The sequence below is a fragment of the Lissotriton helveticus genome, chromosome 1_2, assembly GCF_964261635.1.
Source record: "Lissotriton helveticus chromosome 1_2, aLisHel1.1, whole genome shotgun sequence".
NCBI classification, from domain to species: Eukaryota; Metazoa; Chordata; class Amphibia; order Caudata; family Salamandridae; genus Lissotriton; species Lissotriton helveticus.
In genome coordinates, this window is record NC_136058.1 from 343,886,242 (window position 1) to 344,443,408 (window position 557,167).

Consider the following 557,167-nt stretch of genomic DNA (forward strand, 5'->3'; position numbering starts at 1 on the left):
GAGAAGCGATGCCATCCCCTGAGACTAGAGCAGAGCTCTGATGAGAAGGGATGTTAGCCCCTGAGACTAGAGCAGAGCTCTGTTGTACATATTCTAGTCTCAGCCAGGTTCAAACGTGGAGCAGTTTCTCTCGATCAGTGATCCAGAGATATCTCATTGACTGACAGATGATGCGCCTGCACTGTGGTTAGAGATGCCTGGGCGCCAGGTCTGTATCTAGCAGCCGGCTCTCTGGTCTGACTAGGAACAGACCCACAGACCCTCCTCAGCAATGCTGCCAGATATGCCCCCGAGGGCTGGATATGGATACCCTCTTCCAGGGCTGCTGTTCCCTCCCAGTCCATCAGTGTCATGCTGTGTGGCTCAGAGGATGGTGATTGTAGATGTGTGGGGAGGAGGGGGTTGCTTTTCACTAAGGCAGCTTGGTGAGAGCCCCCACCGCTCCCAGCCAGAATCAGGCTTCGAGGATCACGTGTGATGGGGCATTAAGGGGGGCTGCTGTATCCCCTGGAGGATGTTATAACTCCCAGAGGCGCAGATCATGTGGACTAGCGCCGCTGCGGTGCCGGTGTAGACACAACTGAGGCACAAACCGGAATATGTGTTAAAACCATCTTGCACTCTCTGTCCATCTCTAGAATAGTTACCAAATCCAGAACCTGTCTGGACTCTGGACCCCACTCTGTTCAACCCCTGACCCGGCCCAGTGCACCCCCACAGATAACCTGTTGCGGTTCTCTGGTGTAAAAAGACCAGAGAACCTGTGAGCACAAAGCACAAAGACTCCCTCACACCTGCGCGGCACTGAGTGCAGGGGCGTAGGAGACACTAAAATTCTAGGGGGGACAGTGACAACCTTGTGGACTTTCCAGTGACCCTATACAAATCACCTCCCGTTAAACAAATACAATTGCATACATTCGAAGTGAAATATTAAGAAAAGCAGGCATGTTGTCACAATTTTCATTTATGCTTTATTGTTATTTATATTCATATAGTAATCAGACCAAATGTTAAAAAAACATGTATATGAATCAGCTTGATGCACCAAGCAAACATAGGTGGCTGACTTAGGGTGGGGGCGTCCTGTTTGCAAGTGCATTATAATTTGAAAAGTACCTGCTGCTGCATTCCTGGTCTCCAGCAATTTTCAGGCAACAATAAAAATGTGAAGATAACTTTGGTGATTAATGTTCTTTATTGAGAGAGATCAAAGGTTTGGCTAGTGGAAGTTTTGACTCTTGGTAAGGTAGCCACAGTGGGGTAATATGCCTGCTGCAAAGAATGTGTACCACGCAGATCACAAAATGCATATCATGTAAATTGGTCAGTGAGTTACTGTTTTTGTCTGAGAGATTCTGTTGGTATTTGCAGTTTATAAGTTAAAATCCTAATATTGAACAGTGAGCTATTAACCGTCATCAAAGAGCTGCATGAAAACTTCAAGGTTTAGATTAGAACATTATGATTTTTCCCCAGTATTTCCTTATCCTAATGTTGGAAAATGGGTTCATTAGGATAGAAATCAATTCTGATTATTAAAGAGAATCCCCCAACCATGGTGTTATGTTTTAAATTCTGAGTGTGTGCTTCTTTAGTGTTGCAAAGCCATCCTGTGCCCTGGGCACTCCCCAACGTTTTGCTGACTGGTACTGGTGGTACCTGACTCTGACTGACCCTGGCATCTGCCTGAACAGGCACAGGGCCAGTGCTATTCTGAAAGAGACACTTAAAGATATTGTGAAAAAACCTACATACACTAGGGTGCACTATGGGTTAGGGTACCCCTATGATTGGCATGACCCCTCCTAGTTCATAATAGGGCAGGGAGATTAGAACTACCTTTAAGTCCCTAGAATATATTAGGGCATGGCAGTTTAGAGGCCAGCAGCCCTTTCTGCGTTTGCATGTGTGCACTGCTGAAGCCTGAGGTCAGTTTAAAAGTAGCCCTGTGTTGTAGAACTGCTTTTAAAATGCAAATTGTGCCCAAACTCGACTTTGGGGTTTGGGGAACTTATAAATTGATCAACTACAAGGCTGGGGCAAAAATAAGTTAAGTGGAAAAAAATATTCCACTTAACTATGGCTGTATCATATTTGCCACATAATACATCATCTGCTGCATAATCTAACAATTTGACCCAAAACAATTTTGTAGCTCAAACGGTTAAAAAATTACTAAAAGAAATGTGACTTATGTTGCTGTGAAGTGTAGGGCCCTTTGCAAAGGTTGACTGGTCACCTTTCCCTGTGCTGCATTTGTATGTTACACAGGTACTAATGAGGCAAAAGCTTTGCAGAGGCTGTTAATATGTATAAATATGTTAAAATAATAAAGTATCATAAAATGCACCGCATTACGCTGCAGCCTTTTTATTGTTGCATCATTTAGTCAACACTGCAACATAATTTTGGCCTCCATTGCTGCATAACTCCAGTGGCCCAAAAGAAGGCTGCACATGTTAAAAGTGTTTGTGCATAAAGCAGAGACCATAGTTTGCAAACTTAGGGGCTGATTATGAAGGCAGGCGGACTTCAGGCCGTCTGCCATCAAATCGGGGAATGGGACCGCTGGCCTTCAAGATGGCGGCCGACGATAGGCATTACAATGCAACCGCCACTATGGCGTTCGCAGTGCCTATCTTTCACATTGCAGCAGGTGCTGCTGGCTGTATCGTCTGCCGCAATGTAAAAACTGACATGTCAATCAATCAATCATAGCATTTGTAAAGCGCACTACATTCCGGTGAGGGTCTCAAGACGCTAGGGGGGGGGAACTGCTACTGTTCGAAGAGCCAGGTCTTGAGGAGTCTCCTGAAGGTTAGAAGGTCTTCGGTTTGTCGTAGGCGGATGGAGAGGGTGTTCCATGTCTTTGTGGCAAGGTGGGAGAATGATCTGCCACCGGTGGTCACTCTTCGGGTGCGGGGGATGATGATGAGGGCATGGTCTGTGGAGCGGAGCTAGCAGGCGGGGGTGTAGAAGCCGAGTCGTATGTTGAGGTATGCCGGTCCGGTGTCGTGGAGTGCCTTGTGTGCATGGGTGAGGAGCTTGAAGGTTATCCTCTTGTTGATGGGGAGCCAGTGCAGGTATTTCAGGTGGGGTGTGATGTGGCTGCGGCGGGGTATGTTGAGGATCAGTCGTGCGGAGGCATTCTGGATGCGTTGCAGTCGTGACAGGAGTTTGGCCGGGGCTCCTGCGTAGAGTGCGTTGCCGTAGTCCAGTCTACTGCTGACGAGGGCTTGGGTGACCGTCCTTCTAGTTTCGGTGGGGATGTAGACGTTGAACAGCGTTAGGCTGAGGGATGAGCTTTGGGGTACGCCGCAGATTATCTCAGTGGTTTTGGAGCAGAAGGGGGGAGGCGGATGCTCTGTCAGGTCCCATGTCTGGGGGCTGAGGGGAAAGGGGCCCGCTATGGGCCTCCATTGTCCCTTTCCGCCAACTTTTCCATGGCGGGTGAACTGCCATGGATAGGCTGGTGGGTAAGGGGTATCGTAAGCCCTACTGTGGTGCCTGGTAGGCACCACCAGCATTGTAGGAACCAAGAGCCCCTCCGCCGCACTGGTGGGCTCAAGCAGCCAGTCGGGAGCATGGCGGTTGGTCTTTCCGACCGCCAGGAAAGCACCCGCCATTGTAATATGGTTGGCGTTGATGCAGTCACCGATGGCAGTGGGACCGCCAATGACAGGGTGACGTGGCGGTTCCACCTTCAATATAATCACCCCCTAAGTTTGGTGTGAATGCAAATCCTACATTGCCAACCTCTGGTAAGTTGCACCACTACTGCTGAAAAAGGCCAATGGAGGTACCAATGGGTTCGGTGGACTGGCCTCAAGGATCTTGTCACCTCAGTGACAGTCACTGTCGATCTAATGTGTGCTTCTTTGTATGCCTGCTCGCAAGACTGGAGGTGAACTGCAGTATGGATTGCGGTGGACAGGCCTTCCAGGTTAACTCACACTTGCCACCGTTGGGGTCCACCTGCGGGTGCTTAGACACCAGGGCTTCTAAGGTCTATCGGGCCTTCTAAGGTGTAGCATTGGAATGAGCTCTGTCAGGAGTGCGGTCTGGTGGACTGGTCATGAAGGCTGAAAATGGTGCTCCAGTTCCGAATTCAGCAGCTCTGGCCAGAGTGCCGCATCCTCTCCCACACTGAACACTATAGTGCCCCACTGAGAGAAACTTGCAATGCCTTCAGCTACAACTCAATTGTGCTGCAACTAAATTCAAATTATGCACTAGACAACAGTAAAATTCTGCCTGGCTGCACAGAGCCCCCAGGGCCGGGCTGGGGAATGAAACGCAGCTCTGGAGAAACATGCACAAGCCAACCCTGCTCCTTGTGCTCTTTCTCAAAATGTATGAATGAACTTTTCTATCATAATTCGGAGCACTCTGTATCAAAACGACTCTGGTGGGACTCGAACCCACAACCTTTGAATGCCTCCACTGCCAGCCTAGAAGTCCAACGCGCTATCCATTGCGCCACAGAGCCACCTGTAGAAACAAACCCCTGTAAGTGCAGTCCAGGTGGAAGTGAGAAAAAGTGATACTCGTGTCCAATTACTTGCTTCTGAGTCCCAAAAGTAAAAAGTTCGGATGCATTTCTAGAGATGAGATGGACGAGGACTCCGCTCGCTCCACTCACAGGGTCTCAGGGGTGTGTGAGATATTTTGGGCCGGGTTATTTTTAGCTCCCGCTGGAAGCTTTTCACCGCTGGGCGACTATGGTGTTTTTCCTCAACAGGATAAGAACAGTTACATGTATCATGATATTGACCCCGCCCCTCTTTTGCTGTCAGTCACCACTACAGACATTAAAACCCACGTACATCCAGACTCCCCGGGGCCCACATGGGGTCCGCTCCTGCCCCTGCTTCAGGGGAGCCCCGAGGCGTGGGTAAAGTCACACCGGAGCCTCCTCCTGCGCTCTCCACTGGGTTTAAGTTCTGAGAGTGAAATATTAAAACACATCATGAATTCACGGAATGATCCGTATTATTCAAGGATCACGTGACACGTCTTCCTGCTGGATTCACATGAGCTCGGACGGGAAAAACCAGAACAATTTGGTGACTTTCAATTTCTTCTTCTTGAAACACATGAAAGGAAAGCCTCATCCCCGCATCTTCTGTTCAGAGACGGGAACAAACCAGGCTCGATTCTTAAAGGTGGAACCAGGGCGCCAAATTCGCACTCACAGAAGTACACAATAGCACACACTGTCGGCTCTAGGGCGGCGTGACCGGAGCGGCTGCACTGGGCGCCGACCTGGAATGGGCGTGGGGTCGTCTGTGTTTAGCAGTAGTGAACGATTTAGAAACACCTGCTGCAGAGTGCCTTGTGCGTCCAGCTTTCAGGCAGCAATAACAATGTCATGATAACTCTTGTGGTTAATGTTCCTGCTGAGAGAGAGATGGAGTTTTGTCTAGTAACATTGTTGACTCACCATACATTAGCACAGAGGGTTATTAGGGAGGGACACTTTTGAGGGCTTATATGTGGGGGACGGGGGGGGGGGGGGGGGGGCGGTGGGGGGGGAAGGGGGTGTGAGGCGGCTGAGCCCCAAAAAGATGATCGCATCTGGCTCTCCCAGCGCTAAGGCCGCCCTGATACCACACCCAGTTGTATCCAGGGCAGCAGCAGTGAAGGTGAGGCTGACAGAGGAGGGTGAGGTGCAGGGCCGGACTGGCCCTTCCGGGCACCGGGCAATCCCCCGGTAGGCTGGATGGGATGGGGGCTGGTTTCGTGACACGGGGCCGGTTCTGTTGTTGGGGCCGATTTGGACCGCCCCCAACAACATAACACAGATAGTGTTTACAGCTGTACGTTAAGCACATCACAATCAGGCCTCCTGGCTGCTGCCTGAGAGGCCTGGTGTGAGCTGCGGTGCCGCGCCGATTTAAAATACATGATTTCATTTTGATCACCACCTGACCTCACCTCCTCCTGTCACCGACGTGCGCAGCACACATGTGTCACCGCCTCCGCGGCGCCGCTGTTTTTTTAGGGTGAGGTCTGCAGTAATGCTCATGCGCATTGGGAAATACGCGTGAATGAGGCGAGGTCGAGGCAGGCATTTAGAGCAGGACAGCCAGGAAAGAGATCCGCACCCCGTAATTTAATCTCCCCTGTCTGCCACCCGCAGTGCAGGTGAGTGTAGTATTTATTTGTTTGCAGTGATCAGGGGCCAGATCTGATTTATGGGTGGTGGGCGGCACAGCTCTACTGTGCAGTTTGCTAAAAAGACATTTTAGCAGGTGGGTGTGGAAGACGGAACTAGGAAAATCACAGCAATCAGCGATAATTGAAGTGAAATCATCAGGATGGATTTTTTGACATGTTTATCGACATTGTCTCTCTGTTTAAAGTGTAATCATGTATTCTTCTTCGTGTAACAGGATGCATATACCCATTGTGTCCCTATTAGACTTCGAGGCGCGCTCATTTGTTTCTCCCCATGGATGAATGAAATAATTCAATGTAGATGTATAAAGCACACAGAGACAGGCGTCCTCGAGCTAGGGAGCATAGAACAGAAGGAGAATGTCCAACCCATTTAGCAGCTAAAAGACATGTTCTGAGGACTTTGTGAAATGAAGTGTGGGTTGTCGGAGTTCTCAATAATAAAGGAAGCATGTTCAGTGACAGCGTGCACCTTTAATTACTTTCCTGAATATAAATGTGTCAGTGTGCAAACGCCTATTTGCCTCTGTAATAAGCGACAGTTTGCTCTCAGTTCGCCCCCTATAAATAGAAAAAACGCGCACTGTCCTTTCTCACTTGACGGGTTGCGTGAGAGGTTTAAATAAAATCCCGGGTTTCTCTCTTTAGTATAAGAAAGCTCCAACTGTCTCGTTTCTCCCTGTAGCACATGACAGGTTGCAAACTCAATGTTTTCCCTATAACACTTCATAGCCTGCACTTTGCTACTGTTGTCTTAGTGTAGTAGCAAGCTTTCATTGCTCTGCTGTTAACTACAACAGGTGCTGCTGGTCTCTACTCGCTGTGCTGTCTTGCGCCACCTCCTTGTTGTAATGCATGTCCGCTCGCACTCTCACTGTTGCTCCCTACACGAGGTACTTGCTTGCAGTCTTGTTTTGCTTTCTATAGTATTCGATGTTGCTCGTATGAGTGCCGGCTTGCACTCTCCTTGCTGCTGGAACAATTTTCCGAGTACGGCTGCTGCTGACCATTAACTGCACCAAACAAAGGTTCACAGAGGTCGGAAAAAAAATAGTACTACTGAAAATTCAAGTGTAACACATATGTCAAACCTGTTGAGAGAGGGAGAGGGAAAGCACACAAATATCCTCGATGTGGCGTAACACAGGCCCCCGCAGCCTCCGCAGTGCAGGTGGGGGGGCCCTCAGCACAGTACTGAGGCCTGAGAGAGATGAAATCTGGAGTGGCAGGCAGTGGTGCATGCTGGTACTGGCAGGCTTTGGGGTTGGGCAGTTTCTCACTCAGAATGACAGCTCCTGCAGTGGTTGTCCTCAGGTAGTCCTCACAAGCGTGTCCCAGTGACTCGAAGCACGGCGCAGCATTAGCGACTCAATTAAACTCTGAACCATAGTTCTCTGACCTTATAGACTTAGAGAGGGCAAGTTGCCATTAGTGCTGCCAACTGAACTGATCCGGTAATTAATAGAAGAGGTTCTCACAAGAAACTATTCAAATCTTTTAAAGTACCACTGGGGTCATTTAACTAACTACATTTGAAAAAATAAATGTATTTATCATTTTTATAAATGTAACTAAACTAATTTGGTGAGCCAAGACAACAAATGGAATCCCTGTATTTCCTTCTGCAGCTTTGTAAATCTAATCTTCAATTCCTTGAAGAATATCAGTCTTTACCAGGTGTAGTATTATCACACCAAAATCTGCGTGACTCGCAGTAAGCCCCTAAATATTCTGAACAGAGGGACAGAAGATTTTGGTGCACAGGATCCCCAAAACCATTAGGATGGGCATATCATATGATGTGGCTGTGTAATCATGGTCACCTCTTTAGAATGTTAGAGATGTAATGAGATGGAATGTTGGAAGGCCATAGGGCAGTTGATGAAGGCTGAGGTGTCTGAATAAATAATACCTTACTTGAATGAGTAATTGAGGTCGACATCCCAATTTGGCAACAAGGGTGGTAGGCAGAAGCTAAGTCATACACCTCAAAACGGATGAGGTGTTATTTGTCAATGGTAAAGAGACTGACCGCAGACAGCTCTGTGTCACTTAGGAGTATTGCCATAGTGACAACTCGAGTGGAAACAGGACCCGGATATACTCCCAGTGACTGCAGCAAGGTGTGTAAAGAGGCATTGAACTAAGTAAGAGGAGGATTTTGGATGGTTATGTCAATCGGAGTGGCGTGAGCATGATCAGCTTGTTGAAGTTCGTGCATCATATTGACTCAGCCGTGAGGTTGGCAAAGTGTGTGTGTGGCCTCAACGAGTGTATGATGTCATCATGTGATGACATCATGGCCATTTTGGATTGGGATTCAATTACAGAGGAGTGATAACTGCGAGCAGCCATTTTAGAGTGGGTCACTGTGGTATTTTGGAGGCATTTGCTGAAGTGAAAGGTCCCAACGAAGTTGTCCATATAAAAGTGTCCTCTTTGGAAAGTGATTTCTTGTACTAAGTGTGAGCATAAGGCACTTTACAGTAGTTAAATGATGTAACAGACAACAATACCCTGACACTCGCTTTTTGCTCTTCTCTATAATATATTCAGGTGTCTAGTCAATTTAAAGGCATTCTTATAGTAATTTCTGCAGAAAATTTCAGCTCCAATGATTTTTCCTGACATCACAGGGCGAACCAAATCTTAAATGGAAGAAGGTTTTCGGGAATTATTTTTGAGTTTGTGGCACTAACTTAAACTCAGCGAGGAAACATGCACTGTTATTACATCATTTAGGCACAGAAGGCAAGAGGTGTTAGAAAATGTACCTGAATTGTCTATAGAAGACACAAGGAATTTGAATGAGAACGAAATTGTCTTCCAAAATCTAGAGGAGTCTGTGGAAGATTTTGTGACTATTTTGCGTAAACTGGCATAACGCTTCCATTTTGTCAAACCTACATAGCAGAGAATTAAAGACTAATTAGTTTTAAAAAGCTATAGTGACGAAATACTTGAAGAATTTTGGTTGAAGGATGACCCACCTCTAGAAGTAGTGATTCTGGTGGCTAAACGTTTAGAACTAATGCTGAAGTATGGGGAAGAGTTGAGTGTAGAGAAGGATGTGAAAATTACTGTGAAAAAGAGGGCTCAAGTGATGTGTGTGTTGTCAAAACTAATAGTGAGTTTAAAAAAAGGAGATTTAGAATTTATAGGGACATTTTACAGATGTGGAATGGTGAGACACAGAGCCAATGACAAGATGGGCCCTGGTTTGTCTCTAATTTGCAATACATGTGGCAGGAGAACTCCTATTAGTAAACAGCCATGAGTAAACAACTTTGTAGTGTTTTAAAAAAGTAATACAGCCAGCCTGAGGCTGCCTGACTGTGACCTATGTGACTGACCTGTGCCTCAGTCTGTGTTAGTCTCGTCTACACTGATTCACAGACTTCTCAGAGACTTACTGTCCCATGTCGTCGGCTCGAGTGAGTCCACTGACACAATCTAACAGTGTCTCTCTATAATTACTAGGCCGCTGCTAATGTTTGGGGTCTCTAACATCCTGATGGAGGCTCGAGTGCATGCCGGGCCCCGCCCAAATCCCTGGCCTGGAGTCCAAAGTGCTGTAATGCACATGCCATTATTATGATTATAAATTCCAGGGTAGGAGCCAGGGGGCCTAGTCGGCATAGGTTGGCTAATTGTTTTTCCACTGGCCTGGCAACACACATGTCCAACTAGTGCAGGTCCGATGTTCAATTTCCTGCCTCAGCCTGTGTGGTACAGTAAGCATTGATGCCAAAGTTAAAGCACAGCAGTCGAGTGTACTGTATACCAGAACACTCTATAGCACCAAGCCCCAGGAAAGATAACTTCTGCCTCAGCCTACCTACTACCACACCAGCAGCATTCAGGTAATTTATCAGAGAAAACAGCTCTAGAAGCACGACTCCGGTAAATGTAAATTGATACTTGTATAGCGCACTACTCACCCTCAAGGGTCTCAAGGCGCTTGTACGAATACCGCTGTGGAACCCATCCTGGCTTTCCCTGTGAGGTGTCCACTCCTAGGCACCCCCAAGGTGGAGGCCAGGCATCCTTTGCGTTGTGGGGGCCATTGTGGAGATTAAGCAAGCTATTGCCCAGAGTTGCAGAGTGGGACTCCATGATTGGAAGAGGCACCGAGGCGAGAATTATCAGGTCCGTGGAATTTTTGAGCTCAAGACCCGCCAAGGTGGGGAATTGAACCCTGGTCCCAGGCTAGACTTCTGCATCATTGTCTGCCGCTCTAACCATTGAGCCACACTTCTCCACTCCGGTACAGTAAGTATTTTAATATTCTGGCAGATACAAAAGGTATTTTACCCCTATCTGAACATACTTTAAACAGTGCATATAAGAAGAAAACAGTATAAAATGTGTTTTCAAACTGCCCTAATGACCCCTGACTGATAAAGTAAAAAAAAGACAGAAAGTGCATTTAAAAAAAGAACACAGACAATTTCATGCAAAGTTCCCTTAAAACTCAAGTCCAGGCCTTTGAAAACTGTTAAAACCTAGAATGGTAGACTGTATTTTTTCTCCAAAAGGTGGCAATCCTAAATGAGCACCACTATTGAGGCTGCAGTAAGAGGACAACAGTTGAGTGTAATGTATGTCAGCACTCTCTGCAGCTCTGAGCCCCTGACAGATGGCAGTATAATCCTCTTGGAAAGGGGCAGTAGGTTAGTGAACTTCTTTTTTAGGTATTTTGTAGTAGTTTCAATATCTTTTTAGAACTTCTCATTATTTGAAAGTGTGTAATTGTGGATATTTATTTCTGTCAATGCACTTCATTGATTGATTTTTCTTGTGAAAGTGTCACTCTAAGTGTTACACATGTTGTCACATGTTGCTGTTGAATGTCACTCATAAGTACAGTTAAATCATAAAAATGGGACACATGAGAAGTCAGAATACTTGGCAGCTATGAGTAAGTGCTTGAGACTGAGTGACAGTATAATCTCCAAGTTCCACTTGCTATGCTATAAAATTAGCTTTTTAGGCTACCATGTGGTCAGGAAGGATCAGATTAATTAGATCAACTTCTGAGCAGCTGCAGTGCCTGCCCTCTGTTACGGAGAACTTAAGTCACAAAGTCTTTCTCCAGTTAACGCCCTTCCATTACCCATACTTTGCAGCAGTTTTAAGATCTTCTTAGAGATTCTTGTTGCTCAAATGGGTGTAATTTCTGATATTTATATTTTTCCCATGTCTTAATTGCTTGATTTCGCTCGCAAGAAAGTGTCACTCATAGTTGTTGAAATGTCACTCATAATTACACTGAAATTATGAAAATGTCACACATAGCAATCTGAAACCTTTAAGGTCATCATCTACTATTTACTGTGCTTTGAAAGTTGATACAATTTGAATATATGATGAACATGTAATGAAAATGTGCTGTAAAATTCCCCATTTTGGACTGTCGTTTTCCAAAATTTTCTTAGGGGACAACCCCCCCAAATCCCCTTATTAGCAGTCAGGATCGCTCGCTGCGCTCGCTCGCTACGCGCAACGGGGGCTGGTCTGGCAAAATTTGCCAGGGCTGCTTTCAGTTCCCAGTCCGGCCCTGGTGAGGTGGAGAGAGAAGAGGGTGAGGCAGGAGAAAGAGAAGGACTAGGAGGAAAGAAAGCAGGGCGAGGCAGAGAGAAAGGAGGGTGAAGCGGAGAGAAAAGAGATACGCACATAGATACAAACCCCCTGAAATGCAGAGTTTAATTTCAATTTGTTGCCCCAACTTCAGCAGAAGGTGGCTTGTGCAGCTCGTCCTCATAGCAGATCATCCATCGCGCAGAGACCCTGCTTTCAGACACCTGGGGGTTGTTACTAATCTTCAAAACACATCTGTGCTTCTACCCGGCACCTCCACAACTGGAATCCTACAGCCAGGCCTGACCACAGGGCCGGACTGGGAACTGAAAGCAGCCCTGGCAAATTTTGCCAGACCAGCCCCCGTTGCGCGTAGCGAGCGAGCGCAGCGAGCGATCCTGACCGCTAATAAGGGGATTTGGGGGGGTTGTCCCCTAAGAAAATTTTGGAAAACGACAGTCCAAAATGGGGAATTTTACAGCACATTTTCATTACATGTTCATCATATATTCAAATTGTATCAACTTTCAAAGCACAGTAAATAGTAGATGATGACCTTAAAGGTTTCAGATTGCTATGTGTGACATTTTCATAATTTCAGTGTGTTGGACTTGGCCTTTTCCCCCAAAAATTTTTCGCTTTTGACCCCCTTATCTGGATTGTCTCCCCCATGGGATTAAACCTGTATAGGCCATGAGTGGTGTGAGACACCTTGTGAAAATGTAATTACCTGACATAATGTGAGCACTTGTGAAATCCCCCATTTTAAAACTGCACTCCCATTTTGGAAATGTACCTGACTGAAATGTATTGTTTTTAAAATGGATGCCATGGCCATGGGTTTTGCCACTGGACTGACATAGGTCAGCAGTCTAGATTATATTACCCAGCTACCCCTAGTTTTGGAGGGAAAGCCTGGCACCCAGGGTGCTCACCCCCTCCCCTAGAACCAGTTTAGGCTAGATGTGCCAACATTCTAGAAGGTCCTGGCACTGCCTGGGAGGAGGGTATAAATAGGGAGAAGTGTCACCAGAGAGTCAGTCAGCGCTGGGACAAGGAAGGGAGGGGGACCTGCTGTGAGGTGCTACCGCCACATGGACCTGTGAGCTGGGCCCTGCACCCCTATAAACCCCCCCCGCTGCTGTCCCCATGGGCCCCTGACAAGGGAGGACTCTTCATAGGTCCCTGACGCTGTGGGACCTTGGACTACGCCAGCGCTGAGGGAAAAAGGTACCCAGAAGAGGAGGAATGCTGTGGGCTTGAACCCCCCAGGAGGTGAGGAGTGTGCCCCTGGGGCTGGCTGTGGAACTGTTCGCCCCCCCTCCGTGAGGAGCCTACTTAGAAGCCCTGGTTTGCCTACCTAAGCGCTGTAACCTCCAAGACTGTTGCTGCCCTGACCTGAACTGTCCTGCCTGGAAAGCGCTATAATTTGGAAGCGCTAGAGAAGGACTGTGAGGAGCTGCGTGTCCCTAGAAGCCCTGAACTGCCTCTATTCTGTTGGGCAGAGGGAGGAGCAGTGCGCTGTGAATAGCGCCGTTTTCGCTGTTTTCTGAGGAGACTGGCAGCCTGTGAATAGCGCTGTTGTGGAGGCGCGCTTTGGGCCGATTTAAATAATTAATTAAAAAGGGAGCCTACCCCTTGTCGCAGCCGGAGATCACCGTCGCAGCCCGGGTGCTGAGGAGACTGTGAGGAGCCTACCCTCGCGTCATCGCGCTGTCGCTAAGTAAATAATTAATAAAAAGGGAGCCTACCCCTTGTGCCACCGGAATCACCGCCGCAACCCGGTGTCGTGAGGAGACCATCCCCCGCTGGGCAGCGCATCGTTGCAGCGACCCCCGGTGTCAGGAGGGGGCCGCCGAGGTGGAAAGAGGGCCGCGCTAGGCCCTGAGGCCGCTGTGTCCTGCATCACGTGACGGGGGCGTCCGGCCGCGTCATTGGCCCGCCCCCGCCAACGCCGCGCAGGGATTGGCTGCCGGCCGACAACCAGAGAAGAGGAGCCGAGTTTAAGCCCCGGGTCCCTGTGAGGAAGGAGGGGACCCGGGTGAAACCTGTGACTGGTGCGGGGCCCCCGTGGTCAGGAGGGAGCCCCGATTGGGAGCGACCGGAGCGGGAGGCCACCCCGCCGGTCTGTGCCCCGGAGTGAGGGGCCGGTGAGCTAGGCGGGGCCGGGGCACACTGTCGGTGCCAGCCCCGCCTCCCCAGAGGAAGCGACTCGCCGGCGTTGCGGGGCTCCCGGGAGATCGAAGGAGCCCCGTGTGAAGTGGGAGGAAAGCCGGGCGGCTTCCCCCACGTGTGCCAGGACACCGCGTGTGTCCCTTGAGGCCTCCCCGAGGCCGAGTTGAAACTCCGGGCCCCCGTGAGCAAGAGGGGCCCAGATGACTCCGCCTGGAAAGGAGTGCCTCGTGTGCTGCTGCAGGAGTACAGAGGGGTGAGCCTCGAGGCACGTGGTCGGTGCTTGGCCCCCTCCACGGCAAGGAGAGTGAGCCCTGCAAGGGAAGAGGACAATCCAAGGAGCCCGGTGAGTGGGGCCTCAGCTGCGTGGTGGTTGGGGGGCTGGAGCCGGGGCACAGGGTCGGTGCCCGCCCCAATGACTGCACTAACTTTCTAGGTGCCCCGTCTGGCAGTGGGCACCTGCAACGTTGGGCCCCAGCGCAACGAGGGACCCCAGCAGACTGTGCCGGTTGTAGAGGGCCCTATATCTAGCCCATAGGGTCATCCAAGGAACTATGGGGGCCTATAGGGCGACTGTTAACTTTTGTGCCTAGGGGACTAGTCAGGTGTGTCCTGCCCCATGATACCTGTGTAGGCCTGATATTCCCCCTGCATGGGCACGCCCGAGGTTCTTAGGCCTGGCCTGATGAAAAGGTTTACGGTTGAGAAAATGTTCTACATCTGATGAAATGCTTTACATTGACCAAAATGTTATTTCCTCATGTAATTCCCTGCTTATTCCTGTTGAAGGAAGTGTTTTACCCTGTCATATGTAGTTCTATTCCGGCCTGGTATTTTCAGGTTACCTGGTCAGGAGCGATGCATTTTTTTACGCCTAGTGTTCCTTGTAGGCGGATTATCCTACTAAGGAGTGTGCCGAATGTTAAATGCATTTAGGCTCTTGTGATATACCCACAAGGATGCCCCTAGTCACCTCCCCTGTTAAGGAGCAAGCCTTGCTGATTTGTTACAGGTGCTCCTGGCTATTATGTGCTATGATGCCCTGATGTTTCCTTTTACAGAGGTCGTGGTGGAGTGATAATGCAGGTTATGCGTATTCATACTACTGGTATTTTGCATTACAGGGGTGGGGATTGGCGTTATAATGCATGAGGTGTATTTATGCATAATGTTGTATCTTACCTGTTCAGCCTACCCCCGAGGATGAAAGCCTGAGTTGGCCCCGCCAGATTGGCCCCAGGTCTAATGTTAATTTAACCAACCATTCTTATTTCAGCATGGACTTTGGACTCAACCCTTTTTGTCCCATGTAAATAATTCCCCATGAAGTATTTGGCTCTGGCGCCAGTTGGCGCCTTGTTGTGATTACCAGTGTATTTTTCCTTTTTACCTTGCAGGTTGGAGATAACACTAAACTTATTCTTTTCCAACCAAAGGTGGTGTCGTGACTCTTTTGTGGTGTGATTGGTGTGTCGTCTGTGGGTACTGCGTGAATGCTTCACATGTCCTCCAAGTTTGGCCTGCCCGCTTGATGCCATGCTACCCCCTTTGAGACTTGGGCAACCCCCAATTCCAACATTTGGTGGCAGCGGTGGGATGGGACTTGTGTTTGTGCAGTACCACAGCGGCCACGGGTTACACTGCAAATAGAGCTTTGGAGGTAATCCGAGCCTTGTTGTGGGGATTATTGTTGCTTCCTCCTGAAAGTGTTTGACAATTGTGTCCCCTTGTTCCACTGGGAGGGTGTGTCCCGGGTGTATCTCGCCACGATGGGGTTGATTTACCAGGAAGTGGAACTGATGGAGTACACCGAACAGGAGGTGATAAACTTCCTCCTGGAGAGAGGGATACCCCCAGTAGGGAACATTAGGAGGAATTTGTTTCTCTATGAGGCCCTCAAGAGGGGAGAGGCCTTAGAGGTTAATGGGGACTTGTCTGACTACCCCCCCGAAGTGTTGAAGGGTCAGTGGGTTAGAGACCAGAGAGAGGGCTCCCCATCCAGAACCCTGGGAGGTAGTTGCTCCAATGAGGGGGAGGAAGAGTCTAGCAGGGCAGAGACGCCAGTAGCTGTGGAGGACACCGAAGAGAGGGAGTCTCGCACTGGGTCCAGTCCCGGGGGCACTGCCCCATCCCTTTCCCTGTCCCCAGAAGAGTGGGTAGATAGGAGGGAGGAGAGGGAGTATCAGCTGGCGCTGGCAAAGCTCAGGCATGCCGAGGGCTTAGCGCAGCTGAGGGTAGAAGAGCAGCGACTAGAGACTGAAAAAGTCCTAGCGCAGGAGAGGATGGCGGAGGCGGAGAGGGCCTTCGCCAGAGAGAGATCAGCTCAGGTGGGTAGGTTGTCCCCTGAGAGTGGTTTTAGGAGTCTGGATTCACCGAAGAGGGTGGGATCCAGTGGTGGCAGCGAGTGTAGAGCCAGTGCAAGGAGTCCCACTCCCGAAGCCCAAGAGACTGTGCCTGATTCCCCGGAAGAGGAGGACGGGTTAGTGTTTAGGGGCAGGGGAAAGCTGTTCCATCAGTCCTGGGGAGAGTTCGAGGAGGAGTGTTGGACTGTACTGGAGGATTGGGTGGTGAGGAGAGCAGTGGAGGATTGGGAAGGGCTGTGCCATGCCGTTATCCAGGAGCACATGCTAAGGAGTTGTGTCCCAAGACTGCGTCACCATCTGTTGCGGTGCGGGTTCTCAGACCCCAGGGAACTTGCACGGGAGCCAGACCTCTGGGTAAGTGCCAGAGCGTCTGGGAAGACATTGGGGAGTGATCCTGAAAGGAGAGGTGCAGGGATCTTCCGACCCAGCGTGGCGGGAGAGGTGAGAAGCCCAGCTAGGTCCCAGGATAGTGGGCGGGTTGTAGGGCCTCACATCCCATCTAAAGGAGGGAGTGAGACGGGGAGGTGTCCCGAGATGCCCCAACTGCAGTCACAGGGACTGGAGAGTTCTTTTAGGGAACCCCAGGTTGGGAGTCTAGGCTGTCCCGGTGTGCCTTCTCGTGGAAAGGATCCCCTCATGTCAGGAGGACCCGGAGCATCATTAATTGGAGCTCCAGTGGTTCGGGGGTTTGACCAGTCACAGGGTTTAGATCCTGGACTGGGGTTCCAGGTTAAGGGGTTGCCTGACCTGGAGGGTGGGGTACCTGTAATTCAGGTCCCTACCAATTTGACTCCTAGGGGTACTACTCCCAGTGGGAGGGTGCGGAACTCTGGGAGGGGGTGCAGAGGGAGGAAGGTCTCTTCTCTGTCACCAGCTCAGCCACAGGGCGCAGATCCTGGGTTGGGTGGCCAGGGACAGGGTTTGCCTGCCCTGGTGGGAGGGACCTCTGTAACCAGGGTCCCCCCGGAAGTGACTCCCAGGGGTACTACTCCCAGTGGGAGGGTGCGGAACTCTGGGAGGGGGTGCAGAGGGAGGAAGGTCTCTTCTCTGTCACCAGCTCAGCCACAGGGCGCAGATCCTGGGTTGGGTGGCCAGGGACAGGGTTTGCCTGCTCTGGTGGGAGGGACCTCTGTAACCAGAGTCCCCCCGGAAGTGACTCCCAGGGGTACTACTCCAGTTAGGAGGGTGCGGGACTCTGGGAGGGGGTGCAGGGAGAGGGAGGACTCGCCCCTGTCATCGGTTCAGCCTGTGGGTTTCGGCTCCAGGTTGGGGAGAGAGTTGTGTGAGGGTGTCCCCCAGCGTAGGAGATGGAGGAACCCTAGGAGGAGAAGTAGGGGGAGGAGAGCCTCGCCCCTAAGGGCTGGTCAGTCTGAGGGTGTAGACCCCAGATGGGTGGACCAGTGGCAGTTTGGAGAGAAGAGAGTGGTCCAAGGGAATTACAAGCCTGAGGCTAGAGCCTCCCACTCTAGGAAGGAGAGACATCCCACTAGGGAACACCAGTGGGGTGGTGATGTTGGTGAAAGGAGGGATGCGAAAAAGAACCATTGGGTTCCAGAGTGGAGGAGAGACTGCAGGTGCTCCTGTAGTTGCAGGCCTGCGTCCACCTATTTCCGCCCCAAGCAGGGAAGCCCATCAAGGCATTGATCAGTCTACCCTGGCTTTTGGCTGGGGGGGAGTCGTGTTGGACTTGGCCTTTTCCCCCCAAAATTTTTCGCTTTTGACCCCCTTATCTGGATTGTCTCCCCCATGGGATTAAACCTGTATAGGCCATGAGTGGTGTGAGACACCTTGTGAAAATGTAATTACCTGACATAATGTGAGCACTTGTGAAATCCCCCATTTTAAAACTGCACTCCCATTTTGGAAATGTACCTGACTGAAATGTATTGTTTTTAAAATGGATGCCATGGCCATGGGTTTTGCCACTGGACTGACATAGGTCAGCAGTCTAGATTATATTACCCAGCTACCCCTAGTTTTGGAGGGAAAGCCTGGCACCCAGGGTGCTCACCCCCTCCCCTAGAACCAGTTTAGGCTAGATGTGCCAACATTCTAGAAGGTCCTGGCACTGCCTGGGAGGAGGGTATAAATAGGGAGAAGTGTCACCAGAGAGTCAGTCAGCGCTGGGACAAGGAAGGGAGGGGGACCTGCTGTGAGGTGCTACCGCCACATGGACCTGTGAGCTGGGCCCTGCACCCCTATAAACCCCCCCCGCTGCTGTCCCCATGGGCCCCTGACAAGGGAGGACTCTTCATAGGTCCCTGACGCTGTGGGACCTTGGACTACGCCAGCGCTGAGGGAAAAAGGTACCCAGAAGAGGAGGAATGCTGTGGGCTTGAACCCCCCAGGAGGTGAGGAGTGTGCCCCTGGGGCTGGCTGTGGAACTGTTCGCCCCCCCTCCGTGAGGAGCCTACTTAGAAGCCCTGGTTTGCCTACCTAAGCGCTGTAACCTCCAAGACTGTTGCTGCCCTGACCTGAACTGTCCTGCCTGGAAAGCGCTATAATTTGGAAGCGCTAGAGAAGGACTGTGAGGAGCTGCGTGTCCCTAGAAGCCCTGAACTGCCTCTATTCTGTTGGGCAGAGGGAGGAGCAGTGCGCTGTGAATAGCGCCGTTTTCGCTGTTTTCTGAGGAGACTGGCAGCCTGTGAATAGCGCTGTTGCGGAGGCGCGCTTTGGGCCGATTTAAATAATTAATTAAAAAGGGAGCCTACCCCTTGTCGCAGCCGGAGATCACCGTCGCAGCCCGGGTGCTGAGGAGACTGTGAGGAGCCTACCCTCGCGTCATCGCGCTGTCGCTAAGTAAATAATTAATAAAAAGGGAGCCTACCCCTTGTGCCACCGGAATCACCGCCGCAACCCGGCGTCGTGAGGAGACCATCCCCCGCTGGGCAGCGCATCGTTGCAGCGACCCCCGGTGTCAGGAGGGGGCCGCCGAGGTGGAAAGAGGGCCGCGCTAGGCCCTGAGGCCTCTGTGTCCTGCATCACGTGACGGGGGCGTCCGGCCGCGTCATTGGCCCGCCCCCGCCAACGCCGCGCAGGGATTGGCTGCCGGCCGACAACCAGAGAAGAGGAGCCGAGTTTAAGCCCCGGGTCCCTGTGAGGAAGGAGGGGACCCGGGTGAAACCTGTGACTGGTGCGGGGCCCCCGTGGTCAGGAGGGAGCCCCGATTGGGAGCGACCGGAGCGGGAGGCCACCCCGCCGGTCTGTGCCCCGGAGTGAGGGGCCGGTGAGCTAGGCGGGGCCGGGGCACACTGTCGGTGCCAGCCCCGCCTCCCCAGAGGAAGCGACTCGCCGGCGTTGCGGGGCTCCCGGGAGATCGAAGGAGCCCCGTGTGAGGTGGGAGGAAAGCCGGGCGGCTTCCCCCACGTGTGCCAGGACACCGCGTGTGTCCCTTGAGGCCTCCCCGAGGCCGAGTTGAAACTCCGGGCCCCCGTGAGCAAGAGGGGCCCAGATGACTCCGCCTGGAAAGGAGTGCCTCGTGTGCTGCTGCAGGAGTACAGAGGGGTGAGCCTCGAGGCACGTGGTCGGTGCTTGGCCCCCTCCACAGCAAGGAGAGTGAGCCCTGCAAGGGAAGAGGACAATCCAAGGAGCCCGGTGAGTGGGGCCTCAGCTGCGTGGTGGTTGGGGGGCTGGAGCCGGGGCACAGGGTCGGTGCCCGCCCCAATGACTGCACTAACTTTCTAGGTGCCCCGTCTGGCAGTGGGCACCTGCAACGTTGGGCCCCAGCGCAACGAGGGACCCCAGCAGACTGTGCCGGTTGTAGAGGGCCCTATATCTAGCCCATAGGGTCATCCAAGGAACTATGGGGGCCTATAGGGCGACTGTTAACTTTTGTGCCTAGGGGACTAGTCAGGTGTGTCCTGCCCCATGATACCTGTGTAGGCCTGATATTCCCCCTGCATGGGCACGCCCGAGGTTCTTAGGCCTGGCCTGATGAAAAGGTTTACGGTTGAGAAAATGTTCTACATCTGATGAAATGCTTTACATTGACCAAAATGTTATTTCCTCATGTAATTCCCTGCTTATTCCTGTTGAAGGAAGTGTTTTACCCTGTCATATGTAGTTCTATTCCGGCCTGGTATTTTCAGGTTACCTGGTCAGGAGCGATGCATTTTTTTACGCCTAGTGTTCCTTGTAGGCGGATTATCCTACTAAGGAGTGTGCCGAATGTTAAATGCATTTAGGCTCTTGTGATATACCCACAAGGATGCCCCTAGTCACCTCCCCTGTTAAGGAGCAAGCCTTGCTGATTTGTTACAGGTGCTCCTGGCTATTATGTGCTATGATGCCCTGATGTTTCCTTTTACAGAGGTCGTGGTGGAGTGATAATGCAGGTTATGCGTATTCATACTACTGGTATTTTGCATTACAGGGGTGGGGATTGGCGTTATAATGCATGAGGTGTATTTATGCATAATGTTGTATCTTACCTGTTCAGCCTACCCCCGAGGATGAAAGCCTGAGTTGGCCCCGCCAGATTGGCCCCAGGTCTAATGTTAATTTAACCAACCATTCTTATTTCAGCATGGACTTTGGACTCAACCCTTTTTGTCCCATGTAAATAATTCCCCATGAAGTATTTGGCTCTGGCGCCAGTTGGCGCCTTGTTGTGATTACCAGTGTATTTTTCCTTTTTACCTTGCAGGTTGGAGATAACACTAAACTTATTCTTTTCCAACCAAAGGTGGTGTCGTGACTCTTTTGTGGTGTGATTGGTGTGTCGTCTGTGGGTACTGCGTGAATGCTTCACATGTCCTCCAAGTTTGGCCTGCCCGCTTGATGCCATGCTACCCCCTTTGAGACTTGGGCAACCCCCAATTCCAACACAGTGTAATTATGAGTGACATTTCAACAACTATGAGTGACACTTTCTTGCGAGCGAAATCAAGCAATTAAGACATGGGAAAAATATAAATATCAGAAATTACACCCATTTGAGCAACAAGAATCTCTAAGAAGATCTTAAAACTGCTACAAAGTATGGGTAATGGAAGGGCGTTAACTGGAGAAAGACTTTGTGACTTAAGTTCTCCGTAACAGAGGGCAGGCACTGCAGCTGCTCAGAAGTTGATCTAATTAATCTGATCCTTCCTGACCACATGGTAGCCTAAAAAGCAAATTTTATAGCATAGCAAGTGGAACTTGGAGATTATACTGTCACTCAGTCTCAAGCACTTACTCATAGCTGCCAAGTATTCTGACTTCTCATGTGTCCCATTTTTATGATTTAACTGTACTTATGAGTGACATTCAACAGCAACATGTGACAACATGTGTAACACTTAGAGTGACACTTTCACAAGAAAAATCAATCAATGAAGTGCATTGACAGAAATAAATATCCACAATTACACACTTTCAAATAATGAGAAGTTCTAAAAAGATATTGAAACTACTACAAAATACCTAAAAAAGAAGTTCACTAACCTACTGCCCCTTTCCAAGAGGATTATACTGCCATCTGTCAGGGGCTCAGAGCTGCAGAGAGTGCTGACATACATTACACTCAACTGTTGTCCTCTTACTGCAGCCTCAATAGTGGTGCTCATTTAGGATTGCCACCTTTTGGAGAAAAAATACAGTCTACCATTCTAGGTTTTAACAGTTTTCAAAGGCCTGGACTTGAGTTTTAAGGGAACTTTGCATGAAATTGTCTGTGTTCTTTTTTTAAATGCACTTTCTGTCTTTTTTTTACTTTATCAGTCAGGGGTCATTAGGGCAGTTTGAAAACACATTTTATACTGTTTTCTTCTTATATGCACTGTTTAAAGTATGTTCAGATAGGGGTAAAATACCTTTTGTATCTGCCAGAATATTAAAATACTTACTGTACCGGAGTGGAGAAGTGTGGCTCAATGGTTAGAGCGGCAGACAATGATGCAGAAGTCTAGCCTGGGACCAGGGTTCAATTCCCCACCTTGGCGGGTCTTGAGCTCAAAAATTCCACGGACCTGATAATTCTCGCCTCGGTGCCTATTCCAATCATGGAGTCCCACTCTGCAACTCTGGGCAATAGCTTGCTTAATCTCCACAATGGCCCCCACAACGCAAAGGATGCCTGGCCTCCACCTTGGGGGTGCCTAGGAGTGGACACCTCACAGGGAAAGCCAGGATGGGTTCCACAGCGGTATTCGTACAAGCGCCTTGAGACCCTTGAGGGTGAGTAGTGCGCTATACAAGTATCAATTTTACATTTACCGGAGTCGTGCTTCTAGAGCTGTTTTCTCTGATAAATTACCTGAATGCTGCTGGTGTGGTAGTAGGTAGGCTGAGGCAGAAGTTATCTTTCCTGGGGCTTGGTGCTATAGAGTGTTCTGGTATACAGTACACTCGACTGCTGTGCTTTAACTTTGGCATCAATGCTCACTGTACCACACAGGCTGAGGCAGGAAATTGAACATCGGACCTGCACTAGTTGGACATGTGTGTTGCCAGGCCAGTGGAAAAACAATTAGCCAACCTATGCCGACTAGGCCCCCTGGCTCCTACCCTGGAATTTATAATCATAATAATGGCATGTGCATTACAGCACTTTGGACTCCAGGCCAGGGATTTGGGCGGGGCCCGGCATGCACTCGAGCCTCCATCAGGATGTTAGAGACCCCAAACATTAGCAGCGGCCTAGTAATTATAGAGAGACACTGTTAGATTGTGTCAGTGGACTCACTCGAGCCGACGACATGGGACAGTAAGTCTCTGAGAAGTCTGTGAATCAGTGTAGACGAGACTAACACAGACTGAGGCACAGGTCAGTCACATAGGTCACAGTCAGGCAGCCTCAGGCTGGCTGTATTACTTTTTTAAAACACTACAAAGTTGTTTACTCATGGCTGTTTACTAATAGGAGTTCTCCTGCCACATGTATTGCAAATTAGAGACAAACCAGGGCCCATCTTGTCATTGGATCTGTGTCTCACCATTCCACATCTGTAAAATGTCCCTATAAATTCTAAATCTCCTTTTTTTAAACTCACTATTAGTTTTGACAACACACACATCACTTGAGCCCTCTTTTTCACAGTAATTTTCACATCCTTCTCTACACTCAACTCTTCCCCATACTTCAGCATTAGTTCTAAACGTTTAGCCACCAGAATCACTACTTCTAGAGGTGGGTCATCCTTCAACCAAAATTCTTCAAGTATTTCGTCACTACAGCTTTTTAAAACTAATTAGTCTTTAATTCTCTGCTATGTAGGTTTGACAAAATGGAAGCGTTATGCCAGTTTACGCAAAATAGTCACAAAATCTTCCACAGACTCCTCTAGATTTTGGAAGACAATTTCGTTCTCATTCAAATTCCTTGTGTCTTCTATAGACAATTCAGGTACATTTTCTAACACCTCTTCCCTTCTGTGCCTAAATGATGTAATAACAGTGCATGTTTCCTCGCTGAGTTTAAGTTAGTGCCACAAACTCAAAAATAATTCCCGAAAACCTTCTTCCATTTAAGATTTGGTTCGCCCTGTGATGTCAGGAAAAATCATTGGAGCTGAAATTTTCTGCAGAAATTACTATAAGAATGCCTTTAAATTGACTAGACACCTGAATATATTATAGAGAAGAGCAAAAAGCGAGTGTCAGGGTATTGTTGTCTGTTACATCATTTAACTACTGTAAAGTGCCTTATGCTCACACTTAGTACAAGAAATCACTTTCCAAAGAGGACACTTTTATATGGACAACTTCGTTGGGACCTTTCACTTCAGCAAATGCCTCCAAAATACCACAGTGACCCACTCTAAAATGGCTGCTCGCAGTTATCACTCCTCTGTAATTGAATCCCAATCCAAAATGGCCATGATGTCATCACATGATGACATCATACACTCGTTGAGGCCACACACACACTTTGCCAACCTCACGGCTGAGTCAATATGATGCACGAACTTCAACAAGCTGATCATGCTCACGCCACTCCGATTGACATAACCATCCAAAATCCTCCTCTTACTTAGTTCAATGCCTCTTTACACACCTTGCTGCAGTCACTGGGAGTATATCCGGGTCCTGTTTCCACTCGAGTTGTCACTATGGCAATACTCCTAAGTGACACAGAGCTGTCTGCGGTCAGTCTCTTTACCATTGACAAATAACACCTCATCCGTTTTGAGGTGTATGACTTAGCTTCTGCCTACCACCCTTGTTGCCAAATTGGGATGTCGACCTCAATTACTCATTAAAGAAAGGCAGTGAAACGGTTCAAGTAAGGTATTATTTATTCAGACACCTCAGCCTTCATCAACTGCCCTATGGCCTTCCAACATTCCATCTCATTACATCTCTAACATTCTAAAGAGGTGACCATGATTACACAGCCACATCATATGATATGCCCATCCTAATGGTTTTGGGGATCCTGTGCACCAAAATCTTCTGTCCCTCTGTTCAGAATATTTAGGGGCTTACTGCGAGTCACGCAGATTTTGGTGTGATAATACTACACCTGGTAAAGACTGATATTCTTCAAGGAATTGAAGATTAGATTTACAAAGCTGCAGAAGGAAATACAGGGATTCCATTTGTTGTCTTGGCTCACCAAATTAGTTTAGTTACATTTATAAAAATGATAAATACATTTATTTTTTCAAATGTAGTTAGTTAAATGACCCCAGTGGTACTTTAAAAGATTTGAATAGTTTCTTGTGAGAACCTCTTCTATTAATTACCGGATCAGTTCAGTTGGCAGCACTAATGGCAACTTGCCCTCTCTAAGTCTATAAGGTCAGAGAACTATGGTTCAGAGTTTAATTGAGTCGCTAATGCTGCGCCGTGCTTCGAGTCACTGGGACACGCTTGTGAGGACTACCTGAGGACAACCACTGCAGGAGCTGTCATTCTGAGTGAGAAACTGCCCAACCCCAAAGCCTGCCAGTACCAGCATGCACCACTGCCTGCCACTCCAGATTTCATCTCTCTCAGGCCTCAGTACTGTGCTGAGGGCCCCCCCACCTGCACTGCGGAGGCTGCGGGGGCCTGTGTTACGCCACATCGAGGATATTTGTGTGCTTTCCCTCTCCCTCTCTCAACAGGTTTGACATATGTGTTACACTTGAATTTTCAGTAGTACTATTTTTTTTCCGACCTCTGTGAACCTTTGTTTGGTGCAGTTAATGGTCAGCAGCAGCCGTACTCGGAAAATTGTTCCAGCAGCAAGGAGAGTGCAAGCCGGCACTCATACGAGCAACATCGAATACTATAGAAAGCAAAACAAGACTGCAAGCAAGTACCTCGTGTAGGGAGCAACAGTGAGAGTGCGAGCGGACATGCATTACAACAAGGAGGTGGCGCAAGACAGCACAGCGAGTAGAGACCAGCAGCACCTGTTGTAATTAACAGCAGAGCAATGAAAGCTTGCTACTACACTAAGACAACAGTAGCAAAGTGCAGGCTATGAAGTGTTATAGGGAAAACATTGAGTTTGCAACCTGTCATGTGCTACAGGGAGAAACGAGACAGTTGGAGCTTTCTTATACTAAAGAGAGAAACCCGGGATTTTATTTAAACCTCTCACGCAACCCGTCAAGTGAGAAAGGACAGTGCGCGGTTTTTCTATTTATAGGGGGCGAACTGAGAGCAAACTGTCGCTTATTACAGAGGCAAATAGGCGTTTGCACACTGACACATTTATATTCAGGAAAGTAATTAAAGGTGCACGCTGTCACTGAACATGCTTCCTTTATTATTGAGAACTCCGACAACCCACACTTCATTTCACAAAGTCCTCAGAACATGTCTTTTAGCTGCTAAATGGGTTGGACATTCTCCTTCTGTTCTATGCTCCCTAGCTCGAGGACGCCCGTCTCTGTGTGCTTTATACATCTACATTGAATTATTTCATTCATCCATGGGGAGAAACAAATGAGCGCGCCTCGAAGTCTAATAGGGACACAATGGGTATATGCATCCTGTTACACGAAGAAGAATACATGATTACACTTTAAACAGAGAGACAATGTCGATAAACATGTCAAAAAATCCATCCTGATGATTTCACTTCAATTATCGCTGATTGCTGTGATTTTCCTAGTTCCGTCTTCCACACCCACCTGCTAAAATGTCTTTTTAGCAAACTGCACAGTAGAGCTGTGCCGCCCACCACCCATAAATCAGATCTGGCCCCTGATCACTGCAAACAAATAAATACTACACTCACCTGCACTGCGGGTGGCAGACAGGGGAGATTAAATTACGGGGTGCGGATCTCTTTCCTGGCTGTCCTGCTCTAAATGCCTGCCTCGACCTCGCCTCATTCACGCGTATTTCCCAATGCGCATGAGCATTACTGCAGACCTCACCCTGAAAAAACAGCGGCGCCGCGGAGGCGGTGACACATGTGTGCTGCGCACGTCGGTGACAGGAGGAGGTGAGGTCAGGTGGTGATCAAAATGAAATCATGTATTTTAAATCGGCGCGGCACCGCAGCTCACACCAGGCCTCTCAGGCAGCAGCCAGGAGGCCTGATTGTGATGTGCTTAACGTACAGCTGTAAACACTATCTGTGTTATGTTGTTGGGGGCGGTCCAAATCGGCCCCAACAACAGAACCGGCCCCGTGTCACGAAACCAGCCCCCATCCCATCCAGCCTACCGGGGGATTGCTCGGTGCCCGGAAGGGCCAGTCCGGCCCTGCCTGACCACAATAGCTCATGAGTGGAAATGACTGAACATATACTGGTCTTCTGGTTGTTGCAGATGGAATTCCTCTTTATCATCTTTTATTATTTAGCATTTAATCACCTCCTTGCACATTTGTATTTGTTCTGTACAGGGATGGACTGGGAAGCCAAAGTAGCCGTGGCAAATTTTGTCAGACCAGTCCCCATACAGTGCATAACATACAAGTGAAGCGAGTGAGCCTGGCCGCTCCAAGAGAGGATGGAGGGGTTCTCCAAAGAAACGTATTTACAAAAGGTACATTCTACAGCACATTTTTTGTATATTCAATTGCATTATCTTTTAAAGTACAGTAAATGACGACCTTAAATGGCAGCAGGATTCAACAATCTCTGTTGGTGCTCTTCAATGATTCTCTCACTTTCACCCTCCAACAGTGCCCCCTCCCATCTCTCCTAAATCCATTTCGCATGTATTTAATTTGATTTATAGCACCGCTCATGCCAGTGAAGGGTGTCGGGGCACTTTACTTCATACCCATATACAGAGACTTTGAACCACCCATAGGTAAATCAGTGTGTAGAAAATGTTACATAAGACAACGGAGAATACAAGGTGTAGGGTTCATGTCATCCATACTGGTGAGCATTTTTTAAGAGTGCTTGGTCTGGAGAAGCACAAACGTAGGATTCAGAACGTAACACAGTGGTTAAGATTGATTTTAAAACAAGAATTTATTTCTACCCAAAAAAAACCTTTTTAGCAACATTAGGTTAAGGAAAGACGAGGAAAAAAACCTACCTTTCAAATCTGTACCATGCAGTTTCCATGCATCTCTTTAATGGCAGTTCATAGCTCACTGTGCTAGATTACGATTGTAGTTTATGAACTGCAAAGCAACACAATGATCCCTGTAACAAAAGCAGTAACCTTCTGAGCGATGCATGTAAAGTACCGTTCTGTGATCTGCATAGTACACACTCTTTGCAGTAGGCACATTAACCCTCTGTGCTACCTTAGTTGAGTCAAAAGTTCCACTAGACAAAACTCTGATCTCTCTCCAGTAGGTACATTCATCACCACAGTTATCGTGACACCTTTATTATTGCCTGGAAACTACTGGATATACAAGGATCTCTCCAGCGCATTTAAAATTGCTTCACAGTTACAAAGATGGCCCCCAGTAACAAAAACAGCCCCCACCCTTCAAGCCTCCCGGGGAGATGCTCGATACCTGGTATGGCCAATCCAGCCAACCATCTTCTTTCCCGCACAGCCAAGCGAAGTCCTTCTCCCCTTTTAAAATGCCTTCCTTTCACTCCCTCCCTCTTCCCTTTGCCTCTCCCTCTCCCCATTTCCCTCTCCCACTCCCTCTTCTTCTACCTCTCTCTCTCTGCCTTCCCCCTCTCCCTCCCCTTCCCCCTCTCCCCTTCCCCCTCTACCTGTCCCTCTCTCTCTCCATTCCCCCTCTCCCTCCCCTTCGATTTCTCCCTGTCCCTCTGCCTGTCCCTTTCCCTTTTTCCTTTTCCTTTTATTTTCCCTTTCCCTCTCAATTTTCCTTCCCTTTCCCCTTCCCTTTTCCCTTTCCCTTTCCCTTTTGCTTTTCCCATTCCCTTCCCCTTTCCTTGCCCTTTTACCTTCCCTTTCCCCTTCCCTTTTTCCTTTCCCTTTCCCTTTGTGTTCCCTTCCCATTTCCCTATCCCTTTCCCTTTCCCTTTCTTTTTCCATTTTTCTTTCCATTTTCCAGTTCCTTTTCCTTTTCCCCTTCCCTTATCCCTTTACCTTTCCCCTTCCCTTTTTCCTTTCCCCTTTCCTTTCTTTTTCCTTTCCCTTTCCCCTTCCTTTTTCCCTTTCCCCTTTTCTTTTCTTTTTCCCTATCCCTTTGTCTTTCCCTTCAGAGGGCCTCCATTGAGCCCAAGGTCTATGAATTGACGTGAGATATAGGAGACTGAAAGTCCCCCACCATTTTCTGCAGGGGGGATCATTTTTGCTCAGTTACTTATTACCAAATAGGAAAAGTAGGCACCAGCCTTTGGGCCCCACTCCTTTTTAGAGGCCCAATGACAATGGATCAAAATAATATTGATTTTGCCTTCAAAGAAAATTACAATAAAGCTTTCTTAAATTGTTTCCGAAAGATAGTAAAAAATACATCAACTTAAAGAAATGAAAACTTTACATTAAAAACTCTATAGAGAAAATACTGTTTTAATTCAATGTACCCATTGGATATTTAAAGATTTGGTGGCTTATTAAAATTACAACATTTGAATTTTTGTTCAATAACATTTATAATTGTTATTGTTTAGTTTTGTGGAAGAAAATTTCTTTTTTTAAATTGTTGGTTGGTAAAATTCAAAACGTGTTAAGAGATAGTTTGTGAGGGGGGTCCAAAATTTCGACTGCCTAGGGGCCTCGACAGGGTTTAATCCAACACTGTTTTGGCTTAGGCCACTGGGGAAGGGGGGGGGGGGGTGGCTGTCCATCAATCAATCAATCAATCAGGTTTCTTATAAAGCACAACTACTCACCCATGAGGATCTCAATAGTGCTACTGAGGAGTTTGAAAACGGTTGATGTCATATTTTGTTGTGTGTGTCGGGGTGGGGGGGTGTGGGGTGGAAATCGAGAAATTATTGACATGCACCATTCAACACACTTGTAAAGCCCACAGCTACCTAAAAGGTGTACCAGCGCTTGTGAAAAAAAATTCCCATCTTGTCCAGGCAAATGCAAGCTTAAAAAGGGGTTATTACAGAGTCAAATATAAGTGTTTTAGGCTTTTTCCTGAAAACCATTTCAGATGGACAACTTCTCAAGACCGGAGGTAAGACATTCCACAATCTGGCTGCCAGGTAGTCAAAAGAACTGCCCCCTCTTATGGATTTTACAATTCAAGGGGTTTAAGGTTTTTAGATCGAATATAGGGTGGATAGGCTTTTTTTGCACTGCCTCAACGATTCCTATGCCTGGTGCTGTAACACCATGGCAACCTCATGACCCATGGCAGCCTATTAAGGGACCATGGACCCGTCAGGGGCCCTTGAATCTTGGCAAAAGAAATATCCTTTGGGGCCTGTGACCCACCCACACTGCACATGGCCAAAGGTCACACACATTTAGCGTCAGACACCTGCAGAAGTTGGGGCACAGGCTGAAAACCAGACAACTGGCCTGGCACCCCCACACCTTCGCTGTGCATGGCTGGCAGCCGTGTGAAGACCTGAGAAGGGTAGGGTACAAGATCAATCATTTAGCCATGCCCTTCATCCCATTATATATAAACGGAGGGCCATCCAAGACATATATCTAGGTTCGGGAGAGGGGTAATGAAATATTAAACATGGGAAAAAACCTCCATCTCAACCTGCATTCCTTCTAAACAGGAAGCCATCTAAAAGGATTTATGACACATGCCTCAAACCTTAACATGAATATCAGTTTTATTTTTTTTATATAAATTCTCTTAGTTCATTTACATAACCTAGTCAATATAATTCATATTTATTCATAATTGAAAAATCATATATTTCTTTATTATTATCTAACAAACCGATTACATTTCCAACTCATTCCATTATGCCCTTTACTCTCACATCTTTCATACTCTCATTCATACCCTAACCTGCTCCTCAAAAGCTGAGCGTTTCCTAGATCCCTGCATCCCACCTTCACTGTACACAGTCAAAGGTTGTGTGTAGCATGGTTCAAATACCTGCAGAGGGTGGAGTGCAGGTTGTGGCACCCTTGCGCGTCTTGTTCCTCACCCCCACTGCACACAACCAAAGGCCTTGAGCCACAAGTCGGAAGCACATAGAGCATGGGGCTCAGGGACAGGCAAAGGCCAAGCTCTGCACTCCATCCCTGCTGTGCACAGCCATGCACAGGGGAGGAGATGATGTCTTCATCCAAAGAAAATCTGCCCTCCCCCAAGACCAATACTTTCAGAAATGTGGTTAAGCTTAAAGTGGGAGTAGTAAATGTGAACCCTCCCAAGTCCAACATTTCCTTTTAACCGGTAAAGTTTGAATTGGTAATAGTAAATGTGGCCCCTCAAAGTTCAACACTTTCCCCATGTAGTTACATTTGGTGTGGGAATAGTAAATGTTCCATCAAAGTCCAAAGCTTTCCCTACCATGGTTCGTTGGGGAGTGTAAATAGTAAATCTAAACTTCCCCTCAAAGTCCAACACTTTCCCTAATGTAGTTCTAAAGTTTGGAGTGGGAATTGAAACCTAACCCCCTCAAAATCCAACACTTTCTCCAAAGTGGTTCCGATTGGATGTGGGAATAGTAAGTCAGAGATTCAGGTTTCCTTCACTTTACGCAATATGCTTATATTTGGAGTGGGAATAGTAAATGAGACCTTCCACAAAGTACAACACTTTCTCCATTGTCGCTAAGCTTTTAGAGAGAATACTAATTGTGATTTCCATAAAGTTGTGACATTTGTTTGCATTTCTTCTTATGTATCTTAAAAATAACAGGAATGTATAATATAATATGTATGTTTATTCATTAATAAATTTTTGCAAAGTATATTTTTCATATTGTTTGTTACATGCATTTTCTAAACATCTCCTTTAATACATACAATTTTACTGCACAATGCTTCACAGTTGCAAGTTTTCTGTAATATATTTTAACAAATAAAGATTTAACAAAAAATTATTAAACTTATGCAGATTGATATAGTTGTAGTGTGCATACATTTTTCTTTGCTGATATCCACTTTTTAAAATATATTGTGTGGTCATTTTCATCAAGATTTTTTTTCAAATTGTTTATGTGTTTAAACATTAAAATACATTTTAAAATACAAATGTTTACATTTTTTATCAGTATTTTTTAACATATGAGGGGAGGGAGGAAGGGAGAAAGAAAGAATAGGAGGAAGGAAGGGATGAAGGGTGGGGAGAAAGGAAGGCAGGAAGATAGAAAGCTAGGAATGAGGTACCAATTTGAAAGGAGAAGGGACGGGCATGGTCATTGTGATGGTAGAGCAGATGGAGCCATTGGAGGCCGGTTTTTGAAATCCCATAGTCGCTGGTGCCTCTGTAATAACCTTGTCCTCCACCTCTATAGGATTTAATGTAGCAGTCACAGCTAGGGTTGCCATCTTGCCTGCTGTATTGTAGCTTATGGTCAATACTTTTAACTTTAGGCCAGTAACATAACGCAAAAATTAATGAACTATAAACCTAAAACAGCAAAAAGTTATAGAAATTAAGTTAAAAAGTGTTTAAGGACTGTCCACATTTTGTTCTGAATCATCATTACAACAAATAGAGAGATATGTGCCTTTTATTAAAGAATCCTGACACTTTTTAAGCTTGATAATGCTTTATTGAGAAGTATTGTAAAATGCATCATAACATAATATAAATGAAATGAAGTGAAATGAATAGCACTATTGTATTTGAATACAGGAGGAAAAAAGATGGTAACAATTATCAATTTACAAGCAGAGAGCAGTAATCATTTGAACCACATACAGAAGTGTTAGTGATCAAGTAATTTTACTTATGAAGAAAGAAAAAGAAACCAATAGCATTGTATATATTTTTAAAGAGGTGCAAAGAGGAAGAAATTGAAAAGAAAAGAAGAAGAAAACAGCAGAAATATAGTATATAGCTTATGAGCTGAGAGAATAAGAAGTAAATGCAAAACACCTAATAAATTACTCAACCTGTACATATGAAATGAGGGATATCAAGGAGGTTTAAATGATACAATTGCATCATTAGCTTTTGCGTGTTGGTTATATAGGAAATTAGAATGTGGCAACCAGAACAGATCTCTTTTCATGAGTTGTTGAGTGGACTGTACATTTGCGCTGTCTTAGCGATGCACATTACATAACATATTCCGCAATCAAAAAAAGTAATGTTGCTAGTGTCTTTCCAGCTAGACAAAATAATTTGTAATGCAATAGCTATCAACGTATCAACAAATTTCACAACTATGATATTGTTGTGCTTACTTTCTGATGCACTTCCTAAAAATATGGGTCTTATCAAATGGAAATGTGATTGAACAGATATCCACAATCTTGTCCTAAATCTGTAGCCAAAATAGACTTAGCTTCAGACAATGAAAAAACATGTGAAAGAGGTCACTGTTCTCAACAATAAAGAACCAATATTTACTACCAGTTACAACTTTAGATTTAAAAGGTAATGTGGGGGTAAGGAACAATCTATTATAAAAAAGATATCAAGTTTGGGTGGTACTTGCAGAGGAGGATGTGGAGTGAATTTGTGACCATATCTTATTCCTAATATAAAGGAAAATATATGTTGCAAATCAGTGTCCCACTTAAACTCAACTTTTATTTTTGATCCGTCAACACAACGTTATTCCTGAAACTTACATATATAGGAAGCTTTCACTTCAGTGGAGAAAGTAAGAGAAGAAGTAATATCTTGATGGAGTTGACCGAGAGATTGGAGAGAAGACATGGATTGTGTTATTATATCATCAAGTTGCTTATATTTGACTTTATAGTCAGGGAATGACTGAAAATGCGACTGGAATTCAGAAAAGGGAATGAACCAGTTATCTGAGAGGAACTGATTGATTATAATAATAAACATTTGTATCTTTTCTTTCCAGAAAAGTGTTCTATTTTTCAATCTAGTTTTTTTGTTGTACGAGATGGGATTAATTCTAAATGACTGAATTGGGACAAATAATTTTGTAAGTAGAGGTTTGGCCAGAGAAACTGAAAAGGAAAAAGAAGGGTAAGAGCAATATTTAGGTAGACCCGGCAGAAATTACATACTTCTGATAGAGAAGGGGTTCTGCTGGTGTGCTCTAATTTGTTCCATAAAGCATGTGAAGATATATACACAGCAGACAAGGAAGTCAACATCTTTCAGAGTAAAGGCAGAGTGGTCATTATGTATATTTGGAAAATTGACTCCTCCTTGGATTTTAGGCTGTTGAAGTCTATGCAACGCTATGCGTGCTCTCTTTTTATTTCATAGGAACCATATTAACGTACTATTGATTGATGTAAAACATTATTTAGGACGTTTTACTGCCAGCATAGAGAGATGAAAGTTGATAATTGGCAGCATAATCATTTTGATGGTGTCCACCCTACCCCATCATGACAAAAATAAAGGCAACCATTTTCAGTCAAACTAAAGTCATCATTAGGATGGTGGGCGGACTTTGTCCGCCCGCCATGCTGACAGTAAAAGGGACCGATTGGTATATGTGCGGGGGTCCCGTGGGTGACATTTGGATGTGCCCGCCATACTGGAAGCACAAATCTTGGCACACACCCCATCCTCCATCGCGGTCATCATCAGTCCAACACATGCCGATGTTTCATCACCATAAGGCAGATGGCTCTCAGTTCTTCCTTGATAGCGTTTAGGCTGAGCTCAGTGTCAATGATCATTTTCAGCATTTCCTACCTGGTTATTTGCAACCAGCAGGAGTTTGCCTTCAAATGCAAAGTGAAGAAGATTATCAACCCCCCTACATTTCCTTGAGTTTCAGAAAACAATTCTAAATTCTTCCAGAATGTCCTTAAAAATAATCAGCAGGTCTTCTTCTTCAAGCCTGATGCAACAGAGTTTTTTTGTTCTGTAACTGATGTTGGGACAACTCAGACAGATCTTCACCAGGGATGACCAGTGTTGGGGTGTTTATCGTGATCAGGGAATAGAAACCCCACCATCAAAGGACAACCTGGTTGTAGGTGAACTTGCCGCACAGCCAATGCATATCCATCAACGTGGAGGTGCCTGATTGTAGGTGTATTATATGCAGTATTACTTCATAGTGCTAATTAGAGCCAAGCGGTATCTTCCTTTGCCTCTGAAAATAAAGAATATACAGTGTAAGTTTCCGTACAATTAGGGGTTGCCCTTTTCCCTCCAACCAGGTCTACCTATTGATCTTGGCATCCGAGATTTCATGGCATGGGCTGTCTATGCTGACATTTGACCCCTTCCATAGGACTAATTTACCCTAGTGTGGTCGAGGTGAGAGGCCCTGCACTGGATTATCCTGGGTTCACCTGTCATTAAAAAAGTTGGCCCCAAAGATGTTAAGGACCACCTTGGGACCACAGATGGAGGCAGGAGTGGATGTATTTGTCTACTGGTATGGTGGTCTTGCTACCTCCAAGAACCTCTATTCTACACAGTCCTGGGGCCTAAAAGTGACCTCCCCTATAGTGCTTTTCCTTCTCATCCTATCTAGTTCCATTTGAATGTTGCTAGGTTCTGTAAACAGGTACTGTGCCATGAAGTTGGTTTCATACTGGATGATATTTACTATTGTTTTACAAAATTCTACTCTATTGGGTTGATTCTTGACCCTAATCCTACATAGGTACAGGTGGATGAGACATTTTGTTTCCCAGGGGCTATCTCTTGGCATAAGAAAAGCCTATCTGCGTCTACCGAATGGGGTATGAGTGAACATATGCACCATTTCCTGTTCGTAGTTTGAGTGCCCACGGCAGTCATGTGCTGATACCAAGTGTTGTGTAGGAGTGCACTGTGTAGTGCATGATGAATTTGATTCTGGCTAGAAGCCCTGGGGTTGGTGAGACTTACATAGCTCGCTCAAGGCTGGAATTGGACTGCTGGACCTGTGTTCCGATTTTATACCCTGCTCCTTTGTCAGACTGCCCTCCATTGGGGTGTGGCCAGCCAATCCCAACCCCCCATCGGGGACGAGCAGCAGAGTGGAGTTGCTAGATCATGTTGGGAGCACTTTACATTAAAAATCAAGTCTTTCAAATTTCAATACTTATCCCTTATGTAGGAAAAATACATTTCTTTAAGTGTTCAGGATCATCAAAGTTTGTTGTTTTATCTTTAAAAGTAACCTTGAACAGACACAGATGAATCAAACCAGAGCATTCATAGATCTTAAATCTGGACAGAGCTCCAAAAATTCCTATCATCTGCTTGCTGTTGCTCTAGCCACGTCTTGTGTGAAAAAAGGGTTTTGAGCAGACCATAACCATCAAACTATCTGGATAATTGTACAATTTGACAGCATGTAGGTGTCTCCTACAGACTCTTTGAACCTGTTTATGATGTTGCCTTGACAGGTCCTATAGCGTCATTACTGAATGCTCCTACTTCTACTTTTTCGTTTTAGTCTACTTCCATATTTTTTGATTTAGCTGATTTTCTATACATTTGACCGAGCTAAACGTTTATTATGTAGTTGGTTAATTCCACATTTCACATTCACCTCAATCTTTCGACACTCTTTATCAGTATTTCTTTTACTTCCATGAGCACATGATCGGCACCTTGCACCAATCAGAACACTTCCCCTCGCTTTCAGGAAGTATATTGTCAAGCCACTTTTCGAACCGTCTTGAAACCCGCACGTCGAAACTGACACCAGCGCAACAGATCGAAATTGAAGGAGACGCTCGGCGTCCCATCAGTAAGTCCTTTCCCGATATGAAATAAACGTGACATTCGAATCGATGATAAACTCGTTTAGCGAGTTGCTAACTATTACGTTTCCCTTGCTCTTCAGAATCGCGAATATCGAAATTTGAAAAACAAACCAAATTTCTACCATCGAGATGTAAGTACGCGCAAATTGCGTACGCCATTATTATTTTTCTTTCACAAAGCACGCTCTACCATTTTCCTTTCACAAAGCATGTTCCATCACTTTTTTATTTGGGCACAGGACAGGATCAATAGGTTGCACTGAAAGATTTAAGAATGTTATACACCTGTTGAGAATAGATAGGATGCTATTTCTAGTTTTTGAAATGTTTTGTTCATTTTTTGTAGCACATGCTCCCTGATGAAGGGCTATGAAAAGCCCGAAATGCATTGGATAAAGCAATAAGAATCTTTGATGTTATATAAATATACTACGTAAACATGGAATGAAAACGAATTTCATGAGAAAATAACAAATGAAGTGAAAATAACAATAAAGCAAACTGTTTCAATGGAAAACTTCAAGACAAAATTTCTTTTAGTAAATAAGGGATCCTTGTTTTACTACTAAGGAGAGAAGGTGTGCACCAGGGGATGCGACTGATTTTCAATTAGAAGCACTGTTGTGGCAATGTGCATTTTTAGCATTGCGGCGGGCGGTGCTTTCAGCACTGCCCACCGCAATGTAAAAAATGCGGGATGCGCCAGCCAGTGTGGCGGGCGCATCCTAATGGCCCCCACGGGACCGCCACCCTTATGGCGGGTGTAGGAGAGTAGGGTCTGCAATCCTATGGTCACCCCAGATTTTTGCTTTTTGCTTCACTGGTTTACGACTTTCCCTGGCTGTGGGCCTGCTAATCAAACCCACAGCCTCGCTGTTCTCTCTCTAAATTGACAACCATGTACTTTAGGTGCATTTACCAATTGGTACTGGGCCACCTTATCAGTCCCTGTACAGTGTACCTTAGGTGCCCAGGGCATAGGTGTACCCAGGGCCTACCAGGGGCTGAAGCATGTATTATGCCACCCCTGGCTGGCCATCTAAACAGACACAACTGGCTGGTAAGACAGCTGGGGCAAGGTGGTGTAATCACCCTTTGCTGTAGATATAGTATACCTATATCTAACCCCAAAATGGACACATATATTCCTATCAGTCACTCCTATGGCAGGCCTTATCAATCCTGAGGGCAGAGTGCTTGGAATTATGTGAGATGGTGCTCTGGCATGAGCTGAGCCCGTCTGCAGCTTGCGGAACCAAGTCCTAATAGCTGTTCCATGATAACGCTATACCATATACTCTTAAGTGCATTATAATCCTCGCGGTTGAATGCTAACTTTGGTATAGCCTTATCAAAACATGTCGAGTAAGGTGTCATACGAATTGGAATACTACCCCCTTGCCAATTCTGGCGACGGGGGTAGCATTCCACCCTTCTAGAGGGACACGACATGTATGTAACTGTGAACCCCGGTTACAGTTAACTCGAGCCTCAGCATCACAAAATGGATGCTGCCACCACAGACTCAAGTCTGACCTCCTGCTGCTGGGAGTCCTTCCAGCGAGGGAGGCTTGGACAAAGGGTTTCCTGCCTTGGGAGGTGCTAGCACCACCCCAGACAGGATTTTGTGTATTGGGTAGGACCGGCCTGAAAGGAATGAGACATGCCTGGGGCACACAAGGTGCCCTGTGCATACACCGGCTCAAACCAGTTACTGGGGCACCTCTGCCCCAGTTCTGGCACGAAGCCAGACAAAGGATAGGGGTGTAACCACCCCCCTTCCTGGTCCCACCCAGGGGAGGGACCTAGTCACTAGTGCAGCCCCCTTTAGGAGAATAAAGGTAGGAGCTGGTCCCATTCCAAGTTAGATTATCCTGAACAACTTTACAAGAAGAAACTCTGGACTTCGACGTTCTGCTCAACAGAAGACTGAAGAATCTCCCCTGTGGGCAAGGAGTGTCCACCCTGCAACTGCAGGCACCATCAAGCGTCCAGCGGCTTCCCTTTGTCGTCTTCCCTCGAGGACCCAGACTTCAGAGCCCGACGAGACCCGGATTCCCAGACCTCTCCGACCTCAACTCACATCTGCAGCACAGCTGAGATCCGTGGGTGAGACGAGACACGTGGGACCGGCCATCTTGAAAGAACCTGCACTTCGCTTTCAGCACAACTCCCGAGGTAAACTCGACCAAGTGCTTTAGGGATTGAGAAGCCCCAGCCCCGAGCAGCTCCTGCACCGAAGATCAGCCCTCCAGCTTCCACGAGATCTGCGTGGGGCCCTTCTGCCTGGTTGCTGCTCGACGCGTTGTCTGGTCACTTGCCGGCTGGCTAGTGGCCTCCTAGACGACGAACTTTGAAAACTACACTGCTGGTCTGGTTGCTTCAGACTGGCCCTTGCTCCCTTCCAAAAGAGGAGCACCCCGGACTCTCCTAGTCCGCACCAGACGCCTTTTCCCCTCACCGCGTGGTTTGCTTTTGCCAAGGCCTGTTGATGCCGAATCCGGAACAGACACCGCCGACAGCGAGAGCCTGTGTGGGACAGCTCATGCCTCCACCCTGGTCATCGAAGACACCGCCTGGTCCACGTGGCTGCAGAGTCAAGCGTCCACTCTTCACCTGATCGCGACGATGACATCTGGTTCCTTTCCTGGTTCCACTCCAGTCACAGGCTAGTGACTTTGAACATTGTCCCCTCTGCTTTCAGGTCTTCAGCATCCCTGATCCACCCTTGGATCACACCGGACATCTTCCTCCTGGTCGCCTGCAGCATCTTTTCTTCCAGGCTCCATAGACTTCAACGCAGAAACACGACACGACTTCGCACCTATGCACCCGCTGCCCGTGGGTGAGGTAACAAGAGCATTTTGGTGCTCAAGGGTAGATTGACTCTCCTAGTGTTTAGTCCTAACTAGTCAGGATTGTCCGTACTCACCTTTTTCTTGAACTGTACTGTCCATAGACGTTGTTACGCATCCCGCGTGTGAGTTCACACTCTGCACCCGCATCCCGTGGGCCTCCTATTACTTACCTAAAGTTAGGATAGCGTAGACCCAGCGGTCCTTCAGCCTCTGGACAGCTTCATTCCTTCTATCGATTTCCTTATACCATAAGAGATTGTCATGTGCATAGCCCTCTGATCTCATAAAGAGTTCAGAGGTGTTTGTTGTTAATAAATATACTGTTTATTTTCATAACAACCTGTGTGGTGTCCTTTCATCTGGTATTCAAGGGGTTATATGTGGTAAAACAGCTGGCTTCACATGCCAAAAGAGTTTAGCCTAAGACTGCTTTGTCCATGCTACCATTAGGATAGCTGGTCTATAAGGTTGACTTACAACCAATCACCATAAGGGTTGTTTGGACTGATACAAGGTGATCACTAGAACTAGTGAGCATCATATATCAGGCCAACTTCTCACAGCGGGCGGTCCCGTTTTACGTTGGGATGGCGGGCGGACAAAGTCCGCCCGCCATCCTAATGGGGCCCTAAGTATGTTTCAAACCGCTGACAGAATATCGAGGAGCTAAATATCGGCCTACAAAAATATCGGTGACAAAATATCGACTACCAGAATATCAAATTTCTATCTACAAACAGGTAAGTACAAAAATATTGATTCCAAAATATAGAATGTAAATAATATAGTTTGTTAAAATATCACATTTTTAAATTGTCTTAAAAGTAATGTAAACTTCATTTAATGATAAATATAATTAACTAAAACATACTTAAAAATAATTAAATAACCTTAAAATGAATAAATAACTAATGTAAGCTGAAAAAAGAAAGATGCATTTTTATATTTTAATACATACATAAATTAACTTAATATTATTAAAACATATTCAATATTTTTAGCGTAGGATAGCAGTAGGGTACAATGTACTATTCCCACTCCAGTGAGTGCAACAGTAGGGAAAGCGTTGGATAGCGGGAGGGTAAAAATTACTGTTCCTACTCCAGTGAGTGGAACAGTAGGGAAAGCGTTGGATAGCGGGTAGATAAAAATTACTATTCCCACTCCAGTGAGTGCAACAACAGGGAAAGTGTTGGATAGAGGGAGGGTAAAATTACTATTCCCACTCCTGTGAGTGCAACAGTAGGGAAAGCGTTGGATAGCGGGTAGGTCAAAATTACTATTCCCATTCTAGTGAGTGCATCAGTAGGGGAAGCGTTGGATAGAAGGAGGGTAAAAATTACTATTCCCACTCCAGTGAGTGCAACAGTAGGGAAAGCGTTGGATAGCGGAAGGGTAAAAATAACTATTCTCACTCCAGTGAGTGCAACAGTAGGGAAAGTGTTGGATAGCGTGAGGGTAAAAATGACTATTCCCACTCCAGTGATTGCACAGTAGGGAAAGCGTTGGATAGCAGGAGGGTAAAAATTAATATTCCCACTCCAGTGAGTGCAACAGTAAGGAAAGAGTTAGATAGCATAGGGAAATTATTGAATATACCCACTCCTGCAATATAATTAACATTGATTAAGAATTGATTATTTTGTAAAAATGAATTTACCTCCCACCAATTTCCCTTATAAACATCACCCGCAATATTGTACCATATTAATAAATTAACTAACAATTAATTAACTAATTACAATTAACAATATAATTAATTAACGTATTTGCTCATTAATTGTTAATAATAAATATCTAATTAATTACTCATTAATAGAAATAAAATTACACAATGAACATAATGACCAATTAACTATTAAGTGTTATTAATACATTACTAATTATTTACTAATAAATAAATTAACTTAATTAACAATGTGAATTATTAAATATTAATTTGTTAGGTAATAAAATAATAAATTAATTAATTTCAATTAAATTACTTCCCACCCTATTCCCCTATAAACCCACAACACGAAACACAATTAAATTACACAAAAACCTTTTTAACATATAATTAATTAATTCTAAATAATGCTAAAAATATATATAATAATTAAATTACTTCCAACCCTATTCCCCTATAAACCCACAACCCACTACGGAATTAGTTTTCAAAAGGAGTTTTATTTAAGAATATAGGTGTGTCATTGTACAATAAATGCAATTAAGCAACAAACATTGGGCAACAAACATTGCAATACAATTGTATTCCATCATAAAACTTGAATAAGAAACAACATTAATCCATATTAGGTGAACAAGGAAAGTATAATAAAAGAATTACAAAAGAGAAGGAAGTTAGAGAAACTATGGGTGTTTGAGTACTTCTGGTTGAGAGGGCTGCAATGAGGGTTGTTTTTTGGCACAAGTGTCGAAAAATGTCGTAACTGGTAACCATAATTGAAGTCTTTTGAGAGCAGTGGGAGAGGGTAGATTGGAAAAAGTATCCAGTCTGTGGTTGTGGCACACATCATACCACCAGGCCTTGTGAGACATTTTCGTAAAGTCCTTCCGATTTCTAGTTATTTGTTGGAAAGCTACATCTATTAATAGATCAATTATTTTCAAATTAGTTGCATTATTATCCCATACTGAAGAAAGGCTGCCTAAAAAGAAGTGTGTTGCAGAAAACGGGAAATGCGTGCCAAAAATTAAGTTAATTTGAAGCCAAACCTGTTTCCAAAAATTATGTACTGGTGGACATGAGAACAACAAATAAAAAATATCTGCATTCGGAGAGGTACAAGTCCAGCATATATTCGGAGTGTTAGGAAATCCTTTATGTAAAAGTTGTGGAGACAACAATGTTTGGGTTAAACTTGCTGATCTGGAAGATTTACGTATTTTAGTCCATAAATTATTCCATAAAATAAGAGACCATTCCATATTGAAATCTTTTTCCCACGCCTCTTCAATACTTGTTTTCTGTCGTAATGTGCTGGCAGAGTGTAGAAAAAAGTATAATTTAGAAGCCTTGGGTTGAGTGTGTACTAGAACGGAGAGGTCTTAATGTATATGAGTAGTGAGAATGGCAACAGTGTTATTTAATAATGGTGCGTATACATCAAGGACAACTTTACGAAGAATCTGATATTTAGAAATTAAGGCGGTGGGTAGAGCGTATGACTGTTTGAGCGAGGAAAACGTAAGAAATTCCTTATTTGAGAACAACTGATGGATCCAGATTATACCACGCTGTCTCCAGGATTTCCAGTAAAAAGACCTATTACGTAATTATAACATTTTATTATGCCGAATGGGTGAATCCATAAAGGATTCGGGAGTGTCAAAAAATGAAGGAAACACGGGGCTTAATAATTTTGAGGTAAGCTTTATTACTGGAGTAGAAAGTGTTTGGTGTATGCGGGAAAAAGAAAGGTACTCTGGAAATGAAAAAGGAGAGAGGAACAAAAGCTCTACAGACGTCCAAAGAAGATAATCCTCCACAGAGTCAAGCAACCAGTATGAAGCTTGTCGTAAAAGAAAAGCTTTATGATTAGTAATAAAGTTCGGAAAATGAACTCCACCTTCAGCTTTAGGACGTGATAACCTTGAGTGAGATATGCGTGGTCTTTCCTTGTTCCATAAAAAGGAGGATAACACTGAGTTAATTGATTTAAATAATTTAGTAGGTATGGTAACTGGGATGTTAGATATGGTATATAAAACTATGGGGGAAAGCATCATCTTAATAGTATCTAGGCGGCCCCACCAGGATAAATAAAGAGGATGCCATTAATTAGTGAACTCTGTGAGCTTATGGATGCAATTATTCAAGCACATCGTGACCGACTCTTTTATTGTCGGTGCAAAATTTAAGCCAAGATATTTAATGGAGGACGACTTCCACATAAAATTAGTGGAAATTAAGTCAGCTTTAAAGGTATATTTAGTCAAGGACAATATTTCACATTTATCACTATTTAATTTACAGTCTGACATTAATGAAAAAGAATGAACTTTGTCTAAGAAGGTTGGGATCGACTCAGTGGGGTTTGAAATAAAAAGCAAAATATTGTCAGCATACGCCGAAAGTTTGACATTAGTTGTAGGAGTCTGAAAACCATGTATATGTACATTTTGATGAATTTTTAAAAGGAAGGGTTCGAGGGCTAAATTAAAAAGAAAGGGGGATAGAGGATATCCTTGACGCACCCCTCTACCGAGGTCAAAAAAGGAGGACATTAACCCATTAGCACAGACAGCAGCACGTGGATTTGAGTATAATAAGGAGATTAAAGAAATTAAATTATGGCCAAATCCAAACCATTTGAGGGTATAAAAAAATGTACGCCATTCTACTCTATCAAATGCTTTTTCAACATCAAGTGCTATAGCTGCAAGGGGGTAGTTCAAATGGTAGCCTTGGATAAAATATTGTAGAAAAGTCTGGTGTTGTCTTGTATAACACAACCTTTCATGAAGCCAGACTGTTCCTTACCTAATAACCGGGGGAGATAGGAGTCTAAATGGAAGGCTAGAGATTTGGAAAAAATCTTATAATCAATATTAACAAGTGAAATGGGTCTACAATTCTTACAGTACTTCGGATCTGGCCCAGGTGCCTTATCTTTTTTCAAATGTTGGAGTGCAATCAAAAGTTCTCGTGGCATTATCGGAGTTTCCAGTAATGATAGATCAACAGAAGACTGTTGGGGTCGTTGTATGTGTGAAAAGAAAAGTGAATGGTCTGTGGAATTTGTTTCGGATGAATATAGTCTTTTATAAAATAAAGCAAACTCATCTAAAATTTCCGAATCCTTAAACTTTAAGATAGAATCATCATCAAAAATAGCATCAATATTTACTTTGTTCTGTTTTGTTTTTAAATAATTTGCTAATAATTTTCCTGCCTTATTTCTACCACCATAAAATTTCGCGCTAGATTTCAATAAATATAACAAAGCATTATCAGTTGCTTCCTTATTATACTGTAACTTTGATTTGATAAGAGTATTAAGAACATCTTTGGAGTTGGAAGTGTAAAAAGAATGCTCCAGTCTCTTAATATCTTGGAACAAAGAGCGAGTACGATTGCGAGCAACAGTACGCCTCTTTGACACATAGGATATGATAAAATCTCACAGAAGCTTTAAAAGCATCCCAAATAGTTGAACAAGGCAGGGAATCAGTACAATTGAGGAGAAAGTATTCGTTAAAAAAGGTTCTGAATGAAGAAGAAAATTCTAGGTCCAAAAGCAGGGTATTATTAAAACGCTATCTTCTGGGGGCGTTGGGTTTGGGTAAAATTTCCACATCAATCAGAACAGGAGCGTGATCAGATAAAAAAATAGGGCCTATCTCCGCGTGTGTAAGTGCTTGTGAAATGTTGTGCAATATAAAAAAATAGTCAAGGCGTGATTGGGAATGATGCACTGGGGAATAGAAGGTATACTCCCTCATAGTGGGATTACATAATCTCCAGGCATCCAAAAGATTATGGTGTGTGACTGTGAGAATGAATGATTTATGTGTTTTGTTAGTGATAAATGACACTTTAGAGTTCCGATCTATAAAAGGATCAAAAACCTGATTACAATCTCCCGCCAAAATAAAATTGTCTTCCACGTGAAGAGGGATCTGCTTAGCCACTGAATGCCAAAAGAAGGCGTCACCGCCTGTTGGGGCATAAACAATGAAAATAGAGACCGGAACATTCTTAAGCATCAATTTAACATTAAGCCAACGGCCATCTGTATCGGAGTCTTGTGAGATGAATTTAAAGTTAAGGGATCTACGACACAACATCATGACTCCATTACGTTTACCTTCTCCACTGGAGTAAAATAATTCTCCCATTCAACCTCTTTTTAATTTTAATGACTCATCTTCTGTAAGATGAGGCTCTTGCAGGAATACAACATCAGCATTTAACTTTGCCAAATGAGATAGTACTCTTTGTCTTTTTATAGGGGAGTAGAGTCTTCTAATATTCCAGGAAACTAACTTCAACAACATGATAAATTAGAAGAAGTAGGAGATATCAAAAACATACCAAAATCTGTCAGAAAAAGGTAGAGTACAAGAAGAAGCACAAGAAAGTAACGTATGATGAACAATGAAAGTTTGAGATAGACAATAAAATTTAAAAATAAGTGAGAAAAAAAATTACAAAGAAAAAAGTGACAATGACACCTAGAAAGGACAAAAGAAGAGAAGTTGAAAAAAATAGGAAAAAGGGGAATAAGGGCGAAGGAGAAATAGAGGTACAGGAGAAGAACATACTTACATGAGAAGGGAGACATGGAGAAACGGAGGAAGGGTGGAACCACATAGGATAGACAACACAACCGAGGCCAGCTGAATGGAGACCAGGAAGATAGCACAGGACTGGTGAGAAACCTGTAAAGACGAAAAAAGTGATAACATGTTAGGAAATTAAACAAGAGCAAACGGAGAGAACAATGATAATACTAACCAGGAACGACAATTAACGATGACATGAGATCAAAACTGTGAGCAAAGCATATTAAAAGTAAGATCAACTACAAAGCTCAGTTCTCAGACAATCGTAATAAGAAGAATTAAAATTTTAACAGCATAGAAAGCAAAAATGGTATGCCAAATTCAAACATGGAACGAAGAAGAAGATCCAGATGAGTCCATGATTGGGATTTTGCATGAATTAATGAAACTTTGCAAACAGATTCATATGTGGTTGTCTTGTTATTGTAAGTAACTTTAAATAAACAAGGATTAAAGAGACCATATCTGGCTCACAACAGGCGAAGATCAGCCCTCATATTGAGAAAGGCTTTGCGGCGATTGGCAGTAGCTTTAGCGTAGTCTTGCGGAAAGAACAAAGATGATCCTGACCACGTGATCTTTGGAGAGGATTTAACTGCTGCCAGTACCTTGAGCAGGTCCGTGTATTCTAAGAAATACAAGATGACTCCTCTTGGCCTTTGTGACTATGATGCTTGAGATGGCAGACGACCAAGCTGGTGTGCTCGCTGGATGTTAAGCACGTGCCTTCTGGCATATGAAGTAACTGAGGAAGAAACGATTTGAAGAAAGTAAGAAAGTCAGACCCCTCAAGTCCTTCTGCCAATCCGTAAATACGTAAATTGTTCCGCCTGTAGCAATTTTCTAAATCCTCGACCTGTTGTTGAAGCACAGTGACTTGAGAACGAAGATTAGATACATGGACACAAGTCTCTCTGAAGGAAGTAACATTTTGCTCAGCTGAAGAGACCCGTGCCTCAAGTTGTGACCAGTTATCTGTTAAGACTTGTAGTTTAGTGTTTGTCTCTTCCATAAAGTGCCGAAGGGCCCTAATTTCTTCAAGCAATAGCTCCATAGAAACCGGTGATGATGACTTAGGAGGCGAGGGAGGCTCCTTTTTGAGACGTTTAGTGTTAGGTTTCCCAGAAGCGACTTGAGAAGGATCCATTATTGTACCTGAGCCTTGCAAAGACAATGTAAAAGATTCTTAGAATTTGGAAAATTCAGAAAAAATCTTGGAATTTTTAACAAAAATGCGCTTTTGTTTGGTCAACGAAGGAGACTGTGATTTTAACCTGCCCATGTAACTCAGAAAGCACCAACTGTCTTGAGAGGAGGGGCAGCGTACAGCGCAAAGCGTAGATCGTGCAAAAAGAGGAGGGCTATGATAAGAAACTCAATGCAAATGCTAGGAGTAAGCCTGTGAGTACAAGACAATTTGGTTGAAAAAAAAAAGCTATCTCAGCAAAGCCGGATTAAGGATTAAATAACAAATTATAACGTAGAACAATACTTAAGCAGCGAATTGAAAAAAGGAGCCAACCAATCTGTGACATACAGTGAGAAAAGTGAAGCCCAATTAAAGAAGCAAAATGTAACTGGTTCAGAAAGGTGTGCTTGAAGAGAAGAACACTGCTCCTGAAATGGCTGCCGCTATTCCAGTGAAAATACTGAAGAGAGGTGCTGAGTAAATGAAGCCAGTGCTTAATTCCACATTACGCTGCCCAAGAGCTGCTCACTGTAAAATATTAACTTGCTGGTAAAGTCAGAGTCACTTCATAGCCAGATGATGTTGATGAGAGCTGTTTGTGAGGAGAATCATGTTCGCGCAAAACAGGACAAGATGGTGGCCGCTATCTGAGCAGGACCGCGATAACATACTGCGTCAGATTAAGGTTCTCAGATACGCACTGAAAAGAAACACAGGCATCCCAAAGAATTCCCGGCAGTTTCCGACGTGCAGTCATGTCCCCAACATGGAAAAGAAGCTTCGTTCAGAAGTGCATCTTCGAGGCGGACGGCGGAGCATCACTCGTCTGCCGCCATATCCTTCGGGCACCAAGCGACGCCACCCCACTACGGAATTAGATTACAAAAAAATTAATTAACATACAATTCATTACTTTTACAAAATTCTAACATACATTACAAAAAAATTACATACTTTTAACACATATACTAACACTTAAAACACTAAAAAAATTGACATTACTAACTTCGATATTGTGGAACTCGATTTTTCCTACCTGCATTTTGATATTCTGCACGACTATATTTTTGCAATTCGATATTCTGTCCATTCTATATAAAAAACTCGATATTCTGTCAAGTCTAGAGGTTTTTTTCGATATTGTGACTAGTTACTGTATGGTTCCATGTTAATAGAAATTGTGTCTCAAATTGAGTTTGAATATCTTGGGCCTTATTTATGAAGGCCTTGCGCCGCCGGTGCGCCACTTTTAACATGGGAAAAAGTGACGCACCGGTGGCGCAAGGCTTTCATAAATAAGGCCCCTTATACCTAAGCATTTTATGTGTTTGGAATTCCATGTAAAGCCAGAAGTATGAAACATATTTTTAAGACCATAGCAATTTAGGGAAAATACCTTTGATTTTTCAATATTACATTTATACCCCGAAACAACGGAATATTATGACAATAGATGAAGGAATTCAGGGATTGTGTGTTCTGGGTCAGACATGATTAAAAAAAATATCATCTGCAAATGCGTTAAATTTAACTGCAGTGTCCTTATGTTTATAACTTAAGAATGCAGGGAATCTGCATATTTTTTCTTGGAAATATTCTAGAGATTAAATGTTCAATAATGGAGATAAATGACATCCTTGGCGAGTATCTCTGTGTGGGGAAAATATGAAGATTGCTGACCATTGATAAAAATAGAGGTGGTGGGAGAGGATTAAAGCAAACTGATATATTTTAAAATTTGAGAACCTAAATCAAGCCCATGTAGAGCTCAAAACATAGAATCACGATAAAAACGGTAAAAATACTTTTCCACATCTAAGGTAATTGCTGAGGTGTTGCTCGGGCATGATCTTACATTGAAAAAATTTAAAAACAAGCAGTGTTTGCCAAAACAGGAAAAAGTTGGTTTAAATAAATGTAGGGACTGGGAGAGCATCGATACAGTAACGTCTGAAAACAGTTTCAATATACAGAGGCCTTTGCCGACACCTAGTTTTGCGGTATTTTGGGAACATGAGCTTATGGCCAAAAGTGTTTTATTAGGGCAAATTTTCTTAGATCTATTTGTGGTGTAGCTGCCTATTTGTGGGATCGATCAGGGTTTTCTCTGGTTGCGCTTTTGTCTTCAGGATGAATATAACCCCACCTGTAATATATCACACGGTAGGATTGGGTTTGGGTTGCAGGTCCTGTCTAACCACATATCTCTGACTCGGGGTAGATGGGGAGGTCATCTTGGTTGAATTCAACAGCAATGATATGAGCTCGATGCTGCGTGTGCATAAAACATGGCGGTCATTGATATCATATTTACCAACATTTTCATTACTATGCATGCAGATGTCATAGGGTACATCAACATTGCTTTTACATTTTTTAAATTGCTATGCATATTTAGTTTATTGCCTACATTAACATTGCATTTACCGGTATTACCGCTATTGAGCCTGTACATTTCATGGTGTACTATGACATCGTATTCACTGATATTAACCTTTCCCCCTATAGTTGTCTTTTCATCTACATAATTTTCCTCATATGTCATGACAGTCACATTATTCTATACATTGTGTGTTGCTGTAGTGCCTGCTATTCTTTTTCTAGTTATTTGCATACTACCTTATTTAAGTGCTGTGTTTTTACAGCAGGAATCCCCAACTTGTCGGAGACCACACAACAGGAGTACAATAATGAGATATGGAAGTAATGACATGACTAGTTTGGACAACCATAAGGGAATCCTATAGAAAATACAATGGAACCAGTCCTGCTCAGGGTCACCTCCCTCTTTCTTCATGTCATCTTGTAAACAATGCAGTGCTTGGATAGCAAGAGTGAGAGATCATTTCCAGGAATAAAAGTATAACAGGAAGCACAAATCTTTTGACACACCCCATCCTCCATCGTGGTCATCGTCAGTCCAACACATACCGATGTTTCATCACCAGATGGCTCTCAGTTCTTCCTTGATAGCGTTTAGGCTGAGCTCAGTGTCATTGATCATTTTCAGCATTTCCTACCTGGTTATTTGCAACCAGCAGGAGTTTGCCTTCATTTGCAAGGTGAAGAAAGTTATCAACCCCTCTGCATTCACTTGAATTTCAGAAAACAGTCTAAATTCTTCCAGAATATCCTTCCAAATTAATCAGCAGTTCTTCTTCAAGCCTGATGCAACAGATGCAACAGTTGTTTTGTCTGTAACAGATGTTGGGACAACTCAGACAGATCGTCACCAGGGATGACCAGTGTTGGGGTGTTTATCGTGATCAGGGACTAGAAACCCCTCCATCCAAGGACAAGCTGGTTGTAGGTGAACTTGCTGCACTGCCAATGCATATCCATCAATGTGGAGGTGCCTCATGGCAGGTGTATTATATGCAGTATTACTTCATAGTGCTAATTAGAGCCAAGCGGTATCACCCTTTGCCTCTGAAAACAAAGAATATACAGTGTAAGTTTCTGTACAATTAGGGGTTTCCCTTTTCCCTCCAACCAAGTCTACCTATTGATCTTGGCATCCCAGAATTTGTGGCATGGGGTGTCTATGCTGACATGTGACCTCTTCCATAATACTAATTTACCCTAGTGTGGTCGAGGTGGGAGGCCCTGCACTGGATTATCCCGGGTCCACCTGTCATTAAAAAAGTTGGTACCAAATATGTTAAGGACCACCTTGGGACCACAGATGGAGGCAGGAGTGGATGTATTTGTGTACTGGTATGGTGGTCTTGCTACCTCGAAGAACCTATTTTCTACACAGTCCTGGGGCCTAACAGTGACCTCCCCTATAGTGCTTTTCCTTCTCATCCTGGCTAGTTCCATTTGAATGTCGCTAGGTTCGGTAAACAGGTACTGTGCCATGAAGTTGGTTTCATACTGGATGATATTTACTATTGTTTTACAAAATTCTACTCAATAAGGTTGATTCTTGACCCTAATCCTACATAGGTACAGGTGGATGAGACATTTTGGTTTCCCAGGGGCTATCTCATGGGATAAGTAAAGCCTATCTGCGCCTACGGAATGGGGTATGAGTGAACCCTATGCACCATGACCTGTTCGTGGTTTGAGTGCCCACAGCAGTCATGTGCTGATACCAAGTGTTGTGTAGGAGTGCACTTTGTAGTGCATGAGGAATTTGGTTCTGACTAGAAGCCCTGGGGTTGGATAGACTTACATAGCTTGCTCAAGGCTGTACTTGGACTGCTGGACCTGTGTTCCGATTTTATACCCTGCTCCTTTGTCAGACTGCCCTCCACCGGGATGTGGCTAGGCAACCCCACCCCCATCAGGGACAAGCAGCAGAGTGGGGTTGCTAGATCATGTTGGGAGTTTGGACTTACTGTGCATTTTGAATGGGTGATTGCATAAAGGAGTTACCTCCTCAGACAGTTCCCCCTCCCCGCTGTGGCCCCAGTGCTTTTTGAGCAGGGTTTCCTGCCTGATGTGATTGGCATGTGTTCAGCAATCCATCCTGCTCCTGCTACAGCAGGGTGGCTGTAGCCTGATTTCCTTAAGGCTAATTGTATGATGCGTTTGTGTTGCTCTGGGATTGGTGTTGGAGATACATATCCTGTGGGGGCTGTCCTGGTTCTCTTCATTTCTGTTTGTGATATGTTTGAGGTAGCCCGCTTCCCTGACCTTAGCTGCTAGGAATGGGTGGATATCCCCTGGGATACTGAGTCAGAGCTCCCTTAAAGACTTGTGCCATCTGCACAGTTGCTTCTAATGTGCCCCCTCGAGGGCGGTCTTTTTCAACTTCTGTTAGACCAATTTGGCGGTCTTTTTCTGAGCCTACTCCTCCTTTTCCCTGTCCTTCTCTTGTCTTTTCCAGTAGTAATGTAATATGTGGGCCTGTAATTCCCGCCAAGCTTTGGTGTCCAGTCCTACTACGCTGTCTATTCCAGTCTGTATTTCAGCTGGCAGCCCCTTTTTGAGGATGTTGTAAAAAAATGCAATCTGGAGACCTGTGTCTCTCCAGGGCTGTCCTGTCTCTTGTCCCCATCATTCCTTCTATCTAGGAAGTCAGGCATGGTCTCCCCAGCCTTAATGCTTTCTGCCATCAATCCTACTAAGTGTGGGCAGTCGGGGAATATCTCTCTCTGGGCTTGCCATATCTGGTTTCTAAATTAATTGAATGCAGCCCGTCTTGCTCAGTGTTGATCAGCGTAACTACGAGGATGCGGGCTTGAGAAAAAAATGTGTTAGTCTGCTCTCTGATGAGGCTGCTGAGCAGACATTTGACGTCGTCTATAGCTAAGTTGAGTCCCATGGTGTTCTTCTCAAAACATGAGATCTATTTTTCTGCCCCATCCATCAATGGGGGCAGTTTGTTACTGAGACCTTCTTTGTTCATTTGCGTCCCTAACACCCCCTTCAGTAGCAGCGGGCATATTTTGGCATGGAGCGACTCTGTCGGTTTCTCTTTGCTATTATCAGGTGAACACAGAACATGACCCACCCATTGTTTCTTTAATAAAGCAATATCTTTTTCTAGCATATGTGGTTCTTTATTATTCTGTGAAACCAGGCGCAGATTACTTAGAAGATAAGATCATAAATACGAACATTTTTGCAGTATAGGTGTAAACACCTGCACTCATTTGGATATAAACTCTAAAAGTTTGAACAATTTATAAACGATTTAAGCAATATACAAATAAAGCTAAGGGAAAAACACTACTGGAGATGGAGAGGTGGGAAAGAAGGGGAAAGACAGGTGAGAAAAACAAAGAATAACGCAGGGGACCCTGGGAACCTCCCCCACAATAATTGACGTGGAGATGGCAGAGGCCCAAAGGCTGTAGTCAAGAAAGTCAGAAAGTGAGATTGAGAATAATGGAACCTGGAGAGGGTGGAGCGAAAACAGAAGACAACCAGCCATAGGACAGTCCTCCGGCCAAGCCTGGTTGGAGAATGTGGTGGGTGTACATTCCAAACAGGACCACTAACTTGATAAAATAAAGTCCTAACTGGGAGTAATCAATGGAAAATGGAAATTGTTAGCAGCATATCACAGATGTGTTTTAGATCCAGTTTAAAAGAAGAAACTAAAAGATATCAAAAACCCCAGATTAAAGCTAAAAGCAATCTATATTTTCGGGGGCCGACAAATGCTATTCACAACTTTCTCTAAAACCCTCAGTGTAAAAAAACAAGCATTGGCAATCCCAAAAGGTTTCGCAATTACGAGAGTTAGAGCTACTGGCATTGTAAATGACAATATTTTTTACCCATGTGTTTTGGTTTGGAGATGCAGTGGATGTATTTGGTGTGGAGTGGAATTGTGTGGGTTGGACTGGAATTGTAGTGGAATTGTGTGGTGTGGAGTGGATTTGTGTAGTGGAATTATGTGGCTTGGTGGATGGATAGGGGCGAGAGCTGCACAGAATAGACAGACAGGAAGACAGAGAGGGATATGTGGTTTCTGCACGAAGTTGTAAAGGAATTCCAGGCAGAAGAGAAAAAAGAATGTGTGAGAAAGCGAGAAAGAAGAGAAGAGCAAGCGACGGATGTATAAAGAGGGAACATCTGTGTACGCAGAAGATACTCCAAGAAGAGGAGGAGAACGTGGGATTAAGGGACGGAAACCTTAGAGAAGCACAGGAAAGAAACTGTGCTCGAAGACCTTAAGTCAACCACATGAGAGAGGTGGGAAAAATGTGTAATGGAGCGAGAGAAGGGTGAGAGAGAGTACGAGAGAGAGAGGAATTGGTTGCTCTTGCCAAAGAAATCTTATAAAACTTAAAGTAAGGCAGGTGTTCCGAGAGGCAATGACCACAGACTAGCTGAAGGTGGGACACCGAGGATGAGCCCTGGACCGAGAGAGGCGTGTGAGCCAACAAAGTGAGCAAGTAAAGAGACGGGCTGTGAACATCTTCCAGTTTCCGAGTATTAGTACTAGAGCAGCACCAAGACGAGTGGGAGGGGCAGGCAGAGAAGGGGGAGTGATGATAGGCGGACGATTGCACAGCGTGAGGAGGTACAGGAAGGCAGCATGTGTGAGTAGGCAGTATAGAGAGGAGAGAGAGAAAGTATGAGGGAGGGAGGGATTAGAGGAGGCACTGGAAGTGTGAGATGAGAGTGGCAGTAAGAGTGAGAGGAAAAGATGACAGGGTTGGTGGCAGTGTGACGGAGAGATGACTCGTGCCACTCAGAGACATTAAACCACTTAGATTAAACAAGGACACACACAAACCTTTTGGAGAAAGCTTCAAAAATCCTTATTGAAAAGATGAAGCGATTGTTATCTTCTACCTAACAGTGTTTTTCCAACGTTGTTAACAGTCTGTGTCTGGCTGCACTGAGCTTAGGATGCACTATTTACAGTGTGTTTTGTGTATGTGGCGAGCCTATGATACCAGCTCTGCAGTATTAGGACACAAACTTTCCACAGGCTTACAGTCTGTTTTTGTAAGATCGGGGGGACCAGCGATAATAATGTAAAATAAGGTGCGATGTCTTCCGATCTGCTTGACTTTGCACTTTTTTCGAGAAACACTTGTTTACCGAAGTAATAGTTTCATTGGCTGCCTATATTTATTGTGTTACCAACCACAGGGGCGGCCCTCACCACCTGAACCAGGGGCAATCAATATATAATCCAAACAGTGGTTCAAGAAGCAAGTTACTACAACTGTACAATAATTACAGACAAATACATATCACAACCAGATAATAATTAATAAAAATTGAAACAAGAATTATTTTGTATATGGGTCCCCTCTGTTTCTGCTTCTTATTTCTTCTTGTTTCAATTTTTTATTAATTATTATCTGGTTGTAATATGTATTTGTCTGTAATTATTGTACTGTTGTAGTAACTTGCTTCTTGAGCCTATATTTATTGGACAGTTTACCCAATTAGCTTGGGAAAGAGGTAAATATGTTAAAGTTAAATGGGAAACTGCATGAGAGATCTATCAAGAGGTTTAAATAAAAATGTTTAACGACAAAAGGTGGGTTCAAATCCCCTTCCCTGAATGGATGTTGGAAGCTGCAACCAGTACTGTGCCAGTGGAGGTAGTAGGATCTAGTATTGTGAAGAAGCATAAAGAGGTGTATGATCTAAGAGGGGGTATGGCTACGCGGGTAATGGAGTTGGACGCGCTCAACTAGAGCTCCGCCACTTACTCCCCTTCCCCGCCACATATATCCGCAATCTACGCTGTTGCAGGGTCAGAGACTGGCCCGATCGGGGTGCAGACCTGCCCGGCTGCTGCAGGACAAACTACGATCGTGGCAGGTGCTGGGATGTTATGTTATGTTATTTACACTTATACCGCGCACAGCTGCCCCAGCAAAGGGGCGTCCTGGCGCTTTAACAAGGTACACAAAACACAACACTTCTAGAAGACCGGAAGAGAAGGGGAGGTCACCGAACGCAGATTAAAAGCTAAACAAATAGAATAGTCTTGATGGCACGTCTAAACTGGAGGAGGTCTTCAAGAACCCGAATATGAGGAGGAAGAGAGTTCCACCACTTCGCTGCTAACACTCGGAAAGAGCGGCCACCAGCTCTACTCAGCCTGAAATGCGGAACCACTACCAGATTCTGACCCAGAGATCTGAGGGTTCGCGAGGGTACATAAGGCACCAATAAGTTCTCCAGAATTTGAGGTGATGTACCCTTGAGGATTTTAAACGCAAGGCAAAGTACCTTGAATTTGATCCTCTGAATTACAGGGAGCCAGTGGAGAGAATGCAGCGATTTGGAGACCGAACACCGCCTTGGCAGACCTATCACCACTCTGCCTGCAGCATTTTGAACTCGCTGCAGCCGGGTGAGTTCCGACTGATTAATCCCCGCCATAAGCGAGCTAGCATAATCCAGCCGAGACAACACTGATGCTTGAACCACCAGTTGTCTGGTGGGTGCGTCAAAGAATTTAAGGATAGGTCTTAAACCTCTGATGATGCCATAGCAGGTAGCTGCTTCCTTTTTAGTGTGACAAATAAAACTAAGGGTCGGATCAAGCCAGACCCCTAGGTTTTTTATTTCCGATGCTGGGGAAGGGGTCACACCCAGTTCAGAGGGCCACCACCTATCACCCCACAACTCCGCCTGCTTGCCGACCACCATGACCTCGGTCTTCTTGGTATTTAACTGGAGACAGTTGGAATTCATCCAGTTTGCCACTGCCCGTAATCCGTCCCGGAACCTGGGAGCCTCCATATCTGAGTTCCCACTCAACGTGACCGCCAGCTGCGTATCGTCTGCGTATGATACCATCGTCAAGCCCCATTGCTTGACGACCGCAGCCAGCGGCCTCACGTAGAGGTTGAATAGAGTGGGACTTAACGATGACCCCTGTGGGACCCCCAGGTCCAACGGATAGGATTTAGACTTGCCAGGCGGGATCACAACCTTGAAGGACCGCTCAGTAAGAAAAGAGCGGAACCAACATAAGGCGGAACCCGTGACACCTACTTCTTCTAGTCGCTGGAGCAAAATCCTGTGCGAGACAGTGTCGAACGCGGCACTAAGATCTAATAACAATAGTGCCACCGTTCGACCCGAATCAAGCACCGATCCGCGTATAGAGCTGCGCGCGGTCTGGCAGAATGGCTGATTCCACTGCGTGAGCCCGGGGGTGAGCCCCGCCAGCAGGCCACATAAAATTGCGGCGGCATACGACCAACCAGCTTTATATCCCTGTTGCTGGACGAGCGCAGTCTGACATGGCTTCCGGCTGCCCCCCCAAGAGATTCTGTCATATCCATGGCCCCGGTGAATGCCCTCATGGGGTGTGGGAGTAGTTAAGGTGCCTGCCACTGCAGCTGAATCCAGCGCGACTGATTGTGGGTCACCCAGGCATGATCAGACACACACAACGGTGCGAGAGGCCCACCGATCTTGCCATTGACCGTAGTGCCTGACGATCGCGGTAGCTGTTGGAGGCTCTGTCCTTGGCCACAAAATGGTGACCCACCCTGGAACAGGACGCAAGGGAGTCGGAGGACAGCTGATTCCGGGGCTGGGCAGAGACACCACCAAACAAGCTGAGGCACGGCACAGTGAGTACAGTATCTGGCTCAAGGGCCCCAACGGATGGCTTCCAAGCAACAAGAAACACCAAACGCAGCCAGGGGGTAGTACTTCACTGGTGTTGCTCCACAGACATACTACAGGCCAATCTGGCCTGATATATTCCCCTGGAGGAGCTACAATTGGATCCTCGAATACGCTGGCCATACAATAGGGAGAGACCTCTGATCTATGGACCACCTAGACAAAGGGGAGCAGTGCTATACATAGATACAGGACTAGCTACTGATGTAGTTTTGGATAGCGCCCAGCGCACGGAATACCAGGCATAGGCTCTGTAGACCAGAGAGGCTGCCCCGGGTGTACCTGCGCCCTAGTGGCATTTGGGACTTTGGCTGGCAATGCGGCAGGCGCCCACATCTGACTAGGTGCTTTCGGATGGGCTCGGAGTGACTATTGCACTGCTAAGGCCTCGCAGAGGGAAGTACACCGTGCACTGGCCATCAGACAGAAATTGTACGCTTCAGTGCCCTGGACACATGTCTGGGGGCTGGCCCCAGCTGCCAGGCATACTAGAGTGAGCAAGGCTCCAGTGGTGAGCTAGATGACTATTTAAAACTCCAATCATGGCTGAGGAACTGTATTGAGGAGAGCACTGTCATCCACCCCACTCTGACCCTATGTTGCGAGCGGCAGAACAAAAACCGGCACTGGGGGACCTTTAACCAAATCTCCCTTAACCCATTCCCAATCCGATAAGATGTCCGAGGAGGGGTCATCTGACCCGATGTCTAGCAAATTGGATGCAGTGTTAGCGGCGGTGGAAAAGCTGGGCAAAACCATGAATCCAACCCACACGTCATTGGAGGGGAAGATAGGCAAGGTAGCTATTGATCTGAACCTTCTGCACGCAGATCACCGCAAACTCACAGACAGCACGTCGGTAGTGGAGGCCACCATAGCAGAGATCTCTCCGCAAATTACAACGGCGGAGACAAACATTACAGAACTTATAAACAGAGTGGATTATCTGGAAGGTAGAGCTGAAGAAGCCTAAGGGAGATCGTGACGTAACAATGTATGTTTAGTAGGCCTTCCGGAAGGAAAGAAGGCAGAGACCCTGTAACCTATACCGAAACCTGGCTCCGAGCCTTTTTACCCAAGGAGTCACTCTCTCCACATTTGGTAGAAGAGCGCACACATAGGGTGCCGGCCAGTCCTCCACCCCGTGGTCCAACCCCAGACCTCTTCTGATAAGACAGCTGAACTACAGAGACACTGAACTTCGGGAAACAAGAAAGCTGCAAGAGGTGCATGTAGACAATCACAAAATCATGTTCTTCCCGGATTTCACGATACAAGTACAGAAGCAGCGCTACTCATATATGTCAGTGAAGCGAAAGGCTCCGACAACTAGAGTTGAAATATTCCCTACTATTTCCAGCCCGTTTGAGAGTGGTGGCGGGTGGCAAGAACCACTTTTTCGACATTTCAGAGGCGGTGGATAAATGGCTAGATGCATATGGAACTGTGGGCGAGACTACCACGCAGACAGGAACATCAGACTCTACCACTAGCAACCTCCTCAGACATCTATGGAGGAAGAAATATCGAGCAAAACACCAAACACCTCAACATTTCAGACCTAACCCGGAGCAGATGCTACAGGACCAACGCAGGGCCCTCCAAGCAGCTGTAGACATTGGTGGAACGCATGGAGAGGCGGCCTCGGACTCCAGCCTACAAGACCCAGACTGTGAAGGAAAATTGTCAGATGAGGTCCTAAATTCACAAGACTCATTTGAACTGCCAGAGGTCAACCCGCAGAGGGCGGATGAGATTGCTTAGATATAGATGGAAACGCGAGACAGACTTCAATGGACACATATTGCTGTATACGCAAGTATAATATGATATTGTTTTTGCTGCCTCACAGTTCCAATATGCTGCATGGTACTTGTGGATTGACACTTACCAGTTACCACAACACACAGAAAACGTCTGGTGGGGGAGGTTGATGGCCCGGGCGAACTCATGCGGAGAAGGGCGGGTTACTCTCCCCAGAGCCACTTACCTTTCTTTTATCACTTTAAGGCCCTGCTCTGTGCAACTTAAGTCGGGGGAAGAGGGAGCCACTGAGGTGCCATATCTTCTATTTAGCAGGCACACTTTATCTGTGTTAGACTCCCCCCCTTGCCATTGCTCAAATGTTGGTTTTGTTCTTTGTTTGGGCAATTGCTTGTTGCATTTTCGCCCTTTTGGTATTCTTTGTTTTAGTTTGTAGCAGATTTGCCATCACACACATACTGGGCCGATTTGCATTGGGGGCTCGATGTGTAGCCCTGTGGCACAGATTCTCATTCCTGACAGACGTTTCCCTAATCAGATCACTTGCCAGACTGCTACCGGCGTGTAAGCTGCTATCTAACCTAACACTATGGCACCAATTAAATTAGGCACATTGAATGTGAGAGGCATTCATAGCTCGTCCCGCAGATACCTAATTTATTCATATCTTAAGAGACACCAGATATATATTGCTCTCCTTCAGGAGACTCACCTGAGACAGTCTGAGGTGACACACTTACAGAGAAGGTGGCGAGGTCAGCTGTACGCTATGGGGTACTCAGCATATTCCAGGAGAACCCTAATCTGAGTTATGCCAGGGAACCCTGTTCAGTGCAGATGACTCACTTATCGATGCAGAAGGCCGTTATGTAATTTTAAAGCGCAAGCTGGATGGCTGACCTGTACTACTTGCATCCATATATACACCAAACACCGATTTGGGGACCTTATCGAGCAAGTTAGCCACATGGCATGATGCTCCAATGAGAGTAGGGGGAGACTACACAATTGTGTACTTGATGTCTCACTAGATTGATCCTCTCTCCCCCTCCCGGGAGCACCAACAAACGCTACAATTAAGGCATTGCTCAACTGGGCTGCACAATGGCACTTAACGGACATATGGAGGCACAGAAACCCGCATGACAGACAATATTCCTACTATTCAGGGGCACATGGATTACATGTTCGACTTGACAGCATAATGGTAAGAAATGACCTCTTGACTTATCTCAGACCCGCAGTACCTCGGACGGACTCCTTCTGATCACAACTCCCACATGATACACTTAGAGTGGACGAGTGCCACACTGCCCATACCTAGTTGGCGGCTACAACCTGACACACTGCTGTATGCAACGTTCCGGGAGTCTTTGGCAATAGTTGTGACACAATATTTCAAAGATAATGCAGATACTGCTTTGTCCCCATTAATAGAATGGGACGCCTTCAAAGTGGTCACTAGAGGGAGTTGCTTAGACATGCAGGCTTGCATGCGTAAACACATTTAAACAGACCTCACTGTTATAGAGAGAAGGCTAGCATCTAATGAGCAAGAGGCCATAGAGGGTTCTAGTAGGAGATTGTCTCAAAAATGGGAAGAACATGCCCGCCTACAAAAACAACTCCGCTGTCTTAACTTTGCTACACACTCTGCGCGTACGCACCACATAGGCGACAAAGCTGGAAGATTATTAGCATGGCTGATACATCAAGATGACACAACATCCCCCGTCTCACCCATACGTTCTGCACATGGAGTTTTAGTATACTCCCAGCAAGAAATACACAGGGAGTTTACGAAACACTATGCTTCACTATACGAACCCCACACTTTGGCCACCTCGACAGACATTCACTGTTACTTAGAAGATATCACCCTGCCACAAGTTACACACGAGCAACAACTTGAGCTGAATGGTCCCATTCTCCTAGAGGAAATCAGGGCAAGTATAGGCTCGCTAGCCAATGGTAAGACGCCAGGTCCAGATGGCTTACCAGCGGAGTTTTACAAAGCCTATGTGGCTGAACTGGCACCTCAACTCAAGAAAGTCTATGATGCTTCACTCACTGACTCCACCCTTTCAGACACAAAGAATGAAGCACTGCTGATTTCTCTCCCTAAGCCTGGTAGAGATCCAGTATATCTGGGATCATATAGGCCCCTGGCGCCACTTAACACTGTCTACAAGGTCCTTGTGTCCATCCTGGCTGCGCGCCTAGCTCCACTAGTACGTAACCTGGTATATGTAGACCAGAATGTGTTTATTCCCACTAGGAACATGTCACTAAACATACGCAGACTTTTTGAAGTGCAACATTATACGACGGGTAGATGGTCACATTCAGCATGCCTGGTCCTAGATCTGGAGAAGGCCTTCGATTCTTTGGAATGGCCACATCTCTTTGAGGTGCTGCGGAAATCTGAGCTGGTACGATGATTATATACAAATGGTCCAATTATTATGTAAGCGCCCTTCTGTTCAAACAGGCCGGCTTATGTCGGACAGCATAACAGTCAAAAGATGCACCAGACAGGGATGCCAACTATCCCCGCTCCTCTTTTCTTTAGCAATGGAACCGTTAGCGACACGTCTCTGTGGGGAGGGGGAAACATGGGGTATTCGTTTTGAGAGACAGGTTACATGTTGTCTCATTATATGCTGACGACCTGCTACTATTTCTGCAAAGATCTGCGTGAAATCCCAAATTCAATTGCAGGTATACTCCATGATTTTGAAAAGATGTTGGGGCTCCAAGTAAACTGGACTAAATCAGGGCTATACCCATTCAGTGACCGAACCAGGGAAACAAATGTGTATATCAATAACTGCATACCCCTCTGGTACCCGGTAATGTCCGGATATCTAGGTATTTTGTAAGTATTCATGCGAAAGCGTACTCGTGGTCTGCAAAATCCGTGAACTTTTGCAAAATGGCATTTTTTTAAATTTTTGCGTGTTCGCGGGATTTTTTTCAGCGTGGCTGCCGCGAAGTTACCCATGCGGTCGTGCATGGGCATGGCCATCTTGTTTTCAGTGTTCGCGTTGCGTATTTCCATTCCCGGGCGCAATTGCGTGTTGGCATCCGTTTTTGCGTGCTCGCGGGGGAAATATCGTGCGAACTTACCCACGTGGTCGCAATAAAGTAAAGTAAAGTAAAGTCCATATTTGTAAAGCGCACAATCACCCGTAAGGGTCTCTAGGCGCTGGGGGGCCGTCGGGAAGATTAAGCGAGCTATTGCCCAGAGTCACATGGTGCTGGGCTGACCTGCCACCGGAGCCGGGGATCGAACCGTGGTCCCCAGATTCCAGCGTCAGTCGCCCTGGCCGCGGCGCCACACCTCGCGGCCATCTTGTTTTTCATTCATTGCTATGGTTCTGGGCATGCTTTTTCAATCCTCCTTCAATCTTTGTAATCCTTTGTTTGTTTGAACTTTTTGAAAATCTTTTTTACTCACTATCTATCACTCACTTTGTAGATTATATTTTGTGTTTTTTCTACTTTTCGTTAATTTAAAACTACTTTTTTAACTCTTTTTTCTTTTATTTTCTTTTTCTCTATTCTTTCCTATTTTATTTTCCTTTAACTGTCCAGGACCAGGGTAAAGGGAGCCGGCAAAAACCTGAAGGGGAAGGGTCCCGAACCCCGTAGCCGGCTCCCTTGCGGGCGCTTAAGAGTGGAGGCTGTAAGTCCCAGGGAGATCTTCAGCGCGGTGGAGGTGGCTGCACTAGTCTTCTTCATGAAGTGCCACCTCCCCAAGACTGTCACGGCAGGCGGCAGGCCCGGTACCAGGTACGGCCTCCGGGAGCGTCGCCATCTATGGGGTAAGGTGTGCCGGGCCATGTATCGGGAGTCTGGTGTCCGGCGCACCTACAACCAGGTGACGCACCGGTGGGCGGACATACTGGACCGGGAACATGACCTGCTCGACCTGCTTTGCGTTGAGATCTCTGGGCTTGGTGAGTACTAGTAGCTATTTAATCACTACTTTGTTGTCTTCTGCTCTTTGTTATGATATTGCAAATATATATTTTTTCCGAAGAGCAAGAATTCTGCCGATTACATTGCAGGTAAATTATGTTTCAAAAGCTTCTGTGATTGCAGGTGCTCGCCTGCTCACTGGCGGTGCTACTATGCTTACTTGTTTTCAATTTTGTGCTCATTTGGCCTGAGTGATTATGTATGAGTGTACTTTACAGAACTACGTAATGCTAGACACTAGAGATTACATTACAGGTAAATCATGTTTCAAAAGCTTCTGTGATTGCATGTGCACTGCTCGCCTGCTCACTGGCGGTGCTACTATGCTTACTTGTTTTCAATTTTGTGCTCATTTGGCCTGAGTGATTATGTATGAGTGTACTTTACAGAACTGCGTAATGCTAGACACTAGAGATTACATTGCAGGTAAATTTTGTTTCCAAAGCTTCTGTGATTGCAGATGCACTGCCTACCTGCTCATTGGCGGTGCTACTATGCTTACTTGTTTTCAATTTTGTGCTCATTTGGCCTGAGTGATTATGTATGAGTGTGCTTTACAGAACTGCATAATGCTAGACACTAGAGATTACATTGCAGGTAAATTATGTTTCAAAAGCTTCTGTGATTGCAGGTGCACTGCTCGCCTGCTTACTGGCGGTGCTACTATGCTTACTTGTTTTCAATTTTGTGCTCATTTTGCCTGAGTGATTATGTATGAGTTTACTTTACAGAACTGCGTAATGATAGACACTAGAGACTCAAGTCCAGTCCTTCCTTTGTACTCCTGCCACTAAGAAGAGATAGTGGTGGTGGATTGATAGTTTGGGTATATTATGACTGGTTATTTAGTAGAAAACTTTTTAGTGGTCTGCAATCATGACGGACTGTGTCTGTCACTTCGCGTGCTGCAGGGTGCTGCCTGCCAGTCCTAGTAGAACCTTTTTGTAGTTGGTTTAGTGAGTTACTTAACTTTCCAAGTAGACGGTCCACGAATCTAGCAATACTAATATCCTAGTAGACCACGTCAGATAGGTCAATAAATTTAGTGCAATTGTTGTCTATTTCCCCGAAATATTTTGTTATTGTTTTTTTGAAATGTTTGATTTGGTTGACAACAATCATCCATGTTTGTGTCTTTCTTTCATGTACATCAGCTCCTCCCAGAGGCAAGAGGACAGAGGAGGTAGCGGCGCCAGCGGAGCAGGAAGGCCAGGATCGGTCCGCCGAGGGCTCCTATGCTGGCCCTAGTAAGTTTTCTTGTTAATATTAATAATTATACTTCCCTAACTTTTACAGCACCTATTTATTCCAAACGTTCATCATAAATCTATTTTTTCCTAAATCGTCTTTGATCTTCTTGTAGACTATTTCAAAATTATTATCCTGCTTCTACAATGACTCTCTGTGCTACTACTATATTATTATTAGTCTGTCTGTGTAGCTAGCTAAGCTTGCACAGTTGGCAAAAGGTGTTAAACAAAACTCCTATTCAGCAATAGCTCTAGGCACTGAGTGCAGTCCTCTGGGCTGTCCATAATGTCTATTGAAGTCTTCTTAATGTTTATGCTTTGACAATTCCCAACAATAAAATGTCAATGGCCACCAACAATAAGATACTAGTTTACTTTTTGATTCGATAGGAGGACATACTAGTACTGTTGGAAGGACTATTCTGCAAAAACAGAACTATGGACAAGAAATAGGGCATTGGTGATAATAGCCCCAGTTAGACTTTCCACATACCTCAGTCATGACAGAAGTTGAAACCCCAATCTCCTTACTGACTAGCTAGTGTGTCAGAGTCATTATTTAGCTCCCGAATGCAGCGATGATCTCCAATGAATATACAACCCAGAACATAAGACTAAGGAGTCAGAGTCCCGACCTCTCAGAGTCACGTACTCATGCTTGCAAATTGCAAACCCTTTCGCTCACTCACTCATGACCAAAAACCACAGTCTATGTAAGTTTTAAAGCTTTATTAAAAATAAAACAACTAGCTCTGTGTGTACTCTGTATATTAAATTTCAATGTTGCATTATATAAAAACATTTATTAAAATCAACTTCATATAAGATAAACGGTGAACTCTTAAAAACTCAACAGTGGCTGATTTTACACATTAATTGTGGGAGAGCACTCACCTGGTTGTAACTTAAAGTCTTGGAGGTGATGAATCATATATCGCAACCCCAGGGATGTACTGGAGGGCAACCTAATTAGAGCCAATTCTGCTATCAGAGCCCAGACCCAGTTCTGGAAATAACTTCCATTGATTGCGATGGGCAGAATTGCATTGGCAAAAATGATAATATTGCCCAAACTATTGTATTATATCTCGAATCTCCTGGTATATGTCCCTGCTAAAATATTCTGTGACCTTGAAAAGCTACTCCGGAACTGTATTTGGAACAAGGGCCGGCCTCGCATAGCACTATGGAAACTCTATGCCCCTGTCAGTAAAGGCGGTCTAGCTGTCCCAAATTTGGAGTTGTATTACTTGGCGGCACAGTTACAGTGGGTAACGAGATGGCTGGTGGGATTGGGCTAGAAGATACAGCCACTGAAGGACTCCCCTGGTCACACCCTCAAATACTTCAACTGTTCCATCCTATTGCTCGTCTGCAACGCCCAACACAGGGCTGTGTTGCCCTGGCATACCTGTGCTATAGGAGGAGCCTATACCTCATCAAGACTGTAATCCCCTATGCCCCAACGACGCCACTGATGGGAAAAACCCAGAGGTAGAGCAGGCACCTCCAACGTGGAGCTTGCGAGCTGACACGCCGCAGGGTTAGACACGCTAGGTAACCTCTATATCGACAGTGCCTTGATATCATTTGAAAAAAACACAGTTGATGGACAGAATGTAGAACAATGTCATACATTCACCCCAGTACAAGGATCTGGGCCTAAATCCATCGTTTTTTTGCACTCCACACCACCCTGGGTTAGACACTGGCTATATGCAAATCAGCTCTGACCCTGTGCCTCATGGGAACAGTCCAGTCCGAACTACCAAGCCATGTCTTTTCCAGACCGGAATCAAGCATCCAAGGACCGGTTTCTGGCTATCAGCCTTCATCAGCCTGGATAGCTTGACTCCAGTGGTGTGGAGAGCCTGGGACTCACGTCTGAGCATACCCAGCCCACTCAGGGTGAAAATTGTAAAAAACACAGTGGATGGACAGAATGTAGAACAATGTCATACATTCACCCCAGTACAAGGATCTGGGCCTAAATCCACTGGCTGATTGAGGCTTTACTTTTACACAAACTGACACCCATTACAGCCCTACGAACACGGTGGGAAGCAAATAGAGGTCAGCAATGAACGGACCGAGAATGGAACACACTGTTAGCCAGTTCCACATACATACCCAGAAGCTCACGGTTTAAACGTATACAAACCTACATAGCACAGAGGGCGTACCTGTTTCCGGATAAGCTCAACCAATACTTCCACACCACCACCTCAGAATGCAAACCTCTTGCATATGCTGTGGATTTGCAACGCCTTGAGCACATACTGGCAAGCGGTCACGAACAAGCTTGTGCCCTGAACTGACCGGTAGATAGCACTCACGTGGGAGACATGCATACTGGGCCTTTACCCCAGATCTAAGAAAAACAAGGTCACCTTTAGAGTCATAGACCTGGGACTGATAGTGGCAAAGAGCCTAATAACTAACAGATGGAAACATCCCAACCCCCCTGTGATTGTAAGCTGGAGAAGATCGCTATAGGTGTGGGCCCAGGCAGAAAGTACATCACTGCACAGAGAGGAAATAGCTAGACAGCGCTAACACCAATAGCACAGTATTTGAACGCTATACTTATGGAGTTAGCGAACGTGGACAGGGAAGAAAGATGCATTTCATCGCAATAGGGCGACACGGGAGGCGAAGATGTGGCGACTTAGAGATGCGCAGCACCACACATGGGTCATAACAGAAGAATAAATAAAAATGAGTTATAAAACACGTTTGTTAGTATAGACGATGCTGGTTGGCTTCTCAAGTAACATCTAACACAGCACGAAGGGCATGCTGACACTATAGGGACGAGATGAGGCTGAGACAAATATATTATGCGTATACTGGCCCAGGAGCACACGGTAGTTGATGGCATTGTTAATATGCTTCTTTAAATGTTATATCTTGTTTTGCATCCTCCTGCCACTCTATTGGTTAGTACGGAGGAGGGTATCTGCGAATACCCTAAATAAGATGAAAGGACTTAGAGAAATACCATTACGAGTGAGACAACTGCTCAGGCACTATGATGAGCCCACGATATATACTCTGATGCTCCCATAGCACAAAAATATATGAGCTGTCCATCAATGCTTCTGTCACAGGCTGCACATTTTTTTGATAGGCGGACAGGTCTTTTGTCGTTGGCCAGCTTCTACGAAATCAGGCACTTTGGTATGGTGGCTAAGCTGAAGTACTAGAATACAGGACAAGTTCCCCTCAGAACTGCCTGGAAGCAACAGATGGATAAATCAATCAATATCCATCAATCAAATCAATCAAATCAATCAATCAATAAATGTATAAATTCTGACTGTAAAAAGCACAGGCCCAATTCATGAAAACAAATGTAAAAATATAGACAGAGATTAAAATATCTAGCTGAAATGCTTTTACTTTTTTTTCAATTCACAATCATTCCCATAAGTATATGGGGAAATCTGCCCGGAAGCAGATTTCCAGGAATGTCCTGTTGCATTTCCTTTGGACCCTTATCTTCCTGTGCAGAAATCTTCATAGGGTAGATATCAGCACATGGGACATGTAATCAGCTAAGCAAATTAGTAGTTTTTAGGTCGAGCGTAGCGTTGCAGCGCGCATTTGCTGCTCGCTCTGCGAGGCATGCAGTAGTAGTGTATGTTGTGTAAGCCTCGCCTTCTCTCCGCCCATATTTTTCATTGGCTGGTGTCATTGTCCACGGCAAATGCTGGCTTCTGATTGATAATTAGGCTTGTTAGTCCCTCCTTGTTACCGCCCTGTCGCCATTTGGTACCTCCCATGAGGACTGGATCTTTTACTTGTGGCGTTACATAGTCTCCTTCATTAGTCGGTAAGCAAATTTTTTTCAGTCGGCTTTGGCAATGGAGGCTTCGTGTTTATTTTTGCATTGCGCTTTCACTTTAACAATAGCTACCGGCCAACCCCCCGAGTGCTGTGTGGGGCGGCAGCTATTGTTAAAGTGAAGGAGTAATGCAAATATAAACAAGCAGCTGCCTTTGCGCAATGGCGACAGCTTGTTTTTTTGTTATTACCATGGCGCCCGCTTCAAGGGCGCCATGTACAGAACTTAAGTATGCATGGGTATGCATGGTTGCCGCGCTAAAGCACAGTGCTCACTTTTTTTTATTACCTATTGCTTGTTTTTCAATTTCTATTTACTTATTTTCACGTTGGCAACACACACGCTTTACCTTTAGCCATGTTAAGCTAAAGCGTGGGTGCCGCGAATGTTGAAAAAGTAAAGAAATAGATTTTTTTCTATTTCCTTAGTTTTGCAGCAATCGCAGCAAAATGTTAGAGGAAACCGGTCATTGGAAAAATAATACTCTCCTGAGCTATTTTTCTCGTTCCAAAATTGTCCTTTGAACGTTTTTTTTGTTGAAATGGAACAGAATGCTTACTTGACCATGATTTTTATCTATTGCTAATTTGGTTTATGAATGAGCCCTTTAAGTCTGTCATATCGCGCATGTACCGCAACACCATTTTGTACCCCCCATAAACATTCACTGCAATGAACATTCCTGTTAAATTGTCCCTTGAGCCTACGAGCTAATATTGTTCATCAGACCAAGCATTATATTGGATATTGCTTTGTTCCAGTGAGCATTAAGCACTGGCAGTTATTTTACCAGTGCAGAAGTGTCCCATGTCTACAAGCCAGCTCTGACTACAGCGTGAAGTGTTTTTGTTAAGTTTGGGACCCCCCAGCCTCCCTCGGAGTGATTAAAAAGTGGTTATTGTTCCCTACCCAGTGGTACTCATTCTATCTCCCTGAGGAGGATGAACGCTTGCTGGTTGCAGTCCTATCCCAAGATAAAAGTCTGGACTGGCAAGAAGCAGAAACAACTCAGTAAAGGGAGGGCAGCTCAACTCTAATTTTAGCTGACCGTGCACAAGCAACGGTTCTAAAATTACAGGGTCTATTTCTTATGTAGATTAACAACCACTACTGCTATAACTTTTGACAATGCCAGACCTATTGCATTGCTCATGCTTGTTTACAATTCTTTCTACGCCTCCATGAAGAAAACGTTTTCTTCTTGGCAAAACCCCTTCCCCGACACCACCACCAAATGTCTTATTATCTATTTCTGGATTCTCTGTCCCTCCCGAGAATGAGGGTTAGTCCAGTTCCTGGCTGGAGTAACTCTCCAACCATTTCTGTGTGTGAAGGGGTTGGTCCAGAGTTTATAAATGCCCTTAAACATAGTTTTATGGTTGCTGATTTACAGAGCAAAGCACACCTTGTAACAACCATTTCGCATCCCATGTGGGAAATGTACCACTGTGGATTGCTTTGCACTTGAGGTAGGAAAATTTGCTATAGTAAGACCACTTATGACTGCCTGAAATCTTTTGTGAATTTGTGATAGGAGTGGACCGGGTATTTTTGGCCATAAACATACATTTACAACTGAAAATATCTTTGTGAATAGGGCAAAGTGTTTGGCACAACACTTAAAATATGTGTCTTGGTGAGCGAACCCCCACCGATGCGGTAGGGAGGTTTAGCTCTTAACAACACAGGGCAGCTGTTAGTGGTGTTACTACTCAATCAGGGGCGGCCCTGGGCAGGGAGCGTAGGTAGGGGGCCCCGGAAGAGGACCCCGGAAGAGGCGCGGAGGTCAGTGAAGGCGGGGGTCAGGGTGTTTGGAAGTGGAACAGAGCCGGAGGCTGCCAAATCCCTGCCACTGGGGCCGCCACGCAAATATGTATCCATCCTCAGAGGATTATTATACTAAGGCTATATATTGGCTTGGCGGCCACTGGGGTTTGGCGCATGCCTAAGGTGGGCCCTGCCTCAATCCTCTCAAAGTCAGCAATCACACCTGGTTTCAGTCCATATCTTGATTAACTTTTCAAGACTGTATACACATACAATGAGACTAAGGTAGGTTTTTAGGAGGAAGCGCTTATTTTGGGCAAGTGGATGCACGTGGTCATATTTTTCATCATCACACTTTGATTCATAACACGAGAAAGAAATGCAGAAAAAGAAGAAAAGTGGAAGAAGATCAAGATAGGAAAACAGCTGCAAAGTAGGTAAGAAAAACAACCTACAAGAGTAGCTAAAGCAAGCAGAAGTAGAGGGCGGCAGAAGAAAGCAGCTTGAGCTGATATGGAGACTAGGCAGCCTTTGTCTTGGTAACTCCAGCATGTGCAGTGCTGGTGTGGCAGGCTCCTAAGGACAATATGCGCACTGATAAGGAAGCAACAAGCAGTACTAGGAAAGTATTACAATTTTCTCCAAATGTACGGTCTAGGTTTGGAACATTAGAATTGGACCAGACTAAAGCCACAGGTATGCCTTGGTCCCAAGACATGGCCAGGGCGAGCATCCCATGCTCTGCCCCAATCTCTCTCTAATGCCCTTGTTGAAACCAAAGACTGGTAAACAGGACATGAAATCTACTTTTCTGTATGAACTAAAAAGAAAACAAATAAAGCTGCATTTCACATGTGTCTAATGTACTCCTCTGAGTGTCTTAGAAGCCAACACCCCCCTCCAAATCCTCGGAAATTACAGCTATTTGGTCTGGCTAATGTAACTGGCACAAATAAACCCCAATGATCCCTAAAATCAGTCTGCTTTTGTAAGATCAGGGGGATCAGTGATATTAATGTAAAATAAGGTGCACTGTCTTCGGATCTGCTTGACTTCGCACTTTTTTCGTGAAATCCAGCTTTACCGACCTAGAGGTTGCATGTGCTACTTATATTTATTGGACAGTTTACCCAATTAGCTTGAGGAGGAGGTTAATATGTTAATGCTAAATGGTAGACTGCATTAGAGATCTATCCAAGGTTTAAATAAAAAATGTGTAATCTCAAAAGGTGGGTTCAAACTAACCCTAGGCGGAGAACTATGCTCCGTTCGCGGAGTTTGCGAATTTTCAGCAACTTCGCAGCAAGCACGAAGTTGTCGACTACTTCGCAATCTACAGCGTAGCGTAGTAGTTTTTCTTCCTCGCGCGCTCAATAGCATTCTCGCGTGCGCGGTAATGACTTACCGTGGTTCTGAGTTCGCTTTCTCGCTTTTCTCTCCCGGTCGCGTTCGCTACGATGTTTGGAATCCGGACGCACAATCCCATGCGACTGTGAGAACGCGATAATGTCATTCGGACGCGCGAACAGGTCATTAGGATGCGCAATCTTCCTTGCAGCGCCATGTTGGTAAGATCGCGTTTCCAAAACACGCAGAAACTGCAATCTGGCATAGAATATCTCTCGAGCATGTTAAAATCTTCTCAAAAATGTTCATTTTGCTAGGGGAAAACCCCTCAGATTGTGATTTAGCTGTATTTTTTTGGGCTAGGAGTCCTCTTTTTGTTTCTACTCTTTTTTTCAAGAGAAAGTAGGTGCCCCTGAGTCTCCAACTTCCTGTTCCTGTCCACCAGGCTCCTCCCAGTGCTTTGTCCATGTGGTGTTCACTTTCATTTGGATTTGGAGCTGGAAGGATCACTCTTTGTGTATGTCTGCTGCATCATAGCATTTAATTGGATTTATCGAGGAATTTTGGATTTGAACTTTTCTTTTACAAGTAAGTTTGGGAATTGAGAATTGGTGTACTGTAAATGTTTGTTTGTTTTTTTTACTACAGTTGTCTGTGCTTCTCAATCTTTCTTAAAAATTATTATTGAGGGAGGCCTGTACTTTCATGAGGGGCCAAGTTGTATGTCTTTGAAATTTCATCCAGTAGGCCTAGAGGTACCCATGGTCCAACCATGTTTCTGTGGTGTCTGTAAAACATCATGGATGGCATTGGATTTAATTGCATACTCTGTTGTAGGGGAATTTAATTTGTTTTTAGTAAAATTAGTAAGTGTGAGCGGTAAATCCGTTACGTCCGCGGATTTTTCGGATTTTTAGTGAATACGCAATCCGCGTATTTTACGTATTTTTCACAAAATCCGGAAAAAAAAATCCGCGGATGTAACGGGTTCAAAAGTTGAACCCCCACTCATGTAACTATTTTACAATGGCGCCAGCAAGCTGCCAGCGCCGTTGTAAAATAGTTACAAAGTTAGCTTGCACAGGAACCACTAGATAAAACGAAGCAGGTGCTGCTTTATTTTATCTAAGTGCTTCCTGTGCAAGCTAACTTTGTAACTATTTTACAACGGCGCTGGCAGCTTGCTGGCGCCATTGTAAAATACACTCAAGAGACCCCTGCGCCCTTCGGCGCGATTGCATAGTAACACACACATGGTCACTGGAACTAGTTGAAGCTCAAATGCAGTGACTCATTCATCAGCCCAGAAACAATCGAGAGCGTCGTCGAGGCTGGGCAATGTGCCTTCTTTACCAAATCTACCGTCGAAAGTCAGCTGTGATGCTGGATAGAGGCCTTTGCATCCTTGACTTTCACGAGCACAATCCCTGTGCTGTTCCTGTGACCAGGAGTCTCTGTATCTTCATCTGCTGCTCTGATCGGCCTCTGACCTTTTATACACACAAGAGGCATGTGCACTCGCATGGAAGCCCCGTCCGTTTGGCCATGAGTAGGCACATTGTGTTCGCACGGGTTTCTGCACGTTCGCGAGCGTTTTGTACAATAAAACCCTCGCGAACTTGCAGAAACCCGTGCGAACACACAAAAAAAAAAAATACGCTAGGATCCGCGGATTTTGCGTATTTTCTAAATACGCAAATACGCAAATCCACAAATCCGCGGATTGCCAATACGCAAAATCCGCTCATGCTTAAAAATTAGGTAACCCTAGTAGTTCATGTAGTTAGTGTAGGCAGGCTTGAGTTAATTTACTTTCTGTGGGTGGCTTGGCCAGGTGGTGGTGGCCATTTTGTGTTTGTAGCCACTGTGTTTTTGCCATAGGCCTCCAAGCTTATGGCCTACTCTGCCAGTAGGCCCAAGGGTACTACTGGAGTCCTCATCATGGATGCATGAAATTTGTTCAACTGTTATTGGGGTGTTTAAGTTGTAAGTGTAACATCATGTAGGTCATGGATGGCTTTGGATTGATTAGCAAAATGTGTTTTTGGTGTTGAATTGCAGGTTTTGGGTGTGTGTTGAATAATATGGCTTTTTCTGCGCACTAGGTAACCCTAGAATTCAGCTCGCGTAGTTTTGGTAACTTTGCACAGTGCGACAACGCGACCTTACAGTTTTTGTCTTCTTCGTGCGCTCAATGTGCGTGCTCGGGCACGGGATAATGACGTTTGTACAGTTCGCGCTGCCGAACACGCCGAATTTGCATTCTCGCGAGCAATATGTCTCGAGTTGCCTAAAACCTTCCCGAAAATGTTGATGCTGTTCATTTTGCTAAAGAAACTCCTCAGGTTGTCATTTGCTTGTAGTTTTTGGAGCATGGATCACTTACTTTTTCTGTCCTCTATGTACTTTGTTGTTTGAGGGTGGCCTGACCATGTGGGCGGCGGCGCGGCCATTTTGTGAAGCCAAGCATTGTCCTTTTGCCATAGGCATGTATTGTCTGTCTTCTCTTTCTTTTCATGTTGTTGGGGGTAGCCAGGCCATGTGGGGGCGGCCATTTTGTGTGACCTTCCATCGTGCTTTAGTTTTTTTGTCGCAGGCCTACAAACTTGTGATTTCTTCTGCCAGTAGGCCTAGAGTAGTCAGCGGGGATGCTTGATGTAGCGGTTTCCATTTTGTCTGTTGAATTTAACATCATTTAGGGCATGGGTGGCAATGCATTGAATTTTCAAATGTGGTTTTTGGAGTGTAGTAACTGTTTGGGTGTAAACTGTAAATGTCTTTGTTGTTTGTGTTGTTGTGTAACTTTCAAACCTTTCAGCCATGGGGATTTTCTTTTTTGCATTAAGCTGTGATGTGTAACAGGCATCCTCCTTTTTCTGGCCATATAGGGATATAGGCCTGCTTGAGTTTATTGTTTTCTGGCCTTTACTCATGTACCTGTGATGAGAGTGCCCATGTGGAGCTGTGGTGGTAGTAGTAGTGTGCTGTTTTGTTTTTGACAAATTGGCCTGTGTCATGCCATTGTTCCTGTTGGCTTACTACTGTTCACATCCCCATTGCTATCTGCTGCAGGTCACTGATGCTGCATTCATCCGAAATGATGCACAAATTAAGGATAAACAAGTTTCACTTCCACTACATTTGCATTTTAGTTCTTTGCTATTCTTACTCTTACTGAGTGTACTAATACTTCTAGTAGTAATTGAAATTAAAGCAAAAAAAATCCACATTCGACTGATGTTATTCTGCCTTCTTTGGTTGTAGGTGCACAAAAGACTGAAGAGGAGGTGACTGTCATCATTCATCGCCTGTTCCACTGCCAGAAGGACGTCCTTCTGTACTACGTCACGTGTGGTGTGACTAACCTGACCAGACATCATTCTCAGCAACTTGTGCAAATGAGTGCTGCTGCTGACATCTGAAGAAGATGGGCCCAAAGAAAGCAGGTACCAGGTCTTCCAAGACCAAGAAAGTTGCTGAGAAGAAGAAGGAAGAACAGAAGAAGGAAGTGACACTTAAGTCTGGTGTTGACACGAAAACATTTTTTGGGAAAAAAAAAGTACGCCTGCAGCAGCAGTGACTGGGGTCCAAGCTGGGGCCAGCACCTCCGAATCAGTGGGCCCAAGCCACCAACCCAGGCCCAAGCAGATGAGTGGGGAAGAGGTAGCCAGCCTAATGGTGGAAAGCAGTGATACTGAGCCTGACCTGAACTTATCGCTATCTCAAAGTAGTGCACATTCCACGCAAGAGGGAACACAGCAGAAAAGTGGTGAACAACAACCACCGCCCGCAATAGTAGATGTTCAACCTGAGCCACCGCCTGCAATAGTAGTTGTTCAACAACCACCGCCCGCAATAGTAGATGCTCAACGAAAAGAACAACCACAACCACCGCCTGCAATAGTAGTTGTTCCACAACCACCGCCCGCAATAGTAGATGTTCAACGAAAACAACAACCACAACCACCACCCGCAATAGTAGTTGTTGTTCCTCCCAAAGTCGGGGCAGTTCAGGAAATTGAGCCTGATGCAGAGCAAGAAGAAGAGGAAGCACCTCATGCAGGAGATCTATTGTTTTCCAAATCCCCAACAAGGAAAAGGAGGGTTAGTCCATCGAGTTCTTTGCCAAGAATCCCTTCTGATGATCTTGATCTCAATTGGGAGCCACAGCAATCTGAGCATGAGAGGGAGAGACATCCCAAGAAGACCAGGCTAGGGAAAAGGAAGGTTCCAGGAAGCCTTACACTTATGGAGTGCGATGTTGAACAGCCGGATAATGATGGTGATGACGAGTCAGACCCAGTCATCACAAGCATTACTCCTGGCCCTGAGGACATGGAGACCAACATTTTAACCCTAGCGAGAATGGCTGCGACTAGGGATGTAGCACGCATACCACCAACACAGGCCACACCAAAACTACCTCCAGCTTCCATTTTTACATTTGCACAGAGCCGGCAGCGTCCTACATCCAGCACAAGTTCCACCTCAGCAGAAGTAGGTAGTGGTACTACTGCGCAGCCACATAGTGAAATTCAACACACAACCTCCAGTTCATCCGGCATTGGAAGTGGCACCTCTAGCAGGAGACAAAAGTTAAGCTCCCCAGTGTGGGACTTCTTTACAGTTAGCGCAAATGAGGACAACATTGCTATATGCTCCATTTATCATTCCTCTGTTAGTCGTGGTAAGCTTGGTACAAACTATGGTACCGGAGGCCAAAATAACCCATATGAAAAAACACCACGCAATCAAGTGGGAGGACCACCTACGTAGCATAAAAGCAGGAACCATTAATGTTGGTGGGGAAGCAGTAGAAGGTCCACGGGTCGAACAGGAAGAAGAGGGAGACATTCTCTCAGGTAGTGGTACACTAAGTACCCCTGTCCCCAGCATTGCAGTGGTAGATCCCACATCCTCCGCATCAGCAACATCTCAGTGGCACCAGAGTAAGGGTAACCCGGAGACACCAAGGAGTACGGGTGCGAAGTCTACGACGCGAAGTACTGCATCGAGCATAACTGAAAGAAATACCAAGCAGCGTACCATTATTAGCATGTTTAGGCAGGAGGGAAAGTACGAACGCAACCACCCAATAGCAAATTTGTACAATGCTAAGCTTGCTAAAATGTTAGCACCGGACCTTCTCCCTTTTTCTTTTGTTGAAGGGGTGGGTTTCCTGGAATTTGTGACAACCCTCTGCCCAAAATGGAATGTTCCCAGCCGCTACTATTTTGCCAGAGTTGCTGTTCCAGCACTACACCACGATGTGCTGGAATTGCTTGGAAAAGCCTTGCAGCAGAGTGCTGTGCATAGTATCCACCTGACAACAGACATGTGGACCAGTAGCCAAGCCACTGATTACATGTGCATCACTGCACAATGGATCTCTTTTTCAGGTGTTAGAGACAAGATATCTGCAGGCATTGACACTGCTGAGATTTTTAATGATACTCGCCGACATGCTACTGTAGCCATGTTGCTATGGGGAAATTGCATACTGCTGCAAACATTTTGGATGAGTTTAACAGCAAGGTCTTTGAATGGCTGCGACCAAGAGCCCTTAACATTGGTTTTGTTGCCACCGACAATGGCAGTAATGTAGTTAAGGCCATGGAAAATGGTCGCTATTTCAGGGTCCGTGTTTGGCACACTGCATTAACATTGTGGTTCAAGACTTTCTGAAAAATGAAAGCAAAGTCGGCAACTTACTGACCATTTGCAGAAGAATCTGCACGCATTTCAACCATTCTTTTAAAGCCCGGAAGCAGCTACGGGTTATTCAACGTGAGTATAAAATGCCAGCCAAAGCACTCATTAAGGAGGTACCAACACGTTGGAACTCTACTTATTACATGCTTGATCGGCTGTTTGAGCAGTACATACCACTTAATGCTTATGTCATGACAATGACAAGAAGATCAGGGGATCCAACTGTTAATAAAGCCATGACAGTTGAGATGTGGCAATGGGACCTCATTAAATGCCTGACAGAGATGCTACTTCCTTTTGAGGTCTTCACACGTGCAGTCAGCAGGGAGGCCAAGCTATCCCATTGTTGTACATGCTAGAGCAAGAGCTGAAGGAGGTGTCTGAAACATACGAAGGTATTGAAGGAAAACTTGAAGCATGTAATTTGGCGAAGTCCTTAGCCGGCCGCTTATCTGAGAATACAAGGATTCAAAATAAGATTGTGTCACATCAACATTACATTACTGCCACAATTTTGGATCCACGGTACAAATTATTTGTGAACAGTAATGCAGTAATTCCTTTTTCAGAAGGGGATGTTGCCAAGTACGAAACTGTAATAGCCGAGGAAGCCACTGATTTAGAAAACGAATGGCTCTCAATTAGAGGCCTGCCAGTGCCAGCCCAGGACAGTGCAAGTACTACTGAGCATCCTACAGAGTCAAGTTCTTCTTCACAGCATGGGAGCAGTGCGTTTGCTTCCCAGCAGTCACCAACACAACCAATAACAACAACCGCACCAACAAGATCTGATTCATTAGACACAAGCAAAAAAATAGCTGCTTGGTTTCTACAGAAAGGGATGGGTAAATCCGTTGCTGTCGCAAAGCAAAAAGAGGACGAGCAAACCCGAGCACCAATGAACATTGAGCGGTTGGTCCAGTCCTATCTGGATGACACAACAGAGGTGTTCATGGAGCAAAGCCCATTGGTGTATTGGTATACGACAAGAAAGCATTGGCCAGTGCTCAGCAGGCTGGCGATAAAGTATCTAGCTTGCCCTGTTGCTAGTGTCTCTTCTGAGCGTGTTTTCAGTGCTGCTGGTGCCATTGTAACTGTGAAAAGGACCAGTCTCTCGCCCAAAAGCGTGGAGAGGTTAACCATGATCAAAATGAATCAGCACTTCATACCACCAGACTACAAAATACGTGTATTAGAGCTGGAAGAGTAGAGCGAGTCGGAAGACATAACTAGTGGGTTACATGACCTACTTCTGTCAGAAAAACCACCAGGGTTTGAGGAAGAGCTCCTCTTCCCTGACAACTAGGCTTTTAAATTGTTACATTCTCCCTTCCTTTATTTCTCCCTTCCTTATTTGTGTGTATCTGTCTTTCTGGCTCAAACTTCAAAACCAACACCATCTTCCTTTCTCTTTTAATTACCTATTGAGTTGCACATCTGAGCATTTACTGTGCACTCCACTCATCAGAATCCTGCTCCATCTTCCTGACTCACCCTAAATACATTTCCATCTTGCCATACATTGGATGGAGATGGACAATAGTGCAATAATGTAGCCTCTAACAGTCCCTCCATAACAAGTGAAACGTACGTGACTATAGCCATCTTCTGTTTTGTTTCCAATCTGAAATGCATCACTGTCTTAAGGCTACACCTCTGTCTTCAGGCATACACAACTCTTCAATGTCATAACTTGAGCAGGGCTCCAAAATTAAAGTAAACTCATCATCACTTTCAGAAGGCTATGCTGCATCTGTTAACTGACAGCCACAAAGAAGAGAAAGACAGGTATATGAAATGAATGATGCCATACATTGCATTGGATGCTTGCTGACTCAGAGCAAATGTGCATGAAGTAGAACTATACTAGTAGTTTAATATAATAACAAAGTACTTGTGTCTCAAGTGATGGTCAATGTTTCCATGTTGTTTAATAATATGTATCCAATTGTACTCCTACTACTGCAGGTGCAGTCTGGACTTAATCGTAGTCACTCACTACAGACTGAGTTGCTGTTGGTGGTCTGTTGGAGAACACGTACACGTGCCACACCGGATGATGATGATGATGACCACCATACCATCTTTGCACGCTGTCAGTCAGTTTGATCTGAGATGATTGATAGAATATGTTCAGGAAGTGGAATACAAGGTAAACACACAACCAATCAACAAGAACCACAGCAGACCTAGGCTACATGTGTGTTCAGTGGTGGAATAGAATAGTGGTATGATTGACTGACATTGGCGCATTGACTTAATCACTTGTTTTGGAAAATGCTAGGTTGCTGTATATGCCTTTTGTCTGTAACTGTGAAAAATGTAGGTAAATGGAGTTTGGGCCACAGACTCACGGCCTGGTGTTGTGGTGTGGCCCTGTAACTGTTCTGTGCTGGCTCCTATCTTCTTGTTCTTTTCAATGACTGCTGTGCAACTAGAAGAGTAGAGTTAATCAATGTATCCAAGCAGCCTCAGTCTGAAAATCTTCTCGCTCATGAGTCTTGTCTTTTTTGTACTACACCGTAATTGATTTTGTATGTTTTCATTCAGTTAACTTATTTTGTAATACCCCATTTCTTCTTTCATCAACACTTTTCACCCAGCGCTATTATACATGGAGCAACAACTCACACTTACCTTACCAATCCTCCACATCATCCAGCCAGAGGCGCCCAAGAATGATATTCAGTCACAGTGTCCATGGAAGGGAGGACAAAGATGAATGACAAGATAAAACTACACATTTGGCCCTGGATAATACATTAACTTTAGTATCATTTTCATAATTTTCTTTGATTCCTTTTTCCTCTTAATTTATTTTACGCTTGTGTTTGGTAATTGATTGTTCACTTAAACTATCTCTTAATTTTCTTTGCTAGCTTTCAGCCCGCTACATCAGGTATTACGGTTTCTCAGAGGGCATACAGCCTAGGCAAAAGTCATATTCATATCATATATAAGAAATACTTCCTTTAAATTGTGTAGTAGTAGTTAAGTAATTACCACTTATTATTAACCATCAAGTTAATAACCTTCATCATGCATCCATTTCGTTTTTCTTACTTGACTTTACATTTATTGGGTAGTAGTGGATCTTCAATCATCGTCTTCATTGTTTTGCTTTTGTTGTCTCCATGCGTACTGTTTTTCTTTGTCAAACCTTTCCCCAAACCCCCGTTCCCATCCATTCATCAAACCCTAACCCTCTTCACCCGGGCTGTGTGGTTTTATATTGAGGTGTGATGTTACTATATTAAATCTACACCAAAAATTGATCACACGCTTGCTGGGGCAGATGTGGTGAAAGCAACACTAATGAAATCAAATGTCAAAGAGGCAGGGCGAGGATCTTCTTCTGCTTGCCCACCCAAGCTAACTTTATGTACTAGTTTACAAGGCAATTAATTTCCGAAAATGACCCAACAAATAAATCTAAATAATTGCTGGCATTGTTTGAATTTAATTTTAGAGCATTTAAGTTTACGAATTGGATTGTGTTTTACTGACTCCAACACAACTACAGTTATCTTCTTGTACTTGGCAGTCCCCGACACCATTGATTTCTTTGAGTTCGTTTAGCAGTTACAATATTGTTTGTATTTTTTTGTCAGTCTTATGTACTGTATTTTTCTACTCCTCCCACATTCTCTCTCAGGCAAATGACTGCCTCTTTGTTTTTGTTTGCCAATGCTAGTGCCAGTGTCTAGTCTACTACTAACATCACACAACCACGGCATATTCTCCGTTGTCTTGGGAAACCATGCAGCCCTTGCAGTGCCAAACTTAATCATCATGAATCACGGGTAAGAAGAGAAGTTTGCTGGGAGGTATAATGGAGGAGAGGCTGGTAGTACTAATAGGACAAATATAACTAAGTGAGGGGTACCGCATCTATCTGTTTGCATGTTACACATGTGGTCAATTAATAAAGTATTTCAATCAAACACTGGCCGCTGCCCTGCATCTAGAGTAAACCTTGTGATGTACAAAAGTAACCCCACCACAAAACAACATCAAATGTGTAAGTTGAAAATGAATAACATTCATTCATGTAAAAAATTTCCTCCTAGTCCTATCCCACACCTATCCCCACCCTAACCCCAACCAATGTCCAAGTCCAAAGAATGTCCCACAAAAATAACCCCAACACTCAATTCCCACCCACCAACAAAAGTATTAAATAGGGGCAAATCAACAGGGTCCATTACAATTGGCGGGCTTTGTGGTGTTTGTCAACTATTATCTTGACGCGCTCCTCTAATTGGTCCTCCAGCGCCACCCGGAGGAGAAGTTGTTGCCGAAATGCACGGCACCTACATTTGCATCCATGCTGTGAGGGGGTGGCAGATGTTAAATGCCGGCGGTGAGCGGCTGCCTGGTCGCGGCGCCATACTCCTGCAGGTGGGGCCTTGCTGGTGCCAGACGCGTTGGAAGAGGCAGCAGCTGCTGCCGCCGCCTCTTCCTCCTCCTCCTCAGCCTCAGCCACCAGCCGGCGGTACTCCTCCACAATGGCCTGCAGTTTCCTTTGCCGGGCCCTGGCTGCCAACTCCTGTGATGGTTTTTGGGAAGGAGTATGAGTATCTATAAAAAAAGAAACAGAATTGTAACTGAAACTCTTCAAAATTAATTCAACAGTACATTGTGGCATAGTAGCACTACCAAGCGCAGTACATACAATTGGTGTCAACTTTTAGTATCTATCTAATCTATCCTCCTGCTTCCCCTGCCTGTAGCATTTGTTGAAGTTTTTTCCGGCATTATACTTGCCCTAGTACTATGGGTGGACTTGAGTACACAGAAGAACACCAGTCTTCTTTGTATCTCCTTTTATATTTTCAAAGTAAGACTCTGCTTCCAGTGATAGTCTCCACCTATGATGAATACAATACATTTAGGGGACATCCACCCATTAAAAGTAAATGTCTATCATTCTTTAATATCGCCTTAGCTAGTTTCACTTTCACCAGCAACCACCCATGCGTCCACTCCTTCCTTGCCTTGGGTTTCATTGACACAAACTCCGCTCATGATTTTTGCTATCCACTATATCCATGCACCCATATTGTTTTGCCCAACCAGGCCTGCATTTTCTTTCACCTTCCAGTTCTACCCATCCTTCAACAACCCAAGCATCGGATTCATATCAGCCACGTGCATGAACCTTCCAAAGTATCCTTCTATGGTAGTCTTATTATTACATCTCTTTAGTCCTTCCTCCTTCCACCCTAGTTCACTTCTTTCCGTTTTTGTTCAACACATCCCTCAAGGTCATCTGATCTGACTTTTAGTCTTCTCCATAACTTTCACAGCTGAGTTGGAGTCTGATAGAAGAGGCCTTGTTTACTCAACTCGCACTGGTAATGCTGCAAAGGGTGTCTTCTTCAACCATTGTGTATTGTCGAGTACAACTTCAAATTCATGCTTTCTTAATAAGTCTCATAGCACAGTGAGGGAAATGTTCCCCTTTCACCTAGTAATGCAAATAAGTAATGAATATAACTTACTACCGCCCACCGCTGAAGTTTCCTCCCCCACTGATGCTCCTGCAGGTGCCGCAGCCACTGTCCCCTTCTGGATGGCAATCGCATCGCCGCTGGCCCTGTCGGCACTGGTGGTTGGTAGTGATTGTGCACCTATAAAAGCAATTACACCTTTTTAGATGCCTGCACACCTACCCCTATTTTACTATTTGTACTTTTTTCACCAGGAAGGAAGATTGAAAAACCAGTTACGTACAACATAAATCGTTGTAACTAGTCCAAATTGCGTCCTACTGTACAGCAGTCACATTAGACAGAGTTTCGTTTTAATTTATTAGATGGTCCCTAGGGTCATCTAATCTCTAGTCATACTCTAGTGTTTGGAAAGTTAGCCTGAGCCATATACCCATTTTAGATCCGGGTCTACTGCTTTGCCCATGTTACCTCGCAGCTTGTTGCACAGTAAGAAAGACACCTTTCAGGCCACATGAGTGTTGCATACAACTAAAGAGGTTGACAAACCAGTATTGTTAGTGGCTTTTGATTATCCATATTGTTGCACTTTTTGCCATGACTGCTAAAAACTGGCATAGTTGTATTCACTGTCTAACGTGCAACATTTTTCTCATAGGCAGATGAGAAGATATCCTTCTACGACGAACCAGAGATTTGCAGAGCTTTCGAAAGATGCATGTGTAACCAGTATACGTTCAACGGAGAGGGGTCTCCCACAATTCACACATTTCTCTATCGTGCACTAGATGTACAAAATGTATAGTATTTAATCTTCTTCATTTTGCATGGTGGAGCAGGATGGTTTTCATGGAAATACTTACAAGTTACAACAATACAAAGCTTGTTATTAGAAAAATAAAGTTTTTGAACTAGCACATAGACTCTGTGGTATATTTTCAGTGTCTGGGGTGTTGTGGACTGAAACGAGTGAGTGAGCGAAAGGGTGTTCTTCTGTTTTGGGTTGTGTAATAAAATCACTGGGTATATATATCTAACTATCTTCGTGTGGGGGTCGGGAGTGGGACAAATGACTATGACTGAGACACTTACGTAGGTAGACGGTCATTGGATTGTGGGTTCTTCTGACTGAGTTCTGTGACTAGGGTGTAAGGTGTAAGTAAGGTCCAACATCCCTATCACCAACATCAACATCCTATTTTCTTGTGCATAGTTCTGTATGTGCATGTGCAGAGAATAATAACCATAACAGTAGTAGTAGTATACTAACCGAACAAAAATTAGTAGGCAAACATCTGGTTGTGTATTTTGTTGGTGGGAATTGACAAAGACTAGAGATTACAGAGGACAACGCAAAAGACAGGAGTGGACCCAGGGGCTACAGCTATTCTATCACAGCTTTATTCAAAAGAATACCTTAACTAAAGAGTGGCCAACAGGGCAAGCTTAGCTACACACAGTCTAATAGTAGTAGCACAGAGAGTCATAGGGCAGAGGCAGTTTGAAGGAACTGAAAGTCAGGGATGGCATCGGATACCCAAAATTTGGAAAATAAATTTAAGACCAAAGAAGGTTTTGCTAACATTGAATTAGGAAGGAGGCTTAATAGGTTGGAAAAAATAAGGTGCGTTAAAAAGTTAGGGAAATATAATTGTTAATAATATAAGCACTGTAGGACTTACTGGGGCCAGCAGCAGGATCCTCGGTAGCGGAGCGCTCCTCTTGTGGTTGTCCCACCAACTCGGACCCGTCTTCTTGCCCCTGGGTGGTGCTGATCATGTAAGAAATAATAAAGAAAGAGAAACATTAAGTGCTGTGAAACAAAGACATCATTCAAAAATCCTCTCAAACATTTTAGGAAACAACAATTCCAATAAAATTGACTTCGAAGTATAAATGACTACTGGCTTGCAGGATTCACAGACCGTCTACTTATAGAACACTAATCAAATGTTCCATAAACATTCTGATTGCAGAACATACTAACGAAGCCAGTACCACCTGACCTACACCACCTATTCCAGAATCCAGATGGGCCAATTGTTCAGTAAGTCGGCATTTCCATTTTATTTTTGCCCGCAAACATGCATAGATGAGATGTACGACACATGCATAAATTTGTGCATACACGGAATTGTTGGTTGCTTGCGTCATATGAACTGCTACTGACTGACGTGACCATGCTATTGCTGCTAAGCCTACCACTCAGTAAACAAACTTCAAACCGGTTCTATGGAGGTGTGGGATAAGTAAGAACTAAGCATTCAGTGACAGAGGAGGCGTCATGCAGACCGTTAAAAAAATATGAACTAATACTATCCATCCACCACTATTTCACTAAAGGACAATGTAAGGACTAGACTCCAGCAATAACATTAACTACTTTCATTTCTCTAAAAACTCTAACATCAATAATCACCAGCCCAAGCTAGCGCAAAGTTACAAACCAGTAAGAGAAGTGGCGAGCAGCACCTGTGTCATGCAATAACAGAAGATTATGAGACGGAATTGATCTGCAATGTAACTAAGCGCACCAGTAATCGTGTTACTTATTCGTCCAAGAATTATACACAATACTTACTACTATATTATATATTAAATTATTAATATTACTAGCTACTCACAAAGCCCCATGACCTCGACACCTAGCAGCTCCAACAGGTCCTGTTCCCTGTCCAGAATACCTGCCAACCGTTGGGCCAGCTGCTGGTGGGTGCGCCAGATATCCGAGCGACGGTAGACTGCCCGGCGCACCTTCGCCCACCGGCGGTGATGCTTCTCTGGGAGGTAACTGGAGCCTGGACTGCTGCCTGCTGCCAAGGTCAAGGGGAGGTGGCGCTGGATGAAAAAAAACAGGGCAGCCACCTCCGCCTCCCCAAAACGATTCCGGGCATGCGCCCCTGCAGGTCGCATTCTGCTGCAAGGCTGCCGGCTCTTGGGCGCAGGCGCCTTGCCCTTCGAGCCGGTTCTGCTGCTCCCCTTTGCCATGGTTCTGGGGTGGAGGTGGAGGTGGAAAAGAAAAGTTAGAACAAAAGGAAAAAAGAAAGGGGGAAAAAGTAGGAGCTTAAATAAAGAAGTAAAATAAAACAGTAGAAAAGTTAAAAAAAGATGGAAAAGTAGAAATAAAATGCAAAATATAAAGTTAGGGACAGAGAGAGATAGATAATAAGTAATAAAAGTAAGAAAAACTGTGAAAATAGGTAAAGATTGCACAGATAAAAGGTGGATAGAAAACTAGGCCCAGAACCATAGCATAGAGTGTGAAAAACAAGATGGCCGCACCCATCGCGACCACGTGGGTAAGTTCGCGCGCGATTTCATGCGAACACGCACTTTGTCAGCGTGAACAAGTAGTTGTGTTCCCGAACAAGACGTGCACCACGCAAACACGTTATACACGACCCGGAAGAGGAAATAGGGGACGCGAGCGGGCGGGACAATTGAAAAAACAAGATGGCCGCGCCCATAGTCCACCACATGGGTAAAGTCGCACGCTACAATCCCCCGAACACGCAGACAGCGCCCCGAACACGCACAACGCGCTCCCGAGCAAGAAAAACGGCTCGCGAACGGGTCCAGCAAGCTACTACGCACGCTCGCGAAGCTACGCAAAGCTCACGTAGTGAAAGAACGCCTTTGCGTAGCTTCGCGTAGCGCGATTACGCGTACTATGCCCAGGGTTAGTTCAAACCCCGTTCTCCTCAATTTTTTAAAGAGGCCAATTTGAGAGACCAGCAAAATGTATATAAAGCAGCAACTGCATCTGCTGGTTTTTGCTTTGTAAAATTAAAAGGCAACATCAAAAAGTGAAGATCTGCCCCCCAGATGAGACTCAAACCCACAATCCCTGGCTACAATGTCAGTGCAGTAGACCAGAGACATCAACCACTCTGCAGCCTGTAGTCATGATTCCACTTATGATCTTTGGAATAAGTTTTCAATACTATCAGAGACATTAATCTCTGTATAAACCCCCATCTCTAATGTCCTTATATCAGTGGAATGGTGAAGTATCCAGTTACTTGTGATAACCATATGATGCAGCTGCTAAACTCTTTTAGAACATTGGAATGTGGAGCATTCCATTGAATACAATGGACTGCTCCGTGCTTCTACGGGCCGGTAATGGACCTCAAAGCAACATTCCAATGTTGTTCTCACAAAGACCTCTCGGTGCCTGAGGGGATTTAAAACCCCTTGAACTCCAAGAGGCCTTTATTTAGTTTGTTAGAACATTTTCCTCTCCAGTGTCGGAATGTTCTAATAGCCTTATAGCCCTTCGTAGCTGGCCTATACCGACTATTAAAGTCCCGCTCCCTTGTTAAAGTCCCTCGCCTCTGGCTCGGGCCTTTAACGCTGGAGCAGGCCTTTAATAGACGGTATACGGCTATAGTAACTAGAGTTGTGTTGTGACTTTATAAAGCCTCCTGCTGGAGCCAGCAGCAAAGATGAAGGCAGGTCAAGGAGCAGAACTGCAGCTGTGGTTCAAACAACATAACTGAGAACTGGCTTTTTCTTCTTCTGATATGTTTTTCTAAAATGATCAGTGCTTAACAGAAAGGAGATACGTATGGCAACCGGTTTCGTTTTTGCATGCTGTAGATCATTACTAGAAAGATAGACTTTATTTGCCTGTCTAAATAGCATTTTTTTTAGTAAAACTGCAATTTTTTTTGCAACAAATTATTACACGGTATGTGAGCAGGGCTGGATGGCGGTACCGGGCACCAGGCGTTTGCCCCGGTGGGCCGCCAGGGTGGGGGCTGATTTTGGACCACTAGGAGGTCCGTTTTTGTTACTGGCCCAGTTTCGCAGCATAGCTGCCATATCGGCCCCCTATAACAAAAGCACCACCATGTGAACCCCCCCACCCCTCCCTGTGGGAATGTATAATTCTACACCACATATTTTGCTTTCATTCTTCATGCCTGCAACCATAGTCTTTCATATGAAACAGCAAGACATTAAGGGCCTCATTTATGAAAGGTGACTCATCGCTGCGTGAAAACAGCGATGCGTCACTTTTCATTGCGCCGCCCTTGCGAAATGCTGGATGCGTCATACTTACAGTATGACGCATCACTTTGCAAGGAGTTACAGATACGTCAGTATTTCTGATGTATCTTTAGGCGCAACAATGACGCATTGCTGGAGTATGTCACAAAAGTGACGCAACTCCATCAATGGGCCATTTCACAGTCCCATTTCAAATGTGCCTGCGTCAGTCTTACGCCTGCTGTGAGGCAGGCATAAGATATTGATGCATTTGCGTCCTAGAAGTGGTGCAGTGAAATCTCATAGATTTCACTGCGTCACTTTTACGAGGCTTACTTGCATCGGAACGCCCACCCTGCATACCTTATACCTGGGGCATGTAAAATGTGGCGCAGGGGGTTTACAATGTGACGCATCTACCTAAATGCAAATTGTAAATATGACACAACATGGCGCATTTTTTACGCCGCTGGTGCGTCACAAAAAGTGACTGACCGGTGGCGCAAAAGTGACGCAAGGGCTCATAAATAAGCCCCTAAGGATTTAAATGCTTTGTGTGAAGGGAGATAGCATTCAAATGTATAATAAGAAATAAAATACCATCTGTTGTACATTAAAAGGGCACTGCAAGTCACCTCTGAGTTCCATGAGCTTATAACGGAACTGTTATTCAGTGATACTCAAGTACGGCTTAGGGGCCGCATGTGGCCCTCCTGGCCTTTAGATGAGGCCCCCAGCTCAACAGCAGCACTAGGGTACTGTTAACTCGAATCAGACCTAACATTATAAAGTTGTTAAATAAATGGTCAAGCGTTTGTTTCCAGGTTAATTGAAGTTATAGAAAGGAAGTGACTAAGGGGCAGATTTATGAAGGTCTTGCGCCGCCGGTGCGTCACTTTATTTGACGCAACGGCGGCGCAAATAATGCGCCCTATTTACAACGTGACGCATCTAGGAGATGCGTCACGTTGTAAAGCCCTGCGCCGCTTGTGGGCGTTCCGGCGCAGGGTGGGCGTTCCTGCGCAGGAACGCCTCCTAAAAGTGGCTGAGTGAAATCTATGAGATTTCACTCAGTCACTTTCAGGACAATGCTGCGTCAAAACCCTGCGTCTTGACGTAGCATTGTGCAGATGGAGCACCCCCGAGCCTTGCTGGAGCTGCGTCGCGCTTGCGACGCAGCTCCAGCAATGCGCCACCTTTACGGCACAGATGCGTCACGCATCTGTGCCGTTTTTGCCCCATGGTGCGCCGCATTGTAAATGTGGCGCACCATGGGTGGCGGAGCAGCGGAGCAGGATGACTGTCATCATAAATCCTCCCCTAAATGTCCTGCACCAATTAACTTTAGGAACACTCATTTTTAAAGACCTATTTCATCAAACCTATGAAAATATGATAAATTCGCTTCAAAATTCTAAAAGTGTATTTAATTAACAGGAAGAACCATTTCACCTTCATACATCAAATTACTTCAGTGCATAGAGAAGTTATTTGTTTTTAATTTATATGTTTCTAACATCTTCCACCCACACTGACAACAATAGCAATAGTAAACTAAGAGGCAAGTCATTTGTTATACGCACTCTTTGGGGTGCCTAAGTGGCCATTAGGCATAGACAACATTATAGTTTCTAAAATCATACACTGGAGTTGGTTTCGTACAGGGCACATCTTGAACTCGTGTTTTTCATGGTAATTTTATAAGTGATCATGAAGAAAAAGGAGGGAAAGTGAAATAAAACAATTGCTGAAAAGCACACTATTTGGTGAAGCGGAGAAGCAAGGATTGATCATGCGTTTTCTGGTGTCATATTGTGCAATTGGACCCCTAGATTTATGTTTGATTTCCCCTACACCCCACCTTACAGTCTAATGTTGTTGAGAGCGAAGATCCTGACAAAACCGGAGAAACTGCAAAATGTTCCATCTCTGTCCACCCCAGATGGGACTCGAACCCACAATCCCTGGCTTAGGAGGCCAGTGCCTTATCCATTAGGCCACTGGGGCTGCTTACAATCATCGATGACCATTATGCTAAAATACCGTTCTCGATGAACGATGGGCGACAACCCATTCGATGTTCATAAAAAAGGTATAGAACAAGTATAAACAATCTTCAAAAACACCCATGCCGTGGTGCTTAACGTTTGAAATGGCGGCGTTTACGTGAACCGGTTCATCCATCACGTTTCAGCCCTAATGAGTTTAAGAGTGAAGACCCAGCACAATTTACTGGAATCGGTTAACTAATCCACTACGCTTCACTGCATGCGTCTGAAACCTAAAACAATCAACAGAAGCATTTGCATTTCAACAGGACTCGCATTTACGTGAGTCTGAGATATTGCATTGCAATGTGTGTTTTTATTTTTAAAAAAGCGCCTCATGCTGCGCTGTCAGGATAAAGTACGGGGCCGCCATTAAAGTGAAAGCGCCGGATGGGGTGCTTTTACAAAAGTACAAATTTGTTTTTCAAGGCAAATTTACTGATTATTTTCAACACTGAAGTCGGGTAAAGTGCAAGTTATTGATTAATGAACAAATAAAAACTTCAGGTCCCACCGAGATTTGAACTCGGATCGCTGGATTCAGAGTCCAGAGTGCTAACCATTACACCATGGAACCGCCTGAAAGCTCCGCCCCCACGTGAACGTTTTACTGCTGGAAAGGGGGTGGGGCGGTGTTGGGGCGTTGTGTAAGAGGTTGTTTCTCTTTGTAGTCACTTGAAACCGACTCGTTTGTTTTCTCGAGGCTGCCAGTGACTGCCCGCTTCAAAAATAATATGGTAATTTCAGGGTCGTGGCTCTCATTATTGAAAGAGAAATAATTTCCCTTCCAGCTCCGAGGGAGGCAGTTCTCGATAGCGGTCGGTCGTTACATCACTGAGGCTAAAATGGCTGCAATAGTTCAGAAACCTCCTTGAATTTTTTTCAAACGTGGCTACAAAATAACCATCAACAAACCGATTTAGAAGCTAAAGAAGACATGCTTTCATGGGGTAAAAATAGAAAACAATTCGGAACAATCTCCTATGGGAAAAGTAGGTGTTAATTTATTGCTGCAGTGCTAGAAGTGAGGGAGGGACTCCCTCACTTCTATTTCTTTCAGCAAACATGTGCAAAGTAACATCTGCATTACAGTTACAGACTGCCTAGCGCACAGAAACCGGCTGCAAGGCGAGGTACATGTGACAGCGCGCTAGTGGGGAGTTCTTGGAGTTTGCCGCCACTGCCAAGAGTCAATTTGGGCAGCAAGGAAGGAGCGGGGACACTTTTTGTTCCCCTGCCGCAGGAACAAAACGCCACAGAAGCCGCCGCAGCCACGCTGGGACTACACTTCCCAGCAGCCCCAGCGGCGCGGCGTAACTGACGCCGCAACATCGCGCCAGGAGGCGCATTTAACGGGATAGCCCTCGGTGGAGCGGGGGAGTTCTTGGAGTTTGCCGCCTCTGCCAAGAGTCAATTTGGGCAGCAAGGAAGGAGCAGGGACACTGTTTCTTCCACTGCCGCAGGAACAAAATGCCACAGAAGCCGCCGCAGCCACGCTGGGACTACACTACCCAGCAGCCCCAGCGGCGCAGCGTAACTGACGCCGCAATATCGCGCCAGGAAGAGCATTTAACGGGACCAGCCCCGGGCGAAGCCCGGGCCAAGGGCGGGCCGGTTTAAGACCGGGTAAGGACGGGACGGGCAACCCCACTAACATCCGTTCCAGCCACCCAAGGTCAGTGATTCATAATAAAGTCTTGGTGTGATATATCCTGCAAGTTAAGAGTGTAAAGTAGTAACCCCACCTCAGCAAGCATGGCTACCTCACCGAATGCAGGTTTAAATGGCAGGAAGTCCACTGGAGGTACATTATTGGGCACACTGGATAACTTTCTTATCAGGGTATCGTCAGCCTTGGCCAAGGATATTGAACTCACAGAAAAGAGACTATCCCTGGACACTCCCTTTGATAAGAGATCTTCTCTGGGAAATCTGGCAAGGGCTAGATCGCCTTTACATCAACAGGCTGATTCCCAGGGTATGCTACATCCTTCAGGAGTGGAGGAGAGAAGTTTATCACCACAACCAGTGATCATCCTCGAAACAAGTGCGAACTACCATAGTATGTATAGTATAGTATGGCCTCTCACAGTGTTGCAAGAAGAGTCCCCTCCCCTAATATTAAAACTCGTTCAGCTTGCCATGCAAAATATAGATTTGCTCAGCAGGAGGGGGTGGGGGGGGGCGCTAGCAAAAAGAAAACGCCCTGGGGCACCAATGCAAGCTGGGGGGAGGAAAGCAAAAATTGCCAAAAAAGTTGCATCCACTGAGGATCCTGTGGTTACGTCATTTATTAGCCCTACTCGGACTGTATCACTTGCCAAAGAAGGGCATAGTGGTCACCAAGTATCTGTGGGGGAGGAAGCACACTTCGACTTGGGTCCATTGTTTTGGAAAAGACTGGAGGGCACTTTCAAGAAGATATGTCATCCAATATATGATCGGCTGGACTCTATTGAAAATAGACTGGTGTGCCTCGAAGTTTCGCTTGCATCAGTCCAGAAGCAGGTGGGATCCCGGTCCAGTGCACCAATCGGCCTGCAGAAAACAACTATAGCCCAAAGTTCAACCGAATCTAGTATTGTTGGTGCTGTAATGAGGGGGACAGTTCTACTCAGTCAGCCACCATGGTGTCTACCGTGGTTCTCCCGCCTCCTACTTTGGCAGAGGCTGGGAATATAGCTGTGGGCAATAAGACGCACCAGGTAGCTGGGAGCAGACCGGTAGCCACACAGCAGAAATTGTCTTCGATGCCTATGGCACACAGTGTAGCCACCTTACCTAACATTGATCTCCCTCCTGAATCAGCCCCCTTTGTGGTAGTCCTGGTGGGGGTTCCCTCATTGGCCCAGGAGAAGCGGGAGTCATATGTTGATCTTAAAAATAAGGGCACCTTCTGGCTTAATAAGTATCGACCACTGCCGACTAATATACATGCAGAAATTTTGTTTGCCAGGAGGGTGAATTGGTTAGGAAGGAGTTGTAAGTCGGCGGCGGGGGATTGTGTCATTATTAACTTCAGAGACTGGAGGTGTGTTAATCACATCTGCAACTGGCCTCAAAACAACCGGTCCCCTGGGATACAAGCACTCCCCCTATCTTATTTTTATGGCCCCCCGTTTCCATTGAGAGGGATACTTTTTCACTGGGAGAGGCACTTAATTCTTGCCCCTTGGGGAACATAAGGCTGTTCAATAGATTTGAGGGTTTGTCGGGGCTGGGGGATTGCGACTGACGGTATGTGTCCGAAAGTCCCGTCTTGAATTGTATAGCCTCAGGAAATGGGGAAGATGTAGAAAGGAGGGCAGGGAAGTAGGTACGAAGGGAATGGTGGCTGCAGGCAAAACAACACATGTCTAGGTAATGTAGAGGTGGTTAAAAGAGAGTGTCCATTAGCAAAGCAGAATATTGCATACCAAGCCCCTAGTGTATCTCCTGTGTCGGGAGAATTTGCTTTTAGATCTGATGGGTCAGTATGCCAGACATCCTTTATTTCATGGAATGTGGCGGGTTTGGGGCCTAAACTTAATTCACCCGCTTGGATGGAATTTATTGACAAACTTGATATTTGTCTTTTACAGGAGACTTGGGCGGTTGAACCTTTGTTTAAAGTGTGTTATTTTAATTTTTTTGTCCCTGCGGTCAAAAAACAACCAGGTCGTCCTATGGGTGGACTAGTGGTATGGGTTAGGCAGAGCCTTAAGTGTTACACCCAACTACTCCCTGTGACAAGTAGTGATATTCTTGCTGTTCGGTTTAGCTTTCCTTTGAACTTGAAAATCGATATTTTTATTGTTTATGCCAGGGGCCTACCAGGTGGTAGGAAATCCGATGTCGTAACAGCTCTGGAAACATTGCTTCAGGCCACCCCCACAAATGTATTGCCATTAATAGCAGGAGATTTTAATACCACTTTCGAGCCATTTGGTCTCGATGACATGCACCTAACAGAGGATGAGGATTGTAGGTGGGGAGTCCCTCAACTGGACATTAAACCTATAAGAAAATGGACAGAGGCTGCAATTCAGTTGAAGGGCCTCTGCATGGGGAACCAGTTGAGGGCTGCTAATGGCCGAACATTGTCGGACAGGATGGGTAAGGAAACTTTTGATAATGGTGTTAGGGCAAGTAATATCGATTACTTACTTGTTCCCCTTAAGTTGTGGTACACTCTTCTTGATATGGAGGTAATGGCCCGCATCGAGAGTGACCACAACCCCTTGACCGCGGTGTTCAACCTGGGTTTACATAAAGCGGACGAAATGTCCAGGGGATCTATTCCGCCTGACTTAGTAATAACAAATGATGAGCGCCACCTTAAGTGGTGTCAAGTTGTAGAGCACCAGAATATCATGACTGATATTGAGTTAGGTTTGGAAGGTGTGCTAGCAACTATGGAGGTGGTTATAACGCATGGGTCCTTGTATAAACCTTTTATGGATGCCCATGATAATTTCTTCACCAAATTGAAAACTTACTTCTGTAAACCTAGTCAAGGTAACAGAGCCCAAACTCGAAAAGTGGAGAGTTGGTATGATGGCTCATGCCGTCAAGCTAGGGGGGAGCTGGGCCAAGCATTAAAAACTAAAGATTTTAGCGAAATAAAGGTGGCTCGAGCAAATTATAGGCATAAACAGTTCGTTGCTAAAAAAGTATGGGAAGAGAGTAGGTGGCAGGTCCTTAAAGCGGCATGCGAGTCCAAGAATCCAAACATTTTTGGGAATCTTTTTAAATGGGACAGGGGTGGGCATCGGGAGAGCCCTCAAAATAATGTTGCTCAAAGCGCATTGGTAGATTACTTTAAGCCGCAATACGCTAGTAGTGAAGCTGGCAATAGCGAGGGGACTTATGTCCATATTTTTTACAATGAGGCCGCCTTCACTGTAAGAGAAGTAGATAGGGCGTTAGATTTAGTGACCAAGGGACGCGCTCCAGGTATGGATTGTGTCCCCTCCGACCTATTCCTAAATGATAAAAATAGATGGGGGTTTTATATTATGTACCTGGCAAATGCCATAGCTCAAGGGATGGAAATTCCACACTCGTGGAAAGGTGCTGAAATAGTGCCTGTTTATAAAAAAGGGGACAAGTCGTCAGCAGGCAATTATAGGCCTATCAGCCTGATTGACTCCATCCAAAAAATCATGGGCCGGCTGGTATTGGGGAAAATCCAGACCTGGATGGATGATGATAACATCTTGAGTCACCTCCAGGCTGGCTTTAGAACCAAGACCAGTACTATAGATCAGGTCTTCCGGTTCATTATCCTATATTGGCGCATTGTGGTTTTGGAGAAAGGTACCCTATATGCCGTTTTTGTTGATCTAAGGGCGGCTTTTGACCTGGTTCCCCGTAACAAATTGTGGCGAGTCCTGGAGGAGCTAGGGATGGCCCTTGAGTTGTTGAGCCTAATCGTTCGCTTACATGAGGACACATTCGCTCGGGTTCGGTGGGGACGCCAGGGAGAGGTTACGGAACCCTTCCCTGTTGAGCGGGGAGTGAGGCAAGGTTGCGTTATGGCGCCTACCTTGTTCTCGCTCTTTGTGAACGGGGTGGCGGATTTCCTCTCCTTGGTCCCGACCGATGCCCCTGCGATGTCTGGTGAGGGAGTCCCGATCCTCATGTTCGCGGACGACACCTTGATAATCTCATAAACGCCAAGTGGGCTACAATGTGCCTTAAGGCGCTTTGAAGTTTTTTGCTCGGACCGGGGCCTTGAAATAAATACAGCGAAAACAAAGTTTATGGTCCTTACTGACCGTAAGCCCCTTGGGTCTGCTAAACCCTTTAGAGGGAAGATATATATGAATAAATCCCCGCTAGAGCAGGTTGATGCCTTTACTTATCTGGGGGTCACCCTCCAGAGAGATCTGGGATGGACTAGCCAATTAGACCTAGCAGTGCTAAAACATCACCAGCAGGCAGGTATTCTTCTCAAAAGGTTTAACTCCTCAGTATCAAAACCCATTAGCTTATTATTAGAGATATACGGAATGAAGGTGCTAAGTTTGGCCCTTTACGGAGCAGAACATTGGGGGTTTGAAAATCTAAGAAATTTGATGCTAGCGGAAAACGAATTTTTGAGAAAAGCCACTAGCGTTCCCCTAAGTACCCCGCTGACACCATTAATGTGGGATCTTGGAAAAAAATCTGTCCAAGATCTTTCTTCCCTACGTCCGCTACTTTATTGGCGTAGGATATGGACCACAGAAGAATTACAGCATTATTCGGGGGGTCTAAAGGAAATAATTGCCAAAGATCCCTCCCACAAAATACACTGGCTGAAGGCCATTAGGTCCTTGTTATTCAGCCTGGGAATGGGGGAACTCTGGGACGACCCTGCAAATGCTGTATTCCCCTCTAAATAAATTCTGAAGGCAAAGTATTGGGAGATGGTTAATCTAAAAGCATGTATAAAGGGTCTTTCTTTACATCTAACAGGTCTTTTTCTGGAATTTAAGGCTCAACCGAAGCTGGAATTATATTGGGATGCCATAGAGAAGCAGTATGACCGTAAACTCTATTTCCAACTTAGAGTAGGCTCCCTTCCAACAAGGTCATTTACAGCCAAATGGGCAGGAGAAAACGACAATGATAAATGCCCTAGGTGCACGGACGAACAAGAGTCTATAAGTCATCTTCTCTTTTTTTGTCCCCTTTATGTTGCTTCTTGATCAATGTGGGTGAAACCTATTTGTAAAATGATTGGCACCCACAGACATGAAGAGGCATTAAGAATACTATGTACAGACCCCAGCCCCCCAATTGCTATAGCTGTGGCCAAGTTTTTACAATGGGCATGGGTAATTCGGGCAAAACAATTACGGCAGTGAAATGAGAATCTAATATCCATCTACCTAATTTAGCTGTAAATATAGGGTATGTATCAGTTAATTGAGCTTTGTGTAATATCACCCTGGACTGTATATATGATGAGTTTTATGGATTCTATGAATTTAAGTATATTCGACATTCGACAAAAGTCCATTGTAGTTTAATCTCTTTTTAAATATTTATTGTATACATTTTAACGGTATTTTATATATTGGGAAATGTGTATTTTATGTTCTGCTTTTATGACTTAATTGTCGAATAAAGTTTATGAAATTGACAGCGCGCTAGTGACTGTTGCTGGCGTACGCTGGAAGACCTTCGCGACCCTGCGCTCTCGCCGGCTGGCGTGAGCGAGCATATAAATAAAGATGGGCGGAGCTTTGCAGGCAGTCCACGCCTAACCAGTATACGGTGTGTTTGAGTGTTAATTTTGGAGCACAGCAAGGCCCACAGCGCGCCACACTACGGGAGGGTGCCCCCCGCAATCACCACATTGGCGACGAGGAGCGGAGCAACGCATGCAGGCTCCTGCCCTGCTGGGCAACACCTCGGTGGACCCTACCACACCTCATTTCCTGCACAGCAGCTGCCAGGAAGCAGCAGAGCGCGGCAGCACTTCCCCGCCACAGCATCCGCCGGTCAGGCGATCGGCATGACGCCACCACGGCGAGCCTAACACGCCACGGGGTAAGACACAAACACACATACTGACGCAAGCCGATCTGACCACGTGCCCTACGACCAAGCACACGCAGGCCCACACGATGGCTGGTGCCCTCGCACCACCACCTGCGCACCAAGGCCCACGGCGAGTAGACACCATTTTCGCCAGTCCGCACATCGGTGCCCACGTCTATCATCAGGGGGGATCAGGACAACGCCGTCCAAGCCCCTGCACCAGCAACTCCACACCACCCCCCCTCGGGTGTCCTGTCCCCGTTCAGTGAGTTGGCAGTAAAATGCTCGCTGCTGCTCCATTATGCGGAGAAGAGATCTATCTACTGTTCAAGCATCTACCGAACACAGGGCCCCCGAGGACTACGCTGCTGCTGTCGCTTCCCTTAATGCTCACTTTAACCCCCAAATGAACCCTGACTTAGAACATTTCAAACTGAGACAAGGAAAGCAAAGAGAGGGTGAGTTGGTAGATGCTATTCACGTGCGGCTCAGAGAACTAGCTGATACTCACCTTGTGGGGGATCGAGCCACGGAAGAAATCAGAGCCCAGCTGATTCTTGGAATACGCAGCAAAGTCCTGAAAGGCCTCATACTCTGGCAGCCAAACATACAGATGAATGACATCCTCGTACTAGCGGAGTCTCACGGCCTTTCGCCGGCACGGGTGGAACAAATGGACATGCGCTGGTGCGTGGGGCGGAAAAGAGCGTTGTTGTCAAAGCGGAAAGGACTGACGCAGTCAGAACAAGAGACAGGGCCTACAGACCACGAAATTGCCAGCAGCAGGCCCCAACGAACCACTGTGGATACTGTGGGTATGAGGAACACCCTGAAAAAAATAGAAAGGGAGGTCTCCTCACATATCCAATGACGGGACGAGGAGAAAGAAGAAACAGGAAATCAGAACAGTCCCTACTATTGCCTATAAGACAAGGATACAATTATCCACAACTATACTACCATAGCTCAAGAGATCTTTGCATTTATATCCACTCCAGACATTAATACATAATAAGCCAACAATAAAATCAGAGTTATACACAATTTATTTTAAAATATACAAAGACAAATATAAAATACAGTACCACAGTGCAAAAAAGTGTAAAAAACAGAATGTTTACGGTTTTTGTCTACACCCTACCAATGGGTCAATGGTGCACACACAATTCATACATGAACAGATAATTTAAAAAAGCAAATCGCTATTAAAAACAAGTTGTCGACGCAGCGTTTCGGTTTCTATGATGACACCTTCATCAGGACAGGGTTCTATACAGTAAAGAAACACAATATTAACAACAATAATTATCTTAAAAAAACAACGTTATCTCCATCTCTCTTTAAAAAAATGTTTTCTGTTTTTTTACACACATTTGACAGTTGATTAACGTATTAAAGGAAGGCATTGTGTCATGGGGAAAATTATTTTGCATGGGGTAACAGGGTACATGGGAAAGTGGCAGCGTGATCTCTTGAGCTAAGCAGAACAAAAAGCATTATATGCTTCCAGGTGACATGTTTCTAAGTTAACAATACACCCAGGGATAGTCCAAGACTATTTCAGTTTATAATATTTCTAAATATAGACACTTTTATACTTACTCTAACAGGGCGTACTCTTTTGAAATGAGAGACGTCTTCCTCTTTTATTAATTTGAGGTAGCAGTCCTTAGTATATCATAGGACTTCAGGTACACAAATAGTGATGGACGGGTAAAGTGTCTTTTCGTGTCTGAAACAATAAACACCATCCTATATGCTCATACTGTTGTAAATGTGAGAGTCTAAAGAATAATAGTTCTTTTTTTTAAAAAAAAAACTAGTGCTCCAGGGTCAGTCAATTACCTTTGCTATACACTGGATATTCCTGGTCATTGAGGAAAAAGGAGCCACCGATATGAGGGACCTTTGTATGTGATTCCTTAAAAAACATAGAATAAGGACCATATCAATTTGGATTACAATTGGGAGAGTCGGAGTTTACTCATTCGCCTTTACCATTATATAATGCTTACCCTGTAATTTTAGGGATCAGTCCGGAGTATGAGCCGTGGCTGGATGCCTTTCGGTTTTGTTGTGTAATTAAAACCAAGGTGCAGATTACTTTTCTTCACTCTGCTTGGCGGGGGTTTTTTTGTATTACCACCTTAAGGAAAACATATATGTATATATATCAGTAGCGGTTTTTGGTCGATTCCTAATTTATTAGCACCTATGTTTACCTCTTTTGAAAAACTAAGCCAATACCCTTGTGTAACAACGCTTTCATTTTTTGCTTACAGGTATATTTATCCGACACAGCCAGATGTGGTAAAAATTAATGTGTACGAAATATTAGCCGTTTGTTATAAAGTAGCTATAAGCTTTTAACAATATTTGTAGTTTTAATAGTATCGTGTACAAGCGGGGGGCCTGTATGTCATCACGCGCCCTCTCCGCATCTCTAGGTGTCGTTCCACTATTAATCTACCCTTCGTTACTTAAGGGAAATCTAATAACTTAGCTCGTCTTTTTCAATGATACCGTCGTGACCGAGCTGTTTATTAAGGTTATCCTACGATCTTAAAACTCGAGCTCCTTGGCTTAACCTCTAGCTGGCAACGTTAACTAGAGCGCAAAGGGTCGAAGTTACCCCATTAATTTCGGTGTGAAAACGCTTACCTTATATTTAGTATTCGGCCTCCCTGCTCCTTTTTCACTCGTATTCGTCCGTTCTGTCGATACGCCCTTCTTGTGTTTTGATGGTATTTAAACATTTCTGGTTCGCGCGTTTTCAACGAAAAAACGCGAGACTACGCTTACGTATTTCTTTATGCGCCCCACAAAGGGAACTACTGCCGTAGTTTACATATGATTTTCTTGAAATTCACGGTAGACTTCAGGTTTTATTCATGATTAATTTAAAAGAAAACCACGCTCGATATTGTGTTTTTCTTGGAATTCACGGGAGACTTCAGATTTTATTCATGACTAATTTAAAAGAAAAACACGCTCGATATTATATTTTTTTTGATGTAAGCGCTAATGAATCGCGCATCAATAAAGTACCGAGTTATGTTAGTATAAACCCAGTATTAATGCTGATTACGTTCTTGTTCATCTTATCCATACTGTGAGGGGCCATGAGGAACAGGAGTTTGTAGGGAAGAGTATTCTCTATCTGGGTATTTCGATAATACAATTTATTTACAGTATACGTTCCCACACAGTCATGCCCGGCTCAAGGAAGGACATGCACCAACTGTGGCACCGCAAACCACTTCGCGTCACAGTGCAGAAAGAAGGCACAGAGCAAGGAAGGGTGCCCGACCCAAACAAATGAGGAGGATGGTCCACCAACTATCGCATGTTTTTCTAGCCTCACAGCAGGGAGAGAAGAAGAAGGAGCAGACTGTCTACCAAGGAAACAATTCCACATCGGAAGACGAAGGAGAGACGTACTTTGTCTCATTCACCAGAGCCCTGAAGAGCAAGAGATGGCCTCAACCTCGCTGCACAGTACAGATTGCAGGGTCAGATGTCACTGTGGTAATCAACACTGGAGCCTCTGTAACAGTAATGGGGATCCAGCAATACAACAAGCTAAGGCCCAAACCGGAACTCAGACCGTCAAAGGCCCAGATCTTTGCGTATGGTAGCGACTCACCATTGCCTCTCCGGGGCAAAATAACCATGCTAGTGCGGTCAGAAGGCATTGAGATCACCATCGATATCCATGTCATCAACCAGGAGGCTGAAGACCTAGGTCTGGTGATGTTTGCCAGAAGAGTACAAGCGGACCAGATGGAAGAGTTGCTGAGCCAGTTTGAAGACCTGTTTAAGGGGTAGGGAAGATAAAGAGATCTCCCATCCAACTACAGACCCGACCGTCCCGCCAACAACCCTAAGACACCGGAGGATCCCCTTTCACCTCCGACCGCTGGTGGAGGAAGAACTACAGAAGCTCGAAGATCAAGGAGTCATAGAGAAAGTTTCTGGGCCCACGCAGTGGTTGTCACCCATGGTAATTGCAGAAAAGCCTCGCCAACCGGGGAAGATCAGAATCTGCATTGACATATGCCTCCCTAACAAGGCCATTCAGCGTGAACGCCACATAACGCCGACTATGGATGACATTGTGGCAGATCTGAACAGGTCCAGATGGTTCTCGAAACTGGATCTGCATGAAGGCTATCACCAACTAGCCCTTGCCAAAGACAGTCGATACATAACTACTTTCAGCATGCACCTAGGCCTCCGGAGGTATAAACGGCTGAACTTCGGCATATAATCTGCAGCAGAAATATTCCAGTTTCCCATCAAGGAGATCCTGGTTGTCCTACCTGGTGTCTTAAACATGAGTGATGATATCCTCATCCACTCGAATTCAGCGGAAGAACATTACATGGACCCCGGTGTCACCCTGCACAAAGAGAAGTGCCTGTTGTTCCAACAAAAGATAGTGTTCTTTGGTACATGTTTACCCAAGAGGAGATACAGGTCGATCCACAGAAATCCCAAGTCATCAAGACCTCATCTGCCCCAATTACAGTGGTGGAAGTATGCAGTTTCCTAGGAATGGCCACGTACTGTGGCCACTTCATTCCAGACTTAGCCACCCTTGTGGAACCCCTCGGAAATCTCACTCGGGTAGATGCCATGTGGCAGTGGGGTTCAGCTGAAGAGACGGCGTTCCAAGCCATCAAGAGGGCCCTCCTCAATCACACCATGCTGGTGTACTTTGACCCTGCGAAAAGGACAGAAATACTTGTAGACGTCAGCCCCGTAGGCCATGGGGAAGTCCTCACACAAGAACAGGAGCTTGAGCGATGGGCCGCCCTAGCGTATGCCAGCAAAGAGCTATCCCCGACTGAGAAACAATACTCTCAAATTGGAAGAGAAGCCCTGGCAATCTGTTGAGGCTGCAGACACCTCCACTTATACATATGCGGACACCCGTTCACTGTTATCACAGATTACCAATGCCTGGTGCCGTTATTCAGAGGGTCAGCGCCTCACCCGCCGCCACGCCTTGAAAGGCGGGCCATCGGGCTCCAACACTACAACATGGACGTGATCTACCGACCCGGCGCCACGAACCCAGCCGACTTCTAATCAAGACACTCAGACATGACCGGAGAAGGAAGTGAAGAATCCCGCAGTGATGTCACCGACGAGGGCTGTTGCGTCAGTTCCTACAGTCTGCAAACGCGTGGTCAAGCCCAGAGAAGAAAAGCCTGATGCACATGTAGAGGGTCAGGAACAAATTAAGCCTCACCCAAGGAGGCATTCTCCTTAGAGGACCCCGCATCACCAAGGAGTGGAAAAGATGAAGGCCCAAATGAAGGAAAAAGTCTAGTTCCCAGGGATGGATACCTTGGTAGAAGAGACTGTCCGGAAGTGCCCATCCTGTCAAGTAACGAGTGGGCACAAGAGGCCAGCGCCTATCCACACAGAAGAACACGGCCAAAGGCCATGGGAATAGGTGAGCTTGGACTTTGGGAGTTTCCCTGATGGGTGGGTCACGCTAGCCCTCATTGATAGCTACTCAAAGTACCTGGTGGTAGAAGTCGTGAACTCTCTGCCTTCCTACACGTCGTCGCTGCCCTAGAGAAGATTTTCTCCATGTTCAGATGTTCTCTTCTTGAATTACGCAAGAAGCTGAGACCTGTCTTTTCAATTACACAGCCTACTATAGGCAGGGCGAGGTTCACACCGCTACTCCAGGATTTTTTTTCTTCTTTCATTTAGCCCAAACTAGACCCAGAGGTATCAGAGCCCTTTACATAAGCACCAGTTGTGTTTCCGACTGACACATTCATTTAGTTTTTTTGTTAGGCACGGGGAGATAAAGTGATTTGCCCAGAATCACAGAATATTGAGCATCCCCGCTGAAACTCAAACCCGGTTCCCCAGCATCGAGGTCGACCGACTGCCAAGCCGTTAGGCCACATCCTCTACCATTAGGATGCCCTTGTGGGGGATGGTGCTATTTACAAAAACACATAACATAACCAGAGTGGAGTGGAGTATGCATGGTGTGGTAGCGCACTGCCGTTACAGACAGCATGTTTTCAATTCAAATGACCATTACATTTTTACTAATAAAACTATACAATGCACAAATGATAATGTGTGGAATCGGTATCACCTAGTATATTGATTTGTTTTGATCAAATTAAATTATTTCTTTCCAACACACTTCAGAATTTAGAAAGAATGCGCTTCATTTCTGCTTTGCTATTTCGGATATATTCTGAAACACTTGCACAGTTCATTTAAATGTTGCGTGTGTGTGAGAAAGTCCCTCTTTCTGCATGGTTGCACCTACTTTTTATTGAACTGCTGATGCACTTTGACTGAGTGTGCCCTGGGCCCCTGCCAATCAGGTACCCAGGGTCTATGTTCTTTCTCTAAAACTGCTTTGAAGACCAAACCCAATTGGCACTCTCTGGCCACAGGTCAGCCGCTGGAAAATGGTACCACAGGTACCGAGGGCACTGTGAGCAGGGAAGGCCTCTAAGGGCCGCCGCACTTATTGTGCCACCCTTAGAGGCCCTGTACCTTTACACTCATACACTGCCTTTGCAGGCTGGGTATTTTGGTGCAGAACAAAGTGAAGAGTCGACATAGCACACATCCCTGTGTGCCATGCCTACAACCCACTGCCCTGGCATAGATCAGCCACCCCTCTAGCTGGGTGCACTATACCAGGGTACAGGTACATGAGCCCTATACCCCTACAGTGTCTGAGCCAATTCTTATACATTGTAAGTACAGTCCTGTCATTAAGAGTATATGGTGCTGGGAGATTGTTATTACGATGATAAAAAAAGATCTCCCCCTACTTGACCGTGGACTCTATGAAGACTATAGTCCATGCCCTCATTACCGCACACCTGGACTATTCTAACAGTCTTTATGTGGGAGTTAAAGCTTATCTCCTACAACGATTGCAGATCGTTCAGAATGCTGCGGCCAGGCTGATCTGCAAGGTCCCTTACCTCCATTCCATCTCCCCGCACTTAAAGGACATTCACTGGTTGCCTATATCCTCCCGAATCCAGTTTAAAGCCCTGGTACTCACCTTCGGGGCTCTGAACGGGAAAGGTCCGGGGTATCTCAGACGAAGGTTGAAGCTAGTCCATTCATCACGAGCTCTTAGATCCAACCACCTCCGTCTCCTGCTCCCCCCCGCTTCCATCGTGCTAGAAAAGATGGTAGAGCGTTTGCGGTGGTTACTTCCAAAATTTGGAATTCCCTTCCAGTAAATCTTCGCCTGTCTGAATCAGAATCACAGTTCAGATGTAAACTGAAGACATTTCTATTTTCCAGCTGCTAAACTTTAGGTTCTACTTCGTTGCTGTCTGCAGCGCCGGGACACCCCCGTTGGGGGTAGCCGCGCGCTTAACAAATATCATAAATGAATAAATAAAATAAATAAATTACGAACTACACGGTACCATAATGGCTTTACTGACAACTTGGTTTCGTATTCAACTTCTCAGCACATTAAACCCACACTGATGCCAGTGTGGTACTTAATGAAAAATGCACACAGAGGGCATCTTAGAGATGCCCCAAGAAAAATGACAAAACACTAGTGTCCAGGCTGAGTGGCTGCTCCCTAGCTGCCACCCCCAGACATGTTTCTGGACCCCTGGGTTGAGAGCCTGCTGCTCTTGGGGACCTGAAACAATGCACATCCTGGGACGAGGTGACAAGCCTCCTCCCGCAGGATGGGCAGGGTCCACAAAGGGGGAGCTTCAATGTCTTGCCACCTTTGTGAGCTTTCCCAGGCCCTTTGCTGCTTCCAGCAACTGGTCCCCACCTGTTTTGACCCCCCCCCCTTTGGGTGGGAGAACCAGCGGGAAAACCAAGTGAGAAAGGGAAGTGTGCCCACCTTTGCCAACCCCACCCCTCAGGTGGGGGAGGAGAGGTGAACCAGAACTATCAGTCCCTGCCATCTTGCAGATGGGGGAACCCAGCCAACCAGAGTGAGGCATAAGACCTCCTCCCACTGGAAGGTGACATAATAGGTGGTGTACCCACCCCAGGGAAGGGACCCATTGGTCCCAACCTTTTACTTACCTGTAATACCCCTACATCTAGTATTTAGAGGCACCGCTGAACTTTGCCTCTTCAGAAAAGAAACGACTAAAAGAAGATGCAGGACCGAACAGCTGTGCCGAAGAGGGGGACGCCTATTGACGTTTCCCCAGCCCTACCAGTCTGCCCCAACCTCCAACCTGCAGAAATGAAACTCAGGTGTGTCCTGCAGCCAGCAACCTCAAGAACCCTGAGGATCTGCCCTGCTTTCCAAGGAAATTACTTTTTCTCATGTAAACACCGGATTTGTTCACTAACAGGCACAATCAGCGAGTCTGCACCACTCTGCACCCATCACCCACGGCCCGAGTTCGAGTGGCCCAACACTACAAAGAGGTCTCCCCGGTGATCTTGACCTGAGAACCAGTGATCCCTGACCTGCCTCAAGCCTCCATCCGACACCTGCAGCCTCAATCTGGAAGGTCCCCCCAACCGCGAGCAGGAGCTGGTAAGAAGATCCGGTTCTAAAAGACACCCCTGCACGCGACGACCCACAGCCTTTGGTGGCCCAACCAATAGTGTCTAGCCAACCTCCAGCATCCCAACTTACCTCTAAAGGTGGTGGTTGCTCCCAGAACACCATCGTCCCAGAACCTGCAGTGTGTTTGCAAACTGGTGAATCCCCATTGTGAGTAAAGTGGCACCTGACTATAAAACAGCACCCTGCACCCGGCCACCCTAATGCCGCTGAGGGTGCACCTTTGGTGCTAACATGAACCCCCATTTGCCCCCAGCTAAACTCCAGGACTTTCCTCCGACAACCTTGTGGCCTGCTCTTAAGCAGCCACCAACTGGAGTCCCCCTATCCCCCTTTGGATAACATTGGGCCTCAGCAGTCTTCACCCGGCCGCCCTAGTGCCGCTGAGGGTGCTTTGAGAGTGCATCCTCTAACCCCAGGAAACCAACTCTCACAACAAAGTACTTACCTGTTAACCAATAACTCTATTTTCTCCCATAGGATAACATTTACTGATTTCCATGAAAAAGTTTCATAGTGTGGAGTTGGAAAATCTATAAAAGTCTATACAACTGGGTACAAATATCAAAACGCATTTACTTACCTTTTTACATGAAATGCCCCAGTGCAGTATCCAGGTATATTACATCATTTAACACCTTGGCTGTTTGAGAATATCCTCTGAGGTGCTGGGCCATAATGGAAATGGGTGTGGTCATGACGAGCTCAGCTCGTCATGAGCACACGAGAGGTATACCTCATGACGAGCTGAGCTCGTCATGAGTAGCGAATGGGATAAGAAAAGTAATCTGCAAAGTAATATCCATGACCTGCTATTGAAAAGTCATTATAAAGTATCTGTACAATATTTTAAGATATTGCATTTCCAGTAATTCTACTGTAACCAAACCAAAGTTTATATACAACTACAATTCAAACTATATTGTTACTGCAAAGTATAAATCACTTACCTGTGACAGGCTTGCTTGGTTCTAAGAAATAAATATATCTAAATAATATTTTTATACAAAAACAAATTGGTCTGAGTTCAGTCTTTGAGTGTGTGCAATCATTTGCTGATTAAGTGTGTACAACAAATGATTAATACTACCCTCTGATAAAGCCTTACTGCTCGCCCACAGTACCACAAATAGAAAGTAAGTTGCTATCTACTTATACCTCTGCCTACCTGTGGGGTTCCACTGGACTCTGTGCACACTCTACCTCATTTTGATATAGTATATACAAAGCCAGGTTCTTACAGTGTGCAGTTAAGGCAGCAGTGACCTGCAGGTTTCACATTGATGCCTGTGTGAGGTCCATGGTGATAAGTGTATGGATGATTTAGTGGATTTGTAAGTGATGCTAGCACTTTCATACAGGTGCCATACTGTGTCTTTAAGCTGCTGTCACGCTCATTCCTGTTTCCACTAGTGTTGTTGCTCTCAGAGATGCTTCAACCGTATACTGAAAGTTCCGTTGAGGTCACCATCTGTCCTGCTAACACAGCAGTAAGTCTTTTGGTTGTCACTTCCTACACTCTTGCTATTGTCACTGAGTCCTGATGCCACTGCTCATACAGCAAATTAATCCTCATAGCATCCACACGTGTTTTACACATCACCTGCCTTCCTGTCTCCCAACCTCTCTTCTTACCATCGAACAGTCTCAAACCAAACGCCATCTTTTCTCATTCTCTGTTCTCAATAATATTCTTTCCTCTCAATTGTTCTTTTATGCTCTCCTCTCTCACAGGCCTTTTTGTCACTCAGACCCTGTCTTCTCTGTTTCACAAAACCACCTTTTTAGGTTTCCCCTGCACATAGCTTACGCTTAGCTTGTGAAATCTATTGTATTAAATATATCTTAAAAAGTACTTATATTCCGCCTTCCTTTCTTATTGGTTGGTGTGCTTGTCACTTTACTTTTCCTCCTTTTCATTGGTTTTGGACATTCTTTTTCCTGTTATTCCACATGTCTTTCTCTTATCAGTCTCCCGTGGCCCAAATACTCATTCTCATCTGCCGCTTGTCGCTTTGATGGGAGAAACTACTTTAATTTACTAATTGCACACACAACCTTTATTATTTACCTTACTTTATATTTCCCTGGCCGCAACATTTAAAGCGTGCTATCAAACAGCATTTTCTTTGCTTTATTAGATGACTGCATGCATTTAAAGTGTGCGTTCAGACAGCTGTTTCTAGGTTTTCTCAGACAGCTTTAAAAAAAAAATAATCCTTGTCTTTCAGCCGACCCCTTTAAAGTAATGTTTACCTGCTTTCTTCTGAAGACGATTCCTTTCCTGCACACATTTAAAGCGTGCTGCATTACACCTCAAACTGTTATCAGTTAGGACACAGAAGGAATAGATTCCCACTCATTTCCCACCCTGCCTATAACCGAAAACATCCAGAATTTCAGCGCCTCCTGCATGCCTTCCTTCTGGCTTGAACCGCACTGGTGTGTGTGTCTGCTGCATAGTAACAATTAGAGAACAATTTATTTTAAAATATTTTTCCTAGTGCCTTGTGACAAGCTTTTAAACCATGTTGGTGAACTCATGAATTGGAGGAAAGCCTGGGTAATCCAACTCTATTTCACTGTAACTGAATACTGACAGGCGGACGGTGGGAACGTACATGTGCCAAACTTTCACTCCGTCTTTTCCTACACTCAGCCGTCCCATGTAAGGCAGCATCGATCATTCAGAGATTAAAGAAGCTAATCCCTATCAGAACATTTTTTTGTAAAATGGACACTTTCCAAAAACGGGCGTAATTCTATGAACAGGGCTGCGGTTCTGTGTGGGCTGTAGCCCTTTTGGTGCTCATGATGGAATGGTTCCGTCAGGAGCACCAGTGCTACTTTGCTCTTGACTGAACCATTCTGTAATTTGTACACCTGCACTATATCCCTCTACTGCAGACAGCAGAGGGATTTCCTTTTTAGGTTTCGCCCTGGCCGTTGCAACTGCATAGCAGTTGCTCCGCCCAGGGCGAAATCTTATGTCCTAGATATGGGGCTTTGGTCCCGCCTCTGTCTCCCATTGGCTAGCTCCATAAATGGAGGCTAGCCATTGGGAGACAGAGGCTGTCAATCACGCTTTCCCCGTGAAAACGCGATTCGAGGGCGTTTCCGTGTCTTTTTTTAAGTCCCGCCCCTTTTTCGTCATGCCGCATATTCCCGCCCCCCCTCCCGCTGTCCGTGTCTCCGTTGATGTTTTATGTTTGAGCAGCTCGTCTAATGCACTTCGATCACTGGGTAAGAGGGATAAACAAGGAATGAAATCTCGGAGGAATAGATTATACTCTTTGGCTTGCATTAAAGCTGAGGGGGTTTTAGGAGGGAGGCACCTAAAATAAAAGTGTTAGCCTTTAAAAAGTCGGGACCCTGCCGTCAAATCGGAGCTATTAGCATGCACTCACTCCAAGAGCTGGTTTTCAACCAAGAGCACTTTGCATTCTGGGGTGTGTAGTTTTGTGTTCGGTGTGTTGTGCGGGGGTCAAATAGGATTCGCTAACTTGCTACTCAGTGTTTACCCTAATACAAGCTATATTAAGGTATCCCAAGTGACCTTTGGCTGCTCGGCTTCAACACAGCAACACGAATCTGATGTGAAAAGGTGAAACAAACTGCGACGGTAAGCATTTTGTTGCTGAAATTTAACACGGTTCATGCAAAATGATGGCATTGTTTACCCCTTTTAATAAACTCTTCGCTCTCCACGTGTCCAAAAGAAAGGGAGCACAGGTGAACCTAACAAATTCAATTAATTACGAGTCGGGAGCGTTGGCGGGAAGGTGGGGTTTAAAAGCGCATTTTTAGGGAACCGAACGGCCTAGACTGCAGACGTGGAGTTGTTTGCGCGTTGAAACGTGAACTAAAACGGTAACGTGATTTGATTGCTCTCGTCTTTTTTTAAATAGCATAAGACATGAATTAATTGCACAGCATATAAGTATGTCTTCTAACAACAGATGTGTCTTCCGACGCTTCAGTAAACATCTAGCAGTTTGTTTTATGAGGTGCGCCATAGGTCTGCGTAGAAGAGGGACATTTACTTTTATAAGCGCTTCTGCAGACTGTATTTTACGTTGTTCGACGTTAGTACGAGTCCGTGAAATGCTTATTAACTCGTTACTGCGATGGTACATTCACCTTATAAGTTTTTTTTGGTTGTGCTTAATTGGCCTAGTATCCAAGTCCTGTTTAATCCGGTTAGCCAGCATGTTTTGCTTTGTGTCCCTCTGGTTGGTATCTTATTGAGCTGCACCGAGGATTATTTAACTCCTATCTCACTCGCGTGAGCAGCTAAAATGCGTTAGATTTGATTAGCATCCCCTGGCGCGAGGGCTTCCCTCGCCAATCTAATTGCTGTCTGCTGAGCTCGTCCGTAGGGTACAATAGTTCTCACATTTGCGAGAGATTAAGCTATTGGCAATGTAAATGACAATGCCATTTATTTATCTGTTTTCAAAACTAACACATAAATACAAATTTTGTCATTTACAATGCCAATAGCTCTAACTTCTCCAAAGGCGAAACCGTTGCATTGTAAATGCTTGTTTTTTATGTAATTCACTGCCATGACCTTACATTTTTTGAAGTTTATTTGCAGGGCATTCCTTTCTGAAAAGGAGTAGGCTACATTTAGAAGGTGCTGGAGGCCTATTGGTGTCCGGCTTATCAGCACCAAGTCATCCGCATACAGCAGATGTGACAGTGGGATTTTCCCTAGTTTCGGTGCGTGGCAGAGGCATTTATCAAGTTCCCATGGCAGATCAGCTGGAAAGAGGTTGAATAAAATTGGTACTAGCACGCAACCCTGTTTTAACCCTTTTGTTGTTGGAATGGGTTTAGAGAAGTGTGTGCCCACTCCTAGTTTTACTTTATTCCAGGTGTTTGAGTGGAGTAAAATCAGCACGTCTAGGAGATGTTTGGGTATTCCCCAGTTGTCCAATTTCTGCCAGAGTTTGTTGCGATCCACGTGGTAGAATGCAGCAGTGTAATCAATAAAGGAGAGAAATAGGGGATTTGTAATCTCTTTTGCTGCTTGCATCAGCAGGGTCAGTGCCATGATGTTGGTTGTGGTCCCTTGGCCCCTGCAGAACCCTGTTTGGTTGATCTGAATTATTGAGTTTTCAGATGCCCATAACGTCCGGTCCTCCAGTATGGCTCCTGCAAAATACTTAGCCTCCACATATATGAGTGCAATGAGCCGATAATTATTTGGATGTTTCTTGTTGTCATGTTTAAAGATTGGGCTGATTATTGACCCGCGCCAGGATTCAGGTAGAGTCCGGGTGTTCTTTATGTTGTTGAATATTGGTGTTATCACTATGCTCCAGAATTCCACGTCTGATTTGTACAGCATCGATGGAATGCCGTTTGGCCCAGGGGCTCCTGTCGGTCTATCCTTGGCTATTTACCTTTTGACGTCCGCTGGCTTAGTGGCCAAATATCCAGGCTCAATGTGGCTAGAAGAACTAGGGTCAGGCATTGGTTTTTCCGTTCGAGGTGGTAGCATGACTCCATTCGTGTGAATTTCTTGGGTCGTGGACGTTATGTAGTGTTTGTCTGTTATTTCCCTCTGAGCTTCTTTGCAGAGCTTTTTTGTCATGGCTTCTTCAAGGCTGTCCTCATTGTTGAAGTGCTTAAGTAGGTATTTTGTCCATACTTCCTCCGTTATGTTTGAGTTGAGGCCGAGTTGGCCTGGGTTCTTTATTCTTTTAATCATTTGCCAGAACCTTGAGCTGTTTTTCCGTTTTACTTCATAGAGAAGTTTCTCCCATAGCTCGTCATTGTTAGGTCTCGCTGAAGCAATCCTGTTAGGGATGCTTTGGCAAGATTAAAGTAAGGGCTTTGAAAAGTGCACCCACAGGCGGATTGCCTACAATGCATGTGAGCCGGGCGCGTGCACATCGCACACCATTTGTTATCAGCTTGTGAGCCTCGGCATCAGATTTCCACGGAATCCGCTCCCCTTCCCCTCCCCCTCCCCCCCGCATCAGACTTCAAAGGAATCCGCTCCACCCTCCCCCACCCCCCCCCGCCCACCACGCCCGCGACTCAATGCCGAGAGCTTGTTTCTTTGTGTTTTTACATGTTCCTCTCACTCTGGCTTTATTTCAAACTCTGTATACATTGTTAAACCAGACTAACTACAAAACAGCGAAATTGCAACCTGGTGTTAAGTTTTTTTATTTTTTGCAGTGCTATACAGAGCGACCTCGACTCAAAGATATTAGAGAATTTACATGAGCACCAGTAACTTCTTCCCAAGAGCTGCTGGTCATTTAGGTATTTGTGTTGAATGCAGCTTGAGATGACACAAGGGGCACCCTGATTTTCAGGGCGAGGAACGGCCCAGGCAGCTGTGCTCGACACTGTGCCCTGCTGTGCCTCTGATTACCCGACACCAGAATGTGTACAGCTGTGTGCAGCCTCTCGGCTGCAATGTACACAGGACCAATTAACTGTAGTCTGATGCATAGAACATTATCCTCATGTGTTAAGAGTTCGCTGCATTATAAGACTTGTAGTCCATAGTTCTCGTATCGGACTATACATCTACAATACAAAACAAAAAAATACTCGCAGTGGATGACCTACTCACATGCACTCCTAGTTTCTAAGGTTACCACATGGTGCACGGTTACTGAGACAGCAATTACCCAGCCCTAAACTTCCCTTTATCAATTCATTTCTATGAGGTCAATGTAGTTTAGTTGACGAGACTAGAAATTTATTTTACCAAAACTCAGTACTGAAAATGAAGTGTCAAGTGCGTTCGAGTTTCCATGGTCAATGCTGTGTAGGTAATTCAATTCCATTATTTTTCTTTGCTCTCTACAGCTGGGTGAAGTTTAGGCGGTAATTTCCCAGTGACATGCAGTAATTAAGTAACTCTCATTGAATCTGCCTTAGAAGGTTGCATATAGCGTTTTATAAGACAAGTGTACAACAAAGGTCAGTTTGGCTCAAATGACATGAGCAAGCACCAAGACTACAAGTCACAGTGCATTAGGTAGTAAAATCCAAGATGTGGTCTGGAAACATCTTGTATCCCAGTGGCATAAAACCACCTGGTAATACTACTAAAATAAGCATATTCCACTTTAATAGACAGCTACGCTGAGGCTTTGGTGCATGTGTGTGTGTCTTTGTGCTAAACATTTTTCTAAATGCCCTGTTCCTGCTGAAACAGAGCCCTGTTTGTGATTTGTGCCACAAACAGAGAGTTTTCTTTCTGTTTTTATAATATTACGAGGGAGGTTAGCTCCTATATTGCTACTGAAATGTTCTCCTACTGTACAGTGGGGTTTGCTTTTCGTGATAGAAAGCAGGGAGTGGGATTGTAGCAAGAAGCACAGAGGACCAGACGAAGCGTCAACACCAGACCCACCTCCACCACCACCACGTCCACCCCCACCACGTCCACCACATCCACCACCACCATATCCACCACCACCATGTCCACCACCAACACCACCATGTCCACCACCACCACGTCCACCACCGCTACCACCATATCCACCACCACCAAGTACACCACCAACACCACCACATCCACCACCACCACATCCACCACCACATCCACCACCATGTCCACCACCACCTCAACGTCCACCACCACCACCACGTCTACCACCACCACCATGTCCACCACCACCATGTCCACCACCACATCCACCACATCCACCACCACCTCCACCACCACCACGTCCACTACCACCTCCACGTCCACCACCACCACCACATCTACCACCACCACCATGTCTACCATCACCACCACGTCCACCACCACCATCACCACCACATCCACCACCACCACATCCATCACATCCACCACATCCACCACCACCACATCCACCACATCCATCACGTCCACCACCACCACGTCCACCACCACGTCCACCACCACCACGTCCACAACCACAACCACCACCACATCCACAACCACCACCACCACCACAACCACCACCACCACCACATCTACCACCACTACGTCCACCACGGCTACGTCCACCAACACAATGTCCACCAACACCATGTCCACCTCCACCTCCACCACCACACCCACCTCCACCACCACCACCTCCACATCCACCACCACCACCACGTCCACCACCACCACATCCACCACCACCATGTTCACCACATCCACCACCACGTCCACCACGAGTCCACTACCACCACCACGTCCACCACGAGGCCACTACCACGTCCACCACCACGTCCACCACCACCACGTCTACAACCATCACCACATCCACCACCACTCTATCTATCTATTGCCCTCACTCTATCGACCTCACTCTATCTATCTATTGCCCTCACTCTGTCTATCTATTGCCCTCACTCTATCTATCACCCTCACTCTATCTATCACCCTCACTCTATCTATTGGCCTCACTCTATCTATGGCCCTCACTCTATCTATCGCCCCTCACTCTATCTATCGCCCCTCACTCTATCTATCTATCGCCCCTCACTCTATCTCTCGCCCCTCACTCTATTTATCTATCTATCGCCCTCACTCTATCTATCGCCCTCACTCTATCTATCTGTCTATCGCCCTCACTCTTATCTGTCTATCTATCGCACTCACTCTATCTATCTGTCTATCTATCTATCGCCCTCACTCTATCTATCTATCGCCCTCACTCTATCTATCTCCCTCACTCTATCTACTATCGCATCACCACAGCTTCACTCAGCACCACCACAGCATCACTCAGGGGCACCACAACATCACTCAGGGGCACCACAACATCACTATGCGCTACCACAGCATCACTGAACGTCACAGCATCACTCGTCGCCACCACAACATCACTCAGTGTCACCACAGCATCAATCTGTGCAACCATTCAAAAATAACTGGTTCAAATATGTTCTCTCAATGTTTAAAGCTTTAAAACAAATGTCACAAAAATATGTTAATATTTCACTTCTGTTCTTGGATTTTCGTCACAATAAAATACACTGAACATAATCTTCACAAAAGTTATTTACAAAAATGTAAGCTATTGCCATTATAAATTACAATAACTTTTATTTAAATATTAATTCTTAAAAAAAATAAAAGCCATTGTTATTTGTAATATCAGTACATCTAAGTCACGTAAATACAACACATATTGCATTACAAATGCTATAGGTGTCACATTTGCGAAATTTAAAACTATTGGCATTGTAAATGACAAAGCTATTAATTTCGCTATTTTCAAACCCAACACATAAATAAAAAATGTCATTTACAATACCAATAGCTCAAACTTTCCTAATGCGAGACCTATTGCATTGCAAATGCTTGTTTTCTGTTGGCCTCAGGATGTTGGGGAAGAGCTTCCCCAACCTCCCGAGGCCATTTTGCATTTCCAATGCAATGACGATCACGCACATGGTGCACTGACGTAATTGCATTGAAAATGAAACTGATACTGAGTTTCAGCTTCATTGTTTCAGTGCTCGTGGAGCTATCTCAGCCCTTCGAGCACCAAAACACTTAGAAGCTGTGTCATTGGAAAGGGACGAATCTCCCCTTTCCAATGGTACCCTTCCCTAGTGGATCTCTGCTTGGGTATCGCCCAAGGAGGTTGATCCCCAAGCAGGGATCCTTCCGGTAGCCACCAGGGAGGGGGAGTGGCCCTTGGGCAAAGGCCTTCTGCTTCCCCCATAACGGTTTGCCATAGGCAGTCTTTTTGCCCCCCGGGGGCCAGATGGGAGCAGTAGCCCCAAATCTGCCCCCACGGAGGCAAATAGCACCCTAGACACCAGGGATTCTTCTTTTGAAGGCCAGGGGTGGGAGCTGATCAGAATGGGCATCCCAATGCCACCACCCTACCCCCCCCAAAGAATGTAAAATACTTTATGCCCCCTGGGAGGCAGATGGGGGCAATTGCCCATGATATGGCCCCGGGGGGCAGAAAGCCCACTAGGCACCAGGGATTTATTTATTTTTTATATGTAGGGGTGGGGGCTGTCCAGAATGGGTATGACAATGCCCCCATCCAAAAACAATGCTATTCTTTCTGCCCCCCAGGAAGCAGATGGGGCAGTAGCGCCTGATCTGCCCCAAAGGGGGGGGGCAAAACCCACAAGGCACCAGGGATTTGTTTTACACCTAGGGTTGGGGGCTGCCCAGAGTGGGCATGCCAATGCCCCCCAAAAATTACCACAGTTTTTCTGTGCCCCCTGGAGGCAGATAAGGCAATAGTCCCTTATCTGCCCCCTGGGCAACAGGTGTATGTTTTTTCCCAAAATTCAGGGGTGGAGGTTGCCCAGAATGTGTTTGCCAATGCCCCCACCCCCAAAAAAAGATGCCACAGTCTTTCTGCCCCCCCGGAGGTAGATTGAGGCCGTACCCCTGAGCTGCCCTCGAGGGGGACAGAGAGCCCAGTAGCCACCTGCGATTATGCTGGTGTTTGTACGTAGGGGTGGGGGCTGCTCAGAATGGGCACCCCAATGTCCCCAGCCCCCCCAAAAATAAGCCACAGTCTTTCTGCTCCCGATTCCCCCCTCCCCAGGGCAGCAGAAAGCCCACTAGGCACTGACTTTTTTGCGGAATGTGCGTAGTTGTAGATTTTGAACCCTAGCTCTGCCTGCACCTAGGGAAACCTAGCAAACTTATAACGTTTGGAAAACTAGACACCCAGGGCAATCCAAGATGGGTTGACTTGTGTGGCTTTCACCAAGTTCTGTTACCCAGAATCCCCTGCAAACCTCAAACTTTGTAAAGAAACACATTTACCCACATTTCTGTGATGGAAAGTTGTGGGATCTGCGTGGGTCCACAAACTTCCTCCCACCCCACATTTCCCAAAGTCTTTCGATAAAAATTATACCTCACTTCTTGGGGTAGGCCTAGTGCCCGCGACAGAAAATGACCCATGACGCAACATGGGCACACCACATTTTCACAGGGAATACTGACCCTTTCTTGGCAAAGTGCCTAGCTTTAGACTTTGAACCCTAGCTCTGCCGGCACCTAGGGAAACCTGGCAAACCTATACCTTTTTGAAAACTAGACACCCTGGGTGATGAAGTGACTTGTGCGGCTCTCACCAGGTTCTGTTACCCGGAATCCCCAGCAAACCTCAATCTTTGTCAAAAAACAAATTTTCACCACATTTCTGTGATGGAAAGTTCTGGAATCTGAGTTGGTCCACAAACTTCCACCCACCTCGCATTCTCCAAAGTCTCCTGATAAAAATGGTACCTCACTCGTGTGGGTGGTTCAACAAAGGGGGGACCTGGGTTTTTGGCTCCAGGCTCAGCAGCCATCTAGGGAAACGTACCAAACCCACACATTTCTGAAAACTATACACCCTGAGGAGCCCAGTGAGGTATGGCTTGCATAGATCCTCCAACATTTCCCTACCTAGAATCCCCTACAAACCTCAAATTTAGCTGAAACAAATCACATTTTACTCAATTTTCTGTGTAGGAAAGTTGTGGGATCACCGGGCTGACACAAATTTCCTACTACCTGGCAATCCCCCTGGTCTCCCGATAAAAATGGTAACTTATTTGTTTGGGTCGGCAAAGTGGCTGCAACAGGAAATGGCCCACATCCTACTGTGGTGAATTTAAAATTACCTATCATAAAACTACCTGGTTTCGCAGGGCGGGGCACCTGGGTTTTTGGCCCTGGGCACGCGGATATCTAGGGAAACCTACCAAACCCACACATTTCCAAAAACTAGACACCCTGGGGAGTCCAGTGAGCTATGGCTTACGTGTATCCCCCAATGTTTTCCTACCCAGAATCCCATGCAAACCTCAAATTTAGCTGTAACAATCACTTTTTCCACACATTTTTGTGTGGGATCACTCTGCCGGCACAAATGTCCTACCACCCAGAGTTGTCCTTGGTTTCCTGAGTAAATTGATACCTCTGGGTAACAGAACCTGGTGAGAGCCACACAAATCACCCCATCCTGGATTACCCTGGGTGTCTAGTTACATTTTTTTTATAGGTTAACTATGTTTCCCTAGGTGCCGGCAAAGCTAGAGTTCAAAATCTACAGCTAGGCACTTAGCAAAAAAAAAGGTCAGTCTTCACTGTAAAAATGTGGTGCGTCCACGTTGTGTTTTGCACTGTTTCCTGTCATGGGCACTAAGTCTACCCACACAAGTGAAGTACTTTTTTTAACGAAAGACTTTGGAGAATGCGGGGTGGGTGGAATTATATGGATCCATACCGATTCCAGAACTTTCCATCACAGAAATGTGAGGAAAACTTGTTTTCTTTTTACAAAGTTTGAGGTTTGGAAGGGAGTCAGGGTAACATAGGCCCCCGCGGGCCCGAGCTCCAGGGACCCCCTCTGCACACAGTACATTTGCCGAAATTTGCCGACGGCAGGGTCTGTCTGTAATGTACTTTTAAAATAACTCCCACCGGCGCATACGTGATGACATTTTGTGCAGCATGCAGCTGCGTGGTTTTCATAATCATGGTGAGGCATTGAGTGGTGCAAGGGTAGCCATAATTTAAGAATTGCTGCTCGTGATCTTCTGCAGCCTGCCCCTGCCTGCCACCGAAGCTGCAGACCTCAGGTGAGCCAGTCAGAAACAACTAGCTGGGACCCGCGGGCAGTGTTTATGGTAACGAGGTGACTGGCCTCTGCATAGAATAATGTCTCTGTGCTTTGAAACCGTCCCATGCCCAGCACAGCCCCAGCAAGGGGGGGGAAGGGGAAGTCAGACACTACATCAGGATGGACATTACTCTGCTTAATCAAACTGATCTCATGGAGATAAACATCCCATTTTATTTCAATATGAAACTAACAACTAATTGTTTCAATTAAATCTCCATGCGTTCAGGAAATCCTCAAAGTGTTTCTATCAGTAGCTTCGAGGATTCTTTGAGGAGTCCGGTGGGCACGAGGCTGTCGTGTATATAAAAACTAATGTTCAATTGAGAAAGGCTGCTGCGGTGCGTTGGGGCCAATCGATAATAGCATCCACGGTTTCCAGAGTCGAATAGAAACACTATCCGTTGCGAACCTTGGGGCTCCACCTTGAGACAGTCAGTAATCCCGCTCCTGCAAACCCCAGGGATTAGCACATGTCTGCAACGCTCATTTTGCTCATGTGTTTATGACAACAAGGGGAGCATATCCCTACAGCGGACATCCTTCAACATCCTGCCTGGCCATCTGGCCCTTCAAAAGCCTACTAATGCCTCCTCTGTCAATGTATGAGGGGATAAAACCCGCAAATGTCAGACCAGGAAGCTGCCAGCATCACTGCACATGGACTGATTAGCATGTGGTTGGTCCTTGACTGTAATGGACCATCTAAAAAAGGGTGCCAAGACATGTCATCAGTGGTTCGTATTAATTTAAACATTTCAACCCAGCATATTTTTGATAAGTGAATCACCTTTAGCGGGGTTCCGTGTCCCGGGATAGCGCTAAGATCTGGTCTGGGGTTGCTTGTGTTCCTGCTCAGAGAGGGCGTGACATTGAAGTTTTGGGGTGAGTGTCTCCTTTGGCTGTGTCTGGCTGGTGGGGTGCCACTTCTCCTAGTGACTACCCTCACCCAGCTCCTTGAGAGGAGGCTTCCTTCTTGGTGGAAGTTTATTACTTCTAGGGTTCACCGTCCAACATCAGTGCACCAGCGATGCATCAGTTCATTAAAACCCTGGTCCAACAGCAACGCACCAGCGATGCATCAGTGCACTAGTGAGGTATGGTACAGCAATAAAACCCTGGTCCAACATAAGTGCACCAGCGATGCAGCAGTTCAGTAAAACCCTAGTCCAACATGAGTGCACCAGTGATGCAGCAGTTCAGTAAAACCCTGGTCCAACATGAGTGCACCAGTGATGCATCAGTTCAGTAAAACCCTGGTCCAACATCAGTGCACCAGCGATGCATCAGTTCAGTAAAACCCTGGTCCAACATCAGTGGACCAGCGATGCATCAGTTCAGTAAAACTCTGGTCCAACATCAGTGCACCAGCGATGCATCAGTTCAGTAAAACCCTGGTCCAACATCAGTGCACCAGCGCTGCATCAGTTTAGTAAAACCCTGGTCCAACATCAGTACATGAGTGATGCATCAGTTCAGTAGCAAGAACTTGTGCAGCAGTGAAGCCCTTGTCCAATAGCAAAACATCACTGCATCAGTGATGCATCAGTTTTATTTATTTATTTATTTATTTTTAAAATTTCTAGAGCGCGCAAATACCTTCCGGTGTCTCGGCGCTGATGTGTACAGATTGCAGGGGTTGTGAGAAGATGTTACTGGTTAAAAAGCCATGTCTTAAGATGTTTTCGAAAGGAAAACAGCGAGGTATGTTCCTTGATCTGGGAAGGAATCTGATTCCACAGTTTGGATGCAGCCACTACAAACCGTCTGTCTCCCCAAGTTGCCTTTTTTGTTGGGGGAATTTGGAGCTGTTGGGCCGTGGATGAACGCAGGGTTCGACTGGGTTTGTAAATTTTAAAGGCACTTTTAAAGAAGTCGGACCATTATTATTCAAGGCTTTGTAAGTAATACACATGGCCTTGAACTTTATCCTGCTTCTTATGGGTAGCCAGTGAAGCTCTCTAATTATAGGAGAGATAGAGGCGTATTTTGGTATCCCCAAGAGGACCCTTGCAGCAGCATTTTGAACAAGCTGTAGCTTATTCACCACTTGTTCCTGTGCATTAAGCAGAAGGCCATTGCAGTAGTCCACCTTGGATAATACCAAGGAGGACATTAAAGTTTTACCAGCAGTGGGAGGAAGAAACGGGAGCAGTTTCTTCACCATTCTCAAGGTGAAAAAGGAGGCCGAGCCCACGGCGTTAGCGTGACCAAGGAACGTAAGCTTACTGTCGAAAAGCACGCCCAAGTTTTTCACCTTGGCAACTGGCAGTGGAGGCATACCCAGTTCCGAAGGCCACCAGACCGGAGACCAAGACGGAGTTAGTTCGCCAAAAACCAATACCTCCGTCTTGTCGGAATTTAGCTTTAAGCAATTCCGGTTCATCCATGTACTGATAGCCTTCATGCCTGCCTGAAAATTGGCTGCCACAGCTTCTCCGTTTTTATGTATCTCCAGGATCAGCTGTGTGTCATCGGCGTACGATGTAAGCCCTATGCCGAATGACTTTATTACCCTCGCCAAGTCCGACACATAGATGTTGAAAAGTGTCGGACTTAGCGAGGAGCCTTGGGGGACACCGCAAGGAAGAGAGAAGTCGGGGGAACTGAAGTTTCCCATCTTCACGGACTGTATCCTGTTGGCCAGGAAGGATGCAAGCGTTGCTGAGGCCCTGCCCTGGATGCCAAGGGCAGCGACACGGTCGATCAGAATAGAATGATCGACCGTGTCGAAGGCGGCGGATAAATCCAGTAGTATTAAGATAGCAGTGCCACCCCTGTCCATGATAATCCTAACCTCCTCAGCCGCTTTAATCAGGGCCGTCTCCGTCCCATGGCCCTTCCGGAACCCGAACTGCGTGTTGTCCAGCAGGTCATTCTGGTCAATAAAGGTTGACAGCTGTTGGTTCATCACCTTTTCAATAATTTTTGAAGGGTAGGGGAGAGAGGCAATTGGACGGTAATTTTTGGGCTCTAAGGGATTTAGTGCGGGTTTTTTCAAGAGGGGTGTTACAGTTGACTTTTTCCAAATTACGGGAAATACACCTGTCTGAAATATGGCTTTACAGATGTTGGTGAGTACTGGGGCTATTAGGTCAGGGACTGTTTTAATGATGCGTGGGGGGCAGGGGTCCAGAGGGGATCCTGACTTAACAGTATTTATGAGCTCCATCATGGATACCGGTGGTATGAAAGCCTCTAGGATTAGTTTTGATGAGCAAAGGGGAGTCTCCTGAGGGACTATATTTGTAGTCGATGTTGTGGTAAATTTATTGAAAGTGTCAATGACCTTGGCCTGAAAGAAATCTGCCACCTTGTTGCAGAATGATTGAGATGGTTCGACAGAGGGTGGGGCAGGAGGATTGGCTAGGTCTTTTACCACCTGATACAGCTGTTTGTTTGAATTAAGAGCGTTTGCTATTTGTGTGCTGTAGAAGGCGCATTTCTCCGCAGTGATCATCTTTCTATAACTAGTCAACGCGTTCTTATATATCTCTTTGTCGAGGTCTGCATAGTTCCTACGCCAGCGCCGCTCCAAGTTTCTGCAGCGTTGCCTCTCGAGCCGTAATGACTCCGAGAACCAAGCCGCCGAAGGTTTGATGCGGTTAGGCTTCATTTTTTTTTGGGGGGGCTAGGCGATCTAGTGCCTTAAGTAGCCAGCATTGATAGTTCAGAGAAGCTTCGTGAGGGTCGGACCTATCTTCGGGTATCGAGGATTCCAAGATGTTATGTAGGGTAGTAACATCAATATTTTTCCAGTCGCGACATAAGATCGGCGGGCAGGTGCTAGTGGAGATGTTTTTGTGAGGTTTAACTAAGATCGTGAATTTGACAGCTAAGTGATCTGTCCAGGTAAGAGGAAGCACTGTGGGAATAGTAATGTGGGTATTGTTAGTAAATAAGGCATCTAAAGTGTGCCCTGCTTGGTGGGTGGCTGAGCTGACCTGCTGTTCTAAGCCAGCGGCCAAAAAGTCAGAAATCAGCGTGTGCGAGTCCTTGTCTTTCTCATTCTCCAAGTGGAAGTTAAAATCTCCCAAAATAGTGTAATCTTGATTGGCAGCTACTGGTTCTAGTAGCGGGTTAAGTGATTTTAGGAAGAGCGTGCGTGAAGTGGGTGGTCGGTAAAGGAGAACTCCTTTGAAAGTTTGTATGGGAGAGAGAAAAATAGTAAAGGCGAGGGCTTCTGCACAGTTGTAAGCTAGTGGTTCGGTTTTTATGGAGAGCTTAGTTCGATGTATGATAGCTAGCCCCCCCCCTCTTTTCCCTGACGATCTGTCTAGTCTTATTACTTGATAGCCAGCTGGAGTGGCGATGTTAAAGTCTGGGCCAGATGCAGGGTCTGCCCAGGTCTCAGTAATAAACATGATGTCAGTATTTTGGCTGGTTATCAAATCTGCAACGTCATTCCTATGTTTTATAAGAGATCGTGCATTTATCAGAATGCAATTTATATAGGTAGCGCTATCATCTCCTAAGGGTGCAACCGAGGGGTGCTGGGAAATGGATGATGTAATTGTGAAATCACAATTTGGGCAGACGGAATGTGAAAAGTTGTACAATGAACAAAAATCAAATTGGGAGCCATCCCTGTTCTGCGTTCTGTTTCCTATGGTCAGGAGTTGAGACCTGGAGTAATTGAATACCTTAGATGTATGGTGGGCAGAGGGGGGGGGCACACAGCGCGGACCCAGCGCGGACTGGTGCAGACTGGCACCCCTTTGGCGCGGCTTCGGCGCGGAGACGGCGCTCCCGCTGCGCTCTACCGCTGCGCTTCCGGCCGCCCATTTTAAATCCTGAGCCCCGCCCCCAGCTGAGACACTAGCTCCCTTGTGATTGGAGAGCCAGCGCTGAGGCGCGATGGAGCTGACCCTGCCCTCCACGCAAACGGCACAGAGCCGCGATGGAACGGGGCTAAGGGTGGGCACAATAATACAACACAAGGTGAGTTCAATAGAAAGGCCTGGTACATCAGTGGCACTCTGGTCTAACTAAAATGCATCTGTGCATGAGCGATGCATCAGTTCAGTAGGAAGGCCCGGTACAACAGTGAAACCCTGGTCCAACAGCAACGCACCAGCGATGCATGCGTTCAGTAGTGAGGTCTGGTACAGCAGTAAAACCCTGGTCCAACAGCAACGCACCTGCGATGCATGCGTTCAGTAGTGAGGTCTGGTACAGCAGTAAAACCCTGGTCCAACAGCAACGCACCAGCGATGCATCAGTGCACTAGTGAGGTATGGTACAGCAATAAAACCCTGGTCCAACATCAGTGCACCAGCGATGCAGCAGTTCAGTAAAACCCTGGTCCAACATGAGTGCACCCGTGATGCAGCAGTTCAGTAAAACCCAGGTCCAACATCAGTGCACCAGCGATGCATCAGTTCAGTAAAACCCTGGTCCAACATCAGTGCACCAGCGATGCATCAGTTCAGGAAAACCCTGGTCCAACATCAGTGCACCAGCGATGCATCAGTTTAGTAAAACCCTGGTCCAACATCAGTGCATGAGTGATGCATCAGTTCAGTAGCAAGAACTTGTGCAGCAGTGAAGCCCTTGTCCAATAGCAAAACATCACTGCATCAGTGATGCATCAGTTCAATAGAAAGGCCTGGTACATCAGTGGCACTCTGGTCTAACTAAAATGCATCTGTGCATGAGTGATGCATCTGTTCAGTAGGAAGGCCCGGTACAACAGTGAAACCCTGGTCCAACAGCACCGCACCAGCGATGCATGCGTTCAGTAGTGAGGTCTGGTACAGCAGTAAAACCCTGGTCCAACAGCAACGCACCAGCGATGCATGCGTTCAGTAGTGAGGTCTGGTACAGCAGTAAAACCCTGGTCCAACAGCAACGCACCAGCGATGCATCAGTGCACTAGTGAGGTATGGTACAGCAGTAAAACCCTGGTCCAACATCAGTGCACCAGCGATGCATCAGTTCAGTAAAACCCTGGTCCAACATGAGTGCACCCGTGATGCAGCAGTTCAGTAAAACCCAGGTCCAACATCAGTGCACCAGCGATGCATCAGTTCAATAAAACCCTGGTCCAACATCAGTGCACCAGCGATGCATCAGTTCAGTAAAACCCTGGTCCAACTCAGTGCACCAGCGATGCATCAGTTCAGTAAAACCCTGGTCCAACATCAGTGCACCAGCGATGCATCAGTTAAGTAAAACCCTGGTCCAACATCAGTGCATGAGTGATGCATCAGTTCAGTAGCAAGAACTTGTGCAGCAGTGAAGCCCTTGTCCAATAGCAAAACATCACTGCATCAGTGATGCATCAGTTCAATAGAAAGGCCTGGTACATCAGTGGCACTCTGGTCTAACTAAAATGCATCTATGCATGAGCGATGCATCAGTTCAGTAGGAAGGCCCGGTACAACAGTGAAACCCTGGTCCAACAGCAACGCACCAGCGATGCATGCGTTCAGTAGTGAGGTCTGGTACAGCAGTAAAACCCTGGTCCAACAGCAACGCACCAGCGATGCATGCATTCAGTAGTGAGGTCTGGTACAGCAGTAAAACCCTGGTCCAACAGCAACGCACCAGCGATGCATGCGTTCAGTAGTGAGGTCTGGTACAGCAGTAAATCCCTGGTCCAACAGCAACGCACCAGCGATGCAGCAGTTCAGTAAAACCCTGGTCCAACATGAGTGCACCCGTGATGCAGCAGTTCAGTAAAACCCAGGTCCAACATCAGTGCACCAGCGATGCATCAGTTCAGTAAAACCCTGGTCCAACATCAGTGCACCAGCGATGCATCAGTTCAGTAAAATCCTGGTCCAACTCAGTGCATCAGCGATTCATCAGTTCAGTAAAACCCTGGTCCAACAGCAACGCACCAGCGATGCATGCGTTCAGTAGTGAAGTCTGGTACAGCAGTAAAACCCTGGTCCAACAGCAACGCACCAGCGATGCATGCGTTCAGTAGTGAGGTCTGGTACAGCAGTAAAACCCTGGTCCAACATCAGTGCACCAGCGATGCATCAGATCAGTAAAACCCCGGTCCAACATCAGTGCACCAGCGATGCATCAGTTTAGTAAAACCCTGGTCCAACATCAGTGAATGAGTGATGCATCAGTTCAGTAGCAAGAACTTGTGCAGCAGTGAAGCCCTTATCCAATAGCAAAACATCACTGCATCAGTGATGCATCAGTTCAATAGAAAGGCCTGGTACATCAGTGGCACTCTGGTCTAACTAAAATGCATCTGTGCATGAGCGATGCATCAGTTCAGTAGGAAGGCCCGGTACAACAGTGAAACCCTGGTCCAACAGCAACGCACCAGCGATGCATGCATTCAGTAGTGAGGTCTGGTACAGCAGTAAAACCCTGGTCCAACAGCAACGCACCAGCGATGCATGCATTCAGTAGTGAGGTCTGGTACAGCAGTAAAACCCTGGTCCAACAGCAACGCACCAGAGATGCATCAGTTTACTAGTGAGATCTGCTACAGCAGTAAATCCTCGGTCCAGCAGCAGAAGCCTAGTGATAACAATGACAAGAGGCAGCAGCACATGTTTGCATCAGTGATGCACTGGTGCAGCAGGCCTTCACAAATGCACCAGCGATGCTCTGGTGCAACAGTAATGCATAGGTGCAGCACTGGTGCGCTGGGGCAGCAGTTATGTCCCAGTTCACGCTAGCATTGCTTCAGGACCTACAGGTCCTGCAGGAATACGAAGGTTCTGCAGTAATGTGAAAGTGCAGCAACAATATGCAGATTAAAAAGAATTCACAGGTACAGCGATGATGCTGATCTACAGCACTAATGTCCAAGTTTAGCAGTGCAGTTCAGTTGTAGATATGACATACAACTGCAGCGGTACCAGCCTTGTGCACATTTGCAGCTGTGATGTCCAGGTACATGAGCCATTCCCCGGAGGAGCAGCAATGTGAAGATGCAGCCGTAGTGCCCAGTACACCAGTCGCACAGTGATGCAGCATTCACGCCTTGCGTAGTACGGATGCTTCAGTGGCGCACTGGGGTACAGGTGCTGCGAAAAGTCCTCACTACTTCCAGGATCCCGAGGCAGGTCATTTTTGCTTTGATAAAACAGTAGTACCTCAAATATGCAGCAATTCTTTGACACAGACGCAGTGCCCTGATGCACTATTGATGTTGCAGGCATGGTAGTGAAGCTTGATGCAGCAGTAACCCATCGGTAAACCAGTACTACAAAGGTGTAGGATTTACACACAGGAAGATGTGATCCCGACATGCAGTACTGGTGCAGCAGTGACGCACAGATGACCCAGTGGCACCATGGTTCATGTAGGACATAGAGGTGAATCTTTGATGCCCTTGTGCAGCAGGAACCCTCAGTCAAAGCAGTGATGACCTTTTGTGGCAGTGGCACACAAGTGAAACAGTGATGCCATGGTACCCATTGACAGGGGCAGCAGTGACACACAGGTGATGTGGCGATAGTCTGTGTAACAGAGACACATTGGTAAAACAGTGATGCCCCGGTGCAGCAGTGACAAACAGGTGATGCAGCGATATTCTGTGCAACAGAGACTCATTGGTAAAACAGTGATGCCCTGGTGGAGCAGCAGGAAAAAGGTAGGAAGCAGTGATGCCCTGGTGCAGCAACGATATACAAGTGAGAAGCAGTGATGTCCTGGTGGAGCAGTGAGGCACAGGTGAAGCGGCGATACCCTGGGCTTGGCCACACAGGTAAACAGGTGAGAAGCAGGAATTTCCTTCTGCAGCAGCAGTGTGATTCAGCAGCAGTGTACAGTTGAGAAGCAGCAATGCTCTGGGCAGCAGTCCAGTCCTGTACAGGTGAGACGCAGTAATTCCCTAGTGCAGCAATGGTGTGCAGGAGAGAAGCAGTAAATTCTTAGTGCAGCAGTGGTGTGCAGGTGAGAAGTGGTAATTCCCTAGTGCAGCAGTGGTGTGCAGGGGAAACACAGCAATTCCCTAGTGCAGCGGTGCTGTGCAGGTGAGAAGCAGTAATTCCCTAGTGCAGCAGTGGTGTAAAGGTGAGAAGCTGTGATGCCTGGTTGCAGCTGTGGTATTAAGGCGAGAAGGTGGGGCCCTAGTGCAGCAGCAGCATACAGGTGAGAAGCAGTGATTCCTTGGTGAGCAGCAGCATACAGTTGAGAAGCAGAGATGCCCCGTTGCAGCAATGAGACAAAGGTGAGGCAGCGATGCCCTGGGCAGCAGCAATTTACAGATGAGAAGCAGATATGTCCTGGTGCAGCAGTGGTGTAAAGGTGAGAAGCAATGTTTCCTGGTGCAGCAGCGGTATACAGGTGGAAAGCAGTAATGTTCTGGTGTCTGGTGCAACAGTGGTATACAGGTGAGAAGCAGAGATATCCTTGTGCAGCTGCGGTGTAAAGATGAGACGCAGTGATGCCCTGGAGCAGCAGCAGTTTAAAGGTGAGAATCAATGAAGCCCTGGTGCAGCATCAGTTTAAACGTCAAAAGCGGTGATGCCCTGATTCAACAGCGGTGTAAAAGTAAGAAGCAGTGATGCACCGGTGCAGCGGTGGTTTAAAGGTGAGAAGCAGTGATGCCTTGCTGCAGCAGTGGTTTAAAGGGGAGAAGCAGTGATGCCCTGCTGCAGCAGCGGTATATAGGTGAGAAGTAGTGATGCCCTGTTTCAGCAGCGGTGTAAAGTTGAGAAGCAGTGATGCACCGGTGCAGCAGCGGCTTAAAGGTGAGAAGCAGTGTTGCTCTGTTGAAGCAGTGGTTTAAAGGTGAGTAGCAGTGATGCCCTGGTGCAGCAGCGGTTTAAAGGTGAGAATCAGTGATGCTATAGTGAAGCAGCAGTTTAAAGCTGAGAAACAGTGATGTCCTGGTGCAGCAGTGGTTTAAAGCAGACAAAACAATGATGTCTAGGCGCAGCAGCAGTGTAAAGGTGAGAAGCAGAGATGCCCGTGGAGACTTCCCATTGAAAGCTACATGGCTTCCGATGCCAAAACAGCACTCTGCACCTGGCCGCCCCAGTGTCTCTGAGGGTGCATCTTTTGTGCTGGCCCAAACCCCCATTTGCCCTGAGCTTAAGTCCAGGAGCTTTGCTCACACAACCCAGTGGCCTGCTCGTCAGCAGCCACCAACCGGAGTCCCCGGATCCCCCGTTTGATAACATTGCGCCTCAGCAATCTGCACCCGGTCGCCCTAGTACTGCTGAGGGTGCAACAAGAGTACATCCTTGACCCTGGAGGGCCACTGAGTCTAACCCCAGAATACCAACACCCACAACAAAGTACTTACCTTTGAACTGTTAACACTATTTTCCTCCATAAGATACCATTGACTGTTTTTCTATGAAAAGTTTCTAAAAGTGTGGAGATGGGATATCTACAGAAATTCTTTGAAATTGTACGAACTAACAAAAATGATTTTACTTACTTGTTTTCAAGAAATGTCCCAGTGTAGTATCCAAATATACTACACTGTGTATAAAAAGTTATCTCAAAAGTAACGTACCTGTAATTTACCTAAAAAGCCCATTCAAAGAATATGTACTGTATTCTACAAAGCATTGCATTTCTCAGTGACAATACTGTAAGTCAAAAACAAAGTGCATATACAATTTCCATTCAAACTATTTACTAACTTCATTACTATTGTCAAGCATTTATTGCTTACCTGTACTAGGCTTGCTTGGCTCTAGAAAATAAAATAATATTATTATACAAAACAATTGGTCTGAAGTTCAGTCTTTGAGTGTGTGAAATCACATGCTGACTGAGTGTGTACAGCAAATACTTGACACTGTCCTCTGATAAATCCTTACTGCTCGACCACTCTACCACAATTGGAGAGTAAGGTGCTATCTAACGTTACCTTGCCTACCTTGGGGGTTCCACTGGACTCTGTGTACACTATACCTCACTTTGGTATAGTATATACAGAGCCAGTGTCCTTCATGGCCTCTCCGTCCAAATCAGCCATAGCTTAGAGTGTAAGAAAACAGCAGTGAAGGGCCTGCATTGTGCCAGCAGAAGCATTTAGAAATGTCTGGGTTCCTGCTGGGAGTATAGTGTCACAAGAAGAGACGAGGTAACCGGGCACTACTGGAATGAGCCCATGTCTGGCTCCAAGGTCAGAGACCAAGCAGCAGCGGCCGTAAAGGAGAAGGCAGCAGGAGCACCAGCCAGTGGCGTAACATAGGCACCCGTAGCACCTGCAGTGTGGGGGGGAATGACTCCAAGGGCCCTATCAGCACAATACCCTGGCTGCAGGCCAAAGTCTGTTGTATTTGCAAATTACCAGTAACTACCTGATTTTTCCTCCTAGTTTCTCCCTTGATCTGTGCTCAGACCTGTGTGTTAGGCAATCCACAGGTAAATCAGGGTAAAGGCTCTCTTGGGACTACCCGAAGGTTATCTGAAATTACCTACAATCTTATGCACACCACAACATCCTATCATACAGTGAAAACGTAATTCAACCACACCAAATAGTAATGGACCCTATCCAACAATTATAATATACACAATAAAGAACCAGCATTTATGACATAGAATATATTTATTAAAAACTCCTTTCCTATCTTTCTGTAACTTAAAAAATCTTGCAAATTGATCAAAGTTACAGTCATAAAATGTAAAAACAAAATACCACATATATTTTACACAAGAGACACAAAGGTAAAAGTGTGAACACAATCAAAACATCATAATTTGGTTATTCCAAATGGAATCCATTTCATAAATACGTTCAATGTCCATCAACAAGATCCTATGTTGGGCACGAACACGTTCCTTGGATACAACAGTATGCTTAAACAAAGGCGTCAATGCGTTTGGGTGGTGTTTGACTATTAAAAACCACCCTCCTCAGGACAAAGTAATATTTGTCTCTCTTTTACTATGCAAGCAATATAAAAAGCCTACTCCATATGTGAAGTGTATTCTTTAGCTGTGTAGATTACTTTATAATCCTATAGGGCCACTGGGAGCTTAACTCACTTCCGCTGGTTTCAATAAACATGTAGAAGTGCTCGTAGTGGTACTTGTTCCTCCGGAATAAGGGTAGGAAACCTCTGACCCGGATGTAGAACAATGGCGAATAAGCCTTTTAGAGATTCGTACCGGGTGTCTTCTGTACTGTCGCCTCTGTAGTCAGCAATCGAAGGTTCGATTGCTGACTACTACTACTATGTTTATTGTTTGCATGGAAGGGTGATTGCCTTATAAATACCATTTTTGGCATCGAAGTTATATATAAGAGCAAGGATATTGGTCCATTTGCAGTCGATCCGGACTTAGGTACTCTGTATAGTTCGGGATTACGGACTCTGAGTAAAATACCAGCGGAAGTGAGTTAAGCTCCGAGTGGTCCAATAGGATTATAAAGCAATCTATGCAGCTATAGAATACACTTCACATATGGCGTAGGTTTTTTATATTGCTTGCATAGTAAAAGATAGATACATATTACTTGTGTCCTGAGGAAGGTGGTTTTTAATAATCAAACACCGCCAAAACGCGTCGACTCCTTTTTTAAGCATACGGCTACATCCAAGAAACGTATTTGTGCCCAACATAGGATCTTGTTGATGGACATTGAACGTATTTATTTAATGGATTCCATTTGGAATAACCAAATTATGATGTTGTGGTTGTGTTCACACTTTTACCTTTGTGTCTCTCGTGTAAAATATATGTGGTATTTTGTTTTTAAATTTTATGACTGTAACTTTGATCAATTTGCAAGATTTTTTAAGTTATAGAAAGATAGGAAAGAAGTTTTTAATAAATATATTCTATGTCATAAATTGTGGTTCTTTATCATTGTGTGTATTATAATTGTTGGATAGGGTCCATTACTATTTGGTGTGTGTCCCAGGGGGGGTTCCTCTTGTTGTTCTAGCCCTTCTATTCTATCAGTGTTAGGAGTAAAGACAAAGGTAGGGGCTTTGAGTAAGGACTTTAAAGAAGGTTTTATTGGGATATAAGTCTTCTTCTGCATAACAGAAGTAGCAATCCGGTATGGGAAATCAGTCTTTCCAAGAGTTCAGCAAAACAAAGGTGGGGTTTGGGACACATCCGCCGTTTACACCAAAGGACCAATGGGGCTTCTGACTGGTTTCTTCTCCCCGTTGCAGAAAGGCGTTGCACGACAGGTCCACCGGCACCCAAAAGCAAAAAGACAGGCAAGAAGACTAAGGTTACTGGGACGTCCAATACGTACAGCTTTCAAGGGAGGGGGGGGTGAAGGAAGGCAAGTGCAAGTGAATCCTCTAACGTAGCGCAGTGCTCGTAGTGCTCGTGAGGGTAAGGGCACAAGGGATACAAGGTACTCTCCGAGGCGGTAACTATTCAGTATGGACGCTACTACGTCCAACCCACCCTGCTACCCGGCCCCGTACCTTGTCAAGCCACGTTCCTCCCTCGGGACCGTGGCAGGGCGAAGCGCCGTAACGTTGGCCTCCTGGCTTGTCGACCTCAGCGGGGCACGTCTGTAGCTCGTCCTCCTTCCCGGTCTCACTCGCGTTGCTCCTTCCGATCCGCAAACAGTCCTCCTCGAGGGAAACGCCGTCCGCCGAGGAATCAGTGCTTCCGCTTTTTGACGTTGCGCCGTAGAGAAGGGGCGTGGCTGACGTACTCGGCTCATTCCAAGTAAAGGAGCCGTGTCCCATTTCAGGAGGGGTCCAGTATTCGTCTTTCTTCTCTCTCCACTCGGTCTCGGGTAGCTGTGGGGACAATGTGCACGGTGAGAGGGGAGCGGCGGACCACCACTCCAGATCATTACGGGGTTCACCCAGCACCCCGTCACATATCTCCCCCCCTGGCATCTCCCGATCGGGGAGAGGAAAGACCCTGGACAAAAAGTCTGCGTTCCCATTGTCTTTGCCCCTGCGATGCTGTACAGTGAACGAGTAAGGCTGGAGGGACAGAAACCACCGCAACACTCTAGAGTTCTGGCTACTGTTCTGGTGGATCCACCTCAAAGGGGCATGGTCAGTATGCAGAACAAAATGGGTTCCCTCTAAATAGTACTTTAACTTGTCTACTGCCCACTTGATGGCCAATGCCTCCTTCTCGATTGTGGAATAGTTGCACTCCCGAGGAAACAATTTCCGGCTCACATATAGTATCGGGTGTTCAATCCCATCCTCACCCGACTGAGACAAGACTGCTCCTATTCCCACGTTTGATGCATCTGTCGCTAGAATGAAGGGCTTTGTGTAGTCAGGAGACAGTAGGACTGGGGTAGTAGTTAATGAGGTTTTAAGGGAATGGAAGGCATTCAGAGTCTCCTGGGTTGGCTGCGTGAACTTCCTGTTTGTGACTTCTTTCCGCAGGAGATCCGTTAGGGGAGCCGCGGTCTCTGCAAAGTTAGGAATGAACCTACGGTAGTAACCTACCAATCCTAGGAACGCCCTCAGGTCTCTTTTTGTTGCTGGGAAAGGCACCCTCTCTATTGCCCTGATTTTCTCAGTTTGAGGAGCGATGGCCCCGTCTCCCAGAACGTATCCTAGGTAGTTAACTTTGGTGAAGGCTGCCCTTGATTTTTTTGCATTAACGTGCAATCCTGCTCCCCGTAATGCTGACAGTATGGTCTGCAAGTGTCTCAGGTGTTCGTGCCAACTAGTGCTGTATATGACAATGTCATCTAGGTACGCTGAGCTGAAACTGGTATATGGCCGCAGTACTTGGTTCATGAGACGTTGAAATGTCGCTGGAGCTCCATGCAAGCCAAAGGGGAGAACAGTAAATTCAAATGATCCTTCGTCAGTCACAAAGGCGGTCTTCTTCCGATCTTCCTCACGAAGAGGCACCTGCCAATACCCCTTCGTGAGGTCAATAGTCGTGATATAACGGGCGTCTCCTATCTTCTCCACCAACTCGTCCACCCTGGGTATCGGGTAAGTGTCGAAGTGGGACACCGAGTTTAGGGCCCTGAAATCCATGCAGAATCTCTTCGAGCCATCCGGTTTGGGGATCATAACTATCGGAGAAGACCAAGGACTCTGGGATGGTCTTATTACCCCCAAGTGGAGCATTTCGGAAACTTCCTTCCGAACGGCTTCTCGGCGAGCGGCTGGAATTCTAAAGGGCCGTTGCTTCACTATCTTCCCTGGTAAGGTTTCGATCTTATGTTCCACCAGAGTGGTTCTTCCAGGAGTATCTGAAAATACGTCTGAAAAGGGGGTCAACATTTCCTGTAGCTCTTCTTTCTGTCTTTGGGATAGTTCGTTATTCACAACCAGCTGTGGTAATGAGGATGGTACCGGGTCTGCTGGTGCGACCACCTGGCTGTCTTGAGGCTGAGCCCCCAACCACTCCTTGAGTAGGTTGATATGGTATGTTTGTGTTTTCTGCGGAGATAACTGCAACCTGTAGGTGGTTTGTCCAATGGCTTCAATCACTTGATAGGGTCCTTGCCATTCATTTTTGGAACTGTTACTTATTGATGGAAGAAGTACCAGAGCCCACTTTCCTACCGCTATTTTGCGTAGCTTCTTCCCTTTGTCATAGTTCGCTTTGATTCGCTCTTGTTGCCGGTCGAGGGAGGAATGAGCCAACTCCCTCAATTTACCCAGTTTGTTTCTTAGTTGTGTGGTATACTCCAACATTCCTTTCTTCTCCAACTCTTCCTCTGTTTCCCATAGTTCTTTAGTCATTTCTAACAGCGACCGGGGAACCCGACCATACAGCAATTCAAACGACGAGCAGCCTAGACTGCTCTGTTTTTGGGACCTGATCACAAAAAGGGCTAAGGGTAGTAGCCTGTCCCAGGATGGACCTTCTGCAGACAGCATTTCTTTTAGGGTTACTTTAAGGGTCTGATTGTATCTTTCTACGAGGCCATCCGTTTGGGGGTGGTAAACCGAGGTTTTCAGGTGTTTTACTTTTAAGAGCTGGCACACCTCCTTCATCAACTTCGACGTAAAGGGGGTCCCCTGGTCTGTGAGGACCTCTTTGGGAAAACCCACCCGGGAAAACAGTTCTACAAACTTCTCAGCAATGGCTGACGTCGTAGTGGTACGTAGGGGGAATGCTTCTACAAACCTGGTGGCATAATCTACCACCACCAAAGCATAGAGATGCCCTTGGGGAGTTTTCGGCAGAGGACCGATAAGGTCCATGCCCACTCTTTCGAACGGAGTCCCTATGATGGGCATCCTCTGGAGGGGGGCGGCCGTTGGTCGTTGCGTGTTCCTCCTTTGGCATATCTCACACTTTGCACAGTATTCCTGTACGTCCTTATAAATGCCGGGCCAAAAGAAATGACGGAGGATGACATCAGTGGTTTTTTCCTTGCCTGCGTGACCGGCGGTTAGATGGGCATGGACAAAGAACAACACCTGTTCTCTAAAGGACGTTGGTACTAGCAACTGTAGATCCCCCTCATTCTGTGCTTGTCGATACAGCAATTCTTTTTGTATCAAGAATCTGGGAAATGGCTGGTTCGGGTTTCCTTCATTAGCGTGAGCGGATTCCCAGGCGTTATACAAGGTTCGGTCTTCAGCCTGTGCAAAGCGGAAACTTTTGTCCGCAATCCAGGGGTCGGGAGAGAGACTAACGTTTTTTGGAGATTGATTCGTGTTTAAGGTTTCTTTAAAAAGGGAGAGGAATTCAGGGTTATCTGTACCAAGTATCATGTCCTCGGGTAGAGAGTTCACCACCCCCACCCGTACCTTACAGGGATCTCTTTGGGGCAAGTACAGAGTCAATTCAGCCACAGGGTAGGGTTTCACGTCGCCATGGACGCAGCGTATATACACTGTGGCTGGGGTAGAGATTTGTTCTGGGTTAACAAAGCGGTCCTGGACGACCGACTGTCGGCACCCGGAGTCTAAGAGAGCTTTCGCTAGGAGACCGTTCACCTTCATACTCACATAAAAGGCGCTGCCAAGCTCCGCTGAATACATCACGGTCCTTGGTAGATAGCCCACTTCCATGGGTTCTTCTGGAGGTTTTTTCCGTGGGCACATCCTGGCTATGTGGCCCCACTCACCACATTCAAAACACTGGGGCCCTCTGTTCAAGGTGGAGATCATTCCAGCAGGACGGGACCGACCTGCTTCGGTCTTTACTGGGAGTTTCTTGTCAGGTTTTGACGGTACCATCAGTTTATGAGACTTTTCTGTTTTTTGTCAGTATCCCAAACTACAGTCCGAGGTTGTGCTCTGGAGAAGTGTGACGCCATTTCAATTGCTCGGTTTACGTCCAGATCAGCATGTTGACGTAACCATCGTTGTGTGGCATACGGTAGAGCCTCCATAAACTGCTCCAGGTATATCTTGTTTAGGATTTCTTCCTTCGTACACATCTCCGGTCTTAGCCACTTGTTGGCGGCCATTCTCAGTCTAAAGAAAAGGGTCTTTGGATTCTCTCCAGGAGCTCCTCTCTCTTTACGGAATTTTACTCGGTATGCCTCTTGGTCTAAACCCAAGTGGTCAAGAATGACTTCTTTAATGGTGGTGTAGGCTGTATTCCCCAAGGGATTTGCAGCCTGATAAGCGGATTGGGCCTCCCCCGTGAGAAGAGGAGCAAGGAAAAACGGCCACTTCTCTTCAGGCCATCCCATAGCCCGGGCCACCCTCTCAAAATTGAGTAGAAAAGCATCGGGATCCTCTCCTGGTATGTATTTTTGTAGAGCCACTCCGCTATGATGAGGGGTGATCTGACGCACTTCCCCTGATATGACTTGGGTAGGAGGCGGTATTGTCTTAAGGCCTTCGAGTTGGGCGGATACTGTGGACTTAATTAATTCCCTGTCTGCTTGCGCACATTGGATCTGTTGCTGTACTGCCCACTCGAGCTTCTCTTGGCCTTTAATGATATGATCTATGAGGGCTTCCATCTCTTTTTGGCAGATGGATGATGTTTCTAATCCCACTTCTGACACCAGTTGTCCCAGGGGGGGTTCCTCTTGTTGTTCTAGCCCTTCTATTCTATCAGTGTTAGGAGTAAAGACAAAGGTAGGGGCTTTGAGTAAGGACTTTAAAGAAGGTTTTATTGGGATATAAGTCTTCTTCTGCATAACAGAAGTAGCAATCCGGTATGGGAAATCAGTCTTTCCAAGAGTTCAGCAAAACAAAGGTGGGGTTTGGGACACATCCGCCGTTTACACCAAAGGACCAATGGGGCTTCTGACTGGTTTCTTCTCCCCGTTGCAGAAAGGCGTTGCACGACAGGTCCACCGGCACCCAAAAGCAAAAAGACAGGCAAGAAGACTAAGGTTACTGGGACGTCCAATACGTACAGCTTTCAAGGGAGGGGGGGGTGAAGGAAGGCAAGTGCAAGTGAATCCTCTAACGTAGCGCAGTGCTCGTAGTGCTCGTGAGGGTAAGGGCACAAGGGATACAAGGTACTCTCCGAGGCGGTAACTATTCAGTATGGACGCTACTACGTCCAACCCACCCTGCTACCCGGCCCCGTACCTTGTCAAGCCACGTTCCTCCCTCGGGACCGTGGCAGGGCGAAGCGCCGTAACGTTGGCCTCCTGGCTTGTCGACCTCAGCGGGGCACGTCTGTAGCTCGTCCTCCTTCCCGGTCTCACTCGCGTTGCTCCTTCCGATCCGCAAACAGTCCTCCTCGAGGGAAACGCCGTCCGCCGAGGAATCAGTGCTTCCGCTTTTTGACGTTGCGCCGTAGAGAAGGGGCGTGGCTGACGTACTCGGCTCATTCCAAGTAAAGGAGCCGTGTCCCATTTCAGGAGGGGTCCAGTATTCGTCTTTCTTCTCTCTCCACTCGGTCTCGGGTAGCTGTGGGGACAATGTGCACGGTGAGAGGGGAGCGGCGGACCACCACTCCAGATCATTACGGGGTTCACCCAGCACCCCGTCACAGTGTGGTTGGATTACGTTTTCACTGTACGATCGGATTTTGTGGTGTGCATAAGATTGTAGGTAATTTGAGATAACCTTCGGGTAGTCCCAGGAGAGCCTTTACTCTGATTTACCTGTGGTACCCTGTCTCTTGAGCAGTGGGGTCGCTCCCTTTTTTACAAACTGTTAAGCAATCCACCCCCAGCTCCCATTTTGTTTTAGCAAGTGAGTGAAACCAGATTAACCCTCCCCCTTTAGAAACAGATACTATACATCAATACTAATAATACTATACTGAATAGAGGGTAGACTGAGACTGTAGCAAGCTAGTGTTAGTTGTTTAAGCTTGTCTTTGGAAAGGGATTGTAACACTCATTCTTGTGGCTAAGAGAGTAAGGTTGGAAAAGCAGTATTGTTAGACGGCAAAGGTTTGAGACCCTTACCTGCAGAACTCCAGAGTGTAGATTGAGCGTGTCTGTCTCCTTGGAGATTCTGAATTGAGGAGCAGCTTCCAGACCCCTGCCCAGCAAACATTGCCTGAGGTCCCAGGTACCTTATATAGGCTGCTGTTGGATGCTACTTGTGTGCACTGATTGGTGGCTGTATCTGGTGTTTCCATTGGATTAGGTTTAGTGTTCTCATTGGTTGAGTATTTGAGGGTGCTGATTGGTTCCCGGGTCAATGATTCTACTGGAATAAGGGGTTAGGATTAAGGATCTGATTGGTGGGTAGATTTAGTCATTAAGATTGGTCCCTGGGGTTCTAGTGGCCGTAGGGTTTAGGGTTTAGTGCATGATTGGCTGCTGAGAGTAGCGTTGGGACTAGGGCTGGAGCTATGATTTCTATTGGACATCGGTCTTAGGGTTTCGTGCATGATTGGTTACTGGGACTAGGGCTAGGGATAGGGTTTCTTTTGGACGTAGACCGTAGGTTTCTCTGCATGATTGGCTGCTTGGACCAGTACTGTGGCTACGGTTTCTATTGGGCATAGGGCTTAGGGTTGTGTGCCTGACTGGTTGCAGGGACTAGGGGATTGGCTGTAAGAGGCTGCTGTCCTATTGGTTCTAGGGCTTCGGGATCGTGGTGTCACTGGTTAAGGCTAGGTCCCCCATTGGCTAAAGGGGTCACCTGATCACTAGGTGTTAGACCTGGCATACTTGGCGTGATTTTCCCCTGTATTTTTGCCTCTACCTCCTGTGGTTTTGTTGTGTTCTGGACTTCAATTTTGCTGGTCTAGATGCTTTGGGCACTTTGCCACTGCTGATCAGTGCCAAAGTGCAAGTGATCCCTATGTAAATTGTGAATATGGATTGGTGTTTCCACGATTGGCTTGTTTGACTTACTACTAAGTTCCTAGTACAGTGCACTATGTGTGCCCAGGGCCTGTAAGTCAAATGCTGCTAGTGGGCCTGCAGCACCGATTGCACCACCCACACAAGCAGACTTGTAAAAGGTTTTCAGACCTGCCACTGCAGTGTATGTGCACAGTTTGGTACTGCCATGTTGACCTGGCAAGTGCACCCACGTGCCAGGCCCTAATGTTCCCTTTTCTTACATGTGAGTCACCCCTATAGTAGGCCCAATGTACCCCTGTGGCAGGATGCAGTGTATGTGAAAGGTGAGACTTGTCCCGATGTATGTAACATGTCCTGATAGTGAACTACAGTGAATTTCGTTTTTTCACTATTGAAAGGCTATCTGTCCCATAGGATAGAATGGGAGTTTAATTATAACATCTTATAAATATAACTTCCCATTGAGACAAGTTGGGAAGGTGAAGTTTAGTACGCCTGAACTCAGAATCTAAAGATGTACCTTTTAGTAAGGATGATTTTGACATTCTGTGTTGGAAAATATCACTTTCAGAAAATAGGTATTTTCTTGCTTAGCCGTCCTGTGTGCATCTGCTGGGTTGTGGCTTGACTGTCTGACTTTAGAGTGACGGTGGCTGGGGATATGGGTTCACTGTAGACAGTCACTGGGGGAATTGAGGTGTGTCCTGCCTTTCCTGGATGAATCTGGGCCGGGCTGAATAGACCTGAGCTGCATTTAGAGTAGGGGGATGAGATTTCCTTTCACCTGAATGGGCGTGGTCTGCCTTACACAATGCTGTCTCCACCTTCTGCAGGGAAGCTGCACCAGAGAGGACAGAACTGATTTTGACTGAGCACAGCACCTCTCTGCTACTAGAGAACAAAGGAAAATGCTGTATAAATATTGGGGCCCAGACCCCAGAACTTTAGATTACTTCTGGTCTCAAGAAGAACCTCTGCCAAGGAGAAGAGCTGGGAAAGCTGACGGAGAAGGACTGCCCCCTATTCTGTGTGCTTACTGGGGTTGGCTGCAGTGACCATTTCTGCCAAAGAGAGGATAAAGACTTTGCAGTGTGTTGTGTCTCCTGCTTGAAGAAGATCTCCAAGGGCTTGAAGTACAGCTTGCCTTCTGTTCTGAAGTCTCAGGGCCACAAAGACTTTACCATCAGCTCCCCTGAACTTCCTTGCTGGGAGTTCTTATCTGCAAAGAGGTGCCTGTTGCTGAGTTGGGCCTATGAAGGTTGTTCCTGCTGTTAGGAGCTGGAAAAGAGACTCAAGACTAGAAGCGCAACACATCCCTACCCGTTTCTGATGCATACCCTCCATGCAGCAAGAATTTCCCCGCATCGTGCCACTGAAAGAACTAACACAGCTCCTGCCCGCGGCTGGAGAAATCGCCACACGCCGAATCCCGTTCACCGATCTCTGAAGTCTGATATCACCACACCGCTTCTAACGCAGGCCCTGCTGTGCAGCTGCAAGTACCAACGTATCGTGGGACCGAGCACTGGAGAGACCAACGCAGCACCGTTGCCATACCGAGAACCAACGCATCCCTGATCTCCATGCATCGCACTGGGGTGCCAAGTCTACAAGGATACCAGAGCTGCAATAAGAAAATTACGCATCAATTCCCCGCACAGTAAGAAACCGACACATCACCTCCCCAAGAGTAAGGAACTGACGCATCACCTTCCCTGGGCATAAGGAACCGATGCATCTCCTTCCTTGCGGCTTTTTTTGTTTATAATGTTGACGCATCCAAGGTACTTTGTGTAGAAAGTGTTGCATCTATAGTTTGCTATGGTCAGAACCGTTTTTACCTTTTAAAAGTCATATCTTGATAACTGTATTGTGAATTGTTTGTCGTTTTGGTCTTCTTTGGTTTAAATATAGATTACGTATTTTTCTAAACTGGTGTGGTGTCCATTTGTAGTGTTTTCACTGTATCACTGTATGTGTGCACAAATGCTTTGCACACTGCCTCTGACAAAAGCCTGTCTGCTCATGCCAAGCTACCAAGGGGGTGAGTAGGGGTTATTTTAGAAGTGTATCCCCCTTAATTGATAGGGAAGGAGGGTCCCTACTGGGACAAAGGTGCAAACCATTGCAACTAGAGACCCCCTTTTCTAACACTAGAGCTTTTACGGTCAGGGCTCAGGGAGTCTCGGCCCAGGTGTTGAGGTTAAGGACAGAGAGGACAAGGGCAACTGCCTGTTTGAGTCTTCAGGGTGGCGAGGGCAAGGGTAGTTGCCTGTTTGAGCCTGCACACGACTGGTTGGGACTAGGGCCAGAAATGCTGCTCAAATTCACATTCACAGTCACCAACATCCATCCTACCCCATCCACAACCAGATTAACACACTCACAGCACATGTACTTTACTCATTTACAGCAAACAAACCTTACACAAATTGCAATGTCTCATCACCCACTACAAAACCTCATAAACCACACCTACACACCCTTCTATCCCAACAACCACACATTTGCACCATCACTTACAAACAATACATAACTCCTTCCTATACCACTAACCAATGCACTCATCACAATGCAGCCCAATTCCACATCATACCTAACTATATCCCATCCAGATAAACACTCCCTACTCTAATTACTCCTAAAAGACCTCTTTTTGTCACTAACAAACCTATACACAGCCTGCCATCTTTCCATCCTCCATCTTGGCCACCATAAGTGTGGAAGGGTATGCTCAGATGTGAGTCCCTTGCTCACTGCACCATCAGGATTCAAGCAAGCCGGGCCGAAGACGGCTGTAATGCTAGAAACCGGTCCCCGGAAGCTTGTTTCCTTTCCAGTAAAGAATTGGCTTGGTAGTTTGGTCTGCCCTGTTCCCATGATGCACTGGGCCAGGGACAGACTAATTTGCATGTAGCCAGGTTCTGAACTGGGATGGTGCAGTGAGCTAAAAAATGGTGATGGATCAAGCCCTGATCTGTTGACTGGGTAGGAGTGTTCTGATTAACTCAGATACTCTGTCCATCACCACCCCCTTTTTGAAATCTTTCCATCCTCCAGCACTCTCCTCTTCCTTTTACCACAATAACACAACTGCACAACACTTACACTTCAACATATCGCACATATTACCTTTTTCAGCAATCACATCTAATGCAAACACTTCTAACTCTTGTTCATCCCCTCTCAAACACCACAAACACTCTTTTCCAAAACACATCACCACCCCTCTGCCATGCAACTTCCACTCACCAGCAGTACTTTACATACAAATCCTTCTCAGAAAACAAATACATCATCCTCTCCTTTCACTACTCCTCACAAGCAAAACATAACACACACCAACACAACAAAATCACTCACTCACAACACCTGATAATACTTTCTAAAACAAACTACAAACAGACACCCACTCCCACCTTCCAGATTGCACATATGATACACACCCTGAACAAAATCCAATGCCAAGCTTTCTCTCTCCCCCCCCATACCTAACACATATACAGCAACACAGCAACTCCCTTTTAACTGCCTCTCAACCATTGGACAATTTAGAACCTTACTACAAGACCCACATGCTTCACCGCCTCCCCTATCTCATACACCTTCTGCCCTAAACTGACACACACCAAATAATCAGCATACCACTCCTCGCAAATTCACTTCTCCATGTCTTCTGCTCAACAAGGTTACACTACAATAACAAAACACCTCACCAACTCACTCTCAACCTCCATCTCCACCACCTACTTATGTAGACCCATCAAAATGCCTTCTGAGCCTGCTGGACGAGGAGCACAATATAGAACAGCTACACAATTACTATTATCACACAGCTAATACCAACACTAAGGACACCCCTGCTACAAACCCTAAAAAAACTGCCCACTCTTCAACAAACAAATTCTCACTATCGCCGAAGTACATTCTCTAAACTGTCTACTAATAAATGCTTGATCGCTTTCTAAAAACAAGCATCACATCTACGACCTTCTCACTGACACCAAACCTGACATACTCTTCATACGTGAATCAAAGTTGGGAGATGATATGGCCCCAGTCCTGCATGATTCAGTTCCTCTAGGCTATCAAACTATCACGCAAAATCGAATAGGCAAAAGAGGAGGTGGCCTAGCTGTTGTGTTCAGGCAAACATTACATATCACTAACGCTGATGACTTCTCCATACATGGCTGTGAGGCCCTTTCCATCAGAAGCAATCCTACACCGACTTCCTCCTGTAACTTCCTGCTCCTTTACAGATCTTCACCTAGCAATGCAACATTCCTAGATATACTTCAAGACACACTTTCAAACCTGCTAACACTACACTCCAACCTATGCATTCTGGGTGACCTCAACATTTGGTTTGACAAACCAAATATGCCCCATCCGAAAAATGGCATAGACGCACTGAACCTTCATCAGATCGTCCACATACCCACACACATTGTTGGACACATCCTAGATGTCATTTTTGCAAATACAGAACTAGTAACCTTTCAAACAAGGACTCCACTCACATGGTCAGACCACCATTTGCTTGCTTTCCAACATAGAACCACACAAGTTCAAGTTCAAGTTCAAGAATTTATGTAGCGCACTACTCACCCAGAGGGTCTCAAGGCGCTTGGGGAGGGGGTTCATTATTTATCGAATAGCCAGGTTTTAAGTTCTTTTCTGAAGGAGATGTGGTTCTGTGTAAGGCGGAGGTGAGTGGGGAGTGAGTTCCAGGTCTTGGCCGCCAAGTAGGAGAAGGATCTACCTCCCATGGTGGATCTTTGGATACGCGGAACTGCGGCGAGGGCTTGATTGGCGGATCTTAGTTGGCGGGAGGGAGTGTAGAAGGATAGTCGGGTGTTGAGGCATTCAGGTCCTACTTTGTAGAGGGCCTTGTGTGCGTGGGTGAGGAGACGGAACGTTATTCTCTTGTTGACGGGGAGCCAGTGAAGATCTTTCAGGTGGCCGGTAATGTGATCTTGGCGATGGATGTCCAAAATGAGTCTCGCTGATGCGTTTTGGATGCGTTAGAGTTTTTTCTGTAATTTGGCTGTGATTCCGGCGTAGAGGGTGTTTCCGTAGTCCAGTCGACTCGTGACAAGTGCATGGGTGACAGTTTTTCTTGTCTCGGAGGGGATCCAACGGAAGATTTTTTTGAGCATACGAAGTACGTTGAAGCAGGAGGATGAGACGGCGTCATTGAGATTGAGGAGTCTAGGATGAAGCCAAGGTTGCGTGCGTGGTCTGTGGGTATGGGTGCTGTACCCAGAGCCGAAGGCCACCATGAGTCGTCCCAGGCAGAGGGGGATGATCCTAGGATGAGCACCTCCGTTTTGTCTGAGTTAAGTTTTAGGCGACTGTTATTCATCCATTCGGCTACTTCTTTCATGCCTTTGTGAAGATTGGTTTTGGCGGTGATAGGGTCTTTGGTGAGGGAGAGGATCAGCTGGGTGTCGTCAGCGTAGGAGATGATGTTAAGGTTGTGTTGACGCGCGATGGATGCGAGTGGGCTCATGTAAACGTTGAAGAGGGTGGGACTGAGTGATGATCCTTGTGGTACACCGCAGATGACTTCGGTGGCCTCTGATTTGAAAGGGGGAAGTTGGACTCTTTGAGTTCTTCCAGTTAGGAACGAGATGATCCAGTCCAAGGCTTTTCCTTGTATGCCGATGTTGCTGAGGCGTTGTATGAGGGTGCTATGACAGACTGTGTCGAAGGCGGCGGAGAGGTCGAGTAGAATGAGGGCCACTGTTTCTCCGTTGTCCAGTAGTGTTCGGATGTCGTCTGTAGCTGCGATGAGGGCGGTTTTGGTGCTGTGTTTGGCTCGAAAGCCGGACTGTGAGGGATCGAGGGAGTTGTTGGATTCAAGGAAGGCGGCGAGCTGGCTATTGACGGCTTTCTCAATGACTTTGGCAGGGAATGGGAGGATGGATATGGGGCGGTAGTTTTTAAGTTCAGAGGGGTCAGCTGTGGGTTTCTTCAGGAGGGCGCTGAATTCGGCGTGTTTCCAGCTTTCTGGGAAGGTGGCAGAGTTGAAGGATTGGCTCTAGGTGATTTTAACCTTCATATCGATAACTCCCTCTGCGCAAAAGTGAATAATTTACTGGAAATCATGGATAGCCTTAATCTTACTCAACTTGTTACCGGTCCTACTCATGTGGCGGGTCACACCCTGGACCTTATTTTCGCCAATTTCCCCACTATTACTGTTTCTCCCTCCCTTCCTCTTACATGGTCGGACCATTACCTTATCCCTTTTTCTCTGACCTTAGACCGCAAACCTATCCCTCCTGTGCCCAGGAAAGAGCTGGGGAGGAAGTGGCACAAAGTCACATGCGCTTCCCTTGACCCGATATTCCATTTCCAGACGGACCATCTATCCCCGGATATCGATTTTAACATCGCCAGGCTCAACTCCGCCCTGATCAACGCTATTGACCACATTGCCCCCCAGAAACTTATTACTTCCTCTAGATCCCGTCCTTCCTCTCCCTGGTTCTCCACCTCCCTCCGTGAGGAAAAAAGTTGCTGTAAAGCACTCGAACGGAAGTGGAGGTTAAATTACGATCCTGAAGCTAAGCTTGCCTATAAGGCGGCCTTGAAAAAATTTCTCAAACATAAAAAAACAGCCATGAAAGACCACTTCTCGTTCCAAATTGCCAAGGCCCATAATTCTTCTAAAACCCTCTTCTCCATTGTAAAAATTTTTGTTACCCCTCCGGCTAGGACCACTCAGGTCTCAGCTAGCCAGAAACTATGTGAAGGACTCTCGGACTTCTTTCTCGAAAAGATCGATAAACTCTGCGTCTCCTTCCCTAAAGAGCCAATGCCTCGGACTGCGTCTACCGATCCCCCTAACTCTCCGTCCCTTCATGCTTTCAATAAACTTGCCCAGGAGGATGCTCTCAGACTACTCATTCACTGCAAGTCTGGCGCACCCACTGACCCCGTTCCGGCCAAAACTATGGGTGAATTGGCTCCCCTGCTAGCCGACCCGTTCCTCTCCATCTGGAATGCCTCTCTGCACCATGGCTTTTTCCCTACCACCTGGAAGGAAGCCTTGGTGATCCCAATTCTAAAAAAGGCAGATGCCGATCCCACTGTATTCTCCAACTACCGCCCTATATCCCTCCTCCCCAAACCTGCTAAGGTTCTGGAAAAAGCCGTGCAGCTGCAACTCACGGAGTACCTGGAGAACAACTTATTATTGCACGACTCGCAATCTGGATTTCGGGCGGGATACAGTACGGAGACGGCTCTGCTGGAGGTCTCGGAGACCATTCGAGAGTGCGTGGACAGAGGCGAGGAGGCCATGCTGGTCCTCCTCGACCTGTCCGCGGCATTCGATACGGTATCCCACTCCATCCTCCTTGACCGACTACGGCAGATGGGCATTGGCGGCACTGCCATCAGCTGGATCGAGTCCTTCCTCTCTGGAAGAAGTCAAAGAGTGCTGTTGCGGCCCTTTAGATCGGAGGAAAAACCTTTATCTTGCGGGGTGCCACAGGGCTCGGCCCTCAGCCCTCTGTTTTTTAACATATATCTTGCCCCTCTGGCCGGCGTGGTGGAGTCCTATGGAGTCAGGGTGGTCTCTTATGCTGATGACACTCAGCTAGTGTTCTCCTTTAGGGGCCACTCTGACTCCGCGTTCTCCAACTTCCGTCGGTGTCTTAACAACATCAGTGATTGGATGTCTGAAAACCATCTAAGACTCAACGCTGACAAAACAGAGGTGCTGTTTTTTAACCAGAAAAATTCCATCCCCTCCTCCTGGTGGTGGCCCACGGCATTAGATCCCGCTCCCTCTCCCGTCCATTCGGCCCGCAACCTAGGCTTCCATTTCAATGACTCTCTATCCTGTAAGACCCAGATTCAAAAAGTGACCTCGGCTTGCTTCCTAAAGCTACGCATGATCCGGAATATCCTTCCCTATCTCCCTTTGGATTCCCGCCGGACAGTCACCCACGCTCTCATCACGTCCCACCTGGACTATGCTAATAGTCTTTATGCCGGAGCTCCCCAATACCTGACTGACCGACTTCAGATTGTCCAGAATGCGGCAGCTAGGCTGATTGGTAATATTTCTTATCATCAGTCAGTTGCCGCATATCGTAGGGAACTGCACTGGCTTCCTGTGGCTAGCCGAATTCAGTTTAAGATCCTCACTCTGACTCATCGAGCCATTAATGATCGCGGACCAAACTATCTAAAAAAACGAGTCTTAATATCCCGGTCCATCAGATCTCTAAGATCCAATAACCTATACCTCCTGATCTCTCCCCGCTTCAGACTTTCCAGAATGGGTGGCAGAGGATTCAGCGTTATTGCTGCAAAATTATGGAACTCCCTGCCAGTCGATCTCAGATTCTGCTCCTCTGAATCTGTCTTCCGGGCCAGACTCAAAACCTGGCTCTTTTCTAGACTCTGATCTTCTTGTCATTTCCCCTGTCTGTTCCCTTTTTCCCCTCTGAGACTCAGGTTCCAGCGCCGGGACACCCCTCCGGGGGTAGCTGTGCGCTTTATAAGCTACATAAAATAAAATAAAATAAAATAAGGAGCAGTTGATGACATCACGGAGATGGGGTGCGATGATGGAGTCTGCTTTGTTGAAGATGTGGTGGGGACAGGGGTCGGTTGGCGAGCCAGAGTGGATGGAGTTCATTAGGCGGATGGTGTCTTCAGTGGTGATTGGGTTCCAGGCGCTGAGGTTGTTAGAAGGCGGATTAGGTTCGGAGGGGGGTGGAGAGGATTGTTCATTGGCAATGTTCTCGAAGCTGTTATGTATGTCGGCAATTTTGTTGTAGAAGAAGGAGGATAACGAATCGCAGAGGTCTTGGCAGGGAGTGATGTCGTTTGAGGCTGCGGTGGGGTTGGTGAATTCTTTGACTATGTTGAATAGTTCCTTGCTGTTATGGGCGTTATTGTCGAGTCGATTCTTGAATGCTGATTTCTTGGTGGATCGAATCAGTTGGTGGTGTTTGCGGGTGGCTGCCTTGAAGGTGGTCTTGTTGTCGGTGGTTGGGTTTGTTCTCCATGTTTTCTCGAGAGTACACAAAGCAACAGACCTAAAAATACCTTTTGTGCATCCACCTATTGACGGTTAAACAAACTCAATTTGTAACACTTAGAAACACAGCTAATATCCTGTACAGATCTAGACACATAAATTATGTTAAAAAATGATATGAGTGACTACAGGAAGCTTTTGATATTCTAATACACTAAAAATGACACAACAGTACAAAGAAAACATGCACCTTGGAGTGATAGAGATATCTATACTACTATAATAAAGCAGAAACTTTCAGGCTTTGAGGCGGGTAAACTCGGGAACCACTGCGCCAATCTACACACCCGATACACCGTTGAAATCAGCAGGGTGTGTAGATGGTTATAGGCTACATAAATTAAAAAAATAAAACGTTATTTAAAATTTTAGATTAAAAAAAAAGTAGTCCCTCAAAAGTAGCGGCGGCCGCGACGTGCGTGGTCACGTTAGGAGCACGGGGAGGAGCGGCGTCCGAGGAGCGGCGGACATGGCGCGGGGGAGGAGCGGTGATGTCACGAGCAGAGTACCGGCGGCGGAGGAGGAGCGGCGGACATGGCGCAGGGGAGGAGTGGTGGTGCGAGCGGACAGGCGGGAGAAGCGCCGGCGGAGGTATGGGCACTCATGTAGGGGCAGGCGGGGGTCGGGGCAGGCGGGGGACGGGACAGGCCGGGCCGGGCTGGGGACGGGACGGGCGGGCGGCGGTCGGGAAAGCCTGAGGACAAGAAAGAGGAGGCAAACGGTGCACTACAAATGTCAGACAAACGGTGCATTACAGGAGGAAAAGGAGGAAAAAGTGACGTGTAGCCAGAGGCGTTTCAGATGCTGTAAACGTTTGAGCCACCTCGGCTTCCATAGGATAATCCCATGCTCTTCTTAATGGGACTCTGTGCTCCGCGTTAACAAAGTGCGCAACGAAGGCCTACACACGGTCAGGAGAAAAACGGTACCCCCTCGAACGAGGCCACCTTCTGTCAAAAAGGGGAGAGTTTGCTCACATAACTGTCAGTGGTGAATATGTTATTGTTTAGATGCGTTTGCTTCACTATAAGAGATTATATTTATATAGGAATATTTCCTTCACGAATACCTGCATCCCTTGGGTGGAGTGAAGGGAAGGGGGTGGATGACGTGTGCATGAGGAAAAAGTGACGTGTGCAGGTTACAAAAGTGGGGCGGGCGGGGGCCCTGAAGCAAAGTAAATTACAGGAGGAAAAAGTGACGTCTGCAGGTTACAAAAGCGGGGCGGGTGGGGGCCCTGAAGCCTAATTGCTCCTGGGCAACGTCGGGACGGGCTGCTAGTGTCTGAATAAACCTATGGTAAAATGTTTAAATCTGCAGGTGTAAATAGTAAATAGTTAAATAGGTTTAGACGCTCCACCAAATGTTACAGCACTTCTCCATTGCGATTCACCAAAGCCTTGAAGCCAAGTGTAAGTGAACAGGGTAAATGCGCAGTGTTATGGGCCCCACTGATGCATGATTTGTGTGTTCTTAAGGTTTCAGGGAAATGGTGAGTATTGATTAGAAATGATTTCTGGAGCCGCGCTGTAGCAGTTATTAACTTGGTAGCAGAGGATGGTTACTAAGGAAATTAGCTAGGGTTATGGTAAAGTACTATATAGAATTTGATGTACAGAATTATGAGTTTGTATTACGTTACATGTGGTCCTGGAAAGGCTTTATAGAGTAGGGTGAAGCCAGTGCCTCTGTCTGCAGGCAGAGGAAGTGTGGCTAGGTAAAGTTGCACAGTGAATTAGTCTGTTTAAAAAAAAAGGAGTATTGCCGAATATTGCGGTGGTATCATCGTATATCACTGTTTAGGGACCTTAGGTGTGAAAGGATAAATGTATAGTGAGGAAAGTCGATGAAATTTCAGCCTTCAAGTATAGGGATCATTCCGTGCTTCCCGATTAAAACTTACTGCTGGGAGAGTAATAGGTCTTAACCCGAGCTTGATTGAAGGGTAAAGGGAGTGGCGTCTCTCTTTTGCTAACAATAGAGGAATTCTGTGGTGGGTTAGTGGACGCACTGCCTGTTGGTAACACAGAGTTCATGTATATATGAATAGGGTTTTCCGTATGAACGTGTGTAAATGAAATTGCAATACGCGTTCAAGTGAAACTCTGGGACTGTCTCTAAGGAGGTGAAAAAGATCTCTATATGTGCTTTCCTAGAGAAGCGAGATCGTTATTGCCTGATAGAAGGGTAGAGCCAGTAGTGCTGCTTTATCGGTGAGTCTACAAATTCTGAGGAGATAAGCGTTGTCTACTCCGGTTACAGAATACTTGTGCAATTGAAAATTCTATCACTTATTAGCGAAACAGATTAGTGGAATTGAATGAATGAATGAAATGAAAATAGATTTATAGAGCGCATGGCTGCCCGAGAGCGTCCCAGCGCTATAGAACAAGAACAGCTGAGGAGAGCGCTAGAGTTTAGGGGTCCAAAGGAAACAAAAACGTTTTAAGGAGCTTGCAAAACCTCAGATAACTAGGTTCAGCTCGAATCCTGACCGGGAGAGCATTCCATACGGTGGCCGCATTCACTGAGAATCGGCGCCCCCCTGTACGAGCTTTCTTGACTCTCTGAACTATGGCCAAATTTCCGTGATCTGAGCGAAGGGACCTAGTAAGAGATAAAACAACAAATCAGAAAGCTGCAATGTGCCGGGCTCAAAACAAACACCAATCAAGACAAACGTCCCCTACAGAAACTTAACAGATTATACAAGTCAGCTATCAAAAAAGTTAAGAAAAGGTACTATTTGGACAGATTTCAAAATGCTAAAGGTGCAGATATAGAATTCTATAAAATTCTCACTGAATTTAGTAAACAAAGTTGCCTAGAAGAAGCTCATCCCGTTACTCAAGATTTCACAGACAAACTGGCAAATCATTACACAACCAAAGCAAACTCATTAAACTCACATTTAAAATAAAGAAAAAGCACCAGCACCAACCCTTTGCAAAAACAAAATTCCAAGACTACTCTATCCCATACTCTCCATTCCTTCCAACAAATTTCCCACAATGAATGTATGGACCTGGTCAAATAAAGCAGGCTTGCCAGCAGCCCTTCTGACCCCTGCCCACCACAAACCTTAAAGATATCTTCTAGCAGCCTCTGCTACCACACCAGTAAGAAGAATCATCAACAATTATTTAACTACAGGAATATTTCCAGAAGAACTAAAAAAGTCACACATACGCCCATTACTAAAGAAAACAAACCTCAACCCGCTGAACCAGACAACTACAGACTGATTACAAATGGACCTTTCCTGGGCAAACTAATAAAAAGAGCAGCATTCGCCCAGATGTCACAATTCATTGAAGATAATGCCATACTTTCAGACTTCCAAATTGGATTTTGTCCAGGAAGAGGCACAGAATCTGCCCTCATTGCCATCTGAGATGACCTTAAGAACACAGCTGACTGCAACATGGTTGCTACGCTACTTCTCTTGGACCTCTCAGCTTCCTTTGCCATGGTTGACCATGACATTCTGATACAAAGACTCCCGAAGCAGGCATAGGGGGGACTGCTCTAGACTGGATCACATCCTACCTTTGCAACAGAAATAATGTCAACCATATCCCCCCTTTCTCTTCCAAACTGTACTTCACAAAAGCAGAGGTCCCTAAAGGCTCTATCATCTCACCCATGCTGTTCAACACATGAAGTGATTACCTGCACTGATCAATCAATTTCACCTCACATGCAATAACTATGCAGATGACACAGAAATACTCGTTCAAATGGAATGCCCCAAAGACATTGAAAAATCACAGCTTTTCAGTGGTCTCAGAGATGTGGATCAATGGATGACATGGAGCCATCTCAAACTGAATGCTTCCAAAACGGAAATACTCATGTGTGGTGATTTGAAAAATTATGACCCGTAAGCGGCATGGCATGTTGATCTGGGAACACCATCTAAATGATCAAACGAATTAAGAAACCTCGGCATGACCATGGACTCCAAGCTATCCAAGTGGACAAACTAGCAAGATCAAGGTTTGTTACTATAAAAACTAAGCAACGCATCTTCTCTGTTCAAGCAGCCAAACTATGGAACTCTTTACCCCCGAATATAAGATCCATGGATAACCACCTCATCTTTAGAACACTATTTAAGAATTGGCTTTTCCTCACATAACCACCATACCCAAACATAAATATACAGCATATCCCTCTGTATATAAGCATTTATTTGGACTATAGATGTGTACCTCCATGTGTGTATTGCTTTGTATAAATGTTTGTAATAATTATGTTTTAAAGATATAGATATTCATTAGTTCTGCCTAAAATGTGTACATATTACTTATAGTTACATTAGTCCATGTTGAACATGCATATAAGTGACTGCATAAATAAGTACATCTTTTATTATAACTATTCATCTACAATTGCTTCACTATTGAATTACAAAAATAAAGAACAAAAAAATTAAGTTAAAGCTCAACAACATTTGAAAGTCTGAATTTATTAAATGCTAATTTAATATATATATATATATATATATATATATATATATATATATATATATATATATATATATATATATATATATATATATATATATATTACCTTCCTTATGCATATATACTTTCTATGTAATTATGATATATCTTCCATGTACTTATGGATCTTTATATTTTATTACTTTGCTCCAAATTCAGCATATCCTATGCACTACCCTATATCTCACTTTATATCTCTCACAAAAATAGCCTCCACCTTCACTATGACTCATCTCAAACCTCATTCTACTACTCTCTCCAATGCACTACCCTATTTTTCACCCTATACTGCTCTCAATATATCTTCTACCTCAACTCTGACTCATCTCAAACCCCATACCACTACTATGATCCACAAAATGACCCTTTCTAAACTCTTCCCTCCTTACATCATCTCATACCTTTTTTTACTATTCAGATCTCCCAAACAAGCCTGTCTAAACTCTTCCCTTTGGCTCTTCCCCCTTTACCCTCCGTTTCACTTATCCCAAATCCCTTTCTGCTGCTATGAACTCCCCAATCAAAATAAAATATAAATACTTTATAGACCATTCCCTCTTCTATCCCTCCAATATTCCTTTTCAATGCAAATAACAGACTAACATGTCCACCGCTCAAATTAATTTCATATTCCCTCAGACTAATTCACCACTAGTCCATTTTAGGGGGAGCCTAGCGTTGCAGTGCATGCGCTGCTCACTCTGAGAGGCATATTGTAGTAGGGACAGATGTGGAAGTGCCGTGGAAGCTCTGCCCATATTTTTCATTGGCTGGCATCATCGTCCATGTTAAATGCTGGCTTCCGATTCAAAATGAGGCTTCTTAGTCCCTCCTTGTTACTTCCCTGTCTCCTTTTGTGACCTGCGTAGCCTACATTGGTTGCCAGTGAAAGGGAGGGTGATATTTAAATCTCTGGTAGTTGCTCATGCTGCTCTCTATGGGCCTGGTCCGGCTTATCTGAGAACAAGATTTAGATTCTATGTTCCGACTAGGCAGCTGCGTTCTTCTACAAGCTTGATATGCGCTCCTTCGTTTTGCAAGCAAAGGATTGGTGGCAGCTCCCTCTCACGGATGGGTGCTGCAGCTTGGAACCAACTCCCAGTGGAATTACGTGCTCTTTGTGATCCTAAGATTTCCAGAAAGAGACTGAAGACCCTTCTTTTTAGATAGTTTCTGTTTCATGTCTAACTATCTTTCAGTACACAACATGGGGTTGCCATGTGCACACCTTTCTCGTACTCTATTCTGTTTTCATATTTCTAACTATCTTTCAGGGCACGCGCCGGGACCCTCCATTGGAGTAGCTGTGCGTGATACAAGTGCTAAAACAAAAATAAAATTGACTAGTACTGGGAGTTCTATGATGACCTGCAGAGTGGTGTGTATAGAGTGCCAATAACTGTGGAGGGCTGGACAGGACGTGTTTTAGATCAGCATCTGGCATGTGGCAATGTGGACACTACGCTTGTGTGTCGGGAAAGAAATCGTTCAGCTGGGCTGGGTTCAGGTACGCCCTATGAAGTGTGCAGAATTTCATGTTCTTGAAACGTGAGTAGAGGGATACGCTTTTGGGGAATTGAAATACTCCATCCCACTCCTTGTCGTGAAGCTCTTAAAGGGAGAGGGGAAATTAGCGTGAGCTCCTGGATGGCTTTATATATCCACGCAATAAGGTGCCTGACAGCACCCATAAGGAATATGGACTGAAGGACTGGGTGGGTGGGGGGTTCTTTGTCAGTGCAAAAGGTGTGTCCAAGTTACCTATGTAGAAGGAATTGGCTTGGGAGGAGGCCATAATCTTCACCCATGTGCTCCGATGGGAGGAGATGGCAGTCGGCAAAAAGGTTTCTTCAACATGCACTGAATGTTCTGTCCAAAACTTTAAGCCAAGCTGGTCAGTGGGAGGGTTGGAGACTATGCTACAGCTCTGTAGGAGAGGCGGTGAGGGCGAGTCATACAGGCCTGCGCCACTGAGACCTGAAGGGGCCAGGGAGAGGGAGACTGCACCTTCGGTAGGAGAAAACCTTGGAGTGTTGATATTGGTATGGACCCCCTGCTGCCAGGGGCTTTCCCCCAGATAGTGGCCTGCCATCCAGCAAGACAGCCATTGGAGTTGTGATGTCAAGAAATAGTCCTCAAAAGATGGGGTGCCTAAGACCCCAAGATCCATTTAGAACTGTAGTTAAGCAAGAGCTGCTCGATGGCACTTTGTACCCCAGATTAGAAAGTATCTTACTCCTTGAAAAAGGAGCTCAGAGAGTCAACCAGGATGTTTGCAAATAATAAAGGAGATAGGGCAGAATGACCATCTTCACCAATGCTATTTTCCTGTTGGAGGCTGGGGGAAGAGACTGCCAAAACTGGGCCTGCGCTTTAATCCCTGCTAGGTTTTTACGGAGAATTTCCTCATAGAGGTCAGTGGTGGCATGATATGAAAAAAACGGAGGCAAAGTCTGACAGGGTTGTCTGGGGGGGGCATAAGATTCATTGTGATTTCCCATAAATATAAAAGCAGATGGTCTGCAAACAGGGACACTGCGTGTATCCTAACCGCCAGTTGGATACCCCACTCCCGCCCTCCCAGCAAAGATGTATAGCGAGGGGTTCCATCACGAGGGCAAACAATAGCGGGGAGGCAGACACCCTTGTCTTGTGCCTTGCTCGACAGAGAAGGCAGCTGAGATGAGACGACCAAGGTGAACCCAGGATGTAGGACTGGAATATAACAACCGGGTGTACGGTAGTAGTTTGTCCCTAACCCCATGCGGGAGAGTACTGTGAATAGGTAACGCCAAGTTAAAGTGTCAAATGCCTTTTCCAGATCGAGTATGAGGCACACCACTCTCAGAAAGCGGCCCTGCACCTGGTCTTGGATGTGGGAAAGTCGAAAAATAATCTAGGAGGTGCTGCACCTAGGTACAAAGCCATTTTTGATCAACATGGATGTGAGATGGAAGGATTTGGTGTATATATCTGTTAGAATTTTCCCCAAGATTTTATAATCCGTACCAAGGATGAGGATAGGTCTATAGGAGCCTAATTTCATAGGATCTTTGTCTGGCTTAGGGAGGGGGATCAGGAGGGACTTGTGTAGTGAATGCGATAGTTCACCTGTGCTCCGGGCGGCCTCATAGATGACTGTGAGGCAGGACGGCCAGTTGAGATGAAAGGTGCTCCAGGGGCAAGCCGTTGAGGTCAGTACTTTTATTTCGAGCAAGAGCATGAATCGCTTGTGTCACAACTGTGGTGGTGATTGCCACTTCTTAATAATCCCCGAGAGATGAAGGGATGGAAGAAATGGGGATGTTGGCGAGGAAAGCCTCAGTGAGGCTTGGCGGAGTGGTCAAAGTAGCCTGATATATGGTGGCATAGTAATTGTAGAAGGCCTGCAATATATCAGCCTGCTGATAAAGTGCGGTGCCCTTGGGGTTTGCTAACTGTGAATGGATGAGATGCCAACTTGAAACTAATGAATCATGCAAAGAGCTTGGTTGCCGTTTGTTAGGCTTGGCATCTTTTGTGTGGTTCTCCTGACTTTTTGCCTCTACCTCCTGCATTTTTGACACTGTGCTGGATTTCGTTTTTGCTGTCTTAGATGCTATCGGCACTTTGCCATTGCTGATCAGTGTCAAGGTGCAAGTGCTCCCTGCGTACATTGTTATTGCAATTGGTTCTCCCTGCTTGGCTTATTTGATTTATTTGTAAGTCCCTAGTAAAGTGCCCTGAGTGTGCCAGGGCCTGTAAATCAAATGATACTAGTGGGTGTGCTGCACTACCTGTGGCACCCACATGAGTAGCACAATAAATGTACCTCAGACATGCCACTGCAGTGTCTGTGCGCAGTTTTGAACTGCTATGTCGACCTGACAAGGGCACCAACTTGCCAGGCCCTAACTTCCCCTTTTCTTACATGTAAAGCACCCATCTTGTAGGCCCAAGGTACCCCCATGGGCAGGGTGCAGTGTATGTGAAAGGTAGGACATGTACTAGTGTGTGTGACATGTCCTGATAGTGAAATACTGCCAATTTTGTTTTTCACTATTGGAAGGCTATCTGTTCAATAGGATATCCTGTGAGAATATTTATAACATCTTAGCGGCATACTATCAAAAACGAGCGATAAATATCGCTAAACGCATCTAGCGCATTTTTCATTATCGCCGTATATCGCTGGATCACATTGCCATGTTAGCGGCGTATTTGCAACGATTTTCTAACAGGTGATGTGAAATCCGGCAATATACGGCGATTGTCATCAATATCGCATGGAAACCAGCGATGTTAGACAGCGCTGAGGAAAATGTTGTTAATAGGGAGAAGTGGATGTAACCTAACTATCCACCTGACATTATGTACATGGCTAAGTCGAGAATTTAGCAGATGTTAGTACTAGGCGATATCTACAGTTAGCGCGGATTTTTACATTGCTAAGCTTTTTCAAGGCCGGCTTGTAAATACATCAATGTCCAGTTAGCGATCATTTTCCTATTGTTTCCTGAAGGTACGCCTACTTTGCATCTCATTAGCGATGCAAAGCGAGGCATTAGAAAAACAGCTGCTAACATGCGCTAATGCATGTTAGCACCTCGTTGTTAATTGGCCAATGTCATTTTCGCCACTTTTTTTGGCTTTTAAAGCCAAAAAAGCAGGGAAATGGCTCTTGATAATATGCCCCTCACAAGTATAGCTTCACATCGGGACAAGATAGAGATATAAAGTTTAGGCTCTCTGAACTCCGAATTTAACAACACATCTTTTATTAAAGAGGGTTGTGAGAAGTTGGCCTGATGTGCAGTGTTCACTATTCTAGTGATCACTATATATCAGTCCAAACAACCCTTATTGATGATTGGTTGTAAGTCAACCTTATAGACCAGCTATCCTAGTAGCATGGATACGAGCAGTCTAAGGCTAAGACTCTAGAGGGCGTGTTAAGCCAGCTGTTTTACCATCACATTACCCCTTGAACACCCAGTGAAAGGACACCACACAAGTGTTATGAAAATAAACAATGTATTTATTAGAATCACAACAACCCTGTACTCTTTATGAGGACAGGGTGCTAAGCACACAACAAAACTCTTACGAAAATACTTAAGTTAGCACGGTATACACAAATGCCCGAGGGGCACGAAAAACCATATACTTTGAAAGTGGAATGCGAAATTATTAGCAGGTAAGTACAGTACTAATAGGCTTTGGAATCGCTAGGACTTGACTATAGAATCGTTTGATTACTTCTAGGAGACCTAGGGGACTCGGGTGCAGAGTGTGCACTCTCACGCGGGATGCGGGACAAAGTCTATGGAAGCTAGTAAAGGTAAAGTTAGTGTTTACGGGCGAACCCGACCTGGTAGGAAGAAAACGACAGTGGATCCTGACCCTTGGATAGTGAGGCTATGCTGGGGCACCGAAATGCCGAAGTTACCTAGCCCAGGGGCTGCAGCTGCATAGGTCTCAAAAGACGTCGGGAATCCTCGTTGCCGGACCAGGAGCCTGGAAGAAAAGATGCTGGCAGGCGACCAGTGAAGATAGTTCGAGTTGATCCAAGCCTGGATCTGGAAGATGGATGACACCTGAAAGCAGAGGGGACCAAGTTCGTGACTACTAGCCAGTAGTCAGTGGGCACCAGGAGGGCACCGGATGGCAGTCACCTCGACTAGGTGAGTGGGCGACGCTGGCTCTGCAGATCTCACGGACCAGGAGGCATTGTCGGCGACCAGGATGGAGAGGCGAGCTGTCCCACAATGGATGAAGCTGTCGGCGTCGAAGTTACCCAGGATTGGGCAACAAGCCTTGGCTAATTCAAGCCCACGCGGTGGACTCAAAATGGCGTCTTGAGGGGACCAGGAGGGTCCGGGGTGCTCCTCTTCGGGAAGGGAGCAAGGGCCAGTCTGGAGCAACCAGACCAGCAGCAGTGATGTCGTCGGGCGTCGTTCAGAAGGCCACAAGCCAGCGGGCTAGTAGCCAAACAACGCGGTGAGCAGCAAAAAGCAGAAGGGCCCCACGCAGATCGTGGAGATGCTGGGAGGCTGCACTTCGGTGCTGGAGCTGCTCAGGGTCGGGGCTTCTCGGACCCCAAAGCACTCACCAGGAAATTACTCGGCGGGCTTGCTGTGCAGAAGTCGTGCAGTCTTGAAGATGGCCGGTCCCTCGAGGTCTCGTCGCACTCACGGTTCTCAGCTTGGCTGTAGAGGTGGGTAGAGGTCAGAGGTGCCAGGGAAGCCGGTTCTCGTCGAGCTGGGCAGTCGGATTCCGGAGGAAGGACGTGCAGCAGACCGCAGTGTTCTTGATGGTGCCTGCGGATGCAGGGTGACTACTCCTTAGTCACAAGGGAGAAATCTTAGGAAGAAGTCTTGAGTTCCTTTCGTGGAAAGTAGTTTCAGGATTCAAAGATGATCTGATTTGGAAGGGGGCCAGTTCCTACCTTTATCCTGTAAAAAGGGGCTGGCACGCGACTAAGTCCTGCCCTATGGGTGGGACTAGGAGGGGGGTGGTTACACCCACTTCCTTGGCGGGCTTTTCCCTAGCAAAGGGTCTGGAGTGACCCTGGAACTGGTTCAAGCCAGCCTATGCACAGTGAGCACCGGGGTGCCACGTGCAGTCACCTTCCTCTGAAGCCCTGCCTACCTACTATACACAAAACCCTGTCTGGGACGGTGCTGGCACCGCACCTGGTAGGAAACCCTTTGTCCTTATCTCCTGCTCTGGGAGGACTCCCAGCAGCAGGAGGGCAGACTTGTGTCTCGGTGGCAGCATCCATTTTGTGGATGCCCAGGCTCTGTCTGACTTTAACCGGGGTTAGGGGTTACATACATGTCGTGTCCCTCTAGAAGGGTGGAATGCTAACCCCGTCGCCAGAATTGGCGAGGGGTTAGTATTCCAATTCGTATGACACCTTACTCGACATGTTTTGATAAAGCGATACCAGAGTTGGCATATAACCGCAAGGATTATAATGCACTTAAGAGTATATGGTATGCGATATCATGGAAACGGCTAAGGGATGGATCCCGAAAGCCGCAGACAGGCTCAGCTCATGCCAGAGCACCATCTCACACGATTCCAAGCACTCTGCCTTCAGGATTGTTAAGGCCTGCCATAGGAGTGACTGATAGGAGATCTGTGTGTCCATTTTAGGGTTAGATATAGGTATACTATATCTACAGCAAAGGGTGATTACGCCACCTTGCCCCAGCTGTCGTGCAGCCAGTTGTGTCAGTTTAGTTAGTCAGCCCAGGGGTGGCACAATACATGCTTCAGCCCCTGGGAGACTCCTGGGTACCTCAGCCCTGGGTACAGGGACTTAGAGAGGGCCCAGTGCCAATTCAGTACCTGAGTACAATTTGGTTAGAGAGAACAGCTAGGCTGTGGGTCTGATTAGCAGGCCCACAGCCAGGGAAAGTCGTAAACCAGTGCAGCAAAAAGCAAAAATCTGGGTGATCATAGGATTGCAGACCCTACTCTCCTACATGACCCCCCCCAAAACTTTGGGACAATAAACTAACCTTGACCAGGTGAGTCTTCTTGCTCTAAGTGGAAATACCTTTAGAGCCCATCAGCATTGCTGTGATCAGTACCAGGTCTATGCTCCACTGTAAAATCCATCCCCTGTAGGGAAATGGACCACCTAAGCAGTTTGGGGTTTTCACCCTTCATCTGATTTAGCCACAAGAGGGGCTTATGGTCTGTCTGAATGGTGAAGTGAGTGCCAAACAAGTAGGCCCTCAGCTTCTTCAGGGCCCAGACCACAGCAAAGGCCTCCCTCTCAATAGCTGACCAATGTTTCTCTCTGGGTGTCAACCTTCTACTAATGAAAGCAATAGGCTGATCATTACCATCAAAATTCAGTTGAGACAGAACAGCCCCCACACCCAACTCAGAAGCATCTGTTTGGACAATGAATGGCTTGGAGTAATCTGGACTCTTTAGGATAGGTGCTGTGCACATGGCCTGCTTTAGGTCATTGAATGCTTTCTGACAGCTTGCTGTCCACTGAACTTTCTTTGGCATCTTTTTGCTTGTCAGGTCATTAAGAGGGGTCACTATGGACCCATAATTTCTGACAAACTTCCTATAGTACCCAGTCAGGCCAAAGAAAGCTCGAACCTGAGTCTGGGTGATTGGAGGAGTCCAGTCCTGGATGGCCTGTATCTTACTCTCCAGTGGCTGAACCTGGCCTCCACCTACAAGGTGGCCCAGGTATACAACCTGTGTCTGCCCTATCTGGCACTTTGTGGCCTTGATAGTGAGGCCTGCCTTTTGCAGAGCCTCTAACACTTTCCTCAGGTGGACCAGGTGATCCTCCCAGGTGGAGCTAAAGACAGCAATATCATCCAGATATGCTGCACAGAAGTCATCCAGCCCAGTGAGGACTTGATTCACCAACCTTTGGAAGGTGGCAGGTGCATTTTTCAAACCAAAGGGCATTACCACAAATTGATAATGCCCACCAGGGGTAGAAAATGCTGTCTTGGGTTTGGCCTCCTCAGCTAACCTGATTTGCCAATACCCAGCTGTCAAATCAAATGTACTTAAGAATTTGGCAGAAGCCAATTTATCTATAAGTTCATCTGCTCTGGGAATTGGGTGGGCATCAGTCTTAGTGACTGCATTGAGGCCTCTGTAGTCTACGCAAAACCTCATCTCTCTCTTACCACCCTGGGTGTGAGGCTTTGGCACTAGAACTACTGGGCTAGCCCAAGGGCTATCTGAGGGCTCAATGACTCCCAGCTCCAACATTTTCTGCACTTCAGTTTTGATGCAGTCTCTAACATGATCAGGCTGTCTGTAGATTTTACTCTTGACAGGCAGACTGTCTCCAGTGTCAACATCATGGGTACACCAATCAGTTTGGCTGGGTGTCAGAGAGAACATATGTCTGAAGGATTGCAGAACTTGCCTGCAATCCTGTTGCTGATGTTCAGTGAGGCTGCCACAAAAGACAACACCATCAACTGATCCATCATCAGGATTCTGAGTGAGCAGGTCTGGGAGAGGGTCACTCTCTTCCTCCTGTCCCTCATCTGTGGCCATGAGCAAGCTCATGTCCTTCCTGTCAACATATGCTTTGAGCCTGTTAACATGGAGCACTCTGAGAGGGCTCTTGGGAGTTCCAAGGTCCACCAAGTAGGTAACCTCTCCCTTTTGCTCAATGATGGTGTGGGGCCCAGACCATTTGTCTTTCAGAGCTGCTGGGGCCACTGGCTCCAGCACCCACACCTTCTGTCCTGGCTGGTACACAGTCAGAACAGCCTTTTGGTCATGCCAAGCTTTTTGAAGTTTTTGGCTGGCCTCCAGGTTTTTAGATGCCTTCTCCATATACTCAGCCATCCTGGAGCGGAGACCAAGTACATAGTCCACTATGTTGGTTGCAGGCTTTTTGAGAGGTCCCTCCCATCCTTCCTTCACCAAACACAGGGGTCCCCTTACAGGATGCCCATACAGAAGCTCAAAGGGGCTGTAGCCAACCCCCTTCTGTGGGACCTCTCTGTAAGCAAACAAGAGGCAGGGGATCAGGACATCCCATCTTCTCCTAAGAGTTTCAGGTAGTCCATGAATCATCCCTTTGAGGGTCCTGTTGAATCTCTCAACAAGCCCATTGCATTGTGGATGATAGGGTGTGGTGAACTTGTAGTTCACACCACACTCTTTCCACATTGCAGTCAGATATCCTGACATGAAGTTTGTACCTCTGTCAGAAACGACCTCCTTAGGGAAACCCACTCTGGAGAACACTCCAACTAGGGCTCTTGCCACTACAGGTGCTGTAGTGGTCCTAAGTGGAATAGCTTCAGGATACCTGGTGGCATGATCCACCACCACCAGTATAAACTTGTGCCCTGATGCTGTCTGGGGTTCCATTGGACCAACAATGTCAATCCCCACTCTTTCAAAGGGAACCCCCACCACAGGTAGTGGTATGAGGGGGGCCTTTGTTGTGCCACCTGACTTACCACTGGCTTGGCAAGTGACACAGGAGCGACAAAACTCCTTGGTATTCTCATTCATATGGGGCCAGTGAAAGTGTGAGACAAGCCTGTCCCAAGTCTTTGTCTGACCTAAATGACCTGCAAGGGGAATCTCATGGGCCAAGGTGAGAAGGAAACCTCTCAGAGACAAGGGGATGACCAGCCTCCTGGTTGCACCAGGCTTGGGGTCTCTTGCCTCAGAGTACAGGAGTCCATCTTCCCAGTATACCCTGTGGGCACCTGTGGCATTCCCTGCAGCCTCAGCAGCAGCCTGCTGTCTGAGGGGTTCAAGGGAAGGGCAGTCTAACTGTGCCTTCCCCAGGTCTGCTCTGGAGGGTCCCCCTGAGCCCAGAAACTCAACTTGATCAAGTTCAAGCTCTTTAGGCTCAGTTTCCCTCAGCTCTCTCAGATCAGCCTCCTCAGAGACTTGATCCTCAACCTGGGGCAAGGGGGAAGGCAAAGCCTTACCCTTACTGCTCTTCTTCTTGGAAGGTGTCTGGTCCATAGTTTCAGGATCCAGCACCTGTTCAGTGGGGCATTTTCTGGCCTGTGACCTAGTCACAGCAAGCACATGTGCTGGCAAGCCTAACATTTCCATGTGAGTCCTCTGCTCCACTTCTGACCATTGTGATGACTCCAAATCATTGCCCAACAAACAATCAACTGGGAGGTCTGAACTGACTACAACTTTCTTTTGTCCCTTCACTCCACCCCAGGAGAAAGCCATAATTGCCACACTATGACTAGTAGTGACATTGCTGGCATTGGTCACCAGGAAATCAGTACCTGGCATGATCTGTCCAGGGTCCACAAAGTTAGGTGTCACCATGGTGACACTGGCACAAGTGTCCCTATAGGCCTGAGCCATTTTGCCATTAATCAAAGGCGTCTGCCTGTATTTGCCCAAAGTATTGGGACTTATCTCAGGGGTTATATCCATATCCCCTGTACAGACAAGGACAGCCTGAGTGAGTGTGCCAACTAAGTTGTCGGACCCCTCAGTTCCCAAGGTTAACCCAACTAATGCCTTGGGAGGTACACTACCACTACTGACTGTACTAGAGGGTGCAGTTGCCTTAGGGGCTGTAGTGGCAGGAGTTTGTCCTCCTCTTTTGGTGCACTCACTAAACCAGTGAGATTTACTTTTGCAGGACTGGCACCACCTTTTTGACTGGCCTTCTTGAGTCTTCTTCTTCTGGGAAGCCTGACCCCCACCCTCTTTGGTTTGTTGGGGACCTGGTGAAGACTTCTGGTCATTTTGTTCACTCTTTGCATTACCCTTCTGGTCTGCTTTCTTCTGACCACCCTGGTTCTTGTTCTGGTTCTGCTTGATCCTTGTCCTGACCCATTTGTCTGCCTTCTTTCCCAATTCTTGGGGAGAGGTCAGATCTGAATCAACAAGGTGCTGGTGCAACAACTGGTTCTGACAATTGTTTAAAATTTGTTCTCTCATCATTAGATTATACAATCCTGTATAATCTGTAACCTTGCTACCCAGCAACCAGCCCTCCAAAGCCTTAGTGGCACAATCCACAAAGTCAGACCAGTCCTGAGACTGAGTTTTCTGGGTGTCTCTGAACAGCAACCTGTACTGCTCAGTGGTTAAACCAAACCCATCAATCAGTGCATTTTTCAGGACCTGGTAATCATTAGCATCCTCCACTCTTGTAGTGAGGAGCTTATCTCTACCTTTACCATCAAAGGAGAGCCACAGTATAGCTGCCCACTGACTCTGGGGAATGCACTGCACAGTGCAGGCCCTCTCCAGAGCAGCCATCCATTTCTGGATGTCATCCCCTTGCTTAAAGGGGGGCACTATTTTAGTCAGGTGTTTAGTATCTAAACCCTTCTCTCTATCTCTTGGGAGATTGCTGCCACCAGTGGGAGCTAGCCCACTCATCTGCTGCTCTCTAGCAAAGGCAAGCTTTTCTTTGGCCAGGGCAAGTTCTTCCCTTTCAATCCTCAGAGCAGCCTGTCTCATCCTAGCTTCATGCTCTATTCTCTGAGGGGAAGTCACTCTCCTCTGTGGAGAGTTTCTCCTCCTCTGGGAAGAGGCATTAGAGTGCAGAGATCTATTGGAGTCCCTAGAAAGAGATCTATCTCTTCTACCTCCAAGGTTAGGCCCACTTCGGGTTAGTACTGGGGGGCCCCCAGATCCTAGCCCAAGTAAGTCTAAGTTGGCCCTGGTTAGCCTTCTGACTACCTCAAGACCTTTGTCTACCTCATCCCCAGAGAGTTCCTCTTGATCCTCCTCCCCAACTGCATTTACAGTGTTGTGGAGGTCTGGATCCCCAGTGGTACCCACTAAGGCTGGCATATTCCCATCTAGCTGAGAAAGCTTTCTCTCATCATAGGTCTCTAAGAGGCCTATTAGAAAGGGAATGGTGGGGTTAGACCCCTGTTTCAGTTTCCTGGAGGTACACACTTGTCTCATCTCCTGAAAACTGAGAGCTGCATATCTTGAAGTGACCTGTGGAGGGTCAATAACCACAAGGGGAGTCTCTGAAGACTCTCCATGGGTAGACATGCTTTTCTAGTGAGGTGTAAGTGGTGCACTTACCTACACTATATGTTTGCCTACTGATCCCTTGCTAGAGTTGTAGTTTAGGGTATGCTAGGCCCTAGGAGCTACAACAGCTGGTTCAGTAGAACTCAGAGTATTCTAAGCTAAGTTATATGTACCTTTAGTACTTATGTGATATTTCACAAGATATTCTTAGGGCATGTGTGGTAAAACAACAGCAAGCTCAAATCCCAACCGCTGCTCACCAATGTGAGAAGTTGGCCTGATGTGCAGTGGTCACTATTCTAGTGATCACTATATATCAGTCCAAACAACCCTTATTGATGATTGGTTGTAAGTCAACCTTATAGACCAGCTATCCTAGTAGCATGGATACGAGCAGTCTAAGGCTAAGACTCTAGAGGGCGTGTTAAGCCAGCTGTTTTACCATCACATTACCCCTTGAACACCCAGTGAAAGGACACCACACAAGTGTTATGAAAATAAACAATGTATTTATTAGAATCACAACAACCCTGTACTCTTTATGAGGACAGGGTGCTAAGCACACAACAAAACTCTTACGAAAATACTTACGTTAGCACGGTATACACAAATGCCCGAGGGGCACGAAAAACCATATACTTTGAAAGTGGAATGCGAAATTATTAGCAGGTAAGTACAGTACTAATAGGCTTTGGAATCGCTAGGACTTGACTATAGAATCGTTTGATTACTTCTAGGAGACCTAGGGGACTCGGGTGCAGAGTGTGCACTCTCACGCAGGATGCGGGACAAAGTCTATGGAAGCTAGTAAAGGTAAAGTTAGTGTTTACGGGCGAACCCGACCTGGTAGGAAGAAAACGACAGTGGATCCTGACCCTTGGATAGTGAGGCTATGCTGGGGCACCGAAATGCCGAAGTTACCTAGCCCAGGGGCTGCAGCTGCATAGGTCTCAAAAGACGTCGGGAATCCTCGTTGCCGGACCAGGAGCCTGGAAGAAAAGATGCTGGCAGGCGACCAGTGAAGATAGTTCGAGTTGATCCAAGCCTGGATCTGGAAGATGGATGACACCTGAAAGCAGAGGGGACCAAGTTCGTGACTACTAGCCAGTAGTCAGTGGGCACCAGGAGGGCACCGGATGGCAGTCACCTCGACTAGGCGAGTGGGCGACGCTGGCTCTGCAGATCTCACGGACCAGGAGGCGTTGTCGGCGACCAGGATGGAGAGGCGAGCTGTCCCACGATGGATGAAGCTGTCGGCGTCGAAGTTACCCAGGATTGGGCAACAAGCCTTGGCTAATTCAAGCCCACGCGGTGGACTCAAAATGGCGTCTTGAGGGGACCAGGAGGGTCCGGGGTGCTCCTCTTCGGGAAGGGAGCAAGGGCCAGTCTGGAGCAACCAGACCAGCAGCAGTGATGTCATCGGGCGTCGTTCAGAAGGCCACAAGCCAGCGGGCTAGTAGCCAAACAACGCGGTGAGCAGCAAAAAGCAGAAGGGCCCCACGCAGATCGTGGAGATGCTGGGAGGCTGCACTTCGGTGCTGGAGCTGCTCAGGGTTGGGGCTTCTCGGACCCCAAAGCACTCACCAGGAAATTACTCGGCGGGCTTGCTGTGCAGAAGTCGTGCAGTCTTGAAGATGGCCGGTCCCTCGAGGTCTCGTCGCACCCACGGTTCTCAGCTTGGCTGTAGAGGTGGGTAGAGGTCAGAGGTGCCAGGGAAGCCGGTTCTCGTCGAGCTGGGCAGTCGGATTCCAGAGGAAGGACGTGCAGCAGACCGCAGTGTTCTTGATGGTGCCTGCGGATGCAGGGTGACTACTCCTTAGTCACAAGGGAGAAATCTTAGGAAGAAGTCTTGAGTTCCTTTCGTGGAAAGTAGTTTCAGGATTCAAAGATGATCTGATTTGGAAGGGGGCCAGTTCCTACCTTTATCCTGTAAAAAGGGGTTGGCACGCGACTAAGTCCTGCCCTATGGGTGGGACTAGGAGGGGGGTGGTTACACCCACTTCCTTGGCGGGCTTTTCCCCAGCACAGGGTCTGGAGTGACCCTGGAACTGGTTCAAGCCAGCCTATGCACAGTGAGCACCAGGGTGCCACGTGCAGTCACCTTCCTCTGAAGCCCTGCCTACCTACAATACACAAAACCCTGTCTGGGACGGTGCTGGCACCGCCCCTGGTAGGAAACCCTTTGTCCTTATCTCCTGCTCTGGGAGGACTCCCAGCAGCAGGAGGGCAGACTTGTGTCTCGGTGGCAGCATCCATTTTGTGGATGCCCAGGCTCTGTCTGACTTTAACCGGGGTTAGGGGTTACATACATGTCGTGTCCCTCTAGAAGGGTGGAATGCTAACCCCGTCGCCAGAATTGGCGAGGGGTTAGTATTCCAATTCGTATGACACCTTACTCGACATGTTTTGATAAAGCGATACCAGAGTTGGCATATAACCGCGAGGATTATAATGCACTTAAGAGTATATGGTATGCGATATCATGGAAACGGCTAAGGGATGGATCCCGAAAGCCGCAGACAGGCTCAGCTCATGCCAGAGCACCATCTCACACGATTCCAAGCACTCTGCCTTCAGGATTGTTAAGGCCTGCATTGGAGTGACTGATAGGAGATCTGTGTGTCCATTTTAGGGTTAGATATAGGTATACTATATCGACAGCAAAGGGTGATTACACCACCTTGCCCCAGCTGTCGTGCAGCCAGTTGTGTCAGTTTAGTTAGTCAGCCCAGGGGTGGCACAATACATGCTTCAGCCCCTGGGAGACTCTTGGGTACCTCAGCCCTTGGTACAGGGACTTAGAGAGGGCCCAGTGCCAATTCATTACAAGTTGGATAGAGAGAACAGCTAGGCTGTGGGTCTGATTAGCAGGCCCACAGCCAGGGAAAGTCGTAAACCAGTGCAGCAAAAAGCAAAAATCTGGGTGATCATAGGATTGCAGACCCTACTCTCCTACAAGGGTTTTTAAATTGAGTACAGAAAATGTCACTTTTAGAAAGTAGGCATTTTCGTGAATAACCATTCTGTGTGCCTCTGCCTGTTTGTGGATTGACTGTCTGGTTTTGGAGTGACAGGGGCCGGGGATGTGCATTCACTCTAGACAGCCACTGGGGGGGCTGAGGGGTGCCTGGCCTATCCTGGATGACTCAGAGCTGAGCTGAATAGACCTTGGCTGCATTTAGAGTAGTGGAAGGAGTTTTTCCTTCACCTGAATAGGGCTTGTCTCCCTTGCACAGTGCTGTCTCCACCCTCTGTGGTCATATTAAACCAGTGAGGACAGAACTGGTTTGGACTGGGGTCAGAGACCCTTGGACAAAGAAGAACAAAGACAAAATCAGGAATAAGTAGTGGACTTTAGATCACTTCTAGACTTCTAGACTCAAGAAGAACCTTTGCCAAGGAGAAGAGCTGGAGAGCTGTGAGGAGGAGTACTGCCTCTTTGCTGTGTGCTGTGTGGGCTTGGCCAGCAGTTGCTGCTTCTGCCAAGGAAAGGAAAAGACTGTAACTTTACTGAGAAACCTGCTTGAAGAAGAATCTCCAAAGGCTTGTGTGTGCTAGGCTTCTGTTCTGAGATATCAGGGACACAAAGACTTCACCCCGAGCTCCCCTAAACTCTACTGCTGAGAGTTCTAACCTGCCAGGAGGAGCCTGTTTCAGTTTTAGGCCTGTGGAGGTTGTTCCTCCTATTGGGAGCTGTAAGAAACCTAAGAAAAGCAATAAAAGCAACCTCCGACGCCATCAGCGATGCCGCTGTGACTCTGCGACATGCACCGAGGCCAGAGGCACTGCTCGGGAAGGGCACAACGCACCACCCAGTCTGTACCACTGGTTTGAAGCCCTTTGACACCTGCTGACGCATGCAGTTATCGGAATCCTCGATGCCTGCGCTCACACCGACTCCGTCATTGCCAGCATCTGCATCCTGTTATCATGGCGCCGATAACCTCCGAGGGTGACTCCATGAACTCACTTACTTCTCATCGCCTCACCAGAACCAATGCCTCACCGCCAATTTAACCGTCTACCCCTGTCCTGGATTCGACAAGTCGCCTCCTCTCGGACATGACACCTCGCCTCCCCTGTGGCAGTCAGGAAGACGGCCTCGAACTCGGCACAGACTCCTCACATCTACGACACCATGCATCGTCATAGACTTTGTTTCCAAAAGTGCTGTTTGTTTGGGGGTCCGTGTGACTCTGTGCCCGATGTCGCGCACTTCACGGTCGGCGCCGTGCTTTAGAATTATTGCTGTCACGATATCGTAATAGCCCCAGGTGGGCCAAGGCTCACTGCACCACTGCATTCAAGCTAGCCTGGCTGATGAAGGGTGATGCCCGGAAACCGGTCCCAGGATGCTTGTTTCCGGTCCAGGGAGGACCTGGCTTGGCAGTTCGGGCTGGACTGTTCCCATGAGGCACAGGGTCAAGACTGATTTGCATATGTCTGGGTCCAAATTCGGGTGGCGTGGTGAGCAAAAGAACAATGGATTCACCCCGGATCTCTTGACTGGGCGTGAATGATTGATTTGCTCTGCATTCCGTCCATTATCTGTATGTCTTTTGCCTTCTCACTCTAAGTGCGCCGGGAATGCCCAGAAGTGGGTCCCGGGCTGACTGTGCCACTGGATTCAAGCTGGCCTGGGTGATGAGGGGTGATGCCCTGAAACCTGTCCTGGGATGCTTGTTTCCTGTCCATGCAGGAACAGGCTTGGCAGTTTGGGCTGGACTGTTCCCATGAGGAACTGGGTCAAGACTGATGTGCATATGGCTTGGTCCAAACTGGGGTAGTGTGGTGAGCAAAAAAATGATGGATTAAACCCAGATTTTTGTCACTGGGGGTGAATGCTTGCATTGTTTTAGCATTCCATCCTTCATTTGCTTATTTTGCACATGTATAAATAGCAGCGCAGATCTTTGTATGATGATCTCTCTTTTCATAGCCATTCTAGCACTGTGATTATGTTCACACATGCGTCTATATTAAGTACAAGTTACTTTGGTAGACCTCTGATTACTGGCCTTTTTTGTAAGGTGCAAAAATAAAAGTTCCACCCACTTACATAGCGCTTTAAACATGTCTCAGGCCTGCCACTGAGTTTTACTGCCATGTCGACTTGGCATTTAAAAGCCCTTGCCAAGCCTTATACTCCCCTTTTGATACATGTAAGTCATACCTAAGGTAGGCCCTAGGTAGCCCTAGGACCGGATGCTGTGTAATTAAAAGGCAGGACATATACGTTTAAGTTTTACATGTCCTGGTTGGGAAAAAATCCCAAATTCATTTTTCACTACTGTGAGTCCAACCCTCCCTAGGTTTACATTGGGGATTCCTTGATTTATCTAATAAGTGTAATTTCCAATTGGAAGGAGGTGGAGCTCTCATGTTTAGTACATATGGAATTGTAATAATACATACTCTTTAATAGTAAAGTCAAATTTATCATTACAGTTTTAAAACTGACACTTTTAGAAAGTTCAAACAAAAATAAAGTACCTAACTGACCGTTTGTTAGGCTACCAACTATTTAGACAGACCCAGACCAAAATCATTGAGTATGATGGTCTACATCATTTAATTATTGAATGTTTTCAATTATTATTCTTTTTATGAGTTCACAAGACAGATATGGACTACACTTCACAATTACATAACATCAAGACAAACTGAGAAAAAGCAACATCAAAACAATTTTCAAATGTAACTGTTACCAGTCAAGAGAAAAACAAGGTAACACACATGTCAAACAATAACAATTTCAGTGAAACAGGCTAGGGTTACCAACCAACAGGGGTAAAACATTTACCACAACAAAGGATTTGTACATTTTGGACACATTATTTTCCTCTGTTGCTCTTCATATTTATATGAGAAACTCTTCCCCTGATGGTCAAGCGTGCAGACGCATTTTGAATCCTAATTCATTTAAAGGGATTCTCTTCAAGTCTGTGACTGGATTCTCTTGTTGAATTTGCAAATCACTTCGTGATTGTTAATAGCCCGGTTTACACACATGGCTGATGGACTGGCTTGTAACTTCTTTGGTTGTAGATAAAGCCAGAAGTTTTCTAAATGGTTTATATTGGCGTGTTGGTTGCTTAAACAAAGAGTACTACAGCCAGTCATATCGCTGAGCGCCTATTATAGAGAGTGAAGCCGTGGGCGTTGAAGATTTCGGTAAACACGTGTCGATTTATTTAAACACTTGTGTGCAGCCGTAGACTCAGTTCATGCTGCTTTTAGTGACAGCATGGGGATTAATGCGCTGTTATCAGTGGCTTTAATGCCGTATTATGTGTTCCGATGTCGGAGGGCGAGTATTAAGTATTTTTTGCAAATGCTCATGCGGCCATTGATCCAAATTCTGCAGCCTCAGTCTAAAATCGGTCAGCTAGGTACTTCATTTTTTATTGTATTTATCAGCCCAATCTAGCTGTGTGAAATAGGGCCCGCCCTTCTTTCTAGCTAACACTTTTAGAATGCAAGCATTTTTCTGCTCTTAGCTCTGTGTGCCTGCTGCCTGTCTCCAATAAACCTCTGGGGTGGATGCCATCTGGGCATTGTGCATTCCTTGCATACAGCTACACATAAAGGGAGCTTCGGAGTGACCGATGGGCCCTCAACATCTTGATGGGCTATCCTGGGCTGGAGGAGCTGGGCACAGCCTTATACCTGAATAGGCTGTGCCCTGTCTCTTCACAAAGGACGGCTTAACCCCCTGTGGTGAGTATGGAGTCAGGGCAGGAAGGGGGAATCTACGTGTTCTTCAAACTCCCTCCTTGAAGTCTCCCCCACTTCAAATTCACACTAAGGGGTCGATTCCGATCCGGTAAAATGCGCTCCGAATCGTCGTACGGAGCGTTTTTTCCCCGTACGAATCGTACCCGTAAACGTCCCGTACGTACGACTAAGTACGATCCGTACCAGGAGCCGAACTCCGTACGAGTCGTACAGGACTCCGTACGACTCAAATCTCCGTACGAGTCTCACTCGGAACCCGCTGTACGTGACATCACTACTGTTCGCGGCTGGTTTTTACGACACAGCAAGTACGATTCGTGTCGGGTACGCACCGTACGACCCTTTTCCTACGGGAGCCGAAAGCAGTCGTAAACGCAGAGTTCGTGCCGAAACAGGTACGGAACGCCCCCCCGGGTACGGCACATACCCCGCATGATCGCAGGGGTACGCGCCGTACCCCTGTGATCATGCGGGGTACGTGCCGTACACCGTGCGTACATGGGGTACGCACCGTACCCCATGGACGGTGGGTGTACGGCACGTACCCCATGTACGCTGGGTGTACGGCACGTACCCCGCATGATCACAGGGGTACGGCGCGTACCCCTGCGATCATGGGGGGTACGCGCCGTACGGTGTGTAGGTGATCGTGCGCTTTTCCGTACGAATCGACGTGTACCGTACGAATTGCGAGCGGGTCGGACGATCGGGATCGGAATCGTCCGGTCGTACGGCGTCCGTACGAGTCGTACGGAAACGGCTCCGGATACGAATCGTACGGACGGGGATTTTACCGGATCGGAATCGACCCCAAAGTATAAAAACAGGTCTTCTGACCCTACCAACTCAGTACACATCTGAACCTGTGGATACTCTGCCAGGAAGAAGAAATGATTTGCTGCTAATGCTCTGCCAACCTGCTGGACTGCTCTTTTGAAGAACAGCTTTTCTGTGGTGCTGGCCTGCCTGCTGCCCTCCTTGCCTTAGTGAGAAGGACTGGACCTAAAGTACTTGAACCCAGAGTGACTCCAAGGGCTTGTCTGCGTGCCTCCTGTTTAAAGTCTCAGGGATACAAAAGACTTTCAACCACTCCACAGCCAGTGTCTGGACCCTGCCATCTGTGAGTCCTACCCAGGCAAGTAGTGCAATCCAGTCCTGGACCATTGGAAGTGGGCCTAAAGTGCTGCATCTGCCAGAACTCACGCATCGACACTGTTTGACTGATCATAACCGGTGCATCTCCCTCGACGCAACGCATCCACAAGGATCCCATACATCGTATGCGGACTGCGCGACGAGAAACCTTCCTTTCCGATGCTTCTTTGAGGAGCCAGTACATCACCTGCTAACTGCGTAACACCACTATCAGCTGAAAGCTCAACAATGACGCATTGTCTCATTGCTACTCCCATCTTGGATAAGTCGATAACGCAACAAGGTACTGTGCGGTGGACCAAGGCTGGGTCCTGTATCTGACCAGCGATCAATCGCGGTCGGCCTGAACTTTTGACTTTTTCCCAGTCAAGCGCCACAAGATAGCCCCAGTTGGTGCTTTATGCTTTTAAGCACAATATTTCAAGATATTCTTTAAAAATTCATAACTCTGGTTCCACTAATTGGATTTTTGTTGTTTTTGTATTTGTTTTGTTAATTAACTTAAGACCTATTTTTCTAACAAGGTGTGGTATTTTTGTGTGTGGTGTTTTCACTGTTTTACTGTTTGATGTGTTGCACAAATACTTTACACCTTGCCTCTTAAGTTAAGCCTGACTGCTCTGTACCAAGCAACCAGAGGGTGAGCACAGGCTTATTTAGGCTATGTATCTGACTTGCCATGACTAGGACTGTAGTTCCTGCTTGGACAGGGTGCATACCTCTGCCAACCAGTAACCCGCTTTCTAACAACCTCGCACAATCAAAGGTCCAACTGCAAACTATTCTTTGCGTGAACAATTACTTATCCCGTCTCCCATCAATGCAAAGCTTCGATGGCAACTTGTCCTACGCAGCAACATCAATCCTCTTGCAGACACTGCCATCGAGAAGCTCCGACTGAGACTGCACGGGTGGAACTGGCCTGAGTGGAAGGGAAACCCTCCACTGGGATAAACCTGGTCCCTGTATCTGACCGGCCCTTCATCACAAACGGCCCGAAACTTTGACTTTAGCCCGGTCCAGCGCACCCAGATGACCGTAATTGGCTCTACGATCCTTGGTGTTATTTTTACCTTGAAACTTTAAAAATTGGATTTTTGTTGTCTTGGTGTCATTTTATTTATTGACATTTACATTATTTTTCTAAAATAGTTGGTTATGTTGTTTTAAATTATTACTGTTTGAGTCCAGCATAAATACCTTACACATTGGCCCTAACTGCATCTGAGCCCAGCTACCGGAGGGTTAAGCACAGGTTTATTTAGTGACTTTTTTGTGGTTCACCATGACATGGATTGCGTTTTTTACTTGATTTGGGCTTTTACCCTTCTCAACTAATAATCCACTTTCTTACATAACATATTTATGCTTTCAAACCTTGTTCCAAGCTGCCTACCACAAGGACGACCCTCAGCCTGCACTGCGGCCCATTCAATTAAGCAGTGTCCATGTCCCAAACCCCTGCTTGTCCCTTTGTTTACCTACATATACAATCTAAAAATGATTAGAAGAGAAATCATTGGCAATAGGTTTCACCTTTGAGGCCTTTTGGCTCTGCCAATGCCATTTGTGTATGTTGTTTCACATCGGTAGCGTGAACAGAAGAAAAAACGGTACAACAATGTAGCTGGTTGACTCATTTTGTCTGCATGTGTCATGGCGCATGCCTGAGGCTCTGCCATGTTTTTCAGTTTTTTGATCTGAGGTGAATCTGTAAATGAAAAAAAGTACAATGAAAAATCATGAAAGCTCTTTTATTTCTAGAGAGCAAGAGCTGGCAGCATTTTGCTGCCTGTCCCTCCCACAAAAATAAAGAAAGAAAAAAAAGACTGAGGAGGGGGCAACCGAGGAGTGGCAGGGGGGTGGAATTAAAGAAAAGAGGGCAGGAGCAGCAAGGAGGGCAGAGGAGATGCATTTGAGGGAGAGAGCAACACGGGAAAAAGGAATAACTAAATGGACGAAAGTATCACAGAGCACCATGGGAGAGACGTGCCAGAGCAGTATTTGAAATGGAAGAATAAAAGTGCAGGTGTTCATTATCACCGAGTACCTGTTTGCTGCTGAGGAGCGCCAATACTTTCCCATTGTAAGCATTGGAGCAGTGCTGAGAACTGCTTGTATTTCCAAAGCGCAGGTACTGAGTACCTGATAGTACCTGGCCATTTAAAGGGCAGCACATAGATGAGAGAGAGTAGGATGGAGTTTAGGGGGGAGAGAAGCACATGGACGACAAAGATTCACAAGGAGTGCAGGGGCCGGGAAGAGAAGCACATCAGGGAGACAGCTAGAAAACACACACACCCTCATGGAGTACTTAAGGAAAAAAAATTCCCTAAAAGTGAGCAGTTGAAGGACAAAAGTAAAGAGGAAGTGAAGAAGAGGAGAGACATATACAAGATATACAAGGCAAGCCGTCAAATAAGAAGCAAGGAAATGACATTCACAATAAAGCCAACCAAAGGTAAACAATGAGCAGCTTAAAGCCCACCTTAAGTTCTCGGTAAGCTAACAACATGTTGCTCTTTTGAATAAAGACATCTTTGCTGCCTGGGAGGCTCGACCAAAAGATATGCAATGAAGGGGCAAAATACAGAGTACAAAAACATAACAAAGTAGAAGTCAGTCTGCTGAAACCAGGAAACCACTGTATTTTAAGTCTAATTCTCTCCCAACTGCATTTGAGTTGTTTCTTCTTGTGATAGGGAGTGTGACTCAGGCCTGGCTCTAGGATTCGAGATCTGAGGGTACCAGGAAGAAGTAAGGGGTGGCCACAAAGATTAGTATTATCTCTCTCTGGTGTCTGGAAGCCTGGTCTCGGTATGATGGATGGTCTTGCATGAAGATGAGCTAGATACTCTACATACTGCCAAGTTGTGCCTACTAATTTAAATTTAACTCTGGATTATTAGGGGTTTGCACCTATGCACTTTATTTCCCCTGCCCTCTTCTTCTTACCCTCCTTATTTTCTGCCTCATTTTGTCTCACCAACTTCTCTCTCAACCTCACCTCTATTCTCTCCCGACCTCTCTCCATCTCACCCTTCTCCATCACTGCTGCTGCCTATGGTACAAGTATGTGGGCTTGTGTGGGTGTGCAGATGTGTCCACTCACCCTTTTCACAAACCACTACTCAGATATATATCCTGATTCTATGCTGATTTTTAAATGCTTTTCTTCGGATGGCGAAATCTTTCCAGATTGTTTCAACCACAAGTACTATCCGATGGGAGCGTGCAGTCTATTTTGGTCTGGTGAGAGTGTCACAAGATGCCCCTGCTGTTCACAAGTGCTTGATAACAGCCACAGTCCCAACTGATGTCACACATTCCATTCATAGTGAGCATTGGTGCTAACTATGAAAGTTAAATGCTTACTAGACATGGTTTTCCTCTTGTGAATGGTTCTGGGCTCGGGTTCTGGGCTCGGGGCAGGGGACGAGGTTGGCAGGACAGTAGCAGCCCGTGGAGGGAGTGCCGCGGATGGTGGGGCGGGGCGGGGCGGGGGGAGTGGCAGGGTGGGGAGTAGTAAACTCCGACTCGCAGCCGACCGGAGTAATGTAAACAAATAAATAAATGAAATGAATTTCATTGCGCGCACTGAAACGCATTTGACCGTCGATCCTGCCACGCAGTATCGGGGGCAGGACGCAGGGGAGAGGTGCCTATACTAACAAGCATTTACAATGCAATGGTTTCGCCTTTGTTAAAGTTAGAGCTATTGGCATTGCTCTTGACATTATTTTTATTTATGTTTTTTTTAACATAAATAAATGGCATTGTCATTTACAATGCCACTACCTTTATCTCTCGCAAATGACACACACAGAGCCCCCCCACACACACACCCACACAGAGCCCCCCACACACACAGCCACACAAAGCCCTCCACACACACAGCCACACAAAGCTCCCCACACACACAGCCACACAAAGCTCCCCACACACACAGCCACACAAAGCTCCCCACACACACAGCCACACAGAGCCCTCCACACACACCCATATGGCACAAGCAGGCAACAGGGGCACACGGAGGCACAAGCAGGCAACAGGGGCACACGGAGGCACAAGCAGGCAACAGGGGCACACAAAGGCACAAGCAGGCAACAGGGGCACACGGAGGCACAAGCAGGCAACAAGGGCACGAAAACTGAGGCACAAGCAGGCGACAGGGGCACGAAAACTGAGGCACAAGCAGGCAACAGGGGCACACGGAGGCACAAGCAGGCAACAGGGGCACACGGAGGCACAAGCAGGCAACAGGGTCACGAAAACAAGCACAAGCAGGCAAAAGGGTCACAAGCAGGAATTGTAATTTAGACGGGGCTGAAGTGGAGAACGGTCAGTAGGGAAGTAGTGCGGCTGGTGCAGTGGTACCAAGCCGAAAGGTGAGAGGGGCTGTCTGCACCCCAGTTTGGACAGTTTCCACTACCTAACAGGGATTGGTGGGAGGGGTGCGTACTTCTTGCTTGCTTTAGGGCTGTTACTTCGGGGACGCAGTGCACGCTCCTGCCTGCTGACGCCGGGACACGACAACAGGCAGGGAGAGGACAGGCTGGGAGAGGGCAGGGAGGGGACAGGCTGGGAGAGGGCAGGCTGGGAGAGGGCAGGCTGGGAGAGGGCAGGTTGGGAGAGGGCAGGCTGGAAGTGGACAGGCTGGGAGAGGACAGGCTAGGAAAGGGCATGGAGGGGACAGGCTGGGAGAGGGCAGGCTGGAAGTGGACAGGCTGGAGAGGACAGGCTGGGAGAGTGCAGGCTGGGAGAGTGCAGGCTGGGAGAGGGCAGGCTGGGAGAGGGCAGGCTGGGAGAGGGCAGGCTGGGAGAGGGCAGGCTGGGAGAGGGCAGGCTGGGAGAGGGCAGGCTGGGAGAGGGCAGGCTGGGAGAGGGCAGGCTGGGAGAGGGAAGGCTTCGAGAGGGCAGGCTGGGAGAGGGCAGGCTGCTATAGGACAGGCTGGGAGAGGGCAGGCTGCGAGAGGGCAGGCTGCGAGAGGGCAGGCTGCGAGAGGGCAGGCTGCGAGAGGGCAGGCTGGGAGAGGGCAGGCTGCGAGAGGACAGGCTGGGAGAGGGCAGGCTGGGAAGCAGAGAGGGTCTTACCTGAGAAGTCTGCCAGCGCGGACCTCTCCGGGGCGCAGAGCAGCAGCAGGGCGGGGTGCGGACGAGCCCCAAGCCTCTGGTGGTGGTGCTAGTGCTGCTGCTGGACACGACTTTTACGTAGCTGCTGCTTTGTGTTAAGAGTAATTGTAATAATCTTGTAACTTAATTACAAAATTTGTAAACCCATAAATAGTTTACCCTTGACAAACGAGCAGAGTGGGCGATGCAAGTAAAATGTTAAAAGAGTCGGTGGCCGAGCAAACACTGAGAAGGGAGATGGCGGAAGGGAAAAGAAGTTTGTTAGTCACTTTCCGCAATATTAGCTGACCATGGACGGCACAAGAGGCCTCTGGGGACAGGGAGCTGCTGGGGGTCCTCGTTTTGCTGGCGCAGGACGGTGGGGTCAGGCATGGGCTGGTGGGGGGTGCCTGCTGGGCGACCTAAGGGCGGGTGGGGAGGGAGGAATGCGAGGAAATGCAAGGCCTTGTGGCCTGAGTTGCGGTGCTGTCTAAGGGCAAGAGGTCTCGTGCCACACTCGGGCAAGGAGGCGTCGCGTAGTTGACAATGGAGTGGATCCACTCCCGGACTTGACCCGATGCGGGAGGGGGGGGCTCGTAATTAAGGGGTAACAAAGGTTTCGGAAAGTGAAGGGACGAGGCGGTGTCTTGCGGGACAGTGGCGCGCGGCAGGATGGTGCGGGGCGCCGTGGAGCTCAGCACAACATCAATAGGACCAGAGGGGAGGGGGCGATGACAAGGAGATCAGGCGCGAAGCAGGGGATAGGCGGGCACAGGGCATGGCCTGGAAGGACAGGGGAGGGGTGGTCTTTTATGGGGCGGGCAGATTTGGGTTGCGATGGGGATGGACATGCGAGAGATTCATGCGGATGCATTGGGTGCTGTTTATACAAGTTGGTAACAGCATTAGAAGAAGAGAGTGATGTCAACGCGTAACTATGACTCATTCACTGCCGATTAAGGTGCAGGAACGCCAGGTAGAAAAGACACTTCACTGGTTTCTAAATATTTGTTTATTATTTGTTTATGCATTTTTGTGTAGCGCGGACTTTGCCCAGTGGCGTCGGAGCGCTTCACAGTGGGAACAGAGGTGATGCATGATGAGAGCAGATTGCAGAGGCAGACGTGGCGTTACATGGGGTAGAGGTGACGGTTGTGAGCAAGCATAATGCATGGGGTGGTAGGGAGTGCACAGGAGGAAGGGGTGATGGGCGTGCAGGTTACAAGAGAAGACGGGCCCACGCGCTCTCAGCGCTTCCTGCCGCCTCCGCTGCACAATCAAATATCCCCAAAGCGCTCCTGGCAGAACAGTATGTTAGCCCCTTTCTTGCGCTGGGATCGGGCAAACTTCTCTTACCCTGGTCGTCCGCTGCTCCGTCCTCTTCGATCCGAAGGACGCCCTCTTCTTCTGATGGCAGGGCTTCTCCTGTCCCGACGTAGGCGCTCGACCAATCACAGCGCGGCCCCTTCGCCGAGACCCTGATGTCGTCAGCTCCGTGGTCGATCGGCCAATCACTGTGCGGCTCCCTTGGCGAGCTCCCGGTGACGCGGTGATGCTGGAAAAGCGCTCGGCCAATCCCGGATCGCTGATGACGATCTTGAAGACGAACACCACGCCCACCCCATCTCCACACCCGAGTAGAGCAACAGACCACCCCCACCTTTTCGCCGAGTACACGAACCCGCCCGGGGAACGGCGCAGCGAAGACTGATCCGCCTCCATTAATGCAGCAACCACTGCCTTTTACCACCCCTCCCCACCCTGCGCAAATACTGCATAGTGGGCGCTGCGCTCCCCGGGCCAGGGGGCACTGACTGGGGCCGTGAAGGGAGCCATTCACTCGGGAGGGTAACGGCCAGGTGGTGTCTATGGGGAACAAGCACCACGAGCACACGGACATTGGGGGGGGGTGGGAACGGCGCACGGACAGCGGGAGGGGGGGGAAGGAACGCACTCACCTGGACTTCTTCCGGCGGCCGTGGTCGGCATGAAATGAGGAAAACAAACAGCAAAAAAAAAAACGAAACTCCGCCCACCGCCCAATGACGATGCGAAAAGGGTGGAGAGGGAAAAACATTGCCGGAACGCCCACCAGTCGCCTCGGGATTTGACGGACGCCTCTGTTTGCCAATGGCTAGCGTCCATTTATGGAGCTAGCCAATGGCAAACAGAGGCCGTCCGAACATCCATACTGTTGACAAAAGTTTTTGATCTGGGAGGAGCACTTCGTGCTCCTTTCGCCAGGTCGAAACCTAATAACAACGCAGTGCAGGAGGGCCTAAGCTTCAGGCGGACCCCTCAGCACAGTACCCTGGCCTGAGAGGTCCTGAGTGAGTAAAGGTCCCTCCCTGTACTTTGCAGGGGGCCCCTCATGTTTCTTTACGCCAGTGGCCAATAGCTCTTGCATAGGCGTGACCTATTAGCTTTGCAAATGCTTGTTTTAATGGTCATCAACCCCTGGCTCAGGCAACCTTTGGGAGGGGGAGGCCGGCGCATCTGGCTTCCCTTCTATGCGGGGCCTGATTTAGGCTCCTCTCTTTATGCGGTTAATGCAAACCAAAACTGAAAGTGCTTAAAATGTACGGGCCTTTCCCACCCGGGCACCTGTCAATCTAGCAGGAGGAGGAGGGTCGTCGAAGATGGGCCACGTGACCCTCGTGTAATCTGGATCAGTATCGTGAATTCACTGTTGAAAAAAAAACAAAAACTTAAACCCAATAGAAAGTGCAAAGGGAGCCTTCGAGTGTGACTTTACCACACGCCTCGTGGGAACCCCTGAAGCAAAGATCAGTTATCGGGACCCATATAGGGCCCCGGGGAGTCCGGATACACGAGTTTTAAAGTTCTGTAGTGGTGACCGACAGTAACAGAGGGGCGGGGTCAACATCCTAAAAATAACCCGGCCCAAAATATCTCACACGCCCCCGAGACCTCCATGTGGAGCGAGCGCCGTCCTCCTCTGTCTCGTTCCTCGACATGCACTTGCACCAACTATTCACATTTGTCACTTATGTGAAATTGATCCCACAGATGGGAGACTCGTCATAGATAGAAATATGTTCTGCGTCTTCACAGAATGCAACAGGTGGCTCTGTGGCGCAATGGATAGCGCGTTGGACTTCTAGGCAGGCTGTGAAGGCATTCAAAGGTTGTGGGTTCGAATCCCACCAGAGTCGTTTTTGAATCAAAGTTATTTGGCAGTCTTGAATCCATGCAAGTCATTTTACAAGTCAGTAAACTCGTGCAACAATTTCCCATTTCCATACCTCAATACGTATCTCATTACACATTGTTTTTTATTGCAACTAGCACAGCACGTCAAACCACGGACATGCTTGCTGTATGGTAAATGCGCATTCATGTGAGGTCAATGTCTACAGCTCCTGTTCCAATCCCTGGCTGTTGTCTCATAAATCAACGCCCATATAATGGATTGATTGAACTGTGTCCTTCTTTTCTAGCTACCACCTGCCTTCTGGCTCACCCAACCCCAGCCCCAGCCCCCACCTCTCCTTTCCTTTTGATCACATCCGTATCATGAAACCCAAATTAGCCCTACAGCCCTTGTCCTCCTCCAGACATTAGTTTGGAAGTAAATCGAACCTCATGACAGGAAAAAGAACAAGATTAAAAGTGATATCCAGGGCCACTGGAATTATGCGCCAGGGTAGGACCAAGTTATGCATCAGGGTCGAATAAATTATGCAGCAAGAAAAGGCAAATTATGAGGACAGGGGCGGCTCTAGGCTCATGGTGGCCCTGGGCAGGGAGCTTAGGTAGGGGGCTCGGAAGAGGGGGTCCGGGCGGGGCGGAGCGCAGAGGCCAGTGAAGAGGGGGTGGTCAGGTTGTTTGGAAGTGGAACAGAGCCCGAGGCTGCGAAATCCCTGCCAGGGGCCGCCACACAAATATGCACCCATCCTCTGAGGATTATTATATTATGGATACATATTAGCGTGGCGGGCCCTGGGGTTTGGTGGCCCTGTGCAGGTGCACAGCTTGCACATGCTTAAGACCGCCCCTGATGAGGCTTAATACGGTACATAGAATATCTTCATTATTATGGCCTTATTACACTTGCTAACACTGTCTGGGAAAATAATTCACCTTCTTAGTACCAATTTAACACCCAAATACAGCAATAAGCAACCATAAAATGACCAATCACCTTTGCTAAGCACAAATATCATGTTTTTTAATTAACATTTGATCTATTTGAGTTAGAAACACGTTTTTTTTGTTAACATTTGCAGATTATGCAGCAAATTATGGATTGTGTGACAAACGCAACAAATCCATAATCATGTGAAAATTGCAGCAGAATTGTATAACTCTAGTGCCCCTGATAAGCCAGCCTGTCACTCTGGGCGCTGTAAAGGCATAACCTTCAAATCATTCTTCCTGTCTCATGGAATAGACAAGGATGGTTAATTGGGTTCTGTGAAAAATTGGATTATTGTTTGGGGTGATGGTAGTCCACCACAATGGATTATGTCACTATTTTTGTTAGGTCCAGTACAGTTGTTAGTAATTTTAACTTGAGCTGAAGCCTTGATAGCTATGACACGGAGCAGACAGACTTCACTTAAGAAGAACGCATTTAGAACTACCAAAACAGTTCTTTCTTTTTCTTTAAAATTTGTATTCGATCTGTTTACAAATAGATCATAAAAGCACAATTTCATTATAACACATTGATATTATAAAAACCATGAAAAACAGTATAAAATCATTGTCAAAGTTCGGAGCCCCTTTTAAGTCATTGAGATAACAGACCTAGCAACTTTCTTTTCATAGTGCAAGCCCACAAGAATGATGCAACCGAGAAACATACATACGGATAATGTAGGGATTTTAAAAGGTACAAAGCCACCCTACATTGTTTAAAATTATGGCATCTTAAAATAGGGAGAATAAACGCTTCTCTTTCTCTTTGGTAAAATTTGCAGAACAGTACCAAATGTAAATCCGTCTGGGGGGACAAGGGCTTAAGTTAGCATGCTTGAACTTCCCCTCTGGAAGTCCAATCATCAATGGAATGAAATTCTGACGAAAACGTAACAAAATAAATCTATGGTGAGCTAATGTAAAATGTGAAAGATAAGAGTAAACTTCCCCTGAGCTAGACGGAATGAGGGCATAGGCTCTGAATGACTTCAGCTAACAGTTCTTTTCCTTACAGACAAAGCTAGCCCTCTGTAAGAATAGCTCACTTATTTTCTGTTTAGGGACCTTCCTGCAATTAGCAGGATCTCTATAAAGATCTACCTGGCTGATAGCAGAGAGTTCTGCTTCCACATGTCAGAGCCATCCGATCCTACTGCTCCCATCCAGCCGCATACAATCCCCGATTCTTTGTTGGGTTAGATTGACCTTTGACCTTCGCAGGATGGAGTGCCGCAGCAGGGCCGGCGTTACCAAAACTGGGTCTGGGCTCACCGGCAATAAGGACAAGCCTCAAAATTAATCACTAGAAACCAAAACGAGCACCACTATTGCCAACCAACTTCAACTTGGATCATGGATGATCACTCGACCTACTGAATTAAACAGTAACTCTCGGGAATTGATTTGTCCGGAATTAATCCAATAATTTTAATTAGTTTGAAATCAAAAACCATACAAATGGAAAGTATTTTCTGTACATAAACAAACAACACTTATTTAACTCCACATTACATATAAAAAGACAATTTCTCTCAAACTGACAACTTTCATTCAAACACTCATACAATACAGCACATTAATATACACTCTTAGCTTCAAGAACTGTACAATATTATTTACAATTTAGTTATTAACAGACATAGCATTGGAAAAAACAAATGAAGATTTTTGAATGATTGGCATTCAATAACATATTCCTAATGCTGGGTAGAGGGGGTCTACGCGTTTCGATAACCCCTGGGTGTGGGGAAATCTCATCAGGACCATGTGCCTGTAAATGAAGGACAAACATGAATCAACCGGGTGGAGAGCCTGACCTCTGTAACTACAGTGTCAAAGGGGGACCTAATCCTACCTCATAGGTGCTCGATTTCTTCTGGCTTGACAAAACTGTAACAAAAACAAAGTCTCTTTAGCCTCTAACTCGAAGGAACTTCAAACCTTCTCAACATAAAACTCGCATGTGAATACTTACAACTCTTGCGCGTGCAGCAACTTGTCAAATTAGGGGGAAGTGGAGGTCTGATGAGAGAAAAGCGGGTTGTCAGGGCAATGTGGTGCATTTTGAGCTCCTAACGCTGGTTTAAATGGTAGCACGAGAGCTTACTTGTTTTAGGCGTGTGTGGAGTCCAATAGTTATTTTGGACTTGGCGGCGGTTCTTCGCGCTTGTGCTGGCTGAAAACGAAGGAAAGGGACTGGTGTCAGGTCTCCGTATATTTGGGACACACAATAGATGCCTTACGCTTCTGTACTATCGTGTGGGCTGTGATTACCTTTAAAATTCTGTAGCTCTGACTCAATCAGGGGGTCCACGCCATCCAACCTCTGTCAATCGGTTCAGGGGCCGGCACCATCTAGTCGGTGTTGCTCTTCTCGCGTCTCTGGGTATTACTCACTTCCTGGATCTAAGGATTATGGGAGTTGTAGTTTGTTTCTTTGCATCGTCATGGAGACGATGTATTGTGAAAAGATTAACGAAATATGGGAGTTGTAGTTTGGTTCGTACAAACGGCAGACACTGAAATTAATATGGCATGAAATATTCTTGAACCTTTGTCCAACTGTCCCCGTGACCGACTGTGCATATCGGTTTCATGAGGTCCAATCCCTTCACAATCCCTTCACAATACATCGCCTTCAAGAACCAATCCGGGCATACAAAGAATTAGAATAGTCGATTCGTGATATTACCAAGGCCAAGGTGACCTGAACCAGGGCCTCGAAAGAGAGGAATTTACTGATTTTTCTAATCCTGCGCAAGTGAAAGAAGCAGGATGAGACTACAGAGTTAACTTGGGTCTTTGCTAATGGAAACCCCTAGGCCTTTGACTGTTTCAGCAGGGGTAGGTGGAAGGCCCAGACTGGGTGGCCAGAAACTAGGGTTCCAGGGGTTTGCTGAGGGCCTGGTTAATACTAGTTCAGTCTTGTCAGGATTTAATTTGAGTTGACTTGTGTTCATCCAGGTACGAATGAACGTCAAGGTAGACTGAAAGGATTCGATTGCAGAAGGAGAGGAATTGATGGTGAAAACGAGCTGAATGTCATCAGCGTAGTTGAAGATGGCTACGTCCCTCCTCCGTAGATCTGATATTAAAGGCCGAATGTAAAGGTTAAATAGGAGTGGGGAAAGGGAAGAACCCTGAGGGACACCACAAGTAAGTTCCTTTTTTCCCGATATGAAGTCGGATAAGCGGACGGCTTGATGACGGTTACTGAGAAAGGAGGAAATCCATTTTAAAGGGATACCATGGATGCCGGCGCTTTCGCCACGTTCGACCAAAAGTTTGTGGTCGACAGTGTCGAAGGCAGCCGACAATCCAGGAGGACGAGTGCCTGCGAGATGTTATGGTCCGCTCCGCGTCTCAACTCATCGTGGACTGCAAGTAAGATGGATTCCGAGGAATGCCCAGATCTAAACCCTGCCTGGTTAGGGTCCAGGTAGTGTGAGTGTTCCACAAATGTGCTAAGGCAACTTGTAACGCATGCCTCCAGGATTTTACCCAAAAAAGGTAAGAGTGAGATGGGTCGGAAATTGCTAGGGATGGAGGGATCTGCTCCTGGTTTCTTCAAGACTGCCTCACTTCTGCCATCTTAAAGCAGTTGGGGACAATCCCTGAGGATAGGGAATTATTTAGAAGAGACAAAGGAGTTTCTGGTAGCTGGAGAAAGATCTCCCAAGCAATATGGGGGGGACAGCTGTCTGTGGGGGAACCAGAGCAGACTTTTTTAAGGAGAGAGAAAAAGATCGACACAATCTCTAAATTCGCCCTTCACAGGAGCCAGAGTATCAAAGCAGTATTGTTGAATCACATGCTGGAACCAATCTTCTTCACGGACCACGTTCCCCATGTTCTTATTTGAGGAACAAAGTTTGTTTATATGGTTCCAAAACTGGGTCAGGTTTTTTCCCTTTAACAGGGCAAATATTTGTATCCACTCATTCTGTTCTTTTTGTCTTTTGGCTTTCCATGATGATTTTTTATCGGCTTTGCGCAGTGAGGCCATATTGTTAGTAGTGTGCACAGTACCTTTCGATTTGTGCAGGCGCACAGCCCTTCTTAGGGCTCTTCTTTGGATGGCTAACACCGGGTCAAAAATTTGCTTCGGGCAAGGCATGTGGGATCTGTGGTGAGCTTCAGGGCCTGTTAAGAGGTCTTAGTAATTTGACAAAGGCGTTGTCCCACCAGTGATGAAAGTCTGTGGGGGCTTTGTGCGTGAAGTTTGGAGTTGTTCCCATGAGCCAAGTGCCCACCTTATCAGAACCCGAGGCGTCCCATTTAATTTGTCTGACTAGAGTGTGGAATTCGACCTTCATTGAATGCCCCACTTCAGTTATTTTGGCAGCGGCAGGCACTTGCAGATCCATTGTTACAGTCAAATGGTTATGGTCGCTCTTGGTACGAGTGGGGATTTCCATTATGATTAATTTATTTGCCAGAAATGGTGATAAAAAAATATAGTCAATGGTCGAAAGATTCTTAAATGTTGGCGACAGATGGGCACCAGGATTCTGTTCCAATGTGATTTGTTTCGCAGAGCGTAAATTGTAATTGGTTAAAAAAGTGGTCATGACTTCTTGCTCCTTAGTTTTGGTGACTGAGTGGGTGTTGGTAGCCAGGTCTCTGATGTTGAAATCCCTAGTAACAGTCCTTCTGCAGAGGCAAATTCCAATAAAAGTTCTTCCAGATGTTTGACCAATAAGACTGTCGCCATTGATTTTGATGTTTTAGCTATGTTGTGGTAACAGTTAATTAAGAGAAAGGGAAAGGCCCTGCTTCAATTTGAAAGACCGGTAATTAGTACAGTTTGCCCTGCCGTTTATTTCCGGTAGATGGGAGTAGCTGCGATCTTGCACCTGTGTTTGATGAAAATGTAGAGGCCCCCAGAAGGTCTTCCATAGGAATTGGTCTGGGGGGCTGATTGAAAAAGTTCATAATAGCCATGGAGAGCCCGATGTAGGTAAATTACATTTACCGATTCATAAATACCGAATTTTACCGATTCGGTATTCATGAATCAGTAAATGTAATGTAGGTAATTTTTCGGTAAAAAATACCGAATCTGTAGGATTCGGTATTTACCGATTCTGTAATTACAGAATCACTATTTGCTATTGAATCCTATGGGCCTTGAAGCCCATAGGATTAAATCGCAAATACCGATACGGTATTACCGAATCGGTAAAAATACCGAATTGCAAAGGGGGACAGGGTGTCACTTTGACACCCTGTTGCACCCCTGTAACTGGCTTGTGCGCCATGTGGCACACATACATGCCCTTAGGGCATGTCTGTATGCCACATGGCACAGGTGTACATGCACAGATGTGCATGTACACAAGAATTCGTTATTTACCATGCAATTGTATTGCATGGTAAATACCGAATCCTGAAAGCCCTGTAGCAGTGTTAAAAGTGCTACCTACATAGGAAAATACATTTTCGGTAATTTTACCGATCGTTATATTTACCTAATCGGTAAAATTTACCGATTCTGTAATTTTACAGAATCTGTAATTTTACCGATTTGGTAAAATTACTGAATCGGTAAAATTACCGAATATGTATGTTTTCAGAGCCCCTACATACCAATGTCAAAATACCGGTCGGAAACGGCCGAAAACCGGTATTTTCGGCCGATTCCGTCTGGCATTTTGACACCTACATCTGGCCCCAAGACTCTTGAAAACAAATGATGTCACTTTTATTGAGTAATTCCACTGCTGATTTGGATGAGAAGGTTGACTTTATCCCAGCCGCATTCCAAGAAGACATGGTCAGTTTGGAATCTGACCATTTGGCTTCTCCGTTAGGAGCAGTGTTGCTGGGAGCATGCGGTTGAAGGCTCTCGATGGAAGTACCCATTGTGGCTGTGAATGGTATCGGAGACAGATTTACAGTTCACCAGACGTTGATTGTTATTACATGAGATGTTTATGAGGTTATCCGCTTTCGAAGCATCTGGAAGCCACACATGGGTTGCACCCCGAGTCCCCTTCAGTACGCTGATGTGCGGCCTCATTGGGTCATTCTGAAGAACGTGGGGATATTTGTAGTTGTAGAGGAACCCACAGTTCTATGCCCCCCCAAAGAGGCTGGCTTCCCCAAAGATTGCATCCCTTAAGGATTCTTGAGTCCATGTTGTAACAGTTGCTTCCAAGCCCCCTTTGCCTGGTATTGAGGCAAACTTTAACAATGTAAGATCTGAAGAAGTGACACCCGAAAGCGCCGGAACATGGTTGAATAAGCTGATGAGGTGGTTTCTGTTGAGGATGTCGTACGGGCCCTTGTGTACAAAGTGAGGAAAGAAAACAAGTTCTGCATTCAGACTTTGGTATTTCTGTCTCCCAGCTATTTCAGGTAGAGGTGCGGGGACCTTGAGATGTTGGGGTCGAACTTCAGATAGATGACTATTCCCCACCAGTTGGCTTTGGCCTCCCGAGACATGTATCAATTGGGACTGAGAAGGCCTCTGCATTTGTATAGGATGATCCCGAAGAGTTTTGGTTGGGTCACCTGACGAGTGACACAGAGATGGGCCCGTCAGTACACCCTCTGTTGTAATTTGGAAGCCTACGTTGGTTTGTTTTGCATTTTCCGACCATTTGTTTGGCCTGTTCCATGTGTTTGGGACTTCCCTTAGGGGCTGAGCTATGTTGTCTTGACTGCCCAGGCTTTGGTCTTGAGAGGATGTCCCCTTGGTTTTTGTTTGCAAAGATCCATGCATCGCGATTGTAGAGTATAGTTCAGTGATTCCAGAGGCCGGGGGCGTTCCCTTAGGCACTTCCTGCATTAATGGCTGGAGATTATCAGTGGCATCATTATCGTCCATGAGAATCATTCTAGTCTCAGGGGTTTTCATTTCAGGTTTTGAGGCCTGGTTAAAAATGGTGAAGTAGGAGAGCCCCCTCTCTTCAGAAGCTGGCATACTAGATGCCCCTGACCCGTCGAGCCCCGATCTCCTTTTTGCAAGACGTTGTTTTTTGGATTGTTTTTTGAGTTTCTTTCTCACCCTCCTAGTCAGTGGTGGTTTGGTGGGAGGATTAGATGGCAAGTAGATGATGTTTAAATGGGCTGGGTCAGTGAGATCAGACTGCTTAGTCGCTGGTGGAATGGGCATTAGACTGCTGATGTTAGTGGACTCCGAGCCAGCTTTGGGATCACTTGGACCGGTCGCCAATGACAAGCAGGGTGGGAAATGTGAATTTTTTAGGTTTAATTCCAAGTAGGGGGCGATAGTTCTTCTCGCTGATGATAGGGCATCCAATGTTGCTACACACAAGGACTCTTCAGAGGAAAAGCCGGTTTGAGTCTCTTGAGTGGATTTTGGTTTCCCGTTTCTATTGGTGTTGAGCTTCACGCTGTCCAAAAGCGAGCCCAGAATTTCTGGAAGGGATGAGAGTTTGTTAATTATTGAACAGCAGGAGCAAAAGTTCGAACTGTCGGAGGCCCTACAGATCTTTCGAGAGAGCTTAGCCTAGAGCCCAAGTCTGACAGTGCTAAAGACAAAGTTTGAATAAAGTCAATCTGTAATTCCATTTTTTGAGATTGCCATAACATAGCTGTTGCAATTGAGTCTTGCTTTACGTGAAGGGATGTCAATGAGACCGAGAAAGGACTTATAGGTCCAGAGGAGGTAGGCACAGATGGGTCCTTGTCTTCTTGCACAGTGCTAAAAGAATTGTAGTGAGGGCTGATGCCCGGTATATGGGCTATGGAATCCTCAATTCGGGCTTCTAGGGAAGCCAAAAATCGTTCGGATAGGTTTTTAGATAACAGGGGACTTTCACACTTTGGGCTCTTCCTTAAAGATGAGGAGTCACTGGGCTCAATTTGATGTGCACCCTGGCTGCATCGTGGTGCGGACCTCGATAATGAATGAGCTATTGCCGGGTCTCTGCTGCTTTCTTGAAGATTTAAAGGGCGGGCAAGATGCTTCCATGGACTTGGGCTTGAACTCATAATTTGGCTACAGTAGTTGTTACAATATTTTTTATAAAGTCTATGCCAGGGTCTGGTACAGAAAGGTTTCCAGCGCCGATGGGGTGAGCTCTTAATGGGTCAATAAAAGTGTCCTGGATCGTGATGACATCCTCCTGAAAAAGCCTATGTGGCTGATGATTCTCATGTGGAGACTCAGGCGAGCATAAGCAAGTCAAAGTCAAAGTCAGAAGATTTATATAGCGCGCTACATACCCGGAGGGTCTCAAGGCGCTTGAAGAAGGGTGGGGAGTTACTTGTCGAATATCCAAGTTTTAAGTTGCTTTCTGAATGCTAGATGGTTCTGAGTGAGACGAAGGTGAGTGGGGAGTGAGTTCCAGGTTTTAGCTGCGAGGTAGGAGAAGGATCTACCTCCCATGGTGGTTTTATTGATGCGAGGTACGGTAGCAAGGGCTTGGTTGGAGGATCGTAGCTGGTGGGAGGGGGTGTAGAAGGAAAGTCGTGTGTTGAGGCATTCGGGTCCAATTTCGTAAAGTGCTTTGTGTGCGTGGGTTAGGAGTCGGAAAGTAATCCTCTTATTGATGGGGAGCCAGTGGAGGTTTTTCAGGTGACTAGAGATGTGGTCTTTACGCGGGATGTCTAGTATGAGTCTGGCTGATGCGTTCTGGATGCGTTGGAGTTTTTTCTGGAGTTTTGCGGTGATACCGGCGTATAGGGTGTTTCCGTAGTCCAGGCGGCTTGTAACCAGTGCATGGGTGACCGTTTTTCTGGTTTCGGTGGGGATCCAGCGAAATGTTTTTTTGAGCATGCGAAGAATGTTGAAGCAAGATGATGAAACGGCGTTTACTTGTCTGTTCATAGAGAGTGAGGAGTCCAGGATGACGCCCAGATTCCGTGCGTGGTCCGTCGGGATGGGTGCTTTTCCAAGGGCCTCTGGCCACCAAGAGTCATCCCAGGCAGAGGGGGAGGTACCTAAGATAAGGACTTCTGTTTTGTCTGAGTTCAGTTTCAGACGGCTGTGCTTCATCCACTCGGCTACTTCTTTCATTCCTTCATGTAGGTTGGTTTTGGCGGTGTTAGGGTCTTTGGTGAGTGATAGGATCAGTTGAGTGTCATCCGCGTAGGAGATGATGTTGAGGTTGTGTTGGCGTGCGATGGCCGCGAGGGGGCTCATGTATACATTGAAGAGGGTGGGACTGAGTGAGGACCCTTGGGGTACGCCGCAGATGACTTCAGTGGCCTCTGAGTTGAATGGTGGGAGGCGGACTCTCTGGGTTCTTCCGGTGAGGAACGAGGTGATCCATTCCAGTGCTTTTCCTTGGATTCCGATGTTTCTGAGGCGCTGTAGAAGGGTGCTATGGCAGACTGTGTCGAAGGCTGCGGAGAGGTCGAGGAGGATGAGGGCGACTGTGTCTCCATTGTCCAGAAGAGTTCGAATGTCGTCTTTTGCTGCGATGAGGGCGGTCTCCGTGCTGTGTTTGGCTCGGAAGCCGGACTGTGAGGAGTCGAGGGATTTGTTGGTTTCAAGGAAGGCGGCGAGCTGGTTGTTGACGGCTTTCTCGATGACTTTGGCCGGGAATGGTAGGAGCGAGATGGGGCGGTAGTTTTTGAGTTCGGTGGGGTCCGCTGTGGGTTTTTTCAGAAGGGCGCTAAGTTCTGCGTGTTTCCAGCTTTCCGGGAAGGTGGCGGAGTTGAGGGAGCAGTTGATGACGTCTCGAAGGTGTGGTGCTATGATGGAGTCTGCTTTGTTGAAGATGTGGTGCGGGCAGGGGTCTGTGGGGGATCCTGAGTGGATGGAGTTCATCAGGCGGATGGTGTCCTCAGTGGAGATTGGGTTCCAGTCATTAAGGATGTTCAAGAGGGGTGAAGGTCCTGCAGAAGGTTGGGTGGGTTGGTCTCCGGGTCGGTTGTCGAAGCTGTTGTGGATGTCTGCGATTTTGTTGTGGAAGAACGAAGCTAGGGAGTCGCAGAGGGCTTGAGAGGGGGTGATGTCGTTGGAGTTGGCTGAGGGGTTGGTAAATTCTTTGACGATGTTGAATAATTCCTTGCTGTTGTGGGCGTTGTTGTCTAGTCGGTCTTTGAATGCGGCTTTCTTGGCAGATCGGATTAGTTGGTGGTGTATGCGGGTGGCGTTTTTGAAGGCGTCCCTGGTGTTGGTGTTTGGGTCTTTTTTCCAGGCCTTCTCGAGGGAGCGACAGAGTTTCTTCGATTTCTTAAGATCATCGTTGAACCAGGAGGCGTTTTTGCTGCCTAGTTTGATTTGACGTTTTTTCAGCGGTGCTAGGATGTCGGCGCTGTTGGATAGCCATTGGGTGAGGTTAATGGCTGCTTGGTCGGGGTTTGAGGAGTGGGCAGGGGGGTTTTGGAGAAGCGATGAGGAGATCTGGTCGATGGTGATTTTGTTCCAGTTTCTTCGCAGAGAAGGTTGAGGATGGTTGTGAGTTGTGGTCTTATTGTAGATGAAGTGTACGCAGCTGTGGTCTGTCCAATGGAGAGTAGTGGTGTGACTGAAGGAGACATGTTTGCTGGAGGTGAAGATAGGGTCGAGTGTATGACCTGCGATGTGGGTGGGCGTAGTGACAAGTTGTTTAAGTCCGAGGTTGGCGAGATTGTCCAGAAGGGAGGTGGCGTTGCTGTCATTGCTCTTTTCCAGGTGAAAGTTGAGGTCTCCCAGCAGAATGTATTCCTCGGAGGGGAGGGCGTGTGGGGTGATAAAGTCAGTGATAACTTCGCTGAATTGTGCACGGGGTCCTGGAGGTCGGTAGAGGAGTGTGCCTCTGAGTGTGGTCTTGGGGTCGGTGTTGATCTGGAAGTGAAGGTGTTCGGCGCTGGTAAGGTTGACGTCTGAGCTGGTTGAGATGCGGATGGAGTTCTTATGGACGATAGCGATGCCTCCTCCTGTTTGGTCGGTGCGGTCCTTACGGATGATCTTGTATCCTTCCGGGATGGCAATGGTGATGTCTGGGGCTGATGAGGCGTTCATCCATGTTTCTGTTAGGAAGGCGACGTCGGGAGAAATGGTGTCTAGTAGGTTCCAGAGGTCGATGGCGTGTCTGTGGACTGAGCGGGTGTTGAGCAGGATGCATTTTAGGTGGTTGGAGTCAGATATCTGTTGTGTGATCGTGGATGAGGAGTTTTTCTTGGTGCCGTCGAACTTGCAGGAGTAGCATGTGAAGGGTCCATGAGTGTGTCCAGGAGCGGCTTGGGCGCAGTTAGAGAGTCGGCCGGGGTTAAGGGCTAGGAGGGTGGAGGCGTCGTAAGTAATGTAGGAGGGCTGGGCAATGCGTGGACCAGGGGGTCTGGCGCTGGGCGCGGTCCCGGCGCGGACGGGCGTAGACGGGCTTACCTTTGGCGAACCTTCGGCGCGGCCGTAGCGCGTGGACGCTGCGCGTAGGACCATCTGACTTAAATGGATAGTGGAGGGGGCGGAGCATGGGAGGGGCAGCTGGGAGGCTGGGAGGAGACACGGGCCACGACACAACAAATGGAGGGAGGGAAAGTGAAACTGGGGCACGGACACACAGAAGGGGACAGCTAAAACCCAGTAAATGCGGCGCTATATAAATAAAATATGCTGTAAAGTAAAACGAAATTACACAGGGCAGGCAATGCAGCGCTTTTAAAATAGAATAAAATAAAATGTGATATGCCCTAAATAACGATACCACACAGGCAATGAGCGCTAGTCCGGCGTCGAGGCGCTAGAACTGCAGGCGATGTCTGGCAGTGATTAGCAGGAGTGTTTCCAGGTGGTCGGGGAGGTGAGGCAGGGAGCGAGAGGGAGCGACCATCGAGGAGTGAGTCCAGCTGGTCACAGAGAGCCAGGGGAGGAGCGCTCTGACTCGGCCAGTGCGTGGGAGGGGCAGCTGGGAGTCTGGGAGGAGACACGGGACTCTCAGAAAGGGATCTTTTAATATGACCAGGACTGTGGGAAGAGAGCTGGTCGTGGGCCTGGGCTTCCATATCGCACTGCGATGTCGGGGTTGGGGTAGAGCCAGTTTGAGGAGCGGGCTTATTGAAAAACTCACTAATCCGTGCTTGTGACAGTTGGCCACTTGAGGCAGTATGACACTTTGTCTTGCGGTGACGGCGACTGTTGTAGAGCACCCCTGGGGGAGACAGCTCGAAGGGTAGTACCCTTTCTCCGGGGAAGTTACCTAAGTGGCATAGTGACTAGCCCCTCCATAAAGCTCCTGTGGGGTACTGCTTACAAATTAGCGAGTTGGAGCTTGGAGCTTGCGCTCTACCTGTCAGCAACACCTCTGCGCACTGTCCAGTGATTGCTTACACCAGTGAGGGTGGCAAACTAGCTGTTGATTATAAGCAGCCCGTCTGAATAACGTGGAAGTGGTACTGGAAGGCACTTACCACCACCCGAGGCTCTTGGGGCGATTATGGCTGTTTGCAAGACCTTCCTCTCCCCTCTCTCCTCTTTGCCTAATAGGTGAGCAGAGGTAGGTGAGCTGGGCCACTCCTTGCTGCCCAACAGTCTTCACATGGATGAGTTCAAAGGCAATGGAAGACACTCTTTTCCCCTCGTTGCCACCCAACTCGGCGTCTGTCGTATGCTGAAGGTGGTGTGGAAGCGGTTATCCCCCTCTGATGGTGTCTGGTCCAGTCCAGTCCGGGTCTGCCAGGGGTCATCCGTAGGGGCGGGGCTCTAATCCCTGCTCTGCACCACTCTACAACACTCAACCTACACGCTGCGTAGGCGTGAGGGAGGAAGAGCAGATGAGGGGCGCGCCTGAGGGACTGAGAGCAGGGGAGCGGGGGAACAGAAAGAACTGCCGCTCCCGCACTGACCTGTGCGGCTTGATCCTGCTCAACCCCCTCAGCTCGACCTCAGCAACCCTAGTGTGGTGGAGGGAGAAACTACAGGGACCACAGTACACCATGCATGGGGCCCACAACAGCCTGGGAGAGTCTATAGGGCTCGCTGACAGGAGTGCACTCTCCGTGCGAGTTCCGCCTGCAGCTGCAGTGTCCCAGGTGAATACCCACTTTCTGGTACGTGCTGTTCAGTGCCTCTGTGCTCACTTTCGCGTGTCTGCCCTGTGAACAGCGGACCATGAACAGCGGGAGCAGACACTCCGGCATTCTAGGCGGCAGGCAGGCAGGCAGTCTGGCACAATGAGCAGCCCCAACCACGGGGCAGAACAGCCAGCAGCAGTCAGTAGGCAGTCAAGCCGCGGACTGCATACAGTAGCGGCAGCGGCGAGAGGCCCTCCGGAACTCTGAGTGGCAGATAGGCAATCCAAGCAGCCCCATCCACGGGCAGAACGGCTGAAAACAGGCCGCCAAACCGCAAGCCGCGGACCGCGAATAGCAACGGTGGCAGAGGCGGGAGCAACAGCGAGAGCAACAGCGGGAGCGGAAGCACAGCAGTCCGCTTGCAATCAGGTAGAAATGAGACAATCAAGTCCCATAACAGACTCCTTAAACAATGGGGCTGGTCTTCTGCAGGGCTTCAGAGTTGCTGTTCCAGCTCTGCATCACGATGTGCTGCCGTTCGTTTGACAAGCTGTGCAGCAAAGTGTTGTTCACACCATCCACCTGACGACAGACGTGAACCTTTTGTCAAGTGACTGATTACATGTTCATCTCTGAACACTGGATTTCTTTTGCAGGGGAAAAGCAAAAGATATCTGCAGATCTTGGTCCTGAAGAAAGATTTAAGAGCCTTTGGCAGCATGCAACAGTGGCCACTTTCGCCATGGAGAAATCATATAAAGCTGTAAACATCTTGGAGGAATTTAACAGCAAAGTGAATGAATGGTTGCAACCCAGAGGTCTCAGAACTGGATTTGTTGCTACGGACAATGGCAGTAACACAGTCAAGACCATGTCAGATGGAGGCTTTTTCAGGTTCCTGTGTTTGATCCATTGCATTAACGCGATGGTGCAAGACTTCCTAAAAAAAGACATTGTCAGCAACATACTGACAACCTGCAGAAGAATCTGCACTCATTTCAGCCATTCTTTTAAAGCCCAGAAGCAGTTGCAGATTATTTTGCGCAATAATAGATCAACAGTTAAAGCCCTGATACCGGAGGTGCCAATATGTTGGAACTCGACCGTATACATGTTGCAACGTCTGTTTGAGCAGTACAAACAAATTAATTAATATTGAATTAAAAGAGGAGGGGATTAGGGGTGGACGGACATTTCCGTTCCGCCCACAGAATGTGTGGAAATTTGCACTTTCCACCTTCCGCAAAGAAGGCGGAATAACGGGGCAAATTTCCGCACATTCGCAGGTGGAACGGAAGTTGGCCGCCCGCCCACCTCCCGCTTCCCGCCCGCCTCCTGCCCGCCTCCCGCCCGCCTTATTAAATTATATTTACAGGCTACAAATAAACTTAAATAAAACTTACCGTATTGCGCTGCAAACTTCTCCATCGCGGCTTCTTCTTTGAAACTGCGCATGCGCGGGAGCCTGCGCATGCGCATTCCTCGCGCAGGCTCCCGCAATATGCAATTTCAAAGCAGAAGCAGCGATGGAGAAGTTTGCAGCGCAATAAGGTAAGTCGTTTCTTTGTAGCCTATACATATAATTTAATAAGGCGGGCAGGAGGCGGGTGGGAGGCGGGCAGGCTCGCGAAACGGAAATATCGCGGAGAGGCACGGAGATTGGTTCAATCTCCGTGCCTGTCCGCGATAGTCTCTGCCGCAACTTCCTCTCACCCCTAGAGGGGATGTAGTTGGAAAAGCTATGACCATGAATGTGGGCAAATAGGTTCTAGTCAAATGCCTGACACAGATGCTACTACCTTTTGAGGTTTTCACACAGGAAGTTAGCAAGGAGGGCAGTACAATGGGACAAGCTATCCCATTGTTGCACCTCCTACAGGACCAGTCCTCATTGTAGACCTTGGTCAAAGTTTTTACCCTCTGATGTAGAAACTTTTCTGGCGCTTTTTCTGCCTGGGTCCCTCGAAGCGCTCCACCAGTCGGGATTCAGTGAGGGTTCACAGGCTTGCCTTTCAATGAACTCCAGGTCAAACTATGAGAGTCAGACCTCCAGAGCTTTCCAGCGGGATAAACCAGCGATCCAGGTTGACTTGCGGTTGAATGTTGGGGGCTTGACTCTCGCGGTTGGAGTTGGAGAAGCATTTTAACTTCAGACTTAAAAAAATGTATGGAGTTTTTTCTTCCGGGGTCCCTTGATGTTCTTCACCAGGCTGGACTCAGTGAGGGTTCACTAGCTTGGCTTTTGACCAGCTCCTGGTAAAACTCTGGAACCCGGACCTGTGGAGCTTTTCAACCGGACAAACCTGAAGGGCTTGCGGGCTCGCTGTTGAAGGTCTCCAGATTGGATGGCCAGCTTGAGTCAGTTCACTTATAGATCTTTTTTCCAAAGTTGGTACACACACCTGGAACTTCTTCCTGAAGTTCCTCTGAGGGTACCAACGTGTCCAAAACTTACTCCAAGGGTCTGGAAGCTCCAAGATGGTCCTGGGAAGTTTGGGACTTCAGTTCCCACAATCCACTTGGACAAATCCCTTACAAATCCTCTGGAGTCACTTTATGCTAGGGATTCTTGATGGTGATGGCCAGATGAGCTCTGTTAACCTGTAGCTGTCAGGGACTCCACTCTTTATTCCACTTAAAGCCAGTTAGGTCCACAGGTCTGTATTTCCGGAATGTGCAGCAGACGCAGTCAGACAGAGTGCCGGGCCTCGTTGGTGCAAATCAAACTTCCAGTATAGACCCATCTTCTTCTCTTGTTTCAAGCAGCATATCTGAGAGCCTCTTCCCCTCTAATATACTTATTCAGTATTCCCTGTGTCAATTAGGATGGCTCTCCTGTCCAATAGATGCAGTGCAACACCCCAGAGCATGACCATTTCCTCCAATGTGTGGCACAATGGTCTCCCAGAAAGCACTTTTCTTCCAAAATTCAATATTGCTGAAGTCTTAGCAGGGAGGCAAGAGCTGGCGAAACCAACCTCTAGGATGGCTCATCTCCATAGTCTCCCTCCCACTGGCATCTGCACATTCCTTCCTTAAGCCTGCCACCTGGCTGGGCTCAGAGGGGATGAAGATCGATGGACCTTGCTTCTTCTGCCTCTCCCACTCTTCCTTTGAAGCTCATGGTGTACAACCTCTGCCCTTTGCACTGGCATTTCTGTGGAGGAGAACCCTCTCCTTCCAGATGGCTCATCACCCAAGGTGCCCCTTAAACCAGCATGGCTACTCCATTTAACTCTGACTAATCAAGGCAGACCACTGGAAGGTTGATGTTTGGATTACAAACAAGAAAGTCTTATAACTTGTATTGGGTCCATGTTAGGATAAATTCAACAACAGCATATTGTTGGATTTATCAATACCATTCTTCTTGGTCCTTGAATGACATTTTTGGCAATCCCTAGCGTTAGTTATTAATATCTTTTTGCCATATTACCTATGTGGCTGGGGACCTACATGGGGTAACATTAACTAGGCAATTTCTCCAACACCAAGGGATATAAAACAATTTATATAAGGACCCCGCTTGTATTTACAGGACCCCGTACCCCTGGAACACCAAGGGGAGAATTTAGGGGTGTTGATAATGTACAAATATTGTAGATACTCACTTCACAGAGCTCCTATCATAACCTTCAATTTTGGGTATCTATTTACTACAATGAGGGAAGAGAAAAGTGCAAATTCTCCATACCCAGGACATATAAAACCTATTTAATAAGGGTTCTCCTTATAAGTACTAGACCCCCCATGCTGGGACACCTAGGGGATGCCCTGGGGTTACCGAATTTGTCATAGAGCGCAAGGATGCACTACGGGTGCGCTGGCAAAATCCATCCGCTTGCGAAACTCGGTGTAGTGTGGTGGAGGTTTTTTGCGACTCCGTGGAGTTCCGTGTAGCAGACCTCGATGAACTCTGTCCAGGCCTCTTTATTACACCACATAATCAATAAAACATTGGTACATCTCCCACCCAGAGATATCAACAATACACACAAGGATACTTTAAAATAATTATGTAAGGAGCACAAATATACACCGGTCTTCAAGGGGAGACCAAACCATATACTAAGAAAGTGGAATGTGAACTGCAAAAGAGAACTTTACTCAGACCAGAAGACTTAGAGGAGCTGTGGACACAAGGAACCACCAAAGGTGAGTACCCAGGAAACCCACTGAGGATGTGTGGAAACACTGCCTGGTGCCCAATGGAAGTCAATGGAGAAGTCGCATTTGCAGTTTTAAAGAAGAAGGACCCTTCCCGGAGGCCCCGAAGAAATCCTTTGGAAGACAAAGTTGGAGAGCCACCCCACCTGCCTGTGGATGCCACAGGTACCAGGTTGCCTGCCCCAGGGCAGCAAGGTGCAAAGGGGTGAAATGGCGTCAGAACCTGCTTTAGACGACAATGGGAGACATTAAAAAAGATGCCTTGGGGAAAAAAAAGATTTTGAAAGAGTCCAGTGGAATCCAAGGGTGGATTCATGAAGAGGACAAACTGCAACTTGAGGGTGCAGTGTCTATGCCACACAGATGTTACCAGTAGGCACGAAAACAACATGCCCACCTATATCAGGAGATTCAGAAGAAAGACAGTGAATTGTTGCTGCAGCTGTAAGGACCATGCGATGCTCAAACCTTCAATCAATCAGGGGTTTATAAAGCGCGCTACTCACCCATGAGGGTCTCAAGGCTCTAGATGAGGTAGGCCAGTGTCTAGGTGGTCGGTGTCTGATGGGTGCACCAATAAGCCTTGGTAGCCGCAAATGATGAGGAAAGCACAAAGATGCAAGTGTTGGGACTAGCAAGGCCCAGGGACCCAGCAAGTGCAAGAGTGTCAGAGCAGGCCCTAAGCATGCAGGGGAGTGCGCTGAAGCAAATGAAGACCCTCAAGAGGACCCACAGGCCAAATTACACAGAAATCGCTAGAGTACTAATGTACAGAGGATGCAGTGAGGATACTGATCTTCAAGAGATGAGGTGCTGGAGGCTGAAGCTTCTTCCTGCCCAAAAATCTCTGGAGTGCAGCGCTCACAAGCTTGGGAAACAACAAATTGACTCAGTGCCCAGGGGTTTAGTCCCAGTGGCTACGAAAAGGGATACTGTCCTCAAAATTGTTGAGAAGATGGGTCAGGTATCTAGGGAGTTGAGGAGCCACAACCTATGTTGCTGGATCTCAGGAATTCTGTAGGACAACAGGATCAGCAGACCGGTCAGCCTTGTTGCAGTGCCTGCAGATGCAGGGAAGTGACTCCTTCACTCCAAGGGAGATTACTTTAGTTGTCCTTGATTGCCACAGGCATTTTGGAGAACCTGGATGAAGCACAGACACAGACAACACAGAAGACTTGAAGAACAGAGAGACCAGAAGCAGCAGGAGTCTTCCTTGATGCTGTCTCGGATCCAGTTGAAGTCCAACAGAGTCAAAGTGTCTAGACTGTTGTGTATCGATCTAGATTCCATATGAATTTCCCGATTCATTCCCTTATATAGGTACATTTCACATTGCCCTTATATAGGCATAAAAATCCAGTCCTTCTTTAGGCATTGTCCATGCTAACCAAATACAGGCATGGCTACTTACATCAGTTCATCTACGTCACAACGAGTTCCTAGAAAACCAGACTCTTAAGCCTTTAGGACTTCCCCTTGCTTGAATATTGATTTCTCCAAGAACTCATATGATATGCATTAACATCTATTCCTTAGGGGTTTTTTCATGACGTTCTTATGCCCGACTTCTACGTCAATACTGGCATTCCTAAACACCTTCAAGGTATAAATATACCTTCACTTGCGGTTCGGCTACCTACTTGCACGACGTGGCTCGCCACAGCAAGTCCAGAAGTAAGTAATCTCCCCAACTGACGCACTGACCAGACGCTGTCATCCTCCTTGCTGAGAATCCAGCTCCAGTGTTTCTGACTCCCCTTGTGGGATGTTAGAGATTGAGTCCCGGGAAAGAGATACCAACCTCTCTCATTCTAAGGTATGGAGCCGATTAAAACCTAGAGAAACTTTTGGCAATTCTTGGCAAAACTAAACCAAACTAGACTATAGCTATAAACAGCCCCTTCTTCTTCCCTTTCACTTCGCGGAGTTTCGCATAGCAGAACACAGAAAGCTCCAACCAGGCTTAGTCCTTGGTCCAGTTTCATGCCAGAGTGGGAACCAAGGGTTCCTGAACTGGCTCAAACCGGAGTATGCAAGGATGGTACCAAATGTGCCTGTAGTAATGGCATGTACCTTTAAGATAGAACTTTAGTATGTCATGTAGAATGGTATTATATGATTACTGTGGCTGATGCCTGAGTTTGTACTGGACACTTTGAGGACATTCTTGATCCCATCCTCGTCGCCAAAAATGGTAGCATCTTCTGTTAGAAATAAGCAGGAGCAAGCTTCTTGTAGTGTAGAGGTATAGGTCTTTATTCTCAGGAGGAAAGATAAGTAGATGCAGCTGTCTCCGAGGTCACATCAAGAATGTCCTCAACAGTGCCCTTCAAAGCAGTCTGGTGGCACTGCAAGGTGCATCCACCCCAGCCAATACACTAAGGGGCCGATTACAATGGCGGGCGGTCCGCCACGGCCGGGCTGGCCGTGAGGATCGCCGGCCCAGCGGTGGCGGACCACCCGCCATCAACCTGAATATTCCCACTGCCAAATTAGGATGGCGGTAGGAATGGAAATGACCATCCGCGGTGGTCCCGCAAGGCGGTCCTTTTCCGCCCACCCCCCGGGACACAGTACAATGGGACAATGGCACCGGTGCCATGCAGGCACTGCCGTGGGCATTACGATGCCTGTCTTTTTTGGCAGAGATCCTGCCGCAAAAAGACAGGCGGAGAATGCCTTCGGGAGCCTGTGGCGGGCCCCCCAGGGGTGTGGGGGGTGGTGTTCTGCATGTGGGGGGTACCTATGGTACCTCCCTGCATTTGCATGTACAAGGTGGCAGGCACTGCACGGTGCCTGTCAGGTTGTACATTCAAATGTACAACATGTATTTTTACATTGTGGGGGGTGCTGCCGCCCGCCGCAATGTAAAAATACAGGATGCGTCCACCAGTGTGGCGGGCGCATCCTAATACGTATAGCGCGACGAAGTCCCTAAGACCTCCCTGTAATAGGAAACCTATTGTTCTACATTTAGCTCAGCTCAGCAGCAGAAGAACCAGCACTGGCTTGCTGACAGACCCTGAAAGGCTGTTACCCGGAGTATAGGAGCGGTCCCCTAGGGAGCCCCCAGTACATGGGATCATACTTCCAGCACACAAATCGGCATTGGGGTATGATTCTAAAATGTTTGATACCAAACATGACCAGGTTCGGTGCAGTGAGACATCTCTTAGTAAATGATGTCCACCATGTACCTTATAATGGCTGACAGCACTTACAAAGCCTGGAAAATCGACTCTGGGGTTTGTAGGGGTGTCCTGCTCATGCAGTGGCCCCCTAATGCTTGCAACCATGCACACTGCTTCAGGACTGAAGAGTGTGCCATAGAAGTGACTTATAGGTTTTAAGTGTAGTGATCTCAGATGTAAGGAAACTTATATCTGTCATGAGGGGTGCAAGCACCAATTCACACTGGCTGCAATGGCAGGCCTGTAGTCAGAGTTTAAGTGGACTCCAATGGGCAGCACAATACATACTGCAGCCCATGGGAGACCCCTGGTATACCTATGCCCTTGGTACCTCAGTACCATATACTAGGGGCTTATAAGGTTACAGCAGTAGTTAATTGTGGAGGTACCTAAGTAACTACCAGAGCTAATTTAGGGGAGAAAGTACAGATGCTGGGGTCCTGATTAACAGAAACCTTGCAAACTAAGTCAAAAACATACAGACATCAGGCAAAAAGTAGTGTTAACCATGAAAGCAGATCCAATTTTCCAACGGCCCCACACATCAATGCACTGTCTGCCAGGCGGGGTGCATGGATGTGCACAAAGTACAATTCACTACTGCGGCTTGTGTTGCAGCCCTTTTCCTGGGCTGCAACACAAGCCGCATTAGTAAAAATGCACTTTCCGACCACAGCAGTCACATCATGATGGGATGGGTGGAATCCGTGACTCATTGTTGGACAAGTTCCTGCCTGATACGATTGCAGTCAGACTGACTGTCATCTTAATGAGCACCTAAATAGGATTATTGTATTAAAGATTCAAAATTCATAAGAACTAGTAAATTCTACAGTATTTCAGTCAAGAGTATCACAAATGTAATTAGTGTTCTCAGTGTTTGTGCAAAAGATGGTTACAATCAGATTACAGAGTTACAAAGTCCAGCTACCCAGAGGATAGTAGAGTGGTATCCCACTAACATAATTTACCTTCTCTAATCCAGGGAAAGGGAATTTAAACATCTTTAAGGACATTCTCCATGGGCTAGAAATGAGCAAAGGTCTTGAGTTTAGAGTTCAAGTTTGAGTTCGGCAAGAAAGTTCTCAGATGATCTACTACCGACTATAGCATCGAACCATGAATCCAAAAAGGTAAAGTGATCCTCAAGTCCGTCAGCAAAGCAAAGAGATGCAATCAAGAGCATCTCAAAAGTTAATCAAAAAGTGTGTTGTGTACGTGAAGGAAAACAAATAGAGTGTGAAGCAAAGACAAAATCGATCAACTGCATCTTGCAACTCAAACCAAAACAAATTGAGTGCATTGGTAATTTGAATCAGGTGGTATCACATCACCATCAAAAGACCATAGTCCCTTCAGGATACACTTTATGTCATTTCCATGGGTTTGAAACATTCACAGATTTTCCCATGCGCTTCATGAGAATAGAAAGTAAAGAAACATATCTGCAAGTACACTGTGCAACAACAGGCATGGTTCAAGGCCTACCCATTCCCATGGGCAAATAATTTAGGGGTCCATTAGGATGGCGATCCACACCAGAAAGAACCCCCACCATAGTAGAATGGCTGGCGGGTCTGCGGCGGACGGAAAGACCGTCCACCACTTTTCCGCCGGTCGACTCGTCGACAGGGCAGAAAACACCTTTAATATGGTGGCGATGTCTGCAAGACACTGCCATCCATATTAGTATTTAGGCGGAGATCAGCCTTTCCATGGCGGCATTGCTGCCATGGAAAGGCATGCAGTGTTTTGCCATTGGGGGCCCATTGCGGGCCCCCAGGGTGTTGGGGGGTGGGGGATGCACATGGGGGTACCTATGGCACCCCCCTGCATTTGTATGCACAAAGTGGCAGGCACCGCGCGGTGCCTGTCACCATGAGCATGCAAATTCACAACGTGCTTTTCCAGCATTGTGGCGGGCGGTGCTGTGAGCACCGCCTGCCCAGTGCTGGGAATGGGGATGCCACCGCTACAGTGGCATCCTAATTGCAGGTGCGGGACCGCCGCATCCCTGACGGACGGCCCCGCATTCCATTACGGTGGCAGGCGTCCGCCATCATAATGGACCCCAAAGACAGAGAATGCAGAATGCAGGAATGAAACATTATAACTAAACCAATTGTTCATGTTAATATCACAAGATTAGAATTCAAACATGTCCTAACGCAAGCCTTTTACTTGATTTCACCTAATGTATTTGCAATCTTTACTTTTAATGTGTAAAATCAGAATAACTTTAATAAATCAGCATTAATATTCATATTCTGACATTGTATTTCATGACTCATGCCCAAGTATGTTATAGTTCTGCACATATTCACAAAAATAGCTTTTGCACACATTTCTTTATTTTCATGCTACAAAGTTTGTTTTAGCATTTTCTTAATCGATATAATTTCTAATACCATGCCCTAAAATTTCAAGCATTTATCTCTTTGTTTAGTACTAATAATACCACTATTCTATCCCACATTATTTCCCCATAATGCATTCTATCTTGACACCAGGCCATGTTTCTCATGTTTCACGTATTATATGTAATTAGGTAGATTTGCATGAATACTTATCTATTGTGCTCTAAAGGACTCTTTTATGGTGATTTTATTACTCTCAATTCTTAGTTTCATGAAAAAGTATATCGAGTGTGTGCAATATATAGTTTGCCAAATTTGTGTTTTCCTTTTCTTGATCGTGTAAATGTTTTTTAAAAGTCACTCTCTATCACAAGAAATGGCTGTCACAGTATCTTGCTGCTGACGCTCTGTTGTGTGAACTCGTGTGTGGTTTTGTCAAGTATGCTGTCTCCACTATAAAGTTCCCACAGTCACAGTGAGTCAGGACGCGTCTAGAAATTAGGCCTGCAGGCGAAATCTAGTTCCCAGGTATCAGAAGCAAACAAGACGCAGTCATTTCAGCCAGATGAAGAAGCAGTAATCTTAGTCAGATGATAGGTTGCATTGCCAGGGTAAACCAGAGACCTGCGTCTGTTTCTGTCCACAAACCCCATGTTCTACCGTCTGGGGGCAACAAGCAGCATCTCTTATTGCTCTTCTGCATTACCTTACTACTCTGTTGCATACACATCGTCCACGGCTCCTGAGATGTGTATTCCTTGCCAGAGTATAAGGTGGCATGGGTTTAGCACTCTGTAGGTTATTCCCCTCCAAAATGTGCCTCCCAAAAATGTATCCTTCCCCATGCACAATGCAATGAAGATCTCCATAACACATTCTACCGTGTGGTGCCTGCCACGTTGTGCATGCAAATGCACAAATGCCTTTATTGTAATGCGATGGGTGCTGCTGACAGCACGCCCACCGCAATGCAAAAAATGCAGGAGGCCCCCGACAGTGTGGCGGGTGCATCCTAATTGCCCATGTGGGACCGCCGCACCCTTAGCGGGCGGTCCCATTTCCCGGGGCGATGAGCCCCTTAGTTATTTGAAGAGATGACGTTGATGATACATGTGCACCATGCTACAAGGGGGTGGGTGGGTGTTGGTATTAGTCACTAATATGTGATGGTGTGTATGCGAACGAACCATGTAGGCACTGTATGTTAGGAATATGGCACATTCCATCCCTTCACTTTGGATGCAGGTCAGCACAGCTAGATGGCATCCAGTGCTTCCCTGTGGTAACAACTGCTACATGAGGCCCTGTGTGTGCATTCAATTGTTTGAAAGAGCCTCACTAATGCAACACTGGTATTTAGACAGAATAACAAGAAAAAAAACTCCCCATTCCAAAATATCGAGTTTGAAATATCGTCAGCAAAAGTATCAAGAATAACGATTTTAAAGTAAGTAATATTTCGATTTTTAATATATATAAGTCATTAATGTCATTTGCAAAGATATCTTTGTTTAAAATATCGTTTGTTAATTAGTGTTGGGTATTTTAGTATACATTTTAAATGTAAGTGACAAATGTATTTGTATACGTTTTGTTTTAATATATGTGTTACATTTCTACTAGTTATTAAATGTAATATAATTAAATGTTGTGTTTTTCTAGTTCTGCAGTGTGTTGTGGGTTTGTAGGCGAATAGGGTGGGAAGTAATTTAATTGTAACAAATGAATGATGTTTTATTTAATACTAATTAATTAATTGATATTTAATTGTGTTAATCGTGCTTTTATGTTTTTTTGGGATACATTTCATGTGTGGATCTGTGGTGTTTATAAGGGGAAAGGATGGTTAATAATTTTTTTGTAATTAATTAAAAATATTTGTTCATTAATATTAATTAATTAATTGATAATTAATTCTGTTACATGTGTAAAAAAATTAAGTGTGGGTTGCGGGGTTATATGGGTAAAGAGTGAGAAGTAATTTATTTTTAATTAATTATTAATTAGTTGTCAAGTAATATTAATTAATTATTTCATAATTAATTGTGTATATTGTGTAATTACGTTTTTTTAGGTATGGGTTGTGGAGTTTATAGGGAAAAAGTGTGGGAAGTAATTTTAATTAATAAATAATTAGTTGTTAATTAATATTACTTATTTAATTGATAATTAAAGATGTTAATTGTTTATTGCATTTTATTTAGGTGCAGGTTTTGAGTATATAGTCGTAAATGGTGGGGAGAAAATTAAGTTTCATTAGTTTATAATTAGTTGTTAAATATTATTATATTTAGTTGAAAATTAATTTTAACTGTGTAATGATTTTGTTTTAGTTTAGTTTTAGGTGCAGGTTGTGGGGATTATAGGGCTAAAGGGTGGAGCGTTCATAAACTTGAGTGAATTATAATTTGGTTTTTAATGAATATTATTTGTTTAATTGATAATTCATTATGTTTTTTTTAGATTTTAGATGTGGGTTGTGGGTTTTCTAGGGGTATGGGTTGGAAAATAAATTAATTTTAAGCACATTTTCTTTGTTTACTAATATTAATTATTAATTTAATAATTAATTTAATTGTATTAATTATTTTTTGTTAAATGTTATGAATGTGTTGGTTGTTTTGTGGGGCTATATTGTGGGAATTACATTAATTATAATTAATAAATAATTAATATTTAATTAAGGAAAATTAGTTTGTTGATGAATATTTATATTAATAGTGTAAATAATTCTTTAGGTGCAAGTTGTGAGTTTTGATGTGTTATAGGATGGGAAGTAACTAAACAAAATGTATGTAATAAATAAAGTTTTTGTTAATAAATAATTTCTAAATAAAAATATTCATTTGTATGAAAATTATGTTTGTATTTTATTTAGAAGAATATTTGTAGGTATTTGTGATATTTATTTAACATTGTAATATGTTTTTATTTTAACATTAAAAAGATTTCCGTGTTATTTTTCAACATATTTATATATTTTTTTATTTACTACGGTATACAACACTTTCCCTACTGTTGCAAATATTGGAGTGGAAATATTAAGTTTTATCCTTTCGTTATCCAACACTTTCCCTACTGTTGTACTGACTGAAGTGGGAATAATACCTTTTATCCTCCATTATCCAACATTTTCCTACTGTTGTACTTATTGGAGTGGCAATAGTATATTTTACTCCTCCGTTAATTAACACCTTCCCTATTTTTACATTCAATTGGGTGGGAATAGTAAATTTGACCCTTCTGCAATCCAACAGTGGTCCTACTGTTTTACTGGCTGGAATGGATACAACACTTTTACTACTGTTATATTTATTGGAGGGATATTTGTGAATTTTGACCAGCTTTATTGTTTCTGCGTTGTGTGACATGGAAGTAGTACATTTTCATATATTAATTTGAATAGTTTACCTAGTTTGGTAGTGGGAATAGCATATGTATTAAATTTTATATTTTATAATTAATTGTATGCTTTTATAATTTATAATATTATGTTTTTGTTTATTTCAAATTATAATATTTTTAATTATTAACATTTTTGATGTGTAACATAATTTTGACTAAATGTAAAGAATTTAAAATTGTTTAATTTTTAATTAATATATATTTATTTATTTGTTTTTATATTATTTTTAATTTATAATATCAATTCAAATTATTAGTTTAATAACTTTTTTGTAAGTAGATATATTTAGGTATATATTAATTATTATATATATGTGTGTTTAACATTTTAAATTGAGTTTATTTGTTTTATTTGTTAAGATTATTATTATTATGTTTTTCTTTTTAAAATAATGTTACTATTTATTATTTATTATATTATTTTAAATATATTAAAAAATATATATTTAATACAACTATATTCAAGTCAAGAATAACTTTATTCGGTTCAAAATGCACCATAAAAGTATAACATACATACAATATGAATAAAGTTTACATGTTAAATTTGTGCAATAATATGTCACTTGACTCAAATACTCAACAGTTTATAAAAGAAATTTTACATTCAAGTTTCCAAAAAGGAAAGCACCCATTTCATTAACATTTTATACCATTTCCTTATTAAAAGTGCAATTCTAATAAAATGCAATACTGCAGTACAAATAACTTCGGTGGACAAGGAGTGTAGGAGATTAAAACCCTCCTGGTAATTATGATGGCGAGTTTCTCTTAAAAGTGGAATAAGGAATTGTGCCCTTGGCTCTTTATAAAGTGTACAGAATAGAGTAAAGTGCAAGGTGCTTTGTTGTGCTGAACTATCGCAAGGGCAAGGAGTAAGGTTATTGCACCATCCAACCTGTTTGGGAAAGGCCACTAAAAAGTGCAATGTGCAAAGCCAAAGCCTAGTGAATAAAAATCTGAACTGCGAGTTCATGGTAAAGGACAGGTAAAATTGTTGTTGTAAAAGGGGCCAATCTAGCTGAGGATGCAGCCCTGGTTGTCGCCGGCGATTATCGAGCTCAACAAAATATGCATCTTTTATAATCAATTTCATATTTGTATCGATGCTGGCAGGATTATCATAATAATGCCCTATGCCTATATCATTAAATTTACCTTTCACATAGCGAAGCCATGGGATAGCCTCTGCATTATCCAGCATCATACAATCCATGATATTTTCCCTTGTGAGTTTTAGGTCTTCCGACAGCCAGACTTTAGCCCAAAGAATCGGTGGGGGAATATTAATCTGATCTGTATGTGTGTGTGGAGAAGTGTGGCTCACTGGTTAGAGGAGGCAGACCTGGAAGCAGAGGTCAGCCCGGGACCAGGGTTCAATTCCTGGCTTGGCGGGGTCTTGAGTCCTAAAATGTCCATGGACTCGACAATTCTCGCTCCGGTGCCTACTCGATTCAAGGGTTCACACTCTGCGACTCTGGGCAATAGCTTGCTTAATCTCCACAACGGCCCCTCGCGGCGGGATGCCTGGCTTTCACCTTGCGGATACCCTGCTGGGGTTATCTCACAGGGGAATACCAGGACGGGTTCCCTAAGCAAGCGCTTAGAAACCGCTTGGTGATTTGCGCTATATAAATTCCTGTACATTTACATTGTAATAAAATCCTTCCCTACCTCTTTGGAGGCTCTTTTTGGGATCATCAACAATCTTTTTAAAAATTGTTTTCTAGTGTTTGCAGTTGTGTGCTTTTGCCCCATAAGTAGCGATGGACAAGTATTTTGATTTATATAAAGTGATCAATTCCGCTACTGGCTTATGGCCTAACTTACATGTGAAGCAAAAAAGGCCTTCCACAGCACGGCTAGTATTCAGCACCCTACATGTAATAAGAGGGTCCCAGTTCAGAGTATTATTAAAAACATTCCCCAGGTTAGTAAAATTGGAAACCTTATCAATTGCCTTGCCCTTTACAATAAATGACCTAGATTTAGTATGTCTTGGACCACAGACCATAATATAGGATTTAGTACAATTTACTTTTAGGTCCAAAGCTAACATAAAATCAGTAAAAGCATTCAGGGACTTCTGTAAGCTATTTGCGGTTAAAGCCATCAAAACTGTGTCATCCGCACATGTGAATAAAGGGACCGGTTTGCCTCCAATATTCGGGAAGTCTAATTCCTGAACTATTAGGGCTGATTCAGGGCCATTTCTGTACACGAGGAAGAGAAAGGGGACCAGTATGCACCCCTGAAGAACTGCCTCTGTAGAAACAATGGGTCCGGTCCTCTCTCCCCCCCGGCCAAATCGTACGGCTACCATAGTGGACGCGTGAATCCTACGCAGGAAGGTGATGAGAGGTCCCTCGAAACCCATTTCCCCTATCATGGACCACAATTTTCCCCTGTTGACCTTGTCAAAAGCGCGGACAAGTCCATGAAGGCAAGGCAGATTGAAACCTTCCTTGCCTTCATGTACTTGCCCATAATCAGGGCCAAGTTGAGGCACTGTTCATTTGTCCTCATGCATCTTCTAAAACCATATTGAGTTAGGGACTTTAGCCCAGTGGAATCTACCCAAGTCTCAAGGCGCACTTAGATGACCCTCCCAAGCACCTTGACTATAGCATCAATTAAGGAAATGGGATTACAACAGGCCGAGTTTTCCTTGTTTCCCTTTTTGTACACAGGTACCACTATGGCCTCTTTCCATGATGTTGGGATAGGGCCAGTTATTGCCGCTCTGAAGATATTTGTCAGGAGGGGTGCCCAGAGGTGAATATTACGTTTAAATAAATCAAGGGTATTCCATCAGACTCTGCGGCTTTAAGGTGTATACCTTTCATGAGGGCATCCTCAACCTCGCTCACTGACAGAGAAGCGCTCAAGTGGCATGCAGTAACTGGATTTAATAAGATGTCTTGACTTAATTCCTGGCTAGTGATAACATTCGGGTTGTATATATTAGTATAGTGCGATTCCCACACTTTCCCTGGTATTAATGAGTCCATTCCCCTTGATTCCTTTGAGAATAATGGGCAGTTTATTACCTCTCAAAAACTTTGCGCTTGCTCACTCTAAGTCCGCCCAGGCCAGCTTTCTCAGTTCTTGCTTCCTCTGGGCAACTAAGCTCTTGTAAGCCTGTCTTGCGGTCTTGATTAAGTTTTGTCTCGAGGGCTTGTGTGTAGTGCCTTCTTTAAGTCCTTTTGGGACCTTGCACACTCAGCATTGGACCATTTAGTTCCCCTGGTTTCCCTTATTAGTATTGGGTTCATCAGGTTTCTGGACTCATGCCTGCAAATTCCCTGCCATCCCTGTATAACCATTTCCGAGGGGGAATCATGATCTAAGCATTTCAAGAAGGAGCTTAAGTTCGCTTTGACAATGCTCTCCTCAAATTGGGGGGATGTATCTTGTTCCATTTCATTCTCATCCCTTGATTTGGGTTATACTGGAGGAGGCGGCCGTCACCTTCCTCGTCTTCGGCAGTTACGTGTAGGGAGGCAATGAGGGGGTTGTGATCGCTGGCATTATTGGGCTCCACTTCAAAACTGTCCACCAGGATGGCAGATTTTTCTGGATATTTTATGAAGTCAATAACCCTTTCCCTGCCCCTGCTCATGTAGGTAGGATATTGGATTTCTGTGTTACTGAACAAGGTGTCAACAAAAAGCAAGTCATTCACAATAATAATATCATTTAAAGTGTCTCCCTGTGGAGTGTGTATAAAGTGCGTCAGTGGTTGGCCCTTTGTGTCCATTAACCCACATACGCTGTCTGAGCTATGCCGACATAAGGAGCAATTGAAATCCTCAGCCCAATAGATGCACAGGGGCTGCCACTTCCCCACGATCTTATCAATTTCCTCCCTAAGATTTACAATAATGTCACATCTATTCAAATCAAAAACATTGTAGTACCAATTAATTAAAAGGGTCTTGACCTGAAACAAATTAAAAATCATGATCAGTTGATACCAAGGTGAATCTATGACAGATTTTACTTTGATAGACCCATATTTGATAGAGATCAATGTCGCCAGTCCTCCTTTCGCTGTGTCTGCTGGTGAAGCGATTGTATGAACATTAAAGGGAACAGCAGCCATCTAATTCAATGTTCTCCCCGGACCATGTTTCCTGGGTACAGATAATGTCAAAAGCGTTTACATACTTTAACCACATTTTGTCCTCTACTTTCAAGCGGATGCCGGCAATGTTCCAGGAGAGAATTCTAACAGGACAGGTTTTGTGCAGCCTCGTGCCTGCATCCTCCCTATAACTAACAATCGCAGAGTCCAAGCCTGACCCCCCTAATCCTGAATTATGTGAGATAGAGGGGCCGGATGAATCATCCCCAGACTCCAACTCCTCGTTGATAATAAAAGTGTCAGGTGGTTTATGTATGTGATGATCCAAGTGATTTATCCCCAGCCATTCCCTTCTGTTCTGTTCACTGGATGAGGGATTCCCCTGGTTACCCCTCCTGTCCTTAACATCTTACTTGGGCTATATGGGTCAACGGGTAGTCAATTAATTTCTGTTGAACCAGATAATGCCTCAAAGCGGTTAGAATGGAACCATATGGGGGGGGCTGAGGAAGGGCGGTTCTGAAGACTCGGGCGAGGCATAGTGCCCCCTTGATGGGGAGGATGGAAGAAGCCCAACGGGCGGGCCTGTATCTGCTCTACAGGGGAGTCCCTAAGATGACATAGGGTAAATTCAACCCACCTCTTATTGTTAAAACTCAGGACCACACAATCACCTACTCTAACTTTTTGTGTTTTCCCCAGCCAGCTCACCCGCCTTGTCATTATGATGTGCTTGCGGCAGTTTATCCGGGCCTGTATTTTACTGGTGCACCAATAAGCACATTTGTTAATGAGGCTCTGACAGCTTTCACGGTGACCTGGTGCAGCAAGTGGAACCCCTGTCAGGACTATCGTGTAGGGCAGAGCTTTCCAAAGTATGTGTTGCGACACAGTACTGTTTCGCCTGACATGTGTGGGTGTGTCGCGCGACGGTGCTCCCTAATCAAGCATGTAAGTCTGTCTTAAATCTTTAAGACAGATGTACATGCTTGATAAGACGTATGTGAGACGTACGTACATTCTCGTGCATTAGGACGTCTGCGTCGCATATTCTGGAAAAGCTCTGGCTCAGCGGATTTCCCCTCTGCGAGAAGGCAGCCCGGGAGATCAAGCTGCTGCTGCTGGGTAAGGGGCGGGGGGCAAGCAGGGGTGCGCTGGTCGTGGGATCAGATGCCATGAGGGGGTGGATGCAAGCGGCTGGGTGAAGGGACAGTCAGTGGTGTTTGAGAAATGTGGCTTACATAGTGTATTGCCTAGTATTGCAAAGCAGAACGACATTTAGGAGTAAATCATTTTCCCAAACCCTTATGAACACCCTCCGCTTTTCCCCGATTTTACATTCAATGGGATGAGAATAGTACATTTTACCCCTCTGCAATCCAACAGTGTTCCTACTGTTGTACTGGCTGGAATGGATACAGTAAATTTTACCTATCCGCAATGCATCCACAAGATATGGCCCAGCCCGGCCTCCTCCGGCTGCGGACGGGCGCAGATGGGCCCGCCCTTTGCCCGGGCATGCCCGCGTGTGCAGTGCTGCTGGAGCCACACTGAGGTTTGAAGTGCCTCCCGCATGGGAAGAGCATGGGAGTCACGCTGAGGTTTCAAAGCGCTTCGGGCACGGAAAGAGCGTCAGCGCCTCCTGGCGCATGTTGTAGCCTTGATGTTGGAGTCCCCCTGGGACAGGATGCTGTGTCACAGCGTCCCGTGCTGCGGGAGCTGCGCTGAGGTTTTAAAGCGCTTCCGGCACAGGAAGAGCATTAGCGCCTCCTCATGTGTGGATTAGTGTGGCTCACTGGTTAGAGGCAGCAGACCCGGGAGCAGAAGTCGGCCCGGGACCAGGGTTCAATTCCCGACGCGGCAGGGTCGTGGACTTGGGTCAGCGGACTCGATAATTCTCGCTTCGGTGCTTACTCTAATCAGGGGTTCCACTCGGCAACTCTGGGCATTAGCTTGCCTAATCTCCACAACGGCCCCATCAACTCCGGGGATGCCTGGCTCCACCTTGGGGACTCCCAGCAGGGACCATCCCACAGGGAAAGCCAGGACGGGTTCCCCAGAGCTATACAGCACCAGGAAACCTACGGACGGGTAGCAGTGCGCTTTACAAGCTCAAATACAAATGTGTGCTGCAGCCTGGACATTGGAGTGCCCCTGAGGCTAGATTCTGTGTTGCAGCGTACAGTCTGCGGTCAGCGGCATCCCCTTGGCATCCAGCAAAGGTGCACTGCAGAGGGTTTCTTTGTCTTGAGGGGCGGTGGACTTAGCAGCTAGGTTCGATGCTAAAGGTATGCTGTGTTTACCCTCCATCTCTAGCCGTCAGGACACCACATGGACAAAACTATATTAATGACATCGGTATTTGGTTTTTGATATTTTTGTACATACCATTATAAAGATATAATGACAATATTTTATAATCGATGTTTTGGTCACGATATTTTTGTATCTTGATATTTGTATGGTTGATATTCTGTCAGTGAACCTGCAACACTATGTGAAAATCTGTGTTCAAACACCGTGTTAAAGTAAGGGGTGCTCTTTCTTTAGTCTGTGTGTCCACAGGTTAATCCCATGGTCACGAGACATGTGATGTATCCCAGACCGGTGAAAATCAGAAATATAGTGATATTGTATTCTCACAAGATCATGTCTACCATGCTACATTACATTACTCCTCATATACACATATCCCATCCTATCTGACCATCATTTTGCAACGCACAAGCCACTTTACCAGTCCTCCAAGGCTCCAGACTATACAGCAAGGAATATCCTCATGCACAAACTACATCTCCCATGACTGTCAACAACACAGTCATCTTGGGAATAATGTGCCTGTCTTGGAGCAATGCTTTACATTTCCTGCGAGCACTGGCAACAAAACCCTGGACACTGAATCATGTTGAAAATTTGTCCTACACTGTCCCCAATCAGTGTGGCACTGTTGTCTACCAGATGCAGTGTACAGCGCAAGATTCCTTTACAAAGAAAATTCTGCTTTGCTGCTTTTTGTAGACCCGGACCTTGGTGTTGCTGCTGGGGGGAAGAGTCTACCCCCCAACACCCTTCAGTTTCCCTGGGCCCGCGATGGTGTCTGGAGGAACTAGAAGCACCATAAATACTTCAGGGGTGTGCCACAGCGTGGGACGCTCCCGAGTGAGGCCCAGGCGAAGACCAGGTAAAAGCGGGCCATCTGCGCCCGTCTGTGGCTGGACGAGGCTGGGCTGGGCCCACCATCTTTAGCCAGAAACCTGGCGATCTTTGATAATAATAATTCAAAGGAATTGACCTGCATCTATGAGGATCTGGGATGTACATCTACCGTATACATCTTAGCACCACTCTACCCCGGACACCAGTGTGTACAATGATCTCTACAGCACTGTCAGCAAGGGAGAGATAAGCATAGCTTACAAGGACTTGTGTCTCAGGATTCCAGGCCCCAGAGATTCCCGAGCCAGGAGGCAAATGTCGGAGGAGTGGGAGGAGTGCTGACATCAGGGTGCAATAAAGCACCTTGCTCTCTCCCACTAAGGGTGGACTGTCTGTGCCTGCCAGAAACCGGGGGAGGTCGGGCTTGGTCACCCCCTAGGTCTCACCCCTTGTCATCAAGGTAGTGTTTGGATCTCAGCTTATAGTCTTGTCACTAGACCCAGACAATTGTCTAAGAGAGATCACATGACCCTAGCGATTCTGGGAAAACAGAAACACAATATAACAGAGGGTGTTACTAGTGGCCCTCTAGAAATAGTTTTAACTTGGGCAATGGCAGATTTAAATATAAGGAGATAACGCATACTGAATCAAAACTTGAAGCAACTTTAAAAGCGGCCACTATTATGTCAGAGTCTATGGTACCCCTGGTAATAGCAGCATCTATTTACTCACAGGATGGCCCTTCAGCAGATAAAGATCCTAGACAGCCCAGCCCCCAGGGGATGTTACCCCCTCTGCCCTCATAAAAGTATTATCTCCAGTGAGTTGTACTGTTTCCGCCTGAAAAAGGAAACCTAAGCAAAAGATCCAGCGCATTGGCCATTCCAAGCACCCTCCCCTGCAAATGGGTGTTAAGATGGGGAAACAACTGGTAGGGGTCATGGATACAAATAACATGCCCTGTCGGAATGTACAAGGAGGGATTGAGTCTGTGGTAACAAATTATACAGATATTAAGGACTCATTGGTTGCTATAGAACAGAGGATGTTTACTATGATTTCATTGTTATCTAGACAACTTACCACAGTGGAGAATCTGCTACAGTCTTGTTATGACGCCCTGGATCAGATTTTGAAGGGGGCTGTCTGCAACAAAGTTGTAGGGAACCAACTAGGCCCAGAGGTGAAGAGAGGGGGTGAAACAGTTGGGGGACTCAAGAGGGGGGCACTAATTTAAGATTAGGGATTCAGAAACCGGGAATGGATGTTAATATTAACACAACCACTTAATACGTACCAGTGAATAAGCAGCGGGAGGAAATGGAAAATAGTACATCTCCCTCCTGATCTTCGACCTGCCACCCAATTGTGTACCTCAAGTGGTTGCTCTTGTAGGTGTCCCCCTGATTCCCAAAGACAAGGTTGAAACCTGGAGGGATCTAAATTACAAATGTGTTGATTGGATAGGGACAAGGGCTAGATTGAAGGGTGTGAATGAGCTGAATCACAACATTATGGTCAGATGGATGAGCTGGGTGGGCAGAGGAGAGACATCTATTGCAGGTGATTGCGTGATGGAGAACTTTCGCAACCCTGCTCTAGATGAGAGGGTAATATATGCTTGTTGGTCTTTTGAACTGGCGCCAAATAATATTTCAGCTATACCCAATGTTTTTTTCTATAGACCTAAAGAGGCCCCACAGAACTCCTGGATGTTAGTTAGGAACAAGAGGGGTATATGAGGTTCGGGCACAGATAGGCATCTCTGGCAGCCTAAACAAGTTATGGAGAGTAGGAAACAGGTTTGAGTGCTTACCTGAGCTGGATGGCCAGGATTGACTTGAGGACATACTGCCAATAGTTGTGTACCACAACAAAATAGGGTGGGTTCTCTCAACTCTTCCTTGCACATAAACCATTCTTGGAATAGTTCTATATGACCAATGAGAGAAACAGCATGGAGGACACATGGACACAGATGAGCCATTGCTACATTAATTGATAAAACCTTGTTCTGGCTCTACTGGGGATGTCTGTCAAGTTTTTAAATGGGCCAGGTCCATGTGAATCTCATCACCTGTTTCAGTATCAAACTACATGAGTGCTGCATGTGAAAACCCACTGCTATGCACAAGCAACTCTGCTTTGATGCAGAGTGTAGTTATGTTGTGATGTGTGCAGACTTACTGTCAGCAATAAGTGGATGGTCACACAAAGGCATGCATGGTGATCTAGCATGGCACCATCAGCATGAGCGAGAATCATGTGGCTCACAAATGATGACTGTTACTTTCCTGTGGGGAATGACCCTTGAATATGAATGGCCTAACTCAGCCATCAATTTAGCACCATCCATTCCTCTCTTCCAGGTGGTTGCAGTCAATTGCAGCATTAACCTGCAAGGGAAAATGTAGCCCTCCCAAGTATCCTCACAGCCTGTTGACTGTACTGTACTACACAGCGCTGATTGGCAGTAGGATGCGCAGATGATCATGTGGGTGCACTGAACACATGGCAGTGCTAGTTTGTAGGATCCCCGGGGGAAGATTAAACAGTGTAATTAATACTAAGTCAGCACACAGGGCACCTCTTATAAGGTGTACCCTTGTGCCAAAAGAGGGATTGGGCTATATGCGTAGTATGGTCACGAAAAAGCATGAACTCCAACATATGTACACTGTTAACACACATATTAAACACATGCAATGACAGTAAACAGATCAACTCAACTATTCACCCACAACACAGCAATCCCTGTAAATCATTACATACATTACACATCACAATAGACCAAAAAAGATACATTTGCCCTATTGCCTGAAAAGAAATAAGATGCATGAGCCTGAAGTGTGAATTTTACAGGCCCTGAGTCAGCCGAAAATGACACTTCCCATTCAACGCATCTAAATGACTGTATGGTGCTTTGTCAGGCCTTGCTTGAAATTGTTGTATTAACCCCTTCGCTGCGGCGGCAATTCCACCGCAGCGCTAGGGGGGAGGGGGGTCCGAGCGGCGCTCGCATGCTCGTGACGGAGCCGAGCCGCGGTTGAGCTGTGCTCATGACGGAGCGGTTCCGTCATGGCCCCGCCCGCTCAATGGAACGTCCAGCGCAGGCGCGGAATTCGCGCCGCGCAGGCGCGCCGAGCGGGCCATGACGGAACCGCTCCGTCATGAGCACAGCTCAACCGAGGCTCATGACGGAGCGGCTCCGTCATGAGCATGGAAGCAGTTAACTGGTAGTGTCTAAACAATTGATTCATCGGCTGAAAACATGATGCATCCATCCAGGAATGCTGTCATGGCTCAGTCTGCAAACCAGGAAGTGTGAAGTTAATTTCATTTTAAGTCACAGTTTTAGTGTCTGTGCTTCTTAGTAGTTGTGTGTTGGAAGGACTGGCCAATGTTTTGATTTGTTTGGAGCTGTTTGTGTCTGCTGTCTCTGTTGTGTCCTGCAAGTGCTTTTTGTGCTTTCTTGTTTTCAATTTTTGTGTATTGTCCTATGTTCAGTCGGGGTTTGTATTGTTGTCATAGGGCCAGTTGTGGGGTTTTAGAGGGTTCTGATTTGTTTGGATGTTTGTTGTGTTTGGGTGGAATCATGACTGGGAGGGGTAGTACTCGCTCCATGAGCAAAAAGGAGTTTGGGAGCACAAAGTGCCTGGTGACCTATTACTAAGCCTGGGCAGAGCTCGCATAGCCACGCTACGCGGAATTCTGCGAAGTTGCAAAAAAACTCTGCAAGCTACATGGGGTTCCACGAGCGCGCGGAGTTGCTTGTTCCGCCAATTCGCTATGCGTTTTGCCGTTCGGGAACGCGTACTATATGTTAGAGGGTGCTTATTGCATGCTCGCGGGGAAATATCGTGCAAACTTCACCACGCGATCGCCAGTGTGCGCGGCCATCTTGTTTCTCACGTTTTGCTATGGTTCTGGGACTGTTTTTGTATCCTCTCTATATCTTTTCAATCCTTTCTTTCTTTTTCTGATCTTTTTATTTATTACCTATCTCTCTCTATTCCTGATTGTATATATTGCGTCTTTTTCTACTTTTAGATATTTTTTGTGCGTTTTCCACTCTTTTTCTATTACTTGTATATTTTGTGTAGAAAAAGACACGGCCAGCCATATTATGATGTGGGTGGTATACTGGCCCTTCCATGAAGGCGATGCCGCCATGGAAGGGCTGGCGGGGATTGTCTTTTGGTGACTGTTGTGGGCCCCCAGGGGAGTGTGGGGGTGCATTTGGGGGTACCCATGGTAATCCCCTGCAGTTCCCTGCACCAACTGGCTGGCACCAAGTGGCAGGCACCACGTGCTACCTGCCACGTGGTGCTGGAAATGCTGGCATTGCCCTTTTACCATTGCGGACTGTGCTGCAGCCAGCAGCACTGTCCAAAAAAGGGAAAAGGCCAGGATGCGCTCGCCAGTATGGCAGGCGCATCATAACTGATGTTCGCCCACCATCATAATGAGCCCCTTAGAACCAAATATAATGTTTTTGCAATTCGTTCCAAAGTCTGGAATAGGCGGGCTAAGTATGTTTATGATTGAGGAATCTGAACTGAACTGTGGCATAAAAATGATCGGATGGTACTCGACTGCGAAACATACTAGTCAACTACTACTAGTTGAATAAGTCAATCTGATTTAGGATAGATCAATGTTATTGCAATTGCTGATTCATGTCTAAAAATATTTTTTTTAGCAATTATATTAATTTATTTACCAAAAATCATAATTTGTCTCTTTAAATATGTCTTACATGATCAGCATCCAGGGGCAAAAAGAAGACTGGGCCTACTGGCAGTGCGGAGGTGGTTGCGGGAGCCAGAGGGGCCTCCCAGGAGCAGCAGAAGGGGGCCTCAGGTGCAGATGGCTCTGCTGTTGGCCCCTGTAAGTCCTCCTGGTGTTGTTATATTAATATTTCCCCAACTTTTACCGCTCTATTATTTCCATTTCCAAATTTTAATTTTTCCAAAATCCTCTTCAATCTGTTTCTAAATTCTTGTATTTGCTCCCTTAGCTACAACTTAGTACTACTAACATTGTTTCTATTTTTTTTTACATCAAATCAAACTACATCTTACTAACCTCTGCTCTGACTCTATATTAGTCTGTCACTGAAACAATATCGATGACACAAATATAGAACTACCAAAATATCGAGTAAAAAATATAGAATGCAACAATATCGAATCCCTATCTCCAAACAGGTAAGTACAAAAATATTGAATCAAAAATATCGGTGTAAAAAATATAGTTAGTCAAAATATAGAATTTTTTTAAATGCTTTAAAATAATTAAAAATGTATGAAATAATAAATATAATTAACTTAAACATACTTAAAATACTTAAATAACCTTAAAATTAATAAATAATTAATGTAGATAAAAAAACATACAATTTGATTTCTTAATTCATATATATATATATATTTTCCACCAAAAGAAATACTCGCACTCCACCAGAAGTATTCTTATGCAGGTTTAATTATTCAGCTTTAACCAACGCGTTTCACAGCATCCGCTGCTTGATCACGGTTCCAAACATTGGTCCCTTTTCAGTTTAATCTTTTTATACCAGGTATTCACAATCGCCTGATTATGAGGCATTGTGGTCCTGGTAGTTTAATATTTACAATTTTATTTTTTAAACAAAACAAATGACGTTTTTTACTTGCATATATTTACACATATTTACACGTACAGGTGATTTGCAACTGTAAAGTACTAAGATTAGTTCTTTGGGTAATTTGTTACTTTTCGTAAAGTCATAGTTTCAGCACTGTGTTCTTTGTAAAACACTAGAAAGATCATAGTATCCACCTCTCTGTATCTTCATTTTTATATATATGTATAGGGACTTAGTGCCCTTCTTGTATACAGATATAGGATCCATTGACTTGTCACTCTATCATGATGAGTAAACTTTTATGTATTTTCAATTTGAGGGCTTAGTGCCCTATATTTACCCAGACATTACATATTGTTCATATCTATTTGTGTTTCTATCTTTTGGCCTTTCACAGGTGTACATGAAGTTCCTCGTCTCCATTGAGGCCCCCGGGAGTCTTAGTTTTAAAGCGAATGATCAGCCTCGATTCCAAACGCCGTAGCATCATCAGTCTGTTTCCCCCTCTTTCCTTTATCGGAATTGTTGCCAACCCACTGTATGTCATATCTCTCCAGTTCTTTTTTTCTTTTTCATGAGTTAGCATGTGTTTTGCCATAGCATAGCTCATATCATGGTTTTCTATGGCTCGGATATGTTCTAAAATCCGTTTCTGGAGGGGGCAGATGGTACTTCCAATGTATCTTTGACCACAAAAGCACTGTAGCAGATAAACCACATGAGTGGTTTTGCAGTTAATTTTATTTTCTATTGAGAAAGTTTTTCCTTTTGGGTCCATTAGTTTGGTGAGATTGCATCCAATTTGGCAGGCTTTACATTGCCTGCATTTGGTGAATCCATTTCGTTTTTTCTCTAGCCAATTTTTAGATTTGCTTGTTCTTTCAAAATGACTGTTGACTAGTTTGTCAGATAGAGATGGAGCTTTCCTGTATGTTATTTGTGGGAACTTGCCAATCTCCTTCCCTATATCAGGATCCTTTTCCAGAACGTGCCAGTATTTCTGTAAAGCTTTGCGTATTTTGTGGCTTTCTTTTGAATAGGTTAGTATCATTCTAATTGGCTCCCCGGTTGTGTTCTGTGTTTCTTTTCCTTTTTCTTGATCCCTTTTCGGAATTAATGTTTCGAGTCTACTTTTTTCTCTAGCTCGTTTTTCACCTTGATCAATATCACACTGTTTGTATCCTCTTCTTTTGAATCTGGTTGCAGTTTCTTTGAATTTTTTGTTCATTTCTTCCTGATTGGAGCAATTTCTCCTCATTCTTATAAACTCCCCATAGGGAATGTTCTTTTTCAGAATGGCTGGATGGAAGCTTTGCCCATGTAAGACACTATTCGTGGCTGTTGCCTTTCTATGGACTGTTGTCTCCAGATGACCATTTTCAACATATACTCTGGTGTCCAGGAATATTATTTCTTTCTTGCTGATGTTATGGGTGAATGTCAACCCTTCTTCATTCTCATTTAGAATTTTTAGATATTCCAAGAATTCCTCATTTGAACCGTTCCAGATTATGTAAATGTATTGTATTGCGACTTATATAGCGCACGTATCACCCGAAGGTATCAAGGCGCTTGCTTAGGGAACCCGTCCTGGTATTCCCCTGTGAGATACCCCGGCAGGGTATCCACAAGGTGAAAGCCAGGCATCCCGCCGCGAGGGGCCGTAGTGGAGATTAAGCAAGCTATTGCCCAGAGTCGCAGAGTGTGACCCCGTGAGTCGAGTAGGCACCGGAGCGAGAATTGTCGAATCCGTGGAATTTTTTAGCCCGAGACCCGCCGAGGCGGGGAATCAAACCCTGGTCCACGGCCGATCTCAGCATCCGGGTCTGCCGCCTCTAACCACTGAGCCACGCTTCTCCACTATGAACAGGTCATCTATAAAACGCAGCCAGGGAACTACTCTGGCTGTGTAGTGGTCGTTTTCCTCTCTCCAAGCTACCATTTTCTCCCACCAACCCATCACTAGGTTGGCGTAGCTTGGAGAGAAGGAAACTCCCATGGCTGTCCCACACGATTGGGTGTAATATACCTTGTCAAAGAGAAAGACATTGTTATTCAGGCACATTTCCACCATTTCCATGATCATTTTGCAATGCTTCAGTTGTTCTACAGGTTTCTGTTTCAGGAAATATTCAGTTGCTTTCAGTCCAAGTTGGTGATTGATTGAGGTGTAGAGAGAGACTACATCAATGGTTACCAGCCGGTATCCCTCTAACCATTCTATATTCATTAGATGCCTCAAGAAGTCCCCCGTGTCCCTTATATATGATGGTAATAAGGGTACCATGGGGGCTAAAAAGTGGTCTACATAATTTGCCAAGTTCTCGTAAAGTGAACCACAACTCGAGATTATAGGTCTTCCGGGGGGTTTGTTTAGAGTTTTGTGCACTTTCGGGAGAAAGTAGAGTGTAGGGGTGATTGGATTCTGGTTGTTTAGAAATTGTACTTCATCATCGCTGAGTAACTTCAGATCTTTCCATTTATTTAGGCGTGTTTCTAGATCCAAGATCATTCCGTTCATTGGATTTTTGTCCAATTTTCTATAGTTTTTAGTGTCACTCAGCTGTCGCATTGCTTCATTCATATAGTCCTCCTTATTTTGTAGAACTATGTTCCCGCCCTTATCGGCGGGTTTTATCTCCAGATTGTTGTTTTCCATTAAGGAGTCCAAGGCTTTGCGTTCTTCGATTGTCAAGTTTTCTCTTTTCTTTGTTTTGATATTGTCTAATTTGTCCAGTTCCGCATCTACCAGATCATAAAATAAATCAACTTTATTGCCAGGATAAAGTACCGAGCAAAATCTAGATTGTTTTTTGAAGTCTGTCTTTAGATGTTTGGAGGTTTCCTGTCCCATTTCTAACAGGACCTGGGTATCTGTGGTTACATCGTCGTTTCTTTCATTTAATAGCTCGTGTGCCGTTCTCAGAGCTGGTATGTCTTGGATGGTCAGTGTTTGGTTTTCCACATTATCCGTGGCTGAGGGTTCTTTTTTCCGTTTGCCTTGTTTTTTGAAGTATTTCGATAATTTTATCTTCCTGACATATTTATAAAGGTCAATTTTAGTTTCTACTAAGTCCCAGTGTTTTTCGGGACAAAATGTCAGTCCTTTGTTTAAAAGCGACTCCTCTGCTCGTGTTAACGTGTGTTTCGACAAATTAATTATCAAATATGGTTGTTTTTCCCCATTATTTTCAGGCTCTGTTACATTGTTGTTACTCTGTTCCTCAAGTTGTACCCCTTGTTTCCTCCTTTTGCCTCGTCTTGTTTTGCGTTTTTTCCCGGTGTTGATACTCCACTTCCTCTCCCCCGTCCTCTTGAGTAGCCCCTGCTTCTGCCTCTGCCTCTTCCCTTTGGTTGCTGTTGATCGTAATGTGCCAGCTGCATTTCTTCTAAAAAAGACGTTTTTTTTCCTTGTGCTGACAAATCTTCAGTGTCACTGAAATCAGTATCGGATTCACTTGGGGTTGTATTTGCAGGTTGGTTCATCGACATTTTGTTTGTTTTCAGCTGTTGTCTCAAATTGGTGAAGCGTTTTGCGAAGGTTAGGATAGTTCCTGTGGCATAATCATGTTGGTCTCTTCTGTATTTTCTTTCTTTTCTTTCCTCCACTTCCTTCTCATGTTTATCCAGATTACCTTCCATGGTTTTGCGTAGTTTCTTTGCCTCTTCCTCTTTGTTAATTTCCTGTATTTTCGCTTCAATTTCCTCCACTTTGGTTTTAATTTCATCAATGTCTACTTTAGCATATTTTATTATAATCATCATGCTGTTGTATGAACACTGCATGTTGTTATTCCCCCAGTCCATTAACATATCTGGTCTAGTATCCGGATGATTCGGAAGTGTAAAGATCCTCAATCCTCTGGGAACCATTTTCTGTTCCAAATATTTCTCCATTGTTATGATTTCCCAGCTTTTGGTGATGTCTTTTTTTAGTAGTCTCTCCAACTGCAAAAATAGTTGTTTAACAGTTGCTTCTCCTTTGCTATTCGGCATGGCATTGTCAGGTTTGTCTGGTTCATTAGAGACCACTTTAAGAAACATTGCCTCCGCTCTTTGCACCCGTTTCAGTGCTCTTTCTTCCATTGTGAGTTGCAAGTATTTTTCCACGTCAATAAAAAAGAGGTAACTGGATATACCAATTAAGCGCTGTTAGTTCCTATCTGGCATTCGTTTATCCAAACAGACCTGCACTTCTGGCGAGTTTAATGTTAAAGGCAACAACGCGGTCTTGACCTTTAAGCACTACCGCTGTATACTGCCTTAACCACTTGCTGCGGCTCTAATGTGAAAGCAATACAAGGACGGTGCACATTGCGCATTACGCTCTTACCTCGTTATCAGATGAGAGCTCCGCTATGTTTCTCGTGCCTCCGTCTTAGTCCCAAGGTGCTTTCAAACACTTTCGTGTCGTCCTAATGTTTTACAGTCTGGGATAATGTCCTTTTGTTCTGAACTCGCGGTTTCATGTACTAGCGCACTGCGGTTTCCAATCCTCCCGCCGCTCCTCGACAGTTCCCAGTTGATTGATGGACGATAAGCGAGTCAGGTGCTCCTCAGTATAATTCAATTAGTCACCAAACTGCTCCGTTACCGGGGCACACTCTTAGTCAGCCGGTGCAAGTTCCAGGGACGGGCTTTCCCTGTAAATTCAATTTTCCACCAAAAGAAATACTCGCACTCCACCAGAAGTATTCTTATGCAGGTTTAATTATTCAGCTTTAACCAACGCGTTTCACAGCATCCGCTGCTTGATCACGGTTCCAAACATTGGTCCCTTTTCAGTTTCATCTTTTTATACCAATAAATAATTTATAATAAAAATAATATATTTTAAATTTGAGGGCTTAAGCCCTCAAATTGAAAATACATAAAAGTTTACTCATCATGATAGAGTGACAAGTCAATGGATCCTATATCTGTATACAAGAAGGGCACTAAGTCCCTATACATATATATAAAAATGAAGATACAGAGAGGTGGATACTATGATCTTTCTAGTGTTTTACAAAGAACACAGTGCTGAAACTATGACTTTACGAAAAGTAACAAATTACCCAAAGAACTAATCTTAGTACTTTACAGTTGCAAATCACCTGTACGTGTAAATATGTGTAAATATATGCAAGTAAAAAACGTCATTTGTTTTGTTTAAAAAATAAAATTGTAAATATTAAACTACCAGGACCACAATGCCTCATAATCAGGCGATTGTGAATACCTGGTATAAAAAGATGAAACTGAAAAGGGACCAATGTTTGGAACCGTGATCAAACTTTTATGTATTTTCAATTTGAGGGCTTAAGCCCTCAAATTGAAAATACATAAAAGTTTACTCATCATGATAGAGTGACAAGTCAATGGATCCTATATCTGTATACAAGAAGGGCACTAAGTCCCTATACATATATATAAAAATGAAGATACAGAGAGGTGGATACTATGATCTTTCTAGTGTTTTACAAAGAACACAGTGCTGAAACTATGACTTTACGAAAAGTAACAAATTACCCAAAGAACTAATCTTAGTACTTTACAGTTGCAAATCACCTGTACGTGTAAATATGTGTAAATATATGCAAGTAAAAAACGTCATTTGTTTTGTTTAAAAAATAAAATTGTAAATATTAAACTACCAGGACCACAATGCCTCATAATCAGGCGATTGTGAATACCTGGTATAAAAAGATGAAACTGAAAAGGGACCAATGTTTGGAACCGTGATCAAGCAGCGGATGCTGTGAAACGCGTTGGTTAAAGCTGAATAATTAAACCTGCATAAGAATACTTCTGGTGGAGTGCGAGTATTTCTTTTGGTGGAAAATTGAATTTACAGGGAAAGCCCGTCCCTGGAACTTGCACCGGCTGACTAAGAGTGTGCCCCGGTAACGGAGCAGTTTGGTGACTAAATATATATATATATATATGAACGTAATATTAATAAAAAATGTACAATATTTTTACTGTAGGGTAGCGGGAGGGTAAAATTTAGTATTACCACTCCAGTGAGTGCAACAGTAGAGAAAGCGTTGGATAGCGTAGGGGTAGAAATTACTATTCCCACTCCAGTGAGTGCAACAGTAGGGAAAGCATTAGATAGCGGGAGAGTACAAATTACTGTTCTCACTCCAGATAGTGCAACAGTAGAGAAAGCGTTGGATAGTGGGAGGGTAAAAATTAATATTCCCACTATAGTGAGTGCAACAGTAGGGAAAGCGTTATATAGGGGGAGGGTAAGAATTACTATTCCCACTCCAAGTAGTGCAACAGTAGGAAAAGCGTTGGATAGCGTAGGAATAAAAATTACTATTCCCACTCCAGAGAGTGCAACAGTAGGGAAAGCATTGGATAGCGTAGAGGTGAAAATTACTATTCCCACTCCAAGAGTGCAACAGTAGGGAAAGCGTTGAATAGCGTGGGGGTAAAAATTACTATTCCCACATCAGAGAGTGCAACAGTAGGGAAAACGTTGGATAGCGTAGGGATAAAAATTACTATTCCCACTCCAGAGAGTGCAACGGTAGGGAAAGCCTTGGATAGCGTAGGGGTAAAAATGACTATTCCCACTCCAGTGAGTGCAACAGTAGAGAAAGTGTTGGATAGCGTAGGGGTAAAAGTTACTATTCCCACTCCAGAGAGTGCAACAGTAGGGAAAGTGTTGGGTAGAGTAGGCGTACAAATTACTATTCCCACTCCAGTGAGTGCAGCAGTAGGGAAAGCGTTGGATAGCGTAGGACTAAAAATTACTATTCCCACTCCAGAGAGTGCAACAGTAGGGAAAGCGTTGGATAGCGTAGAGGTGAAAATTACTATTCCCACTCCAGAGAGTGCAACAGTAGGGAAAGCGTTGAATAGCGTAGGGGTAAAAATTACTATTCCCACTTCAGAGAGTGCAACAGTAGGGAAAGCATTGGATAGCGTATGGGTAAAAATTACTATTCCCACTCCAATGAGCGCAACAGTAGGGAAAGTAAATACTTCATATATTAATTAAAATAAATTAAATATTAATACCAATTACAAATGAATTAAAAATATTTACCAATGTAATATAATATAATAATTAAAAATACAAATAAAAGTTATTTATTCAAAATCATTACCTATTAATACAAATTAATTAACAATTAACAATTAATTATTTAGCAATTGAAAAATATTTAACAATTAATTAAAAATAAATACCACTAAATAAATTAAAATATTTAATTAATTACAATTAAATTACTTCCCACCCTATACCCCTGTAAACCCACAACCCGCTACAGAAAATAAATTAATACAATTAACATAATTATCAATTAATCAATTATTAAAAATTAATTACCAATTATAATTTAATTAATTACCAATTAAAAATTAATTAACAATTTTTCAAGATAAATACCAATACATAGATTAAAACATTTAATCAATTTAAATTAAATTACTCCCTATCCTATTCCCCTATAAACACACAACCCGCTACAGAAAATAAATTAATAAAATTAACATAATTATCAATTAAGCAATTAATAAAAATTAATGACCAATTATAATTTAATAATTGCCAATTAAAAACTAATTAACAATTAATTCAAGATAAATACCAATAAATAAATTAAAACATTCAATCAAATATAATTAAATTACTTCCCACCCTATTCCCCTATAAACCTACAACCCACTAGAGAAAATAAATTAATAAAATTAACATAATTATCAATTATTAAATTAAGTAAAATTAATGACCAATTAAAATTTAATTAATTACCAATTAAATATGAATTACCAATTAATTCAATATAAATACCAATAAAGAAATTAAATTATTTAAATAATTATAATTAAATTACTTCCCACCCTATTCCCCTATAAACCCACAACCCGCTACAGAATTAAATTACACAAAAATTAAATAACATAAAATTCATTACTTAAAATAAATTATGAAATAAATATACACTTTTCACACATATGCTAACATAAAAAACACTTAAAAAAATTCGATATTATTAAAAAATCCTTATATTTAATATCTATATACTTCGATATTTTGACTTTCTATATTTATGTAAATCGATTTTAACTTACTTACCTAAAATTCGATATTTTTGTTGTCTATATTCTGTCCATCGATATTTTGTCCATTACATTCAATATTTTTGTAGTGTATATTCTGTCCATTCGATATTTTGTCCATTCTATATTTTGAATTCGATATTAATGCAATTCTTTATTTTTAACTCGATATTTTCACTGTATACCTTTCAAAAAATGAGATGCACCAATAGCTCTAGCAAATGAGTCCAGTCCTTTGGGATGTCCTCTTCTTGAGAGGCTTTTAAAAAATTGCCACCAAAACAATGGCCAACCGGATATTATTTAGTTATTTTTGATAGGACAATACCGTGTACGCTACTTTAGTATCCAAATTGTAGATAGTGATATGGGTGGTGTATTATTATATATGTATTTTCAATCTTGCTAATGAAAAAAATTAATAGGGAAGGCGTATATGGCATCTAAAAAAATGTGAAATATTTTTTCCAGACGTACCGACCACCAGTGGTGAGGGCCATGCCACTCCGGAGAGAGAAGATGCAGCAGCTGCAGAGAGTGAGCCAGCAGAAGTGGCGGGCTGTGGTAAGTCATAGTCCTTACTTATTGAGAATGATGAATACACTTGCTGCATGGGTGTACACTCAGTAGTACACTGTACTTCTGCTGAGACTAAGTTGTTGTGAACACTGAACAGTTGAAGAAGACATCCTTTACTTAACATGAGCATTAGCAGCAGAGTTTGAGTAACTTATGACCTATTCTATTCTATCTTCAACTCAGCAAACAAAGTTTTATGACAAAGACAAAGAGTCCGACAATATGTAACATATGACTGACAGAAAAGGATGCGTGGGTGAAGGAAGGGGCCCCGGGTTGCATATAGGTGGGTGGCTGATGAAGATGATAGGATGCATTGGCAGTTGAAGGATGGGTGAAAGGTGAAAGAAAGCAGAAAGGATGCCTGCCTGGGTGGGTGAAACTATATTGGTGAAAGGAATCCTCCAGAGGGTTTGAGGGGGTCAAACTCAGAGGCAAGCAAGGATGCATGGGTGGTGGTTAGTTATATCTATGACAAATATATGGTGTTGGTGAAAGGTTTATGATAGCCATGTTTGGATGAATGGATGGCTGGATGGCATCATAGATAGAAGATGAAGACAGAGTCAGACTGGATGAAGAGAATGTAAAAGAAATGCTAGAAGAGCAATGCAATGATAAATGAAAAAAGCCCTGGGAAGAACAAGGACTGCTTTATTGCAAGGTTTTTGATTCAAAGGTTTGAGGTTGTGTTTCAGAATGGAATACTTCCTTCTCACAATAGTTTGCAAGCACAACATATATATTGCGCATGACTATTATGTACCCTACCCACCCATCATCAATCGCCTCCCTCCGACTACGATGCCCACATCCGCTACACTTCCTACCCATGTCATTTTTGACTGTGTAAGCCACGGGTGGCCCATCGGCTGCATGGTAACTACTACTTACAAATCAGTATGTCATCATAAATCGTCACGTGAGTGACATGATGTTGTGCCACCGTATATCATCATTCATAAGCATGTCATTATCATCATGGGGCCGATTCCGATCCGGTAAAATAATCCACCGTACGATTTGTATTCGTAGCCGAATCCGTACGAATGGGAAACTACCGTCCGACCTGCATAGATCCATTTCCGTCGATTGCCATACGAATATCAGCGAACCGTACGAACCACAGTCGTTGACCCGTACGAATTAGCATCGGAAATCCTACCGTACGGTTTGTAAACATGCCGTACAACCACACTAGTACGATCCTGTACGGAAAGCCTGTCCGTGATTCGTACGGGCCAAAGTATTCACGCATGAAGAATGATTCGTACGGGATTTTTCGCCTCACAGCAAGCGGCATCAACACATACCACCCGTGTACCCCTCGATGAAGCGTACGCGAACCCCCCCACCTGCCAACGGCCCGTACAAGTCACCCGCACGCACAAGTACGACACCTACACCACCCGATCAAGCCTACGCGAACCCCCCCACCCGCCAACGGCCCGTACAAGTCACCCGCACGCACAAGTACGACACGCACACCCCCCTGATCAAGCCTACGCGAAGCCCCCCCACCCGCCAACGGCCCGTACAAGTCAACAGCACGCACAAGTACGACACGCACACCCCCCTAAAGCGACCAAGAACCCACCCACCCGCCAACGGCCCGTACAAGTCACCCGCACACACAAGTACGACACGCACACCCCCGATCAAGCCTACGCGAACCCCCCAACCCGCCAACGGCCCGTACAAGTCACCCGCACGCACAAGTACGACACGCACACCCCCCGATCAAGCCTACGCGAACCCCCCCACCCACCAACGGCCCGTACAAGTCAACCGCACGCACAAGTACGACATGCACACCCCCCGATCAAGCCTACGCGAAGCCCCCCACCCGCCAACGGCCCGTACAAGTCAACCGCACGCACAAGTATGACACGCACACCCCCCTCAAGCGACCAAGAACCCCCCACCCGCCAACGGCCCGTACCAGTCACCCGCATGCACAAGTACGACACGCACACCCCCCTCAAGCGACCAAGAACGCCCCACCCGTCAACGGCCCATACAAGTCACCCGCACACACAAGTACGACACACACACACATAACGCCAACACCTAAACCAACACAACGACTTTACTAACGAGTCGTACAACAACACTGAACATGTCTCCTGGGTACACACCATTGAGAAACAATGTCCTGGTCACAGCCAAACAGGCAAACAGAGGTCAACTCTAACACCCACCCCATATAACACACACACCACCAATTCAAAATAAGCCACACCCACAAATTGACCAATAAAAGGGTCCACACATACAACCCAACATCCTTTGCAAAATACCTGTTTGCTAAAAGAAGAGCCTGCCAGCACATCAACAACTGCACCCATTAACTTTCACACATACACCCTATCTCATCTACACCCACACCACCCCTTCACAATCAGACCCACATACCCTCATCCATACACACCATCACCCCCTCAATCACATACAACCCACACCATGACCACACCCAAGAATCCAAAGTTCACTAACCCGGAGAATGAGATCCTTACAGATGTAGCCATCAGAGTCAAGCCACAGCTGTTTGGCGCATTGGTCAGACAGACAAGCATGGCTGAAAAAACAGGCATGTGGGAGAGGATCGTTGACAAGGTCAATGCTGTTGCACCCATCAGGCGCACCAGGCAGGAATGCCAGGCCAGGTGGTATGATCTGCGGAGGATGGTCAAGAAGAAGATGGACCAGGACTACGCCAATGCACACTACACTGGAGGTGGTGGTCCCCGCACACTTCCAGTATACCAGCCCTGGGAGGAGAAAGTCATGGCCCTGCTGCCACCGGTGGGAGTACATGGAATTGAAGGAGCCGTTGAGCCTGGTAAGTGTACAAAAAACACATGTTACATGGGTGGACTTACAACAGTGCCCAGCAGCATGGGGGTGGGTGGCCATGAGTCCCAGCAGTAAACAACAGAATGAGGATAGTTGCAAGGGGGAGGCACAAAGGGTAGAAGGTGTAGGGTAGGAGGCTGCTCTCACCCCATATGTTCCAGGTACACACACAAGCACCATGCCCAATGCACAGGGATAGGGAAATTTCACACAAGATAGTAGACCACAGCTTCAAAACAATTTCATGTTGCTGACACACTTTTCGGAGATGCATCATTTTGTGACACAGTAAGGCAGTGTAGCAAGCGAGCGAGCACAAACAACCTGTCTCCATCCCTCTGTTGCCCTCCTCCCTCTGTCTGTCTCCCTCCCTCTGACTGTCTCCCTCTGTCTGTCACCCTCTGTCTCCTTCCCTCTGTCTCCCTCCCTCCCCCTGACTCCCTCCCTCACTCTCACTCTGCCTCCCACACTCTGTCTCCGTCTCTGTCTGTCTCCTCCCGCTCCCTCCCTCTGTCTCCCACTCTCTCTCCCTCTCCAACTCTATATGCCTCTCTGTCTCTCTGCCTGTCTCAGTCTGTGCCTCAATCTGCCTGTCTGTCCCTGTCTCCCTCCCTCTCTCTCCCTCTGTCTCCCTCCCTCTGTCACCCTCCTCCCTCTGTATCCCTCCCTCAGTTTTCCTCCCTCTGTCACCTCACCCCAGCTTCCTGGGCACACACACAGTTGCACCCGAGCACTGCACAGGCCTTATAAAGACCATAGAGCAGAGTGTCTAGGGATGTCTCCTAATTACCAGCAGTCATGTACTAAGTGCCTGCGACACACCCACCATTTGCAGGCGACACAGAACTGTGTCAGGACACACAGTTTGGAAAGCTCTGTAGTACACAATGGGCCCAGGTGTAGGCAGCACAAGTCCCTCCTGTGATCATTGCAAACACAAACACCAGGACAAGGTCAGACATCCTGTGCAGGAACCCACAACCACGATTATGCCAGCATGCTACATGAGGGCACAGCCAAATCATGAAGGATGGACGCTTGCAAATCACACTCAAACTACTAGCATGGCCTGTCACACACCCCCCTTACAGAAACTTATCCCCTGGGGCAGGCAATGGAGTGCAACACTGTCACAATTGTCATGTACCACAACTAAACACTCACTCATATGAATACGCATACAACTTTAACATGCACATTGCAGATGCTCCAGTCCATTGTGCCTCTCACACAATGCACGTGCCCCATCTTATGAACGTTGTGGATGCACTTAAGTACCAACATGGACATGGGTATTGACAATGTGATGCGTCTTGGAGAAGTGCCACGTTCTAAAGCCATGATCTAGAAGTGGGTGTACAGGTCCAGGGGTGTTGGCATTGGTTGGCCATCACGGAACAGCAACACCTATCCAAAGTAGATGCATTTATCCTACTAAATAATGCTCTGTCTCTTACATGAACATGCTGCATCTAAACTCTGTGCATGCTTGACGCAGGCATAAGGATTTACACTGTATCCTGAATGTTGCGTGAAACAGAGCACTGCTCTATATGTGTTGTGCCGGCAAGACAAGACACAGCAATGGCTGTGTCAGTCATTATCAAGAGAATGGAAGAAGGAAAATACCCCTGAGTACATGTCAATTTGCTACCACTATATACACAACTGAACAATGACAACAATGTAAAGCTGGTGGAACTGTGATGCTGATAATGATTAACAAGAACAAGTCAAATAATGCTTTATTCGAGGTACACTCATTAAAGCAAGTACACAGCAAAACATTGACAATCAATTACAATCCTTACAATTAAAAGATAAGACCTTAACATTTGAGACTTGATGGTAAAATACAATTTAAATGCATTTACAGTATAAAATTCTATGCATAAAATGATTTAAGAAGTACAAGTGTAAAGGTTTATCCGAATAAAAAGTTTTAGATAAAAATAACAGTTTAAAATGCAGACCGACTAGTAAAAAGAAACACAATCAAGTGGCTATCAATCTTTGCCTAATAGACCATGCCCATCCAAGGTACTTGGCTACAGCTATCACTAAAGGCATTAAAGTGCTTGTGCGAATGATTCGTAGGGCAACCGAACTACTGGTGGTACCCAGATTTTTGCATGTTGGTGCTAACCAAATGCATCTTGGGTCAGAGTATGCAGTGCAAGAGAATAAAAAATGACCAACTGTTTCTTTAATAGCACCACAAGCAGGGCAGCTATTGTGCAATCCACCACCCCACCTTCCCGTTAATGATCTTAGTGGAAGTGCTCCTGCTCTTAGTTGGAAGAGGAGTTTCCTGTCACCTGGCTTTGTTATAGCATCCCAGTACGGTTCAAGGCAAGGATATAGCTTGGCTTCTAAAAATCCTCCAGCCATGGACTCTGCACTAGAGCTGCTCCAGGTCCGAACAGCAACCTTCTCCCAGTAGATTTCTTTTATGGGTTTTTTAGCTGGGAAGGGGGTATCTGCTGGATTATTCCACAGTGCCTGGAGACCCAGTTCGCTCAAGGTTAGGCAGAGAGTTTTAAGCCACCCGATTTTGTGAAACTCGTCCTTTTTGATGATGTCTAGGAAGCCCTCTGCATAATGTGAAAGCTCAGGCGTAGTCCAGAGCCTTCGCCAATACAAAATCGGACGAAGTCTAACCAGGTCTCCAACCGCTTTTCTGCCTAGATCGTACCTGAGAGGCACCAGTGGGGTGCTCTTGGGGACACCGGTGATGGCCCGGAAAAACTTGTTTTCCGAAAATTGGAGGGCTACCACCTTCTCAACCCCCCACAGCTCAGCACCGTATAGTGCAGAGCCGAGTGCCTTAGCTTCGTATACCTGCAATGCTGGTTTAATTGGTCTAGTCAAAGATTTTCTGTGTTCTAGACCAAGAACGCCAGCAGAATTCCTGTGCCTAAGTGAAGCGATATGTACATGCTGGGACCATCTAAGATTGTTAGATACACGGATTCCCAGGTATGTAAAGGCTTCCACTTCCTTTAAAGGACGACCATTCATAATTAACTTGGACTTAAAGCTCCGGTGCGGATTAAAAATCATGAGTTTTGTTTTGGTCACGTTGACTTCCAGACCGTGCTCCCCACAGAATTGGTTGAAAATAGACAAAGCACGCTGTAGACCACTCGGCATCTTAGATAAAATCAACGTGTCGTCTGCAAACATTAAAATAGGAATTTTCATGCCAGCTAACGAGGGAGCATCCACATACGAGCAACGACCCCATTAATATATAGTGTAAACAGTGTGGGCGCCATCGAGCACCCTTGGCGGACGCCGCGCTCAACTGGGAAATCTGCAGTCACCATTCCCTGACCCCCCCACTGGATCTTTGCATAATTAGCTTCATGAAGCCTCATTATCATGGTCAACAGCTCTTCTGGTACACCCTGATTCTTCAGCACCAGCCACAGCTTGGACCTAGGTACTAGGTCGAAGGCAGCCCTCAAATCGACAAAAGCCGCATACAGACTGCCCCCTCCCAGTATCACAGTCCTTCACTGGAGCAAGGTAAAGCGGAACACCTGGTCAACCGTACTAGTTGACCTTCGAAATCCCGCTTGGAATTGGGACAGGGCATTGTTCTCCTCGGCCCAGTCAAGGAGCCTGTTTACAACAAGACGACCAACTACTTTTTGGATAGTGTTAATAAGGCTTATGGGCCTGTGATTACCCGGCTGGGATCGATCGCCTTTTTTGAACACAGGTATTATTACTGCGCCCTGCCAGGATGTTGGGATAGCTGTGCCCCGAGCGATTGCGTTGGTAAGGAGATGAATATACTTACACCATCGCTCTTTGTCACTGATAAAAATATCAGCTGGAACACCGTCTAATCCTGGGGCTCTGCCACTAGACACTGTATTAAGGGCCGTCATTATTTCTTTAATACAAAAGGAGTCGTCTTTATAATAAACGGGGCTTAAATCAGCCACCACAGTGGCATGTTCGGTTTCAGCATATTGGGGCTTAAAATAATTCACCGACTCCTCTTCTGACACATTATTATTGGGAGGTTCAGGTAGCCCCTCACTTCCCCATTTTACAACATTCCAAAAATGCCTCGAATCTTTCCTATCACTGGCTGCCTTTAGTTCTAACCAGTGGAGCTCATCCCATGCTTTCTTAGCCTTTATTATACTATCCTTATAATCCTTTCTGGCAAATCGGATGGCCATAGGTTGCCTACCTTTTAGAGCAATTCCTAGAGCTAACCGAGCTTTCTTACATTGGGTATTGTACCATTTTGCCTGCTTGCGGGGTCCTTCTCCCTTACTTCTCACAGGTTTTACAAAATGATTCTTGATAGCACAAAAGAGAGTTTCATGAATTGCAACTACACTGTTTGAGCCTGGATGAGACAGGTTAATTTGTTCTATGGCCAATATTGCTTTATCAGCTTCGGTGTTAATATTGGCAATGGCCTGTTGGTTAGTTGCAACATGTGCCCATTTTAATCTGCGCATGTCGTTTGAGGGGACAATCGAAGACGGAAGAGCTCCCTCGGTGTTTGAGATCACACTGGTAGAGGTCCACCATTTGTGATCTACACACAGCGGGTTGTGGTCGCTCTCAATCCGCCATTTGACCTCCATATCACAAACCAAGGACCATATCTTTAGACTGCATAGAACATAATCGATTCTGCTTCTGCTCCGACCATTGTCAAATGTGCAGGACCCAACCTTATCACTCAGAGTCCTCCCATTTAGTGCTCGCAAACCCTTTTCGTAACATATGGCATGCAGACAGATGACATCCTCAGACCAACGGGAAACTGATTTTAACTCTAATTTAGGTACTCCCCATTGCCTATCCTCTTCATCTCCTAGGAAGTCATCGTCGATTGACAAGGGTTCAATAGTTCGATTTAGGTCACCAGCAATCACAATATTATTATCTTGAGAATGGGTGTCAAGGAGGGAACCCAAGGCCGCTAAAACCTCTGACCTCCCACCCTTGCTACTCCTGACATAAACATTGTAGATATCAAGATAACCCAAAATACCTGAGGCTACTCTGCTAAGTTGAATATCTCTGTTTCTGGTATCTATAACCTTGACAGTTAGCCGAAGACACTGGCGGACCCAAATGGTTAAACCACCCATAGGTCTCCCCTTTGCACCCTTGGATGCATGCACAGAATAATTTAGATATCCATGAGCAAAGGATGGTTCACATAGCCAAGTGTCCTGGAACATGCATATATCAAAACTATTGATGAAGTCTACCCAGTCCTGAGTCTTGCTTGGCACGTAACCCTGCAATATTCCATGAGACCAACCTCCCCAGCCCCTCCATGCTACCACCAGACGATGTAAATGTATTAATTACGGGGGAAAGTGGGGTGTGGCCTTGGTCGGATACACTTGGCATCTCTAGGTGTAAGCTGGTTTGTAAAACAGACCTACTCGCAGTATCAATCACTGGGATAAGCCTCAGGGGTGGGGCATCAATCTGCAGTGGAAGCCCTACTGCCTCTACAGTTACTGGGACTTCTATACATTCCCCTTCATTCGGACCCACCAGATTTCCACCAATTGGCATAAGTAATACCGCTGTTTGTCAATCATTATTGTCTAGCCCAGAACTATTCCTAGCATTAGTTCTTCCTACTGTGTTTGGAATTGGGGCAGATTATGGGGACAAGTTTTCCTTAGTTGGATCTGGGATTTAGATGGAGCACTGGATCTAAACTCCAAAGTAAAGAGGTTATCAACAAGGAATGCAGATTTTAAAGTTATCTCTATAGAGTCACATGGGAAGATTGGGGAACTTAGCCTTTTTGCCTCCACGATGACCTCCCTAATTACCGAGCGACAACCTCTGACATGGCATAGCCAGTGGATAGCCTTGTTAGTTAGGGAGTATGGGTGCTCGCTTTTACCCAACTTCGAAGGTTTTAATTTAGGAACATTGGTCATATATATATTGTGTTCCTTTTATAGTGGGTTTTGTTAGAGTACAAGTTCCCCCTATTCCGAGGATTATTGTCATCAACAATTGTCGGACTCACAACCACCCCTGCTGGTTTAGCTTGAGTACAAGCTAAATCAAGCGTTTTTTCCCTTACCTCTTGTCTTCCGCCCTCTCTTCCCCGAGCTTGGGTTATAAGCCCTTCATTACTTTCCTTCGGGAGTGGCGGGCCAGTACTCAGACCAACGGCTTTCCCTGAGGTCTGATCACTGCGCTTGTTTAAGCTTTTAGCTAGGGGTACTTTCGTCACTTCATGGGATTTTATAGGGAAAAAATTTTGTGCAGCAGGTATAGCATTGGATGTTGTTCTAGTTACCCTCTCACATTTGTCATTGACAATAGAAGTTAAACTAATGACCAAAGCCCTCAGGGACTCTATTTCATCCCGTAACAGCATGACAAGGTTAGTCAGAGCACCAACTTCCTCGGTTGGTGCCCTAACACTACTATTGGCAATGTTTAAGGGGGCTGTGGGCTCATTGTGGATTTCGGCCAGGACCGCAAACCTATTGCCTATAAGTACTTGCGAGACAGGTGGCAAAGGCTGGTTTGTGCTTTCGGGGTCAAGGTCGAGGTGGATAGACAGATCATCATTATTAAGAGTCTCTACAGATGGATTTAAACAGTCCCCAGTTACGTTTATCATACTGTCCTTAAGTTTTTTTTTGGCCTTGAACATGTCTGGGATTGTAGTTGGGAGTGCAGCTGGATCATGAACTTGCTTTATAAGGATCCGTCCCTTTGGACTTGAGGCAGTTTTGCTAATGCCTTCTTGCTCAGACACAAGAATATCCCTGCACTCGTCCACAAGAGCATCAATACGGTCCATTACATTGTTTCCGGCAGATTGGTTTGACTTTTTAGATGGTTTCTTCCCCTTACGGAGCTTCGGCGGTTTACCAGATCCATTCCCCCCCTCCATTGCTTTACGTTTCCCCATATAGCTTGTATATCGGCTAGTCCCCACAAAGATCCACTTACAAAGTTAGTAGCGGGTGAGTCCTGAGTAGATGGTTGTTAAGAATGTGGCCCGTCCCGTCCCTTGTCGTCCCCTGACGGCCACGCCCTCTGCCCGGGCTCCGATAATGATTAACAAATTAAGATGTCACTTGACAGTGCATTAACAGTGTCTGTCTCTCTCACACACAGGGCAACATGTGGAGACCACCCCCAACCGGGGGAGAAGGTTCCCAGTCCCAGGCTCAGCAGGACCCTGACCCCACCGACAGCGACGCCACTCAAAGCACTGTGGATGACCCCAACCAACCTGGCCCCTCTGGATCCCAAACCCCTGCAGTAACTGTACCAGCTACATCTGTGCCAACCACCGGAACCATTCCCACCACATCCCAGCAGACAGGTCAGAGGCCTGCCCATGATCCACCAGAGAGCCTGTCTGAAAATGAGGGACACCCTTTGTCGGGCACCCCTGAGGTGGCAGACAACATCCACCCTGCCAGCACTCGGGGGTCCCGTCGATCGGATGTGCCCACAAGAGCAGGCCGTGCTCGTGTGGGTCAGGGTGGTGGGAGTGGCGCAAGGCAGAGGCGAGATTCTGGCCAGTCAGCTGCAGGGCCCGGTATGACTGAACTGACTAACATCCTGGAGGCATACCGGCGGGACACCAGGGAGGTAAGCCAGGTAGCGGAGGCCCTCAACCAGGTGAAACAACAGCAGGCTGAGCAAAATGCCAGGCAAGAACAACATTATTGACGGGTGGAGGCAACACTGGCTGAGCTCTTGACGGTGCATCGGGAAATGAGCCAATCACTACGTCAGATTGCTGCCAACATGCATCACCCTCCCTGTGTCACCAGGCCAGCAACATCAAGGCAAAGTGCAACACCAGCCACAGGGAGGGAGGAGGAGGAGGAGGAACTGTCTGACGTAGCGTCCCATGCATCGGCCATGCCTGCACGTGAGGGTCCCCCAAGGAAGAAGGGTCGTCCACGGCTAAGACGTTGAGAGGCAGTGGGGCATGCACAACTCCCAGAACACCTGACCTGGCATATTGCCCTTGGGTGCAACAGTATCACCTATTAGACTCTCCCCCATGGACTTGCTGGTCACAGTCTGCCCAATGATGCCAAGCACTGTGGCCTGGACTCTGTTGACTCAAACTGTAAGGCATCTCATCTCCAGCAGTGAACTTTGGATTCTCCCCCTTTCTGTACAGCACCTACTCACGTTTCCTGCACAAGATCACCCAATAAATATAAGAAACATCATACGCATTTGTGGAGTTATCTTGTACCCACAGTATAAAAGAATATGTGTGTGCAAATGTATGAAATGCAAGAGTATTCACCAAACTGCAGCCATCCACAAACTTGGATCTGTGTCCGGGTGAGGACACACATAGGTTACAATATTCTAACAACTAGATACATGGATGGAAACACACACCTGTGATGGTTAGTAAATGCTGGAGGGGGGTTTGGATCACAAAACTCCAATTACAGACAGGCACAGGAGAGTCACTTTGAGGTGTATAGATCAGTGTTAAAAAGCTAGTTGTCCACGGAGGGAGTACCTACATCTGTGTCCTCAGGTATGTTATTATTATTATTATTATTATTGCAGTCTTATATAGCGCGTAGTTACCCTGGAGCATCCCAGCGCTTTTCAGAACAGAAGTAACAATCACGTGCATTCAGGGTCAGCAGTTAACAAAAAGATGTGTTTTCAAATTCTTGCGAAAACAAAGGAGACAAGTCTCAGAGCGCAAGCTTAAGGGGAGTGAATTCCAGAGTACATCAATATTCACAGAGAATCTTCTTCCCCCTGTGCGGGCCTTTTTAACTTTAGGGGTTTAAGCAGGTGTTTTTGGTACGATCGTAGGGTTCTGCTGGCCTTGTAAGGTGTGACTAAACTCTGCAGAACAGGAGGACCTATACCCTGCAAAATTTTGTGCGCGAGACAGAGGGATTTAAATTTCACCCTTTCACGCACCGGTAACCAATGCAGTGCCCTCAATGCAGGTTTGGCCGACCGTGACATGGGGATGTTTTTAAGTAATTGTGCTGCAGCATTTTGAATTTGTTGTAATTTTTTCAAAGTTGCCTCAGGGGCACCCAGATAAATAGCATTGCTATAATCCAGTCTTGATATAATCAGCCCCTGAATCAAAAGCTTCCGAGATGGCAAAGGAAGAAGGGGCAGAACAAAACCAGACACCTGCCATTTTAGTAGCCTGGGTCCTAAAGGAGAGATCTTGCTCCAGCCAAATCCCAAGACTCTTGATCTCCTCCTTGGGATTCGGAGGTGAGCCCAAACAGCTGGGCCAGACAGTCGAGGGAAGTGAGGATCCTTTATGTCCCAACAGCATAATTTCGGTCTTTGAACCGTTCAGCTTTAGTGCTGACTCACCCTTCCAAGTGTGAACTTTGGACAGGCAGGAGTACAGCAAGTGGGGACTTTCAGTGGCCTGGGAAAGGGCGAACACCAACTGAGTATCGTCGGCGTAGCTCACGATTTTGATGTTAAATGGAGCAAGCACATCCTCCAAGGGGGCCACATACACATTGAACAATGTGGGACTCAGGGAGGAGCCCTGCGGTACCCCACAATGGAGGTGGATGGATGCCGAAAGTGCGCTACCTTCCCATACCTGATAGGTCCGGTCGCTAAGAAATGACCGAAGCCATTTCAGTGCATTCCCCGTCACCCCGACATCTGACAGCCATAGAAGTAACACTTGGTGATTAACAGTGTCAAAAGCTGCACTGAGGTCCAGGAGGATCACTGCCACTGATCCTCCTGAATCCAAAATGCTTCTTGCTTCTTCAACGACTGCCAGTAGGGCGGTGTCAGTGCCTTGGCCTGGACGAAATCCAGTTTGCGAACTTCTCAGTAGGCCATTGGACTCAAGGAAGTTGGATAGATGAAGATTGACCAACTTTTCCGTGATTTTGCTAAGTCCAGAAAGTAGAGAGATAGGCCTATAGTTCGCCATGTCAAGGGGATCGAGGTTGGGCTTTTTTAGGAGAGCTTTTACTACTGCTCCCTTCCAGTTTGGCGGAACCACACCAGACCCCAAAGAGGCATTGATCAATTCGGTTAAAGGTTTAGCGATGGAGGAGGCAACCTGTTTTAGAATCCTCATGGGAACTAAATCACAAGGGGAACCACTCTTGACGGTCGCCAAAGCTTTAAGGACCTCATCCACCGATACTGGTCCAAAAGCTTCTAGATTGTCAAGGGGTCTCCCTACTTCATTGCTGGGCTCTGCTCTCATGTTAATCTGGGGCAGGGTACTTCAGATCTTTACTATTTTGTATGAAAACAGTCTGCTAAGTCTTTGCATTTTCCTTCTAAGTTATCTGTGGCTGCGCGCGGCTCAGGAACCCTCAAAAGTTCCTTGACCACTAAAAAGGTTTCCCTGGAGGAATTGGAAGCGTTCTTAATTCTCTCCTCGAGGAACTGGGTTTTGGTGCGCCGAAGGGCGAGTTTGTATGCCCTTATCGCGCGCGATATTCAGCCTTGCTAGCCTCTTCCCAGTTCTTCCTCCAGGCACGTTCCAATTTTTTACAACCCCTTCTAAGGGATCTTAACTCCGGCGTATACCAGGGGGCAGAGCTCGTTCTCTTCTCTCTCCTACCTGCAGATCTTATAGGGAGAACAAAGTCGATGGCACTGGTCAGCCATCTGCTGAAGTCTGCCTCTGCCAATACCGGGTCCGAAACCGGGGGGGGGGGGGGGCGCGAACACTCCAGTCTCAGAGTCAGATTCTCCACCGACAGCCTCGACCAAGGTCTTTCGGACGTGCAGACACTAGGGGGAGGAGTGCCAACCATCTCTGTTTGCCAGATAAAGGGAATCAGGAAATGGTCCGTCCACGGAAGTGGAATTGAAGTGGAAGCTTTCATAGCGGCGACATTAGTAAAAATCGGATCAAGCAGGTGGCCCTTGTTGTGAGTGGCCCCTGAGTTGATGAGATGTGAACTATCATCAGCATGCTGCTGTACTGTGGATGTGATGAATGGCGCCAAGGGTGGCAGGACAGACTGTGGGCAATGGGCTGTAGCACTCTACCCAAGCTCACCTGATCACATGACCTCCCCCTATGGAGCTACAAGTACTAAACTCCTGTGATGGGTGCAACGCATCCAGAACAACTAGCCACGTCTGACAATTATCTACACCAGAACGGCCACATCACACCACACCCAAGAGACGTGGTCATGGTGTGTGTCCCCTGTGGCTAATTGACTGACTGTGATGGCTATGTTGAAGTGGTGTGACAAGGTCGTGTACTGCCACGTTACTGTAAGGAAGGCGAGTTGTGCTGCTGTGGTGTTGACAAGGTAACACTGTACAATATTGTGCCTATGGAAGGTGTGTGTGTGCTGTACAAGGCACATGACCTGGTGGTACGTAGACACACTGTCATGTGGCTCAGCATAGTCTTGCCAGTATGTGTTGCACACACAGGCATAGAAGCTGTTATGGGTGAGTTTGAGGCATCGTGATACCAGGAGGATGATTGTCTGGTGTTCTCTGTGTGTAGGGTGGCTGGAGCATGCTCTAGAAATGGATGGAAGGAGGGGTATCCTGTAGGCGTGTGTGGTCCTGGATCTGGCTAGTCTGCGCTGCATTGTAGCTGTGTATGCAGCAGCAGGAATGAGTGAAGTCTTGACGGCAGGAGGGGTGTGACAACTTGCAAAACAAGCACATACCACAAGGGCATTGGCAAGCCACAAAGTGACATGTGTATGTGAATGCAGGAGTGTCTTCTTCACTCAGGGTCACTGCAAATAAAAGGGCACAGTAATCACCAAAGATCACGGTCACAGGATCAGGCCCCTTAGGGACAAGTGGGGCACAGGACACACAGCGTCAGCAGGTGTAGTCTACAGGTAGTGTGTTCCAAGCTAAACAGCAGCTACACAGCCATCTACCTCACACACAATATAGTACTTTAGCCTTAACCAACACCATGCATGTTGTCACTGTACACGTAAACACATAACAAGAATGAGCTTACTTCATGCCATATAGTATACATGCACATTAGAAGGACATGTGCGTTGACATCAAGGAGGCACAATATTCAGTGGAAATCACATGTCATGCACAACATGATGATTTACCTTGGGAGGCCACGGAGCATTATCAAACATACATGGTCATTGGCATTGGCCAGAAGACAAAAAAAGTCTATGAATGATGTCACCTGTAATGCAGCAGAACGATTCGCTACAAGACTGCCAGGGACTGGCCCTACCTTTCTTCATCAGAGTGGTGTGATGCTCAAAGGGTTCCACCTCCAAATAGCCCCTTGGTCTGAGTGCAAATGACAGACACAAAAGGGTGATCAGGCGAGGAAAGGAGAGGATGGGAACTGCAGGGAGGGAGACCTGAAACAGAGGCAAATAACCATTAGGAGTACTTTCTCATGTCACTGACACTAAAATACCTCATGAGATACACTGTACCAGTCACACCTGTGAAGTGTAACGACTGTAGCCAATTTGAGATCACTCATTATGCTATCACATAAGATCCGATGCTGTAACACGGACAAATAAAACCTAGGACAGTCTGTCATCTATTTGAGTCTTGTGTAACGCTCACAAGTCTGCTAATATGCAATGAGATCTATGTGGACAAAAACTAATTCACAGTGGCTGATTATGTGTACGCTACAAACAAATGAAAATATATGGCAATGCTACTTACGCAAAGTGTAATATCTGTATTTGTTTATGTGTACCCATAAGGGCCATGTAGGCAAACTTGACATCACCCACAACAGCTGTAAGAATCACATATGATGAGGAAGCTACTGACCTACATGCAATGAAGGCACTCTGTAGCCAGTCTTTTGCTCTATCAACTTTGCATCACTATGCTAAACATGACAAGCAGGTTGAAAATAACTCAACAGCCAGTGATGTGGATCCAAGCCACATAATGAACCCTACCGTCGCACAGAAATGCTGCACGGGACAAGAGAATCATGTGAATGACCGCACTCCACTGGTGCAACAGAATAATTTACATATGCATCATCCCACCATTGTGATGTCTTCTGCAAAACATACATGGCATCATGTGAATGAAAATAGTACTGCTACTCACTGTGAAGGCTGGCGTAGCAGTATTCTCAACCTGCACTGAGGTAACGACATGACAGTGACATGACATACTGCAACAAGGGGCAATGCATCCATGCGAACAGAATCACAGGACAGTTGTCTTAACATGTGGAACATACACCGGGCCACACCTACACAACATGGTTTTTTGGTAAACAAACTGGACTGGCCCACAAGGTTGAGGTGATGATCCAGACACATTCTAATGCACACAGTGAGGCTGCAATCCCCCACAGAATCCGTGGTTGTGACCTCAGACACAATGTCAAACCATGGTATATGCAATGTTGCAGTGTCAATGTCTACACACATTGATGCATTCACCAGAGTCTAAAACTACAACAGATGACTGTCAGATGGGGTGACTATCCTGTCATGGGAGCAGGCCTACATGTAATAAGAAACATGATGTTGCATGTATGCATGGTCTAACAACATGCGCATGAACACGTACCACACAATTGAAACCATACCAACGCTAAACATTCTCATATGAGTCCTTACCCAAATTCACTTTTCCACATGTCCATGCATGCTCCGTTGATTCGGCTGACGTTGCAATCATAATGAGCAATAGCAGGCTGACCACGATGACACCAACGGACAACAGGCAGGTCGAGCTGGGGATGAGAGGCACACAAGGGGTCAAGTTCCGTATAATGTCATTCTGACATTGTCCTGTTGAATAGCCTGATGTTGTAGTACACCTGTACATTCCAAGTACACACATAGCACGTATGTGTGTTGCATTACATCTGCACCTGTGTGACACTGCACAACAAACATCCAAGTGACAATGCATGCAGTCAGTTGCATACACAGCATGCTACCCATGCAACTCTATAGTACATGTTTTACCAAAATGCACCTATGACTCACCATTATGAAAAGAAGTTGCGGATGAGGTGACTCCGGATATCATCTTCAACCTCCTCGTCACTGGCATCCTGGGCAAGGCCTTCATCCTCAACGGGCGGATGTTCTAGCTCATCAGGATCAAAGATGAGTGGCACGGCCTCCTCCACTGCCATGTTGTGTAGCATGCAGCATACAGTGAAGATGTCACACACCTAGAGTGGGGTGTATTGGAGGGCTCCGCCTGTCTTGTCCAGGCACCTGAACAGGCTCTTCAGGAGTCCAAATGTTTGCTCGATCACCCGCCTGGTCTTCCCATGAGCATTGTTGTACCACTGTTCTGCAGCTGTCCTGGGGTTGCGTAGCGGAGTCATTAGCCACGGCATGTTTGGATATCCTGCGTCTCCTGCAAATTGACATCAGGGAAATTAGTGTGTAATATGATGCAGTTCATGAAGTTATGACATACAGACATACATGGCTAACAGAGTTTACCCACCAACAAGACATGCCCGATGGTTGTGCAGCTGCAGCATCATCTGTGGTACCCTGCTACGCCTCTTGATGAATGCATCGTGGCACTATCCTGCAAAACGTGCACAAACATGTGAGATAAGCATGTTGGCAAGACACACCACCAGGGCATTTATCGAGTGGTAGTGTTTCCTGTTGCGGTACGCTTGCTCCTGAGCCTGTGGTGGCACCAGAGTAACATGTGTACCATCAATTACACAAATTACATGTGGCATGCGTCCAAAGGGCATAGAATTCCCCCTTGACTCACTCTCTGCTTCCAAGCTGAGTGGTCGCTCCCCTGCTGCTGAGGTATCGTTTGTGCAGCGCTTACGCTCTAACCTGGTCTGCGATTATAATCACTGCCTGCTGTGTGCCCTCATTACCGCTGCGTGCTGGAACTGCCGCTTTGCCCATTTAATTGCTGAATTTACCGATTTGCCCATTTACAGTGCGATATTGCTAGCGTGACTCTGTTGCATATTGTGTTTTCATCTCGCCGCTTTATCTCATTAGCATTTTGCTCCGTAGCGTGACACTATTGTAATATTTGCGTTTCCCCCCTAGCGCTCCTGCCGCCCTGACCCCTCCACCTCCATTTTGTTGTTGTTGTCGTCCTCCTTTGCCCACCCCGCCTCCCAGCTGAAGCGCCCTCCCACAGACAACAAACAGCGCTCCCACACCAGGAAGCGCCGTGACTCACTCTCTGCTTCCAAGCTGAGTGGTCGCTCCCCTGCTGCTGAGGTATCGTTTGTGCAGCGCTTACGCTCTAACCTGGTCTGCGATTATAATCACTGCCTGCTGTGTGCCCTCATTACCGCTGCGTGCTGGAACTGCCGCTTTGCCCATTTAATTGCTGAATTTACCGATTTGCCCATTTACAGTGCGATATTGCTAGCGTGACTCTGTTGCATATTGTGTTTTCATCTCGCCGCTTTATCTCATTAGCATTTTGCTCCGTAGCGTGACACTATTGTAATATTTGCGTTTCCCCCCTAGCGCTCCTGCCGCCCTGACCCCTCCACCTCCATTTTGTTGTTGTTGTCGTCCTCCTTTGCCCGCCCCGCCTCCCAGCTGAAGCGCCCTCCCACAGACAACAAACAGCGCTCCCACACCAGGAAGCGCCGTGACTCACTCTCTGCTTCCAAGCTGAGTGGTCGCTCCCCTGCTGCTGAGGTATCGTTTGTGCAGCGCTTACGCTCTAACCTGGTCTGCGATTATAATCACTGCCTGCTGTGTGCCCTCATTACCGCTGCGTGCTGGAACTGCCGCTTTGCCCATTTAATTGCTGAATTTACCGATTTGCCCATTTACAGTGCGATATTGCTAGCGTGACTCTGTTGCATATTGTGTTTTCATCTCGCCGCTTTATCTCATTAGCATTTTGCTCCGTAGCGTGACACTATTGTAATATTTGCGTTTCCCCCCTAGCGCTCCTGCCGCCCTGACCCCTCCACCTCCATTTTGTTGTTGTTGTCGTCCTCCTTTGCCCGCCCCGCCTCCCAGCTGAAGCGCCCTCGCCCCTCCCCCCCCACCTTCCATTTATGGCCAATGCCCCCACGTGCAGCGTCCACGCGCTACGGCCGCGCCGAAGGTGCGCCAAAGGTAAGCCCGTCTACGCCCGTCCGCGCCCGGACCGCGCCCAGCGCCAGTCCCCCTGCCCCTCGCGCTGCCCAGCCCCCCCGCGTTACCTACGATGCCGCCACCCTCCTAGCCCTTAACCCCGGTCGCGCCCCCACCTGCGTCCAAGCCGCTCCTGGACGCACCCATGGACCGTTCTCCTGCCTCTCCTGCAAATTTAGCGGCACCGACAACATCTCCGCTGCGACCACAACACAGATTCCCGACCCCAACCACCTAGAATGCATCCTTCTCAACACCCGCTCGGTCCACAGGCACGCCATTGACCTTTGGAACCTACTAGACACCATCTCTCCTGACGTCGCCTTCCTAACGGAAACATGGATGAACGCTTCCTCCGCCCCTGACATCGCCATCGCTATCCCTGATGACTATAAGATCACACGCAAGGACCGCACCGACCATACAGGAGGAGGAATCGCTATCGTCCATAAAAAATCAATCCGCATCTCAACCAGCTCTGACGCTAACCTCGCTAACTCCGAACACCTTCACTTCCAGATCCACATCGACCCCAAAACCACACTCCGAGGCACCCTCCTCTACAGACCACCAGGACCCCGCGCAAAATTCAGTGAAGACATCACGGACTTCATCACCCCACACGCGCTCCCCTCCAAAGACTACATCCTTCTGGGAGACCTCAACTTCCACCTTGAAAAGATCAACGACCGCAACACCGCCACCCTCTTGGACAACCTCGCCAACCTCGGACTTAAACAACTGGTCACTTCCCCCACCCACATCGCAGGTCACACACTTGACCCCATCTTCACCTCCAGCAACCATGTCTCCTTCAGCCACACTACGAATCTCCTCTGGACTGACCACAGCTGCGTTCACTTCACCTACAACAAGCCGAAACCCATCATCCACCTCCAACCAACTCTACAAAGAAACTGGAACAAAATCACCACGGAGCAGATCTCCACATCGCTCCTTCAAACCTCCCCAGCCCTCTCTTCTAACGCCAACGAAGCCGCCTCCAACCTCACCCTTTGGTTATCCAACACCGCCGACACCTTAGCACCACTGAAAAAACGTCAACACAAACTTGCCATCAAGAAGGCCTCATGGTTCAACGATGACCTCAAGAAGTCCAAGAAACTGTGCCGCTCCCTTGAAAAGGCCTGGAAAAAAGACCCATCCACCAGCACCAAGGACGCCTTCAAAAGCGCCATCCGTACTCACCACCAACTAATCCGAAAAGCCAAGAAAACAGCATTCAAGGATCGACTTGACAACAACGCCCACAACAGCAAGGAACTTTTCAACATCGTCAAGGAATTTTCCAACCCCTCGGCCAACTCCAACGACATCACCCCCTCTCAAACCCTCTGCGACTCCCTAGCCTCTTTTTTCCACAACAAGATTGCTGACATCCACAACAGCTTTGACAAACAACCCGGAAGCCAACCCACCCTACCATCAGCTGACCATCTTCCCCTCGTTAACACCCTTAACGCCTGGAACCCAATCTCCACGGAGGACACCATACGCCTGATGAATTCCATCCACTCTGGATCCCCCACAGACCCATGCCCTCACCACATCTTCAACAAAGCAGACTCCATCATAGCTCCGCACCTCCGAGACGTCATCAACTGCTCCTTCAACTCCGCTACCTTCCCAGAAAACTGGAAACACGCTGAACTCACCGCCCTTCTGAAAAAACCAACAGCAGACCCCACCGAACTCAAAAACTACCGCCCCATCTCGCTTCTTCCATTCCCGGCCAAAGTCATCGAGAAAGCTGTCAACAACCAGCTCGCCGCCTTCCTCGAAGCCAACAAATCACTCGACCCCTCACAATCTGGCTTCCGAGCCAAACACAGCACTGAGACCGCCCTCATCGCAGCAACAGACGACATTCGAACTCTACTGGACAATGGAGACACAGTCGCCCTCATCCTCCTCGACCTCTCTGCAGCCTTCGACACAGTCTGCCACAGCACCCTTTTACAACGCCTCAGAAACATCGGAATCCAAGGAAAGGCACTGGAATGGATCACCTCGTTCCTCACCGGAAGGACCCAGAGAGTCCGCCTCCCACCATTCAAGTCCGAGGCCTCTGAAATCATCTGCGGCGTACCACAAGGATCCTCACTCAGTCCCACCCTCTTCAACGTATACATGAGCCCCCTCGCGGCCATCGCCCGGCAACACAACCTCAACATCATCTCTTACGCGGATGACACCCAACTGATCCTATCTCTCACCAAGGACCCCAGCACCGCCAAAACTAACCTACACGAAGGAATGAAAGAAGTCGCCGAATGGATGAAACAAAGCCGTCTGAAACTGAACTCAGACAAAACAGAAGTCCTCATCTTAGGTAAATCCCCCTCTGCATGGGACGACTCCTGGTGGCCGGAAGCCCTCGGAAATGCACCCATCCCGACAGACCACGCACGGAACCTTGGCGTCATCCTGGATTCTTCACTCTCAATGAACAGACAAGTCAGCGCCGTATCCTCTTCCTGCTTTAACATTCTTCGCATGCTCAGAAAAACATTTCGCTGGATCCCCTCCGAAACAAGGAAAACAGTCACCCACGCTCTAGTCACGAGCAGACTGGACTACGGAAACACCCTCTACGCAGGTACCACCGCTAAACTCCAGAAGAAACTACAACGAATCCAAAACGCCTCAGCCAGGCTCATATTAGACATCCCACGCAACGAACACATCTCTGGTCACCTTAAAGACCTCCACTGGCTACCCGTCAATAAGAGGATTACTTTCCGTCTGCTTACCCACGCACACAAATCACTCTACGACATCGGACCAGATTGCCTCAACTCTCGACTGTCCTTCTACACCCCCTCCCGCCAACTTCGCTCTTCCAGCCTAGCCTTCGCCACTGTACCTCGCATCAACAAGACCACCATGGGAGGCAGATCCTTCTCATACCTGGCTGCCAAAACATGGAACTCACTCCCCGCTTACCTTCGCCTCACCCAGAATCACCTAGCGTTCAGAAAGCAGCTTAAAACGTGGATATTTGACAAATAATCCTCCTCCCATTCCTAAGCGCCTTGAAACCCTCTGGGTATGTAGTGCGCTATATAAATTTTATGACTTGACTTGACTTGACTTGACATGTGTCAACTGTTCTGGAGTAGGGAATTTAATGAATTCATCAATGTGCAGCAACATAGCAGCCAATACATCGCTTAATACCCGGCTAAACATGGTTTGTGACATCCCTCCCACATCAGCTATGGTAAATTGGAACGTACCTGTGGCAAAGAAATGTAGGGCTGCCATCACCTTTACCTTGGGTGTCAGCGCAGTTGGATACCTGTGTCGTGGTTGCAGATGTTGTTCCAGCCTGTCCGTCAGGTCCTTGATCAACTGTCTGGTGAAGCGGTAACGCCGTATGCAATTACGTTCCCTCATGGCATCCAAGTCTGGCAACGACCTTGCCAGAGGGGGTGCCCTGCAAAACATATTTAGTAGAAAATGTGTACAATTATCAGACAGAGACAATAATAATGTACATGGCACAAGCAACACTGCTTTAACACATCTAGACAATTTTGAGTGTGGCGTGGGATACACACTGAGGAAACATGTGCCAGCTGCCAGCCACTCCTCCGTGAAAAGTAAAAGACCTGTGGTCTGTGGAATGGATATGACATGCATACAAATGATCTGATGGGAAGGTCTGAGTGAGCATGACAATGTATCACGCCAGTGACACACGTCACGTGAATTGCATTAGGAGGTTGTCTGCACATCCAGACAGCTGACAGCAATACACACACCCACATCACATGTGCCATCATTTGCACAGATATGACATATTCCTATTGCGGTGTGATAACTAATACATGGACATCATCAGACAGCAGAAATGTTTGATTTGTGACAAATGGTCTATGATGCCATCACACATATGAGCGGTTCATTTGTACAAGTGGCATGGTGTGCGTACATGTGAAACCCTGTCATCACGGCAAGGACCCATCATAGATGCTCCTACAGCAGATATACTGAACAGTATGAACAAGTTACTTACCTTTAGTAACGAAATATCTGTAAGAAACAGTAGTTAGTACCATATTCCTACCTTGGAATACATACCCCAGCAAGACCAAGCCCTGTGGTGGGTCTTCAAACCAACAATCACACCATTAAGTCCTGGAGGACTGAACGGCCAAAGAAGACATCCCTCTGGACTTGGCTGTCCAGGCAGTAGTGTCTTGCAAACGTGTGCATCGAGGCCCACGTAGCTGCCTGACAAATGTCCTGCAAGGGGACTTCCCAACCCAGGGCAGTAGTAGCCACCGTGGCCCAAGTCGAATGGGCCCTCAGGCCAACAGGAGGCTCCTTCTTTGGCAAGGGTTACCAAGCATTCATACACAAGACACCCACAGAGAGATGGTCTGCTTGTGTACCGGCCTTCCCTTTTCAGCGCCCATGTAACCAACTAAAAGTTGTTCATCCACCCGGAACTGGCGTGTGCGTCCAGATAGTATGAGAGCGCACGTTTTGGGTGCAGACGGTGTAGCGGCTCTATCTCCTTTGAGGGATACGTAGGCGGAAATAATGTGGACAAGGTGAGAGATTGCCCGATGTGTAACTTCATGTCAAACTTGTGCCGGAAATAGGGTATTGTCCGCAATGCAAACTTGTCCGGATGGACTGAAAGGTCAGGAGTTTATGGAGAAAGAGCCTGGGGCATCACATACGGAACATGTGGAAATGCGTGTCTGATGCCTTTCAGAAAACGAGTCACAATAGGGGACTAGAACATACAAGGTTGATCAGGCAGCCTTAGTAAGGCTGAAAGGGCAGGAACGAAGCCCTTGATAGTGCCCAGAGCAGAGCCCTGCTGGGCATGAGAAAGAAGTAGGAGATGAAATCCATGAAGAGGTGCAGAAAGAGGGTACACAGCCTTCCGTGTGCACCATGCCAGAAATCGGGTCGACCTGCAGGCGTATGACGACTTTGTGGAGGGACGCCTGGCAGCATGGATGATATTACAGACTTCAGGATGAAAGGTAAATGGCCTCTACTGTCGCCGCTCACTCTCCAAGCATGGAGGTGGACACTGTACAGGTACGGGTGGAGGACCGTCCCCTGCTGCTGCGACATAAGGTCCTCCAGAAGAGGCAGACAAACCGGGGGATCAACTGACATAATGATGAACTCGGGATACCAGTACCAAAGTGAACATCTGTGGTAAGTCCAAAGTGGAGCAGGGTAAAGTGAATGTGCTTGTGGCCTAACGTGAACCGCAGGTAGCGCCGGTGGGCCGGCAGGACGGGGATGTTGAAATTACCATCCTGCAAGTCCAACGCTACCATCCAGTGTCCTTGGTCCAGGGCAGGTAGGAACTGAGCCACTGTCGGCATTTTGAGCTTCTCCTTCCGGAGGAAGCCATTGACGTTCCTTGTGTCCAAGATAGGGCGTAGGCCTCCATTGTCCTTCTTGGGTAGCAGCAAGTAGTGGGAGTAGAAACCACACCCTATTTCTGGCCCAGGAACGGGCAGCATGACTCCCTTGGCCAAGAGGGCTGTAATTTCTGCATGCTGAAGTTGCAAATGATCCCCCGATACGCGTTGGTATTGCGGTGGCATGGCTTGAGGGGTCACATCAAGGGTGAGGGAATAGCCCCTTGGGATGATTTGCAGCACCCACCTGTCCAATGTGACAGTGCCCTAGTGGTGGAGGTGATGGCGACCATCACATGGCCCTGTAGGCACAGACTAGGAGGGTTTGTAGGCAGATGTTGCGGGGGAAGGTGTGGACTGACCTCGCCGTTTGTCACTGACCGCCGCCACGGCGGTTACCACCGCCGCCACGGCGCTGGATGTGAGTCAGTGTTGCGTGGCTGGCAGCACATGTGTGTGTGCCACTTCCTTGGCCACAAAATGAGCTAAAGGTAACACTTTACTGTTGCGTGGCCGACAGGCCCATGGACCTGGCCGTAGCCCTGGAGTCCTTGATGTGCTCAAACGCATGGTGTGCCTTGTTGCCAGAAAGGCAACGGACATCAACGGGCATGTCCATGAGTGTATTCTGGTCATCGTAAAAAAATTGGGCATACTTCAACCAGGCTTTGCAACAAATCGCCTCCGTGGATGCCATCGCTCTGCCCAGTGAGTCGGTGCTATCCAGCCCACACCTGATTGAATACCGTGCCGCAGATCGGCATTCTACAAGGGCTTGGCCAAGTATTGTCCGTACCTACAACATGCACTCTGGCAGCAGTTCCGCAACCGTGTCCCACAGAGAGTGTGTGTAGCGGACAAAGAGGCATGTGATGTTGGAAGACCGCAGTTCCAGACTCAGGGAGGATGATACCATCTTTCCGTACTGCTCATACCTCTTGGATACCCTGTCCAGCAGAGCAAACGGGAATGCGGTCTGTGATTTGGAGGGCTGGATGCCCAGGCTCTATGGGGTGGGGTGGGAGGACAGGAAACATGGGTCGTCCGGGGACGGGTGTGGGCATCTGGCAACGTGCCTATCTACAGCCAAACCTGCAGCGGGCCTGACATAGTGGCCAAAATAGCATCAGTCAATGCCTCATGAAACGACTGCAGAGGCTAAGCCGAGCTTGACTGCAGTTTAAGGACCTCAGTGAGGAGGTTGGTCCTCACGGGCGCGACGGGGAGATGAAGGGGCAAGGCTTTGGCCGCCCATGTAAACACAACACTGTACGTTGCCCCCTCCTCCAAAGACACAGTTGGATTTGAGACATAACCAGTGTCTGGCGAGGTGTCCAGACCACTCGCATCCCCCAGTCCACCTGTCCAGTCGTCTTGGGACTGACACTCACGTGTCAGTGGGTCTTCAGAACCCTCCCGATCACCCATTCCCTGATTATCAGGGTTGTCAAAAGATGTGCCCGGCTCGTTGAAGTTAAACTCCCCATGCAGCATCAAAAGCGGCGTTCAGCCGTGCCGTTCCCACGCCGGAGCCGTATAGAGTGCGGTATCGGAGACGGCACCACCCGAGGACGGCGCCGAGGGTGACACCTGGGGGACTGTTGCCGGTGAGGTCGTGAGGTGAACCAGCGAGGACCAGGATCACCAATCAGATCCAGTGTGGCCCAGCGGTGCCGGGACGAAGGCGCCGCTGGCGTCTGAGCCAAAGCAAGAGACGGCATCGGGGCCAAAGCACCAGACCCGCTAGTGCCCCCAGATGGGTCCACTGGGCCCAAAGCTGCGGCGTAGCCCGTCGGTGGAGTGAGGGACATCATGGCCATGAGGAAGCGCACTAACTCCTTCTGCGTCGCATGCTGGCCAGGGACTGGAGGTCGTGGTGCAGGCTACCACGCCCGCAAATCTGACGGAGCCGCGTGGGCGGTGTCACCCAAATCCCGTGCAGCATTGCACGTGCATTGTGGGGAGTTTGAAGTGCGATGACGTCTCTTTGACTTCTTGTGGTTACCTGACGAATTTGCCCCGGAGGAGTGATGTCAAATCCCGGGGCTCTGATGGCTCAAACCCCACGCCCGGTCACTCGACCTACGTCCAGACCGTGAGCTATCGCGGTGCAGGGCCAACTGCTGGAGTCCGAGTCGCTTGCGGGACCACTCCCACCTAGCTTCAAAAGTCTGGGCCCGGCAGTCGGAGCAGCTCTTGTTGTCGTGCTTGACGTCGAGACAATGGAGACACCGACGGTGAGGGTCAGTCACCAACATCAGTCGGTCGCAATCCTCACAGGCTTGAAAACGGCCATCCCTATTGGCACCGTCCTGAGTCGGAAAATCCAAGTTAAATGATCAGAAGTGATCGTACTAAGATTTGAAACAAAATGAGTAAGGTTACACTTATACGGGATCTGCGCTGCTGGCGTGAAAAAAGAGGACCTGACGTCAGCACGCGGAGGCGACGTATAAGTACTCAGACAACGTCATCGCGGCGCACACAACGCCAACGACACACGCGGAGCCACAGACGACGCCTACCGACACACAAGGGTACTGCTAAGCCCAAATTGGCAGATCCAGTCTGACGCTTGGGGATATTCTAAGGTGAGGAATATAATACTGACCTGTTTTTTTCATATGCAAACAGCATGCACAATGTCGCACATGGCACACACATGACGTGGTCACACAGGGTCATGCTGTGCGTCAATTCGACATCTGTGACAGTGGGCATGTTGCTGTCATCATGAGAAAGTTTCCTGTACTGAATGGTGTGCCATTCCAGTGTTGACGTGCATCACAATATGTTGAAGACGTTACTCAGGTGCAAAGTTTTGAATGTATGTGAAACACATGTGCACAATGATTAATGACATGTCTCAACAGCTCTTCACACATAAACTGAGCCACAAGGTCACAGTCCCTGTGCTTCTTCAATATCTGCCACACCTGGGCCTGCTGATGTAAGGATGCCATGCTGATGTATGCATCCACATCGTCAACATGAGTCTAGACTACATCCCTGCCATGTGATTTCCTGGGGTCACTCTCCCAATGGTGACATGAAGGAGGTCAAGAACGCAGCCTACACAAGCGTTCACTTGAGCATGTCTGACGTACTGTACCCCAATGGTACGTGCGTGTGTACGCATCGTTTTCCTATTGCATTGTAGCCATACGCGTGCACAGCGTACCCCAATGGTACGTGCGTGTGTCCGCCTCGTTTCACTATTGCATTGTAGCCATACTGCGAGTACAGCGTACCCCGATGGTACGTGCGTGTGTACGCCTCATTTCCCTATTGCATTGTAGCCATACGCGAGCACAGCGTACCCCAATGGTACGTTCATCTGTACGCCTCGTTTCCCTATTGCATTGTAGCCATACGCGTGCACAGCGTACCCCAATGGTACGTGCGTGTGTATGCCTCGTTTCCCTATTACATTGTAGCCATACGCGTGCACAGCGTACCCCAATGGTACGTGCGTGTGTACGCCTCGTTTCTCTATTGCATTGTAGCCATACGCAAGCACAGCATACTCCAATGGTACGTGCGTGTGTACGTCTCGTTGCCCTATTGCATTGTAGCCATACGCATGCACAGCGTACCCCAATGGTACGTGCGTGTACGCCTTGTTTCCCTATTGCATTGTAGCCACATGCGAGCACAGCGTACCCCAATGGTACGTGCGTGTGTACACCTCGTTTCACCATTGAATGAGTTGCATTTGCGACGGCAATCGCACCGTACTTGTGTGGGTATTCAAATAAATACATAGGGAACATCTAGGGGAACATTGGAATGATTAGAATGCAGCCAGGTTGTCATGGATACAGAGAGTTTTGAGCCTCCTACAGGTGTTCTGGAAAATTCAGTTGGGCAAAAGTATACAATGTTGCAAAAGTTGTTGTTCAGCTCAGGCTCTGTTTTCAAACCATGCATATGTGTGTCATGGCCTTATGTGTGATGGGATTGGATGAAACATAGGATGCAAACTATGGTGACCTATCACACACTACTCCTTGGACTCACAGACCCTCTGCAGCACAGATATAAGGCAGCATGTGGCTGTGGGAGGGCACTTGCCTGCACAACATTGGAGTGGAAAACACAGCTGCTGTCGCTGTATCCTCTGGACCCTGATTAGCTGAGCATGGAGAGGGCACCTGCATTCAGTGATGGTGAGAACAAGGCCCTGCTATATGCCCTCCTGCCTAAATACAGCAAGCTGTATGGGGGACCAGAGGAGCAGGTGAGTGATGTGTGCACCTGTTGTGTGTGTGACACTATAGCCACTGTGTATGTATAGTTGATAGATGCTATGTTGTTGGGAGTGAGTGCCAGTGTGTACAGTGTTGTGTGAAGAGGGTTATTTGTTGTAGTGGGGTGTGTGACAGCATGTCACGTGCTGCAGTGCACCCTGATGTAGCATATATTGCTCAGTGAGTGCCATGCTCAAAGAGTGGTTTGCACCCCTTATGTCATCTGTAGCCTTTACATGGCATGTAGTGCAGTTCTGTTTGCTCACAGGCCACATATTCCTGGACAATGATGCAAGTGTGTGGAGCATCCGATGCCCTGTTGTCCTCAAGTATTTTGTGCACATATGTGTGTCTTTGGAACATGGACCAGGTGTACTGATGTTCTTTAACTTTACATTCGTGACAGGTTTCTGCCTATGAGAAGGGTGACATCTGGCTGGCCATCGCCAGGGCTGTCAGGAGTGAGGGGGGCCTCGCAGGAGGCTCAGAAACATCAAGAAGAGGTGGCAGGACATCCGGTGCTGGACCCGCCGCATCGCCAGGGTACAGCTGAAGCTGGAAGCTCCCCGCCGGCATGGCGGCACCCGCCACCTCACCCCCCACACGCTCCGGGTCCTGGAAGTGGTGTTCCCAGACCTCCATAGGCAGTTGCAGGGGAGACAGCAGCAAGAAGGGGGTAGGTACATGTCTGTTTGTTGTCATGTGTGTCACATGCTACGGGCATGCCTCAGAGGCATGCTAACACTCCCACAGTTGGAGTGGTGTTGTCAGACAGGCACTTAATGCATTGGCATGAAAATGGCCAAGTTTCATCAGATGCTTGTTTACATGCCTTGCCCTACTCAACATTTGCCCAGCGCTTTGACAACACATTTTCTTTCACAGGTACTCCTAAGGTGCAATGTGTTAGTATGCATATCCGGTAGCACATCATCATGTTGGAGGGAGGTCTGTGACACCTGTTGATACCTTACATGTAGCACCACATGTGCACTGTGTCTGCCCTTCTTCATATTTTGGCACTGATCAGGAGTGTCAACATGTGTTTTCTGCACGAGTCAGCCTCAATGGCCTTTGTCCATGGCGTACTTTCTATTTGTCATGTGTTTGCTACAGGTGCACACTGCACATGTACTCTAATTTTGGCATGTGCATACTCACACTGTGCAGTGTGTGTGTGTGCATATACTCAAAATAAGTAGCATGTTGTTAGGAAATTCTTATTGATGGTCAGCCACACAATGTGACTTTGGGTGTAGTCAGCTGTAATGCCAGTGTGAGGTCATGGTACACTTGGTCCAGGTCTCAGGATGGCATCACATGCCAGTTCATGAAGGAGTATTCCCATGTGGCACAGGGTCACAGCAATTCAAACATGACCAGGTCTGGTTTTGTGTGGCAGGGTGGGCAAATGAACAGTGATTCATCATCAGCTATCCGGTTGTCGCCAGTGCCTCATCAATGTGTGTCTCATACTAGTTGTTGCCTTGCCTGTTACTTCTATCCTACTATACATTGAACGTAGTTTCTCTTCAAATTGCCCAAGACTAGGCTTAGCATTGTGCAGAGTTCAGTGGCTTGTGACTCATGATGCATGCCATGTTTATAGATGTGGCCAAATGATTTGTAGCTTATATGTCAGATGTGTACAGGTGACTGATATGTTTTTCTTATTCTCCTTGCCAACAGCATCATCACCACAATCTGGAGGAGACACAGGGCCGGACCAGGCAGAGGGACCCAGCGACAGTGCCACCTGCTTTGAGGAGTCAGAGGGAGGCAGTGGCACGGAGGGTGAGGAGAATCTGCAGGCCGGACCCCATGTGACTGACACATCCTACCATGCGGACGGCTCGGAATCTGACTCTCAGGAGGAGGGGGAATATGCAGCAATGGTCTCTTCTTCATCTTTGGCTGGCTTCTCCTCCTCCAGTACCATCTCCACCCTCCCAGTTGTTAGGGTCCCTAGGGTCCATGCTAGCCCCGTGTCTCCTTTGTTCCCGGCACCGCAGCACCTGCCCCTGTGTCCCCTGCTGCCCTCAGTGCTGAGTCTGTGGACCTACTCCGGCAGATTGTAGTAGGTCAGACATCCATGTTGACTGTCCTCCATGGACATACACGACTCATTACACAGTTGGTGTCGTTCATGGAGGGCATGTCATCTGCCATGTCTGATCTACGTCGGAGTGTGGCTGCCATAGAGTCAACACTGACGGCAGCTCCGTACACCCAGCAGCATCTGTCCCCCCATCCTTCAGACCCATCCACCTCAGCCTCTCCCATACCTACCCAACATACACGCAGACGCCACAGGTCAGACACAACAACAGACACACCCAGCACACCCACACGACAGAAAAAGCACAAATCTCCACGCACCCAATCTCAAGGGGATGTAGGCACACCCACAGGGAGAGGGGACACACCTCACACACGCATCCACAGACCCAGGACAACAGACTCACAACCCTCTACCTCCACCCCCAATGTGTCCCCGGGTTCAGGTGGTAGTTTTTCCGAACTGGCTGAAGTGTGCAGCCAAGTTTATCTTGCAACTTTCTGCGATGCACGGCCAGTGTGGATGAATCCACAACACCTGCACCCACTACACCTTTCCTTCCCTCTCCCGTCCATGCGGTGCCGGAGGATTCCACAGATGATGCCCCCAAAGTTTCCACTGCGGATTGAACTCCATGTGCAGGCAAGTTTGGGTGTGACAACTTCCATGAAGGCACAAACAGTTTTTCTGACTTGTTTGGACTGGCCATTGGCCTTCTGTGAGCAAGGACTCTTATTTGCGTTTGAAATTTTGAACCAGCTGAATAAAGCTATTTATTTCAGTTTCTGTACTTTAGTTTGTCTGATAATGTCTGAGACTGCTGTGTGCCTGGGAGCTGGTGTGATGTTCAAATTTGGGCATAGTAACATGTGTCTATTTCCTGATGGTAAAGAGGTTAACAATGTTTTTGCTTTAACTACTGGGCACTACTGGGCACTGCTGGGGGTCTTAGCCACACACACACTGTAATGATGGGCACTGCTGGGCACTGCTGGGCACTGCTGGGGGTCTTAGCCACATACACACTGTAATGCTGGGCACTGCTGGGCACTGCTGGGGGTCTTAGCCACACACACACTGTAATGCTGGGCACTGCTGGGCACTGCTGGGGGTCTTAACCACACACACACTCTAAGGCTGGCCACTGCTGGGGGTCTTAGCCACACACACCCTATGATGCTGCTGGGCACTGCTGTTTTTTTTTTCTACACACCTCTTACACTTACACTGACATAGCGATATGCGGTAGCGTACCGTACCCCGAGGTTGATGACGTAGGTGCGGCACGTCTCTGTATTGCACTGGTGATATGCGGTAGCATACCGTACCCCGAGGTCGATGACGTAGGTGCGGCACTTCTCTGTATTACACTGGTGATGTGCGGTAGCGTACCGTACCCCGAGGTCGATGACGTAGGTGCGGCACGTCTCTGTATTACACTGGTGATGTGCGGTAGCGTACCGTACCCCGAGGTCGATGACGTAGGTGCGGCACATCTCTGTATTACACTGGTGATGTGCGGTAGCGTACAGTACCCCGAGGTCGATGACGTAGGTGCGGCATTTCTCTCTATTACGCTGTTGATGTGCGGTAGCGTACCGTACCCCGAGGTCGATGACGTAGGTGCGGCACGTCTCTGTATTACACTGGTGATGTGCAGTAGCGTACCGTACCCTGAGGTCGATGACGTAGGTGCGGCACGTCTCTGTATTACACTGGTGATGTGCAGTAGCGTACCGTACCCTGAGGTCGATGACGTAGGTGCGGCACGTCTCTGTATTACACTGGTGATGTGCGGTAGCGTACCGTACCCCGAGGGCGATGACGTAGGTGCGGCACGTCTCTGTATTACACTGGTGATGTGCGGTAGCGTACCGTACCCCGAGGTCATTGACGTAGGTGCGGCACGTCTCTGTATTACACTGGTGATGTGCGGTAGCATACCGTACACCGAGGTCGATGACGTAGGTGCAGCATGTCTCTGTATTATACTGGTGATATGCGGTAGTGTGTGGCGCAACGTACCCAGACATTACAGTCGTGCAATGGAGATGTGCGCGTGTGGCACCACGTACAGGTATGTTGGACTTCGTTGTACTCACCGTCTGCGCCGTTGTCGGTTTCTATGTACGAGGTGGTGGCCGTACAGGATTGGGATGACACGGACGATGGCGTTCATGTCTTGTTTGTCGCGTACCGGGGTGCGGTTCATGCCGGACTCTGGTTTTACGGTAGTTTTGAGCTCTTGTAGCAAAAGAGCCGTACGGAGTGTGTTCAACACGGATCGTACTTCCTGGTTCGGAAGACGCGGTCTATTCGGACGTAGCGTGGAGCATCAGCCGACTGCAAATCGTATGGACTTTCGATTTGTACAGCGTTTTTTACGAGGCGTACGGAGTGACGCTTTTGGTTGGGATTGTACTTGCTGATTCGTACGGGGACGCTTACGGGTACGAATCGTATGGGGAAAACGCTCTGAACGGCAATTCGGAGCGCTTTTTACCGGATCGGAATCGACCCCCATGTGTCTTATTACAGTAGTCAGGGTGAAAGTGAAATTGTCTGAGTATTTGCCATTGATTTAACAGAGTATGGCTGTAAGGAAAAATATGTATTTGTGTAGTACAGCTGCCCCACATGCAGACAGTAGTAAAGTAACATGAGTCGGTGCCACAAGTATGTCTGTCTAGGGCACAAGCTGACTGAGTTGGCATGCCTACAAGATTATTTGTGCTAAACAAGAGAGGCAAGAAAAATACTTCTACTCTACTCTATAGTCCCTAGTGTCTGAAATCCTAATCATCATCACATCCAGATTTTATGGGCAGAGAAAGTGAGGAGGATACCACAACTGCTAGTGCTACTGTGCCACTATCATTTTTATGTGTTTAATTTTGTGTTGCTGTTTTGCTAAGAGTATTGGTTACAATTGTCTTTTTTCTTTCTTGACATAGCTACACCTTCCTAACCCAACAGGCAGGAGTTGGCAGCCAGGGCCCGGCAAAGGAAGCTGGAGGCCATCGGGAACGAATATCACCCGCTCGTTGTCCTGGCAGAGGAGGAGGCAGCAACTGCAGCTTTTTCCTTCAATGCCCTTGACCCCAGCCAGGTCCCCCATGCTTCCGGTGGTACGGCGCCATGTTCTGGCAGCTGCCCGCCTTCATCAAGTTTATCAACATCATCCACTGCTGCCCACTCCTGTTGTTCCTGCAGGAGCTTTCAGCTGTGCATGCTCCTCCGGATGGCACGCCAAGAGGCCAAGCTGGAGGAGGTCCTGGAGCGAACTAGCCGGCACCCCTGCCACTAGAACTCAGTCTTTGACCCTTTCCCCTTTTTTAATCTTTTTCTTTAGTGGGTGGGATGTTGGGAGTTGGGGAAACGTGAGGATTACTTTTCTTGAACTTGAACGTGGACATTGACAATCATGGATAGACATTTATTTAATTTACTGGACATTGGTTGGGTTTAAGGAGAGGGGTGGGGTCAGGTGTTGTGGGTTTTTCTTCTTTTATTTTATATTTGTTAGGGTAATAAATTATTTATAGTTTTACAATACATATGATGCACATCTTTTCTTGGGGGTTACTCGTTTACGTCACCATGTTTGTTTCCTCCTTTTGCTGCAGGGCCGAAGGCAGTTTTTGAAATCTGCCAATAGTGTAACACACCAACAGATAGATGCAGTACCCTCACTTGTCCTACTGCTTAGTGTTGCTTTCAACACATCTGCCCCAGCAAGTGTGTGATCAATTATTGGTGTAAATGTAATTTAGTCACGCCTCAATATGAATCACACTGCCCAGGGGAAGAGGGTTAGGGTTTGAAGAATGGTTGGGAAGGGGTATTTGAGGGAAAGGTTTGACAAAGAATTAGGCAAAGACAAAGACCTTTTGAAATGGGTCCCCTTCCTCTCCAATCTGATCATGTCCGCAATTTAGGTTTTTCTGTCGACAATGCTTTGACAATGCAACATCAAGCAAACAAGGTTTCGGCCACCTGTTTCACTATATTGCGTTGGCTTAAGAAAATCATCTGGATGCTACCATGTGACACCCAAAAATCCGTAGTCCATGCCCTCATAACTTCTCGTCTGGACTATGGAAATGTTCTCTTCCTTGGGACCAATAAGACAGTGACTAGGCGTTTGCAATTAGTGCAAAACGCCGCGGCAAGATTACTGTGTAAAATTCCCAGATCCAGCCATATTTCTGGACCTCTCCATGATCTTCATTGGCTCAGGGTCGAGAGTCGTATCAAATTCAAGACCCTGAGCTATATGTTTAAAATTAAAGCTGGTTCAGCTCCCCTTTACCTTACACTCCCTCACGTAATCTGAGATCCTCGCACATGGCCCACTTCACTGTGCCCGGAATTAGACTTGCCAGAATGGGTGGTAGGTCCTTTGCTCATTTGAGCCCCTCTCTTTGGAACTCCTAGCCTTTGAGTATCCATATTGAAACCAACTATGTCCGCTTTCGCAGAGCCATTAAAACCTGGCTTTTTAATAAATAATCTCAGCAGCTGCGGGAATGACGACTCTAAGTAACTTGCCTGTCTGGCACCGGGAAACCCTTTTTGGGGTAGCTGTCGCGCTTAATAAGCTTAAATAATAATAAATAAACAAATAAAGACATACACTACACATGGACAACACACAATCTTGGCAGACGACCATCATAAATCTGTTAAGGTAGATAAAGGAAATGCATGCATGATGATGACTTGATGGTTAATGGTGAGTAGTACTGGACTAGTAGTACAGGGCAGCAGTATATTATTAATTATTATTATTATGCAATTGCCTTGCCTGTCTGCCCCCAGTGAGACCCAAATCACATACATTTTATGTTCTGTTGTACCGGGCTTCCATTTAAACCTAGCAAAGAAAATAAAAAAATTGCTGTAGGGGTCAGATATATAAGCAAACATAAACAACAAAACACACAGTTGTAATGATTGAAGAGAAACAATGAATCAAATTAAAAGATGATGATACTATAAGCTACTATGTTATGGTCAAATTGGGATTGCATCTCAGCATTCCTATTGGTCCTTCCTTCCATGGACCGTCCATCAATCTTGGGTGCCACTGCCTGCCTGGCGGATGCAGATTGATATGGTAAGTGTGAGTTTTTTTTCCCAGTATAACACAGGGTAACGGCTGGCCTGTAAGTGAAGATGGAAAAACCAAAGAGATATTTAAAACTCAATGAGAAAAGTAAAATTAAAATGCATAAAGTAAGGAGGAGTGCAACAAGAACACTTTTAGAGGAGGCATGGCTAAATCATGTCTACTCTGTTTCCAGCATTAACCTACAACAAAAACAGGACAGAGCAGGCCCGCGGCACCCACCCAACCTCCACTTAGCTTAGATTTTGAGCCAGACAGCACTGAGCACACTTATGCGGCAACATAGCGTTTTCCAAATTAATGTTAATGTTAGTAAAACATCTAAAGCGCTCTGTTACCCTGGAGTGTCCTGGCGCTAGGCACTGCCTATATGGATATAGGTCTGATGAGGCTGCTCATGTGAAAAATCTGGTTTTCAATCCCTTCCTGAAGGGGAGGAGCTCGGTTGAATTTCTGAGGTGCAGAGGCAAGCTGTTCTAATCCTTTGTAGCGCAGTAAAAAAAAGCTCCTGCCTCCCAACTGGCCCTTTTGATATGAGGAACAATCACTTGCTTTGCCTCAGAAGAGCGCAACGCTCTTCCAGGAACTTACCATTGCATGCATTGTCTTAGGTAGGCAGGACCAATGCCCATTAAGTCCTTAAAAACCGTGCAGAGGGCCTTAAATTGTGCACATTGTTTCATGGGGAGCCAGTGAAGATCTCTAAGTTGCTTCCTCATCAAGAAAAACCTAGGTGTGCTTGTTAGCATCCTGGCTGCCACATTCTGTACGATCTGGAATCTGTTCAGGTGTCTCTTTTGGATGTTCACGTAGAGACTGTTGCAGTAATCCACTCATGACAGAATGAGTGCTGTGACTGCTATCTTCAGGCTATCTTCGGGAAGGAGGAATTTGATTTTCCTCAGGATTCTGAGAATGTAGAAGCTGGTTGAGACGACCCTGCTAATTTGGTCACCAAAATAGAGTTTAGAATCAATAATTACCCCCAGGTTCTTAGCCTTCTCAGCAGGAGCCGGAAGCATGCCCATTGCAGTTGGCCACCGGTCGGGCGTCCAGAGGTTAGTGATGTTCCCAAATATGATCACCTCTGTTTTACCTGCATTGAGTTTCAAGCGGTTTGATGCTATCCAACCTGTGATCGCCTGCATACAGTCGTGGTGTCTTGATCCAGTATCCACTTCTGTACCATTCTGAAGAAACAACACAATTTGTGTGTCGTCTGCATACGAGGTCAGCTGGAACCCAAAAAATCGAATCAGGGCTACCAGTGGTGACACATACACATTAACAAATGTGGGACTGAGAGAAGACCCCTGCGGCACTCCACAGGGGAGAGAGAAAGGCATAGATCTATCCCTACCCAAGTCCACAGTTTCTGTCCTATAGGTAAGAAACGATCTCAGGAGATCCCAGGCCTTGCCCTGGACCCCACTTTCAGATAGACAGTCCATCAGAACTTCATGATGGATCGTATCGAAGACAGCCGAGAGATCCAGCATTATCAATATCGCAGCACCTCCCTGGCCCAAGGCCTCTCTGATCTCCTCTGTGGATTTAGTAAGAGCCAGCTCAGTGCTATGTTCTGCATGGAAGCCAAACTGTGTAGAGTCCAACAGAGAGTTGGTTTGAAGAAACGTACTGAGTTGGCCGTTCATGGCCTTCTCAATCATTTTTCCTGGAAAAGGGAGATGTGAAATAGGTCTATAGTTTTTCGGGTCTTTTGGATCCAAGTTAGATTTTTTTAGTAAAGGTAGGATCAATACTGTTTTCCAGGGTTTCAGGAAGTGGCCCGAATTAAAAATGTTGTTAAACAGAGGGGTAAGAGCTGCCCCTATAGTGTCTGGAATCCTGTTTAAGTACATAAGCTGGACATGGGTTCAGAGGGGAACCTTATCAAAATTTCTGACAGTAATTTGGTTGCCCCTTGTGAGTCCAGCGGCGTAAAGCGATCTAATGTGGGGATAGGTCTGTTAACCTTAAGCGACCCTATCGCTGAGGCCTTATTGGCGTCAGTTGGCTGGAGAGTAAAGGAGGAAAAGATGATTTCCACCTTTTGCAAAGAAAAGGCGGCCAGAGTTTCACAGAGTTCCAGGCTGCTGTCTATCTCGGGGCTGGTAGAGGTCGCAAGTGCAGTAATAGTTTTGAAAAGTTCTTTAGACAAGGATTTAGCTTTCCTAATTTGTTCTCCAAAGTATGTCTTTTGGTATCGAAAAGAAGTTTTTTATAAAGTGTAAGATTTACTTTATAGGCCTCTTTAATGATGTTAATGTACCCTCTCCTCTAGGCTCACTCTAGCCGCTTACAATCACGTTTGTGTATTTTTAGGTTTTCTGAATACCAAGGGGCGGATGAAAATGCACGCTGGGAATGCACCATTTGCCCGGAGCTAATTTCCTGCAAGCGGAATCTACCCATTCCGTGTAAGTGGCGGTGTCTTCATCTACATTGGATGGCAGTGAGTGAGCTGTAGCTTTCAAGAGACTTCCTTGCTCTAGGCTGTTGATATTTTTCCAGGCCCTTGTAGATGTCAAGGCCTTAGTAAAAGGTTTATACTGATGGCACTTAGCCTGTTTGAATTCAAATAAAATCGCAGCACAATCAGTACAAGAGAGTGGTAGTACTTCCGTGTATACGAGGTTGGGGTTACTTTAGAAAATTCCTTCTAATGTATGTCCTGCGGTATGAGTGGGGTCTTCCACAAGCGGCTTGAGGTCCCCCCGTTGAAGAAATTGCCGCAGTCTTATATTATCAGGGTCAGTAACGTCTTCAAGATGGAAATTAAAATCCCCCATAACCGTAAAGAACTTGCCACATAACCCCTCCTCTTGAAGTGTTCCGATGGAATCAAAAAAAGCACCTCTTGGGCCCGGGGGGCGATAGAAGAGGACCGCTTTGAGTTTGTCATGGTCAGATGTTCGAGCATTGATTGTCAGTGCCTCACATACCTGATTAAAGGCCTTAGCGAAGGAGGGCTCTAAGGTGTTGTGATAGATAACTGCTAACCCACCACCTCTTTTGATGGGTCTAGCAAGTGTGTAACAAAAGAAACCGGGTGGAGTGGCTTTCATGAGGTCAGGTCCTGACGTTTCATCGGACCAGGACTCTGTTATGAGAGCCAGCTTGATATGATACTCCTCAATAAACAGAGCATATTCCACACTATGCTTAATCAGAGACCTAGCATTAAGAAGAAGACATTTGAGGGGTGCCTGGTCATCTTGACTGATCCTATCCCCCATTGTACTAGCCCGAAGACAGGTGGCATGTTTCACAATGCAGGGGAGGGCCAGGTGACACTTTGGACATGGTTCAACCTGCGCTTCCAGAAATTAATTGGGAGCAATCCTTGGGCAGCATGCATTGCCCCCTTCAGGATCCAACCCCAAGAGATGCTCTCTAGAATAAGTCAAAATATCTGACATGAAAGGGCCAGGGGACCAGGCCCTGAGCCCGGTCCGAGTGCGGACGGGCGCGGAAGTGCTTGCCTTAGGCTGCGTGGTCGCGTCAGGTTGACAATGTGTGTGTTGCGGCAGAAAAAGCCTAGACCACTAACCCCCAAGATGGCTACCGGGATCCTGCCCCTGATTTCTTCTACTTGGAGCAGTCACCGTGTCACCGCGAGAGAATGAAATAGGTAAAGTGCCCAGTGCGTCTCAATTAAAAGTATTCAAATAATGGCAGTAGTAAAAGTTTAAAAGAAATTCCAGTCGTTCCAGCAGTTATTTAAAAAAACAAAGCGTTAAGGAGATTACCTTCCTGGCGAGCATTGAACACTGCTCTGTCCCAGGAGGCAGTGCTGCACGGTCACATCAGAGTGACAATTTTTGTGTTGCGGCAGAAAAAGCCGAGACCGCTAACCCCCAAGATGGCTACTGATTTCTTCTATGTGGAGCTGTCGCTGTTCCACCGCAAGAGAATGAAATAGGTAAAGTGCCCAGTGCGTCTCAATTAAATGTATTCAAATAATGGCAGTAGTAAAAATTTAAAAGCAATTCCAGTCATTCCAGCAGTAATTTAAAAAACAAAGTGTTAAGGATATTACCTTCCTGGAGAGTATTGAAGACAGGTTTGTACCAGGAGGCATAAAGACTTCCACCGCCATGCCCGCTCATGTTACTCGCAGCCGCAGCCTGTGTAGGTAAGAGTGGTGGGGCCAGGTGTAGGGGGGATTTTGGCAGACGATGAGGCAAAATTCATTATTTATTTAATTTTCCCTCGTGGTCATCTGTCAAAAACCCATCCAACTCGGCCCCACCAGCCCACTGCTTCGACCTGCACTGGCCACTTCTGGTCCCTCGCTGTTGCAGAATTGAAAGCACTGGCACGAGTTCTGTCTTCGGAGTGGTTGTTTCTGACTTGTACCAAACACTCCCTGCTGGAAATGCACTACACCATCATCCCTGCCAAGTTTACCTGCCTGTCTCGTCTGGTCAGCTGCCATCATACCTCGGTACCCCTTATGCCTCCAACCTCATCTCCTGAAACCCACATCCACTGTCTTCCATATCTTGCATTTCCTAGCACATGGGCCTTGATTCCAGACACAGGTGCATGCACCTGGGTTCCAGAGCATGCACTGAGGCTCTTGCCAACCCACGAAACCCCAGGTACTGCCCAATGGTCCGTCCCAGGGCCCACCAAACTGACTCCTCTCCAGCTACATGCTGTCTCCCACACCTGCCCAAACTGGTCAAACTCTGACTGTTCCCAACATCTGGCATTCCCTAACCCCAAGCCCACTGAGCTGCAAATACCTGGCTATTCTAAACATGAGAGAACACCCCCCTCATGGCCTTTAATACTGGAAAAATGTAGCTTCAGGCCTGCATCACCATTGGCCCACCTCCTTCATCAGGCTTCACCACCTCTCTCCGATGTGGGCTACTCACACTGGCCCCCGCAGCCTTAGCCCCATCACCCTTCTGCTGAGTGGGTCACCTTTCATCAGTTCAAATTCAAAGTACCGCTTGCCATCTTGTGGCACCCCAACATCTCTCCTTCTGCCACAGATCGAATGCCCAGCAACACGGCCCCACGTGGACCTCCACAACTGCCTCCGATGAGTTCACTTAATTTTGGTCCTTATGGGCCCTGCTTGGCCCCAGCACAACCACTGCCTGTCTACCCCACACCCCACCCCCTGCTCCTCCCACCCTTGCTCTTTTTATTTTTAGGACTGCCACCCAGTGATGCCTCACAGCCCTGGAGGGCCAACCTACCTGCAGTGCTTTGTCCTCCTTACCCGCTCCTCCTTCACTGGGCTCTTCCTTCCGCACCTTAGCTATGGAGAGGCCCAGGTGCATAGCGCCATAGAATGGCTATGTGGGGAAGTGGACACATTTTTGTGAGTTATAAACCAGAATCTTAAAGCTCCTTCCCTAATGGAGGTACTCTGGGACCTAAAAAAGTAGAATTGCTGAACCTATATGTGTCGCCTACAACCAGGGCAATTCTTGAATACTGGAATCGGCTATTATGCTATCAAAAACTATCCACCTAACCCTCCCCTCTTGCCACCATCTTTGAAGACACATCTTTCATGCCATGGTTAAACAGAAGCCAGAATAAGCACCAGAAATCTCAGGGTTGTTTTTGGTTGTGATTTGTTTTTTACAAAGAGGAACCCTGCTCATTTGAACATAAAAATATAACATATGGCATCCCAGAAGGAGACTGATTCCCATGGTCTTCAAATAAGACACTGGATTCTTCAGCCCCATGTAAGAGAAGAGGTCAAGATTGCTCACAATGTTTGAGAAATTCATTCAAACACTCACGTCCACAAGACACTTATGGGGCACATTTACTATTATTTCATGCAACGCTGCAAAAAAAGGGACTTATTGTGCCACATTGTGTGAAAGGGGGAGAGCTGAAATGCTCGATATTTTCATAGAAATTGAGCTTTTTTGCTCTCTCCTTACGCTGGCGCTTTGTGTGTTCCATAGTGCAAAAGTGCCTGCATTAAGATAAGAGGAATGAACAAGGAGAAATAAAGATACGTCTACTTGTTAGGCCTGGGATAAGCACACTGGGCTAGATGTATGACTGTTCCAATTTGAGAGTCAGAAATTGCGTTGTTTTGCGAATCGCAATTTGCGATTCGCAAATTGGAATTTACAACAGTGTCTCAGACACTGTTTGCAATTCCTAATGGGGTCGCAAATTGCACGCCTCATTAATATTCATGAAGCAGGTGTAATTTGCAACCTCATTAGGAATGGCTAGCACTCCCAAGGATGATGTCTGCTGGGGTCAGCAGACCACCATGTCTGTGACTGCTTTTTAAATAAAGCAATATTGTTTTTTAATGCAGCCCGTTTTCCTCTAAGAAAAAAGGGTTGCATTTAAAAAAGAAAAATGAACATTACTGTTCTATTTTTTAAGGGCAGGCAGTGGTCCTGGGGACCACTGCCTGCTCTTAAAAAATATTTTTGGATCCATTCACAAAGAGGAAATTTAGGCGGGAGCTGGTGATCCCCTGGGTACACCTTCTCATTTGCAAGTGGTTTACCACCTACTTGAAGTAGTTGGTAAACCGCAGTCGCAAAACAATGGTACCTTCCATTGTAACTCGCTATTAGGAAGGGATGCCTCTTCCTAATAGAGATTCGTGAACACTAATTTGCGAGTCATTAACTCGCAAAATAGCATTTGTACATTCCAGGACCCAATTTTGCAGTCGCAAATGGGTGGATTTGCCGTTTGCGACCGCAAAAAACTTTGTGCATCTGGCCCTCTATTTTGGTACAACCTCAGGATTACAAGTCTTTGTAAATCTGGCTTTGTGTCAAAATATATGGGTGGAGGCATGGGAACCGCAATGCTTCACACATTTAACAGCTACCCGATGCAAAGTACTGCAAGGCAGCACTATGCAACGTGTTGTGTTACTTTGTATTTACTTAACAACGAGAAGCCATGCAAAGTGTCTTTATGTGGTTTAGTATATGCCAGAAATGATTTTGCATTGTGCTGCACCACAAAAGTGACGTAACCCTGATACAAAATGATAGTAAATGAGGGCCTTACTATCTCATAAATACCTCTTACTCGATATCAAACTGTCCCAGTTGAATATCACCTATAAAGCACAATGGGGGAAAGAGCTCAAACCTTCTCTGTCTCCTAAACAGTGGAAGGATATTGTCACACACATCAACAGTTTTTCTTATCATGTCAAAGGTCAACAAATGTAATCTAAAATAGTAAACAAATATCACCATACACCTGCACCTTTGTATATGATTGATAGGTCATGATCAGTATGCTGCTGGAGGCCTTGAAGGGAGGAGGGCACAATACTTCATATACTTTGGGCTTGCCTACAGTTCGAGAATTGTGAGGTGATATACAATGTGTCATATTGAAAATGTAGGTGGAAATGGTGCCCAATGTTCCACCAACAATAATTGTATGCACCCCTGCAGTGCCTGCATACCACTCTACTCTACCAAAGGGAAGTATATTTCCCACTTGTTCCTAGCAGTCAAAGAAATGATACTGAGCCTATGGAGCTACTCAATAGAGCTGACAATAGAATTATGGTTCCAGCACCTCTGGCACTTACTGGCATGTGCGAAATTATCATACAAGCTCAAAGGGAAGGCACGCTGATTTAACAAAATAGGGAGCCTGTTAGAACTGGGGGTCTCTAGCTGGCAATGGCTTGTACCTTTGTCCAAATAGGGACACTTGCTTTGAGTCAGAGTAAGGGGGCTACACTCCTAAAATAACCCCTGCTCAACCCTGTGGTAGCTTGGCACAAGCAGGAAGGCTTATCTCAGAGGCAGCGTGTAAAGCATTTATGAACATATACAGTAATACAGTGAAAACACTACAGATGGACACAACACAGATTTTATAAAAATAAGTATTCTTTATATAGACTTAACACAAGACCCAAACGATAGAAATCCATAATGCATTACTAAGAAAATCATTTTAAGATGGTAGAAATAGCTTAGTTCACTTTAGATGGTAAATGCAACACGTTTCTCACAAAGTACCTTTGGATGCGTCATGCAAGATATACAAAAGGTTCGCAGGGAGAACGATGCATTGGTTGTTTGCTTCGGGGGAGGCGATGCGTCTGTTTCTCAGTGCTTGCGCAAAGTAGGTGATGCATCTGTTCCTTACCCTAGAGGAGTGGGTGCAACAATCTCATGGTGCATTCCGGTTGCGATGTGACACAATGGCGCCTTGATGCGATGCGACGATCCGGTTTGATGTGAGAAGATGGCACCCTTGATGAGATGTGATGATGTGAAGACGATTCATGCATGCTTGACAGCCGTGCAGCGACTCTGTAACTTTGGAGCCATGATAGGCCCTGTGGCACGCTTCTCCGGTGATGTGACGGCGACCCTTGCGGTGGCGACACGCTTCTCCAGGGATGAGACGACCCACAGTTGCGACGGAGACACGCTCCTACAGTGAAGCAACGGCAACCCTTGCGGTGGCGACACGCTTCTTCTCGTTGAGTTGAGCTTCCAGCTCCCAACAACACATAGGCTTGTGCAGACAGAATTACCAGCAACGAAATTTAGGGGGGAGCTGGTGGTGAAGTCTTGTATCCCTGAGACTTCAGCAGGAGGCAAGCACAGTTGAAGCCATTGGAGATTCTTCTTCAAGATGATGAAAGTTGCAAATACCAGTCTTTCTCCTTTCCTTGGAAACAAAGAAACCACTGCAGGCCAACCCCAGCAATTTCATTACAAGACCGGAGGCTAACATTATGCAAATACTTTTATTTGCTGCCCAAACATGCAGCCCTTTAAAGAAAACTATTATATCACAATAAATAGAACTTTAACACATAACAACTAGGATGAGCAGGCTCCTATCTTCCTCTTTTGTTCGCTGCTCTGACACAGATAAGTACAACTTCTCTAGCATACCATCTTGACTTATTTATAGATGTTTTAATATATTTTAGATAAAGAATTATATAATACCTACTACTATTGATTATCTAGTTTTTACTTATTTGTTCAATTGTCTAAGGAATCTGTATTAATATCATTTAAAACATGTTCCTTCTTGTTATATTTCCCAGTCCAATTTATGGTCGGGATTAGCCTTCTTCATCTCTGCTTTCTTTCTCTTAATCGATCGAAATTAGTCCCTGTTAAGTATTTACTTCCTGGTAACTATTCTATTAATTGATGGTAAGTATCGGATTTTTCTTTTGCAAATAAATATGTTTGTTTCAATAACAACACCCTAATGATTTAATACGGATTATTTGTTTAAAAAAAAAAAGGGAAGGGAAGTAGAGAAATTGAGCAAAAGAAACGAAACAGCCGATATATATTTTTTTGATCCCGCGTCTCTTAGCAACATAGAGACGCGAGGAAAGCTCTATCCCTACGCATGCCCACTGTGCCTTCAGAGCCTCACGCGTCCCCTAGCAACTAGCTGGGAGACGCGGAGACGCGATGATGGAGAGAACAATCTTACGCTCCAGCCTCACGCGTCCCCTAGCAACATAGCCCGGGGACGCGGGAGACGCTTTAATACAAAACAGCCTCGCGCCTTTGTGCGCGACTGACACTCGTTAGTGACTCTCCCGATCTCCATGGTTACCTTCTTATCAACAGTGTAACGGAGACGGAGAGGACGAGACTCACGAAGGAAACCTAATTTTTTTCGAAGCATACGTTGATAATAATATTGATAGAGGGCCAAAACTAAACAAAGGTCGCCACCTACTGGCCTCCAGCAAAATCGGCAGAAGACTTCCTTTTGAGATAAGTGAATTCACCCTCGTAAGAACATCCTTTATTAAATCCTCAACAAAGATATTTCCCCGTTTAATTAACCCCTGAGAGGTTTATTCTACCCACTCTACCTGAAATATTCCCTCTCTAGTATCATTATTATGGATAACAGCATCAATGCTACGAATGCTTCCCCTAAGGAACCTTTACCTGAGAATATTAAAGACCTCTTTAGAGAGGAATTTAGATCTTCCATCAAGGAAGCTGTTGACGCTGCTCTTGCAAAAAGGAAGAGAGTTTCGCCCACGGAGGAGAATTATTTCTCGCTCTCGGATGGGGAATCTCCTTCAACTTCTGCAGGGCAGAAAAAAGGAAAAAAACTCCAAAAGAAAAATTATTGTATTAAAACCAACAATACACACGAGACTGGTGGCCCTTGCGCCACAAAATTGATTGGTGCTCCTTGCGGCACAATAGACAGACCTTGATTACTTGAGGCAGGGAGAAGAGGTGTCCCTAGCAGCACAATAGAAGGCGGTACCCTCTACGGGACAAATGATTTTGAAGATTATTTTGAAACTCAACCAACAGACTATGATAATTCTGACGAATTTATTTTTGATCCTCAAGATTCATTTGAGGATATTGATGAAGATCTACAAACTCCTTCTACTTCCACCTCAGTCAAAGACCCATTTGGTGGGGGAATGTTTAATCCCACTACAATCCGTCACCCCCGTAGCACAGAATGGTGGCCTATGGATCATGTTGGCAAATACCTATCACAATGGGTTAGAAAACCCCTTGATATCAATACTCGCAATCTTTTGAGAAATGAATGCCCTCGTCCCTCTTCCGAGGACAAGATTTGTAATACTCCTAACCTTGATCCTGACCTAATCACCTTTCTGTTCAAATCAGGAAGGGATCCCAGAAAAGGAATCGAAAGGTGCCTCAAACAAGCACAAGATAAACTTCTTGATGTAATGGGTCCACTCTCTAAAATTCTGGATATCACTGAGGAAGCTAAAGCTAATGACTCACCTGTAGACCTTGAAATACTTCGAGGATGGTCACAACGTGCTATTTGCCTTATTGGCAATGCTAACGCAAATCTAATCTCCGAACGTAGAAAGGCTGTTCTCCTAAGAATGAACCCGAAACTGGCTGACCTCTCGGCTAGTGAAGATATGTCCAACACCAAAGGCCTCCTATTCGGAGATAACTTCTTTAAAACACTTGGGAAGTATGTCTCCACCTTCAATGCCTTTAGTAGGGCACAGTCAAATATGCGTAGAGTCTTTGGCACTCGATCACTTTTTGGAAGGGCTGACAGAAGGGGACAATCTGCCAGCCGCTCCTCATTTCGGTCTCAATTTTATCAAGATAACAGAGGCTATCGCCCCTATAGAAGCTCCCGTGGAAACTCAAATTTCTATCCACAAAGAGGAAGGGGCTCAAGATCCCGTGGTGGCAGACCTCGATCATCCAATCAAGGAAACTACGGTAAGCATAACCCTTTCTATCCCCTTAAAGGTGGCAGGAAGATTGAGACACTTCGAAAAGAATTGGCTTCGAGTCACTCAAGATCCATGGGTTTTGGAAACTGTTGTGGGATTCAAAATAGAATTTTGGGAAAAACCCTTTCAGGAAAGAGCTCCCAGAGAACTCGTTTTAGACGAGGAAAATTCGAAGTTAACAGAGACAGAGATCTCCCAAATGTTAGAGAAAGGGGCTATTATAAAAATTCCACTTTCAGAGTTAACGAAAAGCTTTCTAAGTTCTATCTTTCTAGTCAAAAAGAAAGACAAGGGTTGGCGACCTGTTATAAATTAAAAAAATTTAAACAATTTTCTAATCTACAGACATTTCAAGATGGAGGCTATCCATCTTTTGAGGGACATTCTTCAGACCAAAGACTGGCTAGTTAAATTGGATCTAAAAGATGCCTATTTCACCATTCCCATGACCGAGGAGTGTCGCAGATATCTCCGATTTACTTGGAAAGGAACTCTCTATCAGTTCCAATGCCTCCCCTTCGGTCTATCCTCAGCCCCTTGGTGCTTCACCAAGGTTCTTCGTCCAGTGGTCAGTTACCTAAGGGAAAGGGGGATTCGTCTTATAATTTATTTAGACGATATCCTCATCATGTCTCAAGACAAAACAGAAATTTTGGAACACTTAAATATCACTAGACCCTCCTTCGAGACTTGGGTTTTATCATAAATTTGGAGAAATCTATTTTAACCCCTACTCAAGAAATAGAATTCTTGGGTTTCAAAGTCAATACTATTCTATCCAACCTAATCCTTCCCCATCAGAAGGTTACCAAGATCAGGAAACACGTCTCCTACGTCCTTTCAAAAGATATTATCCGCCTGAAAGACCTAGCCAGGGTTTTGGGTCTCCTTTCATCTTCTATACAGGCAATTTCTCCGGGCCCACTTCATTACAGGGGCTTGCAGAGATTGAAAGCTCAAGGCCTGAGGAAGGATCTCTATTCAGAAAAGGGGGTGGTGATGAACAGAGTGTCTGAATTAAGCAGACCACTCTTACCCAGTCCAAAGATCAGGGCTTGATCCATCACCGTTATTTATCTCACTGCCCCATCCCAGCTCAGAACCTGGCTATATGCAAAATAGTCTGTCCCTGGCCCAGTGCATCATGGGAACAGGGCAGACCAAACTACCAAGCCAATTCTTCACCAGAAAGGAGACAAGCTACCGGGGACCGGTTTCTGGCATTTCAGCCTCTTCGGCCCGGCTTGCTTGAATCCTGATGGAGCAGTGAGAAAGGGACTCATGTCTGAGTATACCCTGCCACACCTATAGTGGCCAAAAACGATTCAGAAAAGGGGGTGGTGATGAACAGAGTGTCTGAATTAAGCAGACCACTCTTACCCAGTCCAAAGATCAGGGCTTGATCCATCACCGTTATTTATCTCACTGCCCCATCCCAGCTCAGAACCTGGCTATATGCAAATTAGTCTGTCCCTGGCCCAGTGCATCATGGGAACAGGGCAGACCAAACTACCAAGCCAATTCTTCACCAGAAAGGAGACAAGCTACCGGGGAAGGATCTCTGGTACGAAGATTCCCTTCCCCTTTCAGAAGACGCTCGGGAAGACCTGCATTGGTCGTTAAACAACCTCCAAGCTTGGAATGGAAAAGCTATATTTGGAAATGTACCAGATTTTACCCTAGAATCAGATGCGAGCAACCGTGGTTGGAGTGCTCGTCTGAACAACCTAGAAACCGGTGGGAGATGGTCTTTTTCAGAACAATCCCTCCACATAAACTCTTTAGAAATGTTGGCAGCTTTAAATGCCCTTATGAGTTTCAAAGAACTTCTGAAGAGCTCCAATACTTTAATCCGTTTGGACAATTTTTCAGCCGTCTCTTACATAAATCGGTTGGGTGGCGCGAAATCCAAAAATCTCTCGGATATCGCGAAGAAAATATGGTATTTCTGTTGGGAACACAAAATCACCCTGAGAGCAGATTACATTTCCCGGTTCCTTGAATCTGAGAGCAGACTGGAATTCACGTTTTCTTCACGCTTCCAGCGATTGGATGCTAAATCCCAGATTCTTTCATCTAATTCAGGAAGTTTGGGGTCCAATCCTGTTGGATCTGTTTGCCAGCCGATTGACGAACCAAGTTCAGAAATACTTCAGCTGGAGGCCAGACACAAACGCGTCAGGGGTAGATGCCTTTCTCCAACCTTGGGAAGGGACGAAGGGCTGCTACGCCTTCCCTCCCTTCTCAATGATTCAGAGATTGTTGTGGAAAGTGAGACTCGAATCTTGCAACATAATTCTGGTGACTCCTTTTTGGAAATCCCAAGTATGGTTCCCCGGTGTAATGGAACTGGCGGTAGACTTCCCATGGTTAATCCCTTGTTGTCCGGGTCTTCTACAAGGCCCAGATGGAGAAGAACATCCTTTAGTCTTGGAGGGGAAAATGAACCTTCTTGTTTGGAGGATATCAGGGATTCAGGGAGATATTCTGAACTTTCGGGAGAAGCTAAAAGCTTACTGGAAGAATTATGGGCCTCTGGGACCAGAAAGAGATACAGAGGAATATGGAACAAATGGTCTGGTTGGTGCCTTGAAAGGGATTTGGATCCCTTTCAATGTCCTTTACAATATGTAGCTAATTACCTCGCTCATCTTTTTGAGTCAGGTCTCTCTTTTAGGACCATCAACTGTTACAGGTCAGCCATCTCTTCAGGTCATTCTTTGATTAATAACCTTGCTATCTGAAGTAATCCACTAATCAAAAGGGTCATGAAAGGTATTAGACTTAGGAGACCTCCTAGAGCTCGCTATGAATCTCTTTGGGATGTTAATCTTATTTTTAACCTTTTCCTGTCCTTGCCTGTTAATCAGTTACTTTCCCTTAAGAGAATTTCAATGAAATTAGCAACCCTATTATGTTTAATATCCTTTAGGAGGGTGTCTGATATCAAAGCTCTTGATCTTTCCTACAGATTTTATTCTTCTGAAGGTGTTCATTTCGATATTTGGAAAAGAACAAAAACGATGTCAGAATCTATCTTCTATCCCTTCTTTCATGAATGTGAAAAACTATGTGTTGTTAATTGCATGAAGTGTTATGAAAATAAGATTTCAGTTTCTAGACCTCCTGGATGTGATCAACTTCTTTTATCTTTTGTTAGACCTTTTAGACCAGTGTCATCAGCAACTTTAGCGAGATGGATACGCCTGATTATGCATGAAGCAGGTGTAGATCTATCTAGGTCTGGTGCTCATTCTTCTAGAGGTGCAATGGCTAGCAAAGTCTTTTGGGCTGGAGGTTCTCTGCCCGAAATACTTAAAGCTGCAGATTGGTCTAATGCAAGTACCTTCTCGAAGTTCTACTTGAGACCGATAGAGCATGTTAGCGGTACAGCTTTGCATGGCTTTAAACATGCATAATGGTAGCCTCCGGTCTTGTAATGAAATGTCGATTCTCCAATTAACATGAAGAGAGATTCTTGATTTCATTAAAGACATACGGAGGCTAACATTATCCCACCCTCCTCTCCCTGAGAGGTTTGGGTTGATTGATGTCAAATGTTTTTCTTATTATATCTGAAAACATGATTTTTGTCTCTTACCTTTTTCACTATATGATATTTTTTTGTTCCTTCTCAGATAACAATCTTAAGGAATAATTATTTCGATGAAATTTCTTCATTGTACTCCTGTGTCATCGCAGCCCACGAGGAAGATAGGAGCCTTCTCATCCTAGTTGTTATGTGTTAAAGTTCTATTTATTGTGATGTAATAGTATTCTTTAAAGGGCTGCATGTTTGGGCAGCAAATAAAAGTATTTGCATAATGTTAGCCTCCGTATGTCTTTAATGAAATCAAGATTCTCTCTTCATGTTAATTGGAGAATCGACATTACACACTGGCACAGGGGCAGTAAAAAACTCCTGCAGATTCTCTGGTTCTTCTCCTTGGCAAAAGGTCCATCTTGATGTCCAGAATTGATCTAAAGTTCTGGGGTCTGGGTCCCCCTTTATATACACACACATCCTTAGTCTCTGAAGGCAGAGAGTATCTGTACCTAGTCCAAACCAGTACTGGGTGCATTCTGCCAGTACACAACTTCTTCCTTTGTCAGTGTGGGCCAGGGTCATCAGACGCACCACAGGAGGTGGAGCTAGCATTGTAGAAGGCAGGCACAGCCCTATTCAGACCCAGGTGCTACTCCTCCCACCATTCCCAATGCAGATAGGTCTATTCAGCCTTGTGCTGACTCACCCTGTCTTCTGGAGCCACCCCAGCCCCTGTCACTCACAAACCACACATGGAATACACAACCTAGCAGAGGGAGGCTGGATGGTTAGGCATGAAAATACCTACTTTCTAAAATTTTCAAAGACAGGATGTTAAAACCAACTTTACTAAAATATGTGTTTTATCATTCTGAGTTCAGGCATACTAAATTTGTTTTTCTACCATGTTCCCTGGGTCACTTAGGATTATAAGATGTTATAATCAAACCACCCATTCTGGCCTATGGGGACAGGTAGCCGTACAATATTGTAAAACGAAATTGGCTGTAATTTACTATCAGGACATGGTACACACATCAGGGCTTGTCCTACCTTTCACATACAATGCACCCTGCCATAGGACCTACCTTGGGGGTGTCTAACATATAGAAAACGGAAGGTTTAGGGACTGGTAAGTTGGGCACTTACCAAGTCGACATGACAGTGCTAGACTGAACACAGGCTATGCAATGGCAGGCCTGAGACACACTTTCCAAGCTGCTTCTGTGGGTGGCACAATCAGTGCTGCAAGCCCACTAGCAGCATTTGATCTACAGTCCCTGGGCACACATGGCGCACTGTACTAGGGTCTGACAAGTAAATCAAATAAGCCAATAATGGAGTCACTAATATATTACAACAATTTACAATATGGAACACTTGCACTGTGGCACTGAATAGCAGTGGCACAGTGCCCAAAGCATCTAAATCCAGCAAAACATATTAAAAACAGAGGAGACAACAGCAAAAAAATGAAAGGGAGGTACCAGGTCTAACAGAGCCCCTTGCTTTTAAACCTGAATGAGAACAACAGACACTTCTATTGACACATTAGACAATATACTTGAGGACAGCTGGACTTTGAGAAATACACACTGTCTTAGCAATAGGCTCACCCAGACATAGAGATGAAAAAGGCCACCCCTCTGGACTCACATATTAGAAATGATCAGTGTATTATTCCCCAACCTATGACTAATTCAAGTCAATTCTTCACATGATTTATTACAGCCCGAGAGACTATGTAGAATGGGTCAGGTGAGCCGCTCCCTTTGTGTAGGTGCTGGGAGTCCGTGGACACCTTCTAATGCATAATTTGTGATTGTCCCCTCATTCAGAGATACTGAGGGGAGAGACACAAATCATTTTAGGATACATTAGATAGACCTTTTTAAATAGAACCCAGTGAGGTCCTGCTGGTAATTATGGAAGGATGAGTTGGGGTCTGGGGTCAAAGGACTCTATCAGGCATATGGTGCCAAAAGAGGCATTGATCGAAAAATTTAAAGAAGGACCCAAAACAGTAGTAAATATACTTAAGTTTGGAACTTGAGTAAGTCTAGCACACACATGTCCAACCACTGGCACTTGAATACCAAAAAAACATAATGGTGACAATGATATAAAATAGAACTGCATAGGAACTATTGTGTTGGCCTACCCTCCTGCTTTAACTCTAATGACTTGGCGTCTTGTAACTTTAGCTCCACATCCTGTGTCCCTGGGTAGAGACTTTTAAATCTACACTTCTGAGTAACTTTACACTAGTAAATGATGAATTGTCAAAAGTAGTAAGGATGCTTATAACTGTAAGAGCTGTAAGACTAAACTTACATGTGTAGATTTACTGTTGCAAGTTTAACTTTGTGAATAGGTCACTAACAGTTTTAAAAAAATAGAGATATATTAGTATTGTATATTTATTTTAATGTAGAACAATATAATTATTTACAGTATTATTAACTTAATTTTAAAATAAAAAATATTAATTTGAATATATTAGTTTAAAATACAATTTTTTTAAATGTTGAAATTAAAAAATCTACCCATCTAATATACATATATCTTGATAATGTATTAACAATTGTTCAAGGAATGCATAGAATTAATTGATATAAATATAGTTATTTTGATAAATACTAAAGTTATATTGATTTTTATATTAAAAAAGGTTAATTAAATATTTTAAAATCAAATAATTATCATATTTTTTTTCATAGCCAATTTGTTAACCTTAAAAAATGCATTTATATTTTTTAATATTTTATTATATTTCAACATAAGTTCTTGCCGGGTCTCAAATTTTTCTACTGGAGGAAATTGAAGTACCAGGCATTGGCCAAGTCTTGTACTTCATTTCCTCCAGACCTGAGCTGGAATATATTAATGTTGACCTCCTTTTTAACTGTATTAAATATAGAAGGTCCGTTTGTGAATATTTTAGGAGGTTATTCATTTGAGTGTGGTTGTTTGTTCCTTCCTAAACCCCTCCCTAACCCTCCCTAAACACCTCATTACTCCTCCCTTAATCCTTTCCCATTAGTCATAAGTACATAAGTATTCACCATTTTACAGCCACTTCCTTCTGTCCCTCCCACTTATTAAAAAAAGATATAGTTACATGTGCGTAGATGTCCGGATTCAGGACGGAGATCTCCGCAAAGAAAAGAGTAGAGACAATGGCATGGCTGGACCACCCACCAGATGGCCGTCGTGGCGTAAGTTTCCTGGTGCCTCTGAGACACCTCTTGGAGCCTCACTGGAGGGTGCCTCTAATTTTTACCTGAGGTGTACCATTGAGGTGGTGGAGCATGCAAGAGACAAGTAGAATCTTTAAAGACAGTTTGACGGTCTTTTTGCATAGTGTTTTCGCTCCTTTCCTTCACTTCAGGCTGCCACAGCCGCCATTTTGGATCTTTCCCGGACTGCGGCGGCGCTTTGAAGTTCACGCTTGCTCGCCTTCAGGTTAGAATTAAGGAATTTTTTTTTAATACTGCATAATACGTTTGTAGATGGAGGAGTTGTTTTGCGCCTCTACTCAGGAGAAATATGGTACTCCTCCATATTATATACTGACTGAGAGATATTGACAGGTATGTGTAACATTGCTGGTTTTCATCAACAACTGACTGCTATTTATAATTCCGTTTCATACTCCTTATCATATATTTACAGTCTTGGATATTAGTTCATCAAGGGACCCCTTACTTGTTTGGGCATCATATTAGAGGCTGCAAAATTCTTTCCGGCCATAATCACTCTCTCCTCATGACTTTGAGTACAAATTTAGCTGCTTTCTCTTTATTAAACCATGCGTCATTACTTATGGCCATGCACTTCACTGCAAAGACTCTACAGTAACAATAATAAGAGGCAAAAAAAAGATCCTACCTCTCCAACGAAGACACTCTTACCTCTAACACTAGACGTCTCAATGGAGGAAATGAAGCATTTAAAGCTGTTTGCTATGGAAATTAACTCTACACTTCAGCGGATTGAACAAACATGGTCAAGCCTGGATTCTAGAGTGTCTGAGGTAGAACAATCAATTAGTGACATCCAAAATATGACTGTTAAGGTGGAGATGATGTCCAAGGAATTTTCTTTCCTTAAGCAACATACTGAAGACTTGGAAAACTGTAATAGACGCAACAATCTACACTTCTACCGAATTCCTCAGGGTGCAGAGGGTTCTGATATGATTTCCTTTATCAAGGTTTAAATTTCACGAATTGTGTGCCTGAAGGATGCAGCCAATCTCAATCTTCAAATAGCACAACTTGTTGGCCCTAACCTTTCAACATCGTCTTCATCGGACCAACCAAAAGACATTATTGCTCTTTTTCTTCAGTACTCTGATCTGACGAGAGTCCTCTCAGTGGCTAAACAAAGAAAGCTAATTCTGTAATCTGTCCGGAAGGTCATTTTTTCAAAGGATGTGTCCAGAGCGACAGCTACTCAGCGGAAGGAATTTCTTTTGCTGCCCTACATTCCATGAATGCTAGATATGGCCTGGTGCATCCTTGCCTAGTGAGTGTTACTTACAAGGAGAAAGCCTTGTCTTTTAAAACTCCGGCGGACTTCATCTATCTCCATAATGGAGATTAAATGGACTTTGGGAAAACATTATTTAAAGCTACTCATGTTCTGCTTGATCTTTTTCTTGTTATAGGTATGGGAAACATCCTGTACCCTGCAGTCACAACAACAACATGGCTTTACAATGCAGTCATTAATGTAAGGGGTCAGATATGTTGTCCAATACGAGGGCTGCAGTTCAGTATGCAATGGATTGTATACATTAGTGAATCAGTGAGTGAGCGAGGGATTTTGGGAGTGAGTATGGGAATGAGAAAGTGAGTGAGGGAGGTAGCGGGCGAGCTAATGAGTAAATGAATGAGTTAGGGACAGAGTGTGCCAATGTAATAGGGAGTGTGCCACAAAGGGACTGCCTGGTTGATTTAGCACACTTTATTTGACAAGTTTACAATACCATAGTCCTAGCAGGGCGGGATTGTTGAGGGCACTCCAGGTTCACACTCAAGTGTTTTGTCAGAACTGTATATGGCACCTCTGGTGCTTAAAACTTCAAGCAAGGCCTGCAAGGTAGGATTAAAATATTTTGAAAAGTATTTTCTATGGGGTGTATTTCAAAACACCTAATACAAAGCACAGACATTATATTCAAACAAAACTTACACATAACAAAGTAGAGAAAATCCATAGCATGTAAAATTATTAGTTTAAGCTTAGGGATTCAATTTTGGTGTATGGTAAAGTAAAGGCTTTGGGTTAGGTTGTTGGGTTCTAATTTATAACTCAGCAGGAAAAACTTAAAACAGTGTTACTTTGTAAGCATTAAATTAGGTCAGTTGTTGTAAAAACGAGTCTGGATGGTCTTTTCTACTTAACAGAAGACACATGGCCATTTCACTGAGCCAGATATGCTAATCACTGAAGCGATGGAAGAACACACCTTTAAACACATGATAGGGACGCACAAACAGAAGAGGAATGATGATGCATTCAAGCGTCTTTCTAGCGTCACCACCTGATCAGCTGAGATACCAGTGTGCGTTATTGAAAATGAATATTTGTCACTGGCCTTCATCATCAGTTACAGTCTTATATAAGCCAGGGCCCCTGGCACAGGGAGAACCACAGGGAGAGCCCAGTGCAGCAGACGACAACCACAAGACACCCACAGGTAAGCGCTAATAGGGGGGCTTTGGCAGCAAGACAGTGTGACGAGAGGTGGGTAAAAGTCCATTGAGGTGAGCAGAACACAGTCATTTAGCCTGTTTTTCTCCCCTAAGTAGAATTATGACTGATCCGCTGCTCCATGGACAGGAACAAAAATCACAGAAAGCACAGTTGCATTTTCAAGTACTGTGTGGGGCCTGGCAATGTATCAAACGTAATACTAACTGCACTTAGTTACATACATTGCCCGGTCTCCAGACAGTGAAATACAAAGCAAAGAAACTGTCACTCAAGAACGCCCCTGCTAAAGAGCACTATCAGGTGCAACACACTGTAATTACTATAATGCAATTACCATTAAAGTAATGATAATGTCCGGCCCCTGACAGTAAAGGAAGGCATAAGAATCTCTCATTCCTTGCATCCCTTAATGCCTGAAAAGAGGAATTTATGATTAGAAGGACATTTTGCTCCATTCCTCCTTTTTGCCAATCCAGGGTTGGCATATGAAGGGGCATGTTCACAATATTTGGTGTAGGGTAGCACCGCGAGCCTTCTCGCTGCACCACCCCACGTCAAATGAAAATGTCAGGAATCCACTGTATCTAGAAGATACAGCACATTCCTGTCCTTTCTGCCAGCGCCTGTGCACAAACAGCAGCGAGCACTAATGCAGGCACCCTTGCACCATGGTGCAAGGGTGCTTGGGTTGTTGGCATGATTGCTTTTGGGCATGAAGGGAAACCTTACTGCAAAAAAACAATCAAAGGAGGCGTTTTCCTTTGCTCTGTGTGTGATTCAGAATGCAGCACATATGGAAAGAGTTAAAAATGAGGAAAAATGTAAACATTTCTCCTTGTTACGCCTGCTTTGGGAAGGCGTTTTTAGGGTACTTCCCCATATTTATGCTATGTTATTACCATGGGGCAGTGTCAAAAACAAAGGGTGTTGCGTGGGGGCACTCAAAACAACACATATGGAACCCCCCTTCTATGCAGAGCAAGGCATTGCCTTACCCCCGATTTACAAGCCCATAAAAAGCCATGCAGGGTGGCTTTGCGAGGCCTTGTAAAGATGGGCCGACAAACTGTGCCCCTAGAGCATCACAAAAGTGCCACTCCGGCGGCGTAAGAGTGCCACAGGGACATTGTACATATGACCCTGTGCTTGAACTTCACTACCGCATGCATTTAATTTCAACTACCCTCTCTAGTGCCCTTGTAAAAGTTTTCACAGGATGTATGACATTACAATGCATGCTGTTACATCGCATGCTTTTACAACGCGGTTTTTACAACACATACCATTACAACGCATAGTGCTTTGGGGCGCTGGATAGTGAATAGTTTAATTTACTATTCCAACTCCAGTCCCCGTGGATAGTAGGGACGGTGTTGGACAGTAAATTAAACATATTCCCTATCCTAGAGTGCCCCCCCCCCAGCGCAATGCGTTGTAATGGTTTGCGGTGTAAAAGTTGCATCGTAAAGGCACTGCGTGGTAAAGTTGCGTTGTAAAGGATGTTTCCCGTTTTCACACCATATATCAATCCATAGCCCTCTGTCACCCATGGTCCAGACACACCTTCGACAAAGCCCACCGGGAATCAACCGCAGGTCACCGAAGCATACATAGCTCCACCTACATTTGGCTTCCATGTCCCAGACCTGTCAACTAAGAAAAAAGTCACTGTGTGAAAAGGCATTGGGGCCTTAGAGGGTGCCAAGAAGTACCAATGTGCTCCCCATCCCCTCTAAACTCCCCATCTTGTAAAAAAAAAAAAGCTTGCTGAGGCTGGTGCCTGTTCAAAGTCTTGAAAGATGAGCTGGAAGTCTCCCCTTTGCAGTGGTTTTTCAGCTCATCTTTCCTGTCACTGTGTGATATCCATTCACTGTAAGACCGTGTAAAGAAAGTTGATATTGTGTGACACATTATGGCATTGTGTGAGTTAGCTGGTCTGTATCAACCTCTAACCACCTGCCATCCTCACACCTTCATGCACCTGCCATGGCCATGAGGCAATGCATCTATCCCTAAACTTTCTCTACTTTCACTGGTCCTGCTCCACAGTAGCGAAAATGACAGAATAGCTGGCACCATAATATCATTGGAGGGCTTCAGCTGCTTATCCCAGCCACATATCCATACCCTTTCAAAGGAACCCCATCTCAAAGCTTTAACTGCTCGAAAGAAGGCTCTAAGAAGACCAAGTTCCTAATGGACTGATTCCACATAATTTGCGTAGTATCAGTGCTTAACTTGTGCTGGTGCCAAAAGATGAACTCAGAAGCCCATGGCTGTTGCAAATTTTAATACCAGTGCTCCAAATATCAAAGCACCTCAGGCCTCTTTAATCCACTACCAGACATTTCCTCCCTCTTTGCCTCACTCTTGCGGCTTCCTGCATTCTCCCTTTGTGATGTTTTTGCTGTCTATCTCTTCTTCCATCTTTCCACTTTAATATGTTCCCTCTCGTGCTGTGGTGCATTTGTGAAACGGGAAAATACCAATTGGTCCCCAAAAATAAATTCAAGTGCCCCCCACTGGCATCCACTGTCTCAAAGGAGACTCAGGGGCCCCTCAACAGATTCTGCAGGTGGCGGGGGGTGGGGGGGTCATTTTGCTCTACTGCCAAGGAGCCATAAATCACACTAATGCTTTGTCCGGATTCTAAACTGTGCTCTCCAGGTTGCTGGTGGCTGGCAGCAGGGGCTCAGATCACTGAGCTACATGCCTACATTATGATAAATACACCACCATACTATGAAATCTCTGGTACAGAAGACCATCTTCTCTAACTTTCACACTTATGTCTAGCATTACAACGATTCTCTCTAAAACAGGGACTGATATATTGAACCCATGATGACAATTGTTTATTTATTTATAAGTTTTATATAGCTCTAGCTAGACCCGAAGGTATCAGAGCACTTTACATGATCGGGAAAGAATACAGTAAATCAAGAACGCAATGACATATGAAGTGAGACTCAATAGATTATAGTACACATAAAAAAAAAGAAAAAAACAATTTGAGAGGATCTAATAGACAGCATAAGCAAACAAACAGAAGACTATTACAGGGGGTCTAGTCCTCTTCTTCAAGAGATAATTAAACAAGTTCAGTAAGCTAAGAGCTAAAGTATTTGTTGAGGAGGAGGAATTTCAGGTCTCTTTCGAAGCAAGGGAAGGAAGGGCTGCATTGAAGATGGCTAGGTTGACTTCCATATGCTCGCTGAATTTCCAGAAAAAGAGCGAGACTTTGTTGATGTTTTTTTTTAGATTGGGAGGTAGGAGCAAAAGTGCATTGCAGCTCCTCAAAGATCTGGTAATCCCTGCTTCCGTAAGCTTATTTTCTAAGTAGTTATGTGTATGTGACTGAAGGGCTTTGTGGATGATATAGAGAATGTTCTAAGTACATCTGACTTCGATGGAAAGCCAGCTGAGGCTCTTGAGACAGCAGTGATGTGTTTGAACCGTTCAACATCTGTAATGAGTCGGCTGCCATGTTTAGAACTGATCTAAGGGGATTGTATGATAATACATCACATACAAATACATTGCATACCATTACAATGCAGTTGTTACAATGCAGGTGTTTTTACAATGTGTTGCCATTACAACACAAACATTCCTTTACCACACATGCATGTGTGGTAAAGGATTTACATGTTAAAGTAAGTACATTTATATATATATGGGGTAGTAAGGGTAAAATAAGGGGTTTTGGGGGTCCAAAAGAATATATGTATATAACAAAATACATGTATATATTGAGCCCCCAAAACCCTTAAATTACCCTTACTACCCCAATACCCATACCCCATAAATTTCTACAATTACCCTTACTATCCCAGTACCCATTCTGCCTAAACCTTAAATTACCCCTGACATCCCAAAACCCGTACCCAGCCTGAACCCTAAAATTACGCCTGTCACCCCAAAACCCATACCTACCCTGAACTCTAAAATTACCTCTGGCACCCCAAAACTCAAACACACCCTGAACCCTAAAATTACCCCTGACACCCCAAAACCCATGCCCACTATGAACCCCAAAATTAGCCCTGGCACCTCAAAACCCAAACACACCTTGAACCCCAAAATTAACTCTAGCACCCCAAAACCCAAACACACACTGAACCCTAAAATTACCACTGGTACCCCTAAACCCACCCTGAACCCTAAAACCCATACCCAGCCTGAACCCTAAAATTACCCCTGGCACCCCAAAACCCAAACCACCCTGAACCCTAAAATTCCCCCTGGCACCCCAAAACCCAAACACACCCTGAAACCTAAAATTCCCCCTGGCATCCCAAAACTCAAACCCACCCTGAACCCTAAAATAAAACTTGGCACCCCAAAAACAAAATCCACCCTGAACCCTAAAATTAACCATGGCACCCCAAAATCTATACCGCTACACCCCCAAACCCACCCTAAACCCTATACTTACATGTAAAACACATAAGCCTTTACCATTCATGTCTTTATAACAAAATTTGTTGTAAAGGCATGTGTGGTAAAAGCATATGCATTGCAATGCCATGGTTTGTAATGGTAGTTGCGTTGTATGAACCGTGTTGTAATGGCAATGCATTGTAACATCCGCGTTGTAATGGTTGTTTCCCATCTAAGGGGGGAAAAGTGAGTTTTTGACATCCCTGTGAGAATGGCTTTACCAAAGTCCAGTTTGGAGAGGAACAGAGATTGTGCCACACTCTTGAAATCATCGGAGGGAATTAATGATTTAATTTTCTTGAGGTGTTTTAGAGAGTAAAGTGTCTAAAATGCCTTCCATACATTGCCCTGCTTTAAAACTGTCTTTAATAAAATATTTGAAAATCAATTTACTTTCTTTGGCTCAGTGTCGAATCTTCGGTTGAAGATACCCTATCTCATCTGTGACATCCCCCATTACTGACCTTTTTAGGTTGAGCCTAGCGCAGCGCACATGCGCTCCTCTAGGAACCGACCTCTTGGAATCACTCAGACTTTTCACACGCTCGTGCATGTGTTGTTTTTTTTTTAGCTTTTTCCTATAGGGCTTTGCGTGCAAAGACAGCACCCAATCGGGCAAAGGTGGGTGCATGTCCCACCTTTCCCAAGAAATGTATTTGCCCAAGGCCAACGGCTTGCGCTTACGAGCAGCGGCGGGCAGTGTGCCGTCTGTTTCGGGTCAGATTTTAAAGGGTATTTTTCTTAGTTTAGCTTCCGCAAGGCTGCGCTTCTTTTAAGTTACATGCGTGGTTAACTTTTATTTCGGGACCGGGCTTGTTATGAGCTAGAAATCTCTTCAAATGTCAATATGCTGTGACATTTTAATCCACTGATTACTTCCTCAGTAGGGCTATATTTAAACACATGCCACTCTTAGTCGGGGCCGTTCAGCACAGAACACAAATGGGTTGCTAATTAGTTTGATTGGCGTTCGTTCTGTTGTGCGCTGAGGAGGAGAGACACTTCTCGGTGCCCCGTTCATTCTAGCGCACGGCCATCATAGTAGGAGGCTGCTTACTAATGAGCGCACGGCTATTCAGCTTAGCAGGCCAGGAGCCAAGGTTCACTTGACACCTTTGTACAATTTTGGATGGAACGTTGGCTTGCAGGCATTTTTTTTGTATGTTTGGGGAACACTGGAAGGGTTACTCTAGTGAACCAGCGGGACAGTGCCTAAGTGGGGCTAAGATCAACCCCTAATCGTCGGTAACCAGCGAACATCACTGTTGAAGTGCCTTAGGGATGCCTACTGAGTTTGTCTCAGTAACATAACATAACAGGTGTATTTGTAAAGCGCACAAAGGTGCTGAATAACAGACGTTTACTGTTACCCAATCAATGGTACTTATTTTATCGACCTCAAATGGATGAAAGGCTGAGTGGACCCGCCGGGATTTTAACCTGTGACCATGAGGTCGGACACATGCCCCTGCAGTTTCTGCTTTAGTCCACTGAGCCACCAAACCCTGCTCAGTCATGTGCTGGCCGCCACAACACTACTGCTGGCTTGGGGCAACAGGTGTCTTATAGAATCCTGTCTGTGCCACTGCTAGCGGTGCAGGGCTCGGCCCTCCCCAGGGTGACAGAGGGAGCCATTGAAGGACCCACAGGTCTGCATATTCGGCGCTACACCTCGGCCAGCCGGATCCCGGGGAACCATCACCTGTACAACACAGTGCAGCTCTGCAGAGGGGTTCACTTAACATGCGCGTGTGAGGAGGGCTTTATTACAGTACTAATAGTGCTGTGACGGATGACGGTCGGTCTTCACCGAATGGGTGTAATGAAGACTGAATTACCTCTCGCCTGTGCTTGGACAGGCCGTATATATCAGTGTTCAGGGTTCACGAGGGAGCATGTATCAAGGTACTAACTGTGCATGCTCCAGAAGGCAAGCTTCATTGGAGCGAATGAGTTGTGCTATTTTTGATGGCATGCCTTGCAGCATCCAGTCGTGCATCCGTCACAAGAGTATTTATTGAAGAAGGCAGGTCACCCTCCCAGAACTAAGCAAGCAATGTGCGTTTGAAATCAAGCAGTGTGTGCCTCACACTGCTCTTCTCCTCAGTCTCCTTCCTTATGTCTCACGCTGCTCTTATCAATCTTGGTACTTCTGCCTCACGCTGCTCTTCTCCTCACTTTCCTTACTTGTGCCTCACGTTACTCCTCTCCTCACTCTCCTTCCTTCTGCCTCACGCTACTCTTCTCCTCACTCTCCTTCCTTCTGCCTCAGTCTGCTCTTCTCCTCACTCTCCATCCTTCTGCCTCACACTTCTCTTTTCCTCACTCGCCTTCCTTCTGCCTCAGTCTGCTCTTCTTCTCACTCTCCTTTCTTCTGCCTCACGCAGCATTTCTCCTCACTCTCCTTTCTTCTGCCTCACGCTGCTCTTCCCCTCACTCTACTTCCTTCTGCCTCACGCTGCTCTTCTCCTCACTCTCCATCCTTCTGCCTCACACTGCTCTTCTCCTCACTCACCTTCCTTCTGCCTCACGCTGCATTTCTCCTCAGTCTCCTTTCTTCTGCCTCATGCTGCTCTTCTCCTCACTCTCCTTCCTTCTGCCTCACGCTGCATTTCTCCTCACTCTCCTTTCTTCTGCCTCACGCTGCTCTTCTCCTCACTCTCCTTCCTTCTGCCTCACGCTGCTCTTCTCCTCACTCTCCTTCCTGCTGCCTCAGGCTGCTCTTTTCCTCACTCTCCATCCTTCTGCCTCACGCTGCTCTTCTCCTCACTCTCCTTCCTTCTGCCTCAGGCTGCTCTTTTCTTCACCCTCCATCCTTCTGCCTCACGCTGCTCTTCTCCTCGCTCTCCTTCCTTCTGCCTCACGCTGCATTTCTCCTCACTCTCCATTCTTCTGCCTCACGCTGCTCTTCTCCTCACTCTCAATCCTTCTACCTCAGTCTGCTCTTTTCCTCACTCTCCATCCTTCTACCTCAGGCTGCTCTTCTCCTCAGTCTCCATCCTTCTACCTCAGGCTAATCTCCTCCTCACTCTCCATCCTTGTGCCTCACTCTGTTCTTCTCTTCACTCTCCTTCCTTCTGCCTCATGCTGCTCTTCTCCTCAATCTTCATCCTTCTGCCTCAGGCTGCTCTTTTCCTCACTCTCCATCCTTCTGCCTCACGCTGCTCTTCTCCTCACTCTCCTTCCTTCTGCCTCACGCTGCATTTCTCCTCACTCTCCTTTCTTCTGCCTCACGCTGCTCTTCTCCTCACTCTCAATCCTTCTACCTCAGTCTGCTCTTTTCCTCACTCTCCATCCTTCTACCTCCGGCTGCTCTTCTCCTCACTCTCCATCCTTCTACCTCAGGCTAATCTCCTCCTCACTCTCCGTCCTTGTGTCTAACACTGCTCTTCTCCCCACTCCCCTTCCTTCTGCCTCACGCTGCTCTTCTCCTCACTCTCCTTTCTTCTGCCTCACGCTGCTCTTCTCCTCAATCTCCATCCTTCTGCCTCAGGCTGCTCTTCTCCTCACTCTCCGTCCTTCTACCTCCGGCTGCTCTTCTCCTCACTCTCCATCCTTCTGCCTCAGGCTGCTCTTCTCCTCACTCTCCATCCTTCTACCTCAGGCTAATCTCCACCTCACTCTCCGTCCTTGTGCCTAACACTGCTCTTCTCCCCACTCCCCTTCCTTCTGCCTCATGCTGTTCTTCTCCTCACTCTCCTTCCTTCTACCTCACGCTTCTCTTCTCCTCACTCTCCTTTTCTTTTGCCCCATGCTGCTCTTCTCACCCCCATTCCTTGTACCTCATGCTGCTCTGACCGACTCTCACTGACTGACTGAATGACTCTCACTCTCTCACTGACTGACTGGCCAACGAACTGACTCTCTCGCTGACTAACTGACTGCAAACGTCTGTACAGCACAGCTTAAAGACGTAGGCAAAGTCAATATCGCTGGCTAAACACTTATAAGGTCCCAAAGCCGAGACCCATTGGCTGTGACAATGCTTTTTTATTTTCCAATTGCCCTTTGCGTTCTGACACAAGATGTTTTGTGTTTTTCATTAAAGGCTTTTCAGTCCCAAATGAGCTAACTGAGCCAGCTTAATCATAAAAGATGAATCTGTAATCTGATGTCACACATCCAGCTCATAAAAACATGAAACTATTCTTTCAATTTCCTGGTTTAAAATCTCCAACTTTTCTTCCAAACGGAAGTCGCAGAACGACTATAAAATATAGCAAATGTGGATAATTCATATTTAAACTTTTTTATACAGTAGGAAGAGTTTTTTTCTGGGTCTGTATCTTAGAATATTTTAATTTGGTGCTTTAAGTAGTATAAAACAAAAGTGGGGGGGGGTGCCAAAAGGGGACGTAGCCTATGCACTTAGGCGCAATGCTTAAACGTATATAAACTACATTTCTGTGGTTTCCATAGTGTGCTACCCAAGTAGTATTTTGGTTCCTCTCTAAGCTTTCTGTTACTCTATCCAGATATGGGGAGTGCGAATTTGGGGAGTGGGAAGGAGACGTGGCTAATGATCTGAACTGCAGACTTTGGATCAGGGTAACCGGGTTTAAGTACTGGCATCAGCTCAACATACTGTGATTCTGAAATGAGAGAAAAAGGGAATGATTAGCTCTGGGTGTGAATGGCGCTCACAGATATAACGGCAAATATTTGGTTGTTTTTAAATAATGATGGTTGGGTGCTTAGGGAGAGGTAATCATCCAAAACCCCTGAAATGGATCCGAAGATCTCCAACATATGAGTCTAGCCCTATCACACCAACATCTATAATTATATCCAGTTAGATTAATATCATGTTATAAATTAGGCACAGTTGTTACATCAAGAATATTTTTCATTATAGTATCTTTCTCCAAGTCCAGCCAACACGTGTTTCGTCGTATGGGGTCAAAACCCACGACTTCCTCAGGGCTAGTGTTGCTCCGTATCTCTCTTTATGCCTTCTGGTTGGTTATAAGTCCGACCCAACCTTAGAGCGGCTGGGTATACACTCCTGTTCTGTGCACAATTTCATATTGAATTTCCGAAGTAATGTGCCTGATATCTCTGTGATTTTATCCACCAGTATTGTCCCAAGGTCCAGAAATATCCAAGCTGCGTATTCGACTAATATTATAGTCCAAATGTGGATGCTGAGTATGGCATCCTTCAATAATCCAACAGCGTTCACCGGCAGCTCTGCGAGTCGAAACCTTTGGACTCGCGGAGCTGCAGGTGAACGTTGTTGGATTATTGAAGGATGCCGTACTCAGCATCCACATTTGGACTATAATATTAGTCGAATACGAAGCTCGGATATTTCAGACCTTGGGATAATACTGGTGGATAAAATCACAGAGATATCAGACACATTACTTGGGAAATTCAATATAAAATTGTGCACAGAACAGGAGTGTATACCCAGCCGCGCTAAGGTTGGGTCGGAATTATAACCAACCAGAAGGCATACAGAGAGATACGGAGCAACACTAGTGTTAAATAATCAATCCAATATCGTAAAAATATGATGTTTCTTTATTGGCAGCACAGCAAACATCTTCCTGCATCAGAGTCCAGCTTTAACTGACCTCGAGATGCAAAACATAACAGTTCCACTAACATGTGGAATGTAGAATACCATTAAAGAAAAACATGTCGCATGCAGTGGCATGCGACCATTACTAGACTTCTTAAAGAGATAACACAATGTATAAGGTTATAATACATCTCCCTTTTTTCAAAAAGAACAAAGAACAACAAAAATATGTACAACATTACACGCAGTCAGCATATCTTTTAGGTAAGCTGATAACTTGTTTTGCATTTTTGTCAACAACTAAATTCCTGTCAGTACTAACACTGTGATCATTATGAAAATTGGAACACTTGTCCAATCTTCCCATATTCCAAATTCTACCATCTTGAGTCATGACACTGTTAGTAAACACCTTTTTAATTACAATAGGATCACTAAATTTATTAGACCCTTTGGACAGTAAACCTGGTTTAAGAATTCTAACCCATTCTCCCACCTGAAAATTTTGTTTTTTTGCATTCCATTTCTTAACATACCATAATTTTGTTTTTAGTTGCTTGTCTTCTACCCGTTTAGCAACCTCAGTAACATTCTCCTTATCATCCACTGATATCTTGTTATATTTCTCCTTTAACCACCATGGTAAAACATTGGAAGCCGGATTGCGACCTTTAAATAGTTTAAAAGGACTCACCTCTGTAGTGGAATGGGGCGTAATGCGATAAATCCACAACCTCTCTCTTAATGCACTTACCCAATTCTCCTTACATCTGACAGATTCTACAATAACATTCTTCAACACCCGATTAAATCTCTCCACCTGACCATTTTCATGTGGTTCGTATAAAGAAGTTAACCTGTGAAAAACATTGCATTGTTTAAGAAATTCAGACATTTCCACAGACGTTAATTGTACACCGTTGTCAGTGACCATTATTGAAGGACAACCTTCTCTAGTAAAAATTTCTTTGAAAAACCCTATGACTGCATCAGTGGTGGCTTTGGGAACAAACTTAACTTCCGGCCACTTAGAACGATAATTTATCATAACCAAAGCATAACGTGCAGACTCTGGTAACATGTGGAAAGGCCCAGAAATATCAAATGCAACCTTCTCCCATGGTTAAGATGGCTATTTTACCATTTTAAGGGGTGGAGTAACAACCTTCAACATTCTCTCACTAGATGCACATTCCTGACACTCTCTGACTGTTCTATCAATAAATCTATCAATTCCAGGCCACCAAAAATACGACCTAACCAAACGCTTCATGGAGGATATGCCAGGATGGGTTTTATGTGCAACTTTAAGTATAACCTGCTGCATGCCCTCCGGGGGAACACACTTCCCAGACTTAAATATAAAACCAGATTCCAACTCCAATTCTTCTACCACCTTATAGAATGGTAACAATTCTGACTTAATTTTATCCTTATTTGGCCATCCTTTATTGATATAACTCTTTAATTCTTCCCATTTTGTATCTTTCTGTACACATTCTAACCACAGTGATTCAGAAACATCCTGAAATGTGTCTTGTAAAACATCCTGAACCGTTACCACAAAATCCCCTTCATTTAACACACTAACTACATCTTGACCACAGGGAAGACGCGATAAACAATCAGCTGTAAAAAAAAAATTTCCAGGAACATAAACAGTGACAAAATTATATTCCTGTAATCTTGACGCAAGTCCGGCTATCCTGGCTGTAGAATTCCATTCGCCACCCACAGACAAAATGTTGACCAAAGGCTTGTGGTCTGTCCTGAGTGTAAATTTTGACCCCCACACATACAATCTAAAATGCTCCATAGCCCAAACACACGCTAACAGCTCCCTCTCAATTACAGCATATTTTCTTTCACACTCATTAAGGGTTCTAGATGCAAATGCTACAACCCATTCATTATTGCCTTCTTTCTGTGACAGTACACTACCTAAACCATACAAACTTGCATCTACTGTAATTACACATTCTTTGTTAATGCGAAAAGGTTTGAGCGTAGGTGAGTGTATGACATCACTTTTAATTATCTCAAAAGCTTGTTGTTGTGTATCATACCATATATACTCTTCCCCTTGTCTCAATAATTTCCTTAGGGGTTCCATCTTAGTTGCAAAATTTATCACAAACTTGCTGTAATATTCGCACATCCCAGCAAAAGAAAGTAACTGATCTTTATTTGTCGGAGTGGGGGCTTTAATAATAGCTTCTACATTCGATTTCTTAGGGATAACCCCATCCCCCGACAGTGTGTGTCCCAAATATTCGACTGATTCTTGGAACAACTTGCATTTATGTGCTTTTAACGTTAAACCATTTAATTCTAATCTTTTGCATACCTCCTGTAAATGTGTTTCATGTTCACCAGCATCCTTTGAAAAAACCAAAATATCATCCTGAAAACATTTAACAAACATGTCCAGATCTCTGAACATATGAAACATTGTTCTTTGAAAAACGGATGCCGCTGACGCTAGGCCAAACGGCATACGTATGTACTGGAACAAACCCTGAGGTGTTATAAATGCTGTGAGTTTTCTAGATGCTTCTGTCAACTCAATTTGATGGTAGGCCGAACTTAGATCTAAGGTTGAAAAAATTCTTGCCCCCTCTAACATTGAAACTAATTCGTTAATGTTCGGAAAAGGATGACAGTCGATTACAATGTTGGCATTCAATGCTCTTAGATCACACACAGCCTTAATTTTTGATCCGGCTTTCTTACCAAAACTATGGGAGACACCCATTCCGATGATTCTATCGGTTCAATTATTCCTTCATCAAGTAAATCTTTCAACATACCCTTAAGTTCTTCTCTGATGTTGATGGGAACGCCTCTAAGTTTTTGTACTATTGGTGTGTGATTGTTTTTTAAGAACAATATTATGTGAGACATTTTTAAGTTTACCTAACTTCTCACTGAAAACAGAACTAAAACGTTTTACAAGATTGCAGCCTCTCTCACTATTAGTGATGTTAAGGAATTTAGGTGGATCAATTACTGAAACAGTACCCATTAGACTATCATCACAAAGAGAAATGGGGTTTTTAGCACGTGGATTTAGCTGAATCCCTAATTTCCATTGATCGAGCCATCCTAACACATTAATACCCTTGAGAGAAATATACAGTTTTATGTCAGCTTTTCTGTTTTTAAACTGAATTACCACCTGAAAAAAAACAATAATGTTTTGTACCAGAAATTTTTTTCGCAACAATATCAGACTCTCTCATTTCATTCAAAGTTTTAGACTTAGGTAAAGTATTACTGAAGTACTCTTGTGTTATGATGGTCCATGGTGAACCGGAATCCACCATAAGAGACAATTCACATTCACATACCATGAAAATGCAATTCGGTGACTTAAAATGTAACATTGTTTGATCGTCAACAATTGATACTACAAAACCCTTATTGATTTTATAATCAATATCATTAATAACATTCACATTTTCCTCTGATAGTAAAGAGACAGAACCCTTATTGTAAACTTGAGTGCGTTTGTCTCTACACATACTACTAAAATGACCAACTCTTTTACAAAAATTACATTCTTTCTTTAGCGCTGGACAACGTAGCATAATGAGATCTATTTCCGCAAAAAAAAACACATTCCTTGTGCATTACTAAAATCATTAGCCTTTTGAGTAATAAATTGTTTAGGTCTATATGAATTGTATCTTGTTGAAGATGGAAAAGATACATGTTTGTTATCTTCTTTACTTTTGATGACACAAATTTCTTCTTCAGAACTTTTCTTTTCTGTATTATTCCTGATGGTGTTCATCCATACATCCGATTGTTCTTGAGCTTTGGCTATTGCAATTGTTTCTGTTAAGTTAGGATCACCCATAACCCAAAGTTTGTCTTGGATCTTTTTACATTTGACATGGACGATAATCTGATCTTGTATCATTTCATCCGTCATCATACCAAAATTGCAGTGTAAGCTTAAAGATCTTAAAGATGTTAAAAAATCATCAAAAGATTCATCTTCCTTCTGTTTTCTGGTATAAAATTTGAATCGGTTAAGAGCAATACTGACATTTGGCTTAAATCTTTTTTCAAGTCTTGCCAAAGCTTCAGTGTAAACATTCATGGAATCTCCTCCTCCATCACTCTGAGAAATTATTTGGGGTAATGATCTAAAAATGACTTGACCTTCAGAACCAAGGCAATGTAAAAGAATGCTTTTCTTCCTCTCAGAGCCCATTCTTTCACCATCAATAGCTTTCATATAGGTCATGAATTCCTCTTTCCACCTTGCCCATGGCATAGGTGGATCGCCCTTGAGTTGTAAAAATTTCGCAGGAGGATCAAATTGCATGTTTATTTGTAAATTGCACTGTAAAATATGACACTATACTAATAATAACTGTACTTTGTCAATGGTTGAAAAAATAAAATTTGCGATGTTGTTATTCCTGTGAATTATAAAATTCGAAATTCCCAAAATTAGTTTAATAAGTTTATGAAATAAACACTTACTTCCAAGCGTTGTACCGAAAATTGTGTCCAAAAACGAAGCGTGTAAGTCTTTCAAAATGGGGAAAATAACTACGTTGCGTTACTGTGGCAACACAGTTAATAACAACAAAATGGCTGCCGTACGCGTGACGTAGGAAACGTGAAGACGCGGTGAACGCTATGCGTCATCACAAATCATTGCGCAAGTACAATTCCAATCAGCGGCATTCGGAAACGAACATCGGTAAGTTATTTATTTTTTAAACATAAATCTTTCGTGTATCTTAAAGTCAGAAACAAGATAAAATAATCATCAGACTTGCGGAAAAAAATGTCTTACGAGTGTCGCGCAAAGCAGATAAAAATACACTTCAAAAGAGAATGTCTCAATTTGACACGGTACAAAACGCTATAAAAAATGCGCCAAACTTATCCAAAATACAATACAAATACAGCTGCAGGTGAAATCAGAGCACAGTAAAATTCCTTTTCTGCCGCAGGTACAATCAGAGTACAATAAAAGAACTTTAGCAAAAATACATACCAAAATTTCCATCAAAGTTTGAAATGAAAGGAAAAAATGGGTTCAACACCACCAAATCCCGTGCTGCATAGTGGTGATTTCCCTCGTCGCCATATTTGTTAAATAATCAATCCAATATAGTAAAAATATGATGCTTCTTTATTGGCAGCACGGCAAACATCTTCCTGCATCAGAGTCCAGCTTTAACTGACCTCCAGATGCAAAACATAACAGTTCCACTAACATGTGGAATGTAGAATACCATTAAAGAAAAACATGTTGCATGCAGTGGCATGCGACCATTACTAGACTTCTTAAAGAGATAACACAATGTATAAGGTTATAACAACTAGCCCTGAGGAAGTCGTGGGTTTTGACCCCATACAACAAAACACATGTTGGCTGGACTTGGAGAAAGATACTATAATTAAAAATATTCTTGATGTAATAACTGTGCCTAATTTGTAACATGATATTAATCTAACTGGATATAATTATAGATGTTGGTGTGATAGGGCTAGACTCATACTGTGATTCTGGGCAAATTGCTTAACTTTACTGTGGCTAAAAGGAATAAAAATGTATCTGTCCTTGTGTAAAGTAATTTGGTGCTCTTGCAAAGTGCTCCAATGCATTTGGGCCACGTTTATGCTCTATATAAAATTGCAAAAACAAGATATATAAAGCAACAGATGACATACAATGAACACCAGCTAGGACTACTGGCTTTGTCAGTGGTAATGAGCTGTTTAAGAAAAATGGGTAACATCAATGATTTTGTGGTAAATATTATTGAAAATGTTTTATTTCTGAAATCATGTGATTGTATATCATTACTGAGGCCTGTAGAAGGATTAGTTCTTTTCAGTGTGTCTCCTCTTGTTCTGTTCACTCTATGTTAGACATGGATGCTCTTTTTCTCTCCACATCTCATCCATCTGCACATCTTAACCCTCATTAGGGATGTGCAAAATGTATGTATTTTGTTTTCACGTGATTGTGTGAAATTTCAGGAAAAATACGTGAAAAGCAAATCAGTCATTTGACTGTATATTTGAGTGCAAAATCAGTCTGTGTTTACATTTTTGACTTAAGGTCCAGCAAAAAAAGCACCGTAAATAATAGACACTCAAGTTCTGCTGTTCCATGCTTCAGAGTAAATTGTGATGGTTTCCATAAACACGGTGTAATTACGCTATGTGGAGGAATGGTGTCATTTCAGGTTCACAAGTAGCACTTTTCAAATCTACTGATTGATTGATTGTAACAAGTGTAACCTGAAATAAACTGATATAATTAAAATTTCACCCAGGCCTAAACCTCATCCCTTTGCTCTTCGGTGCCCTCTGTGTTCGCTCTCTCCTGAATGCACATCCTCACATCTCCTTTTCTTTTACTTCCACCTTGTAAATATTTTGAAAATTGTTTACCTCCTCCACATACATTTACACAGAATCATAATTGCAACTGGAATAATTTATCATTGCTCTGTAGGCTCAGCAGAGAGGCCAAAGATTGGATGAACCTGAATTCCAAACGTCTATTTGACCCATTGACAGGCACTGTGAGAAGCTTGCACTGCCTTCAGTCTCAGCTCAGGTGCTGTCAGTCATGGCCCATTATAGACACCTGGAGGAGACTCATTTTAAAGTAGGAACTATACAGTACAACATGCTACACAGAAAAATAAATAAACAAATGAATAAAACCATCCTGAAAATAGCTAACACTCCTAGGGAATGCAAGATTAATTAAAAAGTGACACATAAACAGGACATTGACTATCTTAACATTTTTTTGCATTCAATTGTTCATAAATCGATCAGTGTTTTTGCCATTGAATGTAAGGACAAGAATAGAAGGGCCAGTTCAAAGCCCATTTCAATTACCTCTGGGTCTGAGGGTGGTAGGGGCCCGACCCACTCAAAGCCCTGGATTTATTTACAAAGGAGCTTGCTGTCTCCTCCGGGCATGGGTCGCACGTCTAGCCTGCTTATAGAAGACAGAGAGAAAGGAAGCAGTATGGTATTGTGCGCCAAATACCAGGCATGTGAGTCAGACAACAGAAGGAAAACCAGAAAAACACACCCACTTCTCAGAACCTTCGGGTGTAATGCACACCCAGCTGCGTCAGAAAGAGAGCTCCACCCTGCAAGGCCCACACAGGAGGAGGGCTGCACTAAGCCCATTTGTTTACTGTAATGATCTCTAATAACATGATGTGGTTGTTTCTGAAAATGTCTCTGACCCGAAGATGTGTCAGTGTTTATTGCCCATGCTCAGTTTTAGCATCAAAATGTTTGCTGCTCTGTTTTCAGGGTTTCAGTTGTGAAGAACCAGAATTACCACCCACAACACAACAATGAAGCCTGCTATTCTTCTTCTGTTCCTTGGAGTCTATGTGTGCTCATGTAAGTTTGATGCACAACTATTGTTTTTCAAGTAGAGATTTTATCTATCGATCATAAAACTTTTGTTTCTGATAGGGTTTGGGTAATTGGAGGTTTGATAATTAAATGGGTCATTTGGAATTGATACTGGTTTGTTGAATTGCATTTGAAAATACTTGGCAAGTCAATAGAACTTCGAAAGTCCAAACTCAGATAATTCAAAGCCTTTTTGATATGTTTTGAGTGTTGTTTTCCATTTATATGCTTAGACATCATTGCATAAACATATGTGCAATAGTATTTTGGACACAAGGAGGTCAAAGGATAGAGGTGTAGAAGGTGTGGGAGTGAATATTACAGATGCCTATGCACACGTTGTATTGTAACTTACAGAAACAGTACTGCACAATCTTTAATTCACGAACAATCAGATAACACTTTACTATTTATACACCAAACATTGCAATAATAGCCAAACACTCCAAGTGTATCATGTTGTTGTGGTTTAATAAGGATCAATTGCCCAGCCGACACGTGTTTCGTCAGGGTGTGAACCCACGACTTCTTCAGGACTCTATGGCAAATGCCAGTGAAATAGGTATGGGAGTGAGTCGGTCCGAAATACTGTATGAGTAGCAAGGGGGATTGATGATATGAGTTATAGCTCATCACTGCACATCAATAGAGCTGTACATAACCAGGGTCCTTTACAGTATTAGGAACTTGAACCACTGTCACTGTCATATGTACATGACTTTTTAAACACATTTAAGAAAACAGTATACCGGAGGCTGTCTGGCAGATATAGAGTATGCTATTAATGTCCACAAAGGAATCTTTCAAAGAATCAAACGGAAACCACTTTCCATTTCGACAGGGATATTCTTAACAGCATTTAAATACAAGGCAACCTTCCATTTTTAACCCAATTAATGGCAATGACAGATGCCCAAGAGTATCTCCAATCTATGGTAAATAGGCAGAATGAGATAGTTACATCACCTATCTAGCAAATCAAAAAGATGATGGATGGAATGCTGAACATTGTCAAGCATTCACCCCGTCACAGATCTGGGTTTAATACATTGTTCTTTTGCTCGCCACTTCACCCCAGTTTGGACCAGCATTCTTGACCTTGCTTACCATGGGAACTGTCCCGTCCTGCCCGAATTGCCAGGCAAGCCCTCCCTGTACTGAAAAACAAGCATCCTGGGTGACCAGTCGCAGGATGCTTGTTTTCTGGTCTGGGGAGGACCTGGCCTGGCAGTTCAGGCTGGACTGTTCCCATGGGATTAGGGTCAAGACTGACTTTCACATGGCTGGGTCCGAATTGGGGTGTCATAGCAAGCAAAAAAATGGCACATAAAACCCAGATCTGTGACTGCGGGTGAATGTTTGACAATGTTCAGCATTACACCCATCATCTTTTTGTGATGTGATAGTCGCCCTTAGTGGGAAGGGTGTCCCCAGACGTGGGCTCGGTGCTCACTATGCCACTGAATTCAAGCTAGACTGGCTGATGAAGGGTGATTCCCCGAAACCGGTTCAGGATGCTTGTTTTCAGGTCTGGGGAGAAACTGGCCCGGCAGTTCAGGTTGGACTATTCCCATGGGGATCAAGGTCAAGACTGATTTCCATATTTCATGACCAACTTTATTCGTCACTGCAAGGTGGTAGACTGACCTCTCACTGTAGAGAGGAGCAGCGCCTCCCGAGCCCGTGGGTAGAGCTCTGTATACATTCAGGCCTGTAAGAGTCCCGGGCTGGACTGAGCAATTACCTTCTGCACTTGCAGGCAGCTGAAATTGGCGGCCATTCTGCCTGAGGGAGACACAGTAAGGTCTCCCCAACGACAGCAGCAGGACGTGTTTGCCCCTCCTGTTGTGAACCCAAGCTTGAGGGGTATTGTTGTTGCTAACTTGATGTGGCAGACCAGTTGACCACACTAGACCAAAAGAGGTCTCCAACATGAACTCCTGCTGCATCTGCCCCTCAGTGCATTGGCATGCAGCTGCTGTATCACCTGGGGCATTAAAGAGCAGGACAGGGTGTTGATTCTCAACAGAGGTCCCAACCCTGCTCAGGATACTCAGGATAGCGCGGGAGACCGTTTACGCCAGGTACACTGGACCGGACCAGGGGAACAGGGCTCCAGCCCCCAACTAGAACTGTGGCAGTGATGCCACCAACGCCGGGATGCGTGCGGAAACACCTGGGCCAAGGTCGGGCCCGTTAAAGCCCGGAAGAGGCCATGCTGGGCCACCCCCGACTTCTTGGACCTGAAGACATCCAAAGTACTATACTCTACCGTTTGTGACGCATATTGCACTCACAGTGGCATTTATTTTATCCGCATGCATATCTGTGTGTACCTGGGCACCGGGCAGTACCTTTTAGGGAGGGTTCTACGGAATTTTTTTGCCTATGGGACAAGGTCTCGTAGTCTTATAGTCGTGATCCCTTACCTCAATCAATCAATCAGGGACATTGTAAGCACGCTACTCACCTGTGAGGGTCTCAAAGCACTGAAGGGGGGGTCCGCAGATCTGCTTAGCCAAAGAGCCAGGTCTTGAGAGTCTTCCCGAAGGTGTTCTGGGAGGGGTCGCATCTGATATCTGCTGGTAGCTCGTTCCAGGTCTTGGCTGTAATGTGACAAAAGGATCTTCCGCCTGCTCTGTCCCTGTGTAGGCACGGGGTTTCGGCCTGTGTGAGGTTGGCAGATCGGAGGTTTCTTTTTGGTACGTGAAAGTTGACTTTGTCGTTGAGGTATTTGGGTCTGTGGTTGCGTAAGCATTTGTAGGTGTATGTGAGGGTTTTGAAGATGACTCTTTTCTCCACTGGGAGTCAGTGAAGTCTACGTAAGTGTTGGTTGATGTGTTTGTGACACAGGATGCCGAGGACGAGTCTGATGGCGGTGTTCTGTATAGACTGGAGTTTGCGGAGTAGGGACTTATTGCTGCCGGCGTAGAGGGCATTTCCGTAGTCCAGTCTGCTGGTGATGAGTGCGTGGGTGACTGTCTTCCTTGACTCCGGGGGGATCCATTTGAAGGTCTTACGAAAGATGCAGAGGGTGTTGAAACAGCTGGAGGTGACGGTGTTGATCTGTCGGTTAATGGTTAGTGATGAGTCGCGTATGATGCCAAGGTTTTTGGCATGATCTGAGGGGGTAAGTGGGCTTCCGAGGGCGGTCGGCCACCAGGTGTTGTCCCATGCTGAAGGGGCGGTTCCAAGGACGAGGACTTCTGTCTTCTCTGTGTTGAGCTTCAGGCAGCTGTTGGTCTTCCAGACTGCGACTTCTTGCATTCCTTTCTGAAAGCTAAGGGGTCTCTGGTGAGGGAGAGGATGAGCTGGATGTCGACGGTGTAGGAACCATGTTGAGACCGTGTTGTCTGGCGTTTGCTGAGAGGGGGGCCATGTAGCTGTTGAAGAGGGTCGGGCTCAGAGATGACCCCTGTGGAACTCCGCAGGTTATTTTTGTGGGATTGGAGAGGAAGGCTGGCAGTCTTATTCTTTGGCTTCTTCCGGTGAGGAAAGATCGGATCCAGTCTAGGGATGGTCCTTTTATGCCGGCGCCTTGACGTCTGGTGACTAGTGTGCGGTGGGAGATGGTGTAGAAGGCTGCTGACAGGTTGAGTAGGATGAGGATAGCGGAGTGGCCTTGGTCCAGGAGGGTACAGCTGTCGTCTGCGGTGGTGAGTATGCGGTCTCCTTGCTGTGCTTGCTTCGGAATCCGGATTGGGACGGGTCAAGGAAGACATTATCTTCGATGAATCAAGTTAATTCCCTGTTGACTGTTTTCCTGGCAACTTTGGCTGAGAAGGGGAGGAGCGAGATGGTCAGTGGGGTCAGTTGTGGGCTTCTTGAGCAGAGGCCTGACTTCTGCGTGCTTCCAGTCATTGGGGAAGGTGCTTGATTTGAAGGTGGTGTTGATGGTGTGTTGGAGTTTGGGTGCAATGGCTATTGCACTCTGTGGTAGATGTGAGGGGGGCAGAGGTCGGTGGGGGCCCCTGAGTGGATACCTTTCATGGTTGAGGTAGTGTCTTCAGTCGTGATCGGTGTCCAGGTGTCCATTACCCCCTCCAGTTACATATCCATGAGCTCTAAAATCAATGATGGGAAAACGCATCATCCAACCACCCGCTTGCCCGGCCATGACTTTGGACAGCATGTTGGAGAGAGTCGTTAGCATTGCGTCTTCTTAAATAGAACTAACAGAGCATAGACTGTCGCTGGGGAACGAGGGTATACATATCGATCTCACATCTAGAGGGCCACTGGGTGGGCACCAGCTTACCCAGTACTTAACCTCACACCCCGTGATCCTGTGCACCAGACAGTTGTTTCTAATAATGTCCAGTTCCCCAGTGGAGGCACCCCTGGGGCTCAAGGGCCTGCCTCGCCTAGGACATTGCAAGCCACGGGCTTCCCAAATGCAATAACCACAGTTACCAAGAGCACCAAAAGCAAAAGGACATGCAGGAAGCCAGTCTGCTTGAAAAGGAAATGCTCCCATGCGCCAGCTCCTCCCGCAGCTGCTTGTCATCATGTATGCAATCCTCATCATCATCATATGGCGCTAGTACCCCTGGCGTGGCGCCGAGTAGTAACTCTAGCCACTCCATTTGTGTACAAACAGAAGCGCTATCAAGCACATTATACATTGGGGAAGTTTTTATTAACTCCTTTTGCTCACAGATTATTGACACAGTAGATATAAAATGTAAATCCTGATGGGAGCCCCTGGATCGCTTGGACATTGTAGTGTAGCTTTCTTTGCAGGGGAGATAGACTCAATCAACATTGCATCAGGAGGAATACCTACCCTTCCCCAACTGAATATTTGTTTATTTTAAACATTTGTATTTAACATAAGATCTGCAGTACAATGCTTAGAGAGGAGAGATTATCTTGACAACATCTCATCAAACAATTACATGTACAGTGATATACAGATTACACAGCTTTGCCTATTATGCCTCATCGTCTGAGCCATGGTCTATGGCAGGAGAGATACATGTATGCCCTCTATATTCATTCCATTTGCCCCACACCCTCCCCCATTTCTTGGGGCACCCTCTATGAATATATGTAGCTTTTTCGGCCACCATGATCATGTCCTTGTCCCTACACCACTCTGTCAGGGTTGGGGTTTAAACTGCCCCTCATTTCTGAGCAATATTTCACTTAGCTACCATCATCCCGTTGTTGTCCACTGTCTATCTGTGTGGTTGAGGTCCGTCTGTTCCCATATGTTTAATAGGTAGCACTTGGGAGCAAGTGGAACTATGTTTCCACTAACCTCTGTGATAGTATTCATTACTGCTGTCAAGTATGATGTGCTCACAGAGTATGGTAAAATGTGCCTAATTCTTCACATCGGCGCAAACAGTGCGGGTCTGAGGCTCTGCCTATCTTGTGCATTGTCACTCTCGTTTAGTGGTTCCTATGCAGTATTTCTAGTTGGATGAGACGCATTCTTATGGAGGCCGCTACGTCTCTAGCCGATGCGATCACGTCCTGCGAGTCTGTGTCATCCAAGTCTTCAACCTCTGCCGGCCAGATATCCCGGAGTCGTGTCAGGGGATCCGTCTGATTATTCAGGGAGTATGTCCACTACAGGAATTGCTTCTTCTAATGCATGCTTAACCCGCATATATTGAAACTTTTCTCCAGGAGCCGTCTTGTAGTGCTCCTGCAGGTAAGTAAAGGCAACCACCTTACCCTCATCCCATAGATCCACCACCCGGGAGATCCCTATCAGGTCCCACTTATGAAACCCTTTTCTCTTTCCCAGGGTACCCAACCTACCGGTGTCCCACAGTGGGGTGTGTTGCGTGAGTTTATTGGCCCATCTGAGGTGCTGTGTCACTGTGTGCCATACATGAACTGTGTGTGCTGTCGGTTCTATGAGCCCCATGTTTTCCTCTTGTTGTAGAATACTCTATTTATTCCCCCAGTTCCCAGAGTTTCCTTGCCTAGGCAGTATGCTGCGTCAGTGTCAGACGTGTGAAGCCACATATTGATTGTCATCAGCTGGGAGGCCCAGTAGTATGCCCGGATATCGGGTAAGACAATGCCCCCGTCATACCAGCTTCTGATCAGATTGCACGTGGCTATCCTTGCCGGCTTGTTGTCCCAGAGGAGATTAGTGACTTCCGACTTTATTGCCTTAAAATATGAGTCGGGCACACAATAGGGTGTGTTGTGTAGGGCATATAAAAATCTAGGCAGAGCCATCATTTTGAAAAGTGCTGCCTTGCCCAATAGGGTGATTGGCAATGCTCTCCAGTGCTTAATATCTCGTCTCAGTCTTTTTGGCGGTGCTGGAAGATTGAGCACCTGGAACTTGTCTGGGTCAGACGTTACTTGTATCCCAAGGTATTTAAAACTATTGGATACTATCTTGACTATACATTCCCTAGGCAATTTGGGAGGTGATCCATGTAGAATATAGAGCACCGATTTCTCCCAGTTAATCGTATATCCTGACACCAACCCGAACACCTAACAGATATCCAGCAGTGCGTTAAGGGATCGTGCGGGAGAAGCTATATACACCAGAACATAATCTGCGTAGAGGGAGATATGGTCATATGGTCCTCCCATCCCTCCCTCCACCTTAGGCCTCAGACCACAGGGTCTTTTCTAATCCAGGCAGCCAGTGGCTCCAGGACCAGCACGAATAGGAGTGGCAACAGCGGATAACCCTGCCGCTTCCCTCATCCCAGAGTAAATTCCGGTGATATGTGTCCATTAGCTACCATGTGCGCGATAGGGTTAGTGTATAATAGACTAACCCATTAACAAAACTTAGGCCCAAACCCCAAAAGTTGGAGGACAGCAAAGAGGAACGCCCATTCCATGGAGTCAAATGCCATTTTCGTGTCAAGAGATAGGACTGCTGCGTCCTCCCTGATTGCATGTTTTCGACCCAGAACATTGTATAGGCGTCGGAGGTTTAGAGCTGTATTTCTACCAGGCATGAATCCCGATTGGTCCGGGTGGATCAATTTAGTAAGAAACAGGGCTAATCTGAGTGCCAGCGTCTTAGCCAAAATCTTGGCCTCCGCGTTGATCAGCAATATCGGCCGATATGATGCACACTCCTCTATATGTTTGCCCGGCTTATGGATGGCTAAAATAGTAGCTATACGCTGGTCCTTAGGAAGCTCGCCGAGTGTCCGGCTCGCTTCGTACATTCGCAACAGGTAGGTGCCTATTTTATCAGCCGTATGTTTATACAGTTCAACTTGGATGCCATTGGGGCCACAAGCCTTGCCCGACTGTAGTTTGTGGATGGCCCCCTTGAGCTCCTCGACTGTGATGTCAGCCTCTAGACCCTCGGTCTCTTCTGAAGTGAGCCCTGGCACGTGTATGTCTCTGAGGAAGTCAAGTGCTTCCTGCACTGTGGTTGTGTTTGTGGAGGTGTATACCTGGTCGAAGTATGCGGCCAGTGCAGTTACGTTCTCTCGTGGGTTTTTGGTTGTGTCTCCGTTCTGTGACCTTAGTCTTGCCACTAACTTAGTTGCCTGTTCCCTCTTGTCTAGCCATGCTATGAGTTTGCAGGCATTGTTCCCTGCCCTTGTACCCTGTGTCGAACTGCTGTTAAGCAGACCCTGGCATTAGCCCAGAGGTATTCTTTATATTCCTGTTGTTTGGCGTGCAGCCTATGTGCATTGTCATCTGTGGGATTTTCTGCATGCCGGGATTCTAGATGATGTACTTCCTGTTCTAACGCTTCCACCTCTTTTTTCTTGTTTTTTTATGTCCCTCAATTAGTGAGATGGCTTGCCCCCGTAGCACCGGTTTGTACGCCTCCCATAGAATTAGCGGTGAGGAGACCGAGGCTTTGTTTTCTGTGAAGTAATGTGTAGTCGCAGTTAGAAGACCTTTCCTAATCTTGGGATTGTGAAGGAATCATGGATATATGGGGTATACACGACACTGGGTTGGGACATGGGACCTATATTCCGCCATCACCGGGGAGTGGTCAGAGATTTCTCTTGGTAGGTGCAAGACCGACCGGAACCTTCCCATGTGGTCCGTTGCTGTAATAATATAGTCTATGTGGGAAAGGCTGTGGTGTGCTCCTGAATGGAAAGTGTATTGCCTTGTGTGTGAGTTCCGGAATCGCCAAGTTTCCAGCAAGCTCTGGGCCTCTAGAAATTCCGCCAAGTGTGATCTGAGACGGTGCTATGGTTGGGCGGGTGCATGGTCCAGTGCGTCATCTAACGTTGTATTAAAGTCGCCCCCGAGTATTAGATCCCCGTACGGCAGAGTAAGCAAAAATGTGCCCAGCGCCTAGAAGGCCATCAAGGGCAAGGCGGGTGGGATGTAAATAGTTACAGGGTTAAGTAGGCTGCCTTCCCATTGTATCGATGCGGCCACAAATCAACCCTGGCCATCTTGGAAAGTGTGATGGACAACAAGAGGGAATTGTTTTCTAACCAGGATGTCCACCTCTGGGATACTGAGGTGAATTCCGAATGGACTATGAGCTTGAACCCCCATCTGTCCAGTGTTTTACATGTGGACCCGGTTAAATGTGTTTCTTGTTGTGGTTTGACTCTGGGGCTTTACGTTTTAAATATTGCAGCACAAGTACCCTCTTCACCTTGTCTCATAAACCATTAACATTCCACGAGACAAACAGTAGTTTTGGTGTCACAGTGCGTTGTGTCATTGGATTAGGTGAGGTCTGATGTGGTGTGATCTCCTTTCACAGATCGGATACTGGAGTTTACGTGTATATATGTCTTTAGAGAGATTATGACTTAGTATGTGCAGATCCATAAGTATCACAACAGTTCCAACGAAAAAACCTACAATCATAATACGTAGAAGTCCCCTTAAATAATGACCCTTCCTGCCTCCCTGCATGACGGACTCAAAACTACCCACCTCCCCAACATTGCAGAGAGCTTACATCCCATACCCAGTTACCTTAGTGTGGTCGGGCCCTCTTTCCAACCACTCCCTTGTCCCACCATGAAGCATTGGTTAATTTAATCCTGGATTTAACATTGCTACCAAGTAGATACGTGGTGTTAGCAGTGTCTAGTGAGGTTTCCACACTGTGACTGCATCCACTTCTATCATATGCCGGCAGGCATATGTCTTGTGTTGTTGGATGGAGAAGCTATGACATCCTTGCGGCTACGATACGTTCTTAGGTTGGTTCTCTGCCTTTTTAGCGTCGATCATGTGGTGTGGAAGTAGCTTTGGAGTCAGTTTGTGTGCTTGTTGCGGACATTTGGTGCATTCTGCCATTGCGTTTTCCTGATGCTGTCGCTAGGCGCCATCCCTCCAACCAGTCGCGGCCCTCCCGTGGCATGTGGAAGATCCATACCTTGCCCTCCGCCTATACCCGCAGACGTGCCGGGAACAGCATGGAGTATTTCAGTTCCCTCTTCTGGAGTTCCTTCTTTACTTCTAGGAATGTGCGATGCTGCTTAGTGACTGCTGCTGTGTAGTCAGGAAAGAAGGTAATGGTTTTGTCTTCAAAGCGGACTGATGGAGCGATCCGCACAGTTTGAAAGATTATGTCTCGGTCTCTAAAATTAAAGACACGAGCCAGGATTGGTCTAGGTGGTGTCCCCCGGCTTTGGCCTTCCTCCGGTGCCGCGATATGCTCTTTCGACTGAGAAGTAATTCGAGAGCCCCTTCGGCTGTAGGTGCTGTTGAATGAGTTATTCTACGAGTAGGTCAACCGCTTGCCCTTCTGCCCCCTCCGGTACACCAATGATGTGTACATTATTGCTTCGAGACCGTCCATCGTAATCATCAAGTTTGTCAGTAAGTTGCTTAGTTTCACTTACCAGTACACGCACTTTCCTTTAGAGTTCTTTGGTTTCACTGCACAAGTTCTCAGTGGTCATCTCTACCTCTTTGACTCCAGCGCTCATGTTTTTGAAATGAGCTCTGAGCAAGTAGAGTTCGGACGAGAATGTACTAATTTTGCAATATAGATCCGTAAGTACCCTGTTCAGAGTTAATATGTCCTTAAGTGTGATCTCTGGATCACTCTTTATGGGTGCATCCTCTGTGTGTTCCTTGGGATGTTCGACTGAGTCCGGTTGATCTTTAGCATAGGCCAACTTCTCTAGTTTGGATTGTTGGAGATTACGCTGTCCACGGCCCCCCATCTCTACTCCTAGTTTTGTATCGCACTATTTAAGTGATATCAGGCGGCAGTACTCACCGCTGCCAGCCAAGAGGAATCTGTGTCTCTTGCGGCCTTTCGGGTTCTCTGCCTCCAATTAAGAAGTAACAGTTGTTCCTTTAGTTACAATGCCAGACTCTGTTCTGCGCGGTAGTTTGTGCAGCGTATATATTGCTGTTATCTCCTACTGTGTGCGCATGTAGGGCCAACACTCGGGCACCCTCCTGTTATATTGGCCCAGCACCCCGGAGAGAGTCCTGATATTGCACTGACACCTCCCCAGCTGGGCGCTCATTGCTCGGGCACTCTTCTGCCGCAGTGAATCCACGCAAATCGCCCTTGTTACCGGCTGGTGCAGATCGCACCCCGATGCCTGCTGTCCTGGGGCTCATCGCCTCGTTTCCGTCTTTGCCGTAAGCCGCTGCCATGCTTCCAACTGTAGCTAGGGGGGCGCATTGGGGCCTCTCTGGGGAGTCCGGTAGTGCCGAAGATCAGAGCTCAGGGCACCGCCGTCCCAACCAGCGCTCCTGTCAGGCAACGGATGATCGGAACCAGGCTGGTCGTCTAGTCTCACCCGCTCGACATGGGCGCTCTGTGTACTTGATGCCCCGGCTTCCCCACCTCACATAGGTCACAGCTTTGCCACACGGTGGTGCGGCAGCGTGGATCACTGTCACCCAGGATGGGACCATCGCTGCCTGCCTATCATGGTCCAGTACTCGTTCTACCACTTGGAGCCCAGCAGGAGATGCGGATTAGTGACAGGATTGTTCGGGACGTCAGAAGGGGTCTCAGAGCTCCGTTTGGCAGTGGCCATTTTGCTTGGCTGCTAGCCACGCTGGTTAGAAAGCATGACATTTTGATGTTCCAAGAAACCTGGGCTCACAAAGATATATACTCAAAGGGTTTGATTGCTTTAAATTCCTGGCTCCACTCCTAAATCTGGTTGACCATCTGGTGGTCTCTCTATCTGGGTGAATACTGCTGCTGGGGGCAGCACAAAATTCCTACATACTCATAGCAACAAATCCCATGTCTTGTTAAGTAAAAGGGGGGATCTATGTATTTACTAAATTTTTTATAATAATGACTTCTATAATTCCCCCAATATAAATGTTTCCAATCTATTTGACTTTGTTACCACCTTGGAGAAGAGCAATGGTCTCGACACAAAAGCCGGTATTTGCCTGTGTGGAGATTTTAATGCTAAGCTCCCCAGTGAAGATACTGCAGCTCCAAGGAAAGGGAGTAGAGGACAATTTTTTGATAGGGGCATGGGGCTAAAGGTACACTTGCAGAACTATGCTCTGAGTAATGTTATGGACATTCCCACTGCAACCGATGATAACAACCCACCTCATCCAACATTTAGAGGGAGGGGATGTGCAAGGGCCATCGAAGACTTGAAAGGGAAAGCAGCGGTGGTCCCCACACACCACGGTGACTACATCCCGATTAAAGTAGTGTTTAAATTGTCCCAGAGGCCGACGTATAATATAGAATGAGGCGCCAGGGACATGGTACTCCCAACGTCAAATTAAGATTAGTGTGGTGATTGGTAAGTGCTGACCTGTTCCACATGGTAGTTAGGGACAACCCAGAACTTTTTAACGCTTGCTTGTCCGAACGGGACGCGAACCCTGAGTTTATTAGCGCATTTGCTAAACTTTGCGAGATCATGAAACCTGCACCATCAAAACCTGTTGCAGCCACGCAGCATGGTCCTAGATGGTTCAATAGAGAGTGTTCAGGACTAATAGACAACTACCGAAGGCCCTATCAACTGACCCAAGGTGCCTCCCTTTAATTAAGTCACTCAGACAGAAGTATAAATTGGATATATCTTATAGTAAGGATGAAGTATTATCTGACAGACGGGCTGCTCACGCTAACGTGGCCTTAGTATGAGAAATGCCCAGGCTACTGAGCACTCTGCTTCTGAATGGACATGGGCTTTGACGGTGTTAGACAGCGCAGCAGAAGATTACAATAGCTCGCCAGAACATTACTGAATGTCTGGTGACAGCAGCTTTGAATGACCATATCACGGTGGAGACACTGATACAAGGGTAAGTGTTGTTAATACAAAATAACACTCCAAATGTAAAGGGACATATACAGGACAGTGAAAGGTCTCTTTTGGGAGAACCTGACATATGGGTACAACATCCCTTTGGCTGAAAGAGATTGTCCGCCGTAGTTTGTTAGGCAATGCCCTAAGGAAGAAGATGTAATTTTCCAACTTTATCCGACCTTGTTCCACAGTCACTTAAAAATTCATATGCGCAGGAGTGGGTGTTAGCCTAGCTCTATCACTTTACCGCAATCATGTAGAGTGGGATGCTGAGTCACCTTACCATGAAATCCCACTAAAATCTATTCCTAGCTCCACAACAGCAGTACCCAATAAAACACGATGCAAAGAAACAAGTCAGGGAGATCTTAGATCAACTTGAGTACCAAGGTGTGATTGAACACTGCATGTCTTTCATGAATAATCCTTTAGTTCCCGTAATGAAACCCGTACAATTCGTACCATCTAGTTGTAGACTACCGGCATTTGAACACATGCACATGAACATTTGCAGTACAAAATGCACACAGTGCTGCAATAATGAATACCATTGTGTGGAAAACATATAAAACAGCACAAGATGTCTCAAATGGATTCTTCTGTCAAAATATAGCACCTGGAAGCAAATATTTGATAGCATTCTTGGCTCTAGGCAGTGAACGCCAATTCTATACACTTCCCCAAATGTATAAGACTAGCCCCAGGGTTTTGTCATGTAGATAGGGTGGTCCCTGACCAAATTGGAGATATTAACAACAATTTCAATAGAAAAACAATAAATGACAAAATTATTTAGCAAAACGCTATTGTTTATTCACATAGTGTTTGGGAATTTTTCATTGCATTCTTGCTTTTTGCTTTTTATATTGTTAAATATATGAATAACATTTTTAGTGCCCACAATACAGGGAAGGGGGGGTGGGTTTGTGCAGTGTTCGGGGATTAGTGCAAATGAGGGAAAGTGACAAGTCAATTGTAGATTTCTTTTACCAATAGACAATGGCTTCTCACAGGAGCCATATCGGAGTACATCAAAAATTCTATTAGCATAGTTATCATAACATCATATTGTAACCGGTGATGCACCTGTTTCATAACTTAAGTGCATGAGCCGGAGTCCGTGTTATTTCATGACTCTGCCCCTGAAAAGTCAGGTCGTGGAACCGCGTCACCGGCAATCTCCTCCTGGTAGTAAGCTCAACTGGCGTTCTGCACTGCAAATGTCCGGCTCATGCACTTAAGTTATGAAACAGGTGCATCACATAAATTGAGATCCCACTGGATCAGCAGTAAGGAAACGAATTCGGAGACAGCTCTTTGTTCCCAATTAAGGACATGCCCACCCCTTCCCCCGTATCCTGAAGAAGACCCGCCATGTAAGGGACATCATCCCTACAACTAGGATCGAAACGTTGACTGCTAGACTTGAACACATGACTAGAGTGTGATTATGAACACCGGTTACAATATGATGTTAGGATAACTATGCTAATAGAATTTTTGATGTACTCCGATATGGCTCCTGTGAGAAGCCATTGTCTATTGTTAAAAGAAATCTACAATTTTTTAACACTGCACTCACTCGGATTTGCACCGATTGGGAAATTGCTTTTAACTTGAAACTGGCTCAAGCATAATACGTTCTATATTTTTAAAAGCTGTTTTGAGGACATATATATAATATTGAAAACTCATACCTGTGCTTACGACCTCACTGAGCGCTCGGCCTCTGAAATACCTGGAAGTTAGTTGGGACCGCACTGCACTGCACTGATGTTGACGCTCTAGTCTTCCGGGCCCACCATTATATTACACGCAATGGAGCGACCGCGCAGTGGGCGCGCCGCTGGCGTGCCGATTGTGTGCCAAAGGCAAGCCCGTCTACGCCCATCAGCACCCGGAACGCGACCAGAACCCCTGCCCAAATCATACCAGAATTTTATGGCTGGCAATTTTTGTTAGATTTAAGTAGTACTACATGTGCCCCTCATAACATGCTTCCACAGTCATTTAGCAAAATAGGGGCTCAGTGTCCAAACTGTGCCCTTAGACTTCCTGCTAACATTGGTAGGGGATCCATGGCCACAGGTAATTTAGGGAAAGGAGGGGAGGAAAAAGAGCCTTTTAATATCAGAAGCTGGGGCTCCAAAGAAAGAGAAAGGATAAGGGGGCACATAATGCAAAAAATTAAGGTAATAACAACAGAATATGTCAAATGCCTGCTAGCTAATGTTCACTCGGTAGCTAAGCATAAATACGAGCTGGAAGACCTGATCCAACTCTCCTCACCAGACTTAGGGGTCCTTTAGGATGGCGGGTGGACTTTGTCCGCCCGCCACCCTAACAGAGATCGGGACCGCCCCATAAGGGCGGGGGTCCCGTTGGGGGTATTAGGATGTGCCCGCCACAGTGGCGGGCACATCCTATATGTTTTACATTGTGGCGGGCGGTGCTCTCTGCAATGCCCGACACAATGCAAAACATAAGTTGATGCATTTACATATGCAAAGCCCCCCCCCCGACAGTGGCGGCAACCTGGGTGCCCTGCAGGGGGGGCCAGCAGCAATAAACGCCTGCCTTTCCGTGGCGGCATTGCCGCCGTGGAAAAGCCCCTACATTGTGCCATCGTAATATGGCTGGCGGTGTCCTCTGGACACCGCCACCATATTAATCTATTACCGCCGCGGTCGCAAGGCGACCGCGGCGGTAAAGTGGCGGACGGTCTTTCCGTCTGCCGCTGTCCCCTCCACCATCCTAATCTGGCGGAGGGGAAAACGAGAGTGGTTGTCGGGCGGATTGCCTCCGCCAGGGTGGAGGTGGCCACCGCCACCCTGGCGGAGGCTATCCGCCCGACATCCTAATGGACCCCTTAGTCTTTTTAACCGAAACTTGGAAGGACAACACCTCAGTTCCCGACTGGAACATTGTTGTTCCAGAGGGTTATGCGTACCTCTCTCAAGATAGAGCTACAGGCAAAGGGGGAGGGATAGCGATTATCTATTGTGAATATTTCAAAGTACAGCTCGAGAAAATCTCTACCCTCCCAGCGGAAGCATTGCACTTCTGCATTAAACTCAACAACTCGCAGATTTTTCAAGGGATATTGATCTATCGCCCACGGGAACCAGAGTGGCTTTCTCCCAAGCCCTTCTGACACTCCTGGAATCTTATACTCTCCCTCACTATCCTTGGAGATTTTAATTAACATTTAGAAGTAAACAACAATGCACATACCTCCAGGCTGTTAGACAACTTCAAGGCTTTCAACCTCAGACAACTGCTAATAGGATCCACCCATCTGGCAGGCCATACACTGGATGGGATTTTTACCATTGACCCAGATATCACTGTCTCCAATACACAAGCCCTACCATGGACAGACCATAAAGATATTCATTTTAAATTTAAACTTACCCTGACACAACCTGGAGTTCAAGCCAAAGTCTCCAATGTATTAATCAGGCGATGGGACAAAACCAAAGATGGGGACTTTGAGTCAGCACTCATCTCTTTACCGACGACCCTAGACTCTGACAACAACAAGGCAGCTCAGCAGTTTAATGACTGGCTAACATCAGCTGCGGACCAAGTCGCGCCTAAAAAGCTAATGACGGCTAAAACAGTTAAAACTTCATCACGATGGTACACTCCAGAACTTAAAAGCCTAAAACTGCAGAAGAGCGGAGCGCCACTGGCGGCAAAACTATGATAGTGTAAAGAAGGCCACCTACAATCACACTATCTTGCTATATAAAGAAGAAATCATTGCCGCAAAAAAACATTTTTTACTGTAAAAATAAAAGAGGCAAATCTACTAGGTAACTGAATCAGTTAACTTACTGGCTAAACCTCAGCAGGACAAAGCATTAAAGCCAGACCAAAATGTATGTAACAAAGTGGCGGACTATTTTCAAGGGAAGGTGCGGGAAATTTATAATAATTTCCCAAGCCCCGTTAGACCTCAAGGATGTTAGTGCCTAAAATCCGTCCACAATGCAAGCTGACTTGCTTCCAGCCAATGAACAACCTAGAGGTTCAAAAACTCTTACTCTCCATAAAATCTGGGGCACCTACTGATCCTTGCCCCCCTTCTATTATGCACCAAACAGCACATAAGATCTGTAAAAATCTTGTCCCTGTCTTGAATCAAGTCTTAGCTACCGGCAGCTATCCTACTATTTGGAAAAGGCGGCTATTACGCCTCTTTTAAAGAAACCAAATCTAGATCCTAGTGAGCCTAAAAACTATCGACCCATTTCCTGTCTCCCTATCACTGCAAAAGTGCTAGAAAAACAACTCTGTAGAGTGCTAACAGACTATCTTGACGTGAACAACCTGCTGGATACTTCACAGCATGGCTTTCGTCCGCATCACTCTACCAAGTTGGCACTAATTCTCGCAGCGGAAGAGATTCGCAGGGCTGTGGACGAGGGGGGAAGGATGGTCCTCGTTCTCCTTGACCTATCAGCCACTTTTGACACCATAAATCACACTGTTTTGGTGCAGCGGCTGAGGGATATAGGGGTCGGAGGGACAGCCCTGTCTCTACTGTACTCCTTTCTCAAAGCAAGAGAGCAGAAGCTGTTTTGGGATGCAGTCAGAGAGTTTTCACCTCCCCTGTGGAGTGCCACAAGGGTCTGTGCTATCGCCAATCCTGTTTAATCTGTATGTCACTCCTCTGCCCAATTTAGTTAGCAGACACGGATTCGGGCTGGTCTCGTACGCCGATGACTCTCAGCTCATCGTTTCCATCACTAACCAGACAGAGACCACAGCAGCCAGGTTTCATACCTGACTTACTGATATCATGGCCTGGATGGGTCAGAGCTACTTGCAAATTAATACAGAGAAGACAGAGGTGATGGAGTTTGGGCCAGGCCAACCCCTTTGGAATCAGAGGCCAGAGAGTGCCCTCAGTCAAAAAGGTTAGAACTGAATTTTGGTGCGCAGGTGAACAGCCTCATTTCCTCAGGTTTTTTCCTTTTAAAAACCCTAGAGAAAAATGTTCCCTTTCATATCTCAAGAGCTCCGAAAAACAGTGATGCTAGCTCTTTTTCTATCAAAGCTGGATTATTCTAATGCACTGTTTTTGGGAATCGATAAATTTCAACTGCAAAAATTGCAGTCCTTACAAAACGCTGCAGCCAGACTTTTCCTGGGGTTGCACAGAGGACAACCAACATCTGCTGGAATCAGATCACTTCACTGGCTGCCCATTAAACAACGCATTGTTTGTTTGTTTTTTTAAATAATTTTATTGTTAATCCATGATCGTACAGACAAAGACAAATCACAGAAGAAAAAAATTAAACATCAGTCAACAGTACAGCATTTTGAAGGTTAATACAGAATATAAAAAAAAAGAACAAAAGAGAAAGGGAGAGCGAAACAATAGCATACCTGGGAATGTATACACCCATATATGTCACCACTGGTCCCCATATTTCAAGGCCAAGTTTCTGTTTCCTTTTGCCCTTGAGTGCATATAAAGAATATTCAATATTGAAGGATGCACGAAATCTAGCCCTCCACAATTCAAAAGATGGTACATCCTTCTGTAGCCACATTGAGGCAATACAAAGTCTTATTACAGAAGTTGCCAAGAATAACAGGTACCTGTGTTTATTCATCACTGAGTCCCTCTCAGTTCCTTCATCTATCCCCAATAATACCTGAGCATTAGACAGTCGTACCGTTCCACCCAATATCTCCTCCTAAAAGTTCTCAATATGCCCAAATAAGCTGTTTAAATGCGTGCATGAATAAAAGATATGTAATATATCGGCCTCATCGGAGCCGCAGCAAAACATTATCCGTCATTGGACCCCCCCATCTAAGCATTTTGGCAGGAGTATAATATAAATTAAAAATAGTTTTGTATGTTGTGCACGTAGATTTGCTGCCATAAATAATCTTCCCGCCATGTCAATAGAGGTTTCAATCCACGTCCCACACGGCCAAGCCGACTGTCCCATTTTAAATTTTGGATCTCTAAATCATTGCCCATAGTGTTTATTAATAACGAATACAAATGACCAATACGCAAATTCTACACCAGAGCTTCAATAACTGGGTTTCGATTTGTATTCCAGTGATGTTTACTCAGATAGTCACGGATTTGAAGATATTTAAAGAAGTCAGGGCGGAGGATTTGAAATTTCTTCACCAGCATTTCAAAAGACATCATATCCCTGTTACAGTATAGATCTCCTATTGTTTGGACCCTTTTAATACACCAATTATCTATTATTCAATCCCAAAATATCGGCAGGAAAAGTACCGTAGCAGTTAGGGACGTATGCCCGGATATTTTCCCAAGGGTATAATATTTTTTTACAGACCTCCACACTTTAAAGGCTGTTATCAACATCTTAAACCGGGTCCTCTTATAATAATTAATGTCCAAGTTGATAAACAAGCGATTTTTAGCTTCACTGCCCAGTAACATTTGAAAGATAGAAGGAGCTTCAGCTACACTGCACGATTCTGTCCCTGTTAGCAAGATGTTCATGTGCTGTAAAATACATACAAAGTAATATAGGGTCAAATCAGGGACAGCCCAACCACCTATTCGTGCCATAAAATCATAAATCTCATGGCTCTTCGCGATTTCCCCTGTGCCCACACAAATCAAGCACATACAGATTGCAACAGCGCAAGGTTAGCCCGAGATATCTCAAGTGGAACGGCTCTCAGAAAATAGAGAATTTTAGGTAAGACTAGCATTTTTAAGACGTTACAAGCCCTACCAAAGATAGGTGTAAACAGTCACATCTATCCAATTGCTTCTTTACATCACTTAAAAGAGATAACAATTAACCTCTACCAATGCAGTTAAGCAGGCCCGCAATTTGATCCCTAAGTAACTCACTTCAATAACTACCCTTTGATCCAGGCAAGTTGTTATATTAACACATAGTATTTGAGTCTTTGCAATGTTAAGCTTATAGCCTGAGACAGCACCAAACTGTAACGCCAAACGCTCTATTAAACAGCGCATTGAATTCAAATCCTTAACTTTGGTATACAAAGCTATAAATGGTGGGATTGCGGCTGATCTTCAAAAACTTTTCACACTATACGTTCCCTCACGTGCTCTTAGATCGGCCACTCAAGGCCTTATAGAAACAGTGAGGTTCAAACGAGCTAGATGGGGGGCCCGAGCCATAACACACTGTGCGGCTAACAACAAACTGCCTCTGTCCCTGAGACGCCAGCCAAAACTCCAGCTCTTCAGAAAGAATCTGAAAACCTGGCTCTTTACAGCCATATAGGCAATGTCACCACTTCGCTTTCTACCCTCACACTTCAGCGCCAAGAAGCTTTGACATTCGAGCGCTTTACAAGCATTTAAATATTAAACATTAAACATTAATTTCCTTGGTCCATCTCACGCCTGTTAACCTCTGAGATTCATGAAAGCCTGATGCCACTCTGACTCCGGCTGGTCACTCCTCTCTGGCAGTGATCACAGACACCCACAGCCCCACTGCTCAGTATGTTAGTACCCAGCGTGGTACTCGGCAGGATAGTACTCCAGCTGCAGCCTGTACCCCAGTACTACAGTCAGTAGGTCGGGCAGTCAGTCACCAGCAAAGAGAAAGAGAAAAAGGTGGGACGGAGGGACCTCAAGTGCAGCCTTTAATCTACATCACATGAGCACCACCCAGTTAACATCTATTTGAGCGCACTGATGCGCTTGAGAAAGAACTGGCTAAACTTTCTACCCTAGGGAGGGCCTAATGGGTGTGGAGAGGTATTTAATAAATCCTTCCCACTCCATTTCTTCTTCCTGTTTGTCTTGCCCCACTTGTTTCCCTTATTCTGGTCTGGCTCTTGAGGGGGTTCAGTAGAGGCTGTTCTTTGAACAGAGCTCCACTTCTGCTCCGCCCAAATGATGTACATAGAGTTTCCAAGGTGCGGACAAGAACAAACCTTCAGTAGCGTCAGCAATCAGAGGGGGAACACTGGTAAGGGGGGTCGTCGAGAATCCACTATTAAAGTTAGACCCCTAAGGAAAAAGTCATGTGACACCATTTGGTTGCCACCTGATGCTTACCCGTGTGTAGTTATCATTGCAATATTCCACCTTATTAATTGTAAACATCCTGAGTTGGTACTTTACATTTTAAATCAATGTTGGAATAGCAGGCAACTAGGATAAAATATTGGTGTCCTACCGCTCATTTTTTTAAATTTAACCTCCAGCATAGAGAGAGAAAATCAGTCTAGTGAGTCTGGAAGAATATATAAATGTTTTGCTCTCCTGGTAAGCCTAAACAGTATTGATTGACTTGTCAAGAATAACATCAGGGGACATAGGAGCTAGGAATATCTGGTCTGAGTAGCTGATTTTATCCCCAACCACCATTTAGATTAACACAATAACCCTTCCCATTTGCCTGGCCATGAATTTGATCCAGTACTCAAACAGCACTTCAAATTACAGATGGGCCCAACTCTGTCCATTGGTAATTTAACCGCGCCCAGAATACAAGTTTTGCTACTATTACAGAAGTGGTCGAATCGTTCCCTGTAAGAATTCTTTGCTGGAAAATTACTGGTCTTCAAACTTAATTGAATGACCCAGACTGGCTCACTTATGTCAATAATGTTCACACATGACTTGTTCAGGTGTCTTGGCTAATGCAATCAGCCTTCTGCACAGGCTACGTAACTTTTTTAGCTGCAGTTGAGCTTTTCACCTCTGGTAGAAGGTCTGAAGGATTATCAAAAAAAAAAAAAAAACTCATCTTTTTCCCAGGATAGCCTGAGCTACTGTTTTCATTGAGTACGGGTCAAAGCGCCAGGATGCCCTTGGTGGTGATAGGTTGCGCTATATAAGTATGCCACAATACAATACAATCAATCTGGGCTGAAGGATTATCAATCTGGGTTTAAATCTTTACAAAATATTAATATATATCACTTGTCTGCAAGGACATTTTGAGTTTAACACTAGTGGGGATTGGGCAAGAAACTTTAAATATATGTATTCTGTGTAATTGTCCCCAGTGAGCCGTAAGATGTCTCTTGTTCTTGTAACCTTGGATCAATATTTAGCAATATTGTCATTAAGCCCACTTGCATTACAGGGGGTACTTTTCTATTAACTTCCAAACCACTTGAATGTATGAAACTAATAACAGACGAAGAAGATGAACAGAGGGGCATTTCTATTCCTAACTCCACCTCATGCCTCTCTATACCTTCGCAGCGAGTCAATTACTTTCTTTGAATTTGCTACATGGCCAGTGCGCCTGTAACAGAAGGTCACTGTCTGACCAACAAAGATAACCTACATTTACCAGAGGTGTGTATTATAGGCTGTAAGATTATATTTATTGGATATTTCTACCTGGCATAAATTGATTGATTTAAAAGTTGACACTAGGCCCGACAGTGATTACTATCTGTTGAAATTGTCGTTGCCTTATCCCGTGTTAGAAGGATCATTAGATCATTAGATTTCTCTAGGATTGTTCACCCTGTTATTCAAGTTGGGAATAACCATAGGTTTGTCAAGTGGCCTAAAATTCAAGAAATTAGGGCAAAGTAGCTATACCAGAGCTTTTACAATCTTTTTTAACCTTATATTAATAGTTGAGTCGACCAGATCCCATTAGTTAAGATTCACAATAAAATATTTGTTGAATTAAACAAATGTTTTTGGAAATTAATTTATCCAAAGATCTCCAGAAATATAGGAACCCCTCCATGATTGACACAAGAGTGCATTAAGGTAAAATCTACATTAAATCAAACAGTTAAGCAAGGCAGTCTTTGAAGTAGTGAAACTTGCTAGAACCGAATATTACAAGGGAGACTTATTACAAATGTTAGATCTGGGGGTCTCTAGTTGGCAATGGTATTCACCTTTGACCAAATAGGGACCCTTGCTTCTAAGTCAGGATAAAGGGATTACACTCCTAGATAACCCCTGTTTACCCCCTTGGTAGCTTGGCACAAGCAGACAGGCTTATCTCAGAGGCAGTGTGTTAATCATTTGTGAATATACACAGTAATACAGTGAAAACACTACAGATGGACACAACACAGGTTTTATAAAAATAAGTATTCTTTACATAGACTTAACTCAAGACCACAAATGACAAAAATCCACAATACTGTACTGTACTTAAGATTGACTTAAAAGATGGTAAAAGTTGCTTAGTTCAAGTTGATGATAAATGCGACAAAGTTCTCAACAAACCTGGACGCGTAATGCAAAATCAACAAAAGGCTCGCAAAGGGAGATGCGTCGGTTCCATGCTCTGGGGGAAATGATGTGTCGTGCCTTAAGTAGGGGATGCGTCGTGATCCTTACCGATGCGGGAGTGATGCATAGGTTCTCAGCTTGCGGTCCGTTTGAGATGCGCAAGATGGCGCTTCGATGCGATGATCCTGGTGCAAAGCGAGAAGATGGCGCCCTTGATGCGACGATGCAACGACGATGCATAGACACCCTGGCAGTCTTGCGATGACTCTGTACTTTGGAGCCGCGACAGGCCCTGCGACACGCTTCTCCGGTGATGCGATGGTGACTCTCTCGATGGCGTCACGCTTCTCCGGTGATGCGACAGCAGACAGCTTCAACGAAGACACGCTTTCAGGGAGATGCGGCAGTGGGACGCTTCTCCGGCGATGCGACGATCTCAGGTGCAGCGGCGACACGCTTCTTCTTGTTGCGTCGCTCTTCCAGCTCCCAGCAACACGCAGGCTTCTACAGTTAGAATTCCCAGTGAGGAAATTCAGAGGGGAGCTGGAGGTGAAGTCTTTCCTTTCACAGTGCAGGGCAGAAACATCAGACGCCCCACAGGAGGTGGAGCCAGCATTGTGGAGGGAAAGCACAGCCCTGGAGCACTTTGTTGACAGGATTCCTTCTCTTCTTTCACAGTGCAGGGCAGAGACATCAGCCACACCCCAGGAGGTGGAGCCAGCATTGTGGAGGTAAGGCCCAACCCTACTCAGGTCCCAGGTGCAACTCCTTCCTCCCATCTAGATGCAGATCTCCCTATTCACCACTGGGCTGACTCATTCTGTCTCTTGGAATCCCCCAGCCCTGTCACTCAAACTCCAGACAAGGAATAAATAACCTAGCAGAGGCAGGCTTTGGATAGTTAGGAAAGAAAATACCTACTTCCTAAAAGTGGTATTTTCAAACACAAAATGTTAAAACGAACTTTACTAAAAGATGTATTTTTTTCATTCTGAGTTCAGGCACACTAAATTCAAATTTCCACCATGTTCCCTGAGTAAGTTAGGATTATAAAATGTAATAATCTAACTGCCCATTCTGGCCTATGGAGAACAGGTAGCCTTGCAACAGTGAAAAACGAAAATGGCAGTAATTCACTATTAGGACATCCTACACACACCAGGGCATATCCTACCTTATACGTACAATGCACCCTGCCATTGTGCCTACCATAGTGGTGTCTGATATGAAGCAAAGGGAAGTCGTAGGAACTGGCAAGTGGGTGCACATGCCAAGTCGACATGCCAGTTACAGGCTGCACACAGGCCTTGCAATGGAAAGCCTGAGACACACTTTACAAGCTGCTTCAGTGGGTGGCACAACCAGTGCTGCAAGCCCAGCAGCAGCATTTGATTTACAAGCCTGGGCACACATGGTGCACTGTACTAGGGTCTGACAAGTAAATCAAAGAACCCAATCATGGAATCACTAATTAGTACATCAGTTTGACATAGGGAGCACTTGCACTGTGGCACTGAATAGCAGTGGCACAGTACCCAAAGCATATAATCAGCAAAAACATATCAAAAACAGAGGAGACAATCTGACAAAATGGAAGGGAGACTCACGCCAACGATGCCAGGTCTAACAGCAATCATAACCAACAATTTGGGTACCTTACATCAATGTGTTGTCTAACTTTATTGTTACAGGTGCACAATTCAATCTACCTGTTTAGGGGCTGAAATAATTAATTCTATAAAAAAGGGGGAAAAGGACATCCCTCAAACTATTAGCCAAAAATAATAAAACCTTCAAAAAGTCCTCACTCAGCAGGTCCTTAATAAATCGGAGGATTGATTTTTGCAAAACAGCATGTTGTCACCCTCAGACTTCAGGGGAAAAATAGGGACGGTTGATCAGGTCTTCCATTTTATATCATTCTTATGAAAGTATACTAAACTAACTAATGATCATTTATACTTTGCCCTCATGGACCTGAGAGCAGCATTCAATCTTATGCCAAGATCTCTCCTGAGGGAAACACTTTGGTCCATAGAAGTTCCACTTAACCTTCGAAAACATCACAGTGAGGCTTAACATAAAAAAATAAAAATGATACATAGGTCATTTGGGGCAGCAATGGGGATCTTGAGGATTACATGCCTTTTAGGAGGGGGGTGAGACAAGGGTGTGTTCTGGCCCATACTCTTTTTTCATTATATATAAATGAAGTCATTGACTATCTTAATGGCTGCGTCAATGATTTACCGAAGTTAAATGGGCTAACTTGTCTGGCGTTATTGTTCACTGAGGATGCTCTCATGGTCTCCCTGACCAGGAAATGAGATGGCCTCTGTTCAGTCCCATTGTCTAATTAAGAGTTTGAAAATAAACATCCCTTAGTCAAATATAATGATCTTCAGTCCACGTATGAGCTACAAGGGAAAATGAGATTGGGAGATAAGATGCGAGACAGAGTTGCTACTTTTGAGTATCTGGGAGTAAAGCTTGATGATAGGTTTTCTCGGTGACCACACCAAGAGAAGTGTAAGGCCAGACTCACACACAGGTCTGCTGCTATTTTGAAATCTTTAAACGCAGCCCCATCTAGGACAATTTTATTGGCCGTTGAGGTCTACCGGGCCAAAGGCCAAACATCGGCACATTGTGGGACTGGAATCTGGGGGTACTCATCTGTAACCCATCTAGCTAGAATATAAATTGATACGGTCATTAAGTAATTTTCCCCAGATAACCCTTTTAATTCCCTTACCCAGGGTCATCCCCATTTAAAGTTGGGTATGTCCCTGTTTATGATGTTTAGTTTTGGAGTACATAAAATCCACATACAGCCGAGTAGAAAAAGGGCTCCGATAATGGGGCCGTATGTGAACTGTGCACTAATTATGCTGTTGAACATATCAAACATGTTTTATTTTTCTGTCGGATGTATGTGAAACCTAGATGCATGTAGATTGGACATCTGTGTCTTACCTTGGATTCCCGCACTTTTCAATCAGCACTTAGATTACTTTTAATCAATACTTCACAATATATTGTTTTTGGCCTGAACAGATTTTTGCACATTGTACGATTGGTTAGAAAGATGAAAGATAAAGATTTGTAAATGCTGGGGCCATTGCATTGATGTTTTATTTAATATATTTGTATTATTTTTTGTTATGTACTTATTAGTTTATACTATGAATGCACTGTCTGATGTTCCTCATTGTGTTTTATTAGTGTTGTGTGCAGCTTGATGCATCATTACTGACTGTCTTTCATACACTTATGTTTTTGCCCGAGGGTGGTGCCCTCTATGACACTAGATTTACAGGTTGTATCAGTAGATTTTAAAAACAGTAAGATGACAGCATACTGTGCTCTGATCCAGTTTTATGTGGAGTTTCTCTTCTTCTGATCTTAGTGTTTTGATGCACTTTGTTAGTACTACAAGAACAAATTTGTGTGATATTATATGTTTTATATATGTACAACTTTTTAAGGTTTGCAACCAAAATAATGTTCAGTTCAAATCAGTAATAACTTTATTCGGTCAGTTTGACTTTAAAAGTACATCTAAAATTGCATACAATTCACTTGCTTTAAAATCGATAAGGATGAAAAGAGATAGATTGGATACATACAATAAAATAAAAACAGTTAAATGGAACATACAGAGGTATGGCCTGGCACAAATATGAAGTATGGTGCGATCTATTCAGGTAGCACAACAAGTGAGGGAATCAGATCATATGGGGCAATAAATTGATCAAAGATGGAAACAGTACTGGCAATTCAAAATGGATGTGCGAGCTATATAAGCAGGTGACCGGCCCAAATATGAAAGGTCAAAACTTCATCTTAGCCACTAGATACAGAGTCTCGGGAGCAACAAACCAATGTAACAGTAAATTCAAAATATAAATAAAGTGCATTAATACAAATGATCTCAATTGAACAGTGAAGGTGGAAGACCCTTAAAAATTCCTCATTTCATTTTTGCGAAACTATTGACCTTATTTGTTAAGTTGGTTTTAAAAATGCTCTGAGAGTGCACCACATGGAGACTAGAAAACCTGCCACTGAGTACACTATCGGGAGACTAGAATCGTGTATCAATATCCTAAAAGCCTCTCAACAGCTCCTGGTGCCTATATTTCTGCATTTCTGGACCAGCCACCATTTTCTCGCTTTGTGGTAACCGGGGCAGCTAAAATACACTTGAAGGTCTGATTCTATGAGGCAGTTACATGCCAGGCACCCCAGAATTTGTGGACCCGCCCACTTGTTTGTGAAAGAGCGGAGTGGCAGGACACGTCTGAACTGCAAATAAAGCTTTCTTGCGGTTGCCTGCTTGATGTCGTTCAGTGCCGACTCGAGGCTATATCTGTCCTTGGTTTCTTGGAAGATTGCAGTCAGCTTACCTGCTAAAGGGTTGCTTTGTAGTTGTGCTAGTTTAAACTCCCCGTAGCAGCCCTTTAGCATTTTCCTAGAAATTGAGGCACAAGTAACCTCCGGGTCACCCCAAAGGTTGCCCCGTCCCAGGCTCGCTAATAAACAATAATGTATTTTTGGATGATGATGATTGCAGCTTCTAAGAAGTCTGTTTCATGTGTTAATCACCCAAGCCGTCTCCCAAAATAGTTTATCCTGGCTTATAAATCAAAGGAAAGTGGAGTGATGAAGAGTTTGGTAAAGGAGGGGCTCCAAACTCTGGATGAAAATTGGATTTTAATGCCTTCTGCATATGTTATTTTTTCTGTCTCTCTTTATGTCTTTTTCAAAAAATTAGCTTGATGTCTTTCATCCCTTCCTTCTCCTTATCCTCCTAGGGCACCCTTCTCTGTCACACTTCCTTTATTAGTTCCCAACTCTCACATTCATTCAGAATCTGACATATATCTAATTTTGGTCTCTTTCTCTCTCCCACTGCTTTCCCTCATTTCTTCACCCCTGTGTCCCTCTCTTCCCACATGTACATTTTCATTCAACTTGCTGCTTTCTGACTCACAACTTATCTTTTCTCTCTCTCTATTTTATTCTACCATTTCCCCCATGTTCCCCATAAACCTCACATCACCTCATTCATGTTCCTTCTTCATTCTTGGCCTTTCCCCTCTCTTCCCTTCCCTTCTCCCTTCTCCCGTCCCTTGCCTCTCCTCTGCTCCCCTCTTCTCTTCCCTCCCTCCCCTCTCCTCTCCTCTTCTTCCCTAATTCCTATCTCCTCCCCACTCACATCCCCTGTAGGTGGAGCCCTCAAATGTTACTTATCCGACGGACCTGATGAAAAGACCAAGGATTGCCGTCCTGATGAGAATCAGTGTTTATACTTCCGTGAGGGTGTATGTAAGTATTCATGTATTTAAATTATTTGAAAAGTTTATAAAGCACAAATAGCGACCGTAGTGCCTCTTGGCGCTGATCAGGACAAGCTAAGGCAGCTGACAATGCTGCAAAGATTACTATTCGCCGAACACTCAAATGCATGGATAATGTTTAAATAACCCCATTCTAAAGTGTCCAATGTACAGTATGGTTGCTTTGAGACCCAACCAGCAAAGCTGTGGGATCAGAATGAGCTTCACAACACACTCTTGCTTAAGAAATAAACGTATTAAGTGCACCTTGACATAGACTTCCTTAGTGTCAAATCATGGGAGTCAGTTCAAAACAATGTCGGAAGTGACATCCTGCTCCCTTTGCAGGATCGACCACACGTCACTTCCACAGCTACACCACATATTCCAATCTGTTGCTAGAAGGGCAAGGACTTGAACCTCTTCCATTGCCCCAAGCAGGAATTATCAATGACAGTGACATGGATATGAAATGTAGGGCGAGGAGTAGGAGTTACTACTGTGGACTACCCCTTAATGACATCTGTGTATCTAACAATGAAATTAAGGCTCTTGTTGGATCCAGCATTTTGGGAGGGTTATCCCCAGACTTTGTGCTTTGTGGCCTCCTGTTTTTAACATTGTTTTTTCTGGTTTTAGCACTCTGGGCACTTTAACACTTTTATTTGGTCCTAAAATGCATATGCTCTCCTTGTAAATTACGTTATTGATTGGTATAACCGTGATTGGCATATTTGATTAGGTCCCTAGTAAAGCGCTTGTGTGCCCAGGGCCTGTATATCAACTTCTACTTGTTGGTCTTTAGCACTAATTGTGCTACCCATACATATAGCCTTTCAAAGGTGTCGCAGACCTGCCACTGCAGTGTCTGTGCGCATGTTTTTTGACTGCCATATCGACCTGGCAAGTGTACCCACTCGTAAGACCCTAACTTTCTCTTTCTCCATTGGCACAGTACAGTGTAAGAGAAAGGTAGGACATGTAGTAAGGTGTTTTAGTTGTCCTGATATGGAAATGCTGTGCTTTTAGTTTTTCACTATCGCAAGGCTATTTCTCCCTTAGGAGTAGTGAAGTTAGAACCCCTAACTTTACTACTCCTAAATACTACTCCTAAACTGATAATAATCCTAACTTTAAGACTTTTGGTATTCACAGAAGGCATTTAGGAGTCCAAATGAGTAAGTGCCTTCTGTGAATACCAAAATGGTAGTAAGTTTAAGATTTTGTATTAAGCTTGTTCTGTAAATCGGGCCCGCAGTTTTTAGTAAGTATGTTTTTTAAATTGTGTGTATGAAAATGCCACTTTTATAAAGTGGACATTTTCGTGCTTAACCATTCTGTGACTGCCTGTGGAAACTACATCTATATAGTTGACAGCTGGGGTCTCCTGCATACACGCTAGACAGCCACACAAAGGGAGCTTAAGCGTGCCTCGCATATTGTGACAGCCCATTCCCAGACTGATTGGCCTTCCTGGGCTATGAGTAGTGGGAGGAGTTGTCACTGAGACACGCATAGAGCTGAGCTTGCCTCCTGTAGGAAGTCTCAAGAACATCAAAGGCTTCAAGTTCATCTGCCAACAGCACTGGGAACTGTGTGTTTTGTATTGCAGCAGAAGAAAAACAACTTTGATGCCGTCAATGACGCTTCTGCCGGCTTCTTGACATCAAGGCACCACAGAGAGCATTGCCCTGCTTTGCGCCACAACCTTGGATGAACAACACTTACAACGCAACTTTTACATCGCAGAGCCTTTACAACGCAACCATTACAACGCAAACTATTACAACGCATTGCTCTGGGGGGCGCTCTAGGATAGGGAATAGGTTAATTTACTATCCAATAACCTTCCCTAGTGTCCACGGGGACTGGAGTTGGAATAGTAAATTAAACTATTCACTATCCAGCACCCCAAAGCACTATGCGTTGTAATGGACTGTGTTGTAATACTTACGTTGTAAAGGCATGCGATGTAAAAGCATGCATTGTAATGTCATACATCCCAACCTTGGTCTCACTGACATCGCTGCAAATGCCGTCACCAGACGCTGTTTGCACCGTGACCTGTGGGTAATGCACTTCAAACTGCTTTACTTCACATCGCCGCCCTGGCATTACTGTTGACAATGCGACCTCGTCCCCGATGCTGCTGCCTGCACCACTCAAGGAGAACAAAAAGCATTGCCCTGCTTCACATAGCAGCCCTGGTCTCACCGAAGATCACGCACCACACTGACATCCATGCCGCTGCCTGCAGCATGACCTGAGTACACCCCTTGTGAGGTAAACAAAGCATCACCCCGCCTCACATCGCAGCCCTGTCCACCAACGTCAGTGCCATCGACATCAGCCTCGTCAACTGATGCCGCAGCTTGCAACGCGACCTGTGAAAACGGTATAAAGCTGGAAGAATTTTCTTAATATCCATTCCATACTCCCTGATGCATTTAAATCATAAAAAAGTTGTATCAGGTACAAATAGTTAGCTGATCTCTACTGCCCCAAAAATGTCAAAAAGATAGCAAAAAATGTCTATAAGCTGACATTGTTCTCAAGAAAAGCTTTAACCAAAAGAGTAACTCAAAGTCCTGAGCACCATGCAATCTATTATGTAAATATATGTAGAAGATGAACCTTACAAATCTCTCTAAAATAAACGCTGCCCAATCAGCCTAGGAAGATCTCATTTCTCCAGTTGATTGAGTATTTATTTTCTCAGTGATCTCTTTTCCACAACCCTGATAAGCTGAGGAGCTAACTGATCTTATACATCATGCTGTAGTGGAAGTAGTTGATTTTCCTCCTCTCTTAACAGACTCGATATATTCAAAGGTGACTTAAGAGATCCAATATTTGATCTCTTAAGGTAGATTATAATAGCACTTACCACATCCAGGAGATGCATCAAAGGTCCTTTTTGGTATTATCTGAAGGTAAGTAATGGAGGACATCTCTTGATTCTTATGGAAGTTAAAATTAATTTAGGGAAGAAATTTGGGATCTAAGAATAGAACTACACAACTATGGTGAGATTAATAAGCTCAGTTTTGGTGTACTAACTGCTGTGTAAGCTCTGAGCATTAGGAATTTAACTCTCACCAGTTCATAACAGTTCCCCTTAATCAATCCTTTTTTACAACCACAACATTTTGGCAGGCATAAGTGTCATGGTTCCCAGCACCTGGACCCAGTCATTCAGGGGCAGACCATCAGCACCCCGCACAATATATGAATCATTATGGCTCACAACACAGATCTCCGATCCCTCACCCTAAACATAAACGGCATGCATACCGCTAAAAAGTTCTGTGGTGTCTACTCCTACATCAAACGCTAGTAGGCGCAGGCTATTATACCACAACAGACTCTTGTCATGGCTGGGGGAGTTGGACCATTTGCGTAGGCACAGTGGGGACCATTTTTACGGCACAACCTACTTGGCATATGCATGCGGTGCCCTTCTGAGGATTCATCCTAAGTTCACCTTTCAGGAATCTGGCAGAACAAAATACAGGGATGACCATTATGCCCTCCTCGATGGCCGCCTAGATGGCCGACCACTTCTAATGGGAAACGTTTATGCACCCAACATTGAGCAGGTGGCCTTCTGGGATACCCTCTCCGTGGCCCTTGCCCGTAGATCCGCATCACCAGGGTGTTAAGTGGGGATTATAACTGCATGCTGGTCCTAATCCTGGATTGATCTTATCCTCCTCTGCTGTGCTCCTCTCAACATGCACAAGTGGATCGTTTTCACATCTGGATACACCACTGGGTGCCTATAGACACGTGGCGTTCCTGACACCCTACATCTCAGCTTTACTCTTTCCATTCAATAATGCATAGGCTGCACATGCTGCTTGACCGCTTCCTTGGCTACCTTGGGCTGGTACCCCTTATGCAGCATGCAGACTATCTGGAACGAATAGTCTCTGATAATGAACGCCATGTCATAGATCTCAAGTGCTCTCCCCTCGACACCCATTCCCACTTGAAAATTTTTGCAAGACTGTCTTGTGGGCCCAGTGTTCCAGGAAGAGCAGGGTGTATGCATCCGGCAGGATTTTGCTGAAAACCACAATTGGCGTCCACTAGGATGCTGGAGTGGGACACCTTCGAGGGGTTCGTGAGGGGAGCCTGTATCCAGGAGATAGTAGGAGTCTGCAGGACATTGGAGAGGCAGCTAAGTGGGCCCTAACTGCCTTAGGTAAAGCAATAGATGCTGATCCCATGCTTGCCCTGCAGCTAGTAGATGCAAAAACTGCATACAATGCCCTCCTTGTAAACTTATGGCGTTACAACTTAACAGTACACACAGCTAAATCCCATCAGGAAGACGACAAACCTGGCAGACTACTGGCTTGTCTAGTACAGCAAGAGTCAGTCACTTATCCGATGACGGAATTGGGGATCTTGCAGGCGTTACAGCCGTACCCAGGCTGGTATACTGCAGAATTTTGTGAGTATTACCCATCCATTTATCGGACACCCCCGGAGTCTCCGCCAGAACATGTGGACATGTTCCTGGTTGACATTGTTCTTCCTCACATCTCAACCCCAGAAGACTCTCTTTGGACGCCGATATCATTCCAGCCGACTTACAATAGGCGATCTATGACCTCACCCGGAACAGAGCACCAGGCTTACATAACCTACCCCTTGAGTATTACCACACTTTCTCATCACTCTTGGCACCCCACCTGGTGGAGATGTACGGAGCAGCGCTAGGTAGTGGGGAGCTTCCCACTTCGCTTCATGAGTCCACCTGGTCTCCCTCCCCAAGCCAGACAGGGACCCCAAACAATTAGCTTCTTACAGACCCATTGTTCTTCTCGGGTGGATTATAAATTCCTGTGCAAGGCTCTAGCTGAACAAGATCCTAGGATCTTCCTGGAGCTGGAGGACTCCAATCAAAGCTGATTTGTATTGTTTTAATCGCTTATTCATTTGTATTTGTATGTATTTATAGAAAAATAGACTAAAGATTTAAGATTAAACCTTTTGTGAAATTGATCTTGCATGGGACCTATGGCATATTTGCATTGGCACCGGAGATATAGTGATTGGTAAATAGGGATCAGTACTGGCATTTGTTTTGGTTTGTCCCGAGACATAGCACTTCCCAGAATTCTGGCACCTCTTCCACAGGTTGGACCAAGTGAGGGGGTGATTCCGGCGGACAGCTCGCCTCATTCTTGATTTAGAGAAGGCATTCGACACCGTGGTCTGGAATTATCTGTTTGCAGTGCTCACTCACATGAGAATCGGACTCCAGCTTTTAGCCTACTCAAACTATTGTATTCCAACACAATGTCCCACATCCGCCTAGGCCGTCTTGTCTCAGCTTCCTTCCTGGTGAGAAGAGGGATGAGGCAGGGATGCCCACTCTCCCCCCTTGCTAATTGCACTGGCAATGGAGCCTCTGGCTATGCGAATGCCTAAGGGAGGCTGTCACTGAGTAGGACACAAGCAATGTACTTGTAGGAGGAAGATCCACTCATATATCTGTGGGAAATAACAGCTGACTTAATGTCCCTCTAAGATACGCTAGTGGCCTACGTCACCACAGCTGGACTTTGAGTTAACTTGGCCAAGTAGGCTATATACCTGCTCATCTCTGGACACCCACCTCAGGATATATACCTTGGTGACACCTAACTCAATTAACATGCACAGGCAATGCAATACTTGGGTGTCTGCCTCTACCACACTCCTCTGGACCTTCATGAGGGGAACCTCTGCATTCCCTTGCTGGGTATCCGGTACTATGTGCACTACTGGGGCCTTTAGCACCTATCTTTGAAAATTGCCCTGCCGAAGATGGCTATCCTGCCCCATCTTCTGTACTACTTTGCCAATCTGCCAGTTATACCCCCTTGCTCCTTCTTCAGGGAACTGAACTCTCTCCTCTGTACACTCAAATGGGAATCTGGGCATCGGCGCATTGCCCTGTCCAATGTGTAACCCATATCTTCTCAGTGGGCCACTCTGCTCACACATTTCTGCAAGGTGGTGGGAAACAAGGACTTGCCTTCTGAAATCATTAACTTTTTTCCACTCATTCCCAGTCCATACAGATATGGGTGGGCTTTCACCCGTGGGCATGGGGAATACATAAGACAAAATCCAAAACATTGCTACAAACTCTAGAATATGTCTTCAACCAAAAAAGTAAGACATGAAACTGCCACTAATGGCTCCTGACAGCAAACCTGAGGAACCTTATTATGGGCAGAGCTGTTGGAGCATGTAGGTAGGCATCTTGTAAGTTGATTTTTATAAGAAAATTCCCCCTTGATGTGAGAATATTTATCTGTTTAAGAGTGTTCATCTTGAATTTCATACCAGGGATATACCTATTCAGCAATGTCAAGTCTATAATCATTCTGAAGTCTCTTGAAGTCTTCTGAACAAGGAAAACCCTGGATAAGCATTCTAAGGTCTTCTCCGCTAAAGAGACAGGGGGCCTTATTTATAAAGGCCTTGCGCCTCCGGTGCGTCACTTTTTCCCATTTTAAAAGTGGTGCACCGGCGGCGCAAGGCCTTCATCAATAAGGCCCAGGGTGACTAGCTTCCTTGATCGGCAGAAGGGATATACTGTCCCAGAGGGCTTCCATCTTTATCTTTTTCCTGGGCCAAAAGGTCTGAACAAAATGCAGGTCTTGAAAATCTAGAAGTAATGCTACTACGTATCATTAAGAAACAAGCTGCTGAATACATATGTATGATACTAAATCTCAAGATGTTTGATGACAAAACTGCATATGACCACCCACTGTTCCCATATAGGTTCCGGCAGAGTCAGGACCTCAGTGTCTTATTGCCTCGCCCCGCTGCCTGAAGAGAAGAAGACCTGATTGTTTTTCCTTAGGTTATAAACGTCTCTTATACCAATAGAAGTCTGTCTTTTTCCTCTGGCAATGCTCATTCTTCTTCCTGCCTCTTTTTCTAGATTTCTGCACGTGACAAAAAGGCATTATATGCTTCTGGCTCTTGAAGGATTTAAGCTGTAGTTCCTAGCACTTACCATCAGAGCGTTTGATACCCAAGAAGAGCATTCTCAACAGACAGTTTTTTTGGGCTGCCACCAGTTCCTACGGTGCAAATGATGCCTAGTAGCAACTGAGCTTGCCTAGCCATGGCAGAGGCTTGTAGGTTATCAAACATAACACCTGACAAGAAAAGGACATGGCTCTCCATTTTTCCCAATAGCTGTGAGAAATTCTTACCAGATGTAATGCAGTATGAGAGATAGAAATTGAAATTCCTTCACCAAGGATTGAGTTTTATATGTCCAACGAGTCCCCACACTCAAAGCAAGACTAAGACCTGTATGAAGTCTCTTACTGGCTCCCCCAACCTTCTTATCTGCAGGGTTTGAAAGGACAAAATTCTTAGTAAGAAGGGATGATTTACCCACAAAACACGCTAGACGGAGGTCCAGCACCCTTCATTGAGATAGTACAGTCTCTCCTTTAGCCAAAGGATCTTGGTTCCCCATGAATATGGGAACTGAGACTCTGGCAGGGTCCTTCCATTCTCTCTTCAAGAGATTTTAAATACCAATAATCACAGGCACCCTGGAAGAAGTGGGCCTTTGGAACTAACGAAACCGCTCCCCACTTTTGATTCACTAATCCTCCTCCACAGGCAGCTGAAGATTGTGAGAAAGATAGGAGACCACCGACTTCAGCTGCTCTATCAAAATATACCTCTGTCTAAGAGCAGAAAGATCATCCAGAAAATTGGCCACCTACCTCTTCATCATACTCTGGAAAAGCCCAGGAGGAGCTGGAGGATAGAGATAGAAGCAGGATCTGCCTGAGGAAAGGTGAATCCAGAGGCATTGAATTCTTCTTGCTATGGCGATTATGTGTCTCAAACACGCACCTCACAATCTTCTGTAAATCCTCATCGGACACTGAGGAAAACGTAGAATCCTGTCCGCTGTTCTTGACTCACTGTAGGTATCTCTCGGTGACAGGAGGAGAACAGTGTGACTTCTTCATATGCTTCCCCATTATAACCGCAAACAAGCACCAGTGAGATGTTCCTCTTAAATACCCCCTGGGTCCATCACTGAGAGGCCCTCCAATTGCTTAATCAAAATTAAAAGAGGCAAACATCCAGACGCCTAAGGTTTCTCTTAAAAGAGAGACTCTATAAGCCTCTGTAAGTTCCCATGGGTTAGGGTTTACTCTGGGGTGTATATTCCATCCAGCACTTAAAGAGAAAGGTAACACCCTTCAACTGTCTTTACTCGCAATAAGGAAATCTATATTGATTTAGCTGCTATGATGCCACTTTTTATGATATATTCTGTGTATTGTAATGGTTTAAAGGCAAGACAATACTGATGTAATTTTATGATTTCTTGCACCATATATCACCCTTGATCTTGCAGTATAGCTGTTCAATGGTTCATATCATGATTATTTTCTTTACTTTTTTAACTGAAGATTTTATTATGTACTTTTTTGGTTGCGTACGCAACCCAAATATAGCTCATTTGAATTTGAGCCATCTTTACTTGTCCCCTCCCTTTCCTTCCTTTCTTCTTTCCTTTTTTTCTTTTTAAGAGGAGAATATCAGACCTCTAACAGAGTAGAAAGGAAGCTGCAGCAGCCTTAGGGATAACATATCTAGAAACCTCCCCTCTGCTCTGCACCAAGAAGTAGGTTCTACTAAGTGGCGCCTCTTGGCCATCAAGAAACTAAAATGGAGTGGCACTATAATCAAACAAACTGGGCTTACTGAAGCCGCTCAGGTCCCAAAAAAACAAAGGCAGTATGAGACACAAGTAAGTAATGCTGCTTGCAAATGCACCATCTCCTAACAGCCACAACAGGGGAGTGAAGAGGACTCTTGAACTCTTAGACTCCCAAACGGGTCACTGCAGCCTCCAGAAGATTTAAACCAACCCTTAACAAACATTAGTCTTATGTACCCTCTTGCAAACCCTACAGCCCTCTGGAGGTGGCAAGGGCACAACAAAAGAACCATAGCACCAGATATGGAAAGATACTAACCTAGTGCCTTTCTAACCTGATCGTCCTGTTACTGTTAAGGAGGCAAGCCTCAGAAGAGGCTGACTAAGGCACACAATAGCCTAGGTCAGAGCCCGGCTGCAGCGCCCAGGCGTCTGAACAATATTTCAAAAAGACACTGAGAGCTATAGTATAGCAATCAATAGCTGAACGGCCAACCACGCCCGAGGTCTGGCGTGCTGCCCGCTATAACATGAGAGTCAGATGAGCACTGGTGTCATGATGACTCTGTATAACACAAGCAATATTTGTCACAGTTCACTTTAATAATTAAATCAGCTCTGACTCTCATATACTTAATTAGGATTTGTGATGCAGATGACTCCTTGGTGGCACAGGTTACAGCTGATCTCAGCTGCCGGTGTCAAGCCTGGTAGGCTGGGACTGGGCCCTCCCTCTTGCCACTTGATCACTTCTGTGATACCCCCGGGCTGCTGCGGTCCATCATACTTCTGGAGAGCAGCTGAGCTTAGAGCTGTACCCACTTTGTTGATGGTCACTGCCCTGCCTCAGTGACTCCTACTGAGAGTGCCGCTCTGGGCCGAGTCGCACGGGCTGGAATCCCATCCAGACTGGATCCATTCTTCACTGCTGGCATAGGCAGCGGTGAGTACAGCTCTCAGCCTGGCCTGCCCTGCACCAGCTCAGCCCTGAGGGGACTGCAAGAGATTCGGCACCTGTGGCCAGCATTGGGGGTAATCGATCCAACTACCTCACGATTCCCACGGTCCGGCGGCGTGAGCGCGAGGTGAGACTAGAGCTGCTCTTTTCACTTGTCCAAAGAAAGCGCAGCAGAGCCCAAACGTACTTAATGGAATTTCTGCAGCAGGACGGACCCATAATGCCCGCCCCCACCATGTCTCAAAATTCACTGTCTTCTTACTAGTAAATCCATTGGGCATACTTGGCTCACATGAGTTCAAGTAATGCGCGTATCGCCCCAGGTTGTGTCTCTTATTTCAACCTAGATATATTGTAGTACACCTTGCTGACCTGCGAGCATGCTGCTGGTCTTGAGCTAGCGCCCTTAGAATGTCCAGAGCAGCGCACCCCACACTCAGTCTGAGTCTTAGCAGCTTACTCGACCTGCTGTTATAGCAGCGCTCAGCTTGACACCTGAGGAAGTGCCGTAAAGTGTGATTTTCCATTTCAGTGTAGCGATGGAGACCACCACATTGAAATGAGTTACACTATTGCCTTATGTGTGGTGCTTGGTAGGGCTGATTTGATTTGATTGATATGATTTGAACATTTATATAGCTCACAAATGCCCAAGGGCGTCTAGGGGCTGGTGCAAGTAAGACATAAAAGGCTGCCAGAGAGAAATATAATATGACATTTTTTGCTGGCGAAAAGCCAGGTGTTTAGCAATTTTCCAAAGTATAACATCATTAGACTGTTCTTTATGTAAGCCTGAAGCAAGTTCCATATTTTAACCGTCCCCAAGAGGAAACTTCTTCCACCTTAACAAGCTTTCTTAAATCTGGGTTTCTGTACAAATTTGCTGTGGGAAGACCTTAGGTCTCTAGAGGGCATGTACCAGATCAGATGATTCTTCAAATATTGAGGAACGGCACAGTGCAGTGCCTTAAATGCTAAGCATTGGGGTTTACATGTAATCTTTTTTTTTGACTGGAAGCCAGTGCAAAGTTCTCAAACCATTGGATACTGACTGAGATCTAGGGATATCCAGGAGCAATCTAACTGCCACATTTTGAAGATGCTTTAACTTTTGTAAGTACTGTGTTTGGATACTCGTATAAAGAGCATTACCATAATCCAGTCTGGAGAGAGCTATTGTTGTCACAAGTGTTTTTAGGGTGTCAGGAGGTATGAAAGGATAATTATTTCTGATTATCTTTAACATAAAAAAAGATTGTCGAGAAGAGAGTACTGATCTGATTTTTGAAGGTCAAATTGTAGTAAAACAGAAGGAGGTATCTGTACCCAGCAGGAGACCGTCTGTCTTTCCTCCGTTCAGTTTTAAGCAATCGGAACTCATCCACTGGTTAACCTGGGTCATACATCTATTGAATCAATCTGCAGTCTCTTCCACATTACTGGAGACTGACACCACTGACTGAGTATCAGCCTAAGAGATGACAGAAAATTCAACCTCCATAATAAATTTAGCCAGGGGGTGACATAGAGATTAAACAGTGTTGAGCTTAAAGAAGAGCCCTGTAGTACCCCGCATGGAAGTATAAATTGCTCAGATGCAAAAGCTCTGGTCACAACTGATTGACCCTATTAGATAGAAATTATTTAACCAGTTTAAGAGCAGTGCCTCTTATCCATAAAATCTGATAACCTGTTGGGCAGTATTTGATGATTCAGTGTGTCAAAAGCCACTGATAGATCCTTCAGAATCAGGATAGCCTTACCACCAGCATCCAGAATTGATCTTAACTCTTGGGTAGCCATGACCAAGGCCGTCTCAGAGCTATGCCCCTCCCATAACCATATTGCGATGGATCTCAAACTTCCTTGGAAGAGATGAACAAACTGAGTCGAAAATTTAACACTTTTTCCAATACCTTTGCCGGGTAGGGTAGTCTAGGGATAGGTCTATAGCTGCTGGGATCGGCTGGATCTTCATTGGATTTTTTCGAAAGTGGGAGAATTGAGGCTTTTTTCCAAACATCAGGGAAAATACCTGAACTAATGATCTCTCTAAATGCAGCCCCCAGTTGCTCACTGATAATTTCAGGAGCAAGGTGCAGTAATTTTGGGGCGCATGGATCATATGGAGCCCCCGATTTAGATGTCCTTATCAACTGAGTGATCTGATCTGTGAGGGGTGGAGAAAAGGAAATAAGCAGGTTAGATGGGAGGGAGTTGTGGCTGCTGGAAATTTTTAGTTTGCGGTTAGGTCATTGTCTCTAAAGGACTTATACACTGCCTACACTTTGTCCTTGAAAAACTGTGCTAGTGAAATACAAAATTCAGCACTACTGTCAATACTGAGGGCTCTGGCAATTTGGCAAGGCTTTTAACTGTCATGAAGAGCTCTTTACTGGAATTCTTTGCCTGCTGATTTTTTGCAGAGAAATACTTGCTTTTCTCTTTGATTATTAGTTTCTTACAGTCAGAGAGTGCTTGGGCATTATTTTGTTTTCTCTACTAGGTCATAAGTTGCTCTCCTCTGCCGCTCCTTCCTTATGCAGATTTGTTTCTGGGCTCTCAATTTATCGGGCAACCAGGGTTTTGATTGATTTTTCTGCCTAGTGGAAAAGGTCTTTTTAGGATCTAGAGGATCAACATCAGGTTTAATCCAGGAAGAAAACATATCAGCTGCAGTATTTGCATCTGTAATCAGGTCGAGCTTTGAACCGGTTAGGGACACTTGTAGTGTGAGGGGGTCAATGTTCCTCCTGTTTCAACCTTTAGAAACTATCCGAGGATTATGATGTCTCGGGGTGAGCTGAGAAGTACTCATGATAAACATTATGGTTTTAAGGTCTGACCATAGGATAGGCAGCACTACTGAGACCCTCATAGAAGGATTTGATGTAAATATGCCATCTAATATATGTCCTGCAGAGTGGATAGAGTGCTCGACTGTCTCAAGGAAAAACTGGCCATAGTATCGACTAGCGAGGCTGTATCACGGTCCTACAGTTCTCCCAAATGATAATTGAAATCTCCCAACACTGAAAAATCAGCTGTGTCAATTTGGTATTCAATAAAAGAACTAATAGAATTCACACAGGTATATCTTGAACCATTCCTTTAGTGGACTCCATTGGAGTAAGTCACAATTTGCAACCTAATCCATTAAAAGGAATGGGGTAAGTTGGATTGTGCCTCAATTTAAATTCCTATTGTGTGAACCAACCTATTAATACATAGGTCGCTTCACCAAATAATTAAACTGCCACAAAAATATATGTTGCAAACTATGTACATCTGGCCCTAAATTTCTATTATGAATTGCTAATAATTATTTCATAGTAGAAATCTTTTGCAAAGGGTTACACAAATAACAGATTTCTATTATTTTATTTTTTTTCTTTCTTTTTTGTCCTCATTTACCACCCATCTCACTTTGAGTGTGGTTTTCCAGCCTGTCCGTACTCACACTCAGAGAACTGAGAGGCATAGTTGGCTAGGGATTTATCCTCATCCCCCCTACCGGCACTAAGACTGGCTGGTATATGCACTCAAACGTCCACCGAGATATCTCTATTTCGTAAGCTTCTTGAGCTAGATGACCTTGTCTTGAAAACACCCCCAACCGCTGGGAGTAGTTCCAACCTGGCTATAGAGACTTAAGGCAGCTTAAGCAACGGACCCCAGAGGTAAAAAAAAAAAAAAAAAAAACTCTGGGTCTCATCATGATTTCAGGATATTCCAAAAACTTCTCTTCTTTTGGCTGCCTGTTCTTAATAAGTCCAACTTCAATGTCGCCAGGAGCGAAGACTGCCATTCAAAGAAGGAAGGAGGGATAGAGTTTGTCCATTTTATGCAGATTTGCCTCCTAGCCGGAAGGACAGCATAGAAGAGTAAAGATCTTGCTTGTTTATTTATTTATTTATTTATTTATTTATAACACTTATAAAGCGCGCTAATACCAGCCGGTGTCCTGGCGCTGAAGTGGTAACTCCCTGAAGTGGTAACTCCCTGAGATTGAGCCTCCCTAACTAGAGGTTAAAGAGCTATGTTTTCAGTTTTTTTCTGAATGCCAACAGACTCGTATTTTGTTTGAGGGTTAGAGGAAGGGAGTTCCATGCCTTTGCTGCTCCCCCAACAAAGCTCCTGCCCCCCCCCCCCCCCCAGCGTGCCTACCTGATACGGGCTGTTTTATTCAGTCCCATGCTGGCCGACCTTAGTTGTCTCCCTGGTCTATACCATTGGAAATGATCCTGAAGGAACACAGTTCCCAATCCATGCAGTGCCTTGAAGACAATGCAGAGGACTTTAAACAAAATCCTCTTCCGCACCGGGAGCCAGTGCAACTTCTCCAGTTCCCTAGTAACTGATGAAAACTTGGGCAAGCCCCCAATGAGGCGGGCTGCCGCATTTTGTAGGACCTGAAGTTTATTGAGCAACCCCCGTTGGGCCTCTAGAAAAATGCTGTTACAGTAGTCCAGGCGCGAAAGAACGAGTGCCGTCACTACCGCCTTTCTGCTTCCCTCCGGGAAGAAGGGGAGAACCTTCCTAATAGTTTCCACAATCCAATGTATGGAGGAAGTCATCGCATTGACTTGGGGTTTAAAGGAAAGTTGGTTGTCAATGATGACTCCAAGATTCTTCACCTTTGGAGCCGGAGATGGTGGAGTTCCCATGTCTGTAGGCCACCATTTAGAGCTCCAAAGGTTAGTATTTGACCCAAAGATAAGGACCTCTGTCTTGGAGGAATTCAATTTTAAACAGCTTTTTGCCATCCAAGAGCTGACTGCAGACATGCAGTCTTGAAACCTGGCTGCCACCCCCAACTCTTTCCCCGGAAGCACCGAGACCACAATCTGGGTGTCGTCGGCATAAGATGTTAACTCGAACCCAAAGGATCGGATCACCGGGGCAAGAGAGGATACGTAGATGTTAAATAAAGTGGGGCTTAGGGAGGATCCCTGAGGGACCCCCCCCCCGGGGAGTTCGAAAGGTCTTGATTCGAAGTAACCCATAGCCACCACTTGTACCCGGTCTTTCAGGAAGGCTTTCAGAATGTTAAGTGCTTGCCCCTGGATCCCGCAGCCCTCCAATCGGAGGGCATGTCTTTTAACATTCTCTTGAAGACCGAAAAAAACTAGGGAAAAGTCCAAAATAACCGGCGTGCTAATTAGGTCAGACATAAATTTGACGAAGCTATCCCAAAAGGAGGCCAATGCAGGGCATTCCTTAAACATATGGATATCCAAAGCCAGGGCTAGACCGCACTTCCTACAACATACAGGCTGCTCTGTGTTGATTTTTGATAACTTCAGCGAGGTAAAATAAACCGTATGGATAGTATATAGATGGTTTCTTTTTAGCCATGCAGGCTTTACTATATCATATAACAGATTACAAGAAGTTAGCCACAGGGTATCACACTCTTGTTCTGGCAAGACACTCCCCCATATGTCTTGCGCACGTTTAAACTCTCCGTCCACTGCCTCCAACACTGCCTGATACCAAAAGGAGACTTCATATTTCCCTTGTGGTCTGGACAGGAGATTAAAGTCTAAATCGGTGCCAATCCCTAATAAGCCGCCTCTAGTAGTCTGTAACTGAGCCTGAACCCAACTAGCCAGCTGGAGGTATTTAAACCTAGGTAAACCTGTCCCAACCCTTTCCCTAAGTTGTTCCCATGTTAATAGTGTACATTCTATGAACAGGTCCCCCCAAACTGCCAGGCCTGATTCCCTTAAAGGGGCTGCCAAGCTATCTCTGAGAAATTCTGGACTCCCAGGTGAATCCCACAGCGGAGCCATATTAGAAAAATAACCCAAAGAGACAGCCTTCCTTAAATCTGCCCAAGATTTTGCAAAGCCCTGTAACACCTTTAGCCTAACCTTCTTGAAAAATTTAGCATCCCCAAACTTAAACAAAAAGCCCTCCACCGGTAAATGTGCCCTCCGAAGCATTGCTAAAAACATCCCTCCTATCCCAGTATAGGCCGGCATTTTTAAAAGCATACGAGCATGAGAGAGTTGGAATGCCCAAGCATAAATTTGAATGGCAGGTAAAGCCAGACCCCCCTTCTCTCTATGATGCCTCAGCTTTTTCCAGGCCAATCTCGCATATTTATACCCCCACACAAATTAATTCACCTCCCTCTGAATTTTATCAATTAATATTCTGTCAAAGTGCAGAGGAATACAATGAAAGAGAAAAGAGATTTTAGGGAGTATCGTCATTTTAGCCAGATTGGCCCTACCAATAATTGAGAGAGGTAGTGAAGTCCAGGTCCGCATCAGCTTTACACATTCCCTCGACACTGCCATCAAATTTGTTACCGCAATCTTAGCTATATCTTGGACTATTTTAACCACCCAGATATTTCATAGTAGAACTTATTTGATACTGTTGCATACTTGCCACGTGGTTCCAGACCATAACCTTAGTTTTAGTCGCGTTGACTTCGTATCCCGAAACCAAACCAAAATCTTGGGCTTTACTAATGACCGCTGGAAAGGCCCTGTCAAGGTCAGCCGTAAGAATTAAGATGTCATCGGCATACATTGCTACCTTCCTCTCCCACTCTCCATATCTAAAAGATTGAATGTTAATATCCTCCCTCAGCCGATGGGCAAAAGGCTCGATATACAGATCAAAAAGGAGAGAGTGGGCAGCCCTGTCTAGTGTCCCAGATATATTAAAGGGTTCCGTGAGACCACCATTTACCAGCAGCCTAGATCAAGGGCTCCTATAGATGGATTGTACGGTGCGACAGAACTTCTCACTGAGGTTAAATTTCTTCAAGGCCTCCGACAGGTACAACCAATTTACTCTGTCGAAGGCCTTGGTAGCGTCTAAGGGCATTGCTGCCAGAGGTATAGCATAGGCGGACGCTAGATCTATTGCCCCAATAAGATCGTAAGTTAAATGTGATAACTGCTGTTCCCTTACAAAGCCCTTCTGATCTAGGTGCAGGACATCCCCCACCACTGTACCCAATCGCGCTGCCATTATAGATGTAAGGATTTTATAGTCAGCATTCAATAAGGATATGGGTCTATAAGACCCACAATTAGATGCTGCTTTCCCAGGTTTCAATATCAATACAATAATGGCGTCATTCCATGAGTCCGGCGGAGTCCTTTTTGGAAAATCTGATTAAAGAGCCAAGTCATGAAAGGGATTACCTGATCCGCAATAGACCTATATATTTCTGAGGGCAAGCCATCTGGCCCAGCGGCCTTGCCCTTTTTGGTATTAAAGATTGCTTCCCTTACTTCAGGACAGGAAAATTCACTGTCCAAGTATTTTTTTTGTTCCGAAGTAAGAGAGGCAGGCGTCATATCCTCTAGCCACCTTTGGGCACGCTGGCTATCTGCATTGCCATCCTCCTGATAGATGTTCTGAAAGAAGGACTGAAAGGCTTCTCCAATTTCTTCATCTGTTGCAGCAATACCTCTTTAATCTCTAATCTCCTTAATATAGCTCCTGGCTCGATACGATCTATTCTTCCAAGCAAGGAGCTTGCCTGCACCTTCCCCATATTCAAAATTGTGAGATTTTGCTGGCTTCCCACCTTTGAATCAGCCTAGTGTTCAAAATGCTATCAAGTTGGGATTTTAATTCCGTGATCCTATCTCGCTTCTCCTGTAGGATTCCGGAGGACATTGGAGCAGAAAGATCTACCTCTGCATCCTTCAGCCTATTCTCGATATCTGAGATCTCCTCCTTATACCTTTTATTCCTATAACAGGACCTGTTAGTAATTTGTCCCTGTTGGAAGGCCTTCAGAGAATCCCACACTGAGGTGATTAGGGCTGTACCCTCATTCACCTCTAAAAACCATGACACTTCTTGTGAAAGATAAAGTTCCTCTTCCTTCTCCCCTAGGATGTCACGATGAAAGGACCAAGTCCTAATTGGGCTAGATGTTTGACCTTTGTGAGTCAAGAGGCCACCAGAATGGACTGAGAGGTGAGGCGCCAGCTATACAACGCTCTTAACCATACTCCTTAATGAGTAACTTATCAACACGAAGTCAATGCGGGACTGATATCTATACTTATAATTTTGATACGACACCCCCTGCTGCTGCCCTGATCTATCTCTCCAGATGTCCGATAGAGTATACTGTTTCATGGCCCCCAGCAAATACTCTCAAGATTTAGACAGGGCTGCTGCTCTGTTAGATGGTGATTTATCCAGTACTAGATCTAACACAATATTAAAATCCTCCGCCAGGACAATTGGCTGTGAAAAGTCCAGTAAGTGTGAAAAGATGGTCTTCATGCTAGAAGGATCGTCCTGGTTAGGGCCATAATATCCGGTTAAAATTAGGGGGGTGTTCATAATTAAGATTTTAACGATCACCCACCTACCAGTTGGATCATTTATATGAGAGCAAACTTGGGCCCTGGGTGACGTCCTAAATATGATAGATACCCCTCTGGTGTTTGCTGTATGGTTGGTGCTAACATGGGAACCCACCCAAGTATGGGGCTTTAACAGTGCAGTCATTTCTTCTTCCATTAGATGTGACTCCTGGAGGACAATGACCTGCGCCGTTGAGTCTCGTAGGTATTGTAGAATCTTATTCCTCCTTGGCCTAGTGCGCAGGCCATTGACATTCCAGGAAAGAATCTGCAGAGAAGTCATGGTGGCTCTCCCTTCCTTGCCCTTACCTGCTGCGCAATATTAATTATTGGCACCCTCCATACATTTCCTACGCCCCTCGCTTTAATTCTAGAGCTTAACAAATCAAAAACAACGGAAATTAGGTTTTTGAAGCTTTGAACCCTCCCTCCCTTCCCCCTTCCCTTACCCTTCCCCCCCACCCCTGGAGAACCCCACCCCTAATCATCCGGACAGAAATCGTCCAGTTGTTGCGACCTAAGATTCCCACCCTGCGCCCCCATCTTGAAAAAAGAATTATACAAAGCCCCCACCTAAGAGTGCAAACATAAAACCCCACCTAAAGGAATCAACCTACCTACCTCTATTATACTGTGCATTTTAATGTCCTTAGCCTTAAACACAAACACAATTGTAAACTTGTTCAACTCTGAGCGAGGAAGGGGGGAATAAACCAGAAATAAATAAAGGGAAGATAGGAACGGGGAAGAACCTAGTCGGTGCCTATATTAATATCTCTTTTGTCACAACTTCCTCCCCCTTCTGCCAAAAAAAAAGAAAAAACTTTACTATTCTCCCCCTAACCCTCCCCTGCATTCATAAATACATAGCACTTAATTATAAATTGGTATGGATCTGGAGACAGGTCTCAAAACTACTATCGCCTATAGCTTGTTTGTATTTAACCTGACTGTAAATTTCCGAGGAGATTTTCAACCTCCTGTACCGATTTTGCATTGTACAACTTATTTTTGTACATGATCCTCAAGGAGACGGGGAATTTTAGTTGGACCACTGGTCCCAGAATTCTATTATTATGAATCTTCTTTTTTTTATTGGTTCAAAGAGATAGGGAAACTGTTCCTTGCCCCCTTAGATCTCAATGCCACATAAGAAAGAACAAGGACAGGGTATTTTACAAGGCTCACTGTTATTCTTTGGGGTTCTCTGATCTGGGGATAAAAATAGCATATATCCAGCAGCAGAAAACAAATAGCCCTGATGCAATGGCATAATGTCTGAAGCTCATTGAGGAGATGGTCAGGACTGCCAACGGGTGCCAAAATGTGGGGTTGAGTTCATTCAGTTGTGTCTTTTTGGACAACACCTTTTTGGCATTATGGGATTTGCAGATTCATTTTTCCAAACAATGTATGAGTTGCATATTGTAAAGTGTTATTGGCTATAAGGTGGTCGGACTAAAGATGTAAAAAGGGATAGTTGACAGGTATTTGTGAATAAGTGTGAAATAGATAGACTGTCTTACTTCAGTTAGACAACATCTATCCATGTGCTGAACTAATCTCATAGCAGACTCAGGTTTTACTTTTGACTTGTGCACTCTTGATGTTATGTGTGAGTAGTCGTGGGTACCCCACCTATGTACGAGAAAGTCAGAAAGTGTGAAGGAATCTATTTGTTGCGCTAAAACACTTCTTTTGCCTGCCGTGAGGAGAACGGCTCTGCATTTTCACATTTCTACCGCTTGCCTCACCTGAGAGTCATCAGCGCCGTGAGGGGAACAGCAGTACTTCCAGGGTTTCCTCGACGCCGTGAGGGGAACGGCTAGGAGGGGACTCCATATCCCAGGAGCCTCCTTGTGGCGACGGTGAGGACGTCATCGTGGGACGCCTGCTGCCCTCATAAGCAGCCCAGCACCACCATAGCACGGGACGCGCGCGGGCTGGCGCCGGGCTAAGCCTGGGCAAAGGGCGGGCCGTCTGTGGCCGTCAGAGGCCAGCAGAGGCTGGGCTGGGCCACTCCCCTTTATTTTCGCTTTCTGTGTGTCACGGACGGCCCATTAACTCACTGGAGCCAGGTGCCGGTGTGGGTCGCAGGGACACGGACTTATTCTGAGAATAACCCCGGAGGCAGTCATTTGGAGGGCGCAAAGAAGAATTGAGTTGTAACGTCACACGATCCAAGGTACTGATTTTAGTCCCCCTTAATTAAGACCTATTGTGATTGACCCTCCTTGATATCCTCCTGGGGCAATCGTAATTCTACGGACATGTGTACCCGGAAAGAGACTAGTAGAGTGCAGGGGGGAGGTGTAAGGGGGACCCTGGACGCTTTTATAGTGAGGGCGGAGTCTCTTTTGAATCATGAAATCCAGATAACCGAAAAGAGGCTCTCACTGGACAAGCTTACTGAACAAAAGAGATCGTCCATGAGCCCCATTGCCAGTTGCCCATCCCCCCTAACAGGGCCCGCCCCGGGGCAAAGCACAAGGGGAAACAGGGTCACCACCAAGGCTACAATACACCCACCTGCACCAACAGCAGGGATAACTCCATCACCTCAATCTATTGAGCTAGATGACAACAACTATGACCAGTCACATACTTCCCCGCAAGGGGGGGGACACACAAGATCGTATCTCACTGACACCTGACCTCCTAGGGCGAAGGGATTAGGAGGAAGGTATATCTATTCAGGAGATAGCAAAAAAAATTCACCCAGAGTCTAGACGGGAGGTGGTCACGCTCTCAAAAAAGGTTTTACAGGCAAAAGGCATCTCTAGTAACAATAACAATCCAAGAGAGACCAAAGCCCCAGCTAGGAGCACAAGGAAAGGGAGACTTAATGTCCCGAAAAAGACAGAACAGAGAGGAGGAGCGAGAGGGAGGGGGGGCCACAGAAGAAGGGACACTGACAACCCCCACGAGGTGCCCGAACTGTACTGAGGTAGCAGAATTGGAGGGATGTAATAAAGATTTGATTACTAAATTCGAAGCCCTACTAACAGCTTATTTGGGACCTCTGCAGGAGAGGTTAAACGTGATAGAAGGGCAACTTTCGCGGTTAACAATAAAAGATAGGACTGAGATCGTAACTGAGAAAGGGCCACGACCGATGGGGAGGGGAGATGACGAGAATAACACACATACCAAGCTAGGACCAGCCAATGATGGCATAAGCGGGGTGAATAATTCTGTAATGGATCCCGCCAAATGCAGGCAAGAGGCATTAATGAAGAATCCAAGAGAAGGAGGCACCAGTAGCGAGGCCCAGGGCCACTCAACCACTAGAGTAGTTAACGGACAGTCAAGGAGGGAGAGGCCAGTGGCCCGATTGAATAGTGACACTACATCATGCGAACGGGGGGTGAAATTGCTAGACCTATTGAATTGGCACCCCCACTGGCAGACATGGCAACCAACACCCAGGAATTGCCAGTATTAGATCTACCTCCAGCAGCAAGTTCCTACACAGTGGTTCTGACAGGGATCCAGGCATGCACAGTGGGTAGGGAAGAAACCACTCATTCCTTGAATAATAAAGCAGCTCACTGGTTGGCCATTAATGCAGGTTTTAGTATAAGTAACCACAGACATATTCTAATGGCCAGAAGAGTAGCATGGATCGGAAAAAGCAGGAAGGGATTCCCCGGAGACTGTATAATATTAAATTGTAGACATCCGGAGATGGTAAGAGATCTATTGTACCATCAAAAGAAAGGGATCTATCAGGAAGCGAGTGATTCTAGGGCCAGATTACTCCCACTAGGTTTCTTTTATAGAGACCTTGTGCAAGTTCAGAACAGGGAAGGCCTAAGGCAGATAAGGGCAAGGCTAGATGAGGGGGAGCGCTTCGTTCCGTTGGCTAATCGATACATCCCCTTACAAAGTATTTCCGCCCTAAGTGACCTCGATTGACTACCTGAGAGACCAATCACAGACCGAGGGGGCGGCAGGGAGGATGGGCATCACGCCGAAGTTGGGGGAGGATCATGCGGGAATCCGACTGATACTCTGACACAGACCGCAGCACAGATAGCTTATAGTGAGTTTGGCACTGAACTTAGTCCCCCGGTAGGGCCGGTATCTCATAAAGGGCTTACTGTCTTAGGACCTAACTCCTCTTCAGTAGAAGGACGGGGAACTTTTAATATAATTACCTGGAACATAGCAGGCCTGTCTAGCAAACTAAAAAATAAGGACTGGCCTTGTGCAAGTTCAGAACAGGGAAGGCCCAAGGCAGATAAGGGCAAGGCTAGATGAGGGGGAGCGCTTAGTTCCGTTGGCTAATCGATACACCCCCTTACAAAGTATTTCCGCCCTAAGTGACCTCAATTGACTACCTGAGGGACCAATCACAGACCGAGGGGGCGGCAGGGAGGATGGGCATCACGCCGAAGTTGGGGGAGGATCATGCGGGAATCCGACTGATACTCCAACACAGCCCGCAGCACAGATAGCTTATAGTGAGTTTGGCACTGAACTTAGTCCCCCGGTAGGGCCGGTATCTCATAAAGGGCTTACTGTCTTAGGACCTAACTCCTCTTCAGTAGAAGGATGGGGAACTTTTAATATAATTACCTGGAACATAGCAGGCCTGTCTTGCAAACTAAAACATAAGGACTGGCTAGAATATATAAAGAGATTTGAAATAATCTGCCTGCAGGAAACATGGGAGGTAGATTCCTCCAATCTAGCAATGGAAGGGTTTAAAATGTACTTCGTCCCCACACGAAAGATCTCTGGCCGGGTGAGCCAATGGAGGTTTGATCACGTACGTGGATCTGAGGCTAAGGGGAAAATGGGAGAATCTAGCCTGGGACTCCACCTGCACCCAGGGCATACAGTTTACAACTAGGGGATTGAAATTGATTCTCATTAACTTTTACAATGCCACTAATGGTGGACAGACATTGACCAGTTTGGCAGAGCTTGACCACAGGTTGACAAGTATTGAATTACATGGAGCGAGTAGAGCGCAGTTGGTAGTGATGGAAGATTTTAATTGCCATCTATGTGAACACTTATTCAATAGCCAGGGGGACTGGGCATCTTGTCCAAGGGAAGCAGGAGCACATATGGAACATACTAGGGAGGGACTGGAGTTAAGTAAGGTGCTGGGTACCCACACCCTAACACACACATTGGACCTGATAAGAGTAGTTGGGGTTGCGGGCATCCCTCCAACCGTTAAAGGTAAGGGAAGGGGCACCATCATAGATTTTTTTTTTGTACCCACCACCTTAATTTGTCGGATTTTGAGTTTTAATTTGGAATCAAGTCCCTTTAGCGATCACAATCCGCTGGTTCTGACCCTACAGGAGCCGGACCCAGCTAGTCATCCCCCTTGTAAACAGATCAGAGGTTCTTTTAAAGCAACGGACCAGCGAAGGAGACTAAGATGGGCAAACATTGACTGTGACATATTCTATAAGGCTCTACTCACGGAGGAAAATGACCAGATATGGAAGTGTCTGGACCCTGCTATTGTGGGGTCCGGCTTAATTGCTGCATTCGAGGGGGTCGCCCGTCATATAGATGGGCTTCTCAGAAGTAGAAGTAGGAAAACAGTAGAAGATACCCCCAGGTGGTTTAACCAGCAATGCTCCAGTGCCTTTAGAGACTTGAAAGCAGCATTAAAGACTGTCCCCAAAGACAACCTCAGTGTGTCCATGTGCAGGGGGAGGTATAAACAGGCCTTAAAACAATGTAAATCCTCTCTGAAAAATGAGGCTTAGGAAATCTGAGGGAAGCAGCCGAAGGCAGGGACACGACTGCTTTTTGGAAAATCGTGAATGAACCACTCTTTCAAGGTAACAACAAAACTAAACTCACCTGCCACATCTTACCAGAGGCCTGGGTGGAGCATTTTAAAGGCCTTTATAATTATCACTGCCCTAGTACTGTACTCCCACCAGAAGGGGTAGGAAATCGAATAGCCCTGGAAATCCCCTTTGCCTTAGGTGAGATAAAAGCGGGAATTGAGGGACTAACTCGCAATAAGGCCCCGGGACCAGATGGGATACCCCCGGATCTCCTGCTGTCCTAGGTAGATTTGTGGGCTCCTAAGAGTGATCAATACAGCAGTGGAAACAGGTATGCCTCCTTCATGGTCTACCGTGACAATCGTTCCAATTTTCAAAAAGGGGGATAAAGATAACACACAATGCTATAGGCCTATCACCCTTAATAATGTCTCAGTGAAAGTCACAGGGAGAGCAATCCTCAACCGCCTCATGGAATGGGCGGAAGAGCATGACATCATCTCGGACATCCATATGGTTTCAGGCCGGGTCGTTCGACAACTGACCAATGTCTTAATCTTTACCTCCTTGTTACCAAGTACACTGTCGCCAGTAATGAGACGGTGTACCTAGCATTTATGGACTTGACAGCGGCCATTGATCGGGTTAATCGCACTAAACTGTGGGAGTTATTGGGGGCCATGGGCGTGGACCCAGGACTGGTTAATATCCTATGCACCTTACACCAGTACACCTCAGCCCGGGTCCTATATAATGACGAGGGTGACACTTCGGACTCCTTCCCCTGTTCCAGAGGCGTCAGACAGGGCTGCATTCTAGCACCTTTTTTATTCACATTATATATTAATGGTTTACACAAGGCCTTGGGGGTACTAGGGGCGGATAGCCCGAGGATGGGCAATAGAGAAATACCGGTCCTGCTGTATGCGGATGACTCGGTGCTGCTGTTGCGCACCGCACGGGGCCTTCAGCACCTGATAGATGGTTTCGTCAGCTTCATGGAGAACCTGGAGTTGTCCGCTAATCTCCCCAAATCTTACATCATGGAGATGGGAAAAGACCAGGCAGGAAATTTACTTTTAGGATTGGCTCCAAGTCTCTAGAAAAAGTGCAGGCATTCTCTTATCTAGGAATTGTGTTTGACACACGGACTAGATTTAACAAATTGTTAGATGGGAAATGTAGATCTCTATCTAGCTTTTCGGGGGCTATTATCAAATTTTCACACAGGTTGGGACGCTGGGCCCCTGAACAAATCATGAATTTGTACAGGGCCATCTGTAAGGCAAAAATGTTTTATGGCAGTGAGGTATGGGGCTTCGCTGATCCTTCAAGGATACAGGTTGAAGAAAATAAATTCCTTCGAAGGTTACTTAGAGTCCCACAGAGCACCCCATCTTACTCTATCCACAAAGAGCTAGGTCTTTCTTACATCTGAGATGAGATCCAATTAAAACCCCTCTCTTGTTGGCTACAAATATGGACTAATCCCGAAGCGACCTTAGGAAGGCAGATCATATATGATTGTATTAAAATGGAGCATGGACATAATATTCCCTGGCTGAAATATGTTAAGGAAATTCTGGTCGGTCTGGGCCTTGCCGACTACTATAACACCCCAAAGTCACTGGTTACAGGCTAAGGAGATTGTTAAGTCGGCATTCTTAAGGCAGAAGGCCTCAGCCAGGGAAGACACTGAGATGATCAAACCAACTGTAAGAGCCCTCCTATTGGCTAAATCTAGTCCTGGAATGGAACCATATTTGGCCTACTTTTACAACGCCCAGGACAGATTACTGATGACGAGATTTAGGATGAACCTACTTCATCACATACTGGGGTGTCCAGCGGGGTTTTTATCATCGATTGAGTCAAGGGGCCCCTGCGGCTGCGACAATAAGTCTCCACAGGATATGCTTCATTTTGTTTTATTATGCCCTTTTTATGCCCACCGCAGGATGTTGTTTTTAAAAAGAATTTTAAAGAATGCTAGGTTCAAACATGCAAGGGTGGCATTGTTATTCTTGAAATTGTCCGAAGAGGCCCTTACACTTTTTTGTACAGTAAATTTCTTAAGGATGGCCGCAAGAAAAACTATAGACTCCGGATGTTGACTCTGATCATGTGACCCCTTTGATGACATTAATGTGTCTTATGCGGGGGCAATTCCCTGTCTTGCCATGTTGGTATTATGGCCCCCCGCTTCAGACATTTTTTAAAAATATTTGTTTGTACTTTTATGGTATTCATGGATACCGAATAAAGTAATTTTGTCAGTCTGTCTGTCTGTCTGTTGCAACTGTGCATCTACAGTACTTTAAGTTTTAAAAAAAGTTTTCTCCTCTGCTTTGTGTTGTTTTTCCTACCAAGTGTCTAGCATTGTGTTCAGATTATTGGGCTAAGTTCATACCCTGCAGCCCCTTGCTCCCTCCCTGCCTTAAGCTGACTACTTTAACCTCAACGGCTGGTCTCCTAATGTCTTTATTGACCTGCAGGTGCAGTAGTTGAGCCTGCTGCACACCAGCACCTCCTTCCTCCCCCTGGTAAATGTTGCTCACTTATCTTAGCTCTCACCATCAACATGTCTATGATGGGCATGCAACTAAAAGGAAGAAGGATAAAAGTGTCTGTCTGTGGTGTGCTCCCTGTTTGTGCCTGATAGACGCGAAATCTTGAGCCAGAGTTTGGTTCCCTTTCATCTCCGTTGCCTTATTCTCTGAGCCCCTACCCACTTAACCCTGGGTGAACTCCATAAACTATTATTTTGGTGGTTGATTCTAAGTCACACATGGATAGACTCCTTTGTTGTTTAACAAATCCACCTATGGATGACTCAGTTTTTTCTCCTGCATGAATATTATAAATCACTCTTTTGTTGTTTCAACAGCACATCAAGCTAGTTGCTCTTCTGTTTCTGCCTGATGCTTCTAGACAAACTTCACATAATATGTTGAAACCTCCAATTTCTTTGTAAAAGTTTATGAATAATGTATTTATAATTGTTGCATTGGAACGCATCTAGTCATCTATAATAATGAAACAACAAAGCTGCTCAACTATAAAGGGAGTGCTGAGAAAAAGAGGAGGATTTATGGGTAAATCCCTATTCCAGGAATAGAAAGAAAAAACAGCTGTAGGAAGTGTGAGCAGCACTGGAGAATGGGCAGATTCACTCATTAAGTAAGCAATCGGACGAGGAAGGAGAAGAGGAGGAAATGTCATATTTCATTCCCAATTCATGTTCTTTTATTGTAGAATAAAATGAAAACAGAACAAAACTAATTAGGTTGTTGTTTTCTGCAGGGCAAGCCAAACGTTGCACAACGATGGTCGAATGTAAAGGCCTAGAACGCTGGGCCAAAGAGAGTGCTGACCGCATCCTTGACTGCTGTTCTACTGACTTGTGCAACAATCAACAGATGAAAGCCTGAAAAATTCCCAAAATACAGGAATGATAGATTTGGAGCAACCAATGACAGTTAAACAAGTTGGTCTCCGAGTTTAACTCAAGCTTGAAATTTATTTCTGCCCTCATGTCAACAATACAATTCTCTAGTTTTATTTGTCAAAAAATTACATTATTGATTAAGTATCATGATAACAAGAGTTCTCTGGCGTCATTTTTCTACAATTCGTATTATTCCTGGCATTTCCTTTTCAGTGGGATGGAAGGAGTTATAATGCTGATAAAGGTTTGTCTTGTTGTCAACAATATATCTCGCATGTTTCTTCAAAGACCCTTAGCTTCTTTTCTTGAAATTTGCCAGTTCCAATGCTATCATTGTGAATGATGTTTCTTCTTCTACTCTTTTTTTCTACTTCTTCTCTGTAACAGTTTTAACTCTTAATAGTTCTTTCTGACTGCACAGCTGCTTAGACAATGTAGGACTTGTATTTTTCCCCAAAGCATCTAAAAATGATATTTTCTTCATTAACTTAGCTTTTGTGATTAAAATCTCATTGTTAACGTGCAAAGGAAATGGTAGTCTTGATTCAGAGTCTCCGTGCATGGTAGCGTGGTTGGATGAATGGATGACTAGGGAGTGTAAGAATGTGTCACTGCCTGGATGGATAACTGATAGACTAGTGAGTGAGTGCATGAATGAATTAATGGATGAATTCTCGGAGAAGTGACTGTATGAATGCATGGTGGATGAAAGTGGTGACTATAAATTGATCAATAGATCAGTGAGTACATGGAGAGCCTCTGACAGCAGTGTGTTATAAAAATATTACACATTTCCAATATCATGTTAGTTCAATATTTATAGCAGAACAGGGTACCAAGGAGCCAAGAATGCCCACAAAATATTAAGAATGATTACCATGGTGCATGTGCCAGCATGAGTAAGAGGTGAGCAACACTGTCAAGAATGCCCACAGTTATCCCCATTATATGTTCAGATGTGTCCCATCACTCATGTATTGTCAGGCTCGCTCCATCACTCATTATTCATAACAGAATTCTTAGATACCCCCATTACTCAGTAATCATTATTGCATGTTGATGTTTGTCCCACAACTAATTAACATTGAATGAATGCTGAGATTTGGACTGGCAAGACTAGAGCATCTGCTCAGATTCACACCAACATTAGTGCTATTGGAAGTGTCATTATCATGTATGGTACCACAGTTCACATTGTTAATCCCAGAGTTAAATAATGACCAATGATAGGATTTGAGTGTTAGTTAAGGTTTGGAGGAGAATGAGATTCACCATAAATCGGCAGAAGTCAAGCCCAACAACCTGTGGCTCCCTTGCCTCACTTTCAGGTCAGAGAATACTCAAGGGCTTATCTGTGAGAGCCCTGCTTCACTTTTACACCATGTAAAGTGGTACATGCATGATGCAGGGCTTTCATAAAGATTTATGAACCCATGCAAAGCCACCCGCATAAATCATGAGTAAGGCAACACAGCGCAAATTGCTGCATCGCCATACTCTGCACTCCAGAGGCATTGTGATGGGATTTACCACACAACACCCAAGGAATTTGATGCTGCCCCAGATTTCCAAAGTGTTGTAAACCTGGGGAAGCGTCAAATCCATACACCTTTCCAGGTGAGGTGTAACAAGGAGAAATATGTTAATTTTTCCTTATGTATTCCTCTTCTTATGTGCGCTGCATTCTGCAGCACCTATAGTAAGAGGAAAATGCTTCTTAGGATTGTTTTTTTTTTAATGTGCCACTTCCTGCACAAAAATAATTCTGGCTGCAATGTAGGCACATTGCACCATGGTACAAGGGTGCTGTCATGTGTTCCAGTTAGGCCTGGAATGAAACACTGCAATTTTCCATATACAAAGGTCTTCCCTAATGTTGCCTTCACTTTACACGATAAGATCTGACACACATTTGCATCTGTGACTGTCTGGATTGGTTTCTTGAAATCAACTGTACACGGTTAATACATACCCTGTGCAAACGTGCTTATTGTTTTTGTACATATGACAACTTAGCTATCTATAACACCCAAAAATGGCAGTCTGATCAAGATCACAGCACAAAGATGCATTTTTATTAAAATAAACATCAGTTTCCTGGTATTGGCAGAGGCGCACTTTGCTGTCATTTGAAGTGCCTCTCCATGATGATGCATCGGTCTAGCAGCCTTCTATTATCTCTACGAGGGTTGACCAGCTTGTGCCCAAAACAAGGGTCCTACATTTTTCTCATCAGATAATTGGGTTGGATAATCCAGTATAGGGATTCTTGGCACAACACACACACTCCATAGATGCTTATACTAGGGTATGCATAGTAGGTGTACACCAGATTTGTATATATTGTTTTTGTAAGAGCTTGCATATATGCTTTGTCCAGCACCATGGTGGAATGTTTTGTTCTGTTTACTGTCCTGATACTTCTAATAACTGTCATTTGCTACTGTTTATTGATCGTTGCTGCACATATATTTTATACAAGAATCTCATTGGTTCAATGAACATTGAAAATGTGCCCCTGTCTATTCTGTAGATCTTTCCTGGTAGAGAGAGAGCATGAGTGGCTGAGCAAAAGGGCTCTAGATCTGTTACCATGATTCCTTAGGGATCCAGGTTTTCATGTTCAGTGGAGGCCAGAACCATGTACTACCAGTCTCGGTTTTGGGGTGCTTATGGGGGCACTGTGAGCTTGCTGCCCTATAACATAACCTCTCCTGAGGGGGTGCTCACAATGACTCTGGTACCACCCTGACGTTTATTCTGTCCACAAAAGTGCAGTTTGTACTGTACAGTGAAAATTGTAAAACAGTGCCTACATTGATGCTAGGCAGTCAAAAACGCACCTGTGCAGGCAGAAAGTGCAGGAATGTGCCGTATTGCCTAAATATGGTGAATTCCTACCCTTTCACTTTGGTGTAGGGCAGGACAGCAAGGTGCCCTACACTGTCCCAAATGACCTAAATAAGGGCCTCGTTTTCCGACCTCTAAGCTTCATCTGTGTCTGCTAGCCGAAACCTTTACCCACCAGTTAATATGCCACAGTGTGACCAGTATATGAGCATCTCTCCGACTTAGAGTGGACTTTCCGGCATTTATTCTTCCTGACTGGGACCTCCATGCAGGTTCCAGTCAGGAAAAAGTAAACAACGTCGCCAATGCACCAGGAGAATACTTCTTTTGAACTAGGGTTTTTTTGTTTGTTTCTCTGAAACATCACCTTGTTTTTAAAGTTTTGTTTCTGTGCTGTAAAATAGTTACTCTGTTTGCTTACATGATTTCAGAAGCTAACTATACCTAAACCTCCCTATCTACACTTAAAACCTATTTGCTAGCGGAGTTGTTTTAGAAACAATGTCATACAAAAACCTACATGAGGAGGTCAACACCTCTGCCTTGCCTATCTTATACGTGCAAATATTTACGCCCAACTGGGGAGTTCTCAGCACATATAGGTATACATTTTAGTAGTACATGTGGGAGGGACAGGGGGAAGTGGCTGGAGAATGGGGAAAACCTACTAATAAATGGGAGGAATTAGGAGGGTTTTAGGGAAGATTAATGAGGAGTTTAGGGTTAGACATGCACGCAACCATCCATATAAGAGTAATCCCATTGCTATTCACAAACTGCTTTTCTATAATTACTATAGTGAAAAAGAACAAGAAACAGCAGTACATGTACTCCAGCTCAGACCTGATGTCCAGCACCACACATGGCAAACCTCTGGTACATCAACACCCTCCCATAAATAATAATGGACATGGACTTAAAATAAAACCCACACGAACTAATGTTAAATTAAATGACCTTATTTTAACTTTTTTCAAATATAAATAAATACAATTTAATATTATTTTTTTCACATTAAACATAATTATTAGTTTATTATAAAATGTTAGCTTTTTTAAAATGTAAAAATCAATGTAAATTTAATTACAAATAATGAAAACATTTTCAACATTTTTTAAGAATGTTTGCTACACAATAAATGTTGGCTTATATACATATGTACAAATATTTAAAAAAAATTAAAACATTCAAAAAAATCATACATTAAATTAATAGGTTTGCTAATATTGTATATTCTTTTATTTTGATTTGCATATAAACAAATGTTAAATAATTTAAACTTTTATTGTAATTAAAATACTTTTACTATTTTTTTTTACATTGAATACACTTTAAATCTTTTTCCTAAAATGTATAACAGTGAAATACCCATCCCAATGGTGGGACCTCAGTCTACATTTGAACTGCAAGGAGTAACTTTAAACTTGTAAATTAGGCTCTATCCTCTGAATTCATGGGGTGAAGACATGTAAATCTTCATTTTTAAGTAACTTTACACTTTGAAATGTTGACTAGCCAAAAGTAGCAAAGTTACTCAAAAGTGTAAGACTAACCTCACACATAAAGATTTACTAATGTGTATGTTTACCTTTGTGAATATCTGCCCAGCGGTCCATTGCTGCAGCCAAAGGATTTAGGTAAACAAAGTTCCGAAGTGTGCCAAAAGGGCTTGAGACACAAGTAGAAGTCTATGAAGCCAAGGCTCCAGGTAGAGAGGTAGAAGAAGTGGAAAAAAATTACTACTTATCCAGTGGAGGATTCTATCCTAGGCATCTCGTACACTGAACCAAATTAACTAGTGATGCAGTTCATCCCTCACCAGTTTGCTTTCTAGCCTGAAGTCAATCAGTCAGGAGTTTGTATAGTGTGGCTACTCACCTGTGAGGGTATCAAGGTGCTGGGAGGTGGGCTGCTGATCGGTTTGGGAGTAGGGGTTCAGTCGAAGAGCCAGGTCTTGAGATTCTTCTTGAATTGGGTCAGTGACAGTGATTGCCTGAGCTGGAGGAACAGGGTTCTGGTATTGTGAATCAGTGAGTCTGTGGCCAGCTCAAGTTGGGTGGAACAAAGTTGTCTGGCGGGTACATGGAATGAGAGGCGGTTGTTCGATACACTGGCCCAGCATTGTGCAGAGCTTTGTAGGCATGTGTCAGGAGCTTGAAGGGGAATCTCTTGTTGACTGGGAGTGAGTGGAGTTGTCGGAGGTGTTGTATGATGTGAAGGCGATGTCGAGGACGAGTCTGGCTGTGGCGTTTTGAAAGTTTTGTAGTTTTCTGAACTTTTTCTGGTGATGCCAGTGTAAGGTGTATTGCCGAAGATGAGTTTGCTGGTTAATAAGTGCATGGGTGACTGTCCGTGGGGGTGGGAAGGTTTCCTAGTGCAGCGGGCCACCAGGAGCAGTCACAGGCTGAGGTGGGCGTGTCCCAGGATGAGTACTTTGGCCTTGTCCAAGTTGAGCTAGAGGCACCTATTTTTCATCCAGGTGGTCACGGCCTTTATCTCGCTGTGTAAGTTGGTTCTGGTGGCTGTGGGTTAATTGGTGAGGGAGTGGAACCGTTGGGTGTCATTGGCGTAAGAGATGATGTTGAGTCGAGGGGGGCCATGTAGATGTTGAAGAGGGTGGCGCTCAGGGAGGAGCTCTGTAGGTTCTGAGAGGAACCGATGAGTACTAACTCGCTGTGTTTGGCCAGTTAGGGAGAAGTGGATCCTGTCCAGGTCCTTGTCGTGGATGCCGGTGTCATGGAGACTCATGATACGGGTGCGGTCAGAGAAGGTATCACAGGCCGCCTTGTGGTCCAATAAGATGAGGGCTACAGTTTTGCCCTGGTGGAGGAGCGTTACTTCGGAAACCGGATTGAGAGATGTCCAGGAAATGGTTCCCCTCAATGAGCTCAGAGAGTTGGCTGTTGATGGCCTTCTAAATTACCTAGGCCGGGAAGGGGAGGAGGGAGATGGGTGTAAAGTTCTTTAGATCTGTTGTGTCGGTGGATGACTTCTTCAACAGAGGTTTGATCTTGGCGTGTTTCCAATCTTCGGGAAAGGTGGCGATTTTGTTGGAACAGTTGATGGTGTGGCAAAGCTCTAGGGCAATGGAGGTGACTGCTCCATGGAAGATGTGATACGGGCAAAGGTCCAATGGTGTTCCGGAGTGGATGATCTTCATGGTCTTGAGTGTGTCATCTGTGGTAAGTTGAGTCCAGTTGAGCGGATCCGTTGGGGTATGGTGTGGTGGCGTGTGGTAGTGACGGGCATTGTGTCAGGGTCTTGGGTGTCAAAGGTGTCATAGATTTGAATCATCTTGCGGTGGAAGAAGGGCCAAAGTTTGTTGCAGAGGTCTTGGAAGGGTGTGACGTCTGTGGTCTTGCTGTTGGGCCTCGCAAACTCCTTGATGATGACAAAGAGTTCTTTGCTGTTGTGTGCATTGGCATTGATTTTAGATTGGAGGGCAGCTTTCTTTGTGGTTTTGAGGAGGAGGTGGTGTGCTTTGATGGTGGTTTGGAAGGTTGCATGGGTTTCCGGGGTTTTGTTGTTCCTCCGTCTCTTCTCAAGTCGTCTGCAGGTGCATCTGGACTCATGGAGGGTGGGAGTAAACCAGCTGGCTTTCTTGGAGTATTGCTTGCCTGATGCCTTTTGAGGAGTGCCAGAGTGCCGGCGCAGTTGGAGATCCATCGGTGAAGTTTGCATGTATTGGTGTCTGTCAATGTCGGCAGTGTGGTAGTGCTGAGGCAGGTGATGAGATGTTCTTCGGTGGTCTTGTTCCAGCTACGACAGGGAGTTGGGTGGAGAGGGCGGTGGTAAACAGCTCTGAGTGGTGAAGGCAAAGTACACGCCGTGGTGGTAGTTATCCAATGAAGCATACTATCCCGGCACCTCATACACTTAACCAAATTAAATAGTGCACTTTCCATGTGACACAGTGCATCCCTCACGACTTTGTCGTTCTAGGCTGAAGTGATGCAATAATCTGAGTATTGATCCCTGGGTGACCACATGGGCCTGACATCACCTGTCTCCACAAAGTGATGTAGGAGAGACGTCTTCTGGTCACAGGAATCAACTGTTTGCACTAATCACCTTGCCAGGACTATTGATGCAGCTGCACATGTCCTATATTTGAGGTCATAACGTTTCCAATTGGTGATGTAATAAAGGACTCCCTTTCTAACCTTGGAATCAAGCATATCATGTACTTCATCTTCACTGATTGTTAAGGACTCATTTTAGACTGAATCCTGTGTATATATGAGTAGGTTTTAATACAGTTAAATGACAGACAGGACAAAGCATTAGAGTGTTAAGTATGCAACTTGTTTGATTATCTCATCAATGTAATCTGGTCTCATGAGGCAAAGCTGTAACTCTCAGTTCCCCTTCAACTGCCTTTTTTGTTAATAACCTGACCTTGTCTCTGATGCAACACCAGGGACATTAGAGGCCTGATTTAAAGTCCGTGGATGTGGTCAGGCCGTCAGAAAAAAAACTGTTCAACCATCTCCTGCATTGGTGGCTCACACACCCAATTTAGAGTTTGGCAGTTTCATAAATGAAAATCTGCCACCAGTCTCTCACCTTACCTCATTTCTCTTCATCCGTTGAGTAGGGTATAGACATGAAATGGTGGGTGGTCCAACAGAAAGCCAATATACCGCCTCCCATATTTACACTATCATTTCTGTTGATGGAAACATGGCAATTTAACCTTCGCACTTGAGAAGGAGGAGGAAATGGAAAAAATAGCCTAGCCCTGCCCACAACCTTGATACTACCTACTTTACAAAAAAAGTGGCATACCTGCGGTAACAATCTTTTTAGTGGATATCCTATCTACCTGCTGATTTTTCACCTGTAGAACATCCCCAGTTGTTAGAATGGAATCCGAAAACTTCAAAGCCCTCATATCGCTGGTAAGGGATGCTGGCTTCGTAATGACGCCATATGTGGTATCAGGTAGCGTCACCAAATCTATATTATGCCCACCCCAGCAGAACAACATCAGTTTTCCTCCATTTTTTCCCTGCCTTCGAGTGAGAGGACAGACTGATATAGACACATAAGTACAGTGCTAAAACATAAACTAAGATCTTTGAAACTTTACCTATAACACATCAAACAGAGAGCGGGCCCATCCGTGAGGAATCTGCAGGTAGACAGAAGATCTACCAGATTGTTACTGCAGGTATGCAACTTTTTCACCTGATGGATACTTCTATCTGCATATTCCTCACCTGAAAAGTGGATTTCAGAGCAATTACTTGCTCCTGACGGAGGGCTGATGGATGGTTAAACAAGGGAATCCTGTATAGGGTTGCCCATATCGCCGCCTTGCAAACCTCCTGCATAGAAACGCATCTTTCGCCAGGGCAGAAGTGGTGAGTTTGGCCCTTGTAGAATGTTCACTGATCCCTTCTAGAGGGTCCGTCTTGGACAAAGCAATGCAGGTCTTAATGCAGAGAATCATCCTTCCCTAAAGGGTTCTTTCCTGCACAGCTTTACCTTTTTTGGCATCACAGTCTCCAGCAAAGAGCTGGTCATCCATATGTATGTCCTTTGTGTCTTCCAGAAAGTATTTGACATTCGTCTAGGATCAAATCTATGCAACAGTTTCTACTTCTTCATGGGATGGGGCGGGGTAAATGATTTGAAGAGAGATGGACTGACCGAGGTGGGAAGAGGTCACCACTTTGGGCAGGAATGCAGTCTTGATTTGCAACACTATAAGATAAAAAAAAATCCTTCAGAAAACATTTCTCATGCAGCAAATAATTACAATATCATATATACTTTAAAGATAAAAGAAATACAACTATATGTAAACTGCTAAGTGCTTCTAGTACGTTGCTACAGTACATTATTCTGAACCTGCAACTCATAAGCAGCAACTTAATTAGTGTGCATTGAGTGTTGAGAAAGTACAGTCTCCTGCAAAATCAGACTTATATAAAAGCATGTTTCTTCATCCTGAAGTTGTTTTAGAAAAAGCAGTGACTGCCTGCAATGCAGCAATTTTCTGGAATTAATAAAAGGCATTAAAAATGTTTTCATCAACCTTTTAACAGTATTGTTACACAGGCATACAAGTGATTCTGACTTGTACTGAAAGCCTAGCGGAAAGCAGAGTAGGTAGTTAATTGTTTTATATAACAAGGCAAGGGTGTGAAGAGGTAGTTAATTGTGTCTGCCCATACACAGAACATTAAAGAACATTCCCATCTTCCTCTCCCATCACACAAATGATTTCTAAGGGCACTTTCTTGGATCACAGACAATATGTCAAGATGAAAGCTATTTCAAGACTTAGCCTTTTTTCCTGGCCGCGAGCTAGCAGTAGAGGTTAAACTTGCTTTCTGCCCATTATAGCGCTGGTGTCCATGCTAATAATAACCTGGTGAAGGCTGATGACATCAAAAGATTTTTTACAGATGCTAGCCATCTTTTATGATGCTTTATGTTAGTGATGCCTCCTCATTTTTCCAAATCCAGAGCTACAACAATGGGGTAGAGGGATAGAGAGGCTTGAACCCGGTCGCCTATGGAGCTAGTCCAAGCTTATTTTGGCTGATGAAGTGTGAGTTGCAAATAAGTACAGACAGAAGCTTAAGACAAAAGTGATTTTCATCTATTTGAATTTCTGAAGGGTCCCCAAAACCCTAAATTCCCACACCATGAGTAGAGACCGGTACACATTGCATGGAATAAATTTGTAACACACAACCCCCAGGAGGGGACGGCAAACTAAAAAGTGAACCAACCGCCCTAGACAGCTTGGTTCTGCACTCTACTATGTTGGGTCTCCAAGAACCAGTTGAGCTGAGAACCATCCCCAAATAAGAGAATACGTTAGTGTTGGAGAGGTGGTTTGTTCCTACTGAGATATTTATTAAATGTAAATGTAAATGTACAGGAATGTAAATGTACAGGAATTTATATAGCGCAAATCACCGAGCGGTTTCTAAGCGCTTGCTTAGGGAACCCGTCCTGGTATTCCCCTGTGAGATAACCCCGGCAGGGTATCCGCAAGGTGAAAGCCAGGCATCCCGCCGCGAGGGGCCGTTGTGGAGATTAAGCAAGCTATTGCCCAGAGTCGCAGAGTGTGAACCCATGAATCGAGTAGGCACCGGAGCGAGAATTGTCGAGTCCATGGACATTTTAGGACTCAAGACCCCACCCAGCCGGGAATTGAACCCTGGTCCCGGGCTGACCTCTGCTTCCAGGTCTGCCTCCTCTAACCAGTGAGCCACACTTCTCCACATTAATGGGATACTCTTGGGGCCACAAGCCATGACAAATGATTTGGAAAAATATTCAACATGTTAAGTGTGCCCATAAATTTCACTAAAGAGTGGACCAAAAAACACAAAGCTCTGGGCGTGCGTGCTAATAAGACAACATTGTCTGCATATAACAAAAATGGACATGGAGTGCCGAACACCTATTTCATTTAATGTACATGCTGTTAAATGGGTTCCAAGTTTATTTCTTTACTGGATGAACAGTCATGGACCCAGCACGCACCATGATGCACACCTCGGCCAATATGGATCTCCCTTGTAAGGTCTCTCCTTTTTTCAAACCTACCTGTAGCCTGTGTATTTGTGTGCATGGGTGCAGAAAAGTGTACAAGTGGCTCCTCTATCCCGATCCCCAATAAAATTCACCATAGCAATTACCAATGTATGTAGTGAAATGCCATGGTGAGGTTCATGAGTCCTAATAAATTGGGGTATGTTTTGTCATTGGGAGAATTACCCAGAATTAAGCTAGGTTCAGGCACTGCTCCTGTGTTCCAGTGTGTTTTCAAAAGCAGTATTGGCATGGATCCAAGATGTTATTGTCTTCCACCCACTTGATAATCTTATAATATAGGACCCTTCTGAAACTTTTGGCTGGTATGTCAATGGGGGAAATTGTGGGATAGCAACTTGGTGAAGATTGATCGCCCTTCTTGAATATTGGTGCTATTGTCGATGAGACCCATGAGTCTGTTAAGGATGCACAATTTAAATTATTGAAAAAATTAGTCAAAGGGACCGCCCATAAACTGGTCTCAAACTTTATTAGGTTGATGGGTATGCCATCTGGACCAGGTGCCTTTCCTTCTGCGCGTTGCTGTATTGCAACTAAAACTTCATGTAGGGTCCCATCCACAGCAGGTTTTGGATCTGCTGTCTTGCTTGCACATGTGTCAAGACTTCCTGTGGAATGACTTTGTGGAAAATGCACCTCTCATGCCTCACTGCTGATGTGGTAGTTAATCAGCGTACTCGTTCTGTTGACTGATGTCAAAGCTGAGACAGAATCCCAAAAGATTTGCTATTCCTGGTAGCTGTTGTGTTCGCCAAGCTAATCCACTGCTTGGTAATCACCTACACCTCCCTCCTCTTAGTTACTATGTGATACCTTTAACATAGGCTGGTCACCGCAGTGGGATCCCTGGGCAGGCAGTCAGAGCCTTCCAAAGAGCTTGGGTAGCAATTGAGCACTCGTGATCAAACCATCTTGGAATAGTGTAAGTATCCTTTGATTGCTTTATTTGCTTAGAGAGATACATTTTGATGCCTGAGGAGAAAGCTGTAAAGAAACTTGCTATGCTCTCCTACTTTTTGTGACCTTCGTCAGATAGACAACCTAAAATTGGATCCAGATTCCTCCTAATAATTTCAGCCAACTTTTGTGTGGGATTTAGAAATTGCCAACGGACTTTCAAGTTGTCTGTGGATACCTTTAAATCACGAAGTTCTGGTTGGCTTTTAGGGTCCACTGTAGGTATCATAATCAATCGAATTTCAAAAGGGTAATGATCACCAAATTTAATTCGTCGAATAGTACCTGAAACCAGTTTCTCAGATAAATTGGCGGATACAAAAATATAATCTATTATAGAGTGACATTTCGGCTTCACCCACACCTGCCACCTTAAGAGCTTCCTGCAGGTCAAGCGATGCTAGAAAGGCTCTAATTTGTTGGCCCTCTGGTCCGGCCCCTCAGCAAGCAACATCTGGTTGCTTTGATCCAGGTGAAATAGTTTGGCATTAAAGTCCTCAGCCAAGCATAAATAGACTGGTCACCCCTCACATGTTACTGACTCCACAAGTGAATCAATAAAGCCAAACAGTTCTGGGAACCTGCGGTTTGGGCAGTTTAAGAAATCATAGTTGTTAAAATTGACAAAATACAACAGAGAATTCCCCTCATAATGCCCAGCCTGGAAGTTTTTACCCATAGTGTTTAAGGCTTTGGCATTGCCTCCTACTGAAAGATTTATCCAAGTGGTTAAACCTCGTGAGGCACAGCCCGAAACAGGATGGAATCGCTGGTACATAAAACAGGGGTTACCGTAGAGGATTATGGTGCCAATGGCCCAAGTTTCCCGTGGCATAATTATTAGGGTTGGGTGATGAATTCTTCTCGACCAGCGTAGTGTGAGGAGCTTTGCCCTCTCTCTGCAGAAGTACGAAAAACTCTGAAGCTGTATGGAGTGGAGTTTTTCCTCTTGCACGGCTCGCCAACATTGGGTTGGTGTGTGCAAGCTAAATAAATCATATTCTACACCATCTCCCGATTGGATTCCTGAATGTAGGCTATTGCGGCAGGTAACTACCGCTCGTGTTGAGAAATCTGCTGCTCGCGTTGAGGGAGCTGCTGCTCAAATAGAATATCTACTCAGGAGGCAGAGGGAAGCAGTACCTTCTTGCACTGCACGTTATGCCATTCACACTGATTTTCCAGGTGGAACAGACTCCCAGCGGTAAAGAATGAGCTCAAGCAGCGTGATTTATCGCACTCCGCTGCTCACAGCAGTTTTTTCTGCAGAACGCGCACCTTATAACTATATGGTAGCCACGTATCAAGGATAGCCAGTTCAGGAGAGCTATGTGAGATTGTAGACCTGCAATATTCCAGCTCAATGCTTTCATTGTATGCCTCTTTTCTCTAGTAATTGGGTTCAAAGAATAAGTACACTGAGGGGAAGGCAAGATCATGTATTCTTTTTGTGGGGCCTCAGAGCACATTTTTCTATACCCGGGAGGTGCTGGTGTTACATCTAAAGGGGAGGTAGCTTCTGAGACAGTGAGTCAATCATACTACTCAATGTCGCCCAGGGGAGTGAACCGGTTTCCCAAAGGCAATAATGACCACTGGGCCAGGCTGAGACAGCCACTACTGGTTTGTCTGCCTAATTCGGGAATCCACAGGAGCAGGCACAAAATCTCTGGTCCATAAACAAAGCCCAGAGGGTATGCCTAGATACCAGTTAATCTGGCTGGATTGGGTGGGCCCAGAGTTGTCAGGAGACGTACAACTGTAATAGGGTTGTTAAAGTTTTACTATTACACAGTCCCCCGACCACTGCTAGGTATCTGGCCAAGCAAATCAACCCTTCTAACCATGATGATTGAATTTTACGTCTCCGTGCCAGTATTGAGAGAATGCACTTACGACTGTCCTAAGTTTACGTCCGCACTCAGGCCCGAATTTCCGTACCCGGAACGGAAGCTCTGCATGCAGAATTTCCACCATCGGGCTGGAATGTCCGCTTTCGGGCCGGAAGAGTCACAATCTGATGTTAATTGACTATATCTGATGCATTATGAGTATTCCGGCCCGGAAGCGGAGATGCCGGCCCAATAGGAGAAATTCCGCTCTGGGTGCGGAAATTCCGGCCCAAGTGCGGACGTAAACTTAAGACACTCGTAAGTGCATTCTGTGAAATCTATGAGTAGTAAGTTTAGGATTTTGCTCAGACTGTTTCTGTGAATCAGGCCCTTAGTTCCTTAGTTCCTCAGATGTTTCTAGTGCAGGTTTATTATGCGGTGGTACATTCCCAAGGACTATCACATATGGGGTTGACAGGAAACAACCTTTACAACACAGTCATTACATCGCACTACCTTTACAAAGCAGTCATTACATCGCAACATCCTTTACATCACATGCCTTTACAACACAGCCATTACAACGCATGTCACTACAACGCATGCCATTACAACGCATACCATTACAATGCATAGTTTTTAGCCCTTAGCTTTGTAAAAACAGAAATAATAAAAATTGGGGAATCCTGGACGAGCACAATACTGTACTAACCCACTATCCTCATTCAAATATTGGTAACCGCCTGAATGAAATTATGTTCGCCTTGGAGTTGGGTTTCGCAAATGAGTTGATGGTTCCCCCAGTTCCATTTTCTGCTACATTTAACAGTAGGGGTCTTTCCAGAATCATTGACTACATTTTCGCTTCTAGCAGTATGGTACCCGTTATTCATGGTTTCTCAACTGTTAATAATGCTGTAAGAAATCATTTTGCTAACACTTTTTTAGTATCTATTCCTATTAAACCAGTAAAGCTTAACTCAATATGCAATTTGGGGCTACAAACGTTAAATTTGGATAGATTAAATGGCTTCTCTCTAAAATGCATGAAGATTGATCCAGCTATAATAACATCTAAAGTACTGGAGAAAGCGTTGCCACTAATCGAAACATGTTTAAACCCTGATACTGTGCATAAAGAGATATTGGCTAGCTATATTAGCTTCACTAAAATAGTACAAGATGTCCTTTTCCAGAAAATGGAAGCAAAAGGGTATACTGCGAAGGCGTGGTTTAACAAAGCGTGCACAAAAACCTATTCCAGTCTGAAAACTGCACTACACAATTCACCCAGGGATAAGGAGGAAATAATCAAACTCAGAAAGATCTATAATAAGGCACTAAAGTCTCGTAAGGTAGAATTAAAAAAAGACCTATGGGACCAATTGCATAAAAGTTGCATCATGAAAGATAGTGCCAACTTCTGGAAAGTTGTTAAAACTCCCTTTCTACAGGGTGAAATGGAGCACCCCAAGATAGACGTTGCAATTGACGCTACCACATGGATTTAGCATTACACTCAGATATTTGGTCTAGACTTACATGATTTCACCGATTCATTTGAAACTGAAGGGCGGGCCCCACCCATATCACAATCATCCTTCCCAATCCCACTTAAGTTTACGCCTCAGGAAGTAGAAGATGCTTTATTAGCTAGCAAGGGTGGGAAAGCACCGGGCCCTGATGGGGTCCCCGTCGATCTTTTTAAATTCAATCTGGAATTATGGTCGCCCATTCTGACCAAAGTGCTCGAAGCTGCTTGTACTGTAGGGTTAGTTGACTTATGGTCAGCCTAAAATCTTGTCCCCATTTTTTTAAAAAGGCGATCGTCATAGTCCTTCATGATATCGCCCCATTTCACTCCTCGATTCCCTTGGTAAGGTGACAGGTTGTATCCTCCTGGAACGACCCCAAACCTAGGCACATGACCACAACATAGTTTCTGACCTACAGTATGGTTTCATAGAGGGATTAGGTACAGTGGAAGTAGAGAGGGGGGTTAGGAAGGACAGTGTCCTGGCTCCCTTCCCTTTTACCCTTGATACAAATGGGTTGGAAACAGCTCTGTTGGAAGGGGGCCTGGACCTGCCCTACATTGGATCTCGGCCAGTACCGGCCCTCCTTTATGCCGATGATGCCATGATTTTAGCTAGAATGCCTCTAGAGCTCCAACGCAGAGTAGAAAGATATTGTAAATTTATGGCTGCCTTGGACCTTAAAATCAATATCAACATTTTTTACGTAATGTACTCGGGTACTCACGTACTCGGGTACGGGAAATAAGAAATCAAGGGATATTTTTATTGATAACACAAAGCTGGAAAGAACAAACACATACCTGTATTTGGGCATTTTAATAGACAACAAGTCTTTGTGGAAACAGGCGATTGAGGCAAGGAAATTATTGTTCCTCAGGGCTACGACTGCCCTGATAGCATTTGCGCAAAGGGTAGGCAAAAGGTTAGCACCTGAAATGATCAAGATATTCCAAGCCAAATGCATCAGTGTAGCATATGACGGATCAGGGGTTTGGGGACATGGGAAGGTGGACGTTTTCCAAAAAATCGAGAACAGTTTTTTGAGATACTTACTCACTCGTCCACAGAGCTCCTCGTCCTATTGCTGCCACCTAGAATTGGGTATGGTATATATATCAGATACCATCAAACTCCAACCAATTCTTTTATGGCACCGTGTTTGGACGTCCCCAAAAAGCGAAAATCTCCCGAAACCTTCTCCGTGACTGCCTTTTGCTTGAAAACAGGCACAAAATCAGTTGGCTGGTTTATGTAAAAAACTTTCTTTATTACCTGGGCCTGGAGAAATATTATCTGTCTCCATTAACTATAACCGAAGTATTGAGAAGTTCTTTAAAAAAGATTTGTTTGTCACAGTTGGAAGAGTTAAGACTAAACACGGAGGTCAGAAAAAGCTCGGTGCAGCATATTTTAACTATTCAGACTACTTTTTCAATGCAGCCTTATCTAACACACAAGCTGACCAGCTATGAGAAATTGTTACTGACCCGTTTTAGGTTTAATATTTTCCACCAATTGGTGACATTCCCTCATGTCAATGATCGGTCTAAGAACCTCCCGGCATGTACTTGTGATGATGCTTCTTCTCAGTTTCTGATACATACTGTTTTATTTTGTAAATTTTACACTGAGCCCAGGAAAATTTGGATAATGTCAATTTTTAAAATGCTGGGCCTACGCAGATGCCGCCCTGCTTTTCTTGCCCTCCAATTTCTTGAAGATGAGTCATATGCAAAAAAATATTCCCTCCTTCCTTAAATTTTGTGTTAGGCATAGAGAAAATCTTGGCTAAAGCCATCTCTGGCCCTTTGCACTTAATGTATTTTGTGCCACCTCAGAAACTGATTAACTGAAAATGTTATTGTATTTTAAACTGTTTTTAACATTTCCTTATTGTGTACTGTGACGTTATATATACATACTGCCGTTCCTGTATTTTATATGAACTTTTATGGTTTTCTATCAAATTTGGACACCGAATAAAGGAATTTGATTGATTGATTGATTGATAGCCCTACACTGTCCAACACTTACACTTCTGTTGCACTCATTGGAGTGGGAATAGTAATTTAAACCCCTACACTATCCAACACTTACTCTAATGTTGCACTTTCTGGAGTGGGAATAGTAATTTTTACCCCTACAGTATCCAACACTTACCCTACTGTTGCACTCACTGGAGTGGGAATAGTAATTTTTGGTGCACAGTCTAAATATCGACTTTTTTATTTCGACCTACAATAATATTGAGTTGGAAATATTGTAGGGACAGAATATCGAAATCAAGAATATCGTCGACCAGAATATCGACCTGAAGGTAAGAAATATTGTTTTTGTTAATATCGAAGTTAGTAATATCGATAGTAAAAATATCGATGTTACTAATATCGATATTTATATTTGTTTTATATATTTTATTATGTATTTCATGTTTGTGTTTATTTTTTGTTAATTATTGTAATAGTTTTAGAATATATGTATAACATTTTTAGAAGTTATTAATTTTTTTAAGTAAGTTATGCGTTTTCGTACCAAAGCGTGTTGTGGGTTTATAGGGAAATAGGGTGGGAAGTAATTTAATTATAGTAAATACATTTAAACATTTTAGGAATTAGTAATTATTTTTAAGGAAATTTTGCGTTTTAGTTCTGTAGCGAGTTGTGGGTTTATAGGGGAATAGGGTGGGAAGTAATTTAATTGTAATTAGGAAATACATTTTTATTTATTGGTATTGATAATTAATTTTATGTTAAATAATTATTAATTGGTAATTACATTTTATTAATTGGTAATTAACTTGTATTAATTGATTAATTGGTAATTCTGTTAAGTGTATTCATTTATTATTGAGGTGCATTGTGAGTTTATAGGGGAATAGGGTGGGAAGCAATTTAATTCAAATTGAGTAATTATTTATTTTATTGCTGAGTATTGTTAATTCATTTATTGTTAATTAATTATTCATTGGTAATACATTTTCAATACTTAATATTTTCTGGTTTTGAAAATAATTTTTTGTTGATTAATTAATAATTGGAAAATAATTTTTATTAATTATTATTTATTGGTATTTATCAGTAATTTATTGTAAATTAATGATTATTAACTAAATTATTTGTTATTTAGTTATTATTTGGTAAATAAGTTGTAATAATTATTATATATTTGTATTTATCATTCATTTGATTGTTAATTGATTATTAATTGGTAATTATTTTTTAATAATTATTTTTTGGTATTGTTAATTAATTTATTGTTCTTTAATAATTAAATCATTATTTATTTAAAAAACATTATTTTAATTATTTGTAAGTTATTTTGACCCCGACGCTATCCAACACTTTCCCTACTATTGCACTCTGTAGAGTGGGAATAGTAATTTTTACCCCTATGCTATCCATCACTTTCCCTACTGTTGCACTCTCTGGAGTTGAAATAGTAATTTTTACCCCTACTCTATCCAATACTTTCCCTACTGTTGCACTCACTGAAGTTGAAATAGTCATTTTAACCCCTACGCTATTCAACACTTTCCCTACTGTTGCACTCTCTGGAGTTGGAATAGTAATTTTTACCCCTATGCTATCCAACATTTTCCCTACTGTTGCACTCTATGGAATGGGAATAGTAATTTTTACCCCTACGCTATCCAACACTTTCCCTACTGTTGCACTCTCTGGAGTTCGAATAGTAATTTTAACCCTTACGCTATCCAACACTTTCCCTACTTTTACACTCTCTGGGTGGGAATAGTAATTTTGACCCCTACGCTAATATTTACTGTTTTAGTTAATGTAGTGTATAATTTATTTTAAAAAAAAATTCTCATTTTTTATATACATTTTTTATATTTTTATTTATATTATTGTTGTATGTGTATGTATGTATTTATAATTAATAAAACATTTTTTGACAATTTATAAGTTATTACAATAATTATTTGTAAATATTATCAAGTATATATATTATATTTTATAGGTACGTGTTTAATTTTCTTTTTTTTTTACATTATATGTATTACTTATAATTTAAAACATATTTTTAACTGTTTATTTGAAATATATGTTTTATTTACTTTTTTTACATTTAAAAAAAACTATATTTTTAACAAAGATATTTTTTCCGATATTTTTGTATTTACCATAATGTAGATAGGACTTCTGTCCAATACTTTCCCTATTGTTACCCCAAAAATGATGTGATGTAATGGTATACGTTGTAATGGTATGCGTTGTAATGGCATGCGTTGTAAAAACATGTGTTGTAATTGATGTTGCGATGAAAAAACTGCGTTGTAAAGGCATGCTTTGTAATGTTTGCTTTGTAACGTTATACATTTGGGGTTGACTCTAGGGGCAAGTTGATTACCTTGCTTGCTCGCGTGATTAAAGGCTGTAACGCTGTAGGGAGGTGTTTGACGTATGAATCATCCAAATGCGCTGGGGATTATAGATTTGCATGCAGGGCAGTAATGGGATTCCTAACTGACTGTGTGGATGGGGAAAGAGGGACTGTCTTAAGTAGATTTGCTGGTGCACTCTGGGATTGAGGTAAATTCACCTTAGTATTACTATTGACACTGCTTGTGGTGCTAGTAACTCCCACCCCAACTATAAGATTTTTGTCCTTTCGCAGAATTGCGAAAGCTATTTACCTGTACCATTAATTGTGCTGCACGTTTTTCAATCTGAACTAATCGTGAAATGATGGAATCATATTTAGAGTTCATGTCACCATTTTCTCCCTGAAAGGGGGTTAACACCCCTTCCACTTTGGGGCAACCACGGGTCACCTCCGCTTGCTACTGGGGCTGGCATTTGGTCTTGACTGAATATTGGCACAATTCTCGTCCACATGCTTTGGACAAAGTTGTTGGTCCTCGACATATATTTAACATATAAAGCAATTTTTGTACTTGGTTAAATTAATTTTTGTCAAAACCCAGACTAAATCTGTATTGTTGGTTCAATAAGTAATATTAGCCCACACTGACACAATATCATACAGAAAGCACCAAAAAAGGACCTAAAATTGGAAAAGAATTCAATCAGATTGGCATATTTAATGTACAATTTCAAATTCAACGTATCTTTATACACATATTTACATTCATAATAAACAAAGATGTATCTCTACAACAAAAGAAGAACGTGCACAGAGAAAGATCAAAGTATGTGCTCAAGTGAATGATCAAGAGGATCAAAGAAAACAAGGTGTAGGTTATTTATATACAAAAAATTGAGCCTGCCCTAAAGAGCGCTTGTAAAAAATGTACTTCTTTTTTACTGGCTTATATATTATATACAATTCCGTAGTCCTTAATTTGCATAAATCGCAATGGGATTTGGAAGTGGGGCAAGGGGCAGGGGTTGATAGGTGCAGGCTCCCACAGGGAAATGTCGTCGACGTTTCGACCCAACCATAAACCGGGTGGTTCAAGTCCTCAACAACGGGTCTTCATCAGGACGGGATTTGGGAAGGGGGGCGCAAAAAGTCTTTCAGAGTGCACGTAAGTTAAAACCAATGTCATTGGGCACCCTTTTGTGGTGCATCAACAGCAGTGCGACGTTTTGTCCGCACTTAGAAGTTTGTAATTCACAGATTAATACCACCGCGTTAATTCGGGGATGTCTTCACAAGGAATAGGAATTGAATAGCTAAATTCGATAAGACCAACACTGAGAAATGAATCCTCTGGGATTCCGCATTCCATAACGCGAAGTGGAACTGGCAAGCTGTCCGACACGTTTTCCCAGAGGATTCATTTCTCCGTGTTGGTCTTATCGAATTTAGCTATTCAATTCCTATTCCTTGTGAAGACATCCCCGAATTAACGCGGTGGTATTAATCTGTGAATTACAAACTTCTAAGTGCGGACAAAACGTCGCACTGCTGTTGATGCACCACAAAAGGGTGCCCAATGACATTGGTTTTAACTTACGTGCACTCTGAAAGACTTTTTGCGCCCCCCCTTCCCAAATCCCGTCCTGATGAAGACCCGTTGTTGAGGACTTGAACCACCCGGTTTATGGTTGGGTCGAAACGTCGATGACATTTCCCTGTGGGAGCCTGCACCTATCAACCCCTGCCCCTTGCCCCACTTCCAAATCCCGTTGCGATTTATGCAAATTAAGGACTACGGAATTGTATATAATATATAAGCCAGTAAAAAAGAAGTACATTTTTTACAAGCGCTCTTTAGGGCAGGCTCAATTTTTTGTATATAAATAACCTACACCTTGTTTTCTTTGATCCTCTTGATCATTCACTTGAGCACATACTTTGATCTTTCTCTGTGCACGTTCTTCTTTTATTGTAGAGATACATCTTTGTTTATTATGAATGTAAATATGTGTATAAAGATACGTTGAATTTGAAATTGTACATTAAATATGCCAATCTGATTGAATTCTTTTCCAATTTTAGGTCCTTTTTTGGTGCTTTCTGTATGATATTGTGTCAGTGTGGGCTAATATTACTTATTGAACCAACAATACAGATTTAGTCTGGGTTTTGACAAAAATTAATTTAACCAAGTACAAAAATTGCTTTATATGTTAAATATATGTCGAGGACCAACTGTTTTCTATACTAGCAAATACCCAGGTCCTTTGACTAAATTGGGTTCACCCCTGTTTTGATAACAATTGGACAAAGTTGTGCCACTAAAAGTGAATAGGTTTCGACGTGGTTTAAGGAGGTACCCCAAGCTATACTACAGCGCAAAATACAGAATACAAGGTTCTAGTCGTCCAACCCAATATGGATGGTAATAGATTTTACGGGAGCTAAATGGGCGAACTTAATAAAAAAAGAGGGGCAAAAGCTGTTTCGTACAGTTTAATGAAACTTTGGCAGGGGTTATTTATCAAGGCAGGCCAGACCCTGTAGCCAAAGAATCAACAACCTTACCCACCTGTTCACAATATAAAAGAATAAACATGTTCACAAGAGCCCTGAGACCAAAGAAAACTTGACAAAAATATTCCCTACTATCACGAAGATAAGTAAATAATGTGAGTCCAACAGTCACTTAAGTGCCAAGTAGTGTTATGAATAAGACAACAAAATAAAGCAAAATCATAATTATTCTCTTACCCCCAGATGCATCAACAAACCAATTTGCGATTCCTTAATAGCGAAAAATACCGATTCGCTATTAAGGAATTGCAAAATGGAATGCATCAAGAAATCACGTAAAAAATAGCGATTTCTTAGAATTCCTTAATTGCGAAGCGCAAATTGCGAGTCGCAATTAAGGAATACGTCCCCATTCCTTCCTATGGGCCTAGAGGCCCATAGGAATGAATGGGAAGACAATCTCAATTTGCGAATCGCAATTAGCGATTCGCAAATTGAGATTGCGATTTCAAGGGTGCAGGGGTGTCCAAAGGACACCCTGTTGCACCCCTGAAATTGATATGTGCACATATGTTGCGCACACACATGCTCTTAGGGCATGTGTGTGCTCAACATGGAACTTTGAAAAATGCACTTTAGTGCATTTTTCAAAGTTTTGCAAATTACCACGAAGTTGTACTTCATGGTAATTTGCGTGCCCTATTTGCGAATTCGCAATTTTAAACACTTTCATGCATTGCATTTAAGGAATCTCAAATTGAGATTCCTTAAATGCAAATAATCGCAATTTAGCGATTTCTAGAATTGCGATTTTTGCATTTGGGATGATGCATCCCAAATGCAAAAATACCGCTCGCAAATGGCCAGATTCTCAGAATCTGGGCCTTGGCGAGCGGATTTTTGTTTGATTAATCTGGCCCTAAGACTTAGCCCTTGGTATATCTATTGGATGGGCTGGAGCTGTGGCAGAGTCCTATGAGCTCTCCGCAATGGCAGGATAGATGGATCCTCGAGCTGAGAGCCAGAAGTGATTGCTGGAGGGCCATGATGCCTGTTCTGTTTAGGTCCTCGTTCCTTTCAGGCTAGCAGTGAGGATGCAGGTGTGCACAATTACATGGGTCTGCCTCCTGGGACCCTGTACAGAATGGTTGCTGTAGTCGCCCACCTGTTTACAGATGACAGCCTTCCCACGCTGAGGGACGAAGCACCACACTTTATAGCTCTTTCAGGCCAGCAGTGAGGGTTCAAGTGTAAGCAATCACAGGGTCCACTTCCTGGGGCCCTTTGCAGGATGGTTGCTGTAGTCCACTGCCTTTACACAGATGGCCCTCTTCATGCACTGCGGTGGATGAAGCACTGTGCTTTATAGTGGTTTCAGGCCAGCAGTGAGGGCGCAGCAGTGACCAATCACAGGGTCACCTCCTGTGGCCCTGTGCAGGATGCTTGCTATAGTCACCTGCCTTTATGCAGACGACAGCCTTCCCTCATCACTAATTTGTCAGGGTAAAATCAGGAAGGGGGCTGTTAGAAAGGGGTGTCTCTAGTTGGCAATGGTATGCACTGTTATTCAAATAGGGACCCTTCCTACGGGGTATGCGTTTCGAAAATAAACCATGCTCACCCCCATGATAGCTTGGCTCAAGCAGTCAGGATGTATGTCAGTACAATGACAATGCTGCCATTACAACGCAAGTCGTTACAACGACTTGCGTTGAAGGGCGTGGATTGTTATGTTATGTTATGTTATTTAATGGTTTTATATAGCGCTCGGCTACTCCCAAGAGTGTCCCGGCGCTTTAACAAAAACAAGAATGCGGCTGTTGGGAGCAGATGAGGGACAGGAAACTATTGAACAAAAAGCCAGGACTTTAACTCTTTCCTAAAAGTAAGAAAATTCGAGGCTTTCCTCAAATGAGCTGGCAAGGAGTTCCATAGCTTGGGAGCCAGAAAACGGAAGGAGCGACCCCCGATCCGGGCCCGACGTATGGATGGAACAAGTGCCAAGGCCAGAGAGGCTGACCTCAGCGTTCTGGCCTGCATGTAGAAAGCCAGTCGCTTTCTAATATATTTTGCTCCAGAGTCGTGCAGTGCCTTGAAAGCGAGTGTAAGTGCCTTGAAAGCCACCCGTTTCTTAATAGGAAGCCAATGCAATTTTTCCAATAACTCTTTTGCGCTAGTTTTACGATGGAGGCCATAGATGGCTCTAGCAGCCGAATTCTGCACTACCTTATGCGTGATAACAAGTAATAAGGCATGCCCAGGTAGAGGACGTTGGAATAGTCCAGGCGGGAGCCTATCATGGCCTGTACAGTGACATTTCAATGCGCAAGAGAAAGCATAGGAAGAAATTTCCTAAGCATTTTCAAAATGGTGAAACACTTTCCAACAAGACCTAGGATCTGAGGTTTCAGAGTAAGACCCTCATCGATCTGCACTCCCAGATTCTTTGCCTTGGTGGAAACAGCCGATGGAGGAAACATGGCCGGAGGCCACCAAGACTGCCATCTGGGATCAGCGGGACAGCCAAAAAACAGCAGCTCCGATTCATCGGAGTTGCATTTGAGGCTATGATGTTCAAACCACTCAAACACTGCCCCCAGACGGCCTCTGATGTGCACGCTGTCAAAATCCGAGCCCTTCTTGCATGTGAAGAGAAGCTGGGTGTCATCAGCATAGGAAACGATCTGGGCACCAAAGGACTCCGCCAAGGCCGCCAACGGTGCCAGATAGATATTAAAGAGGGTGGGGCTCAGCACAGAGCCCTGAGGCACCCCGACCTCCAATGGCGGCATTTCAGCCGAGAAAGAAGGGGCCCAGACCATTTGGCGCCGGCCCGCTAGGTAGGACTTAAACCAGCTGAACACCGCTCCCCGTAGCCCGATCTCCCAGAGTCTTGAAAGAAGACCGCTATGGGGAACGGTGTCAAAAGCCGCTGACAAGTCCAGCATCACCAGCATGGCCTTTCCACCTTCATCTAACACCTTACGAATGGCATTGGTGACTTCAAGGAGAGCGGTCTCCGTACTCATGTTAGCACGGAAACCCGACTGAGTGTCATGAAGGATGTTGTTATATTCCAAGAAGTTGGAGAGAGAGATGTGGACATGCTTCTCCACCACTTTTGCCAGTGACGGGAGGAGGGAGATGGGCCTGTAATTGGCATAGGCCAAAGGATCAAGATTAGGCTTTTTTAACAGCGGCAGAATCAGGGCGTGCTTCCAGGCCTGAGGGACCTCACCCGTGCTCAAGGAAAGGTTAAGCACCGGATTGATCAGAGGGTTGATCACCGAGGCCATTTTCCCAAGATATTTTGCCGGGCAAGGGTCAAGAGGTGATCCAGATTTAAGTCTAGAGAGAAGCTCCGAAGAAGAAGAGAGAGATAAAGAAGGAAATTCCGACAGGGAGGGACCCTCGCCGGACAAAGACGTGTATAGAGAGAGATTAGTGTCGGGGGGTGAAATCAGGTTTGTGGAGGGAAAAGAGTCTTGAATAGTTTTGATTTTGGTAATAAAGAAATTAGCGAGATGCGACACCCATGATTCAGAGTGAGAATGTGTGGGCAAAACAGAGCTAGGTGAAATAAACTCCTTTACTATAAGAAAAAATTCTTTACTAGTATCTGCGGCGGCCTCAATACTTCTGGCATAATAGGCTTTTTTCTCTAACAAGATGTTACTATGGTAGAGTTTGATAGCTTCGCTATATGCAGTTTTGTCCACTACCTCATAATGCCGGCGCCAGGTACGTTCCGCTTTCTTGCACCTACGCGGCTGATCGGAGAGCGAGGCCGTGAACCATGGGACAGTTGCCCGACTGAAGGCTTTGCGAGAACTAGTCTCAGGTGCTAACTCGTCGAATCTATCGACTAGCCATCTGTGCAGAAGGTCGAGATCGGCCTCTAGACTACCTGACAGCTGGCACGGATTAATGGAAAGAGCATGCGACAGCATGTCAGGGGATACACGATGGAAGGCTCTCGACGTTTGCCACAAGCGTTCTGAAGACCTGAATGATTGTGGAATATTATAATTTTATATTCCAACACCAGTCCACGTAACAGTAGGGAAGGAGTTGGAATATACAATTACAATATTCCTTATACAACAGTGCCATCAAGCGCAAGTCGTAGTAACGACTTGCGTTGTAATGGCATCGTTGTAAAGGCAACGCGGTGTAAACACCGCGTTGTAAACGATGTTCCCCGAGCAGTCAGGCATATTGAGAGGCAATATGTAAAACATTTGCACATAACACACAGTAATACAGTAAAAACACTACAAATGGACACTACGCCAGTGTTAGAAAAATAGCCAATATTTATCTAATTAAAACAAGACCAAAAACGATAAAAATCTACCACACAATTCACAAAAATATCAATAAGCAAAAATAGACTTAAATTACAGTTCCTTCAAGTCGATAGCTCTGTCCAGGTGTATCACAGTGTCATAAACCAACAAATCCAACATTTTTGGCTGGTCTCGGCGTCGCGGGCCAGCTACGGTGTCGGGGAGACCCATAAACAGCACCTTTGGAGATGCAGGGTGTCGGACCTTGCAGTGAGCTCTAGAGCGTTGGCGCCTGCATGCGTTGAGACCACGGTGTGAAGCAGAGCGGTGACGCCATGTGGTGCCCTCAGGTTGCAGTGCAGGCAGTGGCTCGGTGATGGTTGTCCAACAGCATTGGTTATACCAGGGCTGTGGTACGAAGCAGGGTAGTGCTCTTTGCGGTACTGACAGGTCATGGTGCAATCAGCGTCATAGTCATTGCTGTAGTGCTGTCGTCTGTAGACCCAAGTGTTAGATCTGGCATCTATTTACCCTGTCTTTTTGCTTTCTGACCTCCTGTTCTGACGCTGTTTTTTCTGGTTTAGTGTCTCTGCACACTTTCTGACTGCTGTTCAGTGTTTAAGTGCAAGTTCCCCTATTGTAACTTGTATTATGGATTGGTGTTTCCATGATTAGCATATTTGAATTACTGGTAAGTCCCTAGTGAAGTGCACTGACAGTGCCAGGGCCTGTAAATCAAATGCTACTTGTGGGCCTGCAGCACTGATTGTGCCACCCATAGAAATAGCCCTTTAAAAGTATCTCAGACCTGTCACTGCAGTGTCTGCAAACAGTTTGTACTGCAATGTCAACTTGGCAAGTGCACCCACTTGGCATGCCCTAACCTTCCTTTTCAGTTACATGTAAGTCACCCCTAAGGTAGACCCAACGTACTCCTATGGGCAGGGTGCAGTGTATGTGAAAGGTAGGACATAGACTGGTCTGTGTAACATGTCCTGATAGGGAAGTACAGTATAATTATTCTTTCACTATTGGAAGGCTATCTGTCCCTTTGGATAGAATGGGGAATACTTTGTAACATCTTAGAAGTATAACTTCCCATGGGGACAAGATAGAATGATTGAGATTTTTATCTCTGAACTCAGAATATAAAAATGCATCTTTCGGTAAAGATGATTTTTATATTGTGTGTTTGAAAATAACACTGTTAGAAAGTATGCATTTTCTTGCTTAGCCATCCTATGCGTCTCTGCTGGGTTGTGGATTGATTGTCTGGCTTTGGAGTGACAGGGGTTGGGGAGGTGCCTTCTCTAGAGACAGCAATTGGGAGGGTTAAGGTATGTCCTGCTTTTCCTGGACGAGTCAGGGCTGAGCTGAATAGACCTGGGCTGCATTTAGAGTAGTGGGAAGTGATTTCCTTGCACCTGGATTGACCTGGTCAGCCTTGGAAAATGCTGTCTCCACCTCCTGCCAGTAGCTGGGCCAGAGAGAACAGAACTGGTTTGGACTGAGCACAGACACTCTCTGTCACAAGAGATCAATTGGAAATGTGGTATAAATATTGGGGCCCATACCCCAGAGCTTTAGAACTCTTTTAGACCAAGAACACTATCAGGAAGAAGAGCTGGAGAAGCTGTGAGGAGGAAGTACCACTGTGCTTTGCTGTGTTTTCCTGCAGTGGCTGCTTCTGTCTTGGGCAGATAAATGACTGGACTGCACTTTCTGCATCTTCTTTGTGTGAGTTTCTCCAAGGGCTTAAAGTAGACCTTTCCCCATGTTGAAGAAACGCAGTAACAGCAAAGACTTCAGGTTCATCGGCTACCATCACTGGGAAAATGTGACCCAATGTTTCCAACGACGCTGCTGCCTATTCTGTGTTCTGAAGGCACCGCAGAGGACACTGCTGCACTTTGTACCGCAACCCTGGTCTCACCCACGATGCCGCCCAGTGCCGCTACTGAGCTGCTGCTTGCACAGCGACCTGTGGGCATAACACTTCGCACATCTCGCTTCACGTCACCGCACTGGTATCCCTGATGACATCGCTCCACATCAACATCAACATCGATTCTGCAGCTTGCACCGGGGTTCTAGGGCACTGCTCGTAAATTACATGGCCACTATCCTCATCCCGCACTGAAGCTTTTGCCTACCAGTGCCCGCACCATTGACCATTGACTCCAGTTCATCAGCTGAAGACAGCGCTTCAACAACGAGAACCGCCGATGCTTGCACTGTGACCTGCCGTCACCATGACGAGCACTGCATCACTTCGCACAGAAGCCCTGGTCTTAGCTACACCGCTGGACAACATTCACTGAGCCACCTCCTGCATAGTGACCTGAGGGCAGCGCATACCGCACAGCTGCAGAATTTAAACATGAGGAGTTTGATCCGCAATATGTGTGACTTCAAGGACCCGATGACTCCTCCACGGACCTCCAGAACCAACGCTTGCCGACGCTCAACGAGAGTTCACCGACACCCTGCATTTCTAAAGGTACTGTTTTGGCCGTCTTTCCACACCGTAGCTGGCCCGCGACGCCGCGTTCAGCCAGAACTGCTTGGATTTGTTGTTCACGACGCTGTGATAACCCCGGACAGAGTTACCGACTTCAAGGAACTGTATTTTAAGGGTATTTTTGATTATTGAGATTTCTGTGTTGTAGATTTTTTATTGATTTTGGTCTTGTTGCACAGATAAAATGTAGGACATTTCTTGTGTGATGTCCTTTTGTAGTATTTTCACTGTGTTACTGTTGGTTATAGGCAAATGCTTTCCAGACTGCCTCTGAGATAAGCCTGACTGCTCGTGCCAAGCTACCAAGGGGGTGAGTAGGGGTTATTTCAGTAGTGTATCCCCCTGATCCTAACTAGGAAGAAGGGTCCCTACTTGGACAGGGTAACAACCTGCCACCCCCATTTCTAACATTGGTTGTCAGTGGTGAGGATAGGACTTGCGTCTGCACTTGACCAATAGTGATTGGGGTACAATTCAACCAAATCGCAGAACATTACATACCACATACTGTTTCTCTTTTTGGTCTATTTTTGAGCTTGCCACTTGTTGGAAACCCGAAATTTGTATTGCTTCATGCCCGAGTCATTAGTGGCATCCCTATAAGTGGCCTTTGAGGAAAAAAGGTTGGAAACCTACAAAGGCTATTTACAAAAAAATCTTAAAGTCCAAATCAGAGGCCTCGCCAGAAAAGAGGAGCTACAAAAGGGTATGTGAGCCCGGGTAGCAGCCGGACATGCTAGTGAGCAATCTAGAAATCTTGTTACGGAGGCGGAGAAGCATATTCCAAGGGTTGATGTGCTTTTGGGAGGGGGGTAACCTTCAGACCAGGCAGCAGTAGCTTGTCCCCAGATGAGTTGGAAGACAGGTGGGAAGTAAGGAGAGTTGCAGTGGAAGTAGGGAAGCTCAAGCTAGCAATGGAGGACAAGAGGATGATGTTAACCCATGAGTAGGCTGTGAGGGTTTAGGTTTAAACCTATAATAACTGATAAAACCCCACTGAAAGAAAATATCCCTCACCGGTGAAAACATATAAACACTGAAAAAACACCTGCACAACCACAAACTAAATGCCAATCAAAGAAAGGAAAAAGAGAGTGAAAGAGTCATATTTTTCTTCCTGAAGAGTCAAATACAATTTAACTTTGTTATGCAAGCTAGCAGTAAGAAAGACTGGCTAACATTATTCTGCTTGCCACTAAAATATTGTGTCTTCTTCCTTTTACTTTTTCCAGTTTTGTGGCCTTTGGTCTAAAGATGCAGTGTTTAGTTTCATATTTTAGGTGTAGTTTAATTATTTTATAAACTGAACAGAATCAGGAAATATCAAACTCATATTTTATATTTTGGCTGCATTTGCTTCTTTCACTGAAAGGTAAAATGGCTGGTTTCATAAAAATCTTTCCTAATATGTGTCATAACATTTACCCACAGATAATGGGTAAAAACCCTTAATACATCAGACCATAGTTTCTTGTGGGTCAGTATTGATAGTAGGTGAATTGCCAACACCTCAGGCTTTAAACATTCAATGCAAGGTGTACTGACAAGTATGGGCCATGAGATAGGGTGAAGGAGCTGGATCAGAGGAGTAGGTCCAGCACAGATGGTGGCAGCAATTCCTCAGTGCAGGCAGATAGAAGTGTGCACATCCCCAACAATGTAGGCAAGGAATTAAAAATGTGTGATGACATGCCAAGGTATGAGGCAGCTTTACACATGAATGGGGTCCATGAAAAGTATTGGGGAGCAGGAGTGTGGCCTCATTTCTCAGAAGAGGGGAAGGACACTTTGTTAGCTTTGGGTAAGGGGTTCAACCACACCTACAATGACATGAAGGAGGCCCTTCTCACTAGGTACCGTCTCACCCCTGATAAATACCAGGATCAGTTTAGGTCTAGTAAGAAAACTGATTCCCAGACATGGTTGGAATGTGTGGATTTCTTCTGCAGATGACTGGATGGTTGGGTAAAGAGTAGCAACGTAACAGATTTGCAGGGTCTGTGCAATTTTATTGTGTGGGAGCACTTGTCTAATCTATGTTTTGCAGAGTTGCAACATCACTTGGCTGTTAGTAAGCTTACTGACCCTAGGAAGCTTATGATGGAGGCGGACTGCTGGGTGAGTACCAGGGTCGACAAGAAGGTGTATGGGGTGACTTCACCAAAGGTGGGCAGGGTCCTCAGCAGAAGATTGGGCGGTACAAGGGTAAAGCACAGGAATTCTCTAAAGGGCCCCAAACTAATACCCAGGGTAAAGGTTCCCATCCACCAGGAGATAAGAAACAAGGGGTCTCTTCAACAAAGCCTGCAGAGACCGGTCCCCGCAAGCGCTATGCTTGTGAACACATGGGTCACTTCAAGGGGGACCCCTAGTCCTAAGAGGGCACAGCTACTCATCAGTGGGCAGTATAAGGTGACCAGGAAACAAGGTGCCTGCTAACACGAAGAAATACAGTTCCTAGGTGACTATGTATGGGAGAAGGGTAGAGGCTCTCAGAGATATTGGAGCCAGTGTGACCTCAGTCCAGTGTCACCTGGTCTCTGAGAAGCAAGTAGTCCCATGGAGCATTCCACCAAGTAGTTGCTGTGGTCAACTCGGAGCGCCAGTATAAGGTGCCGCAAGTTCCCTTTGAATGGGGGGTTTCAGGTCCCTTGAGGGTGGTTGTGAGCCTTATAACGCCTGTAGATTGTCTGCTAGGTAACGACCTGGACTAGTCCTTGTGGAAGGATGTTGAGCTCAGGTCTCACTTGGAGATGCTTGGGTTGCCAGAGGGGGCATACAAGACCACTCGGTCAATGGCAGCGAATAAAGGTGATCAGATGGACCTGGAGCCTAAAACAGTCACCCAGGTCCCTGCCAAGAGAAAGGGTAGGGGGCATAGGAAACCAGCTCCTGAGGTTCCCAAGGTCCAGGAGGAGGCTGACATCAAGGGGGGTGACCCTGCATCTAAAGGGGAGCAGGTTGCTGAACTGTGGGACTTATCTGATCTGACCCTTTGGCTGCAAGAAGGTGGTCCCACAGGGAAGAATTCAGCAGGGAGCAGAAGGAATGCCGTTCTGTAGAAGGTTTGCGGCAGCAGGCGGCAAACCAGGCAGCTGGTGATCAATATGGATCTACTGAGAGAATGATCTCCTATACAGCGAGCCTAAGGTCACTGAACCTGGTTCAGCCCATATGATGGTGGTACCCCAGTGCTTCTGGACCTTCCTACTGGGTCTGGCTCATGATGTGTCCTTGGCAGGACATTTGGGGAAAGACAAGACCTTTGACAGGCTTGTCACTCACTTCTTTTGGCCCCAAATGCAAAGGGAGTTAGATGCACATTGCAGGTCTTGCCAAACGTGCCAGGCAAGTGTTAAGAGTGGAAGGAAGTGTAAGGCTCCTTGTCAACCTTTTCCAGTGGAAGGAAGGAACTTTTGAAAGGGTTGGGATGGATATTGTGAGGCCACTGGATCCCAAGACAGCAATGGGCAACAGGTACTTCCTGGTCTTGGTGGACCATGCCACCCGGTACCCTCAGGCTATCCCTCTCAGGACAACAATGATGCCAGTGGTGGGCCGGACATTAATGGGGATCTTTACCCTTGTGGGTTTCCCCAGAAAGGTGGTATCTGACCGTGATACCAATTTCATATCCAAGTATGACATTCATGTGGGAGGAGTGCTGTGTGACCTACAAGTTCACCACTCCTTACCACCCACAAGGTAATGGTTTGGTGGAGCGATTCAACCAAACCTTGAAGGGCATGATCAATGGTCTAACAGAACCCATGAGGCATAAGTGGGACATCCTCTTACCATGTCTTCTCTTTGCATACAGGGAAGTACCAAAGAAGTACTTAGGGTTCAGTCCCATTGAGCTCCTGTATGGGCACCCTGTCAAAGGGACCTCTTAATTTGGTCAAAGAAGGCTGGGAGACCACTCCCAGGAAAGCTCCCCAGGATGTATATAGCTACATGCTGGCCTTCAGGAACCAAACTTCACTATTCAGGAAACTCACTCAGGCGAACCTGGAAGCAAGCCAGGAGGAGATTAAACTCTGTTAAGACCAGAATGCCACTCAGGTAGAGTTTCAACCTGGCCAGAAAGTGTGGGTCATGGCCCCCAGACAAACCTTATGCAATGCACAACAAGTGGACTGGGTCTTTTGAGGTGGTGGAGCACAAAAGTAATGTCACCTACATGGTGAATTTGCAGATTCCCAGGAACCCTTTGAGGGTCCTCCCTGTGAACTGCCTCCAGCCTAACTTTGAGTGGTCAGAGGTGAGCATGCTTTTGGTGACAGTTGATGGGGTGGAAGAGGAAAGTGAACCTCTCCCTGACCTCCTGTCTGCCAAGTAGCACAATAGGGCAGTGGAAGGCATGATCCTCTCCCTTACACTGACCCCAGAGCAGCAGGGTAGCTGTTGCCAATTGTTGAGGCAGTTCGCCACACTGCTCTCCCTGACCCCAGGTGTTACTCATTGGTGTACCCATGATGTAGACACTGGTCACAGCCCTCCTGTGAAAAAAAAGATTTACAGGTTAGGTTGACTGACAGGGTCAAAGCCAGCATCAAGGAGGAGGTCTCTAAGATGTTGGCGCTAGGGGTGATAAACCCTCCAACAGTCCTTGGGTCAGCCCAGTGGTCTTGGTCCCAAAGGCTGCTGCACCCGGTGCCACTCCTGAACTTTGGTTCTACATGGACTACTGAGGACTCAATGCTGTCACCAGGACTGAGGTGCAACCTATCCCCGGAGGTGATGAGCACATTGATCGGTGAAGGGAGCTGCCAAGTTCCTCAGCACATTTGATCTAACGTCTGGGTACTGGCAGATTTCCGTATCTGAGGGGGCCAAGGAGAGGTCAGCATTCTCAACCCCAGAGGGCCACTACCAGTTTCGGGTGATAGCGTTTGGGTTAAAGAATGCCACTGCCACCTTTCAGATGTTGCTCAACCAGGTGTTGGCTGGGCTGGAGGATTTCAGTGCCATCTACATAGACGACATTGCAGTGTGTACTTCCATCTGGGAAGAACACTTGTAGCACCTATGGTCTGTGTTAAAGGCTCTGCAGAGGGCAGGCCTCATGGTCAAGGCCAGTAAGTGCCAGATCTGCAGGGATCTGTGGTGTCCTTAGAGCACCAGGTAAGAAGCGGCCAGGTGGCACTCCTACAGCCTACGATTGACACCATTCTCACTTGGGAGCCCCCAAAGACCCAGGCAGAGATGAGAGACTTTTTAGGTCTCACCGGCTACTATAGGTTTGTCAAGAGCTGAGGCACCATTGTTCTATTGACAGATAGCCTTTCAATAGTGAAAGAAGAAATACACTATCAGGACATATCGCACATCTCAGTACATGTCCTACCTTTCACAAACACTGCACCATGCCCACAAGGGTACCTTGGGCCTACCTTAGGGGTGACTCACGTGTAAGAAAAGGGACGGTTATGGTCTGGCAAGTGGATTTTCCAGGTCCACATGACAATGTGAAAGTGTACAAAGACACTGCAATGGCAGGTCTGTCAACCTTATGCACGCTGCCTGTGTGGGTGGCACAATCAGTGCTGCAGACCCACTAGCAGCATTTGATTTACAGGCCCTGGGAACACACAGTGCACAGTGGGTACTAGGGACTTAGCAGCAAATCAAATAAGCCAATGATGAAAACACTACTCCACAATCACAATTTTTAGGGAGAGCATAGGCCCTTTAGCACTGATCAGCAGTGGTAAAGTGCCCAGAGTCATAAAACAAAGAACAAACAGGGTCAAAAACAGAAGGCCAAAAAGCAAAAAGTCTGGGGGTAAACCCACTGGGAAAGCCAGGTCTAACAGTGCAGAACTGCAAAAGTGTCTTGGACTACCTCTGGTAGAAGATGCCACCCGTTTTCAGAAAGATAATGTTGGCTAAGGCTGTCGAGTCTGACATTTAGAGGCCATTCTTAGTGATTGGCGGTATGCCAGATCCCCTGATATCATAATCTCAATGCTTTCAGAACCTACTCCCTGTGCTTGTTGATGTGCCACATTGCAGTGACATTGTCTGTAAACATGGGGGAAGGCACACAGCAGGGTGGGGTTCAGCCCTGACACTGAACTGGTCTCACTGGCAGGGCCATAGGAGCGATTTGGGCTCTTTTATTGAAAAGCCAGGTCAAAACGCGAACGCTGTAAACTGCAGACAGCGCAAAATCACCCATGGCGTTGCAGCTTTGAACAGTCAATCGTCCAGGAATGGCTCACTTTCTGAGATAGACCGCCACCACCATGATCACCTTCTGGAAGACTCGAGGGGCCAATGTTAAGCCAAAGGTTAGTCCTGCAAACGGGCAGTGCGCAGCCGCACACCACAAGCAGCTCTGGTGCAATCGCTCCCGGCACTATTAAAAGCGCCCAGAGGGAAATAAAGCAGCGGATTTAGAAAATGGCATTAAGTGCAGTGGTACTTGCATTGTGACAGTCCCTGGCCATTGTCTCCAAGTAACATAACATATGTATTTGTAAAGCACACATTCACTTAATTGCATTTTGGTGCTGAAAATCAGACGTTTATTGTTATCCAACTCATTGGTACTCATTTTATAGACCTCAGAAGGAAGAAAGGATGAGTGGAACCACTGAGATTCGAACCTGTCCCTTCAGATCAAACACAGGCTCCTAAGTGGAGGCATTAGTCCACTAAACCACCATACCCGGCATATACGCAGCGTACTTCCACAGACCCGCGTCAGGCAGCCCTTCCTGCGAGCCCCCCTTCATCTGTACAAACATCAGCCCAGTGTGAGGGAAGCTGCTGACATTTCTGTGCAGTTAATCCTTCCAAGTGCTGATAGTGCAGTGAAGTGCACACACACCTGTGCACCTGTTCTGGCTTTGATGGCACCAACATTACATACTTAAGTGCACTTTGAGATGATTCACTTTTAGTGCTATCAAGCCCTTGAGCTGTGTCAGTTCAGAAAGCTCCTCGTGTGGTGTTACAAGTACAACCAACAGCCCAATACAATCCAAAAATAAAATATGAACTGACACTGATACTGTAATAGAACAGGGCATTGTAAATAAGTTGTGCTGTGTCAGTATTTAAACAGCACACGTGCTTAAAAACTACTGCAATCATCGCTTTGAGTTACTAAATCCCAGAAAAATAATCTAAAATAGTAACTTGACAGTACTGGGTCACAGTGTCAAGAGAGATCTGCAATGCGGGATTACAGACGAGTTCTGTGCCTACTGCCAGCCAGTGTAGTGGCATTCCTTAGTGCAGTATCAGCTGCTGTATACATCAAGGGAGGGCAATCTTGAATGGTGCTGTAATGCTCCGGTGCAATATCGCGCAACAGTGCTGTGTGATCTGGCTACGCAGCACCCTCCGTCAGTGCGGCACTATTGCTGTGTGATCTGGAAGCGCAGCGCCCTCCGTCAGTGCTGCTCTAGTGCTGTGTGATCTGGCTACGCAGCACCCTCCGTCAGGGTTGCACCAGTGTTGTGTGATCTGGCAGCACAGCACCCTCTGTCAACTCTGCATCGGTGCTGCGCGATCTGACAGCGCAGTGCCCTCCATCAGGGCTGCACCAGTGCCGTGTGATTTGGCAGAGCAGCATCCAGGTCAGTGCTGCACCAGTGCTGTGTGATCTGGCAATGTCTTGCATCTGTGCTGCATCAGTGCTGTGTGATCTGGCAGCACAGAGCACTCCATCAGTACTGCACCGGTGCTGTGTGATCTGGCAGTGCCCTCCATAAGTCCTGCATCAGTGCTGTGTTATCTGGCAGCACAGCACCATCCAACAGTGCTGCGTCAGTGCTGTGTGATCTTGCAGCGCAGCACACTCTGTCAGTGTTGCATCAGTGCTGCACCAGGCAGTGCTGTTAGCGCTGCGTCAGTGCAGCACCCTCTGCCGGTGCGGCACCAGTGCTGTGTGATCAGGCAGTGCCCTCTGTCAGTGTTGCACCAGTGCTTTGTAATCTGGCAGCGCAGCACCCTCCGCCAAAGCTGCACCTGTGCTGTTTGATCAGCACTGTCCATCAGTGCTGCACCGATGCTGTGTGATCTGGCTGCGCAGTGCCCTCTATCTTTGTTGCACAAGTGCTGTGTGATCTGGCAGTGCAGCGTTCTCCATCAGTGTTGCACCGGTGCTGTGTGATCTGGCAGGCAGCACCCTCCATCAAAGCAGTGCCAGTGCTGTATGATCTAGCAGCGCAGCGCCATCCATCAGTGCTGCACCGGTGCTGTGTGATCTGGCAGTGCAGCATCCTCCGGCAGTGCTGCACCGGTGCTGTGTTGCCTGGCAGCGCAGTCTCTTCCATCAGTGCTGCACCAGTGCTGTGTGATCTGTAGCACAGCACCCTCCATCAGTGCTGCACCAGTGCTGTGTGATCTGCAGCACAGCACCCTCCATCAGTGCTGCGTGATCTGCAGCACAGCGCCCTCCATCAGTGCTGCACCAGTGCTGTGTGATCTGCAGCACAGCACCCGCCATCAGTGCAGTTTGATAGGGTGCACAGTCTAAATATCGAGTTTTTAATATCGACCTACAAAAACATTGAGTTGGAAATATCGAAGGTACAGAATATCGAGGTCAAGAATATCTTTGGACAGAATATCGACCCTAAGGTAAGTAGTATCGATTTTTTTATATCGATGTAAGTAATATCGACGTTAGTAATATCGATAGCATATATATCGCTGTAACTAATCTCGATGATACTAATATCCATATTTGTTTTATTGTTATGTATTTTATTATGTATTTTATATGTATGTGTTATATATTTTTTGTTAAGTATTTTACTTGTTTTAAATTATATGTGTATTATTTTTATATATTCTTAATGTTATTTTTAAGTCAATTTTATGTTTTAGTACCAGAGCGAGGGTTTATAGAGGAATAGGGTGGGAAGTAATTTAAATATACTAAATTAATTATTCATTTTTAGGAATTAAAAATTAATTTTAATTAAATGTTGTGTTTATTTCTGTAGCGGGTTGTGGGTTTATATGGGAAGTGGGTTGGAAGTAATTTAATTGTAATCAAGTAATAATTTATTTTTATTTATTGGTATTGATTTTTTTATTTTGTATTAATTATTAATTGGCAATTAATTATTTTAATTGATTATTAGTTTCTTTAATTGGTAATTAATGTTTTAATTGGTAAATATATTTTAATTAATTGGTAATTAATGTTACATAAGTATTTTTTGGGTTGAAAAATAATTGTATTGATTAATATTTTTTTATTGTTAATTATTTTTTAATCATTAGTATTTTTTTGTAATAAAAAATATTTTATTGTTCAATATTTATTATTTGGTGACTAATATTTATTAATTAATACTTATTGGTATTTATTGTTAATTATTCAATTATAATTATGTTTTTAATAATTATTAATGGGTATTTGTAAATGATGTAGAGTTATTTAAAAATGAAATTATTTATTATTTTAAAGACAAAAATTATTTATAAGTATGTTAAATTTAAATTCTACGCTATACAACGCTTTCCATACTGTTGCACTCTCTAGAGTTGGAATAGTAATTTTTACCTCTACGCTATCCAACGCTTTCCATACGGTTGCACTCTCTGGAGTTGGAATAGTAATTTTTACCCCTACGCTATCCAACACTTTCCCTACTGTTGCACTCTCTGGAGTGGGAATAATAATGTTTACACCTCCGCTATCCAATGCTTACCCTACTGTTGCACTCTCTTGAGTTGGAATCTTAGTTTTTACCCCTACGCTATCCAATGCTTTCCCTACTGTTGCACCCTCTGGAGTTGGAAAAGTAATTTTTACCCCTACACTATCCAACGTTTTCCTTACTGTTGCACCCTCTGGAGTTGGAATAGTAATTTTAACCCCTACGCTATCCAGCACTTTCCCTACTGTTGCACCCACTGGAGTGGGAATAGTAATTTTAACCCCTACGCTATCCAGCCCTTTCCATACTGTTGCACCCACTGGAGTGGGAATAGTAATTTTTACCCCTACGCTATCCAACGCTTTCTCGACTGTTTCACTCTCTGGAGTTGGAATAGTAATTTTTACCTCTACGCTATAGAACGCTTTCCCTACTGTTGCACTCTCTGAAGTTGGAATAGTAAGTTTTACACCTACGCTATTCAACACTTTCTCTACTGTTTCACTCTCTGGAGTTGGAATAGTAGTTTTTACCCCTACGCTATCCAATGCTTTCCCTAATGTTGTACCCTCTGCAGTTGGAATAGTAATTTTTACCCCTACGCTATCTAACGTTTTCCCTACTGTTTCACTCTCTGGAGTTGTAATAGTAATTTATACCCCTACGCTATCCAATGCTTTCCCTACTGTTGCACCCTCTGGAGTTGGAATAGTAATTTTTACCCCTAGGCTATCCAACGCTTTCCCTACTGTTGCACTCTCTGGAGTGGGAATAGTAATGTTTACCCCTACGCTATCCAACATTTTCCCTACTGTTTCATTCTCTGGAGTTGGAATAGTAATTTCACCCATATGCCACAGGCAGCCTTAAACCTTGGTGGTCTTAGAGCTTTCTTGTTGGTCTAATGGGGGTTATTACTGATATCGATATGTCTCCCTCATCTTTATTGTTTGATTTAGCTCGCAAGAAAGTGTCAGTCATAGTCCTTTAAATGTCACTCATAATTGCACTGCAATGTTGAACATGTCACACATTGCAAGCTGAAACCTTGGCAGCTATGGATGGGGCATCTAGCTCTTGGTTGGCTAGGCAACTGTGCTAAAATTGTCGCTTATTTACCTGCTGCAAATAGAAGCATTAACTAAGCAGATAGATTGGCTTGTTGTAGGTGTAGTGGTCCTTTTGTAGTAAATATACTACATATTGCAGCATTGCTCCATCCTCTTATACAAATACATAATTTTAACCTTTTAGTACGCTGGGATACCTAAGCAAAGTCAATATGGGCTACATATGCTGGGTGAGGGACACTAGCATGGCGACACAGCACTCGTCAGTGCAGATGACAGATGGGTCTGCAGGCTATCACCCAATTGGTGTCTCGAGTGACCACTCAGTTGGTCATCGTTTCTTTTCCCCCTCCCCCCCAGCTCAACTGCATGTCAGGGGGCCAAGATGGGACACTCCAGAGAGGTCCACCTTCTCTTTAGTTTTGCTGGTTTCGAAGTAGGCAGGAACTGTACTTCTCTCCAGTGGGCTTTAAACCATAGAGGGTTCTTTTGGTACATGGCATGGCTCTGTCCAGCTGTCCTTCCATTTGCTTATATCAACATGCAGTTCTAACTTAGTATTGTGCCTGAGTTGCAAGGAGGAAATTTGCTTGTTCTTCCACCTTTACCTGAGTCGCCTGTTTGCCCCCCGGGTGTATGTCTGGATTGCGGGATTATGGGGGTTATTGGTTTGTGGCCGATATTTGGGGAAGTGGCACCATTGGCTTGTCCTGCATGATGCGGAGGTTTCCTGGCAGTCCTTAATTGGCACTAATGCTTTAGACCGCTATTCCAGTCCACGAGTCCTGGTAGTACACTCACTAAGTGGGACGATATTGAGAAGTTGGATACATGGCATCTAGTATTGGAAGGATCGCCGAACCTCGTGTGCACCTTACAAATCCAGGTTCAGCATCATAGGAGCAGTGGTGAAATCCAGGCATATGGTATTTTATTGACCAAAAAGGCAGAAGGAGTTGATATGTCGCCTATGCCATTGAATCGGATGTCAACTGCATAGGAACAGGTGGATAGCATGTTGGGTGCTTCTGGCACATTTGATAATGGTGCAGGATAATTATAGTTTTACTCTAGGAAACAGGGATCTTATGCCCAGGTTCTGCCTTTCTTTGCCATTGGTTACCAGCCAAATGATGGGACAGTACAATTCTACACTTACTCTGGGCAATTACAACAAAAAGAGAGGTGCTGCGAAGGCAAAGCCTCAGCCCCTAATGTACTATGTTTAATTTTAGTTGAGTGGGAGTGGGGCTTGCTAGCTCATCTCCTCTTGCTATGTCTGATCGATGCAGCTAAAAAGTGCCCTCTGCAAACAAGGGCAGGCCACAGGTCGCTTCAGTGATGGCATGTTCACCCTCGCTTTAGCCAGGTCAGCAGGCGGTGGTGGTAGTTGTCGTCTAACAAGTGTGCTGCAGTGCAAAAAATTATGGTAAACACGTCATTAGAGCCAAATGGCGACAGGGTATTATAGACCATTTGACATTCCCAAGATTCAGCAAATGGCAGGTATTTGCACACAATGTTCGACTCAGGTTCACATAGACTGGTCTGCCCCCTGGGTTATCCTTCTAAGGGCTAGAATCAGAGATGGAAAGGGGCATCTTCTGCGACCTGTGTCCCAAATACTTTGATAGTCAAAGCTGGGGAGATGTGCCTTGACGGGCATGTTTTCTCCTTGGGTTGTGTTAAAATATTTGGTGCAAACATGGTGGAGTATTAAGTTCACAGTCCTTAGGAATCATCAAGCATTCCTTCAACCCAAACAAGGGCTGTTAGTGTTACACAGTATCAAGAAGTGGGTAACATACACCAGTTATTCAGCTACAGCTTGCCCGGGGGCATGCAGGCTTCACAAAACATAGAGCTGGAACCAGAAAGGTGCCAAGTGGCAGAAACCAGTAAATAGGTTTTATACATGTGTGTTTCAGACCTTAGAGCTAGGTGGAATACCACAATGGATCATACACCACTAGCCTCTCCTCCAGATCGCCCCTAAGCACTCTGGTATTTGAAGTGCGTGTAGTTCGAAGAGTAGAAACAAAGTTTGTTAGTGGTTCACCAAAGTTGGAGCGAGTAGGTACTCATTGTCCCCAAGATCTCTAGACCCGAGACATGGCCCGGGTTTCAGGATAGTTTCCCTCATCAGTAGAGAAGTATTTGGGGTGGATGAGAAGGCTGCCAAGTATCCGTCACAGGCCCTGATGCCTCTCCGGCGCGCAGGTGCGTCGCCAGGAGCTCGTCAGCTCGGGGCTCATTGGAGCGCTATAAGTAGAATACCACAATGGATCGCACACCGCTAGCCTCTCCTCCGGATCGCCCCAAAGCACTCTGGTATTTGAAGTGCGTGTAGTTCGAAGAGTAGAAACAAAGTTTGTAAGTGGTTCACCAAAGTTGGTGCGAGTAGGTACTCGTTGTCCCCAAGATCTCTAGACCCGAGACATGGCCCGGGTTTCAGGATAGTTTCCCTAATCAGTAGAGAAGTATTTGGGGTGGATGAGAAGGCCGCCAAGTATCCGTCACAGGCCCTGATGCCTCTTCGGCGTGCAGATGCGTCTCCAGGAGCTCGTCAGCTCGGGGCTCATGGGAGCGCTATAAGTAGAATACCACAATGGATCGCACACCGCTAGCCTCTCCTCCGGATCGCCCCTAAGCACTCTGGTATTTGAAGTGCGTGTAGTTCAAAGAGTAGAAACAAAGTTTGTAAGTGGTTCACCAAAGTTGGTGCGAGTAGGTACTTGTTGTCCCCAAGATCTCTGGACCCGAGACATGGCCCAGGTTTCAAGATAGTTTCCCTCATCAGTAGAGAAGTATTTGGGGTGAATGAGAAGGCCGCCAAGTATCCGTCACAGGCTAGGTGGAGCCAATCTCCTTTAGAGGTACACACAGGTAAGAATTGGGTGCTTCTTAGGGTTCGCAGGACCAATGCGGTTTGTGGTATCTCCCAGCGGGTCCACTGAAGGTGTACTGCAGCTGAACAGAGCCCGGGGAGCCTGGGAGTCCGACACTTTTGCGAGTTTAGGCAGCCAGGGTCAGAGGTGGGTAGCAGGTACTGGCATCCATGATACGATGGCAGTTAAGAAACCGGGGTGGGCTTTGTAAGTTGTCACTACATGAAAGGGTGAGGTATCACCAAAAGTGGGACAATACATATGTGGTTCAAACCAGATTTGACACCAATAAGGTGTTGACCGGGGTTTAGCTATCAAAAGGGTCTGTGCAATTGTCTGGCAAACAAGGCGAAGTAAATGCATCCCAGAACCAAGGGTAGGTGACCTGTTGCTGCAGTTAAGCTCAAAAGCCCAGCACGGTTCTCTGTATTAGCCACCCTGGGTGGGGACGCTGTCAATCAACATAGCGTGCTGCTGTCTCAATAAAGGGGAAAACAGGGTGTCAGCATAAAAGGCTACCACGCAGTAAGAACATTTGGCACGTACAGTGTTCAACAAAAATGTAAATCTAACGTAGCAGGGAATTTTCCACCACCGGGGCAGCTGAGGGTGGGCGGTGTGAACCCCCCTCACCCCCCTATCTGGGATTATCCTAGGATGGGGATAAAGTAGGACTTAGCAATCCTTAGTGTTAGGCACCACATGGAAGACAGTGCGCACTGTATTAAATCAGACAGATTCTGTAAGCTGGTATGCCTAGGGGGTTGCACCACAGAGGGAGCTGAGCGGGCAAAATTCCCATAAGGAATAAGGAATGCTTGGCAAGGGCAGGATGGCACACGTGCTCATTGTTACATACTTCTAGTTACAAACATTCCTGCCCGTCATGATTTCAAAAGCTAAGGGACTGTTCAAATGTAAAGGACTACCGTTCTCGCCCTAATAGCCTATGTAGGCAGGCAGGTTATGGGTGTGGTCACCCAACAAGTGGGCTGCAGTCCCATAGATGTGGGACACAGGTGTTCAGGCACACACCGTGCAAGAAGGATGGCACCTAGGTAAGAGCAGCAAATAGATGGAGCAGTGTGAGCCAGGGTGTCTGAAACCGTCCTGCCCAGAGTTGGCAGGGGGCTGAGCCATGTGACGCAGTGGAACTTAGCCGCATGGGGTGAATAGTTCTTGCCACAATTTCACAGGCCAAACGGGCCTTTTGTTGAATCAGACACAAGTTGAAACATGTTAACGTCAAGGGCTATTAGGATATAGGTGGGGTCATCAATAACCAGTAGGGATGGTTCTCTGTCATCTAGATTTGCAGGAGGCTCTAGACAGGAGAGGTTGCGGGTAATTCTAGACTATAACTGTTTTGGATGGGGGCGAGGGTGGCGAGGGTGGCCACCTCCAGAGCTGTGGCGGAGTTACAGGGCGATCTGGAAGCAAAGGGGTGCAGAAGGGTACCTCTGTGCGGCACCATGATGGGTGCCAGAGCCAAATCCTGGGAGCCTCATTGGAAGTTCCTGAAAAAACATGTTGGTGCCCCGTTAGTCCTTCGGGCGTTTGTGGGGATGTATGATGTTACAACGCATACTTTTACAACGCCTACCTTTACATCGCATTTTTTACGCATACCATTACAACGCATAATGCTTTTGGGCGCTGGATAGTGAATAGTTTAATTTACTATTCCAACTCCAGTCCCCGTGGATAGTAGGGAAGGTGTTGGATAGTACATTAAACCTATTCCCTATCCTAGAGCGCCCCCCCAGCGCTATGCGTTGTAATAGTTTGCGTTGTAAAAGTTGCGTCATAATGGTAGTGCGTTGTAAAAGTTTCGTTGTTAAGGCTGTTCACCGTTTGTGGGCTTGAACAACCGGCGGTTTGCTATGCTACGCTCTGCCCTGAAAGGGGCGTGAGTAATAAGGGACCATGTGTCACGTGATCCGGGAAGAGGATCACCAGAAGTGGCAGCACAGATGGGGGTCACCCCAGTGCTGCTTGGCTCATCTGCCGCGCAGGAGGGCCAGATGGTTGCCTGCCCTTGGATCACCCGTAAGATAACCCACCATATTACATAACGGTGTATGTAATAAACCTACAGCAATTTTACCCTAACAAGAAATGTGTTGTGTGTTTATTTATTAGCATGCGTGTTTCATTTGAGGGGTGGGGAAGGTTGCCAATGGTGGTTCTATGGTAAAGTGAATCCTTGAGATTCAGTACCACGTGCACTGGCAATATAGCTGTAGACATCAGGGTGCTCTGGAACTGGAGTGTCACTAAAGTGGAGTCTAGTGGGCTCTTGCAGTGCAGCGTCATGCATCGGTGCAGCCCATCAGGTGAGGATCGCAGAACAGCGAAGTGTGCTCTGTCAGTGTAGCATTGTCACAAACGAGTGCAGTTTAAGCTGGCAGTGGGGTATCACAGACTGCCCTGTTTCCCTGCAGTGTCACAACAGTGCAGTGGGCTCTTGCAGTGCAGCGTCATGCATCGGTGCAGCTCATGAGGCCAGTAGCACAGAACAGTAAAGTGTGCTCTGTCACTGTAGCATTGTCGCAAACAAGTGCAGTTTAAGCTGGCAGTGGGGTATCACAAACTGCCCTGCGCCCCTGCAGTGTCACACCAGTGCAGTGGGCTCTTGCAGTGCAGCGTCATGCATCGGTGCAGCTCATGAGGCCAGTAGCACAGAACAGTAAAGTGTGCTCTGTCACTGTAGCATTGTCGCAAACAAGTGCAGTTTAAGCTGGCAGTGGGGTATCACAAACTGCCCTGCGCCCCTGCAGTGTCACACCAGTGCAGTGGGCTCTTGCAGTGCACCGTCATGCATCGGTGCAGCTCATGAGGCCAGTAGCACAGAACAGTAAAGTGTGCTCTGTCAGTGTAGCATTGTCGCAAACAAGTGCAGTTTAAGCTGGCAGTGGGGTATCACAGACTGCTCTGCGTCCCTGCAGTGTCACACCAGTGCAGTGGGATCTTGCAGTGCAGCGTCATGCATCGGTGCAGCTCATGAGGCCAGTAGCACAGAACAGTAAAGTGTGCTCTGTCAGTGTAGCATTGTCGCAAACAAGTGCAGTTTAAGCTGGCAGTGGGGTATCACAGACTGCCCTGCGCTCCTGCAGTGTCACACCAGTGCAGTGGGCTCTTGCAGTGCAGCGTCATGCATCGGTGCAGCTCATGAGGCCAGTAGCGCAGAACAGTAAAGTGTGCTCTGTCAGTGTAGCATTGTCGCAAACAAGTGCAGTTTAAGCTGGCAGTGGGGTATCACGGACTGCCCTGCGCTCCTGCAGTGTCACACCAGTGCAGTGGGCTCTTGCAGTGCAGCGTCATGCATCGGTGCAGCTCATGAGGCCAGTAGCGCAGAACAGTAAAGTGTGCTCTGTCAGTGTAGCATTGTCGCAAACAAGTGCAGTTTAAGCTGGCAGTGGGGTATCACAAACTGCCCTGCGCCCCTGCAGTGTCACACCAGTGCAGTGGGCTCTTGCAGTGCACCGTCATGCATCGGTGCAGCTCATGAGGCCAGTAGCACAGAACAGTAAAGTGTGCTCTGTCAGTGTAGCATTGTCGCAAACAAGTGCAGTTTAAGCTGGCAGTGGGGTATCACAGACTGCTCTGCGTCCCTGCAGTGTCACACCAGTGCAGTGGGATCTTGCAGTGCAGCGTCATGCATCGGTGCAGCTCATGAGGCCAGTAGCGCAGAACAGTAAAGTGTGCTCTGTCAGTGTAGCATTGTCGCAAACAAGTGCAGTTTAAGCTGGCAGTGGGGTATCACAGACTGCCCTGCGCCCCTGCAGTGTCACACCAGTGCAGTGGGCTCTTGCAGTGCACCGTCATGCATCGGTGCAGCTCATGAGGCCAGTAGCACAGAACAGTAAAGTGTGCTCTGTCAGTGTAGCATTGTCGCAAACAAGTGCAGTTTAAGCTGGCAGTGGGGTATCACAGACTGCTCTGCGTCCCTGCAGTGTCACACCAGTGCAGTGGGATCTTGCAGTGCAGCGTCATGCATCGGTGCAGCTCATGAGGCCAGTAGCGCAGAACAGTAAAGTGTGCTCTGTCAGTGTAGCATTGTCGCAAACAAGTGCAGTTTAAGCTGGCAGTGGGGTATCACAGACTGCTCTGCGTCCCTGCAGTGTCACACCAGTGCAGTGGGATCTTGCAGTGCAGCGTCATGCATCGGTGCAGCTCATGAGGCCAGTAGCGCAGAACAGTAAAGTGTGCTCTGTCAGTGTAGCATTGTCGCAAACAAGTGCAGTTTAAGCTGGCAGTGGGGTATCACAGACTGCTCTGCGTCCCTGCAGTGTCACACCAGTGCAGTGGGCTCTTGCAGTGGAGCTCATGAGGCTCTTAGCACAGAACAGTGAAGTGTGCTCTGTCAGTGTAGCATTGTCACAAACAAGTGCAGTTTAAGCTGGCAGTGGGGTATCACAGACTGCTCTGCGTCCCTGCAGTGTCACACCAGTGCAGTGGGATCTTGCAGTGCAGCGTCATGCATCGGTGCAGCTCATGAGGCCAGTAGCGCAGAACAGTAAAGTGTGCTCTGTCAGTGTAGCATTGTCGCAAACAAGTGCAGTTTAAGCTGGCAGTGGGGTATCACAGACTGCCCTGCGCCCCTGCAGTGTCACACCAGTGCAGTGGGCTCTTGCAGTGCACCGTCATGCATCGGTGCAGCTCATGAGGCCAGTAGCACAGAACAGTAAAGTGTGCTCTGTCAGTGTAGCATTGTCGCAAACAAGTGCAGTTTAAGCTGGCAGTGGGGTATCACAGACTGCTCTGCGTCCCTGCAGTGTCACACCAGTGCAGTGGGATCTTGCAGTGCACCGTCATGCATCGGTGCAGCTCATGAGGCCAGTAGCGCAGAACAGTAAAGTGTGCTCTGTCAGTGTAGCATTGTCGCAAACAAGTGCAGTTTAAGCTGGCAGTGGGGTATCACAGACTGCTCTGCGTCCCTGCAGTGTCACACCAGTGCAGTGGGCTCTTGCAGTGCACCGTCATGCATCGGTGCAGCTCATGAGGCCAGTAGCACAGAACAGTAAAGTGTGCTCTGTCAGTGTAGCATTGTCGCAAACAAGTGCAGTTTAAGCTGGCAGTGGGGTATCACAGACTGCTCTGCGTCCCTGCAGTGTCACACCAGTGCAGTGGGATCTTGCAGTGCAGCGTCATGCATCGGTGCAGCTCATGAGGCCAGTAGCACAGAACAGTAAAGTGTGCTCTGTCAGTGTAGCATTGTCGCAAACAAGTGCAGTTTAAGCTGGCAGTGGGGTATCACAGACTGCCCTGCGCTCCTGCAGTGTCACACCAGTGCAGTGGGCTCTTGCAGTGCAGCGTCATGCATCGGTGCAGCTCATGAGGCCAGTAGCGCAGAACAGTAAAGTGTGCTCTGTCAGTGTAGCATTGTCGCAAACAAGTGCAGTTTAAGCTGGCAGTGGGGTATCACAGACTGCCCTGCGCTCCTGCAGTGTCACACCAGTGCAGTGGGATCTTGCAGTGCAGCGTCATGCATCGGTGCAGCTCATGAGGCCAGTAGCGCAGAACAGTAAAGTGTGCTCTGTCAGTGTAGCATTGTCGCAAACAAGTGCAGTTTAAGCTGGCAGTGGGGTATCACAGACTGCTCTGCGTCCCTGCAGTGTCACACCAGTGCAGTGGGATCTTGCAGTGCAGCGTCATGCATCGGTGCAGCTCATGAGGCCAGTAGCGCAGAACAGTAAAGTGTGCTCTGTCAGTGTAGCATTGTCGCAAACAAGTGCAGTTTAAGCTGGCAGTGGGGTATCACAGACTGCTCTGCGTCCCTGCAGTGTCACACCAGTGCAGTGGGATCTTGCAGTGCAGCGTCATGCATCGGTGCAGCTCATGAGGCCAGTAGCGCAGAACAGTAAAGTGTGCTCTGTCAGTGTAGCATTGTCGCAAACAAGTGCAGTTTAAGCTGGCAGTGGGGTATCACAGACTGCTCTGCGTCCCTGCAGTGTCACACCAGTGCAGTGGGCTCTTGCAGTGGAGCTCATGAGGCTCTTAGCACAGAACAGTGAAGTGTGCTCTGTCAGTGTAGCATTGTCACAAACAAGTGCAGTTTAAGCTGGCAGTGGGGTATCACAGACTGCTCTGCGTCCCTGCAGTGTCACACCAGTGCAGTGGGATCTTGCAGTGCAGCGTCATGCATCGGTGCAGCTCATGAGGCCAGTAGCGCAGAACAGTAAAGTGTGCTCTGTCAGTGTAGCATTGTCACAAACAAGTGCAGTTTAAGCTGGCAGTGGGGTATCACAGACTGCCCTGCGCCCCTGCATTAAGTCCCAGAATTAAAAACAGTCATTGGTAAAGCCAGTAGGTCTGGCGTTGGCTACCAGACTTTTAACTTTTTAGGTGTTTTCATCAGGTTACACCTGAGTACGTTATAATTTGGGCTCCTTGTTTTATGGTATTTATTTTTTTCACATTTATTTTGAGGTTTGTGAGAAAACAAAGCTGGAACTTATATATTTCCACATTTATTTAACTAAGGAACATATACTCCTGCTAGATTGACAGACAAGTTTCAATGACAGGCAAAGATGATAGATCAATACACATATTGAAAGATGCAAATGTAATATCGACCTTGTGCTTATGTACTGTTGTTTAAGCCTCATTACTAAAATGTATTTCTTTTTCTTAACCCTCCCACCTGTCAATCCGCACGGCAATTGGCATAGCAGTTGTGCGAAAGTGCCACTTTTTACATGGTAAACCCCACTTTTTGCCTGGCTTTGATGTGGTTTCAATTTTAGTGCACAGGGTCCCTGCCAACCAGGTCCCCTGTGCCATTGTTTCTTCTATAAAACATATTCCCAATTGGTACTTTTTCCCCCTGTAAGTCCCTGGTAAATGGTACTCTGTGTACCTAGGGCCTAGGAGCCGAAGAGGGTCCCCTGGGCCCACCCTCACTTGGACCATGCCACTGCCCTTGCAGCTTGCATGTGCCTGTGAGGTAGAAATGAAAAAAGTGGACATGGCACACTGCCTGGTGCCATGCCAGCCAGCACTGCCTGAAGAATAGATGAGTCACCCCTCTAGCAGGCCTTACAGCCCTAAGGCAGGTTGCACTTTACTGCAGGTGAGGGCATATCTGCATGAGAAGGTTTGCCTCTACAATATTAGGGTTCATTCCTTAATGCTGTAAGTGCCAGTGAAGCCAGAGAGAGTTCACGAGCTGGTAACTCATCAACTCAAGTTCCATACCATCATGATGACTTCACTGAACATGGGAGTGTTTGTTACCAAACAACTCCTCTCAATAGATCGACAATGATGCCAGTGTGAGATTTATTGTACCATGTACTGAGGGCACCACACAGGTACCTCCTGAAAACCTACTAACCCTGTTTTTTTATTAGATTACTTTTATTGGTTTCTGTAGTTTAACGTCAGGTAACATATATGTGCCTGCAACCATTATAAGCAGACTTGGAGACATGGATGTTACAGCTCAAAAACAAGTAGACAGGCGTACGCATTGTCGTCACTAATGTTCTCTGGATTGAGCATTACCGCAGCTCCTGTAATCTGGTGACATGTGACGAATAAGAAGTGGCTGTTGCTGCTGCTGCTATCAGCTCCCATGCCCGTGTGTGGCATGCTGAGCATGGGAGAGGAAGGGCAGGCAGGGAGGGGGAGAGAGTAGTGGGGGCAAAGTCAGGGTATGCACAATGCAAACACTTGCCCAACTGAATTCTCTGTTGCGCCCCATCACTACCATTCCACCCTCAGCTTTAGTCAGTGGTGATATCCACCTTACCTGGCAAATGCTGTGTTTCCTGGGTGTGTGTGGCCCAAGAGTAGAGGGTAGGCCAGCGATCTATCCGCCGAGCCCTGTGAGTGTACCCGCTATGCTTCACAGTATGTCACAACTGGTGTTTCGTCAAATAGATAGAGGCCCAGGACTCACACCTCCCATGTACGCTCTTCCGTATGCCCGGTGCAGCCCGCCAGGTAAGTGACAACAGCCTGCCAGTATGCAGTGAGAGCATTACAGATCCATAACATATGAATTAGATCCGCATCCTCCAGATTGCACCTAGGGCAGTGGACGTCAATATTCTTAAAGTATTTGTTTATTTTGACTGGTATTCTCTGTGTATTATATAGTACTGTATGAGGAGGAATCTGCCATTCTGGGGGATGAATATAGGTACTTCTAGTATAGTCTCCCATTCACTATCTGTACATGGATGGTGGAGATCGGTGTCCAAGCGGCATCTGAGGGGCGCCTGATTTTGTGCCATGTGTGTACTCAATGAATCAGCAAACCACTGTGGGAGGTGTCTCCTTGTACCCATCATGTGTATATATATTGTTGGATGGTGAGGCATATTGTGGGTTCTTGCGATATATCTTCCTACATTGCTCGTAGTGCCATGATCAGTGAGGTATGAAGTAGGAACTGACCTCAAGGTAGCCCATCCTTATCTGCTAGGACGTTGAAGGGTGCCACCTGTCTGTCACAATAGAGGTCTCCCAATGTCTGAAACCCTGCCTCCCCTAGGCTGAACATTCTGCCCTGGTGGTGACACTGTGCCCACTTTGTGTGCCCTGTAAAGGAAAAGCTGGTGCATATGGGACTGTAGTGCTTGTGAGGTGTGAGCCCAGTAGGAAGCATCTATGGGCCACTTCCAGCATCAGTTGGGTAGGTGTCACACCCCTCCTCTCGGGATGAAATAACCCTAGGATAGACAAGTGTGTCAATGCTGGTAATTGTGTGGCTGTGTCTCACAAATTAAGTCTGCTAGCCGATTTTGCTATCCCCTGCACCTGTGCCGCCAGATAATAGTGTTCCATATTGGGTACAGTAAGCCCCTCTTGGCCAGTACACAAGTACAGCTTAGATAACGGAACCCAACATCACGAACCGTGCCAAATTAACTCCTGCATGGTGCACCCGAGGGAGCAAAAGATGGGGGGGCGAATGTATAGTGGCAGGTTAGTAAAGAAGTACAAGAACCAGGGTAGTACCACCATCTATGCAGCCCATAAATGTTAGTGGCAGGCTCTGCCAGAAGGACATCTGCGACTTGATGCCAGCTATCGCCTGCAGGAGGTTCCCCTCCATCAGCTCCTCTGGTTGATGGAAGATTCTGATCCCAAAGTAGCGAAATACAGAGCTCTGCCATTGCACACTCACAGAGCTAACAACCAATGCTGGATCTGGAGCAGCTATACTAAATGGGTATAGGCACGACTTTTCACAATTTACGCGCAGGTCAGAGAGGGACGCAAAGTAAGAAAGTGTCTCCGCGATGCCATTGCATGGCTCCCTTATATCTCTAATGCATGCGTCAGTATGAAGAGAAACTGCATGCGCCCTTTATACCTATACACCTACATGCTCAGCAAGGATCTCATCAGGGCCAGCCACACTGGATCGAACAGCCCAGGAGGCACCATGCCCGTCTGTCACAGTGTAGACTCCTGGAGTGCACAGGAAACAACACACTTACCTCAGTGTGATCGCTTGTTCAGGTCCTGTACAGTTCAAGAGTTTGTATTGGTGCATTTTGTTGCGCTCTTCAGCACTCCCAGGACCCGTGGCAGACCTGTCGCCCTTCTGGTCACACTCCGATATCAGTGTGACCCGGCCTCGGTTCGCAGGTCTTTATGCTGGAGACTGCTGCTGCTTTTGAAGGCCGCAGTGTGTGCCATATCCTCAACAGTTGTCACGGTCAGCCTGGCACTCGACAGCCTGTTAATAGCCGCCACTATCAACGTCAGGCACTGCAGGTTAGGGTTGCGTTCTCAGGGCTCCAAGTTGACGCTGTCCCGGGCCCTCCCCTTCTGATTGTTTGCTTTGGCATCCGGGACAGCACCTCCTCAAGAACTCTGGTCTCCTGGTGCGGCTGTCGTGCCCTCTGGTCTGATGCCTTGACACTGCCTCAATCCACGGGAGCTTGTCTTCTGCCTAGTGGGGGGTATCAGCATTCGCCGGTGCAGCCCAGCGCCCGCTTCTTGGAGTGGGGGTCTTGCTCGAGCATCAGTGGAGGCCAGTCGGCACACCATGCTGGCCCTGGATCCAGGCAATGTTTCACTCTAAACGGCTGGCTCTGCCGTGGTCAACAGCTGTCTTCTATACAGTGTTTGGATGGCACCATGGGCGAATATTTTAAGTCGGATAATGGAGCAGAGAAGCGGAACCTCTTTAGAGAGCTGTTCGCCATCTTGGCCAGCTAACCATACCCCCAAAGAGCTACCAACCCTCTGTTATGGTCTCAGACCAATTGTAGGCAGCCAGCCACCACCAGACATGTTTCTGGGCCCCCGGGTGAGCAGTCTCTGCACTCCGGGATCAGAAAGAATGCAGAACCACGGCAGCGGTGTCACTACTCCTCCCCAAGGATGGGCCAGTGCTCAAAGGGGAAGCTTCAAAGGCCTGCTGCCTTTGTAATTTAACCCCCAGACTCTGCTGCTAGCAGCAGATGACAGCCCCCGGTTTACTCCCCCACTTTGGGTGGGAAAACATAGGAAAATAGGAGATGTGTTGACCGCTGCCGACACAACTCCTAAGGTGGGAGAGGCGAGGTGAAGCACATCTTTCAGTCTCTGCCACCTTGAAGATGTGTGGACCCCTGCAATCACGGCTAGGTCTATGGCCCTTCCAACAGGGGTCACCGCAGGTAAGGTGCCAATTGGCCCTAACTACTACTCCACTAAAATTCCCCTAAATGTAATATTTAGGCAATTCCTCAGACATGATACTAGACCTGGAACGATATAAGAAGATAGAAGACATCCCTACAGAGAAGATTGAAGATGACAACTGTGTTGACCTCAGCCTACTGACGTATCTCCAGCAGCCAGCGATCTCTGAAACCGCTGGCAGGAATGAGGCCTTTTAAAACAACTCCAATCTCTGTGGACAGCAGGCCTGTCCAGAAGAAATCAACTCCATCCTCTCTGGATCCAGCTGAAACCGCGACTCCTGCCCATTCTGCACATCATGCCCATGGCCCAAGTCTAAGTGGCTTACCTGCTCAGTGAAGTCTGCCCAGCGATCCTTACCTCGAGTCCAGCATTGGCTGACCTCTCCTGATATCCATGACAGCACCTGCAGTGTGAATCCAGATGCTTTCTGTGACTGTGACCGGCTCCAGTAAGAAGATTCGGACTTTGAAAGGCACCCCTAACCCTGAAGCCCCTGGCCCTTGGTGAGATGGACTGATCATGCCCCTGCGAGCTGCTACATCTCTATTTACCTCTGCAACCTCCATTGGAATGCCTGCAGCCTGTTGGCCAAACGAAGAATTTCCATTTAAAAGCATTGGACGCCAAAGCTGAAATTGCAGCCTGCACCTGTCACCCCTCTGCTGCTGGTGGTGTATGTTTGGCGCTGCTTTGTGCCCCCCCCCTCCCGGTGTTGGTGTTAACCCCCAAAGCTTGGACCATGCACCCAATTTACTTACCTGCAAGCATTGTGGCTCCAATCACTACCAGTCACCATTGAAACACACTGGGCCGAATTTCTGACCTCTGCACCCAGCCACCCCTGTGCCGCTGGTGGTGCAGTTTTGGTACTCCCCTGATCCTTGTCCACTGATGACCTTTGGTCCAGAAGACTGAACGGTAAGTGCGATACTTACCTATTTAACAGTGATATTGTATTCCCCATAGGATAAACATTTTTCTTTCTGGAGTTATATAAAACACAAACTCGACCCAAAGGTATCATAGCGCTTCAATAAAGTGTCTAACAAAGAGAGGGACTTAGAGCACATCAAGGTCCAGCATACATGCTCCAAATTATCTAAAAAATGTATCTAGGGTATGCAGGGTACACAGACATAATATCGACTCCAAAATATTGTTTGGAGAAAATATCGACTCCAAAATATCGTTTGGAGAAAATATCGACAGGACAAAATATCGTTTTTAAGGTAAGTGAAGTAATATCGTTTTTAAGGTAAGTGAAGTAATATCGTTTTTATTTTTAGGGTTCAGGGTCAGTTTTGGGTTTTTGGGTAAAGGGGTATTTTTAGGGTTCAGGGTCAGTTTTGGGTTTTTGGGTAAAGGGGTATTTTTAGGGTTCAGGGTCAGTTTTCAGTTTTTGGGCAAAGGGGTATTTTTAGGGTTCAGGGTCAGTTTTCAGTTTTTGGGTAAAGGGGTATTTTTAGGGTTCAGGGTCAGTTTTCAGTTTTTGGGTAAAGGGGTATTTTTAGGGTTCAGGGTCAGTTTTCAGTTTTTGGGTAAAGGGGTATTTTTAGGGTTCAGGATCAGTTTTCAGTTTTGGGGTATTATTTTATTATATTTTATTACTATATATATATGTTTAATAAATATGAAATAAAAAAATATTTATTTAATTTTCATTAATTATTTAATTATTATAAGTTAATTTAAGTAATTTTAAGTATATTTTAGTAATTAATTATTAATATTAATTTAATTTAACACTGTTTTTAGTAAATACGATATTTTTTACAACTATATTTTTGTAAACGATATTTTTAACTCAATATTTTTGTACTTACCTGTTTGTAGATAGAAACTCGATATTTTGACTGTCGATATTTTCTCAACGATATTTTTGATGGTCGATATTCTGTCCGTCGATATTCTTTCAGTGATCCGGTATGCAGTTCTTAAAGAAGAATGAGTGCCTATGTGGGTCAATCACTATTGTCATGTCATGTCACATGTTTTTATATAGCGCAACTTTTCACCGTGAGGTCTCAAGGCGCTTGCAGCAAAACGGTAGACAACGTTAGAAGCTATTTTGGGCAGTGTCGAAGGTTATTTAGGGAACAGCCAAGTTTTGAGAGTTTTATGGAATTGTTTGTGTTCAGTGATGGATAAAAGGTGGGGGGGCAATTTGTTCCAAAGCAATGGAGCAAGATAAGAGAAGGAACGATGGCCATTACGGGAAGTACGGACACGTGGTTGAATCAGGAATGATTTGTTACTGGACATTAAGGGTCTTTTGGGTACATACCAGTTGAGTTTCTTTCGAAGATATTCAGGACCGGTGTTGTACAGTCTTGTGTGTCATACTCAGGGTCTTAAAATGGCTTCTCAGACGAACAGGGAGCCAGTGGACTTTTTTCAGGCATGGGGCAGAGGCTGTTCTGGGAGGAAGATTCAGAACCAATCTGGCTGCAGCATTCTGGAGGGTCCGCAGCTTTGAGAGCAGGTCCTTGTTGAGTGCGGCGTACAGGGCGTTGCCATAGTCCAAATGGCTGATGATCAAGCCCTGTACCAGAGGTTTCCTGGCTTCAATAGGAAGCCACTTGAAGATCTTCCGAAGATTACGCATGATTCCATAACAGATTCCTGTGACCTGGTTGACATGGTTTTTCATGGATAGGGCACAGTCTATCGTTATTCCTAGGTTAGGTACTGCTGGTTTTGGGGAGGGACATGCTCCCAGTTCAGGAGGCCACCACTCTTGTGACCAGGATTTGACAGCATTGACAAACAGAATGACTTCGGTTTTACTAGTATTCAATTGGAGTTTGTTGTGACTCATCCAGTTACTAATATCAATCATGCAGTTTTTGAAACGAGAACGGGTACCAGAATAATCTGTACCGCATGTGATAAGCAATTGGGTATCGTCAGCGTACGATACGGTTACAAAACCGTATGAATTGATGATCTTCGCCAACGGGGTAAGATAGACATTGAATAACAAGGGCCTAAGGATCGATCCTTGGGGTACCCCCACGGTTACAGGGCGACTGCTTGAGACCAAAGTGTCAACTCGCACAGTGGTGAGGCGGTCAGTAAGATAGTTTTCAATCCAACCGAGGGCCCTTCCTCTGATACCTATCTCCCACAGTCGCTGTTTCAGAATGCTGTGGGAGAAGGTATCAAATGTAGCGGATAGGTCCAAAAGGAGGAGAATAGCAGATTCACCTCTATCCACCGCGAGCCTGATGATATCCACAATCTCAATAACCGCTGTCTCCCTGCCGTGGGCGGCACGGAAACCAGATTGGGAGGGGTCCAGAACCCCGTGGGATTCTATGAAAGCCGTAAGCCGTCTGTTGACTAGATGTTCTAGCGCTTTCCCAAAGTAGGGTAGCAGAGAAATGGGCCGATAATGAACTGGTAATGTGGGATCATTAGAGGTTTTTTTTAGGATAGGTTTGACTTGTGCATGTTTCCATTTGGTCGGCACAATGGCTTGCTCTAGTGAAGTGTTAAACATTTCCATGAGAGAGTCAGCCAGTAGTGGGGTAATTTTAGTGCAGCGGCAGGGAGGGAGGGGGTCCAAAGGGGAAACAGATTTGACATTATTTAGGCCCTCAAGTATTTCGGTGACAGTAATTGGGTCAAATTCGGTCAGACAAGGAATATCCTTGGAATTAACCAAAGGGGATCTTATAAGTGGGTTGTTATTTTGCTGTAGTTGACTTGAGTCAGTGTTCGAGAAAGAGGAATAGATTGATTTAATTTTATTATCAAAGAAAATGGACATAGACTCGACCCATTCTTGGGTGGGGGCAAAAGGAGGCTGTTCGGCCCGGGGTGAAGTGAATTCTTTTAGTATTTTATATAATTCTTTGCTTGAATTGGCTATGTTATTTATGCTTGCGGTTAAATAAGTCTTTTTAGCCATTTAGATTTTTTTTACGTAGAGTGAATGCAGCAGTTTATATTTCATTTGATCCTCCTTCTTTTTTGTTTTCCGCCTTTGCCGTTCGGCTGCTCGACTAGATTGCTTATCAGTTTTTAGAGCCGCGGTGAACCACAGAGAAGCAACGGATTTCACATTAACATTCGTCTCATGGATGATCTCATCCAGGGTTTGTAGAATAGAGGTCTCTAGGTTAGTTACCATTAGTTCCAGTGGGACCCCTTGATTTATTAGAGGTTTAAAATGGTTAAGGAAAGTTTCAGACGTCAATTTGCGCCAAGGTCGTATGAGCGCTCTTTTTTTACTTACAGTTTGGCCAGGATATGTCTGGGGAGACTGAACTTTAAAAGATAATGGTCAGAAAGGTGACTTCCCCACTGCTGCTGACCCGCCTGCCTGCCCGCTGCTCCGCCTCTTTCCTTGCTCCAGTTGGCACTCTGCCCTATCACCTGGACTGCCTGGGCCCTGCCCTGCTCAGTGCCCGTGTGCCTGCCCGCCCCTTCCCCTCTGGCCGAGTGTGTTTGAGTCTGCCTGCCCACCCCGTTTTTCGTTTTGTACCCCCAGTGTGTTCTGGTGTGCCTGCCCGCCCCCTTTTCTCCTTCTGTACCCCTTGTGTGTGTTAGCGTACCTGTGATTACCGGGAGTCTTCTCCTCCCGCTTCCTCCGTCTTCCCGCCGCTGCCTCCCATGCGACCCCGCCCCCCCGGCACTCTTTGGCTATTCCCTCCCGCCTCCCAGCTGACCCCTCCTCCCCTCCTCCCATCTTAAAGGCGTCCGCGGCGCGGCGGAGACAGTGACCCCTGACCCTCGGGTAGGTCACTTCCCCACCGCTGCTGCCCCGCCTGCCTGCCCGCTGCTCCGCCTGTTTCCTCGCTCCAGTTGGCACTCTGTCCGATCACCTGGACTGCCTGGGCCCTGCTCAGTGCCCGTGTGCCTGCCCGCCCCTTCCCCTCTGGCCGAGTGTGTTTGAGTTTGTCTGCCCGCCCCGTTTTTCGTTTTGTACCACCGGTGTGTTCTGGTGTGCCTGCCCGTCCCCTTTTCTCCTTCTGTACCCCTTGTGTGTGTCAGCGTGCCTGTGATTACAGGGAATCTTCTCCTCCCGCTTCCTCCGTCTTCCTGCCGCTGCCTCCCGTGCGGCCCCGCCCCCCCGGCACCCATTGGCTATTCCCTCCCGCCTCCCAGCTGACCCCTCCTCCCCTCCTACCATCTTAAAGGCGTCCGCGGGGCGGCGGAGACAGTGACCCTCGACCCTCGGGTAGGTCACTTCCCCACTGCTGCTGCCCCGCCTGCCTGCCCCCTGCTCCGCCTGTTTTCTCGCTCCAGTTGGCACTCTGCCCAATCACCTGGACTGCCTGGGCCCTGCTCAGTGCCCGTGTGCCTGCCCGCCCCTTCCCCTCTGGCTGAGTGTGTTTGAGTCTGCCTGCCCGCCCTGTTTTTCGTTTTGTACCCCCAGTGTGTTCTGGGGTGCCTGCTCGCCCCCTTTTCTCCTTCTGTACCCCTTGTGTGTGTTAGCGTGCCTGTGATTACCGGGAGTCTTCTCCTCCTGCTTCCTCTGTCTTCCCGCCGCTGCCTCCCGAGCGGCCCCGCCCCCCGGCACCCATTGGCCATTCCCTCCCGCCTCCAGCTGACCCCTCCTCCCCTCCTCCTCCCCTCTTATGGCGACCGTGGCGCGACCGCGCAGCGGACGCACGCAGCGGGTGCGCCGATTGTGAGCCAAAAAGGCGCCAAAGGCAAGCCCGTCTACGCCCGTCCGCGCCTGGCCCGTGCCCAGCGCCAGAACCCCTGGCCCCCGAGGATGCCAGCCCACGCGACGGACCTACGAAGCCGCCACCCTTAACGCACTCAAACCTGGCCGGAACCCCGCCTGCTACCCAGCCACCCCGAAACGCACCCACGGACCCTTCACCTGCCAAGCCTGCAAATTCACCTGCCTCCGGACCTGCACCGCACCCGCCAAGCCGAACACCAGCAACAACCACCTCAAGTGCATCCTGCTCAACACCCGCTCCGTCCACGGACACGCCGTCGAACTCTGGAACCTGCTCGATACAACATCACCAGACGTCGCCTTCCTCACTGAAACCTGGATGAACGCCTCCTCAGGACCCGACATCGCCATTGCCATCCCGGACGGATACAAGATCACCCGGAGGGACCGCATCAACCAGACTGGAGGAGGCATCGCCATCGTACACAAGAACTCCATCCGCATCTCGACCAACTCCAACGACACCTTCACCGCCGCCGAACACCTCCACTTCCAGATACACACCGACCCCAAGACCACCCTCAGAGGCACCCTCATCTACAGACCCCCGGGACCACGCACACAATTCAGCGAAGACATCGCAGACTTCATCAGCCCCCATGCCCTCCACTCCGCTGACTACATCCTCCTAGGGGACCTCAACTTCCACATGGAGAACAACAAGGACAGCAACACCACCACCCTTCTGGACAACCTCGCCAACCTCGGACTCAAGCAACTGGTGAACACCCCCACCCACTACGCCGGCCAAACGCTTGACCCCGTCTTCTCCTCCAGCAAGCACATCTCCTTCAGCCACTCCACCAGACTCCATTGGACTGACCACAGCTGCGTCCACTTCAGCTTCAGAAGAACCACGACCCACCACCACCCGCAACAGGTTCCTCGCCGGAGCTGGAGCAAGATCACTGCCGAGCAGCTCACCACCTCCCTCAGCCAGAACCCTCCCACCAGCACAACGGAACCCAACGAAGCAGCCAGCAACCTCACACAGTGGGTGACCGCATGCGCCGACGACCTCGCACCACTAAAGAACCCTCCCAGCAGGCCCGGCAGCAAGAAAGCCCCCTGGTTCACCGACGAACTCAAGGACTCCAAGAAGAACTGCCGCACCCTTGAGAAAGCCTGGCGCCACGACCAGACCACAGACAACATGACCGCCCTCAAGCCCGCCACCCGCAAGCACCACCAGCTGATCCGCACCACCAAGAAGACAGCATTCAAAGAACGACTGGACAACAACGCCCACGACAGCAAGGAACTCTTCAGCATCGTCAATTGCTCTCCAACCCCAGCGCCGGTAACAACGACATCACTCCTTTGCAAGACCTCTGCGACTCACTCGCCTCGTTCTTCCACCGCAAGATCGCAGACACACACAACAGCTTCGACGCACCAACCACGCACCCAACCGCTGAACCAATGCTCCCCACCACCACCCTCTGCAACTGGACCCCGGTCAGCACTGAAGACACCACCCGCACGATGAACACCATCCACTCCGGATCACCTACCGACCCCTGCCCCCAACACGTCTTCAACAAGGCAAATCTCCGGCCACCTGAGAGACCTACACTGGCTCCCCGTCAGCAAGAGGATCACGTTCAGGCTCCTCACCCACGCACACAAGGCTCTCTACGACCTGGGCCCCAAGTACCTCAACGACCGCCTGACCTTCTACACGCCCACCCGCCAGCTACGATCGACCAGCCTTGCCCTCGCCGCCGTACCACGCATCCGCAGAGCCACCGCCGGAGGAAGATCCTTCTCCTACCTGACAGCCAAGTCGTGGAACTCCCTCCCCATCCACCTTCGGCTGACATAGGACCATCTCTCCTTCAGGAAGCAACTCAAGACCTGGCTGTTCGAGCAGTAACGGACCCCTCTCCCCCAGCGTCTTGAGTAGCACGCTATACAAATGCTATGATTGATTGAGTCCAAATCATGGGGAGTGGGGTCTCATTACTCATTTTAGATAAGTTGGTGAAGATTAAGTCTAAAGTGTGGCCAGCTAGGTGGGTCGGGCCGATTACCCTTTGAGTCAGTCCTAGACTTTCCATTGTTCTGATTAAATGGCTTGTTTCAGGATCAGATGGGAGCTCGGCATGATAATTAAAATCCCCAAGTAAAACGAAATTATCAGTTGCCAGTGCATGAGAGACTATGACTTCTAAAAGATGGTTGACAAATTTGGTTTTAGGACCAGGAGGTCTATTGACTAAGGCCCCTTGCCATGTTTCAGAGCTGGAAATTTTAATATTAACAACCATGATTTCCGCAGTTGGGCTGGAGAAAGACTCTAGCAACTTAATCTCTATGGGAAGTTTGGCCGCAATTGCTATGCCTCCACCTCTACTCACTTCTCTGTCTAACCTGGTTAGATAATATTCTGGGGGGAAAAGCAGAAGCAGAAGCTATGACAGAAGAGGCTTGGCTATGGAGCCAAGTTTTGGTGAAGAAACAAATGTCTGGTTTATCGACGTGTATAATGCTCCATAGCTCTATAGCATGTTTAGGTATGGATCGTCTGTTAAGATACATCGCGGTGAGAAGTTTGTCATTCTCTTTCCTTTCCATGGCCAGCGTAGCGATATTCTCTGATTTGGAGACAGTATTCGATATCTCTTTAGCTATAGTAGCATACTGACGTTCTGAGGACATGGGGGCATACTAAGGACTCAATCCGGGGAGTTGTATGACGATTTATAGGGGACTGATTCATCAGGGTGGTCGTACCAGTATGAGGAGTTTTTGAGGTATTTAAGGATTTCAGCTTATCGCTGGTATAACACAGCATTTTGCAAGGCAGCTTACCTAATGTTTTAGAGTATAACAGGAACAGGGGCCCTGGCGGCAGGCAGCGCCCAGGCGCGGACGGGCGCAGACGGGCTTGCCTTTGGCGCATCGCTGCGCGCGTCCACGCTGAGGGCAGATTTAAATGGGGAGGGAGGCGGGTCAGTTCTGATGACGTTGGCCAATCAGAAGTCGATTGGCTTCAACTGGTTGCCTATCCCTCAGCTCAATCGGCACATGCCGTGAGGGACCGGGGACCAGCAACCGGAAGAACTAGCAGTGTGCAAAACGCAGATAAACACAGGAACGATTAAAATTAGCGAGCAAAGGTTCACGCTCCCTCTACAGCTGACTCTAAAAGCTGCTTAGTCAGGTTATTGCAATCACATTCAGTACCCCAGCACTAGCACAACAGCATTAGAACAGTTGTTTTGACGGGTTTCTGTAGGGTACGCAGTGTACGTGACCCTGCAAGAATCAAATGCCCTCACCCACCTTAATAGGTGTCATGCTACATCATAGGGTGTTTGCTCCTCATAGGGCCAGCTCTGCAATGCCCGACGGGCACCGTCAATAGGTGCTCTTTGCTGGAGGTAAGTAGGCACTACCAACGGCGGACTGAATGCGCCGCACTTCGCTGTCCCGTTTATTCCTTATTACAATGCACAACAATTCCTGCACCCGCCGTTGTTAGGTGCAACTGCAGACACAGAACTTCAATAGAAGATTTATGGAATGGTGCACCAATGACAATTTTTGTTCACTAATATAAAGATAATGAGTCTAGCAAGACATCTAGCTTCTAGCTTCCTTGTAGCCATAAAAATGATCTAGTATATATTTATCAAGACCAATATCAAGCTAATTTACTTAGTGATTGGAGTTTTAATGTATTAGTTCATTCATTTTCTCCCAATTGCACATACCTTGGTTTCGGTATTGATTTGTGATTTATTTAGCGATGACCCAAATTGGGTAAAAATGTGTGCCTACTCGAGATTTGCACAATAACAAACCGTTTGCGTGAGTTTAGTCGGGACTGGCTCTCTTGACACCCTACCCTCATGTGCTGACTTGGAAGTGCCAGTTCCGTTACAGACAGACACATTCATTTTTTTAGGCAGGGTAAGATTAAGGGCCAGATGTAGGAAGGCTATTACTGGTCGGTAACGGCCAAAATCGGCTGTTACCGACCGGTAATAGGCTTTTCCTATGTAGGTAGCAAATATACCGATTTGGTAAAAATTCAGTATTTACGGAATCATCATTTACCGATTCGATATTTACCGAATCGGTAAATGACATGTAGGAAGCACTTGAAGAGTGCTTCTGTGCTCCAAGGATTCGTTATTTACCACCAACTATTAGGTGGTGGTAAATAACGAATACCTCTGTGTAGGCCTATAGGAATGAATGGCAATTACCGAATTGGTAAATACCAATTCGGTAAATACTGAATATTAACAATTCGGTATTTTTTACCGATTTTTTTTCTACATAGCATTTACCGATTCGAAAATACCGAATCGGTAAAATTCGGTATTTTCGAATCAGTAAATTTAATTTACCTACATCTAGCCCTGTAATATGCCCATAATCACAGGATGTTGAGTGTCCCTGCCGAAACTTAAACCCAGTTACCCAGCTATAAAAAAAGAAAAGTATTTTTAATTAAAAAATACTTACCTTATTGTGAAGAGCTTCTTAAAATAAAGTACAAATAAAGCCTTTTTTTTTTTTTAGATTGTTGTGGATATCGTTTTTGAATTGTCTGTCCATTAATGACCAATGTGGTGCAATAACTGTCTTGTACTCCTCTGTTTTATGCCTAGGGCTGCTCTCCCACATTCTCACTAATAGACCATGTTAAGTTTCACATTGAGCCCAGTATACTTTTGGGGAACTCCCGAACTCTGTGAAGACAATAGGCACCTAGTGCAATACCATGTACTGAGCTAGCTTCCTACAGCAGTCATGAGTGTCAGCATATATAATCGGAAAAATATTTGATTTTCACTAAAAAAGGAACCTAATTTCGTTTTTTATTCACATTTAAAAACAAATACAGACACGAAAATAAATCTTTTTCTGCCCATTTTTATCTGTATAAATCATTAAAAAGTGCAAACAGAGAGCCTTAAATATAGTGCACTCAAACATGCAAAACAAAGCAAAGACCATCACTTTAGAGAAATGCAGGAATGTACAGCAGCATATTAATGCACACCGCTGATTTTTACAGCATACCATAAGATGCCACATTACTTTGGATCATATCACATCACATCTCATGGGGTGAACATGACCCCTCAGTGGGTAACATCATAATGCAGGCCGGCCGCTCTTTCAATAAGCCAATAAACAGCGCCTTAATTAATCGTTGAAAGTGAGTACAAGACAACCTCCTGCTGTCGCGTGACCAAAGGGGACCAACTGTTCCATTTAAACGGGCGAATTTCTTGAGACCCAGTCAAAGCTGGCATTAGTTACTGGACCGTCCTTGCATTGCCAGCTGGACTCAAAGGCAGTACGAGAATCACATGGTTTGATGAAGAGTGCCTTAAATTAAAAACCACTCTAGCATCAGCTTTATGCTCAACAAAGAACTCTGCACTGGGGGAATCATGTGTTTTGTTGATCAGGAAGGAATGCACGCGGTTGATTAATTAAACAAGCATTTGCAATGCAACAGGTCTCGCATTAGGAAAGTTTGAGCTACTGGTATTGTAATTGACACATTTTTAATTTATGTTTTGTTTTTTAAAATAGCGAAATTAATAGCTTTGTCATTTACAATGCCAATAGTTTTAACTTTTGGAAATGTGACACCTATAGCATTTGTAATACAATATGTGTTGTATTTACGTGACTTACATGTCTTGATATTACAAATAACAATGGCTTTTAATTTTTTGTAATAATTAATACTTAAATAAAAGTTATTGTAATTTATAATGGCAATAGCTTAAACTTTTGTAAAGATTATGTTGTGTATTTTATTGTGACGAAAATCCAAGAACAGAAGTGAAATATGAACATCTTTTTGTTACATTTATAATAAAACTTGAAACATTGAGAGAACATATTTGAACCAGTTGTTGTTGAATCGTTGCACAGATTGATGCTGTGTTAGCGCTGAGTGATGTTCTGATGGCGAACGAGTGATGCTGTGGCGTTCAGTGATGCTATGGTAGCGCATAGCGATGTTGTGGTGCCCCTGAGTGATGCAGTGGTGGTGCTGAGTGATGCTGTATGCTATGCTATGTTTTGTTTTGCTATCCTATGTTTTGTTTTGTTATGCTATGCTATGTTTTGCTATCCTATGCTATGTTTTGCTATCGTGTGCTTTGATTTGTTATGCTATGCTTTGATTTGTTATGCTATGCTATTTTTTACTATGCTATGTTTTGTTATGCTCTGCTTTGTTGTGCTATGCTTTGTTGTGCTATGCTTTGTTGTGCTACTTTGTTATGCTATGCTTTGTTATGCTATGCTTTGTTATGCTATGCTTTATGATATGCTATGTTTTGTTATGATATGCTATGTTTTGTTATGATATGCTATGTTTTGTTGTGTTTTATTATGCTATGCTATGTTTTGTTATGCTACACTTTGCTATGCTATTATGTGTTTTGTTTTGCTATGCTATGTTTTCTTGTGTTTTGTTAAGCTATGCTAAGTTTTGTTGTGTTTGGCTCTGTTTTGTTATGCTATGTGTTGTTGTGTTTTGTTATGCTGTTTTGTTACGTTATGCTATGTTTTGTTATGCTATGCTATGTTTTGTTATGCTGTTTTGTTTTGCTATGTTTGCTATGTTTTGTTGTATTTTGCTATGTTTTGTTTTGCTATGTTTTGTTATGCTATGATTTGTTTTGTTATGTTATGCTATGTTTTGTTATACTAGGTTTTGTTCTGCTATGTTTTGTTGTGTTTATTTAAGCTATGCTATGTTTTGTTGTGTTTGGCTATGTTTTGTTGTGTTGTGTTTTGTTATGCTGTTTTGTTACGCTATGCTATGTTTTTTGTTATGCTATGCTATGCTTTGCTATGCTATCTTTTGTTATGCTATGCTATGATTTGTTATGCTATGCTATGTTGTGTTATGCTATGCTATGTTTTGTTATGCTATTCTATGTTTTGTTATGCTATGCTTTGTTATGTTGTGCTAAGTTTTCTGTTGCTATCCCATGCTATCTTTTGTTATGCTATGCTAGGTTTTGTTATGCTATGCTATTTTTTGTTATGCTATGCTATCTTTTGTTATGCTATGCTATGCTATGTTAGGTTTTGTTTTGCTATCCTATGCTATGTTTTATTATGCTATTCTGGTGAGGGTGTGAGAGGGTGTGTGAGGGTGGGGTTGTGAGGGTGAGGGTGTTGTGAGGGTGAGAGGGTTGTGAGGGTGAGAGGGTTGTGAGGGTGAGAGGGGTGTGAGGGTGAGAGGGGTGTGAGGGTGAGAGGGGTGTGAGGGTGAGAGGGGTGTGAGGGTGTGAGGGTGAGAGGGGTGTGAGGGGTGTGAGGGTGAGAGGGGGTGTGATGGTGAGAGGGGGTGTGAGGGTGGTTGAGGCGGTGTGAGAGTGAGGGTGTGTGTGAGGGTGAGGGTGAGTGAGGGTGAGGGGTGTGAGGGGGTGTGAGGGAGGGGAGGGTGAGGGGATGTGATTGTGAGGGGATGTGAGGGGGTGTGAGTGTGAGAGGGTGTGAGAGGGTAAGTGAGGGTGGGTGAGGGTGTGTGAGGGTGTGTGAGGGTGTGTGTGAGGGTGTGTGGGGGTGTGAGAGTGAGGGTGTGTGGGGGTGAGGGTGTGTGAGGGTGAGGGGGTGTGTGAGGATGGGAAGGTGAGAGGGTGTGTGAGGGTGAGAGGGTGTGTGAGGGTGTGTGAGGGTGAGAGGGGGAAAGGGTGTGTGAGGGTGAAAGGGTGTGTGATTGTGAAAGGGTGTGTGAGGGTGAGGGTGTGTGAGGGTGAGGGTGTGTGAGGGTGAGGGTGTGTGAGGGGGTGTGAGGGTGAGGGGGTGAGGGAGGGTGAGGGGGTGTGAGGGGGTGTGTGAGGGTGAGAGGGTGTGTGAGGGTGAGCGGGAGAGAGTGAGCTAAGGGGGCGGAAGAAACGTCTGCAGGGGAACAAAGACAGAAGAGAGATGCACAGAGACAAAGGGGATGAGAGGAAAGGGCGAACGGGGGATGCAGAATCGGACGTGGAAAGAGAAGCAACAGAGAGCGGAGACATGGGTGGGACATCGAAATCAGCAAAGAAGGCGGGTAGCAGGCAAATGGTGGTGCGCGATGTGCACGGGGTGGCAGGGGGCGGCAGCCTTTGAAGTGTCTTATGCGAGGCACAGACAAATGGTGGTGTGACGTGTGCACGTGGGGGCGGGGGAGCGGCAGCCTTTGAAGTGTCTGATGCGAATTCTGATAACCCCGTCCCTCCTCGCCAAAGGTCTTCAGTGCTCTGTTGAAATATTTTTAAATGCACAGTGTGGGAGTAAAGGAAATCTAGGAGCGCAAGCCAGGCAAGTGTGTGCTTGTAACTGGTGTAGTGCTTAGTGAGGTGTGTGTCAACAGCAGCACTGTGTGTGTGGGGGAATGCAAGCGCCTATAGGTCTTTGAGCTTACATTGCTGTTAACGCTGCATATGGAATGGCCTCTAGGCGCTTGTATGAACAGGGTGCTGGTGAGAGTTCTCGCTCATGGTACTGTAAGCACTTGTATGATGATTGTGTGATGCTGATAATTAATTTTTTAGCACTGCATACTGAGTGGCCTATAGGCGCCTGCATGAACAGGATGCTGGTGAGAAGTAGTGATTTATTTGCAGTGCAGTCTCAATGCACCGTAGGCACTTGTATGGTAAGCGTATGATGTTGTGAAGTACCGAATGATTAGCACTGCATTTTGAAAGGCCTCTTGGCTCAGGCAAAGCGGCGATGATCCTGCAGGAAAAATATGGAAAATGCCTGCCGAAAGGAAAGGAGAACAGAAGCGAGGTGGAGGGGGGGGGGGAAGGGGCTGTGGCGACGGAAGGAACAGACAGGGAAGGTGAGGACCTGAGGCAGCAGAAAGGAAGGAGGAGAAAAGAAGATGGAAAGGAGTAAGGAACAGAGGCAGGCTAATGGAGGGAGACAGGAGTAATGCAGTGCTTACTTTGTAAAAAAAAAAAACCAAGCGTGCATGTTAAAGATGTAATGTTTCAATTGGAATGCGCCGCTCTTGCCTTCATCAGGCAAAGCGACAATGATCCTGCAGGAAAATTATGTAAAATGCCTGCTGAAAGGAAAGGAAATCCGGAGCGATGTGGAGAGAGAGTGGGGGGTGCTATGGCGAACGGAAGGAAATGACAGGGAAGGCGAGGGCCTGAGACAACTGAAAAGACGGGTCCACAAAAATGATAGCAGATTTTTGCATTAAAAACGTGCTGATAAACCCATATTTTACTTTAAAAAACACAGTTACCCCACTGCACAAAGACATGGGCAAATGATATCGGACGTATACAGTATAACGTTTTCTACATAAAATGCAAATATTAAAACTTAAATACTAGACGACTGACCAGCTTAGCGTATGTACCACATGATGCCTTCATTCAACAACCGCAAATGATGAACTGCGATTGCATTTCCAATATCGGACATAACTTGTTCATTACCATTCCTCCCTCTGCCACAACACTGTGCCAATGGTCAACATTTATCCACGATTCAGGATATGTCTGCACTAGCGTTCTAAACGCAACAACAGAGACCATCTGTGGTTCACTAGCACGTGCGGTTCCTTGCACACTTGTCAGGGCCATTACAAAGCTGCATTAATCCCAAGTGCAGAAGCACAATTATTTTCTGCTAATTAGGCGCATCAAGTAGATATTAGGCTACTTGATATTTTTAAATATTTAAACAAAAGCCTAACTCTCCTACAAACAGTAAATCTTCCACGGACCTGTGTGCACTAGTGCCATCAGCCCGGCCAGCTCCCGTGCACGTTGTTTACGCGGGCGGCACAGTCTGAGCTGCCAGTGACCTGGACTGACCGAGCAGCCAGCCCATTTAGCATCAGCAAGACACCATCAGACAGGAACCTGCACTTGCGCGTACAAGCGGCTATGACTCATCGGCAGCTGAGCACTGCGAATCAGATATGAGAAAAATGTCACAGCAATGCAGCTCCCAGCAGCAGGCCCGAAAAGGGATATGCAAAGTTATCAAAGCGCAGCATCGCACCGGTGGTAAACTAGCAGGTTACAACACTGCTGCTGCAGGCAGGAATTTTACTGAGACAACATGGCCTACCAGCTACAGATCGCACTCGGGTTTTAACTGGGCATAATTCTGACACACGTGTCCGTTACCCCCTCCTTGGCACTGCACATCCCATATTAAAGTACACCCTCAAATTCCGAGACGAAAACTAACGTGTGCCAACCAACTACTGAAAGCTCCGTATTACGTCAAATGAACCCACCACTAAGCACAATGGCAATAACCTTAAACAAGCCAGGAAATAAGTTGTAAAAAAAAAAAGCTAGGATTTAACATTTTTATTGACGGACAAGAGATCGAAGAGGAAATGAGAAAAGACAGGAAGAACCAAAATATCTGCAACGTAAGTTCATGGAAGGCCACAGCAGTTTATTGTTGAAGATTTCTTTTGACGACGTGACACAACGCCCTCTTAAGGCTTGGACGGTTGCTGCCACACTTAATAATATTTTCCTTGGCACTGTAGAAACCTAAACAACTCCAGTAGTAATGCTTACTTGCTGCCGAGACACAAAGCTCACTTTCAACCAGTCCAATAGCAGTAGGCACGTTGAAACCTGTAATTTTCCTTTCTCGGAATGATTAGTGCCTATATGTACAAAATATTAGCTGTGCAACGGATCTAAGAGCCATGATATTTATATAAAAAAAAAAAATCACGAAAGAATAACCTTGTATATCCGGTCTTCAGCGGATAGGTGATTAACTAATTCTCGGGCAGCGCGGCAGCCGCAGGCAACTCTCGCAGAGCACACAAACGCGCCCGGCACTTCAGAAAGATGCATTACTTAATGAGGCCTGACACGCCAGGAGAAAGGAGAGGCGTGACACGCACGAAGGAAGGAAGGGGCGGAGAAACATTGGAGCGGACTGCCGAGTCTGGACACAGGGAGGAACAGGATGAGAGGAGTATAACAGACTTGGTGAGGGGGGGGCGTTAAGGCACATTGACGGTGCCCGCCCCCCCCCAGTGATGGAAGCCCTGCGTGTGCCCGGTGAGTGGGGTTGGGAGGGTGTGTGTGTGCGCGTTTGTGTGTGATTGTAAGCCCTGCATTTGTGTGTGATTGTAAGCCCTGCGTGTGGGGGTGAGTGCGGGGGTGAGCGGACGCGGGGGCGGGGGTGGGTGCGGGGGTGCGGGGACGCGGGGGCGGGGGGGTGAGTGTGTGCACGAGGGAATGTGTGTGCGCATGCGTGACTTTGCCTGTGTGTGATTGAGAGAGCATGTCAATGGGAGGCAGGGGATGTGCACGGCGCTGTGCGCGCCCTCGAGGGCAAATCTGAGACAGCGAGGCACGTGCACCAACGCTGTCTCAGATTCCCCCGAAAGTGAAAACAATAGGTCCTTCGCTAGGCTCGACCTAAAAAATGGTACTTGCATGTTAAAGCCTGGTCCAAACTCATGGAGGCAATTCAAGGAAATAAAGCAAGACTGTTTTGGAATTTGATTTGGTGGGCCAGCATTTACCAAGGGCATTGACACAAGCCCAAAAAATATGGGCGGGGCTTCAAGTCTATACTCTAATCCAGCATGCCTCGCAGAGCATGTCCAGGCTCAACCTAAAACCTTATGTTGGTCACATTATAGAATGTATCTATCCTTTTGAGGGATTCTAATTTACAGTAAGTCAACTAAAAACTGCAACAAAAAAAAAATATATATATATATATATTTATATATTCACTGAAAAAAACCTAGGTTTCAGGGACGTTATAGTTAGAAATTAGCCTTTAAAAAACCATAGAAATTCACATAAAAAACCATAGGTTTCAGGAACATTATAGTTAGCTGGACATTTCACTCGTACAAAACCAGAGAAATTTGGCCATTATAGTTAGTTGAGCTAGCTATAACTCTTGCTGCCGCAATGCACTGCTGATGACGTCATATATTAAATCATTCATGACATGGTCAGTGACATCACTGATGTCATCACTATTGACATCTCAAATTACATAACAGATGACTATTTATTTTCCCTTTTTTCTGTTTTCAGATTCCACTTAACTTCACTGTACGCAGTGATGTCAATGAGATTCATCATGAAACAGAGTGGGAAAAAAAAAATCAACTAGATTGTTTAAAAAAAAAATCAGTGTACAACATTATTTTCAATACCTGTACCTATATGTGTTACTCCTTTCAATTTTTTTCATTTCATGCTTCTATTAAAAGATATCTTTTATTTAACTCAATAACTTTTTCAAAATTTACACAAATTTACATCTCCTACAATATACAGAACAAATATGTAAACTATTTTAGTGCAACGCAATTTTTCCAAATGCAATACCAATCACCACAAATAACAGTCCCAACAGTAGTTATAATTAGTAATTGTTTCCAGTGCTCTGTACTTTCTCTTTACATTTTCCCACTAGGTAGGATAATGTATTCAAAAGTTTGAAATATAAAATATTCACTATGAGTTAGTTCGTTAAATCCTATTTACAACTTCCCAATAGGCCGAATGATGTATTCAAAACTTAGGATTCAAAAATATAAAATATGAATCTGGTAATTCGTAAGGCAATCTGGGTTTTATTTCCAAGTGAGCATCATTGCAATGTGCCCATCCTTTATTAAACTTTAAATACACAGTATAGTGTTGACATGTCGTAGTAGGTCCAGCATGGAAAACAATAGCCACTGTTGTAAAAGTTCTTCCGGAAATAGAGATTTGACTGGCAACAAAACTTTTAAATCTGGTTTTCAGTTTTCTTCCATTTGCTCTACAACGTTGTAGCATTAAAATCAGATATTTTCCACATCTTTCTATGTGTAATGTAGATAACATGTCTGATTTACAATGAGAACATTTCATATCATGGTTTGCTGCTTTTTCTAATTTGCTAAAAGCTACAGATTTGCAGTCAGGTATTGTTAAGTATATGAATCGTTCTGTGTCTATTACACTGCTCGAACTAAATGAACACTTTTCAAATTTATGATCCCATTTGTAACTTAGTGCAAATAAGTTTTCAATACCTATTCCTTCATCTTATAATACCTCAATCATAACCATCAGAAATTCTTATGCATCTTGTTGTATATTAAGATGGAACGTCAAAGAACCAGTACATATATCCAAGAGTTGCCGAATACCACAAATAGTCTGCATTTTGCTTCAGTCGGTTGTCAATTGTTGAAATACATCATATTTTGCAGAACATAATCTTTTTTCCTGATTTCCCATAATTTCATTACGAAGATCTTCTAGGTGAAATACACTATTCAGAATAACATTACCATAGCAGTTGATACTTGAACTATTTTCCAATTGGTACGCACAACGTCATCAACACTTTCCATTTTCTGTTTCTTTACACCTCTTCCTTTCTGTTCAATTTTTTTATGCTTTTCAACCGCACTTGATTCATTAACATATTTTCATTTAGACCACATAACACGTTTCTTATAAATAGTATATTCACCTAAATTTGGTGCATTAAGTCTTCTTAAACGATTATATTCTCTTATGCAATTTACATCAGCACTAATCTTGTTGTCATCGAAGTCAATCAAACACAAACCAGACAATATTCTAACTCGAGATAATGCATCATAAACCGTCCCCTCTTTGAACACAGTACTTCCAACATTTACCAAAGCACTGTCTACACTTAAACCTTGAGATTTATGAATAGTTACTGCATAAGCAAAATACAACGGAAACGGTTTTCTGCGAACATACAAGTCTTTTACAAGCCAAAAATGTACAGCACAACGCCCAATCTGTTTTACCTCTGTAATCTGATAACATTTTGTTTTTCAGGAATTCGGTTCCATCTCTGTTCAGATATTTTACAAAATCAACAACTTTCCCCATTGCTCCATTTACTAAACCTCCTTCTACATTTAAATTGGGAGAGAATGTAGCCTTAGGGCTAGAGCGGTAGACTTTGAAGCTGGGGAACCAGGTTCGAGTCTTGGCAACGGCACTCAACATCCTGTTATTCTGGGTAAATTACTTAATCTCCCTGTGCCTAACAAAAAAAAAGCAATGAATGTGTCCATCTGTAACGACACTTGTGCTCATGTAAAGCGCTCTGATACCTGATTTCTTGGGTCTAGTTGGCACTATATAAACCTCTAAAAATAGAAATGTTTGTAATGCGTCAAAGTTACCCGACAGTTTATACATCCATCTAAACTTTTTTCTAAGCAAGCAGTTTGAGATACAGACTTTTCCAAAGAGTCCAATTTAGTCTGTAGTTTCTCTGTAAGAAGAAAGGTCACTCGCTGATGGTCTATTTTATCAATAGCTGGAAACTGAACTATTTTTAGTTTTTTCCAATTTTAGAAGCTCTTGGTTAAATGTACACCAGTCTTGCAGTGTAGGCACTACGCAAACTGAAGACTTCTTTTCTCCAATTACTATTACATTACTTCAGCTGCTGTATTTTCAGTTGTAAACAAGTTCCTTAGTAACCGACTTTCTAAAGCTTGTTTACCATGTTTGTTTAGGACACCAATGCTTATATCTTTCAGAATATTTCCATAATCTTCATCAGTTGCTTGATGCATATTCTTTATAAGTTCTTTATATTCAAAATGTAACCATATATTCACATTTTCAATACTTCCTAAACATTTCCTAGTGTTTTCATGCACAACTGTTTTAAAAACTGGCTGTCCTTTTACAGGTGTTAGTTGTAGTAGATCTCAAAATACAATTACATGTTTGCCTCCTAACAGAACATCATAATCCTTTTTTAAAACCTGTTGCATTCTCAAGTGTACAAAAGCAAGCATTACGGTTGAGACCATGCTCACCTCATCTATGATGGGAAGTTTAATTTTCTTCAGCACTCTTGACACTTCATAAGAAGCATCTCCAGACAACTTCTGATATTCTAATTTATTACCATGTTCAACTGGTAACGTAAGTAGTCTATGAAAAGTAATTCCTTTAATATTGTGCGCTGCTAATCCAGTCAGAGCTGTTACAAAGCATGATGAATGTGAATCTGTCATTTGTTAGAGATAACTAGTCAAAACTTTGATTAAAAAACTTTTACCTGTTCTAGCTTGACCACGATGCACATAATAGGTTTAAATGATGAATCTATACATTCCTTTTTTTCATGCATCAAACCATGTTGTATCTGTTCTGTCCCTTGTACATATATTTCTTTCTGTTCAACATTTAGCTGTTCTTCTAAGTTTTCCAATGAGGTATTCTCTTATTGTGCTCGATGCATTGGTATTGCTACTTCATACATGGCTATTGCTGCTTCATTTTCGATAATTTGTTGTCCCTGTGGATCTTGACTAGCTGGAACAGAACTTTTACTATCTTGAGTACTGTTGTTAATTGTTTCGGCTGTAATAGTCTTTTCTTGTTCAATTTCATCACTTAACATTTGTAGATATGTAGGAAAAACTGTACATGCAATGTTATCTTTGCATGCATTAAAAGAATCTTCATAGCAGTCAAAATGCCCAAGTAATTTAGTTTTGCTACGCCATGGCTTGAACAGTTGCAAAAGTGCTAAATAAAAAAGTTCTCTCTTATCTGGAGTTTCGCAACTGAGTTTTCTATGATTAATGAGATTTCCTTTGGCATGTTTTACTAAATAACCATCACATCCAATTACTGCATATTTTCCTTGTTTTAAATGCCGTGTAACATTTCTTTTAAAGCTATAATGTTGAAGTATTTTATTCTAACAAAGCTCTTCCAGATGTGGACTGTCAGTCAAAAGACAACTTTATTTGGTTTATCACAACCATAAAGCACGCAATAAAATATATAACAATCACAGTTATAAAAAACATCGCATTTTCAGTAAAACTTTTAAATATTTACAAATTCTATAAAATCCCTAAGCTAGTCCACCCCAAACATTTATTCTTTATCCGCTTTCAATAAGACCATGGCAAATTTCCAGGCCGTAGGACAAAGTTGGAAGCAATTGTGCTGCCATTATTTTCCAAAGATGGCTGTGGGAGGGGCATTGCAATTTCTTATAGAGCTGTTTTTAGGCAAAAATTTAGGCTTTCTCTTTTATATCCATTTTTGCTCCATAAAGGTAATCATTCGGCCAAATTTGATGCCCAAGTATTTATATAAGCTAATTTCCTCAATTTGCGTTCCCTTTGCATACCATTTGTATTTTCCTGATGGGGGCCTACTAGTCGTGCCACCTTGTTTTTTTTCGTATTTAATTCCAAGCTTAAAAGATCGAAGTAATCAGTCAGTTTGTTTATGACTCTTTGCAGCCCTATTGGGGTTTGACTCACAACCACAATGTCATCTGCATATTGCAGGAACTGAATTGACTCATTTGCCAGTTTGGGCGGATGGCCATTTGTCTTTAGCAAGTAGTTGTTTAAATCTGCTAAATATAGATTGAATAGGCATGGTGAAAGGACGCAGCCTTGTTTTACTCCATTAGTTATTTTTATCTTTGATGATATTCTGCTGCCGTCTCCAAGCTTCACCCTGGCCCATGTTTCCCTGTATAGAGTTATTATTGTATTTATCAATTTCTGGGGTAATTCCCATTCTTTCAATTTCAGCCAAAGACGGTCTTGCGGCACTCTGTCAAAAGCAGATTTCAAATCAATATAACATGCTAGTAGAGCTGTTTTTTTACTTGCAGCTTTCTCAATTGTAATGGTGCCCATGCCCTGCCTGAAACCAGTTTGAAATGTCAGGATTATTCTTTTTCTTTCCCTCCACTCCTGTAAAAATTGTAAAATGCAAGATGCAAACAATTTTGCGATTACATCAATAACGGCAATGAGTCTATAGTTCTCAGGTTCTGTTCGGCTGCCATTTTTATAAACTGGATGAAGTAAACTTTCTCTCCAGGAAAGTGGCATCTTATTCTGATAATGTAGCTGGTTAAAAAGTGGAGCAAGGTAATTGGCCCAAAATTCCGGATCTTGCTTGAAAAGGGCATTCGGAAGGCCGTTTGGCCCTACGGCGCCAGCGGACTTCAACTTTTTTATCACTACCTTTAATTATTTAGTTGTTGTAAAAGGTGTTGGGTCTTGCGTTACAGATTTCTCTATTTCAAAAATGGGACTACCTATTGAGGTTGATTTCAGATTAAATTCCTCTGGTTCGTCTGGGCTTATGTCTACCCACCTGTGAGTACTTGTTTTTATGTTATTATACAATTTGTCTATGTGTTGTATCCAAACTCAGTCTAGTAATCCTTTATTCTGGTGAGTTTCTGTTCCCTTTGTTAGTTTATTTATTAAACCCCAAAATTCGCTCCTGTTCAGTAGTTTGCTTGCCCACAGCAATTTCTCCCAGAGGTTTTCAGTATGTACCCTTTTTGCCTCTCTGCACATTTCCTTATATGCCTTTCTCATTTTTATGATCTTGCTGTTATCTGTTTCTTTTCCTATTCTGGTTGATGAGGCCATTGCTCTTGCCTCCCTTGCGATTTTTCTCTTCTGATCTCTCAGCTTTATATTATACCATGGTACTTTTCTAGATCCGTACAAGGCTTTACCTACTGGGCTTGCTGGAAATTTGTCTAACAAAAACGTGCACAGGTTCTCCCAATCTTGTACTAATAAATGAGCGCCTTTGTCCATTATTTCTTCCGTATTTGTTCCTCTCCAGTTAAGTGTCCTTTGGTTATGTACTAGGGATGCTGTTCTCTTTCTGTGCAGCAAATTCACGTTTAGTGATGTTTCTTGGGGAAAATGATCACTCTCTGGTCGAATTTTTATGGAAAAATACTAAATTCAATATGTCCTTACTGATTATTGTATAATCTATAGTGGATTGTTTCTTTCCACTTAAGAAGGCAACTCCCGCTGGTTGGTCTCCCTTTGTGTTCCCGTTCAGGATGACAAGGCCTTGGTATTCCAAGTCTTGCTTCCATCTGTTTAAATCAGGCCCGCTTTGGCATCCAATCTTATTAAGGTGACCCCCTATTAAATTGCAATTAAAATCGCCAGATACTACCATCTCGTAATTTTGATATATTACTTGTAGAGTTTTTATTAAGTTTATCAAATTTAGCAATCTTTCCATTTTCTTTTTCTTTTCCGGATGAATGTAAATATTTAAAATCAGTAATTTCCACAAAGCTGTATAAGCGGGGCGCTTACATTCCAGTTTCAAAACTTGTATCCAGTTTACGCCCTAGTCCAATTCCTCTACTTTCCAGTTAAATTTTACCGTTCTGTAAATTGATAGGCCCCCCTAGGATGTCCATAGTTTGAAACCTTTTCTGCCATAACATGGTGTTCTTTATATCCTGATATATGTCTTGGTGTTAAATTCCAAGTTTCTTGTAATAGGATTATGGCGAAATTTCTCAAGAAGGCAATAGTTTCTTTATCGTGTTCCAGGAGCAAATTCTTATTATCTCCCCATTTCCAATGATCGATTGAGTTGTTCCACCCTGCTCCCATCTAGCCTTTTTATTTTCATCAGGATCGATGTCGGGTTCAGGATATGTGGAACCCAGGACCAATCTCGCTTTTCTTCAGTCCCATAATCTGACTGTCTGATTATTAGGCTGTTTAAATGTGTACCCTGGCTTGCTTGATGTATTAAGTTCGTACTTCTTGCCCCCTTCAACACAGAAGTTATCACTTTTTGATTTCTTTTAGGTGCCTGATTCGTCTCCTTGTTTAATAGCGGGTATGGATATTTTATGCGCATTGGATAAGCTAGTGTTATGCCCTACGCTTCAAAGACCGCTATTGCAGAATATATCAGCTCTATTATTTCTTTTGACATCCATGTTGTACAAGTTGCTTCTGGTTTTGTCCCGTTATCCATTTGTATGAATTCTACTGCCAAGAGGTCTGCTGTTGTAATTTCCTTTAATTTGGGAATCTCCTTAAACAGTCTCATTAGGTTTTACCTGTATCAAGTCTATCCTTGAAAGAATATTCTGGCATAAAGATCAATTTATAGCCGTACTCTACTGGGTCACTTTGTTGGTTTCGGGCTAGATGTAATTCCAATTCTTCCCTACTAGGATCTTGAAAATTATTTGATTGTTGGCTCGTGATCTCTACCATAGCCCTTTCTTGTGGGGGTATATTTGTATTTGGTGTTGAGACTGCCCCGTTGGTTTTTTCTTGCTCAATATTTGATGTTTTCTGGCTTATTTCCAGCCAAGCATTTTCCATTGTGGTTTCTCTTTCAATTGGTAGATTACATGTCTTTTCTTTTTTATTCAAGATAACTTTTATTTTATTACGAATACTTTTTATATTTTCTTTTTGAAGTCCTGTTTGTTCTAATTAATAAATGCTGTTTTATTCTATAATAGGGATTTTTAAGAAATCGCTATTTCTTAATCGCAAATTGGTATGTATGTACAAATTCGCATTTTTTTTGCGAATTCTTAGTATTCCTTAATTGCGATTAGCAAATTGCGAATCGCAATTAAGGAATACTTGCCCATTCATTTCTATGGGCCAGGAGGCCCATAGGAATGAATGGGAAGGTATACTCAATTTTTCGATTCGCAATTTGAAAATCGCAAATTGAGAATAATTTTCAAGGGTGCGAGGGGTGTCCAAAGGACACCCTATTGCACCCCTGAAATAAGCATGGGTGCACATGTGGTGCACATACATGCCCTAAGGGCATGTATGTGCGTCACATGGCACTTTGAAAATGCAAAAATTTACATTTTTCAAGGAATTCACAAATTACCACCAACTTGAAGTTGGTGGTATACATACCATTTTGCAAATTCGCACTCGCAAACGCAAATTACCACCAACTCGAAGTTGGTGGTAATTTGCCATTCCTTAGGGACAATTTGCAATTTTTTTTTGTTTAATACATTACATTTAAGGAATCGCAAAATGTGCGATTCCTTAAATGCGATTGCAAAATAAGGAATCACAAATTTTGCGATTCCTTATTGTGCACCGGATTTTCCTTTATACATACCATTTTGAAAATTCGCATTCGCAAACGCCGAAATTTCGGTGTTTGCGAATGCGAATTTGCTTCATACATAGGGCCCTATATTCCTGGGCTGTATAACTCTGCCTTTATGGTATTTCCACCCTGGTCATTGCTTTTTTTACTAGACTTTTGGGTGAATATTGCATAGGTTTGACTTCTTTCCAGTATAGCTTTCTTGCCGGCGTTGTTCCTGGCTTTCCGTGCTCTTTTACGTTGTCTTTTTGTTTGGTTAATTAATAAACAGTGTGTGTCTGTTGTTTTAATTCCACTTTGACCATTACTTTCCTCTTTTTTTTTATTGCCTTCCATCAATATTACACTATCGTCATGCGGAGGGACGGGCCTCATCTTTCCTTGTCCTGCAGTTCTAATTTTTTCTCCATTTTGCTCTATTGAGAGTATTTCTCCTGTCTTTCCTGAGGATTGTGTAACACACAAAATTTCTGACAATATTTCAGGAAGGGACTCCAGTTTATTTTCTTTTTTCACAACCGCAACTTTGATCGGACGATTTGTATTCAGTTTGGGCATCTTTATTGTTTCCTTTTGTGATTTGTGTGGTGATTTATCCCTGCTGTGTGCACTGCAATTAGATTCATTAGGTCTACTTGAACCTCTAATTTATCCGATTGAAAGTTTAAAACATCAATTGCTTGCTGTAGAGTCCTTAGCAATGATTCACTCCAGGTAGATGTTATTTTATTATTGGGTTACGTCAAAATCCCCGATATTGAGTCAATTCCGCTGACTGATGAGATTGTAATTGGCAACTGTATTTTTACTTTTTCTTGAGGTCGACCGTTGTTCTCATTATTTTGTTCCTCCCGTTAGTACGGGTTACATGAGAATTGAATAGGTGTTGAGGCTGCACCCCCCTTCCTTCCCCGTTTTCCTTTTTTGAAACGGTTCGGGTTCTATCATATTCCATTGCCTATTTGCCTGTAAAACCTCTTCCGTTTGTGTATTACATCCTAGAGCTTTCCTTTTGAGATTGTAAAGGATCTTGACCACTGTAATTTTTGTGCATCATCTTGATTTTCAATTTAGCCTAAATCTCCTTTTTTCCTTTGCCTTTTTCCACTTTCTCCGTTTTTTTCCTCCTCCCTTTTTTCTTGCATAGTTGATGATTGATGTACCTCCGCTGTTGTTTTTATCAGCACTTTTTTAATTGAATTATTTTCTTGAACAACTACTCCTGTGCTTTTTTCCTGTCCATTTCTACTGGTTTGTTGTTGCTGTTGTTGTTGTTGATTTATTTGTAGTTCCAAGTGAAAAGGACTAATTTCTCCTGATTTTTTTTAGAGTTATCAAGTTTATCGGTTTTATTGGACTTTGTAAGCCAGAAGATCTTCTGTGGGCGCGTAAATTGCAGCCATTGGATCCTTTTAGAAATGAAATTTCTGCTTCTCGTTCTTCCCCCAAACTTAAATGGTTCTCGAGTTAAGAGCGGAACCAATCTCCTTTTCTGTATAGGCTCCTCTTTTATTTTGCTTTTATTTGCAGTCAGGGTTGGCTCTTTTGTGGGCATCTTTCTACTGCTTTTGCGAGTAGGTGCTTGTCGAATTTTTCCTGACTTCATTCCCTCTGTAATTGGCTTAATCCTTTGTGTCAGGTGCTTTTACTAGGTTGTCTTTACTTTCTTTTTGATTTCTTTGTTTACCTTTTCCTTATGTCACACCTTTGCGCTCTTTTAGCGCAAGTTACGCAAGTTTCTCTTTAGAGAGTGTAGTGCCGTGCAGAATTTTCTAAACAGCTACTCACTCCCCCTTCTCCTAACCCATCCAGGCAGCCTTTACTCAGCCCAAGATTGGCAGTCCGGCAGCACTTTTGTTATATTTCCACCCTGGTGCAAAGTAGCCTTTACTAGCTATTACTCAGATGAAAGTAAGGGCAGAGTTGAGCCTGGCTCCAGCCAACACTACGGAGAGATTAACAGCTGAGCCTGGACTAGCCAGTCCTCCTCCTCCTCCTCCTTGCCTTCACCTCTTGGCCGCAAGATCACTCCTTCCTTCACTTTGCTAAAAGGTCAGCCCCATTGCTTTCCTCCTCTCCTGCTCTTCCTTTTTTGCTTTTTAACTTTTAGTTTTGTGTGCTGCTTTTAGACTTTGCATTTGCTCTTGCCTTTGCTCTTGCACTAGCGCTTTGACTTTTATGCGCTTTGGATTTTATGCTGCAGGCCTGTGTTAATGTTGCAGACGACCAGTGCTGTAAGCAGAGTGTGCTGGGTGGTTAATGCAGAGACACTTGAACAAATATGCAGGAGGGTCTACTAAATTACCCCCCCTCTGGGTCCCACTAAAATCTAAAGTCCTCTTGGTCTCGCTGTGCCCCAAGCTGCTCTGCTGGCTATTACTGCAATTACGGCAATACGGTGGGGCAAATGTGAGGCAAAAGTGAGACAAAAGCGAGGCAAACCCGAGGCGATGCAGGGCTATGGGCTCTCTTTCCCCTTCCTGCCCACCCGCCTCCACCTCTTACCGCTGCTCTCCTCAGCCGCCGCCGCCGCTGCACTGGGCCAGGGTTTTCAGAACCCACAGTTCGAGATTTCAGGTGCCGGCTGCCTGGCTGCTGCTGTCCCGCCTTGGGCGTAAAATCCACTCCGTTCGCGGAATTTGCAGATTTTCTGTAATTTCGCGGTCCGCGAATCTCGTGAAATTGCAGAAAAATCCGCGAAATCGCGTTCGGGACGGATTTTCAAAAACTGAAGTACATAAAGCACTTACAGGGTTACAGCAGGTGCCCAAGTTGAACATAATTTCTTTGTAACCATTTACAAAATGGTTACAAAGAAATTAACTTCAACTTGGGCACCTGCTGTAATCAATCAATCAATCAATCAGGTCATTTGTATAGCGCACTACTCACCCGTAGGGTCTCAAGGCGCTGGGAGGGGGGGGGTGCCGCTACTGCTCGAACAGCCAGGTCTTGAGCTTCTTCCTGAAGGAGAGGTGGTCTTGGGTCAGGCGCAGATTGGTCGGAAGTGAGTTCCAGGTCTTGGCGGCCAGGTGGGAGAAGGATCTTCCTCCTGTTGTCGCTCTTCGGATGCGGGGGACGGTGGCGAGGGCGTGGTTGGTTGATCTGAGGAGGCGCTTGGGAGTGTAGAAGTTGATCCGGTTGTTGAGGTAGCTCGGGCCTTGGTCGTGTAGGGCTTTGTGCGCGTGGGTGAGGAGCCGGAAGGTGATTCTCTTGTTGACCGGGAGCCAGTGCAGATCTCTCAGGTGTCCGGAGATGTGGCTGCGTCGGGGGATGTCGAGGATGAGTCTCGCCGAGGCGTTCTGGATCCGCTGGAGTCTCTTCTGTAGTTTGGCAGTGGTTCCGGCGTAGAGGGCGTTGCCGTAGTCCAGTCGGCTGGTGACGAGGGCTTGGGTGACCCTGTAAGTGTTTCCTGAGCGGCGCCTCCATAGTTGTTGCCTACTTGCAACTATTCTCTGACCCTGCTCTGACCCTCGAAGCAGGGTCAGAGAATAGTTACAAGTATGGCACAATGCTCCAGGCTGTCACAAAAATTAAAGCACAACAGGAAGCACTTACAGATAAGGAAGCAGGTGCCAGACTTGAAGCTCAAATTCAGTAACACATTAACCAGCCCCCGGTTGAGGCTGGGCATGTGTGCTTTCTCCCCATAATCTACAGTGGTGAGGGTGCTGTGATGAACCAGAAGGTGCAGTTGTGAACCAGAGGGTGCTGTGATGAACCAGAGGGTGGCAGTGGTGAACCAGAGGGTGGCAGCGGTGAACTAGAGAGTGCTGTGATGAACCAGAGGGTGGCAGTGATGAACAAGAGGGTGGCAGTGATGAACCAGAGGATGGCAGTGATGAACCAGAGGGTGGCAGAGGTGATCCAGAGGGTGGCAGTGGTGATCCAGAGGGTGGCAGTGATGAACCAGAGGGTGACAGTGGTGAACCAGAGGGTGTCAGTGGTGAACCAGAGGGTGGCAGTGGTGAACTAGAGGGTGCTCTGATGAATCAGAGGGTGGCAGTGATGAACCAGAGGGTGGCAGTGATGAACCTGAGGGTGGCAATGGTGAACAAGAGGGTGGCAGTGATGAACCAGAGGGTGGCAGTGATGAACCAGATGGTGGCAGGGGTGAACCAGAGGGTGGCAGTGATGAACCAGAGGGTGGCAATAATGAACCAGAGGGTGGCAGTGATGAACCAGAGGGTGGCAGGGGTGAACCAGAGGGTGGCAGTGGTGAACCAGAGGGTGGCAGTGATGAACCAGAGGGTGGCAGTGATTAACCAGAGGGTGACAGTGGTGAACCAGAGGGTGAAAGTGGTGAACCAGAGGGTGGCAGTGATGAGCCAAAGGGTGGCAATGATGAACCAGGGGGTGGCAGTGATGAACCAGAGGGTGACAGGGGTGAACCAGAGGGTGGCAGTGGTGAACCAAAGGGTGCTGTGATGAACCAGATGGTGGCAGGGGTGAACCAGAGGGTGTCAGTGGTGAACCAGAGGGTGTCAGTGGTGAACCAGAGGGTGCTGTGATGAACCAGAGGGTGACAGTAGTGAATCAGAGGGTGGCAGTGGAAAACCAGAGGGTGGCAGTGATGAACCAGGGGGTGGCAGTGATAAACCAGGGGGTGGCAGGGGTGAACCAGAGGGTGCTGTGATGATTCAGAGGGTGGCAGTGATGAACTAGAGGGTGGCAGTGGTGAACCAAAGGGTGGCAGTGATGAACCAGAGGGTGACAGTGATGTTCCAGAGGGTGGCAGTGGTGAACCAGAGGGTGGCAGAGGTGATCCAGAGGGTGGCAGTGGTGATCCAGAGGGTGGCAGTGGTGAACCAGAGGGTGGCAGTGGTGAACCAGAGGGTGTCAGTGGTGAACCAGAGGGTGGCAGGGGTGAACCAGAGGGTGCTGTGATGAACCAGAGGGTGGCAGTGATGAACCAGAGGGTGGCAGTGATGAACCTGAGTGTGGCAATGGTGAACCAGAGGGTGGCAGTGATGAACCAGAGGGTGGCAGTGATGAACCAGATGGTGGCAGGGGTGAACCAGATGATGGCAGTGTTGAACCAGAGGGTTGCAGTGGTGAACCAGAGGGTGGCAGTGATGAACCAGAGGGTGGCAATGATGAAAGAGAGGGTGGCAGTGATGAACCAGAGGGTGGCAGGGATGAACCAGAGGGTGGCAGTGGTGAACCAGAGGGTGGCAGTGATGAACCAGAGGGTGGCAGTGATTAACCAGAGGGTGACAGTGGTGAACCAGAGGGTGACAGTGGTGAACCAGAGGGTGGCAGTGATAAACCAAAGGGTGGCAATGATGAACCAGAGGGTGGCAGGGGTGAACCAGAGGGTGGCAGGGGTGAACCAGAGGGTGCTGTGATGAACCAGATGGTGGCAGGGGTGAACCAGAGGGTGTCAGTGGTGAACCAGAGGGTGTCAGTGGTGAACCAGAGGGTGCTGTGATGAACCAGAGGGTGGCAGTGGTGAACCAGAGGGTGGCAGTGGTGAAGCAGAGGGTGGCAGTGATGAACCAGGGGGTGGCAGTGATGAACCAGAGGGTGGCAGGGGTGAACCAGAGGGTGCTGTGATGAACCAGAGGGTGGCAGTGATGAACCAGAGGGTGGCAGTGGTGAACCAGAGGGTGGCAGTGATGAACCAGAGGGTGGCAGTGATGAACCAGAGGGTGGCAGTGATGAACCAGAGGGTGCCAGTGATGAACCAGAGGGTGGCAGTGGTGAACCAGAGGGTGGCAGTGATGAACCAGAGGGTGGCAGTGATTAACCAGAGGGTGGCAGGGGTGAACCAGAGGGTGCTGTGATGAACCAGATGGTGGCAGTGATGAACCAGAGGGTGACAGTGTTGCTCCAGAGGGTGGCAGTGGTGAACCAGAGGGTGGCAGTGATGAACTAGAGGGTGGCAGTGATGAACCAGAGGGTGGCAGTGGTGCACCAGAGGGTGCTGTGATGAACCAGAGGATGGCAGTGATCAACCAGAGGGTGGCAGTCGTGAACCAGAGGGTGGCAGTGATGAACCAGAGGGTGGCATTGGTGAACCAGAGGGTGCAGTGATGAACCAGAGGGTGGCAGTGGTGAACCAGAGGGTGACAGTGATGATCCAGAGGGTGGCAATGATGAACCAGAGGGTGGCAGTGATGAACCAGAGGGTGGCAGGGGTGAACCAGAGGGTGGCAGTGGTGAACCAGAGGGTGGCAGTGATGAACCAGAGGGTGGCTGTGATTAACCAGAGGGTCACAGTGGTGAACCAGAGGGTGACAGTGCTGAACCATAGGGTGGCAGTGATGAACCAAAGGGTGGCAATGATGAACCAGAGGGCGGCAGGGGTGAACCAGAGGGTGGCAGTGGTGAACTAGAGGGTGCTGTGATGAACCAGATGGTGGCAGGGGTGAACCAGAGGGTGTCAGTGGTGAACCAGAGGATGCTGTGATGAACCAGAGGGTGGCAGTGGTGAAGCAGAGGGTGGCAGTGATGAACCAGGGGGTGGCAGTGATGAACCAGAGGGTGGCAGGGGTGAACCAGAGGGTGCTGTGATGAACCATAGGGTGGCAGTGATGAACTAGAGGGTGGCAGTGATGAACTAGAGGGTGGCAGTGATGAACTAGAGGGTGGCAGTGGTGAACCAGAGGGTGCCAGTGATGAACCAGAGGGTGGCAGTGATGAACCAGAGGGTGGCAGTGATGAACCAGAGGGTGGCAGTGATGAACCAGAGGGTGGCAGGGGTGAACCAGAGGGTGCTGTGATGAACCAGAGGGTGGCAGTGATGAACCAGAGGGTGACAGTGTTGATCCAGAGGGTGGCAGTGGTGAACCAGAGGGTGGCAGTGATGAACTAGAGGGTGGCAGTGATGAACCAGAGGGTGGCAGTGGTGAACCAGAGGGTGCTGTGATGAACCAGAGGGTGGCAGTGATGAACTAGAGGGTGGCAGTGGTGAACCAGAGGGTGGCAGTGATGAACCAGAGGGTGGCAGTGGTGAACCAGAGGGTGCTGTGATGAACCAAAGGATGGCAGTGATCAACCAAAGGGTGGCAGTGGTGAACCAGAGGGTGGCAGTGATGAACCAAAGGGTGGCAGTGATGAACCAGAGGGTGGCACTGGTGAACCAGAGGGTGCAGTGATGAACCAGAGGGTGGCAGTGGTGAACCAGAGGGTGACAGTGATGATCCAGAGGGCAGCAGTGGTGAACCAGAGGGTGTTGTGATGAACCAGAGGGTGGCAGTGGTGAACTAGAGGGTGGCAGTGGTGAACCAGAGGTTGCTGTGATGAACCAGAGGGTGGCAGTGATGAACCAGAGGGTTACTGTGATGAACCAGCGGGTGACAATGGTGAACCAGAGGGTGGCAGTGATGAACCAGAGGGTGGCAGTGGTGAACCAGAGGGTGGCAGTGATGAACCAGAGGGTGGCAGTGATGAACCAGAGGGTGGCGCTGCTAAACTGCCCCGGAGCCCTGTGGGAGTGAGGCCCTGCACTGCTGAGCTGCACAGGGGTTGTGAGCCCACACGCTACTGAACTGCCCCGGGGCCCAGTGGGTGTGAGCCCTCATGCTGCTGAACTGCCCCGGAGCCCTCTCAGTGGAAAATCATGTGTACTCAATTGCCTGGGAGCCCTCTGAGTGTGAGCACACATTGTGCTAAGTGTCCCCCTGCCCCCAGTACATATATACCCGTACCACACAGCACCATTATGCTCTTGAAGTCTGATGCCTGGATGCTCCTGATCCGTGTAGGTGGTACCACCGTCTGGTGCAGTCAAAATGTAAAGTCATAACTTGCTACACAGCACGTATAAACACGTGTCCCCCCTGGCACCGGTTTGCGCATGTACCAGGCGTGGAGCACCGCATGCCACTGCACCCTACTGCCCAGCGCCAGCATATGCCTGTACGGGGCAGTTCAGTATGAGATGGGACATTGTCCAGCAGCAGCAGCTGCATGCGCCTGAACCCACTGAGCATGATCAGAATGGCTAGCTCTAGCGCTACCGGATCCACTTCACTTCCTTTTTAGATAGTATGCATCCAACATATTAGTTTTAAGTTTCTGTTCTTTCCGGATCATTCTCTGCTAAGTATTGAATTTCTTCTAATGTTTTCAACACTCTATTTCATATGCAGGCAAGACCTAAACTTACCCAAATGATTCCACGTGACTTTGAATATAAACTAGAAGAGCACAAGTGATCCGAACATTTGTAGGATCCGATATCTCTTTAGGAAAGCATTGTCAAGCTAAAGCTGTACTATTTTTTTGGTAAGGTTCTTCTCTTGTGAACTTTCTTGACACATTTCTTTCACCTCTGTCTTTTCTGATTTCAATATATGATTTAACATAGCATGCAACTGCGTTTGAGTTATCTGAAACATACTGAATGTCCATGTTTGCATTCCACATTTTCTAAATAACTGGATTGTAGTTATTAATATACTTTGACTGTTCTGTTATTTTTAAGTTGTGTGTATTCTTTGGCAATTTCGGAGTTATTGTGTGCCTCAGGGCAAACATAATAGAATTTACTCTTCCTTTAGAAATTACTGGACTTTGGAATCCAAACCTACACTTGGTATAATATTTTCCTTTAGACTTGTATTACAACGGTGACTCTGGAAATGTAAAACATACTGTTTGATAAAAGACAATACTGTTTCATCAGTATCCGTTCCAAATTTCGGTGCATTCTTTATCCATAATAGCATGGGTACATGTGGAGCACCTCTTGCTTGATACTCTTTTCGCTCAAAAAAAATCAATAACTTCTCCAAGAGAACAATTATTTTTATTGCAGATAAAAGACATCATAGCTTGAAACCTATGACTAAAATACCTGCAGAGATTTACAGGATTCAATGAACACAGTTCCCCAGGTGTCTTGGTTTCAATATTTTTGTTATTGGAATTTGCTTCTCGTAGAAATTCATGTAAATCTTCCCATGCATACTCCGCACAGCTAAGGGGCAGATTCCAATCCCGCTCAGAAGGGTTCCTAGCGGCATCTGCTAGTAGCGAGTCCGAGTCGAGCGCATGATTTCCGTGTGACTCGTACAGCTGTACGAGCGAGCAAGTGCGATGTGATAATCGCCTCGCTGCCCGACCGACTCGTACCCACCAGTGATGCCTTCTGAGTGACGCAAAGATGTCTGACGCATACAGCGCAATGCGCTTGATTGCCGGCCGGCCAAGTACGATGTACGTTGTGAGAAGCCGGTGTGAGTCGCAGCCTCCGGCTCGAAAAAGCTCCGGGAGGCATACTTTGGCGGTCCGCGCCAAACCCCCCTTCACCCGGGGCCCTATGACTTGATCAGCAGGGGGACCCAGGGGACCCCCTCATTCATGCGTGTATGTTGCGGGTGTCTCCGACGGGTCCCCACAATAGGGGGCCCCCTTTTTCCACAACGTACATTTTTCGTCAATGGCAGTCTGTGTACGCAACGTACAGCAGGCTTACATTGACTTTAATGGGGCTCTGAGCGACCCGAGTCTGTTAGCGCATACTCGCATTGTATGCCCAGAGCACGAGCTGATCGGAAATCCCTCTGGATCCGAGTCGTAACGGAGGGTTTTCCAACCAGGATCGGAATCGGCCCAAAGTGTTACAAACCATGTTGGTGTACCTAAGTTTCTTAACATACAAGTTCACCATGATGACGAAACCAATACTCATTGGTTCTATGTTGACATGCATCAAATTAATTAACTGTGCTTCTAAATTTTCATCTGTACGTTCAACTTTGTCCATGAATTCTTTGGCTGAAACAAGTGATTGATGAACTCCTGTTTTAAGTATGTTGTTCACTGCATACAAAAGAGAAGACAAATCACTTTCAAACAAAAGGTGAAATATATATGGAATGCACTGTCGAAATCTAGGATCTTCAGTGTTTAATCTTGTTAAGTGATATTCTGAAGCTGGAATTCGTACAGATGCTCATCAAATCGTCCACCTTGTCCAGTAGGGAGCAGCTGTGGAAAACAACGAGCCTCTAAGTTTTTCTCCGATACACTCATTGGAGTTGCATTTGCTTTTTTCATTTGAAATACCTCAATGCTGTTTCCTATTACTTCTTTTGAATGTAGAGGACATATTGTATAACTTTTTTAAATCTCTTCACTCCTAGACTTGTCCACTTTCTCTATTTGACCACTTGAAATTTCTGATTCATCTTCTTAACTTACTACCTCTTCATCAACATTTACATTTTTATAAAAAATATTGTTCTGTACAAGATATAACATAGCCTTTTGAAGTTTATTAACAACTACATACTCTTGTCATATTTTCCGACTCTTTGTTGGTACACCATTTACTAGAATAAGTACTGCCTCATTTTCCTCACTGCCTCCACCAACAGTTTCAATATTTTTCTTCAAATCTATAGGTAAGTACACAACTCTTCCTTTCAGACCTCTTTGTAAGTCTGTTGATGGCAGTTGACCTGTTTTAGGCTCCATGTGAATTATACCTTGAAATGGGTGAACAGTTTGAATAAGAACTGACTCATATGTATTCAAATCTGCCAGTTCCTCTAGAAGAGGTACTCGTTCTAAGTTGTTATGTATTCCTCTAGCTGGTATTTTGTTCTCTTTTAATTTGTTGTAGCAATATTTACAAATATGTTTTCAGTACCCAACTCAAATCGACCTTCCACGAACAAGTAACCTCCATTGTTCTCCTTCTCTTTTTTTAAATACAAATTAACATTCCTAGTTTGACTTTTATAATGAGTACGTCGACAACAAATACAACCATGGTTTGGTTTTTCAGAACACACTGTCTTAAACTTTGTAATTTCTTCTTCAAACAGATCAATGCTAATCTCTTTCCCATGTTCTTAACATCTGCAGTTGTGAAGCTCTCAGTTTCTACACACTGCCAAAAAAACGAAATTAAATTTCATCACACATTTTTTCCACATCTGATAAACATCCGTGTAAAAGAGCTGTGTTCAGTTCACTTAAACATAATGCAGGAACCTTTACATAGTACACTTTCCTTACAAACGTCCGCATTCCTGAGTGGTGTACTGCTAACATTCTTAAGTGATGAAAAGTACTTTTACATACTTTTCTCGAAAGAAAAGCCAGAGAATGACCGTGCTTCTTAGTATATTTTCTTACATTACATGGATCTAGACCCTGTAACATCCTAATAATCTGTTTAACACATTTCTGTGCATATTGTTGTAAAACATTTATCATTATGTCAATAGATTCCTCTAGAATACTGCAAATACTACTACAATCCCACTACTATACAGCAGCTTGTGTGCGGTTCCCTTGCACTTCTTGAGCTATTAATTCTTCTGCACTCACAACAACTATTTCTTCTTTGCAACTTCATAACAGCGACCTCCAGTATCAACTGCAAATGGTATATAGTTTTCTTCATTAAGGAAAGGCGCACTAGTAGAAGTGTGTGTCCACTCACCACTGAAATTTTACAAAAGTTACTTCTATTAACACGCCTTTGTCTTTTGCTTTTGTCTTTCAGAAACTTCATTGTTTTATGTAAAGATTTCATCCTTTTTAGAATTAATATAAATAATTTTCGTTTCAAGTTAAAAGCAGAATCTACTACAGTTTCAATCGCTGCTTTTGTTTGTAAGTTAGTAATCTTTTTTTACTTTTTACAGTCTTTCAATAAATTCTGAAAGTACTCTACTTCGAAAAAGTCATAGTCGAATCTCTTGAAATTGTTTTTGTCTTCATGTAACTTATGTTTTTTCCTTATTTTTTGTTTTCTTTTTTCCATTTGAAGTGCCATTCTCCTTATTGGTTAAAAAAACTCTTCTTTGTCCTTTCATTCCTATTCTTCTCACATAATTTCTCTACAACTTTTTAAAGAAACTGTTTAGTGGTCTTACCTAAACAAACTTTATCCTTAGTAACACTCACATTTGTTTTTGACATCGTTTGTTTCTTTTTCTTTAAGTAGCCCTGCTTTTTTTGTTTCCTTCTCTTTTCATCTTTTCTTGCCATCTTGAATTTTTGATCCAAACAGAATAATTTTCTGAAAAGACCAGTTTCATTAGTTTCTTACATTTATTCAATATTTTATTAAAAATTCATATAATTACTGATATTAATTAACAAGAAATTATTATATTACTATTTCCTGGATTTCAAATATCAAAACTCTATTCATTCCACACAAATATATACTGCGTTCTTCAACAATAGCTTCCCAAACACCTATATAAAGTACCATATTCACTAAATCTTTTCTTATCATGTCTTTAACCTCATTGGCCTCTTGCATCTCACTACTCAGCAACTACTAACAATGTTCGGTCTCCCTAACGCAAACCAAAAACCCTGACCATATCACAGTGCAAAGTGTCACCATCTTAATCAAAGGATGCATACATCTCTCTATGCCTTTTCCTAGTGGCTTCATGCTTAAAAGAAACATGCAACTAGATTTGTGGGAGTGAGGCTTTTCAGGGGCCCACTGGTGCACGGGTTCACCCTTCTTTGACCTAAAGTCATTAGACTAAGAAAATAGAGATTGGCACGGAAGATGTAATATTAAAGAGGATAGATTTATTAACCTCTCATGAGTGAGACTGTGTCACTAAGGTACCCTCAGGCCACTGTAGAAGGTAGTCCACTAACTGTGTCTAACCAAAATGGCTTCCATAACCAAAATGGCTTCAGCTCATGCTAACAGGGATCTCTGCTAGTTTCCACAGATGACCCTTTTAGCATTAGCTGAAGACATCCCTATGATCTAAAAGGAATATAGAAAATATCTTACACATTTATTCTCATCATATTGCTAACTACTTGGTCTAATACATATTGGGCGTTCACATTCTTAATGGTGTGCTTGGTAGGTATACAAGTGGAGACACAAAGGGAACAAAGCATCGGGCCACATTGTATGCATAGAGAGCATGACAGTAGGATCGCAAAGAATATACATAGAATTGTCAACAGTTTCCAGCCAGTTAACAAACAATGTCCCTAACCTAACCAGCCAATTAAAGTCCATGGGCCATATGTATCAACACGTTTTCCCATAGACACAGAATGGGTAAAACTCTTTGTTACATCTGGCCCTCTGTTCCTATATCGGGATGAATTTCAGTGGTAGTTTTAGGCAGATTGGAAATAGCCAACAACAAATTTTGGATGCAAGGTTTACATAAAAACATTTTTAATAAACCTTCCAGTGTTCTTCTTTATGAGTGCTACGGTACCAATGATATGTTCAGGAGGAGGGCAGTGTAGTATTTATCAAAGTGTGCACAAAACATTTCTCTTGCAGAATGAACATCACTCCAAGCACTAGTAATAAAGAGAATATTCGGATTATCACAAAAACAATTTTCGCTTCAGGGGACCAGGAGGACCAAACGGGGCCATGGGAATTAGGACGAGGAGCCACAAAGGGCTGCTCCTCCTCAAAAGTGGGACGACCAAAGGGGTACATTGCTAAAAAGTACTTGATGAATAGAAGCCGCTGTACAACCAGCCAGAGGGGAGTCTTCTCCCTGTGTCCGTCTGAGCCTCACTGGCAGGCTATTATTGTTGCCTTCTCCCATGATGGAGCTGCACAACTTGCAACTCTGAAAAACAATCACGGCCCAGTTTTAAGGGAAAAGTTTCTTTGTTTCAGGATAGGGCAATCACCTTCCAGGGAAAAAACCCTCAACAATCCTGTCCAGTGTCTCAGGCAGTACACCAGTATTCTTCACTTTAAACTAACAGGCACCAAAGGCACAGCACCTGTACCCTGAACTAAAGTCCTTCCCTAACTCCTGTGTTGCTCTGCTGGCGCACTGCTCTTTTGTCGGGGTCACAGATTGTACCCAGTAAGCCCAGGCACCTCTTGATCAACAAGCAGAGGTGCAGACTTGCTTTCACTTGGGGACCAGGACTCAGATGCCTGATGCTGGAGTATCTGAAGCAACCCTTTTTTCAAAGGGGGTCACCTCAAGCAAAGCCTCCTTGCCGTCTTTGTCGGTCTGTGACTCTCTCAGATGGGCATCAAAAACTTGATCAATGCAAATAATTCTCCGTCCTGATTTGTGACCCTGTCTTTTGTCCAAGACAGTGGCAGGCGTTCACACTTCACGTCGCTTTTATGGGCCCAGTGCTTCCGACCTTCTACCTACACTACGGTCCTAGTTGCCAGCAATGCCTGTGAGGGTTCCCTTTACCTCGGCTCCAAGCTGGACTGGCGCTGACTCCCCAGGCTGGATCTGATGTCCTGGCCCCTCTGGCAATGGTTGTAGGGCAGCAGATATCTATTGGTGGACAGAACAAAAGATCTTTAGACAAGGCATACAAATAATCTATCAACGGAGAGGACACTCTATTTCAGGAAACCTCTTTAGTCTCAGGCGCCCCATACATTAGCAGGGCACCCAAGAACCACTTTATCTATCTGAGAGTAAAAAAAAAACCTGGACCTATTAGCGAGTATAAAAGGAACTTTTGGTGAACTGATACAAGAGTAAAAAGTTACACGATTTGATTTGTTTCTCCCAATCTCAAGCAGCCAAGGAAGTCTATTTATTAACCTTCTACTACTTGTACTGGACTGCAGACTCTTCTAATATGTAGTTTGAGAAGTTTGCACTACTTCGCACTACGAGAACTGCACGTAGCGCAGTGCAAACACACGTAGCGTAGCATAGTGCAGCGGTCATTTTTTGCTGAATTGCGGTCCTCAACGTCAAGTTGGTGACCGCGAGCAAGCAAAATGATATCCCGGCGAGGCTTTTTCCTCGTTCCCGATCAGCAAAATCAAGTTGCCGATCGTGAGCATGGAAAATAAACATCCCGGTGATATTCTCAACACAGGGAAGTCAGATTTCTCATTGGTCGCATATGCTCGTGACGACTCGCGATGAGAAACTACCAGTCCGGGTTGAGAAAGCTGACGCTCGAGTAAAAATCTACTCGAGCGGCTGAAAACTACAGCTCGCACTGTGCAAGATACTGTTTTCAATTATTGCACAGTGCCGGATTCTTGTCCTGCACTGGGATAAAACCATCAACCCAGCAATCCAGAACCTGAATGAGCTGCTGCACAACAACAACCTCACCCAGCATTGTTCAGCAGGCACCCACAACAAAGGAGCGACCCTGGATGCCATCATCTCCCAACAGGACACCATCAAGATTGACCAGATCCTACCTGTGGACTGGTCTGACCATCACCTTATCCTATTTCATATTACTCAACAAATCACTCATCAACCCCCCACCCAAGACCCACCCAAATGGATGAGAAATCTTAGACAGATCTCCATGAACGACTTTGAAAAAAGTGTAGGCTCACTCCTGCCTACCTCGACAGATGATCTCTCTACAACGGAACTCACCACTCACTATAACTCTACTATGACTTCTATCCTAGATCAATTAGCCCCCCTGAAACTAAAAAAAACAGGAACTCTCCGTCTAGATCCTGGTTCAACTCAGACATCAACGCTGAAAGAAGACAACTAAGAACTGCAGAATGACAATGGAGGAACAACCCCTCCACGAGCAACTCAAAGCAACCTGAAGGAAATACAAAAAACACATTAACAACAAAAAAAACACCTTCTTCTGCTCCGCCCTGGACAAGGCGAAAAACAGACCCAAAGAACTATTTAATATCATCAGACAACAAACATCCAAACTCTCTGCTGCCCCGAGCCAGGCCTCCAAATACCTGTGGGAAAAATTCGCCAACTTCTTCGTAGACGAAATGATCAAGATTGAGCTCTCTCTAGATGAAAACCACAAGACATCTTACACAATCTCACCCCCAGAAATCGAAGCCAATGCACGCAAATACCCCATGAAAGTCTAGAAATCTTTCAACCCCATTCCGGAAACCAATTCCCAATTGGATCAGTTTTAAACGCTCTCTTTTACATGACCTCCTTTTATGATATTTGTTTTATGTCTAATTGCACTTTTATATCTAAGCATCCTATTCTAAAATACTCCCAGCACGTGTTGCATTCATTGTATATAGATGGTTCTAACTTTTATAAAGCTTTCCTTGCATCTTCTATCTGGTACAATAAATGTATCAAGTTCCGGCACAAATCTTTTTATTTTAAACATTGGAAAGAAAAGAATAATTCTATACGTTCACCAACTTGTATCTAATAATTCTGTTATTCCTTTTAGTACATTACAACAATGCTATGATCTACCATCCTCCTGCATCTCTCAGTATTATCAACTATCACAAGCACTTCAATCTTTTATCGCAACCAAAAACGTTCCAATCAATAGTGCTCCATTTACTTCCCTAACTGCTTTACACAACATATCCTCTGACTCCAACCCTACAGCTGCCTCGATATATCAACTTCTATCCACTAATACTTCTGAAAGACCAAAATCCCCAATTGAACTTGCCATTCTACAAAGATTGGTTGTGGTTAAAAAGAAATTCCATCTCTAGAGCTGCTTATATTACCCATTCTCTATTTTCCCTATACAATAGAGCTGTTATGACACCAGTGTGTATACATACATTTTACCCTTCTTCCTCTCCTCTCTGTTGGTCTTGTCTTATCTCTGATGGCACTCCATCCCATTTGATATACTATTGTCCCAATGTTCAAAAAGTTTGGAACAACATCCAGGCTAAATGTTCTAAGAGTTTTCAATTTTGTATCCCCCTATTAATTCATAATGTATTCCTTGGCTCCTTATCTGTTGATTTTCATGAAACATTGCTGAAATTGAAGTTGCTTGATCTTTTTATTGCTCTTGCATTTAAAGTTATTCTTACCTGTTGGAAGGATAATTCCAAAATGTGTATGTTACAATGGTGGAATCTTATTTGTGATGAACATAGAATATCTACAGTTTCATCTATATCTTTACCCCCAAAAATATGTCTGATTTACTTTGGTTACCTTTCACTACTTTTCTATCTTCATATCCCTCCTCACACTAATACTCATATGACAATTATTCTATTGTCCCTTTCTCTTTACCTCTTTTTCCTTTACTCCCCCTCCCCTCTCTCTTTGTATTATAAAATTGTTCACTTAATTATACTCTAGATGGTACCCTAATCTTCCCATTTTCTTACGTTCGTTTACTGCACACAGTTGTAATTAATAGTTTTTTCCAACACACAACGTACTCTAGTAAGTCACTCTATTTTCTTGTGCCTAAATTATCGTTTTGTCCATAGGCTACAAATAAGCAAAGAGTTCTAGTTTAAAGTTCAAGTTCGAGTTAAGCAAGAAAGTTCTCAGAGCATCTGCTACCAACTGTAGCATCAAGCCATAAATCTAAAAAGAAAAAGTAATCCTCAAAAATCAGACAGCAAAGCAGAAAGATGTGATCAAGAGCATTTCAAAGTCAAATCAAATAGTGTTTTGCGCAGGTCAAGTGCCAAGACAAAATCGATAAAATGCATCATGCAATTCAAAGCAAAACAAATTGAGGGGTATATTTACAAGCCAGTATCGCCACCACAAAATCACTTTGAAAGACATAGTTATGGCGATACAGGCTTCACCTTATTTAGAAGGCAGAGTTAAGGAACTTAGGGCCAGATGTAGGTAGGCTTTTAGCGGTCGGTAAATGCCGAAATCGTCCGATACCGACCGGTAAAAGCCTTTTCCTATTTAGGAGGCTATTTTACCAATTCGGTAAATAACGAATTGGTATTTACCGATTCGGTATTTACCGAATCGTCATTTACCGATTCGGTATTTACCAAATCGGTAAATGAGATGTAGGAAGCACTGTAAACGGTGCTTCTGGGCTTTAAGAATTTGTTATTTACCCCCAACTATTAGTTGGGGGTAAATAAGGAATTCCTATGTAAATGCATAAATGTGCATTTACACCTGTGCCATGTGACAGACATACAGACCCTTAGGCATGTATGTATGCCACATATGCACACCAGCACTAATCAGATGTGCAACAGTGTGTCAAAGTGACACCGTGCCACCCTTGAATTTTTCCCAATTTTACCGAATCGGTAATTACCGATTCGGTAATTGACATTCATTCCTATAGGCCTCCAGGCCCATAGGAATGATTGGCAAATACTGAATCGGTAATTACCGATTCGGTGAATACCGAATCTTAACGATTCGGTATTTTTTACCGATTAATTACCTACATAGGATTTACCGATTCTAAAATACCGAATTGGTAAAATTCGGTATTTTAGAATTGGTAAAACCTATTTACCTACATCTAGCCCTTAAAGTGGCTTAATGCTGCCTTGTAAATAAGGCACCCTTCCATGCTATACTTAGCGTGAAAGGGGAGGGCAATGGGTGTTGCTGTGGGCATTCCACAGCAAAACCCATAGATTTTGGTGCTGCCCTATATTTACAAGGGTGGTGTAAATGTGGGGCAGTGCCAACATTAACCACATCCCTGCTGCAGCAATCTCTCTGCTGTGCTGGACAGCAATAAAAACGGGTGTGGTCATGACGAGCTAAGCTCGTCATGAGCACCCTAGAGGTATACCTCATGACGAGTTGAGCTCGTCATGAGCATCGAAGGGGTTAAGACCAGGGAAACATGGTCTTACCCTGGCGCAACGAGGAGAAATCATGAATTTCTACTTGTTTTTGCAGTTTCCATGTGTGCAGCTAACGTAGAAAGAGCAAAATGCTCTTGATTTTTATGTGCAGGAAGGTGTTCCTACCTGCACAAAAATAATCATTAAAAAAAATTAAGTTTTGCAACTTCTGTGTGTGCTCCATGAAGCAGCACACATAGAAGTTACACAATGCCAATTCATTTTGTTTATGTGCAGGAAGGGAGACCATTCTGCACATAAACAATCACTCCCCTCAATGCAGGCACCCTTTCACTATGGTGCAAAAGAGTGCCTGTGTTGGCGCTAGGCATCTAAATTTAGCTCCAGCAAAGGGAGAAATGCAGGGCTGCACCATATTGTTGACAATATGGTGCAGTCCTTTCTAAAGTGACGGAGCGTGGCGTTAGCCTTCTTGGCTTAAGGCCACGCTTCACCACTTTTTTGTAAATAAGCCCTGAGTGTGTTACCCATCCTCCGGGGTATTGTCCTTTATAGTCCATTTACAAATAATTTGAATCAGGTGGTGTCACACTACCATCAAAAGGCCATCGTTCGTTCAGGATACACATTAAGTCACTTCCATAGGCTTGAAACATTCGCAGATTTTCCCATGCGCTTCATGAGAACAGAAAGATTCACAAGTCCACAGCAACTAAAATAAACATATTTTATTGATTTTACAGAGTTTTATATACCACAAACTTGACCCGAAGGTATTGGGTATCAGAGCGCTTTACATAGCACCAGTTGCATTACATGAAGACACATTCATTTTTGTTAGGCATGGGGAGATTAAGTTATTTGTCCAGATTCATAGGATGTACAGAGTTGTTGCTGAGACTCGAACCTAGTCCCCAGATTCGAGGTTGACCGCCCTAGCCATTAGGCCAACTCCTCTCCCCAAGTACACTTTGCAACAACAGGCATGGTTCAGGGCCTACCTATTCCCATGGCAAAAGAATTTAGACAGTGAACACAGAATGCATGAAAAAAAAATCATTATAACTAAAGCCATTTTTCAAGTTAAAATTATGAGGTTAGAATTCAAACATGTCCTAAACTGACCCTTTTACTTAACTTCACCATCAACACCCAACCCTTTGAGTTCTTTGAAACTATCCACATCCTGGACCTCTCCCATTTGAGCTTCAGAAGCAACCACAGCACCGAGACCAATATCCTCACCGCTACAGGCGTCATCCCCACCCTCATCAACTAAGGTGAACTGCTGCCCTCTTCCTCCTGGACCGCTTAGCCATCTTCAACACTGTCTCCCCCACACTCTCTGCGCTAGTCTCTATGATGCCAGCATCTGTGACACAGCTCTAGAATGGATTGTTTCTTACTCACCGGACGAACACAGAGAGTCAGACTTCCACCGGTCTACTGAGAACCCACATAAATCAGCTGTGGAGGGCCTCAGGCATCCTCCCTGAGCCCCACCCTCTTCAATATCTACATGGCCCTGCTGGCAGCCATTGTCAGAAGCCATGGACTAAACATCGTCTCCAATATTGATGATACTCAGCTGATCTCCTCTATCACAGATGAACTCACAGCTGCCAAGAGCAACTTCCACAATGGGATGAAGGCAGACGTCACCTGGATGAAGTACAGCTGCCTCAATTTTAACAGAAATGGAAGCGACGTGGTTATGAGTATAGGTATTATGGTGCCTTTAGGTCAGTATTGCACTAAATGTATGTTGGTTTCAAATTAGATTAAAGGTGCTCTAAGGTATGGAGAACCACTTAACTCCACGAGGCAAGAGAACAACTCTCAAAACATAAATTCTACTCCCAAGCACACGTTTCAGTTTCAACACGGTTTCCCTTGTCACGTTTTATTCAGATGTTTCCAGCAACAGCCAATACGTGTTTCATCGCAACACCGTGTCCGAACACGGTGTTTGCTGACATTTCGGAGGTTGTAGTACTCTGCTTAAAGCTAAGAGAGATGTACTAATTGGTGGACTACTTGGATTTGATTATCAAAGGAGTGGCGCTCATAAACCACGACATTATTCTTCAGAACCCCTGTGTGGGTCGGAATTAACACCACATATACAATTCAAATACTTGGATATCATAGCCTCGAGGAAGTCGCAGGATCACACCCTGTTGCGACGAAACACTAGTTGGCTGTTTCTGGAAACATCTAAATAAAGCATGACAAGAAAAATCAGAAAGAAATACTGTTCAATTTGTGACCAATTTACTGTATATACTCATCACTATCAGGGAAACCGTGTTGAAATTGAAAACGTGTGCTTGGGAGTAGAATTTACAGCTGCCTCAAGCTCAAATCAGAAAAGACCGAATTCCTAATATTAGTCTCCACACCCTCCACCTGGGATGATTCCTGGTGGCCCGCAGCACTCGGAACTCCCCCACATCCACGGACCACGCACAAAACCGTGGCACCATCCTAGACTCCTTGCTCTCATGAACCACCAAATCAACGCCATTTCGTCCTCCTGCTTCCACACGCTCCGTCTGCTTTGTAAGATTTTCAAGTGGATCCCTACCAAGTCCAGGAAAACTGTCACCCATGCGCTCATCAGCAGCAGACTCGACTACGGCAACACACTCTGCACCAGCACCACCCAGAAGCTCCAAAAGAAACTGCAGAACATCCAGAACGCCGACGCCAGACTCATCCTGAACATCCCATGCCACAGGCACTTTACCGACCACCTGAGAGGCCTTCACTGGCTACCTATCAACAAAAGAATTACCTTCAAGCTCCTCATGCATGCCTACAAAGCTCTCCACAATGCCGGACCTGCATACCTCAAACACTGTCTTTCCTTCTACACTCCCACCAAACATCTCCACTTCACCCAACTTGCCCTTGCCACCATCCCACAGATTTGCAAGACTATGGCGGGAGAAAGATCCTTCTCCTCCCTCCCTGCAAAGACCTGGAACTCCCTACCTAAGCACCTCAGGCAATCACCATCGCTGCCGCAATTCAGAAAAGACCTATAGACCTGGCTCTTCGACTGAACTGCAGATGCACGTCCACCCCCCAGTCAGCGCCTAGAGACCCTCACAGGTGAGGAGTCGGTTTCGGTTTCATGAGCTTTATTCGATTATACAATAGACAATCATAAAAGCACACACAAGCAAATATGAATATAAAAATTACAACAGGTTAAAAAAATACAATGCATTACAGAGTATAAGAGCAGCTCGAGTAAATACAGATTTAGAGGGCTGGCAACAACTAGTTATACAGAGACAAGATTAAAATTCCATACTCTTTCTAATGGATACAGATTTTAAAATAAAAGTTGCAGTAAAAAAACAGATATCCGGGGTAGCAAGTGTAAAAAGTAGCCTCATGGCATTCGCAATAGTGGACACGCTATATTTCTTAAAAAGGGGTTTAAGATAACAAATACGGCTGTGCATATACAGTGGACAAATTAGCATAAAGTGCAATGTGCTTTGTTTAGTGATACCGTCAAGGTATTGAAGTGTAGATTTTCATCTTAGGAAATGCCACCAGGTTATGGACAATGCCTAGTCTTAACCTAGTAAGAACGAACTGGTGGGATTGTTTAGTAATTACTTTAAGGTACTCAGGCAAGCCATAACCTTCCTCATGATTGGAGAAGTAAAAAACATGGGTAGTAAAAAGGCAGCAATGTTCTTTATGCCTATTAGATTTCTTTTCCAAAAAGAGACCTTTAACCACCTGTTTAGGAATATTGTTGGCACATAAGGGGTCACTAAGAATGTCAAGGCCAAAAATGTCTTTAAAGGAAGTTAAAACATAATTTAACCAAGGGATCTTACGGGCTTTATCCAGGTGCAGACAGTCTCGAATAATGCGCCTGGTAAACCCGGTTTCATCCTTAGGCCAAACGCACCTCCACGTCATAAGGGGTCTTAAACCTGTTAGGTCCGTCAAGTATTCCAACCCAACCTCTTTATGGATCAGTTCGGTAGATGCCGAGGGAGGGAGGCAAAGAAGTCTCTTAAGGAATAGGTTTTCCGCTATTTGTAGGACGCCTTGGTTCCAATGACCCCACACTCCTGAGCCATAAAGGGCAATCGAAGCGCATCTATGCCGGTAGACGTTCAACATGTCAGGGATGCGACGACTGCCTAATTTCGAAGCGAAGCGGAAAACTCCTGAGGATCCCTTACCCATCTTGGCCTTGACATTAAGTAACTCCGGTGCCCATGACCCACTATTCCTAAACGTTATGCCCTAAATAACAAAATGTGTCCACTACCTCGATTCGGTGTTCCTTGAACTGAAATGCTTTAAGATGGTTCACCTTTTTTCCACATGCCATAATAAAAGTCTTGGAGTTGTTAATTTTTAATTTCCTCCCTTGAATAAAATCATAAAAATGGTTCATGAGTTTTTGTAAACCAATTGGAGTTCTCGAGAGTAGGACAGTATCGTCTGCATAAAGCAGTACCAGAATAGATTGACCATCGACTTGGGGAGCGTCAGCTTGGACCATCTTCAAGTCGGACTCCATAGAATTTATAAAAAGGGAGAAAAGTAACGGGGCCAAGACACAGCCTTGCCTGATGCCAGATTTAACATTAATCTTCTTCGTGCATTCCCCCGCGTGCCCAAAGCGAATTTGGGCTGACAGCTTATTATAGAGTCTATCTAAGAAGTGGATTATTGCTGCCGGGGCTCCCATACCAAGTAGGGTGGACCACAGAAGAGTGTGGTCCACCAGGTCAAAAGCACTGGAGAGGTCTGCAAAACAAAGAAAAAGAGAGCCATTTTTTGCTTTGGTGTATTTCCCTATAATAAGGTCTAAATTAATACACTGCTCAATTGTTCCGAGACCCTTCCGGAAGCCATATTGGGAGGCCGCGAGAATATTATTAGCTTCAGCCCAATCCTCCAATAGTGACAATAAGACCCTGCTCATAATTTTTAGCGAGGAATCCAGAAGGGAGATAGGGCGGTAGTTCTTAGCCTCTCCTCTATCCCCCTTCTTATAAATCGGCTAAATTATTGATTCACTCCAGGTAGAGGGGGTATTATCCATAAGACAGGCATTAAACACCTGGGTCAGGAGGGGGCTCCATAGTGCTAGATCTGTTTTGTACATATCAACCGGAACTCCGCCCGGTCCCGGGGCCTTCCCTCCCTTGCTGTTACGGATGTCATTATCTACCTCTTGTAATGTTATCCCCAGGGGTTGTTTAGGTCCGGGAACGTCGACACTAATACCAGCCTGACCATCACCAACAGGGTCAAAAATTCCTGTAAAGTGTTGGACCCAGCTAACCTCACTAACCTGGGCAGTCAGAACAGGAAAATCATCCTTTAGGAGGAAGGGGCAGTTGACGGTACTTCAGAACAGCTTGCTGTCTCGCAGCTCCGCCGCTTTAGTCAAGTTATCCCAGGCTTGCTCCCTAAGTTCCTGTTTTCTACGGGTCAACTGGTTTTTATAGGACGCCCTAAGTAGTGTAACGGCATCCCTGTCTCTGGGGTGACTCGACAAAGCACTTTTTAGTTCTTTTAACGAATTCGTGCATGCTCTGTCGAACCATCCTACAGCAGCCCTCTTAGTTATACCCTTAGTAATAGTGAGTGACTGTTTAATTATGTCACCAAGTCTCTCAAAATTGGTAATAATACATCCCGGGGTCGCATCAACATCAAGACAACATAATAGCTCAACTGAACCTGCTCCCACAATTTTCTGTAGCAGTTTATCCGAATTATCCCCACACCATTTTATCCTAATACCATTTTGCCTGCAAGGGGTAATATCGTCAACAATCCTACGCTTAGGGCTAGACCTGGTCCCCCAGATGGAAATCAACAAGATAATGGCATTATGGTCACTATTGCCAAAATCAACAATGATGGGGACCGTGCATAGTGGGGCAATATGCACCGATAACAACAAGTGGTCAATAACGGAGGTTACATTCCTCCCAACAAATGTCGGTGCAATATTACCGTCTTTATCCGCAGCGGGTTGGTGAATTAACAGATCAAAATTTAACAAAAGGGTATTTAGGGAGTCACCATAGGGAGAGTGAGTAAAGTGAGCCCGATTCTCCCCATTATCACCATCGAACCCACATACATTGGTAAAAGAATTGGGGCAGGTCCGGATATTAAAGTCCCCTCCCCAAATAATATCATAGGGTTTGCGAATATCTCTACTGATTTTTATAAGAGCTGACTCGAGTTCATCAACAACATCGGTACTAGAGGGATCAAACAAATTATTATAATAGTTAATTAACAGAGTGTCACGACCCCCTCTATGTTCCATCCTTAAAATTTGCGAATGAGATCCCACAATCGTGTGGGATTTTACGCATACTGGGAGGTTTACAGACAATAACATTACAAGGCCACCCTTTGCCCTACCCATATTGGACTCTAGCGCTAAGCAATTATAGGCCACAAATCCATCAAAATAAATGTCTGTCGTGCTCCAGGTCTCCTGGAAGCAGAGGATGTCAAACCTGGAGATGGATTCCCTCCAGCCCAAAGATGACATACTCTGTCGCCAACCGGCGATATTCCAGCTCGCCACCCTGAAGCCAGAGGGACAAGAGATAGACTCATCAGACCCAAGGACACTTGGGGGCACTAGAGTGGTTAACGGCTTCTCTGATAGGTCCATAGGAATTAATGGGTGAGAGACATCAGCTGGGTCAGTTTCAAGGGGGGGCTCTAGGGGTTCAATAGTGATGAGCACAGGTGACTTCGTGTGGGCTACATCCAGTGGCTGGTGCTCTGCATGGGGTAATTCGAGTAACTTAGCCTCTCCAACCATTAAGCCATTACCAATATAAGAGGTGGGAGATCTTCGGTCGTCGGCAGGGGGAGGTAGTTAGTCCACTCCGTCAAGGCCATCAAGACAGCTAAACCGATTAAAATCACTAAAAGGGGCGAACTGAGGCAGCAGAATTTACAGCTGCCTCAAGCTCAAATCAGAAAATACCGAATTCCTCATCTTAGTCTCCACACCCCTCCGCCTGGGATGACTCCTGGTGGCCCGCAGCACTCGGAACTCCCCCACATCCACGGACCATGCACAAAACCGTGGCACCATCCTAGACTCCTTGCTCTCATGAACCACCAAATCAACGCCATTTCGTCCTCCTGCTTCCACACGCTCCGTCTGCTTTGTAAGATTTTCAAGTGGATCCCTACCAAGTCCAGGAAAACTGTCACCCATGCGCTCATCAGCAGCAGACTCGACTACGGCAACACACTCTACACCAGCACCACCCAGAAGCTCCAAAAGAAACTGCAGAACATCCAGAACGCCGACGCCAGACTCATCCTGAACATCCCATGCCACAGGCACTTTACCGACCACCTGAGAGGCCTTCACTGGCTACCTATCAACAAAAGAATTACCTTCAAGCTCCTCATGCATGCCTACAAAGCTCTCCACAACGCCGGACCTGCATACCTCAAACACTGTCTTTCCTTCTACACTCACACCAAACATCTCCACTTCACCCAACTTGCCCTTGCCACCATCCCACAGATTTGCAAGACTATGGCGGGAGAAAGATCCTTCTCCTCCCTCCCTGCAAAGACCTGGAACTCCCTACCTAAGCACCTCAGGCAATCACCATCGCTGCCGCAATTTAGAAAAGAGCTATAGACCTGGCTCTCCGACTGAACTGCAGATGCACGTCCACCCCCCAGTCAGCCCCTAGAGACCCTCACAGGTGAGGAGTCATGCTTTATAAGAATCCTGATTGATTGATTGATAATGTATTGCAATCATTACTTTTAATGCGTAAAATCTTAACAACTTTCATAAATCAGCAATAATATTCAAATTCTGACATTATATTTCATGAATCATGCCTAAGTATGTTATTTTTCTGCAATTTTTTATAAAAATAGCTTTTGCACAAGTTTCTTTATTTACATGCTGCAACATTCAGTATAGCATTTTCATCATCTATATCATTTCCAATATAATTCTCTAAAATTTTAAGCATTTATCTCTTTGTTTAGTTCCAAGAACACCACTTTTCTATCCAACGTTATTTCTTCATAGCATTTGATCACAACACAAGGCCACGTTTCTCGTGTTTCATGTTTTATATGTAAATGGATAAATTTACATAAATTCTTATCGAATATGTTTTTTAAAGCACTCTTTTATAGTGCTTCTACTACTCTCATCTCTTAGTTTCATGAACAATTCTATCGAGTGCGTGAAATTTTTAGTTCACCAAATTCATGTCTTCCTTTTCTTGATCATGTAAATGATTTTTAATATTCATGCTCTATAAATCCACTCTCTGATGTTAAATAGCCATCATCATATCAATGTATAAACTGATCTTATCACAGATTAGGATGCCTTGTCTTCAATCTCTTTCTTCTACTCTCCTCTACAGCTCTAATTTCATTGTAGAATCTGCACTGTACATCTTCCATTTCAAGATCATTTCCTGTCCTTTTAACTCCTCTCTTGTCCATTATTTTAAATTTGCAAACTTTGATTGACAAAAACAATAGCAATACACACAGAGCAATTATTATCATTGGTCTTAATATTAAAATCACTAATCTATGTTCTAAATTATCTAACCATTTGCTAGCATTTGAAATAAAATCAATTCATAAAGTATCATTATGTAATACATCAATGCTAAAATAATCAAAATCAGAAACATTTCTTTTCACTGTATTAGTTTGTTCAACTTCTATCAAAAAGATGCAATCTGGCAAATTCGGCATAATCAATAATGCAACCATCAATAATATGAGAAATGTAAGTATAATGGTATATAGACATCTGTGTTTGTTAGTTAGTGATTCCCCCCTCACACTGCATGATCTCTCAAGTTTCAGACCAAAAGCCAATCAGGAAATGAAACTAGATACACTAATACTGAGCTACTTTTGCAGCAATGTCTCTTTGGCACTAACTTCTATGGTAAGGCATGATATCTCCTAGATACGGAAAAACTCTCATATTCTGTCCATTGATGTGTCAGTCCTTCATTAGGCACCTCCAATTCAAAGTTCAAACCAACCACACATCTGAACTCGAATTATTAAAATAAAACATGTAGTACTCCTGTTAATACTCATTAGCAGCTAGATATGTCCACTCAGCTGTTGCATACTTGGCACCTTTGGACTTTTTGGCCTTCTTAAAACTACAGTTTGCACATCATCATTGTCACTTGTCTCTGATGTTTCAGAACTTTCCTTAATAATAGGTGGTACACGTTCTGCATTTAAGCAGCGCTTCAAGATATTGCTTCTTCTGGGGCAACAATCTCTTGGTATCACTTGCTTCTTTGCTGTGCTTCGCTCTCTCCACACTTCTCGTAGCAGTTAACTCTCTCTGACTCCCATTAGGCAAAGCAAGTGCTGAAGTCCCTGCTGCTTGCAGATGCCGAACAGCTTAGCTTACCTGATCCCTCCATCTCTCTGTTACTACCGGCAGGGGAGGAATAGGTGCTGTCGTACTATTCAGGGGACCTGGGACTATGCAACTCTGCACTGCATGCACCCAGTTGGAATGGCTACCACACTTCAGAGCTGTATTGGTGATCAGGATCACAAGATTTGGTCCATTCCAGCGAGGCTCCAAAACACATTTTTTGCACGTGGTTTTTCACCATCACCCAGACCACCAGAATGAGGCTATGGCACTGCTCCGGTTGTACTGCTTGTGATGCCTCGCCAACTTGCCAAGAAACAGAACGTCTCACATCAGCGCTGGGATACTTACGGGTGACTACGCGCTTTATAAAATTTAATAATAATAATAATAATAATAATAATCAGCAAGACCTTTGCAGAAGTCCAATATAAGGTCATCGGTTATGTTCATAAGAGCATTAGCAGAAACTGCTGATAACCGCATCACATGCCCCTTGATTACTTCATAAGGGGATAGTATACTTCCTGCCTGGAGTACTTCTCATACTCATCAACACAAGCAGCAATGCATCGGACAATTTCAGAGATGCTGAAGCACAATTCTTGCCAAACTCTGCATCTTGTTTGACAGTTATTTTAACTAGAACATCACCTTTGATCAATCCAATGTCTATACCTGAAAAATCCCAACCAACATGCAAAACTGTTTCTCTAGATCCATTGGGCAAATCCTCACTCGTCAGGAGAGGATACATCCCCAAAGAAATTTTCTGCTGTGCAACTTTAAAAACCACATCCTCATCATTCGTGTGGAACTCTATTCCATGAGAAATGCAATAAAATGAACAATTCAATTTGCACAGGAAGTCTCGTCCTAGCAGGTGCACAGGACTTGTATCACATACCACAGATCTATGTCTGTCTTCAATGTTCCTATTCTCTCTAACAGGCTCTGAAATTGGGGTAGACATCTTTTTATTTGTTACTTCAACAACTTGGATTCTTTCTTCCGAGAGGCGTAGGTCTGGTACCTGGTAGCACCAGTTTCGACTAGGAATGAGATTGAATTGCCATCCATTTCTCCATCCACATATGGTCCACTCTGGTCTATCTCTAGAGCTGCACCAAGCACACATTCTTCCTGCCCCTTCTGGCACCGTCATGCTAATGGGTCCTAAACACCGTCATTTAGGTCAAAAACTGTTGAAATACATTCTGATTCATATTGTAGCTTTCTACCTGAACATTTTGTTGAGGCAGTGAAGCATGAGGTACCTGCATTGATTGCAAATCCAGTAGAATTTTGTATTCTCTCTCCCTTTACATGTTGTGTCTGCACCATGTTATCCCCTTGAGACTGTGCATTACCCATTTTCTGCATCTGATTTACCACATTATTCACTACTTCCCTACACCTGCATCTCCAATGTACGAGCTTTCCGCATGCATCACATTTATTCGTCTTTTTCAGCAATTACACTTTAATTCCTGGCTTTGGATTTATAGGACTGCCATGTCTTCTACCTTGTGGCACAAAATTCTGTTGCTGGAAGCTATTAACTCCCTGCATCATCAGTGTCTGGTTAAAGTATTTCATGCCTGACTTGGGTTTTCAACACCTGAAACATTTAGACTTTTCTGAATGTATTTGCTCTGGGCAATAATTAGCTTTTTTTAATCTTCTTTCGTCTCATCTCAATATCATCTGCACAATACTCTGCAAGCTTCAGTCCACAGATTTTGTTTGCCAGCAGAACATCTGCTAATGAATTCTCTCAGAAACATTTTGCCTTAATCCCATTACAAATTTGTATACAAACTGTCCTGCATCCAGTGCTTAATTTGTAAAATATTAAGTGCCAGGGCTATGACCAGGAGGCCATTGCACCACCCATCGACCATGTCATCGCTGCCAAAATAACTACAAACCATCTCTATCACATGTAAATGCAACAGTTTGGATTATTCCTGGTCCCCAAAGCGAAAGGAATGGCTGGGGAGGCAGGTATTTTTTTATTTTTTATGTACATTGTTTTCCTAAACATCTCTTATACTGCTCAGCTCTAAATTACAAGAGCAGTGCCACATTGTGGCAGACTACCCTAAATGTGGTGTTGACAATTAGCTGCCGTTGCCGAGCACCGGAAACCAATTAAGTGCCGGTGTTCAGCACCGGAAAGCTCCGGCTCAAATTAAGCACTACCTGCATCTCTTTCTGCAATTATTTCTGCACCTCTTTAATATTTGAAAGTCTGCACCAATCTCTCATAGAATGCATGTACTGATTCTTTTGATTCCTGAGTCGTCCTGTCAATCTGCATACAATCAATCTCTTTAGGAAAAGCTCTTGTTCTTAAGTAATTCATCACTTGCTGGTACTTTTTCATTCCCTCTGGTGATAGAGCTCCTGTTCTAGGGTCTCTTGTAGGTTCTTCCTCTGTCTATTCTACTGTGATTCTACACATGAGCAAGTTCAGTGCAGCCACTATATAGTTAGACATCTTGTAATGACTGATGTCCACTATATATCTTAAAATGGCTGACTGCACTTACAAAGCCTGGAGAATAGATTATGAGGTTTTTAGGGGTGTTCTGCTCATGCAGGGGCACCCTCACACCTGCAACCAAGCACCCTGGCCTCAGGACTGAAGAGCTAGCCATAGGAGTGACGTATAGGTTTTAAGTGTAGTGACCTCAGATATAAGGAAACATATCTGTTGTGAGGGGTGCCAGCACCAAACCACACAGGCTGCAATGGTAGGCCTGTAAACACAGTTTAAGTGGACTCTCATGGGTGGCACAACCCATGCTGCAGCCCATGGGAGATCCTGGGTGTACCTAGGCCTTGGGTACCTCAGTACCATATACTAGGGACTTATAAGTGTACACCAGTAGCCAATTTGCGGCGGTACCAAAGTACTTACCATAACAAATTTACAGGAGAGAGCACAGGTGCTGGGGTCCTGATTAGCTTGAACCCATCAAACTAAGTCAAAAACATACTGACACCAGGTAAAAAGGAGGGGTAAACATGAAATCAGATCCTACTTTCCTACACCCCCCCCCCCCCACATCAATGCACTGTGTGCTAGGCACCACAAGGGACCTGACACATGGATTTGGGCAATGTGGCATTTACTACTGCAGCTTGAGCTGCGGGCTTTTTCCTGGGCCACAACCCAAGCTGCAATAGTAAAAACGCACTTTCCAACCCCCGTCACAGCGGTCACATAGTGATGTAACATGTAGAACTACTGCCTGATTGTCGGACAGTTCCTGCTCAATACGATTGCGGTCGGTACAACTGCCATCATAATGGGCCCCTGAAAAGAATTATAGCATTAACGATTCAAAATTCATAAGAACTAGTAAAGTCTTCAGCATTTCAGTTAAAAATATCACAAATTTCTTAAGCGCTTTCAGCATTTCTGCAAAATATGGGTACAGTCAGATTACTGAGTTACAAAGTCCAGCTACCCTTAGGATAGCAGCATGAAATCCCACTAACAGAATTTACCCACTCTAATCCAGTGAAAGGGAATTTAAAAGTCTTAAAGGGCCTTGTCCATAGGCTAGAAATAAGCAAATAGTTTGAGTTTAGATTTCAAGTTCAAGTTTGGCAAGAAATTTCTCAGGGCATCTGCTACCGAAAGTAGCATCGACCAATAAATCCAAAAAGGTAAAGTCATACTCAAAGGCCAGTCAACAGAACAATAATATTCGATCGAGAGAATCTCAAAGGCAAATCGAAAAATGAGTTTTGCATGTCAAGGAAAACAAATAGAGTGCGAAGAAAAGACAAAATTGATCAAGTGCGTCTTGTAACTCAAAGCAAAACAAATTGAGTACACTGGCCCTCTTTCGGGGTAATGTCCTTTATAGTCCATTTATGAATAATTTGATCAGGTGGTGTCACACCACCATCGAGAGACCATCGTCTGTTAAGGATACATATTAAGTCACTTCCATAGGTTTGAAACATGCCTTGAGAGGACTATTGTGGTCCAACTTAAACCCCTGGTATTGAAACTGGATAAATTACTGGCAGCTGTAAACGCTAAGGGGGTTGGATTAACAGAGACATCCAACTGCCAGGGACGTGTCGCACCTTTAGTCCAATGTCCCAAACTCAACAACACTCTTAAGGGAGGGGAAGCCGGGGGGAAACCTCTAATGCCACAGCCTACCATTACTGTAACCCCGGCTAGCACCTCTAAGCAGATATCGGCCATCCCACGCCCCTTGCCTTCTACCACCACCCAGGGCCAGGCACACCAAGCCGCGGCAGACTTGCCCCATGGCAGGGACAAGCCGGCCGCACTTGCCAAAGAGAACAAAAAGGGGAGCATGGCTAGTTCACCATTGTCCAGGAATACCACCTCAAGACTTCCCTACCACCATCTGCAAACAATAAATCTACCATCTGAAGCCCAATCGTATGTGGTGGCACTGGCTGGTGTTCCATCCCTGGGTGAGGGGAAAAGAGAAAGCGGGACTGAGTTAAAAAACAAGTGCATCCAATGGCTCAGCACGAATAGACCCCTCCCGAGAAACATCTCAGGTACAATCCTGTCAGCTAGGAGAGTGGGCTGGGTTGGGAGGGGCCCCAAGTCAGTAGCGGGAGATGTCATAATCCTGAACTTTAGGGACACAAACGCTGTTGAATACATCTGTAACGCCCCCCTCTTTATTTATTTATTATTTATCTATTTATTTATTAAAACATTTATATAGCGGCAACAAAGGCCCTAGGGCATCTCGGCGCTGAGGTTTCTGCAATGTATAACCATCAAGGGGACTGAAGTTTTATTGGTTAAAAAGCCAGGTCTTAAGCTGTTTGCGAAACATCCAGAGGGAGGTACTCATTTTAATGGCAAGTGGGACAGTATTCCACAATTTCGGGGCAGCTACAAGGAATCTTCTATCACCCCACATCACTGATTTGGTGCGTGGTACTAGTAATTCCTGTAAAGAAGATGAACGCAAAGTTCTAGCAGGGCGGTAAGGGATAAGATTTTGGGTAAAGAAAGCAGGTCCGATATTATGTAAAGCTTTATATACCAGGCAAAGGGACTTGAATTCAATCCTCTTTCTCACCAGTAGCCAATGCAGCTGTCTTATGGTGGCTGACACTGACTGATATTTTGGAATGCGCCCAAGGAGCCTGGCAGCAGCATTCTGAATGATTTGCATTTTTTGAAGCACCTTCTCTTGGGCGCCCAAAAACAGAGCATTGCAGTAGTCTAAGGTGGACAGAACAAGGGATGTGACCAGGGTTTTTCCAGCATTTTCAGGTAGGAATGGTAAGATTTTTTTTATGAGCCGTAGTTTATGAAAGGCTGAGGAGGAGATCTGATTTGCATGAGGTAGGAAATTCAGGCGGTTATCGAACACCACCCCTAAGTTCCTCACCTTGTCGATCGGGTCCGGGGGCTGGCCCATAGATGAAGGCCACCAGAGTGAGGGCCATTCCGGGGATAATTTGCCAAAAATGACAACTTCCGATTTGTCAGAATTCAGTTTCAAGCAATTGGCAGCCATCCAGCTCCCAATTGCCTGCATGCCTTGATTGAAATTACTGGCAATCTTAGGCCCATCGTTCTTGACTGCTAGGACCAGCTGGGTATCATCTGCATAGGAGGTAAGGCTCATCCCATGTGCCTTGATGACTCTGGCAAGGTCGGACACATAAATGTTAAATAATGTCGGACTAAGGGATGAGCCTTGAGGAACTCTGCATGGCAGTGACAACGGAGATGATTTGAAAGGTCCGATGGTAACCACCTGGGACCTTCCCGCCAGAAATGAAGCGATAAGTCCTCTGGCGCTCCCTCGGATGCCCAAGCTTCCGACACGATCGACCAAAGTGACATGGTCGACCGTGTCGAAGGCTGCCGATAGGTCCAGCAGAATAAGAACTGCTGTTCCTCCTTCAACCCGGATAGATCTAATATCATCCGCTGCCTTAACCAGGGCAGTCTCTGTTCCGTGGAATTGGCGGAAGCCGAACTGTGATTCATCCAGTAACCTATTTTCCTCGACAAAGGAGGATAGTTGAAGGTTCATGATTTTTTCAACTACTTTCGCTAGGAGTGGGAGACTAGGAATAGGACGATAGCTTTTAGGTTCATCCTTGTCGAGGTTGGGTTTTTTAAGAAGGGGTTTTACGAGGGTCTTTTTTAAAAACTCTGGGTAAATGCCCGTGCAGAACATAGAATTGCAGATCGCGGTTATGGACGGAAGGACTGTTTCAATAATCGGGCGTAGAATTTTCAAGGGACATGGGTCCGAGGCAGAGCCTGATTTAATGGATGTTATGATATTCCGTACTTGAGGGGGACCTACTTCTGTGAACTGCAGGAAGTTGGGACCATTATGTGAAGGGGGAGAAGTAGGGAGGGTAATTGCATTATTTGCGAAGACTCGGTAAATGTCCTCGACTTGACTAAAGAAAAAATTCGCAAGGTCGTTGCAAAGAGATTGGGAAGGGGGAGGGGTCAAGTCAGAGGAAAACCCAGCTAGCTGTTTGGTGGTTTCATACAACAGTTTACTAGAATTTTTGGCTAATTCTATTTTTTCACAGTAGTATTTTTTCTTTGCCTCACAGATTAAGATTTTTTATTTGGCCATTGCATCTTTATACTTGGATATTGCTTCGTCAGTATAATCCTTCCGCCAGTGCCTCTCGCTGTTTCTGCACTGTTGCTTCTGGATGCGTAGCTCAACTGAGTACCAAGGGGCCGACGGGGCAGATCTGTTACGGGATCGTTGTTTAGTCTGAACTAGTTCCGAGGCTGCAGAGCTTACCCAGTCATAGTATTGGGATATCGCAATGTTAGGATCAGTGGATAACAACGGGGTGGTATCGGTGAGGTTTGATTCTAACCTAGAGGTATCTATGTCGTCCCATGCCAAATAGGGTTGGCAAGGGTTAGGGCATAATTTGCCTGCAGGAGAATCCTGTACTGACAATGATGCCAGAATGAGATGGTGGTCAGTCCAGGTCAGAGGAAGTATTTGGGTGACTTGTAGGCCCACTGTATTAGTGAATATGCCATCCAAGGTGTGGCCTCCATCATGCGTGGGAGATGTAACCAGTGGGTGAAGGCCAAACGTGGTCATATCTGCTAAAAGAGTAGCCGTATTGGGATTTTCTGGTAAATCAAAGTGAAAATTAAAATCACCCAGGATCGTGAGAGAGTTGTCAAGGGCCGATACTTCCAATGTAGATCTAAGATCTGAGATGAATTCGTTCCTGGGCCCCGGAGGGCGGTATAAAAGGATACCTTTAAATGTGTTGGTTGGGGACAGATTAATGGCGAATTCTAGGGCTTCACACGAGGAAACGGGTAATCGTTTTGGTCCTGACGGAAAAAGTGTCACGTGCAATAATGGCAATGCCACCACCTTTTTTCTTGAGTTGTCTGTCCAGTCTGTAAATAACGAACCCGCTAGGTACAGCAATCACTATGTCAGGATTGGACGCTTCATCCATCCAGGTTTCAGTTATGAAGAGAAGGTCTATTTTGTGGTCACTGATCAGCTCGTGGATGTCCTGGCGATGTTTACCTGCTGAACGGACATTGGAGAGGGCAATAATGTGAGATTTCATATTACAGGGGGGCAAGTTATGGGTAGAAGGTATAGGGGCTTTACAGCCCAAGCAGCGTGAGACCGGGCTGGTAAGCAAGGAATAAGGATTTGAAATAGTACAAGCCTGGAGAATCGGTGGACGTAACTGCCGAAGCTGGAGGGATGTGTAATAACCTCCTGGTGGCAGAGGGTGAGAGCCAGGGGGGGTGGCCCTAGGCCCGGGCCAGGCGCGGACGGGCGCAGACGGGCTTGCCTTTGGCGGGCTGCCGGCGCGCTGCCGGCGCGCCCGCTGCGCCCGCCCGCTGCGCGGTCGGGTAGGTCCCTTGCTTATATTCATGGTAAAAGGGGCGTAGGAGGGTGGGAGGGGCGCCGAGCAATCCGGCCCGCCTTCCCAATCAAAAATGGCGCCTAAAGTTATGCTCAGGGGTTCCCAGCGCCTGGTAATAGCGGCGTGGTGGGATGTAATGAGCCTCGGCGATGTAATCTCGTCTCGAGGTAAGGGCAGGTTATAAAAACGCACTATCTAAAATATTTTACACAGTTTTAAAAAAAAAAAGCGATTATTAAATGAATCACCTTTTTAAATAACACAGAGTGCAAGGGAGCACAGAGTACCTCCGGCTTACCGCCTCAGAGGGAAATAGCAGCAGAATCACTGGGGATTGAGAGGCCTCGCCCTTAAGTATCCAGGGAGGGCGGGAGGGGCGCCGAGCAATCCGGCACGTCTTCCCAATCAAAAATGGCGCCTAAAGTTATGCTCAGGGGTTCCCAGCACCTGGTAATAGCGGCGTGGTGGGATGTAATGAGCCTCGGCGATGTAATCTCGTCTCGAGGTAAGGGCAGGTTATAAAAACGCACTATCTAAAATATTTTACACAGTTTTTAAAAAAAAAGCGATTATTAAATCAATCACCTTTTTAAATAACACAGAGTGCAAGGGAGCACAGAGTACCTCCGGCTTACCGCCTCAGAGGGAAATAGCAGCAGAATCTTAGTTCTAACACTCAAATTTGCCCACTCCTTCTATCCTACTTTTATCCTACCCCCAGCCTGGAACAATTCCATCCAAAAGGTGGCTGTAACAACAGGGGTTGCTATCCCCCACCCTGTATTTTGCCCAATCGGCGGTTACCCAGGGAGGGTCCACGTAACTGTAGTCCTTTCTTCCCTCTCTCACCGCACTGGAATAGGTTCAGTGTGCTGGAAGAGGTGGATTGACTCAGTATCAAGGGTAGCCACCCTCAACAATTGGAAAAGGAATCCCCAAATAACGTAGGGCCAAGGGAGGTTAATTCCACACTTCCCTCACCCGGCGATGTGCCAAAAATCCACGCTCCACCAATGGGGACTTCCACCAATAAGGGGATCATTGTAACAGGTGTCTCGGGGAAAAGTCCAGATGGGAGTTTAAAACTTATCTCCTGGAACATAGCTGGCCTAAAAAACAAGTCTCTTAGTCCTGACTGGGAATCCTACATGGCGGAACACGACCTATGCCTGATGCAGGAAATATGGGCACTGGAGGAAAGTAGGAGCCACACCTTTGCAACGTTTGATGTCCCGGCTGTGTCTCAAGGTAGAGGTCGGCCCTCGGGCGGGCTTTCTACCTGGATTAAACTTCACTTGGGGATCCAGGCAACCCAAGTTGCAACCAATTCCCGGGACATCCAGTGTGTCCAATTAATAACTCCCACCAACTCCAAAGTAGCCCTAATAAATGTCTACTCTAGGCCCTCCAAGAATGGACAAAAGTCTAAAACAATTATAGCTCTGAATACCTTTATTCATACCCTCGACCCTTCCACCGCAATTATCCTCGGTGGAGACTTCAATTGCCAATATGAGCCGCTGGGCAATCTGGAGTTGGGTGAACAGGATGAAGTGGATGCATTGTGGCATATTCCAGAGCCCAACGCTGCCCAGCCTAGAGTATGGACCCCGCTGGCCATCCAAATTAAATCCCTTACCCTTGCAACGTCCCTGCGGGCGTGCAATGGAAGGCTAGACCCAGATCGCCCTGCCTTAGCCACTTATAATAAGTCCCGGCAAACCTCCATCATTGACTATGTCATGGTGGAGGCAAGCAACTGGGATAAGCTAAAGGAATTCAGGGTTGTGCAGAGGCACGACAGCGACCATAATGCCCTTGTACTAACCCTCAAACCCGGTTCCTTTGGCTTCGCCAATCCGGCCGCTAACTTTGGCATAATTCCACCCCAATTGGTACCAACTAATAATAAAAGAAGGGTTAAATGGACCCACCTTGTTGAATCACCTTCCCAGCTTGTTAAATTATACCAGTGTGCACTTCCTCTACTAACGCAGATGGGCGAGCCAACGCTAGCCAGGGACCCAGTCGATATACACACGCAACTTGCAGTGGCCTTGGGGGAAGTTCTCTACCCTGCGTGTAGGAACAAACGACCTGTGCCTAGGACACACCCCTGGTTTGATGCCGCTTGCAAGAAGCAGAAAATTCTGCTTCTGGCGGCTATTAAATCTAGTGATATGGCCAAAATTAGGGCAATTAGGACTAGGTACAAAGAAGAATTAAGCAGGGCTAAGAGGGAGTGGGAGGAGGAGAGATGGGAACTATTGAGAGGCGCCTTGCAGGCAAGGGACTCCAAATTATTTTGGGCATTAGTATGCACTGGTTCAAGCAAGGGTGGGGAGCTATCTTTGCCAAACATTGCCCCCTCTGTTTGGCAGGCGCACTTTGCGGCCCTCTACTCTAACCCCGAATTTGACATCACAATTTGCCCGACTGGGGCTAGGACACTTGAACCGGTCAGTACACCGCAGCCTTTACTAGACCAAGGTCTCCCGCTTGAGTGCCGGCGGCAGGGGGCCGCCGGTTGGGATAGCTCATGGGAAGGGGAGGAATTTGTGGTAGAGCTAGGCCAGGGAAATACTGAGACCATTACCATCAAAGAGGTAGAATCAGCGATAGCTAGGCTGCTACCGAACAAGGCCCCAGGCCTGAATAGGCTGCCTGGTGATCTATTTCGCTCACAGCCTAAAATCTGGGCCCCGTACCTCACTGTTCTGTTTAATGCAGTCCTTGATGGAGCTAACCCCCCTGACACCTGGGTTGGTGCCGAGATTGTCCCCATTTTTAAAAAGGGTTGCCCCCTAGCCCCAGCCAATTATAGGCCAATTAGCCTTTTGGACACCTCACAGAAACTAATGGGCCGAGTCCTGCTAGATCGGTTGCAAGGGTGGATGGAGGACCTTAAAATCTTAACTACCCTCCAGGCAGGCTTCAGAACCGGAATCTCGACCCTGGACCAAATATTTAGGCTCCAGGTCCTCTTTTGGAAGACTGTCCAGGTGGAGGGTGGCAGCCTCTACCTCGTCTTCGTGGACCTGCGGGCCGCTTTCGACCTTGTGCCCAGGGAGAGTCTGTGGAGGGTTCTGAAATGTCTCAGCCTCCCACCCTACCTCCTAGATGTCTTGACACGCCTGCATGTGGGGAATTACGCCCAAGTGAGGTGTGGCAGGAACGGAGATTTATCCCCCCGCTTTCCAGTCAGGAGAGGTGTACGGCAGGGCTGCGTCTTAGCCCCGACGCTCTTCAGCCTGTACATTAACGGCCTGGTGGGGGATTTACTCAAGGTCAGGGATAGTGATGTCCCCCGGTTGTCCACTGGACGGGTGCCCGCTCTGATGTTCGCTGACGACACTTTGTTGCTTTCGCAAACATCAACGGGCATCCAGCGAGTTCTGGACGGGTTTGTGACATTCTGCGCCTCGCGTGGCCTAGAGATCAACCTGGGTAAGACCAAGTTTATGATCTTTGGACCCCCGAGGCGCACCCGTCCAGTCCCCACTCTAAATGGGACACCGCTTGAACGAGTGAAAACTTTTGTTTATTTGGGCATCACCCTAAACGAAGACTTCACCTGGGGCCCCCAGGTTGCTAGTTCCACCCTGAGATCACTGGGGGTATTTGCAAGTTCCATAAGTCAACCATCTTCAGACCAGTTTCCCCTGCTCTTGAGATCTATGGGGTCCAGGCAAGACCTGCTGCAACATACGGAGCGGAGCTCTGGGGCCATACGAACACACATAGCCTACTGAAAGTGGAGCAGGCCTTTATGAGGAACTTGGTGGGTCTCCCCCAGAGCACTCCATTGATACCCTTGCGATTGGACATGGAAATCGAGCCCATCACTGAACTACTCTCAGCACGTCCGCTTCTGTACTGGAGAAGGCTCTGGTCTGTCCCAGAGCTCGAGGACTACAGAGCGGAATTCTCAATGGTCTGGGCTACCCTGAAAGGCAAGCGTATACCGTGGTTACAGCACATCAAAACTCTTGCTCAACAAATTGGCCTCCCCCAAATGTGGGAGTCCCCTGAGGTGAGCTGTGCGGCGGTCCAGAGGAAAGAACTGGTGGCCATTGTGAGACATTTCAACCTAAGTCTACTGTGTAGTGCGACAGTTATGGGAAGGCTTGCGAAAGAGTTCTTACAGGTCAAGTTGGCGCCTCAGAGGGAAGAATTCTTAGACCTAATACAGCCACCGCTAGCGAGGAAACTATACACCCAATTAAGGCACGGCTGCTTACCCATCGGGGCACTGACTCTCTCTTGGTCAGGGAAAGAGGATGGTTCCTGCCCAGCATGCAATTGTACTAAAGAGGACATTGTTCACATTCTGTTCTTTTGCCCGGCGTATAGCAGTATACGTAGATGCTGGTTGGTACTGTTGTGTAAAAACTTGGGATTAAGCCAGTGTGCCCAGGCCTGCAGGATCCTAACCTATGACACCTCTCCCGCCATTGTCTTCTCGGTTTCCCGCTTTTTACATGGAATGTGGCGAAGAAGGACTTCTTTGCTTAACTAACTGTCTTTTTTCTTATTCTTTTTTTACTGTGATGGCCATTTCTTGATAACTTCCAATTTAATAATGTCTTATCTTAAAAACTCTATTTATATTTTTATTATCTATGTACATATTTTATCTGTGCTTTTATGGTCTTTGACCGAAATAAAGTTATCAAAATGAATGAAACATTAACAGATTTTCCCATGCGCTTCATGAGAATTGAAAGATTCACAAGTCAAAAGCAACTAAAAGAAACGTATTTGCAAGTTGTGAGAAAGTGCCCTCTTTCTTGCATGGTATGCCCCCACTTTTTGCTGAATTGCTGATGTGCTTTGACTGAGTGTGCCCAGGGCTCCTGCTAATCAGGTACCCAGGGCCTGTGTTCCTTCCCTAAACCTGCATTGAAGCCACATATCAGCCCCTGGTAAATGGTACCATAGGTACTCAGGGCGCTGTGACCAGAAAAAGCCCCTAAGGGCTGCATCATTAGTGTGCCACCATTAGAGGCCCTGTGACCTGACACACACACACACACTGCCTTTGCAGGCTGCGTGTCTTGGTGCAGAACAAAACAAAGAGTCGACATGGCACACATCCCTGTGGGCAATGCCCACAAAACACTGCCCTGGTATACATCTGTCACCCCTCTAGCTGGGTGCCCTATGCCAGTGGTGAGGGTACAGGTGCATGTGCTCTGTAACCCTACAGTACCCAGGTCCATTCCAGGGCACTGCAAGTGCTGTGCTGCCATTAAGAGTATATGGTGCTGGGAGTTTGTCATTACAAACTCCACATCACCATAATGGCTTCACTGAAGACTGAGAAGTTTGGTATCAAACTTCTCAGCACATTAAACCCACACTGATGCCAGTGTGGGATTGAATGTAAAATGCATGACCGAGGTCTTCTTAGAGATGCCCCCTGAAACTCGACCAACTCCCAGTGACCTGCTTGAGTGGCTGCATAGGCAGCCACCACCAGACATGTTTCTGGGCCTCTGGGTCGAGAGCTTGCTGCTCTCAGGGCTTTGAAACAACGCACATCCTGGGACGAGATGCCAAGCCTCCTCCTCCAGAATGGGCAGGTTTCGTGAAGGAGAAGCTTCAAAGACATACCACCTTTGGGAGCCTCTCCAGACCACTTGCTGTACTCAGCAACTGGTCCCCACTGGTTCTACCCCCACACTTTGGGCGGAAGACCCGGCGGGAAAAACAAAGTGAGGAAGAGAGGTGTGCCCACCTCTGCCAACTCCACCCCTAAGGTGGGGGAGGCGAGGTGAAGCACAACCTCGAGTCCCCGAAATCTTGAGGATGGAGGACCCAGCCAACCAGGGACAGGCTCCTGCCCCCCTCCCACTGGAGAGTGGCAGAATAGGGGGTGTACCCACCCCAGGGAAGGGACCCTTTAGTCACTGACCTTTACCTACCTGTAGCACCCCTAAATTTAGTATTTAGGGGCACCCTGAACCTTTCTTCCTCAGATCCAGCAACCACAAGAAAAGAAGAAGGACAAGAAGCCGAGCAGAGCTAAAAAGAGGATGACACCCACTGACTTGATCCCAGCCCTACAGGCCTGTTTCTAGTCGAACCTGCTCCTGCGAAACTCCGGTGTGTACAGCGGCCAGCATCCTTAAAAACCCCGGAGGACCTGCCTGCATTCACTTTCCAAGCTGTTTCTCCCGTGAACACCGGACATGTTTAAATTGCAGCTTCTGGTGCCAGTCAGAAACCGCAAATTCACCACACTCTGCACCCACCGAGCCAGGCCAGTGTTTGAGTTCAGTCCTCCAGATGATGCCTGCAGCCTCAATCCAGAGGGCCCACCCTACTGCGACCAGAGCAGGAAAGAAAATCTGACGTCCAAAGGCAACCCTGCACCCGGCGCCCCACAGCCTTGTGTGCCCAACCCAGCGGTGCATAACCATCTCTCTACATCCCAACTTACCCCTCGAAGTGGTGGTCACTCCTGGAAGATCCTCGTCCCCGAGCCTGCAGTGTTTTTTTATCCCAGAGAATCCCCATTGAAATTAACAGGGCACCCGACCTCAAAACAGCACCCTGCACTCGGCTGCCCCAGCGCCGCTGAGGGTGCCCCTATTGCGCTAACTTGGTCCCCAACTTGTCCTGAGCTTAACCCTAGGAGCTTTGCTCACACAACCCTGTGACCTGCTTGCCAGCCGCCACCAACCGGAGGCCCCCCTATCCTCCATAGGATAACAATGGGTCTCAACTAAGCATGGGCGTAAAATCCGTTCAGCTCGCGGATTTTGCGGATTTTCGGCAAATTCGCAATCCGCAAACTCTCGCGAACTTGCCGAAAATTCGTAAATCCGTGCGAAGCGGATTTTTTGCTTGGTCGCACTTGCCAACTAGAATACTACACAATTTTGCGGGAGTAAACACTTGCGAACACGTAGATGCGGCGGCCAGCGACAATCTCGCAATTGCGAGATTGCAAAATTTGCAATTTCGCACAAGAAATCCACCAGCAGGCAGCATAAACCTTGAAAATTATGATTTTTATCAGAATAACTCCTCAGGTTGACATTTGCCTGCACTTTTTTTTTGCAAGGAGTCCATTTTGGAGGGGGGGGGTGGGAGGAAGGAAGTGTCCCACAGTCTCCAACTTCCTGTTCCTGTTAAGCAGGCTCCTCCCAGTGCTTTCTTCATGTGCTGGTCACTTTGATTTGGATCTTGACCTGGAAGGATTACTTTTTGTGGATGCTGCTGGATATTTGGATTTTTGCAAAACTGAGAGCACTCAGCAGGTGCAAAAGTTCAATCTTATCATTAGTAACCATTCCCTGTAGTGCCTGGAAGGATTACTTTTTGTGGATGCTGCTGGATATTTGGATTTTTGCAAAACTGAAAGCACTCAGCAAGTGCAAAAGTTCAATCTTATCATTAGTAACCATTCCCTGTAGTGCTTCCTGAGGGGCCCCTTCAGAGTTCAGTTGCCTACTTGCAACTATTCTATGACCCTGCTCTGACCCTCACAGCAGGCTCAGAGAAAAGCTACAAGTATACAACAAAGGTCCTGTTAAAAACATTTACACTGCAACAGAAAGCAATTACAGATAAGGAAGCAGGTGCCAGCCTGGAAGTTCAAATTCAGTGACACATTAATCAGCCCCTAATTCATTCATGTCAGTTGAGGCAGGGCAGGTGTGCTTTTCCCCCCATAATCTACAGTGATAACTTAGAGGGTGGCATGGGTGAGCCAGAGGGTGGCATGGGTGAGCCAGAGGGTGGCAGTGGTGAAACAGAGGGTGGCAGCGGTGAAACAGAGGGTGCTGTGATGAACCAGACGTAGAAACAACATGGTCGCGACCGTTGCTACCCGACAAGTAAGTTCGCGTTTGCGAACTGGTAAAAAACCCTTGCGAAATGGCAGAAACACTTGCGAAACAAAAAAAAAAGGAATCTGCAAAATTCGCGGATTTTTCAGATTGCGAATCCGTAAATACGCAATTTCGCGGATTGCCAATTCGCAAAATCCGCCCAAGCTTAGTCTCAACACTCTGCACCCGGCCGCCCGAGTGCCGCTGAGGGTGCAACAGCAGTACACCACTGACCCTGGGTGACCCCTGATTCCAACCCCAGAACCCTAACTCAAAAGACCGATTACTTACCTTGAAACCGATAACTCATTTTTCCTCATAGGATAACGTTGACACTTTTTCAGTGTCAACTTTTGAAAACTACAAATATTCCTTAAAAATCAGCCGAATAACCAAAATGCATTTTCTCAACTGTTTTCAGGAAATGTCCCAGTGCTGAATCTGGGATCCGTCACTGAGTAAGAAAGTATTGATAACATAACGTACCTGCTAAGTGAATATCCTCCCATAAGATAACATTGGTGATTGTATGTGAACAGCACATCTTCCATGCGCCTCACTGCCTTATTGCAGCACTACGAAGCCCAGCGAGCTGGACTGTAACTAAGGGGACGCTTGGAGGCATAACAGGACCAGGATCTCTGCAGTGAGGCGAACGGCTCCTTCCTCCTGCCTGCAGCCAAAACGCCGTGAGGGAAACGGCTCCACAGGTTGCTGCACACCGTGAGGAGAAAGGCTGTTCTTTTTCTCCCAGCTGCCCTGACGCCACCGTGGCGCTGCATTCATGGCCGGAGGCGTGATTTAAGCTCCGCCCACCTCTCACAGCGAGCGAAGCCCGGGCCAAGGGCGAGCCCGTCTGTGCCCGTCAGAGCCCAGAGGAGCCTGGGCTGGGCCACCCCTCTTTCGCTAGTGTTTTGCAAAACGTTTGAGGTGAGAGCGCATATATTGGTTTAACAGCTGTGATGTAATCATGGGAAAACGAGAGGGGCAGCTGCCACCGAGGCCTGTTGCTACAAGCATTGATAGCATGCTAGAAAGGGCTGTTAGCGTTGTGTCCAACGAGATCGAATTGACCGAGAAGCGCCTCTCCCTCGGCATGGAGGCACTCCCTCCTCCCAGTAGCTTGATGGGTACCAATTTGAATGTTACTTTATCCAATGGCAATGACAAAGGGTTAAGGGCTTCACTCGCCAATAACATCACCATGGTACGCAGATTGGGTTGGGTGGGGCAGTCCCCAAAGAGTATTCAGTGGGATTGTATAGTCATAAATTTTCGTAACCCGTCAATGGCTAAATCGATAATAATGGCACAGGAGGCCCACTCCAATATTGCCACTCGCATATGGGCCTTACCCTTGGGCTATTTTTATAACCCTACTTTGGGAGCTACTTTTAATGATGCTCCCTTTGCCACCCCCTCCCTCTCACTACATAATAGGTTCTTGCCACTGTCAGTCAGGATTGACTTTCTCATCCACTAGCACCATTAGTATCTCCTGAGTCAGCTCCGTTACCAACTGTGTCCCCACCTTGTGAAGTTGCAACTCCAATTGTGCTTGACGCTGATCCCAGCTTAAAAATATTAAGCTGGAATATTGCGGGTCTGGCTTCTACAATGAACCTACCTGACTGGTTGGAGCAAGTCCAAAAACAGGATATTTTAATGTTTCAGGAGACATGGGCCACACCTGAGTTATTCCTGGAGGGGTTTGAATGTTTTAATACTGTCGTCCCCATCCCAAATTCTGGTAGAACGGCAGGAGGTCTCTCAATTTGGATTAACATCACGGCAGGTGGTAGTGCAAGGGTCCTTGACACAACAAATGATAAATTCCAGGCAATCATTTATAAACGGGGGTTTCAGTCTGTTTAATTAATTTTTATAATAATGATTTTCAGAGTGTCCCAAACATGAATTTTACTAATCTGTTTAAATTTATTTCCTTTCTTCAGAAGTCTAAAAGGGTCGCGAGCTGGAATTTGTCCAGGGGGTGACTTCAATGTTAAGCTACCCTGCTGAATTTATTCTGCTATTTACTCTACCAGCAAGGCTGCATTATGTAATAGGGGGGGCCAACTATTAAATTATATAAGTACTAATAATTTTTGGGAGGTGATGGAGCTTGCTGCAGTATCTAAAAGAGCACATTTTTCTAAGATTTATTCAACACCAGTCTCAACTATAGCCCCTGATGAGTATGTAGTTACCATTAGGGTCTCGATTAATTTGTCAGAAGTAGAGGAGGCTATCAAACAGAGTCTGGGCTGCAAAGCCCCAGGCCCTGACGATTTGCCCATCGACCTTATTAAAAACCAACCAGATTTTTGGGCACCCTTATTACTGAACGTTTTTAATAATTTAGCAGTTTCCATTATACCTAACACATGGTCCACCAGTATTATTATGCCGATTTTTAAACAGGATGATTGCTCCAATCCAAGCTGATATAGGCCGATCTCCCTGATCCACAATATGCTCAAAATCTTGGGGAGGGTCCTGTACAATAAGATTAGGTCGTGGGCCGAGGAAGACCAGATTTTACATCCTTGTCAGTTGGGGTTTAGAAGTAACATTGGCACCGTTGAGCAGTGCCTCAACATCAATCTGATCATTGGTAAATACACCATAGCTAAAAAATCATCTCTATACCTAGCTTGCATTGATCTTACCTCGGTCTTCGACTATGTCAACAGGTCACGGCTTTGGACTACCCTTTTAAATTATGGCTTGGACGAGTCACTTGTATACTTTTTAGCTTATTTACATAAAGACCTGCACGCCCGAGTGCATATTAGTATGGGTGGTGAGGTATCAAAAGATATTGAGGTCGGTAGTGGGGTCAGACAGGCTTGTGTCCTGGCCCCTCTTCTTTTTATCTTTGACATTAAAAATCTGAATAAGACATTGGTAACACTCACCCATGCTGTCCCTAGCATTAATGACAACAAATTCCCCGCCCTACTGTATGCTGATGATGCAGTGCTAATGGGCCGCACCCCAAAAGCTCCACGCATTTTGCTGTGGGGCTTTGTTGATTTTATGACTAGTTTGGACCTATGCACCAATTCAAAAAAATCCTTTTCATTGGCGCGTGGGTCGAAGAAATATTTTAACATATCAATTGTTTTAGACTCAGACTGTTAACAAAGAACTCGCACTTTTCCCTATTTAGGGTTGGTATTTGCTTCTAATGGACTGTGGGCTGACCATGTGTCGTACAGTAGGAGAAAGTTTTCCAACTCCACTCATATAATACTTGGCTTGCCCCATTCTAGGAATTTGGAGGTAAAATCAGCCATCGTTAGGATCTTGAAACTTCAATGCATTCCAACTGCCACCTATGGTGCAGAAGTCTGGGGCTTTACTAACTGTGGTAGCATGCAGGGGGAAGAAAACAGATTTTTTCGTAAAATCCTAGGTGCTCCTATCTTCTCTTCACAGTACGCATGCCACAGGGAACTTAATTTGCCATACATTTCATTATATACATATATATATAATTTCTAATATCATTCTCTAAAATGTAAAGCATTTATCTCTTTGTTTAAGACTAATAGCACCACTATTCTATCCCACGTTATTTCCCCATAGAATTCTATCACAATACCAGGCCACGTTTCTCATGTTTCATGTTTTATATGTATATAGGTAAATATGCATGAATAATTATCAATGATGCTCTAAAGCACTCTTTTATGGTTCTTCTACTACTCTCAATTCTTAGTTTCATGAAAAATCTATCTAGTGTGTGCAACGTATAGTTTGCCAAATTCGTGTTTTCCTTTTCTTGATCATGTAAATGTTTTTTAAGATTCAGGCTCTATCACAAGAAATGGCTGTCACAATATCTTGCTGCTGATGCTCTGTTGTGTGAACTCGTGTGTGGTTTTGTCAAGTATGCTGTCTCCGCTACAAGGGTTCCCACAGTCACAGTGTGTCAGGAGGTGTCTAGAAATGAGGCCTGCAGGCAAAATCTAGTTCCCAGGCATCAGAAGCAAACAAGACGCAGTCATTTCAGTCAGCTGAAGAAGCAGTATTTTTAGTGAGGTGACTTGTTAAATTGTCAGGGTAAACCTGAGACCTGCGTCTGTTCCTGGCCACAAACCATTTGGAAACCCCGTGTTCTGGTCACCTGCGGGGAACAAACAGTGTCTCTCGTTGCTCTTCGTCATTACCTTAATTCTCTGTTGTTTACACAAAGGTGACGTCCACCGCCCCTGCGACGTGTATTCTTTGCCAGAGTAGTAAGGTGGCAGGGGTTTAGGACTCTATAGGCTTCTTCCACCAACATGTGCCTGCCGAAAACGCATCCTTCACTATACATAATGTAATGATAACACATTCTATTTTCCTCCTCTGCTGACATCGCAGGGGAAAAAAACACTTTACTTATGAACGTCACTCCTGTAGCCATTAACCACAGACGTCACAGCATTATGCTACCCCCATGCAGCTCTTTCAACACCTCTCAGTGTGGCCTTGCAGCAGACTACCTATTCAAATAGGTGATGTGTGAACTAAATGACAGAAGAGGACTCTCCCACCAACCACTAATTTTGCTGACCATGCTTTAAACTGTTTAGTCTTTCAAGGATTATTTAAGGCCCCTCAACACTGACACAGTCATTCTGTCGATAGCTAGCCAGCTCAGCTATTAAATACATTTTTATTGATTGTTAGTCCACTAAAATCAATCTGAACTGCATGTTGCACATTTTTAGAGACTTTCCGGACAGAGGGGCATATATTTACAAGGAACTAGGACCTCCAAGACGTCATTTATTTGGCGCCATATTCAGAAAGTGAAGCCAGAGACCTTTAGTGTCACTTTTTCAACTCCGGCGCCAATTTATCACAGTGCAAGATCCATTTGCAGCAAAGATATGCATAGTAGGTGTTGCCCCTTAAAAAACCATGCAAAACGGATGCAGCCGTATTTACAGCGATTTGGGAAAATGACACTAATTTGCCAAAAGACATGCAGAAACCCAATAAAGGCAGAGTTTTATCGTTATAGAAAACCAGGCATAAAAATGATGCATGTCCACTGGTATAAAAGCAAAACATATCCAAATCACTCTGGCAAGCTCAATGGCACCAAAGACCTACTCCTACTGCAGCTCGGAGTACCAAGAAGACCATCACCACCATCACCACCACCACCTCCACCATCTCCTTTATCACCACAGGGACAGCGCAGGAGAAGGGAAGGGACATACCGCCATAGGAGTTCCCTCATTGGTCTCAGGGAGGAGGACATCATTGGCCATTACAAGCCCAGGAGGGAGTCAATTGTCCGCCTACTGAAACATATTGCACCAAGGCTGCAGCTACATCGCTGTGGTGTACCAACATCCCTCAGCAGGCCAGGCTAATGGCTGTCTTACAGATGCTGGTGTCTGGAACTTTCCAACCCACCACATCCAGAGTGGCAGGAGTATCCCAGGTATCCTTTCCTAAATTCCTCCCCTCCGTCCTGGATGCCATCATAAGCTTCACACCTCAGTACCTCTTCTTCCCCAACACAACACACAAACAACAGGAGAACAGCCAAGGCTTTTATGCCATTGGAAGATTTAAACATGTGTTGGGGTTAATACATTGCACCCATGTGCAACTTGTGCCTCTAGTTGTTTTTTATTTATTTATTTATTTATTTATTTGCTTATATAGCGCAGGAATTCGACCCCTGAAGGGGTATCTCCGCGCTTGTGTTCTTACCAGTGCTATATCCAAATAAAAAAACCTCAGGCAGGGAAAAGATATCTACATGGTCAGGAACAAATGAGTCTTTAAGCATTTCCTAAAGGTGGCCAAATTAGGATTTTGCCTAAGGGTGAGAGGCAGGGAGTTCCAGAGGGTGGGGCCTCTATAAGAAAGAGCTCGGCCTCCCTGTCTTTCCTTTTTGATCCGTGGTACTTGGAGCAAAGATTGGGTCTGAGAGAGCAGAGAACGACCTGGCTCATAAGGTCTCAAAATTTCTGATATGTACTTAGGACCAGCACCAGACAGGCATTTATGAATTGTACAGCATATCTTGAATTTCACCCTCTGGCGAATAGGCAACCAATGTAATTTGTTCAACAGAGGACGAGAGGGGGATCTAGACGGAACATTCAAGATCAGTCTAGCAGCTGTATTTTGGGCTACCTGTAGCCTACCAAGTTGTTCCTCATTGGCAGAAATAAGCAGCCCATTACAGTAGTCTAGTCTAATGATTACCAATGCCTGGACTAGAGTTTTCCTATGGCTGTCTGCTAGATAGGGGAACACTCTTCTCAGGAGGCCAATGACCCTAAAACAAGATCCAGTTACCTGATTAACCTGATCTTTGAGTATTTTCTTGTATTTTCGTTCTCCTGTGTTCCATTTTGCCCTGTTTTTACTCCCGCTATTGCCGCGACCCCCCCTGGCCCTTACCGCACAATAATACAAAGTACAGCACCGCTACTTAGCGGGTCCGGGCTCCTGGGTTCTTGAGTCACGTGACTACGACGTGACAACGCCATCTTGGGAAGGCTGGTTCCTTCCTTGCTGGGGGTTAGCGCGCTAGCGCTTGTTACCGCCATCCACCTACTTAAGGTGAGCTTAAACTCGGGGTCAGCCTGGAGAAGGTGACCACCGCGTTCTTGTGCGCTCAGAGCGAATTATTGAACGGCGCTGCGCTGTGGTTCGGGCTTCGCATTTTTAAAAACAACCTTTCTTGTATTTTCGTTCTCCTGTGTTCCATTTTGCCCTGTTTTTACTCCCGCTATTGCCGCGACCCCCCCTGGCCCTTACCGCACAATAATACAAAGTACAGCACCGCTACTTAGCGGGTCCGGGCTCCTGGGTTCTTGAGTCACGTGACTACGACGTGACGACGCCATCTTGGGAAGGCTGGTTCCTTCCTTGCTGGGGGTTAGCGCGCTAGCGCTTGTTACCGCCATCCACCTACTTAAGGTGAGCTTAAACTCGGGGTCAGCCTGGAGAAGGTGATCACCGCGTTCTTGTGCGCTCAGAGCGAATTATTGAACGGCGCTGCGCTGTGGTTCGCGCTTCGCATTTTTAAAAACAACCTTTCTTGTATTTTCGTTCTCCTGTGTTCCATTTTGCCCTGTTTTTACTCCCGCTATTGCCGCGACCCCCCCTGGCCCTTACCGCACAATAATACAAAGTACAGCACCGCTACTTAGCGGGTCCGGGCTCCTGGGTTCTTGAGTCACGTGACTACGACGTGACGACGCCATCTTGGGAAGGCTGGTTCCTTCCTTGCTGGGGGTTAGCGCGCTAGCGCTTGTTACCGCCATTCACCTACTTAATGCTCGCCTGGAGCGCAGCGGTCCAGCGCAGCGGTCGCGCCTTCGCTACGCCTGAGTCTCGCCAGAGTCCTGCCCGTCTGCGCCCGTCAGCGCTAAGGCAGGGCTAGGGCAGGGGACTCTGGCTTTCTCAGGATGATATCCTCTGAGAACCTGCGATTATTGCAACATCAGGTATGTGACTGCTGCCATGGTTCTATGGATCCTCTTAGTGGACCTTTTCAATGCCCCACATGCTCTTTTAAACTTCCTATGCCCCTGCTTATCAAGAGTCTTCAGTCGAGGTCCTCATCGGAAAATCAATCTGCTGAGATTGTAGGCACAGTTAATCAATCGGTTCTTAAAGTTATGCATTTGAATGTTAGATCATTGTCATGTCACTCCCAAGAGGTACATTCTCTGATTATTGATGATAATCCGGATATCTTTTTCCTTACGGAAACTTGGCTACATGATCAGTCTATGGCGGTCATTAACTTAGCCCTCCCTGTGGGTTACACTTTGCACTCTCTTCCTCGCAAGGCTAGAGGTGGAGGTATTGCAGTTGCGGTAAAAACTTGTTACCCCTGCATTTGGAAACCTATCACCATAGCCGGTTGCGAAAGTGCTCTTTTTAACATCTCAGTGAATCCCCATTTTACCTTTTCGGGATTACTAATTTATAGGCCTCCTGGTCCTGACGCTGCTTTTCGTCAAAACCTTCCGGAGGTGATTTCCTCCTTAGCCTTAAAAACTGCCAACTTTACTATTATTGGCGATCTTAACATGCATATGGATATTCCACTCTCTAACTCGGTCCATAGCTTGTTAGCTGATCTGGAAGCGTTCCAACTGATTCAAATGGTCCAATTACCAACTCATACTGGCGGCCATTTACTAGATCCTGTTTTGACGAATCTTGCTACGAATATCTCAGTGTTTCATCCCAGACCTATGGCATGGACTGACCACTATCTGATTGAGTTTACTATCACAATTACCTTTTCTCCTCCTAAAAACAACTCCCCAGCCAGTTTTAGACGCCCTTGGAGAAACTTAAATTTAGAGCATTTCCATCAGTTACTGATGAAATTTCACCCTCTACCTCCTATTGAAGTTTCTCGTGGCTACGACAGCTTCTGTGAGTGGTTAAATCACTCATTAGATTTGCTTATTCCGGCTAAGTGGAGTAAGACAAGATCTAGTCCTTCCAGCCCCTGGTACGATGAATCCCTAAAGAAACTTAAAGTCTCTTGTAAAAAAGCTGAGCGCGCGTGGCGCAAAACGTATGATACTGACCTCAAGGCAGCCTATAGGGCTTGCACTAGAGTGTATCACCGGGCCATATGCGCGGCTAGGGCTGCTTTTTACTCCCAAGAGATAAAGAACAGCACAAACCCTACTAAGGTCATCTTCAGGGTGTGTAAGGACCTCACTAGCAAAAGGATTGATACCGCTGCTCTTCAACCTTCTATGACACACTGTGAGGATTTAGCCTCGTTTTTTGTCGAAAGGGTGGAGGCTATCTATAGATCATTCTCTCAACTCCACATTGTGGAGGAAAGTTCTACACCATTGGTTCATAAACCATTATTGATCATTCCAAATCCGACTCTAGATGAGTTTCTAGCCTTGACGACAAAAGTTAAATCTGGCTCCCCGGACGACCCCATGAGACCCATTCAATTCAGGGAATCTGCTGAATGCTGTTATCCTGTTTTGCATGACCTTATTAATTTGTCCTTCAGTACGGGCAGTGTTCCTGAGGCGTGGAAACTGGCGACGGTTATTCCAATCCTTAAAAAACCCACCCTTGATCCTACCAAGCCTGAACACTATCGCCCCATTTCTCTTCTTCCCTGGCCAGCCAAATTAGCAGAAGCACATGCTAACGCTATTCTATCATCTCACCTGCAGGAAGTGAATATATTGGATAAATCCCAAAATGGGTTTCGTGCGGGTCATAGCATCGAAACTGCCCTTTTGGCTGTGGTTGAGCACATCAGGAATCTGTTGGACCTGGGTCAGACGGCGGCACTGATCCTTTTGGATCTCAGTGCCGCCTTCGATACGGTGTCTCACCAGATTCTTCTACATCGGCTGATGGAGGCAGGAGTTGGAGAGGTGGCACTCGAGTGGTTTCGCTCCTTTCTTAAGGATCGAGCCTTTAAGGTTTCCACACCTCCTTTTGTTTCTGCTTCTCGTTCCATACTTCAGGGTGTTCCCCAAGGGTCGGCCCTTAGCCCTACCTTGTTTAACCTATATGTTCAGCCATTAGCGGAGGTAGCCCATAATTTTGGTCTCTCCTTAGTGTCATACGCCGATGACACGCAGCTGGCGGTGGCACTTAATGGCGATTCCAACATGGATGCCCCCACTTTCCAGTCAGCTTTAAAAGCTGTGGCAGGCTGGATGGCGAACAATCGGCTCCAACTGAATGCCTCTAAGACTGAGGTCATTATTTTTGGTAGGGAAAGTGGATTATGGGGAGATCAGTGGTGGCCTTCTGATCTTGGCCCCGTTCCTTCCCCAGTGACTGAGGTTAGAAATCTCGGGGTGTGGGTCGACAATAAGCTCTCTTTTACCTCCCACACTAAACGTGTGGCTGGCACTTGTTTTGGTACCCTGCAGTGTCTCCGACCAATTTTTAAGTTCTTCGATGCGGAGACCAGACAGATTATTGTCCAAGCTCTAGTTCTTACCAGGCTGGACTATGCCAGCTCCTTGTTTCTGGGCTTAAACCAGGCAGAGTTATCTCGTCTTCAGAGAGTCCAGAACGCGGCAGCTAGGATGCTTGTCGGCCTCCCGAAGTTTGTTTCGGCTCGTCGGACTATCCAAGATCTTCATTGGTTGCCGATGGGACAGAGAATTAAGTTTAAAGCTCTTTGCTTAACTTTCAAAATTCTCAAATCAGCTTCTCCTCCTATTCTTGCACAGACTATTCAGCACTATGTCCCAGCCAGAGCTCTTCGCTCCGCCGGATCCAATCTTGCCATTGTGCCACGTTTTAAAAAATCTAGAATGGGCGGACGCTCCTTCTCAGTGTTGGCAGCAGCACTTTGGAATTCTTTGCCAGCCTCTCTTCGCTCCATTCCTGACTTGCTCCCTTTCAGGAAGGCACTTAAAACTTTTCTTTTTACCACAATTTAGGCCCATTTCTTTTGCACTTTCTGATGAGTTGTGTTATTAAGTCTCCAAAGCGCCGGGACGCCTCTTTGCTGTGGCATCCGTGCGCTATATAAAAAAAAAAATAACATAACATAACATAACAAGGATTGATCAAGTCGAACCCCTAAGTTTTTTACTATCTCTTTAGGACAGGGGACAGAGCCTAGTTCGGGAGGCCACCACTCAGGTAGGATAGGTCTCAGCGCTCAGGTGCTGGCAGCTCATTATAGTCTACTGCGCTGCGCGGTGAGGCTGTTTTGTTTTAAAACTCCCGTTTTTTATTTTTGTTTGTTTCTGTTCTCTTGACCCTGTTTTTAAAATTGAGGTATTTACTGGGCTCTCCCCTCACCTGCACACTAATTGTGAAGCACCGCTGCTCGAGCGGACCCGGTTCTGGGGTGGTTGGGGGTCTCCCGAGTTTGTTTAACGGCCGCCATTTTGGGAAGGGCTTTGACGCTTTTTGAGCGCCATCTTGAGTGTCCTGGTGGTGCGCTTTGCCCCTCACCTGGAGGCCCTATTTAAGGCGGTCCTTCTAGTGTCAGACCTTGATAGGTCTCAGCGCTCAGGTGCTGGCAGCTCATTATAGTCTACTGCACTGCGCGGTGAGGCTGTTTTGTTTTAAAACTCCCGTTTTTTATTTTTGCTCGTTTCTGTTCTCTTGACCCTGTTTTTAAAATTGAGGTATTTACTGGGCTCTCCCCTCACCTGCACACTAATTGTGAAGCACCGCTGCTCGAGCGGACCCGGTTCTGGGGTGGTTGGGGGTCTCCCGAGTTTGTTTAACGGCCGCCATTTTGGGAAGGGCATTGACGCTTTTTGAGCGCCATCTTGAGTGTCCTGGTGGTGCGCTTTGCCCCTCACCTGGAGGCACTATTTAAGGCGGTCCTTCTACTGTCAGACCTTGATAGGTCTCAGCACTCAGGTGCTGGCAGCTCATTATAGTCTACTGCGCTGCGCGGTGAGGCTGTTTTGTTTTAAAACTCCAGTTTTTTATTTTTGTTCGTTTCTGTTCTCTTGACCCTGTTTTTAAAATTGAGGTATTTACTGGGCTCTCCCCTCACCTGCACACTAATTGTGAAGCACCGCTGCTCGAGCGGACCCGGTTCTGGGGTGGTTGGGGGTCTCCCGAGTTTGTTTAACGGCCGCCATTTTGGGAAGGGCATTGACGCTTTTTGAGCGCCATCTTGAGTGTCCTGGTGGTGCGCTTTGCCCCTCACCTGGAGGCACTATTTAAACCAGTCCCCAGAGCGTAGCGGGATCGCGTAGCGGGTCGGCCTTCGCTTTGCCTGAGTCTTGCCAGAGTCCTGCCCGTCAGCGTCCCGGAAGCGGCGGAGCGGCGGTAGGTTCTGGTGGTATACTGTTCTTGGGCAAGATGATTTGTTATTCTGCTAGGGAACTTTGCGCATTGCAAAAACGTCCCTGTGCATGCCGATCCGTGTTCCCGGGCCGCTATAGGGTTAAGCGGCTTTGCCCGGGTTGCGGTTGGGTGCCTAATTATGCCCCCGTTTCCTCACAAGGGAGAGGTGAGGATCGAGTGAGACATCTTTTCCTACTGCTCAATACTAGATCGGTAGGCAAGCATGCTCTGGAGATCTTTGATCTCCTTGTGAGAGAAAAGCCACTCTGCCTGCCTGCTGACCGAAACCTGGTTGGGGGAGCTGTCCAATCCGGACATCATGGCAGAGATTCCCCCGGATTATAATAATTTCCGGCAAGATAGAGCCAAAGGCAGGGGGGGTGGGGTAGCGGTGGTAGTGAATAAAGCAGTTTCCTGCTCTATTCTCCCTCTTAACGCCATCGCAGGATCAGAATCTCTTGCTTTTACCATCAGACTGTCCCTGCAACAAGCCCTGAAAGGGCTGCTGGTGTATAGATCCCCTGGCCCAGCTGGATCCTTTTTCGACGACCTCCAGGTTGCCACTGCTGGGCTGGTTTTGAGTGCGCAGCACTGTCTTCTGGCAGGAGACTTTAACTTCCATATGGATGTCGCCGGTGATTCGGATGCCAACAAACTGCAGGATATCACGGCTTCTCTGGGCCTTGCCCCTTGTCTCACAGGTCCCACTCATGATAAAGGACACACCTTGGACCAGGTCTTCTCTTCAATCGCTCTCTTTGATATCAAGCTCCTTCCGGTGCTTTGGACGGACCATAGGCTGGCCAGATTCTCGATATTAGCCAGCAAGAAACCCCCTTGTAGTGTGCCGAGACAACATGGCACGGCGCGGAGGGCTCTGCATAGAGTCATGCCTAAGATGTTAAAACAGGCGGCTGTGGACCATCCGTGCTCTCTATCAGGCAACTTGGAGCAGGACGTTGAGTCCCTACAGGGGTGGTTGACGGAGAGGCTGAATGATCTGGCCCCCGTTATGGCCCCGAGAAATAAGATCAAGAGGGTTTCGGCCCCCTGGCTCACCGAGGCACTGTTGGCCACTCGCCGCCAATGTAAGGTGGCAGAAAGGGCGTGGCGCCTCCACTATTATCTGGAGGCCAGAGTGGCTTATAGGTCAATGGTTAAAGCCTACCACTGCGACATTCTCCGTGAAAAAAAGGTTTTCTTGGCCAGGAGGATTGAGGCCGCCTCAAACTCATGTAAGGAGATCTATGCTGTAGTTATGGAGTTTATGGCCCCCAGATCCAACTTGCCCCAAGGGGTTCCATCTGAGTTGTGGGTCTGTGACCTGGCCAGATTTTTCACCGATAAGATTAAGTCCATTCAGGACTCTTTCGCAGTGGGCTCAGCCGAGGTGCATGCTAGTGTGGTGGCGGGACCGGTGTGGCGGCCTTCGCAGGCTGTGGTCCTCACAGAGTTCCCACCTATTTCCATCGATGCTTCCTTGGCGCTTCTGGCCAATCTTAAGTCGGGTTCGCCATTAGATCCCTGCCCGGCTAAATTTTTGGCTAAGATGGCGACTGTGGTCAACCCTGTGGTTAATCCACTTGTGAATCTGTCTCTGAGGGAGGGGCAGGTTCCATCGCCCTGGAAAAGGGCGATGGTGATCCCTCTCCTCAAGAAGCCTGGGCTGGATCCGGAGGTTTTGGCCAATTATAGGCCGATCTCCCTCCTCCCGGCGTTGGCCAAGATCACCGAGAAGCCTGTGCACGGCGTTCTCTCCAGCTTTCTTGAGTCCAGTGATCTGCTACACCCTTCACAGTCCGGTTTCCGCCCTAATTTAAGTACGGAGACAGCACTGTTGGAGGTGTCAGAGATCATTAGGGAGACACTAGACTCTGGAGGTCGCGCCATGCTTGACATGCTCGATCTGTCGGCGGCCTTTGACACCGTCCCCCACGAGATGCTTCTCGCCAGACTCTATGACATCGGTCTGAGGGGGACGGTGTTGGATTGGTTTTCATCCTTCCTGGAGGGCCGCGACAAACGGTCTGGGCCTCTCCGAGCTCCGCCGAGATGCCGCCATTGGGAGTCGGTGTTCCGCAGGGATCTGTGTTGAGCCCGACTCTCTTTAACATCTTTATGACACCTTTGGCGGCACTGGTGGAGTCTTCTGGGGCCCAGATCGTTTCCTACGCTGATGACACGCAGTTGCTTTTCACGTGTGGGAAAGATCAGGCTTTCGATGGGGAGAACATTCGGGGCTGCTTGGAGTCGGTCTTCAGTTGGTTCCAGTCGAACGGCCTCAAGGCAAATTCAGATAAATCGGAGGTGTTGTTCTTTGGCTGTTCCCTCGACCCCGATTGGCGGGCCTGGTGGCCCACAGATATGTGTCCTCCTGCCCTGGCATCGCTGGTGGCAAAGAATCTGGGTGTAAAGATGGACAACAGCCTGACATTGGTGCCACATGTTCGTGGCCTAACGGGCACTTGTTTTGGGCTACTCAAGATGCTCCGGAAGTTTTTGCCTCTGCTCTCAGAAGAGCACAGAAAGATCACTGTGCAGGCCTTGGTTGGTTCCAGATTGGACTACGCTAATGTCCTGTACAGTGGTCTGCCGGACTATCTTGTTCAGCGGCTGCAGGTTGTGCAGAACGCTGCAGCTCGCGCTATTTTCGGGCTCCATAGGCGAGTAGGAGCCTCCGGTTTGTTGCAGTCGCTTCATTGGCTGCCCATCCGGAAGCGGATCATGTTTAAAGTTCTGACGCTGGCGCATAAAGCGCTTTTTGGCGTGGGCCGAAGTACCTTCAACGCAGGCTCGCCTTTTACCGCCCGGCCAGATCTTTGCGATCCGAATCTTTGTTCTTGGCTGTGGTTCCTCGAATCAGGAAGGCACGCACTGGGGGGCGCTCCTTTAGTCTGAGGGCCCCTCAGTTGTGGAACACCCTGCCTTTGGCCCTACGGTCCTCTTCTAATTTGCTTCACTTCAGGAAGAGCCTGAAGACCTGGCTTTTTAACCTTTAGTATCTCTGCTGTTTTTTCTTTGTTTCAGTTGTTCGCTGTATGGTGCTATGTTTTTTATTTTGAGCTGCCTCGATAAAGCGCCGGGACACTCCTTTGGAGTAGCCGTGCGCTATAAAAATAAATGTATAACATAACATAACATAACATAACTCAGGTGACCATAAGAGCGGGGTCTCTCCGAAAAGCATGACCTCCGTCTTGCCCACATTGCATTGCAGGCAATTGGAGGTCATCCAATGGGATACAGCTCTCATCCCTGCAGCGAAGGAGTTTTTAACTGCCGGCGTCATTGTCTGAAAAGGAAACAGCAGCTGAGTATCGTCTGCGTATGATATTGGTGTGAACCCATATTCTCTCACAATTTCAGCCAAAGGGGCCACATACACCTACATCACACCTGTACCGCAATAGGAAGCACACACATTCCATGAACGTACAGGCAATCGTGGACTATCTGGGCATCTTCACCAATGTCCTCGCAAAGTACCCGGGCAGTGCTCATGATTCATTGATCTTCCGTCATTCCATCATCAATGAGCATTTCCAGAATGGGGCATATGGGACATATAGTAATGCCCTACTGGTTGGTAGTACTTCTCAAGCACATGACAGACCACATGACAGTCAAATGCATTGGAAGATGTCTTATTAGTCTTCAGCTGAATGTAACAGTTCAAATGTAGATGGTGTGGGCCTACATATTTGCGCCATAGGATTCTAGTGTGGCACCACAGTGGCCACACTACAATCCTCCTGCTGTTGGACCTTTCTGCCGCGTTTGTCACTGTGTCACACCAGATCTTGCTCAGGAGATTGGAGGAGATTGGAGTCAGAGGACCTGCCCCACAGTGGATGATTAGCTTCCTGTCCTCTCAGACTCAGACTGTCAATGTATGACCTTTTCGGTCTAAGATGATGGAATTGACCAAGGGTGTGACTCTGGCCTCATGCGTGAGACCTACATTGTTTAACATCTATATTTCCCCCTTGGCCAATCTCCTTAGATCCTGTGGCTTCTTGCCCGTTTCTTACGTGGATGACACCCAGCTCCTAATCTCCTTTGACAAATCTTCCACGTCGGCTCAGTCAACCTTTTCAGAGGAAATGATTGCAATTGCCCTCTGGATGAAAAGCAATTTTCTCCAACTTAATGCAGGCAAGACGGAGATTATGCTATTTGGGGACGCTCCGTTCCTATGGTCCCCAGATGCGTGGCCTGCAGCCCTTGGCACCCCTTGGCACACCTCCTGGCCCTAAAGACCTAGTTCCCAATCCTCAAGCGTGTGAAATTCAAAATCTGTTGAATTGTCCCTATAGCCTTGCATAACAATGGTCATCTCTCCATCACTAAGACACCTAAGCCATATGTCCCCTCCAGGACCCTTAGATCAAGAAGCAAATCTCTTCTACTAGTTCCCAGGGTTAGGAAAATGAGACAAGGTGGGAAATCTTTCTCCTTTCTTGCTCCCCTGCACTGGAACCAGCTTCCTATTCACCTAGACAATGCCCCGAAGACCACGCTTCAGAAAACTACTTAAGACCACCTTGTTTTGAAACTTTCCGTCAGCCCTCACAGTAGCTCCGTCCAAAGCACAGAGATACCCCTCCATGGGTGATTCAGGTGCTATATAAAACCCATAAATAAATAAGAAATGCTACATGTCATATGTGCAACACAATCCTACAAGTCACACATGGTGAGACCACCTACGCCATTGTGGACCACATGTACACGTGAACTGAGCTGCTGGAGCATCACTGGTCATGATGCTCTGGTGGAGCAGGTCTCCAACTCAGATCAATGAGACAATACAAAGTCAGCCTGTGTGCCCTAGCATGATATGCAGTCAGGCAAGCCAGGGCAAAATGCAGCACTGATGCACCGTACGTTAAGGATGTGGTCCATGGGCCTTGCAACACCGATGAAGATCTCGCCCATCACCACATATCGACGGATCAGGAACCATGGGACTGTTTGCTAATAGTGTGCCTTCCAAGGGGAGGTGAAATGAGAATACATAATTACATGTCTGTTTGTCATTTCCAATTACCATGTGTCCTGCATTCCCCACGAAACATGGAATGAGGAAATTGCATAGATTGATTGCTTTTGGTGCAGTAATGTGTCCCTTAAACCATTAAGTTATTTGAGGACACAAGGCTGACAAACGTGCACTATGGTGCAAGGGGGTGTTGGCACTAGTCACTAAGGTGTGATGGTGTGTATGTGGATGAACCATGGAGGCGCTGTATGTTAGAAATATGGCACATTACAGCCATTCACTTTAGATGCAGGTCAGCGCAGCCAGATGTCATCCAGTGCGTCCCTGTGGCAACAACTGCTACATGAGACCCTGTGTGTGCATTCAATTGTTTGAAAGAGCCTCACAAACGCTACACTATGAGAAATGCTGTGTCCAAACACTGTGTTGAAGTAAGGGATTCCCTTCTTTTAATCTGTGTGTTCACAGGTAAATCCCATTGTCATGAGACATGTGAAGTATCCCAGACTTGTGAAAACTCAGAAATTTTGTCATATTTTAACCTTGCAAGATCATGTCTACCACTCTACAATACATCACTCATCATGTATACACATCCCATCCTAAATGCGGGAAATCTTTCTCCATCCTAAATGCATATCGTTTGTGTCACACCAACCACTCTATCAGTCCTCCAAGGCTCCAGATTGTGCAGCAAGGTACAGTTTCATGCACAATCTACACCTTCCATCACAGCCAAAAACACAGCTATCTATGGAATAATGTACCTGCCTTGGAGCAATGGTGCACATTTCCTGCCAGAGCAGGCACCAAACACTGGACACTGAATCATGTGGAAAGCATGTCATACACTATCCCCAAGAAGTGTGGCACTGTAGTGTGGTGGGTCTACCAGTTGCATTGAATAGGGCAAGGCTTCCACATAACTCAAACCCCTTGTTTACTGTCAACATAGTGGACACACTGCACTGACACATGTAAACAATCACGTCCCTTGCTATTCTCCCTATGGCAGTGCACCTTTAACAAAATTGATTCCAACTCTCACTGCCAAATATGTGTGACTGGAGTACGCAACATCACCAGCTCCTGGTAAAGGTTGTGAAATCAGACATTTTTCAGTTCATAAATGGCAATAGTAGTCAATAACAGACACAATAGATGAGTGTCAGAGATTTTTCTACTCAATAGCTAATTGACTCTCCTTACTGGTGAAAAATCATCACCTTCATGGCATTGGCACTCCCAAGTATGACAAATAGTAACTGAAGGAGGACAGCACACGTGTATGTATAGAACAGTGTCAGTCATTATTTTTGCATCTGACCAAGGATATGATGTGCTCTGCAGCCGTGGTTGTTGACTCCTCGGAAAACTTACCAGACAGAACCACAAAACAGGTACAATCATGCTCTAAGCCGACCTCGTCCATAGTAGAGCAGACATTTGGCCAATTGAAATCCTTCTTCAGGAGTCTAGATATGTCTGGGGGCTGATTGCTCTATGCGCCACCAACGGTGAGCAAAATTACACTTGTTTCCTGTGTAATACATAATATTTCTGTGCGGAGAAATGTACCATGGGCTGATGCCAATGAGGAGCAGGAACTGCTTGTAGGAAAGTAGGATCTGCTTCTTATGGTTTCCTCCAATTTTTTCTTTTTGCACCCACTGTTTTGACTAGTCTGGCTGGGATCCTGCTATTCAGGACCCCAGCCTATCTGCTTACTCCCTTAAATTGATATGTATGTACTTTAGTACAACTCCAGATTGGATACGGGGGTACCCTTATCAGTCCCTAGTATATATTACACATATACCCATGGCATAGTTACCCCAGAGGTCTCCCATGGGCTGAAGCATGTATTATGCCACACATGAGAGGTCATGCAAAAATGGAACCTCAGGTCTGCTACTGCAGGCTGTGTAAGCTGTTGCTTGCACCACTTATGAGAGATATAGGTTCACTATATATATATATATATCACTACACTTAAAACTTTGTATGTCACCCAAATAGCAGGCCTTAACAATCCTGAAGGCAGGGTGCTAGGTTTTATGTGAGAGGGTGCTCCTACATGAGCAGGGCCACTCTGCAATCTTCGGAGACCATTCTCCCGGGCTGTACGTGATACTGCCAGATATCGGTGCCACATGCTCTAGGCATTGGTTGGTTTTTGGTATTGAAAAAGCTACTGAAACACTTTCTGCCCTTATAGCTGAGATTGATGACATTGAGAAAAAGATCAACGACACTAATCTAGTCCCTGATGCAAAAAAGTTACTTGACCAGGTGCAGAAAACAGTGGACGATTTCTACAGAATCGAACAAAATAAAAAAACAGATAAGGTCAAAAAGGACATTAAGTCCTTTCATATTGAAACTGCATACCCCTACTTCCAGAAAGATTTTTACACAAATCGCGCTTATTCTAATCCACGCGCCTCTAGGCCTTGGGGTCGTTTTAACCAACGCCAAACCCTGGTCGGTTTTTCTGACTCCTCTGTCGACCAATCTGACAACTCTGATTCTTGTGATAACTCAGGCCCCTCAAATAGGAACCCTGGTCCAAGCAGGAGTAATTTTTTAGACAGAGGTCAATCCAACCCACCAACCAGAGGGAAAGCCAAACGAGTCCCCCCGTTGGTACAATCCCCCCGGGGAACGCCAAACCCGACAGAAGTTCTACCAGTGGTAGATACTAACACGATGACCACCCAGACCATCCCCATCTTTAACCTATCCACACACAATCTATCTAGTGTTGAATCCTCTCTCCTCAGTAAGGGCCTTTCCTTCGTGCCTACCATACGCACTGATTTTTTGGAGCTCCTGACAGAAATCCTTAGGTTCTTCCGGAGGGTTCGCCTGGATGCTTTCTTTCAAATGAACCCCACACCTCTGGCTTTTTCAAACACTCCCTTTAAACCACCATCCACCTTCTCTCCTACTGCAGGGATGGTGCCGCCAGAGGTCATTACCTTTGAAAAGATGGTCACCAAAGATCTGAATGCCATAAAGGAAACCAAAAAGTTCATTCCTTAAACTTGCCATTAGAAGAAAAGAAAGGCATCCAATCATTGAAAAAAATGGACACATTAATCATCAAAAGTGCGGATAAAGGTGGTGGTATTGTCCTGCAGAACAGAGATGCATACACCACAGAAATCCTTAGACAATTAGCTAACACCGACCACTACATGAGGCTCCCAACTAATCCTACTAAGGATTTACAGATCCTTATCTCGAAAGTCACTACAGAGGCTCTCGAATTAGGAATTATTAGCCAGAAAGAGTTCCAATTTTTGCACATTAAATCACCGAGAATGCCTGTAATTTACACCCTACCCAAGGTGCACAAGTGCGTCTCCAACCCACCGGGACAACCGATTGTATCGGGTTGCGGTTCAATCCTTGAGCCCTTGGGACAGTACGTTAATTTCTTTATTAAAGACTTTGTACCCGTTACTCAGTGCTACGTCAGCGACAGTATGGCCATGGTGAACCTGATTGAAGATACACCTTTCTCTGTGGGTGACCAGTTACTGTGTACAATGGACGTTGAGTCCTTGTACACAAACATCCCCCAAACTGCCGCCCTTCTGGTCATACGTGACATCCTTGAAACCAGACCGAGACCCCATCGTGTTCCTTCTGTCTTCATCCTCCAATTGTTGGAAATATGTCTGACTAAAAACTTTTTTTCCTTTGACCAGCAATATTTCAAACAGGTAAAGGGTACATCCATGGGGCTATTTTTGCCCCCAACCTGGCGATACTCTTCATGGATAAAATTGAGACTGACACCATTCTTACGCCATTTAATCCATTTTCGTCTGCCATCTCCATCTGGAGGCGTTACATCGACAACATTTTTTTGATTTGGAATAACGATGGTGACAGTTTGAACCAATTCATCCATTGACTCAATAATATTTGCTGCGGACTCACATTCACTAGTACAGTTGACACCCAGTCTATCCCCTTTCTTGACCTCACCATCTACCAGCTTGATGGTTCACTACACACAAAACTTTTCCGTAAACCCACTGAAAGGAATACGTTGTTATGCTATAATAGCAATCACCCAAGAGCTCTTAGGGACTTCTTGCCCTACTCCCAATTTCTCCGCATCAGACGGAATTGCTTTGCCAAAGAGGATTATTTTAAGGAAGCCGCAGTCTTATCTGAAAAGCTCAGAAACAGGGGTTACCCTAATAGGTTGGTCAGAAGAACTGTTAAACGGGCAATGTTTTGCCCAAGGGAGGTCTTCCTTTGTCCTAAAGAAAAAGAATCTAACGCTAGAATAGCATGTGTAACTACGTTTTCCCCTGCTTCCAATGCGGTGAAAAAAAGCATAACCAAACATTGGCCAACCCTAAACGCAGGTGCCTTGCACTTTGACCGTCCCTTGTTTGTCTTCAGAAAAAGCTCCAATCTCAAGGATCATCTGGTCAGGGCTGCTCTACCTAGCCCCCCCACTGTTGATACAATATATTCCCCGTGGACCCAAACACCGCTAGTGGGGCATGCCAAATGTGGATCATGCAACGTTTGTGATTTTACCATCGAAGGCAAATCATTTGTATTCAATAATGTGACTGTTAATTGCTAAAGTTTCACCAATTGTAATAGCAGTGATGTAATTTATCTGATCCATTGTCCTTGTAAACTGGTATATGTTACACAAACTAGGCAAAAAATCTAAACAAGGATAGGTCAGCACCGTAGCCGTATCCGCTGCAAGACCCCCAACGCTCCCCTGGTGGACCACTTCACCGAGAAAGGACACAATGACAATGACCTGAAATGGACCGTCCTGAAATCTGTGAAGCTACCACCTTGTGGAGGAGACATTGGACTCTTAATGAACAGAGAGGAGCTGAAAATGATTCTACTTATGGACAGTGTAAAGAATGGACTGAATAGTAATGAGGATTGGACCTCACTTCTTTGAATATGTAACCCCACGTTCCAATACCTGTTACCTGCTTAAGCTGAATCCTTAGTGTTAAGTTTTAATTTTAAAGAATTGCCGTTTTTAATGTCACCTGCATGGCCAGAAGTTAAATTCATTATTGCAATTGGCATCCTTTAATCACTCACATCATCACCACTTGTGTGTTCACAATTATTATTGTAAAATCTCCACTTTGCCGGTTTCTAACCCCCTCCAACATGGCCGCCATACCCGGAACCCTCTGCCCTTCCCAAAATGGCCGCCGGCTCACGCCACACGCCAGCTAACAGCCCTTCCTAAGATGGCTGGTTGCTTATTTCATGCAGCACGCCCAGTACTCTACGTCTGACCGGCGCGATTCGGCCCTACAGATGAATGCGGTAGTTCCATTGTAAACTTCAAGGTAATCGTGGCTCCAGTCCCTAGCTCTCCCTTATGCCGCTTATTACCGTGACAGACAAGCCGTTCCTTAACCCCGTAACCGTATCTGCTCAACATTACAGGTACCTCATTGCAGGCTCCCACCGCCACAAGGCAATACCCCCTTCATCCCCCTGCATCTGGAACCATCCTGCAATTTGGGTAAGCGGCTTCCTGCCCCCTTAATATCCTATGTATCACCGATCCCTCACCACCCTAACCTCTTGTATTTTCCACAGTGTTCCCTCTTTTGATTCGTCGCATCTTATTCTCCGTAACCGCTGGATACGAGTCCCGCGATACCGAGGAAAGAGGTCCCTTCCTCTCACCCCCCAGTACCGGTCAACCGACTCTCCGGTTTTAAATTTAATTCATCCCTTGGTATCCCTTCCTTAGGCTCCTGAGCCCGGCACCCCCACGATCCTAAAATACCCCCAGCAATCTCTCGAGGCCACAAGGCACCACGGTTGCCTCCACGAATCGTCATCCAAGGTAATGCACATCCCTGGCTTTGCCCCCAATTGGCACTTCTCGAGGTTCCGTTGAGGCTGACACCGGTATGACTGACACTTGTCCGACACACTCATACACGTATGACTGGCCCTAGCCCAACTCACCTTTCGTCGTGTATGCTTGGCACTGTCCGAATTGGCAATTACCTGCACGTATGGCAGGCACCTCCTATTGCTTTGTGCTCATGATTGGCCTTAGCCCAACTCACCCTTTTGCACGTGCGCCGTGTACGCTTGGCACTGTCCAATTGGCACTTTCCTGCACGTATGGCAGGTATCACCTTAAGCATAGTATGGATACCTAATTGCTATGTGTTCTTGGTAGAGGACAGGTTGCTAATCAATGTCCCTTGTGTCCCTTTTTGTTCTCCCTTGTAATTACAGGCTTGCATATTCAGGCAATACATTGGTTGTCCTGATGATGATCCTTTATTATGAATGGATCGAAACGCCGTCGACAGTTGATGTAGTCTAAACATCAGTTCACTATTATGTGCCTAAATTGTGTTTTTTCTACATGAGCCAAGCTAATTGATTCTAAATATATTTATTCTAGCTGCTCACTATTTGTAAATTGCCTGAGAAACTTCCTAACCCTTGTGTATTGTAAATTGTTCGTCTAGCCGTGTTGGATACAGGATTGTGTCCCACTGTCAATATGTTGTTCTGATATTCTGCTTATCACATTATCGATTAAATGTTGAGGTCCGGCTGGACTTCCTGTTTATTATAGCGCAGATTGTGGCCTATAATTATTTAATTGTGTATCTCCCTTTTGCCAAGGACCTTTGTTGCTCATTTATACTAATACCCTTGGTCCTTGCTTACCGAGTGGGTTCCCTTGTCCTTTCAAATAGTACTGCCAGATGTATAGGTAGAGATGCATTATAACCTCGCAATAAATCCTATCTTGAAAACAACTGCAATGAAGTATGTCGTGTTTGGTGTCAAACACCTTGAACCATACCTCCACACCACTAACTGGTGTGGGATGTATCATTCCTCCCCTCAGAACAGAGGAAATGGGAGTACCTAAGTCTACCAGTGCCAACGTTCTCGAGCCTTACAGCACAAAATGGATGCTGGCAGCCACAGTCACGAGTCTTCCCTCCTGCTGCGGAGCCAAGCTCACACAGGGGAAGGTCAGACAATAAGTATTCTGTGACAGGGAGGTGTGACCACCTCCCAGACAGGATTTAGTGTATTGGAGCTGGGTGGGTGCACGGTCTCTGTGCCAGAAAGTCTTCACTAGGGGCACATTTGGTGTCCCTGTGCATAGTCCAGCTCAAACCAGTTCTGGGAACCATTTGCTCCTGTTCCTGTCGCAAAATTGGACAAAGGACATGGGTGTAGCCACCCCTCTGTCCTGTCCCTCCCCTAGGAGGGTCCCTAGAATCTGTACAACTCTTTCCCGTGGGTATAAAATGGGTTACCTGGCTACAGGACATTAGATTTTACGTGGACAAGATTCTGCAAGAAGATAGCACTACACTTTGAACATCTGGACACGCTGGACTTCGCTGGACCTCTCTTGGGCTGGACTTATTCTTCTCTTGCCGTCCTGGTCTTGCAAATGTCTGTGATCCATACAGGCTCCGTGCTCGACCCTGTGGACCTTCAAGACAACAAAAGAATCTCCCTTGGCAAATACTACTGTCCAAACTATTGGAGAAGCTGGCAAGCAAGCCCCAAATAATGGGTAGTGCCCATACTCAGAAGGATACTCATTACCCTGTGTTGAGGTCTCTGAAACATGAACTAAATAAACTCCAGAGGTCGGTACTCTGCTAGAGTACTAGCTGAGATCAGCGAGGAAGGCTTATAGGCAAAAAGCCTGGGAAATTGCGGGTGCAAATGAGAATCAGGCTTGGGTAGAATTACAAGAGGACCTAGAAACAAAAGATCCAACAAAACTTGGAACCTTGTCAAGAAATATTGAAATCAAAATAGCCCAAAAAACATTCCAGCAGTTACTGCCCATCATTGGTCGCAATACAATTACAACTTAAACAATCTAAAAAAAACAGAAGGTTATCAGGATGCCCTTCTTGAAGAATTATCAAAGTTTTCCTGGTATGTTCATAAGCACAGGGCAAAGGAGAAACTGGGTATGTGGTATCGATGAATGCTAACGGACACTTTTTCATAAAAAAGAGATGCAGTCCACATCTTCCTCCTCTGATGTATGTGGGGTCTCCCGTGAGTGGATGTTGTAGTTGTGGCAGCCAAGGGAGGTACATACACATTAGTGGCTGCAGATTTGGATCCTGTGTCTGCAGTAGCATTTATTTGTGCCAACACATGAGGCAGCAGAGCAGTGAGGAGGATCTGCTGATTTTCCAAAACACCAACAGCATTGCGGGGGTAGGCAGCCATGGCAGTAAAGTGGGAGTCCTGCTTCCGCTCCATGGACTCAAATATGGTTTTTATTGCCCCTAGCTGGGTGGCCACCTTAATGGTGGCACGTTGGCAGGACATTTGTTCACGCCTCATTACACCAGCGATATCAGTAAGGGACTACTGAAGGCTACGGAGTGGAGACCAGTGCCTCATATGGACGCAGTGTTGTCTCTATTGGAACTGAGGCACCCACGGACTCCCTCTAGGGTGGTCGCCACAGTCTCCATCCCTGCCCACACCTACTCTACCATATCCCTCTTTCCTCCTACTGCAGTACATTGGAAAGCAAACTATGAGTCCTCAGAGTTCAGGGCTCTGAAATGAGTGCCCGGTGGTGCCTGTTGATTGGTTGGCAGGGGATTTGGAGACCCCACAATGCTGTTGACCCTCCTCGTGTCCAGAGATGGTGTCATGATGGAGTTCAGGTATTCTTGGAGGTTGTCATGGGCAATTGTTTGCAGGTTGTCATCTCCATCATCGTTAAAGTCCGGAACAGCATGCTGGCCACGAGGTGAGGGTTTATTCTCTGCAATGAGAAGGAGAAATGCTATTGACGATCTCGCTTAGATGTTGACATGAGTAATAATGTTGACAATCGAGGTTGAAAAATAGTACACCTGTTGTGCAAGGGTATGCAATGCATTTTGCACTGCATTTTCCTTACAGATGACTGGATCTCAGCATTGTTCTCACTAACACTGTGTGCCTACTCTGAGTGCGCAGGCCCTGGCAAGCTAGTCAAATTACAATCACTTTTGTTCAACCCATTTCATCACAAACACAGTTTGTCATCTGCAGGTCGTCACACATAGTTTAAGTCAAGCCCTTGCACTTTATGTGTGCATGCCTCATATGGCTGTTCCCAGTTTGGTCCTGGCAGCCGAGTTACTGCCACTCAATGATGGGACCCAAATCATACCTTGACTCTTATGTGCCTACGACACCTACAATACGCATGCCCATATCTAATGGACTGACATGGAAGGCTATGATAGAGTGATATTGGTTAGGCAACACAACACATGGTACTAGTCCTGGGAATGGTGACATGTGCCTACCCAGTTTTCTAAGACAACAGGGCTCATCCACTGCAGCTTCTGACCTTCCCAGACTGATGTACTTTGTGGTGGCTAAGTAGATCTTCTTATCCCTTGACAGTTTCCTGAATGACATCCTCCAACTTATGCATGTGGCACAGTGAGACAGGTTTGGACCAAAATCCCTCCTGGCACATACCACATCTTCACCTATATCCACATGACATACAGAATGTAGTACCACAATGGGCTGTTGTCTGTCATCCCTAACCAGTTGTTACACAAGTGTGACCCCGTCAGACACAGAAGTGCATGTGTATTTGTGAAGCTACCTTGCAGAACACATGTCCCTTCTCGCCTCCTTGCAATGCAATGTCTCCCCATTCAGACAGAGTAGCAGTTCAACATGCACAGCAAGCACTTACTATGCACTGCACTAGCAGGATCCCAGCAGGGCCACACTCAATAATTTGTTTTTACTCGCATGGGGGCATATTTACAAGGGCATTGCAGCACCAGAGCATCACTTCTTATGATGCTCCGTTCACACAATGCCCTGCTCCATGTTTATAAGGTGGCGCCAACTTATACATATCATACTCTGACTCCGTTTTCTGGGCAAAAGGGGCGTGCAATGTGTGTTGCTGTAGGTGTTCCCACGCAACACCCACTGCTTTTTAGCACTGCCCCCGATTTACAAAAATGTTTTAATTTCAGGCTGTTCCAAAAACTAATGCCTTTCAAAAGGAGGCTCTAGAGTGGGCCAACGAGAAGAAATACTTTTATTTCTACTCGCTTTTTTGCTCTTTCTATGTATGCTGCATTCTGCAAAACTCCATTAATGTTTTTTTATGTGCAGGAAGGGGTGCGCCATATTTACAGGAATACGAGGCACCCCTATTCTCCCCCCAGTGCCGGTCCAAGAAGATCAGCTGTGCACCAATGCTGGCACACTTACACCATGGTGCCCTGCAGGGTTGATTGTTTATGTTCAGGAAGGTGGTCATAATGGATGGGTATGGGGTTGCTGGGGTTATTGTCCTGGGCTGTGCTCACTGCTGGTTGTTCCATTGCTGTTTGCAGGGAAGTGTGCCATTTTTTCCACGTAGCAGCGTTTTTAACTTTTTTTCTTTTTTTACAGCTCGGCGTACAAAAGTGATGCTAGGACGGCTAGAATCTATTTTATAGATGCTAATTGGCCAAACGTCACTTTTGCAGCATTAGCGTTGAATTTCCTAAAGACACGGCACACACAACAGCATCAGTTTTTACGATGCTGGCTGCTTCCTAATGCCATGGTATTCATATTGTAAATACGATGGAGACATACAGTTGGAATCTGTCGTACCACGGCAGTACTTATTTTGACGCCCCACTGCAGCAAAACAGAGGTAAATATACCCCAGAATATTTAATTTTGATCATTCCAGTTGTTTGATATCTATTAGCAGCTAGTCTTTATGCTTTTCAGTTTCATCACTTGTTATAACTTCCCTTGACAAGTTTGATATGACCTTGGGGCACAGTTGAGATCCTTCATGAAGGAGATGGCACCCTGGGAGGATGAAGATTATAGGGCTAAAGGCTCTTGTGATGGTGGAGTTAGGTACTGAAAATCTACGCAGCCACTTCTGGGGATAGTATAACTACCTGGACACAATTCCTGTGAGAAATTAGAGCCAGAGGTCGGCTGAAATACAGAGACTAAAAGAGTGTGGAGATTGGCATGCCCAAGCTACAGGTAAAGCCTATTTAATAGGTCGGTATAAAATGTTCAGGGCAAATACCGCTTTATAGTCTAACAGGCCACAACTCAGAAATGATGCTTCTGCCTAAACCTAGAACATCACATTTAGAGAAGGAAGTGGCTCTTAAACTTTTGACTTTTGTGGACCCCTACTAAATCATTACTGGAATCAGGGGACCCTCACTGAATAATTACTACAATTCCAAGCCCCTGGGCTAAGCAGTTTCCATGTTTTGAACCTCAAAATAATACAGAAAAATACAAAAACAAATATACACATTAGAAAGGCTTAAATATTTGAATATGTTGTTTAATTCAGTATCAAATATCGAAAACGTTTCCAAATTTTAAATATTGCTTCTTTATTTGTATATAATTTTGTATTTGTAAATATTATTTTTAATAGTATTTTATTTTGTAAAACAGCCACGGAATCGCTGAGTATGGCTTGTGGAACGCCTTTGGGTCTTTGAATCACAGGTTTAGAACCACTGTCTTAAGGTCACCAGATGATTTGCATTAGTTGCAGGGCAATTTTGCAGGCCCAGTCAGGATTGCTGGTGACTTAGAAAGCCAGTCATCCCACAGTATAGTCACAGTCATCCCAGTTATGCCAGAGAAATGTCATATGTATGTATCCTTCATGCTTCAGAACTGGCTGCATGAGGTAAGTCTCAGGGACAACAGAGGAACGGGGGAGCAGTGTGCCATCCCCTCTGGACGAATACGTCAATGCTTATTTACAGAAATCAAGCACACCCCCCTTTAAAGGCAGTTTGTGATATAAGTGTTGCCCATTGTGCTTGTTGTACTTTTTGGCGATCACCTAACTAGGGAAGCCAATAAAGGGCTACCCTCTCTCAAAATCATGTGCATACATCTTCAAAGCCTCGGTTATGTTTGCTCCTCGCCCTGTTAATCCAATCCTCAATGTGCACTCGCCCAGGCCATGCCATGCAACCTAAAGCAAACAAAAAAAGGAAGCATTGATAAACTTTCTCTACAATGTCAAACCACATCTCATGTAACTTTTGTAGCACTCAGACTTCCTCCTCCCCACATTCTGAATGTCATGCCCTGGCCAACCATGCATCTTTGCTTCTGTTGCTATGCCTATTCTAAATAAATGTGTATTAAACTCCTCCACCAGCAACCCCATCACTTTCAAAGCCTTTCGCAACACTCCTAGAACCTGAGACTATAACAGTATTGTAGTAATCTATCTTTCATGTCTATTATTGTGCATGCTCCCATATTGTCATTCCTCTCCTATGGTTACAGAATGTTTATGTTGGGACATTCACTGTGTATTCTGGTTTGGCAATTTCCTGGGAGCTGTTGGGACTAATGGTCATTAAACTACATCTGACCTACCTCTTTGAGTGTACTTGGAGTTACTTCAAATTGGCGACGAGGACTGACCATTAGTACCAGATACCCACGTGTTGTTGCAGTTTCAACTACCACTGGAAAGTATCCTGTGAACTTTCAAAATATTTATTGCTGATGGGATCGTGGATCTCAGTGATAAATCATCTTGGAATCGGTAAAGAAGTGGTTAATTGAAGCAGCGTTTAACCAGGAACAAGACAAGGAAGTGAAATTTGTCATCTGGTGTGTATCGTATGGAAGTTTGCTTGGAAACACGGCGATTCGAAATTCGAGGTTTCCAGCTGTTCAATGACTGCTTTATGAAGGTTTGCAGTGACACGTATAACTGTTTAAAATTTCCTTGGTGAGTTATTTACATCTTAATGAATAACTTACAATTGAGTCGATATTCACGGTGACAGGGTCCGGAGCGGTGTTCTCCTCTCGACAGATGAGGCTCAACTGATGAAGAATCTCCAAAGCACTTGGTGATTGGCAGAGTTGTCACAGCTGATCTGCGTATACGTGCTCATGCGCAAGAAGTATGGAACGCATTGAGCGTAAGAAGCAGTTTGTGCATTTTTGTCCGGCTTTTATCTTTACCAGGAAGTCAGTGTCTGCGCGGTGTTTTGAGCCCGTGTTGAAGTCTGTTTGTGACTCACAGCGTCGCATTTCCGGAACTTTTCCGCTATAATGAAGTGAAGTCATATTATTTTCTTCACCGGTGGAGTCGCATACGGTACTAGAGACAAAAACAATCACTGTTACAAGCAAGAGGATTATAAATGTAAAAGTTTATGTTCGTTCCAGTTGACACTAATATCCGGTGTTTGCAGAGTATTTAGGGAAAATCTAAATAAGACTACAATGTTCTAGTGTGAGCCAAGGAGTATTTTTATTCTACTGTTATTTATCTTAGAATTGCGGCAGTCATCAGTTAATACAATTTGAGTGATTTTTCACATATGTTATTAATTTAAACATGTATACTAGAATTGCAGAGAACATTTACATCACCACAATTTTAATTCAATTGTGGATAAAGTTCAGAAGGGTTTTTGATTTCAACATGTATCATATTTTTTCTGTGGATTAGCTAATTTATCTCTATTATTGATAACATGCAGAATGTACAGGCGCCTCCTCTCTTTTTACAGCTCCCAGGGGATCCACCTGTGGCTTAGAAAGTATGGTTTCGAGCATTTGAAAAATATTTGGGTGCAATTGGAGGTAGTAGATTTAGTGCACAAAGAAAAAAGTTTCTTTTGGAACATAATTTAGGATTTGAGGGAGAAGCTGTTCTTGAACACCTCCCTCCCATTGTAGCGGGGGAGGGAGAAGATGAATTAGATGAGTTCCAAAAAGTTGTTTTGAGTCTACAAAAACAATTTGATGTTGAAAAAAGTTTGGTGGTAGCGAGACATAAATTCTTTGCAAGAGAACAGGAAAAAGATGAGAGCATGATTGCTTATGTGGCCGCATTACGCATACTTGCATATGAGTGTGAATTTGAACAGTTCACTTCACAACTAATTCGTGATCAGATTGTGGTTCATACTAATAGTGGAAAACTGCAGGAGAAATTGCTCACTCTTAAAAATCCATCATTGGATGAAACAATATCTATAGTTAAAAGCATTGAGCTTTCGCAAAAACCGAAGAGAGATTTGAAACCAGAGAAAAATGTGGTGAATATTGTGAGAAAAAATTTGGAAAAAAATGTGAAATCTCAAACTCAAATGAAGTCACAAACTGAAGTTAAGGGTCCTAAAGTTGTACCCTATAAATCTGACAAAAGGAATTTGGGGTCTAAAAATGTGTGCAAAAAGTGTGGGTTCGCAGCTCATTTTGCAAATGTTTGTCCAGCGAAAAACGCCACCTGTCACAAGTGTGGTAAACAAGGGCATTTTGCACGGGTGTGTAATTACAAGAGTAACGTAGGTGTGGTTTGTGATGAACAAAGGGAGAGTGAGCCAGAAATTGTAAGTTCATTATCAGATTTAGTGGTGGTAGTGAAAGATGAAACAGAAGACTGTGTTGATCCTATAGTGGAAATTTTGGTAGACAATAAACCACTTGATTTGTTAGCTGATTCAGCGGCACGCATTACAATGATAACAGACGAGTTGTTTGAGAAAAATTAAGAAAATAATCCACTCAGTCCACCAGATAGAAGTCCAGTATCATATGAGGGTAGAAGAATTGAGTTATCTGGTGTGTTTGAAACCTCTTTGGTTTTTAAAAATAAACCTATTCTAGGTAAAGTGTATGTAGCGAGGAAAGGCCTCAATATATTAGGGTGGTATCACCAAGGGTTGTTTGGAATGACATTAAGACCGGGTACTAAAGAGCAGGTTTCCATAGTGGAGGATTTAATGATTGAGGATTCATCTGCATCATGGTTTACGAAATTTCCTAAGGTTTTTGGAAACCAACTAGGATGTGTTCAGGTTTTAAACATTTAATTAAGGTAAAGGAGAGTGCTGTCCCTGTTAAGCATAAATTGCGTAATGTTCCATTTAGTGTGAGGGAAGATTTAGCGTTGGATCTTAGGAAAACGTGTGTATCAGGAGTAATTGAACCAATTGAATCTTCTCTTTGGTTGTCTCCCTTGGTGGTAAGACGCAAACAGAATGGAAGTCTTAGGGTTTGCATTGACCTTCGCAGCGTTAATGATGACATTTGGATGGATTCACATCCTCTTCCAAGGATTGATGACATATTATCAAAGTTTTCTGGGGCAAAGTTTTTCTCTAAAATCGACTTAGCCTCAGCATATCACCAAACTCACTTAGATCCGTCATGAAAACATGTTACTGCTTTTGTTTTACCGATTGGCACATTTCAATTTAGACGGATGCCGTTTGGCTTAGCTTCGGCGGCGTCCGTTTTTCAACGGGTAATGGAAAAGGTTTTGGAGGGTGTTGATAATACAGTGGTTTACAAAAATGACATCTTAGTAGCAGGTGTGAATGAAGAAATACATAATTGTAATTTGTCAGCTGTCTTGACGAGACTAGAGCAGAATGGTATTGTGGCGAATAAACAAAAATGTACTTTTGGGGTACAGTCTATTGAATATCTGAAGGGATCAGATTTCAGGTGAGGGTATTATACCTAGGGAAGGCTTGGTTCAAGCAACTGTTGATGCTCCTAGTCCTACTACCAAAGATATGGTTTCATCATTTTTAGGAATGTGTGAATTCTATTCAAAATTTATTCAGAATATTTCAATGAAGACTGTAAATATGAGACAATAACTCAAGAAAAGAGCAATTTTCAGATGGAATGACATTTCTGAAAAAGAGTTTATTGGTTTAAAGATTTGGGATCATGTAAAATGCTTACACCTTTTGATCCTGATCTCAAATGTACGGTTTCAGTTGATGCAAGTATGCATGGATTGGGAGGAATGATTACTCAGTTTAAAATGGGGAAGGAACAAACGGTGGGTTTTGCATCAAGGGCCTTACGTCCAAGTGAAAAAAACTACTCTGTTATAGAGCGTGAATTGTTTGCATGTAGTTGGGCAATTGAAAGATTTAAGTGTTTTTTGTGAGGGAGAAGTTTTGACCTATTGACTGATCATAAGCCTCTGATTCCCATTCTTCAAGGGAAAATGATAAAGCAACACACACCACGTATTGCAAGGCTCAGTGCTAAATTACTACAATATAGTTTTAAGGTGGCGCATATATCAGGTGGAAAGAACACACGGGCAGATTTTTTATCTAGATTTCCCATTCCTATTTCTGCTCATGAGTTAAACAAAGACATCGATGAGGACTGTCTTATTGCAGCTATTGATGCTTGTTCAGTGGGATGTTTTACAGAACATGAATGGTTCTCTGCCATGGAAATAGACTCTACTCTTAAAGAAGTTAAAAACGATATAGTCGAGGGTTGGCCCAAAGAGAAACATTTAGGAAAAGACTTACAGCCATTTTCAAAGATTGCCGATGAACTTACTGTGGAGGAAGGTGGTATGGTTATGAGAGGTGATACGTTTGTTCCACCAGAGACGTTGAGAAATTGCATAATCAAATTTGGTCATGAGGGGCTTTTGGGCAGACTAACACTAAGAAGAGGATTAGGAATTTCTATTGGTAGCCATCTATAGATCGGCAAATAAATTCTGTTGTTGAAGATTGCTTAACGTGTAATGCCAGTGATAAAGTTGTGAAAATTGTGTCTCCCCCTACAGAAGAGGTTCCTAGGCCAGATGGTCCTTGGTTAAAATTGGCGGTGGATTTTGTTGAACCATTCAATATTCTACCCAATAAATTTAAATTTGCTTTGGTGGTGGCTGATTATTTCAGTAAATGGTGGGAAGTGCACTTCATGCGTGACCCTAACTCAATGGAAGTTATCAAATTTTTTCAAAGTTTGTTTGCAAGGGAAGGTTTCCCAAAGGAGATTGTGTCAGATAATGGAGTTCAATTTACTTCTAGAGAAATGGTGAGTTTTTTAACGCAATCGGGAATTAATCATAGAAGGGTGGCGCTATATCACCCACAGGCAAATAGTTTTATTGAGAGGACGAACCGTATTTTGGTAGAATGTATTCAGTGGGCAGTTTCATCTAAAATTGACATCAAAGAAGCGGTTTAAAGCATGTTGTGGGCCCAACGCACTACACCAAGCAATATTACTGGTTCAAGCCCTTTCAAATTATTGAGAGGGAGGGAAGCGTCTTTCCATTTATGTCCAGCTTGGATGAAAAAAATGGGGATCTACTCCTAATGTGAAGATGGGTGAATCTATTGTTAAGTCCGAATCGGATTGTGTAAGAGAGGTAACAAATGGAGAGGTTGTGAGCAATAATCAGCTTAAAAAGGTTAAGATTTTTGTTTCTAAAATAAAAGTGGGTGATTGGATCAAAATTAAATCACCTCATAATTTGCCAAAAGGTCTATCTAAATTCAGCTCTCCGGTGAAAGTTGATGCTGTTGCTAGGTGTGCTGTTAGGGTCAATGAAAAGAATTGGTGGAATCTTTCACGCATTTACAAATTGCCTGAGAAGGTGATTTCACAAATGGGTATTGATGAAAGTGATGAGAAAGAGAATTCAAATAGTAATTGTAAGCTAGAATATATTGCTGCTAGGAGGAGTAATAGGATCCGGATTCAACCTAGACGGATGGATTTATGATCTGTTCTGTTTCTTTGTTCTCCTTTAATGATACTCTTAGGAGGAATAGTAGGATCTGTGTGAATTTCTTGTTTTTATTTATCTTTTCATTTTGTTCTCTTTTGTTCTCTTTTCAACTTTTCATTTTTCTGCTTATTATGTATTAGTCCATAGTTTTTAAGTTTATTTTTGCATAACTGTTATTATTTATTTTTAGTAAAGAAGGGAGATATTGTAGTGATCTATCCTTCATGTCTATTATTGTGCATGCTCCCATATTGTCATTCCTCTCCTATGGTTACAGAATGTTTATGTTGGAACATTCCCTGTGTATTCTGGTTTGGCAGTTTCCTGGAAGCTGTTGGGACTAATGGTCATTAAACTACATCTGACCTACCTCTTTGAGTGTACTTGGAGGTACTTCAAGTCTGCTTCCTGTCGCATGCCTGAAAACTTCACCTTCCAGTGGCTCCCTTTCCTGTGAACGTCTGCTATCAATGCAGCGGGCAAAAACTTTCAACTGTGTAAGGCATGAGGCTGATACACTTTCTTCTATCCATTACATCCGTCTTGGGTTGTGGCAGCCATACCATCACTTCCTCCTGCAGCACTTCCCCCTGCAGCACTGTGCCAACCTTCTTCATGGAACCAAATTAACTTTCTCACGCAAAAAGCCCCCAAAAATAGCCAAATCATCAGTTCAGAAGAAAGTATCTCTTCTGTTCCACCGGACAAACCTGCGGAAGGACTTCCACCAATCTTTTCACAATAGGCAAAGTCACAAGCTTCCTTATCAGTTCCCTAGGTCCTCTCTCTCTCTGGTCAAACCTCCCAAAACTCTTTTGCCCAACTCACTTGCTGATGGCTCATAACCCCAATACAGCTTGCCAAAAAAAAAAAAAACCACCAGCTTGCCCGCAATTGTCACCGCTGATAGACCTCGTTCAATCAAAAGCATAAAGAACGTTACCACATCTGCCCAGCGCCACTCCTCCCCATCCTCTACTCTACTCCCCTTAGCATAAGATGCTTTGAACTTTATCCACACCTTACCTGTACTCTTGCCACCAGGAGTTGCGCAAGGAACTTCTGACCAGGTGCATCGTACACTCTCTCAAATGGTCCACAGGAGCCCCGTTATAGGTGTCCTCCTCTCCTCTGCCCAGTGTGCTAGACCATGGAATCTCTGCCTCTGGGGACAAGAGAGAGCATTTACAATGCTGTTATCCACTCTTGCAATATGCCGTACCCTAAAAATAAAATTCAGGAGCAGATATTCTAAAAAAAAACTCTCAACAACTTCAACACTTGCACATCTCTGGCTGACTATCTATTGACAATGTTTACCAAAGCCATGTTGTCTAAATGAAAAATAACTTTTTTGTTGAAGAGATTGTGTCCCACAGGCAAACCGCCAACACTAGTGAAAAAATCTGAAAATGCAATGCTGCGGCCAACTCCTTTCCATTGCTCTGGCCAAGATTCCACACACTAATGCCCTAGTCAGAAAACCCCAAAACGTGAGCCGCCAGCTGCATCTGAGAAGATCTCCAAAGACCACTCCCCCCATCCCTTCCCTCGGGACCCACACAAACTCATTCAAAAAGGGACACCAAATACTCAAGTCTGCATTCACTCCCACTTTCAACCGAATACTATGATGAGGAGGAGACGCCCCAGACAGTGCCAAGCCCAATCTCCTACAAAATGTACAGCCTGCACTGACAGCTCTGCAAGCACAATTTAGATGGACAATTAAAACCTGAATCTCCTTGACTTGCACCTTGTCCTTACCTAGCATATTTATTAGCAAGGTCATCAACCTCTCTTTTTTCTCTGAGGGCAGCCACACCTCCATTCTCATGGGATCTAGTTCCACACTTAGAATGGTCAAAACCTCCACTGATCCAACTGTCTTCTCTGGGGCCGCAGAGGCCCCCAGTTCTTGCATTAACTGCTGAAACCTGGTCAGCAAGTCTGCACACTCTGTAGACTGTGGGGAACTCACATTGAAAAACATTTTTTAGTAGTGTGTCATGTGTCTAAACTAGTAACCATTTGACACAAGTTCGACAAAAATGTACTAAAGGCTTCAAACAATGGACAATAGAAGGAACAGCCCATCAGCAATGCTTTGTCAACAAATATACACCCTGCAAACTGTATTCCAAGCAAGTCAAAAGCATCTGAGTGAACAGGCAGCAAATGAAAAGCCAAATTATTATCGCATTCGCCATCAGATCACCTAGCCCAAATTGTGTGATCACTGCAGTAGCTAAGTCCCCCGAGGCACAATGCATTATGCTCATCCCTTCAGAAATAAAATAATTTATAGATTGACTCTCTCACCAACGAAAGATCCTGTATCAGTCTAAATTTCCTGGCTTGTTTTTAAAGACACCCCCAATAGGGATATGGTTATGGGGAATCTACAAAATGTCCTGCTATTCTACCTTCTCCAACTTCCTGTATCAGCTTATGCCAAACCAGCTTCTTATGCCCCTGGATGGAACGCAAATTCTAAGCTCAGCGGTGCTCTCGTGGACCTTCATAGCCCAACTTAAAACCATTTGCAAAACTTTCCAACAATTATACTGTTTTTCCAAGAGTATTTGAAGGAGTGGGGGGTTTGGCCCATTCCTAGCACCCAGACTGAGCCTCTTTAAAATTAATATAATCAGTTTCAGTGTCTAGATGCTAAAATCAAATCTTTATGTTTTGCTGTTAGAGCCACATTTACAATTATAGTGGCATTTGTGATTTATTTCACACTCATTTCTCTATTTAGAAAACGATTACAAACATTCATCGCATGTCTTTTTTGAAGGGCAAACTTTTATTTTATATATACATTTTACAATGAGGATTAAACATACCCAATCAATGACATTTAAAAGAAAAGACAATACAACTGTGAAAAAGATCAGTCCTTCAATGTAAGAGCAAGACACCTGGCATATTTCTCATTTTTAAATCAACTACAAAATACATCCTGCCGGTGTAAGCTAGTGGGGGGTTTGGTATTGTAGGAACACACATTTTTCTGTATTTCCTACTTTCTAATGTTTTATTAAAAAATTGCCTTCCTCCAACCGGCTGGGTCAACGTGTTTAGAACCCTTCACAATTTCTCGGGTTCTCCTCAGGATCTGGACTTGGTCAATGGTGAAAAAATGTAACATAAAACATAATTTTAGAATTTTACTTTAATCCCTGCTCACCAACCCTATAAAGTTGTTATTGCTGGGGGGTGTACCTTTCTCATTGATGTTCAAAACTGGAATCTGCGGTAATTTCAGTTCTTAAACTGTTTTTTCAAAGTCGGACTATTCAGTTTGTGTTTGGGCGGATTTCTGGAAGAAAATCAAATGGTGAATTGACCTCGGTGTAATATCTGCATGTGTGTACTTCTTCTCATTGTGGTTTTTGAGTGTTTCAACAACAATACTCTTAGGCACCCCTGCAGTGCCCACATACCCATTGTACTCGACTAAAGGGAAGCATATTTCCCACTTGTTCCTAGTGGTCAAACAAATGATACTGAGCCTACGAAGCAACCCAATAAAGCTGACAATAGAATTATGGCTCCAGCACCGCTGAAACTTAATTGCATGTGAGAAATTATCATACAAGCTCAAAGAGATGGCACACAGATTTAACACAATATTAAGCCCAGTGATGTAAAACCTGAATGCGAACAACAGAGACCTCTATTGCCTCATTAGACTACAGACTTTGGGACAGCTGAATGTTGACAAATATAGACTAGCTTAGCAATAGGCACATCCAGACACAAAGATGCAAAAGGCTACCCCTCTAGACTCCTATGTTATAAATGGTCACTGCGTTATTCACCCAATTTACGACTAATTCACAGGATTTATTACAGCCTGAGAGTATATGAAGAATGGGTCAGGTAAGCCGCTCCCTTTGTGTTAGGTGCCAGGAGGCAGTGGAAACATTCTAACACATAATTTAGGAATGCCCCCTCATCCAGGATATTGAGGGGAGATTAAGCATGGGCGTATTTTGCGGATTCGCAATCCGCGAATTTGCGTATTTGCGTATTTGCGGATTGCGACAATACGCAAAATCCGCGAATCCTCGCGGATTTGCGGATTTTTTGGGGGTGTGTGTGTTCGCACGGGTTTCTGCAAGTTCGCGAGGGTTTTGTACAATTTCGCAAATTGCGAACTTACTTGTCGGGTCGCCAGTTTTGCGAACTTGTTGTTTCTACGTGCCCAGCCTGTTTGCAAGGCTTTCTTCATCACTGCCACCCTCTGTCACCACTGGCACTCTCTTTGGTCACCCATGCCACCCTCTGGCTCACCCATGTCACCCTCTGTGTCATCACAGCACCCTCTGGTTCACCAGTGTACATTATTGGGGCAAAGCAAAGCACTGCCATCCTCTGTCAACACTGGCACTCTGGTTCACCCATGCCACCCTCTGGCTGGCACACCCATGCCACCCTCGGTGTCATCACAACACCCTCTGATTGACCAGTGAGTGTACATTATTGAGGCAAAGCAAAGCACACCTGCTAAGTGCTTTAAGTTATGCAAACCGCAACACCTGCCCTGCCTCAACTGACATTAATGAAGGCTGGCACCTGCTTGTCTGCTCCCTTTCCTTTTTGTTGCATTGTAAAAAAATTTTAACAGGATGCAATGGCATACTTGTAACTATTCTGTGACTGTCAGAGCAGGGTCACACAATAGTTGCAAGTAGGCAACCGGATTCTGGAGGGCCCCTTCAGGAAGCACTACAGGTAAATGGTTACAAATGATGAGCTCGAACTTTTGCACCTGCTCGTTGGTTTTGCTTTTGCAAAACTCGTTTTTCGGTAATTTCGCCCTATTCGTGAGGCGCGGCGTCGTGCGAAATCGATCGTGTAAGCCGCGAACTCGTGCGAGTTACCCCAAGGTTGAGTACGGGCGCCGCCATTTTGTTTGCGTGACGTATTTCCGTTTCCGCCCGCTATGTGTAATCTCGCGCGATGAGCGCCTTGCGAATACAAGTTCGCACGAGTTCGCGAGAGAAATCGCGTGCGAACTTACTTACACGCACGTGTTCGGGCGGCCATCTTGTTTTTCATTCATTCCTATGTGTCTGGGCATGGTGTTTCTATCCTCTGTATATCTCTGCCATCCTTTGCTTGTTTTATTTTTTTTTTGATCTATTAAACTTTTTTTCTATCCCTCTTGTTTTCTAGGTCTATATTTTTGTGTTTTAGGCTACTTTTGTTTACTTTTCAACTACTTTTTTAAACTTTTATTTCCTTCTTCTCTACTCTTATTCTTTTTCATTTTATCTCCTTACCTGCCCAGAACATGGTGAAGACAGCTGTCAAGCTGCCCAAGACGGGCACCGCAGCCCGTGCCCGGCTCCCATGTGGCCGCTTGAGGGCGGAAATGGTGGTGCCCAGGGAGATCTTCAGCCCTGAGGAGGTGGGCTCACTGGTTTATTATGTGCAGCGCCGTCTCCCCAGGACCATCGCGGCAGGCGGCAGGATCGCTGCCGGTTATACCAACAGCCAGGAGCGACGGAAGCGGTGGGGGCAGGTGTGCCGGGCCCTTTTTAACATCACGGGGGTCCAGCGCACCTATAATCAGGTGACCCACCGCTGGACCGATATCCTGGACCGGGAGCACGACCTGCTCGACCTGCTGGGAGTGGAGGTCCCCGGGCTTGGTGAGTAGTAGTAGCAATTTTTTCATCACTCACTACTCTGTTTTTTCTCCTGCTCTGTGTGTTATATAATATTGCAAATGTTTGCTTTAACTTTTTTACAAAGAGCAATAATGCTGCTGATTACATTGATAGGAGAGGTAAATTAATATTTCAAAATCTTCTGTGCATTTCAGGTGCACTGCTCTCCTTCTCTGTGGCGGTGCCACTGCTTATTTGTTTTCTATTTTGTGTTCATTTAATTGGGCTGAGTAATGTATGAGTGTACTTTACAGAACTGCGTAATGCTAGACACAAAGGGGCAGATTTACAAGCCCCTTGCGCCACGTTTACGCTGCCTTACCTGACGCACAGCGACGTAAACGTGGCGCATCCCTGCGAGTCATGTACAACGTGATGCTTCTAAGGAGATGCGCCACGTTAAGACCTGGGCCTGCACCACAATGGGTGCGTTCCCACGCAGAGGGAGGGGGGGGGGGTGGCGGTCAGGCAGATGTGCGCCTCGCAAAAGTGCCTGCGTGACATCTACAAGATTTAACGCAGGCACTTCCGCGACGCTGCTACGTCAATTCTTTATGCCTGCTTGCTTGAAGCAGGCGTAAGGACTGATGCGGTATGTTGAGTATTGGGCAACCCTGAGCATTGCTATAGTTGCATCGCGCCTGAGACGCGACTCTAGAGATGCGCCCCTCTTTCGTCACGAGATGCGTCACGCATCTGCCTACCCTTGAGCCAGGGTTTGCCGCATTGTAATTGCGGTGCATCTGCCGTGACGCAAGGTTAGTTTTGCGTTACGCATTTGTTCTGGTGCACATCTGGAGGTGTCCAGCTCAGAACTCGTAAGTATGCCCCTAAGTGTCAGATTAGCAATTACCTGCGCATCCCTGCAAAGTGTGAGGCACGCCAGCACCACCCATGGTGCGCCGTATTTTCAATGCGGCACGCCATGGTGCCAAAACGTCACCGAAGCGTTACGCATCGGTGCCGTAAAGGCGGCTCATTGATGGAGTTGCGTTGCAACGATGGCGCAGCTCCAGCAATGCTGCGTCAAGCCGTAAGTCTGCTTCATGCAGGCGCAGGGTTTCAGTGACGCATCATTGTCCTAAATGACTGATTGAAATTTTATCTATTCCCCATAGCCACTTTTAGCATGCGTTCCTGCGCAGGAACGCCCTCCCTTGTGCTGGAACGCTCCCTTATGGCGCAGGGCTTTAGAATGGGATGCATCTCCCATATGCGTCACGTTGTTAATATACGCCACACCATGGCGCCTCTCTTGTTGTGGCGCTGCGTCACAAAAGTGACGGAAGAACGGAGCAAAAGAGCTGCAGGGGCTTGTAAATCTGCCCCTAGAGTAGAGGCTCAGGTGCAGTCCTTCCTTTGTAGCCCTCTTTTTGGCTGAAATAGTTGGTTCTTGTTCTTTCTAAATGTTTGATTTGGTTGACAAGGACATCGACAAGCAGCAATCATCAATTTTTTCTGTTCTTTCTTTCATGTTGTACGTCAGGTCCGCCCAGGGGCAAGCGGACAGAAACAGCGGATGCAGTGGCTCCAAAGGAGGAGGATGCAGGCCAGGGCGGCGAGTGCTCCTTTGCTGGCCCCAGTAAGTTTTCATTTAAATATAGAGGACCTATTGTTGTCCAAGCGTTCCTCATTTAATTTTTTCGAAACAGTGTTTAGATAGGAGCAAAATCAATAATACTACTGTTGCAGGGACAATTCTCCACAAACCAAACTATGGACACCAAAGACCAGAGTAATAATATTTCAGAGTGGCGTGTTTGGCACACTATATAAACCTGGTAGTGTCAGCGGCACGGACTCCTCCTTGCAAAAATTACAAAACCTTTCGCTCAGTCACTCTAGTCTGGAGGACCAAAAACCACAGAGTCTATTCAAGTTTAAAAGCTTTATTAAAAGTAAAAGTAAACACATATATTAAAATTAAGTTAGCTGGAAAAGGAAAAGTGCTTGGTGCTGAGTTGATGAGTAATGGAACACATTTCTTGTGGTCGAGCCGAGCTTTCACCTGGTTTAGTTGATGTTGCTCTTGTCCGTAGAAGTCCAGCGTCTGTCTGTTCAGAGAAAAATGATGTGTGTTAAAATTAAGCAAGCATTCATCAATTGTGACAAAAAAAAGCAGCAAGACAACAGCCTTCCCTGGAAGGAGGGACATTTTTACTTTAGACTAGAGTAGACAGTCAATTATTTTTTCTGTTGTTTTCAAATTTCTTCATTCCTAAACCAAATACTAGTGAGTGGTGTAATCTAACAGTCTTAAATATATTTTTTAGGTGGAACATCTGGTGGCGGGGCCAGCTCGGACGTGATCGTGATCGACTCCGAGTCTGAGGATTACTCTGGGGAGGATGCGGCGCCAGAGGACAATCAGACTGTGAGGAAGCAGGCAGTGGTGGTGGCGAGTACAGGTAAGCTGGATCATGGTACTATCTGACTCTTAGATAGCATATGATGTGTATCCAGTGCTGGCCCAGTGACAAATTACAATATGGTAATTACAGCAGGCTGGGACCGACAGACAGATAGAGGCAGAGAGAGAGGAAGACAGAAGGAGAGAGAGAGAGAGGGATTGAGCCAGAGGGAGGGTGAGGGAGGGAGACAGAGAGAGAGAGACAGCGAGGTAGAGGGAGACACAGGGAGACAGAGAGAGAGAGAGGGAAACAGACATATCGCCTGGGCCTGGTGCAGATGATACGGTTGCTGGTGTGGTTAACGGCTCAGAGGAAAAGTCACTCACTTCTGCCAGATCTCTTTCATATGAAAGAGCACCAAACCATAAGCGCCCCACCTTGCCCCTCCATGCAGACGCCCATGATACTGGCCTGAATAGATTTGTACTGCGCTGGCTAGTTGCTAGTTGTACTGTGACACAACTTCCTGCTGAATCATTTTGTGTTAATCATATTCTTAAAGAGCATTCGTTACAGATTATGTCTTTCTTTCTTCATATAGTTGGTAATACTAAAACTGCAAAACCGAGCAGGAGTATGCTGGCTGTACTGGCCTGGCAACGGAGGCTGGATGCCACTGTTGCGCAATATCGCCGGCTGGTGGAAATGGAGGGGGACGACACGCACTCAAGTGCATCAAATGTAACATCTTCTGCATCCTCCTCCGTGACCCCACGTTCTGCCGGTAAGCGCAGTGCTCCAGCCAACCAGAGCCGTGCTGGAAGACGCCACCGCCGAGCAGCAAAGGCTGCACCTCCTCACAGTACTGTAAAGGCTCGCTTGCGCCGTGCACTCCGCAGAGTGTCCAACCTGGAGGCGGAGGTCAAGAAATGGGAAGAGTACAAAAAGGTGATGGAGGGCCTCCGCTTAGATCACGCCATGCTCCGGGAGGAGTACGATGCCCTGGCCCTAAGGCATGATGCCCTGGAGGCCAAAGTGAACAACCTGCATCCGTAGAGTGTCCCTTGCCCCTTTTTTAGAGACTTTTGGGGGGTGGGAATTGGGAGTTGGGTTTTTTGGGGACTTTTGATGGACTATTTATTTGGGGTTAGGGAGGGTCTTGCGGGAGATTATTTTGTTAGGGATGTAAATATACTTTTTCAAACTTTATCTGAGCATACCTGTTTTTTACTACTTTTGAGCCTGGTGGGTGGTGGTTTTGCAGTAAGTTCGTTTTACTGAACACTGTCATCGTGTTGGTTCACGTGTAATAGGCCAAATGTTTTCCAAAGTAAATGCCTGTCACAGAGTTTGTTAATTCAAGAGCCCTAGGACTTTACTGCTAGTACCACTGTCACTCTCTCGCCTCTCCTAATACTCCATTATACCACCTCCCATCCAAACGCTTATCTTACCTGTAATTTGTGTTTGAGGGCTGGCTCCACCTGGAATTCACAGTGTCCTAAGGCGTTCTGCAGCAGGGCCCCAACTGGAGTTTCCCGGGGTGGATTTTCTGCAAAACAAAAGCAATCAACATTAGAAATGTGGCAGCGGTGCTCACACAACCCAAAAACCTAGAAGCCCCACAGACAGCACCCCTGAGACAGGCAAGCGAGCAATAATAACGCCTAAACATTCACGTGTAATAGGCCAAATGTTTTCCAAAGTAAATGCCTGTCACAGAGTTTGTTAATTCAAGAGCCCTAGGACTTTACTGCTAGTACCACTGTCACTCTCTCGCCTCTCCTAATACTCCATTATACTACCTCCCATCCAAACGCTTATCTTACCTGTAATTTGTGTTTGAAGGCTGGCTCCACCTGGAATTCACAGTGTCCTAAGGCGTTCTGCAGCAGGGCCCCAACTGGAGTTTCCCGGCATGGATTTTCTGCAAAACAAAAGCAATCAACATTAGAAATGTGGCAGCGGTGCTCACACAACCCAAAAACCTAGAAGCCCCACAGACAGCACCCCTGAGACAGGCAAGCGAGCAATAATAACGCCTAAACGTTCACGTGTAATAGGCCAAATGTTTTCCGAAGTAAATGCCTGTCACAGAGTTTGTTAATTCAAGAGCCCTAGGACTTTACTGCTAGTACCACTGTCACTCTCTCGCCTCTCCTAATACTCCATTATACTACCTCCCAACGAAACGCTTATCTTACCAGTAATTTGTGTTTGAGGGCTGGCTCCACCTGGAATTCACAGAGTCCTAAAGCGTTAGGGGACTCGTCAACGTAAGTTTCTTCATTGTGCAGAATCCAGGCATCAGCATTATGGGTAATGGATAGGGTGAGTCTGGAGGAGGAAGACTCAGGATAGACGACCAGGACTGAGTTCTTGTCAACTAACTGTTGTGAACCTGAGGAATGCTGCGGCATCAAAATCAAGACAGTTCTGTTGATGGGCTTGTTGTTTTATTGGTTGATTACAGTTTTGTTGGGAATGTGACGAAGCACTTGCTAAACAAAGAAAGACAGACACACAGGAATAAAAGTGAATAAGGAGGACTAAATTTACAGTTAATGAATGATTGACTCATTTTCAGAACTCGCTGTCAGGGAAGCAGAACTCATCCTCATACTCTGCTAAATCATCAGTCGGTTGTACTTCTGGTAACTGAGGAGAACTTTCCTCAGGTAGGTCGGTGTCCTCTTCTTCCTGCGTGGATTCTCGTACTCTGTAATCTGGTGGTATGAAGTGCTGGTTCATCTTTATCAAGGTGAGCCGCTCCACATTTGCGGGCAAGAGGCGGGACCTTTTGGAAGTCACAATGCCACCAGCAGAACTAAAAACACGTTCTGAGGACACGCTTGCGAGTGGGCAAGACAAGTAATTGATAGCCAGGTTGGTGAGCTCTCGCCATATTTTTCTTTTCCCATGCCAATACGCCAATGGGTCCTCAGTAATATTGACCTCTGTTGAGTCATCCAGATATGCCTGCACCATTGAAAGAATGTCCTCCCGGATTCCTGTACTTTGCACTTCTGTGTCCTTTCTAGGACAAGGAAACCCTAGCTGAGTTAGCCAACCCGCTTCAGACATATCGCCTGGGCCTGGTGCAGATGATACGGTTGCTGGTGTGGTTAACGGCTCAGAGGGAAAGTCACTCACTTCTGCCAGAGGCACAGATGCAGAAGTGCTTTTTTGGGACGCCTGATGGCCTGCTGATTCACTAGTAGTACTGTCTTCTCCTACAGTTTCCTTCCGCTCTCTTTCAAAACGAATGGCTGACTGAGCTAGCCAACCTTTGTACTCTGTAACATCCGATATTTCAAAAGGAATTATTACTTTGCCAAACAATGGCTTTTTGTAACGTGGATCCAGAATAGTAGCACAAATGTAGTGCTGTTGTTTCTTGATATTTACAAGCCGTTTATTGCTAACTAGGCATTGTAATAATCTCTGCGCCAACTCATGTGCTTCGTTCTTTCCAGCGTCCTTTAATTGTGAAGACACCACCTTGACTTGGTGCTCGAGCTTCAGCAACAATGGGATAGCTTTGCTCAAAGAACAGTCCTCCCTGCTGACGTCACGCGTGAAGACCTCAAAAGGACGAAGCATGTCTGTCAGGCTTTTAACTAGCTGCCATTGCTCCATCGCTAGCATCATTTCTGTCGTATCACCACCCAGGTTGTAGAAATACTCATTGACTACTGGAAACAGCTCATGCAGACGCTCAAGCATGTAGAAGGTTGAGTTCCAACGTGTTGCCACCTCCTGGATAAGTGCTTTCACTGGCATTCTACGTTCATTTTGCTTGCGCCTCAGCTCCTTCCGGGCCTTAAAAGAATGGTTGAAATGTGTGCATATTCTTCTGCAGATGGTCAGTGTTTTGTCGACTGCAAGTTCTTTTTTCAAGAAATTTTGCACGACAAGGTTCATACAGTGCGCCAAACACGGCACTCTGAAATAGAAACCGTCCTCCATGGCCCTAACTACATTGCTGCCATTATCAGTAGAAACATAACCAACCTTGCAATTTCTTGGGGGCAGCCATTGCGAGACCTTTTTGTTAAAGTCAGCCAAAATGTTGACTGCAGTATGACTTTTCTCCATGCCAAACATGGCTAATGTTGCATGTTTACGAGCACCCTTAAAAATCTCGACCAAGTCACCACCTGCATTTATCTGTTTTGTAACCCCTGAAAAAGAGACCGAGTGTGCAGTGATGCACATGTAATCAAGGGCTTGGCAACTGGTCCACATATCTGTTGTCAGGTGTATAGTGTGAACAGCACTCTTCTGCAAAGCTGCCCCCACCAACTCAAGCACCTCTTTATGTAGTGCTGGAACAGCAACCCTGGCAAAATAGAACCGGCTAGGAACCTTCCATTTAGGGGCCAATGTTGCCACGAGTTCAAGGAAACCCACACCTTCGACAAACGAAAAAGGGAGAAGGTCCACCGCTAGCATTTTTGCCAGCTTAGTGTTATACAGGCGCACAATTGGGTGGTTGCGTTGAAATTGCACATCCGAGGAGACCATGGCTGTAATGGTGCGCTGGACAAATTTACTGGCTGATGCCTTCTTCGACCCACTTCTGTTCAGTGTTGACATTTTCCGCATTGGTGTGTCTCCCAGACTCTCAGTGTGCCTCCTATGTGTTCCAGAGGGTGTGGTGCTGCCAGGGGTACTGGGTGCAACCGGACACATGTCTGACGCTTCTTCTACCTCCCCGTCATCTTCAGATGAAACACCTAGTATGGGTATATTTTGGCCACTTGCCCTTTGGGATTGCTTTCCCTTGACGTTTGCTAGGTGCGGAAACCATTCGACAGCGTGCTTTCTTTCAAGATGACCTATCTGGCCTCCGGTTCCATAGTTGGTACCAGTCTTACCACGGCTAACTCTAGTCTTACAAATGCAACAAACGGCTATGTTATCATACTTTTCATGGACACTAAAAAAGTTCCAAACTGGGGACTGGAAACTTCTGGTTTTGCCGCACGAGGTGATACTGCCAATGCCAGATGAAGCAGTGGTGGATGAGCCTTGCAGACATCTACTGGGTTGTGCAATTATTGCAGCAACCTTACTTGAGGGAGTCGAGCTGGATGGAGTCCCCCTCTGGGGAGAAAATATGGGAGCTGTAGGTTTTGTTGAACTTGTTGTACTACTTGACTGCGTTGGTGGTGCTACCAGTGGCACGTCGCCATGGTCACGCTCAGCATGACGTCGGGATAGGGTATAAATGTCTGTCTGCTGCATGGCCGGTGTGGCTGGACTGACATGTGTGATGACTAGGTCATTGCTGTCATCCTGTTCAACAACATCAGAATGCACCACTTCATCAAGTCCGACGTTCGGATCCATAAGTATGAGCTTTCCGGGGCCCTTCCTTTTAACATTTGATACCTTTCGCAGCTCATGGTGTGCCTCCCTCTCAGACGTCGGAGATGGTTGCCAATCTAGATCCAGATCATCATTCTGATGGAGCGGAGCTTGAAGAGGAACTTCTACACACCCTCCTTGATCTTTTCCTTGCTGGGGAGCTGGGAGAAAATGAATCATCAGGAGGAGTGGCTTCGTCTTCCTGACATGATACCACGGCTCCAAAGTCAATTTCCTCCTGTGCCCCTACTTCTGGAAGAACAACCATTGTGGGCACTTTCACCGCTCCATGCGCCGCTACATGGGCATCTTCACTGACCTCTACTTGCAACTCTCCATGGACCTCTCCTTCTCGGTCTTCTCCTTCTTGGCCTTCTTCTTCTCGGCCTTCTCCTTCTCGGCCTTCTCCTTCTCGGCCTTCTCCTTCTCGGCCAGCTCCTTCTCGGCCAGCTCCTTCTCGGCCAGCTCCTTCTCAGCCAGCTCCTTCTCGGACAGCTCCTTCTCAGACAGCTCCTTCTCGGACAGCTCCTTGCGCATGTACTTCTGCTTGTACTAGTAGCCCATGCAGTTGTTGTTGCGGCTTTGGTTGTTGAATAGTACTTGTGAGATGAGTTACAACCTGTGTTGATGGTGTGCTGCTACTTTCTTGCGATGAACCAACATCACTGGTCGTTGGTGATTCAACAACTAAACAGGCTACCTGTGCAGCACTCATGGTGGGCCTTTGTTTTTTTTGTTGTTTTTCCCCCAAAAATTTAGTGGTTGAGCCACCAGTCTCCTTGGTAAGTGGTGCCACTTGCTTCTTCTTCTCCTTAGTAGAGACATCTTTCTTGCAAGAGGACCTACGGGCACCTCTTTTTGGAGCCATCTTCTTCAGATGTCGGAACAACAGGCCGCAGCAGGACTTCTTCCTGGCACTGATGCTCAACGATGATGCGGAGTTTTGTGCACCTAAAAGCAAACGAAGACAGAGGAACATCAATAAATATATGTTGCATATGTAGCGCTTCAATAAATAGTTTGCAAGTAGGCATTTATGAATACACACGTGCACACCACACAATATGGAAATTTCAAAATTAGGATTTGCTCAATTTTTGGGAAACAGGAATTTAACATTGATCCAAGAGAGCACACACAGAGAGGGTTGTACTTTCATGTACCCCTGACTCTGCCTGGGCACAATGGGTGAAAGCAAGGCACAATGGGTGCAGGCCTGTGTCTCAAAGATCACTGCCTGCCTTCAAAATGGCCGCTTGACCCCCATCCACATGGCCAGGACCATGCCTCAAAATGGCCACCACCAACATAGCCAGCCCCCAACCCCTACTCCAAAAAGTCAAAAAACACAAAACAAATCAAATCACCACAATCCAATGCCATCCATCAAGTTTCAGAAGGCTTATGCTGCCTGCTGGTGGTTTTCCGGTGCAAAATTGCAATTTTTACAATTTTGCGAGTGCGAGATTGTTGCTTCACGGCGCGAACGTGGCGAAAAACCAGCAAAATCCGCGAACAGACCGATTCTGGGCCCCCTGGGCATAATGGATGACATCAGAGCACACTGGGTGCAGGCCTATGGCACAAAGCACACAAACTGGCTTAAAAATGGCCCCTAGACCCCCACCCACACGGGACCAGGCAATAAAATGGCCCCCACCCACATAGCAAGCCCCCAACACCACCCCAAAAAGTCGTAAAACACACACAAATCACCACAATCCAATGCCATCCATGCCCTGGCCAGAATCATGTTAAAAAAAAAATTCAACAAAACAGTTGTATCATGCATGCACCCATAACTAAGCCTGGTGGTTTTCAATTCATGTGCAGAATTGTAATTTTTACAATTTCGCGAGTGCGAGATTGTTGCTGCGCGGGACACGAGCAGTGCGAACACAAGCAAAAACATCCTCAGCTCGCGAACTTGCAGATTTTCCCCCCAAAAAAGTCGGAAAAAAAGCAACACACACAAAAATCACCACAAACAAACAACATCAACTTACTTCTTTGTGAAATCAAATTTCGAATCCAAAAGTAATCCAAAAGGCCTCAAATCCAAATATCCAGCAGCAACCACAAAAAGTAATCCTTCCCAGTCAAGATCGAAATCAAAGTGGCCAGGAAATGGACTAAGCAATGGGAGGAGCTTGCTGGACAGGAACAGGAAGTTGGAGACTGGGGCACTTCCTTCACCCCACCCCTATGGGAGGAGCTTGCTGGACAGGAACAGGAAGTTGGAGACTGGGCCACTTCCTTTACCCCTCCCCTTGTAATTTTTGTACCTTCGCGAGTGCGAGATTGTTGCTGCCCACGCCGCGGACCGCGAGCAGTGCGAACAAAAGCCAAAAATCCGCTTCGCGCGAATTTGCGTATTCTCGCCACATCCGCGAGAGTTCGCGGATTGCGGATTTTCCGAAAATCCGAAAAATCCGCGAGCGTAACGGATTTTACACCCATGCTTAGGGGAGATACAAATTTTAGGATGCATTATACAGTCCACTCCAACAAGACCCCAGGGAGGTTCTGCTGTGAATCATGGAAGGATGGGTTGGGGGGCGGGCTCAGAGGACTCCCTTAGGAGCTGGCTTTACCGTGCCCAAACAGGCCTTGCTAATTTCTTTTTAAAAGACCCAAACTTTAGCAAATGTACTTTAGTTTGGAACTTGAGTAAGTCCAACAAACTCATCCAATGGTACTTGAATACCAAAAAAAATAATGGTGACAAGGATATAAAATAGAAATGCATAGAAAATATTGTGTGGTACTACCACTCCTGCTTTAGTTGTAACGACTTCGCACTTGTAACTTTAGTCCACTCCCTGTTTCACTAAATAGGGACATGTAAATCTACACTTCTGAGTAAATTTACACTTACGCTTAAAACTGTAAAAACTGTATGACTAAACTTACACATGTAGATTTACTGGTGTAAGTTTAACTTTGTGAATTGGCCAATAACTGTTTATTAAACTTAAAAAAAATAGAAATATTATATTAATATATTATTTAATGTAGAACAATTTAATTAGTTACAGTAGTGTTAACTTAATCTAAAAATTGTATATATTAATTTAAAATACAAATATTTTTTTGAAGTTGAAAATTAAGAAAGATTCCCAACTAAAAATATATATATATATTTCTTGAAGATGTATTAACATTTGTTAAAGGGATGTATGATATTAATTGCAATACATGTAAATCAATAAACATTATCTTAAATTCATGTTTTATTTATTTAGAGACAACCTTAAATAAAATGCATTAATATTTTTATATAGTTGACATATTTTAGATTTGTTTTACATACGTTTCTGCGTGGCCCCTAACTCCAAATGTTTCAACTGGAGGGTTTTGAAGTACCAGTGACTGGCGATGTCTAGTGCTGGATTCCCTCCAGCCCTGGGCTGTAGTATAGTTATGAAAGTTTGGCTCCTTGGTAGTAAATTTAGAAGGGCAGGTTGTGAATATTTTAGGGGGTTACTCATTTGAGGGTCGTTGTTTTTTCCTTTCTAAACTCCTCCCTAACCCTCCCTAAACACCTCCCTTAATCCTTACCCATTAGTTGTAAGTATTCCCCAAGTTACAGTAATTTCCCTCTTTCTCTCCCACCTACAACAAAATTGTATAGTTTCATGTGCGGAGATGTCCTGATTCAGGACGGAGATAATCGCAAAGAAAAGATAGGAGAGACGAGGGCGTGGCCGGATTGCCCACAAGATGACCATCATGGCATGAGTCTTGGCGCCTTGGAGATACCTCTTGAAGCCTCACCAGAGGGTGCCTCTCATTTTGACCTGAGGAATGCCATGGCGGCAGTGGAGCATGCAGGGAGTGAGTCGGTTCCTTTACAGACCGTTTTACTGCCTTTTTGCATAGTGTTTTTGCTCCACTCCCATTTCCTCATGTCGGGCTGCCATGGCCACCATTTTTTAACCTTCATGGCCCGCGGTAGCGCTTTGAAGTTCACGCTTGCTCGACCTCACATTTGCATTGTATTAAAGAATTTTTTTCTGGCTACTGCACAATACATTTGGAGATGGAGAAGTTGTTTTGGGTCTTTGCTCAGGCGAAATAAGGTACTGCTCTTCCATATCATATACTGACTGAGAGGTACCGATGGGTAGTTGTAAAATTGCTGATTTTCATCAAAAACTGACTGCTATTCATTATTCCTTATCATATATTTATAGTCTTGGCTATTGGCTCGTCAAGATTCCCCTTACATGTTTGGGCATCACATTAGAGGCTGTAAAATTCCTTTAGGTCATAATCACTTTGTCCTCATGTCTTCGAGTACGGACTATGCTTCTTCCTCTTACATAAAAAACTGTGTCATTAATTATGACCATGCAACTTGTTAGAATTGGGGGTCTCTGGTTGGCGCAGTGCAGCACTGGCGACAAGCAGGGACCCTCTCCTCTAAGTCAGGGCAAAGGATTACTCCCAGAAATAACCCCTGCTCACCCTCTAGGTAGTGTGCGCAAGCAGTCTAGGCTAAACTCTGGAGTACATAGGGTTAAACCTTTGCAGTATCATAACAATCACCACTAACCCACCACACAATGACACCAAACTGTATTTTAGGAAAAATATATCTTTATATAAGTTTCTTCACGCAGGCTTTTAAATACAGTCTTGGTTATTTAATAGCGGTTCCAGTTACTTGTAATAGCTTTTCAAAGTAGTTCTTCACAAGGCAATGTTCGCTAAAAATGCAAGGTTCAGGGCCTTCTAGCCCTTCTGTGCGCTTTGCAACGCTCCTGTGCACTTCGTTCGGTATTACCGGTGGTACTCCCTTAAACCTCACGCTTCTCGCGTGAGCAAGCGTACGGTGCGAACCCTGTGAGTCCCGCAGAACGAGATGTACCCAACCGGGGCAGGCGTACGCTCCGGACAGCTTCCAGCAGAGACAAGCGCACGGGGTTGACACTAGGAGTGGAACAAAGCTCTCCCGGGGAGGGCGAGCCTCACAGACACCGCAGTCTAGAGTGCGGCGCACCGAACACAGTACCTTGAGTTTTTGTTGTCTTGGCGATGTCTTGAAGCGGATGGCTGAAAAGGGGGGGGCTGTCTCAAGTCGCGTTGCTCCCCGTTCGGATGAGGCGAGCTGCGGCTTGAGGCTGGGCAGGACACGGGTCACCCGGGGCGGCGGTGCTTGGTGCGGGCAGGGTCCTTCTCCTCAGTGTTCGCTTTGGTCCAGACGGCGGCGGCTGAGTGTGGCGACAGTGGCAGTACGGTCCCCGAGTGCGGGACGTACCCAGCCAAAGTGCTGGTCACAGCTGTGCGCTTCACAGCGGGGGCTGGTTAGGGCAAGGCGCCGATCGGCGAGAGCGATGCAGGGCGGTAGTCCGTCTTTGCGGGGGAATCTACGGCGCTGGGCTCAATAGTTCTCGATGCTTGAACCGGACGGGTCCTCCTGTACTTTGTTCTCGTGGGACCTAATGCAGGCGCAGTCACGATGTTCGGGCCAGCGGCGGGCTGGGCCTCACGTTGTTGCTGCGAATCGCTCAGCCCACGGTCACGATGTGCAGGGGATGTAGACGCTCTCAGTCTCCTCGATCAGCGCTGCAGCCATGAGCAGCACACACAGCAGTTGCCTTGGTCAGGAGGGTTAGCGCCCACTGTTCCTGGGGCGCCGGTCAGGGTGCAAGTTCCACAGCAAGCCCTTGGAGATCTTTAGTAGAAGTTTGGCACAAAGTTCAATTAAAGTAAAAGTCTCTTTCAGTCTTTCCTTTCTCTCCTTCTGCAGCAAGGCACCCAACACAGGCCAGAGACAGCTCTCCTCCTTGTAGTCTTTCCAGGTCCTTCTCTTCGGGCAGAGTTTCTTCTGTAGCGCAAACAGGATCTGATTTACAAGGAGCAGGGCTCCTACTTTTATACACCATTTCCTTTGTCTTTTCAGGCCAGGGGGGCCTCTGCATAATTCTTTTCAGTCTCTGAGCACTTGTTGGGTGTACTCTGGCTGTTGCTTTCAGTGTTTCGGGCAGGCACATCAGACTCTCCCCAGGCAGGCGGAGCCAGCATCGTGGGGACAGGGGCTGCCAGGAGTACCTTGTTGACAGTGCTTCGCCCTTCCTGGGCCAGGTGCAGGCTGAGTCATCAGTCGCCCTCCAGGGGGGAGGAGCCAGCATTGTGGTGGCAGAGCACAGCCTGATGAAGAGTCCAGGGCCACTCCTACCTCCCACTAAGGTGTAATCCTTGCATTCACCACCTGTCATCCCCCAGCCCTGTCACTCACACAATCCAGACAGTCAGATACACATCCAAGCAGAGGCGCGCTGAAATGGTTAGGCAAGCAAATACTAACTTTCTAAAAGTAGCATTTGCAAACACAGGATATTAAAATAAACTTTACTAAAAGAAGTATTTTATTATTCTGAGTTCAGGCATACTAAACATTATTTTCTACCATGTTCCCCGAGCCTGCTGGGATTATAGAGTGTAATAATTCCAGCAGCCCATCTGGCCTAAAGGGAACAGGTAGCCTTGCAATAGTGAAAAACAAATTTGGCAGTAATTCACTATTAGGACAGGCCACACACATCAGAGCATGTCCTACCTTACACTTACAATGCACCCTGCCCTTGGGCTTACCATAGGAGTGACTAATATGAAGTTAAGGGAAGGTTTAGGGGCTGGCAAGTGTGTGCACTTGCCCAGCCAGCATGACAGTACCAGACTGCACGCAGGTTCTGCAATGGCAGACCCTAGACACACTTTAAGGCTGCTTCTGTGGGTGGCACAACCAGCGCTGCAGGCCCACTAGCAGTATTTGTATTTACCAGCCCTGGCACTGCTGGTGCACTTGACTAGGGACTGACAGTAAACCAAATTAGCCAAACATGGACACCAATCAATGTAACAATTTACAACAGGGAGAGCATATGCACTTTAGCACTGGTCAGCAGTGGTAAAGTGCCCAGAGTCACTAAACCAACAAAACCAGGTCAGTGGAAATATAGGAGGAAAAAGGCAAAAAGTTTAGGGATGACCGAGCAGGAAGGGCCAAGTCCAACACAACCCCCTTCCAGCCAAAACGCAGGGTAGACCAATCACTACCTTGATGGTCTTCACTGCTTTGGGCGATAGAACAAGGACCTGGCCCGCAACTGCAGGGGCAGACTCCAGTTCTACGCTAAACTGAACCTTTTTCAATTCCTCTGGGTATGCTCTCAGGGTCCACAAAGCCAATCCATGGGAAACCCTTCTCTACACCTGTGGACACCACCTGTGCGGCCTCTAACATTAATTCACTCACAGGTGTGTCCCAACAGGCAGACAGAAAAATGTCACAGTGGCCACTGACAGTAGTCAGGAATGAGACCCAGGCCTTATGCCTCTCAGGGCTCTCGAACCTCTGTGGCCTTAAAGAGTGGGGGGCAGTAACCCCAGGAGCTTGGCACCCTTTGTCCACTTTCCCTCCTGTCAGGTCAGGTATGACATCCTGGAAGTGACCCACCAACCTCAGTCCGGTACCTGGGGGCTGGACCAAGGACGGGGGTGGCCTCCCCCGCACCCGGTACTCTTCCTTGGGGCTCTGTACCCTCCCACCTGGAGTGGTACCCCCTTCCAGAATTGTCAGGGCACCTGTGGCAGGTGACCTGCACAATTTTCCCACCAGTTCAGGGGTGCTATCCTGCAACTGGGGCACCTGGTCAGGGGGGACACCCTGCACCTGGCCCTCTATCCCAGGGTCTAAACCCTCTAGTTGAACCGGGGTCAGAGGCAAGGACTCCCTCCCTCTCCACCCCCTTCCAGAGTACTGCCCACTCCCAACTGGAGGGGTACCCCTAGAAGTGACATGGGCCAGGACACTGATTACAGTGTTCCTGCCCTCCAGGTCAGACAACACCTGAACCTGGCTTCTTAACTCAGGGACCCAACCCTGCAGTTGAACACTTGCCTGGCGCACCAGGACTTCCCGGGGAGCACGCCTGCCCCCCCCTGAGGGTGGCACATAACTCATGTGTCGTGCGACAGTCTGCCTGGCGCAGATCTCCCAACCCCTGTCCCTCTGACAGTGCGGGAAGATCCCCCAGGACAGAAGTGGTGTCCCCCTGGTCATTCACTGGGGACGCAGCCCTGCTGGCTGGCCCCTGACCCACTGGTTCTTCCACTGGGGACTCTTTCCCCCTCTCGCCCCTCCTTCTGGACTTCTGCACCCTCCCAACTGTAGTGGTACTGCCAGTCACCAGAACTACTGGAGCCCTGTTTACAGAGCCTCCACGTTCTCTAGCCACTGGGGGATCCCCCTCAGCGGGTGACTCCTCCGGACAGCCTAGGCTCCCCACCTGGTGTTCCCTTAAAGAACCATCCAGGCTCTGAGACTGAGTTTGGGCTCTAACGGGACAACACCCATTCTCACTCCTTCCCCTTAAGGACAGGACGTGAAGCCCTACACCCCTCTCACTACTACAGGACCTAGCTGGGCTACCCTGGGCCACTTCCACCACTCTGGGCTGGAAGATACCTGAGCCACTCCCCACAGGATCACACCCCAATGCCTCTCCAGACCCTCTGGAAACCACCACAAGGTCTGCCTCCAATGTGAGTTCCCTGGGGTCAGAGAACTTCCTCTCAAACAGGTGTTGGCGTAGCTCTGGAAAACTGGGACTTAAAGTTATCTCTCCCACAATTGGATTACACAGCCCCCTAGCAGGGTTAACCAAACTATCCTTCACCTCTCCATCCAGTGCCTCACACACATACTCCACACCATCCTTGTGAGCTTGGCCAGACAGTAGCGGACTGTCTCTGTCACTCAACCCACTCTCTTCTGGGCGGTCTTTACACTCACCCACCAGGACCTCGACCATGGGGGAACCCCTCCCACCACTAGGACCATGAACTCCTACGCCAGCTACCCTATTCCCTTCAAGGACGCTGCGCACTACTGGAGCTACCTCCTGCCCTTGAACCTCCTGGTGTATGTTAACCCCCTCCAAGTCAGGTGCCATATCTCTAGGTGGGCGCACTATGCTGTCAGCACGGGTTACCTTTATGTTGCTGCCACCATCTGAGTTGGACTCCACCTCCAACTCAGCAAAGCTCAATCTCTGAGCTACACACATTTCTTGTTGCTGGGCTGATGCCCTCCTGGCCTCAAGCCCCTCGAGCTCCATGTCAAGTTTCCTCATTCTTAAGTCACGGGCAAGCTGTATTTTCATTTCTTCCAGGGCCAACTTCTTGGTTTCTAGCTCCAGTTGTCCATTTATTTGCAGCTTTGCCAACTTCAATTCATGATCTCGGGTTGCCTGTCTGTCTGCCAGCTCCTCTGGCGACAGACCTCGGCCAGAAACACTGCTACCCAAAGGGGAGGTTGCACCCCTCCACTCTGGAATCAGGAGTCCCTCCAGCTGCTTTTCTGCATCCTCAAATTCAATATCCTTTCCAGGGGCATTCCTTGCCTTGACCCAGGCCCTCAGCGCCTTTTGGAACTGCTCCCTTCTGGAGAGTCCGGTCATGGAAATGTTCACATTTTTGCAGAAGCTCTTGAGCTGTTTCCTGGTGTAGTTTTCTAGTTTCTCCCAATCACAGTCAATAGAAGAAATGGGTGCTGCCTTTTCCATTTTCACTGACACAGGCATGACTTCAAAAACACATGGAGATTCTCTCAGTAAGACACAAATCCAAAAAGAGTATGCAGCTTAGTTACTGGACTGTCATCACTATGCAATGGTCAATAATCACTGTATGGACACTGCGAATGTAAATTCGTGATCCCACAGCTGCGTCCAATGTTAGAATTGGGGGTCTCTGGTTGACGCAGTGCAGCACTGGCAACAAGCAGGGACCCTCTCCTCTAAGTCAGGGCAAAGGATTACTCCCAGAAATAACCCCTGCTCACCCTCTAAGTAGTGTGGCACAAGCAGTCTAGGCTAAACTCTGGAGTACATAGGGTTAAACATTTGCAGTATCATAGCAATCACCACTAACCCACCACACAATGACACCAAACTGTATTTTAGTAAAAATATATCTTTATATAAGTTTCTTCACGCAGGCTTTTAAATACAGTCTTGGTTATTCAATAGCGGCTCCAGTTACTTGTAATAGCTTTTCAAAGTAGTTCTTCACAAGGCAATGTTCGCTAAAAATGCAAGGTTCAGGGCCTTCTAGCCCTTCTGTGCGCTTTGCAGCGCTCCTGTGTGCTTCGTTTGGTATTACCGGTGGTACTCCCCTAAACCTCACGCATCTCGCGTGAGCAAGCGTACAGTGAAGCCCGCAGAACGAGACGTACCCAACCTGGGCAGGAGTACGCTCCGGACAGCTTCCAGCAGAGACAAGCGCACGGGGTTGACACTAGGAGAGGAACAAAGCTCTCTCGGGGAGGGCGCGCCTCACAGACACCGCAGTCTAGAGCTCGGCGCACCGAACACAGTACCTGGAGTTTTTGTTGTCTTGGCAATGTCTTGAAGCGGATGGCTGAAAAGGGGGGGACTGTCCCACGTCGCGTTGCTCCCCGGTCGGGTGAGGCGAGCTGCGGCTCGAGGCTGGGCAGGTCACGGGTCACCCGGGGCGGCGGTGCTTGGTGCGGGCAGGGTCCTTCTCCTCAGTGTTCGCTTCGGTCCTGACGGCGGCGGCTGAGTGTGGCGACAGTGGCAGTACGGTCCCCGAGTGCGGGACGTACCCAGCCAAAGTGCCGGTCGCAGCTGTGCGCTTCACAGCGGGGGCTGGTTAGGGCAAGGTGCCGATCGGGGAGAGCGATGCAGGGCGGCAGTCGGTCTTTGCGGGGGAATCTACGGCGCTGGGCTCAATAGTTCTCGGTGCTTGGACCGGACGGGTCCTCCTGTACTTTGTTCTCGTGGGACCTAATGCAGACGCAGTCACGATATTCGGGCCAGCGGCGGGCTGGGCCTCACGTTGTTGCTGCGAATCGCTCAGCCCACGGTCACGATGTGCAGGGGATGTAGACGCTCTCAGTCTCCTCGATCAACGCTGCAGCGATGAGCAGCACACACAGCAGTTGCCTTGGTCAGGAGGGTTAGCGCCCACTGTTCCTGGGGCGCCGGTCAGGGTGCAAGTTCCACAGCAAGCCCTTGGAGATCTTTAGTAGAAGTTTGGCACAAAGTTCAATTAAAGTAAAAGTCTCTTTCAGTCTTTCCTTTCTCTCCTTCTGCAGCAAGGCACCCAACACAGGCCATAGACAGCACTCCTCCTTGTAGTCTTTCCAGGTCCTTCTCTTCGGGCAGAGTTTCATCTGTAGCGCAAACAGGATCTGATTTACAAGGAGCAGGGCTCCTACTTTTATACACCATTTCCTTTGTCTTTTCAGGCCAGGGGGGCCTCTGCATAATTCTTTTCAGTCTCTGAGCACTTGTTGGGTGTACTCTGGCTGTTGCTTTCAGTGTGAGGGCAGGCACATCAGATGCTCCCCAGGGGGGCGGAGCCAGCATTGCGGGGACAGGGGCTGCCAGGAGTACCTTGTTGACAGTGCTTCGCCCTTCCTGGGCCAGGTGCAGGCTGAGTCATCAGTCGCACCCCAGGGGGGCGGAGCCAGCATTGTGGTGGCAGAGCACAGCCTGATGAAGAGTCCAGGACCTCTCCTACCTCCCACTAAGGTGTAATCCTTGCATTCACCACCTGTCATCCCCCAGCCCTGTCACTCACACAACCCAGACAGTCAGATACACATCCAAGCAGAGGTGGGCTGAAATGGTTAGGCAAGCAAATGCTAACTTTCTAAAAGTAGCATTTGCAAACACAGGATATTAAAATAAACTTTACTAAAAGAAGTATTTTATTATTCTGAATTCAGGCATACTAAACATTATTTTCTACCATGTTCCCTGAGCCTGCTGGGATTATAGAGTGTAATAATTCCAGCAGCCCATCTGGCCTAAAGGGAACAGGTAGCCTTGCAATAGTAAAAAACGAATTTGGCAGTAATTCACTATTAGGACAGGCCACACACATCAGAGAATGTCCTACCTTACACTTACAATGCACCCTGCCCTTGGGCCTACCATAGGGGTGACTAATATGAAGTTAAGGGAATGTTTAGGGGCTGGCAAGTGTGTGCACTTGCCCAGCCAGCATGACAGTACCAGACTGCACGCAGGTTCTGCAATGGCAGACCCTAGACACACTTTAAGGCTGCTTCTATGGGTGGTGCAACCAGCGCTGCAGGCCCACTAGCAGTATTTGTATTTACCAGCCCTGGCAGTCCTGGTGCACTTGACTAGGGACTGACAGTAAACTAAATTAGCCAAACATGGACACCAATCAATGTAACAATTTACAACAGGGAGAGCATATGCACTTTAGCACTGGTCAGCAGTGGTAAAGTGCCCAGAGTCACTAAACCAACAAAAACAGGTCAGTGGAAATATAGGAGGAAAAAGGCAAAAAGTTTAGGGATGACCCAGCAGGAAGGGCCAAGTCCAACACAACTTCACTGCAAGGACTCTAACAGTAACATAATAAGCGGCAAAAAAGGATCCTACCTCTCCAACGAATACACTCTTACCTCTAACAGTAGAAAACTTAATGGAGGAAATAAAGTATTTAAAGTTGTTGTTGATGGAAACGAACTCTACACTTCAACGGATTGAGGAGGAATGGTCAAGCCTGGATTCTAAGTTGTCTGAGGTAGAACAACGAATTAGTGACATCCAAGATATGACTGATGAGATTGAGATGATGTCCAGGGACATTTACTGAAGACTTGGAAAACAGTATTATTAAAAATTTCAAAAATTGTTGGCAAGAAGGATGCAGCCAATCTCAATCTCCCAAAAGCACATTGTGTTGACCCTAAAACTTCAACATCATCTTTATCGAAAAATAAAGAGACATTATTGGTCTTTCTTTTTTCAGTGCTCTGATCTGATGAGTGTCCTCTCGGTGGCTAAACAAAGAAAGCTAATGCTGTGGTCTGGTCAGAAGGTCTTTTTTTCACAGGATGACTCCAGTGAGACAGCTACTCAAGGGAAGGAATTTCTTTTACTACATCTTGCTCTACATTCCATGAATGCTAGATATGGCCTGGTGCATCCTTGCCTATTGAGGGTTACTTACAAGGAGAAATCCTTGTCTTTTGAATCTCCGGAAGACTTAGACAAATTAATCTGTCTTCATAATGGAGAGAATATGGACCTTGGGAAAACATTCTTTAATGTTCTGCTTTATATTTTTCTTATTATAGGTATAGGAAACATCCTTTACCCCACAGTCACAACAACAACATGCCTTCACAATGCAGTCATTACCCCGGCTGCGATGTTACCATGCGTTACAAGTTGTTGTAACGTCTTGCTTTAGGTGGCACATTGGTGGACTGGTTTTGGATCTTTAAAAACAACACCTTCCCTACTGTTGCGTAGAGTGGAGTTGGAATAGTAATTTATACTATTCCAAAGTCCAGCACCCCCTAAAGCAAATCATTTTAAGGACTTGCTTGGTAAAGTAACTTGTGGTAATTATGCAGATGGGGCAGTGACTGGGTTGTAAAGGCATATGGGGTAAATTCATACACGGCTTTGTCATACGACCAGATGTAAGGGGTCAGATATGTTGTCCAATATGAGGGTTGCAGTTCAGTATACGATGGAGTGTGTACGTGGTGATTCTGCGAGTGAGCGAGTAACCCTGGAGGTGAGCATGGGAATGAGAAAGTGTATGAGGGAGGGAGTAGGTGAGTTATTGAGTAAGTTAATGAGTTAGGGACAGAATGTGCCAGTGCGTTAGGGAGTGAGCACAAAAGGGACTGCCTGGTTGATTTAGCATACTTTATTGAACAAGTTTGCAATACCATGGGCATAGCAGGTCTTGAATGTGGAGGGCACTCCAGGACCACACTCAAGTGTTTTGTCAGAGCTCTATGTGTCACCTTTAGTTCTGACACGCTTCTAGCAAGGCCAGCAAGGTAGGATTCAAATATTTTGTAAAGTATTTTCTATGGGGTATATTTCAAAACACCTAATACAAAGCATCTATATTATATTCAAACAAATATTACATATAACAAAGTAGATAAAATGCAAAGCATGTAAAATTATTATGTCAAGCTTAGGTGTGGTGTTTCAGTTTAGCTGTAAGTAAAGTATAGATTTGGTTTAGGTTGTTGGGTTCTAATTTGTAATCCAGCAGGGAAAAACTTTACAAATAGTAGCACTGAAAGAAGACGAGTCTGGATGGTCTTTTCTACTTTTCAGAAGACACACCAGCATGAACCTATGGTGTTTATTAATCCTAGGACACATGCCCATTTCACTGAGCCAGATATGCTAATCACTGAAGCGATGGAAGAACACAACTTTAAACACATGATAGGGACGCACAAATAGAAGAGGAATGATGATGCATTCAAGCGTCTTTCTAGCGTCACCACCTGATCAGCGAGGTAGTCTGAGATGCCAGTGTGTGTGTTATTGAAAATGTGCTTCTTGTTTATTTGCCACTGGCCTTCATCATCAGTTGCAGTCTTATATAAGCCAGGGCCCCGGGCACAGTGAGAACCACAGGGAGAGCCCAGGACAGTAGACGACAACCCCAAGACACCCACAGGTAAGCGCTAATAGGGGGGCATTGGCAGCAAGACAGTGTCTCTAGATGTTATGTTATAAATGTATACAGCGCACAATTACCGATGGTGTCTTGGTGCTAGCAAACCGAGAAGCAGGCAAAGGGATTAATCAGTGAACAGCCCACTAGAGGTGGGTGAAAGTCCCTTGAGGTGAGCAGAACACAGTCATTTAACCTATTTTTCCCACCCGAGTAGAATTATGGCTGATCCGCTGCTCCAGGCAGGAAAAAACCCAAGAGGTGCAGTTGTCTTTTGAAGTACTGTGTGGGGCCTGGCAATGTATCAAACTTAATACTAACTGCACTTAGTTACATACTTTGCCCGGACTCCAAACAGTCATCTTCAAAGCAAAGCAACTGTCACACAAGAGCTCCCCTGCTGTAATAGTTCCTTTGATGAGCACTGTCATGGGCAACCCACTCTAATTACCATAATGTAATTACCAATAAAGCAAGTATAATGGCCTGGCCCTGACAGTGAAGGGCTGCATAGGAATTTATCATTCCTTGGGTCCCTCAATGCCTTAAAAGAGGAATTCATGTTTAGAAGGATATTTTGAGTCCATTCCTCCTTTTTTCCAACCCAGGTTTGGCAGATATGGATACAGAAGAAGGGCAAGTTTACAATATTTTGGTGTTGGCCAGCACCTCAAGCCTTCTAGCTGCACCACCCCATGGCAAATGAAAAAGGCAGGAATGCACCGTATCTAAAAGATACACCACATTCCTGTCCTTTCTGTCGGGGCACAAACTGCAGCTGAGCGTTAATGCAGGCAGCCTTACACCATGGTGCAAGGGTGTCTGTGTTGTTGCATACTTATTTGTGTGCAGTAAGGGACACCTTCCTGCACAATAACAATCAAAGGAGGCATTTTCCTAATTCTATGTCTGCAGCAGAATGCAGCACATGTGGAAACAGCAACAAAAAAAATGAGGAGAAATGCAAACATTTCTGATAGTTACGCCTGCTTTGGGAAAACATTGGTTTTGGCGCTGCCTGAGGTTTACGTAAGTTGTAAATCTGGGGCAGTTTCAAAAGCCATGGGTGTTGTGTGGGGACACTCACAGCAGCATCCATGGAACGCCCCTTCCATGCAGAGTAAGGCATTGTCTTATTCCATATTTACAAGGCCATGAAAAGCCACTCAGGGTGGCTGTGCGTGGCCTTTTAAATATGGGCCGGCGCACTACACCTCCAGAGCGCCACAAAAGTGACACTCCAGAGGCGTAAAAGTGCTGCTGGTACATTATAAATATGCCCCAATGCTTGACCTCCACTACCCCATGCATTTAATTTCAGCTACCCTCTCTGGTGCCTGGTAAATGTCTTCCCACCATATATCCATCCACAGCCCTCTGTTACCCACAGTCCAGACACACCTTTGACAAAGCCCACCGGGAATCAACCACAGGTCACTGAAACATACATAGCTGCACATGCATTTGGCATCCATGGCCCAGACCTGCCAACCAAGAAAAAAGTCACTGTGTGAGAAGGTAGCGGGGCCTTACAGGGTGCCAAGAAGTACCAATGTGCTCACCTTTCGCCCAAACCCCGATCTTGTAAAAAAAAAAAAAAAGCCTGTTCAAAGCCTTGAAAGATGAGCTGGAAATGTACTCTTTGCAGTGTATTTCAAGCTCGTCCTTCCTGTCACAGTGTGATATCTGCTCCTTACCATGAGACGGTGTGAAGGGAGCTGATATTGTGTGACACGTTGTGGCTCTGTGTGAGTTGGCTGGTCTGCATCAGCCTCTGGCCATCTGTCATCCTCGCACCTTAGTGCACCTGCCACCACGGTCACTAGGCAATGCCACCATCCCTAAACCTTCTCCACTTTCACTGGTCCTGCTCTACAGTAGTGAACTAGCCAGAATATCTGGCACCTTCCCATCATTGGAGGGCCTCAGCTGCGTATCCCAGATACATATCCATTCCTCTTGCAGCACCCCCATCTCAAAGCGTTACCTGCACAGCAGCAGAGTCTATGAAGACCAGGTTCCTAATGGACTGCTTCCCATAATTTGCGTAGCATCAGTGCTTAACTTGTGCTGGTTCCCATAGCTAAGCTCAGAAGCCCGTGGATGTTGCTATTAAATGCCAGTGCTCCGAATGTCAAAGCACCTCAGGCCTCTTTAATGCATTAGCAGAAATCCTCTCCATTTTTACGTCACTCTTGCAGCTTCCTGCTTTCTCCCTGTGTGACATTTTCCGTCTTTCTCTTATTCCATCTTTCAAGTGTCCTGCTTTAAAACTTGGTTTATCTTTAATAAAATAGTTGAAAATCAATTTACTTTGTTTGGCCAGGTGTCAAATCATAGCTCAAAGATATCCTATATCATCCGTGACATCACCCATTGCTGACTTTTTTAGTTTTGCAATTGCCCAATGTGTTCTGACACAAGTTGTTTTGTGTTTTTCATAAAAGGCTTTTCTGTCCCAGAGGAGCTAACTGAGCCAGCTGAATCACAAAAGGTAAACCTCCAAGTGGGGGTCACACATCCAGCTCATAAAACCATGAAACTATTCATTCAATTTCCTGGTTGAATCTCCAATTTTTCTTCCTAATTATAGCACATACGGATAATTCCTATTTTCACTTTATTATGCAGTAGGAAGACTTTTTTCTGGGTTAGTATCTTAGAATATTTTAATTCAGTGCTTTAAGTAGCATAAAAATAAGAGTGCAGGTGCCACAAGGTGACGCTGCCTAAGCACTTAGGCGCATGGCTTAAACATATAAACTACATTTCTGTGATTTCCATAGTGTGCCACCTGAGCAAAATTTTGGTTCCTCTGTAAGCTTTCTGTTACTGCATCCAGCTATGGGAAGTAGGGATTTTGGAACTGGCAATGATCTGAACCGCAGACTTTGGAACTGGGTCACAAAGTCCTGGCATCAGCTCAACATCCTGTGACTCTCGGCAAATGACTTCAAAGCTCCAACACTCCTGAAATGGAAGCACAATAAGATGAGTACACTGTAAATAATTATGGCATAATGATAGTAAAAAATAAACTGGACTTTTGGAGGAAGTACTTACATTTTTAGGTCTTGGCCTTCGCAACGTGCATGCGTTGCAAAGAAAAAAGACCTTTTCTCGTCACTTTCCCTTTTCAGCCAAGCACGTGCACGCGTTCCATTGCCTTCAATGGCAACGCGTGCACGTAGGAGATATTCACTCGCGGGAGCGCGCCACCATCTAGCAGCAATTATCGCTCCCGCGAGTGAATCGCGTCCACCCTCCTCCTCTCCCCCACCTCCGCACCTCCCCTCCTTGCGAGGCGCTCATGTTTGTGGCTTGTTTTGAAGGTCAGTGCATGAATGTGCTAATCGCAAGAAACGCATGCCACTTGACAAGTAACATAGAGGGGCCACACTGAACTGAACATACCAGTTCCTTAAAAGTTCACATTCACAAGCACAAACGTTGCACAGAGTAAATGGGAAGATTGAGGGGTACACATGAAAGGGGTATCTTGCTATCTGACTGCGAGCCGGCTGTCAGACGCTGCCCCGGGGGATGAGTAATCCCCGTGCAGGCACTTAAAGCCAGCCGCTCCGACGCGGCGATCCCTGGGGGCCCTCTGCGATAAAGTGTGTTTCATAGCTTCCCGGCTCGGTGCCGACGAACACCAAGGGTTGACTAGTCTTGATTTTGCCTCATGCCTCTTTTCATCCATCACTGCCTTCTTATCTCACTCTTTCGGTTTTCATCCCTCCTTTCACTTGTCACTGTTTTCCGTCTTAATCTGGCAATAAAAAATACCTCCCGGTAGCCAGAAATTAGCGCAGGTTCCAACTCCCTGCAAGCCCCGGCGCAAATTATGCACCGCTAAAAGAGTGGTGCTAATGCATGTTATACATATAATTAATTATACGTGTATTTTATGGGTAAAGCGTGTAAAAGAGCGACATTCATGGAACTGTAGCAAAAAAGATTCTTCAGGTTGTCCGCTAAGGAGTTCTGAGAGAAGGCTTTTCGGTCTTGTGTTATAATATATTTATTTATTCGTTTGCACAATCAGACGATTGCCGTACTACTATGAAGCGAAAGGAGATGGGTTTAAGGGCAAAACCTGGAGAGCCCGAGCTGCAAAAATACCACATAAGCTCCAGTGGGCCCGCCCCCTCTTAACCCCCCCCTGCCCTCGCGACCCCACCTCTCTAAGAATTGGAGAAGTTCAGCAGACAGTGCGCGTGAGAATGTGTGAGGGACAGACGCGGGAGCCCGATGTCAGACGTCCTGAAATCTCTCGAATAAACGCCAGCTGATTTCAGACCACTCCATAGGAAATTGCACTTTAAAGCATCCGTGCATCAGAGCAAAACCGAACCGTTATCTTTGGATCGCATTTCTAGACTCACGACACACGCTAACCTTTTAAAAATAGGTTTAATTTTTTTGGGGGGGTTTCACCGCAGGAAACGTGAGCGAAGCTGGGCTGGCAGCGTCTTGTGTACATCGCGCCTGGCACCACCAGATCTGGGCTTGGAGAGACCCTCGAATCACAGACTGAGGGGCACATCTACAGAGTGCCCCCAATACACGGGTCACAGGCTTTCGGGGCACACAGTCCACGAGTACCCCCACTTGACGGGTCCGGGGGCACACATTTCAAGAGTACCCCCAGTGCACGGGTCCCTCACCGCACACCCCCCTGGGACACATTCCCTCAGCAAACACCCGGGCCTGCAGGGAGCGCCGACCCACTCTCCCCTGCAGCGCACTGGTTTCCAGGGCAGGCCCTCACCTTCCCTCCCAACCTGTGCTCCCCCACCCCTCCACATTCCTACGGCAAATACCCGGGCCTGCAGGGAGTGCCAGCCCACTGTCCCCTGCAGCCCCCCTCTTTCCTCCCACAGCAAACCCCCGATCCTGTAGTGTATGCCAGCTTGTTCTCGCCTGCAGGGCGCAGGCTTTGCAGATCAGACCCTCCTCTTTACCCCCAAATTCCCCAACCTGTTTTGTCCAACCCCTCACCTGCCCACAGCAGCCCACCCTCACCTGCAGAGCACTTTCTTTCTGGAAAAGCCCCCCTCCCTTCCCCAAAGTCCACGCTCAACCCGTGCTTTCACACCTCTTTACATTCTCACAGTTAGGCATCGGGCAAAGGCTGAGCAGTTCTGACACGCCGCCCAGCTTTCCCACACAGAGACCTTTGTATCCAGGCAGCTATACACCGCACACACATTCCAACATTCCCACAGCACACGCTGTTGTGTTTATAATACGTGTGTCCCTCATGGGACACCCTACCCTGTGTGCTTACCAGTGTCCCTGCGAGGACACCGTACCAGCAGTGAGGTCACCAGCTGATAACTGTCAGAAGTGACAGTTACCAGCTGATCGCCGATCTGACAGCAGCCGCGCTCCACGTCTGTCGGAGCATCGTGTTGGTTTGAAGAAATAAAGTAATTATCAACTTGCCTTGGTTGGTGATTCTTAACAATAGTGGTGACGACAAGCCAACACCGAACCCAAAAAGGAAATTAAGAAGAAAGCAAAGAAAACAAGACAAGAAGAAATTTAAGAACTGTCAGTCGGTAACTAAGCCAGCGCTCTGTGCGGTAATATGAAAGAAAAGAACAAGCACAAGTAAGGCGGAAGGAAAAAAAAAAAAAAATCAACAAGAAAATAATCGAGGAAGTAATACCATATGAGTAAATTGAAAATAAATAAGTTAGGCTGAATGAAAGCGAACCATAAAGGAAAAAGATAATAAAAAGAAAAATAGACTGACTTAAAGGAACGCAACTAGCGGAGACGTAAAAGACTGAATGTGCGCATGGTAAATGAAAACGAGTGTCGGAAGAAAATAGAGAATTAAATCGTACAACTGCTGCACAAGAAAAAGTCCAAACGTGAAATTAGTACTCGTACAGACTGAATGTTTGAAAAATAAGGAACCTGAGGAGAATTGAAGACTCTGTCACACCAACGGGCATAACCGTCATATTTCAACCGTCGTAGTACAAGGCAACCGCTTCAGCTGAGGAGAAGAAAGCCGGCACTACGTCATCGCGTCAAAACATGAACGACGTTAGCGGCCATCTTGAGTGTGAAAAAGGGAATACAATGCAGATTGCGGACTAGGCATTGTGCAAGGACTCTAGAAACGAACCCCTCGGGAAAAACAAACGTGCACAACGAAGCGGAGGACTCGAACACACAGAATAAAGCACCGGAGTAAAAACTGTATTTGTCATTTTAAAAAACTGTAATACAAATATATAAAGAAATTAAGTTTACACATGTGCCATAAAAAAACAGACAGAAAAAAACATAGACAGTAAAATAGAAGCCAGTGTAAAAATATCAACACAAGCACTTAACCATAACAACAGTTAAAGATTACTAGCAACCCCTCTCTCTTGTTTTAGGAAGGCCACTATGAGTGAGTTGGCAACAGGTTGTATTTGGAATCTCTCACCACCTGAGACATTCCTGTGTGCAGGCAGTGAACCAGTATTAAAATGGGAAGAGTGGAGGGAATATTTCTTAAACTACATCCCACACTAGGGGAGGATGCAGAAATAAAACCGGAAAAGAAGTACAAGATGCTGATGCACAGCTTAGGTGCAGGAGGGATAAAAGTTTATAATTCTATAAACAAGAAAATAAGAGGTGAAAACGAGGGTGATGTGTTCTCTAACGCAATTGATGATCTAAATGCATACTACAAACCTACAGTTTGTGTTGAGGTAGACAGATATACATTTTTCCATAGAAAACAGGGAAAGGAAGAGACGATAGACGACTATGTATCTGCTCTAAAAGAACTAGCAATTAACTGTCGTTTTGGAGGACTACACAATGAACTTATAAGAGATCAAATTGTAATGCAAGGCTCCAACGAAAACATTCAAGACAATCTAAGGGCCAAGGGGGAGTACCCTCTGCAGAACATTATAGATATAGCTAGGAAAGCTGAACTAACTGGACGATGTGCCAAAGCTGTGTTAAATGACGATAAGATAAAGAAAGAAGGTGACGATGTCAGCAAAGTGACCGATCAAAAGAGTTGGAAAGTTAGCAAGCACACTGTAAGAAAGGAAGACACTATCCAACCAGAAAGAAGACAAGAGAAACGGGGGAAAGGATATTGCTACCGATGCCTAAGCACTGCACACATGGCATATGATTTTAGATGCCCCGCCCGTGAAGCAAAGTGCACATTCTGTGGCCTAATTGGACATTTCAACAAGGCATGTTATAGGAAAAAACCACAACATGTAAAAGCAGTGGTAGACGATGAAGATGAGTTGGATGACGACACAGATGAAGACATCAACATGTACATCCTCAACATAGACGATGAACAAGAAGAGGTAAAAGAAAAAGGAAAAGGAGCTAAGACAAGAAAACCGATGTGTACTATGAATATTAGTTGAGTGGAAATAAGCATAGCGGCAGATTCAGGCTCGCCTTACACCATCGTGAACAAAAAGGTATGGGAAGCAAAATTCAAGGAGGTGATCGGTGAGAAACTCTATGAACCAGATATAATTATTAAATCATTCAATGAGAAACCTATTAAAATATTAGGGTACAGAAGTCTCAGGTTCATATTCAAGAGTAGAGAGGCTCAATGTAAACTCTATGGGGCAGATTTATGAGGCCCTTGCGCCTCTTTGCGCCGCAATTGCATCACTTTATTTGACGCAACGGCGGCGCAAACAATGTGCCCTATTTACAACGTGACGAATCTAGGAGATGCGTCACGTTGTAAAGCCCTGCGCCATAAGAAGGCGTTCCTGCGCAGGGGGGGCGGGGCGTTCCTGCGCAGGAACGCATCCTAAAAGTGGCTGAGTGAAATCTATAAGATTTCACTTAGTCACTTTCAGGCAAATGCTGCATCAAAACCCTGCGCCTGCTTGAAGCAGGCGTAGGTCTTGACGCAGCATTGTGAAGATGGGGCACCCCCGAGCCTTGCTGGAGCTGCGTCGCGCTTTTGACGCAACTCCAGCAATGCGCCACCTTTACGGCACAGATGCGTCACGCATCTGTGCCATTTTTGCCCCATGGTGCGCCGCATTGTAAATGCGGCGCACCATGGGTGGCGGAGCAGCGGCGCAAGATAACTGGCGCATCCCTGGGGATGTGCCAGTTATCATAAATCTGCCCCTAAGTATCAAAAGTTGGACCATCTGTACTTGGATGGTTGGACCAAGGAAGTCTGGGAATCAAGCTGGATCCTAACAGCCGTGAGCCTGTGCATAGCATGACAGACACCGACGACTGCGCAGAATTACAAAGTAGAATGCCTATCAAGACCAACAATGACACTGAAACTAATGAAGTGGATGAGTTATGCATGGCAAATGTATGGGAATGTTCCTGCAGAATAACAAGGGATGAATGGATGGAGGAACAAATGAAGGACAAAGACATAGGAATTGTAATTCAAATGGTCAAAGCAGTTTGGTCTTGCGAGGATAAACTAAAAGATGGAATGAAACTTTTCTGGGAAGTGAAGGATGAATTATCCATAGAAGATGGACTACTTATGAGAAGCGGTAGATACGTACCGCCGATGGATATCCGGAAGAAAATACTGGAAGAATGTCATGAAGGACATCTGGGCAACGGTAAAAGTAAAAACAAGGTGGAAAAAAATGTATTGGTGGCCAGGCATCAGCCGAGACGTTGAAAGTAAGGTGATAAACTGTAAGTTATGTGTGGAAGCAGACAAAACTCAAGTGACTTACAGACCTCCCCTGCAGCCAATACAATGCCCATCCATGCCTTGGGAAATGATTGGCATTGACATGATAGGACCGGTGTCTGATGAGAACAAACTACAATACATAATTGTTATAATTGACCACTACACGAAATGGCCAGAAGTAAGGGTCACCAGAAAAACTGACTCTCAACACGTAGTCCAATTCTTGGAAGACACTTTTACGCGTGAGGGTTTACCCAAAAGAGTTGTAAGTGACAACGGCGTACAATTCGCCTCAGACCTATTCGAAGAATACATGAAGAAGCACAACATTGAACACATAACAACATCAATATATCACCAAGCAGCCAACGGAGCCGTAGAGAGATTTAAAGAAGTACTTGAAGGTATCATTCAGATAGCCACCTCTAACCAACTGGACTGGAAGAAAGAAATGATGAGGACAGTGTGGGCTTACAGAATAACGCTGTGTGAGTCTATTGGCCACAGCCCATTCGAACTCATGCGCGGACGGACTCCACTTACGAAGGACAATGTGGGCTGGGTTAAGGCTGCCCGCAGAGTACACTGGTCTTCTGAGGTGGTGAAAGAAAGACTGGCTCAAGCACAATCCAGGAGCAAGAGTTACTACGACAAAAAAAATGGATGCAAGGAGGTGGAAATCAAGGCAGGATATGTGGTGAAAACAAGAAGAAACTGACACGTTGGCAAGGGTCAAGAGAGATACACCAAACCTGTAACCGTTCGTGAAGGGTACTGCAATTCTGCCCGCCAGAGGGATGGGAAGGCCTGGCATTCCACAGCACTGTCAGCTCGCATACATCCCGAGAACGATACGGTGGTAAACACACTTTTTGATGCTATTGCAGAGCAATCCAGTACGCGGAAGGGGAGTACGGCAAGACAATATTTTTCTGACACTGAATCTGACGTTGAACTTTCTGCAACCCCAGGACGGAGAAGTGATATTGGTGTGCACGATAACACCCTATCAGGGGACCGTTCGGCCTCTTCATCCAGACCTGTAGGTGCAAGGCGCAGGCTACCTGCCATCCCAGTCTGTGACCTGGCGCAACCTAGGGACAGAACCAGGGCTGGTAGACTGATGTGATCGCCAGCTGAACCTAAGGACTATATATATATGGATAGCGGAGACTTATGCTCCCGTCCTGTTCTTGTTGGTTCCAGTTCTCCCCTAAGGAGGGGAATGTGTTGTGTTTATAATACGTGTGTCCCTCATGGGACACCCTACCCTGTGTGCTTGCCAGTGTCCCTGCGAGGATACCGTACCAGCAGTGAGGTCCCCAGCTGATAACTGTCAGAAGTGACAGTTACCAGCTGATCGCCGATCTGACAGCAGCCTCGCTCCACGTCTGTAGGAGCATTGTCTTGGTTTGAAGACATAAAGTAATTATCAACTTGCCTTGGTTGGTGATCCTTAACACACGCCCTCCATTCTTTGCACTGCCCTTGGTGTGCCAGAGACACCTCCGCTACTGCCCTCTCACACCTGTCTACCTTCTCACAGAAGCTAACTGTTATCGCGTTGCCTCCTGCACAGCCAGGGCTTTCGGGAAGAAATAAGTGCTTCGCCCAACGTGTTTCTTAGGAGCTCTGCTTGGCGCTACCTAATAGCGCGGTTGACGAATTCCAAGCTGCCTGGTGCCTCTTCCTCGATCACCCTCCTCTTCCCTGTGTCTTTTACTCACTCTCGCAACCCTTTTGTAATCCATGCTTCCTCCCTTTGTTGCAGATGTTTGTTAGATTTTATTTATGTTAATTTATGTAGCACGTCTTGCCATTCTCGTCACCTAATTCAAAGTAAGTTCTGCTTGAATGAGCATGTTTCGAAGTTGAACCGTGCGTGCACGTAGAGTTGTAGCAAGTTTAGCCGACAGTTGTAGCAGGAGAAACACACAAATGCCACTATGGACAGCCAGCCATTCGTTATCTACGGCGGTCCGCGTGTCTTTATAGTCTTGTGTACAATATCAAATCATTACTCAACACCTTTTGTGAAATGCCAAGGCTGCAGAGGCTGTGTGCTCTACAGGTTGTGAGGGGTGCAGAAGTTATAAGGGGCTGTGTGTTCTGCAGGTTGTGAGGCGGTGCAGGGGTTGTGTGTTGTGTAGATTGTGATTGTGTTGCAGGGGCTGTGAGTTTGGCAGATTATGGGGTGGCTAAATGGGCTGTGTGTAGTGTGGATTGCGGCTGTGTATTGTGCAAATTGTGATGGGGCTACGGAGGCTGTGTGTTGTGCCGATTATGGTGTGGCCACAGGGGCTTTGTGTTTTGCAGATTAAGGTAGGACCTCCGTGTTGTGAAGATTGTGTTGATGTTGCAGGGGCTGTGTGTTGTGCAGAAAGAGATGGGGCTGTGTGTTGGAATGGGGTTTGAAAATCTGTATGTTGTGCAATTTGTCATGGTGAATTCAGCAGCTGCAAGAGTTGTGTTGAACAGATTTTGATGCAATACAGAGGATGCAAGAGTTGTGTTGAACAGATTGTGATGCGATACAGAGGATGCAAGAGTTGTGTTGAACAGATTTTGATGCGATACAGAGGATGGAAGAGTTGTGTTGAACAGATTGTGATGCGATACAGAGGATGCAAGAGTTGTGTTGAACAGATTTTGATGCGATACAGAGGATGGAAGAGTTGTGTTGAACAGATTTTGATGCGATACAGAGGATGCAAGAGTTGTGTTGAACAGATTGTGATGAGATACAGAGGATGCAGGGGTTGTGTTGAACTGCTTGTGATGGGATACAGAGGATGCAGGGGTTGTGTTGAACAGATTGTGATGAGATACAGAGGATGCAAGGGTTGTGTTGAACTGCTTGTGATGGGATACAGAGGATGCAGGGGTTGTGTTGAACTGATTTTGATGGGATACAGAGGATGCAAGGGTTGCACATTGCATAGTTCGCATGGTAAATTCAGGGGCTGAAGGGGGTTAGTTGTTCTTTGCCAGACTGTGATGGGATGCTACTGCTATAGGAGATGTGTGTTCAGATTTTGATGGGATATGCAGATATTGCAGGGGTTGTGTGATTGTGATAAGGATTCAGGGGTGTGTGCTTTGTACAGACTGTGACAAGAACGCACATACAGTTGGTGCGGATATAGATTATTGTAGAAAATGCTCAGTCTACAGGGTTTTTTTGATGATCGATTATGCTGCAGAGAGTGTTTATTGTACATATTGTGATGGGGACGCAGGGGCTATGTATGTGCAGATTGTAAAGGAGACTGCAGAGGCTGCAGGGTCTGTATTGTGCACAGTTTGTCATGTGGCTGCAGGATGCATGTTGCGGTGGTGAAAACTGGCTGCAGATGCTGTGTGTTGTATGGATTTTGATGGGAGCTGCAGGGGCTGTGTGTTGTATGGATTGTGATGGAGGCTGCAGTGGCTGTGTGTTGTATGGATTGTGATGGAGGCTGCAGTGGCTGTGTGTTGTATGGATTGTGATGGGAGCTGCAGGGGCTGTGTCGATTGTGATGGGAGCTGCAGTGGATGTGTGTTGTGTAGATTGTGAAGGGAGCTGCAGTGACTGTGTGGTGATGGGAGTACAAAGGCTGTAAGTGTTGTGTGTTGAATAGATTGTGATGAAAAGGCAGAGTGCTGTCTGTGTATTGTTCAGGGTGTGATTTGAATGCACAGAATGCAGGGAGCTGTGTACTGTACAGATTATGGTGTGGGCACGGGGAGGGGCTGTGTTATGATTGACTCGGCAGATTCATCATGAGGGGCAGGTTATGACAGGGCTGCGCACATGCGTAGGAGATACGTAGTATTTCTGAGGGAGGCACAAGCTGCCTTGGGGAGAGCCAAGCCAAGTCTTTGGTTTGGCTCCAAGAGCCAAAGCTCCAAAGGAGCCTCCAATAGGTGTAAATCAGTCCAAAATGTCATGAACAATTATAAATAAGACTTTAAAATGCTAAAAAAGAAAGTGTTTTCAGAATTTTTCTGTGTCCCATTTAAGTACAAACAAGTATACCATTAATACCACTCAGTGCCACATAATTATATGCTACATAATTACACTGTGCTCAATGCAACATACACTCCAAATACCACTCTGTGCCACATAATTACACTCCACATAATTATATGCCACATAATTACACTCTTCTCAATTAAACATAAATTCACTTCACATATTACCACTCAGTGCCACATAATTACACGCCACATAATTACTCTCTACTCAGTGCAACAAATACACTTCACATAATACCACTCAGTGCCACATAATTACACACCACATAATTGCACTCCACTCAATGCAACATAAATACACCCCACATATATGCACTTTATACCACATACCACCAATCAACATAAATGCACTCCACACCATGACACAATTTCACTAAGCATAATTTCACTCAACACGACAGTTCCAATACACACAGCATAATTAAACACCAAACAACATATTTCAACTCCACAATCCACAACGTACCTCCAATCCACACCATATAGTATCACCACCTGAGCACCAAACATTATTCACCACCACCATTTTGCATCAGCGCACCGTCTAAGTATCACGTCAGTCTGCCCTTGGAATCTGGCATCTGTTGATTCTCCCCTAGTGTTCGTCCGCTGCTCGTGTTCTAATTAAATTACTGTTTTCCAACCTCTACTCCCCCGTTATTTATGTCCCGCTCCCCCATAACAGAAAAAATTATAACAAACAAGCAGCAGAACAGGCAGGAAGAAGTTGCCAGCAGTAAAAGTAAAACAAAAACTAGAAGACATTTTTTATGTTAAAATCTTTTTTTTTAATCAGGTTTTTCAGTTGTATATAATGTCGTCTTCGTTTGTATAAGGGTAAAAAAAATGCTTAACACTTTTTATTATAACTTTTCAACATAATACATAGCAGCCACAATGCTCTACAACATAGCCAAAAGTTCTGGCTAAATACATAAGGTTACAAAGGCAAGACCTATTGGCTATGCCAATGCTTGTTTTAAGTTGTTTCAGCAATATGAATATGCCACCTTACTTAAATACACAAAACAGACCTGGATGTGAAATTCGACTGCTATATAAATAGACCAGACACGGTTAACCCGAGAATATGCCGTAAATAAATGCAATCCAAACTAACTATAACGTTTGCCATTTGGAGAGAATAGCAAATAAGAAGACACACAAAGATCTAGGGATAACATCACAATCAAAGCGTACAATGTGATGAGGTGCATGAGCAAGGGAATGTTCTATGTTCCTACATTTTGGGCACTTCAAACCAGTGACTAAATGTTTAGTAAAATAACACACATACTAAACATCTTAATTTGTGCTTAATTTGTGCTTCCATGTAACTCTTTTAGGAGGGAGAAGATGCTTCACCACAAGGCTTGAGACTTTGAAACATTAACATAAAATCTTTTCTCTCAGGATGACAGTAGGTAGTGAGTGACTGGATAATCTCAGCTCACCCTCTTTTTCCCTGCCTTGTGGAGTCCCACACTGCTCGGCTTTAAGTCCTACCTTGTTTAACCTTTAAGTGACTCCACTGGTGACTCTGATCAAATCATATGGCTTCACGCTTGTGTCCTATGCAGATGACATCCAAATTGTGGTGTAGGTGGCTATCAACCCAGAGGTCATTGACACCAGGTTTTATAAAGGTATTCTGCACATAGGGAGATGGATGAGCAAAAACTGCTTAAAACAAAGATTTTCTAAAACTGAAATCATGATATTTGATAGGAATTCCTCCTTTTGGCCTCTGAGATGATAATCCCATGAACTTGGCCCCCTCCCGACACAGTGGCAAAAGTTCATTGTCATTGGAGGTCAGAATAATCACATCACCTCACGTCTGCCTCTTTTTACATGTTGAAATTGTTTACGAAAGTTCTCTCTTTTATTCTGGTGGTACTACAGAAAACTGCAGTGTCCGCTCTCGTTGTATCAAAGGTAGACTACTGCAACGCCATCTTTATGAACATTCAGAAAAGATTTCTGAAAACGTTACAGGCCATTCAGAATGCAGGTGCCAGGCTACTGCTGGGTATCCTTAAATATAAATCAGTATCGCAATCTCTAAAACAGCTGCACTGGCTTCCGATCAGGAAGTGTATTGACTTTAAGGCAATATGCATTGCATTTAAGTCTTTACATGATACTGGCCTTAAATATATCAAACAAAAATGTCAATCCTATATCCCATCTAGACCTCTGGGATCTTCATCCTCTCATATCCTTGTGATGCCAAGGTTCAAGAGATCCTTCTTGGGTGTGAGCAGTTTTTTAGTCTGCATGGCCAGACTGTGGAACCCTGTGGTGTCCTGCATAATACTGTGTTTCCTGCATAGTACTGCTTTGCATATTACTGTGCCCCCTCTTCTTGTTCTTTATTGTATGGAATGATGAGATTGCAATGACCTTCTATCCAGTGTAATGCTGTACTTGAATGTGTGAGCACAGAGGATTAGAACAATTCATCGTTCAGTTGGTGCTGATCCTCAGGGCCCTTTAGACCTGTGTACCTTCATCTCTAATGAAGCTCCTGCTCAAGCTTTCATGCTGTGGGCCCCATCACTTCAAACACTCAACCTTAAAAGTACCACTGATCCTTTGGCATTCAGGATGGCACTAAAAACCTCGCTTTTAACCGATAGAAACACTGATCTTCACCTATCATCTTCTATTGAGTAGTTTTGCTCTCCTCCTCTTTGGTCCGGCGCCTAGAAACCCTCGGGTAGTAGTGCATTTAAAAAATGCTTTTTTCATTTCATTTCATAAAAGACAGGGTTCTACGCAAAGCCAAACTGGAATGAAATATGTTTTTATTCTTTGTTGTTCTTGAAAATTCACTTTGCTCATCAACATTGCTGTGCGGCAATGTGAAGAAGAGTATGGCTACTTTTGAAAGAAGGAAGAACATGTTCTCTGATTGTCTAGTACAGTGAATTCACTCTCAATGGAATGTCAAAGTACATCCATCCTGTACGACACATTCTCACCAGTAGCACAGTTTATTTTGATTGGAGCCCTTTCTTTTTTTGGTTATGTACTCAAAATTGGTGTCTTGGAAT

At 45.6% G+C, this 557,167-nt stretch overlaps 1 long non-coding RNA gene and 4 other non-coding genes across 9 annotated transcripts; 2 read left to right on the plus strand and 3 right to left on the minus strand.

Moving 5' to 3' along the window:
- Window positions 1-4,403: 4,403 nt before the first annotated feature.
- On the minus strand, window positions 4,404-4,492 carry TRNAR-UCU (transfer RNA arginine (anticodon UCU)). Its single transcript is given in 2 exon segments — window positions 4,404-4,439; window positions 4,456-4,492. It is a non-coding gene; the product is annotated as a tRNA-Arg (tRNA).
- Window positions 4,493-88,820: 84,328 nt separating this feature from the next.
- On the minus strand, window positions 88,821-88,893 carry TRNAR-CCU (transfer RNA arginine (anticodon CCU)). The gene has a single exon. It is a non-coding gene; the product is annotated as a tRNA-Arg (tRNA).
- A 546-nt stretch (window positions 88,894-89,439) lies between these two features.
- TRNAQ-CUG (transfer RNA glutamine (anticodon CUG)) lies at window positions 89,440-89,511 on the minus strand. Its single transcript has one exon. It is a non-coding gene; the product is annotated as a tRNA-Gln (tRNA).
- An 823-nt stretch (window positions 89,512-90,334) lies between these two features.
- On the plus strand, window positions 90,335-357,654 carry LOC144807895 (uncharacterized). Of its 5 annotated transcripts, XR_013606507.1 has the most exons (6): window positions 90,595-90,609; window positions 218,913-219,035; window positions 228,307-228,399; window positions 302,019-302,111; window positions 329,778-329,876; window positions 356,978-357,654. It is a non-coding gene; the product is annotated as an uncharacterized LOC144807895 (long non-coding RNA). The 5 variants fall into 5 exon arrangements; XR_013606509.1 differs by lacking the exon at window positions 218,913-219,035; XR_013606508.1 differs by lacking the exons at window positions 218,913-219,035; window positions 228,307-228,399 and adding an exon at window positions 266,544-266,638.
- On the plus strand, window positions 179,788-179,876 carry TRNAR-UCU (transfer RNA arginine (anticodon UCU)). The gene is given in 2 exon segments: window positions 179,788-179,824; window positions 179,841-179,876. It is a non-coding gene; the product is annotated as a tRNA-Arg (tRNA).
- Window positions 357,655-557,167: the final 199,513 nt, after the last annotated feature.